This window comes from Giraffa tippelskirchi, chromosome 14, assembly GCF_054371585.1.
Source record: "Giraffa tippelskirchi isolate mGirTip1 chromosome 14, T2T-mGirTip1v1.2.pri, whole genome shotgun sequence".
NCBI classification, from domain to species: domain Eukaryota; kingdom Metazoa; phylum Chordata; class Mammalia; order Artiodactyla; family Giraffidae; genus Giraffa; species Giraffa tippelskirchi.
Window position 1 is genome coordinate 60265845 of NC_137288.1, and position 576716 is coordinate 60842560.

General features: G+C 41.6%; 4 protein-coding genes, 3 long non-coding RNA genes, 4 other non-coding genes and 1 pseudogene across 37 annotated transcripts in view; 2 read left to right on the forward strand and 10 right to left on the reverse strand.

Moving 5' to 3' along the window:
• The window catches only part of LOC145534470 (uncharacterized), an 8520-nt gene extending 465 nt beyond the window's left edge, over positions 1 to 8055 (reverse strand). Inside the window, exons 1-2 of the long non-coding RNA XR_014074651.1 lie at positions 7446 to 8055; positions 1 to 801 (exon numbers count right to left, since the gene is read on the reverse strand). The exon at positions 1 to 801 is cut by the window's left edge and continues 465 nt beyond it. This is a non-coding gene — a long non-coding RNA (uncharacterized LOC145534470). The remainder of the gene's footprint in view (positions 802 to 7445) is intronic.
• Positions 8056 to 30383: 22328 nt separating this feature from the next.
• Positions 30384 to 30865, reverse strand: LOC145534471 (ferritin light chain pseudogene; annotated as a pseudogene).
• Positions 30866 to 44756: 13891 nt separating this feature from the next.
• DYM (dymeclin) lies at positions 44757 to 429014 on the reverse strand. 18 transcript variants are annotated; one of them, XM_081561972.1, is made up of 19 exons: positions 428749 to 429014; positions 418474 to 418579; positions 405251 to 405442; positions 377192 to 377244; positions 371190 to 371283; positions 370120 to 370253; positions 359790 to 359862; positions 334813 to 334938; positions 333324 to 333466; positions 298883 to 299065; positions 292557 to 292735; positions 289884 to 290009; positions 275955 to 276068; positions 274862 to 274956; positions 227242 to 227406; positions 173326 to 173428; positions 124742 to 124924; positions 110111 to 110224; positions 44757 to 45166 (listed from the first exon to the last, which is right to left on the reverse strand). In XM_081561972.1, exons 3-19 carry the CDS (start codon positions 405388 to 405390, stop codon positions 45017 to 45019), a joined length of 2175 nt encoding a protein of 724 aa, XP_081418098.1. In that variant the 5' UTR covers positions 405391 to 405442; positions 418474 to 418579; positions 428749 to 429014; the 3' UTR covers positions 44757 to 45016. The 18 variants fall into 18 exon arrangements, 17 of the variants coding, with proteins under 17 accessions (XP_081418098.1, XP_081418101.1, XP_081418103.1 ...); XM_081561975.1 differs by lacking the exon at positions 227242 to 227406; XM_081561977.1 differs by lacking the exons at positions 227242 to 227406; positions 428749 to 429014 and adding an exon at positions 428546 to 428644.
• Positions 107360 to 108703, reverse strand: LOC145534475 (uncharacterized). The gene is made up of 2 exons (XR_014074654.1): positions 108568 to 108703; positions 107360 to 107958 (listed from the first exon to the last, which is right to left on the reverse strand). It is a non-coding gene; the product is annotated as an uncharacterized LOC145534475 (long non-coding RNA).
• Positions 236245 to 267036, forward strand: LOC145534474 (uncharacterized). Its single transcript, XR_014074653.1, has 4 exons — positions 236245 to 236354; positions 244476 to 244688; positions 265541 to 265629; positions 266764 to 267036. It is a non-coding gene; the product is annotated as an uncharacterized LOC145534474 (long non-coding RNA).
• Positions 429015 to 443847: 14833 nt separating the features above from the next.
• Positions 443848 to 448390, reverse strand: C14H18orf32 (chromosome 14 C18orf32 homolog). 6 transcript variants are annotated; one of them, XM_081561997.1, is made up of 3 exons: positions 448338 to 448390; positions 445563 to 445750; positions 443848 to 444570 (listed from the first exon to the last, which is right to left on the reverse strand). In XM_081561997.1, exons 2-3 carry the CDS (start codon positions 445725 to 445727, stop codon positions 444505 to 444507), a joined length of 231 nt encoding a protein of 76 aa, XP_081418123.1. In that variant the 5' UTR covers positions 445728 to 445750; positions 448338 to 448390; the 3' UTR covers positions 443848 to 444504. The 6 variants fall into 6 exon arrangements, with proteins under 6 accessions (XP_081418123.1, XP_081418125.1, XP_081418120.1 ...); XM_081561999.1 differs by having other exon boundaries at positions 445563 to 445753; XM_081561994.1 differs by having other exon boundaries at positions 448251 to 448390.
• A 1379-nt stretch (positions 448391 to 449769) lies between these two features.
• On the reverse strand, positions 449770 to 460412 carry RPL17 (ribosomal protein L17). 3 transcript variants are annotated; one of them, XM_081561993.1, is made up of 8 exons: positions 457365 to 460412; positions 454328 to 454586; positions 453430 to 453482; positions 453298 to 453338; positions 452705 to 452839; positions 452351 to 452449; positions 451069 to 451260; positions 449770 to 449852 (listed from the first exon to the last, which is right to left on the reverse strand). In XM_081561993.1, the coding sequence occupies exons 3-8, from the start codon at positions 453467 to 453469 to the stop codon at positions 449805 to 449807; spliced, it is 555 nt and encodes a 184-aa protein (XP_081418119.1). In that variant the 5' UTR covers positions 453470 to 453482; positions 454328 to 454586; positions 457365 to 460412; the 3' UTR covers positions 449770 to 449804. The 3 variants fall into 3 exon arrangements, with proteins under 3 accessions (XP_081418119.1, XP_081418117.1, XP_081418118.1); XM_081561991.1 differs by lacking the exons at positions 454328 to 454586; positions 457365 to 460412 and adding an exon at positions 454616 to 454641; XM_081561992.1 differs by lacking the exon at positions 457365 to 460412 and having other exon boundaries at positions 454328 to 454641.
• LOC145535014 (small nucleolar RNA SNORD58) lies at positions 450956 to 451019 on the reverse strand. The gene has a single exon (XR_014075181.1). It is a non-coding gene; the product is annotated as a small nucleolar RNA SNORD58 (small nucleolar RNA).
• LOC145535017 (small nucleolar RNA SNORD58) lies at positions 452537 to 452604 on the reverse strand. The gene has a single exon (XR_014075184.1). It is a non-coding gene; the product is annotated as a small nucleolar RNA SNORD58 (small nucleolar RNA).
• LOC145535015 (small nucleolar RNA SNORD58) lies at positions 453162 to 453226 on the reverse strand. The gene has a single exon (XR_014075182.1). It is a non-coding gene; the product is annotated as a small nucleolar RNA SNORD58 (small nucleolar RNA).
• On the reverse strand, positions 453560 to 453625 carry LOC145535016 (small nucleolar RNA SNORD58). Its single transcript, XR_014075183.1, has one exon. It is a non-coding gene; the product is annotated as a small nucleolar RNA SNORD58 (small nucleolar RNA).
• Positions 460413 to 492930: 32518 nt separating the features above from the next.
• Positions 492931 to 520236, forward strand: LIPG (lipase G, endothelial type). Of its 3 annotated transcripts, XM_081562002.1 has the most exons (11): positions 493384 to 493402; positions 494580 to 494805; positions 498490 to 498671; positions 500329 to 500508; positions 502399 to 502510; positions 507599 to 507820; positions 509585 to 509827; positions 510677 to 510797; positions 511768 to 511986; positions 515553 to 515657; positions 517863 to 520236. In XM_081562002.1, the coding sequence occupies exons 2-11, from the start codon at positions 494709 to 494711 to the stop codon at positions 517882 to 517884; spliced, it is 1503 nt and encodes a 500-aa protein (XP_081418128.1). In that variant the 5' UTR covers positions 493384 to 493402; positions 494580 to 494708; the 3' UTR covers positions 517885 to 520236. The 3 variants fall into 3 exon arrangements, with proteins under 3 accessions (XP_081418127.1, XP_081418128.1, XP_081418126.1); XM_081562001.1 differs by lacking the exon at positions 494580 to 494805 and having other exon boundaries at positions 492931 to 493402; XM_081562000.1 differs by lacking the exon at positions 493384 to 493402 and having other exon boundaries at positions 494006 to 494805.
• Positions 520237 to 576716: the final 56480 nt, after the last annotated feature.

Genomic DNA, 576716 nt, shown 5'->3' on the forward strand with positions numbered 1-576716 from the left:
TCCCCACTTCTCAAGAGCCCCTCTTGGCACCGTCGCACCAGCAGCCCTCTGAGACCTGCCTTCTTGGGGCACAACCTGTGTCCATGCCCCCTCTCCCACCCCTGTCCTCCGGCTCCCCTCCAGCAGCCTTGAGCTGACCCCCGGGGACTGGGGCAGTCTTCTGAGGCCTCCTCTGCCCGCCTTTCCGTAAGTGCTTTGCAGAGACCTTTGTGGGGCTGCCTGTACCTCTGCAGCAAGAGCCCTTTAGAGGGGTTCGGGCCTGTGCCTGGAACCCTGCTGCGTCCTCATAGCACCTGGCCCACAGAGTGGGGACCATGGAGTTGGTGGGGACAGCACGTGTTCGTGGCCTTACACGGCGCAGTTCAGGAGCCTGAGAGATATATGCTGTTGACAAGACATCTTGGTCCTTGTAGCCTTCTTCCCACTGGGCCCAGGCCTAGGCCAGTGGGTCTCCCTTTCTGGATCTGCCATAGCTTTGCCTCAAAAACTGACCAGCCAACCTGAAAGAGCCCGGGGCCTCTGTGATGCCATCCTCCATTGCTCCTTTGTCCCAAAACAGGTTGACAGGGTGTCCTGAGCCCTAGTCGAGTCTTCAGTTGGTGATGATCCATCCTTCACTTCCTGTTCTTTCGGTGGCCTTGCTTCCCAGAAAATCAAGAGAACCATTTCGTCTTTTTCTGTGGCCCTGTCAAGCGGCTTGGGTCATCTAAGTTCTCTGACCAGGCACTGAACCCCGGCCGTGCACTAAAAGCCCAGAATCCTAACCACTAGGACACCAGGGAACTCCCAAGAGGACCATTTCTGTAAAAGAGATTAGACAAATAAAGATAGAGTGAGAAGCCAGGACCTTCCCCATTCCTCGACACATCCGACAGGGCTCCCCAAGTGTGCGCCGCAGCCCCGGGACAGCCCGCCCAGCCCACCGACCGCCCCAACCAACCTGGGGCCTTGTCACTCCATGGTGTTCACAGCCCCTTTATCACCCGCTTTCCCGAAAGGTCGGCTCAAATGCAAATGCTAATAGATCCACCAAACCCTTCCCAGTGGTTAAACCCTAGCTTGAATTAACATCATTTCAACAAACATTGACTGAGCACCTCTTGTTTCCAGGAGCTCTGCTTGTTTTTCTGCTGTTGTTGTTTAGTCATTAAGTCATGTCCCACTCTTTCGTGACCCCATGGGCTGTGGCTTGCCAGGCTCCTCTGGCCATGGGATTTCCCAGAGCTCTGCTTCTGCATCAGTAAACAAAGAACGTGGGCCACTGTGTTCATAGAGTTTACAGTCTAGCAGAGGGATTCCCAAGTTTTTGGGTGCATGAGAATCACCTGGGGGAGTTGTTAAAGCCCAATGTTGGGCACCAACCCTAGAGTTCCAGACTCACTCAGTGTCGGGCACGGAACCTGAGAATTTGCTGATCTAGCAAGTTCCCAGGTGATGCTGCTGTGGCTGGTCCAAGGACCACACTCTGAAAACCATGGGTCTAGTAGATCCCCAAAGAATCAGGACCCAGGGCAGTGATTTTTTTTTTTTTCCACTTGTTGATTCCCACCCCCACCCCCTAATTTGTTTATTTTCACCTTAAAAAAAAAAAAATTGGCCGTACCATGAGGCTTGTGGGATTTCAGTTTCTGGACCAGGGATTGAACTCAGGCCACGGCAGTGACAGTGCCTAATTCTAACCACTCGGCCACCAGGGAACTCCCCAGGGCAGTGATTTTAAAGACTTTTAAAAGAATGGTGGTTCAGAAAAACAAAAGGGTGACAGAAGCAGGCTGCACGGGGCCCTCAGGCCCTCAGCATATCCGAGTCTCGAGATTTCTTCTGGGCGGGATGAGCTCTAAGATCCTTCCTAGGTCTTGTTTTCAGGAGGATGGGTGAACTGGCAAGAGAGGGGGCAGTGAGCAAGGATGGGGAGGCAGGGCAGAAGGTTCTGGAAACCACTGGGGTTGGGCCGAGAGTGGAGAAGAGGAGGCGTCGGGTCTCCCTCTGCCTCCCCAGCTTGTCTCTTGGCTTCAGCAGTCTCCTCCGGGGCGGCTCCCGCCCCCAGGTCCCAGACTCCGCTGCAGCGTGGCGGGGCCAGCAAGACCTGAGAGCCGCCGCTGCCCACGATACCTACAGTTTTAGAATCTGAAGAGCAGATGCCTCTCCTTGCTAAGCAACTCATGAAACAAACAGCTTGCTTCAGGGCTTTCTTTTTTGAAGCTGACTTTGTTGTTGGGGTGGCAAGATGTGTGTACAGATAAGCTTCTCCAAGTGATGACATCGCAAGAACAATAAAAAAAAAAAAGCTACTTTGCACTCTGTGTCCTTCACCTCTGCGGCATATTCTTCAAAATAACCACAGGTCCGTTCTCCTTAGGACCAGCTCCAGGGGCTGGGGGTGCAAGCAGGGAAGGGGCGCCCGCCGACAGACAGGTGGCTCTGCTGACATCTCTCCACCTTACCCCTCAGAGCCTCAGTTTACCCATGTTAAAAATGGGCCGAGCTAGGTGGTTGCTAAGGTCCCTGCCCTTTCCCAGTTAGACACATGGAACTGATTAAAACTGGGTGTTTAACCAAACTCCATTGTTCACTGTAGTGGTGTTTGTTGTAAGTGAGTACTACCTGGAATATATAAGAAAAAAATTTTTTTTTGTTATGATAAGGGGTCAGAGGTTACTCCAGGCTTTGGGGAACCCTGAAGCTTCCATAATTTGTGAGGGCATCTCCCTAAGAAAAATAACGTCAGAATTCCTAGACAAAATTAGGCAGGGGCCTGGGCTGTTGAGGGACCCTGAGGTTCAAGCTTCTTGGCTCCACAGGATCCCCTCTCCGGGTGATTAAAGGCCCTCTGTTGTTATGGACAGACACCAGGGTCCAGAGTAGTGGAGACCCTCGGGACCATCGTCACGTGCTTGAATCGGCACGTTGCAAACCTGAGTGTCTCCCGCGCCCATCCCGTCCTGGCCTGTGTTTTGGTCTTGACACTGCGGTTGCCTGGCAACTGTCTATCCTATAGGAATTCACACTCGCCCTTCCAGGCAGACGCACATTTAATTTCAGACCCAGAGTGCTCGGTGATGTGGGATGTCACCAGCCTATGCCCTCACAGAAATAACCCCAAGCACTCAGTCCAAAGTAGCTGAGGGAACTGATACCCGCATTTGATCTTATTCCCCTAAAATAGCTTGGTCCTGTTTATGGGGCCGCCGTGAGAGAGGGGACGCAGGGCCTGGCTGTGCTCACGGCTTCCTCCCTCCCACCGGCTGCTTGCTGCTCCGCGGACACCGCCAGAGACACTCACAGTGACTCAGGGCCTTGAACATGATGTAACACCTCTGGCTCCCGGGCGGGGTGATGGGGAACGTGTGTGACAGCCTTGGAATTCTAGGCGGGACCCTTGGTGCTTGCTGGCCAGTTCTTGACCAAGGTCAGGTTCGTCTGAGAGCTGGGCTCTTGAGCCTCCTGGGGGTGGCTGGGGAGGGCGTCCTGGCCCCTGGGCCAGAGCTCTCACTGAGGATGAGCTCAGGTCTTGGCCAGAAAGGACCGCACATCAGTCCATTCTCTCGAGCACTCCTTCTCAACTTTGACCCTGCACTGCAATCATCTGGGGAGTCTTATAAAATACGAATCTGATGTAATAGTGAGATTCTAACGTCACCAGCCGAGGTTGAGAGCCAGGCATTGTGTCACTTCCCTGACCAGTTAGGGTTCTTCCCTTTCGGCAGGTGTGTCTGGGGTCCTGGGCATCCCTAGGCTCTGACATCCCAGGGCCCTCTCTCACACTCTCCAGGCTCCGAGGCCCTCAGCCAGGCATCAAGTCTTGACTGCTGGCCTATTATGCCCTGACCAGACTAGACTCCCCTGGATGGGTAACCCTGGCCCTTAAGGGTGCTGGGAAAAAGTTAAGACTCCTTGAAAGGTGCTGTACTGGGACTGGGGTGAAAAGAGGTGGGGCCCTCATGGGGTGGTGGGTAATAAGTGAAGGTAAGAGTTAGCTGTTGGGCTTTGAGAATATATTGTAATATATATTTTATTATCATATTATATTCTCTATCATATACATAATAATATAAGGCAGTGTGAGTATTGGTAAAGTAGAGCTCACAAACAAGCAAGCATCAGTTCAGTTCAGTCGCTCAGTCGTGTCTGACTCTTTGCGACCCCATTGACTATAGCACGCCAGGCCTCCCTGTCCATCACCAACTCCCGGAGCTTACTCAAACTCATATCCATCGAGTCAGTGATGCCATCCAACCATCTCATCCTTTGTCATCCCCTTCTCCTCCTGCCTTCAATCTTCCCCAGCATCAGGGTCTTTTCCAATGAGTCCATCTGTTTATTGGTCACTTTATTTTTTAATTGAGGTTAAAAAAAAAAGACAATATAAAAATCACCTTAGGGACTTCACTGGTGGTCCAGTGGTTAGAACTTGAAGCTTCCACTGCAGGGGGCACAGCTTTGATCCCTGATGGAGGAACTAAGATCCCATATGATGTGCAATCAAAAAACAAAAAAAATTCACCCTCTTGTCCATTTTTAACTGTACAGTATGATACTGTACGACTGTACAGTACACAGCTGTGTTCACATTGCTATGTCTCAGATCTCCGGGTCACTTTCATCTTGCAGAACGGAAACTCTACAATTATTCCCCATCCCCAGCCTCTACAATCACCTTTCTACTTTCTGTCTCCATGGTTTTGAACACCCTGGGTATTTCATGTAAGTGGAATTGGACTAGCTTGTTCTACTCAGCATAGTATATTCAAGGTTTATCCATGTTGTAATGTGTTACATAATTGCCTTCTTTTAAAAGGCTGAATAGTGCTCCCTCCCACATGTATACCACGTTTTCTTTATTCATTCGTCTGTCAGTGGACACTGGGGCTGCTTTCACCTCTTGGCTATTGTGAATCACGATGCAATGAACACAGGTGTGCAAATATCTCAAGACCTTGCTTTCAATTGTTTTGGGTATATACCTAGCAGTGAGATGCGGGATCAAATGATATTTTATTTTCAATATTCTGAGGAACCGTTATACTGTTTCCATAGTGGCTGCGCCAGTTTACATTCTCGCCAGCAGCAATGGTACCAGTTTCCCCACATCCTTATCCTCTTGTTATTTTCTTTCTGTCTCTCTTCCCTTCTGCATTTTTTTCCTTTAAAAAATTTTTTTAATTTATTTTAAATGGAAAGATAATTGCTTTACAATATTGTGCTGGTTTCTGCCATACATCAACATGAATCAGCCATAGGTATATGTATGTCCTCTCCTCTTGAACCTCCCTCCCACTTCCCACCCCATCCTACCCCTCTAGGTTGTCCCAGAGCCCTGGCTTGAGTTCCAAGAGCCACACAGCAAATTCCCATTGGCTATCCACTTTACATATGGTAGTGTATATTTCCGTGCTACCTATTTTTCCTTTTAACTGCGGCCATCCTAATGGGTGTGAAGTGATATCTCATTGTGCTTTTGATTTATGTTTCTCTAATGATTGAGCATCTTATCATATGCTTGTTGGCCATTCATGTATCTTCTTCAGAGAAATGTCTATTCAGGTCCTTTGCCCATTTTTTTTGTGTGTTTGCTTGCTTGTTTTTAGTTGCTGAGTTGTAGGAGTTCTTTATATATTCTGGATAGTAATCCTTTATCGGATATATGATTTGCAATTCTTCTCTCCCGTTTTGTAGGTTGCCTTCTCTTTTGATTGCTGTTTTTAATGTGCAGATCCTTGGTCAGTTTTTAAATGCAGTAGGGAGCTGACCAGATAATTAAAGGACACAAAAGAATCAATTAGTTGCATTTCGTATAATAAAATTTAAACCTAAGATTGAGATAAAAATCAAAGCAACATTACACCTACCAATTAATTCTTAGCAATAAGTGTAGCAAAAGTTTTAGAAAAGATGTTGGCTGCTGGAGCTCTACTCTACGACTCTCCTGCACCTCACAGAGTGCCATGGACTCCCTGCCATCCAGAGGAGCAAGCCCCCAGCTAAGGGTCTATTTTCTAGAGAAGAAAGATATAGATCATGGGTTCTGGGAGGATGAAAGTGCTGGGGGCTCCTTGGCTGCATTTAGCCCCCTGCAACCCCACTGGCAGCAACATGGGGCCCAGGGCCCTGGGGGAGCCTAGCCCGTCACTCAAAGCTGAGGGGGTAATGGGTAATTTTACGTGTCAACTTGACCAGGCCGATTTCTCTGCAGAACCCTGACTAACACAGGTGGGGGGGGCATGTGCCATCAGGGCATGCCAGGCCTCGCTCCAGGGCTGGGCTCACCCCGCCTGGATGCCCCTGGGCCACCCTCCACAAGCCTCTGCCCACTGGGGACCTTCCTCTCCTCACCCAGCCCCCAGTTCTTCAGTCTGCCTGAAGTCACACATGAACCTGCCTCAGGTTCCCAATGAGCTCGCCTAGTCTTTTTCCTTTGAACCTTCACCTCACATCCTTGAGGCCATTTGGGCCCAATCAATTGGCCCGGCTTCAGTCATAGTGCTTTGGGGGGATCACAGTTTTCTCCTGAGTGGATACATTGAAGGAGTGAGCACCAGATGGAGAGTCCAAGCCCTCAGCAAGTCATTCAACCTATGCAGGCCTCAGTTTCCTCTTCTGTAGAGTGGGAGTGAGCCAGGTGTGCAGGTGATGGTGGGCACAGGCCAACCCTTAGTTCTGTAGCTGTTCACACAAGGCTTGGATGAGCCAAAGCCCCAGGTGTGATCCTAAGGTCCAGCCCAGGAAAGGTGCTCTGGGAAGAGGGCCTGGAGCCCTCAGTCCAGCCCTCCCTAATCATCAAATGCCCTTTTTGTTCCTGGGTCAGTCACTCAACTGCCCCAGGCCTCAGCTTTCCTTATCTATGAAGTGGGAATAATGATATTCCTTTCATCTAACTCACCACTACAAAGAAATATACAAGTTTCTTTTGTTTATTTAAAAATTACTCACATATTGGGATTAACAGATATACACCACTACATGTAAAATAGATAAATAACAAGGACTTACTGTACGGCACAGGGAACTATATTCAATATATAATATCCTATAACAGAAAAGAATCTGAAAAATAATACATATGTGTGTGTGTATGTACACATTATATGTGCATAAGGCTTACCTGGTGGCACAGATGGTAAAGAATCTGCCTACAATGCAGGAGATCTGAGTTTGTTCTCTGGGTCAGGAAGATCCCCTACAGAAGAGAATGGCTACACCCACTCCAGTATTCTTGCCTGGAGAATTCCATGGACAGAGGAGCCAGGTGGACTATAGTCTGTGGGGTCACACAGAGTCAGACTTGAAACTAACATTTTCACTTCACTTTTCACTTTTTTTCACTTATACACACACACACATATATAAATATAAAACTGAATACATTACATATACATAATGGATTCACTTTGCTGTACACCTGAAGCATTGTAAATCAATTATACTGAGGACAAAAAATTACTCACCTATGTATGGTAAATGTTGGCTGTAAAAGTTTCGACCCTAGTAGGCTGTCCTCTCCTTTTTCAAGACTGGCAGTAAGCACCCCTTCCTTGCATTTGCAGGTGTCCTTGCACCCAGATCCCTGTTGGCGTGTATATATTTATTTCTTTATTCATATTTATTTTTGGCTGCGATGGGTCTTCACTGCCTCCTTGTTGCTCTGCTCAGGCTTTCTCTAGTTGTGACGAGCAGGGTCTGCTCTCTAGTCGCGGTGCGTGGGCTTCTCATTGTGGTGGCTTTCCTTGCTGTGGAGCATAGGCTCTCGCGTGCTCGGGCTTCAGTAGTTGCGGCTCACTGGCTTCGATGCCCTGCAACATGTGAGATCTTATTTCCCAGACCAGGGACTGAACCTGCGTCTCCTACTTTGCAAGGCAGATTCTTAACCACTGGACCACCAGGGAGGTCCCCTGTGTCACAAATATCTAGATCTTCATCGCCTGAATGGGTTGATGAATTGGGCTGGTGGGGTGGGATGGTGGGGGACCTGGTGTAGCAAGCAGTCCCTATGGCTGGGTTTCCATGGCCATCGGAGTCCCCAGACCTGGGCTCTGTGCTGTGCTTAGTTGCTTAGTCATGTCCGACTCTTTGTGACCTCATGAACTGTAGCCCGGTAGGCTCCTCTGTCCATGGGCATTCTCCAGGCAAGAATACTGGAGTGGGTTGCCATGCCTTCCTCCAGGGGATCTTCCCAACCCAGGGATCGAACCCAGGTCTGCTGCATTGCAGGAGGATTCTTTACCGTCTGAGCCACCAGGGAAGCCCTGGGTTCTAGCCTAGAGATTTTTATTCCCTGGGCCCAGGGCCTCTGATCCCTCTAATGAGGCCAGTGGCATCATGCCCTCTGGCATCATGCTAGGCTTCAGCCAGGCCTGGACAGTGGTCCTTTCCTGGGCAGGGCACAGGCTTCAGGGGTACGTGGGAGAATGTGCTCAGGGCTGAGCTTTCTCAGGATCTGGACTCCAGGGTGGACAGGAGCTCTGGGCCGTCTCGCCTCAAGGGCCTGAAATGTGTCCATTTTACTTGACTCTGAGCCTGTCCCAACTGAGACCTGAGTCTGCTTACCCGCTGCCCATCCCCCTGTCCCTCACTCCCAGCCTCTGGGGCAGCTCCTCCCTGGCAGGGTAAGGGGGCTGGAGGTGAGCCTAAGAGGGAGGCAGGAAAAGATGGAAAGGAGAAAGCGGGGTGTGTTGGGGGTCATCAGGTGGTCTGTGGGGTAATTAGGGGGAGACATCTACGGGCCCTGCCCAGTACAATCCTGGCTTCATCTGCACCAAAGCTGGCATGTTTCCCATGCCCCAAAGCCCAGCAAGCAGTTTTATCATAAGTGACTAGTTAATAAGTTATGTTAGTGACGATTGTGAGCAGAGCCTTCCACTGCAGAAGCTGGCTGACAGTACTTTCCCTTCCTCCTGTGCAGTGAAGAATGAAAATGAAACATTTCTGCAGGAACAATTTGCAGTGGCTCAAGAGCTGTCTACACTTTGGGGTAACGAGGGGAAGAGGGCTGTCATTTCTCTGTGGCTGGGACAGTGCCTGGGACACAGCCCAGCACAGAGCTAGTGCTCAATGGAGGCTGGCTGAATGCATGACCACCAGGTTGATTACGAACCAGAAGGATGGTGTGAATCCAAGCAACCTCCATGCTACTGGACCCAGAGATCGGCTCTCAACCCTTACCTTGCACCATCTGTCCGCAGAATTGGGAGGCTCAGCCCCTCCCCCTTGGCTCAGGCACAGCAGACACTGATCCCTTCCAGTCCTCCTCCTCCTCCTCCTCGTCTTTCTCCCCAGGCTGCTTCCACATCTTCTCTCTGCCTGCTTCACTCAGATGCTCAGAACGTCATCCTTGAGTTATGTTCTCTGCCAGCTTCAGGAAGGAGATCCCGGTGGCCTCACCCAATCTCCTCAACTCCAGACTCATCCATCTACCAGCTGAGTCTCTGACCTCTCCACGTGGACATCTAGTGACCTTGTCAGACTCAACAGGATGAATCTCAAACTCCTAAGCTCCCTGCAGACCTCTCCCCGCTTGGTCAATGGCAACCCCGTCCTTCTGTGACTCCCTAAACCCTGGCAGTCATCCTTGAGTGCTCCTTTCTCAGACCTCACGTCCAGCCTGTCATGGACTCTGCCTTCAAAGCATAGTTAGCATGCAGCCACTTCTTGTCCCCTCTATTGCCACGGTAGTCTCATCTGAAAGTGTCCATTATGCACTGGTGTCCCTGGGCCACCCTGGTGTCCCTGCAGTCTGATCTCAACACAGCAAACAGAGTAGCCTTTCAGAATGCAAGCCATATCTCCCCTCTACTCAAAACCCCCGACCCCCCAGTGGCTCCTTGCTTGGCCCAGAGTAAAACCCAAATAGCTGACAGTCGTCTGTTGCAGCGTTTCTCAGAGCAGGTGATTCAGATGCACACTCATGTTTGAGAAGTACTTCATCTGGTCCTACAACCTCCCTGACCTCATCGCCTCCCCTCCCCCATCAGTTACTTCATTCCAGCCAAACAAGCCTCCTTGTCGACCCCCAGCCAAATCCCTGCCCAGGACCTTTGTCCTGGCTGCCCACTCTGCTCCTCGCCTGCTTCAAGTCCTGGCTCTATGTCACTTTCTCAACTGGGCCTTCCTTCCCCCCATTTAAAAAACTTCAACTCTCTTTTCCATTATAGTGTTGCTTACCTTTTGATGTTTTATATCACTTATTTCTGATGCTTCTTGCTTAGAGGCTAATGCTTCCCACTAGAAGGTCAGCTTCCCTTGGAACGGACTTCCTCTTTGTTCACTGATGCATCCTAAGTGCCATTAATGGTGCCTGCTTCAGGGTGTGTTTGTTGAATGAACGAATGAATGAATGAAAATCCACATGACCCCAAAGAGCAAAAGCTGCCATTTATTGAGCACATATTTTGTTCTGATCTTTTTTTCAAACATCAGCTCTAATTCTCTCAAAATTCCTGCAAGGCACATAGCACAATCTTCATTTTAGGGATTGAGAACTTGACTCAGAGAGGTTAGGCAGTGTGCCAAAAGTTGCCCAGCAAGAAGGGGCTGGAGTTTGGTGTCTTTCTGATTTGGAGTCCTCTGCTCTTTCCCTGCTACCAGACAGCCATTTCCGAAAGCCCTCTACCTGTGCCCCGCAAAGGCTGCTGCAGCCCCCCAACAGGAGGTGGTGTAGTCTCAATGCCGCAGCTTGGGTAAACCCACTGTGTCTGGGAAACATACTGTAAAAGATAAGGCAAGCCCTGGCCAACTGGGACCCGTCCATCTGTGGATCAGAGCACAAAGAAAAGAGCTCAGGCTCCTCCGAGTCTGCTGGTGGTGGGGAGGGGGCTGGGGAGCGGGTGGGCTGGTGTGGTGGTCAAGCTGCCACCCAGCCTTCCTTCGATTCTCATGCAGCCCCTCAGAGGGTGTACCCCTTCACCCAGTCTCTAAGCAACTGCCTTCTGTAGCAGGCAGGAAACATCCATTAATGATACGTTAGGAAACCCTTACTGAAAATAATTACACCCTCCTCTGAGCAATGTGTCAAAACACACAGGGTCGTCAGCACAGGCAGAGCCCGGAGGCCAGCCCCTTCCCTCCAGCCCCTTCCTCCCATTCGCTCTCCTCAACCTGGCATGTCTTCTGCCTGCAGACCCCCTTCCCCCTCTTCCTGAGACTGGCAAAGTGGGGGCACCCACAAAACCCACACCCCATCTCTTTCATAAACCATGCCACTCAGCTGTCACAAGGCTCAGAGGGTGGGCCTCATGCTTACAGAAGGTTTGGAATCAGGGCTGCCCCAGGAGCCCGGGATGGATGTCACTGTAGCTGCCGACCTCTATCCTGACTCCCGCAGTGGGGTTTGCAGAGTTGTTGGGGCCTTAGGGCTCTGGCAGACCCGGGCTTCAGCCCCTGTGTGACCTTGAGCCAGGCATTTGACCTTTCTGTGCCTCAATTTCCTCACACATCAGATGGTCATAACGAGTTTGTAGGGTTGTGATAATTAAATGACCTTTAACCAGTGGGCCTTACTCTGTCCTGGAACGTGGCCCATCGTCAGGGGTTCACAGAGATGCGTGACACTCTTAGAGCCAATGTGACTTAACAGTGAAAGATGAAATACAGAGCGCCCAGTAAGCAGGGAAGAAGTTTTGAAGAAGATAGAGATCTAGGGGCCCCCAGATGATTAGGAAGAACCAGGCTGGAAGGATGGGGAGGCCCTGCAGAGTCAGAGGGATAGGCAGGGGGGAGCGGGGTGGGTCTGACTGAAGGGAGAGATAAACAGTGAACAACGTGCAAGCGGGTGCCTTCAGTGACTTGACTCCTCCCTCATCAGAATTCAGGTTCCCGTGGATTGGAGTGTCTGTCTGGTTTCCCTGTCTTCCCACCACCTGCCCAGAGTCGTAGGTGGTTATGGAACGAAACAACCAAGAAAGGAAAAAAGATGATATGCCAGGCCAGAACCATCACGCAGGATCCCAGAGGCCCAGGAGCCGACTCCGGGGGTGGTGGCAAGTGGGGTGCATTTTGGTTACAACGGGTATGTGTATGAAAAACGCTTCTCTGTACCTTTCTTCCAGGAGGAAAGTCTGAAAGGCTTCACTCTAAATCGTTAAGAGGGGTAATCTCTGGAGAGCCGGAGGGACATTGAGGGTTTTCCAACTTTTACTTTTTATGTTTTGCTGTTGTTTGAATTTTAAAGGAACAAGTCATTTGCAATTTTTTTTTAAAAAAGTCAACAAATTGGAGGAGTTTGGAACCACTGGAGCAGAGGATTGAGGAGACACATTGGTCCCTGCAGGGTAGTTGGTGGGGAAAGAAAAGTGAACGTTAGTCGCTCAGCCATGTCTGACTCTTTGAGACCCCACGGCCTGTGTGGCCTGCCATGGGATTCTCCAGGTAAGAATACTGGAGTGGGTTGCCATTTCCTTATCCAGGTGATCTTCCCAATCCAGGGGTTGAACCTGGGTCTCCTGCATTGCAGGCAGATTCTTAATCATCGGAGCCATCAGAGAAGCCACCAGGGAAGCTGGTGAGGAGGTCAGCCTTAATTGTCCTGGGGAAAGAGTCAGACGCCCCCTCATCTCCTGCACTACAGCTGAGGCTGTGGGGCCCGGTGCTCAAGAGGAGTGCGCTTTGGACAGCCTAGGGTCTGGTCACTCCTGAGGATGGCTGACAGCCACGAGGGGAGCAGAGGATGATGGCTCTCCCTGTCCCTGCCCCGCCTGGTCACCATAGCAGAACTCCTTACATAGGGAGAGAGAACCACTCATCATCGACTTTGGGATCCCAGTTGGGACTGCAGAGGGTCCTGTAATCTCACCGACAGAAGCATCTTCTTTCCTTGTAAATAAGGCCTGCTTCCAGCCTTCCAATATGGTGGGCTGGCTCACCGTCAGAGGCAGAGCCAAGGGCGGGACACCTCCCAGGTGAGTGGGGGTCACCAGGCAGAGAGGGAGTAACTATTCTGGGAAGGGGAACACAGAGGTCGGGGCCAAGCCCTGCCCGAGCAGCGGGTTTTGACAAGAGGCGTAGGCTGGTTGGGGGAGGCAGCCTGCAGGACCCTCTCGGGGGCTTCATCCAGATGGCTCTGGGGCATTTCAGAAAGATGCCACCTGGAGGAGGCCTGCAGAGGAGGGCAAGAAGCCTGAGGACCACAGCCTGGGGCCTGTGGGGGTGTAGGGGGGGCAGCTGTGCCACTGTCCTGCAGAAGGGACAAGAAGGGGCTCAAAGGGACAGAGAAACTGAGGCGCTGCCTCATTCCTGCTGGTGACCTTCCGCCTCACCCTCACTTCCCACCCTTTGCCAGCAACAAAATCACCCGCAGCTGACTGCTTTTTCCAGCTCTCCCAAGCACTCAGATGGTAAAGAATCTGCCTGCAATGCAGGAGACCCAGGTTTGATTCCTGGGTCCGGAAGATCCCCTGGAGAAGGGAATGGCAACCCACTCCAGTATTCTTGCCTGGAGAATTCCATGGACAGAGGAGTTTGGCAAGCTATAGTCTATGGGGTCGCAAAGAGTCGAATATGACTGAATGACCAAGACTTTCACTTTCTTTACTTTTCAAGAGCGTATCTTTTTTAGAAAAATTGAGTAATTTATTTATTTGGCTGCATTGAGTCTTAGTTGTGGTAGGCAAGCTTAATTGCCCTGCAGAATGTGGAATCTTCCTGGACCAGGTATCAAACCTGCATCCTCTGCATTGCAAGGTGAGTTCCTTACCCCTGGGCCACTGGGGAAGTCCCAAGATCATATTTTTTGATTTTGATTTTTCTTTATTTTATGTGTGTGTGTCAGTCACTCTGTCGTGTCTGGCCCTTTGCGACTCCGTGGACTGCAGCTGGCCAGGCTCCAAGGGGATTCTCCAGGCAAGAATACTGGAGTGGGTTGCCATGCCCTCCTTCAGGAGATCTTCCCAACCCAGGGATCGAACCTGTGTCTCTTATGTCTCCTGCATTGGCAGACGGGTTCTTTACCCACCAAGCCACCTGGGAAGTCCTTTTCTGCATTAGTTGTTAGAATATCAAATATGTGTTGGCTGAAAATTATAAAACAACACAAAAGTAAGGAACTAAGAAATGAAAGCTTGCCCCTTCCTTGGTCTGGCCACTTCCTCTTTCAGTCCCAGTCCCTGGAGCTACCAGTTTCTTCTCTTTCCTTCTCTCTCCTCTCTCTCACATACTCGTAATATTTTTATTCTGTACTATTGTTCACCTTTGATTTGTTTCCATAAATTTGGGCCAACCTTTTGCATATTCCTCTATAACTTGCTTTTTCATTCAATAGCACAATATCATGGAAACTCCTTGGAATGAATGTAATGCCTGAGGTTCATGGGATGAGGCTGTGCTTTCCTGGAACAATCTGTATTGATGGGCACTCAGGTTGTCTCTAATGTTTTGCTAATTCAGACAAAGCTGCATGAACATCTTTCTAAAACCATCCTCTTGAACTTGTACAATATTTTCCCACATGTGGAACTGCTGGGTCGAAAGTGAGGTATAGGGACGTCCCTGGCAGTCCAGTGGTTAATACTTCGCCTTCCAATGCAGAGGATATGAGTTTGATCCCTGGTGAGGAGCTAAGATCCCATATGCCTTGTGGCCCCCAAACCAAAACATAAACCAGAAACAATGTTGCAACAGATTCAATAAAGATTAAAAAAAACAAGTGAGGTATATGTGAAAGCACCTGATTGCTGTTGCCAAACTAAGCCCACAAGAGGAGGCCCAATTTGCTTTCAACTGACAGTGCCTGATAACTGTTCTCACATCCCTCCCAACATTGCATGTTATTAATTTTTTAAGCTTTCCCCACATTAATAGAAGAAAAATAATACCTCAACGGTGTCATTTTGCATTTCCTCTGATTCCAAAGAAAGGCATTGCCAAAGAATGCTCAAACTACCACACAACTGCACTCATCTCACACACTAGCAAAGTAATGCTCAAAATTCTCCAAACCAGGCTTCAACAATACGTGAATTGTGAACTTCCAGATGTTCAAGTTGGATTTAAAAAAGGCAGAGGAACCAGAGATCAAATTGCCAACATCCGTTGGATCATCGAAAAAGCAGGAGAGTTCCAGAAAAATATCTACTTCTGCTTTATTGACTATGCCAAAGCATTTGACTGTGTGGATCACAACAAACTAAGGAAAATTCTTAAAGAGATGGGAATACCAGACCACCTGACCTGCCTTCTGAGAAATCTGTATGGAGGTCAAGAAGCAACAGTTATAACTGGACATGGAACAACAGACTGGTTCCAAACTGGGAAAGGAGTATGTCAAGGCTGTGTATTGTCATCCTGCTTATTTAACTTATATGCAGAGTACATCATGAGACATGCTAGACTGGGTGAAGCACAAGCTGGAATCAAGATTGCTGGGAGAAATATCAATAACCTCAGATATGCAGATGACACCACCCTTATGGCAGAAAGTGAAGAAGAACTAAAGAGCCTCTTGGTGAAAGTGCAAGAGGAGAATGAAAAAGTTGGCTTAAAACTCAACATTCAGAAAACTAAGATCATGGCATCTGGTCCATCACTTCATGGCAAATAGATGGGGAAACAGTGACAGACTATTTTTTTGGGCTCCAAAATCACTGCAGATGGTGACTGCAGCCATGAAATTAAAAGGAGCTTGCTCCTTGGAAGAAAAGTTATGACCAACCTAGACAGCATATTAAAAAGCAGAGACATTACTTTGCCAACAAAGGTCTGTCTAGTCAAAGCTATGGTTTTTCCAGTAGTCATGTATGCATGTGAGAGTTGGACTATAAAGAAAGCTGAGTGGCGAAAAATTGATGCTTTTGAACTGAGGTGTTGGAGAAGACTCTTGAGAGTCCCTTGGACTGCAAGGAGATCCAACCAGTCCATCCTAAAGGAAATCAGTCCTGAATATTCATTGGAAGGACTGATGGTGAAGCTGAAACTCCAATACTTTGGCCACCTGAAGAAAAGAACTGACTCATTAGAAAAGACCCTGATGCTGGGAAAAATTGAAGGTGGGAGGAGAAGGGGACAACAGAGGATGAGATGGTTGGATGGCATCACTGACTCAATGAACATGAGTTTGAGTAAACTCTAGGAGTTGGTGATGGACAGGAAGGCCTGGTGTGCTGCAGTCCATGGAGTCGCAACAAGTTGGACACAACTGAGCAACTGAGCTGAACTGAACTGATTACTGGAAAGAAAAAGTATCTTTTTATACATTTATGAAAAATTTTATTTTCTTTTGGGAATTTCTTCCCTCCAACTTTTGCCTGTTGAGTTATCTTTTGCTTGTGTATAGGCAGTGCAGTGAGAAAGAATCCACTTGCCAATGTAGGAGATGCAAGAAACGCATGTTTGATCACTAGGTGGGGAAGATCCCCTGGAGGAGGAAACGGCAGCCTAATCCAGTATTCTTGCCTGGAAAATTCCATGGACAAAGGAGCCTGGCGGGCTACAGTCCATGGTGTTGCAAAGAGTCAGATACGACTGTGTGACTGAGCACAATACAATACACCATCGGTTCAGGATACAAGTCCTTCTATTTCATGTCTGATGCAAACAAATACACATGTTCTCGTGGTCTGTCATTTGTCTTTGAACTTTGTTTATGCTTCGCTTTATGCTTTGTTTTGCTCCTCTTTCAGTTTCTAAGTAGCCAAAGGATTCCTTTTTGCTTTTTGGGTGTCCCCACATCTCGTAAATACTACCCTTCAAGGTAAAAATGATGGCATGGTGGGAGGAGGGCTTGATGTGGAACTCAGACCTTGTTGGCACAAAAGCCCAGCCCATAGGCATTACCCCCAGAGAGGTATTTTTTCTGGCAGAAGCCTGGGACCACGGCCTCTGGCTGCCCTTGGAACAGTCCCTCCTGCCCTCAGGAGCCTGCGGACTCCCTCCTTGGGCCGCCACTGGCCAAGGAGGTGGGAGAGAAGGAGAACAGGAGACAAGAATTGCTCCCCTCCAACCCGACTCCAGACGCCATCCTGCTGGGAGGGCAGGGGAGTGTTGGCTCCAAGGCCCAGATAGGAGAGATATGCTAATAGCCTCTTCCGGAAAGACTGGGGCTCGGGCTCCAGTGGGCAGACCTACTGACCACAGCTCAAGTCCAGCAGAGACGCCAGTCTTATCTCTGGGGCCTCTGCAGGGTGCCTCCGGAAAATGGGTCAGCGGGAGGCGGCCTCTGGAGCAGCCCCCATGCTCCCCCTACCCCCACCCCACCCTCCCACCCACCAAGCCACCCTGTTCAGTAGTAATGGCCATGCTGCCCTTTGGTTGGTAAACATTTGGGGTTTTCCCTGTTAGAGATACTATGTGTTGTGCTGTGCTGTGCTTCAGTCCCTCAGTTGTGTCAGACTCTGTGACCCCATGTACTGGAGCCCGCCAGGTCCCTCTGTCCATGGGATTTTCCAGGCAAGTATACTGGAGTGGGTTACCATTTCCTCCTCCAGGGGGTCTTTCCAATCCAGGGATTGAACCTAGGTTTCCCACATTGCAGGCAAATTCTTTACCATCCAAGCCACCAGGGAAGCCCATGAATACTGGAGTGGGTAGCCTATCCCTTCTCCAGGGCATCTTCCTGACCTAGAGATTGAACCAGGACCTCCTGCATTGCAGGCAGATTCTTTACCAGCTGAGCTACCAGGGGAGCCCAGAGATATTATAAACTACATGCAAAAATCACAGCCATCCCAGAAATGAACCATGTGGAATGTACCAGTCACTTGGGCCCCCTACCTCCCCTAACCAGGCCTGGAGTCTGTCCAGGGCTGATCTGAGTTTCTCTCCCTTCTTGAGTCTCTTTTCCCGGCCATTCCAAAAACGCATGCACGACGTGATCTTGACTTCAGAATGTTACACACAATACTTCCTAATGATCTAAAAGTCTCACGCTTATCTGAGCTCGGGTTCCTTTTCCCTGGTCTTAGTGTTGTGCTTTATTTTTTTTTCTCCTCTTCTCTTTTTAAAAACCTTTCTTATCATGAAACAAGCATAGATAAACGTGTGTTTAAGACAAATGTAGGGATGACTAAAGGATTGTAAAGAAACGCCCACACCCACCACACAGATCCTGGGAACATTCCACAGCCTAGAAGCCACCCTCAGCCCAGGGGCTCTTCCAGCCACGGCCTCCTCCTGGTCTCCCATCCTGATTGCGCCTCATCACTTCCTCGCTTTCCTTTGTATCCATCCCGTGTAGTTTGGCTTTGCCTGTTTGCGTCTCTATTTCTTAGTGGCTTCCCTGATGGCTCAGGGACTTCCCAATATCTCAGATGGTGAAGAATCTGTCTGCAATGCAGGAGACCGGGATGCGATCCATGGGTCAGGAAGATCCCCTGGAGAAGGAAATGGAAACTCACTCCAGTATCCTTGTCTGGAGAATTTCATGGACAGAGGGGCCTGGAGGGTTACAGTCCATGGGGTTGCAAAGAGTCAGACACGAATAAACGACTAACACACACACAGTCCCTGATGGCTCAGATGGTAAAGAATGGGCGAGCTCAACAGCCTTGTGTTCTCAAGGGTGGTCTCTTGGGTCAGCTCCAGACCCCCTGCCTGGATCCACACCTCCCTAAGCTTCACCTGTGGAGAGAGCTGCTCTGGCCTCCAGGCTCACCGTCCACAGGTGACAGTTCCTTCTCCCATCTTCTTCTTACCACTGCACAACCTCAGGCAGGTAATTAAATGCTATAAGCTTCAGTGTCTTCTCTGTAAAGCTAGACATTGGGAGCAATGGATGCGTCATACCCGAAAAGAGTCTAGCCCAGCTAGTAAGCAGCATACAAACGTTGGCTCTTACCCTTGAAACTTCCCACCTCCCTACTGAGGCTAGACCTAGTCCCAAGGCTTGGTATCACTTTTTCCTTCTCTTTGCATGGGACTCTCTTGCTTCTCCATCAGGGCCCAATCCAAATGCCTCAAGCTTTTATGACACCCTCCAGCCAGTGACTTGCTCCTCCGGCATTTCTTTCTCACCCTGCATTCCTACCTTCTAAAAGCCTAATAAAAATCTCTGTCATGTATTGGGCAACTACTGCATGCAAGCTCTTTCTGCATGTCATCTGTCATTCTGGCATCAACCAGGAAAAGTTGATTACAGCTCTGTTTTATAGGTGAGCAAATTGAGGCTCACAGAGGTTAAGGGAATTTGCCCAAGGTCACAGAGTCACTAAGTGAGGAGTCTGGGAGTCAAATCCAGGAGGGCAGAACTCATCCAGGGCCACCACCAGCCTGGGCAGAGCCTTTGGACATGTTTGCCAAGGCAGCTTTTCCTTGGGGCACACGTAGCCCTCAAAGGGGTGAAAGTCATACAGATGGGGTCCAGACGGAAGATGAGCCCCATTGAGCCGCTGGCAAACTTGGATGAGACACAGACAGGAGGGATCCATGGGAATGGCAAGTGTCCCAGGCACCAGAGCAGGTCTGACCGTGCCTGGGGAAACGGGAAGGCTCCTGCGGAATGCCTGCTCAGAGGCCCCAGAATCTACCTTGGAGGGCCCAGAACCTTCTATGAACCTCTTATATCTTCTGAACTTTAGCACAGGCAAGACCCAGGGGGTCTTATTACTCAGTTAATGCTGTGTGCGTGCATGCGTGCTCAATTGCTTCGGTCACGTCTGACTCTAAGCGACCCTATGGACTGTAGCCTGCCAGCTTCCTCTGTCTATGGGGGTTCCCCAGGCAAGAATACTGCATGGAGTGGGTTGCCATGACCTCCTCCAGGGGATCTTCCCAACGTAGGGATCGAAAACACGTCTCTTATGTTTCCTGCATTGGCAGATGGAGTCTTTTACCACTAGTGCCACCTGGGAAGCCCCAGTTTGTGGTGCAGTTCAGTTCAGTTCAGTTGCTCAGTCTGACTCTTTGCAATCCCATAGACTGCAGCATGCCAGGCTTCCCTGCCCATCACCAAGTCCCGGAGCTTGCTCAAACTTATGTCCATCTAGTCAGTGATCCCATCCAACCATCTCATCCTCTGTCGTCCCCTTCTCCTCCTGCCTTCAATCTTTCCCAGCATCAGGGTCTTTTCTAATGAGTCAGTTCTTCACATTAGGTGGCCAAAGTATTGGAGCTTCTGCTTCAGCATCAGTCCTCCAATGAACATTCAGGACTAATTTCCTTTAGGATGGGCTGGTTGGATCTCCTTGCAGTCCAAGGAACTCTCAAGAGTCTTCTCCAACACCACAGTTCAAAAGCATCAATTCTTCAGTACTCAGCTTTCTTTATAGTCCAGCTCTCACATCCGTACATGACTATTGGAAAAACCATAGCTTTGACTAGATGGACCTTTGCTGGCAAAGTAATGTTTCTGCTTTTTAATATGCTGTCTAGGTTTGTCATAGCTTTGTGGTAGTTGTGGCCAATTTAGAGGCAGCAGCCTTCACCCTCTTGACCTCGAGGGACTGTGTAAAGAAGTGGCCAAGGGCTCCAGAGTCAGTCTGGAGTCAAGTCCCAGCTCAGTCCCTGTCTGCCTGTGCTACCTTGAGCAAGCTACTTCTCTATGCTTCAGTTCTCTTATCTGTAAAATTGTGATGAAAGATTGTACTCACCATCTCTACAGAATTGTGATTAAAGATGCTACTTGCCTCATGGGGTTGTTATTAATGGAGGGTTTAAGGAGTTCATACACTCTCAGCACTGTAGGGGTTTGTGTTTGTGTGTGTGCAGCGGGGTGCTTACCCTTACACCAACGGCCAAGGATCCTGAGGGCTCTGGGAGACCCCAGTGGGTCCCAGTTCTTCTACAGGATGTCAGGCCACTGGACAACATTCATGAGTATACATCCCCCTGGATCCCAAGCCTTCCCTAGGCCTGGGTTCATCTCAAGAAAGGTGCACCTCGCTGACTCAGGAGCAGAGAGAGGAAAGAAAGAATGCATCGGAAACTCATCTTGGTGTGTTCTGGACCACATGCGAGGTGCTTTACAAACATCAATTTCATTTGTATTTTACCACTTGGTGAGATAGGTGGCATCAAACCCCATTTTGTGAAAAGAAAAAAAAATTAAAGAGGCTCAGAGAGGTTAAGTAACATGCCCAAGGTGACACAGCATTGGGATTTATTCCAGGTCTGTCTGGCTCCAGAGTCTGAACTTTGCTTCTACAACTAACTTACTGCCTTAAGGTGGGCAGCCTTCTGGTGTTGTCCTGAGGGAAAGACTAAGGTGATAACTTTTATTCTCAAAAATTCCTGCTTCTCAGAAATAACTTCAGAGCCTTAAGAGATGGGGGCTGCATTGACTCTCCAGACCATTTTGGAGAGTATTGTCATCCTAACAACACTATGCCTTCCAATCAATGAGCGTGGGATGCCTTTCCATTTATTTCAGCCTTTTCAAACATCTTTCAATGTTTTGTAGTTTTCAGAATATAAGACCTACGTTTCTTCTGTTAAATTTATTGCTAAGTATTTTACTTTTTTTTGGTTGTTATTATAAACGGAGGAATTTCCCCCTTTAATTTCATTCTGGATTGTTCATTGCTGGTGTACGAAAATAAAGCCGGTTTTGCATTGTGATGTTGTAGCCTGCCAACTTGCTGAACTTGTTTACTAGTTCTAACAACAATCAGCTCAGGGCTCTCAGATGCCCGGCCTGCTCTGGGGTGACTTTGACCAGAGGATGGAAGCGGGGCTGGCAGGGGAAGATGTTGGGGTGGGTGGAGGGCTATGAGTCTCCTGTCACCAGCTCAGAAAGTGCTGATGGGCCCCCCAACCCCCAGACAAGGAGCATCTCGTCTTGCTGACCTCCAGCCGGGCCACAGGACACGCACGTGCACACTCTCTGGCTCTGCCCTCAGAGGAGACCTAGGCTCCGGCCCATCACTGGCCCAGGGGCATCTCAGCCCGCTCTCTCCCCCAGCCCCCGCTCTCTCCCCCAGCCCGCTTCCCCTCTTCAGTTACAGGGCCCACTGCTTCCTGCGTTCTTACCTCCCTCCTTCTCTCTCCTAGTCCTTCCTCAGGACTCCTCTCCAACGGGGTGACCCCTCCTGCCCTTTAGGGCCCCGGTTGGCCCTTTAGCCCAGTGCGCAGCATCGTTGGGTTGACCTTGGCACAGAGCATGTGCTCAGTAAACGTTCCTGGCCCCAGGTGTGCAGACAGAGGTGTGTGTGTGTTTGGGAGACGGAGGATGGGTGAGACATGTGGCCGGGCAGGAGGCTGGTGTCAGGCTGGGGAAGGCCTCTCCGGAGTCGGGTCCCCGTTCTCCCACTTCCCTCGTCCCCGGGGAAAGGCCCCCATTCTTCTGGGGAGACTCCCGGGCCCTGCCTGGGCTCCAGGCCCTGATGAAGATACGATATGGAGGAGGTATTTATGGCGCGTCCGCCCAGAGGAGGCTCGTGGCCTCCTGGCTGTGACCTCAGTGCTCACGGGTACACCAGGTGGGTTGCAGCTCGCAGAGGGGAAAACTGAGGCCCGGGAGGGAGAGAGTTCATCAAGAGATGCCTCCCTGAGGGCCAGAGCGTTTCAGGAAAGAGAGGTCTCCTTCCTCCTCTTTCACCAAACCTACGGGAATAAGGGCAATTTGCATACAAAGGTCATCTGCTCCTAGAGGGCAGGGCATCTGGGTGCAAGCCCGCTCTGGTCTCTGACCCTCCTTGCTGGTATCGCCCTCCCCATCTTCAGGCCCGTGCTGGCAGCTGCCCTCGGGAGAGGGTTCACAGGGCAAAGCCACTGCTGCACACCAGACCCTACTGGGGAAACTGAGGCCGAGGCCTGGGGCTTCCCTGGTGGCTCAGTTGGTAGAGTCTGCCCGCAAAGCGGGAGACCTGGGTTCAATCCCTGGGTCAGGAAGATCCCCTGGAGAAGGGAATGGCAACCCACTCCGGTATTCTTGCCTGGAGAATTCCATGGACAGAGGAGCCTGGCGTCCAGGAGTCCATGGGTCACAAAGAGTCGGACACAGCTGAGCGACTAATACTTTCACTTTCTGGGGAGTCTGGGGTGTGGGGTGAAGCAGCAAGGCCACGAGTGTGGATGGGAGCAGGTGGCCGTGCACAGGGCCACTGGGAGCAGCTGAACAGAACCCCTAAGGAGGGGTGGACCCTTCCCCCCTGCCCCGGGCTCGTGGTGCCCCCGCTGCAGACTAGATGGGGGAAGGGCCCTGCCCTGGTGCTGCTATTCTCCGCCCCCACCTATGGCCCTGTTCAGGGTGAAAGTGGCAGACACGGACACTTTCCTCCTTATGTCCAGGGCCACCGTCCCCCCAGCTCTGGGATGGCTTTGTGGTTGGGGCCCGGCAGCCCGCGGAAGTCCTTTGCGTCTCCCTGGCTGGCCCCTCTCTCTGCGGGCTTCTGAGCATCCTGGGCGGACTCTGCTCCTCAAACCCTGGGCACCCAAACAGCTGGGGGCCCAGGTACCTGCTGGCTGGGTGAGGCTTCTCTCTACCCGTGGTCCTGACCTGGCTCGTCCTCACTTCCCACCTGAGCTTGGGGACAGGGGTCGGGGGCCTTCTGGGCTGGCTACCAGCCCCCAGGCCTTGGAAAAATGGTTTGGCTACTGAGCCTCCACTGCCGTCTTCATGCATCATCACATTTAAACCCCATGGGAGCCTTATGAGATGGGCAGTTTCATTAAATCCGTGTCCCGATGAGAGAGTGGGACTTCCTCACTGGAGGTCATAGAGGTCACAGACATGGTAAATGACAGAGAGGAACTGCTCCCTCACCACCTGCTTGCAGTGTTCCCAGGTCCCACCAGCACCGCCCACCCCCATCCCTGGGCCTAGCTCGGGGGGAACTCATGGGGCCGTGGGCTGTGGGTGAGTGTTCAGTCTGAGGTCTTCTGCATTGGGAGCTGGCACTCCTGTTGTGGCCTCACTGTCTGATCCATCTCCTCCTCACTCAGGCCACGTGTATGTGTAAGAGGGAGGGAAGCCCTATCTACCTAGGATCTGGTGTTCAGGGTGCAAGCTGGGGGAGCCAGCCCTAGGGTGGGGTCCTGGGCATTAGGCACTCGACTGCGGAGGCCCCAGCCAGGTCTGGGGGGAGTAGGCACCTGGGGGCCAGCAGGGGAGGTTTGCTGGAGTCCTGGCAGATGCTGCAGTGTCTGCACCTAGCCCTGGCGAGATCCCCAAGGGTTGGGTGACCTTGGCCCAGCCTGCCCTCTCAGGGGTACAGTCCATGGCCAGGAAGTGTGACCCGCCAGGGTCCCCTCCCACCCGCCCTCCTGAGGACCCACATCTTGGCTGCAGGCGTGCTCGTGAGTGTGAGCGTGTGTAATGTGTCTGGGTGTGAATGTGTGACTGTGTGTGTTTGTGTCGAGTGTATGCCTGTGCAGCTCTGAAGTGAGTTAAGACAGGTGCCCGGAATATTCTCCAAACCAAGCAGCCCTGATGCCCCAGCCCATTCCCTATGTCCTGAGGCTGCTGGAAGTCCCCAGGCTGCACCCAGAGTGACCAGCGGGACCCCTGGGTGTGCCTGGCCCATGGAGCGAGGGGCAGAGTTGGCTCTAAATCCTCCCCCGCAGGCTCTTTCCAGCCCCCTAAGCAACTACAGGGAGGGAGAGTCCCGTTCATGCCCAGGGCTGGGGGGCGGATCTTGGCTCCCCCTGCCCCTGCCCAGTGCGTCCTCCTTACCCAGGGCCGTAAATCGTCCCAGCTCCAGACCCAGGGCTCTGGGGTGACTCGCTGTGGTTTAGCCCTGAAGTCTGATGACCCCCAGGCTCCCCAGGGTGACACCTCGCCCTCCTACTGTCTGGCCCCGGGCAGCTCTGTTCTCCAAACCCCCCCTACACTTCTGAGGGCTCAGGTGGTCTGGGGTCGTCCTTCCTGCCTCCAGGCGGGTGGCATCAGAAGCCCCAGTCCTGGCCTCTGTGCGTTCCAGAACTGTGTTTCCGGTAGTGTCTACACCTGTCCATGGAGGCGTCATCTCTGGCGGCCCTTGCTCTGTCTCTGCTTGCCCTGAGGGCAGCCCGCCTCCTCCCACTCATGGCCGCTCCCCTTTTCTGGCCCGGCCACCTGGGCCGAAGCCCCCCTTTTCTGGGAGAAGGGGACAGCGGCTGGCAGGGGGTTGGGAGGACAAGGGGAGTCCTGCCCTGGGGAGGAGGGCCGGGTCAGGTTGCTGGGGCCCCCTGTGACCCAGAGTCCAGGGCTCCCTCGTGGAACCTCGGCTTCGCGGCCGGGAGCCGGGCCTGGGTCTGGTGGCTGGGAGGGTGGGTGATGTGATGACGCGGTGCGGAGAGGTCAGGGTGCTGAGGGGCCGGGCGTCCTGCACCGCCACCCACCGGCCGTGTTCCTTTTGCACCCCTGCGGCCCTCCGTGTGGGTCTCACGGCCTTCACGAGGACCCCACCCTTCAACCTCCTAAGCCGCCTCAGGCAGAGCAGCCCTGACCTTTGCCAGGCCACGCCTGGGTCAGTGCCCTGGAGGACTGAGGTCCCTACCCCGGAATCCGGTGCCGCCCGCACCTGACGTCCTTCCACCCCCACCCAGCTTCTCCCCACGATGTCCCACTCCCCCGGGGGGACAGCCTTCGTCGCCCCCACGCCTTGCCATGCTGCACTCCATCCTTCTTGCCCAAAGGCCCCTATTTCCTCCCCAGGCCCCCGGCTTCTCCCCCAAATGGAGGGGATGGAAAGGCAGAGGGCTTTCAAGTCCAGAAGGAGACACAGCACTAACAGGGAGCCTCCCAGCTGCTCTGTCTCCAGGTTGGGTGAGTGAGCTTCCAGAAGCATGAGCTCAGCGGCCCTGCCCCAGGGAGGGGCGGGACCCTGCTGGACAGGACCCATGACCTCACCTCTCCTGGCTCCAGAGAGCAGCCCTGCCCACCTCTGGAGAATTCCATGACTCAGGTAAGAGGGGTGGGGCCCTGTCAAAGTCTCAGAGCCAAGGTCAAGCAGCCCTGCCGCTACCCCGCATCTCTGCTGTTTCTGTAGAAGTGCATGGCCAGGACTGGAAGGCACTACCTTTCCTGCTCAGCCAAGGGACCAGCCTCCCCAGGGGGCAGTAAGGGGAAGCCTGCAGGGCCCAGAGGGGAGTTTTGATGATCTGGGGGGCCCAGGAGTTGCAAGCTGCAACCTCCTACCTGGCTAAGCCTGTTGGATGGGGAGCCTAAGGAGCAGCTGTTGCAGGCAAGACTAGGGGCCTGGGGCCTGGGGCCTGGGCCTGGGCCTGAAAGACTCCCTTAGCAGATGGGAGGTTACACACGGGCAGCCAAGTACGGTTGCATGGGTTGTGAACTGCTTAACTCTAGGAGGTGACCCCTCCACAGATTTTGATGCGATGGCTGGTGGATGTGAGATGTGATGGCTCCATTCCCTTCCCGCTCTCTTTCTCCCTCTCTTTCTCTCCCTCTCCCTCTCATACATTCACACACAGGTGCACACTTAGATGAGTGATTTTTACATCAATGTCCTGATGTGTGCATATTTCTTCTGTCCTGTTTAAAGAAGGCAGTAGCCACAAAGTAATGGTGATTGTGGCCTGAAGTCCCAGGAACAAGAGGAATGGGTTTAGAATGGAAAATCTGAATTGCCTTTCTTCTAAAACCCCTTTCCTAAGCCTGCTCCATGTTCCCCAAAGTCAGAATTACCATCAAGACCCTAACTTGGGCCCCAGGGGACCAGGCCTTGGTGGAGAGGAGTCGCTTTCCCATTCTCAGGACCTGCCTCTTGCTCTCCTGTGGGCTGGGCCCTTCCTCATGTTGTCCCCCATGCAGAATTTGAGGCCCAGCTGAAATGTGACCTTGTCCTGGAGGCTCCCCTGAGCCCTGAAAACCCTCACGCCAGCCCTCCCGCTTCTGAGGCTCCCATCTCTCTCTTCTCTGACTCCTTCCCCTCAGCCTAAAACAGACCCATGTCTTTGTCCGCTGAAACCCCCTGCTACACAATTTTCGCCTCCTCTATTCCTTGCTCAGCTCACTGATGTGGAAGGCTATATCCTCCAGCGATGCTGGCCACGGCCTCTCTGATCCCATGTTCTCTTCTACCCCGTGATCGTGACACTGTTCAATCCAGGTGGGCCTGTGACCAGTAGAATGGGATCAGAGTGAGGCTGTGTGGCCTTAGGCCTGAATAGGTGATGCGCTTCTGCTTTGTTTGCTGGAAGCCTGCTTGGCGCCCTGACCTACGTGTCCAGGCTCAGCTCCCTAAGGCTGCTGTGAGGAAGTCCAGGCCACAGAGTGGCCGTGGGCAGATTTTCTAGTTGCCAGCTCCAGCTGAGGTCCTGGCCAAGAGTTGGCACTGGCCACCAGCGTGAGTGAAGATGCCGTGAGGTCACTTTGGCCCTCAGCTGTTGAGTGTCCTCCAGCTGTAGAATCTTACCAGCTGAGCTTCAGACATCACAGGGTCGAAACAAGCTGTCTCCCCTGTGCTCTGTCCAAATTGCTGACCCACAGAAGCCGGGAGCGTGATGACACGGTTGTGACACCGGACAGGGCCCAGGGGGGCTCCTGAGCACAAGGCCTTTCTGTGTCTCCCATTTCTTTTTTTTTTTAATTAATTAGTTTTATATATTTTTTGGTTGTGCTCTGTCTTCGTTGCTGGGGGCTCCTCTCTCGTCGCCGTGTGAGGGCTTCTCACTGTGGCGGCTTCTCCTGTTGCAGAGCACGGGCTCTGGAGTCTGGGCTCAGTGACTGCGGTGCCAGGGCTTAGCTGGTCCACAGCACGTGGGATCTTCCCAGACCAGGGATCGAAACCATGTCCCCTGCGTTGGCTGGTGGACTGCTATCCACTGTACCACCAGGGAAGTCCCCCCGCCCCCCATTTCTTTGATTATAGGAAACAGCCTGCATTCATCCTCCATGACCTCCCCTGAGCTCCACTGGGCAGATTCCAGCAGTTGTTCTGACGGGAGGGAAGGGAGGCCAACGAGAAAGGGTCAAGAGCAGCCTTGGGCAAGGTCCTGTTTCCCCGTCACAGGAGGCACACAACAATATCTTTGAACTATTTTAGAGATACTGAAACCCCTCCAGGTGGGAGAGCTTAACAATTAATCATGATATGCTGCCCACAAGTGTGTAGACTCTAGACATGTGGACCTGAAGGTCGATGATGCTGACTCCCATTTACCTCACCACTGAACAATCAGTAGAAGGTCTGTGAGCTGATCACACTCTCTTTGGACAATCAATACAAGATTTCTCACTATCTTTCCCAAATAGGGGACAGACACACGGTTTTGAGAGCATTAGCCGCCTGTGTCCCCATTTGCCTGGCTAAGCAGTAAAGCTATCCTTTTCTACTTCACCCAAAACTCTGTCTCCAAGATCTGATTCGGCACTCGTATACAGAGAAGCTGAGTTTCCGGCACCAGTTGCTTTTAGCTACTAAATTTGGGGTTATTTGTTACACAGCAGTAGTAACTGAGACAGCTGCCATCTGCTTCCTGCTCCCACCCTTGCACGGAAACCCCTGTCAACACCCCAGGATCTCTCGGTGGCGAAAGTTAACGGGCTGGTTTCTGCCTGACCTTTCTTCACCTCTCGGCCACCATTCCCGCTTCTAGGAAACAGCCCACCCTTGGCTTCTGATGCCTCCCTCCCTCCTGGTTTCCTCCTTTTCTCTTGTTGCTGGGCCTCCCTTCATGGGGTTCCCTCCATCAGTCACCCCTTGAATGTGGGTTTTCTCAGGAATCTGCCTGAGTTTCCTTCTTCTCTCCTGGCACACAGGACTCCAAATCCACGTCTTGGGTGCAGACCACGTCCCAGAGCCCCCATCGCCTCTCATCCCACCCCCACCCCACCCATCCCTGTCCCTGTGCTTGTTCCCCAGGTGTGGTCTGAGCAGTGTGGCTCACGGGTGTGGAGCCAACCTTTGGGATGGCAGTGGTGAGGGAAATGGTGCCCGTCCGGCTGAGGACAGAGGTGATGGGAAGGTACTCAGATCTGACTGACTGGGGGGCTGTGGCAGCACTTCCCAGTAACCAACTCATGGCTTTCGGGAGAATTCGAACGTAACTGCAGTTTTTCCTCTGATGCCCACCAGCCCAGTTAAGGACGTACTGCCCAGATGGACGTCTTTTGCTCACCATCCGCAAATCGGTTCACCCCAAAGTGTAAAAACGGAACCTGATGCTTCCAGTTATTCCCTCTGCCCTCTCCTGCATCAGCTCTGATTCGGCCCGAGCGTGTGGACAGTGGGGTGAGGCAGCAGAGGCTGCAAGTGTCCCTGAGCACAGGTCTGAGGGTTGGCGCTGCCCTACCCGAGCGCCCCTGTGGATGGGCAGACAGTCCAAGGTCACCAACCAGTGAACCAGCAACATACAGGGTGCGGAAAGGCACAGTAGAAGCAGGGAGAATAAAGACCTGGCGGTGGAAAGCTGAGCTGGAGGACCCCTTAGGGAGGTGGGCGTGGATTCCTGTGAGGCTGCGGACTTGTCAGAAGACCCTCAGGGGCCTTGGTGTGACTTGGTGCGGAGTGGCCTTGGCAGGAGGAAGAAGCAGTGGGCCAGCGTGGCTGAGGGTGGTTTCGGCCAGAGGCGGGTCCAGCTTTCCAAGCCAGAGAGAGAGCATGGCGAGGCCTTGCCCTGGGTGCGTGTGTGTTATGGGTGGGATGGGGGAGAGGCAGCTGTCTGCTGTGCCCAGCCGAGAGGGAAGCAAAAAGCGGGATTGAAAACGGAGGGTTGCTGGTGGGAGCGAACTCAGGGATGGCGTCTGGGCTTATGGGCTGGATTGTATTCCCCCCACCTTCCCATTTCATATGCTGAAGCCCTGAACCTTAGAATGTGGCTGTATTTGGAGATAAGATCTTTAAAGATGTGGTTAAGGGCACGGCAACCCACTCCAGTAGTCTTGCCTGGAGAGTCCCATGGACAGAGGAGCCTGGCGGGCTACCGTCCATGGGGTCTCGACGGAGTTGGATACGACTGAGCGACTAACAGTTAAGGTAAAAGGAGGTCTTTAGTCTGGGCCCTCATCCAATATGACTGGTGTCCTTAAGAGAAGAGATTAAGACACAGACACACTGAGGGAGACCGTGTGAGGACACGGGGAGAAGGCCGCCATCCCCAGGTCAAGGAGGGGGGCCTCAGGAGGACCCAACCCCACCAACACCCCCATCCTGCTCTTCCAGGCTCCAAAACCAGGAGAAATAAATGCCTGTGCTCTAAGCTCCCCGTCTGTGGAACTTATCAAGCAGCCCAACAGCAGACTAAGACATTTAGGTTCCAAGCTGAGACAGGAGGAGAAGGGGTGTATGAGTGTCGGGGGGCACAGCAGTGATTTCAGATGCGGCTGTGCTTCTTCGCCCCCACCCTACACAGGAGGCCTCCGGGGCTCCCTCACCCTCATCTTTTGGCTCTGAAGCATTGCCCTTCTCTCCCCAGTTCTTTTTTTTTTTTTTTGCTGCAAAAAGCTTTATGGTTTCCACTTGGTTTAAGACTTGGGAGAGGCTCCAGGTTGTTAAAAGTCTGCCTAGTGGCTGCAGAGAGGGGCTTCTGGCAGAAGCCCTGACATTAGGGGGGGTTCCTCAAAGGCTGCTGGGCTTCAGAGGCTCCTAGTCATGCTTGAGGGTGAGTCTTTGGAGGAGATATGAGACCAGCCAGCCTGTGGAAGCTGGTCAGGTGGTCCCCATCTTCTAGGACATGTCCCTCCAGGAAATTACAGAGGTGGGAGTCTGCGCAAGCAGAACCCAGGCCATGTAGATCCAAAAGGGGTTGGTTCTGGTGCTTCTCCATGAGAAGGGTGCTTCCAGAGAGCCCTGAGTTTTACCCGACTCATGTTGAGACGCTTTTGTGCGTCCTGGAAGAGGGCGGGGCTGGAGCGCTGGTTTTGCATTTTCAAGAGATGCTGGGTGCCCTTGCACTTCTCAATCCATTCGCAGAAAAAGTGGCCCATGCCCTCCAGGGCCACATCGTTGTGGTCAGTATAGAAGCCCAGAGAGAGGTAGGTGTAGGAGGCCGGCAGGGGTGTGTTGACTGGGCGGTTGACGGTGGCCTCCACCTCAGTGGAATAATGCTGACAAATCTGGGAACACATGGTTGATTGGTAATGGGCATGTGTGCATGCTAAATTGCCGCAGTTGTGTCTGACTCTTTGTGACCCCATGGACCATAGCCTACCAGGCTCCTTTCTCCATGGGATTCTCCAGGCAAGAATACTGGAGTGGGTTTCCATGCCCTCCTCCAGGGGATCTTTCTGATCTAGGAGTCAAACCTGTGTCTCTTATGTCTCCTGCATTGGCAGGCGGGTTCTTCACCCCTAGTGCCACCTGGGAAGCCCTAGTAATAGGGTGGTTGTTGTTGTTCAGTCGCTCAGTCCTGTCTGACTCTTTGAAACCCCGTGGACTGCAGCACGCCAGGCTTCCCTGTCCTTCACCATCTCCTGGAGTTTGCTCAAACTCATGTCCATTGAGTTGGTGATAGGAGTTAAGCTCAAAAAATTGTGTTGGCTGGTCCTGGTGATGGTGGAAAACTGAGTGGCTGATTCCGAAGGTTGCGTCTGCAAAAAAGGATGGAGGGTGGTCAGAGGCTGGAGCGAGGGGCGTCCCTGGATCTGTTCCGTCCAAGCACTGTTGAAGCAAGAGACAGATCCTCGGGGCCTCTGAGCGCACTGCCTCTCTCGGTTCTTGAAGACTCGGCTCCTATGAAGCACACAGCGAATGTGGAAGTGAACCTGGAGGTCCTTTAGGAAACACGGCACCTCACCCATCTCCCAAGATGCTGTAGCCACAGTTGTCTCCAAAGGTGCCCAGACATGTGTGTGCGACACACACACACGTGTGCCCATGTGCTTATGCTCATGCCAATATGTCATCTATTAAAATTCCAGTTTTACAGACTTGTTTTAAAATTGCCCAAAGGACATGGAAAATAGCCCTGCTTTGAAGATGTGTGCATGCTGGAAGGGCGGTCTCAGCTCACATCTGGTTTTCGGGTCTCTGGACTGAGCGGGGCTGGGAGGGTTGGCTCTGGGCTTTCTGCTTTCCGGTGGGGGGGCGGTGGGCTGGTTTCGGGGTGTGTTCATTGCCTGAACACCCCCTGCTCTGCCAGTACGCGCCCTGGGTGGGGGCTTGCACTGGCCTGGGGCTGGCAGGGGGCAGAGGGTACTGAGGCCCAGGGCTGAGAGGGAGGGGGGCTGAGAGGGGTCCTTGGGGGCAGGGGGATGGTGCAGCCCCGGGCTGGGTGAAATGTCACCGCACAGGACTCTCCTTCCATGAGCATCCCTGCTCCGCACACTTGGGAGCCCTGCCGGTTGGCTGGCTTTGGCAGACAAACGCTTTCCCTGTAGAGAGCAGCCCCTTTGGCCTCCTCCAGCCCCGCCCAGCCTCTGAGGCCAGTTCTCCCCGCAATTCACTGGGCAGAAGAGGGGCAAGGAATGGACATGGAAGCACAGTCTTCAGGGGGTGCTGTTCCCTGTGCCCCAGTCTCCTGTCTATTGAGGACAAGCTCGGGAGGGATGCTCTGAGGAGGGACCGGGGGACTACCGGGGGGCCCACCAAGGCTGGGGGGAAGCCGCCACCTGGCAGGGGCACTGCGCCACCCCCCTCCCCACCTCGAACACCTCCTGGGGTGGCAGGCCTGCAGTTGAGCTACGGGAGCCCAGGCAGGGCAGACACATGTTGGGCTAGTCTGGAGTGGCTTCTTGGAGGAGGCTGGATTGAAATTGGACTAACAGGGTGAGCAACAGGGTGAGGGGGCTTCCCCCAGTGGCTCAGCAGGCAAAGAATCCGCTTGCCATGCAGGAAACACAGGAGACGTGGGTTCAATCCCTGATTTGGGAAGATCCTCTGGAGAAGGAAATTGCAACCCACTCCAGTATTCTTGCCTGGAGAATCCCATGGATGCAGGAGCCTGGCGGGTTACAGCCCATGGGGTCACAAAGAGTCGGACATGACTGAGGGACTAAGCACTCACACACAACAGGGTGAGGCCTGCTCGGAGGCAGCCAGGACATGTGCTCTGCCCTGGCCACTTGCAGGGCACCTTCTGCCCCCTCCACCCCCCAGCCCCGCTCCCCACGAGGCCCGTTGTCCCGCAGCTTTCTGACGCCAAAGTGCTGGTCCCTCTGCACCCCATCTCTTCCACAGTATGCGGGTAAGTGCCTCCTCTGAGGCTGTCATCCAGGTGACTTCAGTCCAGAACCAACACTGTTGGCAGCCTGCCCGTGGCAGCTGCCACTGAGAAGCCCCCTGCCACCCGCTGAGCCCCCGCTGCCCAGGCCTCGCATCTCTAGCGTTCCTGCAGCCCCACCCGCGACACGCTTGTCATCCCTGTGGCAGACTGGACGACCCAGCTGCACAGACGCCCACCGAGTAGACAGGCCAGCTGCTCTGAAGCCGGGTTCCTTCTGGTGGGGCCGGGAGGACCGCACGGATGCCCTGGGTGGGGCTGCTTGTGTGGGAGTCAGTTTCGCCTTTGGGAACCGGTGGGCCCCAGCCACCTGCCGTGCCCTCTTATGTCCCAGGTGGATTTCATCACTTCTCCTGACCCCAGATGTTCCCTGGGGGCCTTACAGATGCCAGCAGGGTGATGGGCGCGCCAACGGTGCTGCCCTGAAGAGTTTCACAGTAATGGGCCCCAACAGGGCCTCCATGGGTGAGGGGGGTGGGTTCCGTGGGCAGCCTGGGCCAGGCTGCCTGGCAAAGACGACTCTGAGCCTGCCTTAAAGGGGGGACAGAGAGACAAGGAGAGGAAGGGGGATCCAGGGAGAGCCTGGGCGGGGGCAGTGGGGTTGATGTTAGAACCTATCCCTGCCCAGCCCTGGGCCCCAGGGGTTCACAGGGTAAAGCCAGGTCTCCTCTGGGACCACCAGCCCTCCTCCCTTCCCCCATGGCTTTAGGAGATTTAGGCGTGGGAGCTTTAGGAGTGGGGGCAGCATGGAGGTCAGCATGAGGAGGCTGGGAGCCGATAAGGCTCAGGGGTTCAGGTTGGGTGCCTGGGGACCCCTCCCAGGCTGGGGGCTCCTCTATGTTAATCCCCAGAAGGTTCTTGAGTTCCCCAGCCTGGCCGGGTGGGCCCCTTCAGGAGCCAGGCTGGGCTGGGTGGGAGGCGTTGTGCTACGGCGAGGACAGATGTTTCCAGTTTGAGGGCTCGGTTGTCATAAATTGTTTGTTCCCCACCAAACCCTGTTTTCTATTAAGCTGACTCTGGGAGACGGAGGGGCCGCCATTAGTCCATGTAGGTTGTGTGTAGGAGCCTTGGTGAGAAAGTGGCTGTGGGTCCGTCCACCCTGCACACATCCTGACCTTGAACAGGCCCTTGTCCTGAAAACGGTCCCCTGGCTCCCTGGCAGTCTCATTTAATTGAAAGGTTTGAGAGTTTGGACTCAGGAAACCTCTGGATGGGGGTTCTCTGCCTTTCCTCTCTGCCCCTGATCATAGTCTACACTGTTGGGTACCCGTCCACCTCCGCCTCCTGTTTCCTTCTTCCTAAAAGAGACTGATTTACATTCCGGTATTCACTCCCCCTTATACAGCTGATCCATCCAGGTTCCAGATCCTAATTAGTTTGATATGATGAAACTATGAGGAAACCTCTCCTTGCCAATGATGCTATAAGAAAAGGCGTGGGAAGGAGGCCTGGGCTGGAAGTGTGAGGGGACCTCTGGAAGAGAAGACCCAAACTATGTCCTAGATGAGATCATGCCTTGATGCAACATCAGGAACTGTGGCAGCCCTCTTGTGACTATGTGGTAAACCAGTCAGAGGGTGTCAAAAGTACAGATGGGCAGTCTGGGTCCTTTAGATGGCATTGGGTTGCTGCATGAGCCCTCTCTGAGACTTCTTATCATGTGGAATAATACTAGCTATTATTTATTGATTGCGTATAATGTTCTAGAAGCTGTGCTAAATGCTGGCATATTCGACAAGTGTTTCTTGAGGTCAGGTTCTTATTAAGGGTATGGGATACAGACATGCAGAAATCAGACATAAATCCCTGACTCAGAGAATTTAGATTCTCTATGCTTTAAGTATTATCTCACTTAAAGATTCAAACAGCTGCATGAGGTAAAGTGACAGATGCCACAGTTTGGTTCACGCAGCACACTCCCACCTCTGTGGACTGGGCTTTCCTGACAGGGGCTGGAGAGCCAGAGGCTTCATTTTCTAGGCTCCCCTGCAGCCGGGGTTCTGCAAGCACCTGGCTTTCTCCAAGTGCATCGGCTGAGACATGGGTGGGAGAGAGCATGGGGAGGTGGCAGGTACAGGCATTCAGGCAAAGTGGTGGCCCTTGGTTCCTCTGGGGCAGCTGTGGGAAGAGTTTAGCGACTGGTTTCTAAGCTGCATGGAGGGGTGCTGAGTGCTGGGTGGGGTAGCAGTCAGGCTGCCTCTCAATCCTGGGGAGCAACTGGCTATTTCTCCTGGCTGTGTACCTTAGTTCCCCAGCCCAATACCCAGAAATAAATCCTTTTCTGCCTAAATTAGTTCGCTTATGCTACAAAATTGCTGCAAATAACATCACCTAAAATATGCCTTTGAGCTTGAGGAGGTGGTTGGGTGGTAGCTGATAAGAATCCACTCAGAGGGGGTGAGAAACCAGTGTCTCTTGTTGGGCAGTGGGAAAGTGTTAGGTCAAGCTGCTTCCTTCCCTACTTAGGAAGGAAGGCCACGGCCAGACATTGGGCTGGGTGCAGGGGCAGGCTGGATGTGGGCTTCTTGTCTTTGAGATGTGTGTGTGGTGCTCTTTGCAGGGAAACAAGACTGTTCGTGGATGATGGAAACCTGCAGGAGAATCCTCCTTCACTCCCTTTGCAGCTGCAATAGCAATGTTGAGCCTTCCAGCTCATGAATCTAATGTGCCTCCACTTACCTAAGGTTTTAATTTCACTCATTTTTCTTTTAAGATTGATCTCTGGGCACTTAATGGAGTTTTAAAAGGCTACTGTAAATGGTACACTTAAAAATTTTCATCTTCTCATCGTTCTTAACATGAATGATTTTTGCACGTGACCCGGTGCCCAGAAGCCTTGCTTGTTCTGTCCATTTATGGGTAGATTCTATTTACAATAATCATGTCATCTGCACAAGATGACAGTTTCTTTCCATCTGATCCAATCTTTAAAAAAAAAAATACTGCACTAGGCTAAGACCTCAGGTACTATTGCCTCCCCAACACTCAGTGAAATTAAAAAAAATTTAATTAATAATTAATTAAATTTATTTTGGGCTGCACTGTGTCTTCGTTGCTAGGCGTGGGCTTTCTCTGCTGCATCGAGCAGAGGCTACTCTTCAGCTGTGGTGCATGGGCTTCTCAGTGTCGTGGCTTCTCTCGTTGCGGAGCACGAGCTCTAGGGTATGTGAGCTTCAGTAGTTGCAGTGCACGGGCATAGCTGCCCCACGGCATGTGACATCTTCCTGGACCACTGGCAGGCGGATTCTCAACTACTGAACCACTGGGGAAGTCCCACAGTGAAACTGAAGGAACTTACAGTGGACACCTACATACCCACCATCTAGAGCCTACCATTCTAGATTTTACCGAGGTTACCACACTAGCTTTACTACACATCTTTCCATCCTTCTATTCCTCCATGAATCCATCCTTTTTTCCTTTCGGTGATGCATTTCAAAGTAGCAGCAGAAATCAGTATGATTTCCCCTTGTACTGTGGCATGCGTATCAGTATCTAGTACCATTTGAATGGTACTATCATTTGAATGGTATCTAGTATCATTTTGAACGGAAGTTTTAAATGGAACATAATTTTCTAGCTCCCGATCTTAGGAGGAAAATTTTGATACTTTAAGTATGATGTGTTTGCTGTAGGTTTTTTGTAGATAACTTTATCAGATGGATATTTTCTTATTTTTCTAGCTTGCTAAACATATCACTCCATGATTGTTGAATTTTATCAAAAAAATTTTGTCCACATCTGTTATCATTTACTTTTCTTTTTATTCTGTTAATGTGAATGACTTTGGCTTCTGAATGATAAGCCCAATTTAATCATGATGTATTTAAAAATATTTTGTCATTTATTTTGGCTGTGCTGGGTCTTTGCTGCCATGCACAGGCTTAGTTGTGGTATGTGGGATCTTAGTTCCCTGACCAGGGATCAAACCTGGGCCTCCTGTATTGGGAGTCTTATCCACTGGACCCAATCATGATGCATTTTTATATAATGCTAGTTTCTATTTGCTAATGAATAGACCTTTCTAAGCCATGATGATAAGAAAGATTGACCTGTAATTTTAGTTTCTTATACTGTAAATCATATTTTTGATATCTAAGGTTTATGCTAGTCTCATAAAATCAATTTGGAGGTTTTCTATTTTCTGGAAGAGTTTGTGCAAGATTGGCATTTATTTCTCTCTTAGATGTTTAATTGAATTCACTAGTGAAGCCACCTGGACCTGTAGATTTCCTTGTGAAGTGATTTTAAATTATGGGTTCAATTTAGGCAATAGATATAGAACGATTCCAATTTTCAAGATCTTCTGATGTCAGTTTTACTTATTTTTTCAAGTTAATTTTTATTATAGTTGCTTTACAATGTTTCTACTGTACAGCAAAGGAAATCAGCTATATGTATACATATATCTCCTCTTTTTTAGATTTCCTTCCCATTTAGGTCACCACAGAGCATTGAATAGAGTGCCCTGTGTTACTCAGTAGGTTTTCATTAATTATCTATTCTATGCATATTATCAATTGTGTATATACGTTAACTCAGTCTCCCAATTCATCCCACACTGATGTCAGTTTTAGAGAGCTTTTCTTTTTTTTCAAAAAAAGAAATTTGTTCATTTAATCCAAAGTTTAAAAACAGCTTTATTGAGGCATAACTGACATACAAAAACTGCACGTGTTAAGTGCATGATTTGATTAGTTTTCATATATGTATGCAGTCCTGAAACATCACTCCATCTATATTTAAAATTGATTAGTATTTATAATGCCCTCTTATATGTTTTCAATGTGTGTCTAAGCTGAACGAATTCACCCATTTTTCACTTTTGAGACCGGCTCTTTTTCTGTCCCTCCCCCACCCTCCCACCTGTTCTCCTTCCTCCCTCATCAATCTTGTTACAGGGTTGTCGATCCTTTTAAGAACGAACTTTTCACTTTCTTGATTTCCTTTATTGTTCATTTGTGTTCTACATTTTGGCTTTTATTTCTGGGTTTCATTTGCTTTATAAAAAAATTTCTAGGTGGTTGCTTCAGTTCAATTCAGTCGCTCAGTCGTGTCCGACTCTTTGCGACCCCATGGACTGCAGGATGCCAGACCTCCCTGTCCATCACCAACTCCCGGAGTTTACCCAAACTCATGTCCATCAAGTCAGTGATGCCATCCAACCGCCTCATTCTCTGTCGTCCCCTTCTCCTCCTGCCTTAAATCTTTTCCAGCATCAGGTGGTTGCTTAGATAATTGATTTTCAGCCTTTCTTCTATTCTGTGTGTATATGTTAGTCACTCAGTCATGTCTTACTCTTTGTGACCCCATGACTGCAGCCCACCAGGCTCCTCTGTCCATGGGAATTCTCCAGGCAAGAATACTGGAGTGGGTTGTCATTTCCTTCTTCAGGGGATCTTCCCAACCCAGGGACTGAACCCAGGTCTCCTGCATTGCAGGTAGATTCTTTACCATTGGAGCCACCAGGGAAGTCTTCTATTCAACATATACAATTAAAGATATAAATTTATAAGCATAGTTTTAGTTGCAACTCACAAATTTTCTTCTCCTTAAGTTTCAATATGTAGTATTTTCATTATTCAGTTTGAAATATTTCAAATTACCTTTATGATTTATTCTTTGACAGATGGTTTACTTAGAAATCCATTTAACTTCCAAATTTGTTGTTGTTCAGTCGCTCAGTTGTGCCTGACTCTTTGCGACCCCATGGACTGCAGCACACCAGGCTTCTCTGTCTTTCACCTTCTCCCAAAGCTTGCTCAAACTCATGTCCATTGAGTCGGTGATGCCATGTAACCATCTCATCCTCTGTGACCCGCTTCTCCTCCTGCCTTCAGTCTGTGCCAACATCAGAGTCTTTTCCAATGAGTTGGCTCTTTGCATCAGGTAGCCAAAGTATTGGAACTTCAGCTTCAGCATCAGTCCTTCTAATGAATATTCAGGGCTGATTTCCTTTAGGATTGACTGGTTTGATCTCGCAGTCCAAGATGCTGTCTTCTCCAGCACCACAGTTAGAAAGCATCAATTCTTCAGCACTCAGCCTTCTTTATGGTCTAACCCTAACATCCATACATGACTACTGGAAAAACCATAGCTTTGACTAACTTCCAAATAAATGAGGATTATTACATTATCTTTTTGTAATTGATTTCCAGCTTAATTGCATTGTGGTCAGAGAACATATTTCATTGGCGTTAACTCCCTTAAAGTTTGTTGAGACTTGTTTTTATAGCTCAGCATACAAATTTTGGCATATGTGCTATTTGTGTTGAAAAGGAAGCTGTTAAATGTAGTGTTCTACATGTATTTATTTGGCCAAGTTTTCTAATTGCATTGTTTACATTTTCTGTAACTTGATTTTTGTACGCTTGTTTTTACTCTTACTGAAATAGAAGTTAAAATCTCACTATATTCACGTATTTGCCAAAATTTCCTAGTTCTATCAACTTTTAAGATTGTATCATTAAGTGCATAAGATTTAGAATTATTACCTCTTTCTGGGAATTGAAATGACTTCTTTTATTTCTGATAATGTTTTTACCTTAAAGTTTGCTGTAATGTTAATGTATCTACACTAGTTTCTTAGGGTTGCTGTTTGCTGGGTATATATTTCTCTATTCTTTCCTTCAAAATTCACATATTTTACAAGTGTTTCTTGTAAATAGCATACAGTTGTTTTTATTTTTGTTTCTGTTAAATTCTTTTGGTTTTATTGAGATGCAATTGACGTACAGCACTTTGGAAGTTGAAGGTGTATGCCGTAACAATTTGACTTTAATATATCATGAAATGATTACCACAGTAAGTTTAGTGAACAGTCATCATCTCATATAAAAAATTAAACGGAAAAAAGTTTTCCCTTGTGATGAGAATTCTTATGATGTATTCTTTGGTTTTCAACAGTTTTACTATGATGTGTCTAGGTGTGGACTTTTTATTTATCCCTTTTGAGATTTGGGGCTTACTGAATTTATGGTTTGATATCTTTCTTGAGTTTTGGAAAAGTTCTCCGCCAATATTTATTTCACTCCCCTACTCTTTTGAGATCTGAACTACACTTAGGTTCACTGTATCCTTTGTGTCTCTTACCCTTGATTGGCTTTCTGACTCTGCTTTTGCCCTGAATTTTTCACCTTACTCATTCTTTTCTCAGTTGCGACTAATCTGCTCTTAAACCCATCGACCGAATGATTAACTCCTGCTATAATATTTTTCAGTTCTAGAATTTCCATTTGGTCCCTTTTGTTTCTAATTCTCTGAAATTCTTGGGCACACTTTTTGCTTTTAAACACAGAAAGCATAGGTGGCTTGAATTCTGTGACTGAGACACCTGGAGAGACGGTGGGCATTTTTTCCCTCCGATTTTTAAAAATAATGTTTATATTTTACTTTTGGCTGCACTAGGTCTTGTTGCTGTGAGGGTTTTCTCTAGTTGTGGCAAGGCGGGGGCTACTCTTTATTTGCAGTATGCAGGCCTCTCATTGCAGTGGCTTCTCTTGTTGCGGAGCACAGGCTCTAGGGCACGTGGACTTCAGTAGTTGTGGCTCAAGGACTCGAGAGGGCTGCAGTAGTTGTGGTGCACAGGGCCCCTTGGCATGTGGGATCTCCCTGGACCAGGGATCGAACCGGCACCCCCTGCATTGCAAGGCAGACCCTTAACCACTGGAACCACCAGGGAAGCCCCCTCTGATGGTTTTAATTCACGTAACATATTATTTGGTCTTCTTATATACCTGTGGAGAAGGCGATGGCACCCCACTCCAGTACTCTTGCCTGGAAAATCCCATGGACAGAGGAGCCTTGTAGGCTGCAGTCCATGGAGTTTCGAAGAGTCAGACACGACTGAGCGACTTCACTTTCACTTTTCACTTTCATGCACTGGAGAAGGAAATGGCAACCCACTCCAGTGTTCTTGCCTGGAGAATCCCAAGGACGGCAGAGCCTGGTGGGCTGCTGTCTATGGGGTTGCACAGAGTTGGACACGACTGAAGCGACTTAGCAGCAGCAGCAGCATATACCTGGATATTTCTGATTGTAACAGATAATTTGAGGCCTTGGGTTATGCTCCTATATTAGGTCAGTTTGGGCTGTTCTAACAAAATACCACAGACTGGGTGGCTTAAATAAGAGACATTGATTTCTCATTTCTGAAAAGGCTGGAAAGTCCAAGATTAAGGTGCTGAATGATTCCATTCCCGGTGAGGGCTTTCTTTCTGGCTTACAAACAGTGGTCTCTTTGCTGTGTCCCCTTTGATGGAGAGAGAGATCTCTTATCTTTCTTCTTGTAAGGGCACTAATCTCATCATGGGGCTCCACCATCTCAACCTCATCTAAACCTAATTATTCCCCTAAGGCCCAACCCACTAATACCATCACACTGGGATTAGGGCTCAGGATGTGGAGTTGAAGTGAGAGGATACATTCAGCCGTAACAGTTCATGTTCTCCAGAGGGAATGGACATGTACTAAGCACTGGGGCCACTCATACTTTCACCTCAATCCACTTTCAGGGACTGAATGAGCTGATTTAGAAGCTGGATCACAGTATCCACAAAGGATAGTTTACTGATAGTAATGGAGTGCTAGGTAATCTAAACCAATGCTCTGGTTAATGGTGGCTTGGAAACCTGCCAAAATACTTTAAAACTTTGTTGAAGTCATCCCAGAGCCAACAAAATGATGAAGCATTACCTGGTTCAAGTCATGAGGGACGGCTTTCCTCCTTCCAGAGGCTGTGTCTGAGTGGCTGGCACTTTTGCTAGCCTGGTGAAGTCAGAAGGGGAGGGTTGCCATACATGACCTGACCAAGGGGGTGGGAAGTTCCTGATGAATCTCTCTTGTTTTGGGTGGGAGATCCCTAATGAGATTAAATTTTATGCTTTGAATTCTTAAAAATAAAAATGCACTATTTGCTGTGGATTGTGTTATATAATTCACTCCTCAGCTGTGTCATAGGAAGCTTGGCTCGTCAGAGACTAGAAGCCCTGAACTCCTTGACTCCTGGAGGCGATGTTAAGACACTGGAATAGCCCTGAATTTGGTGTCAGAAAGCCCGGGGATCAGTCTCTAATATCAAGTGGCAGCTACTGAAATTACAAGCACCGTGCTTAGGAAACTAAGAGACCAAAGGGTTGACCTTTCAAACTCAAGTCTATTAAGTATCAGCAAGTACCACAGCTCTAATTTATGGCTCTTGGAAAGCAGTGACTCAGTTATGCAGAGAACCGAAATGCCTAAGGCAAGACCCCAGCTCCACAGAACCTAAAGGACAGTATGTTGCCTAAAGAATGATATATTAAGAAATTTAGGGCCTAAAAGCACCCCCCTGCCACATTCCTCTTGCAGGGGGTGGGGGTGGGGATGTCCTAACAAGCTGGAGGAACACGCACAGCTGAGCGTTCCCACTGACGCTGGTCCTATGTTCTTCCCTCTGTCTTCTCCAGCTCCCGTCATTTCCTTCCAAAGGAGAGGACGGTGTGTACTGTGTACTCGCTGTGCTTCAGGGACCTTCTTTCCTTTCCTTTCTCTGTCTTTGTCCTTGAGCTCCTCCAAGCCCCGCTTCCATCTGCACTGCTGAATGGTGGCCATTCTGACGCCGACCTTGCACGGCTCTTGTTCACAGATCGTGTGATACCAGCCTCAATGGGTGATGGGACCGGAGCTACAGTTCTGAAGCTTGTTTGCACAGTGCCTTGAACTCTTAAGAAAAGGTGCTACTGAGAGGAGCACATTCTTTTAAAAACAAACATGACAGATGACACACTGCAAAAACAGCTCTGTATCTTGCGCAAAATCAGATGTGAGTTTACATGCAAACACACAATGAATGATCCTGTGTTGCCTCATTCTACATGTTTTTACTTTGTGGAAAACTGAAAAAATTTCTAAAGCAAATTAATGCAAAAGTAATTCAAGTTTATCATTTTAAATTTATTGTCACATAATAAATCTTTCACAAAAATAAAGAAAAGCCTCTGGGGGGTTTGCAGAGCCGAGGCAGTGATGCAGTGGTGTCTGGAGCGTGTACTCACTCGCTGCCTCTGAGGCCGTAGCCCCAGCTGAACTTTTAGGTCAGTGAGGACTTCTACTGTGTGGTTAATTAAAAGGTGGGGGGAGGACACTGTTGGAGAACGGGGCTGTGGGGGTATCCAGTGAGCCCGGTGGCCTGGGGAAGAGACAGCGGGACTCCCCTGTCAAGACTCTCTTGGGTCTGCCCTCTGTGACTGAGTTCTAGGGACTCTAGTCTTCCTGTCAGAACTGACAGTCCTGCAGCCCAGGGACTGTCCCACGTCACTGCGCGCTCCTCAGCCTCTCAGGATAGTTCTGGGGTCCTACCAGGGGCTCCTCTGCTCCACGTGACTCTTTAAAATGGTTGTGTTTTGGTTTAAGGGAAAGGAAGCAGATCAGAATGCTTGGGAAACAAATTAAAGCGATATATCATGTTTCCATATAGGAAATATAAATAACTGTGACCTGAAATGGGCATCTAGTATTTTCCCCTTTCTGACTGGAGGATTCCATCTTCCACCTTCACACTGCCTCCCTCACAGGCCAGACTAAGCAGAAGCCATTCACATGCCTCACCTGCTGGTCTGAGGCCCTTCAGGGAAACACCAGCGTCCCAGCTACTGGCGGAGACACTCAGAGGCCTGAGGCTGAGGAGGCAGTGGCCAGGTCGCACGTCCACCCAGTCCACCCAGCGCTGGCCCTTCCTCAGTCAGCCAGTCTCAGGGAATTCTGGTCTCAGCCCCGTCCTGACGATAATGAAACTGGCCGACCTCAGATTCTGCCAAGAGGATGGGCAGCCAGGCTTTTCAAGGAGGAAACCACACAAAGGTGCACTGACGTGTCATGTGTTTAACCTTTCCCAGAGCTTCATGTGAGAGAAGATGGCTCCTCCCAGGCCCTCAGAAGATGGTGATGGATCAAAGTGACTCTGGTCGCCAGCCCGGGGACAGGAGAGAAGCTGCTTCCGATATAGATTGGGCAACAGCAGGTTGAAACGGGTGCTCCCATGCAGAAAAGCACATACTTTTGTCTTTGAGACTGAAACTAGGCCCAAAGGGGTGGCTGTGGACCCAGAGCGTGACTCTAGAGGCCCGTCCCTTCTGTCCTCAGTGCCCGCTGCTCTGCTCGGGGCAACCCCAGCGGCCGCATCCCTCAGAGGAGCTCAGGGAGCCAACTGTGGCTCACACAGGCCCCAGAAGAGTTTACACAAAGTCAGAGACGGACAGGAAAACATGTCTTTCATCTCATGTGGAACACTGTATTAATCAAATTGGTCTCCTTTTTCTCCTACTGGTCTGGTTGAAGATAAAAAGACTGCTTTCAAAATGAAGCTTTTCTTTTCCTAATTATTAATACAGAGAAGATTAACTTAATTTGTGCTAGACTCCAATTTAATTCGGCTATAGCTGAGAGGCCAAATCCACAGAAAAGCTAATCTGGGCTTCATGAGGAGGAGCCATTTCTTTCTTTGAGGGAAAGATGTTGAGGATCTAAAGGCTTGTATCCAACTACCCAAGCTTCCATCACGGGTCCTCTGAAAGGCCACTACACACATACAAGGCTTCATTTCCTTATTAATTCTTGTCCTGTCATCTTTTCAGATTGATATTTCTCAATGTTGAAACACAAACACACTACACACATACACTCTCTCAAAACAAAAGTCCTGAGCATGCAAAAAACAAAAGAAAAAGAAGTATGCACTGGTAAAGTGTTATATGCCTAAGGCATCAGGTTTCCTGGAAAAGCTCTAGATTTTTGGTTTAGAAATAAGATTCCATGTGAAATAGCTGGTTTTTACATTTATTATGGTTGCGTACCCCCCTCCCCCTTTTTGCACTATAATCTAAACTGAGTAATCTATTGCCAACTGGCAGCAATTCTCCAAACCCATGTGTGCAAGGGAAACACGCCTGTGTGATCCTCTTTAATAGAAGATGCACCAGGGAATCTGTCTACCTCCGTTCCCCAGAAAGAAAATTAGAAGGGCTGCGGCTGGAGGGGGTCGGAGGCCGGGTGGGGTGGGGGGCGGGGAATGGGGCTGCTCTCAGTCGGAATCCATCGTGAACAGCTGGATGTCCTGTGGGTTCCAGTAGAGGCCTATTGCCGAGTTGTACACCAAGGACCAGACGTAGGGGATAAAAAACTCTTCGGGCTGCTCCTCTTCCACATATTTAAATTTCAGTTCTGGAAATTTCTGCAACGAAAACGAGATGATGTGATCAATCTCACAGGCCTGTGCGAGAGCAGCAGGAGCTTGCACACGGTGTGTGGGGGGTGCAGGGGGCCCATCTCCCCTGACAGGGCAAGGGGCCTGGGAGCCCCTGGCCACAGATCCAGCCTCCCGATGACCCCCCGGAGGCTGGGTGAATCCCCCACGGGAAGGGCACACAACCTCACTGGCTCTGGTCAGGGACGTCAGCGTGCTGAGAGCAGCAGGGCCTGAACAGGGCATGAGGCGAAGAGAGAGACATCAGGCAGGAAAGCAGGCCCTGCCTGGGGCAGACAGTGCTCAAGCAGAGACTGTCTGTTGCGTGGCTGGGGTCCCGTGGCTGGGCCTCCTTGAGACGCCTCCCCTCTCAGGGCTGAGTCACCTTGGAGGTGAGGACGTTTCCTCACAACTCCCTGGCCTTGACTGTGCGGGCTGGCAGCACCGTGGGCCTGGGCAGACGTGGCGGGTGGGGGTGTGGTGGGGGTGCTCCAGCCCTGCAGAGCGGGCAGCAGAGGGAAGCCCTGGCTCTGCCACGCTTCCGGGTGGCCTGGCTGCACTCTGCAGTCCCGGAGGAGAAGGGAGAAGATGCGCAGATTCCTGGAAGTGGCACCTTCACCACAGCATTTCACCAGGATTGGGGCTTCTGATTTTCTAATCTTTCTCCTGATCTACTTATTCCAGCCAGGGCAGGGGAAGTGATGTCCCCCCACTTTGGCAGCCGAGGAGCCCGGGGTCCCTAAAGGTCCCTGGTGGGGCCGCTTCTCAGGCCAAGGTGACGCCAGATGGAGTGGCTGCAGTTTGGGGGCCTGTGTCCCAGGTGGAGGGGCAGGGCGGAAGGTCGAGGGGGAGGGCTGAGAAAGAGAAGAACACACACAAGGCGTGGCCCACGGGAGCAGAGATTCTATATCCATTGTGTTTGTGGCCGTGTCCCCTTAGAGAGCGGTCAAACACTTAACAAATGATTTCATGAATGACTCAAAGAAGCAATCAACCATATAAGGACCAACTATGTCCCAGACACAATGGTAAATACTTTATGTATATTATGGTAGTCAATCTCTCTTATGTGAGTCACTCATTCGTTATTCTATTGCTTGAATGTCTGCTCCTCTGCACACACCAGGCAGTGTGTGCGTCAGGGCCTCGGGATACATAGTCCCTGTCCTCACAGAAGGTTCCTTCTCGTGGAGCAGAGGGACAAAGAAGCAGCAGCCACAGAACAATGATAACAGAGTACAGTAAGTCCCCTACGTATGAATGAGCTCTGTTTTGAGAGCACGTTTGGAAGTCCAACCAAGTTAGCCTAGGTACCCAACTAACACAACCGGCTACGTAGTACTATAATGTAATAGATTTATAATACTTCTCAGACAAATAATACAGAAAAAAAACCACCAAAAAATAAGGAAACATTTTTAATCTTACAGTTCAGTACCTTGAAAAGTACAGTGGTATAGCATAGCTGGCATACAGGGGCTGGCACTGAGTGACCAGGCAAGAAGAATTACTGACTGCAGGAGGGAGAGGAGGTAGGAGATGGCAGAGCTGAAGGATCGTCAGCAATAGGAGATGGAGGGCGAGCTGCAGTTTCACTCCTCCTGATGTTGATCGAATGCATCTCTGAAAGTTTGCAACTTGAAGGTTTGTATGTAGGGAACTTACTGTCGTAAGAAGGGAGTTCCACTAAGGAAGGCCTAGTGGCTCCAGAGGCCTGTGGGAGGTGGAGGGGCAGCCAGGTGAAGAGGGAAGCGTGCGCCGTCTGAGGGAACAGCAGGCACGGAAGGCCTGAGGTGCTTTTTGCTGGAGGTAAGAAGAGGGACGGTGGGGGAGCCAGCCCTGGCGAGCAGGGCCCAGAGGGGAGGATGGGGTCGCATGAAGAGTCCTGGCCTCTGCTTGAAGGTCTTTTGAAACCTTTGAAGGGTCTCAGAAGGGGGCTTGATGGGAGTGGCTTTGTGAAGGGACCACTTGATCACAGACTGCAGAACTAGAGGGCACTGGCGGGGACAGGGCCTGGTCCAGGTGAAGGGAAAGTGAGCTTAGCTAAAATGGGTTAAAAGATTTTAGACAAAAAGTGAGGGGGGGAGGGGTGGTGGTGGTAGGTGGTGGGTTAGGGGCTAAATGGAGGGAGGGAGTAAGGGAGCTATACACACGGAGTTCCCCGGTGGCTTGGACAGCAAAGAATCTGCCTGTAATGCTGGAGACTCGGGTGCAATCCCTGGGTCGGAAAGATCCCCTGAATGGTCACCCACTCCAGTATTCTTACCTGGAGAATCCCATGGACAGAGGGGCTTTGCGTGCTAAAGCCCATGGGGTCGCAAAGAATAGGACATGACTGAGTGACTAATACTTTTACTTTTTTTCACTTTCACACACACAGAGTTAAGAGCTCTTTCAGATAACATTTGCAGTGATTAAGACTAAACATCTAAGTGCTGGATCCTCAGAGTTCTAGAATGATGATTGTGAGGCGGGGTTAAGCAGGAAATGCTTTGTGGCAAGTAGAGTTTTGAGTTAAATCTTAGAAAAATGTATAGGAAATCATGCAAAGGAGGGTCCTCTGGTCATGTATGTTACCTCAACATACCACAGCAGCACAGTCCCCATCTGTTATAGCTTTAATGGAGACCAACTTTATTCCATGGCTCCCAGGGCGTCAGTAAATACAGTATAGACACAAGTGGGTTTTATAAGCGGCCCAGAATTCAGCCTTACCTACCGCTATAGCCTCCCTCATACATTTTACCCCATACTTTGCAAAACGATTCAGGTTTAATTACACCCCAGGCCTTTTCAGGGCACCAGTGTTTCCGAATCAGTTCTCTCCTCTCCTCAGTGCAGGCTAATGGTCTTGGTGTGCGCTGAGGGCCGCGTTGGGTATGGTGCACAGGGAGAACTTCTTCCGCTGGGCTCCTGGGGTCAGTCTGGTGGACAAAGCGTGAGCAGCGAGGGATGTGGCATTACTTCTCGTGCTTACTGGTCTGAATGGAATTCGGTTCGGTCCCTCGGCTTTCCATCCTGCTGGATCCCTCCCACCCTGGGCCCACAATATCTGGGCGCACCATAGCTGCTCAGCAGCTGGGTGGTTTCTGGGGCCTGGGCATCCTTGATGAGCCTCCTCATGTGCTCTGTGTCACTTCTGGCCTGGCACGGAGTTCTCAGGTATGGGGACAGGGTTCTTGGAGGTGGCAAAAGGTCTTTGTCATGGAACCGGGTGTTTTATAGGTAGCAACACAATGATCATCTTTTCCATGAAAAACCTGCATCTGTAGCAATAGGGCGCGGTGAGTGGCTGCCACCAACCGGGCACTCCCTGAACACCAGGTTGGTCTAGAAGCTCCCCTGACATGTCGTGGTCAGTCACCACAGTGTTCTGGCGAGGCCCCTGTGGCCAACTCCACAGAGGAAGGTGAGGCAGGGCCTGGAGCAGCTGAGTGGCTCGTTTCAGGTTACACAGCATGTGGGGAAGAGTCAGGATTGGAGCGTGGGTCTGACTTGGTGGGCAAGTTTGAGAAGAGATACCACAGTCACCCTACTGCTCTGTCCCCAGATCCAATTCTCCACGGGGCCCTTTCACTACATGGACAGAACCTAGCACACACACTGCTGGTCCTGAAAGAAATGACCAACCCCACAGTGATGTCAAGCATCCAGAAAGTGGGGCTTCCCTGGTGGTCCAGTGGTTAAGAATCCACCTTGCAATGCAGGGGACACCAGTTTGATCCCTGGTCTGGGAAGATCCCACATGCCTCAGAGCACCTGAGTCTGAGAGCCACAACTACTGAGTCCATGTGCAGCCACCACTGAAGCCTGCATACCTAGAGCCTGTGCTCTGCAACAAGAGAAGCCACCGCGATGAGAAGCCCACAAACCTCAACAGGAAAATAGCCCCCCACTCTCTGAAACTAGAGAAAGTCCCCACACAGCAATGAAGACCTAGCACAGCCAAAAAAAAAAAAAAAAAGAAAATCAAGGAAGTATGGTGGGCTGTGTGTGTGAAGAAGAAACAAGCTTTACCCTCTAATAATGAGGATGCAAGTCCTAGCTCTTGGAGTGGCCTCAACTGTAGAGAACCTTTCACACTGTCTGGGAGAGGGGGGAGGGAGCTGGGGGCTCAGAGGTGGTGGCTTGAAACCCATCCCTCAACACAGCAATGCCTCTTTCAGCTGGAATAACATTCTACATTTCTAAGTGGGAATGTCACCAATACGACGCATTTCTGGTTGTTAGTGACAAAAATGACTAAAAGATGTGAAGCCTTTTCTCCATCAAGTGACTATTCAGGGGTTTTCCTACGAAGCAGGCCTCAGGAAAGGACATGAGGCAGCTTACCCAAGACCACTTTCTGTCCCTCCAGGGAGGGTGGGATGGAAATAACATGAGCAAACTGCTTTCTCAAGAATTCCCTCCAATTAAATTCAAGAAACTTAGGCAAGAGCTGCTCAGTGGGATGGCACTGCGTTCATGCGCTGGCACCAAGTCTACTCGCCCTCGTGGTTTGGGGGAAACTCTGACAACTCTCCTGTTAGGACGAGTCATGAGTCAAACACTGCCTTTAGGTCATACACAGCCAGATCCAGGAAAAGGCCACCAGGAGAAGCGCCTGGCACCCCCCATGGCTTCCCTTTCTACCACCTGGTAAAAACGGAGCTGAAAATGCCTTGTTTTTATTTTTGCTTGAGTTTACTTCACAATAATCCATCTCACTCTGGAGAGAGCAGTAAACAAAACCTCACTGTAGGATAATACCCAGGTGAATATCCATATATAACAGTACATAAAAATAATATGAAATACTATAAAGTTTACTTGACAATAGCAGACATGTATTTCATTATGAAGTTTTTCAAGCTGATCAGTGATTATTTCTATACAAGTTCTCCATAAAAGTTTAATTAATTCTGATATTATGGGTAACATTTATAGTTACCATAACTGATTACCTATTACATGGCAGGCATATTCAAACACATGACATATAGTTACTCATTTAATCTTTGAAGTAACTAGAAAAAGCACCCAAAAAGTAGGCACGTGATCTGAGTTCTAGCCCCAGCTTTTCCCATTCATTCATCCATCCATTCATTTATTCAGCAAAACTTCCTGAGAGCTACTGTGTAGCAAACACAGTACTAAAAACATAGCTGTAAATAAGATGTACACAATTTCAGCATTTAAGAGCTAAGAATCCTTTCCTTATTAGCCAGGTGACTTGGGACAAGTCTTGTACCCTCATTCCGACTTAGGCTCTTAAAAGATAAGAGTTTACTCTATTCTGAGATTTTAAATTTAACCATTCTGTTTACTTTACATAAATGAGATTAAGTGCCTAATACAGAGGAAGCACTCAATAAATGTTGGCTATTATTACTGACATTAAAGTGACATGCAAATGTAAGGTACGCTCTTATTTTAGAACTTTTAGTAAGAAAATCCAGTCTAGAAATACCACCCCTGGCCTTGTCCTAAGCCCATTTCTCATATTCTACCCACGTGGACATTTCTAACTTGGCAACTCTATTTCCTGACTGTTAATAATAGAAATGTAAAAAACCTGAGCTTTCCCACATAAAAACCTAGGAAATGCACTGACAAATGGCTTAAAAGCGACAGACTTCTCTTCATTAACGTTTTTAAAGAACAAAGTTTTGTCACCAGTGAAGGTAGGTTCTGAAGAATGGCATTCTGTCTGTCTGGATCCTCACTTGTTGAATAGCGAGCTATATGAACAAATGCATGGTTTCATGTCTGTGCATATCCCTGTGATGCAGCTATTTAACTGGATGGGAGGTGGGGCTTGGCTCTGAGGGGAGTTTAGAGCCGTCATGATGAGAAGAGAAGGGTCACCTCTAAGCTGTATTTGACATCAGTCTCCCTGGATAATTCTGTGGCAGACACTACAACCTCCAACAGGGGTGTGGCATCTAGCTCCGAGAGGACATGGCTGGAAAGGCTGAGGTGGCCAGGAGTGGGGATGCCAGGCCTCCAGTTAGCTCACAGAGCCCACCCAGCAGAGGTGCTCTGAGGAAGGGACACACCGAGGGTGCCCAGGGGCCAGGGTCATGGGTCACTTCACCCACGACCACCCAGGAACAAGCAGCACCTCTCAGCTCATCGGCTGGCCTCCTTCACAGCCACCGGGGTTGAGCTTGCATATTTGTTTGTTTACTTGGGTACCATCTGTTCCCCTCTAGAACACAGGGCCCAGGAATGCAGGGACCTTGCTAAGATGACAGCATCTAGCATACTACTGACACTGAGGAAATGTTTGCTGAACGACAAATTAAATGAATGAGTGCGTGACTTCAACTCTGCACATAACCCTGTGACATAGGTTTATTAACTATGTCGAACGGATAAGAAAACCGAGGCTTAAAATGATAAATAAGACGCCAAAGAGGACAGAGCTAGGAAGTGGAGGAGCTGGAGGCCAAACAGAACTACACCTCTCCCCGCGCCCCCTCAGAGTCGACAGGGACCCAGCTGTGCATTTCTTTAAAATGCCTACATCCCACACGGACGAGAGGTTTTCACGTCTCTCTAGTAATGATAAAGAACCTCAAGCATTTCTTCCATGTCCCCAGCCGCTAAGTCACTAGCCCTTTGTGCTTGAGCGTCCTCACGGGGAATAGACGGGACTGATCTCCAGCTCTGGAGTCCAGGTGGCCCCAGGCTGGGGGTCAGGAGGCGTCGGCTCTCTCCTGGCTCAGCTACTGGCAGGCTGAACCGTTTGGGGCAAGTCACGGCATTTCTGCAGGACTCTTTTTTTCTCGCCTTGTAGAAAATGAAGGGCCTTGAGTGCCTTCTGAGTCTCCTGGGTGTGGTTTTATGAGATGACCCCAGTAAGGTCTCTCCTTTGGGATTCTCTGCATGCCCCCCAGGCTCTGCTGGGTCCACCTGGAGAAAGGGCTGGATGAGTTGGGTTGAGGGACAACCCTCAAGTCAAGCACTTGCGGGCTGCCACTCAGCCAGGCTTCACCTGGGGGCAGTCTCAGCAGAGAGGGTCAATATCTGAAGGTTCCTGAGCTGTTCTAGGGGTTGACAACAGCTGGGTTTTAAAGGCTAAGACTCCCAAATGCTTAACAATCAAGACACACACGAGGCTGTGGTTGGTCTGCTGTAGTCTGAGAGCTCGTGGCTAAGTGGGCTGAGGTCCTAGGCGTGGCCGCTTCCATGGAATGTGTGCGCCACTGGACACAGGGCAACCCAGAGAGCAAGCAGAGACAGAGTAGCACGGACACACTTCTGTTACTAGCAAAACCCAAACACTGCAGACAGTACACGCTCATGCCCCTTGAGTTCTAGTACCAGCTCCTCCCTCCTCAAGGGAACAAATGGGCTGAGGGAGATTGCTTCTCGGGTTATTTGCTTGAAATTCTTCACCAGCACTTAAAAGGTTCAGAAAGGGAGATAAAGCATAAACAGTAAGAAAAACAGAGCATTTTCTCCAGGACTGGCTATAGCAAAGCAAACATAGCAAAGCACAAGGTAAAAAGCTTCCTCTTTCCTGCAATGAGTTATTTTTAAGACAGTGTACTGGGAAGATTTTAAAAGGGTGAATAATAGGCATAAATCATAAGAGTTTGGAAAACACCATTCAGTCAATTTGATTGAATGGAAGCACAGCCTCTGCATAACGAACCCTGTCCAAGGAGCACGGATTTGACACCCTTCCCAACGTCTCCTTGTCTATCTAGTCGGAGAGAGAGCCCACCAGGGTTGAAACTGAAACAGACATTCTTAAAAATATGTGCTCCTCTAAAAGAGATGCTGGGAAAGATTGAAGGCAAAAGGAGAAGAAGGTAACAGAGAATGAGATAGTTGGATGGCATCACTGACTCAATGGACATCAGTTTGAGCAAATTCCGGGAGAAACAGTGAAGGACAGGGAAGTTTGGCGTGCTGCAGTCCATGGGATTGCAAAGAGTCGGATATGACTTAGCAATTGAACAGCAACAACAATACTCTTAGAACTCTGAGAGCTAAGGAAAAGAAAGACAAAAGACTCTATTTGCACTAAAGACACTGGGGACACATTTTGTTAAGATTCAGTCCAAGAAATGTCATAGTCTGAATATCAGATCAACAACCTAGAAAAAGTCACTCTTTCCTCTGCTCTTTTCACACCTGTGAAGAATGCTAATGTCATCATGCGCTGGCTCAGGGAGGCCCAGGTTCCTCACTTGACAGCATCTTCACTCCTGATCCGGTCAGCAGGGCCCAGGCCACCGGGGTCTTCCCGACTCTGAAGCCATCCTTCCCTGTCTACCTCATCTCCTCTTGCCTTCTAAGGTCCCCCTATGGGCCTCAGTGAGGGACTCCTGGGTAGATGGGGGCTTTGGTGTGACAGTTACGGCAAGAAGGGACAAAGAGAGGGTGGGGTGCTGGTCACCGCAGGCCCAGGCATTCACCCCTCTCCTTCTGAGACAGTTGTGACTCAGCTCAACAAGGAGGGAAAACCCATCTCTCAAGCTCAGGGCTTGGTCTCAATCCAAAGCTACTTACAACAATCTTGTTGTTTTGACTTTTGGAGCCAGAGGTAATGCTAGACTCTCTTGAGTTTGGCCGGAATGTTTTTTATCAGCTCCAGTGAATCAACCCACCGCAGTGGGACATCCGGACGCCCAACCCAGAGACAAAGCAAAGGTCTGATTTGGTGGTTGAGACTCGGGTATAATAAGCAGACCAAACGCTTTAAAGACTGTCTCTGCTGTCAGCCATGTGATCTGGTGGAAACCCACAGGAAGTTCAGTGAACAGATGTAGGGCTAAACTGCAATAATTTTATTACCGCAAAAGTTCAATGGAGTTTTCCCCCTTCCACCATTAATATAGATAGCATCAGAAACTCTAGCAAGTCTCTGGCGTGGCTCCAGAAAGTTTAGTGCGATTTAAAATCAAACAGCTAGATAGCACATTACAAAAAATTCTTTCAAAGACCGTATCAAGCCTCTGAATAGACAAGTGATGGGTGATGGTTGGCAGCGAGGCAGCCCATCACGGCTGGGAGATGGTGTGGGATGGGGTGGGAGAGACGAGTCACTGCTAGTGGCATGCCCCGGGGCTGTGGTGGGCAGGTTCTGTGCACATGGAAAGCAAACTGATTTCAAGATCCCATCATAAGATATCCAGGTAGGCATTTACACGCAATTATTTTATCGTGGGATGAACTGGGGATGAAGAACCAGTTTCCCTACTATTCCTTCCCTGGTTTAATCTCACTGTGTAATGCTGGGTCCCTCAGGAATGGGTCCTTAAACTAAACACAGGAGGTGAGTGCCAACTATATATGAAGCATTGCGCTTGAGAAAGCAGGAAAGGAAAAGGAATAATTGCTGCTCCTCTAACAGGGGGAATAAGTTAGCAGGAGGAATAAGAATGGTGGGAGCATGACACAAGATGCAAGGGCACTGCCCCAGGCAGACTGGCTAACTCTGGGGTCAGACGACCGCGGATGGGCCTGAATGGCAAGCTCTACGAGAAGCATCCATATGATCAGTTCAGCTAAATTACAATCTGAACAAGCCTGAACTGCAGGCTCTTTTTGTGTGATGGAATCCACTGTAAATGGATCAAATATTATTGCTTAACTGATATAAAGGAGATAAGCACTGGCCTGTGAATAACAGCAACACCAGATGTGGAGCAGTCCTATTTTACGCAAATTAGTTTCAAAGTGAATGAAAAACTAAATCCAAAGTATAGAAAATTAGAAAGGGTCATTTGTTTTTACTTTAATCTAATTTTATTTTTTGGGGCTTCCCTGATAGCTCAGTTGGTAAAGAATCCATCTGCAATGCAGGAGACCCCGGTTCGATTCCTGGGTTGGGAAGATCCGCTGGAGAAGGGATAGCTGACCCTCTCCAGTATTCCCGGGCTCCCCTGGTGGCTCAGGTGGTAAAGAATCCGCCTGCAATGCAGGAGACCTGGGCTGGATCCCTGGGTTGGGGCGATCCCTTGGAGAAGGGAAAGGCTACCCACTCCCGTATTCTGGCCTGGAGAATGCCATGGACTGTATAGCTCATGGGGTTGCAAAGAGTCGGACACGGTGGAGTGACTGTCACTTTATGTTTTCGGCTGCGCTGTGTGGCACACAGGACTGAACCCACACTCCCTGCAGTGCAAATGTGAAGTCCTGCCACTGGACTGCCAAGGAATTCCCTAAAGGGCCAGTTATTAAAAATTACAAATTAAGAGACACAAAGCTGACATTAAGAAGTCCATCATGAGGTGGCTCAGAAGACAGTCACTATACCTTGCATGTCTAAGAGCATGATGGCTGGCTGGGCAGTGGGCACCTTCGGGATCTCCCTGGGAAGAGAGCTACAAGGTGAGCAGGCGGGCTAAGTCGCTCAGACGTGTCTGACTCTGTGCAACTCCATGGACTGTAGCCCACCAGGCTCCTCTGTCCATGGAATTCTCTAGGCAAGAATACTGGAGTGGGGTGCTGTTTCCTCCTCCAGGGGATCTTCCCAACCCAGGGATCAAACCTGCATCTCTTATGTCTCCTGCACTGGCAGGCAGGTTGCTTACCACTAGCGCCACCTGGGGAACCCAGGGTGAGTGGACACCTATGAATATTTTGAAAGCTCAGGCCAGAAGACCACCTCTGAGATTACAAGGGACACTAATGGCTCTGTGACTGGTGGCAAAAAAACAAACGAACAAAACACCCTTAGGAAAAACAGAAAGATACAATATAAGGTTGAGCCTACACTTGCGATGAACTCTCCACCATCACACCATCAGCCAGAATCTGAAGCCTGCTGGAGTCTGAAGTCAGAGCAAATGTCCCTTGTTAGACCCTCTCTCACAGGTCCAGGTTAAAGGGGGTCATGAAATAGGGATGTCTTCTGTTTGAAATTTCTCTCTTTTCGGGAGAAGGGGCACTGGTAGGGCAGCCCACAGGAGAAGGAAGGAAGAACAGGCTCTCCTGCTACAGGGAGAGCGTGAGACAGGCCTTGACAGGTGGGTATTGACCTGTAGGGGTGGATCGGGGTGGCAGGGAGGAAGCTGGCATTGTTCGTGGAGAGACCTTGTGAGCAAACACTGAGGCCGAGGACACACTTGTGGGCCTGGCAAGTCATAGGGGGCCTGGACACAGGCTCCAAGGCCCCAGCAGCTGGGGATGCCGCTGGAAAGAAGGGATGAAGACAGAGAGGGGACTCAAGGGCTGGGATAACACATCTATTCATTCAGTGAGCCTAGAATTGAGAGAATAGGCACATTGGGGATAGATATTTCTAATTGAAACATCACTAGCTCTGGGATGGCAGTTGAAGTTGCCAAGGGTGTAAACTCCTCAAGAAGACTGAGCTGCAGTATTGAGTACTGAGTCAGTACTGATTGAGTATTGTAGTATTCAAAGCCCTGTACTAAAGGCAAATCAATTTGAATACAGAAGACTGGGAGGAGGAGAATGTTTTGATTCCATGGTGGGAGATGAAGGGCAAAAGTTAACAATTTACTGGCAGAACTTCTTGGCTGAAAGCCAGCCCAGAGGGGGAGCCACAGATGACTGGAAAAGTGTATTCTTCCTGCAGTGGGCTCATTATTTTGGACAGGACTCAGATACCTAGGGCTTCCCTTGTGGCTCAGCTGGTAAAAAATCCTCCTGCAATGTGGAAGACCTGGGTTCAATCCCTGGGTTGGGAAGATCCTCTGGAGAAGGGAATGGCTACCCACTTCAGTATTCTGGCCTGGAGAATTCCATGGACTATAACAGTCCATGGGGTTGCAAAGAGTCAGACACAACTGAGCGACTTTCACTTTCACTTTCAGATACCTGGTCAAGAGAGTGAGATCCCAGGAAAAAAATGCATTACTAGGAAATAAAAGTCCAAGTAGAATAAAAGCTCCATGAGGGCAGGGATTTTTTTCCCCCTACTGATGCATCCACCAGTGTTTAGAAGATTGCCACGGACTTGAGAGATATTTGCTGAGTGAATGAATAAAGGAATGAATGCTGCTGCTGCTGCTGCTGCTAAGTCGCTTCAGTTGTGGCCGACTCTGTGCGACCCCATAGACGGGAGCCCACCAGGCTCCCCCATCCCTGGGATTCTCCAGGCAAGAACACTGGAGTGGGTTGCCATTGCCTTCTCCAATGCATGAAAGTGAAAAGTCAAAGTGAAGTCACTCAGGCTTGTCTGACTCTCAGGGACCCCATGGACTGCAGCCTACCAGGCTCTCCATCCATGGGATTTTCCAGGCAAGAGTACTGGAGTGGGGAGGTAAAAATTGTTGTTTGTAGAAAACTCAAGAGTTATTGGCGGGGGTGGGGTGGGGTGTGTGGGTGGCAGATTTCCCTGGTAGCTCAGCTGGCCAAGAATCCGCCTGCAATGCAGGAGACACCGGTTTGATCCCTGGGTTGGGAAGTTCCCCTGGAGAAGGGATAGGCTACCGATTCCAGTATTCTTGGGCTTCCTTGTTGGCTCAGATGGTAAAGAATTCGCCTGCAATATAGGAGACATGGGTTCAATCCTTGGGTTTGGAAGATCCCCTGGAGGAGGGTATGGCAACCCACTCCAGTATTCTTGCCTGGAGAATTCCCATGGACAGAGGAGCCTGGTGGGCTATAGTCCATGGGGTTGCAAAGAGTCGGATATGACCAAGAGGCTAAGCATTTTGGGGAGGTGGGGGACAAGAGGGGAAAATTGAGTCCTGCACACTGGATGAGTTAGTGGAATAAATGCCCAAATTTATTTGGGACAAAATGAGCCAACTTAATTTGAGATGCAAATGAACTGACTTACTGGGATTTGGGGGCAATACTTATATACCCAATAGATTAACTTACTTCTCAAACTGCCTGTTCTCCTTGCTTACCACCATCCTACCATTGTCATAATCTGGCTTACCTAGGAAACTGGATACTGGATAATGGATGACATTAATATAGATAGTCACAGTCATATTTTATATTTCAATATATACCTAATTATGGAAAATAAACTTGAGTTCATCAACATGCACTAGTCATGAACCGATGCATAATATGTGAATGGAGAAAAGTTCATTTTTAATGAGTCCTTTACTTTTTCTTCTTGTCAAGACTAAAGTATGGTTTTTTAAAAAGGGGGAGGATAAAGCCTTAAAATATAAACAGTTAGTCCTAATTAGTGTGTCTGTGATAATATTTCTTTATACTTTTTTTTTCAGATTAATACGTGAATTAAGAGGGAGTGGGAGATAGAGATTTTGGAGAAAGATTCTGAATCCTGTTTAGACAAATTCTGGCAAAGCAAGGATCTTTGCCATGTCTGAAATGTCCGTGCTGAGAGATACATGTGGGTGACACGTGGTGGCTGTGGAGACAAAGACACAGGAGAGGCTTTGCTGGCATGCCCCAGACAGACTGAAGTGCCTCTGAGTGAAGGAGAGTCTGTGATTATATCAGGCAAGAAGACAGTCTTTGCCACAGTATGTCAGAGAGATATCTGGAAAGAGAATTCCAACTAAGATGAATGCAGAGATAAGAAGTTGTCTTTAATTTCTTAAGAGTTATCTCCTTTGAACATTCTTAGGATTTAAGTTATAAGCAAATGTGACAGTTTTTCAAGCTTTCTTAAAAAGTCTTGCCTGAATTATTTCTTAGCAGGAAGTTAAAACTAGGCTCTGATAATCAATATCCCTATGCATCCACTATATAGGAGACTTTTTCCCCTCTGCTTATGTAAAGAATAATCTATTCCCAGTGTTCTATGAAAAGCCTGTGATTGCTAAACCAATTATGTTTTCTTCAATCTACTTGGAGAAAATTCCACTTAAATCCCATGATTCTAAAGGCCAGCATTTCACAACCTAAAGTTCAGTCTCAGTGCTTCCTATGGCTGTCTTTTCCAGTGACGCAAGTATGATCCATGAATGGATGAACCACATCTGTGACTTCCTGTCAGATGCAAAGTCCTGGACCCATGGTTACTCCAACATTCGTGATCAATGAATTAAAAGCACAAAATGAGGTTCGATTCCTTCTCCACAATCATGAGGACTAATAAAGGGAATGAGGAAACTGAGAGGAAAGGGAATAGAAGCAGAATGCTCCAGAAGATTCCTAATAATCCTGTTTGTTGTTAGGAAGTGAGTCTACCTTAGATTCCACTCAGTGACGGTTATGTCAATGTGAGACAGAGCTATCTAGAGAATGGGTACTCCCAGCTTCAACTAGAGAGGCCTAGGTTACCTAGAAAAATCCATATTACTTTCCTGGACCATGACACTATCGGATCCTGGAATCACACAATGTTAGCACTAGAAGAGACTCTCAATTTTAAAAAGAAGGTATAAAAATGTACAAATAAAACCACAAAAATCCTTAACAGTCATAAGGTCCACCAAATTAACTGGAATTCATATTAAATAACTATACATTGATTTCCTCAAGAAACTGTTCTAATATAGGGAACATATTCATTACCTTAGTCCAAAATTCCCTTAGACTTGGGCTTGTTCCCTTTGGGGAAGCCATTGACACTGCCTCAAAATTAAAAAAAAAATGCTTTTGATAAAGTAGTTGTGTTTTTATCCCCTTGAAGCCAGTAAACATATTATCAAATGATTCAAAAGCTTGATTTGGTATCATGCATACCATTGTAAGGGGTTTCCCTGGTGGCTCAGATAGTAAAGAATCTGCCTGCAACATAGGAGACCCAGGTTCAATCTCTGAGTTGGGAAGATCCCCGGAGAAGGGAATGGCAACCCTCTTCAGTATCCTTGCCTGGAGAATCCCATGGTCAGAGGACGGACTCTGGCAGGCTATGGTCCATGGGGTTACAAAGAGTCAGACACAACTGAGCAACTAAGGCAAACACACACATCACATTGTAAGACACTGTCTCACTATGTAAAACAGCTATCAGTTGTGAGACACTCAATTCGTTGAAAACCCCAAGACAGGAGATAAGCAATGAATGCCTCAGAATGAACTAACCGAAGCAGTTTGTTTAATTTTTCCCAGGGAAAACATGAACAGGAAGAAGCAAAGACAGAGCAAAGTGGGTGGTGGGTATGTCTGTGAAGAGGGGTGGGTGGTGGTGGTGGAATGAGAGAAACACTAGCACAGGAGAGCTATGTGGTTTGACCACTAGGACCAAAAATAAGAAGGGGAACCTGTCCTACTGTACATTAAACTATAAAGCTGAAATAACTGAATGGTGTACTATCCCTCCCTCTAATTTGGACCACCACAGATGTATATGATTTAGCACTTATACGTGCTATGTTATAATTACAGAAGAATTAACCAAAAAGCTGTATAAAATAGGTATTTTATGTATCTAGGGAATACATTCCTACACATCTAGGGAATACAGGATATATTTTATTTTACAGTTAAAAAAATGTGCTTGAGACTTAAACTTCCAAAAGTTTTACAAGTTTAAGATGTATATATTTCAAAATACACACAACTACATGAAAGGACCAGAGGCTCCCTAACTTACCAGACTTCTTCCTCCTCTCTTCTCATTCCATCTTAATCAACTAATCAATCTGTTAGGTGGAAAACTTTATGGAGTATGGCAAGTATAAAGCAAAGTTCAGATGCTCAAAGAGCTGAAAATCTAGTACGGAGACAAACTATAAATGCACAAACTAAACATGTAAATATCCATCTCATTGTTAAATACCAAGAGTAGTGATACAGGCAGTGAACTACTGAAAAGTTTCCAGCAGGAAGAGATGAATACATCTGTTGTGTCTGGGACAGTCCCCAAGGAGGCAATGGGATCTGGGCTGTTAAGGTAGAGAAGAGGTGAGGAGATGACCACTTCAGGCAGGGACAGGCAAGGCAGGAATGAAGAGTGGGCTCAGGGGCTGGGGGGCAGAGAACATGGCAGAGGCCATGGGGACTGAGGCTCTAAAGGTGGACTGGGCTCAGAGTTTGAACTGTACTCATTTTCCTGGACTCTTTAGGCATCAGGGAGAGGGCTATTCAGAAGGTAAGAGATGAAGTATATTCAGATGACTGGGGGGTAGAGGTGGTGGTGCTAACGGTGACACTTATGTGTGTGTATGTGTGTGTGTGAGAGAGAGAGACATTTCCCCCAACAAACTACACCCATTTCCTCTCCCCACCCAAGTTACAGAAATGAGATCTACCGACCAGTAGCATGAGTATCACATGTTAGAAAAGCAAATTCTTGGGTCCCAGATATTCTGTGATTCAGGAAGGCAGAAGGGAAAGAATGATCTGAGAGAGAAAGAATTTCCATCCTGGAGGAGCCATATGAAGGAGCACAGGTTCTCAAGAATCAGGAAGAAGGATACTGCAGAATGGCAAAGGGCATCCTTGCACAGGGGCATTAGAAGGACAGACACCATGTATGGCTCCCTCAACTGGCACATGGGGATACCGAGGCCTTTAATAACCATTTATTTCATTATACAACAAAAGTCCATACAGTTGAAGCTATGGTTTTTCCAGTAGTCATGTATAGATATGAGAGTTGGACCATAAAGAAGGCTGAGCATCAAAGAACTGATGCTTTCAAATTGTGGTGCTGGAGAAGACTCTTGAGAGTCCCTTGAACAGCAAGGAGATCAAACCAGTCAATCCTAAAGGAAATCAATCCTGAATCTTCATTGGAAGGACTGATGCTGAAGTTGAAGCTCCAATACTTCGGCCACCTGATGTGAAGAGCCGACTCACTGGAAAAGACCCTGATGCTGGGAAAGATTGAGGGCAGGAGGACAAGGGGATGACAGAGGATAAGATGACTGGATGGCATCATCGACCTAATGGACATGAATATGAGCACACTCTGGGAGATAGTGAAAGACAGGCAGCCTGGCATATTGCAGTCCATGGGGTCACAAAGAGTCGGACACGACTTAGAGACTGAACAACAACAATTTCAGATGGCAAGCTAAAATGTGGCAGAGACCTAACAAGAAAAAAGTATTTGGGGCCACTGGGTAGGCTGGCCCTATGACACAGACAGAAGCTGGGAACCATCTCCGTGGAGTCTGAAAACAAAGTGAAGGTAATAAGAGAGAAAAAAAGGGAAAGGATGGCAAAAAAAAAAAAAAATAGTGCTTCAAGATGATCTAGTCTTCCACTGACAAAAGCCTGTTCTTTGCCATTCACGGAGCCTGCTTTTACCCTTTACTATACCAAAAAACATAGGTTTTAAGTTAGTGTTAGAAGTGTGTTAGAAGTTTAAAAACTGGCCCTCCATATCTAAAATGGACTGTGGTACAGGCTTCAGGGCAGGCTGGAAATTTAACTGCATTGTATACCAGCTAAGTTCATATGATTTTAATTTTTTCTCATAATTTTCTTAAAAAAGGAATGTTTTACCATTTTATGAATAAGCAATACCACTGAAGGCAAATTTTTTAAAACATATGCTCAGAGGTGGCAAAGCGGTGCTACTAACCAACAGGACTGGGAGGCCCAGAAAAGAGTGACTCTACATGCTCTGAAGAGGGCTCCTCCCGGAGCCCAGGCCTGGCACTGACACAGCTCACATCCTGGGTCAAAGCCTCACACCTACCCTTCTACCTTCATACAATCTTAAAAAGGGGTATTTCACAAACTGGAAACATCACATACAAAGGACTGCCCTTGGACTTCCCTGGGGGTATGGTGGATAAGACTCCGTCTGCCCATGCAGACAACATGGGTTCGATTCCTGATCCAGAGAGATCCCACATGCCATGGAGCAACTAAGCCTGCGCACAACTATTGAGCCTGTGCTCTGGAGCCCATGTGCCACAACTACTGAAGCCGGAGTGCCCTAGAGCCCGCGCTCTGCAATAGGAGAGGTCACCGCAATGAGAGGCCCGAGCACAGCAAGGAAGACCCGGTGCAGCCAAAAAAAAAGGACTGTCCTTTGTACATGGAGGCAGTAGTCCCAGCCCCTCAGACTCATCAACGCAGATCCTTTTATATGTGCGTTCTTCTCTGATCCGGCCACGTACTTGCACCTGATTCCTCTCAGGGACGTGGGTGTAGGATTCGAAAGGGACCGGCTTCGAATCCTTCCCACTTGTGGCTCCAGAACAGCGAGGGGGACCAGGTGGTGATGAGTGACCCTTGTGAAACATTCTAACCCACAGCTTTATCAGCAATCAACACCAGATCCCTTCCTGCACACTTCAAAGAAGCTGGAACTTCTGCCCTTGCCTGGGCACTCACACTTCTGTCCACCACTGAATGATTCTATTTTTTTTTTTTTTTAACCTCATAAGGATGCAGCCTTTTCTGGAACACCTCTGATTTCCAAGTCTCACTCTCAAGTTCTTGAGACTGAGGGCAGTTCCTGAGAGGCAGGTATTCCTGAAACTCAGGACAAAAGACAAATCATAAATCACTTATTAGTCCAAAACACTCTGCTAAAGATGCTGCAGCCAGATTTTAAGCCCCATCAGGTACAAAGCAACCTAATAAAAGATTTGAATGTGTTCTGAGCTGATTGGAAATTCTAAAATTGAGGAGAAAGAGCTAAATGATCTGCAAGTCTTAAATAGGAGGATATACACCCAGAGGGCCACAGACCTGGGGAACAGTGGTCAGAAAGAGCAAAGCAAGGAGGCTGGGAGGGGCTGGTGCCTGTGTTCTGGGCAGCAGCGGCTCCATGTGCTGTGGGGATGGGCCGAGATGGGACAAATGCAAGTATCAACTGAGGGGCCGGAGCCCTGTGCCCTCTGTCACTCACAATCTGGAAGTCGAGGCTGGACCAGGCAGGACACTGGACTCCTGTCCCTTTTAATTTCCCAGCTTAGATAGGCTGGAGGTTGTAAAAGGCAGGCAGTTGGTACTTTATGCTCCTCATGGCAATGGTCATATGCACCAATTACGTGAGACTGAAGTAAACACCATGATAAGGAAGCATAAACATGTATCTCTCCCATCTAGGCTCTGAATGGCATAATGGAGCGAAAATTCAGGATATCTGAATTTCAGACTTGGTTCTGACACTAATAAACTTGGACAAATAACGTCACTCCTTTGACACTTAGTGACCTCATCTGTAAACCATTACTGCTGATGAGGCCCGCTATGCTGGTGGTGAGGGGCTGACGCGGAAGGCTGGCTGTGAGGTTTAAGTGACTCAGTTGGGGCCGGGGGCACACGGAGGGCTGGGCAGGGCTGCTGGCCGACCCCTGCCTTGTCCACGGAAGCAGTGCCCCAGAAGGGCCCTAAACGAGCCCATCTCCTGCCCTGGGACAGTTACAGTCAAAGGAAAACTGGGAATCGGGGGACCCCTGCCTTTACTGCTTTGGTCGGTTGGTCTATTTATTTATTTTTCAAAGCAATGCCACAGAAGGCAAGTAAAACATTTGTAGGCGAAGTATTTGAAGATCTGTGGTCATTTCCAAAACACGACAGTGGTTTAAGAGGAAGCAGTCTTATGTTTTACAATACAAGGCTCTAATTAATCCAAATTTACATATTTCAATAAAGAAACATGCATTGTTTATCTCTTAATTTACTTTCAGGGACTAACCACCGATAACTCAGTTTGCTATACACTGCAAGCATGTTAACTAAAATTGGAATTTACCTTGAAAGTATTCAGAAACATTTTAAAGGATATTTCTAAGAGAAATTCTAAATTTAAACAATCAATATATTATATTTTAGAGGAATAGTTAAATGATAAAACACTTTTTTATACTTATAGAAAAGAACATAGTTTATTTAGAGAAAAGACTATAGAACATATGCTTCATTTTTTAAAAAATAAAAATTTGGGAAAATAAGGTGAAACTATAAATTTCCCCTAAAGAGAACTATTATATATTTAGCATGAAAGGGATGACATCTGAGTTCTGGGGCTTTTAAAATACTGCTTTACTTTCTTAAGGAAGAGAGAATGTTGTGTTTACTGCAAGAGTAATTTACATTGTTGATAAATCTTCCACAGTTTCTCCATCCTAGTGAACATACAAAACACTTTCTGATGAAGAAGGATGTTAAGATAAAACTCCTGATTAAATCCCTCTTGTAAGGTGACCTGTTAACCCATGCATCCTTCCTTCCTTTGTATTAATATTTACATTTTAATTATAACCACCGATGATTTAACAAATATGGTATTTTAACACAATGGCAGATATGAAAATAATGGTCTTCTCTGCCATCTGGCTGATGGGTCTTCATCATTTGTTGTGACTGTACCAAGAGCCCAACCAACTGGCTGACTCTTGGCCATTTTCCTGGCTGTTCTGGTGGTCAGGGCTGCAGCAGTGCAAAGCGAGGCACAGATGGCAGCCACAGAGCTGCTGTGAGGGCGCTGGGCTAGAAGCCCAAGCTGAAGGCTTACTCAGTACCATCGAAGGCCCAACATCTCCCTCAACATTTTATTAGGGGTGCCCACATGCAGCCATGAAATTAAAAGACGTTTGTGCCTTGGAAGAAAAGCTATAACAAACCTGGACAGTGTATTTAAAAGCAAAGGCATCACTTTGCTGACAAAGCTCCATCTAGTCAAAGCTATGGTTTTTCTAGTAGTCATGGATGGATGTGAGAGTTGGACCATAAAGAAGGCTGAATACCGAAGAACAGATACTTTCAAAATGTGGTGCTGGAGAAGACTCTTGAGAGTCCCTTGGACTGCAGAGAGATCAAATCAGTCAATCCTAAAGGAAGTCAACCCTGAAAATTCATTGGAAGAGCCGGTGCTCAAGCTGAAGCTTCAATACTTTGGCTACCTGATGTGAAGGGCCAACTCACTGGAAAAGACCCTGATGCTGTCAAAGACTGAGGGCAGGAGTAGAAAGGGGGTGACAGAGGATGAGATGGTTGGATCACATCACCAACTCAATGGACATGAGTTTGAGCAAACTTCGGGAGATAGTGGAGGATAAGGAAGCTGGCCAGTCCATGGGGTCTTGAAGAGTTGGGCATGACTTAGCAATGAGCAACAACATGCACAAAAGTGGAGAGAAGAGTGTGCCCTTCGACCATGGGCATCATGGTCAACTGATGGTCATTTTTGTTTCAGCTATTTTCAACTTCCCTCCTCTGAATTATTTTGGTATCAATCCTATAATTTTATCCCCAAATATTAACCTACATATTATCAAACAGGTAAAAATTTCTTGCTCTACTTTTAAGACAACTCATTAAAATTAAGTTACAGAGTGATCCTTTGTACCATAAAAGTATTTGACAAAAAATATGTCATATGGCCCCTAAGTAATCTTAACAGTTACTCAGAGAGTTAAGATGAGTGCAAATGAAAAAAAAAAAAAAAAGGAGTCATCAAAAAGCAATTTTCCAATGTAATCTATTGTTTAGAAGAAGCAATGTACTAATTACTAGTCCTGATTTAGATGGATTCTAGGATGTGTATGTACAATCCAAGTGACCTCCTAGCTCCGTCTGCTTCCTCTCCTTTATACAAACCATCAGCTTCTGCCAAAACGAACTCTCCGAGGTCCTCTGCAAACCCCAGGCGATTCCCTGTTCCTTGCTGCTCCATTTCTGAGACTCAGAGCTTAGATGTCATCCCCACATTATCACTTCCAACATGGAAGGCTCCAACACTTCCTGTCCTCCTGAAAGTCCTTCACGGGCCCTCCAGTGCTGGGTGCCTGCTGGCCCACCCACAGGCCTCCGTCTGTACACTTCCCACAAGATGCCTGGACTGGACACGGGTTCGCACATGGCTTATGTTTTGAATGCAGACTTTGCCGAGTGAGGAACGTGCCCTCCCCTGTCAGGAGTTACGGTGGCTTAGGAAAGACGCAGACCCTGTGGATGAGAGCAGGAGGGGAGGCTGGGATGCGATGGTGGACCTGAGTGGTCCTGAAGGAGGGGGGCGAGGCGGGGCAGTATTTCAGCACAGGGAATTATTCAGAGGCCTGGCCAAACAAGAAAAAGGTCTCAGCCCTCTGAAGAGCTCCTGGATGCACATGAGGGCCACACGAGCAATGGTGAGTTCTGATCAAGGGGGACGTCCTTGGCGGTCCGGTGGTTAGGACTCGTCACGTCCACTGCAGGGGCTGTGAGTTTGAACCCTGGTCGGCGAACCAGGATCCTGAAAGCCTTGTGCCCACCCCCTCCCCACCAAATCTGGTCATGGTTTTCTGTGGCTTAAAGAAAAAAACCCTTGATGACTTAACAGTGAGAACTACTTGTCATAGAAGACACCAAAAAGAAAAGACAGAGCCTGCACCAAGGTGTTTACAACCTACATCTGGAGATAAAACATTTATAAAAATAAGTATAAGACAAGGCAGAAGTGATAAGTATTGTGTAGGTATACAAATGAGCATAACGTAAGGAAGTTCAGGGAAGGGAGACATCACTTTAAATGGAGGCATCAAGGAAGGCTTCAAGGAGGAGGAGGCAATTGAGTGGTCTGTAAACAATGGGTAGAAGTCAGGCATGTGAAGATAGGAAGAAATGCATTATGGACAGAGGGGGAGACACAAGAAAAGACATGGAGGCAGAAAAGCACAAGGATGCCCAAGGACCGGCCTAAGTTCAGGTTGTTCGAAAAATGGGGACTAAGAGGGGGAGTGACATGAAATAGAGCTGAACGGCTGGTTTACGGATCCTTACTGAGCCTGACTCTAGACTCTGGTCTGTGCAAAAGCCACTACGTGTGTTTGAGCAGAGCAGTGGTTGGACTGGAATGCTGCTGCGGAGGATTACTTAGGAAGCAATGGGATCCATTTGATTGAGGAGGGCGGGAAGCAGACCCCAGGAGAGAAGGAGCTGGGCGACTAGAGCAGGGGTCCCGGTGACAGGGTGAGGGCCTGAACCTGAGATGATGGTGGGAACAGCAGAGGGGTGAACAGAGGAGAGGGTGAGAGCCACCCGGGCGAGGGAGGGAGGCAGGGAGGGAGGAAGGCTTGGCTGCTTTTCACCGCTGCCCCTCCCCAAAAAGGGAGATGAGCGCTCAGAAGAGACAGATCCAGAAATAAATCCAAGAGTCTCCTCTGCTGATGGTCACATGTTGAGTCCAATGACCTTTGTTACTTTTGTTTTTCACTAGAAACAAACGAGCAGACAAATAAAATCCGGTTCCATCCTCCATCTGGCTCCATTCTAATGAGTCTTTATCTTTGTGATATGGTTTCCTTGAGCCCAGTTGCCTCTGGGAGGGGGTCTTGGTGCCACTGACGTCACACAGCCTGTATACTTAGGTCAGCGGGAGCTGCTGACAACAGCCCGCAGTTCCGCCAGTCTCACAGACTAAGCACGCTGTCTGGAAGGGTTTATCACAGTGCTGGTTCTCCGGTCTCTATCTTTGAAAGTTGGAAATGGGCAACAGAGCCTGGAAGGAAGTCCTAATACCTATTTCTGTAGGGAGATGCTTTCCTTAATTTTGTCAATTTCAGCTTTTGATCATCAGCCTGTGGGTATAGAGAGCAGTAATAACAGCTTAGGAAGAAGGAGAGACCGGCTGTCAATGACTAAGTTTCTGATTCCAGTCCAGGAAACGCACCCACATCTAGTTCAGGTTCAGGACCTGTTGACCAGTGCCCTGGTCAGTCCCTGGGCCTTGACTCTAACATCTCCAGGGCCTGCAGATGCGAACTGACTTATCTTCAGTCCTCCTGCCGGAAGCCTGGGCCAGGAAACTACCTCCCACATGTTTGGGGGGGACAACAGCAAGCCCTAAGCTTCCTGGGACGGGGAGTTAAACTGGATTGAACTCAAGGTTCTTCACAGGACCCTGTTTCCCAGGCTTGGAATGCACGTGGTTCCAAGGTCACACTGCTTGCCATGTGCCCCCCCTCCACCTCCCAACTATGCCCTTTGAATTATTTGGGAAGAAAACAGGAGTCCTTAGGACACATTAGGGTTAAGGGTTCCAGCTTAACAAAACTGATTCCAATAAGGGAGTTCAGGCTCTATACAAAGTTGAGGCAACATGCTCCCACTCAGAAATGTGCAAGAAAATTTCATTCCTGGGGTTCTGCCCCACGGTATTTCCTTCTCACTTCTGGAAATCAAGAATGGGAATGGAGTGGGTGACAGAAAGGAGGCGATTAGGATAAACCTGGAAAGCCACTAAGGCAACCTGACTTCATCTAAGGGTAAGAGGCAACCAAATTCTCACATTGGTGCTTTCTAAATCTGGAATATTCTGTTACCATTAGTTTTTACTCACCTCTCACTTCCCCTTTCTCCAGTTAGCAACTAGACCTCTACTAACTGGAACTTTCATGAAAACACAATTATTTTCAGGACAAAGAAACAAGAGAACAAGCACATATTCAACATAATATACTTCCAAGGGGCTCTCCCACTAAGATTATTACATACTCTGCGCAGTTTCTCACACTTTACACAGGCCTGTACATGGAAAACTCACATTAGAAAGCTGATGGAAACACAGTCAGATTCTGAATTATTCACAAGAGATAAAAAGCAACATGTTTCTCATCTATGCCTAAAGAATTTCCCTCAACTATAAAAGGCTTTAGGGTGTAAGTTGTACTGAAAGTGTAGTTTATAAATAAATGAATATGTAGACAGAACTAAAGAAATATTAATTTGTAATATTGAAAGATACTGTATCACAGAGTTGAGAAGCTGAGTGTGGTTTTAGGACAGTCCCTGACCTAGAGGAGCTTCCTGTCTAGGGGACAGCCCTGTGTGTGTGCTCAGTTGCTCAGTTGTGCCCGACTCTTTGCGACCCTATGGGCTATAGCCCAGCAGGTTCCTTGGGAAGGACTCTAAAGGCTAGACCAGCAGAGTGGTGGGGCAAGGCTTTGCTGAGAAGGAGGTAATTTCTAAATCTAGAGAGAAAGGGGTGAGTTCTGACAGGGAGGAAGCACTTAAGACACTGGGAAAAAAACGTGAATAGGGTCACGTATGCAAAAACAATCGGGAGAGAGCAAAACCGGTCACTCCCCAAAGAACGAGGTTTTCTTTAAAATTTTTGGTGTTATACATTTTTTTTGGTCACAGAGGATGTTAGTTCCCCAACCAAGGATTGAACCCGAGCCTCCTGCAGTGAAAGAGCAGAGGAACTGCTGGACCGCCAGGGAAGTCCCATGCTTTCTACTTCACATAAATGGATAGTTTATGTATTATAAACCTTCTGTAGATTATCATAAAACTGCATACATTACAAAAAATTTTATCAGAACAACTGCAATGCCTAGCAAAGCAACCTTTTAAGGCAGATTCTAGCTTGGAAATACATACATTCTTTGATTTCAAAATGGGATGTTTCACAAACCTAGTCACTGGTTAATAAAAATGAACTTCTGAGATTTCAATGATCTTCAACTACTCTTTTTTATCTATTCTCCAAAAAGTCATCTATCATTTACAAAGAAAATGTCTTTGAAATAAACACGCAAAAACTTATATCAAACACAGAATTTTGAAAACAGGTTAGTTTTTGTGAAGTCTTCCATAATGAGCTCTATGATTTCACATTCCCTAAACAAACTGTTAACAGTAAGAACTTTCACATTCAGTTTTTGACATCCACTCTGAATTTTCAGCTATAATCTATTTGATTAAATCTTACTTGAAAGTTAAAAATAATAAAAACAACTACAGTAGACTGATGCAAGGGAATTGTTAAGCTTTGTACTCATATGTAGAGAGGCTAACATGTATTTGAGATGTCCAGCAAGTGTGTATTAAGTTCTCTTAACAAAGCCTCTGGGATACCACGTTCCAAATATACATTTTTTCCTTTTCAGACATCTAGCTCTCCAACTGAAATTAATTTTTTCCCATGTTCAAAACTGTAGTTTTGCTTTACTTAAAAAAACCCAAAATTTTTATTATGGAAAATTTCACACACTGAGACACACAAAAGTAGAGAGTATAGCATAATAAACCCAATGTACCTACTGGCTAGCTTCAAAATTATCCAGTCTGCCTAAATTCTTATCCACCGTATTTAAAAAATATAATCCACAGTAATGTATCAGAGTTGAAACAGTTAAAATAATTACTATTATATAATACTTATCAGTGTATATAGTTCCCCAAATGTCAAAAAGGCCTGTCTGCAGTTGACTTATTTAAATCAAGACCCAAACAATGTCTATACATTAATTTTTTTTCTTTTTCACTCCTCCAAGTATTTATTAACCACCTGATAAAAATCATTCCAATTCCGAAGAGGGGCAATGCCAAAGAATGTTCAATCTACTGTACAACTGCGCTCATCTCACATGCTGGTAAAGTTTTGTTCCAAAAATCTTCAAGCTAGGCTTTAGCAGTACGTGAATCGAGAACTTCCAGATGTACAAGCTGGGTTTAGAAAAGGCAGAGGAACCAGAGATAAAATTGCCAACAGCCACTGGATCACAGAGAAAGCAAAGGAATTCCAGAAAAATATCTACTTCTGCTTCATTGATTATGCTAAAGCCTTTGACTCTGTGGATCACAACAAACTGTGAAAATTCTTGAAGAGATGGGAATACCAGACCACCTTACCTGTCTTCTGAGAAACCTGTATATGGGTCAAGAAGCAACACTTAGAATGACATTGAACAACTGACTGGTTCAAGATTGGGAAAGGATTACGACAAGACTGTATATTGTCCACCTGTTTATTTAACATATATGCAGAGTACATCATGTGAAATTCCAGACTGGATGAATCACAAGCTAGAATCAGAATGCTGGGAGAAATATCAACAACATCAGATATGCAGATGATACCACTCTAGTGGCAGAAAGTGAAGAGGAACTAAAGAGCCTCTTGATGTGGGTGAAAGAGGGGAGTGAAAAAGCTGGCTTAAAACTCAACATTCAAAAGACTAAGATCATGGCACCCGGTCCCACCACTTCATGGCAAATAGGAGGGGAAAAAGTGGAAATAGTGACATATTTCAATAGTGAAAATATTTATCTTCTTGGGTTTCAAAATCACTGCTGACAGTGACTGTAGCTATGAAATTAAAGTTATTAGTTTAATTCAGCCAGATCAGAGAGAATAACTCAGAAACACAAATTGTCTAAAAAGTGCTTAGAGGCCAATCACAAGCGTTGGCTTGGGCTTCTATGCACATCACATCGCATCACTGAAATACCCACATAAGATGTGGCCTTTGTTTTAGAGAAAGCCAGGGATATAATCTATTTTCTTATTCCCATTTGCTTTATAACCATTAACTTCCAAGTCCATATATTCATCATAATTTAACTCCTCTAATTCATACTGACAAGGCCATCTTCCTTTTTTTCCCTCTTTTTTTTTTTGTGGTAAACAACATAAAATTTACCATGTTAACCAATTTTAAGTGTACCATATTGTTATGTATATACGCACTATTGTGAAAAAGATCTCAAAAATTTTTTCACTGTACAAAACTGAAACTCCAGACCATTAAACAACTCTTCTTTTTCTCTTCCCTTGTGGCAATTACCATTCTCTGTTTCTATGACTGTATCTTACCTACTTCATACAAATGGAATCATTTGTCTTTTTGTGACTGGCTTATTTCAATTAGCATAATGACCTCAAGGTTCATCCATATTGTAGCACGTGACAGGATTTCCCTCCTTTTAAAGGTTGAATAGTATTCTACTATATGTACAGACCAGATTTTGTTTATTCATTTGTCCACCTTTTGGCTATGATGAACAGTGAGTGCTGCTAGGAACAAGGAGCAGGAACAACTGAGATCCTGCCTTCAATTCTCTGGGATATATACCCAGGAGTGCATTTGTTGGACCATTGGTAGCTCTATTTTCAATTTTTTGAGGAACCTCCAAACTGTTTTTCATAGTGCTTGCACCATTTTACAGTCCTACCAATAGTGCACAAAGGTTCCAATTTCTCCATATCCCCCTCACCAACGTTTGTTATTTTTTAAAATAATGGCAATCAGAATGAGCGTGTTTTTTAATTGAAATTTTAACAAAATGTCCATCTCATGTCTCATAGTAAAATACATTATTAACTTACGAAAAATTTTAAAACAGGGATTTAAAAATTATCATTAGCTCCACAGTCCAAATACAACAACTATTAAACATTTTGATACATATTCCTCGGAGCCCGTGTGCATGCTCAGTCGCTCAGTTGTGTCCGACTCTGTGCGACCCTGTGGACTGTAGCCCGCCAGGCTTATTGTCCATGGGATTTCCCAGGCAAGAATACTGGAGTGGGTTGCTATGCTCTCCTCCAAGGGATCTTTCCCACCCAGCGATTGAACCTGTGCCTTCTGCATTGGCAGGCAGATTCTTTACCAATGAGCCACCAGGGAAGCCAGATTATATTTTAGGAGAGATAAATAATTTGATTTCTAAATGCAAACAAAAACAGGGAGAAGAATCTTACATACCGATAAAAATATTTCTGCTGCTGCTGCTGCTAAGTCGCTTCAGTCGTGTCCGACTCTGTGCGACCCCACAGACAGCAGCCCACCAGGCTCCACCGTTCGTGGGATTCTCCAGGCAAGAATACTGGAGTGGGTTGCCATTGCCTTCTCCAATGCATGAAAGGGAAAAGTGAAAGTGAAGTTGCTCAGTCGTGTCCAACTCTTAGCGACCCCATGGACTGTAGCCTACTAGGCTCCTCCGTCCATGGGCTTTTCCAGGCAAGAGTACTGGAGTGGGGTGCCATTGCCTTCTCCGAAAAATATTTCTGCCTTCACTGAAATCTCCTTGTTTAACATTTCAATGACTTACCATATTTAACTCATTTTTAAAATAAAGGCGTCTTCAAGGACTGCCTCACTGTTTTTAGCCTTTTCTGTTATGAAATATAACACACAGATACAGAAGTCCACAAACACAAGTATAGGACAACTAAGCTGGTACAAGGCAAGCACTCATGTTACCACCGCTTGCGTTTGACAAACAACACTCCCACAGCATTCCTCATTACCATAGTCTTGACCTTGACAGCATCACTTTCTTGTTCTTTCTTGTACCTTTACCACCTACATTTGCATTCTTTAGCACTATCTTTGAGGTCTGCTTCTCCTTGAACTTCGTATTAATGAAATTACACAGTATATATACCCTTTCACTGGAGTCTTTCATAAAGCGTTATACATGTGAGGTTCATACACAGTGGGTTTGCTATGGTTCACTCATTTGCACTGCTATCCAGTACTCTATTGTTTAAATACATCACAATTTTAAAATTAATTCTACTACTAATGGACACTGGGTTGAGTCTAGGGTTTGACTATTATGAACCATGATGCTATAGCTATTCTCATACGTGTCTCCTGGCACACAAGGGCATGAATTCACGTTAGGAGCACACCAAGGAATGAAACAGTGTACATGTGTTCAACTTTAGCACACAGGCCAAACTTTTACTGAAAGTAAAATTGAAAGTGTTAGTCATGTCTGATTCTTTGCGATCCCATGGACTGTAGCCCACCAGGCTCCCCTGTCCATGGAATCCTCCCAGCAAGAACACTGGAGTGGGCTGCCGTGACCTCCTCCAGGGGATCTCCTGACCCAGGGACTGAACCACGTCTCCTGCATTGGCAGGAGACTCAGTTCACTGAGCCACCAGGGAACCCCAAAAGCTTTGCACTGCCCTCTCTGAGGTTTGAACTCAGGACCTTCAGATTATGAGACAGACATGCTGCCTACTGTGCTCATGTGCATTCAAATACAACCCTGAAATGCAGGGGTTAGAACACGGAGCCCCTGAGGCCTAGCCTGAGAATGTGATGAGGCCTAGCCTGAGAATGTGATAAAGCCTAGACAGACCTGTGATGTTACTGGGACAGGCCACGCAATACTCCAAAAGTGGTCCTTTAGGAAAGACATTCTGTTGGTCATAAAGAAGACAGGTCAGGGAAAGAGTATTTGAATGAACACAAACACGTCATCAACAGCAAGCACAAACTCATGGCATCATTCTTCTATATAAAGAACAGCCAAGAGCCAATTACTAGTAATAGTTGGACTTTCAAAAATTTTGAGGCTGCTTTGATGGATGATTCAACCTGACGTTAGGAGTTCCAGTACCCCTTGAATGTCGAGAAGTGTCACATAGTACAAATGGATCAGGAAACCTGGCTCTGGGGATATATCTGACCCTGCAGTCTGTGACCTTGGGCCATGAGTCAATTCTCTTCATTTCTCTATTCATAAAACAAAGGGGTTGAAACAAGATTTCTAAATTCTCTCTTATCTCTCTGTTGTAACAATGAATGCTGAGAGAAGGCATATTTTTTGGTCCACTTCCTTAAGAGTGAGAAAAACCCTGTCTGGCTCCTCTGTATCTTTCCCACAAACCCTGACGCTTATTGGAGCAAACGGGCACACTCTGATGCTGTTCCTGAGAAATGAAGGGAAACTGCAGAGAATACTGTTTCTTAAATTATTTGAAGAGTCTTTTTGTTAGTCTGGGCTGCTGGAAGTGAGAAGTGTAAGACAAATCAAAACAACCTGAGAAGTGAACCCTGGCACTTGGCTGCTTTTGTTACAACTTCAATATCATGTGTAGCTCTCATATGCTGAGGATAAGAGTGGAAATTTAAAACAAGGACATGGCTTCTCCTATTTTTTCTCCAGGAGTGATTACATTCCAAACTGCCTGTTTTCTTCAACTGGAGAGTGGTACAGTTGTGAGATACAGGCAGGGCCAACTCTAACAGTAAATGTGAATTGTAAATGTGAACTGTAAACAGTAAACATGGAATTGACAGTTCTTTTCAAAAATACATACACTAAAGTATCTTTTTTCTTTTTGGTCATGCCATGCAGCATGCAGAATCTTAGTTTCCAGACCAGGGATCAAATCAGCAGCCTCTGCATTGGAAATGCAGTCTTAACCAATGGAACACCAGGAAAGTCCCTAAAGTGTCTTTTAAAAACATTGGAATCAGGAAAGAAAATCTGTAACACCAAGATTTTAGTTTTTTTTTTTTTTAATACTGAGACCAGCATGTATACTGAGTAAGCATGAACAAAACAAAAGCAGCAGCACAATAGGCTGGTAGGCTGGTTATAGACAGAGCAGACCTTCAGTGTTAGATCAGCTGGCTCAGCCTCACTTCACAACATGGAACTTTCTAGATGGAGTGATGTGTGAGTTAAATGAGACAACTGAGTCCTGACAGAGCTACTGATGTGATCATGAAAAATGGTGCCTAACCTGTAAATTACTATAAATCAAACCAGTTGCTACTTAAAAAGAATTTTAAAGTTATTGTTTAAGAGGATCTGACTATGATTCCTTTCAAACTGAAATATCAGACCCACTAGCCAGTTAAATAAAATCACTCAGCATCACTGACTCAATGGACATGAGTCTGAGCAAACTCCGGGAGATAGAGAAGGACGGGGAAGCCTGGGGTGCTGCTATCCATGCAGCTGCAAAGAGTCGGACATGTCTTGGCAACTGAGCAACAACAACAACTGGAACTTCTCTGTTTTGAGCATTCAGATTAGTGACTTGAGCCTTCTTTGGGCTTGGGTCAGTGATGTGCTGTTCTGAAAGATGAGGCCTTACATTTCTCTAAGACAGAGATGACCTCAACTGGAGATCCTATAATTGCCCCACCTTTTCCTCAGGGTCAAGGCCTCTATGGACCTGCAACTTCTCTTGATGAATTGTGTGCCAAAGTTCCTAGAAGATAACGAAAAGTAAGATTCACACGTGTTGTTTTTAAGTTCTTTCCCTTGTTATACCAGGACAAGTGGCCCTTGATTTTCACTACTGTTGACCTATTACGTGGAAGTTCTTTTAAGTTGCGGCTTCTAATCTCTTACAGGCTTGAGAACCAGATGGCCAAGCTTGTTAAGATCATATATCAGGCTGTGAGCAAAGGGCTCATAGCCCTTTTCCAGGAATCAAGTGTGCAGAATTTGATTGTTTAGAACTTACAGATTTAGTTCTTGGTTTTGTTGTTGAAGAGTGAGGTTGGCAGATAATGGGAAAATGACATCAGCTAACAATTACTGAGGGCTTACACTATGCTAGGAACTTTGCGTTACTAGTTCTTACATTTCCCCAGCCACCTCAGGAGGGAAGCAAGGCTATGAGACGGACCTGCCCTGGAGGTGAGAAACTGATGTGCAGTGAGGGTTAGGTAACTTGCCTCAAACTCCACAGCAGTGGGCACATGATTCACTCTCAAGACTGACAGCATCCTGCCTGCCTCTCCATTTGCACGCTTCAGGGCACTGGGGTGGGGTCCATGTTCTGTCCATCATCACTTCTTCTTTCTAGTCAGGGAAATCAAGGCTCCTCAAAGTCCTGGAGGGTTGGAGCGGTCTCTTTCCTTTGCCATTTGCATCCGCTAATCTAACTTAATATTCCTTATTTGAAAAAGATGAGTCTTGGACTGCGGTTCTATGAGCTGTGCCCTCCTAAGTGAGAAGGCTCTTTCGGGGACAACCTCGAGCAGAGTGCCGTGCAGACCTGAGTTGCTGCTCAATCCATGCTAGTTGAACAAATAAATGAAAAGCAAGAAAATCCTAATTGCAAATAATAGTTTTGTAAGAATAGGAATGGTAGTCACTGGATGTTGGAGATATTTATTCAAGGACTCAGAGGTCTGAGGATTTGTGGGAACAACATAAATAAATGTAATGACCCAGAGCCCACACGGTTCCTGGTACCCCATTATATCCTGATCTGAAAACCCCTCAATACGGCTCAGTGTTTTTCTTTAACAGAGACTATTAATGACAAGAAGCTCTAGGAGAGAACATTGAGAACGAGTACAAAGGACTAAAATACTCCCTGATTTTTCATGTTCAGATCCTGCAGTTTCGGGCAGAGATACAGATGGTCAGAGAGGAAGGCAAATCTTTTATAGCACCTTACTTTCTCTTATTTCTCATCTCTGTATTAACAGGAAGAAGGCTGAATGCACAAATTTAATAAGACTGCTACTTATTCAATGGCAGAGGTTGTTAGAAACAAGAAAAAGAGCTAGACATATTATTTGACTACTTTCCTTGTGAAATTCCTCTAACATACATTTTAAAAGAAAGGCTGTGCTTTCAATGCCCCAAATATGGAGTTTTGCTACAAACATACTGAAACTGAATGGAGAAAAATAAGATCCCTCTTGACTACAAGTAACCACCCACTTCAGTCTGTGTAACACTCCAGGATACAAAGGAAACCATGGACACAATGTTCTACGTGCAATTCAAGTTCACAAAAGCTTAGCTCTAGTGATGAAGAGAGAAAATGATTCATTCATTGACCTTTTGTGCAACCAGTGTGTCTCTCTGGGGTTCAGATTATGAGCAAAGTCACCGGCCTGCATGGGCTAAGGGTTGGCTTTGTGACTTTATATATTTTTAGCAAACAGGAGCCATGCCAGTCAAGGGACTAGTGTTTACTGACAGTAATTCTTTACTCACTTGGGGGTCTAAAATAATCAGGGCTAAAAATTGAAAGAAAAGTCTCTCCAAAGAAGGGGAAAAGAAAGAGTCCAAGGAATTCACTCCTAAATATTACCAAGTGCATACATTAAATATTAGATGCTTAACGTCAGAGAAAGGACAAAAATGGTAAGACAAAGGTTCTCATTTATAGCATCTTTTCATAGGGACTATTGAAAATTAAATAAGGCTGTTCCTAGCTGCTACTGCTATCAATTAGCCAGCAGCCACTTCCACAGCCGTAATAACTGCCACATGCCCGCTGTGCATTACCTCTGGGCCTGCTAATTCCAAACACAGGAGGTCGAGACTGTAGACTGTACTCCACAGACCAGCATACAGCCAAATGCCCTGCTAGTCAGATTTTGTTTTACAAAATGAAATGATTCAGTACGTCAGAATATTTTAGATAATTTAGCCTAGTTCCGCTCCTTAAACATATGAACTAGATTATATACTTTGTAATAATTTAACCTTCACTTACCCAAACATTCTTTATGCCATACAGCTCTGTGCACAACTCTGAGATTCTATTTTTATTCCTTGCAGTTTCACAAAATTTAATCAATGATCTTTGGTCTAAGTTACAAGGATACGCTGCCAATAAGGTGTTTCGTGTCATGTTTTAAAGGTCTTTTTTTTTTTTAATGAAAAAAAAATCAGTTCTATGAAACTGACACTTCACTTTGAAAGATGAAGGTATCAACACTGAAAAAGATAAGAAACTGAAAGTGAAAGCTGCTCAGCTGTGTCTGACTCTGTGACTCCAGGGACTGTAGTCCCTCAGGCTTCTCTGTCCATGGAATTCTCCAGGCAAGAATATTGGAGTGGGTAGCCATTCCCTTCTCCAGGGGTTTTTCCTGATCCAGGGATCAAACCTGGGTCTCCCATATGGTAGGCAGATTCTTTACCATCTGAGCCACTGGAAAAAACCCCTTGAAAAAGAAAATCCTATCCCCAAGGGTCATCTTTTATACCTATGGAAATAGCCCCCAGGCCCACTCCACGGCCTGCTCCTCATTCCAGCCCCTTCCTTGTGGGGTTCCTCAAATCCTAGTATGGACAGAGGTACCCGTCATCAAGGCATGAAATGCTGGGCAACAGTAAAGAGTTAAGGCTCCTCCTGAACTTTGGAAGAAACCAGATTTCGTCAATGAGGTTTGGCAATGTGAGAAACCCTGTAACCAATTTCATTTCCTGATAAATGAATGGCCCACAGGGGAAAGTCGGCCAGTGAGTTTCAGAACTGTTGAGAGCTCAGACTTGACTGCGAGACTCCTTGAAGGAGCCAGCCTGTCTGTTGCTTATCGCTGCTGGGCCAGCCAGCCCCGCACAAACAGAGCAGCTGCCAGACTCCATTCACAGCTCGCTCAAGTGCGATTAAGAGGGCTTCACAAACATGTGGCATCCCTTTTAGAAATGACATCCCCATGCTAGATCCCTTCCATTCTACTGGGCCTTTTAACCTGCATGGCTACAAATATATGCCTATTAAAATTATTTTAGAACAGCAGATTCAATGGTCTTCATCACTTAAACTTATTCCCCCCCCCGTCCTACCAAAACCAATGAGTTTAGCTTTAGAACTGGGGAAATGCAATACCTAAAACCAATAAATACTCAGATAAATAAGAGAAAAATGCAGGAAGTTAGTCTGAGGGGAGTTACATAGAAAGTACCTCAAAGTACGGAAACAACTTCACTGGAAAAGTAAATAGTGTAATTAATTGCAAGATCATTTACATTTTAAGCTTGAAAAGAAATAAATATCTATATGTTTAAGTAAATGAAAAGGCAATTCTCATAAATATAACCACAGATGCTATATTTATGCTTAAAATGCAAAAAATAAATCTTAAATATTTTTTAACATTAATTCAGAATTGGTCAAAGCATATGCTTAAAAATATGTGTGCTGACTTCAAGTAAATTTTCATCAAAGGTTAGCTTGACAGATTTAACATCTCTAATTTAGGCTTGCTTAGAAAACACACACAATTACCCTAACATAAAATAGTCAAGTGAACACTTGAAGGCGGGAGAAGGGAAAAAGTTCTAAATAATGGCTTCAGGCCCTTAATTATAAAAAATAAAGAAAACAAAATCTGAAACTAGTGAGCTTTCAAGAGGCTCGCAGGCTTGGACTAGCAGTAAGGAACCTGGACTTGATTAGCCTCACTCTTGCAAAAGCACGTCACAGCAGCAATGAGGAAATGGTCGAGGTTTACGGAGAGGGAGAATGCTAATTTCATCCACCAAGAATAACGCAGAAAACCCAGACAGAGGAAAAGCCAACGAGCCCCCTAGCTTCCTTAAGCATTTGATACGTCTTTTTCTTTTCTTCATGGTTTTAGGACCACAAGATGTATTCTTTCTTGGACTCCATTCTTGATTCTTGGTAACACTGAGCTGAGTTGGCTCCAGGACCAGACGAGTGGAAGAAGTCTATGCATTCACTTGTAGGCAGTCAGTAAAGGTTTATTTATACCAAAGGTCAAATCATTTGGTAACAGAAAGGAAAGACTGAAGGGAAAGAGAGTTTCCTAGGTTCTTTTAAAACCATCTGAGTTGTGACTCTGATCAGTCACGTGACAGTTTATAAATCAAGGGCAAAAATAAATTTTTCAATATTATGTTTATGAACCACATCAAATGTCAATGATCTTACATATATAGTAACGGTGCATGGTACTTTTAAATTGAGAAAACCAGCACAACTGAAAGGTTTAATTTAAAAATAGGGCTCATTACCTGTGGTAGGAGAATAAGCCTGGTTCCTAACATGAAAACTGAGTTATTTAAAGGATAATCATTAGTGCTTTGTGGACAGAGCTACAAATGACTACTGAGTTTAATGGCCAAAAAGCACATCTGAGGCCTTTAATTAATCTCAAGAACTGTTTCTTGTAAATATTCTGCAAAGCACATGAGTTTCTTATACGGTAAGTTCCAAGAGAACTGAAACCTTTTTCCATTTTCTTTTGAAAGTGGCTGCTTTCCGTCAGTCTCAAGTTCAGGAGCTGGATGGTGCGTGAGTCAGGGAGAGAGGAGCGGAAGGCTTAGAGAGCGATAACGTCAAAACTGCTGTGGAAAAGGCCTGACGTGACTAGACTCACAGAGTCCTGATAAGAGAGGTTGTCGATGAGCCGGGGGAGGGCGGGCAGGGCAGCGTTTCTTCAGATGAGCATCAACTCAGAGTCCAGGAGGTCAGGGACCCAGCTTCAACGCTGTCTCCTTGCTGGAGAAGGACAGACAGCACGACCTTTACAGCCAGACAATGGATGAGGACTGGTGACCCTGGGGTCCTTATTCTGAGGAGGAGCCAGGGAAACTCCCTGTTTCAGGATGCTTTTCCTTCCTTCCAGGTTGTTTTCTGTCAACGTGAGTCACCATACTTTCCTGTCTGAGAGCTGAGTGTGCGGCTCCTGAGGACGGAGGTCCCACTGGCTGGGTGCAGGTCTGAATGGGGGGTGCTCCCCTATGCCCACTACTCCTCACACCTCTCCTCGAACTTACCTCCAGGGATCGGGGTCACCAACAACAAATAGAACCAACATACAGCCGAGCAGATGTAGGTACCAGGAGGCTCAGTGAAGGATGAACAGGGAGGCAATGACAGGATCAAGAGAAAAACACACATTTTGGGATCCTTCCTTGGGAAACTGGCAACAGGCACGATGAGCTGAACTACAGACTCGAAATTTTATCCACGTTTTGATGATGGGGGTAGTGGGTAAGGCTAGAAAATATCAGAATTTTTCCAATACCAAGAATTCAAAACATTTTCTGCTCTGAGTCTTGGAAACAAGGAATGGTAGTTTAAGTTTTGAGGTAGGGAAGCAGAGGGATCAAAAGAATGTTTACTCTGTTTACTAGAAAAAAAAAAGTTTTATGAAATGCTCTTTCCAGTGGAAGACATAATTATTATTTTCTGCTGGGAAAGAGTCTGGCTAATTTACAGTAAGGATTTGATATAACATGAGAAGAGTTTAAACGCTATACTCTTAAAAGCTTGCTAGCACATATTTTCCTGTAGAGGCTGTGGTCATGTTTATCCTCCATTTAGACAGAGCAATGTCAGAAATGTGTTAGCAGGAGCACCCTGTTACTGCAGCAGAACAACATTAAAGGGAATTTTCAGAAAGCAAAGCAAGCAAGCAACCAAACCAACCCAGCCCACCCTTAATCCTACTACTCAAAGTAAGTAAATATTTTCATTTTGGGGAATAAACTTTTTGCTTGTGTATGCGGGCCTACACTCGGATGGGGGATACACACACACACACATACACACACCCAGTAAGTGTGTATGTATAAATATAAATATGACCATAGCTGCAACCATATGAAAAGTATTATCATGTTTTGGGAGTCTGGGAGACACATTAAGAAAAACTGCCAATGTCTGCCTACTTCTAGATGACACAAAATTATTTCATACTTTTCATGTGCTCTCCACGCGACAGAGATTATGTCAGAAGAAAACCACTGAAAGATGTTTCAGTAAAATGTACTATTGTATTTGTTCAAGTAATTCACAACTCCAATGTAATAGCAAGTGCTATGTTGTCTAGGTTTTGAGACTGCAGCCCCACAAAATGATTTTCCTGGAGTCATTTGACTCGTATATCAAGATTTACATGAAAATGAATTGACAACATAAAGTGCAGAATGTTCATTTCCTAAAGACACCTGGGAAGGAGTGAGTTGTTCACGTTGTTTTTAAAAACCCCTTGGGGTGGGGGAGGCTTCCCTGGTGGTCAAGTGGTTAAGGATTCAACAACGCAGGGAACACAGGTTCGATTCCTGGTCTGGGAAGATCCCACATGTTGTGAAGCAACTAAGCCCCTGTGCCACTGAGCCCGTCTGCCTACACCACCTTCTCTGCAGTATGAAAAGCCAAGGCAATGAGAAGCCTTTATGAGGTGAAAATGACCAAACTGATTGTTTTCTTTTTTTACTTGAGAGTAGCCCCCACTTGCCACAACTAGACAAAGCCTGCACACAGCAACAATTAATTTAATACAATTAAAAGTCACTAATTTCAATGTTCAATTTGATGAATTTTGCTGTTTGTATATAATCATGCAACCATCATCACCATCAAGATACAGAGGAGAGGCCCCTCCTGGCCCTTTGTACTTGATCCCAGCCCTGTTCCCCTTGGTCCAAGGCAGCCACGGATCTGTTTTTCGGTCACAATTTTGCCTTTTCTAGTGTTATACTGATTTCTAATTATCTAATTCAGTTTTAATGATTTACAAATTATTGAGGCTTGTTCTATGGCTCAGTATTCTGGTCTATCTTGGTAAATGTGCCATATGCATTCAAAATGATGAATGCTGCCATCACTGGGTAAGGTGGTCTATGAATATCAATCACGTCAAAGTGATGTCCTATGCCTTTGCTGATTCTTTTTTCGTCTAGTCGTTCTACCAATTGCTGAGAGGAGGCTGTTAAAATCTTTAAAATAATGGTGGAATTGTCTATTTTTTTGCTTCATGATTTTGAAGCTCTGCCATTGGTGCATATACATTTACATTTATTATGTTGTTTTCTGTTGAACTGATGTTTTGATGATTTTGAAGTATCCCCTTCATCTTAGGCTTTATTTTATAATAGCTGATGTTAGGGAGCTTCCCTGGTAGCTCAGCTGGTAAAGAATCTGCTTGCAATGCAGGAGACCCCAGTTTGATTCCTGGGTTGGGAAGATTCCCTGGAGAAGGGATAGGCTACACACTCCAGTATTCTTGGGCTTCGCTGGTGGCTCAGATGGTAAAGAATCCACTTGCAGTGCGGGAGACCTGGGTTCGATTCCTGGGTTGGGAAGATCCACTGGAGGAGGGCGTGGCAACCAATTACAGTCTTCTTGCCTGAGAATCCCCGTGGGCAGAGGAGCCTGAGGGCTACAGTCCATGGGGTTGCAAAGAGTTGGACATGACTGAGCGACAAAGCACAGCACAGCACAGCTGACGCTAACACAGCCATTTTAGTCTTCTTATGCTTACTGTCCGTAAGGTACTTGATTTTCTTTCCATCATTTGCTTTCAACCCACCGATACTTTTATATTTGAAGCACATCCTTTGCAGACAGTGTATAGTTGGGTCTTATTTTATCCATTCTGATGATCCCTGCCTTTTAGTGAGAATTCAGTAGTGCATTAACATTTAATGTAATTATTGATATGTTTAGCTTGGTCTCTCATCTTATTTTTTAAAAAATATTTATTTTTGGCTATGCAGGGTCTTTGTTGCTGTGTGCAGACTTCCTCTAGTTGTGGCAAGTGGGGGTTACTCTCTAGGTGCGGTGTGTAGGCTTCTCACTGTGGGATCTTAGTTCTTGGACCAGAGATTGAACCTGTGTCCCTTGCATTGGCAGGAGTATTCTTACTCACTGGATCACCAGAGAAGTCTCTATCATCTTATTTTCTGCTTCTGTTTGAATTCTCTGTCTTGTTTCTTTGTTCTACCTTTCCTACCCAGGGAGAAGAGGGGGTAATTATTTGAATATTTTTTAGATTTCTATTTTAATTCTTCTGTTAGTTTTTTAGCTGTTGATTTTTGTATGTTTTAAAATAGTGGCTACTCTAGCATTACAACGTATACCCTTAACTTTTCATAGTCAAATTACAGATAATAATTGACTACTTCAGGGAAAATACAGAATGTCATACAGGACCACATCATATAGGATCATATTCAATATTCATTGTCTCTTAACCTTTATGCTACAGCTCTGTGTGTGTGTATATGGTACATCTACATACATTATACATCCTATAAGACAATGTGATAACTTTGGTTTTAAGAATTTACATAGTTTAAGATAACTAATGAGGATCTACTGTATAGCACAGGGAACTCTACTCAGTACTCTGTAATGACCTTTATGGGAAAAGAATCTAAAAGTGAGTGGATATATGTATATGTATAACTGATTCACCTTGCTGTACAGCAGAAACACAATACTGCAAATCAACTATACTATAATACAATAAAAATAACGATATAGCTTATTAAAAATAAAGAGAAAAGACTGAGCAAAAAAGGGAGAGTGAAAGGAAGAAAAATAGAGACACAATAGATATGAATATTTTTCATTTATCTAGATATTTGCCATTTCTGGTAAACAGGCATTGTTCCTGAATCTGAAAATCTGAGTTTCCATCTGATACCGTTTTCATTCAGCTCAAAGGACTTTCTTAGCATTTTTTTATAATGCAAGTGTGCTGGCAACAAGTTCTCTTGGTTTTCTTTTACCTGATAAATGTCTTACTTTGTTTTCATTCATGAAAGATCTTTTTGTTGGATACAGAATTCTGGGTTGACTAATTGTTTTTCTTTTGCACTTTAAATACTTTGTTCCATTCTCTTCAACACTCTACAGTTTCTAATAAAAAGGGATGTTAATTGGATTGTTGTCCTCCAGTATGTACCATGCCATTTTTTCTCTTGGTCTTTATTGTTGGCTTTCAACAGTTTTGATAATAACGTGCCTTGATGTGGGATTATTTATATTTATTCTGTTTTGTGTTTATATTTCATATCTGCAAACTACTGACTTTTTTATTGTTATTATTTCTCAGCTGAGCCTTCTCATGTTTCTGTGGAGATTTTCATGTGTTGAAAACATGTTTCATGCAACGAAAACACTGAGGAGAGTTACAGTAACTGCTTTTAAACCCTTGTCTGTTAGTTTCAACATTTGGTTCATTTTCAGGTTGATCCCAATTGATTTTCTTTTGTGCAGAGAACATGTTCCATTTTCTTGGTTCCTTGGATGTTGGGAAACTTTGGATTGCATCCTGAATAACATTAAGTTGTGGAGATTCTTGCCTGCGTTTGAACTGCAAACTCCACATAATTCTCAGTAGCAGCACCAATCTCTGTTCAGATCCTCTGTTTTTAGCTAGGCTGCTTAAAGTCTGGTCTACAGATGTGTAGTTCAATGTTTAGTCAAGGTGTAGGTAGACAGACTTTAGGGATCTTCTTCTCTGATTCTTCCTCTTCTGGGATACCTCCACTATTTTCAGAGTTCATGGATTCTCAGCTTCATTTTTGGTTCTTCAGGCCAGGAAGACTACATCTTTCCCCATATGTCCCATTCTGCTGTATATGCCTGGGACTGCAATTGGCCACAGGCTAAAAGATCTCAGAGATGGGAAATGTGCTCTTTTCCATCCTCCAAATGAAAGTACACTCTCTACCAGTTTTCTTGCATCTGTTTATGTTTCTGCATCTTTTGGATGGCAAGTCTGGTCTTAGTTCAGAATTTTGGTCACTGGCTGAGCTGCTCTGAGTTTGTTTCTCACATATGGTTCAGGCATCCGTCAGAGGTGTAGACAGATACAATTTGGGGGCTCCTCTTCTGGTCCTTCCCCTTCTGGGATTCTGCTACTCTCTTCAGCACTCACACTTTGCCAGCCTCACTTTTGAGGTTCTCCAGGTCAGAAAAACTAAGAGTTTTTCCATGTGAGTCCCTCGCCACCACACAGCAAACTACATGGACTATGCTTAGTCCCAGGCTAAAATCATGCACGTGGCTTTACTTATATAGCTTTCTGTCTCCCTCTTCTAAATGAGCATGAGCTCCCCGCCAGAGTCTCTTTGCTTCTATTCACTCTTCAGTACCTATAGGTAGTTGTGTTTTGTATTATTTGTCTGAGTTTTATAGTTATTTTGTATATCTGTCTGAGCTTTATAGTTGTTTTCTGCAATGGGTATTATCTAGAAGCATATCAGTCTGATTCATGTCAATGTATGGCAAAAACCACCACAATATTGTAATTAGCCTCCAATTAAAATAAATAAATTTTAGATAGTATTCTTAAACTAATTTTCAACCATGCTGAATGAACTAACAAATTAATTCAACAATATTTAATAAGCAGGTATTCTGTGCAAGGCAGTGTATTATGTTAAACACTATAGAGGGAATATAAATATAGAAAATACACCAAGAAGCTTAAAATCAAATGAGATTAAAATATATACATACATACTGATATATAAGATAGCATGAGAACTTTTAGCAGCTTAAAATTGGAAATAATCTAAATGTTTGCCATTAGTAAAATGCATAAATCATGGACTATTTACACAATGTGATACTAATACATCAGTGGAAAGGAATAAACTCTGTGTAACAACATAAACATCTCTCAACTACATTAAGTGAAAGAAGAAAGGTGTAAAAGAAAATAAACTGCATGACTCCTTTTACAAAAAGTTTGAAAACAGGAAACCATAATGTTTGGCACTATACATACAGATGGTAAAGTTATAAAGAAAAAGAAGATAATCATCTCCAAAGTCAAGACAGTGTGTATTCATAGAGGGACAGGGTACATACACTGGGACTTCTGGGCTGTTGGCAACGTTCCATTTCTTGTTCTGAATAGTGATTACATGAATATTCACTGTCTCACAATTTTAAAAATTAAAAAAAAAGGGGGGTGGTGGATTTATCAGTGGCCAGCACCGAGCGACTTCACTTTCACTTTTTACTTTCATGCACTGGAGAAGGAAATGGCAACCCACTCCAGTGTTCTTGCCTGGAGAATGCCAGGGACAGGGGAGCCTGGTGGGCTGCCATTTACGGGGTCACACAAAGTCAGACAAGACTGAAGCGACTCAGCAGCAGCAGCACCTTGACTTCATTCTAGGTATGATGTATGACTACGAACAAGTTATTGTTCTTGAGACTCAACATACTTCTGAAAGCGAAAGTGAAATCGCTCAGTCATGTGCGACTCTTTGCAACCCCATGGACTGTAGCCTACCAGGCTCCTCAGCCCATGGAATTTTCCGGGCAAGAGTACTGGAGTGGGTTGCCATTTCCTTCTCCAGGGGATCTTCCCAACCCAGGGATTGAACCCGGGTCTCCCGTACAACAGGCAGATGCTTTACCATCTGAGCCACCAGGGAAGCACCCAATACTTCTGAAAATGGGTATCAAATATATTCCTTCCAATCTCACTGAGCAAAAATTTGCTGGTTTAACTTAGCCAGTACCAGAGAAAAGTTGGCTAAGTGCTTTTAAAAAACTCTTTCCTATTTGCATGTAACAGAATCAGTTCCATTTGAAAGACCATGCAAGAAATCTTTCTGAAGAGACAAGATCCTTCCTGGACACAACTAATTAGTCCATAACTCATCATTTTTTAATGCTGGACTTTTTGTATATTAGGTTTTCTTCAAGAGGGACATACAGGTATCTTCACAATCTAGTAATTGGCACTATATTAGTCACAGACTAGGAAATCCCCTCAACTATTTGTCCAAATTTCATATTTTAAGCTATGCTTGGGTTAAAGACTGTATCACTATTCCCAAGTTTCAAAATGGATTAGATTTCTAACAGTTGTGTTCCAGTGTCCAAGGTATTTCCTACTGCCCTCAGAGCTCCCAGGCAAGAATTCTATAAAGAACCTGGGTGTGCTGGATTGACAAGAAAACAAAAACTGTTAATAAATTAATTGTCTCAGATTCACTGTTAAGTATCAGTTGTATTCACAGTCTTCATAGAACTGTGTTAGGGTTTTAGGACCTCAAATCTTCTAAAACCAACAAATGCTGTATAAAAAACTAACTGTATGGCCAGATACTTAGCAGTTACCTCGGTGTAATTAGTTATATGCCAATCACTGCCCCTTCCAACTTTCCCCAGAAATGAAAGCCACCATAATGAAAGCAGTTTTGTTCCTTCAAAGGACCATTTTGCTATGTGTAATGAATCATATTAGTGTTTAATAAGACAGTGGACTTTGGTTTCTTCAAAGTCTTATATCACCTTAAAATTTTTCAAACTTTTGGGCTACATGCTCAATTTAAGAACAGCCCTTCAAAAATCATAAGAACCAAATACAATTATTTAGTTTTCTTATTCTTTTACTTAAAAAAACCTATGCAGAAAAGCTGTATTGAGAATACTAAAAAAATAAACAGAACTTAGAAAAGAACTTATACATAATTTGTTAGTTACCCTTTTTATCAGAACTAATTCGGTCTTCACTTATCATCCATTAAAAAATATATAGTTCTGACATGGAAGCAGCCTAGATGCCCATCAGCAGAGGAATGGATAAGGAAGCTGTGGTACATATACACACAATGGAATATTACTCAACCATTAAAAAGAATACATTTGAATTAGTTCTAATGAGGTGGATGAAACTGGAGCCTATTGTACAGAGTGAAGCAAGCCAGAAAGAAAAACACCAATACAGTATACTAACACATATATATGGAATTTAGTAAATTGGTAAAGATAACCCTGTATGCGAGACAGCAAAAGAGACACAAATATATAGAACAGTATTATGGACTCTATGGGAGAGGGCGAGGGTGGGATGATATGGGAGAATGCCACTGAAGCATGTAAATTATCATATGTGAAACGAATCACCAGTCCAGGTTCGATGCATGATACAGGGTGCTCGGGGCTGGTACACCGGGATGACCCAGAGGGATGGGGTAGGGAGGGAGGTGGGAAGGGGGTTCTGGAAGGAGAAATCATGTACACCCATGGTGGATTCATGTCAATGTATGGCAAAACCAATACAATATTGTAAAGTTAAAAAATAGATAAATAAACTAATTTATAAAAATAAAAAAATATATAGTTCTGTAACTATCTGGGAGCCATTATTTCTTGGCATATATTAGATTACAAAATATTCTGCAAGGATTGTAATAAATGACTTGAGCAGTAACTTTAGAGGCAATGAAACAGTATCAGTAACTTTCATGTAGTCAACCTAATAGAAAAGTCAAGATTGGGACAGATAAAGAATGATAACTGGTTCTGTTTTTTAACCAACACAGTAGATTCTCTTTTTAGGAAATTTTAGTTTATGCATCATGAATTTCTGATTATACCAAAGAAAATAATTATATCAAAACTAATAGCTGAGATGTAAAGATAAAGTACAGATTAATTTGATCCCCTTTTCAAAGGAAGGGGATCAACATTTTTCAGAGTGGCCCCTGCATAATGAACTTGTGTCTCTTTGTCACTGGAAACTATGATTTGGAGAACTGGGCAAAAATCTCTTTTCATATAGAAAAATCAGATATCTATCATTTTTCAATTAAGACTTCTAGTTTTCATAACTATATGCAAGATGTAATGATAATAAAGACCAAATTTTTATACTTTGAGAGCATAAAGTAAAAAAATAAAAATTAAGCTTAATTCTTATTCACTGAAAGGAAGACAAAATAGCCTATAAACTGCTTACAAATCTACGATATGTTTAATTAAACAAAAATAATGTAAGACAGCATAATAAATATGAGTCAGTTTGTTTATCAAGAATATCTATCTTAAAGGTAAATATAACATGAAGCTACTGCATGTGTAGTACAATTTCATCATTACATATGAAAAAACCTCAAGAGTGTTTTAATACTCCTTGAAGTAGCTATGGGTATAACTGTTCAAACATTCCCAAGATTACAACACAGTATATAGATACTGTCAAAATCAAGAACTTAATTAGGTGTATTATGAATGTTTTAGGTTAAACAAATTGATCTAATAGGCAAATGGCTTTGTGAGTTAGGAGGAGACAAATTTTTAAGATTTCAAAGGAATAGCTTCTTTATGGCTCAAAGCTAAGATAGACTGAAACTATCTTGGACAAGCCATTCTCTTATCTCTAAATTCTCTTTTGCCTGTTTTCTCACTTACAGAATGTAAATTTTCCTTACAGTTCAGATAGTCGTTGGGAAGATGAAATGAGAACACTTGTAAAAAAAGAAAAAATACCTACCAGAGGACATGGCACAGAGCAAATGCTCAACAAACGTTAACTCTATAGTAAACCATAAAGAAAAAGGAGCTGAGTCAAAAGAAGGATACGTAAATCAGACTAAAGAGCAGTTGCGCCATTTTAAAAGACCATAGCCTTTAATTTTTTGCTACTATTTGTTTAATTTACATAATAATTGTGTTATTCTTATATCTGGGTTACACGTGAAAGAAATCTATTTAAAAGAAATCTTCTATTTTAAGGTTCATGAAGTGAAAGTTCTCTGTTATTTGTAGGAAAGGAAGATAAAATCATTCCAATCCTATCAAGGCACTGGATTGGCCAGTTAATGCTGGCCATCATTTTTTAGCTTTTATAAGGGCAGGGTACTGGAGAAAACTGGGCCATACAACAGTGGTTCTCCATTCTGGCAGATTATTGAGATTACTCAGAGAACTGTTTAAAAAGCCAGATTCTCAAGTTCATCATCAGACCACTGAATCAGAACCTGAGATGGGATCCAGAGACCTGCATCCGAAAACAATGCTCCAGGCAATTGTGCTCATTCTTTTGGAATCCTCACCTTGATGGAAGGAGATTCAGCATAAGCAGATTTGTTCTTAATTAAGACTATACAGAAGAAATTTTAATATCAACATTTAAAAATTTCTACTGTGCTTCCTATAGTCCTTGGATAGTCCCTGGTGGCTCAGACAGTAAAGACTCTACCTGCAATGCAGGAGACCAAGGTTCAATCCCTGGGTCTGGAAGATTCCCTGGAGAAGGAAATGGCAATCCACCTCAGTATTCTTGACTGGGAAATCTCATGGACAGAGAAGCCTGGTGGACTGCAGTCCATGGGGTCGCAAAAAGTCCGACACAACTGAGCGACTAACACTCTCTCACTTCCTACAGTCCTTATCTTAAAAAAATTGCCCTGAGGGATTCAACTGAGGGTCTGATTGTCCTTGGTTAAGCTTTACCATTTGCTTCCTTCATAACATATAAAACTGGTAACTTGGAAAGCTAGAATGGCATTCTGCATGTGTGTGTGAGAGGTGTGCACATGAGCATATGTGCATCTGAGATCACATATTACACACAATACTCCTCACATGGGGACTGAATGGTCCTAAAGCCAGCATTATCCCAGCAGTTTCTAAAACCATTTATTATCATGTTTACTGTTCTACGAGAGGCAGAAGTAACTCATAAATAGGACTCGATCTCTGTCTTTACTGGACGAGAAACTCAAGGAGGGTTAAAATGGGAGGAAGAGTCACTCTGCTGGCCAACCTTCTGCAGAGATCATTTGGGGCTTGAAGGAAATGGCAGGAATGTAGCTTGTCTCCCCTTTGAAGGAGAGAAGCCCAGCATAGAGCTGTCCCTTTTACGCTTAGTGCTTCTTAATCATCACCTACAAGTAACACCCAAAAAAGATGTCCTTTTCATTATAGGGGACTGGAATGCAAAAGTAGGAAGTCAAGAAACACCTGGCGTAACAGGCAAATTTGGCCTTGGAGTACAGAATGAAGCAGGGCAAAGGCTAATAGACTTTTGCCAAGAGAACGCACTGGTCATAGCAAACACCCTCTTCCAACAACACAAGAGAAGACTCTACACGTGGACATCACCAGACAGTCAACACCGAAATCAGATTGATTTCATTCTTTGCAGCCAAAGATGGAGAAGCTCTATATAGTCAGCAAAAACAAGACTGGGAGGTGACTGTGGCTCAGATCATGAACTGCTTATTGCCAAATTCAGACTTAAATTGAAGAAAGTAGGGAAAACCATTAGTCCATTCAGGTATGACCTAGATCAAATCCCTTATGAGTATACAGTAGAAGTGACAAATAGATTTAAGGGACTAGATCTGATAGACAGAGTGCCTGATGAACTATGGACAGAGGTTCGTGACATTGTACAGGAGACAGGGATCAAGACCATCCCCATGGAAAAGAAATGCAAAAAAGCAAAATGGCTGTCTGAGGAGGCCTTACAGATAGCTGGGAAGAGAAGAGAAGCGAAAAGCAAAGGAGAAAAGGAAAGATATTTCCATCTGAATGCAGAGTTCCAAAGAATAGCAAGGAGAGACAAGAAAGCCTTTCTCAGCAATCAATGCAAAGAAATAGAGGAAAACAACGGATTGGGAAAGACTAGAGATCTCTTCAAGAAAATTAGAGATACCAAAGGAACATTTCATGCAAAGATAGGCTCAATAAAGGACAGAAATGGTATGGACCTAACAGAAGCAGAAGAGATTAAGAAGAGGTGGCAAGAATACACAGAAGAACTATACAAAAAAGATCTTCATGGCCCAGATAATCACGATGGTGTGATCACTCACCTAGAGCCAGACATCCTGGAATGTGAAGTCAAGTGGGCCTTAGGAAGCATCACTCCGAACAAAGCCAGTGGAGGTGATGGAATTCCAGTTGAGCTATTTCAAATCCTGGATGATGATGCTGTGAAAGTGCTGCCCTCAATATGCCAGCAAATTTGGAAAACTCAGCAGTGGCCACAGCACTGGAAAAGGTCAGTTTTCATTCCAATCCCAAAGAAAGGCAATGCCAAAGAATGCTCAAACTACCGCACAATTGCGCTCATCTCACATGCTAGTAAAGTAATGCTCAAAATTCTCCAAGCCAGGCTTCAGCAATACGTGAACCGTGAACTTCCAGATGTTCAAGCTGGTTTTAGAAAAGGCAGAGGAACCAGAGATCAAATTGCCAATATCCGCTGGATCATATAAAAAGCAAGAGAGCTCCAGAAAAACATCTATTTCTGCTTTACTGACTATCCCAAAGCCTTGGACTGTGTGGATCACAATAAACTGTGGAAAATTCTTAAAGAGATGGGAATACCATCTGACCTACCTCCTGAGAAACGTGTATGCAGGTCAGGAAGCAACAGTTAGAACTGGACATGAAACAACAGACTGGTTCCAAATAGGAAAAGGAGTACATCAAGGCTGTATATTGTCACCCTGCTTATTTAACTTCTATGCAGAGTACATCATGAGAAACGCTGGGCTGGATGAAGCACAAACTGGAATCAAGATTGCTGGGAGAAATATCAATAACCTCAGATATGCTGATGACACCACCCTTATGGCAGAAAGTGAAGAAGAACTAAAGAGCCTCTTGATGAAAGTGAAAGAGGAGAGTGAAAAAGTTGGCTTAAAGCTCAACATTCAGAAAACTAAGATCATAGCATCCAGTCCCATCACTTTATGGCAAGTAGACCCCATCTGCTTGCAGACTACAGTGTCAGACTTTATTTTGGGGGGCTCCAAAATCACTGCAGATGGTGATTGCAGCCATGAAATTAAAAGATGGTTGCTCCTTGGAAGGAAGGTTATGGCCAACCTAGGTAGCATATTTAAGAGCAGAGACATTACTTTGCCAACAAAAGTCCGTCTAGTCAAGGCCATGGTTTTTCCAGTGGTCATGTATGGATGTGAGAGTTGGACGGTGAAGAAAGCTGAGCACTGAAGAATTGATGCTTTTGAACTGTGGTGTTGGAGAAGACTCTTGAGAGTCCCTTGGACTGCAAGGAGATCCAATCAATGCATCCTAAAGGAGATCAATCCTGGGTGTTCATTGGAAGAACTGATGTTGAAGCTGAAACTCCAATACTTTGGCCACCTCACACGAAGAGTTGACTCATTGGAAAAGACCCTAATGCTGGGTAGGATTGGGGGCAGGAGGAGAAGGGGACGACAGAGGATGAGATGGTTGGATGGCATCACCGACTTGATGGACATGGGTTTGGGTGGACTCCGGGAGTTGGTGATGGACAGAGAGGCCTGCCGTGCTGCAATTCATGGGGTCGCAAAGAGTCGGACACGACTGAGCGACTGAACTGAACTGAAGATAATATTTCAAAAAGAGAAAATGGTAAGGGAAAAAAGGTCCAAAATGATTTCAAAAATACAGGAAGCAAAAATGGCTTCAAATAAACCTGATAGTTCCCATATGTTCTTCACCCTTCAAGAAAGACTTGGCAATAGAATAAGATCACCTAAGAAACTTTATTCTAATAACATAAGTCAGAATATTTTACTCTGCTTGAACTATAATGAAATCATGGCAGGTCAGAGCCAAGAAGAGAACCCCTGAGAAACTATTAAAATTTTAGTGAGGCCAATTTACATAGTAATTAACTTACTGATGAGGAGTACTAAAGTGAAGGTCTTCAGACCAGTGTGTTGCAGTTATAAGAATGTATTGAATGTGGCACAGTTGTTACACACTTAAAAAATGTAACTATTTCAGCAAAGTGATCAGGGCCTCCACTATGAACTTACTAGCTTCTCTATGATATTTTGGTGAGAAAGCTGACCTTGCAAAAGTCTATAAAGAGCTGTTCTCTAAAAAACAATCTTTATTTGAGCTCGCATCTGGGACCATCACTCAGTGGTCAACAGTCCCCCCTTGCTCTCTGTCTCTCTCTTCCATTCAGCAAATATTGATACTAAAGCACACACTATGTGCCGGATACGACTGCAGATATATCAGTGAACAAAATGTGCAGATCCGTGACTTCCTGGAGCTTATGTTATCTGAAAGAATAATAATAATAATAATGCAGTATGAATAAGAAGTCATGAAACGTTAGACGCTCAGTTGTGTCCGATTCATTGTGACCCTGTGGACTGTAGCCCACTAGGTTCCTCTGCCCATGGGCTTCTCCAGGCAAGAATGCTGGAGTGGGTAGCCATTTCTTTCTCCAGGGGATCTTCCCAACCCAGGGACAGAACTCGGGTCTCCCGCATCACAGGCAGACTCTTTACCATCTGAGCCACCAGGGAAGCCCCCTATTGTCATATGAAATTGAAAGTCGCTCAGTTGTGTCCGACTCTTTGCGACCCCATGGACTAGTCCATGGAATTCTCCAGGCCAGAATACTGGCCTGTAGTGGGTAGTTGTTTTGTTCTCCAGGTGATCTTCCCAACCTAGGGACTGAACCCAGGTCCCTCGCATTGCAGGTAGATTCTTTACCAGTTGAGCCACCAGGGAAGCCCATATCGTAGTAGGCTAGGTGATAAATGCTGTGAAAAAGGAAGACCTATGGTGGGATTAGGGGGACTGAGAGTGCTGAAATTTAAGCAGGGAGGTCAGAGGAGGCCTCCCTGAGAGACAGGCTGCATTTGCTCATGTGAGTAAAGACCTGAAGGAGATACAGGAGAGAGATGTGCAGGGACCTAGAGGAGAACAAGGGGGGCAAGAACAAGCCCAAGCAGAGGCCCAAAGGGTGGAGAGTGCTGGCGTGTCTGGGGGATTATCTACTACTGTGCTTCTTAAACTCAGGAGTTAAGACAACATCAGGAGTTACTCAGAGGGCCACTGCTGGGTCCCAGCCCCAGAGGAGGAGCTGGGCTGGTTGTATTCCCATGGGTGGAAATGTGAGAAAGCGGATATGTAAGGATGCAGAAGAATGTGTCTGTGGACACGATGAGGGTTGGTTCCTGTGGAAGTGGGCACGCCACAGTGACACTCAGTATTTGGCCCTGGAGAGAGAACTGACAGGGAAACAAGAGAGGTCTGGGGTGGGAACAGGGGGAGACTCCTAAAGGGAGGTGGGGGAAGATTTGAAGCCAGTCTCTCGCATTGCAGGCAGATTCTTTACCAGCTGAGCCACAAGGGAAGCCCAGTCAGTATGAAGATGCTCTGAAAAAACTCAAAATTTCAGTCAACTTTGTGTATTTCTCTTCTTGCAACTAATAATAGTAGTGTAAGGATTCTAAGAGGTGGATATAAAATGAAGACTTTAAAAATCATTTAACACGACACTGTCTGGCCACTCTTAATTTCTGTAATTTGTCAAGTGTCTTAAGGGAATGAAATGAACAGTTCACTTAGTGCCAGTAACTTCTACTATTGCACAGTTTCCTATTTACCCTAAAAGAGGAGCTGTATTCTGGTTCATTCCCCCTGAAAAGCACGACCTAACTTTCAAACACTAGATATGGCAAAATTCTTAATCCTCAAATGACATGGGTAATTCACTAAATCGAAGTGAAGAGGGGACCGGGAAACTTTACATAATAAAGTACGAGGTGGTGTGGTTCAGTTCAGTCGTTGAGTCATGTCCGACTCTTTGCGACCCCCTGAACTGCAGCACACCAGGCCTCCCTGTCCAACACCAACTGCTAGAGTTTACCCAAACCCATGTCCATTGAGCCATCCAACCATCTCATCCTCTGTTGTCCCCTTCTCCTTCCGCCCTCAATCTTTCCCAGCATCACGGTCTTTTCAAATGAGTCAGCTCTTCACATCAGGTGGCCAAAGTACTGGAGTTTCAGCTCCAACATCAGTCCTTCCAATGAACACCCAGGACTGATCTCCCTTAGGATGGACTGGTTGGATCTCCTTGCAGTCCAAGGGACTCTCAAGAGTCTTCTCTAACACCACAGTTCAAAAGCATCAATTCTTCTGCACTCAGCTTTCCTATAGTCCAAATCTCACATCCATACATGACTACTGGAAAAACCATAGCCTTGACTAGATGGACCTTTGTTGACAAAGTAATGTCTCTACTTTTTAAAATGCTGTCTAGGTTGATCATAACTCTCCTTCCAAGGAGTAAGGGTCTTTTAATTTCATGGCTGCAGTCACCATCTGCAGTGATTTTGGAGCCCCCCAAAATAAAGTCTGATACTGTAGTCTGCAAGCAGATGGGGTCTACTTGCCATAAAGTGATGGGACTGGATGCTATGATCTTAGTTTTCTGAATGTTGAGCTTTAAGCCAACTTTTTCACTCTCCTCTTTCACTTTCATCAAGAGGCTCTTTAGTTCTTCTTCACTTTCTGCCATAAGGGTGGTGTCATCAGCATATCTGAGGTTATTGATATTTCTCCCAGCAATCTTGATTCCAGTTTGTGCTTCATCCAGCCCAGCGTTTCTCATGATGTACTCTGCATAGAAGTTAAATAAGCAGGGTGACAATATACAGCCTTGATGTACTCCTTTTCCTATTTGGAACCAGTCTGTTGTTTCATGTCCAGTTCTAACTGTTGCTTCCTGACCTGCATACACGTTTCTCAGGAGGTAGGTCAGATGGTATTCCCATCTCTTTAAGAATTTTCCACAGTTTATTGTGATCCACACAGTCCAAGGCTTTGGGATAGTCAGTAAAGCAGAAATAGATGTTTTTCTGGAGCTCTCTTGCTTTTTATATGATCCAGCGGATATTGGCAATTTGATCTCTGGTTCCTCTGCCTTTTCTAAAACCAGCTTGAACATCTGGAAGTTCACGGTTCACGTATTGCTGAAGCCTGGCTTGGAGAATTTTGAGCATTACTTTACTAGCATGTGAGATGAGCGCAATTGTGCGGTAGTTTGAGCATTCTTTGGCATTGCCTTTCTTTGGGATTGGAATGAAAACTGACCTTTTCCAGTGCTGTGGCCACTGCTGAGTTTTCCAAATTTGCTGGCATATTGAGGGCAGCACTTTCACAGCATCATCATCCAGGATTTGAAATAGCTCAACTGGAATTCCATCACCTCCACTGGCTTTGTTCGGAGTGATGCTTCCTAAGGCCCACTTGACTTCACATTCCAGGATGTCTGGCTCTAGGTGAGTGATCACACCATCGTGATTATCTGGGCCATGAAGATCTTTTTTGTATAGTTCTTCTGTGTATTCTTGCCACCTCTTCTTAATCTCTTCTGCTTCTGTTAGGTCCATACCATTTCTGTCCTTTATTGAGCCTATCTTTGCATGAAATGTTCCTTTGGTATCTCTAATTTTCTTGAAGAGATCTCTAGTCTTTCCCAATCCGTTGTTTTCCTCTATTTCTTTGCATTGATTGCTGAGAAAGGCTTTCTTGTCTCTCCTTGCTATTCTTTGGAACTCCGCATTCAAATGGGTATATCTTTCCTTTTCTCCTTTGCCTTTCACTTCTCTTCTTACAGCTATTTGTAAGGCCTCCTCAGACAGCCATTTTGCTTTTTTCCTTTTCTTTTTCTTGGGGATGGTCTTGATCCCTGTCTCCTGTACAATGTCACGAACCTCTGTCCATAGTTCATCAGGCACTCTATCAGATCTAGTTCCTTAAATCTATTTCTCACTTTCACTGTATTTGATTTGATTTAGGTCATACCTGAATGGCCTAATGGTTTTCTCTATTTTCTTCAATATGAGTCTGAATTTTGCAATAAGTGGCTCATGATCTGAGCCATAGTCAGCTCCCGGTTTTGTTTTTGCTGACTGTATAGAGCTTCTCCATCTTTGGCTGCAAAGAATATAATCAGTCTGATTTCGGTGTTGACTGTCTGGTGATGTCCACATGTAGAGTCTTCTCTTGTGTTGTTGGAAGAGGGTGTTTGCTATGACCAGTGCGTTCTCTTGGCAGAACTGTATTAGCCTTTGCCCTGCTTCATTCTGTACTCCAAGGCCAAATCTGCCTGTTACTCCAGGTGTTTCTTGACACCTGGTGGTGTGGTGGTGGCTGAGAACCTGCATGGATCTGGATGAATTTTTTAAAAATTAATTAATCTCAGTGGCTGTGCTGGGTCTTCGTTGCTGTACACAGGCTTCTCTAGTTGCGCAGCACAGGCCCTAGGCATGTGAGTTTCAATAGCTGCAGCACGCAGGCTCAGCAGTTGTGGCATGTGGGCTTAGTTGCTCTACAGCATGTGGCATCTTCCCAGATCGTGGATCGAGCCCATATCCCCTGCACGGGCAGGCGGATTATTATGCACTGCGACACCAGGGAAATCCCTGGATGAATTCTGACCGATCATTATGACATCTCAAATGCTCACTAGTCACTGAAATGGGAGCCAGGGGGCGGGCCCTGCTGTAGATGCAGACAGTGAGAAACTTTGAGCTGTGGCTTCTGACTGAGCTCCTGGAGGACACACTAGCTTTATTTATTTCCTTCCAAACTCGAAAGGAGAAATAAGCATCACAGGGTTTCAGAGCCTGTTCTTTATGTCTCTGTTTATGTGGGAGGGTCCCCAAAAACTAATTACCTGGTATTGCCTTTCCCAGACTTCACGCAATACCAGTAAGAAGAGGATGTTTAGAATGATATTAATACTATTTACTCTGAACAGCCAAGTTGTTTAACTATATAGACAGATTTATCCAAAGAGTATATATTCCCACACAGGATATTATACAAATATTTTACAAGGCTATGTCAAATAACATTTGATTGAAAAATATTTTATTTGGTTGAAAGTCAATTACTATGCCATGGGCTTCCAGATCTTAATGTTTACTTGCCCAAAATTGGAAGAATAATTCTTCAACAAATTTGGCTTCAGTTCTGCAACGCAAGGAAAACTTCAAAAACTTTTGGCTCATCTTCTTCAGTTGACATTAGCTGGCTAATGTCTCATGAGTAAGAGGCACTGTGCTTCTCTTAACAACCCAAAAGGTGGTTCTAAATTTTCTAAATGTTTAATTTATATTTTAAGAAAGAACAAATCAGTAAGTACAGACTGTTGCACACTTTCACAAAGAGCTCACTATAACAGCATTTCCAATTTGAAATAAGCTCTTTTACATCAATCTCATGTACAAAGCTATTATTACATACCCAACAATTATTTTATCAGTATATACTAGTGAACCACCCAAAAGACTATAATGTGCTGTCATGTGGCATAGTACAAATATTATTCAACACACAGCTTGAATTTTCAATCAACTTTAGATACAGCACAATCCTGTGAATTAAACTCTAGAGGTTTTAAGTGATTTGCTTTATTATAAACAACCCAAAAAGATGATTAAAATAATTGAGATAAGGCTTGATTATAAACAGTCTTTTTTTCTGGAAACATCTGTGGTAATAATGTGCTATCATTTAAACCAACTGAGGGTGACTCACCATCTGTGAGTAAATGTAATTTTGGTTTCTTTTCTAGTACTGGGAATGGATTTCTCTCTCTCTCTTTTTTTAAGCCGAATCATCCATCCTCCATCTATCTGTCCCTCTTGCAACCACAGAGTGAGATGGTAGGCTGCTGTCAAGAATACAGTTTCTTGCTATGTTCCAGAACAAAATTAACCGGCCCACTTAAGGAATTTATCCATGACTTTGGCTTCAATGAGATCTTCCTCTAAGTTAGAGTTAACTTGCCTGAGACCTCCCACAGATCAATAAATCTCTGTATTTATTCAGTCATAAGTAAAAAAAACAAGAGTTATATTTCTCATTTATATTTTACTGTCTCAAATATAAAGGATATTTCCTTTCTGAATATATAGTATAATAAATGAACAACAAAGTAACATTCAAACAGATAGTCTGTACAGTATAATTCATTTTGCTTTTGTACAGTGAACTACAAAATTAACTTCCAGTATCTGTGATGGCCCGTGGAGGGGTTCTTGGGCCAGATGTGTTCACTAAAGAAATTAGAAAATAAAATTTGTGATCAGAATAAGTAGAAAAAAATGGACTAAAACCAGAACTAGTGAGAGACAACCCAGAAGAGAAGAGCTGAGGTTTATCATAGGGGAGGGACAGATACAAAAGAGTACCTGGGGATCGTAGCAGAGTGAGGAAGTGTTAACTATCTGAAGAGAAAGGAGGTGGGAAAGGACAGACGAGTGGAAGAGTACAGAAAGTTCTTAGAAGGTGGCTTAGTGCCCAGGTCTTGTTTCCTAAATACCATTAAAAAAAAAAAAAAAAAAAGAAAAGGAATCAGGGGTCATTGAAGAAGTGGTTGATTCCACGGCTGGGGAGGATACAGGAGTTAATCTGGAGGAGCTCCCGCTGGCCAGAGCTAGAACAATTTGAGCATCAAAATAAATGACAGTATTGAATTATAATCTATAGGATAAAATACAAAATTATCATTAGGTAAACACCACAGTTGGAGAAGGCAATGGCGCCCCACTCCAGTACTCTTGCCTGTAAAGTCCCATGGATGGAGGAGCCTGGTAGGCCACAGTCCATGGGGTCGCTAAGAGTCGGACACGACTGAGCGATTTCACTTTCACTTTTCCCTTTCATGCACTGGAGAAGGAAATGGCAACCCACTCCAGTATTCTTGCCTGGAGAATCCCGAGGACGGCGGAGCCTAGTGGGCTGCTGTCTCTGGGGTCGCACAGAGTCGGACACAACTGAAGCGACTTAGCAGCAGCAGCAGCAGCAAACACCACAGTAATAACTGCGTAGGGATGCTCCACTGATGAATGATAAAATCAAGGCAAAAGTGTCTGGAGAAACAGGATGTTAGCAGTCTCACTCCTAAGATAGTAATTGAAAACAAAAGCAGAAATAGTGACTTTTCACTGGAGCAATCTGGTAGATATCACAGTAACTGACTGATCAAGTGTAACATCAAGAGTAGTGAGATAGGCTGACACCAGGTACCTCCCGAGATGATGAAATGAGAGGGACACGATCGATGGCACTTTAGTGGTATTTTTGCCAAATGCTTGTGTAACTTCAATATAATCATGAGGAGACATAAGAAAAACCCAAGCTGAGAGACATCTTATAAAATAACTGACCAGCAAACATCCATAGCATCAAGGTCATGAACGATAAGGAAAGACTGAGGAAGAATCTCAGGTTGGAGGAGACTAAGGAGATTTAAGAACTAAATACGATGTGGGTCTTGAAAAAATTCTGAAACAGAAATAAGAACACTGGGAGAAAAAAAAAACTGCCATAATTCAAATGAGGTTTGTAATTTAGTTAACAGTATTGTACTTACATTAATTTTCTGGTTTTGATAACTGTACTATAGTTATATGTAGTTATATGTGTTGTTAACATCAGAGGATCCTAGATGAAGGGTTTACATGAACTGTCTCTATTACTTTTGCAACTTATCTGTTAAGTCTAAAATTATTTTAAAATAAAATGTAAAAGACAATCAAGGTGGCACTGATTCAAATATCTTCTCTTCTCAACACCCTATTACTATCTATTAATAAAACTGCTTCCTCCCCAATATTGTCTACACTCCTCTAATTTTCTTATTTGTTGTTGTTTAGTTGCTAAGTCATGTCTGACTCTTTTTGTGACCTCACAAACTGTGGCCCGCCCACCAGGCTCCTCTGTCCATGGGATTTCCCAGGCAAGAATACTAGGATGGGTTGCCATTTCCTTCTCCAGGAGATCTTCCCGACCCAAGGACTGAACCCATGTCTCCTGCATTGGTGGTGGATTCTTTACCACTGAGCCACCAGAGGAGCCCCCATTTTTCTTATTTACTACTACCTAAGATAGCAAACACTGGAAACAGTGGCAGACTTTATTTTGGGGGGGCTCCAAAATCACTGCAGATGGTGACTGCAAACACGAAATTAAAAGACGCTTACTTCTTGGAAGGAAAGTTATGACCAACCTAGACAGCATATTAAAAAGCAGAGACATTACTTTGCCAACAAAGGTCCGTCTAGTCAAGGCTATGGTTTTTCCAGTACTCATGTATGGATTGGAGAAGGAAATGGCAACCCACTCCAGTGTTCTTGCCTGGAAAATCCCAGGGATGGGGGAGCCTGGTGGGCTGCCGTCTATGGGGTCGCACAGAGTCGGACACGACTAAAGCAACTTAGCAGCAGCAGCAGCAGCAGCATGTATGGATGTGAGAGTTGGATCATAAAGAAAGCTGAGCACTGAAGAACTGATGCTTTTGAACTGTGGTGTTGGAGAAGACTCTTCAGAGTCCCTTGGACTGCAAGGAAATCCAACCAGTCCATCCTAGGGGAGATTAGTCCTGGGTATTCATTGGAAGGACTGATGTTGAAGCTGAAACTCCAATACTTTGGCCACCTGATTCGAAGAGCTGACTCATTTGAAAAGACCCTGATGCTGGGAGATTGAAGGCGGGAGGAGAAGGGGACAACAGAGGATGAGATGGTTGGATGGCATCACTGACTCAATGGACATGAGTTTGAGTAAACTATGGGAGTTGGTGATAGACAGGGAGGCCTGGCGTGCTGCAGTTCATGGGGTCACAAAGAGTCTGACATGAATGAGCGAATGAACTGAACTGAAGATAGCAAATACTACAAAGTAAGCTACAAGGATATGTTGTACAACACAGGGAATAGAGCCAATATTCCATAATAATTACAAATGGAATAAACTTTAAAAATGGTGAATCACTATATTGCAGACCTGTAAATTATTTATTGTCTATCTCCTTCACACACACACAAAAATAAAGCTCTACGAGGTAGGGATTTTTGTCTATTTTGCCCACTGTTATGTCCAGAGTTTAAAACATTGCCTGACACATATAAGAAGAGACAATTAAGTGAATTAAAATTGTAAAGAGGGTGGTAAATTAAAAATTGGAAAATCAGGTCTGGAGATAGGAAATTTCACTCCAGAACTCTTGAGTTCTATAACAAGTCCCCATTTCCTTTTTAGAATATATAAAGTGAGCTTTTCATTTATCTACTTACTACATTTACTAAGTAACTACTATGTACCAGACACTGAACTAGGTAAGCATCAAGAGGATGTTCCTATTTTCAAGGAAGAAATAGGTGAGTGGGAGAGAGAAAATATTTAAATAACTGCATAAAGGTAGAACAGGAGAGGAGTTCCCAAAAATGTACATATAAAATACAGTGGGTATTTAGAGGAGGAGGCACAGATAAGTTGAGAAATAAAAGGAAAGGCTTCATAGAAGTTGTTAGATTTATCAAGGGCTTCGGTGAATGCTTAGAATTTGAATAAACAAAAAGCAAAGGAGGAGGGGGTGGAGAATGGTATATCGGGAAAAGAAAGTTGTATAAGCAAATCCAAAAATGCAGGAAGGAAGAAGGCACAGAGATAGTTCTGCTTGGCTGGAGCACCGGGTGGGGTTGGGGTAGTGGTAAGCAGGGAGACGAAGGCGTGGAAGGGCAGGCTGGGCTAGATGGTGGATGGTCTATAATTCCAGCCTAAGGATTCCAGACCTTATCCGGCCACAACAGAGCCTGACCTCTGAACAGTTGAAGGATGTTATTAGGGCACTGCTCTACAAAAATTCTTCATGGAATTTTAGAAGACAGAATTCTAGACTCATAAGAATTACAAGAATTCTTACTCTTAAGAATTGTTGGTTCAGATGGTAAAGAATCCGTCTGCAGTGTGGGAGACCTGGGTTTAATCCCTGGGTTGGGAAGATCCCCTGGAGGAGGGCATGGCAACTCACTCCAGTATCCTTGCCTGGAGAATCCTCATGGACAGAGGACCCTGGCAGGCTACAGTCTATGGGGTCGTAGAGTCGGACACGACTGAATGACTAAGCACGGCACACAGCACAAGAATTACAAGAGGGACTTCCCTGGTGGTCCCACGGCTAAGACTCTGCACTCCCAATACAGGGGCCTGGGTTTGATTCTTGGTCAGGGAACTAGATCCTACATGCTGCCACTACAGATCTTGTGTGCCACAACTAAGACTTGGTTCAGCCAAACAAATAAGTATATATTTAAAAAAAACTGCTTGAAATCTTTGGAATCATCCTGTACAACTTTTTATCAACAAGAACTCTTTCCATCTTTCCCCTGTCTTATAGATTTGAGCCCCTTTGTCATCTGGCTCAACCTTCACATTTACCATCCAGACTTTGTTGTGAATACAACACTTCACTATTTCATGAAGCTCCATATGGATTACTAAAGAACTTGACCCGTCAGAAAACATTTCCTTAGGTGGAACCAATACCTGTCTGTGTTCAGTTACTACCCATTCATTGCCCTGTGGTATAAAATAAAAAGCTTAATTCCTCTTTTAGAGTATAATCCTTAAAGTAGTTGAACACAGTTCTTATATTTTCCTTTCTTTTCTGAGTCACATATTCTCTGCTCCTAACCTCGTGTGACTTAACAGGGTCTTTACTATAACTTCATATGCTTGTGAACACAGTTTATTTTACTGATGAGATGCTCAGATGGAACCTAACAATCGCAGTGTGGTCTTACCAGCAAGGAAGAAGGTAAGGTACAAGACAGGGTAAATGAAATAGAGAAGCATCTACCTCCTTGATCCTGTTCCTGAGATCAACGTAGTAAGGCCAACTCTGCTTTCATAAACAATTCCTCCAGTACGTGAAGACAATAAGTCTCTTCTGCTTGGATCCTGTGAATTCCTGTAAGTATGCCCTCTGTTCTTCCACAGTATTGGTGATTCTCTGAAGGTTTTCCAAATTGTCTTAAGGTGTTGCCTCCAAGATTTGCTCTTAATTTTCTAGTACGGACAGCCTCTAGATACTACTAGCTACGTATACGTACATTGACCTACGTACACTGTTGAGTCACACAACATTTAGCAAAGTGGAGCCAGGCATCTATGAAAGATGCAGCTAGCCAGTCTGAAAATTGTCCTTGACACCACCTAGTCCAAGTCCAAATTCACTCCATAAATAAGTCTTCCAGTACTTGCAGATCAGTTCTCCAACCAGTCCATCAGAACCTATGTTCAGCCACCATTCCCTGGAGCTTTTGTAAATAATACAGATAATGCTCAGTTGTGTTTGACTCATTGTGACCCCATGGACTGAAGCCTGTCAGGTTCCTCTGTCCATGGAATTTTCCAGGCAAGAATATTGGAGTGGATTGCCATTTCCTATTCCAGGGGATCTTCCCAACCCAGGGATTGAACCCATGTCTCTTGGGTCTCCTGCATTGGCAGGTGGATTCTTTACCACTAGCACCACCTGGCAAGTCTGACGCAGACTACAACTATCTCCTAAAAGGCCTAAGTGCACTCCTCTGCCAACCAGACAATTACTTGGACAAACTGTTAGCACTTCCACCTTTCCACCATGGTCCAAGTCAAGCAATAATTTAACTGATCTCTCTGCTCTCACAGTCACACTACAATCTACTCTCAACACATCAACCAGAGTGATCCTACTAGAATCAAAACCCCACCATGCCTCTTTTCTTCTCAAAATCTTGCTCTGGCTCCCCATTTCACTGCCCTGCCCCACCCCTTATCATCTCTGCTTACCTCCTGCTCCTCTCCCCTTGTTCACACAGTTCTAGCTGCTTTGTTCTTCTCATTATTTCTTCAACATGCTTGGCATCCTCCTGGCTTTGGGCCTTTTCAGGCACTGCTTAGGACTCTGAACCAGCACATCTAATTTGCTCACCTTCTTTTTTTTGGTTAAAGGTTGGCCACACCATTCTCCGTTAATTCTACAACTTTCTCCCACCACATCCTCACTGACACTTCCAAACCCTCTTAAGTTTGCTTGATCATTTATTTTCCAGAGCATCTACCACTCTAGATCATTTTGTTATTTATTACATCATGCTGATTATTTGTTGTCTGTTTCCGCCTGCTAAACTACAAGCCCTGAAAGGGCAGGGATCTTTGCTCACTCTGCGCCCAGGCACTTAAGAGCGACAGCTGTCAGAGAGCAGATGCTTGATAAAGGCTTATTCAGGGTTGATGGAACCTGTGGCAAGCTTTAACCTAATGTCACACGTCCTCATCACTGGTCACCGCCCACTTCTCCTGAACTCTCATTCCCATTCTGCTCTGGGCTTTCTCTCCCATGATCCAACCTCTTGTTACTTCTCTGCCTCCCGTGCCCCATGCTGCCTTTTCAAACCCCGACTTCACGCTTATTATGTCCCGCGACATTCTCAGTCCCTGCATTGGATCTTCTGTCTCTCCTCCTCACTTCTTCAACAAGAATCTGGTTCGCCCCTCAGGACTCCCAAACCCCTGGAGCCTTTGGAAGTAGAAGCTGATGGTTCTTCACACTCCCCAGTCTTCAGGGCCAAGAGGTGCAGCTGGTGTCTTGTTTTCACTGCTGTTCCTTGGCTGTTATTCCTCTACCCTTAAGTACAAAGCTCTGTTAATATGAGGCCAATATCAACTTCTTCTCTTCCTTTTACCTGCTGCATGCTTATTCCTAGGCCGCTCTCCCATTTACTGTAGTGTCTGGCTCAGTCTTTCTTTCCCCTCATGGCTTATCCTGGGTTGACTATGATGCCCACGTATATGGCCCATGGTTGACTTCCAATCCATTAACTGGCTCAATCACACTGACTTCAGTTCACATCAATATCATTTCAGTCCCCCGCTCATGGCTGAATCCAGACCATGTTGTCATGGAGATCTGCTCCTTGAGAACACCTTCAGTCTAAATATACTGTTCTCTAATCACAATTTCCATCACTTCTACTTTACTGGTTCTTTGATCTCATTCAAATCCCCCCTCCCTCTACTCCTCTGCATTATCCTTACAGTCTCTTGATTGTTACACCTCTCTGTTGACTTTCCTAAACACTACGATCCATCACTTCCTGTAAGTTGCCACTCTAACCATCATGCCCTGTAACATGGCATAGTTCAAATAAATTCAAAAAGGTGAGAAAAAACCTGAAAGACCTCAGATATCTTACTTTAGGTAAGAGAGGAAATAATATGAATTCTCTACACTTACATACTTGTCAGGAAAAGAGAGTCGTCAGAGCTGGAGGGTCTGGTGAACTGTGATCGGGTTTTATGTTGTTGCCACATGGTGGTGCCATTTTAGTTGAGGAGCAGACCACCCCCCGCCCTCTGCTCAGCACTGTGTGAACCGCAAGGCTGTCTGCATACAGTGGAACTTCTGCAAGTGATTATGACTAATGCACTGTTGCTTGACAAACTCTGTTATTATAACTGAAAATATTTTCATATCCTACAATGCTCATTAAGCAGCAGTTCCAGTGATAGTGCTGCAAAGCACAACCCCCATACAGTAACTTTGGAAAGAAGTCAGTTGTGATAAAACACTATGAAGAAGGCCAAACATTCACTATGATACCCTGTGTGTTGTTCATTTAGGAATGAGCACTATAAAAAAAAAAAAAGGGAGGTAATGAAAGAAAAAATTAAAAGTAGTATTAAGGTAAAAATAGGCGACAATGTCATACACTCATGCATTTCTCCCCAAATATCCCCTTTACATCTTTTCCTGTGGGAAAATTAGTCTTGAAGTATGAGTTTTATATAATGAGATTGCCTCAGGAACACATTTAGTGCACAGGTTTAAATTTTTCCTCTAAACACTGTATTTCCCCTACCTCTTCCACAAAATACTCTTCTTTCTGTAGCTACACCCAGGTACGTAGTAAATAATGTGGTGATTATGAGTACGGACTTGGGAGCCGAAGGCCGGGGTATGGATCTCCTAGTTCGTTAATTCCCTAACTGTGTGACTTGGGGTAAATTACTTAACCTATCTTTGTACCAGATTCCTCATCTGAAAATTAGGATGATAACACTGCTGCCAAGTCACTTCAGTCGTGTCCGACTCTGTGCGACCCCATAGACGGCAGCCCATCAGGCTCCACCGTCCCTGGGATTCTCCGAGCAAGAACACTGGAGTGGGTTGCCATTTCCTTCTCCAGTGCATGAAAGGGAAAAGTGAAAGTGAAGTCGCTCAGTCGTGACTCTTAGCGACCCCATGGACTGCAGCCTACCAGGCTCCTCCGTCCATGGGATTTTCCAGGCAAGAGTACTGGAGTGGGGTGCCATTGCCACTACTTACCCTTAAAGGGCTGTTGTGAGGATTGATCAGTTAATATATAAGACACTTAGACCCTCCAAAAGCACTCAGTAAACACTATGTAAGTACTAGCTACTGCTGCAGCTAACAGATCATCATCACTGTCACCACCATACCACCTATCGATCAACCCTTGATGATACACACAAGACTGAATTTATTTCAGTGGGTTAAAAAATAAGGTGCTCCTTTATTCATAGTATTTGAATTACTCATAGTATTATGCAGTGGTTAGTCATAGGATATGCATGCAGTGGTGAAGACAGTCCTTTTGCGACCTCTCTGCGTGTCAGTGTAGAGGAGAGTAGGCAATATTTAGAGAGCTCTTCCCAGCACCAGTGCTGGGTAAGCAGTATGATTCTGAATAGAGCCTACTCAGACAGTAACATTTACATCAACAGATACAACAGTATGTTTCTTCTCCCAGTCTTACCTTCAGCCTGTCCTTGGGCAGCGCGACAACCCCTTGTTTGATGATTTCCAGGACTCGTTCCACGGACAGCTCAGCTCCAGCTTGTAGCAACCTTGAGCTAAAGAAGGTGATCACCTGAAATGCAAAGTGTTATTTTTTTAAACAAGTAGATACATGAGATATATTTTCAGTAGATGCCTTTCTCACATGGTAGTCAAACGATCATTGTTTCATTTCTTAGAGTGACCTGGCTTTTAATTCACCCGCTCTCCTAAATCAGTCCTCTCTATAAAGGGTTTGATGGCTGAATCAGAGCCAATCCCCTGAATATTCAGGGTTGATTACCCATTCTGTGAATTAAGTAGGTTCTTCAATTCTGCACTTTCTTGTGTTACCCCACCTTGCATTTATATTTCATTTAGAGAGAAGCACTCATCAGAAGGCAGGAAGAGAAAGCCAGAGCTTAAAATCTGTTAATATTGAGGCTTAACAGTAACTGTAAAAACAAGTCTTAGGAAGAAAGGAATTTGAAACTAATGGCTAAAATGATGTTTTGGGGATTATTTATCAATTTAATTTATCCACAATACTCTTATCTCTAATCACCAGGGAAAATCAACAGCAAGCTATAATTTTTTTTTTTTTTTGGTTTCATGTCACAGCACAGCCTGAACCATGTAGCAAGATGCTAAGATAGTAACATTCTGGAAATAACACTGTCTCCAACACTTGTCATTAAAAACTAAAAGAATGTCATCATTTCTTAGGAAATCACTTACAAACCACAATGTTAATAAATCAAGATGGCCATGGGTCACTTTTATTTGAGAGCTATACTATACACTATACACAAGTGTTTATAGAGATGCCTGCAAAACATAAAAATTTATGTTGTTTAAAAAGTTGAGTATTTCCATTTATATGCTTTCTATTTTATAGGTAAGATATTTTAAGTTACTAAGAATTATTTCCAAATTTTTTTCTAAATTTTCTTTCAGGATTACTCTCCTAAATATTAATTGTTCAAATGCACAGTAAGTTTTCTCCTAACCATTCTAGTGGGGAAGGTGCATGATATGACATAAACGCCACTGAAACGGATTTATTCTGGAAAGCAGAGACCCAGCTAGAGCCAGCACCTTAACAAGCTTGTGCCTTGAAAGACGGTGGCAGTGAGTGAAAACAAAGGCAGCCAATGCCTGGCTACACTGCTGTTGATTCCAAATAAATTGTCTCTTTATCTCAGGCAGTTTGCTGGCACCAGCTCCTTTGCAAGTTGCTTATTTTGTCCATGACAGGTTGGTTTTCAACATGTGCCTATGGCTCTTGTTTTTTCCAAGTCAGATTTTAAGCTCTTTAGGGGAATTCTGGGATAAAATTTCGTTCACAGAGCTTAGTCACAGCAGGTACTGAAATTGATTTTTATAAATCATAATTGTCTTTTTATTTTTAAATGGACATTTTGTATGTGTAAAATAAGTAAATGCAGTGAAAATATTTTTTGATTTTTGGTTGTACCTCAAATTTTTGTGTTTTAATCAATACACTGATGATACCCTTGACAACATATTCAGTGGAAGAAATATTCAGAGAATTTATAAGGAAATAGATGATATTTTGTGTCTTTAAGAAAGATGCAGTGTGTAAAAAAAGACAAAGATGCAATGTAACTGGGGGACCAGACACAGATCAAACATGTACAATGAAATGGATTTAGACATCATGGTAGTGTACACTACAAACCTCTCAAAGGTCAGAGGCCTCGTTTGGGTCCTGCCTGTGATCCTTACTAACAATGTGACACTCAACTTCTTCCAGATGTAGAACTGTGGAGTGGTTTGGAGCACTTATCAGGTGTCAGATAGCTTGGGTTTAAATCCCAGCTTTCCTTATAAACTAAGGCAAGTTATTTAACATCTCCATACCTGAGTTTCCTGATCTATAAATATCAGGTATGGACCTGTCATATACTGCCTTTACTATGTGAGGTATGTTCCCTCCATACCTATCGTGTGGAGAGTTTTTAATCATAAGTGAATGGTGAATTTGTCAAGAGTTTTCGGCATCTATTGAGATAATCATATTATTTTTATTCTTCAATTTATTTTTAAAGTTACATATCACGTTGATTTGCAGATTTTGAACTATCCTTGCATCCCTGGGATAAACCCCATGTGATCATGGTACATGACCCTTTTAATGTATTGTTGTATTCAGCTTGGTAATATTTTGTTGACGATTTTTGCATCTATGTTCATCAGTGATGTTGGCCTGTAATTTTCTTTTTTTGTGATGTTTTTGTCTGGTTTTGGTATCAGGGTGATGCTGCCTCACAGAGTGAGTTCAGAAGTGCTTACTCTGCAATTTTTGAAATAGTTTGAGAAAGACAGATATTAATTCTTCTCTAAATGTTTGGTAGAATTCACCCATGAAATAATTTGGTTTGGATTTTTGCTTGTTGAGGGTTTTAACATCACTGATTCAATTTCATTACTTGTAACTGGTCTGTTCATATTTTCTATTTCTTCATGGTTCAGTTTTTGGAGAGTATGCATTTCTAGGAATTTGTCCATTTCTAAGTTGCACATTTTATTGGCATACAGTTTGTTTACAGCAATCTCTTATGATCCTTTGTATTTCTGTGAAAACTTCTTTTCTGTTTCTGATTTTACTGATATGGGCCCTCTTTTTTTCTGGCTGAATCTGGGTAAAGGTTCACCAATTTTGTTTATCTTTTCAATGAATCAACTCTCAGTTCCACTAATCTTTTCCATTTTTTTTCAGTCTCTATTTCAGTTGCTTATTTGAGATTTTTCCTGTTTCCTGAAATAGGCTTGTATTGTTAGAAACCACCCTCTTAGAATTGTTTTTGCTGTATCCCATAGATCTTGGATCATAGATCATGGGATCACTTCCATTTTCATTTGTTTCCAGGATTTAAAAAAATTTCCTCTTTGATTTCTTCAGTGACTCTTTGGTTGTTTAGCAGCATATTGTTTAGCCTCCATGTGTTTATTGCAATTTTTCCCTTCTGGTTGATTTGCAGTCTCATAGTACTCTGGTTGGAGAAGATGCTTGATATAGTTTCAGTTTTCTTAAATTTACTTAGAGTTGTTTTGTGACCTAGCATGCTGTCTATCCTAGAGACTGTACAATGTGCTCTAGAAAAGAATATTCTTCTGCTTTTGGAAAAATACTCTCTATATAATCTATTAAGTCCATTTGGTCTAAAGTGCCATCTAAGGCCAATGTTTCCTTACTGATTTTCTGTCTGAATGATCTGTCCATTGGTGTTAGTGGGGCTGCACAAGGTGATTTCAAGAACAGATGACCCCTGCAAATGCAATGGGTTATATTATAGGAAGAGAACTCTGAGCTTAGGGAACACAAACTCTTATAATGGTCAGTAAGCATGTTTCCCTTTTGTTCTAGAGGGAAACACAGACATGCCCCCAACCTTCCCCCTAACTGATTCCAGGTATCTGTACAACTCGCTCTCTACTTCTTTCAAGTCTGAGCTCAAATGTACCTTCTCAGAGAGGTCCTCTCTGACTTCACTCTTTAGATCTGTAATTTCACAACCCTATTCCAAATAGTACTTATTATTCCTCTTTTTTTTTGACATAGCAACTCGTAGATATTGATGTCATTTACAGAGCTAAGGAAGACTGCTGAAGAAAAAGTTGATTCATTTTGTGTTTGATTTTTTTTTTTTTTTGGAAGAAAAGAATGAATTCTCATTTAACCTTGTTAACATTTGTGGAACTGTTATACAGGCAACTGAATGTGCTAAGGCAACTAGGTTTTCTATATTTCCAGGTCTGGAAATATAGAAAATCTAGTATAAATTTTACACTTGTCCAAAGACAAAAACAGTTCTTGCCTTTACCATACCACAAAGTTTTGTGGTATTGTTGTTCACTGTCTCTGTCCTCTGCTTATAGTTAGCCGTGACATTTCTTTCATGCCCTCACCTGTTTGGTGTGGTATTTCTATTTTGTCCTGTTCCTTGAATTCAGCCAGATCATATCATCTTATGAGTTAGATGCAGAGGCTATGTGCCAGTGGCTAATAATAATTTGGCTACCAGAAACGCACATGTATAGCTCCTTCTGCAGAAGTTAAAAGTACTCCAAAGTTAGTCACTCCTGTCTCAGACGTTCACTATTGCTTAATGTCTTAATAAAAAATATCAACTCTCAACTCCCTGTCAGCTAAAAATAACAGTAGATTCATAGTCTCCTCTACCAATACTTTTCAAGGTTAACTCCATGAAAGAAGAAATAGCAAAGGTTTGCTTAAGCCAAGATTTCAGGAGCATTTAGGCGAGGGCAGGAGAAGGTAAAGTGCTGAAAGAGGCAAAAAGTGGAAATGTTATTTATATCTTTATCATGGCATTCTTTTCAAAATATGTAAAAAGAGTTTAAAATGATTTTGAATGAATTTCCAGTGTGCCCAACACTATTTTGGATGACAGTATTCAACAAAAAGTTGTTGGAAAATCTGCTCATTTGGAATCTTATTTAGGTTTATCCAAGTGAATGCTGAAAATGTGGAGTTTATAATGAGAAGACCTGGATTAAAGGCTGAGTGATTTACTAGCTAAAGTGACCTTGAACCAACAATTTCACCTCTGAAGCCTTGCTGTGCCTCCTTCAGGGGATAATTTAGGGGTCAAACGAGATAGGCATATGCAAATAACCCTCAGTGATAAAGCTCTATGCAAACGTGATCATTATTTAAGAGGATGATTCTATTATTATTATTATTTTTTTTGGCTGTGCTGTGTGGCTTGCAGAATCTTAATTCCCCAACTCGGGACTGAACCTGGGACCTGGCAGTGAAAGTGCTGAGTCCCAACCACTGGCCAGGGAATTCCCTAAGATGATGATTCTCAGGTGGAGATCTGTGTTAAAAATCACTTAGGAAGCCTTCCCGCAGCCTGTTGGTTTCCTTATCTGTAAAGTGAGATAATAATAACTAGTTTACTGGTTTAAGAGGAATAAAGGGGTAATATATGTAAAGGTACTTAAGTCTTATTCCCAGCACTTAATAGAGACTCAAAAAATGTTTAGGCATATAATTATCTAGTTTTAAGAAGTGCACAACAGCACACAGCCAAATGTTTACCCTGAGGTTGCATTTTTCACTGAATACAGTTGCAGTGTCAGTAAGCAGTCCATTCTGGTGACAAGGGCAGGATACAAAACTAGTTTAACACACCGCTTTTATTTCTACTTGCTTATATACTGTGAGAAAAACAGTGAGGGCCCTTCTATTTATTCTATTTCTTCACCTTGTCTCTGCTTTTTGCTTCTTCCAAGGAGACTAAGTTTCAAATGGATGCAGTTTAAGTCCTTTGCATGGTTCTTGTATGTCCTTTCAAGAAAAATTTGGTCCTTCAGGGTTATTTTTAAAGTTTTAATAGCTGGTTACTTTACTCATGGAGTAAAGACTGATTTGACATCATTGGAAGTTAGAAGGAGAAAGTAAATTTCCAGGTTTGTTTTCAGACCTTTTCAGGTAGTGAATAGGCAAATCGATGAGAAACTGGAGGAACATTTAGTGAATGGCGATAGTAATCAGGCAAGATGATTACAAACAAGGGTTTTTTTATTTTTATTTTTTTTAATCAAACTGCCTTGGTTTGAGTTGAAACTCAAGCATGCTATAAAGCTAGCAGTGCTAATGATTAAAAGAAAAGGAACAAATGGTTTTTGATGTGGTTTAAACATTTAACACTAAATAATCCAAACAATGTGTTACAACATGATCATCTATCACTGATTACAGTTACGAACATAGGAAAAAAGAAATTTTGAGTTAGTCTTTTAGCAGAAAGAAAGAGAAAAAAATGCGTTATTATGAAAAGAGGTATTGGTAATTAAAGAGAAAACATTTCCTTCCAATACACCACAGATATAGTTTATCTGACATATATTTTATACAATTCAAGTGACTATCCAGAGGAAGAAAACAAGAGTGGAAAGCAGGGAGAGGGAGGGAGGGAGGGAGGGAGGAAGGATGGAAGGAAGGAAAGGATAAAAGAGAAAAAAGACAGGAAGGAAAGAAGAAAGAAACTGAAATCAGAGAGGTCCAGAGAAAGGTAAAAGTTATGATAGAAAGGGTAGGAGTTTGCCATAGGGCAGACTAAAACAATTAGGGTGATGCAGGTTAGAAATATGGAAGTTAAAAAAGGACATATTGGATAGTTCTATAATTCAAAGATCTGGATGAATCTTGGAAAAAGCAGGATATTCTCCACCCTGGAACTTGAAAGAGATACATTTATAAGTACTCTAAGAAGATATTATTTTAGTACTGTATTGCCCTTTCCTAAGTGGTATTCGCAAACCCAGTTAGACATCAAGAGACCCAAGAGTATAACAGCCATTCTGTTTACTTTGTATACACTTGAAATTTTTTATAATAAAATGTTTTTAAAATAAAAAAAAGTATAATAGGTCACACTTCTCATCAGATTAATTTAAAAAGGTCAAGAAAAAGAGAATATGAACAGCATAGTCACAGGCTTTTGTTTTCACTGGGAATGCTCATAGTAGTCTCAGGGCTAGTCTTTGGACCCTCAAATGATAGTGCTGATGTGAGAGAAAGAGACTACAGTGGGCAGATCCAACAGCCATCCAAGCTGAAAAGCCAGATACCAAACAGAAACCAATACCCCTTGTGACACTCTCAGCTTCTAGGTCCCTGAAAAGGACATGCCTGGCTATGAGGGTTTTTTTCACTCAGGGAAGCCCAAAGCTATAGTCCTTCTAGCCCAGACTCAACTTACCAACCAAATGTCATTTTATTATATTCTCATTTTATCACAGCAGTATTATCGAATTAACACAGCTGACTTTCTACCTTCACTGGATTTCCAAGGAACAGAGCTAAAAACAGATTAACTCAAGCCAATTTCCCATGTAACAGAGAAAAGGGTTTTGTTGAACCTTTACTCACATGCACAATGAATCGTAATCTCAGTATTTTACTCCCCAAAATGGTGCTAGCAAGAAACTAGAAATGAATTTGGACAAATGCATGAATAGGCTGGCTAGAACTGGCTTTTTACTTTATTTTGGCTGTACCATGTGGCTTGGAGCATCTTAGTTCCCAGGCTATAGATCAAACCTGTGCCCCCTGCAATGGAAGTATGAAGTCCTAACCTCTGAACTGCCAGGAAATCTCCAGAAGTGGCTTTTTAGATATAAGCTAGCCTGTAAAGCAGAGAAGGCAATGGTACTCCACTCCAGTACTCTTGCCTGGAAAATCCCATGGATGGAGGAGCCTGGTAGGCTGCAGTCCATGGGGTCGCTAAGAGTCGGACACGACTGAGCGACTTCACTTTCACGCATTGGAGAAGGAAATGGCAACCTACTCCAGTGTTCTTGCCTGGAGAATCCCAGGGACGGCGGAGCCTGATGGGCTGCCATCTATGGGGTCGCACAGAGTCGGACATGACTGAAGTGACTTAGTAGCAGGAGCAGTAGCAGCAGCCTGTAAAGTTTGTCTTCATAGAGAAAATCGATTTCCTCTCAATACTGTGATTGTTAAGACTGCTATGAGCAATACACTATTAGGAGGAGCAGGAAAGGCTCTGCCTTTCCTATCCAGAAACTCTTCTTTCTGGATAGTTTCTTTGAGAACTGGGATCAGAGAAGGGACTGCACTTCCCAAAGACTCTCTTCGTAGATTCTACTTTTTCCATAGAGGTAAAGATCTCTCGGTGCCTGGGTTTTCTCATCACAGCACAGACACTAACATGCATTCTTGGACTGAAAACTAGACTACCCAGTTGTCAAAAAGAATCTAGCCAACAGAAAAAGGTAGGAATAAGCTGCGATGGATGTCTCTCAGACAACCATTTGTTTCATGATCCTATTAACAATACTTGTCAATTTTAAAAGGAGATGCTCTTCTGGTTAAACCCATACTTAACAAGAAGGACATGGGGCCAGAGAAGAAATATTTGAGAAGTGGCCTGAGGATGCTATCACACATCCTAAATATCAATATATCTACATACCTGTTCATAATGGTGAGAATTTAATCACAGACCTTAAATGTCAAGTCTAACTTTAAGATATAACCATGCTCATTTGAAATGATGTTTCTGCTTTATTCTAACTGCAAAGATGACAATGGTATTCAGCTGCCCCAGTTTTGTTAATGAAATCTAAATAATACTTATAGTAGTTCAGGATAATGACAAGGGTGTGAATGGTAAAATAACTTGCTATAGCTGCAACTGTTAGGTACATAGTTGAGGCAGCTTTAGGAAAGTCCATGAAAACACTAAACTGACAGTAAAGAGTTTTAGTTTTTATTTCTGTTTACCAGCAATCATTACACAGCAGTGATATGGAGCAAATCAATGAACAGATCTGCAAGAGTATACATAGCTGTAGTTAAACTAAACTCATAGTGTAATTGTGTGGATTCCAGAGTATTTAGCAACTCATAGAAATTATGTGTTAAGAGTCTGGAATGGGAGCTTGGTTATAGTTCAAAGCTGGTTTCAATTAAGTACCTAACAAGTACACAAGACTCTACTGGGATGAGCAACAGTTAATCTACTTGGCTTATGAGATTGGATAGAACTGTTCTTAAATATCTTAAATGTGATCAGAGTCCATGTGTCCATCTATGTATTGCTGTTATCCTGGAAGAAACCAAGAAGTTTACACCTTAGAGGTCACTCTCACTCTCTTTTCCCCACCCCCAATATTATGCAGTCTCTCTCTTCCTCAGCTTTTAAAACCCTCACAGATGGATGCACAGACCCCAGGCAGGAGCTTGGAGGACTCCTAATATGAGGAAACTGGGTTTAAGAAATAACAGTGATACTGACACGAAGGGGCCTGAAAGGAAATGACCATCTTTCTCATAAAAGTTTCAAAGAGAGGAAACAGCAGGAGACAGAGAAACAACCAGGAAGAAATAATTAAATGAGTATTTGAAAGCTCTGAGCATGAGTCTCTAGACTCAAAGGACCCTCTAAGCACCAAATACAACCGACTAAGGCACAGCAAATCATGAAGTTTCAGGACATATAGAGTTTCAGGACAATAGAGAGTTTCAGGACAATAGAGTTTCAGGACAATAGAGAGATCCCCAAAGCTTCCCAAGACGACAGTCGTATATTAAAAAAGAAGAAAAACATTTTCAGACATTAGAAACTAAAAAAGTAAAAAATCTATCTCACATATACCCTTTTCCCAGAAAGCTACAGTAGTGTAAGCTCTACCAATCTGAAGCAGTAAGCCAAGAAAGAGGACTTCACAGGAGCCAAGATCAACCAAGAGGACAGCTGAGGGAAATTCTCAGAAGGTTCTGCAGTTGGGCAGGAGAACCAGAGTCCAACCTGGCTGGGGCTGGAAGCAGTTCTCCAAGAAAAGAACAGGACTGAGAACTGGATGTCTGACTATTCTGAGAGAAGTTTTAAAGTTATGTCAGAAGGTCTGCATCTGTGTTAGTGACTGGATATTTGCAAAACCTGAGACAGGCCTAACAACATATCTAGAACAAATAAAAGAATCTACACAAAGATAAATCAGTTCAGTTCAGTTCAGTCGCTCAGTCGTGTCCGACTCTTTGCGACCCCATGAACTGCAGCACGCCAGGCTTCTCTGTCCATCACCAACTCCCGGAGTCCACCCAAACCCATGTCCATCGAGTCGGTTATGCCATCCAACCATCTCATCCTCTGTCGTCCCCTTCTCCTTCCGCCCCCAATCCTACCCAGCATTAGGGTCTTTTCCAATGAGTCAACCCTTCATATGAGGTGGCCAAAGTATTGGAGTTTCAGCTTCAACATCAGACCTTCCAATGAACACACAAAGATAAATAACTCAGTAGAAAAACTAGCAAAAGACTTGCCTAGGCGTCACAAGAGGAAACCCAAATGAAAACCATAATGAGGTGCTATTACAAAACTAGGGTCCACGAGGATGTGAAGCAACAGGAATTCTACATACCACCAGTCAAAGAGTAAAATGGCAGCATCCCAGGTAGCACTAGTGGTAAAGAAATCGCCTGCTAATGCAGGTTAGACGTAACAGACGCCGGTTTGATCTCTGAGTTGGGAAGATCCCCTGGAGAGGGGAATGGCAATCCACTCCAGTATTCTTGCCTGCAGAATCCCAAGGACAGAGGAGCCTGGGTGGGCTACAGTCCATAGGTTCGCATAGAGTCGGACACGACTGAAGCAACTTAGCAGAGCACACACATAACAAAGGAAATGGTACATGTTATGCAGCAATTTCACTATAAGGTGCACACCCTGGAGGAAGCTATGCCCCTGTGCTCAGTCATGATGGAAATAACTGTATATATTTATACTTGTGCAATAATTATTTAAAATCTTCCTAAATTTAAGTAAATGATATGCAAATAGCTGACTCATTGGAAAAGTCCCCAGTGCTGGGAAAGATTGAGGGAAGAAGGAGAAGAGGGCGTCAGAGAATGAGATGGCTGGATGACATCACCGATGCAATAAACATGAACTTGGGCAAACTTTGGGAGATGGTGAGGGACAGGGAGGCCTGGCGTGCTGCAGTTCATGGGGTTGCAAAGAGTCGGACTTGACTGGGTGACTGAACAACAACAAATATAAGTAAAACAAGAACAGGGATGGTAGCTTTTCAGCTTCCTCTTGTGCACAGAAACTGTGAACCTGATGAGCTATACAACAAATATCTGTGGAATCAAATCGAACTGGGGAACATTAATATAGCAATAGAAGGCTTAGCAGAAAAATCTTTTTAAAAAGAACAGGAAATGAAGGTTCACAGAATTGTGAAAAATGTTCAATCACACTAATTATGAAAGAAATGAAAATTAAAAATAATAATGAAATACCATTTTTAATACAAAAGAGCAAATGCTAAAATAAATATAATACTCTAAGCTGTAAAAGTATAGTGAGGTAGATCCTTTCATAGATCACTTGCAGAAGTATGAGATGATGCACAGATACATTAGTTGTACAATACATCTAGACAGCAATTTGACGTGGGGTGAATCTTGAAAATACAGACACCTCTGACAGTAAAAACTAGTACAATTCCAGTTTTAAGATTACACCAACAACAAAACTAAAAAAGGTGAGCTATAATTTATTTAGAAACTGTCAATTATGATTAATTACAAAATATTAGAAACAATCAAATAAGCAATAATGGGGTAAGGGTTAACATATTTTAGGACCTCCATAATACAGGTTAATGTTGTTCGGTCGCTAAATCATGTCTGACTTTTTGTGATCTCGTGAAATGCAGTATGCCCCTCTGTCCTCCACCATCTCCCAGAGTTTGCTCATATTCATGCCCATTGAGTGGTGATACTATCCAACCATCTCTCTCTCAACTGCCCCCTTGTCCTCCTGCCCTCAATCTTTCCAGCATCAGGGTCTTTTCCGAAGAGTCGTCTCTTTGCATCAGGTGGCCAAAGTATTGTAACTTCAGCTTCAGTAACAGTCCTTCCAATGAGTATTCAGGGTTCATCTCCTTTAGGATAGACTGGTTTGATCTCCTCGCAGTCCAAAGGACTCTCAAGTTTTCTCCAGCATCACAATTTGAAAGCATCAATTCTTCTGTGCTCAGATTTCTTTATGTTCCAACTCTCACATCTATACATGACTACTGGAAAAACCACAGCTTTGACTACAAGGACTTCTGTCAGCAAACTGATACATTGTCTAGGTTTGTCATAGCTTTCCTTCCAAAGAGCAAGCATCTTTTAACTTCATGACTGTGGACACTGTCTGCAGTGATTTTGGAGCCCAAGAAAATTATATCTGTCACTGTCTCCACTTTTCCCCCATCTATTTGCCATGAAGTGATGGGACCAGGTGCCATGATCTTAGTTTTCTGAATGCTGAGTTTTAAGCCAGCTTCTTCACTCTCCTCTTTCACCCTCATCAAGAGGCTCTTTAGTTCCTCTTTGGTTTCTGCCATTAGAGTGGTATCAACTGCATATCTGAGGTTGTTGATATTTCTCCTGGCAACCTTGATTCCAGCTTGTGATTCATCCAGCCCTGCATTTTGCTTGATGTACTCAGCATAGAAATTAAATAAGCAGGATGACAATATATGGTCTTGTCATACCCTTTTCCCAATTCTGAACCATTCAATTGGTCCATGTCTGGTTCTAACTGTTGCTTCTTGACCCACATACAAGTTTCTCAGGAGACAGGTAAGGTGGTCTGGTATTTCCAACTCTTTAAGAATTTTCCACAGTTTGTTGTGATCCACACAGAGGCTTCAGGGTAGTCAATGAAGCAAAAATAGATGTTTTTCTGGAACTCCCTTGCTTTTTCCATGATCCAATGAATGTTGGCAATTTGATCTCTGTCTTCTCTAAATCCATTTTGTACATCTGGAAGTTTTTGGTTCACATACTGCTGAAGCTAACTGAAGGATTTTGAGCATTACCTCGCTAGCATGTGAAATGAGCACAAGGGCACTGGTATTTAAACATTCTTTGGCATTGCCCTTCTTTGGGATTGGAATGAAAACTGATCTTTTCCAATCCTGTGGCCACTGCTGGGTTTTCCTAACTTGCTCACATATTGACTTTAATGGCATCATCTTTTAGGATTTTAAATAGCTGAGCTGGAATTTTGCCACTTAAGCCCACTTGACTTCACATTCCAGGATGCCCAGCTCCAGGTGAGTGCCACACCAACATGGCTAACCAGGTCAGTAAGATGTTTTTTGAATAGTTCTAATGTGTATTCCTGCCACTTCTTCTTAATCTCTTATGTTTCTGTTAGGTCCTTACCATTTCTGTCCTTTGTCATGTCCATCCTTGCATGAAATAACCCTTGATATCTCCAATTTTCTTGAAGAGATTTCTAGTGTTTCCCGTTCTATTGTTTTCCTGTACTTCTTTGCACTGTTAACAAGGCTTTCTTATCTCTCCTTTTTATTCTCTGGAACTCTGCATTCAGTTGGTATTATCTTTTCCTTTCTCCTTTGCCTTTTGCTTGTCTTCTTTCCTAAAACTATCCGTAAAGCTTCCTCAGACAACCACTTTGCCTTCTTGCATTTCTTTTCCTTTGGGACGGTTTTGGTCACTTGTTCCCATACAATGTTATGAACCTCCGTAACACTGTAGTTTTTCAGGCACTTTGTCTACCAGATCTAATCCCTTAAATCTACTCATCATCTCCACTATATAATCATAAAGGATTTGATTTAGGTCATACCTGAATGGCCTAGTGGTTTTCCCTCCTTTGTTCAATTTAAACCTGAATTTTTGAATAAGGAGCTCATGATCTCAGCCACAGTCAGCTCCAGGTCTTATTTTGCTGACTGCATAGAGCTTCTCCATCTTTGGCTGCAAAGTATAATCAATCTGATTTCAGTATTGACCATCTGGTCATGTCCACATGTACAGTTGTCTCTTGGGTTGATGACAGAGTGTGTTTGCTATGACCAGTGTGTTCACTTGACAAAACTCTGTTAGCCTTTGCCCTGCTTCATTTTCTACCCCAAGGCCAAACTTGCCTGTATCTCAGGCATCTCTTGACTTCCTACTTTTGCACTGCGATCCCCTATGACGAAAAGGACATCTTTTTTTGGTGTTACTTCTAAAATTGTTGTAGGTCTTCATAGAACCAGTCAGTTTCAGCTTCTTCAGCATTAGTGGTTGGGGCATAGACTTGGATTACCGTGATGTTGAATGTTTTGCCTTGGAAATGAACTGAGATCATTCTATTGTTTCTGAGGTTGCACCCAAGTACTGCGTTTCACTCTTTTGTTGACTATGAGGGCTACTCCATTTCTTCTAAGGGATTCTTGCCCACAGTAGTAGATATAGCAGTCATTTGAATTAAATTCACATTCCCATCTATTTTAGTTCACTGATTCCTGAGATGTCAATGTCCATTCTTGCCATCTCCTGCTTGATCACGTCCAATTTACCTTGATTCATGGACCTAACACTTCTGGTTCCTATGAAATACTTCTTTACAGCATTGGACTTTACTTTCCCCATCAGACACATCTACAACTGAGGGTCGTTTCCACTTTGGCCCAGCTGCTTCCTTCTTTCTTAAGCTGTTGGTAACTGCCCTCCACTCTACTCCAGTAGCATACTGGACACCTTCCGACCTGCAGGGCTCAGCTTCTGGTGTCAAATCTTCTTGCCCTTTCATATGTCCATGGGTTTCTCCAGCAAGAATACTGGAGTGGGTTGCCATTTCCTCCTCCAGTGGACCACATTTTGTCAGAACTCTGTACTATGACCTGTCCCTCTTGGGTGGCCTCATAGCTTCAAGTCCCTTTGACATGCCATGACAAGGCTGTGATCCATGAAATATAGGTTATACAGTTATTAAAATGTGAGATTTTCAAAGAATTGATACCACAGGAAAATGTTTTAAGTAAAAATGGCAGAATCCATAACTATTAAGATATAAAATATGATCTTAATTCTCCTAAAGACATATATGTGCATGTATATGTATATATGTCTGTATATAATACATACACACACATGGAAGGGGACAATTGTTAGAATAGATGGCAAATACAGTTAACATTCAAGAGACTGTTATAGGTTTTTTTTTTTTAAATCAAGTTTTGTTAAACCTTCTCTGTTTAAAAAAGAATCACAGTAAATATCTCCATTTACACTTACCAGATCAATATTTTGCATGATATCCTGAAATGAAGGATGAGTTCGAAATTGTTCAAAGAGATCTCGTTTGTAAAGAAGTGCATACACCAAGTTTGGATTGTGATGAAGAGAATTTGTCAGGCAGGAGTTGATGATCTCTAACATCATTCGAATCACTTCTTCAATGACATTTAGGTCTTGTGCCTGATAAAGAAAGAAAATCCCCATAAGAGTCAGTATTTTCCTCCTTGATACAGAATTAATTAGAATGAGGGCAACTGCTTTACAATTAAAACAGTATTGGAAAGATCATGCACAAGAACTCTTCAAGATTATTTTTGTCAAGAATTTTTAGCATTAAGTTTATGAGTTACTAAAGGATTTGAGTTATAACCTTTTGAACTAAATATGGTGATAATCATAAATTTCACATTAATAAATTATAGACTTGCCAATCTAGAAGAAAATTTGGAGCTTTGATTAATAGATTCTAATTTGTACTCTTATCAATGTACTAACCTAAATCACTAAACTTGCTCAATATAAAGTGGTGGTAGGGCCTTATCAATTCCAAGAGGAGTTTGTAATTTGGAATATGACCTCACTTTTCTGCACTGTCATTTCAACGTTCATATTTACAGATAAACAGCCTAATGTTTTGTTTCTGTTTCCTGAGAGTTAATAGTCTTTGGGAATCTGAATGTGAAATAGTTAATAAGAGCAAAATTCAAAGTAAGTAATCAACACATCTCTTGAAATAAAGAATAATGGAAGGCAAAAACATAGGTAAATATGACACTTTCCTTCTTCTGAGTTTTCTAAATTATGTTTGACAGTTGGGGCAAAAGTTGTAACACTGATGTGGTTCTCAATGGATGCAAAGGAACACCTAAGACAATTATATTATAAACCAGGGAGAGCAAAGCAATTTAAAGAGAGGATACTTTCTACCTCTCATTTGAATTGGGAAAATGTCAACACTACTAGATGTGGCAAGTTATGTAAGTTATGTATGTAAAGTGTCTAGAGCAAATCCATACAAAGAGATTACAATAATTAAGATCTGAACAATGACAGAGTGGATAAAAAATACATGATGCAACTATACACTATCTACAAGAAACTTCAAATGTAACTCACTTTAAATAAAGTTAGATTGAAGGTAAAAGAATGGAAAAAGATATAACATGAACTATTAATCAAAATAAAGTAGGAATGGCTATATTATTATTAGGTTAAAATACACTTCACACCTAAGACTGCATGGCCTACAAAATAAAAAATATTCACTATCTGGACTCTCATAGAAAAGTTTACCTCCCCGATCTAGCACACAAAAAGGTATACTTATTTCCATACAATTTACCTTCACCTGTATTGTTTTAAGAACAACGTCCAGCAACAAATCAATATTTACGGGGCAGAAAAAAAGGAAAGTAAAAACAACGTCCAAGGGATAAAGTGGCCCAGTGGATAAGAAGCACGTGCCAATATAGGAGACATGGGTTCTAGCATGTGGGAGATCCCACATGCTGCGCAGGAGCAGCTAAGCCTGTGTGCCACAACTTCTGAGCTTGCACTCTAGAACCTATGAGCTGCAACTACTGAAGCTCACGTGCCCTAAAGCCCTGCTCTGTAACAAGAGAAGCTCCTGCAATGAGAAGCCCACATACTGCAGTAGAGAATAGCCTCTGCTCACCGCAACTAGAGAAAACCTGTGCACAATAACGAAGACCCACTGTAACCAATAAATAAATAAATAAAAATAGATAAAATACTGCTATTTACCTCCTGAACAAGATCAAAGGAGGTTAATACACTTTAACTTCCCCTTGAACAGCAAGGTGCTGACCCCATTCTTCCTTGCTTTGTTATAGTTGCTTAGGTTTTTAATTTCATGTTTTTAAAAAAAACATAAATTGGTTTTCAAAAAATCAGTACTCAAAAAAAAAGGCCAGTTTTAATTCCAATCTCAAAGAAGGGCAATGCCAAATAATGCTCAAACTACGGCACGACTGCACTCATTTCACATGCTAGCAATGTAATGCTCAAAATCCTTAAAGCTAGCTTCAACAGCATGTAAACTGAGAACTTCCAGATGTACAAGCTGGATTTAGAAAAGGCAGAGGAACCAGCGATCAAATTGCCAACATCCATTGGATGACAGAAAAAAGCAAGATAATTCCAGAAAAACATCTACTTTTGCTTCATTGACTACACTAAAGCCTTTGACTGTAGAGATCACAACAAACTGGAAAATTCTTCAGAGATGGGAATACCAGGCCACCTTACTTGTCTCCTGAGAAATTTGCATGCAGGTTAAGAAGCAACAGTTAGAACTGGACATGGAACAACGAACTGGTAAAATTGGGAAAGGAGTATGTCAAGGCTGTATACTGTCATCCTGCTTATTTAACTTATACGTAGAGTATATCATGTGAAATGCTTGGAGGGATGAAGCACAAGCTAGCATCGAGACTGCAGGGAGAAATATCAATAACCTCAGATATGTAGATGACACCACCCTTATGGCAGAAAGCGAAGAGGAACTAAAGAGCCTCTTGATGAAAGTGAAAGAGAAGAGTGAAAAACCTGGCTTAAAACTCAACATTCGAACAACGAAGATCATGGCATCCATTTTCATCACTTCACAGCAAATAGATGGGGAAAAAATGGAAACAATGACAGACTTGATTTTCTTGGGATCCAAAATCACTGTGGACAGTGACTGCAGCTATGAAATTAAAATACGTTTGCTCTTTGGAAGAAAAGCTATGACAAACCTAGACAACGTATTAAGAAACAGAGACATTACTTTGCCTACAAAGGTCCATATAGTCAAAGCTATGGTTTTTCCGGTAGTCATGTACGGATGTGAGAGCTGGACAACAAAAAAGTCTGAGCACCGAAGAACTGATGCTTTAGAACTGTGGTGCTGGAGAAGACTCTTAAGAGTCTCTTGGAAAGCAAGGAGATCAAGCCAGTCAATCCTAAAGGAAATCGATCCTGAATACTCACTGGAAGGACTGATGCTGAAGCTGAAACTCCAATACTTTGGCCATCTGATGTGAAGAGCTGACTCACTGGAAAAGACCCTAATGCTGGGAAAGACTGAAGGCAGAAGGAGAAGGGGATGATAGAGGATGAGATGGTTGGATGGCATCACCGACTCGATGAACATGAGTTTGAACAAACTCCAGGAGATGGTGAAGGACAAGGAAGCTTGGCATGCTGCAGTCCATTGGGTCACAAAGAATCGGACAGGACTGAGCATCTGAACAACAAAAAGTCAGCGGTTAACTAACTTTACATATGGATATCAGTGCACACCACTGATTCTTACATTCCGCTTCTCTACAGGTAAACTTTTCTTCTGTTTGAAGTACATCCTTTAATAGTGCTTTCAGTGAAGTCTATAGATAATAAACTCTTTCAGTCCTAGTGTGGCTTAAATATGTCTTTATTTTACATTCACTCTTATATTTTATCTGGGTATAGAATTAGTTACTTCCTTACACACTTTAAAGATACTTGTTCACTTTATTCTGGCATCTGTTTTTGGCTTTGAGCAGTTTATTATACAAACCTAACTACTGTTTCCCTGTGGAAAAGCTTTTTGATAGCTTTTAAGATTTACTTTTCATTCTTTAACACTCTTGAGTTTCACAACCATGTGTTTCAATGTTGATTTATCTTTATTTATCCTGCTTAGTATTCAGAGTGTTCTTTCCATCTGACAACCTAGTCTCTTCCATAAAGATAATTTGGATAATTTTTTCTCATTATCTTACAATTTACTAACTGTCTTTGATACTGCCCAGTTTAGAATTTGTCTTCTGAGCTTTCAAATCTAATGACTATATTTTTCACTCTAAGCTTTCTAAAGAAATAGTTCTGAGTCATGTTCTTGTTTCATTTCGCCCTGTTTTTATTTTATATTTATTTATTCTTAATAAATACTATATCCTTCATTTATCTTTGAGGATATTAAAAATACTTTACAGTACTTTCAAAATTATCCTATTAATTTTTGCTTCTCTTTGTATAAACTTACCTTAAACATGATCACGACTATGTTGGCTGTCTTTCTTAGTATTAAGTTAGATTTTAGCATATATTTTGGAATTTTGGTTATGTAGGCTCACTTAGTATGGCTTAATCCCCCCAAGCCTACAGGTCATGCAGTAGCTTTCTAGAGCTTCCAGTCTGAAATGAGGTCTCATCGTTGGTTTATCAGGGCTGCTGCCCAGCAATCACATTAAAGGCAGGATAAGCAAGGTCTGTCACCCAGCCACATCCCCTCACAATAGGCTCTAGATTCCAGAGTGAGGCTGATTCTGGGTCTTCCCACCTCCCTAGACACAGAACTTAAGGGTCATTATTAGTGCCTCTATTCAAGCTGTTTTCAGTAAGGGATCTATTCTACCTCTTTGTTTCTAGCAGGCAACCCGGCACTAGCGTGCTGCCTCCCAAGGGCTCCTGAGTGCTGTGCCTGCCTTGCAGCAGCTGAGCTTCCAGCCACTCTCCTGCCTCATTCCAGACGAGAAGCTTGGCAGCTTCACAGCTTCAGACCCTGCTATCTGCTTCGAGTGCTTTTTCTATTTCTCGTTGATCAAGAAGTTATCTCTCTCATTTTAGGGTGTGGCTATGCGGTTTCAAGGTTTTTTTCTAGTTATGGTTCATCTATTACTTTTACGTGTTTGGAGCAAAGAAAAGGGATTAGCCTTCATATTGGGAACGGACAACATAATCGTGACTATAGTTCTCTCAACTGTATTTTCATCTTACATTGCTACTTGAATTAGAAGGAGAGGAGAAAGGAACTTTGAGTTCAGAATTTTCTCTCAAATTTCTCTCATCTAAGAGCAACCCAGTAAGATGGTATGACTATCATAGTAATACAAGTCAAAACATTAGCTTTCTGCAGAATTTCATGTTCCTAAGTATTTTGTACCCATTTATGTTACATATAACATATATATGTAATGTATTAGGACCCTTAAGTCCTAATATATTAAACTTAAATATAAAAAAAGAATTACTTATCGATAGTTTACACTTTGTGCTTTCAAACATATTCCTAATTTATTCTCAATGTTTTATTAAGTAATTTGGTGCAACAAACAGGATAATATACTCAACCCCCAAACAGGTACCTGGCTCATTTAAACCCAAACCAAACTACTGATCATTTCTTTTATCCCCAAGTTAGGTAAAGTATAAACTGGAAACTACCTCAGTAAGTATACTTCACATTAGGTTTCAACTTACATTCATCAGTCTGACTGAGGCTCCTTAGAAGTTATACTAATTCTCTTATACTTAAAGGAATTACTAGGTATTTTACTGCTTTTTTTTTTTTTTTTTTACTGTTTCTGTGACAAGTTCTAATTCTAATGCTATCTTTCAAAGATTATTTTCAGCTGCAGATTTATAAATTAAATGTCAAGAACATAAAGTTTTTTCAGTCAATTACTAAAATTGACTGAAAATATAATCAAAGGAGCTAGAGCAGACATTTTATACAATATCATATTTTGCCATATTGTCACTCACACTAGAAAGCATACTGTATATTTTAACGTTGCAAAACAATTACAAAACAAAAATGAGAAATTAAATGTAATTCAGAAATTAAAAATAAGCTTAAATTAGGGAGTGGTTGATTATAATTTTCTGATAATACCTATTTTAACATGTAACTCTATAAATCATTTAAATTTTAAATACTATTACAGAAAGAACATAAAGATAACTGCCTTTCCAAAGTGGATAAACTAATGCAAATATTATAAGTGCAAAGAATCACATCTCTTAGCTTTAGATATGTGCTAAATCCCACTTTTATTAATTTACAAAACTAGTCCTTTAGTGAAGTGTATAAATTACATTTATACACTTACATTTATGGAATAAAGTTTTTAAAAAAGACACGTTTTCTTTTTTTTAAAAGACACATTTCCAAAAACTAACCAGAATTAGCTTTGTCAGAGATAAAATCAGATGGTTCATTGGTAGAGTAGCAAAATACGTGGAGAATACTGTGTCTTTTTCATTCATGGTATTTTCTTTTTAGTACATACAACTTCCATACCAGGAATGGATCCCACGTCAAATTGACGTTCTTCTCAAAAAAAAAAAAAAAAAAAAAGGCCAGGCTTATTTTATTGCAGAAAATCTCAAATGTAAATACAAGGGCCTTGAGAAAATGGCCCCCTTTTCAGATGTTTCTGATGGTTTTGTACATGTTGGTAACGAACAGTGAACATGATCTGTGCTAAGTAGTGAATTCACGTCAAATGGACAAGCTGGCAGCTGTGGGAGCACCTTACCCTGTCAACAGCAGTCAGGGCTGCTTCGTTATATAAACTTCCTTTTTCTTTTCAGAGGGAATTTATACAGTTAAATAGTTCCAAATCATTTATTTTTAGTTTCCTTAAGAGAAGCATATGTATCTTGTTTGTATTAGTTTTGGGGGGATTCCAAGAGAGTTGTCTAAATTTCCTGCATTTTCAGCAGAAAATAAAAACCTTCAACAAAATTAATGGGACTTGGCCAAAGCAGGGGAGAGTGGGGCGGAAGCTGCAGGCAAGACTCTTTAAAGTTAACGTGCAAATGGCCTTCAAAGCCAGTCATTCATTGATGGAGTCTTGCTATCTCTCTGTTGTTAAAATTCACTGGCACACATTGCTGAAAAGCTTTGTGACCATGCTATTTTCAGCTAGAACTGGAATTGTCCCAGAATATCGAGATTCTGATAGCAAGAACTAGCTTTTCTACTACATGCAGAATTACAGCTGAAGAATAATCCTGCAACCAGGGGAAATGATGTGAAACATTAATAACGTGGCGGGCAGGGGGAGGCAGGGAGAAAGCTGAGCTCTGGCACCACTGTCTTGAGTAAAATGAAGTGGTCGTTTTCTTCATCCCTTGGGCAGGATCTGAATGTGGCCCATGACCCTAAACTAGAATCCTGGGAAGCCTGTTATTTACAGCATGCTTACTGGTAGCGGGAAAGCAAGATAATGGTGACTGCCTGGGGACATGGGTTAACTTTACATGTTTTTCCACACCCAGAAAACAGCCAGAGAACTCCAAAAAAGGAATGTGCTGATTGAAATCCAGCCATGCTGCAGCCCCCCACAAGCATCTACCTTAGCTAGCTACTCACACTGGGCAGCACGTGGGGTGTGGAACTGTGCTGCTCACCCCATCCCCCGGCCCTCCCGCTGGCAGAAGAGAGGAAGCACACACAGAGCTTTTTTTAAACAAGGAAATCTAATTAATTAATTCATTAAGGCCACGCCATGTAGCATGCAGGATCTTAGTTCCCTGACCAGGGATCAAACCTGGCCCTCCTGCATTGGGAGTGCAGAGTCTTAACCACTGGACCATCAAAGAAGCCCCCCGAGCTTGGAGTTTTCCATTTTGTTCTTAAAAATGCAATGTTTTGGGACTTCCCTGGTGCTCCAGTAGTTAAGAATCCACTTTGCAATGCAGGGACATGGGTTCTATCCCTGGTCGGGTCACTAAAATCCCACATACCGCAGAGCAACCAAGGCAGAGTGCTACATCTACCAAGTTGGCGTGCTCTGGAGTCCGTGTGCCACAACTGGAGAACCTGAGTGCCACAACAAAAGATCCCTGATGATGCAGTGAAGATTCGGGGTGCCGCAACTAAGACCTGACACAGCCAAATCAATAAATAATTTTTTTTGAAACAGCAATGTTTTATATTAAGAATTAGTATTCGTGTCTACTCTTCTCCAAAATACATTGTTTATTATAAAACCAATGGCCTTCCAGATCCTATAAAAAGTAACATCTAAGTAAAATAAATCTCTAGGAAGATGTACTGCTTTTTTAAAAATGACTTTGACAGTTTACTAAGTGCTTCCTATCACCCCACTTTGAGATATAAGAGTCCCAGCTCCATCCCAATTCTGCCAGTAACTAGCTATGTGACTTTAAGGAGCCACTTAACCTGAGTTGCAGTTTTTTATTTGGGAAAATAAGTGCTTGTGAGATTTTAAAAATCCCTTCCTTGTCTCAAGTCTTAATTTCCATAAAAAATGCAGAAAATACTGAATTCAGAAAGCAAATTTCATTAGACTAACCAAAAATGTTAACTCCTAGTAGAAAAATCTTTACGGTGACCTCAAACTTCAGTAAAATTTAGAATTTACTTTAGATTACTGTGGCACCTAAGTGTCACTGTTCATTTAGAAAGGGGAAAAAAACAAAACAAAACAAACTTTGAGAATAAAAATGCACAGGGCTAAATTTGAAAACAGTCAGTCTCTAAACCAGGGAGAATCTACTGATTCTTCTATAACTCACTTTTTTGCAATATTTGTTAATTATCTTTGATATTGTTAATGCACAGAAGGGAAATAATCACTAAACTCTAGGTCAGGGATTTCACACAAACATCAGAGATCTAAAATGCTTGGTGCTCTTTTTTCATTCTTTCTTGGGGAGAAGGATGGTTGGTGCTAAGAAAGACAGTAAAGCATCACACATAAGAGAGCTGTAGCTCTGATGTTTTAAAAAAGGGAGAAAGGAAAAAGAGAGGTAGCTACAAGTTAATAGAGAGAAGCTCTAACATGGGTTCTTGTCTCAGTTTTGCCATCGACTGGACAAGTCACTTTCTGGGTCTCAAATATAAAACAAATGGGCTCTTTGGGCAACGTAGGGAAGCACTAAGAGACCCAGATTGACTTCTGCTTAGGATGTGGAAAGCGGCAAAGAATGCCATCTCCTACCGTAACAAGGAGGAATAGCCAGATAATTTAATAGTCAAAAGTCTTCTTAAGGCCATCAGAGAACGATTCTGCAAGGCAATCAAGAGAAATGAATTCCCAAGAGGGACAAGCCCCTCTAAGGAGGGAAGGAAGACAAGCATTCCCTCGCTTTTGGCCAAGCGCAGGCAGAAGAGGTGGTCTCCACAGAAGTGGGTAAGAAGAAATCAGCTACAATTTTAATGAATTCTTAACCGCTCAGTGTGGTCTAGTGTGTCAGTCCGCAAAGTGAGAGTCTCAGATCCAGTGGAGTCTGCACTCACCCGAAAGTTCTCTTCCACCAGCCTCCAGCAGCCGCTCAGGAGCTCCTCCATTTGGCTCAAGCTTGCAGAAGGTGACCAGCTGCAGCTGCAGGCAGGCACCAAGACTCCGCTCCTTCCCAGACATTCTTCTCATGCTAAGCAAAAGCCTTAAGCTACTGGAGGAGCAAACCTTTTTAGCCTAGAGCACATGCAAATTTTCACTGTTTCTAGGGGAGAAGTAGGAACATAACCCCACTGCTCCTGAATGAGAAACAATAACCCTCTTACCCCGAAGACATAGGCAAAGATCCATTCCAGCTGAAGGGACAGAAACAAAAACCTAACACTGGGGGTTGGGACCAGGACCCCATGCCTCTATCAATACCAAGCAGATGTCTACTATCACTGGGGAAGGGGCACTCAACTCCCACTCAAGGCCTACCACAGATACTAGGCAGTTTGATTGCCAAGGGGAGCAGAGGCAGAGATGCTGAGAAAGCCCTACCTCTAAGATCCAGGTGCAATTAAGGACTCTCCAAGATTAAGGCTGGACCAGGACAATAGAAAATACTCCTTCTCTTCTCTAACTCCCCTACATGGACTGCTGAAAGCAGACTATGGTAAAGGAATACTGGAAAAAACCCACAAAACGCAGACCCATTCTTTAAACACAGGTAACAACTGCTGCGGGAAGTTGAAGTTGATGGTACAATGAAGATACAAAATCCAAACTCAAGTCCAGTCCTAACTAGAAGGATCCAACTCCATATTGGCAGCCTAGCAACAGAGGTGCGCCCTTTTACAGTCATAAATAATTTTTGCTTCAGATTCTGTTTCTATTCAATGCCAGACACAATATTTGGCATTGAATACAAAATTATAAGACACATAAAATAAGTGATATGACCCATAAGTAAAACAGAACATACGATCTGGTAGATGCTGGGGACTAAGCCCTAAGACAGAGTAGAATGACGTGCGCTCGTCGTCTCCTGCAGGAACACCAAAATCACATCTCGCTGCTGAACAACCATCGACAGGAGGACATTGGAACCCACCAAAAGAAGATACTCCTTGTCCAAGGACCAAGGAGAAGCTTCAATGAGACAGTAAGAGAGGTGCAGTCATGTTAAGATCAAATCTCACACCTGCTAGAGGCTTTTGGAGGGCACAAACGAAACTCTGTGCACACTAGCACCCAGGGAAGGATCAGTGACCCCACAGAAGACTGGGCCAGACCTGCCCGTGAGGGTCCGAAGGTCTTCTGCGGAGGTGCGGGTCAGCAGTGGCCTACCACAGGGGCAAGGGCACTCGCAGCAGCAGTCCTGGAAGGCACACTGTGTGCCATAAATCCTCTCGGAGGAGGTTGCCATTAGCCTTACCATATAGCCACCTGGTGGGTGATCCACAAACTGAAGAACAAATACACCAAAAAGTTCTCACACTGTTGCGAAGGTCCTAGGCCACAGAAGAGACTTCCCAATTTGGGGATCCAGTAAAGGGACTGGGAATCCCCAGGGAATCTGACTATGAAGGTCAGCAGGATTTGATTACAGAATTTTCACAGGACTGGGGAAACAGAGACTCTTGGAGGGCACAAACAAAATCCTGTGTGCACCAGGACCCAGGTGAAAGACGCAGCGACTCCACAAGAGATTGAACCAGATTTGCCTGTGTTTGGGAGTCTCTGGCAGAGGTTTGGGTTGACACTGGCCTGCCAAAGGGTCAGGGACAATGGCAGCAGCAGTCCTGGGAAACACAGCATGTTGGCGTAAGTCCTCTTGGAGGAGGTTGCCATTAGCCCACCATAGAGTGTACTATATGGCAGCCCTAATAGAGACTGCAGACTCCTCAAGCTAAAGTACAGGCAGGGAGTGCAGTCCCACCATTAGCAGAAAACTGGACTAAAGATTTACGGAGCATGGTCCTACCCACCAGAGCAAGTTTTTCCCACAGCCAATCCCTTCCATCAGGAAGCTTGCACAAGTCTCTTATCCTTATCTATCAAAGGGAAGACAGAATGAAAATCACAATCACAGAAAACTAACCAAAATGATGACATGGATCACAGCTCTGTGAAACTCAATGAAACTATGAGCCATGCTGTACAGGGCCACCCAAGATGGACTGGTCATGGTGGAGAGTTCTGACAAAACATGGTCCACTGGAGAAGGGAATGGCAAACCACTTCAGCATTTTTGCCTTGAGAACCCCATGAACAGTATGAAAAGGCAAAAAGATGTGACACTGAAAGATGAGACCCCCAGTTTGGTAGCTGTACAATATGTTACTGGAAAAGAGCCAAGAGATAGCTCCAGAAGGAATAAAGACGCTGGGCCAAGGGGAAACGACACCCAGTTGTAGACGTGTCTGGTGGTAAAAGTAAAGTCTGATGTTATCAAGAACAATACTGCATAGGAACCTGCAGTGTTAGGTCCATGGATCAAGGTAAACTGGAAGTGGTTAACCAGGAGATGGCAAGAGTGAACATCAACATTTTAGGAATCGGTGAACTAAAATGGACAGGAATAGTCGAATTTAGTTCAGATGACCACTGTATCTATACTATGGGCAAGAATCCCTGAGAAGAAAAGGAGTAGCCTTCATGGTCAACAAAAGAATCTGAAATGTAGTACTTGGGTGCAACCTCAAAAATAACAGAATGATCTCAGTATGTTTCCAAGGCAAACTATTCAACATCATAATAACCCAAGTCTATGCCCCAATTACTAATGTCAAAGAAGCTTAAGTTGAATGGTTCTATAAAACCTACAAGACCTTCTAGAACTAACACCAAAAAAAGATGTCTTTTACATCATAGGGGATTGGAATGCAAAAGTAACAGGCAAGTTTGGCCTTGGAGTACAAAATGAAGCAGGGCAAAGGCTAACACAGTTTTGCCAGAAGAACCCACTGGTTATAGCAAACATCCTCTTCCAACAACACAAGAGATGTCTCTACACAAAGATATCACCAGATGGTCAATACTAAAATCAGACTGATTATATTCTTTGCAGCCTAAGATGGAGAAGCTCTATACAGTCAGCAAAAACAAAACCGGCAGCTGACTAGGGCTCAGATCATGAGCCACTTATTGCAAAATTCAGACTCATATTGAAGAAAATAGAGAAAACCATTAGGCCATTCAGGTATGACCTAAATCAAATTCCTTACGATTATACAGTGGAACTGACAAATAGATTCAAGGGATTAGATCTGAAGAACTATGGACGGAGGTTTGTAACACTGTACGGGAGGCAGTAATCAAAACCATACCCAAGAAAAAGAAATGCAAAAAGGCAAAATGGCTGTCTTCTGAGGAGGCTTTACAAATAGCTGAGAAGTGAAAGGCAAAGGAGAAAGGGAAAGACATACACATCTAAATGCAGAGTTCCAAAGAATAGCAAGGAGAGATAAGAAAGCCTTCTTAAGTGAACAATGCAAAGACATAGAGAGAAACAATAGAATGGGAAAGACTAGAGGATCTCTTCAAGAAAATCTGATACCAAGGGAACATTTCATGCAAAGATGGGCACAAGAAAGGACAGAAATGGTATGGTTCTAACAGAAGCAGAAGATATTAAGCAGAAGTGGCAAGAATACACAGAAGAACTGTACAAAAAAGTTCTTAATGACCTGGATAACCACAAAGGTGTGGTCATTCACCTAGAACCAGACATCCTGGAGTATGAAATCAAGTGGGTCTTAGGAAGCATCACTCTGAACAAAGTTAGTGGAGGTGATGGAATTTCAGCTGAGCTATTTCAAATCCTGAAAGATGATGCTGTGAAAGTGCTGCACTCAATACGCCAGCAAATTTGGAAAACTCAGCCGTGTTCACAGGACTGTAAAAGGTCCGTTTTCATTCCAAGGCCAAAGAAGGGCCACGCCAAGAATGTTAAAACTACCCCACAATTGCACTTATTTCACATGCTAGCAAGATAATGTTCAAAATCATTCAAGCTAGGCTTCAACATGGGCTTCCCAGGTGGCTCAGTGTTAAAGAATCTGCCCATTAATGCAGGAGCTGTAGGAGACATGGGTTCAATCCCTGGGTCAGGAAGACGTCCTGGAGGAGGAAATGGCAATCCACTTCAGTATTCTTGCCTAGAGAATTCCATGGACAGAGGAGCTTGGTGGGCCATAGTCCACGGGGTTGCAAAGAATCGGACATGACTAGTGACTGAGCACATACACAGGACAGACTTCAACGTTATGTGAACCGAGAACTTTCAGATGTACAAGCTGAGTTTAGAAAAGGCAGAGGAACCAGAGATTAAATTGCCAGTATCCGTTGGATCAGAGAAAAAGCTAGAGGATTCCAGAAAACTTCTACTTTTGCTTCATTGACTATGATTAAGCCTTTGATTGTGTCGATCACAACAAACTGTGGAAAATTCTTCAAGAGACAGGAATACCAGACTATCTTACCTGCCTCCTGGGAAACCTGTATGCAGGTCAAGAAGCAACAGTTAGAACTGGACATGGAACAACCGACTGGTTCCAAATGGGGAAAGGAGTACGTCAAGGCTATATATTGTCATCCTGCTTGCTTATTTAACTTGTATGCAGAGTATATCATGCGAAATATTAGACTGGATGAATTACAAGCCGGAATCAAGATTGCCGGGAAAAATATCAATAACCTCAGATACACAGATGACATCACCCTAAAGGCAGAAAGTGAAGAGGAACTAAAGAGCCTCTTGATGAAGGTGAAAGAGGAAAGTGAAAAAGCTGCCTTAAAACTCAACATTCACAAAATAAGATCATGGCATCAGGTCCCATCACTTCACGGCAGACAGATGGGTAAACACTGGAAACAGTGACAGACTTTATTTTCTTGGGCTCCAAAATCACTGTGGATGATGACTGTAGCCACAAAATTAAAAGATGCTTGCTCCTTGGAAGAAAAGCCATGACAAACCTAGACATCATATTAAAAAGCAGAGACATCACTTTGCCAACAAAGGTCTGTATAGTCAAAGCTATGGTTTTTCCAGCAGTCATATATGGATGTGCGAGTTGGACCATAAAGAAGGCTGAGCGTGGAAGAATTGATGCTTTTGAAATGTGGTGTTGGAGAAAACTCTTGAGAGTCCCTTGGACTGCAAGGAGATCAAACCAGTTAATCCTAAAGGAAATCAACCCTGAATATTTATTGGAAGGACTGATGCTGAAACTGAATCTCCAATATTTTGGCCACCTGATTGGAAGAGCTGACTCATTGAAAAAGACCCTGATGCTGGGAAAGATTGAAGGCAGGAGGAGAAGCAGGTGACAGAGGATGAGATGGCTGGATGGGATCCAGTGACTCAATGGACATGAGTGTGAGCAAACTCTGGAAGATGGCGAAGGACAGGGAAACCTGATGTGCTGTGGTGGTTTAGTCACTAAGCTGTGTCTGACTCTGCGACCCCATGGACTGTAGCCTGCCTGGGTTCTCTGTTCATAGGATTTCCCATGCAAGAATACTAGAGCAGGTTGCCATTTCTTTTTCTAGGGATCTTCCTGACCCAGGGATTGAATCTGGGTTTCCTGCATTGCAGATGCATTCTTTACCGACCTGATTCACCATGGAAGCCCATGGGGTGCTGTAGTCCATGGGGTCGCAAAGAGTCAGACTTAGGGACTGAACAACATGGTCCCGGCAATTCTAATGTTAGAAATTTATCCTAAGGAAATAAGTAAGGCTGTACTCAAGGATTCAGCCTTGTGAATGTTTATATTAAAGTAAAAAATCCTCACCATCCCTGAATTTGTTTTCTATTACTGCCATAAAAAATCTATCACAAATTTAACAGTTTAAAACAAAGCTGATTTATCTTGCAGTTCTACAGAGATTCATGCAGGTTTGGTTGGTTCCTCTGCTCTCGTCTCAGGAGCCCAAAATCAAGGCGTCAGGTGCGTGAGGCACTTATCTGGAGGCCCGGAAGGAGAATCCCCTTCCAAAGCTCACTCAGGGTGTGGGCAGAATTCAGTTCCTCAAGACTGCAGAGCTGGGTTTCCTATTTTCTTGCTGGCTATCAGCTGGGAATCTGTTAGGAACTTCCTGCTGCCCAAATCACACTGCCCCTTCCATCTCACACCAGCAATGCTGTGTCAAATTCCTCTCAGCTTTGAATCTCTTGGACTTCCCCTTTAAAAGTCTGTCTTCTGCTCCAGATGGATAAAGTTCTCTGCTCTTCAGGGCTCACATGTTTCAACTGGGTCCACCTGAATAAGCCAAACTAATCTCCCTGTCTTCATAAACTTACATCTTCGGTGTTCCTTTTAAGTAACTTAACAAATTCACGGGTTCTGGGGATTAGGGCATGGACACTTCACACAATTCCTTCAGGGTCATTATTCCTGCCATAAAAGCAAATGTACAACAGTAGATGACTGGTTAAATAAATTATAGTACATCTGGACAATGGAATACCATGTATGTTATTAAAATAATGGGTACTAGGCAACTCACTATGAAATGTGTAAAAGACAGTAACAGACTGATAGAAGCTCAGAGATGAATGATGGTGGTGGTTCAGTTGCTCAGTCGTGTCCGACTCTTGCGATGCCATGGGCTGTAGCCCATCAGGCTCCTCTGTCCATGGGATTTCCCAGGGAAGAATACTGGAGTGGGTTGCTGTTTCCTTCTTCATTAGAGATAAATAGGCAGGTAACAAAACAAATTCAGTAAAATATCCACTGCAGAATTTAGGTGTTGGTTTATGGGTTGTCAATGTAAAATTTTTCTATTTTTTTAGATTTGAAAAATTTCAAAAAACAATTAGCTCAGTGATCTTGCAAGCCCTCCTCCCCACTCAACCAATGGTCTTCAAACTTCACGGCATGAAAATCTAGGTGTCTGTGAGATTTCTAGCAAAGCACTGGCAAATAAGCTTTTGAAAAAGGTCTGTACAGAGATTGTCTCAAGTAGCATTAAATAGCACTCCACTTTATTTTTCAGATAATTAGCAAATCCAAATAAAAAGCAGTAATATGGGATGCATTTTTTGGATTGTTAATGTTAAGAACCAAACTATATTTTATGCTTGAGGCATTTTTATTTTTAAAACAGAAGTTCCCTCTAACACAAAACTAATGCTATCTCTATCAATTATTTCCAGATGGGAATAAACAAATCTATCCCACAGTTCAACAAAATCTGACAGAACAGACTCCCAACTGATTGAAACAGAGTAATGAACATAACCACAGAAGACAATGACTTCACAAACAGTAACTGAAGGCCAATGTCATGACATAATAGCATAGTATTAAGCACTGGGAACAGATTCTGAGGATATAAAATAAAATGTAGTCCTTGTCCTTTACACCTTGGAGTTACAGAATCTTGTCTAATTTTATAAAAGAGAAACATCTCAAAGACACTATTTTTAAGATATGTAAGGAATTTAACATTTACAAAAGGGAACAAAAAGCTAAATTGCTATTTTCATTTGGAAATATTGCAAATATAACTGAGGTATATGCTAAACCTCAATCTAGACACCAAAAAACATTCTTATGGATTCAAATCAGGAGCAATTACTCTTATGACTCCCCAATTTTATGGGAAATTGGCCAGAATATGGAAGAGGAGTACTATGACACAGTAGTTAACAGGCAAGGCTCTGTGGTCAACCTGACTGGCTTTTGAATCCCTGGTTCTATTACTGCTCATGTGATCACAGGCAAGATCTAAACCTTGATTTCTTTATCAGCAAAGCTATTACAGTGGAAACAAGATAATGTGTATATAAAATATCAATGCCTGCCTGCAAAAGGAGCTCAAGAAATCGTTACTTTTACTAGCAACAGTAATAGTAAACCAAAGTTCTGTATCAGATTTAGATGTAATTGGGATGTATGTTAACTATTAGGCACTAAGTCAATCAAACAAGTGCATTGTTCTCTGACTTACACAGAGAAGTGCTTCCATGACATTGAAATTTTAGTTTTAAAACATTTGTGTGCATTTCAATGAAATCCTCTGAGCTAACTGTGAATCTGAGATCTTATGCCCTTGCTATACTAAATGGTTAATCCTTTTAGGAAATACTGTGTTCAAAAATACTCCAAGTCTACTGCTGAAATATAAGTGACTCCTGATTGAAGACAGCTTGATTTGAAATCCACTGCATTATAACTATATTCCACATAATGACCAAAGGTTGTATTTATGGTTGCTTAATGCCTGGGACCAATGCCTACATTTTGTCCAAACAACTGCCAATGCTCACGATTCAGTCAAGGTCAATGGCAATGAGGGTGACTCAGTCTGCTGCTACAATTAGAGTGAGGGATCACTGAAGAAGTTGCCATGGCAACTGCCCATTGCCCAGCAATTACCATTCAAAAACTTTGGGAGGCAATCCTGTATTAAACTTGCAATTTATCTCTTGTGGCAGAAACTAATGTTAAAAGCAGTTTGAAGGTCCTTAGAGTAATGAAGAATGCTTACTACAGGAAGAGTTACTAAAACAAGATGTCTTCAGTCGAAATTTCATTGGATTTATATTTTCAAAAGCCTCAAAGGCACCCAAAACAATTTTTAACACACTGTTGTTTGTGAATATAGAATTATAAACTACAAATTTTTCATTCACTGACATCTATTTTTATGTTTCTATAACACGAAATTAACTTGGGGGACTTTAAATGCCCCACCTTAGGAACATAGTTTAGCAGTTAAGTCATGAGTTGGGGTTGCCTGCCATTTTGCTATTTGGTGCTGATTTCTTGGGAAAAGAGAGATGCTTAATTTTATTTTCTGGAAATTTTTCCTGGACAAAAGTTTGTAGAAATAACTATCAATATGTAAAATATAAAATCAAAATGGGGGGAGGGCTAAGGTAGCATGAAACAAATACTTCTTTTAGAGGAAAAGGAAAGGTGATATTAATATAAAAATATGGGAAAAGGCTATTAAAGGAGTCTCTCCAGTCAAAATTTATTTGACAACAAGGAATAGATTTTCCCTTTCCTTTCCTCTTTGCATATCTTTAAGTCTACTTGTATCAATTTGGGAACAGGAAAAAAATTTTGTTAGGGGGAAGATAGGAAATGCAAGTAAAAGACATTTTAGGGTAATGAGTACATTGTAACGAGAAAACTTTTAAGTACCAATGCTAGTATCATTGACAACAAAGCTAAAATTAGCATTTCTCATAAAAAAAAAAGAGCACACTGACAGTACAAGGAAGTAATACAATGAAGATGCAGCTTTTTCTACAATGTGCAGACCATTAAGTTGCAATTTAATGGTAATTCTCTTTGGTCCACTGTCTTGTAGGTTTGTAAATAAAGACAGGCAGTTTTAGTTTTTCTTTAGTTAAAAGAAAACCATGGTTTCCTTAAAGTCCAAAGTCAGAGAGGTTATTAGATGTGCACAGGCTCAAGTGGAACAGACTGAACATGTTGTAGTACGTGTGCAACAGTCACAAACATGAGCGCAAGAGTAAGTCTTCTGTGATGGGCGCCATTCACTGAGCTTTGGCAAGGACCTAAACGTGTACAGCTGCAATTACAGACACCTCCGCCTCACTGCATCAATAAAGCCAACGATCAGTTTGAACCTTCCTGAAAATCAGTTGAGTTTTACCAAAAGATCATACTGAGAGCTAGGTGAACAAGAATTCTCAAATATCCAAAGAATAAGAAAACAGCAGTATAAAATCAATTTTAGCAATTTAGTTGCTTTCTTAATAAAAATGCCTCTCCAACCAAAATGTTTAGGAAGCAGTTTTTCTCCTTGTATGTGTGTTTGATTTATGTTTAAGAAAACATGTTGTGACATTATTTGAACTAATTTACTGGTTATTATTCAACAGTGACTGCTAACTCTAACTCTTTGGTGTGCCAACAAACCAAATAAAAGAATGATTAGAACCTTCTTAATAGCTTCAACTCTATGCCATTCAAAATCTGAGTAAATGGGGTGAAGAATTGGTTGTGTTGGGTAAAAAGAATTCAAAAACTGAAAGACATATAAAGACAGAGGGAGGAATTAAAATCTAATTAACTGCACACACAAAAAAATAGTTAACAAACTGCCTTTTACAAAAGACCTCAAAAACAGTTGCTATGTGATCAGAGCGGAAAAAGAAATAAAAGGAATACAGATAGGAAAAGAAGAAGTAAAACTCTCACTGTTTGCAGATGACATGATCCTCTACATAGAAAACCCTAAAGATTCTACCAGAAAATTACTAGAGCTAATCAATGAATATAGTAAAGTTGCAGGATATAAAATTAACACACAGAAATCCCTTGCATTCCTATACTCCAATAATGAGAAAACAGAAAGAGAAATTAAGGAAACAATACCATTCACCATTGCAACAAAAAGAATAAAATACTTAGGAATATATCTACCTAAAGAAACAAAAGATTTATATATAGAAAACTATAAAACACTGATGAAAGAAATCAAAGAGGACACAGACAGATGGAGTAATATACCGTGTTCACGGATTGGAAGAATTAATATAGTGAAAATGAGTATACTACCCAAAGCAATCTATAGATTCAATGCAATCCCTATCAAGCTACCAATGGTATTTTTCACAGACCTAGAACAAATCATTTCACAATTTGTATGGAAATATAAGAAACCTCGAATAGCCAAAGCAATCTTGAGAAAGAAGAATGGAACTGGAGGAATCAACTTGCCTGACTTCAGGCTCTACTACAAAGCCACAGTCATCAAGACAGTATGGTACTGGCACAAAGATAGAAATATAGATCAATGGAGCAAAATAGAAAGCCCAGAGATAAACCCATGCACCTATGGACACTTATCTTCGACAAAGGAGGTAAGAATATACAATGGAGAAAAGACAATCTCTTTAACAAGTGGTGCTGGGAAAACTGGTCAACCACTTGTAAAAGAATGAAACTAGAACACTTCCTAACACCATACACAAAAATAAACTCAAAATGGATTAAAGATCTAAACGTAAGACCAGAAACTATAAAACTTCTAGAGGAAAACATAGGCAAAACACTCTCCGACATAAATCACAGCAGGATCCTCCATGACCCATCTCCCAGAATATTGGAAATAAAAACAAAAATAAACAAATGGGACCTAATTAAAATTAAAAGCTTTTGCACAACAAAGGAAACTATAAGCAAGGTGAAAAGACAGCCTTCAGAATGGGAGAAAATAATAGCAAACGAAGCAACAGACAAACAATTAATCTCAAAAATATACAAGCAACTCCTGCAGCTGAATTCCAGAAAAATAAACGACCCAATCAAAAAATGGGCCAAAGAACTAAACAGACATTTCTCCAAAGAAGACATACAGATGGCTAACAGACACATGAAAAGATGCTCAACATCACTCATTATTAGAGAAATGCAAATCAAAACCACAATGAGGTACCATTTCACACCAGTCAGAATGGCTGCTACCCAAAAGTCTACAAGCAATAAATGCTGGAGAGGGTGTGGAGAAAAGGGAACCCTCTTACACTGTTGGTGGGAATGCAAACTAGTACAGCCACTATGGAGAACAGTGTGGAGATTCCTTAAAAAACTGCGAATAGAACTGCCATATGACCCAGCAATCCCACTGCTGGGCATACACACCGAGGAAACCAGAATTGAAAGAGACGCGTGTACCCCAATGTTCATCGCAGCACTATTTACAATAGCCAGGACATGGAAGCAACCTAGATGTCCATCAGCAGACGAATGGATAAGGAAGCTGTGGTACATATACACAATGGAATATTACTCAGCCATTAAAAAAAATACATTTGAATCGGTTCTATTGAGACGGATGAAACTGGAGCCCATTATACAGAGTGAAGTAAGCCAGAAAGAAAAACACCAATACAGTATACTAATGCATATATATGGAATTTGAAAGATGGTAACGATAACCCTATATGCGAGACAGAATAAGAGACACAGATGCATAGAACAGTCTTAAGGACTCTGAGGGAGAAGGTGACGGTGGGACGCTCTGGGACAATAGCATTGAAACATGTATATTATCATATGTGAAACAGAACACCATTCCATGTTCGATGCATGAGACAAACGCTCAGGGCTGGGGCAATGGGATGACCCAGAGGGATGGGATGGGGAGGGAGGTGGGTACAGGATGGGGAACACATGTAAATCCATGGCTGATTCATGTCAATGTATGGCAAAAACTACTACAATATTATAAAGTAATTAGCCCCCAACTAAAATAAATAAATATATTAAAAAAAAACAAAAAACAGTTGCTATGTGAATATTCCTTATACTTCCAAAGAGCTCTGGTAACAGGAAGGATGTTGAACACCTGCCCCATATTCCATGCTCCCTTGTAATTTACTGGCCCTGGAAGATCTGGTTCAAGGTACCCTAGGCAGCTGGGGAAACCTTAACTCTTTCAGGTGACCTGGCTAATTGGTGCAATTTAATCAATCCTCCCAATAGCTATTTATTAGTTAACACAACATTCCCAGATGAAATCTTGTCATTTACTTAACAAACACTGAAAGACTGGTGCTGTGAAAAGGCACTGGATGAGTGAGACTCAGGATTCAAGCAGTGACCGATGGATGTAGTCCTTCCCTAGATGGAGCCTAGAGTCCAGTGGGAGAGAACTGTGAATTGTGGGAAATCCTTTAAGGCAAAGCAAAGGGAGAAACAAGAGGATAAAAAAAATGCAATTTAGACTGAGGCTTGAATAAGGAAGCACAGGAAGTGTCCCGTTTAAGACTTCACATTATAATGCTTTCAACAGTTTTAGTCAATGTCATTAGAGATTTCCAATTAAATAAAGAAAAGTATCAGAAGTAGGAGAAAATGCCTAATTGTGGAATGCATAATTTATTAGCAGTTTTAGCCAATCTCTCTTGAATTACCAAAAATCAAGACTCTGCTTTATAAAGTGAGCGTGCTGACAAGCTTGCTATTTTATAGGCTAAGCCTTAGAGAATAATCTATTAAATTCAGTTTTGAAAATGAGCCCAAATATTTATTGTTACGTGTGTATAGTTTCCTGTTCCTTATTTCTTTCCCCCTTAACTTCTGTTTTAATTTTTATCACAGTAAGAAATAGTGTGAAAGTTGGGATGACTACCAGATTTGAAACAAAATAAGAGCAGTCAGTCCCTGGATCCATCCTCCTTTCCCTTCTGCTAACGCCCACTCCCCAGAGGTGAGTAGTTTGAGCCATTTTAGCTATTTCCTCCAACATCTGTCTTCTTATTCTGAAATAATACGTGTATACTGTTATTTCTTCATTTTAGAATGTTTAATTATCTATTGACTTCTTGAAAAATGAGGCATTTCCTCTTCTAAATTCATTTTAGGATTAGCTTAAGTTTTTCTGATTTACTTAACTGAAAAGAAAAAAAAAATTTTTTTTTTTTTTTTTTGCCACACCACACACAGCATGTGGAACATTAGTTTCCTGACCAGGGAACAAACCTGCAGCCTCTGCACTGGAAGCACAGAGTCTTAACCACTGGAAGTGAAAGTCGTTCAGTCATATTGGACTCTTTGCAACCCCATGGACTGCAGAGTCCATGGAATTCTCCAGGCCTGAATACTGGAGTGGGTAGCCATTCCCTTCTCCAGGGTATCTTCCCAACCCAGGGATTGAACCCAGGTCTCCCACATTGCAGGCAGATTCTTTACCAGCTGAGCCAACAGGGAAGCCCCTTAACCACCCAACTATCAGGTAAATCCCTGAAGATATCAATTTTAAAATCATCATATGAAGAAGACAACTAAAAAGAAACACGTATAGCTAGAGGATCTGCCCAACCCAGGGGTTGAACCCAGGTCTCCCACATTGCAGGCGGATTCTTTACCAGCTGAGCCACAAGGGAAGCCCCAAAATACTGGAGTGGGTAGCCTATCCCTTCTCCAGCGGATCTTCCCAACCCAGGAATCAAACTGGGGTCTCCAGCATTGCAGGCAGATTCTTTACCAGCTGAGCTAGCCCCTAAGAGCACAAGCTAAAATGCAGAAAGAAATGAAACAAGATTTAACTGGGAATCTCAGTGTAAGTACTGCATTTCGGACTCTTTTGTTGACTATCATGGCTACTTCATTTCTTCTAAGGGATTCCTGCCCACAGTAGTAGATAGAATGGTCATCTGAGTTAAATTCACCCATTCCAGTCCATCTTAGTTTGCTGATTCCTATGAAGACCTACAAAACCTTCTAGAACTAACACCCAAAAAAAGACGTGCTTTTCATTATAGGGGACTGGAAAGCAAAAGTAGGAAGTCAAGAAACACCTGGAGTAACAGGCAGATTTGGCCTTGGAGTACAGAATGAAGCAGGGCAAAGGCTAATACAGTTCTGCCAAGAGAACGCACTGGTCATAGCAAACACCCTCTTCCAACAACACAAGAGAAGACTCTACACGTGGACATCACCAGACAGTCAACACCGAAATCAGACTGATTATATTCTTTGCAGCCAAAGATGGAGAAGCTCTATACAGTCAGCAAAAACAAAACCGGGAGCTGACTATGGCTCAGATCATGAGCCACTTATTGCAAAATTCAGACTCATATTGAAGAAAATAGAGAAAACCATTAGGCCATTCAGGTATGACCTAAATCAAATCAAATACAGTGAAAGTGAGAAATAGATTTAAGGAACTAGATCTGATAGAGTGCCTGATGAACTATGGACAGAGGTTTGTGACATTGTACAGGAGACAGGGATCAAGACCATCCCCAAGAAAAAGAAAAGGAAAAAAGCAAAATGGCTGTCTGAGGAGGCCTTACAAATAGCTGTAAGAAGAGAAGTGAAAGGCAAAGGAGAAAAGGAAAGATATACCCACTTGAATGCGGAGTTCCAAAGAATAGCAAGGAGAGACAACCAAGCCTTCCTCAGTGATCAATGAAAAGAAATAGAGGAAAACAACAGAATGGGAAAGACTAGAGATCTCTTCAAGAAAATTAGAGATACCAAGGGAACATTTCATGCAAACATGGGCTCAATAAAGGACAGAAATGGTATGGACCTAACAGAAGCACAAGATATTAAGAAGAGGTGGCAAGAATACACAGAAGAACTGTACAAAAAAGATCTTCATGACCCAGAGAATCACGATGGTGTGATCACTCACACTCACCTAGAGCCAGTCATCTTGGAATGCGAAGTCAAGTGGGCCTTAGGAAGCATCACTATGAACAAAGCCAGTGGAGGTGATGGAATTCCAGTTGAGCTATTTCAAATCCTAAAAGATGATGCTGTGAAAGTGCCACAGTCAATGCGCCGGCAAATTTGGAAAACTCAGCAGTGGCCACAGGACTGGAAAAGGTCAGTTTTCACTGCAATCCCTAAGAAAGGCAATGCCAAAGGATGCTCAAACTACCGCACAATTGCACTCATCTCACACGCTAGTAAAGTAATGCTCAAAATTCTCCAAGCCAGGCTTCAGCAATATGTGAACCGTGAACTTCCAGATGTTCAAGCTGGTTTTAGAAAAGGCAGAGGAACCAGAGATCAAATTGCCAACATCTGCTGGATCATCGAAAAAGCAAGAGAGCTCCAGAAAAACATCTATTTCTGCTTTATTGCCTATGCCAAAGCCTTTGACTGTGTGGATCACAATAAACTGTGGAAAATTCTGAAGGACATGGGCATACCAGACCACCTGATCTGCCTCTTGAGAAACCTGTATGCAGGTCAGGAAGCAATAGTTAGAACTGGACATGGAACAACAGACTGGTTCCAAACAGGAAAAGGAGTACGTCAAGGCTGTATATTGTCACCCTGCTTATTTAACTTATATGAAGAGTACATCAAGAGAAATGCTGGGCTGGAGGAAGCACAAGCTGGAATCAAGATTGCTGGGAGAAATATCAATAACCTCAGATATGCAGATGACACCACCCTTATGGCAGAAAGTGAAGAAGAACTAAAGAGCCTCTTGATGAACGTGAAAGAGGAGAGTGAAACAGTTGGCTTAAAGCTCAACATTCAGAAAACTAAAATCATGGCATCTGGTCCCATCATTTCATGGCAAATAAGATGGGGAAACAGTGGAAAGAGTGGCAGACTTTATTTTTGGGGGCTCCAAAATCACTGCAGATGGTGATTGCAGCCATGAAATTAAAAGACGCTTACTCCTTGGATGGAAAGTTATGACCAAGCTAGACAGCATATTAAAAAGCAGAGACATTACTTTGTCAACAAAGGTCTGGCTAGTCAAGGCTATGGTTTTTCCAGTAGTCATGTATGGATCTGAGAGTTGGGAGTATAAAGAAAGCGGAGCGCCAAAGAATTGATGCTTTCAAACTGTGGTGTTGGGAGAAGACTCTTGAGAGTCCCTTGGACTGCAAGGAGATCCAACCAGTCCATCCTAAAGCATATCAGTCCTGGGTGTTCATTGGAGGGACTGATATTGAAACTGAAACTCCAATACTTTGGCCACCTGATGTGAAGAGCTGACTCATTTGAAAAGACCCTGATGATGGGTAAGAATGAGGGTGGGAGGAGAAGGGGACAACAGAGATTGAGATGGTTGGATGGCATCACCGACTCAACGGACATGGGTTTGGGTAGACTCCGGCAGTTGGTGATGGACAGGGAGGCCTGGCGTGCTGGGATTCATGGGGTCTCAAAGAGTCGGACTCAACTGAGAGACTGAACTGAACTGAACTCAGTGTAAGATCATGCTCCAAATTCTATGACTTTGAGACAACGGCAGTTCACCAAATCCCCCTGTACCTCAATATCATCTCTGTAAAATGAGGGCGAGAGAATGATCATTTTTCTTGCCTTGTTACTGGAGTAGAATCGGAGTTTGAAGAGTTGGACCATTTTCCAGAGCACTCTCTAAATTCAATTAGGCCTGTTAACTGTACCCTATGGTCACTACTTTTGACTGACAAATTTATTTTGTAACTCTCAGAATATGATGAATCCTAGGTGGCTGCTTTATTCCTTTTCTTTTTCTCTTCTTTTCTTTCTTTATAAGAGTCTAGCATTCTCAACAGGCACAGTAGTGATCCTGCTGGCATTCTCTCTTGCTCCTGTGCTATTACATTTAATTTGTGTGCTTTTATAACTTTGTACTTACGCCCACGGGCTTTTGAACAATGGGCACCCCATTCAATAAATCCAAGAAATAAATGACTTGATGATTGTAAGCGCTTTGAACTCAACGGACAGAAGGCTTTACATAAGTAATATAATAGTAAGGACACTAGGATGAAAGACTGAAAAGAAAAAAAAATAATCTAAAGCTTTTTCAGAGACACACTCTCCCTCTTCCTCTCTAATTGTCATTCTCTGTTATACAGCACTCATTTCCCTCATTTGTACTTGGTTTTCAAAACCTCTTCCTCTATATTTTTTTGAGAGGAAAATGACAAACATTTGTAAAGCAAAAATACATTTATACCTCAAAGAGCATTTCCTTTGAACCATGGATGGGATGATGAATGCAAGGCTTATTATACAGGGTAAGAGATACTTAAATAGATCCTGCAATCTCATGGAAATAATATCAGTGCTATGAGGAAACCATCCAGAGCTTCCAATAACCTGAGTTGTGGGCATATTGTACGTTTTGACTTTAGTACTTTTCACTTTGTTTGGTAAGCATAACTTAATTTAAAATTTGACAGATGCACAGTTTTAAAGAAAAGTAACCAGCATATTTAGCTACTATAAGTTTATTGTCATGACTTGTTATTAATTACAGTCCTGATTTAAAACCTGTCGTACAATCTTTTTTTCCCCCTTTTTGTGGATGTACCATGTGGCTCGTAGGATCTTAGTTTCCTGACCAAGGGATCAAACCTGGGACCAGCAGTGAAAGTGCCAAGTCCTAACCAATGGGCCACCAGGAAATTTCCTAACTTGTGTTTTAAACAAGTTTAACTATTATCATTTTTTTTTCTATTTAATTATCACTCAGTTAACCCAGTATAACAATGATTCAATTATTTATCCTCTCTGATGTGACATTCTGGATAATTTAGCTGAACTGCCATGTATACTTGGATGTGCTTCTGGATCCTTTTTCTTCCAGCGTTCTCTCACTTGTTTACTCTTTGAAAGCACATGTTTCTGGCTGTGCTGGGTCTTCACTGCTGTGTGCAGGCTTCTGATGGTTGCTGAGAGCGGAGGCTGCTCTCTAGTTGTGTCGTGGGCTTCTCATGGCCGTGGCTTCTCCTGAAATGGAGCATGGGCTCTAGGGCATTCAGGCCTCAGCAGCTGCGGCTCACCGGCTGTTTCCTCTGTGGCATATGGGATCTTCCCAGACCAGGGATCAAACCGGTGTCCCCTGAGTTGCAAGGGGACGTCTTAACCACTGGACCACCAGGGAAGCACCCAATGTTAAAAGGAACAAGTCTATTTCTATGGCATCATTTCTAATATACTAATTAGTAAAACTTTGTGTATCCTGTTAGAATAATGTCTTCCCTTTGCTATCTTTCAAAATTTTAGATAGCAGTTCCAAAGTTCACCCTGAACTTTTAGTCTCTGCTCTGCTTTTCCATTTCTCATGCCCTTGGTGCTTTGAATGGCAAGTAACATGCCTGAATCTTTACCTCAGTAGGTTTTCAAAATGTGCTCCCTAGACCTCTCTGGGTTTTTTATTTTTATTTTTTTCACCATTTCGTCTCCTACAGCTACTTTAAGTTTTCCAGGGCTATTTTTTTTTTTTTTTTTTTTTTTTTTAGCTAGAAGTGTTTTTGTTTTTCTTTTCTCTTTGGGTACCTCTCAGCTGGAAGGAGCGCTAAAGGTCCTCTTTGCACTAAGGAAAGTTTGAACTCACCTGCCTTGATCTGTGAGGCCTGCTTGATCTAGTTTCCGTCTTGTTATTCCTTCCCTATATTTGATGTTCTAGCCAAACTGGATGTCCTTGTCTCCCGACCATCCCACGGACCACTTCACTACGGGGCCTTTCGGATATGCAGTTCCTCCTGCCTTTCCACCTCTCCCACCAACTTGCACAGGTATCTGCCATTTAACTACCATGTAATGGGAACTTTCCACCTGCTAGGCAAGACAGCAGATGTTGTTCAGTGCATTATACTATTTAATCAGGTTTCCCAGGTGGCGCAGTGGTAAGGAATCTGCCTGCCAATGCAAGAGACACAGGAGGCACCAGTTCTATCCATAGGTGGGGAAGATCACCTGGAGAAGGAAATGGCAACCCATTCCAGCATTCTTACCTGGAAAATTCAATGGACAGAGGAACCTGGCGGGATAAGAGTCCATGGGGGTCACAACGAGCTAAGCGACTGAGCATGCATGCATAACTATTACCACTCGTCCACATAAAAACTTCACAAAAGTCGGGTATGCTAAGAAGTAGGAACAGGGGTATATACATATTTTAAGGTATGAAACGTTAACCAGGAGATTTTAAAAAATATTATTTATTTATGGCTGGGCTGGGTCTTCATTGCTGCACGTGGGCTTTTCCTAGTTGTAGCAAGCGGGGCCTACTCTCTAGTTGCAGTGCAAGGGTTTCTCATTGGTATGGTTTCTCTTGTTGCAATGCACAGGCTTAGTTGCTCCAGGGCATGTGTAATCTTCCCAGACCAGGGATCGAACCTGTGTCCCCTGCAGAGGCAGGCAGATTCTTAACCACTGGGACACCAGGGAAGTCCTAACCAGGAGACTGAGAATAAGCAATGTCATACTCTTTCTTTCTTGGACTTCACTTTTAAAAAATCTAATCCCTAAAAGAATCTTCTCATCTAGCTACCTGCCAGGTTATACTATTCAAAATAATTCCCATTTCCACATGCCCATGAGATGAGGATTAAAACATCTCTGTTTTGCCAAATCCAGTGGCTATGTTTTAATCCTCATCTCATCCTCAATCTTCAACCTATAGTGGGTTCATTCTCTCTTCCTTTTAAGACATGCCTACCTGACATCACACACTTCCTCATCTACCCAACCTCTGAAGGCTGGCAGCCCCCCTGGGGTCCTTCTTTCCTTCTCATGCCACTTTCTCTCTCGTGCTCTCATCTCCCTTGTGACTTTGAATATCTCATTCTGCATTTCCATCTCCAGCTCAGAATTCTCTGAGTTCCAAGCCACTATCATCTCTCACTGGGTCGATTCAACTGGACTCTGAGTCTAACTCTCACCTCTTTAAGTCACTTTGCCACAATATTCTTTTCAAAGGCATATTAGGCCAGATGCTCTATTGTTCAGAACGCTTTAACGAGGACTTCCCTGATGGTCCATGGTTAAGAATCTGCCTTCCAATGCCAGGGATGTGGGTCTGGTCCCTAGTCAGGGAACTAAGATACCACACACTGTGGAGCAATTATGCCCATGTACCACAACTAGAGAAAGCCTGTGGGCTGCAACAAAGACCCAGTGCAGACAAACAACAACAAACCAAAAAACAAACCAAAAAACCCTTTAATGACTTTATTCCAAATTATGGATAACATCTAAACTCCTTACAAGGAGGAGCCCGTCAGGCTGACGCTGACCTATACTTCTAATTCCACTTAATACTTTCCCTACCCAGCACATCCACACTGCAAGACATTCTGGTCTGCTTAGAGCTTCCTGAATCAACAGTCCTGTCCTGCTCAGTGCCTTTGCATATGCTGGTAAACATACTACTCCCACTCTTTCTCTGCTGACTATTACTCATCCATCAGGTCTCAGCTAAATATCACTTTCTCACAGAGCAAGCAGTCGAGCTCACCCACATCCCCCAATCTAAATTAAGATTCTCACAATTCTCCTGCATTATGCTACAGTTATGTTGCCTACTCTATTTATAATTTTGTATTCATCTGCTTGCTAATTGAGTGGGATCTTCCCTCCACTAACTCCCTGAGGTTGGGGGGCAGGGTCCATGTCTGTTCAATCATCACTATATGCTCAAGTGAAAGTTAAAGTTGCTCAGTTGTGTCCAACTCTTCACGACCCCATGGACTATACAGTTCATGGACTCCTCTAGGCCAGAATACTGGAGTGGGTAGCCTTTCCCTTCTCCAGGGGATCTTCCCAATCTGGGGCAAAATATGACATTAATAAAATCATATATTTTGAATGGATGATTCCCTCCTTGAATTTACACTTTGTTTTACTTTTGTATTTACTGTATTTAATCCTATTTAAAAACTAACAAGTAACTAATTGTAGGACTGTTGTAATTGTTTTCAGAAGTGGAAGTTAAAACTCAAAAGATTAAGTCATTTCCTTACTATTAAACAGCTACTAAGAGAGGGAAGCAGGATTCAGACCCAGGTTGGTCTGATTCTAGAGTCTTTGTTCTTGGATGGCAAAACAGAAGCTCAAACATACGATTTATCAATGACTTATGTGATAAGAACTTGAAAGTTTTCTTTCGTTCTTCTGGGAAAGTAAGTAGATATGTATTATTATTTACATATTGAGGATATAAATACAATGAATTCATTTAAAAAAATCTCTGTGGCTGCCCCTTGTGATTGTTAGTGACCTGAAAGGTTCCTTAAAGACAATGGCCAGGCCTCCCAGCATCCTGCAAGTTCCATGAAGCTTTCTGTAATGCTTTATCTCTTGTGAATGCTCTGTAAGTAGCAATGATGATATTATAATGAGAGAAATGTCATGCTGAGTTATTTGATGAGAAGAAATAAAGCAGTGAGGATGGCATAATCTGAGACAAAAAAAAAATTCACAGAATACAGTTAGAAAGAGAACTGCGTATTCACTTTCACTGTATTTCTGGAATCAGTCTGGAGCATTTCTGTTAGGTGCACACCTCATCTCGGTTGTACTTGAATCACTAGTGGGAAAGAGTGCTTTTCTATTTACATCTGGTGCCTAACAAGTCCTTTTTGGTGTATGGTTTTTCTAACTAGAAAAAAAGAAGGTTAACAATGGGCATCACTATTCCAGTTATCTTTAAACTGCCCCCAGAGCACTCCTGTGAGGAACATTCACACCTCTAGATAGACAGGTGATACGGCTCTGAGTCAGTTAGTCAGTGTTAGTCGCTCAGTAGTGTCTGACTCTTTGAGACCCCACAAACTGTAGCCAGCCAAGCTTCTCTCTCCATGGGATTCTCCAGGCAAGAATACTGGAGTGGATTGCCATTCCCATCTCCAGGGGATCTTCCCAACCCAGGGATCAAACCTGGGTCTCCCGCATTGGAAGCAGATTCTTTTACCGTCTGAGCTACAGGGAAGATAAGGCTCTATTGATAAACAAAATCCAGTGAAACAAAGAAAAGATACTGAAATTTCAAAAGTTGAGAAAAACAGGTACAATTTTAATGTTTTGTTAAATCCATTTTAAATCTAAGTCCATAATTAAATCAGAAATCCATTATTCTTGCTATTGCTGTTCAGTCGCTCAGTCGGGTCTGACTCTTTGCAACCCCACTGACTGCAGCAAGCCAGGCTTATTCTTATGTCCAGATAAATACTGGCCAGGAAGGATATATGGAAAAGCCCATCTTACCTTCCATTGCTGAATAATGATAATCATACATGAATACAATCATGGTATGATAATATTCATCACTTACTGTGAACCCACTATGATCAAGGCCTAACCAATATTCAGCCCACCTTACAGAGTAGGTATTAGCATCCTCATTTTGTGGATGAGATAACCAAAGCTTAGAGAGCTACAATAACTCCTCTGAGGTCACTAAATATTTATAACCAAAGTAGCGTATCAAGTAAGTGCTAAAACTTAGAGTTAACCCAAGTCTGTCTAACTTGCAGAGTAAGCTTATTTCATAATAAGCTTTAGTTTTTAGTGATGGGAGGATGAAGTATTTCCTACTGTAGGCGGTAGAAGCTGTAGTGGTAGTAATACTGGCCACTGATATTTACACAGTACATATTTATACATTGTTGTTGTTTAGTCACTGAGTTGTGTCCAACTCTTTTGCAATCTCATGAACACCTGTAGCTCACCAGGCTCCTCTGTCCATGGGAATTCCCAGGAAAGAGGATTTTATATCACATATTTATAAAGTTATAGGTGTATGTCAGATATTGTGCTAAGTACTTTCTATGCATTATCTCATTTCATTTGTACAACAATCCCATGGGTGAAATATTATTGTTTTTATTTAACAAATGAGGGAACCAAAGATCAGCAGGGTTAAAGTCAAGGTCACATGAAGGTTAAACCTAGTTTTTTCAGATTCTTCTGTTCATATTCTTTAACTTAAAAAAAAATTGTGGTAAAGTACACATAACATAAAATTTACCATCCAACTAAGAATTGATCTTTTGAACTGTGGTGTTGGAGAAGACTCTTGAGAGTCCCTTGGACTGCAAGAAGATCCAACCAGTCCATCCTAAAGGAGATCAGTCCTGGGTGTTCATTGGAAGGACTGATGTTGAAGCTGAAACTAATACTTTGGGCACCTGATGCGAAGAGTTGACTCACTGGAAAAGACCCTAATGCTGGGAAGGATTGGGGGCAGGAGAAGGGGACGACAGAGGAAGCGATGGCTGGATGGCATCACCGACTCGATGGACATGGGTTTGGGTAGACTCCGGGAGTTGGTGATGGACAGGGAGGCCTGGCGTGCTGCAGTTCATGGGGTCGCAGAGAGTCGGACACGACTGAGTGACTGAACTGAACTGATTCTCTACCATGTCAGCAGTGTTAAGTGTAAGTACACTCACATGGCTTGCAACCTCTTTAACTTTTTAATTGGAAAATTTCAAATATATACAAAGATAGGATAAAATAATGAACCTCCATTTACTTACTATCCAACTCCAACCAGGATTCAGCTTATGGCCAACCTAGTGTCTTTATACTCACTCACTTTCTCCCCTCAAGTGTCATTTTGAAGCAAACTCCAGACATATCTTTCAGCCATTAATATACTGATATGTACCTCCAAAAGATAAGGATTCTTCTTTTAAAACTATAATTCCATCCTCAAATATAAAGGGTTAATAGTAATCTCTGAAAATTATCAAATATCCAGTCTTCAACTTTTTAATTTGGCAAAAAAAATGGTTTTTGTTATTTTTTTTTTTTTAAATAAAAGTATGTTAGAATGAGGATCCAAATAAACTCTTTATAGTACAACTGGACTTTATTAAAGGATGTTTCTCTCTTTTTCATTGTAATGTATTAGTTGATTAAACCAGGTTATTTGTCCTATACAGTTTCTTGCAATATGGATTTTGATGGTGGCATTTCATGTTTCTCTGTTCTAGATACTTCCAATAAACTGGTAGATGAATCTAGAGGCCTGATCACATTAGGTGTTTCTTGTTTGATTTTTTTTTTTTAAAGCAAGACTACTTCATAAATGATGGTGTGTTCTATATCAGGAAACACATCATGTCTGGTTCTCTTTTTGTAAGTCAGCAGTTACTCATGTTCATTGTTTGCCTCCATTCATTTATTAAGGTTCGTTAAATGGTGATATTCTAATTGTATCATTCCCTTTTCAGTTGTCAGCTGTTAACATTTCCCTAAAGAGGCGCTTTCTTATATCTATTGTTTTGCTACCATCTTATATGAAAGGCGGGATAAATCCTTTCTTTCTTTTAGTAGAAATCTTGTTGCTAGTGATGTTCAATGCTGTGCTACTGGGCTGGTCACTATTTCTGTGAGTTCAAAGGACAGAAACAGAATGACTAAACATAGCTACAGATATTAAAAAACAAAAACCTGAGTCCATACAAAGACTTCCTATTTAAACTAAGATCAAAGAGTTTTTATTCAATCGCTTCTATTTTATATCTATATATACTGCTTCCAGGTTCCCAAGGCAATGGAGAAAACAAAATTAGAATATTGTACAATTGCTCCTTTGCTTTATCTTGTGTTACAAGCACAGGTCTTGAACTAACAATACCAAGGTTGTTACACAAACGTGATTAGTAAAAACAGTTTAATTTTTTTTCAGTTGTATCTTTAAAGTACAGCCTACTAGGGAAGAAGAGTCACTAGGATGTTTGGTTATACCCCTGACTGGATATACATTTAGGTTTATTTCAATTTATTTAAATTTTAGAGACTACTCTTTCGAATTGTTTTATGATTATGTTATATGTATAATCAGTAATGTTTAAACCAGCTCTACTGAAGGAACTTTTTCTTAATTTAAGAACTCTTTATATAGGTTTAATTTAAGTTAAATCTATAGCAACAGGAATTACAGAGTCTATCTTTATCCTTTTCAGAAATCACTTTCATCCTATTCCTTCACTCTCCTTATAGGTAACTGTCAAAAAAATTTTTTTTATAGTTTGTCCTTCCATGTTTTTCAAATATAAATAGATCCAAATGGATAAATAAATATAAATAGATTCAGATATAAATGGGTATCACCAACCTATCCTGAGGATGATTATATGGTAACATACAGAACTTCATATAGCAATATTTTTCATTTATTTTTATAGATGGATAGTACTCTATCATGTGAATATGCCAGAATTTATTCAACCAGTTCTTACCAATAGTTTTAGACTGAAGACCAACTTGTTTGGTTTCAATGCTCTCACATATAATTTTATGTTACATTCATATATATCCAGGTCTTTTACCTAAGTGTTACTTGGTTAGTCATGTCTGACTCTTTTGCGATCCCGCAGAGGACTGTAGCCCTCTGTGGGATTCTCCATGCAAGAATACTGGAGTGGGTAGCCATTCCCTTCTCTAGGGAATCTTCTGGACCCAGGGATCGAACCCAGGTCTCCTGCATTGCAGGTGGATCCTTTACTATCTGAGTTATCAGGAAAGCCTTTCATATGTGGTATATTTTATTTGCTTTCTTTTTATATTTTATTTTTTGGCATTCAGGAAATTTGTATTTTTGTTTTAATGGTTACTTCTATGTGAAGAACTTTATGTAATCCCTGTTTCTTATTTTTTGTCATTTTCTATTGGTTAGCTACTGTAAGCAGTATCAAATTAACTCATTACTTTGTCTTCTTCCTCCCACTTCTCTCCCAGCATCTGAAATAATATCCTTTAACTCCCAGTTAACCATCAGGCCATCAGCAGTTTATTCTACTGTTTACATGCTCTTCCCATTTCCCTTCTCCATATTTTAATAGTTGTGATGTATCTGAATGGTCAGATACACAGCCTTTATATACTATCTTCACTCTCCATGAATATTGTTTTGTGTTAGTTCTACAAGTAAAAATATACATAATGCTCTTCACCAGTCTTTATATTTGTATCTCCCCAGTCACCGTGGTTGTCTAAAGTTCTTTATCTAGTACAGGGACTGGCAAACTATAAACCACGGGCCAAAGGAGATTAGTGGCCTGTTCTAATGTGGCCTTTGAACTAAAAATGGTTTTTGCATTTTTAAAGGAAAGGGTTGTAAACAAAACACCCAAAACAAAGACAGGTGACAAAGACAGCAATAGAAAACCTTTGCTGAGCACTACTCTTGTAGAGCCCTGGGGAAGGGAACAATATTCTCAGAGTTTTTATATTTCATAAGATTGTGTTTCTTATATTTGCAAGTCAGTTTGCGTGTACACTCAGTCACTCAGTCATGTTTGACTCTTTGCGATCCCATGGACTGTAGCCCACCAGGCTCCTCTCTGTCCACTGAATTTTCCAGGCAAGAATACTGGAATGGGTTGCCATTTCCTACTCCAGGGGACCTTCTCGACCCAGGGATACAACCTATGTCTCTGTGTCTCTGGCACTGGCAGGCAGATTCTTTACCACTGAGCCAGGAGGGAAGCCCTCAAGGCAGTTTGGTGGGATATAAAATCCTTGCTGATGGGTCGTTGATAGACAGGGAAGCCTGGCGTGCTGCAGTCCCTGGGGTCACAAAGAGTCGGACACGACTGAGCGACTGAACTGAACTGACTGAAAATTCTTGCCTCACATTTACTTTCCTAGAGTATATTAAAAATGTTATTTCACTTTACTGTGGCATAAAACACTTTCAAAGAGCCTGTTGACAATTTTATTTTCTTTACTTAAAAGTGACCTGGTCTTTTTGCCTGAGTATCCTTCAATTTTTTTTCTCTCTAGTTTTCTAACTCTGCAATTTCACTGGAGTTTGTGTTGGTATTTGTTGTCCTGGGTTGAGTTTTCAAAGGCATACAACATACGCTCTTTCAACACACACACACACACACACACACACACACACACACACACTCATCTAATTTTTGGGCTGTTACTCTATCCAAAACTTCTCTGGATCACTCATCAATATGCATTTGTACAAGATGATTCTAAATATGGTCCCAATAATCCCCCTTCCAGCTACTAAACCCTGCCAGGCTCACAGAAGCTCTTATCTCAAGCCCTCTACACTCACTGTTCCATCTTCCTAGAACACACTGCCTCTACAGGACTCACTGCTGCTCCTTCCTTAGGCTGTGCTCAGACATCACCTTCCCAATGAGGGAAACCCTCCAATGACCACCCATTACTACACTGCTACCTTCCCTTGGCCTGTGCTCCCAATTCCTTTTTCCTGCTTTACTTTCCCATGGGAACTACTTACATTTCATTCACTTATTCATTTGTTTGCCTGTGCATACAATCATGATACATCTCTCTTCATTAGAATGCAGGCTTCATAATGGCAGAAATTTTTTTCACTGATGTCTTCACAGAACAGAGAAAAAAGTGGCTAAGAAGATATCAGTTGCTCACTACTTTTTGGATGAAAGAATAAGGAATTTCAAATACCACATGGAGTTTTTTTATGCATGTACTACTCTTTTGTAAGTAGTATTACTGTTAACCCAGATAATATTATTAATTATATGGAAATCAAATTTCAAATTGCCAACATCCACTGGATCATAGAAAAAGCAAGGGAATTCCAGAAAAACATCTACTTCAGTTTCACTGACTATGCTGAAGCTTTTGACTATGTGGATCACAACAGACTGAAAATTCTTAAAGAGGTGGGAATACCAGACTACCTTACCTGTCTCCAGAGAAACCTGTATGCAGATCGAGAAGCAACAGTTAGAACCGGACATGGAAAAATGGTCTGGTTTCAAACTGGGAATGGAATATGTCAAGGCTGTATATTGTCATCCTGCTTATTTAACTTATATGCAGAGTACATCATGTGAAATACAGGGCTGGATGAATCACAAGCTGGAATTAAGACTGTCGGGAGAAATATCAACAACCTCAGATATGTGGATGATACTAGTCTAATGGCAGAAAGCAAGGAGGAACTAAAGAACCTCTTGATGAGGGTGAAAAAGCTGGCTTAAAATTCAACATTCAAAAAATGAAGATTATCGTATCCAGCCCCATCATTTCATGGCAAACAGATGGGGAAAAAGTGGAAACAGTGACAGATTTTATTTTCTTGGGCTCCAAAATCACTGTGGATGGTGACTGCAGCCTGAAATTAAAACACGCTTGTTCCTTGGAAGGAAAGCAATGACAAACCTAGATAGCATATTAAAAAGCAGAGATATACAGACTTTGCTGACAAAGGTCTGTATAGTCAAAGCTATGGTTTTTCCAGTAGTCTTGTATGCATGTGAGTGATGGACCATAAAGAAGGCTGAGCACCGAAGAATTGATACTTTCGAATTGTGGTGTTGGAGAAGACTCTCACAACAAGGAGATCATACCAGTCAATCCTAAAGGAAATCAGCCCTGAAAATTTTTTGGAAGGACTGATGCTGAAACTCCAATACCCTGGCCACCTGATATGAAGAGCTGACTCACTGGCAAAGACCCTGAAGATGGGAAAAATTGAGGACAGGAAGAGAAAGGGTGACAGAGAATGAGATGATTGGATGGCATCACCAACTCAATGGACATTAAGTTTGGACACACTTTGGAAGATAGTGAAGGGCAGGGAAGCCTGGTGTACTGCAGTTCAAGGGATTGAAAAGAGTCAGACACAACTTAGTGACTGAACAACAGCAACAATGGAGCATTCATAACAGGTATGGGGAATTTAGGACTTACGCATTTGAGTCTAATCTCTCACTTGGTATCTTCTACGATCTCAAATTTGTATTTTGACTGAGGTCACGAGGAGACTATTGTGTTGCTCTAAAATATATCTTTTCCTTTAATGAAAAATGCTTACTGATCAACCTGCGATTGAATTAATGACAAACTTTTTTTAGGGTCATGTTCTAAGCCTAACAGCATTTTATGCTTGACCCACAGTTTTTCCATCAGCCCACACTCTAGGATTTACAGTTTTTTCCATTAAAAAGAGTTCAATGACCCTCACCTATTCTCACATCAAAAGCAGTATTCACTAAAGCCCGAGGTTAATGAATGGACAAAATCTTACTGTACTGACTTCTCATAATGTAAGCGGGATCTTAAACTCAAAAGTTCAGAATGACAATGACTCCATCTTTAAAGCTGCTATAACTCAACAGGTGTCGAAAGCTCTAGGAATAGAATATCACACTGTTCCTAGAGACCCCAACCTTCAGAAAAAGTTGAAAAGGCTAATGACATTATTAAAAGACATCACTTTCACTTTCTTCCTTTCATTTTCACTGTCTTCCTTTGTTTTCTTCCCTGGTGGCTCAGAGGGTAAAGCGTCCGCCTGCAATGTGGGGGACTGGGGTTCGATCCCTGGGTCGGGAAGATCCCCTGGAGAAGGAAATGGCAATCCATTCTGGTATTCTTGCCTGGAAAATCCCACGGAAGGAGAAGCCTGGTGGGCTACAGTCCATGGGGTCGCAAAGAGTCGGACACGACTGAGCGACTTCACTCTTTCTTTTCTAAGCCTAAAAATGTACTAAACTTTAAATAATCAGTATTAACTTTCTTATGAAGATGTATCATACTGGTCAGTGAACTGAAATTTGAGTAAGAATAACTTTTGTTTCATTATTAGCAGAGCTTTACCTCATTAACCAATTCCAGGTGAGAGATTAAACCCAAATGCATAAAAATAATTAACCATGCCTGCCCAGTTTATTATTAAACAAACGTGATAAGTAACTTCAGTTTTGAGGACTGAAACTTAGTTCTTATAAGTCCATTTTCCAAAAACAAGTACTTTGTTAGTGTTAACAAATCAAAAAAACCAATACACTCCAAGCATGGAATAGCCTCTAACAATTGTCAACACTCAAATTAACTTGTCTTCTGCTTCCTAAAGCATATCACTTCTCATGACTGAGATCTTCAAACTTACATCTTGGAAACTCAAATAATTTTATGAATAAGTTGAGAAACAATTTAGGCTTAACTTGCTCTGGTGTTCACTGAATGAATCTTCTAATAATACCTGAAGTCTGGATAAACTCTGATGATTTCATATTCATTTTTGCATTTATAAGGTAATACTCAAATATTCTTGTAAAGATTTCTTAAGAATTTTTCAGAAAGCCATGAAATTTCCAACAAAACAAGCAGAGCTAAATTCTCAATACAATTATTTTTTTCTCAGAAATTAAATCCACTAAGGAAAGAGTTGAGTTTCCACTCATACAATGAGTAAGATTACTAGTTTTTGGGGGTCTTATTTGGAGAAACTATAATAAAGTGCCATTTATAAAATATTTGCAGCTTTGACTATAATCAACTGTAATAATAAGATACCAGCTCAAAAATTCTTTTCATTTAAACCTCTTTTGTAATACTGCTTTTTAATAACCCTCATAATAGCCGAATTAAAGGACCCCAACAGAAATCATTCATCCCACATAAAACAAACATTGCCTTTTCTTCTTAGCTTTGTTTTACAGGCTACATTATTTCCAGATGACGCTTGAGGGGACTATGGTTTCAAGAATTAGATGCTTAAATAGACAGCTGCTTTCTATTTGCCATGTAAATCAAGGATATATCAAAGAAAATTCCAAATAGTAGACTTCTTTTCTTCCTATTAGGAACTATGAACTCAGGCAGAAAGGGAGAAAGAGAGGGAAAAACAACAGATAGTTGACCGAAGAGAAAATTAGAATAACGATTTCTAACAAAGAAAGTTTGAAGAATCTTAGGAAAAGATGTTTTTATATTAGCTCTGTACAGCAGCAGGTAAGAATATTTTCACTCCAATGGGAAGGGAAAGAAGGAAACTGTGCTCACTGGTTTTTACAAATTTATCACACATTGCTACTGAATTTAATATGCATGGGTTATTTTTTCTGTATTCTTTAAACTTCTCTTAGAAAGTTAATTAATCATTGCCAGATTCCAATGCAAACATCCGTTTATAAGGCAGTAGAGGGAACATAAAAGTTATTTACATATTTTTCATGATAATTTTTAAAAATCCTTAAAAAGGATATTCTACTATATTCTATAAGAAGGGACAGGACAAATTTCTTCTCTAGGAATAAAGGGCAGTAGTCTTTATCTCAATTCAGGTGTGCTTCTTAAGAGTGAAGGAATTAATTCTTCTCTTTTAAGTAAGAGGGAATTTCTCCAACTCAAACTGTCTTTAGAAGCATTCTCAGAACATTTCTGAAACTACCAGTTCAGAAATGGATCAAAACCAAATTATAACACAACCAAGAAAATCAGTCTGATTATGTTAAAGTCCTGGTTTTTAATTAGGAAGAAAAAGTGGCAGGGGCGGGGTGTGGAGCTTGCTCACTTGTTGGAGGCCTCATTTATTTGATTTTTTAAATCAATTGTTCTAAAGAAGAAACTTCTTGGGACTTAATCCGTGTGAGGCTTGGAATTTACTTAAGTTCAGAGCAGTTGTAGGGAAGGTAGTAAGATTTGTAACCTTATTCACAATGTTTGATTCTTGTTTTTTACATTGGTTTCGACATTACGAAAGTAATGATTAAGATCTTGATTCAAATTTCATGATCTTCTTTGGAGAACTGATTGATTTTAGGGCTGAAGCAGAGGAAATAGGAGATGCGTTTGGAGCACCGTGAAGGTTGCAAAAAAAATGGTTGATGCATATTCAAAGGGAAGTGGACAAAACCTGAAATGGCTAAAGTTGGGATAACCTGAGTAAAAAAATAACAACAGTCCTGGATGATAAGAAGAAAAGAAGTATCCAGGAGTTTATACTGATAGAAATAAATAACTGCACAGGCAAGTACTTTGGGGAGAGGTGACAACTCTTCCTTGCAGAATTCCATTTATAAACGTAGAGGAAATGAGACAAATAGAAAATCATTCCAAACTCAGTAAAATAATGATGCAGACAAGATTGATCAATGGATGCTAGGATTTGTGGGAAAATGTTTAGGAAAAAACCAGATATTGGCATTGTCTCCAAGTATCTTCTCCACATACTCTGTCAATATAGTGGAAATATTTAATAATCTAACAAAGTATTTCCCATATAGTGAAAATAACTACTGTATAAAGCATACAGGAATTACAAAGGGAAAATTAGCAAGTTTACAGTGAAGAGTATCGTCAGACATCATCCTAGTGATGTGATCAAGTGAAAACATCACCAGTGCGTGTGTGCTAAGTCGCTTCAGTCATGTCTGACTCTGTGCGACCCTACGGACTGTAGCCTGTCAGGCTCCTCTGTCCATGGGATTCTCCAGGGAAGAATACTGGAGTAGGTTGCCATTTCCTTCTCCAGGGGATCTTTTCAACCCAGGGATTGAAGTCACCTCTCTCACATCCCCTGCATTGGCAGGTGAGTTCTTTACCATTAGTGCCACCTGGGAAACCCAAACATCACCGGTTATATAGACTAACCCCGTGTATTCTCTGGAATGATGCTCTGAGAAGGGCACATCACTTCTGTAGTATCCTTTCCAATAACGCATGACATCAATCTAATCATGAGAAAATGCCAGATGAACCCAAATTGAGGGACATTCTGCAAAATAACTGATTAGTACTCTTCTAAAGAGCCTCTTGATGAAGGTGAAAGAGGAGAGTGAAAAAGTTGGCTTAAAGCTCAACGTTCAGAAAACTAAGATCATGGCATCTGGTCCCATCACTTCATGGCAAATAGATGGGGAAACAGTGGAAACAGTGTCAGACTTTATTTTTTGGGGCTCCAGAATCACTGCTGATGGTGATTGCAGCCATGAAATTAAAAGACGCTTACTCCTTGGAAGGAAGGTTATGGCCAACCTAGATAGCATATTTAAAAGCAGAGACATTACTTTGCCAGCAAAAGTCTGTCTAGTCAAGGCCATGGTTTTTCCAGTGGTCACGTATGGATGTGAGAGTTGGACAGTGAAGAAAGCTGAGTGCCGAAGAATTGATGCTTTTGAACTGTGGTGTTGGAGGAGACTCTTGAGAGTCCCTTGGACTGCAAGGAGATCCAATCAATCCATCCTAAAGGAGATCAATCCTGGGTGTTCATTGGAAGGACTGATGTTGAAGCTGAAACTCCAATACTTTGGCCACCTCATGCGAAGGGCTGACTCATTGGAAAAGACCCTAATGCTGGGTAGGATTGGGGGTGGGAGGAGAAGGGGACAACAGAGGATGAGATGGTTGGATGGCATCACCAACTCGATGGACATGGGTTTGGGTGGACTCCGGGAGTTGGTGATGGACAGAGAGGCCTGACGTGCTGCGATTCATGGGGTCGCAAAGTGTCGGCCATGACTGAGCGACTGAACTGAACTGAACTGAACTGAAGTGTCAAAGGTCATGATATCCAAGGAAAGACTAAGGAAACATGACAACAAAATGCAATGTAGGATCCTGGACTGGATACCAGAAAAGAATAAGGGTAATAATGTTAAAACTGGTAAAATTCAAATGAGGTATGTGTTTTAGTTAACAATATTGTACCAAGGTTAATTTCTTAGTTTTGAAAAATGTTCTACGGTTATATAAGATATTGACAAAGGGGAAAGCTGGTGAAGGCTATATGGAAATTCTTTAAAATCCTTTGTAAGTCTAAAATTATATGAAAATAATAAAGAAAGAAAGGTCTGAGGGAGGGAAAAAAGAAAGAAGGGAGAGAAGGGAGGGGCAAATAAGTCATAAACATGACAAAAACGTAAAGATCTCTATCTAAAAAGAAAAGTTATAAGTTCTATTTTTCCTTCTTTTCAGTCTAACTCCCCATAGGTAACCACTATTTAATATTTTCATATGCATTATTCCAGAAAAATTAAACGCATGCTTTCAATCACACATGTACATATAACCTATATACTATAAAGTATGGTTTTCTGTTTTTTTCTACCAAATAAAGTGTTATGGATATCTTTTCAATAAATCTATATGGATTGACTTCGTTTTAAAAAATGTCTGAAGAATACCGCATTGGATAAACTTAAACTTTAATCAGTTCCCTAAAGATAGATTTTTTTCCCCCTTATTTCCGTATTTTTTGCTCTTAAACCAGGCCGAAAAATATGGCTTCCCAGGTAGCACTAATGGTAAAGAATCCACCTGCTAATGCAGAAGACATAAAAGATGCATGTTCAATCCCTGGGTCAGGAAGATTCTTGGAGGAGGGAATGGCAACCCATTGCAATATTCTTAACTGGAAAATTCCATGGACAGAGGAACCTGGCAGGCTACCGTCCATGGGGTTGCAAAGACACATGAGCGACTGAACACACTTGTGTAATTGCATTATCTGGTTGACTTTAGCAGTTTCTAAAGTCAAGTCATGCTCAAGAAACATATTTTCCCTCTTTGAAAATATTAACTTTTTCAGAGTATAAAATTAATTTTTCTAAATTCACTCTCATGCCACAATGCCAGCCAAGCTGGTATCTATATGTTATTACACTCAACAAACAGTTCTTTTCTTTCCATAGTGCTCCAAGTACTATTTTTTTTTAAATGGCTTCATTGAGATAACATCCACAACCATGTGCATGTATGAATGCACAGGTTCTCAGTCATGTCTGACTCTTTGTGACCCCGTGGATGGTAGCTCACCAGGCTCCTCTGTCCGTGGGATTTCCTAGGCAAGAATACTGGAGTGGGTTGCCATTTCCTCCTCCGGAGGATCTTCCCGACCCAGGGATCGAACCTGCATCTCCTGTATTGGCAGGCAGATTCTTTACCACTGAGCCACCTGGGAAGCCTTTACAACCACGTACTTCATTAATTTAAATGTACAATTTAACAGTTTTTAGTACATTCAGAATTGTGCAACCATCACCACAATCTAATTTTCAAATATTTTTATTATCCCTTAAAGAAACCCTGAAACATCAGCAGTCACTGGCCATCCCACATCGGATCATGGATTTTTTCCAATAAATATAGTTGGCCCTCCATAGTCTCAGGTTTTACTTCTGTGGATTTAACCAGCCTTGGATAGAAATTTCTATCAGTGGTTGGGTAAATCTAAGGATATGGAGGGCTGACTGTACTATACCACTTTATATAAGGGACATGAGCATCCTTGGATCTTGGTATATGTGAGGGCTCCTAGAACCAATCCCCCTCAGGCATTGAGAGACAACTGTATACTATGTTTTTTCCTATACATGCACACTTATGATAAAGTTTGATTCATGAATTAGGTACTAGAAGAGAATATCCACATTGCTAGCATCACTACTCTTGTGCTTTAGGGTCATTAAGCAAAATAAGGGCTATTGAAACACAAGCACTGCCATCCTGCAACAGGCAGCTGATAATCTGGATGGCTACTATGTGACTAATGGTCGGGATATGCTGGACAAAGGGATGATTCATGTCCCAGGAAGGACGGAGCTGGACAGTGAGAGATTTCATCATGCTACTCAGAATGGTGTGAAATGTAAAACTATCAACTGCTTATTTCTGGAATTCTCCATTTAATATCTTTGGACTGCAGTTGACCGTGGGTAAATGAAACCTCGGAAAGCAAAACCGGGGCTAAGAGGGGGATGATTGTACTTGGTTAGCAAGTTGATGATAAACCCACAGTTACTATTTCTACATCTGGGGATTTTTCTGATCTGGCTCCTTACTCTTTTTGGCCAGGGTCTTTTTGGCTTGTGCCTTTGTATTTGTTTGGAATGAGATGGGAAAGTGGATCCTATGAAAAGGTTAAAAAGTTCTTTGATGATCATATGGCAATGTAATTTGGTTCCTTAAGATTCCACCTAGAATAAACTAGTCATCTCAACTAGTTGCCAAGATAATCGTTAGAAATTAGGGAAACAGCGTTTACATGTCATTGTGACAACAGTACCAATTAAAAGCTACAGTTACATTTAAAAAGCAGCTACAATTCATTTTTTATTTTTGTTTTACTGCCTATATTCAGGTTTTGTTTTATATGACCAAAGTTATTTTAGAGGTTTTTCCTTTGTTTCTTTTTTGGCTGAGCATCGAAGCAAGTTGGATCTTAGTTCCCTGACTGGGGATGGAACCTGTACCCCCAGCAGTGGAAGTGCAGAGTCTTAACCACTGGACTGCCAGAGAAGTTCCTAGGGGTTAATTCTTATGAAAATAGTGTTGAAAGATTCTTCTCTAACAATTCTCTCATGTCTTTTTAGTCACTGAATTAAATTTTATGAAACTCTGATATAAAGACAACAAAACTCAGCCAAGTCAACTGAACTTCACTAGCCTTCCTAGATACCTTAATCACTCTCTGACCAGCTATCACTGTAGTGAGCATTCTCTCTCCCCATGGAGAGTTCAACTGCAATTTTTGTTTTATTTTCCCTTAAGCAGTCAGGGCATTTCCTCATTATCTAGAAGCAGGCTGAAGGTTTCAGGTTTCCCCTGAGAGGTTCAGACAAAATGGCTGTACTAAAGTACTAATACTAATGTTTTTGTACCATGCTATTTGTTTTCTATGTTGTTACTCAATTGACTGGTGAATTATACAGTATAATAACAATAAACTTTTCTTAATAAACTCAGAAATCTCTAGGTAAACTAAAAGTACTCTATGTACTACAGTGAGACGAAAAACAAATCCTTATTTTTATGCATGTATTCAAACTCTCTGCTAATATAGTTCTCTCAGTCCTGGTGTAGAAAGTATACATCTGGGAATTCACTGCTGCATTAAGGCCCTTTCATTTTCCTTTTCCGTCTTTTACAAACAAGTGTTCTAATGCATTCTTTTGAGGACACAGAATTTTATGTGGTTGTTGGCAAAGACACTTAACAAGTGAAATTTCTGGGGAAGAAAAAGGGAACATACTTTATTCGTCCAATTAATGACCAAGTTAAAAGAGGAGGATAATGAAAACATGGTTTCAAAAGTTCACTCTCTCATACATAGTGTTTTGAGCAATGAGAATGACCAATAAAACATAAGTTGTCACCAAGAAGAACTACCACAGCACTTACTTTTGAGGTTGCTACTGTTTTCTTTAGTCACCTTTCAGCCTAGTGGCAGGAGGAGTGATTCACAATTATCAATACTACGACTGAATCAGTGTTACCCACCCTCTTCACTTAGCACTGAGGAAAGGCAGCAAAATTCAAGTTCATAAACCTATCTGAAAAACACTGTGATTTGCCAAGTCTCATACATACAAATGTTAAAATAAGACTGTCAATGACAGGTTCCATATGGAATTTTCTTTGTATTTCTAGAAAGCAGATGCTTCAAGAAGTTCCTTTTTATCAACACTTAGTGAAAATTTTACGCAAGAGGAAAACAAGGACTCTAAAAACTGTACAGTTCAATAGCAGACTTCATATATCCATTACGAGTTCAGCTTGTACTTTTGCTGCATAATCACCTCTATAACTGGCAAATGCTATTAAATGTGACCCATTTTCTCAAAGAAAATATCAATTCTCTGGCCTCTGATTAAAGTAGAATACTACTAAGACAACCTCAGCATACACATTCAACACATTTTGTATGGAATGAAACAACAGGAATACTATATAAATCAAATTATATGTGTATAAAAATGACAAAACATTTACAGATGAACAAAATTCATATTCTTAATAAACATAACCCTATTGCCACTCTGGCCCCAAATGTGGATTTCAAGGAGCAAGTACAAAGAATTACTTTTCTTAGAACAAGTTATGACAAGGAAAGAATTAAATCAGCCATAATGCTCATTTTTTCAAAAAGATGAGAATATTTAGCTAGCAGGAAAATTTTAAAAGATACTATTTTTTTTTTTGGTAAGAGAGAAGTACTTTGGAATTTCAAACTTAATACCTTAATGGGATGACAGATCATAACATCTTTCTCACACACACACTAAATAAATAAATAAAAGAGAAGAAAAACAGCGCCAGTCAGGTTGTGGCTGCACAGAGCTATCTCTGTTTATCAGTGTCTGATATCCGGACTGGGTGCTGTTCCCACAGTCTCGTATCAGCACAACCATTTAGAAATGAAACAAACCACAGCAGGAAACAAGCAAAACAACTCTCTGGCTGTCTGGTACACATCACATCACCACTTCAAACTCAGAATATAAAAATTCTCCACTCAAGTTTCTGAATATCGACTTTAAGTTGTCCCCAGATAAACAAATAGGGAGGTCCTTATTAGCACTGGATGAACTATCGCTGTGACTTGTGACATGAAAGTTTTTCGTAACCTCATCTAAGCATGCTCCACAACATAAGAAGTGTCATGGACAATGCCGCTGTCCTAAGGAATCCACATAACAGGTTCCCCTTCTTATTCCACAGTGCTCCTCCCTGGGCTGTGTCTATTCTATTCTATCATCATCCTCTGAGGTCAGGTGGTAATAACCTCTTCATCTTTAAAGTAAGGGGAACAAATGCCACACGTTACTGCTCTTCTCTGCTGACCATGACTGACGAGACCAGGGCAGACACCCTGGACGAGACCCCCAGCGGAGCCAGTTAGATTCTCTCTCTCCTAGGACCTGAGAATTAGAGGACTCTGAACAGTCATAGGACTCAGTTGTGTCCACTGGGTTGACTGACAAATGCCCATCACCACCATTGCTACTAGAGATGTCATGCTGCTTGATTAATAGACATGGCATTGGCACCCCACTCCAGTACTCTTGCCTGGAAAATCCCATGGACGGAGGAGCCTGGTAGGCTACAGCCCATGGGGTCGCTAGGAGTCGGACACAACTGAGCGACTTCACTTTCACTTTTCCCTTTCATGCACTGGAGAAGGAAATGGCAACCCACTCCAGTATTCTTGCCTGGAGAATCCCAGGGACGGCGGAGCCTGGTGGGCTGCCGTCTATGGGGTCGGACAGAGTTGGACACGACTGAAGCGACTTAGCAGCAGCAGCAGCAGAACAGTCAGCAAAAGGCATGACTCTCACTAAAACACGTTAAGGGTTGGGAGGGAAGTAGGTTGGGAGGAGGGGTGAGGGTTGCTATTTCAGACAGCAAATAGAGAAAAGGGGCCTACGGGATGCAGCAGCAGAAAACATCGGAAGCAAAAAGAAGCAGATAACAAAACTAAATGTCCAGAAAGACAGGCTATTTTGAAGAATCCAATGGCTTTTCAACTTTAGGTTCTTGTTCTCTGAAATCCAGGTGTGTATCTTCCCCCTGAGTTAAGGGAGAAATCTTTGCATATTTCTTATAAAATTCCTCCTTTTGTTTCTCTGTAATTAGTTTGGGTGGCCCTCCTGACTAAGGTAATAAGATTCCTAATTATTAACAATCATTGATTTAGGTTTGACTTTCTTCAACTATGTGTTAACAATCTTTGAAAAAACTTTTTCCCTTGATTTGAAATGTTTCTCCTTTATTTTCTATTATAGGTTTCTCAATGGCCAAGAACAGTCAGAACTTGGGAAGAGGGGGAATTGTTATTTTTTAACTTAGCAATGAAAGGAAAAATTTTTTATTGACAAGTAAGGTAACTACTTACATAATCTGGTAGAGGAACATCACTGGAACTCAGCGAACCTCTCAAGGACTGTGTGGCTTGTTCCAGAACTTTGTTGTGTTTTTTTGACAGCAAGGAAAACAAGCTGAAAAAACAAACAAAAGCCCAATTATATTAAAAGAACTAAGTGTCTCCTTTCATAGGTTTTATACGGAATTATATAATTCCACAGAATGTCAATTATTTCAAAATATACTTGTAAATGATTATTTTTTCATGCCTGTGTGAACAGCAAGATTAACAATACTATTGATATAATAAATGATACAGTGAAAAGAATGTTTAAATTCTAAGGGCTCTAAAAAATAAAAGTTTGCCAGTTTAAAACTATATTTCAAGCACAAGAGAAACTTTCAGAAGATTACTATCACGGAAAGAACAGTGGACAGAAATTTAGAAAACCTGGGACATGAACTGACTTTACGATTAACTCAGAGTGTATACTCTGTTACAAATCACTTGAGCTTGCTGTATCTCAATTTTCTCATCTTTTCAAATAAGTGTATTAGATTATTTCTCTAGCATAATATAGAGTCCACGATACTATATTATGGCTTTATATTCTTACTTCTCAAAAAGACTGACTTTCAATATTTGTATTATAAGATTTTGCTTCTGGTCATAATGGATTAACTGGTACTAAATAACTTGCCTGTGTAAACAACTAAAAACTGAACAAAAGATATGAAATAACTGCCTTGAGATGCTCAACAACATCTGAATGCAGGATTACGATCCCTAAATAAGAGAGATCCACAGTGCTGTGTTAGTCGCTCAGCTGTGTCCGACTCTTTAGGACTCCATGGACTGTAGCCCACCTGGCTCCTCTGCCTATGGAATTCTCCAGGCAAGAATACTGGAGAGGGTAGCCATTCCCTTCTCTAGGGGATCTTACTGACACACGGATCGAACCCAGGTCTCCTGCACTGCAGGTAGTTCTTTACCATCTGAGCCACTAGGGGAGCCTTTTGGGGGGCCCATGCGATTCACTACTTAGAAAGTGAGTTTCTATCCAGAGGAACATTTTAGACTGTGGCTCAGAAAGCTGGGGCCCAAGCAGTGCACAAGAGTATTGTGCTGAGAAGACAGATATGATTCTGGGGCTCCTGTGGCAGCTGGAATTTGCAGAGTAGATTGTTAGACTGGAGGGAACTGCAAGCTGCTGCTGCTGCAAAGCCACATCAGTCGTGTCCGACTCTGTGCGACTCCACAGATGGAAGCCCACCAGGCTCCCGTCCCTGGGATTCTCCAGGCAAGAACACCGGAGTGGGCGGAACTGCAAGAGGGAGGTCCAAAACCTGCTTCAGTGTCAACTCTTAAGTGTTTGGCTAAATACTAAGCTGTGCTGTGCAAACACAGATCTCACAAGGTATGACAGTGAGCCACCACCCAGGAGGCACAAACTGAACAGAGATTTTGGAAATCACAAAAGGCTGGAGGTGTGCTGAAGTTCCAACCTGTCAGAGCGGATAACACTCAGTTGAATTCTTAGAAAGGTGATGTTTAGGAGTAGTATTCTAGCCAAGAGTAAAGATTATTCTAAGATGGATCCTAACAGAACTAAGTGAGCGATTTTCAAAGTATAAAACAAATTTACATTAAATATAAATGGATTAAACCCTCTGGTTAAATGACAAGAGATTGTCAGACTAGGTAAAAAAACTAAACCCCAAAACATGCTATTTATAAGAGCCACACTTGTAAATTTGAAGATACAGATAAGTGAACAGTAAAATGATTCAAAAGAGATATTGTTTAATACAAACACTAATCATAAGAAAGGTGGAGTAGCTATATTACTATTAGACAAAGTAGGTTTAAGGATAAGATTATTACTAGAGATAAAGAGAGAAATTTTATAGTGATCAATTTACCAAGAAGCTGTAACAATCATAAATGTGTATATGCCAAATAACAGAGTTTCAAATATATATACTTATATAATCCTAATATTACATCTACTGTATCTAATGAATAAAGAATTCCTCTTTGGGCGAGACAACAGGTTAAAAATAAAGACAATTCTGATTCCATGTACTTTTCCATGTAAGTATGGCTTGTAGTATCTTTTTTAAGGCCTGAAACATTACTCTAGTATTTCTTAGTGGTATCTTTCTAAATAGAATATTGATCTGAATATCAATTTAGGAAAATACCTAATTATTTCAGATGGTTTAAATGGGACAATTACTGAAAACAAGACTACTAAGTATTCTTTCCAGATTAAGTACTGCTGCTGCTGCTGCTAAGTCGCTTCAGTTGTGTCCGACTCTGTGCGACCCCATAGATGGCAGCCCACCAGGCTCCGCCATCCCTGGGATCCTCCAGGCAAGAATACTGGAGTGGGTTGCCATTTCCTTCTCCAGTGCATGAAAGTGAAAAGTGAAAGTGAAGTCGCTCAGTCGTGTCCGACTCTTAGCGACCCCATTGGCTGTAGCCTACCAGGCTCCTCTGTCCATGGGATTTTCCAGGCAAGAGTACTGGAGTGGGGTGCCATTGCCTTCTCCGAGATTAAGTACTAACTAACATTAAAATGTTAAAAAATGAATGAAAAATTTTCTTAACACTTACAGGTATTGCTGGATGTGCACAAAGCAAATGTTAACAGAGCCAAGAATATTCTCTAGATTCATATTCAAATACTGCAGGAAAATCAGTGAAATAATTACTGGGTGAAGAAGTGTGAAATCATGTAACACTGATCAAGCATATGTTGATAAGAGAGATTTCTGTGAAATGCAATATAGTCCAGTAAAGTTTCATGAAGGGGTTAGACTTTACATAAAGTCTTGAAGAGGAGAAAACATCTGTGCAAAAAGAGAGAGAAGGCATTCCCAAACAGAAGGCAAAGCACAGAGGCAAAATAGGGGACAGTGAGAAAAGTGAAGTGGAAGTGTGTAAAGTAGGAAAAAGACTCAATCTGTAAGGGTTTGTCCATTGTTTCAGTCATTTTATTTTTACGGGTTTTCTTTATTTGAGTTTTAGCTTTGCCTTGTTTTTTCTTTTTCCAGGTTAAAAGTAAACATCATGCTTTTTCCTCACATTCACTCCCATGACACACTAGTAACAAATGTTAGCAGTTTATTGTCTATGATTCCAGAAATGTTATATTAATCAAAGCATGCATAGGAACAAATACTGTCCATATACATCCATGCTTTTTAATTCACAAAATAGGTATTGCTCTGTACCTTGTGCTTTTTCCACTTAATAATACAATCTTTGATTTGTTCAATAAAACATATACTGACTGTTAGTTAACTGATATCCAAGCATATGGATAAACCACATTTTGACTAATCCATTAGAAAAGTATCATTGCAATGTTTACAATTTTTTGTATCATACACAGCACTGCAATGAACACCCCTGTTCATAATATTCAGCATACCTGAGATGAGACTGACTATAGGATAAAGTAAAACTGCTGAGTAAAAGAATAATTGAACATAGTACTGAACTGCAAGTTGTATATATTCTTAAAAATACAAATTATTTTTCAGGCAATGAAAATTAAGAGATAAAAATATGTTGAAATAGTGTATAAAGCATATTCACAAGGAAATGCATAAAAGGGGGAAATTAGTAAGATTCCTCTAATTAGTCAGTATGTTGTTATGTTAACTCACTTGAGTCGTGTCTGCCTCTTTGTAACTTTATGGACTATAGCTTGCCAGCTTCCTCTATCCTAGGGATTCTCCAGGCAAGAAAACTGGAGTGGGTTGCCATTTCCTCCTCCAGGGGATCTCCTGGACAAAGGGATCAAACCCATGTCTCTTATGTCTCCTGCATTGGCAGGTGGGCTCTTTACCACTAGTGCTACCCTGGAAGCCTCTGAAATCACAGAGCTATCTACAAAAGCAGGCTTCTGCTCAGGATACTTGGCTGCAGAAGCAGACATACACCCAGGCACGCCAACTCTGCACATGGCTTCAAGGCCACATTCTAAGGCCTTCAAGGCCATTATATTACATAACTAAATATACTACTTAGCGTATTTTCTGACATAAATGGGGTTTCAGAAGTTTTTTGAGATCGAATGGTCTTTGGTGGTTCATTCCGGTATATGGCATGGCAAGACTCAAAGGGGCATCAACTGCGCACCTAAACAGAAAGCTAAAGCAGTAAACATACCTGGAAGAAGTGAGCTTTTTGGTATTAGTAAAAGGAAAGGGGACAAGTGAAGTACAGCAGCGCACTTTATGTTTACATAATACCAAAACTGTTTCATGGGTTCAACAAACCTGGGATTTTCTCAGTCAGTGTTCTAAGAGTGTATCCTTTGGAGAAGGACAAAAGAGGTCATCTATGGTAACTTTTATCAATTGAAGACATTTATGAATCCAAGCCATGCTTCAGCAATACGTGAACCATGAACTTACAGATGTTCAAGCTGGTTTTAGAAAAGGCAGAGGAACCAGAGATCAAATTGCCAACATCTGCTGGATCATTGAAAAAGCAAGAGAGTTCCAGAAAAACATCTACCTCTGCTTTATTGACTATGCCAAAGCCTTTGACTGTGTGGATCACAATAAACTGTGGAAAATTCTGAAAGAGATGGGAATACCAGACCACCTGATCTGCCTCTTGAGAAGCCTGTATGCAGGTCAGGAAGCAACAGTTAGAACTGGACATGGAACAACAGACTGGTTCCAAACAGGAAAAGGAGTACGTCGAGGCTGTATATTGTCACCCTGCTTATTTAACTTATATGCAGAGTACATCATGAGAAACGCTGGGCTGGAGGAAGCACAAGCTGGAATCAAGATTGCTGGGAGAAATATCAATAACCTCAGATATGCAGATGATACCACCCTTATGGCAGAAAGTGCAGAGGAACTAAAGAGCCTCTTGATGAAGGTGAAAGAGGAGAGTGAAAAAGTTGGCTTAAAGCTCAACATTCAGAAAACTAAGATCATGGCATCTGGTCCCATCACTTCATGGGAAATAGATGGGGAAACAGTGGAAACAGTGGCTGACTTTATTTTTGGGCTCCAGAATCACTGCTGATGGTGACTGCAGCCATGAAATTAAAAGACGCTTACTCCTTGGAAGGAAAGTTATGACCAACCTAGATAGCATATTAGAAAGTAGAGACATTACTTTGCCAACAAAGGTCCATCTAGTCAGGGCTATGGTTTTTCCAGTAGTCATGTATGGATGTGAGAGCTGTACTGTGAAGAAAGCTGAGCGCCGAAGAATTGATGCTTTTGAACTGTGGTGTTGGAGAAGACTCTTGAGAGTCCCCTGGACTGCAAGGAGATACAACCAGTCCATCCTAAAGGAGATCAGTCCTGGGTGTTCACTGGAAGGACTGATGTTAAAGCTGAAACTCCAATATTTTGGCCACCTCATGCGAAGAGTTGACTCATTGGAAAAGACTCTGATGCTGGGAAGGATTGGGGGCAGGAGGAGAAGGGGACGACAGAGGATGAGATGGCTGGATGGCATCACCGAGTTGATGGACCTGAGTTTGGGTAAACTCTGGGAGTGGGTGAGGGACAGGGAGGCCTGGTGTACTGCGATTCATGGGGTCACAAAGAGTCGGACACGACTGAGCGACTGAACTGAACTGAACTGATGAAACGAGTTCTGGGAATCAAAGCAAAGAGGGTTTGATAATGTTTTCTTCAGAGAAGAAAGGCTAGTTTGTTTATTTTAAAAGAGAATACTAACAATCTGCTTTCCTTGTTAGTAGAAGACAAAACAAGGAAGGGAACTGCAATTCAAACATAAGCTCTTTCAGTTGGACACAACGGAAAATTTGACTGCTTTGGGCCTGCAGTGTTGATATGGTCCACCTCAGGAACCTGTACCTGCCGCTGCAGCTGTTTTTAAGAAGGTCGGTGTAGGAACAGATGATCTGAGATCACTTCTCGTTTTCTCTAGCGAGTGAGAAACAGAAGTCACACTTACTCAGGCTATCATTCTTCTGCCATCTAATTGCTTTTTTCTCAGTTCTATTAGCCAGAGCTCTCGAAGTTTTCTTAAATTTTTTTTAAAAAATTCTAATTTTGTCTTCCATTTAGCATTTTTAGGGCACGATGACCTAAATTTATATGAGACATGACTTGCAAATTGCTGAGAGAAGTAATTTTTGCTTAAAGCTTTTGCATTCAAAATACCAGCCCCCGTTAAATGCTAGTGACAGCAAGCAACACACATGATATTTGTATGGAAGGAGTAATTCTGATTCTGGAAATAAGTGAAACTGACTTCCAAGTGTACTGATACTCAGAATATAGCTGTCATGATACTTAATTTAAATTAGAAAAAGACTGGATTTTCCTTTTTGTACAAATGGTTCATCATAAATTGGGTTAATGGTGAAAAGCTAAAAGCGATAAAAACTCTGGTCAAGAACACAATGGGTAAATAAACTGTGGGATAGTCATACAATGGCACACTATGTAGCAATTTAAGGTTATCTAAAAGGGATAATCTCAAAAAAACAATGTTGTGCAACGAGCAAGGACCCTGGTAGAGAATGTGAACAAGGCATTATTATTTATTCAGCGTCTTTAGCATACAAATCAACATATATCTTCTACAGATAAAAACATTTGAATAAAACACACATGGAAATGATAAACACAACATTTAGGGCAGTCATCATTCTCTGAGAAAGGAAAGAAATGAGATCAGGGAGGAAGAAATGAGAGGTTCAGCACGCTCTCTCTCTCAGATAGTCTTTCAGTTATCCTAGATATATACATACTATATATATATTTTGGTTATACTAGACACATACATACTGCACATACAATACTTTGGACACCTGATGCAAAGAACCCATTCACTGGAAAAGACCCTGATGCTGGGAAAGATTGAGGGCAGGAGGAGAAGAGGGCCACGGAAGATAAGATGGTTGGATGGCATCACTGACTCACTAGACCTGAGTTTGAGCAAACTCGGGGAGATAGTGAAGGACAGGGAAGCCTGGTGCACTACAGTCCATGAGGTCACAAAGAGTTGGGCACAGCTTAGTGACTAAACAACAACATATCTAGGGGACTTCTATGTTACTCTGTTTTTTTGGTATATGCCTGAAATATTACACATTTGAAAAACTAATAAAAAAGAACACACTATCCTGAAGAAAACAGAGCCCCTGCCAACATTCAGCATTTCATAACAGAAACAAGCATATAAACACACATGATGAGTCCAACCTGGTATGTGCTCAGAAAACCACTGGCTCCTGCAAAGGGCTGTCATTTAGGTGTCCAGTTGGTGGCAGGAGATAAGACAGTTTAAAGACAGACTGTGAAGGGCTGTTTATGGCACATCAGAAGTCCTGGACCTTTCTATATGGAGTGAGAAGCTAATGGAAGCTAATCAGTCTTACAAAATGAGTAAAGAGATGTGGTTCCTTGCCCCTAAGGAACTCAAGTCTAATGGAATAAGGGGAAAAATGTCTACAATATTGAAATCAGAGAATGCCATGGGTCTGAGAGAGTGCTGTGGGAGTAAAGCTGAAGGTTAGGTAGGGACGTTTCCCAGAGGAAATCTGTCTTGACAGTGGCCTTGAAGGTTAAGGGGTTTGCCTGTGGGGAAACGTAAAGGGGAAGGGAGAGCCATTCTGAAAGGCGGAGAAGCATACAGAAAGGCACAGAGACATAAGGGAAGTACCCAGAGCTTACAAGGCAAAGCTAGTGCAAGTCCACAGAGAGGGGAGGGTTAGACAGGCCAAGAGATGAATCCTGGAAGATCGGCAGGGCCTGTTTAAAAAATGCCAAGAGGTTTGCACTGTCAAGTTACTGAGACAGACAGTAACTCAATCATTTACCAAGAAGCAACTACATGTCAGGGATGAGCAAGTTGTCTGCTAGGGATACAGCTACTAGCAAAAGCCACAAGATCTCTGTCTTGCCCTCGTGGAGGGCACAGTCAGGTCAAGGAGGATATGCTTGTATACAAGTTCTCCTGTCACTGGTGAAGGAGAGATGCATGGCCAGAAATGGGGGACACCTGAAGTGGGAACAGGAAATCATTTCTGGAGATGAATCTTAAGGAACAATCTGAAGTTAGCCAAGCAAATCAGGCAACAGGAAAGGTAACGTGGGCAGAGAGAAGAGTATGAGAGGAAGCAAAGAAATCTGAGCACCGCGGGTACAGTCGACAGTACAGCACACATGCTCATAAAGTGTTAAGTGTTAAGTATCTGGCACACCACGTTATGGTCAGGGCAGGAACAGGAATAGTTCATAGTTCATAAAGCGCCTCTCGTGTCTTAGTGAGACCTTGGACTTCATCCTGAAAGCCAGAGGTGTTTTCTGACAGCAGGACTATAAAGATAAGTAAGAGAGAAAGATGCAAAGCTGCTGTGTTTGGTGTCCAGGTGGGAGGTGGGCAGGAAGGGTGACCGCGCGCCTCTGTTCTTTGTTCTTCTCTGTCCTCCGTCTCTCCCTGATGCTCTCTCATCTCATCTCTCATCTCGCGGTGGCTGCAGAAGCCCTGTCACAGAACCTGAACACCCCACACCTTGCAACGAGGTACAGGTACATAACAATTACACTTGTTTGAGAAAGATTCTTGGCTCCTAGATAGGATGGGAAGGTTGGACAGGGTGGGCAAGAGAACAGGAGTGGAAACAGAAAAATACTTGGCGTAACTTTTACGCTGCTAAAAGTGAGAGGTGAGGAGGGCTTGAACTGAAGCAGATATGAGCTATTTGGGGGAAAAAGGAATCCCACATGACTCTCAGGTCTGGGAAACTTAGTGGCTGGCTGAGAATGTGACTGAACATGCCAGGGATATAAGAAGAAGAGCCGATGAGATAGGATCAAGATGGCGGAGGAATAGGACAGGGAGACCACTCTCTCCTCCACAAATTTATCGAAAGAACATCTGAACGCTGACCAAACTTCACAAAACTACTTCTGAAGGCTGGCAGAGGACGTCAGGCCTCCACACAGACAGCGCATTATCTTCAAAAGAGGTAGGAGAAATTATAAAAGATAAAAAGAGAGACAAAAGAGTTAGGGACGGAGACCCGTCCCGGGGAGGGAGTCGTAAAAGAGGAGGAATTTCCAAGCACCAGGAAACCCTCTCACCGGCGGGTGTGGGGGAGGATTTTTTATCTCGGAGGGCAACGTAACTGGGAGGAAAAAATAAATAAAATCCACAGATTACGTGCCTAAAGCAACTCCCAGCAAAGAACCCCAGACGCTCGCATCATCCGCCACCAGCAAGTGGGGGCTGAATGGAGAGGAGCGGGCGGCACTGCTTAGGGTAAGGACCGGGCCCGAGTGCCCCAAGGCCAATCTGAGGGAGCTAACGTGAGATAGTAACCTAAACTGTGGGACAGCCAGAGAGAGAGAACTATCCCGCGAAAAGCCCAACTCTAAGGCATTGCTGGCCCGCTCACAGAACAAAGGACTGAGTGATACCAGAGGAGAGCTAGCCGGCTGCGGACCGCCCCATCCCCCGCCGGACACAGCGGGCAGGCGGGGCCCGCCAGAGCCGGAAAGGGGCAAACTCGGCTCCAGAGAGGGCACCCCCTACCAAACTGCAAACAGGCTCCCAGTTTCTAAGCAAAGACTGCCTGAGATCCCGGAGGGTCGACAGCCGCCGGGAGGGTCGCAGCCAGAGACCAGCTCCCCCGAACCGACACAAAGCACACGGGAGCCGGGCGCGCCCGTAAACCGAGGCGGGGACCAGGGAGGTGATAAGCCGCACCGCCCCAACAGGGGACAGCGCCCTCGCCAAACTCCTGGCCGCCTGAGCAGCTCCGACCGGGAACGGCACAAGCCACGGGCGAAACCGAGTCTGCGCCTTTGTGGAGTAACCGGGAGCCTGAACCTGAGCGGCTTAGACCTGGGAAGTGCACGCAGCTCAGGGCCCGCTCCCCGGCCGAGTAACCTGAAGCCTGAGCAGGGTAGACGGGGAAAGCACACACGCCGTGAGCGGGGGCGAACCCAGTGCGGCCGAGACACTGCGAGCTTACCACACACACGCCAGATTTGCAGTGTTCCTTCCTCCGCACAGCACGATTGAACAAGCGAACCTAAAGAGATCACCTCCACCGCTTTGTTGCAGGACGGAAATTAGATACTGAAGAGATCTCCAAACAGAAGCCAAATAAACAGAGGGAAGCGCCTTGGAAGGGACAGGCCAACAGATTAAAATCCCTGTAGTCAATACCGACTGCATTGAAAAGGACCTATAGATCTTGAAAAGTATAAGCAGGAGTAAGGATCTATCTGAAACTGAGCAGATCCCACACTGCTCACAACAGCTCCAGAGAAAGTCCGGGATATATATATTTTTACTATTATTTTTTTTTTTTTAATTTTTTTTTTAATTAAAAAAATTTTTTTTCTCTTCCTTCCTTTTTCTTCAAGTCCTCTATTACACCTTTATCTTTCATTTTCATAACCCACTATTAACTTGCAAAAAAAAACCCCCTATTTTTGAAGCAAACTACATACATTTATCTTATACCTTTTGTGTTTTCTTTTTTTAATGTTTTTTTTCCTGTTTTACTTTTTTTTACTGTTTCCTTTTTTTTACTGTTTTACTGTTTTTTTTCTTTTTACACTGTTTCCTTTTTTCTTTTTTTTTTATATTGTAAGTTTTATAAGAGTCTAACCTCTACTCTAGATTTTTAATCTTTGTTTTACATATTTGATATCAATTTTGTACATTTAAGAACCCAATCTTTAGGACCCATTTTTACTCAGGAGTGTGATCACTGGCCTGATTACTCTCTCCCCCTATTGATGCTCTTTCTTCTCCCCCAGGGAACCTCTATCTCCCACCCTCCTCCTTCTCTTCTCAACCCAATTCTGTGAATCTCTGAGGGTGCTCTGGGTACCGGAGAACACTTCAGGAACAGGATACTGCCCAGATCTCTCTCTCCCCTCTTGATTCCTCCCTTTCTACTCATGCTCACCTCTATTACCTTCCTCCCCCCTCTCTATGTATCTCTGTGAACCACTCTGAGGGTTCCAAACTGTGGAAAGCACAGAGGGAAGTGCTTACTGGCTAGATTGCTCTCTCCACATTTGAATTCCCCTCTTCCCCTCCTGGTCACCTCAACCCCCCCCCACACCTCATCTCTCCATGTAACTAAGTGAACCTTTCTGGGTATCCCTCACTGTGGAGAATCTTTTCACCATTAACATAAAAGTTTTATTATTGAGGCTGTATGGAAGGAGAAGTCTTGAGGCTACTGCAAGAATAAGACTGAAAGCCAGGGGAAACATTAATTAATAAGAGACCATCCAATAGCTTCCATATATACACTGAAACCAAGCTCCACCCAAGAGCCAATAAGTTCCAGAGCAAGACATACCATGCAAATTCTCCAGCAACGCAGGAACATAGACCTGAGCATCAATATACAGGCTGCCCAGAGGCACACCAAATTCATAGACATCTCAAAAATTAATACTGGTCACTCCATTGCACTCTAGAGAGCAGAAATCCAGCTCCACCCACCAGAACACCGACACAAGCTCCCCCAACCAGGAAGCCTTGACAAGCCACCTGTCCAACCCCAACCGCAGTGAGGAACCTCCACAATAAAGAGGAACTTCATACTACCAGAGTACAGAAGGGCCACGCCTAACACAGCAATCTAAACAAGATGAAAAGGCAGAGAAATACTCAGCAAGTAAAGGAAAATGAGAAATGCCCACAAAACCAAACAAAAGAGGAGGAGATAGGGAATCTATCTGAAAAAGAATTTAGAATAATGATAATAAAAATGATCCAAAATCTTGAAAGCAAAATGGAGTTACAGATAAATAGCCTGGAGACAAAGATTGAGAAGATGCAAGAAATGTTTATCAAGGACTTAGAAGAAATAAAAAGGAGTCAATATAGAATGAATAATGAAATAAAGGAGATAAAAGACACTCTGGAGGGAACCAACAGTAGAATAACGGAGGCAGAAGATAGGATAAGTGAGGTAGAAGATAGAATGATGGAAATAAACGAAGCAGAGAGGAAAAAAGAAAAAAGAATCAAAAGAAATGAGGAAAACCTCCGGGACCTCTGGGACAATATGAAACGCCCCAACATTCGAATCATAGGAGTCCCAGAAGAAGAAGATAAAAGGAAAGGCCATGAAAAAATACTCGAGGAGATAATAGTTGAAAATTTCCCTAAAATGAGGAAAGAAATAGTCACAGAAGTCCAAGAAACCCAGAGAGTCCCAAACAGGATAAACCCAAGGCGAAACACCCCAAGACACATATTAATCAAATTAACAAAGATCAAACACAAAGAACAAATATTAAAAGCAGCAAGGGAAAAACAACAAATAACACACAAGGGGATCCCTATAAGGATAACAGCTGATCTTTCAATAGAAACCCTTCAGGCTAGAAGGGAATGGCAGGACATACTTAAAGTAATGAAAGAGAATAATCTACAACCCAGATTACTGTACCCAGCAAGGATCTCATTCAGATATGAAGGAGAATTCAAAAACTTTACAGACAAGCAAGAGCTGAGGGAATTCAGCACCACCAAACCAGCTCTCCAACAAATGCTAAAGGATCTTCTCTAAACAGGAAACACAGAAAGGATGTTTCAACACGAACTCAAAACAACAAAGTAAATGGCAACGGGATCATACTTATCAATAATTACCTTAAATGTAAATGGGTTGAATGCCCCAACCAAAAGACAAAGGCTTGCTGAATGGATACAAAAACAAGACCCCTATATATGCTGTCTGCAAGAGACCCACCTCAAAACTAGGGACACACACAGGCTGAAAGTGAAGGGATGGAAAAACATATTTCATGCAAACGGAGACCAAAAGAAAGCAGGAGTCGCAATACTCATTTCAGATAAAATAGACTTTAAAATAAAGGATGTGAAAAGGGACAAAGAAGGACACTACATAAAGATCAAAGGATCAATCCAAGAAGAAGACGTAACAATCATAAATATATATGCACCCAACATAGGAGCACCACAATATATAAGGCAAATACTAACAAGTATGAAAGGGGAAATTAACAATAACACAATAATAGTGGGAGACTTTAATACTCCACTCACGCATATGGATAGATCAACTAAACAGAAAATTAACAAGGAAACACAAACTTTAAATGAAACAATAGACAAATTAGATTTAATTGATATTTACAGGACTTTCCACCCCAAAACAATCAATTTTACCTTTTTCTCAAGTGCACATGGAACTTTCTCCAGGATAGATCACATCCTGGGCCATAAATCTAGCCTTGGTAAATTCAAAAAAATTGAAGTCATCCCAGCCATCTTCTCTGACCACAATGCAGTAAGATTAGACCTCAATTACAGGAAAAAAACTATTAAAAATTCCAACATATGGAGGCTAAACAACACGCTTCTGAATAACCAACAAATCACAGAAGAAATCAAAAAAGAAATAAAATTATGCATAGAAACGAATGAAAATGAAAACACAACAACCCAAAACCTATGGGACACTGTAAAAGCAATACTAAGGGGGAGGTTCATAGCAATACAGGCGTACCTCAAGAAACAAGAAAAAAATCAAATAAATCAACTAACTCTACTCCTAAAGCAACTAGAGAAGGAAGAAATGAAAAACCCCAGGGTCAGTAGAAGGAAAGAAATCTTAAAAATTAGGGCAGAAATAAATGCAAAAGAAACAAAAGAGACCATAGCAAAAATCAACAAAACTAAAAGCTGGTTTTTCGAGAAGATAAACAAAATTGACAAGCCATTAGCCAGACTCATCAAGAAACAAACGGAGAAGAATCAGATCAACAAAATTAGAAATGAAAATGGAGAGATCACAACAGACTCCACAGAAATACAAAGGATCATAAGAGACTACTACCAACAGCTACATGCCAATAAAATGGACAACTTGGAAGAAATGGACAAATTCTTAGAAAAGTATAACTTTCCAAAACTGAACCATGAAAAAATAGAAGATCTTAACAGACCCATCACAAGCACGGAAATCGAAACTGTAATCAGAAATCTTCCAGCAAACAAAAGCCCAGGACCAGACGGCTTCACAGTGGAATTCTACCAAAAATTTAGAGAAGAGCTAACACCTATCCTACTCAAACTCTTCCAGAAAATTGCAGAAGATGGTAAACTTCCAAACTCATTCTATGAGGCCACCATCACCCTAATTCCAAAACCAGACAAAGATGTCACGAAAAAGGAAAACTACAGGCCAATATCACTGATGAACATAGATGCAAAAATCCTTAATAAAATTCTAGCAAACAGAATCCAACATCATATTAAAAAGATCATACATCATGACCAAGTGGGCTTTATCCCAGGAATGCAAGGTTTTTTTAACATCCGCAAATCAATCAATGTAATACACCACATTAACAAATTGAAAGAAAAAAACCATATGGTTATCTCAATAGATGCAGAAAAAGCCTTTGACAAAATTCAGCATCCATTTATGATAAAAACCCTCCAGAAAGCAGGAATAGAAGGAACATATCTCAACATAATAAAAGCTATATATGACAAACCCACAGCAAACATTATCCTCAATGGTGAAAAATTGAAAGCATTTCCCCTAAAGTCAGGAACAAGGCAAGGATGCCCACTTTCACCACTACTATTCAACATAGTTTTGGAAGTTTTGGCCACAGCAATCAGAGCTGAAAAAGAAATAAAAGGAATACAGATAGGAAAAGAAGAAGTAAAACTCTCACTGTTTGCAGATGACATGATCCTCTACATAGAAAACCCTAAAGACTCTACTAGAAAATTACTAGAGTTGATCAATGAATATAGTAAAGTTGCAGGATATAAAATTAACACACAGAAATCCCTTGCATTCCTATACTCCAATAATGAGAAAACAGAAAGAGAAATTAAGGAAACAATACCATTCACCATTGCAACAAAAAGAATAAAATACTTAGGAATATATCTACCTAAAGAAACAAAAGACTTATATATAGAAAACTATAAAACACTGATGAAAGAAATCAAAGAGGACACAAACAGATGGAGAAATATACCGTGTTCACGGATTGGAAGAATTAATATAGTGAAAATGAGTATACTACCCAAAGCAATCTATAGATTCAATGCAATCCCTATCAAGCTACCAATGGTATTTTTCACAGAACTAGAACAAATCATCTCACAATTTGTATGGAAATATAAGAAACCTCGAATAGCCAAAGCAATCTTGAGGAAGAAGAATGGAACTGGAGGAATCAACCTGCCTGACTTCAGGCTCTACTACAAAGCCACAGTCATCAAGACAGTATGGTACTGGCACAAAGATAGAAATATAGATCAATGGAACAAAATAGAAAGCCCAGAGATAAACCCACGCACATATGGACACCTTATCTTCGACAAAGGAGGCAAGAATATACAATGGAGAAAAGACAATCTCTTTAACAAGTGGTGCTGGGAAAACTGGTCAACCACTTGTAAAAGAATGAAACTAGAACACTTCCTAACACCGTACACAAAAATAAACTCAAAATGGATTAAAGATCTAAACGTAAGACCAGAAACTATAAAACTCCTAGAGGAAAACATAGGCAGAACACTCTCCGACATAAATCACAGCAGGATCCTCCATGACCCACCTCCCAGAATATTGGAAATAAAGGCAAAAATAAACTAATGGGACCTAATTAAAGTTAAAAGCTATTGCACAACAAAGGAAACTATAAGCAAGGTGAAAAGACAGCCTTCAGAATGGGAGAAAATAATAGCAAATGAAGCTACAGACAAACAATTGATCTGAAAAATATACAAGCAACTTCTGCAGCTGAATTCCAGAAAAATAAACGACCCAATCAAAAAATGGGCCAAAGAACTAAACAGACATTTCTCCAAAGAAGACCTACAGATGGCTAACAAACACATGAAAAGATGCTCAACATCACTCATTATTAGAGAAATGCAAATCAAAACCACAATGAGGTATCATTTCACACCAGTCAGAATGGCTGCTATCCAAAAGTCTACAAGCAATAAATGCTGGAGAGGGTGTGGAGAAAAGGGAACCCTCTTACACTGTTGGTGGGAATGCAAACTAGTACAGCCACTATGGAGAACAGGGTGGAGATTCCTTAAAAAACTGGGAATAGAACTGCCATATGACCCAGCAATCCCCCTGCTGGGCATATATACCGAGGAAACCAGAATTGAAAGAGACGCGTGTACCCCAATGTTCATCGCAGCACTGTTTACAATAGCCAGGACATGGAAGCAACCTAGATGTCCATCAGCAGACGAATGGATAAGGAAGCTGTGGTACATATACACAATGGAATATTACTCAGCCATTAAAAAAAATACATTTGAATCGGTTCTACTGAGATGGATGAAACTGGAGCCCATTATACAGAGTGAAGTAAGCCAGAAAGAAAAACAACAATACAGTATACTAATGCATATATATGGAATTTGAAAGATGGTAACGATAACCCTATATGCGAGACAGAATAAGAGACACAGATGCATAGAACAATTTTATGGACTCGGAGGGAGAAGGTGAGGGTGGGACGTTCTGGGAGAATAGCATTGAAACATGTATATTATCATATGTGAAACAGAACACCATTCCATGTTCGATGCATGAGACAAGGGCTCAGGGCCAGGGCAATGGGATGACCCAGAGGGATGGGATGGGGAGGGAGGTGGGTGGGGGGTCCAGGAAGGGGAACACATGTAAACCCATGGCTGATTCATGTCAATGTATGGCAAAAACTATTACAATATTGTAAAGTAATTAGTCCCCAACTAAAATAAATAAATTTATTAAAAAATAAATAAATAAATAAAGATTACATGAAATTAAAAAAAAAAAAAAAAGAAGAAGAGCCAAAGAGCAGGGAGAAGACCCAGGAAACAAAGAGCTATGTCTCAAAGACAACAAGCACAGCAGCAGGCAGACTGATGGAGCTTCCTGCACATCAGACACTGTTCATCATCAGATACCACCGACGTGCATGCTGTTATTCTCCAGCCTTTTTTTATTTTGAAGGGATGATGAAATTGAGGCGGGGTGTGGTTAAGGCTCATAGCTATTAAGTGCTGGAGTCAGGAGTCAAATTCAGGCAGACGGGCTCAAAGAGCGGTGCTTTTAACAGTTCTGCCACGAAACTCAGAGGTGCTTTGGAATATCCAGATGTTGATGGCTAGAAATATCCAGATTCCAAAAACACTCACCTGGTGCTCAGGAGGGATGTTAAGAAATTTAAGGGCTGTTAGCATCAGTTGAAATCACAAAAGTACAGGTGATCACCCAAGGATAACACATTACTCGTATAAAACAAGATAAGGACAGAATTCTAGGTAAACCCAGTAAAGAGTATTCGACGAAAGCTCGGAGCAGAAGAAGGGAAAGTCAGGAGAGTCATCTTAAGGGGGGAGCACTTGCCACTGATAAAAGGTAAAGAAGGACTGAAAAAAAGAAAGTCACTGGATTTGACGCAAGGCAAGGAATCAATGGTGACGGTAACAGAAACTTGTTTTCGGTGGGGAAGAAGAGGCAGAAGCTGCCCCCGGTGGCTGAGAGAGTAGCAGGACGTGGGGAAACAGGTGGTGCTGGGGTGAGGAGAGTGAGCCTAACAGCCTGCAGAGGAGGCAAGGCAGACAGAGGTCAGTGACTAGGAGAGGCGGTAGGGGTCCCTCCTTGACCACCGCAGACATGCCCACAAGAACCTTGCTGCTGCTCACAAGGTGCGGTCACAGCCTCTCCACGCCCCAGTCCTTCCTCTGACACACTCATGAAGGGCGCCACCAGAGACATGAGGCAGACCTCAACTCCACAGATGAGGAAACAGAGCTGGTGGTTCAGCCAAGGTCAAAGTGACACAGAGTAGTGAATACAAAAGTCCTTTATAAACCCTCTGGAGCCATTAAACTGCAAAGAAATGCAAAGTTTATTAAAGTTATTTATTAAAGCAGAGTTACAGCTAGAAACTGAGCCTCCTCAAGCCTAGCTTCCCGCTGTCTCCACGGCAGACACAGACTCCCCCTTCAGGCAGCGAGCCTGTCGTCCTCTCGGCCCGTCTCAATGCTGCCTCTCCTTCGAGGCACAACTCCACACCCTCTGTAAGAGACTATGCTCGTCCTGCCTCTGAACCACACTCACTTCACCACTTAGTTCATGACTAAATGTAGTCTTAGGCTGCTGGATAGTTTCAATCAGCTTTACTGAGGAATGATCTCCATATTATAAAACGGACCAACTTTAAGCAGACAATTCAACGAGTTTTGAAAAATATAAGCATCCATGTGACTCATTACCATAATTATGATAGAGACGATTCCCTCACCCCAGAAGTTCCCTTGTACCCCTCTGAAGTCAAGTCCCTCGTCTAATATGCAACTCCCCAGACCTTACCCCAGGTAACCAGGGGTCTGTTTTCCATCACTATGGTTCTGCCTTGTCTAGATTTCATGTAAAGAGAATCACACCATATGTACTCTTTTATGTCTGGCTTCTGTTCTTTTGCATAATTTTCTTCACATTAATCCACATTGTTTTGTGTGTCAGTAGTTCATTCCTTTTTACTGCTGAGTAGTTTTCCATTGTATGAATGAATCTCAATTTGTGGACATTTTGGTTGTTTTCAGTTTTGAGCTATTATGAATAAAGCGGCTATAAATACTCTTGTACAAGTTTTTATGTGAATGTATGTTTTCATTTCTCTTGAATAAATACTTAGAAGTGGGATTGCGGCATTGTATGCCATTTGTTTTAACTCTATAAGAAACCATCAAACTTTTGTTCTATATTTTTGGTAGCACTTGATATTTCAGACTTTATATTTAGCTATTTTAGTGGATGTGAAGTAGATCTCACTGTAGTTTTAATTTGCCTTCCCCTAATGAATTTTATTGGGCTCACGTTTTCTTTGCTGAAGTGTCTATTCATATCTTTGGTCCATTTTTAAAAAAAGGGTTGTTTTTGTTCTTCTTGAGTTGTGAGAGTTATTCATGTATTCCAGACACAAGCCCTTTATCAGATTTTTATTTTTTGTCAGTTTTAAAATATTCTCTCCCAGCCTTACTGAGATAATAAATGATATATGACATTGTGGAAGGTTAGGTGTGCAGCATGTTGATTTGATACAGACATACTGCAAAATGATGATCACCACAGCTTTAGCTCACATCTCCATCCCATCCCATCACTACCATTTCTTTCTTGTGGTGGGAACATTCAAGACCTACTTTCTGAGCTACTTTCAAGTATATCAGTTTGGTTCAGTTCAGTTCAGGCTCTGTCGTGTGATTACCATGCTGTACATCAGATCTCCAGAACTTAAAACTGGAAGTTTGGGAAGGGAGACTTAGGAAGGAAGGAACGGGTATTATGACTGATTTGCATTGTCATATGGCAGAAATCAACACAAAATTGTAAAGCAATTATCTACCAATTAAAAAAAAACTGGGAATTTGTACTCTTTGACAAACTTTGTTGTTGCTGTTCAGTCTCTAAGTCGCGTCTGACTCTTCGTGACCCTGCGGACTGCAGCTCGCCAGGCTTCCCTGCCCTCCACTATCTCCTGGAGTTTGCTCAATTTCATGTCCATTGAGTCAGTGATGCTATCTAACCATCTCATCCTCTTGACCAACCTGCTATCAGTTGAACATCAAGCTGGTTGTAGTATCATTTTTTAAACATTTGGGTACTGTCATTGAGATAAAATTATAGTCTATTCAGAGACAGCTGTCTCTCATGACCTGTAAGTTATAAATATGCAAATATACCCTAAGTACAACACAGAGTAGGGTGTGTGATATACAACTAAAAAAAGAATTTAACATTGATAAAGATTAAACAATGACCTTAAATACACTGAGAAAAGAATCTATATTTCCTTACTTTGAATCTCATTATTAGGTGTTATTTATTTTTGTAAACAACTTCTCCCATTCTGGGGAGAGGTAGGGGAAGTGGAGTCAAGTTTTAGAATTTGATGAAGTCCAATTCATGAAATTAAAAAAAATTATTTGTACTTTTTGTATTATAAATCTTTGCCTAACCCAAGATTCCAAAGATTTTCTCCTATAATTTCCTCTAGAAGTTTTATAATTTTAACTCTTATAATTAGGTCTGTGTTCCGTTTGAACTTTAATATGTATGTACAGCATGTAATAAGAGTCAAGTTTTATTTTGTTTTTATTGGGGCTTGGGGCATATAAATATTTAATTGTTCTAGAACCATTTGTTGACAAGACTATCCCTTTCACCCCGTGAATTACCCTGGCAGTCTTGTCAAAATTTCACTGACCATATATGCACAGGTGTATTTCTGGACTCTATTCCATTGGTCTACCACATACTGTCTTGGTTACTCTAGCTATCATTTAGAGTAAATCCTGCAATCAGGGAGTTTGAGTACTCCAACTTAAGTTTTGTCAAAGCTGCTTGTGGGTATTCTTGGTCCTTTGTACATTCATACATATTTTAGAATCAACTTTGTCAACTTCTACCAAAGAATATGGTAGGGTTTTGATTAGGATTATTTGAGCTATAGGTCAGTTTCAGGATCTTAACAATACTAAGTCTCTGACCCATAAGCATGAGATCACTGTTTATTTTGGTCTTCTCTTTCAGCAGTGTTTTAGTTTTCATTGTATATAGATCTTGCTAGATTTTGCTATGTTCATTCTTAAGCTATTTCATATTTTTATGCTATTATAAATAGCATTGTTTTAAAATCTCAATTTCTGGTTGTTTATCACAAAAATATTAAAATACACTTATGGTTTTATACTGACTTTTTATCCTATACTCATGTTAAACTCATTTATTAATTCTAGTAATTTTTAATAGATTCATTAGGATTTTTAAACATCTGACCATGTTTTATGGGAATAAATACAGCTTTAGATCTTCTTATCTAACCTAGATTATTAACATTTCTTTTTCTCAAGTCATTGCACTGGCTAGGATCTCCAGCACAATAATGAATAAATATGAAAGCAAATATCCTTGCCATTTTCCTGATCCATGGGAAGATGCTTTTAGTCTTTTACCATTAATTATGACTTTAGCTGTAAATTTTCTCATAGAATTTCCTCACTTGAGGAAATTCCCCTCTATTCCTTGCTAACTGAATTTTCTTACCATCATGCATAGGTGTTGAATTTCACTAATTGCTTTTCCTATACCTATTAAGATGACTATACAGTTTAAGTCTACTAATACAGCAGACTGTACTGAATGATGGTGTTATGTTAATGCAACCTTACATTCCTACGGCAGATCCCACTGGTTATCCTTTTATGTGCTGAGGATAAATAATGAGAGTAAGTTGTCACTTGCTTAAGATGTACTCTATGCCATGTACCTTTTTAATCTTTCACATTTTTAACTAAATTAATATACAACATGCTTAATGAAGAGGGTATTAATGTTATCATCACAATATACAAGAGGAAACTAGGGCATTAGAGAGGCAAATTAGCTTGCCAAGGATTATACTGCTTACACGTGGAAGAGCCAGAATTTATACCTCAGTAACCTGACCTAGAGTCTATACTCATAATCACTCTATTTTGTCATCTTTTTTTTTCTGACCAGCATGATTCACTTCCACTTACTTCTTTTAGGAAAAGAACTGCCTCTCCTGAAAAAAGCTGAGTCCATGGTACATGCGGAGTCAATTGTAATACCCCATCCCCTGGGTCACAAAGAATGGTCAATGGATACGTGCTTTAAGTTGAGTCAGCTGAAAACTTTCCCTAAGATTTTTCCAACTAGGAATGGTGAGAAAGACTGCTGCTCCTCTCTGGTTAAAAGCCTGTAAAGATGTAAGGTGCTTAAGCTTAATGTAGAAAATTCACGTGCAAGAGGAGAGAATGAGCCTAAGCTGATAGAGTGAAAGAGGAGAGACACCACAGACATGACACACAAACACAGACATACAGACACAGAGAGACACACAGGAAGAAAGGGAGAAGGGGAGGGAGGCCGAGACTATGCTCTGGAGGTGCTGACTCCTCAGTTCAAGTCTCTGAGGTTCCCAAAACTCCCTGCATTTCTTCTGTGAGGTATTCTCCACTAAGTATCCTGAAAACAAAGTGTTTCCTTTTTCACACGTGCTGGAGTCTGGAATGGCTTGCTTCCTCATCTTCAAGTCTTTGCTCAAATGTCATCTCTTCTTTGAGGTCTATCATAATCCACACCTGGCACGCCCTAGTTTCCTTCTACTGCTCCATGTTTTCCTATACTAATCCTCAATTTATAAAATACTATATGTTTTATTTATATGTTTTTACTGTTTCTATCCACTAGAAGAGAGGCTGGCCAACTAGAGCTCACAGATCAAATCCAGCCCACCATCTGCTTCTTTTTGTTTTTTTGTTTTTTTTGGCCATGAAGCTTGTGCGATTTTGGTTCTCTGACCAGGTCTTGAATCTGGGCCCTTGGCAGTTGAGAGTGCAGAGTCCTAACCACTGGACTGCTAGGGAATTTCCTCAACCACCCACGTTTGTAAAGAGTTTTACTGGCTCACTCACATCCATTCATACTGTCTATGGCTGTTTTCATGCTACAATGACAGATACAATGCGATGTGCCAAGCCTAAAATATTTACTATCTTAGTCCTTTACAGAAAAAGTTTTCTGATCCGGCACTAGTAGGTAAACTGCACCGTGGCCAGGATTTTTACCTGTTTTGCTTAAGATCCCTTGGAGGAGCAAATGGCAACCCACTCCAGTATTCTTGCCTGGAAAATTCCACGGAGAGAGGATCTTGGCAGGCTACAGTCCATGGGGTCACAGAGAGTTGGACATGACTGAGCACACATATTCCCAGTACCTAGAACAATGCCTGGTGCATAGCAGGTATTCAATATTAGTTCACTGAATAAAATATGAAGTAGAAGTTCCCTGAAAAGTACTTTTGCTAAGCTTAAAATTTCAAAGTTTATCTGGCTTCTGATTCTTTACACAAGTATCTGGTATTTTTATGGTTAGGCAAATATCTCCTTTCCATATTTTTACTGCACTAAAAAAAAACAAGCATTCTCTTCCATTTGCCTAGAAATACAGTTGTCTTAGCACTCTTCAGTTTCTCCTAAGAGTAATCCTCCAATCTCTCTCCTTGCATACATACTGAGCTGAAGCCAAAGCCAACAGGATTTGTTGCCAGACTGGATTTGAGGTGAAAGAGAAGAGTCAAGGATATGATCCGAGTTTTTAGCAGAAGCAAATGAAAAGGTAGGTGTATCACTGTTTGAAATGGGAGACTGTCCGCTGGGGTGGAGGGCAGTTCCAGGGGGATCTTTGGGTGTTCCTTTTTAGATCTGCTAAGTTTGTGATGCCTATTCATTATCCAAGTGAAAGTTTCAAGTACACATTTGCAAGATGAGTCTGGCTTCAGGAAGGAGATGCAGGTTAGAGATATGCATCTGAGAACCATAAACATACAATCAGAAATTAAAGCCATGGCAATGGATGAGAAAACTCAGGGACTAGTATACATAGAGAGTGGAAGAGGGACTAGAAAAAGCTGAAACCTAAGCTATAAGTGAAGGAAGACCAAATGATATTAAGCTTATATTCTAGAATTCTAGCAAGGTACAGACAGTACCAGGTATTTACAGGAGGATGCAGATGACGCCCAACACAGGTGACTGAAAGTCTGGATTAAAAAGTCAGACTTCCCATGAGCCACAACTACTGAGCCCATATGCTGCAACTACTGAAGCCCGTGCACCTAGAGCCTGTGCTCTGCAACAAGATAAGCCACTGCGATGAGAAGCCGTGCACCACAACTACAGAGTAGCCCCCATTCAGCAATGAAGACCCAGTGCAACAAAAAATTAATTAATTTTAAAAATTGAAAAAGTCAAACTTTGCGTTCCTTCTCCTTCCCCACTCAGTTCAATGAGTGCCTACCTCCATCCTGGCAAAAGAATGGAGGTGTTCACTCTCCAAAGGATGAAGCAGGCAGACTCTGGACTTAGGGATATAAGGCCCAAGTGAGAATGGGAGTACTATAATTGAAAGTAATTAGGTAAAAACCTAGATGCTGAACACTGAAACCTCTGGCTTCATCTCCCAACCAACTCACAGAATGCTATCAAGTGAGGCTGATAAACTCAGGAAAATTAATGACAAATTACTCAGGAGAAAATAAAAAGTGGGAAATTTCCCTGGCAGTCCAGTGTTTGAGACTCAGCACTTGCATTACCGTTGGCCTGGGTTCAATACCTGGTTAGGGAACTAAGATCCCATAAGCTGTGCTCAAAATCCTTCGAGCTAGGCTTCAACCATACGTGAAGCAAGAACTTCCAGATGTACAAGCTGGATTTAAAAAAAGCAGAGGAACCAGAGATCAAACTGCCAACATCTGTTGGATCCTAGAAAAAGTAAGGGAATTCTAGAAAAACATCTACTTCTGCTTCACTGACTACGCTAAAGCCTTTGACAGTTGGATCACAACAAACTGTGGGGACTTCTTAAAGAAACAGGAATACCAAACCACATTACCTGTCTCCTGCAAAACCTGTATGCGGGTCAAGAAGCAACAGTTAGGACAGGTTATGGAACAACAGACTGGTTCCAAATCGGGAAAGGAGTACATCAAGGCTGTATATTGTCACCCTGCTTATTTAACTTATATGCAGAGTATATCATGAGAAATGCCAGGTTGAATGAAGCACAAACTGGAATCAAGATTGCAGAAATACCAATAACCCCAGATATGCAGATGACACCACCCTTATGGCAGAAAGTGGAGAGGAACTGAAGAGCCTCTTGATGAAGGTGAAAGAAGAGAGTGAAAAAGTTGGCTTAAAACTCAACATTCAAAAAACAAAGATCATGGCATCCAGTCCCAACACTTCATGACAAACAGATGGGGATACAATGGAAACAGTGCCAGATTTTATTTTCTTGGGCTCCAAAATCACTGCAGGTGGTGACTGCAGCCATGAAATTAAAAGATGCTTGCTCCTTGGAAGAAAAGCTATGACAAACCTAGACATAGTGTTAAAAAGCACAGACATTATTTTACCAACAATGGTCCATCAAGCCAAAGCTACGGTTTCTCCAGTAGTCATGTATGGATGTGAGAGTTGAACTATAAAGAAGGCTGAGTGCTGAAGAATTGATGCTTTTAAACTATGGTGCTGGAGAAGACTCTTGAGAGTCCCTTGGACTGCAAGGAGATCAAACCAGTCAATCCTCAAGGAAATCAACCCTGAATATTCATTGGAAGGACTGATGCTGAAGCTGAGGCTCCACTACTTTGTCCAGCTGACTCAAAGAGCCTACTCATTGGAAAAGACCCTGATGCTGGGAAAGACTGAAGGCAGGAGGAGAAGGGGATGACAGAGGATGAGATGGTTGGATGGCATCACAGACTCAATGGACAGGAGTTTGAGGAAGCTCTGGGAGATGGTGAACAACAAGGAAGCCTGGGGTACTGCAGTCTATGGGGTCACAAAGAGTCAGACACCACTGAGCAACTGAAAAACAACAACAACAAGCTGTACAGTATGGCCAAAAAAAAAAAAGACAAAAGAAAATGAGAAGTGAAAGACAAAAGAACCTGAAGATACTGACACTTGGAGATTCTCCAAAAACCTAGCCCAGCTGAAGGACTCTGAAATGAAGTCACCAGCCATCAAAGCCCAACCCAAGCACACAGAACTTCCAATTTGTTCTTTAGTGGCTCACTTTTAAATATCAACTCTGCCATGATAACCAGAAAAAGCCACTAAAATGACAAGTCAAAAAGGAAAAAAGAACCTGGATGAAACAGAGAAAAGGCAGGGACAAGATGAAAATTCCCAAATTGTTACAATTATTAAGCTAAAGGAAAAGATCTATCGCAGCCATGAAACAAGAAGGAAGTCATATAAAAAGGAGTATCAGAGAACAAAAAAGAGCTCTTAGAAAATGTAAATGTAACAGTAGACATGGAAAAAACCAATAGAAGAGTTGAAAAATAAATTCAAAGAACTTTCCCAGGAAGTGGAACAGAAAAGACAGAGATGGAAAATAGTGGAAAAATGGCAGAGATCTAGTCTACAAAGTTTAACATAGGATGTTCTAAAAGAGCAGAGAAAATGGAAAGGGAAAAGTAGGAAATTACTAAATAATTACTCCAAGGAAAGTTCTCAAAACTGAGAAACATGAATTTCCAAACTGAAAGAGCTCACCATGAATCCAGAAAACAGATAAAAAGGAAGCATAACAGTGTGTGACTGGAGTTTTAAAACACTGAAGACAAACAAATTCATAAAAACTGAGAGAGAGAAAGGGAGAGAGGACCATATACAAACTGTCAAGAATTAGTATGGAATTAGATGTATTAACAACTACAAAGCAATGAGCCATGCCTTCTACATGCAGAGTGAAAACGACACCAAACATAGAATTTTAAACCCTGCCAAAATTTTATTCTAAAGATTAAGGACATTTTTCTAAGGAAGTAATTATTACCATATTATACTATATGGATCATCCACGAAAAATATCTGGTTATAATCATGCAAAGATTGACTACTGATGCAGCGTGAAATGACTGCTGACCTGTATTGGGAGCGTGGGGTAGAGGACCTTGGAGGTTGTGCATGTAGATGAACCTATCTGTAGGGGAGTGGAAGATGATGACTATTGCTTTTGAAATATTGGTCTGTTCACACAGAATGTTTTTCTTCTTCATTCCACTTTTCTGCTTCTCATGAAAAATCCCTCCACCTATCCAGAGAAAGTCAAGCAGAGCAATGATTGCCAAAGACAAGATCCAGTAGCCTTTGCCAAAGACAGTCAGATCAAGTCAGAGGTTGAGGGAAAGGCTGAGGGAGAAATGGCTCTAATAAACATGGAGGAAATCCGAGCATTAAACACCTATGAGTGATTAAAGACCCAAAGTCTTTGAAGACTAGAACAAATTCATTTCATAAAATATGTCCCTTTGTATTGATACTTGCAAAATATAATAGAAATGGTATTTTAAAAAAAGACCTTAGCAGATAGGCTTTTCCTCTATCAAATTATGTACTTCTGCTTATTTGTTTAATATGCTGCTTTATGCTATTAAATTGCTATGTACCTACAAATATACATAAAATACATACATGTATTGTAAATATGGTTTTTCTCCCGAATGCTAACTAGGTTCATGTACAGCTTTGATTGAAGATCTTTTTACAGTGCTTTGCATAAAACAGGGTCCAAATATGCTTGCTACTAATAATGTCTTTCTATTTCTCTTCTATCTTTCTTACTCCAGTAAAAGAAACTGCAAAGACATCCATAATCCTGTCTTACAAAATTGGAAACAAGAGGTCTTTATTTTTAGAATACAAAAATCTTATTTTTAAGGACCTAAAATTAAGATAAAGAAGACAACTAACTATACAATTATGTTTGCTAAAAACACTGACATTTACAAAAAGAAGGAAGGTTAGAGCAAATTGCCCATTCATTCACACGTAATTGACTTTAATAACCATAAGCATTATTTTAGGTATAGAGTAACTAACTTAAAATTCATTTTCATTCCAGACAAGTGCTAAAGTGGCATTGATTTTTATGGTACAGAAGGGAGAATACAGAACCTCCCTGATGGTCGAGTGGTTAAGATGGGGGTTAAGATGCAGGGGGCACGGTGGGGTGGGGGTGGGGGGCTGGGTTCGATCCCTGGTCAGGGAACTGGAGCCTGCATGCCACAACTAGGAACTGGCTCAGCCAAATTTAAAAATAGAAGAATGGAGAATACAAAATAAGAAACCTCAGTATCACCAGCTTGCTGACTGTCAAGTAAGGCTTGTTAAAATGCAAATGTTTAGTGGACTAGCAGAACAGAGCACAATGAAGGGGAAGACGTGTCGGTCCACACTGAAATGCCGTTAAGTCTACACCGCTCCCTGGTTCAAAACTCTAAGGAAAATGCAATAACTCATCTGCAAACACTCTGAAGTGAAAGCAAAAGATACAAAGACACTCATTTATAAAAATCTAGAAAGCAAGGGAACATCCTGAATTGCAACTAGAGAATCTGATCTCTTTGCCGTAAAAACACACCAGGTATCTTGGAAAGAACTTGAAATGATGGTTACAATGTCCAGTATAATCGGCACTGTGTGCATGTCAGGCAACACAACCAAGTATTCAACTAAACAATACTTCTTTCAAAAAATGCTTGACACTCAGGAACTGAATTTTCCTGATTATAGAGACAACACAGGGAGGAAACAGAAAGAAAACGGAGAGATAATAACAACTTTTAAAATAATGTTACATGAGTTATTATAAGTAAAAATATTTTGAAAATAATGGATAAAATACATGACCTGATAACTATAGTAACAAAAAAAATAAGGCATGAAATAAGAGAACCTATCATTAGCTTAAAAACAATTTTATTTTTCACAAAGGCACGCATGCAAAACTTTAAAATTTTTAACCTTTAAAGTAATTCAGTGGAAGACATAAGTGGACATAATGCAGAAGCATTGTTTTCTTAAGCAGATTTTTCCAATTGTGACTAAATTTGGTCAGAAATGCTACTGAGTAAGAATGATCTAACTAAATTTAAAAACTGGTAATTTATCTCAAAAGAAAAACTTTATCCCTAGTCTTCACTTACTTGTTTATACTTCTTTCACAGATAACAGACTTAAAAATGTGTATCCTTATATAAACTCAAGCACAATGCAAGACACAAGGTATTTTGTAATTAGTACGTATTAGGTTGGTGCAAAAGCAATTGAGGTTTTACACTGTTGAACTTTGCCGTTTGATACTGGAATACATCCTGAAATAAATATGGTTATATTATACATCATTTTAATGTGCATTTCTTGCTTTGTGTTTTTTGGCTAATGACTCATTACTTGCTTTTTATTTTATGTTAATTTTAGACTATAGAAATGATGTTAGACAAAAAGCAAATTCAGGTGGTTTTTTTAATTTGAGTTCAAAATGGGTCATAAAGCAGTGGAGACAACTTGCAACATCAACAACATGTTTGACCCAGAAACTGCTATGAATGTACAGTGCAGTGACGGCTCAAAAAGTTTTTGCAAAGGAAATGAGAGCCTTGAAGATGAGGAGAGCAGTGGCCAGCCATCAGAAGCGACAACGACCAACTGAGAGCAATCCTCGAGGCTGATCCTCTTACAAACTACACAAGAAGTGGCCAAAGGACTCAACGTTGACCATTCTATGGTCTTTTGGCATTTGAAGCAAACTGGAAAGCTGAAAAAGCTTGATAAGTGGGTGCCTCATGAGCTGAATTTTAAAAATGGTCATTTTGAAGTGTCATCTTCTCTTATTCTATGCAACAACAAAGAATCATTTCTTGATCAGGTTGTGACGTGGGATGAAAAGTAGATTTTATATGACAACCAGCAATGACCAGCTCAGTGGGACCGAGAAGCCGCTTCAAAGCACTTCCCAAAGCCAAACTTGCACCAAAAAAGGTCATGGTCACTGTTTGGTGGTCTACTGCCCATCTGATCCACTACAGCTTTCTGAATCCTGGTGAAATCAGTACATCTGAGAAGATGTTCAGCAAATCAATGAGATGCATTGAAAACTGCATTCTGCAGTCGGCACTGGTCAACAGAAGGGGCCCAACTCTTCTCCACGACGGCGCCTGACCACACGTCGCACTACCAACTCTTCAAAAGTTGAATGAATTGGGCTACCAAGTTTTGCCTCATCCGCCATATTCACCCAACCTCTCGACAACCAACTACCACTTCTTCAAGCATCTCGACAACTTTTTGTGGGGAAAATGCTTCCACAACTGGCAGGAGGCAGAAAATGCTTTCCAAGAGTTTGTCGAATCCTGAAGCACAGATTTTTATGATACAGGAATAAACAAACCTATTTCTTGTTGGCAAAAATGTGTTGGCTGTAATGGTTACTATTTTGATTAATAAAGATGTGTTTGAACCTAGTTATAATTATTTAAAATTCAAGGTCCGAAACCACAGTTACTTTTGTACCAACCTAATAATTCTAAAGATATCAAGTTTTATTAGAAGTTCTGTGGTATTTCCTCTTCTCTGTTAAAAAATACAAAAATATTCTACCAGGAATAGAAATGCATCTCTGACTTGACACAAATCAGACTGTCTTTCTCTGCCACCCTTTCTTAGTCCCTTGAAAAACTGCACACTAAGCAGATCCACTTAAAAATAAAAATTTTGTAGCACAATGTCACTAATTTAATGGCAGAAATTAGGATTGAAATGATAGCTAATGAGAATATTCACTTGAAAAGAGAGATTATTTCACAGTGAACACAAGAGGAGCCAGGATGAACAGTTTATAAGTTATTATCACAAATCGTAAGGCACTTCCTAAGTGTAAAGAAATTTCCTCTCAGGGGAAACCAACCAAATAAAGCATGTTTACTCTATGTCAGATTTTACAAAGATAGGCAAAGGAAACATGACACTAATAACTGTATTTAGAAAATGATGCAGAATACCTACTCTTACAACCCATTTATCAGGAAGATGGTGGTAGACCCTTAATTCAAGGATCCGAACTAGAACTTCAGGATTTCTTTCTGCTTAGCCCTTCATCTCAATTTCGCAAATACAATTAGTCTTTGGGAGGGCTATAGGAACAGGAAGTCTTAATTGGAATTATAGGTCTTCACTGGTAAATACCTTTTTTCAACATCTGTCAGCCTCATTACTATTAAAAATCTCAAGACTTATAAAAACTCTATCCTCTTATTTCCACTTCCTTTCAGTCCTTGTATATTTAGTTACTAATTCATACTTGTTCTACACATTGTAACACACATTTTATCTTTTGCTTGTATATTTATTCCATTTCTTCTGTGAACACAGTTTCAAGGACAGAGATGTCCATTCCATTCCTCTTTGTTTTCCAACTCCTTTTCAATGCCTCCTTTAATAACAAAGACTTAGTTATTCCCTACTTCACTTTCCTTTTAGGAAAAATATTCATTGACTGATTGGTGGTGGATAAAATATACTTTGAGTTAAAGTTTAGAAAAACTTCTTTAGAATCACCAAGAAATCAAATATAAATTCACAGGAACTTCATAAAAAACCCTCCTCTAGTAGAGGAGGCAGCCCCATTCCCACCTCTAGAGACAAACTCAAATCACAAATGTAGAAAGATTTCCATGCAAGAAATGGTTTATTGATGGCCAAAGGAAAGCTGTGAATTTAACTCAAAGTCTCATTAGTCTGATTTAACACAATTATCAACAGATAAACTACTGGCTTCCTCAGCTAAAACTTCCAAATAATAAAATTAATGAAGAAGGGAAAGCCAAGATGGTTTCCCAAAATGTTTAACAGTGTAATTATAAAACAAAAAAAGTTTTGACACCAAAGTAGGAGCACACTTAGAATTCCATTACTCTTCAGCACAACAGTCTATGTTCACAGCAATGAAAGTATCAAGAAAAAGACTCAAATGTGCACATGCCCTGTAGTTGAACACTTGAGAAACCCTGCAATAGCAACATCTCTTATCCGAAATGCTTTTAAACAATTTTAAGGTAGTACTTTTGTGAAACATGCTTTTGTTATCTGGAAAATATGTTGGCATCCAGGGATAAGTGCAGCACCACATACACAGAACTGTTAAAAGCCTGTAATACTTGTAGTCACAGTCTCTTTTAGTTCTGGGTTAAGTTCAAACAGCAGAGCTATTACAGTATCAAACAGAATATTTCTGATATGATAAAAATTATGATTTTTTTTATTAAAATATACTTAACAATACAGAACATAAACCATAGCAATCCTCACGAGTAACCATTATTAAATGTCATTTTAGAACATAGCTCTTTATTATAACTACCAGTAATTACAGAGGTAGAATTCTGTCCATTGTTATAAAAATGTCACCATTTCAAGACAAAATTATAGCTCAAATCAAGCTGAACATAACCTGATAAAACATAATCTTCTGCTTTAAGAAGTGTGGTTAATGTTTAACCATATAACCGCCCCCCTCCCTCCAATTTTCCTAAGATCCAGACATAAATTCATGCTTTGTGCTCCCTCTGCTGGCCCTATAGCTATAGTTAAAACCCATTCTTGGGAGATATTTTGTACGATGCAATCTTGTTTCAGCACAGTGAAAGGCAATGGTACATTAGATTAGTGATCGCAAAGATACAATTCGGCTCCCTCCTTTGGGCTTTGAGGGAAAAAAAAGAAGAGATACATAACTCGACCAAGGTCACACAGGATGCTTAGAGAGAGAATAATTCTGGTCTCTTTGATTCCTAATCCAGTGCTCCTTCTATTCCATAACAATGTCAATGTATTCATGTACAAAACTATACTTTGCTACAAATATCTAAAATCTGAAGCTTGGTATCTTTGGGCCACACACAGATTTTTCACTGAACTATAACTACAACTGATAAGGGCATTTGACCAATATTCACTGCAGACATACAAAGAGTGTCTCTGATTCTAATTTTCTTGGACAGTGCCCAATTAAAAATGAAAGCTTTGGGGAAAAGATACTTTATTTTAAAAAATGGACCTGTTTAATTTCTTTTAAAATTTAAGCTAAAGTGGGGGAGGTTAATACTTCGCTTACTTTTAGTTGAGTAAGGTATATGACCTATACCATAAATGTTCCCAAAGAATAAGTTAGCATTTAATTCCAGTTGACTTTCGTATAATAGATGTATTTAATTATTCGTCAAATAGTCTATGTGTGGAAAACTGGAAATACTAGCTCTAGTCTGATAACAGTACTATTTAGATAGACACAAACAGTCTGGGATTAAAGAATCTAATCTATTCAGACAAAAAGTAAATATTTATTAAGCTAGAATATACAAGTCTATCTTTGCAGGGAAGAGACATTTGTTTCTTGATGAAAGATATAAATTGTTATCTAAATCATGAACAATTTTTATTCAAAGTAAAGTTTAAGTTCTGTGTTCCTTTAGAAAACATAAAGACATCAATGCCTATCCTTATTTTCTGGCAGTGATTAACTGTTGTTTTCATGTGAGGGAAACATGTTAAAGTATTTAAATAAATAGGAAAATAGTGTTAAAATGAATAGATTTCTCAATTACTTATTAGTAACTTATTTGGACAGTACAAACAACAAATGTCAACATTTTAGAAATGAGAAAGCAGTCTGTGTTAAATCCAGCCTTAAGGAGTTAAGGGAAAATTGACAGATGAATGAAAATTTTAACCCTGCACAATTTAAATAATGTGATAAATTTGTCACCTGGAGCTCTGTAGCTATCATTATATAATATTATAGGATGTTGATTTTTCAACTGAAATGAAAGATAAAAATAACCTTGCTTTGATGTTATAAAGACAGAATTTAGAATAATTCAGATATACTTCTGTTTAAACACCAGTCCTCCACTTACTAGCTACAGGAACTTGGTTACTTAACTTTTCTGAGACTCAGTTTCCTTACATGTGGTAGTGACGATGGTGAAAGCTAGTGAGTAAGAATTGCTGTGAAGATTAAATGAGACAATTTATGTAAAAACACTTCATGGGGAGCCTAAGGAAATAGCCTAAGGAGAAATGTGGCCCTGGGTTACCATTTATCTGTTATATATTAGCAACAAATGCTAAGTTTTAAAACATACTGTGCAAAACCAAGCACAGCACCTCTCTGGACTGAGTCTAGACCACAGGTGGTCAGTGTGCAGTTTCTGTTTTGGAGAATCACTGGAAATGCCATATATCCTGAAACTGAGCAAAAGCATCTGGAGTCAAGGCTGTGCTGGGGTTAGATGGGTTGTTCTAAAAGAAAGGGATGTGCTCCAGCAAGAAAAGCCAAGGGCACAGGTTAGGAGGATATCATGAGAAAGACTCAAAGCAAAAAGGGCATTTTTTCCCTGGAAAACCATAGTTTTGAGATAGCTTAGTACTATACTGACATTTCAATTTAAAATCTTTGATGTTTGTATAAATGCATTTCCATTTAATCCCCAATTCTCCAGTAAAGAGAGTATGTTCTATCAGAGACAGATCATTTGGTTTATAATAGAACCCAAATTCTCTATGCCATTACATTCCTATGTCCAGGATACAGTACAAAATTACTCAACATACAATCCTGGGTAGAGATGTATCAATATTATTGATCTTCTCAAGGAATGAATTCTGATTCTGATTTTCTCTACTGCTTTTCTATTTTCTATATCATCGCTTTCTGCTCTTTATTACTATCTTTCATTTCTTTATTTTGGTTTAATTTGCTCTTCTTTTTCTAGTTTCTTAAGGTGAAAGTTGAGGTCACTGATTTGAGATCTCTCTTTTTTTTCAGTATAGGCATTTTAGGTTATAAATTTCCCCCTAAATACTGCTTTAGTGGCATCCTACACATTTGAACTGTTGTATTTTCATTGTGTATAAACTACTTTTTAAATTTCCTTTGATTTCTTCTTTGATTCACGGCTTGTTCAGAAGTATATTTTTAAATTCCCAAATATTGGGGGATTTTCCAGGAAGCTTTCTATTATTGATTCTATCATAATTCCTTTATAGTGAAAGGACATATTTTCCATGACTGGAACCCTTTTAAAATTACTGAGACTTGTTTGACAACACAGAATATGGTCTTTCCTGATAAATGTTCCTGTGTACAAATGAGAAGGAAGTGTATTAGAATGTTATTGGTTGGAATACTCCATAAATATCAATTAGATCAAGTTGATTGATAGTGTTGCTTGGGTGTTCAATATTCATGCTTATTTTCAGTCTATTCCTTATATCAACTGTTGAGAAAGAAGTATTCAAATCTCCAACTGTAAATGTGGATTTGTCTATTTCTCCTTGCAATTTTACCTGTGTTTTGCTTCATGTATCTTGAAGTTGCTGTGTCTTTGGTACATACATTTAGGATTCTAACAGTCCTCTTGATGAGGACTCCTTTACCATTAAGAAATAGCTTTTTTAAAATTCCTGGAGAGCATATGCTCTGAAGTCACCCCTTCTTTCTTTTGACCAGTGCTACTCATGGAATTAAGTTTATGTTGCTCACGTTGCTGTCAGTTTTATATTTGCCCCATCTATTCTTTTTTCTTTCCCTTTTCCTTTTTTTCTGCCTTCTTTTGGATTAACTGAGGGTTTTTGTTTTTTTGTTTTTTTGTGAGTCCGCTTGTTGACTGATTAGCTGTAATTCTGAGCAGTGATTCAGAAATTCTCATACGATAGTAATCTGTAGTATTCGTTGGGATTATTTCCTTCTGTTTCTCATCTATCAGGCATTAGTTTCTTGGAATGCCTCATGCTCAGTATCTTACAAACCACTGTTTCATATATTTTGTCTGTTTTTGTTGTTGTTTCAGGTAGAAGGGTAAATCCACTCTCTGTTCCTCTATCTTGATGGGAAGTGAACAGTGATTTTTACATATTTACATGAAAAAAACACAGTTTCACAAATTTTATATAGAAACAATGGAGAAAACCAAAGATTTTTAATCTAATATCTTTCCTTATTTGAAGTTGTGATTGCAACATTTTCCCCATCTCTAATATAATCACAGATTTTAAAATTTCACCCTGATTCTCAAATATGACACTAAGTATATACACTTAGTTCAATGTGTATGGAAATCCTGTTCCCTTAAAATTATCTCACTAATTACATGCTTTGTGCTACTGCACTTTATTTGTCTCCTCTGCAGGTTATAAGAGGCAATCACTCATACTCTTTTCATTATCCTTCATTGTCTTTCTGCTTTTTCAGATAATGCTGTGACACCATTAGGGAAGACAAACACTACAAAGGAGTTTCATATTTCAAGTTCGAGTCCATCGCCCCCTACTTCATTCCACACCATGTCCACACTGATCTGCTCATCATTTCCTGAATACACTACCCTTTGCTCATGCTACCCTCTTTGCTTTTACATCCCTTTCTACATAAATCTGCCTGGCAAATTTCTACTCACCTTCAAACTTAGAAAAAATATTGATCATATTAGTTAGTTGTATCCACATTTATTTCCCTCACTAAATTATTACATTCTTGAGCATGGAATAATTCACTACGGTCTCTCTGGTACCTAGCATAGTGCCTATGGAAAGATTTTTTTAAAAGTTTAATTAACGAAACTCAGAAACAGAAATAATTTAGGATGCAGCATGTCATGGATTGAATGTATGTGTCCTTCCAAAATTCCTATGAAGTCCAGACTACCAGTGTGGCTGAATTTGGAGTAAGGAAGTAACTGAGGCTAAATGGGGTCATAAGGATGGGGCCCTGATCCGACAGAATTACTGTCCTTATAAGAAGAGACATAAGCTCCCTCTACATGGGTATAAAGAAGAGCTCACAGCCAGAAGGCAGCCATCTGCAAGTCAAGAGCAGAGCCTTTATCAGACATCAGTTCTGTTAGTAATACCTTGACCTTGGACTTTCAGTCTCCAGAAGTGTGAGAAAACAAATTTCTGTTAAGTAAGTCAGCCAGTCTATGATATTTTGTTATGGCAGCCCGAGTGGACTAACACACACAGAGAGGTTGTTAGGCTGAGGTAGCTCCTCTCTCCCAAGCAGAATGCAGGTTAGGGTTGCTGAGTAGGAATGTTCTCTTCCATTTAAAGAGAAGTTCACTTCTGCTTTTCCTCCAGAGGGCTATACTTGAAACAGTGCTGCTATTTCACCCTTAGCCACTGACACTGCAACTTACCCCAAATCAAAAAGATCAGACATTCTATAACCTTGTTTACAAGCAATTTCAATTCTGAAAGAAAGCTCAATTCCCTAAGGACTAGGTTACTGAGATATTAGAGGAGCACAAGTTTTTATTGCATCACAGGGTTAGAGTTTATAATTACTCCAACAATATACATGTATCTCAGAGGTATGGGGATGATCACAATGCTTCCGAAATAACTGTCATTTATGAAAATGAATCTAAAGAAAGAATACAGAGTGGAGAGAGGCTCTGGTTTTTGACTGGGTAGTCAGAGAAGGTTTCACTGAAGAAATGATATCAAGACTTAAAGAAAGTGGGGGTGTGAGTTGAGTAGATATCTGGCGAAAGAACATTCTAGGGAAAAGGAATAATAAATGCCAAGTGGGCCATACATAGAGCTAATTCACTTCACCGAACAGCAAAAACTAACACAATATTGTAAAGAAAGTATACCTCAATTTAAAAAAATGCAAGTGGACCAAAGAAGGGCATGTTCAGGTTGCATTACTGATAACAATCTCAAGAATCTCTCTAAAGAATTATTTAAAGCATAAAAGATCTAAAGCAAAAGTCACTCAGTCATGTCTGACTCTTTGTGACGCATCCCGCCCACCCTCCCCCCACCCCTCCACCATGGACTGTAGCCTGCCAGGCTCCTCTGTTCATGGAATTCTCCAAGCAAGAATACTGGAGTGGAGAGTCATTCCCTTCCTCAGGGGATTGAACCTGGGTCTCCTGCATTACGAGCAAACTCTTTACTTCCTGAGCCACCAAGGAAAAGATCTAAAACACATCATTATTTTTAGTTGCCAAGACATACCCCACCCCCTAGCGAAACTAAATTTATCCTTTTTTTTTTAAACTAAAACAGAAAATTAAATGATTACTCTTTAGCCAGCAGTCTGTTGCACAACAGGAAGTGGATTTGAAAAACACAATGCTACTGAAAACATCTTTAAGACTTAGTTGAAAGCAAAATGAAAGTTACTGTATTCAATAATTCAATAACATGACTGTGACAATCTGTCTACATCTGTAAAATAAGAACTGGCATAGATAGATAGATGGTAAAATGTGAGTTGTGTTCTACTAAAGCTGGAATGAAAATTAGTTTTCCAAACATTTCTTTAATTACGGAATTATCATTACAAATAAAAGGTGGAAAGCTACCAACATCAGTATTTGTTACTTTAAATTAGCTTAAATTGAAAACATGCTAACCACCAATATATAAACAGGAGTAGTGATTGCACTGATCATAGGAAAAACAATAAGAACAGAATTTGGTTGCTTAGTACGTGACATTAGCATTGTGCTAAGTGTTTTGTGTATGTCACCTCATTTAAATTTGACTTCAATCTGGAGAATAGGTTTCCCGATTATCTCCATCTTACTTGTTCAAGATTCCCAGCTACCCAGCAGCAGAAGTAGCTCTCAAGTCTAGGCAGCCTGTCTCAACACATAAGCATCCTGCCACACTGTCATGGAAATGCCAGCATCTGTAAATCAGCCTCAGTGATGGGTCCTGCTAGTCTTGGCCAGAATCTGATACAACTATTTACAGTTTATTTTGTTAAGGCATATTATGGTATAGCACTTTCAAAACTCAGGATTTTAATATTTCCTATCTTTGTAATCTATGAATGAACTCCAAGTAAGCATTGAATAATAACGTGAGAACCATACGCCCCAATTTGCCCAGGACAAGTCCCACTTTACACACTGTGTCCCAGGAGAACTATTACACAGACACTTTCACTCTATTAAGGGTCCAAGTTTGAATGATATATTATATGGTCTCCCACTTAATAATGACTTCAATTTTTTTGCTCCGCCCAATCACTGTCTTCCATATTAAACAGTGAACTGCCATCATTCTCTTTTGCGGGTGTAAGTTTACCACACTTTTTTTTTTTTGGCTGCACCACATGGCAAGTGGGGTCTTAGTTCTCCAGTCAGGGATTGAACCCGTGCCCCCTGCATTGGAAGCACGGAATCTTAACCACTGGACCACAGGGGAAGTCCCTCATCATACCTTCTCCTCTAATCAGAGTGTTGGCTTTCTCAACATTTAAAGTACAACGTTTTTTTTTGTCTCCAAATGGTTCCACAACTCTTTCCCAATTTATATGTCTGATCTCATCTCCTCCCACACCCTGTCCCAGTCCCCATTCTTTTCTCCTAAATGAACCCTTTGTCTTTCTCACCTACTCTTGCCTATATCTTCTTTCATGCTATCCCCCTATGCTTGGAACAACCTACTAGTCCACCAAATATCTGCCCTCAAATCACTTTTTAAAAGTCGTTTTAGTCAGTGAAGCCTACCTGAGATCACCCATCCACCCACCTGTCCTACTTATGCACTGAATCCATCAGGTTCGAATTTGAATTGCTTTTGGTATTACACTACTATGAGGTTCACCATACTCACTGACACCAGAGAGAATGTGAATCCTGACAAACAGCACAACTTAAAAGTAGAGCTTTTAGATATATTTATATTAACCAAAGAGAAGGTGCAATCCAGATGGATCTTACTAAAAATCATATCAGTAGATAAACCACTGCTTTCAGAGGATACAGGGACACACAGTCATAAGTGAATATTTGATTATCCAAAAGAGGACCACATTCATTGGTAATATACAATAAAAAATTACTCTAAGTCTCATGGGTAAAATGAGTGAATTGGAACACTGGTCTTGCCCTGATTCTATCACCTACAACTCACCTGATTCTAAACACCGGAGCTCTGTTTGTCCACCTTGACAATAAGGACAGAGGTATCAGCTACAGAGAAAAATTACAAAAACAAAATATCCATGGAAAATCATCTCTTTTAGGCTAAAGATTAGTGATATTTAGAGAATCAGTCTAATGAATTAATATACGGCATGCATGCTCAGTTGCTCAATCATGTCTGACTCTTTGTAACCCCACAGACTGTAGCCTGCCAGGCTCCGCCGACAATGGGATTTTCCCAGCAAGCATACTGGAGTGGGTTGCTATTTCTTCCTCCAGAGGATCTTCCTGACCCAGGGATCGAACCTGCATCTTTGGAAATCCAGGCGGGTTCTTTACTGCTGAGCCACCAGGATGCCCAAACTAACGTATAATACATCTCATTTGCATATTATTCTTTTCAGTGGTATTTTACATTCAAGGAGGAGGATAAGTAGTTCTAGGTAATACTGTAATTTTTGAACACCATGGTTTGTTTGAAACAACCAGGCATTAAAATTCAAAGCTGAAATAACAACACCAAAAAGTTATTTTTAATGAGGAAGCATATCTAAAAATAATAAAATGAAAACTAAACTCGCCTCAGAAAAATATTTGAATACCAAATATTAGTAGGCAAAGAAATAACTACTGCATTTATACAAGTATAGGTCATCAGAAGAAATGTCATTTGATTATATAAGAGGGAAAACAAGCTTCCGTAAATACACAAAATCAGAGAATGCACCCCCAGAATCAGATTAGGAATACCATGATAATACACATAGCTTCATTAGGCTAAAGAATGCAACATGTATTGGGAAATTAAGTTCTATGGTTTTGGTTATGGGTAGGCATGTCAAATTTTCACATGCTATAAACAAGGCCATATTACCCTTTGAGAAGACTACTTTTTAATTTTAAATTCTTGAAGTCAATGAACACTGACTCATTTTAAGTATGTAATTTCAAGCCATGTGCCAACAAATTCAAACCCAAGAATACAAATACACGGAGTTAGTAAACAAAGCAGTAATTTTAAGAGTTCATTTTACTATTTGGGGTAATATTCCCATGATAGCAGAACAAAACCACCACCATTTTGGCTGTAAAACGCACTGCAAATTAAAACCAATTGACTTTGGTCTCACTTAAAGAAAAGATGCATATGTAGGTTATATTTACAAGTTTGCAACTGATAGCTGATAGCTGCAGTTTATATTACAATTCTAGTGCAAGTGGATCATTGTTCTGTGGAACCCCAAGTTATTAATGTATACGGAATCACTGTATAAACCAGTTAATATTATCATTATCATATTCACAAAATATAAGGAAGGGAGGGACTAGAAAACCAGACACTGAGAGAAATAAGATTTCTCTAACAGGAAATACCACAAACACTTAACAAGAGTCATGCAAAATTTGGTAACCTGGATACCTCCTGCATTTGATACTTAGTGCTAGGAACAGAAATCAAGCCAGTTGTGTCCCTGAGAACAAATATTTTTAAAAGTATGAAAATTAAAGCTCTTTTCTTTCCTTTCTTATCACCACACACTGCCTCAGTATCTTGCCAGCTAAGTAAAACACTGTGACGCAAGACAAGACAACAACAAGAATTAAAAAGCCCACAGTACAGATGACTGCCCATTGTGTTTTACAGATCTGGATTTAATCCACAATGATGTTCCTTCCCTGACCATTTAAGGATAGTAAGAGGAAACCAGAGGCTACTGTACAACCAGCTAAACTACAAATAATATTCTTCAAGTGAACTTTTTTCACTGCACATGCAGAAATAAATTCATCTATAGCTATTTATTTACTGGTTTCAGACTAATTTGTTAAACTTTCCTTTATTTTCTAACATTTTACAGAAATGATACTAAAATATCATCATATTTTAGTATATGTGGTTGCATTTCTATCTTCAAACATGACTTTGGAAGTTTAGGACTGAAGGACATTATGTAACTCCTAAAAGGTAGACTCATCCTAACAAGACACAAACTGCTCTTTGCCGAGGTTCCCATTGTTGCCACAATCACCGCATGCCAGGACGTACAGTCCATAGAGTAAAACTTCTACAATCATGAATAACAGGGACTTGACCTTTTTATTAGCTTCTAGTATGTGATACCTGAGAATAAATGCACACAGGAAAAGGAATTACTGGTACTAACATGAAGTCCAGTTCAGTCGCTCAGTCGTGTCCGACTCTCTGCGACCCCATGAATTGCAGCACGCCAGGCCTCTCTGTCCATCACCAACTCCCGGAGTCTACCCAAACCCATGTTCATCGAGTCGGTGATGCCATCCAACCATCTCATCCTCTGTCGTCCCCTTCTCCTCCCGCCCCAATCCTACCCAGCATTAGGGTCTTTTCCAATGAGTCACCCCTTCGCATGAGGTGGCCAAAGTATTGGAGCTTCAGCTTCAACATCAGACCTTTCAATGAACACCCAGGATTGATCTCTTTTAGGATGGATTGATTGGATCTCCTTGCAGTCCAAGAAACTCTCAAGAGTCTTCTCCAACATCACAGTTCAAAAGCATCAATTCTGCGGCACTCAGCTTTCTTCACCGTCCAACTCTCACATCCATACATGACCACTGGAAAAACCATAGTCTTGACTAGACGGACTTTTGTTGGCAAAGTAATGTCTCTGCTTTTAAACATGCTATCTAGGTTGGCCATAACCTTCCTTCCAAGTAGTAAGCGTCTTTTAATTTCATGGCTGCAGTCACCATCAGCAGTGATTCTGGAGCCCAAAAAAGTAAAGTCTGACACTGTTTCCACTGTTTCCCCATCTATTTCCCATGGAGTGATGGGACCAGATGCCATGATCTTAGTTTTCTGAACGTTGAGCTTTAAGCCAACTTTTTCACTCTCCTCCTTCACCTTCATCAAGAGGCTCTTTAGTTCTTCTTCACTTTCTGCCATAAGGGTGGTGTCATCCGCATATCTGAGGTTATTGATATTTCTCCCAGCAATCTTGATTCCAGCTTGTGTTTCTTCCAGCCCAGCGTTTCTCATGATGTACTCTGCATAGAAGTTAAATAAGCAGGGTGACAATATACAGCCTTGACGGACTCCTTTTCCTATTTGGAACCAGTCTGTTGTTCCATGTCCAGTTCTAACTGTTGCTTCCTGACCTGCATACAGGTTTCTCAAGAGACAGGTCAGATGGTCTGGTATTCCCATCTCTTTCAGAATTTTCCACAGTTTATTGTGATCCACACAGTCAAAGGCTTTGGCATAGTCAATAAAGCAGAAATAGATGTTTTTCTGGAACTCTCTTGCTTTTTCGATGATCCAGCGGATATTGGCAATTTGATCTCTGGTTCCTCTGCCTTTTCTAAAACCAGCTTGAACATCTGGAAGTTCACGGTTCACGTATTGCTGAAGCCTGGCTTGGAGAATTTTGAGCATTACTTTACTAGCGTGTGAGATGAGTGCAATTGTGCGGTAGTTTGAGCATTCTTTGGCATTGCCTTTCTTTGGGATTGGAATGAAGACTGACCTCTTCCAGTCCTGTGGCCACTGCTGAGTTTTCCAAATTTGCTGGCATATCGAGTGCAGCACTTTCACAGCATCACCTTTGAGGATTTGAAATAGCTCAACTGGAATTCCATCACCTCCACTAGCTTTGTTCGTAGTGATGCTTTCTAAGGCCCACTTGACTTCACATTCCAAGATGTCTGGCTCTAGGTGAGTGATCACACCATCGTGATTATCTGTGTCGTGAAGATCTTTTTTGTACAGTTCTTCTGTGTATTCTTGCCACCTCTTCTTAATCTCTTCTGCTTCTGTTAGGTCCATACCATTTCTGTCCTTTATCGAGCCTATCTTTGCGTGAAATGTTCCCTTGGTATCTCTAATTTTCTTGAAGAGGTCTCTAGTCTTTCCCAATCTGTTGTTTTCCTCTATTTGTTTGCACTGATCGCTGAGGAAGGCTTTCTTATCTCTCCTTGCTATTCTTTGGAACTCTGCATTCAGATGAGAATATCTTTCCTTTTCTCCTTTGCTTTTCGCTTCTCTTCTCTTCCCAGCTATCTGTAAGGCCTCCTCAGACAGCCATTTTGCTTTTTTGCATTTCTTTTCCATGGGGATTTTCTTGATCCCTGTCTCCTGTACAATGTCACGAACCTCTGTCCATAGTTCATCAGGCATTCTATCAGGTCTAGTCCCTTAAATCTATTTGTCACTTCCACTGTATACTCATAAGGGATTTGCTCTAGGTCATATCTGAATGGTCTAGTGGTTTTCCCTACTTTCTTCAATTTAAGTCTGAATTTGGCAATAAGCAGTTCATGATCTGAGCCACAGTCTGCTCCTGGTCTTGTTTTTGCTGACTGTATAGAGCTTCTCCATCTTTGGCTGCAAAGAATATAATCAATCTGATTTCGGTGTTGACCATCTGGTGATGTCCACGTGTAGAGTCTTCTCTTGTGTTGTTGGAATAGGGTGTTTGCTATTACCAGTGCGTTCTCGTGGCAAAACTCTATTAGCCTTTGCCCTGCTTCATTCTGTACTCCAAGGCCAAACCTGCCTGTTACGCCAGGTGTTTCTTGACTTCCTACTTTTGCATTCCAGTCCCCTATAATGAAAAGGACATCTTTTTTGGGTGTTAGTTCTAGAAGGTCTTGTAGGTCTTCATAGAATCATTCAACTTCAGCTTCTTCGGCGTTACTGGTCGGGGCATAGACTTGGATTACCGTGATATTGAATGTACGTGAACATGAAGTACACCAAGAATAAACTTTAAAATAACATATTTTTAAGTTTATGTAAATGTTACCTGTTAAAAAATGTCCATATATAGATAGTAACTATACTTCTAAATCCCCAGGAAAGTGGCTGCTTATTTGTTTATTCAAAGTTAGAAGGATGACCCAATTGTTAGTCACTAAACAGAGAAAGTTATAAGACTTTTAGTCACTACTAGAAATTAATTCAGTTGCTAATTGCTCTTATTTTTTCTTTTCCCAACGGTAAGTAAAATGTAAAACATATCCTTGGGTTACCCTGAAAATCTGCCTATGAATGCTTACTTTGTGAACTCTGGTTAAAAATCTTTTGAAAATAGCTTGTATCTTTTTTTACTCTGAGAAGGAAAAAACTACATCAAAACTATAGCAAAAATTAAAATCAAACTTAGACATTTGGGCTACAACATTATGAAACTTTTATAAGGATTAATAGCTTTGAAAAACAGGAGACAGTGCATGTTTAGAGAGTGGAAAACAGACTAGATGGTACCTATAGAATTTAGAGGACCAAGAAATACAGTTTTGAGTCTCTTCTGTTTCTACAGTCCACAGTTCAATTTTGAATTTTAGCCAGTTTTACAAACTATCTCCAAGTGAAATTTTGGGTGGGCAGAAAAGTTCAAAAATTTAAACACAAAAAAACACAAACAGTTTAAAATGTATAACCATCAAATAATATCAGATTTGTATTGGGCTCTGAGATGGGTAAAAATGATTTCAAGGGCAAAGGTACTTATTAAAATCATACTACTATTAAAAGGCTTCTTAGGAGGCAGTATAAGGTGACAAGTGGAATTTTTACAGCTAGAAGAATTTCAGTTTCAATACTGGCTTTACCATCTTCAAGCAGGGATTAATGCACTAGGTGTATCACTTTCCTCATTTATAAAATAGAGAGTATAATATTAACTACCTCACCGAGTTGCTTTGAGCATAAAAATAAAAAGTTAATAATTACAAGTGTCCATTACACAGTAGGAGACTTCAATAAATATCAGCTATTATTATCACTACTGGGCAAAGAAAATATTTTGTATGCACACTCTTAATATACAGCCTTTAGAAAATCTATACAGTACATCTAAAGTTCATTTAAAAATTAATTTTTAATGACTGCCTCTTACAGACAGTTCGTTTGTACACCTGTTGTGCAAAACGAGCAACCTCTTGGAACATATCTGATTCTAGTTTAAGATCAATATAAGATTGCATGTGGAAAAATGCCTAAGAAAAGTAGTAACTCTTCAATTCTCATTCCAGTTCAAATCTTTAAGATGGAGATTTAAAATGTAACAGATATAAAATAAAACAGGATTGAGCTGAAATTTTAAAAAAATTAGAGGCACTATCTATTGAGCATACTTCATTAAGCACATGTATAGTGAGATGCATTTATCTCATTTTATAATGCAGTGTCATTCAGTAAGATGAAACTTTGATCTCCAGAGACTTTCAGTTTGTTGTGTGATCTCTGTCAAACAATTTAATTTCTCCGTCTTCTCCTCTAATTCCTCATCTGTTGCATTACGGAAATAAATCATTCTGTTGTCAATCTAACTTAGAGGGATGGGATTAGAGTAAATGTCATTCCCAGTCTGTGGCCAAATTGAGAAGGATTTACCTCTCTCATCGTGAGTACGATGATTTAGTTACTTAGTGCCAGTAGGTGAAACATTAACTTCTGATTTATATCACCACCTATTTAAATTCTGGAAGTCAAGTAAATGTAAGGCTGGCATCATGACGTGCCAAGGCATGGAGAAAGGGTGAAATCACTTTTCTTCCATATACAGGAAACCCTGTATGTTTAAGTCTGTTAGACACTTAGTAACCAAGAATATTTCTATAATAAGCAGTTATGCAAGTCTGCATGTCTGAATATGTACATGAAATTCCCTGCAAATGGAGCCCCAGGGAAAGAGCATCCAACTTGGGGAATTCTGTATCCAATCCAAATCCTACAGAGTCTAAAGTATATGAGACACTTTAATTTTGTGGTTTTGAGTGCTCATCTTTGGCAACTCTGGTTACACCTATGCACCAGAGGTATGTTAACTAAGACTTAAATGCCTCCTTTACCAATGAAATCCATTTATGGAAAAATAAATTTTAAAAAAGCATATATTTTCTGCCCTCATGGAGCATATAGTTTACCCTGAGACAGAGAACAAACGTGTGTGTAAGAGAAAATGCAGTATTATGTATAACAACAGTTTTGGGGATAAGGGGAAATGTCTGGGGAAGTAAAAACATAAGAAATACAGAATTGAGGAAAGAACATTCTAGACAGGGAAGAGCATGTAAATAGCCTAAATATGGAAATGGGATCCATGAATCCTAGAAAAGGAAAGAATTAGTGTGGCTGGAGGATGTACCACCTTAAGGGCAAAGGGACCCAGGGAAGGGTTTTAAGCAGGGAAGAGCACAAACTGGATTTAGAGGATCTGAGGATGCCTGGTAGATGTGGAATTAGGGGTGGGAGCAATGAGCCTGGAAGAGGAGAAACCAGGTGGGTTTTCTCAGTCTAGCTGAGAGAGAAGATGGTTTGAGCTACAGTGGTGGCAGTAGGGACACAAAAGAAGGCAGATACTACTTACCTTTTGGATACAGAAACGAAATGAACAGAGGATGGATGTAGGAGGTGAGGGAATGAAAATGTCGAACATTTTCATGGGATGGACATAAGTAACTTGGTGGATGGAGACACGATTTACTGAGATGGAAGAGACTAAAAGAAAAAGTTAATGGAGAAAGGTTAAGAGTTCACCTGGGAGATGGGGCCTGTGAGAGGTGTGAGTGGTGATGATGACGTGAAGACGGCTGACAGCACGGGACCAGAGTTCAGCATTGCAGCTCGCGTTATCAACTGGCACTTGGATGACATGTGAAGTCATATTAATAGATTAAAATGCCTAAGGTAAGAGTTTAAGTTGAAAAGAGAGGAGGACTTTACTGGTCAAACTTTAAGGAATTCTAATATTTTCAAAAAGAGCCTAAAAAGAAATAGCAAAATGGTGGGAAGACAGCCCAGAGTATGCCGTCACAAAGTGAAGAAAAGGGTGTGTGGCAAAGCTCTGAGAACAAGCAAAGGGGGCTGCTGGATTTGTCAGGCTGTGCCCTCTTCTCTCCTCTAGAGTGCATGGCAGTGATTCATTCCTATAAATCTTGAGATGAAAAAAGAAAACCTCAAATCCCCAGATGATTTAGAAAAGTGATTTAAAAAAAAATTTAACTATTGCTCATTCTTCTCTAGTTTTCTGATCTGAATTTACCTGTTCTATTTTGATTTATATGGCACTGAGAATTAAAGTAGTCAATCTTAAGACTGAACACTGCAATACCAAAAATGGGATATGCTTGATGACAAGATCAAGTAGTGAATATGTAATTCGAAAGGAAACCGTAATGGTTTAAGTGGGATAATACATTTCATTCATGCCACAGAAGTAGCGCAAAAATCAATACAGCACATAGCCACAACAGAATTATTAAGATAGTATCAGATGCATGAAAAATTATGACTACGGTTTCAAATATTTATTCATTAGACTTAGTGAGCAGCATACACTATGCTAAGACTGTTTCAGTGATTTTAAAAAACTCTTTTGAGGAAACTCATTAGAATATTATCTTAGATTTAGATTGAAGACGAGTCCTTTCAAAGCAATAAAAAGGCACCAGATGTGATTTTTTAAACCACAATATAAAAGACATACTGAATGGGGAAAAGCACTCCTAAATTTGAAAGTGCTACAGGTTAGAGAAATGACTTAATGTTGTGCTTAAAATTATAAACCCATTCTCAAAAAGGAAACAAACAAACAAAGAAAGAATTTATGAAAATTCTAACGTAAGTCACAGGAGAAATTTTCTGTGATCAGATCAGGAATTCCTATCTATTCCTATAAATTACACTTCAGGTCTTTGTCAATTAATAAAAGGATATTATATATGTAGGGAGGGAGGAGAAAAGCCAAAGACACAGATTTTACTTGGGGCAGTAGAGAGAGGCACAGAAAAGGGAGAGGCAATTCAAATTTGCATATTTTTTTTAAAATGCCTAAAAAAATAAACTTAGTTTTAAAAGAATGTCATGTATATTTTACTAATGTTCCACAACTATTTTTATACATTATCTAGTTTTTGTCCATGTGTATATAATTTTATACAATTGTATTTATAGCAACACATAACTTTATATACTTTTTAAACTTAACATTATATCAGATCTCTTCCATATTTCTAACTCATTTTTTCTTATAATATTTTTAATTCTGCAAAATATTCCACTGGGTTGACAGGACAGAGTTTACTTGTAGTTACTAGCGATGAATTAAAATTCTCAAATGCCCGCTCAGAACTCTAAATTTGATGTCTACAGATGTCAACTTTCAGGTCAGTAATCTGAGGGTTGATCTCAGCGCTAAGAGGACAAACAGAAGCTACCAGGTATGAAAAGCTTACAGCTTCACAAGGTTTGACTCAGAGAAAGACAGGACAAAATCAACACACTAAAGTAAGAATAAATGTAAAGCCCTGCAATTAGGTTAAAAAAAATCAAATGTGCAACAAGTCTAAGGAGATGTGTGTTCATGTGAGAAAGATCTGGAAATTTCACATGAGCTTAGGTGTGCCTGCTTTAAAAAGTCAGTATAGTCTGTCTTAGGACAAATTAACAGTATAATTTATAATTATAATTTAGCTTGTAATTTATATAGTTTTGATTTACAGAGGCCAAAGTTATGAAATACAACTGAAATATTACATCCAATTCTGGATACCAATTTTTTTTAAAGCTTTTAATTTTATATTCAAGTAGAGCCAATTAACAATGTTGTGACAGTTTCAGGTGGACAGCAAAGGGACTCAGCTGTACACATACATATATCCCTTCTCCCCCAAACTCCTCTCCCATCCAGGCTGCCACACTGAGCAGAGTTTAGCAGAGTTTCCTGTGCTATATAATACGACCTTGTTGGTTACTGAACACCAATTCTTGTGATAGTTGCTGATAAGTATAATTATCCAGAAAGAGAAAAAGAAGGCTGAATAATCTAAACATCATTTGTCTCAGTAATGGTTAGCATAACCAAGCTATTTAAGCTAAAGAAAAAACATTAAGGGGAATCGTGACAGATGTTTTTAAAAACCAGAAGGGCTCTGATAAGCAGCAAAATATTTCTCTCAACCAGAGCCAGACCAATATATGAATGTTACTGGCAGGCACTTCACCTATGACAATCTTTCTAACAACAAAACAGCAAGAACTCTACCACTTCCCGAGACAGGAAGCATCCAGAAGCTCTCTCTCAAGGATGCTATAAAAAGAACTCATACACTGGAAATACGTTTACAGTAGAATGACTGAAATTTCTATCTCAGCAATCTGTGTATAAATTCTTAAAGAGATGGGAATACCAGACCACCTTACCTGTCTCCTGAGAAACCTGTGTGTAGGTCAAGCAGCAACAGTTAGAACTATACACGGAACAACTGACCGGTTCAAAATTGGGAAAGGAGTACAACAAGGCTGTGTATTGTCACCCTGCTTATTTAACTTCTATGCAGAATACATAAGCAAAACGCTGGGCTGGATGAATCAAAAGCTGGAATCAAGATTGCTGGGAGAAATATCAGCAACTTCAGATATGCAGATGATACCAGTTTAAAGGCAGAAAGTGAAAAGGAACTAAAGAGCCTCTTGATGAAGGTGAAAGAGGAGAGTGAAAAAGTTGGTCTAAAACTCAACATTCAAAAACCTAAGATTATGGTATCTAGTTATATTACTTCATGGCAAATAGGAGGGGGAAAAGTGGAAGCAGTGACACATTTTATTTTCTTGGGCTCCAAAATCACTGTGGACAGTGACTGCAGCCATGAAATTAAAAGATGCTTGCTCCTTGGAAGAAAAGCTATGACAAACCCAGACAGCATATTAAAAAAGCAAAGACATCACTGCTGACGAAGGTCTGTATAGTCCTATGTATAGTGTCTGTATAGTCTTATGGTGTTTCAAGTCATCATGCACAGATGTGAGAGCTGGACCATAAAAAAGGCTGGATGCTGAAGAACTGATGCCTTCAAATTGTGGTGCTGGAGAAGACTCTTGAGAGTCTCTTGGACTGCAAGGAGATCAAATCAGTTAATCCTGAAGGAAATCAATCCTCAATATTCATCAGAAGGACTGATGCTGAAGCTGAAGCTCAAATACTTTGGCCACCTGATGTGAAGAGCTGACTCATTAGAAAAGACCTTGATGGTGGGAAAGACTGAAGGTAAAAGGAGAAAGTGGTGGCAGAGGATGAGATGGTTAGCATCACCGACTCAATGGGTATGAATCTGAGCAAATTCCAGGAGATAGTAAAGGACACATTGGTAAAGAATGTCAGGCCCTAGTAGGCCTGGGAGCCTGGCATGCTGCAGTCCATGGAGTTACAAAGAGTTGGACATGACTTAGCGACTGAACAACAGCAAAAAAGTTCCTTCTTAAGGAACTGGCTTATACTTCTTTCTAGGAACTGGATTATATTTTAAACACTCTGTATAATCAAAAGCTGAGGTTGCAAAGGAAGTCTGTGATTGCTTTTTTCAGACATTGGGCTTGGTTTGTCCTTCCATACAACATAATTCTGTTGAAAGAAAATCTTTCAAATGCAGGGACTAGATCCCATCTGACCATGTCACTGTGTGTGCAGGACATTCAACATTTGCAGATGAACACGCCACAAAAGTGGTCAGATATTTCCTTTTATGAGAATTCTGCCCCCATTCTGAGCTCTGTCCTGAATCGAAGTGTTTCCTGTCCACTGTCTCAGCCTGCAAGTGCTGGGGTCAGATAAAGCCAGCAGGGGAGGAGAAGGAGGAGCCCATGTTCCTAACCTCTGCACTTCTTCTCTGCTATTCATGAAAAGTGGACAGGGCCCGGCAGAATTTGGAGGCCAAGAGACATGCACACACTTCTGATGCAAATGCTGTTATGAGATGAGATGTCAGGGCAGTCAGAGTTGAAAGCGGACAGCATTTCAAAAATGCCGTAAGTTTTGCTGGCATCAGAATCTTTTCTTAATCAGGCCTACCAGGGCCTGACATTTCTTTACCAACGTGTCCTTAAGGCTTTTCAGTCCTGATGAGGATGTTGGACTGCAAAACATTCCCTTCAGAGGGTTAATACTTTACATCGCTGCTGAGCGTTCAGAACAACCTCCTGAGGATGAGAAATGACCTGGAGTGGTAATAGGCTGGGGGGGGGGGGGCGGGGGGGGGAGAAGAGGTGGCTTTGAGCAAAAGGAAAATGGGAAAGAAATGCTACAGTGACTCAGAAACTGAGCATGGATTTAACTTGGCCAGGAATTAGGTGAAGGGGGCTCGAGAATGCACGCTGCTTTCTTCAGCCATGTGGGACCTTCATCTTTCCCCTTCTCAACTGTTCTCTTTTCTTCCTGCCTACTCTGATTTCCTGGTCCTTTTCCTTCCATTTCCTTTTATCTTCCCAGTTGACCATGCACTTTTCTCTCCTGTCTGTTCCTGCAAAGTGAGGGGGGAGACTCCAGAGTACCAGAGCACGTTGTCACATGTGGCAGATGGTCTGGCAGATACTTGGCGTGAGTAGATGGTATTACTGTTGCAACTGGTACTAATGAACAACGCACCAGGCATGGGGCACTATATGATGTACAATAAGGAGTTAAGATTGAGTGTCTATGCCCCCAGGAAACACAGTATGGTACGACAGACATGATGCACATGAAGACACACAGGAAAACAGAAGAAGCATAGTGTGGTGGTAACTTTATGTGCCAACTTGGCTAGGCTACAGTGCCCAGCTGTTTGGTCAAACACGTTATCTAGACATTGCTGTGAAGGTATGTTGGTATGTGATTAACATTTATAATCAGTTGACTTTAAGGAAAGCAGATGACCCTCAAAAATCTGGGTAAAGGCCTTCACAACAAAAACTGAGGCTTCCTGAGGAAGAAGGAATTCTGCCTCAAGACTACAACATAAAAATCCTGCCTGAGTTTCCAGCCTGCTGGCCTGCCCTATGGATTTAGCAATTAAGGTGGCAACATCAATACCCGAATTTCTGTCTGTCCTATTGCAGACTCACCCTCACAATCGCCAAAGCCAATTCCCTAAAATAAATCTACATCTCTCCCTCTATACACAAACACATAACATACATACTCACACTCTTACATACACCCTATCAGTTCTGTTTCTCTGGAGAACCCTGACTAGTACACTAGCAAATAAGGACAAGGTCAATCATGCTGCTCAATTCAGAGGTGCAGTGATTAGTAGCTGCTGTCTCCATTCCTTGAAATCAGATACGTTCTATCTCCAGGTCCAAAGAGTATTCACTTACCTGATGTTCACTCACTTTATATAAGTCAGCTGAAAGTCACTGGCTTTAGTAAATTCTCCTCTTATACATGTAAGAATTGAACTATTATTTCCACTTGCTTTTCGATCCCTGATTTTTTTCATTTCTTAAAAATGTCATTACTGATTCAGTAAGAGTCTGACAAACATCACTGAGTGAGCGAATGAAAGTCGCTCAGTCGTGTCAGATTCTTTGCAACCCCATGGACTATAGAGTCCATAGAATTCTCCAGGCCAGAATACTGGAGTGGGTAACCTTTCCCTTCTCGGGGGAGTCTTCCCGACCCAGGAATTGAACCCAGGTCTCCCACATTGCAGGTGGATTCTTTACCAGCTGAGCCACGAGGTAAAGAATCCGCCTACAATGGGGGAGACCTAGATTTGATCCCTGGGTTGGGAATATGGGAGTCTAAAATGTTTCTGCTGCCAAGAAAAGGCTGTCACCTTAGATGTCACACTGTCCTCAATTCCTAATAATCAAAGTGTTTTCACTTAGATATAACTGAATAGTTTGAAGCTTTCCTATACATCTTCACCTGAAAAGCTCTATTTTAATTTTAAGAGCCTGTTCTTTTCTAGAGGATGGTCATGGAATTTTTTCTTTCTTCCTCAAATCAACTGGCAGTGAAGACACTACCTTCACACACCATACTTGGCTAACAATACACAGTTCTGATCTGTGTCATCTCTGACTTACAGAAAGTGTCAAAAATGTCAAGTACAAGTACAAAGCAGTAATGTCATACTGCCCCTTTACTAAACAACAGGCACTGATTTTCTCTGACCTGTGAGATTGATGGCTTGTCTCTTTCTTACTACTCCCACCCATCATTATGTTTAATCTAGATTCATCTATTACACATGTAATTTGCTGATTTTATAACCGCTCTATATATAAATAAAATGAGTAAGAAATACAAAATTCCAATGAGTAATTTCTACCTTCTTATAAAATCAAACATGCTTAGCTGAACGTATGTCTATCAAAATACGAGTTAAGCCCCACAGCCAACTTTCAGCTTACAAGCAGAGTAAGAAAGAGAACTCAAAATCCATATGTAATTAATAGTTACTGTAGAGTCTATTTCATACATAAACCAGACTGAGCATCCCAACTATTATAAGTTAAAAGATTTCCAAATGAAGCAAAGTAGAGAAAAGTTCTGTTGAGTTTACATAACAACTATGTGGTTGAAAACTTTTCTCTCTCCCATGAAACATAACAAAATACTTAAGACATTTGTTTAAAAAAAAAAAAACTCAGCCATTCTTTTAAAGAATTTAGTATCACTTCAAATATAAATTTCCTCCTTAATCATTTAACTGACATGTATCCCATTAAAGCATGCAATTATCAGTCATATACAGCATACAGCATGCACCATGCAGTAAATGGACAGCAGAGGTTAATAACCTGGAAGCATAGGATCTGAGAATGTGAGAGCAAGTTAAAGACAAGAGTTCCTCTCCATTGTCACTGAGGGTCGAGAAGCAATGCTGAAGCGTAGAACAGTGAGAGTGGGGGAAATACAGTTTGTCCAACACATAAACATATCTCCGCAAGTGGCGGCAGGTATAACTGAAAGACAAGGGTAAAAGGAGAAAAACAGAAAGAGAGTTTTCCTTTGAAAAAATAAATCATTCTTAATGACCTCAAAGCTTTCTGTGTGTTTTTACTAAATGGCATCCAAAAAAAAAAAAAACTTTTAAAAGAAAATATTAAAAAGATAACAAAAGAAAACGAACACAGTGAGTTTTAAAAAAAGTGGACAAAAGACCTAAGCTGACACCTCACCAGAGAAGATATACAGAAGGCAAATAAGCATAAGAAACGATGCTCTACATCATATGTTATGAAGGAAATACAAATTAAAACAACGAGATACCGCTACACACCTATCTGAATGGCCAAAATCCAGAATACTGACAACACCAAATGCTGACAAGGATGTGGAGTAACAGAAATTCCCACTTATTGCTGATAGCAATACAAAATGGTACAGCCATTTTGGAAGACAGTTTTAGATTTCTTACAAAACTAAACATGTTCTTACCATATAACCCAGCAATCATGCTTACCCAATGAGCTTGTTTACCCAAATGAGCTGAAAATGTATGTTCACACAAAAACCTGCACACGTATGTTCATACCAGCTTTTTTCATCATTGCTAAAACTTGGAAATCATTAAGATGTCCTTCAGTAGGTAAAAGGACAAATAAATGGTGGTACATCAGACAGTGGAATGTTATTCAACACTAAAAAGAAATGAGCTATTAAGTCATGAAAAGACATGAAGAAAACTTAACGTGCATATTACTGAGTGAAAGAAGCCAATTTGAAAAGGCTATATAATGTATGATTTCAACTCTATGATACTTATTGTGTATGATATCATAATGGTGGCTACATGATACTATACATGTGTCCAGATCCACAGAATGCAAAACACCATGGGTGAAACCTCACATAAACTATAGAGTTTGGGTGATAATGACATGTCAAAGTAGGTTTACCAGTTGTAACAAATGTGTCACCTCTGGGGCAGAGTGTTGATACTGGGGGAGGCCAAGTGAGACAGGAGGCAGAGAGTATGGTGGGAATTCTCTGTACTACCTGCTCAGTTGTGCTAGGAACCTAAAACTGTTCTTAAGAAAAAGTTTATTTAAAAGGAAAATAATCAGATATAATGACAGAGGGAAACGTCTAAAAATTAGTTAACTATATAAAATTTGTCTTGGTAGAGGAAAGTAATGTGACGTATTTGCTCTTTGTAGTACAAATACATTCCCGGAAGACAAGCAAGACCACTACAGCAATGTGGAGGACACCATGGTAGAGGAATACTAAACTAAGAGTCAGAAAACTTAGAAATCTAGATTCAGCCCAACCACTGGCAGCTTTATAATAGTTGGTACTTGATCTTATCTAAGGCTCAACTACACAAACTGCAACATGAAAGTAAAAAGGTTCAATAACTCCAAAACTCTGAAGTGATATTATAAAAAGGTAAAAATAATTTAATATTATTATTGTCAGAGCAATTTCATTTGTGTCACATTTTAGATTACTTAAAAATAACAATTTTGAAAGAGAAAAATATCAAATCAATTTGACAAAGTCAGTTAACCAAACAGTAAACACATCAATTGATGTGCCTAGACTATTTGTCTTTGAGAACCATGTATGAAAAACCATACCAAAAGTATATCAAGTTCCTGAGAAGGCAACAAGTAATTTTTAAACTGTGGTAGACTGAAAATAAAACTAAGAGACGGAAAGATTAGAAATAGGTAACATTTCCACAAATGGACAATCCAATCATCCATTCAACCAAGTAATGAATCAATCAAGTAAATCAGCTAAGTGGTATCTATAGAATACCATCTACCCCATGAAGGAACAGTGCTGGACACTAAAGATAGGATGAGGAGGAAAATACATACAATTCTTACCTATACATGTAGCTTATAAGATAGAAAGACAGATCTGAGACAATAACAAAATTCCACCAAAATTGTAAAATTTCAAACTTCAAAGTGCAATAAGCACTCTAAAGGAAAATTATAGAATGCTTCAAGAGGAATAAAATGGAGATCTTGAGATCTAGAGGCTGAGGAAGGGCTTTTATAAAGTGAACTTTAAGCTGACATCTTAAGGAAGTATTCAAGTTAGCTAAATTAACAGTGTGGGCTAGGGAGGCAGATATGAGTCAACTAAAAATCTATTACAAGCAATACATGACTGTGGCAAAAAGAGTGAGTTCAAAATTAAAAAGCCTTCCTCTATTAAAAAAACAATCAGTTTTTAAAAAATACCATGATTCTATAACAATGATATGAAAAAATGATGAAGTATTCAAAATAAATAAAAAGCTATACACAAATATGTATGATAAATGATAGTAAAGACTACACATGGACATCACCAGATAGTCAATACCGAAATCAGATTGATTATATTCTTTGCAGCCAAAGATGAAGAAACTCCATACAGTCAGCAAAAACAAGACGGGGAGCTGACTGTGACTCACATCATGAACTCCTTATTGCCAAATTCAGACTTAAATTGAAGAAAGTAGGGAAAACCAACAGAATACACAGGTATGACCTAAATCAAATCCCTTACAATTATACAATGGAAGTGACAAACAGGTTCCAGGGATTAGATCTGATAGACAGAGTGCCTGAAGAACTATGGACGGAGGTTCCTGACACTGTACAGGAGACAGGGATCAAGACCATCCCCAAGAACAAGAAAAGGAAAAAAGGCAAAATTGTTGTCTGAAGAGGCCTTACAAATAGCGGAGAAAAGACGAGAAGAGAAAGGCAAAGGAGAAAAGGAAAGATATACCCACGTGAATGGAGAGTTCCAAAGAATAGCAAGGAAAGATAAGAAAGCCTTCCTCAGTGATCAAAGCAAAGAAATAGAGGAAAAAAATAAAATGGGAAAGACTAGAGATCTCTTCAAGAAAATCAGAGGTACCAACGGAACATTTCATGCAAAGATGGGCGCAATAAAGGACAGAAATGGTATGGACCTAACAGAAGCAGAAGACATGAAGAAGACGTGGCAAGAATACACAGAAGAACTATGCAAAAAAGAGCTTCATGATCCAGATAATCACGATGGCATGATCACTCACACTCACCTAGAGCCAGACATCCTGGAATGTGAAGTCAAGTGGGCCTTAGGAAGCATCACTACAAAGCTAGTGGAGGTGATGGAATTCCAGTTGAGCTATTTCAAATCCTAAAAGATGATGCTGTGAAAGTGCTGCACTCAATATGCCAGCAAATTTGGAAAACTCAGCAGTGGTCAAAGGACTGAAAAAGGTTAGTTTTCATTCTAATCCCAAAGAAAGGAAATGCCAAAGAATGTTCAAACTACCACACAATTGCACTCATCTCACATGCTAGCAAAGTAATGCTCAAAATTCTCCAAGCCAGGCTTCAACAGTATGCGAACAATGTACTTCCAGATGTTCAAACTGGATTTAGAAAAGGCAGAGGAACTAGAGATCAAATTGCCAATATCCGCTGGATCACAGAAAAAGCGAGAGAGTTCTAGAAAAACATCTACTTCTGCTTTATTGACTACACCAAAGCCTTTGACTGTGTGGATCACAACAAACTGTGGAAAATTCTGAAAGAGATGGGAATACCAGACCACCTGACCTGCCTCCTAAGAAATCTGTATGCAGGTCAGGAAGCAACAGTTAGAACTGGACATGGAACAACAGACTGGTTCCAAATCAGGAAAGGAGTGTGTCAAGGCTGTATATTGTCACCCTGCTTATTTAACTTATATGCAGAGTACATCATGAGAAACACTGGGCTGGAGGAAGCACAAGCTAGAATCAAGATTGCCGGGAGAAATATCAATAACCTCAGATATGCAGATGACACCACCCTTATGGCAGAAAGCGAAGAACTAAAGAGCCTCTTGATGAACATGAAAGAGGAGAGTGAAAAAGTTGGCTTAAAACTCAACATTCAGAAAACTAAGATCATGACATCCAGGTCCCATCACTTCATGGCAAACAAATGGGGAAACAGTGGAAACAGTGGCAGACGTTATTTTCCTGGGCTCCCAAATCACTGCAGATGGTGACTACAGCCATGAAACTAAAAGATGCTTACTCCTTGGAAGAAAAGCTATGACCAACCTAGACAGCATATTAAAAAGCAGAGATATTACTTACCCAACAAAGGTCCATCTAGTCAAAGCTACGGTTTTTCCAGCAGTCATGTATGGATGTGAGAGTTGGACTATAAAGAAAGGTGAGGGCCGAAGAATTCATGCTTTTGAACTGTGGTGTTGGAGAAGACTCTTGAGAGTCCCTTGGACTGCAAGGAGATCCAACCCGTCCATCCTAAAGGAAATCAGTCCTGAATGTTCATTGGAAGGACTGATGCTGAAGGTGAAACTCCGATACTTTGGCCACCTGATTGGAAGAACTGACTAATTGGAAAAGACCCCGATGCTGGGAAAGAGTGAAGGTGGGAGAAGGGGACAACAGAGGATGAGATGGTTGGATGGCATCACTGGCTCGATGGACATGAGTTTGAGCAATCTTTGGGAATTGGTGATGGACAGGGAAGCCTAGTGTGCTGTAGTCCATGGGGTTGCATAGAGTCGGACACGACTGGAGCAACTGAATTGACTGACTGAAGGATGGATTTCACTTCTATGTGAAAATAAAACAAAAAACAATCCTAGCCCATAGATACAGAGAACAGACTGGTGGTTGCCAGAGGCAGGGGCTAAGGGTGCGGGGTTAAATGGTGAAGGTGGGTCAAAGGTACAAACTTCTAGTTATTAAAATACATGTCATGCATGAAGATGTAACGTACATCATGGCAACTAAAGCTAATAACACCGTATTGCACATTTGCTCTCTTCGCACAGTTGCAAAGAGAGTAAATCTTAAAAAGTTGTCACTTAGAAGAAAAAAAATCTGTGATTATGTATGATGACAAATGCTAACTAGACTTATTGTGGTTTTTAGACTTATTATTATTTTTCAACATACACAAATATAGGATCATTCTGTTGTACAGTTGAAACTTTCCCTGGTGGCTCAGCAGTAAAGAATCTGCCTTCCAATGCAGGAGACTCAGGTTCAATCCCTGGGTCGGGAAGATCCGCTGGAGAAGGGAATGGCTACCTACTCCAGTATTCTTGACTGGGAAATCGCATGGACAGACGAGCATGGCGGGCTACAGTCCATGAGGTCACAAAGTGTCAAGACATGAGACTTAGTGACTAAACAACAACAACATCTGAAACTAATAATGTTATATGTCAATTACACCCCAATAGAAAATAATACATTTAGAAAATTTAAAAATAAAATAGTAAGGAAAAATTTTAGACTCGATAAAATGCAAAAAATATTTTTATACAGGAAACTCTAGGATTGTAAACTTATCAAATGTTCATGTTATTCTAAAAATTAATATGCTCACAAAGATCAGCAAGATTTTTTAGAAACTAGACAAGTTAATACTAAGATTCATATAGAAAATTAAACATTTAAGAAGGGCCAGGAAATCCTGAAGATGGAACCAGCTCTACTACCTACTGAAATACACTTTAAAGCAACACCATCAGAAAGTTTGGTACAGTGCATGAGCAGACAAAACACCAGAATAGACTCAAATAGGACAGGAATCTAGTATAAGATAAAGGTGGCACTTTAAAACAGAAAACCAGGTAAGTTATTCACTAAAAGATGTTGGGATAACTGGGTAGATAACTAGAAAAAAAATACAGCTGACTGTCTACCTTGCCTCTTAAAATAAATTCCAAGTTGGTCAAAGACTTGAAGGAAAAATAATGCTACAAAAAAGTTCAAAAATAAACCAAACACCCGAGAATCATTAAAAATAAAAGACTCATAAATTTGACCACAAAAAATGGAAAATATGAATGGAGGAGACAATCAGTTTTCACCCTGTATCATCTTTTGTACTATTTGAACTTTCTGCCATTTTCATGTATCAAGGAAATTAAAGAATTAATTTTTTAAAATTTAAAGGGTCACAGGAGCAATACTTTTGATCAGAGGGAATATCCTAAAGCAGGGCGATCTAGGCGCATTCACAAACCTGAGAACAGACCTGAGAAGTTCAGTATGGCGGTTTTAACAGTGAATGGATGGTCAAAGGCAAAGCAGGTGCATGCAGGGGCTTGTGGGCTGTGTTAACGAATTTATCCTATAATGGAAAATTAAGGAAGGGATTAAGTAGCGGAGCCACCAGGTCTGATCTACATTTTTAAAGATACATTTCTGCAATGCAAGGATAAAAACTGGAGAGGGGCGAAAGTTGAAAGATAAAACTAGACTCGGAAAAGAAAAAGAAAAAAAAAAAAACTAGACTCGGGCAAGAGTAGAAAAGCAAAGACCAGTGAGAAGCTACCGCAACAGTGTTAGGCAAATACTGCTGGCTTAGAGCATGGGTCAGGCAGAGAAAAACCAGTAAAACCTGCGTCCTGACTGGAGTGGGAGATGATGTCAGTGGAGGAAGATGTCAAGAAAAACTCCCTGATTTCTGGTATTACAAACTGAATGAAACTACACATGCTGAGACAGGAGAAACTGGAGGAGGGATGGGTTTTATGGAAAAGTTCATGACTTTGGTTCTGAACAGGTACAATTTCAGGTACTGTAGTTGTGAGATGTCAGGAAATGTTGCTATATGTCTAAGTTTGAAGCTAGGAGAAGAGTGGAATAACACAGAGATACAGATAAATATAGACACTGACACATAAATGGAAATCAAAAGTCTGAGAGCATGTCTGAGACAATCTACAGTCAAAGTGATGAGACAGAACCAGGCCCCAGGAATTACAGTGTTTCCAAATTAGAGGAAGGGAGAGAGGGATGAGGGAGGAGAGAAGTTGATAATGAAAACTGAGTGGCACCTAGGGTAGCAGGAAGAAAATCTAAGAGTGCTGCCAAAAATCAGTAAAAAACAGTGTTTCAAGACGGTCTTGGTAATAACATACGTTTAAGGCAATTTCCATTTCTGCTAAACAAATAATAAACTTTTCAAACTGTATGACTGAAATAGCTAAAATATCTTCATAAACAGAGCTACTGTTCAATTTAGGGTTCATTCCTCTTAATCCTCTTGAAATATTTTTTAATAGAGATCAAATGGAAATACCCCAGGTGACTATCAGACATGTCAAAGATGTATTCTCATTATGTGAAAAATTCTTTGGTTTCATACTTCAAGCTTACAACAATAACAATAAAAACAAGGAATGAACAAAAATCAATAAAACTAGTTTTTAATAGCTACCTTTTAAACACACACAATTCTATCACAAAGTCTATCTGCATATATTCACAGCAATTGTAATAATGGTAAAAAATGAATTCAGAAACTCAGTAAGCCCCTGGACTTTGAAATTGCTATTTTGAATTCAGTTTAATCAGTCTGTAGTCCTTAAATATAAATCAAGGCACAGAAAACTGACTTTTAATTACCTTCAGTTGTTATTACAAGCTAGTCTTTATGAGCATCCACTGGACAAATATTTATTGGTGGATGAACAAGACTTCAGTTATGAAATTATTTTAAAGGTACGTGTGTGTGTGTGTGTGTTAGTCGCTCAGTCATGTCCGAGTCTTTGCTATCCCATCTGCTGCTGCTGCTAAGCCGCTTCAGTCGTGTCCGACTCTGTGCGACCCCATAGACAGCAGCCCACCGGGCTCCCCCGTCCCTGGGATTCTCCAGGCAAGAATACTGGAGTGGGTTGCCATTTCCTTCTCCAATGCATGAAAGTGAAATGTGAAAGGGAAGTCGCTCAGTCGTGTCCAACTCTTAGCAACCCCATGGACTGCAGCCTACCAGGTTCCTCCGTTCATGGGATTTTCCAGGCAAGAGTACTGGAGTGGGGTGCCATTGCCTTCTCCAGGGGATCTTCCTGACAAAGGGATTGAACCCAGGCCTCCTGCATTGCAGGCAGATTCTTTACCATCTGAACTAACAGGGAAGCCTTAAAGGCATGTAGTCTACAAAAAATTAATATAATATTTCAAAAGGTATAAATAGGAAAATGGATAAAAAGATACGATGTTGCCCTTACTTCAGCATTTTACATAAAAGAACACCTTCTGACAACTACTATTGAAAAGTAATTATATGGCATCTGATTGAAATCTTGCTGAGACAGAAATATCAACATCTAAGTTACTTTATTCTAGGTATACTCTAATTTTTAAATATTCTTAAAACAGTGATAATATTACTATTACCTTTCATGCATAGAACAGTATAATATTTTTGGATGAGTGTAAGTTTACAGTAGGCTTTTGGAGCAGTTGCTCATATTAAGCAGGTGACCAAACATAATGTATTACAGGACAAACCTTCCAATCCTTTATTTTACAACTGATCTTTGGAACTTACATTAGGAAATGTCATCTTGGAGTGCTTGGTTTCCTTCTAATATGTCAAGATAATTTTGAATATGAACTCTCTGACTTTGTCATCTATAAAACTGAGAATCTCATGATTTCTTGTAAGAAGTCATTAACAGAAGCACTGAATAGAAACGAGTCAAGGACAGACTTCGTAGAAAAGCGCATCAGAGATCTCTGTGTTGGCCATCAGCGCACAGGGAAATACTCATCAATAGCTTTTTCATGTTTTTCTATATACAGCTATAAACATATGAAGGAGAAATGTGGGAAAAAAAGAAAAATACTTTCACATTTATGGCCTACTTACATTTTTTGTCCCCATAGTCCACTGTGGTAATTAAAACCAGGTATTATAATCCCCATTTAACAAATGTTAAAACTTCAGAATAAAGAAGTGCTATGTTAACTATCCTGTCAATTAGTAATGGAAGAATTCTACCCAGTGGAATCCACCAACTATGCTGTCACACTCAGGCCCAGAGGCCTTCTAACTCTGTCAATGAATAACCAAGTCCAGGACCCACCTGCTCTGGAAGTTCTCCAAGTCCTATTCCTGCCCACTTCTCCCAAATAAAAGTACAAGAGAAGGTAGGGTTAAAAAAATTTTTTAACAGGTTTAAAAATAAATAGGTATTTTTACTGAGTCCTCGAAAGGACTCCAGGACTCAATCCACCAAAGGAAAGCAAAAACTAAAGAAAACATAAAAATTGTGCTCTTTAAAAATGCATATCACCATCAACTTAACAAGCGATCACGGTGAATATGAACATCAGTCAAGTAGACCTCATGAGTGAGTCTCCTGATATGATCACAGCAGAACTTAAGTCTAACCGCACAAAATCATCACGCAAATCCAAACTGAGGGGTATTCTTTAAAAAAAGAAAAAGAAAAACAAGCAAAAAACCTTCTGTTTTGCTCACATTTTGAAAGATAAGGAAAAACCAACCAAGGGACTGTTCTGGATTAAAGAAGAATAAAGAGGACAACTAAACGTAATATGTGAGTCTGGGACTGGATCCCAGACAAGGGGAATAAAAAAGCATTTTTTTTCCCTAGAAAGGAAATTAGTGGGGCAAATGACAAAATTTGAGGGCTTGTAGATTAGACAAGAGTATATTCTCAATGTTAATTTTCTAACTTAAAGAAATATACACTGAAGTTCTTGGTGATAAAACTACATCTTGTTTACAAACTTATTCTCAAAGTTTCAGAAAAAAATAGGACACAATATAGCTAATGTGGTGAAAATTTAACATTTTGGGAATCTGAGTTAAAGGTAAGTAAGAAACCTTTATACTATGTTTTTAAGTGTGCAATTTCAAAGATTTTAAAAAATGAATATTAAAACATCAAAAAACTAATTTATTTTTAATCTAGAAAATAAAATCAAACTAGCTTTTTTGATACAGTGAATAATATCCATTTTGAGATTATGGAATTAAAATCTAGAGCCCTAAAATGTCATCCTGACCTCTATACTTAAAGCTTAGGACGTCAGAAAAACTAGAGCGTGGGAAGTAAGCAAATGTGGTCTGGAGCTATCCCATAAAAAACAGTCACTGTTACTTAAGAGTTGCACTTTCATAAAAAAATAAATTCTCTTTAGTGCCTTCTTATATGAAAATGTCCAAGGTTATGCAATGTATAGTTCTGAAATGTTACTTGATATGGTCATGCCTCACCAAAGTAAAATATGAAAATGTTCTGTCCTTGAACGACATTTAAGTCTGTAAAAGATCCCCAAACCACAAGCAAAAGAGTGATGCTTTAAAAAGACCCTAGAGTCAAGCTTTCTAATAATGCATTTTACAATACTTTGACAAGAAAATTACAACATAAAAATGAGATTACCAGGGGCAAGTTAAACTTTACGGACTACCAAGAATATTTTGTATATCCCTTTCCAAACTCCATTTTTGTTTCATTCTCCTTCCCTTCCTCTTGCCCTCTTTTACTTTCTTTCGAAAAAGCTTGTCAGAAGATTCACTAGTAGGTTCAAAATACCAAGAAAACTAAATTAATAATAAATGTTTGGGACCAGTATGAAGAAAATTATAAAAATTTATTATTGTGCATAAAACAATCGTCAATAAATGAAGAGACACCAGTATGCTTCTGGATGGGAAAACAAAGTACAAAGAAAGCCATTATCCTCCACAGATTCAAAATCTCAATAGGAATATTTGATTTTGACAATATAACTCTCTCACAGTGATTCCTAAACTTCTTTTGTTTAAGTGCTCATCTTATAAGCCAATAAAAGATATGGATTCCCTTATAGTAAGATGTACCAAGTCACACAAAATATTTTATATAAAATTTCAAGATCTTCACAGGATGCCTGAAGTCCATTCATATGACCCCTACATCCCAGATGCATGAAGCACAAGTACTGAGCAGCTGTGTAGAAGAAACATGTAAAAGATCCAAGAAGACTAAAAAAAAATAGTAATTAGGAGGAATTTAACCTTATGCTATTCAAATATGTAAGTCTATAATAATAAGAGTATCAGGAAAAGGTGTTAAAAGAAAAAGAGACATATGAATCAATTTAACAGCCAAGAAAACCAAAAACCACAATCTAGTATGTATGTGATAAAGGTTGCCATTTAAACTTTGAGAGAGGGACTTTTTTTTTTTTTAATATGGAAAAACCAAGCAACATATGTGAAAACGAACACACAAACAAAAACCCTCAGGCAGACATATATCTTACACAGCAAGTCAAACAAAATTCAAAATCAGTTAGAGCTGAATGTAAAGAAAGATCCATCAAAGGACGAGAAAAATAAAGGAGGGAAATGAGAGATGTGGCCCTAAGAAAAGGGGTGATTGACATGATTTTATAAACATTCAGAATGTCAAAGAATCAATAAAATTAAAAGACAACACAAATATTTATAACATAAGTCAATTTTTCATTGTGTCTATATAGAGGTCTTTAAAATCAATAAATGATAAAAAATGGAACTGATAAATGAACAAAATGCACATGCTAATATTTCATAAAATACATAAACAATAAACATTTGAAAACAGTTTACTCTCACCAGTGATTAAAAAAAGCAAAATTTCAAGAAAGACCAATTTTGGACCATCAAAATGGAAAATGCCCTTTTAGAGGAAAAAAAAAGCTGATGGGAATGGCAAGAATACAGGAAAATGGACATGTCATAAACATGGGATTTGATCTCACAGAACATACAGTTGAACAGAGGAAGACTGAGAATACATGAGTTAAAAAAAAAAAAGAAAATTTCAGTTAATGAAATAAATAAAATATGAAAAAGGTGGTGAGAGAGGGACTGGAGGGGCTAGTTTGGGTGGTTAGGAAAGGCTTCACCAATGGAATGACATTTGAGCTAAGAAATGAACGCCCAGAACTACAACCTCAGCTTCTCAAGTATTTCAAAATATTATGAACTATCTTACATTCTTTACTCCACAACTGAATAAAAACATTTGGTATTTTAACTGAAAGAGATATGAATAAACTTTAACAGGGCTTAGACATGAACAAGACTGTGAGGTTTTCTCAGTGGATGGGACTGGAAAATAAGGATGCTTGATAATGGGGCTGGGAGGGCACCAAGAGGTCATCATCTTTAATCTTCTACCCACAACACATGTGTTTCAAAGCACTCTTGCAAGTTGCTCATGTTGCTCTTGCCATACATCTTTAAGCAAAAGGGACTGCTCTAATTTGACAAACAGCCCCATCCCACAGAAAAGTAGGTGCAACAGTTAGAATATTATTTCTTAAAGTAAGTTGAATTTCTACCCAGTTATGACATTCAGAATTAGATACGCAAAATTTTCTCTCTACATAATAGAGCGGTCAGTTCAGTTCAGTTCAGTTCAGTTGCTCAGTCGTGTTTGACTCTTTGCAACCCCATGAGCTTCATGTCAGGCCTCCCTGTCCAACACCAACTCCTGGAGTCCATCCAAACTCATGTCCATTGAGTCGGTGATGCCATCCAACCATCTCATCCTCTGTCGTCCCCTTCTCCTCCTGCTCTCAATCTTACCGAGCATCAGGATCTTTTCAAATCAGTCAGCTCTTCAAATCAGGTGGCTAAAGTATTGGAGTTTAAGCTTCAACATCAGACCTACCAATGAACACCCAGGACTGATCTCCTTTAGGATGGACTGGTGGGATCTCCTTGCAGTCCAAGGGACTCTCAAGAGTCTTCTCCAACACCACAGTTCAAAAGCATCAATTCTGCACTCAGCTCTCCTTATACTCCAACTCTCACAACCATAGATGACTACTGGAAAAACCATAGCTTTGACTAGACGGACCTTTGTTGGGAAAATAATGTCTCTGCTTTTTAATATGCTGTCTAGGTTGGTCATAACTTTCCTTCCAAGGAGTAAGCATCTTTTAATTTCATGGTCGCAATCACCATCTGCAGTGATTTTGGAGCCCCCAAAAATAAAGTCAGCCACTGTTTCCACTATTTCCCCATCTACTGCCATGAAGTGATGGGACCAGATGCCATGATCTTAGTTTTCTGAATGCTGAGTTTTAAGCCAACTGTTTCACTCTCCTCTTTCACGTTCATCAAGAGGCTCTTTAATTCTTCTTCACTTTCTGCCATAAGGGTGGTGTCATCTGCATATCTGAGGTTATTGATATTTCTCCCGGCAATCTTGATTCCAGCTTGTGCTTCCTCCAGCCCAGTGTTTCTCATGATGTACTCTGCATATAAGTTAAATAAGCAGGGTGACAATATACAACGTTGATGTACTTCTTTTCCGATTTGGAACCAGTTTGTTGTTCCATGTCCAGTTCTAACTGTTGCTTCCTGACCTGCATACAGGTTTCTCAAGAGGCAGATCAGGTGGTCTGGTATGCCCATCTCTTTCAGAATTTTCCAGTTTGTTGTGATCCACACAGTCAAAGGCTTTGGCATAGGCAATAAAGCAGAAATAGATATTTTTCTGGAACTCTCTTGCTTTTCTGATGATCCAGTGGATGTTGGCAATTTGATCTCTGGTTCCTCTGCCTTTTCTAAAACCAGCTTGAACATCTGGAAGTTCACGGTTCACATATTGCTGAAGTCTGGCTTGGAGAATTTTGAGCATTACTTTACTAGCGTGTGAGATGAGTGCAATTGTGGGGTAGTTTGAGCATTCTCTGGCATTGCCTTTCTTTGGGACTGCAATGAAAACTGACCTTTTCCAGTCCTGTGGCCACTGCTGAGTTTTCCAAATTTGCTGGCATATTGAGTGCAGCACTTTCACAGCATCATCTTTTAGGATTTGAAATAGCTCAACTGGAATTCCATCACCTCCACTAGCTTTGTTCGTAGTGATGCTTCCTAAGGCCCACTTGACTTCACATTCCAGGATGTATGGCTCTAGGTGAGTGATCACACCATCTTGATTAACTGGGTCGTGAAGATCTTTTTTGCATAGTCCTTCTGTGTATTCTTGCCAGCTCATCTTAATATCTTCTGCTCCTGTCAGGTCCATACCATTTCTGTCCTTTATTGAGCCCATCTTTGCATGAAATGTTCCCTTGGTAAGTCTTAATTTTCTTGAAAAGATCTCTAGTCTTTCCCATTCCATTGTTTTCCTCTATTTCTTTGCATTGATTGCTGAGGAAGGCTTTCTTATCTCTCCTTGCTATTCTTTGGAACTCTGCATTCACATGGGTATATCTTTCCTTTTCTCCTTTGCCTTTCACTTCTCTTCTTTTCCCAGCTATTTGTAAGGCCTCCTCAGACAGCCATTTTGCTTTTTTGCATTTCTTTTTCTTGGGGATGGTCTTCATCCCTGTCTCCTGTACAATGTCACGAACCTCTGTCCATAGTTCATCAGGCACTCTATCAGATCTAGTCCCTTAAATCTATTTGTCACTTCCACTGTATAATCATAAGGGATTTGATTTAGGTCATACCCTAATGGTTTAGTGGTTTTCCCCACTTTCTTCAATTTAAGTCTGAATTTGGCAATAAGAAGTTCATGATCTGAGCCACAGTCAGCTTCCGGTCTTGTTTTTGCTGACTGTATAGAGCTTCTCCATCTTTGGCTACAAAGAATATAATCAATCTGATTTCAGTGTTGGCCATCTGGTGATGTCCATGTGTAGAATCTTCTCTTGTGTTGTTGGAAGAGGGTGTTTGCTATGATCAGTGCATCACAGCACTGGACTGGAATGGGTGAGTTTAACTCAGATGACCATTTTATCTACCACTGTGGGCAGGAACCCCTTAGAAGAAATGGAGTAGCCATCATAGTCAACAAAAGAGTCTGAAATGCAGTACTTGGATGCAATCTCAAAAATGACAGAATGATCTCTATTCGTTTCCGAGGCTAACCACTCAATATCACGGTAATCCAGTCTATGCCCCGACCAGTAACACTGAAAAAGCTGAAGCTGAACGGTTCTATGAAGACCTACAAGACCTTTTCGAACTAACACCCAAAAAAGATGTCCTTTTCATTATAGGGGACTGGAATGCAAAAGTAGGAAGTCAGGAAACACCTGGAGTAACGGGCAAATTTGGTCTTGGAGTACAGAATGAAGCAGGGCAAAGGTAATAGAGTTTTGCCAAGAAAACGCACTGGTCATAGCAATAAAGCGATCAAGGAGGTCATAATAAAATAAAATAAACAAGAAACAAAAATGCGTTAGTTACAACTGGAGGTAACAAGTACTCTTGAAGGGAAAGAATTAATTAAGCATTAATCCTATCTTTCCAACTAAATGTAACTGGAAAAAAGAATTCTACCTAAAAATACACTTGTAATATAATAATTAAAATTTTTCCTTTTGGCAGCCTGCAATGAAACCAGTCAATCATCAATAGATGAAACCATCACACATAAGACCAACAGCAAAATTCAGAATGAAGGGAAAATGTCTCCTATGCAAGTGAAAGACAGGGTGGCAGGAGCGGACCTTTCAGGAGAAGAGAGGTAGATGGGACCTCTCTTTATCCTAAGAACAATGGCAAGCATCTGTCTGAAGTCTATTAAGTGGAAGAGTTACAGGGTAAGATTTGCATTTGGGAAGGATCAGTCTGGCTGCAGACAGGTGAATTGGTAACAGACCTGTTAGGAAGTTACTGCAGCAGAATAGGGAGCTATGGCAATGGGTAAGGAAGTGAAGGGAATGAATTTGAGAGAGAGTTACTAAAAAGACTGGGGCCTGAATTGGATGTGGGAGGTAAGAGAAAGGAAGTGTCAAAAATGACTCCCAACTTTCAGGCTTGCATAAAAGGTGATGTCATTCACTGAGGCAGGGAACAGAAAGAGGATCAGGGAGTGCTAGGAAAGGAAAAGATTTCCATTTTGGACTTGGTGCCTTTGAGATGATGCTGAGAAATTCGTAAGATGATACCATGTATCTGACTGGACAAACGGTTTCAGAAGCCCAAGGGTAGGTCTAGCCTGGAGATGTGTGTTTGCGAGTCATCCACATATAAGTGGGAGTGGCTGAGATCACCTATGGAAGTAGTGGAGGTGAGTCTGAGAAACACCAACATTTAATAGCGTCATAAGATCATGTTAAATCTAGAGGAAGACAAACTTTCACAAAAACAAACAAACCAATCAACCCACAAGGAAGATGAGGACATCAAGAAGAGACTGTTTTAAGGAAAGAGTAGTTAAAAGGGTCAAATGCAACTGAGCAGAGAAGAGAAAAAAAATGTCCCCTGGATTTAGAATATGAAAGTCATTGGTGAGCAACACTTTCTTTTGTTAGCAACATAAAAAAAATACCATTCATTAAAACACAAACTTGGATACAAGACATGTTTAATACCATTGATTAGCTCATTAACATGCATTAAATATCATTGTTGCCAGTGATGAATTTTGCAAATCAAAAAATTTATAAAATATCTCTCACACACATTTTACACAGGATAAAACTTCCAATACAATATGGATATCTAAGGATAACCAAGAAAATAAGCAAAGGAAAATCTGGGACGAGTGTCAGGAAACTACACAGCAGCAGTGGAAGCACAACCCTTGAATCATTTAACTCCCTGGCAGCAGAAGTCATTTTTCCTGGAGCAAAATCTATTGCCAGCAATGAAGATCCTTAGAATCTCTAGTATGAAGGATTAACAGACTGGCCCAAACACTGGAAAATACATTTAAAGGAACAATCTAGTACTAGCTCAGAAAGGATGAAATGACTTAATATGCCACTGCCAGGTCTAGAAAGTAATAGAGATTGTAATAATAATAAAAAAGGACCTCTTCAACAACAATGCAACACTATGATATAAACTTCTTTTCTGTGATTTATTTCATGTGTTAAAGAAATTCAAAATAAGAAAATCCCCTAGATTTGCAGTGTAACAAATATTTTAATCAGAATTTATACTATCATTGATACTTAAAATTACTTAAATTCTCTAATTTAAAAATCTTCAAATAAGCACTTGCATCCTAAATTAGTTACTTTCCCTGAGATCAATAAAGACTTACAATGTGAACTTAATCAGAAAATTTAAAAATAGGCAAATATTTCATTTCATTTTTGTTTTTTTGATGTTGAGTTATATGAGCTGTTTATATATTTTGAGTATTAATCTCTTATTGGTTATATTATTAGTAAATATTTTCTCCCATTCAGCAAGTTGTCTATTTGCTTTGTTAATGGTTTCCTTAGCTGTGCAAAAGCTTTTGAGTTTAATGAGGTCCCACTGGTTTATTTTTGTTCTTATTTTCTTTACTTTAGGAGACAGATCCAAAAAAATAGAGGACACGCAGGTGGCCAACAGGCACATGAAAAGATGCTCAACATCACTAATCATCAGGGAAATGCAAATCAAAACCACAGTGAGATATCACCTCGCGCTAGTCAGAATGGCTACCATCAAAACCAACATAAATTACCAATGTTGGTGAGGACATGGAGAAAAGGGAACCCTCTTAAACTGATGATCTAAAGGTAAATTGATGCAGCCACTGTGGAAAACAGTACAGAGGTTTCTCAAAAAAACTAAAACTACCATCAGTTCAGATCAGTCACTCAGTCGTGTTTGACTCTTTGCAACCCCACAGACTGCAGCACGCCAGGCCTCCCTGTCCATCACCAACTCCCAGAGATTGCTCAAACTCATGTCCATAGAGCCGGTGATGCCATCCAGCCATCTCATCCTCTGTTGTCCCCTTGTCCTCCTGCCTTCAATTCTTCCCAGCATCAGGGTCTTTTCTAATGAGTCAGTTCTTCGCACCAGGTGACCAAAGTATTGGAGCTTCAGCATCAGTCCTTCCAATGAACATTCAGGATTGATTTCCTTTCAGATTGACTGGTTTGATCTCCTTGCAGTCCAAGATCCTCTCAAGAGTCTTCTCCAATACCACAGTTCAAAAGCATCAATTCTTCGGCGTTCAGTCTTTTTTTTGGTCCAACTCTCACATCCGTACATGACTACTGGAAAGACCATAGCTTTGACTATACAGACCTTTGTCGGCAAAGTGATGTCTCTGCTTTTTAATACACTGTCTAGGTTTGTCATAGCTTTCCTTCCAAGGAGCAAGCATTTTTTAATTTCATGGCTACAGTCACCATCTGCAATGATTTTGGAGCCCCCTCCCAAAGAATTTCTGTCACTACTTCCACTTTTTCCCCTTCTACTTGCCATGAAGTGATGGAATCAGATGCCATGATCTTAGGTTTTTGAATGTTGAGTTTTAAGCCAGTTTTTTCATTCTCCTCTTTCACTCTCATCAAGAAGCTCTTCAGTTCCTCTTTGCTTTCTGCCATTAGAGTGGTATCATCTGTATATCTGAGGTTGTTGATATTTCTCTCAGCAATCTTGATTCCAGCATGTGATTCATCCAGCCCAGCATTTCACATGATATACTCTGCATAGAAGTTAAATAAGCAGGGTGACAAGTTACAGCCTTGAGGTACTCCTTTCCCAATTTTGAACTAGTGAACCACTTTGAGTCACTTGTTCCATGTCCAGTTCTGTTGCTTCTTGACTGAATACAGGTTTCTCAGGAGACAGGTACAGTAGTCTGGTATTCTCATCTCTTGAAGAATTTTCACAGTTTGTTGTGATCCACACAGTCAAAAGCTTTAGTGTAGTCAATGAAGCAGAAGTATATGTTCTTCTAAACTCCCTTGCTTTCTCCATCATCCAACTGATGTTGGCAATTTGATCTCTGGTTCCTCTGCCTTTTCTAAGCCCAGCTTGTAAGTCTGGAAGTTCTTGATTCACGTACTGCTGAAGCCTAGCTTGAAGGATTTTGAGCATAATCTTACTATCATGTGAAATGAGTGCAACTGTACAGTAGTTGGAACATTCTTTGGCACTGCTCTTCTTTGGGATTGGAATGAAATCTGACCTTTTCCAGTCCTGTGGCCACTGCTGAGTTTTCCAAATCTGCTGCCATATTGAGTACAGCACTTCTAACAGCATCATCTTTTAGAATTTGAAATAGCTCAACTGGAATTCCATCACCTCTGCTAGCTTTGTTCGTAGTAATGCTTCCTAAGGCCCACTTGACTTCACACTCCAGGATGAATGGCTCTAGGTGAGTGACCACACCATCGTGGTTATCCAGGTCATAAAGATATTTGTGGTATAGTTCTTCTGTGTATCCTTGCCACCTCTTCTTAATATCTTCTGCTTCTGTTAGGTCCTTACCATTTCTGTCCTTTACTGTGCTCATCGTTGCATGAAATATTTCCTTGACAGCTCCAATTTTCTTGAAGAGATCTCTAGTCTTTCCCTTCTATTGTTTTCCTGTACTGCTTTGCAGCATTCATTTAAGAAGGCCTTTGAATCTCTCCTTGCTATTCTCTGGAATTCTGCATTGAGATGGGAATATCTCTCCCATTCTCGCCTTTTGCTTCTCTTCTTTCCTGAGCTATTTGTAAAGCCTCCTCAGACAACCACTTCGCCTTATTGGATTTCCTTTTCTTTGGGATGGCTTTGATCATTGCCTCCTGTACAATGTTAAAAACCACTTTGTATAAAATAAGCTACAAGGATATACTGTATAATCTAAGGAATATAGCCAATATTTTATAATCACTATAAATGGAATATAACCTTTAAAAAGTTTGAATCACTATATTATATACCTGTAACATATAATACTGTACAACACGTACACTAAAACTAAAAAGAGGGCAGGAAGCAGTGAAAAAAAAAAGGCAAATATGTTACACAGCAATTTCATGACATCATTGTAAATGTACTTGCTTACTAATTTTAAAACGTTTTAAAATATACATTTGATGGTATCTATAGGATTAATCATACAATCTTTTAGGGACAAACTTTATTTCCAAGAATATTTTTGAGAACCTCAACTTTGCTTTTGGAGACTTGATCATAGTTTTTAGAATCTCTCCTTTTTATAGAAAACCAAGAAGTTAAAGACACCGATTTTCACATATGTACTACAAAAGCAAAGGTGATAAGTCACGTGAAAATATTTTTTTTTAAGTTTTATAAACAATAAGTGTCGTATGTACCAAATACCTAAATATATTAGACTAAGCAGATGGCAACTTACATGGCACTCATTAAGTATAACATCACCCCCTTGTTTTAAAGATGATGCTACAATCTATACAGATGTGGTAAACAAATCGATTTATTACCAGCGTTCCTTTTTACATGGCTTAAGTATTTTTAAAAGTCTTTTGACTTTAGACAAGGCAACTATTTAAAAAGAATGTCACCGTGGCTCTCCATCACAGTTTGCTCTACAAGCGCCCAATAAGGCCACGCAGCAGCATGGCGCTGGCTTGGCTCCCAGCAATGCAGCTATGCTATGCGGCCTGAAACTGTATTTCAACGTGTCATTAGTGTTGCTGTCTATCCTACTTGTGGTCTAATAACAAGGTCTAGGAAATCCACAAATGCAGACATTCATCTCAAGTTCCTTTATTCAAGGAAATAAAATTTACTTGAAAACAATTTCTTGATTGGATTTGTTTACAATTTATATTTTAAAAGAAACATTTCTATATGTCATTATGTTCCTCCTTATATCAAGGGAAGTGGTAGATTGACACAGCACACATTTAAGTGATGCCACCCACAGATGCCAAATTGGTTCCAGTGGGGATGGAGCTGACTCAAGGAAAGAAAGACCTAAAGCACATGCTCATTACAGAAATAGCTATTAAAGACCGAGAACTTAGCCTGAAATTTTTAAATTTATCTTTACACATCATCTTGGGAAATTAAGAGACTTGTTTTTAAAAATCTAGTCTTCAAGAGACATTCATAACAACTATACACTACATTCAAGTGTCACTCAGTCCACAAACATCTGTCTACGCTGAGTAGTCTAGGTATAAACACTAAGAATGTAATGGAAAGACTGAGTTCACAATGAACTAGGTACAAAATAGCATATTCAGCACATTTTATGATCATCAAAAAAGCTTGCTCACTTCTACGGTCATTTTAACTTTACAAACTCTCTCTTGACAAAAAGGCACAGAAAGATTTACAGCTGTTGTAAAATTATTCTGAAAAATCTGAGTTCCAATTCTTAATTCTCAATCTACATGCTGCAAGTCTCAGATCAGTGAAGTAAGATAGTCTGGAGCCATGAGAAAAGGCCAAATTCTGTTAAGACTAATTAAATATTTATGTCACATCCTTTCTATGGCAGACAGAGATGGAAAAATACACACAAGATAAAAATGCTACACAAAATCTATTGACGTCATTAAAAATAACAACAAGCCTTCATATCCAGAAATTATGCTAATAACCCATCATCAGAAGACCATTTTGGAGTCATTTTTTAGTGTGCTCATGGATATACACTGAAAGAACCACACTCCTTCACCCTTTCACCCACACGGACGTGGTGACACACTCTACATCCACATCTGTGAGCTGACAGGCAAGGATCACAGGAGTTTTCTGCTACAAGAATAGGGTCATCGTGAAACTGAAAAAGTTCATTGGTGGAGGTGGGTGGAGATGAAAAGCCCGATCTTGGTCTCACCAGCTTAATGCTCTCATCAACCTAACTAGAGTATTAGCCTTACCGCCACAGTAACTGACAGACACACCAGGACACTGTTCCTTGGGTGAAAAGACAGGCACATGTTCTTTTGCCTCTGGGTCTTTGCACCTGCTGCCAAAACTATCTGGAGATGTTCATCCCATCTCCTTGTTGTTTTGGCAAACTCCTCTTCCTCCATTCAGTAAGTGTTACTCTCCTGTGAGACCCTCTCTGATGGCTTCAAGCACGTTTTGGTGCTTTCCATTCTAGTTTCCCATTTTGTGTTGTGCTTACTGCCAATATACCACTTAACAAAATGTACTTGTACCTGTCTTCTCATTCAACCATAACCTCTTTGAAGGAAAATGCTGAATTTTTATGTTTGCTTTCCTAGCACCCAGAACAATGCCTAACATTAAGAAAGCACAGTATTTACTGATTCACTAGAAGAAAACTGACAGAAATTAATGTCCCATATTCAATAATCCACAAGTTATCCTGTTTATGAGAGTATCTGTGCATTTTATACTACACTGACAATCACACTGTAGGCTGGGCTGGGATTCAGAGTCATAACCATAAACATAAAATTACTTCCTTTCTTAGGAGTAAGCAAAGGTCTACAAATCACTAGCAACAGGAACTGACACAATAATTTCTCTCTAAGGGCCTAACTTCTAGTTTTTAAAAAAAATTTTTTTAAAGAATCCCATGTCATTTATTTGGGTGTGGAGTTGCGGCAGACACAGTTAGTTAAGATGAGGTTATACTGGAGTAGGGTGGGCACTTAATCTAATCTGACTGGTCTCCGTATAAGAAGAGAAGAGAGATGGAAACAGACAAGGAGAAGATGGCCTTTTGATGACAGAAGCAGAAACTCAAATGATGTAACTATAAGCCAAATAATGCCAAGGAATGCCAGCAGAACCAGAAGCTAGAAAAGGAAAGGAAGTACTCTACCCTACAGGCTTCTGAGGAAATGTGGCCTTGCTGACAACTTGGTTTTGGAGTTTTAGCGTCCAGAACTGTGAGATGACAGATTTCTGCTGTTTCAAGTTCCCAGTTCCTGGTACTTTGTTACGGCAGCCTCAGGAAACTGTTTAATGGTACAGGGGGCAAGATGCGTCCATTCAATCGGAAATGATGAGAATATCCATCATCCCACCAACACGACCCCTCCCTATGCGCTCAGTAGACTCTCCTCTCCGCCCAGATGAGATGAGACGATGGGGAGGAACCTGACTGACAGTGGATGTGAGAACAGCAGCAGCAGGCAGGCCTTTCTGCCTTTTCCAATTTCATCATTACTTAAAATGGAGGACTCCAAACAGGAAAAAAAACCTTAAAGACCACTTAGCTGTCCTCAAGCATTTTTCTGCTACTCATTAAGAACAGTATTAGGACAAAGCAGAATCAGAAGCAAAATTGCAAAATTTATGCAAATTCTACCTTCACACTCAAACCATGTTGAATTTCAGGTATTCTTAATGTCTTCTTAGAGTACTTCAGTAGTTTTCAAGAACATATGGCATAACTTACAATGATATAAAGAAAATACAGCTCTAATCTTTTCTAAAATGAAAGACTTGTACATGAAGCATATTCAAAGTATGCTATACAAATCGTTATCGTCCAGAAAAGAAAGAAAAAAAGAAAGCGAAGTCACTCAGTCGTGTCCGACTTTGCAACCCCATGGACTGTAGCCTACGAGGCTCCTCCATCCATGGAATTTTCCAGGCAAGAGTACTGGAGTGGGTTGCCATTTCCTTCTCCAGGGGATTTTCCCCATCCAGGGATCGAACCTGGGTCTACCGCATTGCAAGCAGACACTTTCACCGTCTGAACCACCAGGGAAGCAGTATATTGTCCAGAAAGGGAAGCAATTTTTCCTTCACACTTCAGAGCATAGGTGCTGACTTATTTTAAACCCAAGTGAGTCTGGTTGTTTTCAGCCTAATTCTTTACTTAAAAAATGCTTTGATGTTTATAAATCTATCATTCCAACATTAAGTCAATGTATCAATATAAAGGTAAAAATGTGGCTTTAATAATTTGCAGTTGTGGCTTCTGTGATTCAGATGGTTATCAACCCAAGACAGACCACCATCGGAGTGAAACCTGAAGGAGAGAAGAACGGGGAAGGGACAAAGATGTTTATGGGCTCTTTCAGTGAAAAGCTGGATGAAGCTCTGAGGTACAGCTGCAGGGGGTGTATTTCAATGACCCGGTACATACAACGACCAGGTCAGTCTCTTGAAAAACGGGGGCAGGGAGTTCAAATGTTTGTCAGTTTTATCATTGTTCTTTTGACTTATTAAATTTCTCTTTCATTCATTATTCATTCTTATACGTGGTAAATACAAAGGACACTGATGGTGAAAGGCTCATCTCCATAAATTCTTTAAAAAACCTCCAGGAGCTACAATTGCCAAATTCACTGGAAAAAGGATATCTTTTTGACAATTATTTCTGGAATGAATACATATCCATGAGCAAAAAATAAACACTAACTCCTTCTTTGTACCATATGCAAAAAAAATGAAAAATAAAACCTGAAACTATAAAACATCTATAGAAGAAAGCACTGCAGAATATTTTTGTAGCCTTGGGTTAGGAAAAGGATATCAAAGGGATATCAAAGTAGATATCAAAAATATGACTCATAAGAGAGAAAATGACAAATTAGACTTCATCAAAATAAAAAATTCTGCTTTTTGAAAGTTGCTATTAAAGGAAGAGACAGTTACTGACTGGTCGATGTATCTTTGCAAAACACATACCTGTGTGTTTTATATCCAAAATATATAAAGAAATCTTGAAAGTAAAAAAGAAAAAAAAAAAAACCAAATGACCCAATATAAAAAAAAAGGTATGAACAGACATTTCAGCAAAGAAGTTGCATGAATATAATGAGTTATATGAATACATGAATATAAACAAGCTAAATCAATTATATGAACATAAAGCTGCTCAACATTATTATCCTCAGAGAAATGCAAAGAGCACAATGAGATACTACTATGTATTTACTAGAAAGGTTTTTACAAAAAGTTATCATTAGTTATTGGTGAAAATGCACACTCATGCATTGTTAGTAGGAATGCAAAATGGTACAGTCAGTTTGGAAAAGAGTTTGGTGGTTTCTTTAACACATACTGATTATGTAACCCAAAGACACCATTCTTAGGCATATACCCAAGGGAAATGAAAACTTACATTCCCACAAAATTCATTACACAAATATTCGTAGCAGTTTCATGCATAAATGCTTCCAAATGAAAACAATCCAGATGTCCTTCAATAAACAAATGGATAGACTGTAGTATCCATACAAAGGAATACTACTCAGTAATAAGGAATGATACAAAAACATGGATGAATTGCCAGACTCAGAAGACTACATATCATACGATTTCACATATACAGGAACAGAAAAAGGCTTGGGTGGCCGGAAGGGTATGCCTATAGAGTTGTACAGGGGAATAAAAATTATCTTTATCTTGATCGTGGTGGTAGATTCATCGCTGTAGGTACTTGTCAACTCAAAAAGCTATATACAGGAAGGTGAAATTTTCTGTACACAATAAAGCAATTTTTAAAACTGTCCTAAAAATTGAAAACAACTATCATCCATGATGAAATATAAGGCCTTGCTAGTCAGACACACTAAATGTATTCAGAGGAAGAAGAAAACTAAGTTATAGATCCCAAGCTCAGTTCTATATAAGCACAGACCCTTTGTCTTAGTAAAAACAAACAAACAAACAAACAAAAAAAAACAAACCTGTAATATCAAGCCCTTTTTAATCTCTGCACACATCTAAAGTTTCTTATTCCATGCCATCATCAAAAGCTTGTCACTATTTCCAAATAAGTACTATTATCTAATGAGAACAAAACCCAAGTGTTTCCTACCATGACAGAGACTGAACATCTCGCCAGAAATGAACTATAGTGAAGTTAGATATGCTACTAAGAAAAACTTACCACACCCTAAGTACTAGAGCAATGGTTCATTCCATACCAATCTGCATACTGGCCCAAAACAAACAAAAGGCTTATTAGAGAAGCATTATTTCTGGAGGTCTTAATGGAAGTCAGAGGAAACAGTCAATGAAACAATAAATATTTAATTCAAAACACTCAGTATACTTGGTTTGGCAGTATGGGACATATGCCTTATAATTAATAAAACAGACTTTCTCTACAAGAATCTACATTCTTTTAATAGATAAAATTCTACGGAGAGCAGAGAACAAGAGAGAGTAAAAGATTAAGAGCCAAGTAGAAAAACTCAATAACCTAAATGCAGACATTAAAAAAAGACAAAAGAAAATGTTTGTAAATTACATGTATATAAGAAAATGCAGAGTTTAAAATAACCAAATAAACCCATTATTTATTTAAAAAACATTGACTTCACTAATATTACTTTAAAAATGCTATTATTCTAAGGTATGATATTCATCGTTTAGAGCTTTTAGATGGCTATCGTACTTTAGAATAATATACTGCCTTCTGAGAAGTGCGAGGAAACTTAAGATCAACATCATTACTACATCACTTAAGGAAGTCTTTTCTAATTTTCACCTTAGTCATTTATTCATGGAGGTGAGTATGTATGTATGTGTTAGGGGAAGCACACTGACTGAAACTGCCCACCCTGGCCAGGCACCATAGTAACCATTTGTGTGAGTTATTTTACAATAGGAGGTCCTAGTAAGGAACACAGAACTAACAAGCCACCGTCAAGCGGAAGAGCTCGGGAAAGGTTAAAAGGAGACGCCACACGTCCTACCGCCTCCCAGAATCCTTCTCGCTGGCATCCATCTTGGCTGAGCAATGTGTGCGCCACCAGGAAGGACCCTGAGTCAGAATAACTGGCCAAAGACAACCCAGAAACTAACCCTACCATCATAAAACCTGAGCCTGCGAGCCCCATGGCAAAGCAGTCCTCCTGGGTTCCCTTACCCTCCTCCTCTCCACCTGGGCGCCCTTCCCAATAACGTCTCTTGCTTTGTCAGCACACGTGTCTCCTCGGACAATTCATTTCCGATTGCTAGACAAGAGCCACTCTGTGGGCCTTGAATGGGGCCCCCTGCTTTCTGCAACATATGTATTGAAAGCAATGGAAATCTTTTCTTAAAATGAAATCTAATGTGGAAGTGCAGTCAGGAACAGAGATACTAGTAGAGCAGTGCTGTTCTCGGAGGAGTAAGGTGGCTTGAGAGCCCTGGCGGCTCATGTGGCCACCACCAAGGAAAAATGGTATCTGCAGGAGAACAAAACACAAAATCAGATTCCCAGCATCTTGGATTTCAGAGGGACCTTACTGTCTTGCCTTTTCATCAGTCTCTCCTATGCTGCCTTCAAAGGTGTGCAGCCACTGTTGAACAGCTTAAATTACCTTAGTCCTTTCCCAGGTTAAGCTGAAACGAAGGCCATTGTTACACTGTTCTTTGTGAAAGACACTGAAATATATGAAAGCTACCACACCCTTTTTTGCTATTAGTGTCAGCATGCCCACTTTGCAAAACAGAGCAGGGTGGAGTAAATCTATTTGTGTCCAGTTCCTTTGAATTAATGACAGTCTTGATCTAAAGATTATGACATTAAACAGCCATTAAAATGCCTCATACTGTACCAGCATATCTAAAGCTAAAAAATTACCAGAAGAACCTTAGTCAAAGTTTAAATGCAAATATAGAACTCACTAATCTTGAAGAGGGCTACATTAACATGACTCCTAAAACAGTGTCTACCTCTGATTTTTCTTTTCAATTTTATTGTTGGTTCTTAGGAAAATCTTTTTTTCTTTTGTGGCAGCTCTGTGTGGCATATGGGATCTTAGTTCCCTAACCAAGGATCAAACTCATGCCCCCTGCATTGGGAGCATTAAGCCTTAACCACTGGACTGACAGGGAAGTCCTAGTATCTGATTTTACTTCTGCTAACAGGAAAAGGAATAGAGGCTGCAGACCAGAAAAGCTCTTAAAGTAAACATTCATTGATATAAAGTAAAAAAAAAAAAAAAAAGTGTTTCTTCTATAATAACACAGGCTGCATAGTGAGTTGCTCAGATGTGTCTGACTCTTTGCAATCTCATGGGACCCAGGGATGTTCTGAACCCATGTCTTCCATCTTGCCTGCAGATTCTTTACCACTTGAGCCATCAGATGATAAAGAAAGGAATACTTGCCAAAATTTGTCTTCCTTATCAGCACATTGATGTTTTTTTAGTTACATATATGATTCCACTGTGTCCCTGCCTTCATCTGTTGAAATATTATTCATACTTTCACAGTTGACTGCCATGAACTTCACAGACTCATCCATTTTATCCTAGGTAAGAGTTACTCCCCACTTTCTTCTATGTTCCTATAGCACTTTGAACAACTTACCATTTTCTATCTTACTTTACAGTTGGTCTTATAGAAATTTTCCTGGATTGAAACTGAATTTCTTATTCCTAAATCATACTTGCACATTTTTTCCCCAGTAGGTTAGACACTTAAATGTTGCGGGCATTAAGGACCCACCTAATGCAAAAAAGGATGGACTGGTTATATACTGTGGGGATTTCTAGTTGGGATTCAATATAATATCCAAGAATGTATTTTCACAGAAAGTTGGATTAAAAAAAAATCCACTGTAACTTTATAAAACAATCTTACTCCAAGTGCCACGTGAGCAATAACATTTTTTGCTCATCGCAGAAATATCTACTAAAATCCACGCTATAAAAGCACTGTGCCAGTTACACAAGAATAGATGAATAAATCAAGACTAGATGCTCTTCTAGGTACAGGAACTTGGTGCTCTGATGCCAAGTGACACTGCTTATTTAAGGATTTGCTTCAATCTGCCCCTGAGGGCCTTTAGCTCACCCAGGAAGCCACTGCTGCCCTCTTTACAGTATGGTAGTTGTGCTATTACAACACCCTCCAGTTTCTTGTTTTCCAGAAACTGGAAAAACATGAACTTGTTGGTTGTTCCCTAGTGGCCCATTTTCCCCCTTCTACAGGAACAGATTCTTCTAGCAGGGCATATGGCTGCAGTGAATAAAAACTACATTTCTCAGCTTCCACTACTGCTCCATGTGGTCAGGTCACCAAGTTCTGGCTTATAAGATATGAAGGCAGCTTCTGGAAACCTTAAGAGTCACCTGGTGCCTTGCCTCACCTTTTATTCTTGTGTCTTCCTCTATCCTGTGGCTTAAACTCAGATGCTGACTGGGCCCATAAATAGGCAGATCAGAACCTAGGGATGGTGGAGGTACAATGAAAGGAGTTTACTCAGGCCCTAACTCTTGGGATCTGTGTATACGAGACTCTGAACCTCAGGGTCACTGGGTTCGAGCTCCACGCTGAGTGCATCCTTTTGGGCTTCGCCGGTGGCTCAGCGGGTCAAGAAACCACCTGCAATGCAGCAGCCGCAGGAGACATGGGTTCGATCCCTGGGATGGGAAGATCCCTTGGAGGAGGAGAAGGCAAACTACTCCAATATTCTTGCCTGAAAAATCCCATGGACAGAGGAGCCTGGCAGGCTATAGTCCAAAGGGTCTCAGAGAGTTGGACATGACTGAGCACACACACACAACTCCCTATTTTAGGATTACAGACCCTAAAATAGGGAGATTATCCCAGACCATCCAGATATGCACAATCTAATCACAAGAGCCCTTAATGCAATGAACATTCTCTGGCTAGAGTCAGGGGGATGTGGCAGAAAAATAAAAGAGATTCCAAGCATGTGAATCATTTGATATGCCACTAGACTCTGAGATGTACAAGAACCAGAGAGTGGCTTCTAGAACTATGAAGTAGCTCCCAGTTGAGCATCAGCAAGGAACTGGGAACCTTGGTTCTACCATCACAGGGAACCAGTTCTGCCAACAACCTGGAACCTAGAAGCAGATTCTCCCTGGAGTCTCCTGAGAAGAGCCCAGCAGACCAGCAGCTTGATTTAGGCCTTGTGAAACCTGAAGCAGAGACAACTGGTGAGTCAAGTCAGACTGCCAACCTACAGAATTGTGAGATAATGCATTTGTGTTGTTTTGGGGAGTTAAGACTGGTGATTTGTTACGGCAGATAAAGGATGCTCACACAGACTTCCTGGAGCAGGGCCTCCTTATAAGCCCGTGAAGGTCTACTTTAACTTTTACCTGGAAGAAAAAAACACTCTCTTCCTTTTTTACCCTACTAGGGGCTTTCCTGGTGGTCTATGGGTAAGAATCCACCTGCCAATGCCCGGGTTTGATCCCTGGTCACGGAAGCAACTAAGATTCCACATGTCAGAGAGCAACTAAACCTGTGCGCTACAGCTACTCAGCCCACGCGCTGGAGCGCGGGAGCCACAACTACTGAGGCCACGTGCCACAACTACTGAAACCTGCACGCCTACAGCCTGTGCTCCACAAAAAGAGAGGCCACCGCAACGAGAAGCCCAGGCACCACAATGAAGAGTAGCCCCACTCACTGCAACTAGAGCAAGTCCACACACAGCAACGAAGACCCAGCACAGCCAAAAATAAATAAATCTTAAAAAACTACTAGGATTGTCAGTTTTCAGTTACTCATCAGTTCAGTTCAACTGCTCAGTCGTGTCCAACTCTTTGCAACCCCATGAACTGCAGCATGCCAGGCCTCCCTGTCCATCACCAACTCCCAGAGTTTACCCAAATTCATGCCCATTGAGTCAGTGATGCCATCTAACCGTCTCATCCTCTGTCGTCCCCTTCTCCTCCTGCTCTCAATCTTTCCCAACATCAGGGTCTTTTCAAATGAGTCAGCTCTTCGCATCAGGTGGCCAAAGTATTGGAGTTTCAGCTTCAACATCAGTCCTTCCAATGAACACCTAGGACTGATTTCCTTTAGGATTGACTGGTTGTATCTCCTTGCAGTTCAAGGGACTCGCAAGAGTCTTCTCCAACACCACAGTTCAAAAGCATCAATTCTTCTGCGATCAGCTTTCTTCACCATCCAATTCTCACATCCATACATGACCACTGGAAAAACTATAGCCTTGACTAGACGGACCTCAGTTACTCATAGTTGAACCTAAATTTGATTGGTGTACTTGATGAAATCCTTTCAGCATAGCACAGCATCATAATCAACTGCTATAAAGAGTAAGAGGCTAAAGGAAAACACTATTTCAAGCTGTGAACACTTCATATAGGAAATGATAATAGACAGTCTACTATAAGGTTTATTTTTACTTTTTTTTTACCTGCAGGAGATATATCATTACTTCAAACTTCATAACACTTAGTACATGATCCAATTTTAAGAAAATCTAAACAAAATGGCATAAGATTCCATTGCTATCAGTGTCTGGACCAGTCAGGATTAGTAGCTATTTTGGACCATAAAGAAGGCTGAATGTTGAAGAATTGATGCTTTCCAACTGTGGTGCTGGAGAAGACTCTTGAGAGTCCCTTGGACAGTACGGAGATCAAACCAGTCAATCCTAGAAGAAATCAACACTGAATATTTATTGGAAGGACTGATGCTGAAACTCTAATACTTTGGCCACCTGATGCAAAGAGTCAGCTCACTGGGAAAAGACTCTGATGCTGAAAAGATTGAGGGCAGGAGGAAAAGAGGGTAACAGAGGATGAGATGGTTGGATGGCATCACCAACTCAATGGACATGAGTTTGAACAAACTCCAGGAGATGGCGAAGGACAGGGAAGACTGGCGTGCTGTAGTCCATAGGCTCACAAAGAGTCAGACATGACTTAGCAACTGAACAACAACATGAAATACATGAGCAAAATAGATGCAAATGGTTTGGTAGAAAAGCAAAGCACAATTTTAACTAAGGACTATACATCACCATGGAGAAGGCAATGGCACCCCACTCCAGTCCTCTTGCCTGGAAAATCCCATGGACAGAGGAGCCTGGTAGGCTGCAGTCCATGGGGTCGCTAAGAGTTGGACACAACTGAGCGACTTCACTTTCACTTTTCCCTTGCATGCCTTGGAGAAGGAAATGGCAACCCACTCCAGTGTTCTTGCCTGGAGAATCCCAGGGATGGCGGAGCCTGGTGGGCTGCCGTCTATGGGGTCGCACAGAGTCGGACACGACTGAAGCGACTTAGCAGCATACATCACCATGAAAGAAAAAAAAAAAACCTACTGCTTGAAAAAAAAAGGCTTAAATCTTTTAATTATCACAAAATACTCTATTTCATAATTGCAATAAAAATCAGACTACTATAAAACCTTCATACTATCCTTTTTCCTTCACAAAGAAGCAGACTTCTGCAAACAAAATCTATTTAAGCTAATTCAGTCTAAACATGAAATGTCTGAATCTGGATATGAGGAAAACAGAATCTGTATAAAAGACTTTCTGGGTCATGGAATGCTTTATTCACACTTCAGGTGTCACTCTTAGATAATCTAAAAATTAAAACCTTCTTTTTAAACCTATCAGAAAGAACTTATAGTTTTTCCTTTCTGTGAGGGTGGTCTGTGAAATATCCATCATGCATTGCAGGTGGATTCTTTACCAGATGAGCCACAAGGGAAGCCCAAAAATACTGGAGTGCATAGCCTATCCCTTCTCCAGGGGATCTTCCTGACCCAGGAATCGAATTCTTTACCAACTGAGCTATGAAAGAAGCCCAATACATTAATGGAAATATTTATATAAAGAGCCATTTTCAGTCATGTTATTTGTATTTCAAAAGTGCTTCAATGTGATCAAGCATAGCCCACTTGAAGAGAATCAACGTGCAGAAATTCCTTCAAAACAGTGAAACTCAGGGAGGAAAATAGGCAGGGATGAATTCTAGAAGCTAATTATCAATAAATAGGAAATGAACATAAAGCTTTTCAAAAATAAGAATCTAGGGAGATGGAAAAGTGTGAACTGGCTGCTCCAAAAGGCAACTGTGTAGCCTCTGAGGCGACAGGAGAACACAGCATGTAACTAACCAAGCAGTCAGATTAGTTAAACTTGTCTTCTCTTGGCTCACATCATCTAGCAAGGTGAACGCGCTCTCAAGGTGAACGCGCTCTCCGCGGAAAGATGCTTGAAAGACTTACTCTGCTACATAATGACACAAAGACACATCTGAGATTCTGGAGTATAATGAGATTTATCTCCTTGAAGCAAACTCCCCTGCAGCTGCTCATTCTGGGTATCTTCATGCAAATTATCTATAAGGGCCTCCTGCTTGAGACTCCAGGGATCACTCTCAGGGAGAGCACCTAAAAGACTACGAACAAATTATCTGTGAAGAGTTTTGAGGGTCGTTAATAATGAACAGTAACAGTCACTGAGAATCAAGTCTGCCATTTTATCCCCGTATTTGGAGAAGAAGCTGGCTAACATATAAATGTGCTAAACACTGTTCTAAAAGGTTTTCACACTGTTACTGATTTAATGCTCACAATAATGCTACAAAATAGGAATTATTATGACCCACATTTTATAGATGAGGAAATGTACACATGGCAAGGCTAGGTAACTAGTCCAAGATCATACAGCGAACAAGAAGTGGCGGGGGGTGGGGGGTGGGGGGGTGATTCTCACTCCAGTGTGCACTGTTCACCGTCATACACCGTCCCCCAGGCATGCACAAGGATCTGCTTCCCAGAGCCATATGTGCATGCATACGCACAAACACCTTAAATGCCCAAATACAAGGCATTATTAATTTTACTGGATAGACTCAGGGATACTCTGAAGCCATCATGTTATAGAACTGAACCTTCTCAACACAGAGGACACACAAACACACAATGTGGCTACTCAGTGATACGCTGGACAAAGGGATGATTCACTTCTCGGGTGGGACAGCCCAGGAATGGCATGCAATTTAAAACTTACCAATTGTTTACTTCTGGAACTTTCCATTTACTATTTCAACCCACAGTTGACCACAGGTAACAGAAACCGAGGAAAGTGAAATCTCGGGTAAGGGGGAACTACTGTATACGTATGGGCCCACGCTTTGCTTTTTCACATAACATATCTTGGAAAGTCCTCTCTCAGTACCCTTACTGTTATTCTTTAAAGTCTTTGTAGTTATATACTGTCCGATGTCATCAGTGTACCATCATTTATTGAAATGTCTCTACTGATGGATACCTGAGTTGTTTCTAACCTTTTTCTTTTATTAAAAAATACTGCCAAAATAAAGTATACATTGCAATGCAGGTGTGACCACTGAGTCACACGGTAATACATTTAGGATCTGTTCACATATGGCCACTGTTCTTCATAGGAGTTGTACCATTTTTACATTCTCACCAGAAAAGTTCAAGAATGTTTCCACATAACCATGCAAACAAGTTTTTCTAATCTGACAGGTGGAAATGGCATCTCAGTGAAGTTTTAAATTGCATTTTTCTTATTAGAGTGACATTGGGTATTTAAAAATATATTTAAGGACTATTTGATACCCTTTCATGTAACTTTAAAACTTTTTTAAACTGTGTGAATACATCGTCTTTAGGCAAATTGGTGTCTACTTTCAGAGCATCTACTGGCAGTTCTGGATCTGGCTTGTGTTCAATTACGTGTTATTTTTTTCCCTTTTCAGAAAATGTCAAGAAAGTGAATAGCAATGATTAGACTATGAAGACAATAACTATGAGCTCCCCTCGGCTTCCCTAGTAGTTCAGCTGGTAAAGAATCTGCCTGTGATGCAGGAGACCTGGGTTCAATCCCTGGTTTGGGAAGATCCCCTGGAGGAGTGAATGGCTACCCACTCCAGTATTCTTGCCTGGAGAATCCCATAGAGAGGAGCCTGGTGGGCTACAGTCTATGGGGTCACAAAGAGTTGGACATGACTGAGCAACTTTCACTAGTTCCCCTCAGTCTAGCACAAGGTCTGGTGTGCCTTAGGTGTCCAGTAAAATGTTTCCCCCTCCCCAAAAAAGGCACAAAAGATGTTCTCCTTGGAAGCTGACAGTGCAATAGCACCATCAAGGGGAGCCTGAGCTGAAGCATACCCCCCATCATGTCCTTCAGCCAGGTCTCAAAGCCACAGCAAACACATATTCAACCCGAGTCCATGTGATTGCTGCACAAATGCCCCTCTAAACCATCTCCACACTCTGCCCTCCATATAATGCTGCCCCTCAACCTCCCTCGAACAGGACTCCTGCAGCTGCCCCTGTCAGAAGGAACATCTAGCAGGTCACACTGCCATAAGGTCACACAGCCCTATGCTGTCTCAACCCAAGATAAGAGCTGGCCATTGTCAATCACTGGGTGACCAGCAAGTGTAGCCCCATGAGCAATTACAGGACAGGAACTTCGCCCACCTTGGTGTAAGTAAGGACATCAATACTGGAAAATGGGCGTTTCATTCTGAACCAAAGAAACCAAACACAGGCAAAAGTCACAGAACTTTTATGTCAAATGCGAGAATGCAGATAGCATTTGAACAGATTCAGCTTAATTTTCTCTTTGGAATCAAAATTTAGACATTTATCTTCAGTCTAGAATTTGAGGATGAAAGTAGTAGTCCATTTCTCCAGCTACCCTGGGTAATAATTTATTAGTCTTGTGGCAGCTAGTATCCAAAGATGGCCACAGATGAACCAAGCCTCCCAGGGTTTACGTCTTTGTGCAGTCCCCTCCTCTTGAATCTGTTCTGGTCCTGTGACCTGCTCAGGACTGATAAAATGTGCTCAAAGTGAGGCTGAGGGACAGCTGAGTTAGGTCATAAGAAACCTTAGTTTCTTTTCCTTTTTCTTAAATATTTATTTATTTATTTGCCTGCATCAGGTCTTAGTTGTGGCACGCAGGATTTTTTGCAGTCCAGGGACTCTCTAGCTGTGGCTTGCAGGAGCAGTAGTTGCATTGCTTGGGCCTAGTTGCTCCATGGCATGTGGGATCTTAGTTTTCTGTCCAGAGAGCAAACCCAGGTACCCTGTGTTGCAAGGCGGATTCTTAACCACTGGGCCACGGGGGATGTCTCAGAAACCGTTTCTGTCACTCTTGGGCTGTTCATTCTTGGGAGCATCCTTCTTGGGAACTTGTGAAAAAACCAAGCTTTGTGGACCGTCATGTGAGAAAAATGCCTCAGTCACCATCTCAAAAGACCTCCCAGCTGACAGCTGGCATCACTTGCTAGCCAGAAGACTGGGTCACACTGGACACCCAGCCCTGCTGCTGTCTGAATGCAAGTCTATGAAAAACCTGGAGTGAGACTCATTCGGTTAAGCAATCAATCCACAGCACTGGGAGAGAGGACTATACATCATGGTTTTAAGTTTTGGAGTGGTTTGTTACACAGGAATAGACAACCAGGACAAATTTATTTTATAGCTACACCCAGGCAAGATGGGCAATAAACTTAGAAGACAATTTAGTACAGTAACAGCCCCAACTTCTGACTTTTAAAGATAGAAACCATGTGCTCTAACAGGGAATAAACATGATTTATATATCCTATATATCCCCTTTCTCTTCCAAACTCTGATAACTCTGTTCTCAATAAATATTTGTTAAATGGAAGCATGAATAATACAAACATAGCCAGCTATTGATTATATTGATGGAAGGAAATGGGATATAATTAATTCAGAAACAGTAGATATTTTAAAAGTATATACAGTGACCCCTGTGATACAAACATACTCACTTTCACTGTCTCCATCCCTTTCTCCACAAGGGCATTAAAACAGTGATTCCTAAACTTATCTTAGGGCTCCTTTAGACCCTTGAAAAATTACTGAGGACCCCAAAGAACTTTTTGTATGTGGGATAAACCTATAAACATTAATTATAGTAGAAGTGAAACAGAAAAATCTAAAATACGTATTAATTCATTTAAATATAATCATGAACACATTACATGTTAACATAAATAAAATAATGAGAAACAACTCCTTTCCAATCCAAAAGAAAATGCAATGAAGAGGAGCATTATTTTTGATTTCTGTAAGTCTTTTTACTGTCTGGCTTAACAGAAAACAGATACTCCTTCCTACTTCTGAAGTCAAACCTCCTGCTATATGTTTTTTTAATTGAAGTACACAAAGAAAATGTAGCTTCAAAAGGATATCAGCTTGGGAAAGGGAGCAGTATTTCATTGCCCTTCACAGAAAGGTGCAGACGCTATTCTTTGATATTTCAATAAAACAAGTGGTAGTTTCTTAAAAACAAGGTAAAAAGGTTGCATCAGACATCGTATCAAAAAAACCTTTTGAGTCTATTGCATTCAGATCCATTAGTCTATATTATTTTGTACTAACATTTTGTACTTTTAATGAATCTTTTCACTCATACATAATTTTGAAACTTCATGCACTGGTCATTTGAAAAATACCACTTCACTGAATTACACAAATCTCCCAAATGTTGACACACTGGATCATACAGTTTCCCCAAAGTCCCATGTTTATTAATACAATCGTCAATGTCATCACAAACGTTTTTAATTATTAGGAAGCTGTCAAACTCGTGGTGCCAAAACAAATTTTTCAAAATTCTATTTTTGTTTGTAAGTTTCAGTTTTATCACTGGCAACCAACACTGGAGGTTGTCTTCTTGAAGTGACAGGCTTATTTTATTAATTTTCAAGAAAATGTCTGCCAAGTCTAAATAACCACAGATTATCACTTGTTCTTTCATGGGAAAATGGTATCCTATCAAAAAAAAAAGGCGAGGAGGGGGCTGGTCCAGCTCACAACTCCATCACACACATAATTTTTGTAGCTCAGTATGCAATGGACGTGTTTTCATGTGAACTCATTTCATGACATAGAATATTACAAAGACACAGACTCAAGCGTCAAGATTTATCACAACTAATCATTTTTACTGTTGTGGCTTTCTTTTTCACCTGCAAATGTGTGACTGTGGAAAATACAGTGATTCCCAGTATAGTCCGGTGCTACTGCCTTGATTTATGCTAAGGCATCAGCAGTTTTACCCCTTCAGTGTTTTTATAACACTCGTGCAAAATATCAGCACAGTGGAAATGGCACAGGATGTATTATAAAGAATGGTTTAGATCCATGGCACCTTTCTGGTCTGTGAAGGACACTTTGAGAACCTCCACACTGGTATGATTCAAGAAAAAAAAAAAAGACTGTAGGAACTCTAGACAGTAGACATTCCACTCATTCATAACTGGAGAACTTGGGTTTAAAGTGTTGACATCTGTTTCTCCTTTTCAGTATTTATCAATGTCAGGTCTGCCATAAGGAGAAGAAACAACACTTCTAGGCTAGGGCCACTCAAGGATTCCGATTTCAGCTCTGTTACCCTATGAGGTATCTGATCCTAAACATGTTTCCTCACCTCTCTCTGTTTCCTCACCTATGAAACAGAAATTATGTACGACATACAGGGATACAGTCAGACTTGGAGAGTCTCCAAATAACAATGACAAGCACTGTGTGTGACAAAGAGTAAGTCCTAAACTAAACAGGATTCTAAATGACTAAGCACCAAAAATATGGCTAATGTCCATATCTGAATGACAGTGGTAACAATTATTTTATTTTTCTCTCTACCTCTTGTGGAGGGACCAAATCATAACAGATGTTCATTAAAAACTCATCCTTTAACACAATGCAGTTTTACTAGGTGAAGTGTCAGAAACTGCTTCAAAACAAAGGAGGAAAAGGTAGAGATATAAACAAAATAATGCCAGTCATGAATCGATATATGTGTTGAATGGGAACCTAAAGATTCATTATAGTATTCTCTTTAAATACATTTTGAAGTTCCAAGCTAAAAAGGAAAAACCTGATCACTTATCTGAAAAGTTTTAAAAGGATACTTAAAAACTTTGTCCACTGACTCTAGCTAACTTGATAATCTACAAATTCACAGGTTCAACGAGTCGCTTTCTATACGAGTACATTTTCCACAACAACACACAGCACACGCTTTCCTTGCCACTTCCCATCCCACTCCATCTGGTAAGTGTTGATCTAATCTGCATCTTCAGTCACATCAAATTTTAAAGTCATACGAGTATTTCAATAATCTGACAACTATAGCAAAAATTGAAAAGTTTTCAGAATAGGAAAATAAAGTTGCTCTAAGGTCAGCTTGCCAGATAGCTTCTGCAGTAATTGCTTTTATTTTAATACATAGTTTTAAAAAATTTTATGAGCTTCCTCTAGGAATCAAGTTAGTTGAAGTTAAGTTTTGTGAGTTTTTCTGTAACTAGCTAAAAGGGAACCATATTTACATAAATGAAATCTTAACCTAGGAGAGCAAGACAGTTGGAGAAAAGAACCATCTCCCTTATCACCAGTATAAAAGAAGGAAAACTTCCGATAACTCGAGCGTCACCTGACTGGGGAAGGCTGCAGTGGTAGTCAGGTCAGCTGTCTGCTTTCTCCCTTGTCGCCCTGTCATCAGCATACTTCTTATGCTGTCCTGTAGTTATTAATCCACTGCCTTGGCCAGATTAGAAACTCTTTGAAAGCAGAGCACAAATATATGACGTGAATCTCCAACGACCAGCAATGTCTAACACAAAGCAGACGTAGAAAATATTTGATAAATGACTAAATGACCTCTAAATACCTAACCTTGTTTTAAAAAATCACAACCATGTCATAAAATACTCCACGAAGAAAACATTATTAGAAGCAGTTACTCTAGCTTCTCAAAGGGTACATTTAGAATCCTAGTAATTTATTTAAGACTAAGTGACTCTAAACGGGAAATCTGTAATGATATGAAGGTTTCTGACTACCTTATATACAAAGGTCCCACGATTATGCTTAAGTAGTAAATAATGACAGGGTTATGTACACTTCTGAATTTCTAGGAATACTGAGTGCATGAAAGCTCATTAAGTGAATAATATACAAATGTTCCTGGGCTTCAGTATGATCTTGATGTTTGACTACTGAAAGTAAGAAAACAGGCACTCCTGGTAGTTATGGAAAAATTTAATAGGAGTGTCATATTGGGTTCCTATAGTAGTTTATCTTAACTGTGGGTCTCAAACCCAAAAAGCCCTTCAGATCCTCTTCAGCCAGAATTCCTAAGAAGGTGTGAGTTTGGTTAATCAATCAACTTCTCTCCTACATGTTTAGGAAGGTGTTGTCTGTGTGCCGTCCTCGGAAGAACGGAGAAAACTGTCACTCATCTCATTGACCACAGGGCTGGACTCTCTCATGGAACCCCAACGGAGAAAAGCTGCTACAATATTACAGAGAGTCTGAGATCCCCCTCATTCACCCTGGACTCTCCTCTGTTACTAAAAGTCAACAATTTTAAACAAATACATCAACAAGGGGATCATATGCTTAGAAAAATCAAAAATAACTTACCCAGGATAGGATGTGATATTAAAATACCTTGTACACAAATTATTTGCATGCTTTTAAAGCTTCATTTATAAGAAGCACTTGACAATGGGAAGTAGTACAGTATTGGGGTGGAGGACAGATAAAGGCTTAAACCCCAGTATTCTCACTGTTCAGCAAGGTGGCCATAAACTAACTACTTGTCTGAAATTTAGTTCCTTCACTATCAAATGAAAATAACAGTACATGTATCATCATATAACACAAATAACATGTATAGGGCCCAGTGTGTAGCATATGGCAGTTACCAGCTGTACAAAAATAAATAAATAAAAATAACAACAGTGGTCTATATGACATGTTGTTTTCTCCTCACCTAGAGCCAAAGATTTAACTATTTTCTTTAAATCCAGTGTCAGAATTTCATCATTCATTCCAATACCTACTAAGCCACCGTAAGCAAGAGATGGTGCTGTCTGTCCTCTACAAGGAAGAAGTTTTTCCTTTTGGTGATTCCTATAAGACTGCTATTGAAAAGACAATATACTCTAAGTGTTTTAGGCATAATAACCCATTTATTCCTCATGGCAGTCCTAGGAGGATATTCCCATTTTGTAAATGAGGAAATTGAGGCCCATTAAGTGAATAAACAAATGTTAAATCCTCAGAGTACTCATGAGGATTGGTGGTGGGGAGTATTTACCTACCTCTGCAGTATCTGTCTTTTCCCAGCTATCCTCCCATCTGTCCTAAAGCCACATTCTCCCTTCTCTTGTGGGTCCCTGGCTCAAGTATAATATATCCATTTCTCCGTGTATTTATATTAACACATGAGTCATTTTAAACCCTTTACCCTTCTGTTTACTCTCATTTCTCCTCTTAGCACAACCCTTGTTTTTTTTTTTTCTGTCTTGGAAAATGCTTTTTAACAAAGTCCATGAGGCATGTGCAATTCATCAAGAAGGAAAAGGCTTCAGTAAGTCATTTTTATTTCTCTAACCTGACCTTAGTATTATCAGCATATCAGGTATCACAACTATGTGTGAATGGGGAAGGGGGGAATACGTGTGCATGAACATACACCTTTTTTCTCTTTTGTTCTGGGAGGAACACTAGGCAAGGAGCTGGGAGGCCTGACTGCTACATCTGCTTCTGCAGTAGTGTTCACTGACACTAGTCACATAATAAATCTAGGTGTCAATATGCCGCATGTAAAATGTGCAAACTTCTTAGATGTTCTTTAAAGGTCCTTCCAAATATAAAATTTCATGATTTGTGTTTAATACCAAAATATTTGGGTAATGTCAAAGCCACTCAGAAACAAGGTTTTAAGGGCTGCATTCATGACACTGACTCCAGAGCTGGAGACTCATTATGACACGTGGACAACCCAGAGGCTAGGGAAGCCAATCAGTCCTTTACTACTTCTTAGATACATAAAGCCAATGTATTAGCAAGTGAGGTATAAAAGCTTTAACAGGATCAACTAAGCTACCTAATGACCTGATGACAGATTTTTCCAACTGGCAACAGAAAGGCATAACTAGGTACTAAGACTACAGGGGAAGAGTTCCCCACGGTTCTCTGATGTCTCCGCACATCTTGTAAGCAGAGGCATTAACAGCCTCGTGCTCTAGGTTTTCTTCTCATGGCTTTTGTAGAATGAACAGACACAGAAAGTAGAAATAATGACTCCCCTCAAAAACAGAGGGCAGTTTGCTGCTATCAAATATTTTAAAGGTGTCTCCATCCAAAGCAAAGTTTGCACAGGTTTGCTTGAAGCCTATTATAAAAGATGGGGTTTCCTAAACTCTCATAGCTCAGTTGGTAAAGAATCTGCCTGCAATGCAGGAGATCCCAACTGGATTCCTGGGTCAGGAAGATTCCCTGGAGAAGGGAAAGGCTACCCACTCCAGTATTCTGGCCTGGAGAATTCCATGGAATGTATAGTCCATGGGGTTGCAAAGAGTCAGACACCACTGAGCGACTTTCACCTTCCTAAGCTCAGGGTTCTCTACTGGAATGCAAACCACTGCATGTGCACATGCCACCGACCCTGCTCACGCTGCTCTGTGAGCACGTGGGACCTCACGAGAAAATGAGGATACTGTGGGTCACACTACTGTGAGCAATAAACTGCCTTTTGTCTCTGACTCACCCATGAAATCTTGAGTCTCTACCAGGACCCACAAAACTGTGGTGGCTCATCTGTTAACCTGAAGATAGAGTAAGAATCTCAGCTCCTTCACAGTAGTAGACAGGAATGGGGGGTAGATAATTTTAGGCTAAGAGAACAAAGTCTAAACTCTCCCATTACCTCTGTAATGTGACTGCAACATTTTATAAAGTGCTATGCAAATTATTCTAATATTTAACTTCCCATGTGACAATTTTGTCCACAAAGGTCAAATTTTACTTAAAAGAAATCAAAATTCAGATAAATGTATGAGATGCTTCTTTAAAAACTAACATTTTGAATGTGCAGCAGTCTAAACTGAAACTTAAACTTTCAGTTACAAACTTTTTACATGTCCCCTCAAACCTACCAAGATGCTATGCTATATGATGGTAGGAATATCTGAACAGTAAGAAATTTTCTATTGGAAACTTACAAGTTTTCAACTGGGAGCTGTCTAAATGCTCTCAATTTAACTTCTAAAGAAAGGGCTAAACTGAAAAGCAAACCATGTCACAGCTTTTCTTAAAAAATGTAGCTACCTTCAAAGTACCACTGGCTGTAGGAAGTGCAGGAAGCCAGATATTCAAGGCAAAACATTCCTCTCCTTCCTTTCTTGGCTACTGCTTTGCCAAGAGCAAACAAGGATCAGCAGAGGCCAAAGCATTGGAGAAACTGGAACTACTTTACGGCCCAGGCACTGGGCTAGAACAAGTTAATTCTGTCTTTTAAAAAATAAATCACATAAGTTTAAAAGAAATACACTGCAAAACCATTGCTCAGACCTCCTACCAATCCAAAATAAAATACTATCATTAAACCCCCCATCTAAAAAACAAAACAAAAACTTCCTATCTATATTCAATGAGGTCTTCACTGCCTATATTTCCCAAATACTTCCCTCAATTTGATGATCCTTTGGGCAAGGAATCAGAATCTAGGGATATTAACAGAGCAAGAAATTTTTGTAGGAAAGCTATGTAGATTTATTTTTAGACTAAAATGACTTCAAAATGTTATCATAAAGTAGAGCTACAAAAGACTTTATAAGCCAGTTATTAACTTTGACTACACTAAAACAAAGTAGGTATCATATATCATCTTAGAGAAGGAAAACAGAAGTTAAACAACTTACCAAGATTTTAGAAACAAAATTGACCTACTTGTTGTAACTCTAAATATTAGATAATTCTTCCCTAAAGAAATAATTTCCTGACTACAATGAAATCAGATAATAGTATGAGGCTGAAACTGAATTAAGTCTTAAAAAATAAAACCAATATGACTATAACACTTAATTTCTACATACAACGAATGGCATTAGTTTGAAATTAAAATGTAAACAAATACAAAACTAAAGAAGACTTTGGCAGTGGTAGGTATGTAGCAAAAGCTCAATACATACTTACTAAATTGCAAGTAAAATCTAACATCAAGGATTAGATGTAAGAAAAATATTAAACATTTCAGATTGAAAGATACACAGTTCTTGTCCTTTCCATGTTTATTTTCCAGGAACATATCCATATACTATGTATTTCAAGACCTGACACATCCATACCTTTCTCAATTATCCAGTTCAAGCAAGCAAGAGAGAAAGAAACAGAGAAAAGGAAGGGGAGGATGGGGAAAAGAAAAACCCTCCAGTCTTTGCTACTATAACTTTAAGGACTTAGCTATATAAGGAAGCTGGAAGGAGAGTTCGAGAGCAGCAAATAGAATAATCAAGGGCTTGTCCACCATAGATTACAGAAAACCATCTGTTTCAGAACCCCCAGAGGGTTTGGATCGATGGTCCCATGGTAGGTGAGTTACTCTCATTAATAATGTTCTGCCAGTCTTTCCATGAAGTGCTGGGGAATGAGCATGGGCTTTTAATCTGGACAAACTTGTGATAGCACTTATCAGTTGTGCAACACCAACACCCTAAATTATATAAGCCTCCAGACTTTCACTAGTACGAAATGTAACAAAAGAGAGACAAAATAATGAGACACTACAGGTGACAGGTATGAATTCACCATCAAATGGACATTATATTTTAAAGTAAGACAGTATTTCTGAAACATCAAAATCAGGAGAAACAACCAGTGTTACTATATATTTGAATATTTTATGTTGTATAATATAACACATCCCAACAACAAAAAGTCCATTTTGCTCCTTAACATTCTTTTTAACAATTCTTTTTAACATTATGTTTCCAGTTCAATGTTATTAGTTGGTTCAGGAAAAAAACAAAAAACAACTCCTGAAGACTTAATTGAGTGGGGACAAAAGTGAGGAAGCCTAAGATGGTAAGCTAATACTAGAAGGTATTTAAAAGCAAACTGTCCAACTTTCTTTAAGTCCATGGGTTATTCCAAAAGATCTAAATTTGTTGAAAACAGTGGAACTAACCACCCAGCGTTAAATAAGCCAACCTGTGCTTTTTGTAGTCTTCAGAAAAAAGCTGAGTTATATATACATATATCATATATGTATCATCACACGAGCACAACAAGCCACCTTACATAAACTGCCAACCTGGGCTAGACAAAGAAAAGGTGGAAAGCAGTGAACTTGGTTAAAATCTGAAGAGTATGTGTTTACTGCTAGTGGCTGTTAACAGTAAGAAAAGGTGGCATGAATTATGGATTAAAGAATTTAAAATTTTTTTAAATTACATGATCAGATTTTACCAAAAATATCGCAACAGCACTGTACTGCTCTAACCAAATGGTTTCAATTACAATCTAATCTATGTTTTATATTATTTTATTCTCAGGAAATTTAAAAGACCATAAAGTTTTCAGTAATAGGTTTTGTCATTAACTTCACAGGTTTCAAGAAGCAGCAAATATCTGCAAAATGGGATGAATCAATTTAGATGAAGTCAATGATGAGTGCCAGAACTAAGCTTTAAATTCAGGGTGCCAGCCCATCTTCTAAGAATCAGTCACTAGGTATTGATTAAAATCCTCTTGTGTGCCTACTGACAGCTACTCTCATAAAGTGATCCAAAGAAATCCAAGACAAATCCTTTACCCCTAGTAATTACTACTCTGCTTAAGCAACAAGACTTACAACTTCGGGCCAGGTCAGTGAGTCACAAGGACCTACACTGGCCAGGTCAAGACTCTGAAGTTCTCTCTCCCCGACACTCTCCTCTATGAGAATCCATGTTTTCTAACATGTGACTTTTTCCTTTCCCTGGCCCCTCTTCTCTCCATTTCTACCTCAGAAACTAGCTCCCAGACCAGAAACTGACTGTGTGATTGCTAGACTGCTACAAAGAAATAAATAGAGCCGGATATGGCAACCCACTCCAGTACTCTTGCCTGGAAAATCCCATGGACCAAGGAGCCTGGCAGGCTGCAGTCCATGGGGTCGCACCGAGTCGGACACGACTGAAGCGACTTAGCAGCAGGTGGGTCTAAAGAAAAAAAAGGCCTAGGAGCTGTATTGGTGGTGGGGGTGGAGGGCACCTGACCACTGCAGATTCAAGATAAAACAGAAGAGAGGGCAAGGAAGCTCGTGGGAAAGAACCTACAGAAAGAAGAGGTGACACCAGAAACTGCCTCAACTTCTTTCTAGTACCAGACCACAATTATCCAGACACAGGAATGCAACTATGAGAGAGGAGGGAACTATAATGATTCAGTAAGGACAGAGGGCTAAGTGTCAAGCAGCAATAGAAGATGAAGAGCAAAGGGCAGGGGACTTCCCTGCTGGTCCAGGGACTAATAGTCCCAACGCACTCCCAATGCAGGGGGCCTAGGTTCAATCCCTGGTCAGGGAACTAGATCCCACATGAAACAAGTAAGAGTGTACATGTCACAACTAAGACTCAGTGAAAGTAGCTCAGTCATGTCCAACTCTTTGCAACCCCATGGACTAAACAGTCCATGGAATTCTCCAGGCCAGAATACTGGAGTGGGCAGCCATTCCCGTCTTCAGGGAATCTTCCCAACCCAGGGATCAAACCCAGGTCTCCCGCATTGTAGGCGGACTCTTCACCAGCTGAGCCACCAGGAAAGCCCAGGGAAGACCCAGTGCTGCCAAATAAATAAATTTTTTAAAAAAAGCAAAGGGCAGGGCTCAGATCATGTCACTCTAGGACAAGGCTGCTCAGCCTCAGCACTTCTGACAGTTGAGGATAGATAGTTCTTTGCTGTCAAGTGTATTACAGGATATTTAGCAATATCCCTGGCCTCTACCCACTAGATGTCAGCAACCTCCTCCCCAGTTGTGCCTACAGAAAAAACAAAATAGCAAGAAAACAAAACAACAACAACAAAAACACCTTGACTCTCACCGTTGCCCAATGTGCCCTGAGGGCAAAGCCTAACTGTGTCTGAGAGCCATGACTTCAAGGAGGTTGAATTTTTACCAGCTAGCAACAGGAAGCCATTTAAGGATTTTAAGCATAGGAAGCAATACAGATTTGCTTTTCAAATGAATGGAGCACTGCAGAGATCAACTGTAGAGGAGCAGGAAGGGAAGCAAACGGACAAGGCCAATCAAAGAACTAGTTTTGGATGAAGATGATAAACATGTGAACCAAGACAGGGTAAAGCAGAAAAGAGAGTATAAAGGCAAGTTACAAAGGCAGAGTTAAAAATGCCAGGGCCCAGTCAGATAGAGCATTTGACAGGAAGGAACAAACACTACAGAATTATTTGTAGGTTTCTGACTTGGCAATTTAGATGGCTGCAGTGAGGGACATTATCTCGGATAGGGAATTTAACAGGAAGAGCACATTTAAAAATGAGTTTTGTTTTAAACATAATAAAAGTCTGACAAATGTGTGGAACATCCAAGTAACAAAGTTAGAAGAGTTAGGGTTAAGGTGACCAACACTTACATGGTGAACACTACGCATCACTTTACAAATATTCATTGAGATAGCAACTATTGTCACTACATTTAGTAACTTCTCCAAGATTCCACAGATGGAAAAGGCAAGGAAAGAGATTCTCCTCTAGGGCCTTCAGAAAAGGATGCAGCCCTACTGATATCTTGATTCTAGCCTGGTGAGACCCTTGTTGAACATCTAACCTACATAATTGTATAATAAATGTGTTTTTTTTAATTTATTTAATTGGAGGCTAATTACTTTACAATATTGTAGTGGTTTTTGCCATACAACGTGTGTTGTTTTAAGCCACTAATTTGTGGTAATCCATTATGGCAGCAATGCATGCATGCATGCTTAGTCGCTTCAGTCGTGTCCAACTCTTTGCAACTTCATGGACTGTAGCCTGCCAGGCTCCTCTGTCCATGGGATTTCCCAGGCAAGAATACTGGAATGGGTTGCCATCTCCTTCTCCAGCAACAGGAAATAATAAAATGGTTAACTGCTATGAAAAAGATTCTCTAAAACAAGTAGATAACTGCTTTTTAAAAGGGCAGAGTGATGCTCAGCAAATATGGGAATCAAGATTTAGTTTGCATTACTAAGAAATAGACCTGCTCCTCTGCAAAAGGCTATCACACAAGCTTAAACCTAGATTCTTATAAAAAGGTTGAAAGCAAATACAACTAACTTTGATTAAAAAGTCTGAGTTAGAAAATAAAGCAGAACAAGGTATTTTCAACCAAACAAGAAGGTGATTAAAAATTAAGTAGAAAAATGTGATATTCCTCATAGATAGCGTTTAAAAAGGGACCACCATAGTATTCTTTTCAAAAGGCCAAAACCAGCACCTCTTTGTAAGCTGTGTTTACCTGACAATCCTCTGGGCAGCATACTGATGGAGGGAACGAAACTGCGCGGACATATTTGCTAGAGCCGCCAGACAGTTTGTGTGAAGGTACTTGTCCTGCCAGAGAGCAGACATTAGAACACACATCAGAAAGCAGAAGTTTAAAACACACATCAGGTCTTCTTGACATTTTCAGCAAGGTTAACCAGAAGCAAGTGGAAAGTCAACTGCCACTGATTTCAGAAAATTCATACCCACAATCCGTTTCCTTTAATTCCAAAACCTGTAAAGTGCAGAAAGTTTTTTCACCACTAATTTGGAAGCAACATCTGGCACAAAAGACGATGATGGTATTTATGATCTTCATTAAGCCTGCCCTGGAGAAGACTGAAATATTTCACTGCAGAAATATTAATGTCTAGTTACAGTGTGCGGCTCCAGAACCTAACACTTACATATTGTGTAGCATAAGAACTATAATTATCTTTTTAAAATAACAAAATTCTCCATTCTAAAACACACAGGTGGGTTCAAGAGTTTCAGATAAAAGATTGTAGACATGTATCTACGTTAGCCTCCCAGAAGGGACTAACTGAAAACGGTGCAGTAAAGCTGACCATTTCCCTGAGCTATGAATTCTGTGTATTGCTTCTCTAGTGGCTGGAGCTGACATCTGCTCTAAGGTATACCAAATACAACCTAGTTGAAATTTTCCTTTCACTCTTTAAAGTATTCTCTTTTTTTCTATGCTTCTGTCCCATCTGAATTCATATTTTCTCGTGTCTCCATCTTCTTAAAGTCTGTTGTTGCCACTTCTTAAACTTAAGTCAGTTTTATCAGTTCGGCAAAGGCATACAATATCTTTTATCTAAAGTTGCTACACTGTTTATCTTCTATTCATGTAAAATCTCTCTGATCATACAACCTATGAAATACAGACCTAGACACTAGAAACATTACATCTTAGGATCATAATACAGAGAATATATGCTGATCTACACTTCTCTAACATACTCCATGAGAATGTTAGCACTCTAAATATTGAGATTGCTTTAAACTATAATCTTCATTGCACTGTATATACAAAGGTAGAAAAATAGCTACAGAATACTTACTCTTGTCCTTGTCATGTTGTACTGAATGGTTCGTATTACAACCAGTATCAGGAGACTTCCCAGTGAAATTTCAGTTAAAACCCGCTCTGAATACCAAGTAATATTTTTTAACATCTGTAATGGGGAAGAAAAGCTTAAGTAAGTATGATTGCTTTATGGAAGATGGAATTATCCATGCCTACAATTTCTGATAAGCCATGAATTTGCTCTGAAGGTGAGTTAAATAGTATATAAAAATAAATCATGAGAATTTCAGTTCAAGATAGCAAACGTGTGATGTATTTACTTCTTCTTCCTTCTCAAATTAAAAGAAAAATAGACGACAATATCATTAGTAGACAAAAAGGAGCTCTATCTAAAAAGGTACGGTATGTAGGATAAGACTGACAGCACAACTGTCAGAGGTCACTCATTTGAAAGCAAAAAATAAGAAAACTAAGGAGTCTCTTGACAAGTCGGAGAAGGCAATGGCACCCCACTCTAGTACTCTTGCCTGGAAAAATCCCATGGATGGAGGAGCCTGGTAGGCTACAGTCCACGGGGTCGCTAAGAGTCAGACACGACTGAGCGACTTCACTTTCACTTTTCCCTTTCATGCACTGGAGAAGGAAATGGCAACCCACTCCAGTATTCTTGCCTGGAGAATCCCAGGGACGGCGGAGCCTGGTGGGCTGCCGTCTAGGGGGTCGCACAGAGTCGGACACGACTGAAGCGACGTAGCAGTAGCAGCTTGAAAAGTAGAGCTGTCACAACAACCACAGAAAATCTGCACCCCTGTGTCAAGGAGAGACCAAGAATGTAAATTAGCCAAGGTCTTCAAGAAGAGATGGGCCCACGCTCTGCTCAGGCTCTTCAGAGCACGCGGCTCTGGGGCTTGCCTCCAGGCCTCGGTAAGTGAGAATTGTCCAGCTTCAGTTAGTGTAGTTCCACAGCCATGCAACACAGAGAGACAGAGAGAGAAAACCTGGGCAACACAGCAACCAATTCTGGGCCACAGCAAAGGAGGCAAAATGCACAAAACCCAACAGGCTCAACTGGCACAGAACTCCCCTAACATCCTCTTCCATTGAGGTCACCCCGACTTCTTTTTTCCTTGACACGGAGCCAAAGTGCCATATTTTTTCCACCTAGACCTGAAAAAGAACAAGATTTCTGGCTGATTCCTGCCCTCTCTCTGCAGTGGACTCTTAACCATCCACATCTTCCGAAAGGAGGCATCCCCCACCTTTCAAAACAAGTGATTCTGACTTTTTTTTACAACTATGAACGGACAACAAGAAGCTACAGAAAAAGCAGAGAAATTCAGTAATCTAAAAGATAAGCTGAATCCAATCAAGCCTCTGTTCTAACTGCCAGTAAGTATGAAATACACAGGACTGAAAAACACGATAAATAACATAATGATATAATCAGCCAAAACCAAATGTATGAAATTCTACTAAATAAACAAGCCAGTTTCTATAAAAAATAAATGGTGTAGTAGGGAGAGAGAGGAAAACACTGTTGCAGATTAAGAGTTAAGAACTAAATGCATTATGCAGGCTTTGGAAACTGATTCAAACCAACCAGCTCAAGAAAGACATTTTAAAGAAAACTGAATATTAGTAGGCACAATAAAATATTGTCGATTTTGTTGGATGTGATAATGGTGCTATATTTATTTTTTTATGCCCACATTTATGGGCATGAAATATTTAAATATTTGCAAATGAAATTTTATATATATATATGATTTATAGGATTAAGAAATCTATTTTAGCCAAAATAGAAAATGCAGAGAGGGTGGAGCGGGTAGATGAAATAAGAACAGAAGAATGTTGATGAATCCATAGAAACTCATTATACTATTTTTTCCAATTATGTTACATTTATTGGGTTTATAATTAAAATTTACTACATAAAAAATAATATGAAAGCTAATATTGTATGAAATAAATAAAAAAAAAGTGAAACTAAACAAGAAGAACAAACAGACCCCCAATTAAACAAAGATAATTTAAGGAGCTGAGGAAACTTTTTAAAAATTCTAATCAGTATCTTTGATGAGATCTGACAGAATACTATAACCACAAAATAAGAACAGGCCACTGAAAAATGAGAATCACAGAATGAAGAAAAGCCACCGAAGACTAAAAAGAGTGATGACTGAAACTTAAAACAGAGAAAAGAATTAGCAGAATGGGCACTATGGAAAAGAGAATTTGTGATCTGAAAGACAAAACTCAGAAGTCCCCTCAGACAACAGCAATAAAAGGCCAAAAGGCAAAATATAGGAGAAACGTGGAGATCCAAAATATACTTAATAAGAGTTCTAGAAAGAAGAGACTGCAATCGACCCTCGAATGACATGGGTTTGAACGGCACGAGTCCATTTATATGGGGTTATTTTTTTCAATAAGCATAACAGTCAGCCCTCCCTCTTAGGTGGCTGCATCCTCAGATACGGATACAGAGGGCTGACTATGGGACTTGAACATCTGCAGATTTGAATATCCATGGTAGGTCCTGGAACCAATCCCCACTGACACTGAGGAAGGACTGTAGAAGAAAAACAGAAACATTAGTAATAGAAAATTCCTCTGAGGGAAAGAGAAACTTGCAACACTTTAAGCAAAAATACTAGGAAAAAAAATCAAAATGTATTCTGATAAGATTTCTGAATCCACAGTATATGAGAAAATCCTACTGGATTCTAGACAGAAGAAACATGTTATCACCAAAAGAAAGAAAAGCAGACTAACATTAGATTTCTCATCTTGAACAGTATACATCTGAAGGACAACATAAAAACGTCTACAAATTTTTGAGGAATCAATGATCATTCTAGAATTCTTATCTAGAGAAACCAACACATAAGTATACAGAAAAGTACTTTTAAGTGTGCAGCGACTCAGCATGAACCACCCATGCACTATTTCCAGGGAAAAAGCACACCACCACACACGTAAGTGCTTCCCTACCCCTCCTCATCACCATGACAACAACAATAAAACAGTAACAGCCAGAAAAAGTCAAGAGAAGGAAAATGTGGACTACTAAACAACAACAACAAAACAATAACAACTCCCCACACCTCATAACTACAATCCACGAAATCAGAAAAATATAACTAAATCTAAATAATATGGTTGACATTAATTCTTCTAAAAGACCAATAAAATAGACATTTCTCTGCTAAGTCTGCCTTCCTCCAAATTCCAAACAATATTTAAAATGAGAAAAGAGGCATGGAAACAGATAAAAATAAAAAAGTAAAGAAATATCATCTTCACCTTCATGTAAGTGCGCATAGTTTTTTCACTTAGTTCAACTCTTTAGCAAGAGACCTATGTCACCCAGCATCCCCCATAACAAATAACCCAACCCTGACCATGGACAGCAGGCTCTGCGCCACACAAGGATGGCATTTAGAAATGTCCAGTACATAGTAATTGAGTGTTGTCTGTGAAGCAAAAAATGTAAAACTTGAAGCATTCCCATTTATTCATGACTAATAATGACCTTAATCAACTAGAAGAGGTAACCTAAGTGTAAAACAAATGGTACTACCTGAAAATATTCAAAACGATGACATTTGCCAGTGGAATCTTTGTAACCACATGATGCTCAGTCCGTCTGACTCAGTGTCTAAGGCAACAGTTCTCAAAATGCAGGCCTGGGACCTCTAGGAGTCCCTGAGACATTTCTGGAGCACTCTCAAGGTCAAAACTATGTTCATTCTAATACCAAGATATTTCCTTCTACTATTATTCTCTCATGAGTGTACAGTTCAGTTTTCTGAAGGCTACCTAACAGCACAATTAATTTAATACAGAAGGAGACCTGAGACTCTGTTAAGGCAATTCATTAAAGAGATTTGCAAAAACATAGAACAGTGCTGCTCTTCTCACTAAATTTTTGTTTGTGGAAAACAGTTACTTTCATAAAAATCTGTTACTGATGCTAACGTGTAATGGGTTTATTGTAATATAATCATTTCTAAATTAACTAATCAAATATTTTTTAAACATTAGTTTTAATTCCTAATACAGTTAACATAGAGAACAATAACCCACATAAAGATGTTATTTGCCATCCTCAACTATTTTTAAGTGTAAAGACCAAGAAGGTTAAGAACCACAGCTCTAAGTCTCCAGGGGAATACTAACCCAGGATACTCAACAGGCAGCTTAACTAGTGAGAGGAGTCTCTGTCTTTTAAAAGGTCACACGCTTGAATATAGTTTGGTTTCTCTTCTCCTTTGGCTTCTGTGTTTACAAATAAATTATCATAAGCCACCCTTATTTGAAACCAGGGTCACTGGTTTTTAACATCTGCCTGTGTGTGTCAATTAGAAAACTGGATGGAAGAAGTGTTTTGAATAAAAGTAGTCTTATTCATTCAACATTCAGTAAATATCTAGTAAGTATCCACACAGTAAACTTACGACGTTACTATGAAAATTAGAAATCCAATTTAGCATTTACATAAAGGTCCATCTTTTCTTACTGTGAAAAGTAAATTATTGTCTGGAAATTCTGGTAGTGTCTAAGAAAAATTAAAAATAATTAGTTACAAAGCTCATACAGCTTCCCACAGGACACTGATATATAATAGGCAGCATACAGAAAATTTTCTTGGTAACCTAGCTGTAGATCTTGACCTATTTATTTGGTTCTTATAAAAGAAATTCCTCATCTCTTGTATTCAATGTTCATATAGTTTAATACCTATAGATTTATCACCTTGATTACACATTATATCTATTTATCATTTTATGCTAAAATAACTCAATTAATATGTAGAAGAAAAGCCCTGGAGGATCTGAAAATATCTTTCTTTGTAAAAAATATATAATTGTTTATGTCGTCTTTTCAGCCTTTTCCCCCATATGATTTGTCTTTATTGAATATATTTTTTCCATATGTTACATAGGCTAGAATATTACATAGTAATATATAATATCAACTCAAGAAATTAAATTTATACATAGAAAAGCACAAAGAATAATTAACTTCCATATTCCCACAACTGACAGTAACATTTTATTAACATTAACACTTAATGTTTTATTTTTAAGATAAAAATTCCATTTTATTCCCCCAAAGAGGAACAACCACTATCTTGAGTTCAGTATATATCTTTCCAGTTCATTTAAAATACTTTATGTGTATAGTAAACTGATACATGGTGCATGCACAGATGCACATGTACACACACACACACACACACACACACACACACGCATTCCTTTGTATAGTTTCTAGTTTACATAAACAACATCATAATGTATCACACTGAATGGTGTCCTCCAAACTGGCGTTACCCAAAACCTGTCAATGAGACTTTATTTGGAAATAGGGTCTTTGCAGATACAATCAAGAGAGATTATACTGGATTAGGATGGGCCCTAAATCCTATATGACTGGTGTGCTTATAAGAAGAGGAGGAAAGACAGACAGACACATGAGAAAAGGCCATGTGATGACAGAGGTTGGATGCAGCTGCAAGCCAAAGAACATCAAGGATGGATAACAAGAGACAAGGAATCACTTCTCTTAGGTCTTTCAGAAATAGCATGGCCCTGATGACACCATGCTTTTGGACTTTTAGTCTCCAGAACAGTAACAATCAATTTCTGTTAATTTTAAGCCACCCAGTGTGCTATGGCAGCACTAGTAAACTGATACACTTAAATATCTGCTTACATCATAATTTTTTCACTTAATACATCTTTACAACTCTTCTAGATGGATACATATAAGAAGAATGAATATTCATCACATTTGCCAATCTAGTATTAATAGTACTAATTTTTTTTAATGAACTACTTCTATACTAGTTAGTAAAATAGCTGCTTCTCCCAGCCACTCCCCCAGGACCTCCTCCTGGTTTGGCAGTTAATGCAGAGCAGAGAACAAAGGACGAAATAGCTGAGAGCCATTCTTACTGGATGACTGCTCTCTCTGGTGCCATGCCAGGTAAACAGCTGAGCATCACCTCTGCTTCACTCCATCCAAACACTGGATAGTCCTGTGCCAAGAGGCCCCATTTTTTAATCCACTCCACTATTATGGAAATTTAGGTTATTTCCAGTTTTTCCCCTGTGAAAAACAATGCCGCAACATAGATCCTTGCCCTCACTATCCAAAATGTCACTAGAGTAAACTCAAGAAACAGGGAGTTCTTATTCTCCATACTCTTTGTATCCTGACATTGATTACCTCAAGTTAGGAATCACATTCATTTTGAAAACAAAAATACCTGTAAAATCCCTTTTAAGCTACTCTGTTTGTGGTACTTAGTGACTTCATGAGCGCATCCCCAAGAATTTGTTAGGAAGCAGAACTGCGAAGCCACTGAACAGTTTCTCTTAAAAATACGTGTATGTTTTGCTTCTAAGCCCGTGCACCACAACTAGAGAGAAGCCCAGCCACCATAACGAAAGCCCCCATGTGCTGCAACTAAGACCTGTGGCAGCCATAAATAAATAAATATATAAATATTTTTTAAAATAAATAATTATGTATGTATGTATGTTTTGGTTAAGTAAGTGAAAGTCACTCAGTCATGTCCAACTCTTTGGGACCCTATGGACTATACAGTCCATGGAATTCTTCAGGCCAGAATACTGGAGTGGGTAGCCTTTCCCTTCTCCAGGGGCTCTTCCCAACCAGGGATCGAACCCAGGTCTCCCGCACTGCAGGCAGATTTTTTATCAGCTGAGTCACAAGGGAAGCCCAAGAATACTGGAGTGGGTAGCCTATCCCTACTCCAGCAGATCTTTCCAACGCAGGAATCGAACTGGGGTCTCCTGCATTGCAGGCGGATTTTTTACTGACTGAGCTATCAGGGAATATTATGAACTAAAAAGTACAGAGTACCAGTATCCAACACAGCACCAACCACATCAGCAGCAGCCACAGATTAAAATTTAATAAAATTAAAAATTCAATTCGTCAGTCACAATGGCCACATTTCAAGTGCTGCTTGCTATATTGGACAGTGCAATTACAGAAGATTTCCATCAACTCAGAAAGCTTGACTGAATATTCTGGTTAGAGAACACCACTGTATCCATCACCCAGTTTTAGCAAATGTTAATATTTTCCCTTGTGATGCACCTAAAGCTCCGCAGTTAACCTCTGGCAACCACTCTCCTAAATGTGATACTTCACTACCATGAATATTTTTGAATTTATTATGATCAGTCCATGTAGTTCTATTTCATTCGTTGTATTAACAGTTCCTCTGTAGTATTTCATTTAGGTTATTGCTGTTTGCAGTTTTTGGAACACTATGAACAGTACTACAAGGAACATTCCTTCAAATGTGCTCTTGTGAATCTATGGAAAAGTTTTTCCTAGGACTCAAATCAGGAAATGGAATTGATAGGAGGTAAAGTATTTATTTGAGGAATGTGAGAGGCTAAATTCCTCTCAAAAGTGGTTCTGTCAGTTTATACTGCTACTACCAGTATATAAGAGTTCTTTTTCTCTATATCCTCACCTGACATATAACATCTCATACTTCTTGCTAATCTGATGAGCACACAATATTTCAGTTACCTTAATAAGAATGATGCTGATGAATCATCAAGTTGAACATCCTTTAAAAATGCTTACCAGTCATTCATGTTTTTATTCTGTTTTTCTATTACTTTGTCCATTACTCTAGCAACACTTTGTTTTTGTAATTATTATAAGGGTTCTTAAAATTAAAAACACTAACCCATCTTTCTGTTTGTATCTTTTTTTCACTTGATCGAACAGTGAAAATTTTTATTTTAATGTAGTCAAACTTATTTTATTTTCATTCATGGTTTATACATTTTACACTTAAGAAATCCCTTTCTCAGCAAGTTTATAGAAATATTATCCTTTAATTTCTCTTTGAAGATTTTTAAGTGCAGTTTTTCACAGCTAGCCTTATTGATCCAGTTGGAATTTCTCTTTGTATGTGGGACAAGATAATCTAATTTTACTTTTTCCATTTGTATGAGCCATGTTCGCAAACTCAGAAAAAAAATTTACTTACTACTTAGAATTGATGCTTTTAAACTGAAGACTCCTGAGAATCCCTTAGATAGCAAGGAGATCAAACCAATCAATCCGAAAGGAAATCAGTCCTGAGTATTCACTGGAAGGACTGATGGTGAACCTGAAACTCCAGTACTTTGGCCACCTGATGTGACGAACTGACTCACTGGAAAAGACCCTGATGCTGGGTAAGACTGAAGGCAGGAGGACAAGGGGACGACAGAGGATGAAATGGTTGGATGGCATCATCAACTCAATGGACAAGAGTTTGAGCAAGCTCTGGGAGTTGGTAAAGGACAGGGAGGCCTGGCGTGCTGCAGTCCATGGAGTCGCAAAGAGTTGGACACGACTGAGCGACTGAACTGAACTTTTGTCACACTTCACATTTCCACATATGAGTGTGTAGTTTCTGAACTAAGTTCTTTCCATTTGTCTATTTCCTATTCCCCTGTTAATAAAACACAATCTTAAGTACTAAAAGTTTTATAGCTGATCTATCTGGTAGGGTGAATAACTCCACAACGAAATGTTTCAAAAACTTCCTAGGCGTTTTGCTTTTCCCTATAATTTCTGGGATTAGCTTTTAAAGGCTCATACACACACAAATCTGCTAAGATTTTGATCAGATGAACATAGTAATTGATTTGAAGGCAAATTAACAATTTTATGACACTGAGTCTTCCCATCTGTGGACACCGTATCTCTATTTATTAATACATATTTAGTATTTTTCATTTGGGCTTCCCTGGTGGCTCAGTGGTAAAGAATCCACCTACCAATGCAGGAAACAAAGATTCTATACCTAAGTCAAGAAGATCCTCTAGACAAGGAAATGGCAACCTACTCCACTGTTTTAGACTGGGAAATACCATGGATAGAGGAGCCTGGCAGGCCACAGTCCATGAGAGTTGCAAAAGAGTTGGACACAACTTAACAACTAAATGACAATTCATGCCATTAAAAAATTATATTTGTTTTAGATTGATTCCTAGGTTCACAGTAGTTTTATTGCCATTGTTAAGTACTATCTCTATACCACATTTTGAAGTTTTTTGTTATTTGCATGTAGAAACAGTATTTAGTTTGTATAGTTTAATTTCTGGATCTATGATCCAGAAAGTTTGTTCAATTTTCTGGGTAGTCAATTATAACATTTACCAATACTGCCATTTAGATTTCCTTTAATTTTAAACTTTTTCATAAACAACTCACTTTTTATGCTTCAAAGTACATATTTTTTTTCCTGAGCCACAAGTATTTCCACAGCAAGCATATTTACAAATGGGACAATGAAACTCATCAGCATATAATATGCTCAGCTCCTGATTTAAAGAGTATAGCAAATTAGCAATGCTGTGCCTGTTTTCAGGAACAAAAGATCCCAGATTATTCTTGGGGCTCATCCAATAACCAAGAAAGAGCCTGATAAACAGATAACGAATATGATAACAGACAATGTTCATTAAGAAAGAGTTTGCTGGGACTTTCCTGGTAGCACAGTGGATAAGAATCCATCTGCCAAAGCAGGGGACATGGGTTCCAGCCCTGGTCAGGAATATTCCACAGGCCGTGGAGCAAGTAAACCCATGAGCCCCAACTACTGAGTCCGCGTGCTGCAACTCCCGAAGCCTGCCTGTCTAGAGCCTGTGCTCTGCAAAAGAGAAGACATCAAAATGAGAAGCCCACACAACACAGCAAAGAAAAACCTCTGCTCACCACAAACAGAGAAAGCCCAAGGAAAGCAACGAAGATCCAGCACAGCCAAAAATAAGTAAAATAGATATTTTTAAATTATTAAAAGAAGTTTTCCTATCCATGGTATGATCAGAACATACACAAGGGTGATCTTAAACTTTTAAATGTACAAATCTTTGACTATATTTCTTTTTCATTAAGAAATAGAAATAAAATTTAATTATAGTATATGCAGTGAAAATTGAATTTTTAAAAACTCTCAACTTTATATAACTGTACAATTTATCATCAATGTTGTGATAGTTTCAGGTGTACAGCAAAGTGATTCAGTTATACATAAATACATGTATCTTTCTTTTTCAAATTCTTTTCCCAGTTAGGTTGTTACATAATATTGAGCAGAGTTCCCCATGCTATACAGTAGGTCCTTGTTGGTTATTCATTTTTAATATAGCAGTGTGTACATGTTAATCCCAAACTTCCTAACTATCCCTCCCCCTCACTTGTCCCTCCTTATAACCATAAGTTCATTCTCTACATCTGTGAGTCTGCTTCTGTTTTGCAAATAAGTTCCTTTGAATCATTTCTTTTTCAATTTCCCATAAGAGAAAGTGAAAGTTGCTCAGTGTGTCCGAGTCTTTGCAACTCCAAGGACTGTATAGTCCATGGAATTCTCTAGGCCAGAATACTGGAGTGGGTAGCCTTTCCCCTCTCCAGGGGATCTTCCCAACGCACGGACTGAACTCAGGTCTTCTGCATTGCAGACGGATTCTTTACCAGCTGAGCCACAAGGGAAGCCCCATAAGAGCAATATCATACAATATTTCCCCAATCTCCATGTTGCTGTAAATGGCATTATTTCATTCTTTGTAATGGCTAGGTAATATTCCATTGCATATATGTACCACGTCTTCTTTACCCATTCCTTGGCCAGTGGACATTTAGACTGCTTCCATGTCCTGGCTACTGTAAACAGTGCTGCAATGAACACTGGGGTGCATGCATCTTCTTGAATGATGGTTTTCTTTAGATATATGCCCACGAGTGGGATTGCTGGATCATATATGCACTGATGCTTTAGCAAAATTAGGCCCCAAGTGGAAAAAAAGCCAAATACTCACCAAGAAGGGGATGAATAAATATACAGTGGCATATTCACAGAATGGAATAGTATATAGCAATAAAAAGAACAAACTAATGATGCAGTAACATTTGTGAATTTCAGCAATACTATGCTGAGTGAAAGAAGCCAAAATAAAAGAGAACACACTAATTTCATTTCCTAATGCCCAGTGACAGCCATTTTTATATACTTTATATACCTATACACCATTTTAATACCATTTATATACTTATATACCATTTTATATACTTATATACCATTTTTATATACTTTCCATGTGTTTATATATCTTCTCTCGAGAAGTATTTTTCCAAATTTCTCCCCACTGTTTTAAATTAAATTTTAATAAATTTTTTATTTTGAAATAATTATAGCTTTAAGAAAAATGCTGTGAGAGTCCATGTATCGTGTACCTATTTTTCCCCAGACACAACTGTATTTCAAGAAGAGGTAAAAGCTAATCTACTAGAAGGAAATTCTCTAAGAATGTAGTTAACTCTGGGTGGTGTGGGGTATTGACCAGAATATGCAAAAGAGAGTCTTCTATTATGCTAGAAACGTTCAATAACGTGATCTGGGTGGTATTAACACAGGTATATACATGTGTAGAAACTTGCAAGTTGTATGTTTAAAATGTGTGTACTTTCTATGTTGTACTTCAGTTGAAAAGCATTTTTAAAAATCATACTTTTTTATTTCTTATCAAAAGAAAGATAAATGCTCTTTTTAAAAAATAAACTAAAGCAATGCAAATATTTTTTCTCGAGGTACTTTACTAAATATGAGGATCAAAAATTTTATGTTTTATCCTCTTTCTATAGCACTAGTATTCCTTAAACCTTAGTTGAAATGATAGTCATACTACACAAGAGGCAAAAATAATTTCAATGGGAACAGGAGAGAAAAGATCACATAAAATTTCTTCTAAAGAAGCAAGTGTTTATACCTGAAGAGAGAAGCGCCCAGCCCCGTCTCATACTAGACTCCCATAGTAGACTGTAAGAATCCCTTTTTTAAAAATTAGTTTATTTATCTATTTTTTCGGAGAAGGCAATGGCACCCCACTCCAGTACTCTTGCCTGGAAAATCCCATGGACAAAGGAGCCTGGTAGGCTACAGTCCATGGGGTCGCTAAGAGTCGGACACAACTGAGTAACTTCACTTTCACTTTTCCCTTTCATGCACTGGAGAAGGAAATGGCAACCCACTCCAGTATTCCTGCCTGGAGAATCCCAGAGATGGCGGAGCCTGGTGGGCTGCCATCTATGGGGTCGCACAGAGTCAGACACGACTGAGGCGACTTAGCAGTAGCAGTAGCAGTATCTATTTTTTAACTTTACAATATTGTATTGGTTTTGCTATACATTGACATGACTCCACCATGGGTGTACATGTGTTCCCCTTCCATAACCCCCCTTCCACCTCCCTCCCCATCCCATCCCTCTGGGTCATCCCGGTGCACCAGCCCCGAGGACCCTGTATCATGCATCCAACCTGGACTGTCAATTCGTTTCACATATGATAATTTACATGCTTCAATGGCACTCTCCCATATCAAAGAATCCCTTCTAAGAAATTGATCACCCCAAAAGAAAAGGCTTACAGAGAGCAGGACAGCCAGAGAAATAGACTATGTAGAGCACATTATGTTGAATAAGTCCTGCCCACACAAAGAACTTTCAATCAAAGTTTTAGTGCCTGCTCCTAAAGACAAATAAACAAGCAAGAATCACCACACATTTGAGGAAAGCCCCTAATGAAGACGAAGACAGGAGCCAAAAACAAAAATGAAACTGAGAAAATAGGCAGAGTGCTGTAATAGCTTGAGAGGGGATTCTTAGTTTTGTTGAAGTAGTGGGAGTTGCATTAGTGATTGGTACATGAACATACAACAAAGCAATGGTGTTCTACATAAAAATTAAAACATGTACAAGAAAGGAAACACAATTATCACACAGTCCATCTGAGGGTAGAATAACAGTTAACAAAATCACAATAATAAAAATAAAAACATCACAAGTAAAAAGCTGAGTTATCCCAGAATAGTAATAAGATGGGAGAGGAAAAAGTCTCTGTGCTAGAAACAGGTCTAGGAACCCAGAGGGCACATTCAAGATGTACACGAAGGAGAACTAATATCATATATTCTACCTTAGGATGGTAACAGTTAATATCTATAAATCTGAAAATCAAGAAATATTTAGAAACATGGACAGAGCTGATGGCATTTGTCTTTGGGGAGGGGCAATCAGGTATGGGATGGACATGGGGTCTGCTATTTTGCACTGAAACCTAGTACTTCTGTGTAAGTTTTAAAACTATGTACGTGAATTACTTTGACACAAAATACCACTGAGGAGGAGAAAACCAGTTTGGGAATGCAACTCACTGACAGGACTAAAATTTACGGAATTAAATTACAGTACACTATTTTACATTGTTTTATAAAATAACTTTTCAGTCCTTTTCTTCTTCCCTATTCTTTCATTCATTCTATATAAAAAGAGGAAATCTGTTTGATCATTTCCACCACAACTAAAAAGTGGAAATGGAGAGGTAAAATGACCTCAGCACAGCATAAACATTTCTATCTAAATTTCCATCTAACTTTACAATATTGTATTGGTTTTGCCATACACTGACATGAATCCACCATGGGTGTACATTTGTTCCCCTTCCAGAACCCCTCTCCCACCTCCCTCCCCATCCCATCCCTCCAGGTCATCCCGATGCACCAGCCCAGAGCACCCTGTATCATGCATCGAACCTGGACTGGCGATTCATACTGTAAAGTTAAAAAATAGATAAATAAACTAACTTAAAAAAAATAAAATAAATTTCCATCTAAAACATTTCTATCTAAAAACCTAAAGAAACTATTTGGGGAGAGTTTTTAATAGTAGCTAATAATAGTCATTCAGAAGGAAAAAAAAAAAAAGCACCACTTCATAAATCTGAAGAAAAATACTAAGTCAGGCATTTGCAGAAACATCTACTAGAAGGAAAAGAAGGAAGAAGGGTACACTAAGGGTGGTAAATTTTATGGACTGACATGTCCATTCGGTATCTCTGATCAAAGTGAAGATAACTTACCACTTCATGAATGGATCTATTGAAGCCATCATCTTCTGTAAGTATCAACAATATAATAAGGGCCATATACACATGGTGTGAATTTCTTTCTTCCACATGATACAAAATCTCGAGAATTGGTAAAACCTAGTGAATAAAAATTTTAATTTATTATTTCAATTACTTTATTATAAAACTAATGTTTTCAGCCTCTATACTTTTATCATATACTCTTTGCTTTAATTTCACAAATCAACCTGTGACTGAAATTACTTTCCGTATGCAGAGCTAATGTACCAGAAGAGAAAACCATCCCCCACTGCGAAGCTCTGCCACCATATAAAGTTTGAGTTTAGGGACTTATCTGGTGGTCCAGTGGTTAGGAATCCACCTGCCAATGTAGAGAACACGGGTTTGATGCCTGGTTCGGGAAGATCCCACATGCCATAAGGCAACTAAGCCCATGCGCCACAACTACTGAGCCTGGGCCCTAGAGTCTAAGTGCTGCAACAAGAGAAGCCACAGCAATGAGAAGCCTGCACACACAACTAGAGAGTAGCCGAGCTCACTGCAGCTAGAGAAAGCTTGTGCATAGCAATGAAGACCCAACGCAGCCAAAAAAAGGTTGAGTTTACAGAAACCACTTAGGCTCATGGCCAACACCTGACACTCAACAGAGGCAAGTCTCCAGCCTAGCAGGAACTTATACAATATGGTACTTTTAGAAACAGGGCTTCCCTGGTAGCTCAGTTGGTAAAGAATCTACCTGCAATGCAGCAGGCTCAGGTTTGATCCCTGGGTCAGGACAATCCCTTGGAAAAGGAAATGGCAACCCACCCCAGTATTCTTGCCTGGGGAATCCCAAGGACAGAGGAGTCTGGTGAGCTACAGTCCTTGGGGTCACAAAGAGTTGGACTCCACTTAATGACTAAACTTCCCTGGTGGCTCAGATGGTAAAGCGTCTGCCTACAATGCAGGAGACCTGGGTTCAATCCCTGGGTCAGGACGATCCCTTGGAGAAGGAAATGGCACCCCACTCCAGTATTCTTGCCTGGAAAATCCCATGGATGGACAAGCCTGGTAGGCTACAGTCCATGGGGTTGCAAAGAGTTGGACATGACTGAGCAACTTCACTCACTTTTAATGACTAAACAACGTTCTTAGAATCACTGTACGATGTCAAACATTACCTTTTTAATAGCAAAGATGCTAGGGTAAAAGAATTGTTAACAACAAAATCAGACCAGCACAGTGAATTTCCTACCAGTAACATATTTTCTAATCAGATTCAACAAATTATAGAACAAAAAGGACAGGGAAGGACATCAGCTAAAATACTATAAAAGTCATCTATGCAAAACATTAAAAATGAAAACAAGTCTATCAATACAAGCCCCACCTCTCCCCATTCCTCCCCTCAAAATCCCCAAACAAAACCTTTTAACTCTTCACTGGTGTTAAGTCATCATATACAGACAATTATTTTCCTGCATGATCTTATGTACCAACAAACATCCTTACCATGGAACTTTCTAGAGCAGACAATGTCATGGGCTTTATGCCTATTGCCATCATTTCCTTTAGGCTACACCATGCTCAGAACTGTCTCCTTATATTCACTCACTCATTAGTAAATAAGCCTTTCCAAGTTTTTACTCACATGAGCAGTACCTTGTCACACCCAACTTCACTATTTAAGCCAATGTTTTCCACATATAGCTGGTGTGCAAACAGGTTCTTTCATCACATTTTTCTGTCTTAGTGTCACTTTGACATAGAATATACTCTTCAAACAGATTCTAATATCCATGCTTACTATTTTCATCTTAAATGCCACCAAATCCCTGGGGAATCTGCTATCAGTCTGTAAAAACTGGTGTAGAGGGGACATTCCTGTTGCCACCAGCAAGCTGCTGGCTATTTCAGAGATGGTCACAATTTTATTAATGCATGAATATTTACCTAGATATTATCTATTTCAAATGTGACATTAATACCTTAGTGAGGTAGTTTACTTTCCATAGAAACATTATTATTTACATATTAGTTACAATGGAAATCAGTGATTGCCTAGAGGGATTTTTGTCTATGAGCAAAAATTGGAACCAATCGCACTCACACAGTGAAGGATAACGTGCAATTATGTGATGCCTAGCAATAGTACCTTAAAATAACTATAACACTCCAGGAATTGAGTTCAAGACAGCCTTAGCATCTAAGCCGGTTGAAGGGATAGGACATTTGGGAGTTGAGTTGAAAAAAATCACCCTTCCTTTTAGCCATACTTATCAGCAATACGCAGCAACTATGACTTGAACATGGTGGGTGGACACTTAGTAGTGGAAAGGAACCAAGAGGGTATAAGTATCTCCTTGAGAGTGGTGGCCAGTATGTCTTGTGGGACTGATCCAGGCTGAATCATGGGCAGCGGGTGAGCTGTTAAGGATCTTAAGGACAGGGAAGCTTGCTGTGGCGTGTGCTCTCCTGCTCTGCTCTGTGACTCCCATCTCTACGTGCACTGTCTCCTACACTGTAAAACTCAGACCTCTGCCTTTGCCTGGTGTCACCTCCCTATCAACTTCTTGACTATCCACCTTTGCAGCCAGGCAAACAACATACATATACTCCTGGGAAAACAAAATTACTCTTCAAAATATTATAAAATACAAAAACTATGCTTAATATGATACTTACAAGATTTTCCATATCTGTGCGAGCCAACATGTACGTTCTAATATTGCTGTTCTGATGGAGCAATGTATACAAAAGAAGAGTAGCTTGGTCGGATGTCTGCTGTTCACACAGGGCCATGTACAGACTGTTGAAGTTAATCTGGAAAGCATGTGGGATTGAAGAGGGGAAAGGACTGCTATCTGGAACACAGAAAACACAAAATCTTAAAAATATTAGATTTTCTAGACTGTGACTGATATAAATAATAAAACTACTGTTAATGTATACAATTCAATTCCAATTAATTTTATATAAGTTGCTACATTTCAGGCTCAAAATTGCAATTAGTGTTCTAAATTTTACTTTAAAAAGAACTAAACTAAAACATGACTACAATTGATAGTATATTTGAAATTTGCTGAGACTAGAATTGAAATTTTCTCACACACAAACACAAAATCCCCCACAAAAAGAAACACAAAAACCCAACCCAATCCAACCCAAACTAGGACAATTTATTTCTTGGTACTATCTAAGCCACAGCTTTCCAATGATTATAAATATACGAGCAAATACCATGCAACAGAGTGGCTTTTTTTAAGCCAAGTATTAAAAAAAAAAAAACCTAAACTAAGTCATGTAGTTTCACTCCATTACTATTTTTGCATTAATACAGCTGAATTAAATTGTCAATAAAATATAAACTTAAATAAGTACAGCTATGGAGGTAGATTAAAAAAAAAAAACAAAAAACTCTAACACATATAATTTAACCATGACATTGAAAAGCTTTGTTATTAATTCCAAAACTAAACAGCCATTAGTCCTAAATAAAAATATCCAGAGACAAACAGGAAATCCTCTTGTAAAATAAAAATTAAAAAGAAACAGCAAAACAACTGCCGTGAAGTTCAGTCAGTTCAGTTCAGTCACTTGGTTGTGTCCGACTCTTTGCGACCCATGAACCGCAGCACGCCAGGCCTCCCTGTCCATCACCAACTGCCAGAGTCCACCCAAACCCATGTCCATCGAGTCGATGATGCCATCCAACCATCTCATCCTCTGTCGTCCCTTTCTCCTCCTGCCATCAATCTTTCCCAGCATCAGGGTCTTTTCAAATGAGTCAGCTCTTTGCATCAGGTGGCCAAAGTACTGGGGTTTCAGCTTTAACATCAGTCCTTCCAGTGAACACCCAGGACTGATCCCCTTTAGGATGGACTGGTTGGATCTCCTTGCAGTCCAAGGGACTCTCAACAGTCTTCTCCAACACCACAGTTCAAAAGCATCAATTCTGCGGCGCTCAGCTTTCTTCACCGTCCAACTCTCACATCCATACATGACCACTGGAAAAACCATAGCCTTGACTAGATGGACCTCTGTTGACAAAGTAACGTCTCTGCTTTTTAATATGCTGTCTAGGTTGGTCAAAACTTTCCTTCCAAGGAGTAAGCGTCTTTTAATTTCATAGCTGCAATCACCATCTGCAGTGATTTTGGAGCCCCAAAAAATAAAGTCAGCCACTGTTTCCACTGTTTCCCCATCTATTTGCCATGAAGTGATGGGACCAGATGCCATGATCTTAGTTTTCTGAATGTTGAGCTTTAAGCCAACTGTTTCACTCTCTTTCACTTTCATCAAGAGGCTCTTTAGTTCTTCTTCACTTTCTGCCATAAGGGTGGTGTCATCCTCATATCTGAGATTATTGATATTTCTCCCAGCAATCTTGATTCCAGCTTGTGCTTCCTCCAGCCCAGCGTTTCTCATGATGTACTCTGCATATAAGTTAAATATAAGCAGGGTGACAATATACAGCCTTGACGTACTCCTTTTCCTATTTGGAACCAGTCTGTTGTTCCATGTCCAGTTCTAACTGTTGCTTCCTGACCTGCATACAGGTTTCTCAAGAGGCAGGTCAGGTGATCTGGTATGCCCATCTCTTGAAGAATTTTCCACAATTTATTGTGATCCACACAGTCAAAGGCTTTGGCATAGTCAATGAAGCAGAAACTGATGTTTTTCTGGAACTCTCTTGCTTTTTCGATGGTCCAGCGGATACTGGCAATTTGATCTCTGGTTCCTCTGCCTTTTCTAAAACCAGCTTGAACATCTGGAAGTTCTGGGTTCACGTATTGTTGAAGCCTGGCTTGGAGAATTTTTGAGCATTACTTTGCTAGCGTGTGAGATGAGTGCAATTGTGCAGTAGTTTGAGCATTCTTTGGCATTGCCTTTCTTTGGGATTGGAACGAAAACTGACCTTTTCCAGTCCTGTGGCCACTGCTGAGTTTTCCAAATTTGCTGGCATATTGAGTGTAGCACTTTCACAGCGTCATCTTTCAGGATTTGAAGTAGCTCAACCGGAATTCCATCACCTCCACTAGCTTTGTTTGTAGCGATGCTTCCTAAGGCCCACTTGACTTCACATTCCAGGATGTCTGGCTCTAGGTGAGTGATCACACCATCGTGATTATCTGAGTCATGAAGATCTTTTTTGCCTCGAAGTTAACTTTTTTCAAATGAATTATCAGGGTTAAAGTATTCATCTATGTAATTAATCCATTTATGAAGAAAATGGCTAGGATAATACATAATTTAAATGACAAAAATATTAAAATCAGTTTGCTCAACATTGTGTTCTATAATAGAACATACCAAATCTAAGACAACTACTGGAAAACTTAGAAAACATTTTTTAAAGGAAAACTTAAAACTAATTGACTACAACTATTAAGAAACTTTTTTTAAGTAGAATTATTGAAGCGATGAAAAGCACAAATTACAACCCACACAGGAAAAATTCTTGATATTCCAAAACTGACATAGCCCCTTTCCTACAGTTTACTGAATTTGCTTAAAAACTGAAGCAAGCAAGGTTAGGAAGTTAAAAAGGAGGTAAAGTTAGGTTAACTGACTTAAGAGAAAATTATAGTTTCATCAGATAAAACTCTAGCACAAGACAGCACAAAGAACAATATTTTAACATGTTTTGACAAGTAAGCACAAAGAACTTTTTTTTTAAGACACAGAACCACTAGCAAAAGAAAACAAAATTAAAAAAAAAAAACAACCAAAGCAACACTGTTCTAACATTTCCAGAAGCCATGCTCTTATGGAAAAGAAACGTGTAGCAACAAAGTCTTTGATAGCACAGCCCTATGCTTCTCAGATTTTCCTTTCTTAACTTTACATTTGTGAGAAAAATGTACCTAAAAAATATCTTTAACTTTATTACAAAATGCCCTCACTTTTCCTTCCACATTCAGAACACAGGTTATTTTTTTCAATTCTAATCCTTGTTTAGTATGTACTCTGTATTTTTGACACATATAAAAGTAACTGTTTTGTAAGACTGATCTATATTTTTGCAAAGGATGGAAAAAGGAAGGGCTGAATATATTGAGGATGCAAATTTTACAGAAGACACAGTGTAGGAAGGTCCTGGACATAGTACTCCTCCTTACAATGGAAGTAAAATAACAACTTCACCAGCCTGACTACAAATGAAATACATATGTTGTGTGTCTGTTACTAGCTAGTAAGTACTATGAACCAGCCATTATACTGACAGCTTTATTCATATTATCCCTTACTTAACCCATATGACAACCATGTCATTACTCTGATCAGTTTTACAAAATAGAGGCTTACAGAGATTAAGCAACTTGTTAAAAATTTTATTTATTTATTTTAATTGGAAGATAATTATTTTACAATATTGTGATGGTCTCCGCCATACATCAACTTTTCCAAGAATATTCCTGAGTAAACACAGATCAGCTTCTGTTGTTTCCACCACATTATACTGTTTCTTACAAAAGTAGCAATAATTTAGTGAGTCTGTCCTATGATAAATGCTAACTTAATTCTTATAAAACATTATGAGCCAGAGATTATAATCCCTGCTTTATTAATAAGCAATCTAATACTTAAAATAAAACCTGGGATACGACTCCTTTAGGGTCAATCTAACCCTAAAGCCAATGTTCTGAATCACTATATCACAGTCTCTCCAAAGATGACTCTCCCAAGGAGGTTCAACCCTGAACAGTATCCTTTGGCCAGAGCAGCAAAATAACAGCAGGAGGTACCATATACTAAACACCTGCTATGCTGCAAAGTCTGAGCTAATTATTTTAAAACCTTACCTTGTGTGGTACTTACACAAATCCAATTAGGTGAAACTATCTTCATTTTACTGAAAAAGCCATTGAGGCTTACTGAGATAAGGCCTGATATTGGCCTGATAATGAGATAAGGCCTGATAAGGTTTATTGTGAAAGGCTTGATAGCTCTGAAATAACAGGAGTGTGACATGAACTCAGATCACCTTGACTCTAAAACTTCCTTTTTTAGCCCTAAAGTCACACTGTCACTAAGAAGAGTATAGACATGAGAAAACAAAATACTATTTGATACATGGATTTTCATTTCTTTTTTTTTTTTGTCCAGTTTCCCCTACTTTTTATTGAGGTTACATTGGTTTATAACATAATGTAAATTTTTTTGGTTGTGTTGCATAGCATATGGGTCTTAGTTTCCCAACCAGGGATCAAACCTGCACCCTCTGCATTGGAAGTGCAGTCTTAACCACTGAACAGCCAGTGAGTTCAGTGAAGTGTGAGTTTTCATTACTTACCTATTTAACTTGTTAGAGACTCGTGTGTGTGTGTGTGTGTGTGCACACTCAGTCGTGTCCAACTCTTTGCAACCCTAAGGACTGTAGCCCACCAGGGCCCTTGTTCATGAGATTTTTCAAGCTAGAATACTGGAGTGAGTTACTATTTCCTACTTCACAGGATCTTTCCAACTCAGAGATCGAACATGCAACTTTTGCATCTCCTGCATTGGCAGGTGGATTCTTTACCACTGTGCCACCTAGGAAGCCCTAGAGACACATATCCCCCTGCAAATAATAATGCCAGAATTGACAAAGGCACAAAAACTGGCACATTCATCCACTGTCTGTAAGAAACATTCTAGCACAGCTCTGGAAAAGAACAAAGCAAAGAACACCAGAAGCCTTGAAAGTGTTCCCATCCAATAACTGCACTTCTAACCCATCTTAATTACACTAGTGTTGGATGTATTTTGAAAACCTAGCTACCATATTAATCTTGCTTTTGGAGTGTAACCTTTTGACAAGTGATTACTGTTTCAACATGGGAAGTATTTGCGCATGCTCTACTTCAGGGTTTGGTAAATTACAGCCCACAGACAGTCCACCACCTGCTTTGGAAATAAAGTTTTACTGGCACCCAGCCTTGCTCATTTGCTTATGTATTACCTGTGCTGCTTTTTTGTGCTTCCCTAGTAGCTCAGCTGGTAAAGAATCCACCTGCAGTGCAGGAGACCCTGGTTTAATTCCTGGGTCAGGAAGATCTGCTGGAGAAGAGATAGGCTAATCACTCCAGTACTCTTGGGCTTCCCTGGTGGCTCAGCTGGTAAAGAATCCACCTCCAATGCAGAAGACCTGGGTTCGGTCCCTGGGTTGGGAAGATCCCCTGGAGAAGGGAAAGGCTACCCACTCCAGTATTCTGGCCTAGAGAATTCCAGGGACTCTTTAGTCCATGGGGTTGCAAAGAATTGGACACAACTGAGCGACTTTCACTTTCTTTCTGTACTGTTTTTATACTTCAAGGGCAGTTAAGTGGGTGTGTGTGTGGGTGTGTGTTTGTGTGTGTGACAGGGACCCCTGCAAAGCCATCTTCCCCTTTGCAGGAAAAGTTTGCTAAGCTCTGTTATTATTTTTAGTTCTATAAAACTCTAACTGGAACACAGACTTTAAATAAAAAATTTCAAACAACATTATCATTTCCTTAGGTTAATTCCTTCACCTAATAGGTCGGACTATGTGCTAAGTCACTTCAGTCATGTCCAACTCTTTGCAACCCTATGAAGCCCGCCAGGCTCCTCTGTCCATGGGATTCTCCAGGCAAGAATACTGGAGTGGGTTACCATGGCCTCCTCCAGAGGATCTTACCGACCCAGGGATTGAACCCGCTTCTCCTGCATCTATTGCATTGCAGGCAGATTCTTTACCACTAGTGTCACCAGGGAAGCCCCAATAGGTAGGACAGGTGGATCCAAATTAAGCCCATGCTGGCTTGGTTATCTTGGAAAGAAATGTAAATATAAATAGATACAAAGAACTACAGTTTTCATCTGAAATTTACTTGACCTTCCTGAGAATACGGACATAAAATTTAAGTTTTTCTCATCTTAAATCAACATGAAAATACACAAATTGACAGTCATCCCCACAGGTGAAAAACAGTAAACAATTTGAGGTAAGCAATACCATCTTTCCTCATTAGAAAAGAATATTCAGAGTAAAAAAAAATACCACAAACCTTGTGTGTTCTTAAAAGACATGATGGCCTGTCTGTAGGGGTTTGGTGCATCTGCAGCGTCTGTCAGGTTGGCCAGCACCAGCAGAAGCAGAAGACTCTGGTTGGCCAGAGGGGAAGAAAGTTCTGGGGCAGCGGCCATTTTGCTGCCCACACCGCCCAGTGTGAAGACAGTCCAGAGTCCAGCTTGAGAAGAAAACACACAACTGAAATGTGCTGGGACTAGCAAGAGGAATCTATTTCTGTACACTATTGTATACTTTCTCATATTCTAAAGTTTTAAATAATACTCTTTTTTGGTTATGAAAGTAAAACAGGTCCATCATTTGGAAATTCTCATATTGCCCATGGACATAAGACTTCTAAAGACTATCAGTTCCTGTTCCCATAATTCCACTTCCACCTTCCAAAGATAATCACAGGATATTATTAAGTTTCTTACATACCTTTCTCAATTTTTCTTTATATATCAAAATACATACACAATTATAAGAAAATTTCATGTACAACTTTATACCAATATTTTTGAAAACCTAAGCAAAATATGTATATCTAGGAAAATACAAAATGCCAAAATTGGCAAAGAAGGCAAAAGTCTGAATGGATAAATAACTTTAGAAGAGTGTAAACCAGAGTCAAAGAGCCAATGTTGAAAAGCAAACCAAGTCCAAATTTTTATTTTACAAGTAAGTCTACCAAACCCTCAACGTTTTATATATATATATATTATATATTATAATATTTCTCATATTATATATGCAGTGCCAAACTATAGAACAAGAATCATAGCTATACACTCATTTGACAAGGCCAGAAAAATCTCCTTGATACTTAAACTGGATTAAAAAATGCATTTAATCACATTAAAAAAAAAAAACTTAGGAATAAACCTAACCTAAACAAGAGGTAAAAGACTTATTTGTTGGAGGTTCCTCAGAAAACTAAAAATAGAATTACCGTATGATTAAGCAATCCCACTCCTGTGCATATATCCAGTTGTTGTTTTTGTTTAGTCGCTAAGTCACATCCAACTTTTTGCGACCCCATGGACTGCAGCACGCCAGGCTCCTCTATCCATGGGATTTTGCAGGCAAGAATACTGGAGTGGGTTACCATTTCCTTCTCCTGGGAATCTTCCCAACCCAGGGAGCAAACCTGCATCTCCTGCATTGGCAGGCAGATTCTTTACCTCTGAGGCTCCAGGGAAAGATATGGGCATCCCTATGTTCACAGTGGCACTATTCATAATAGCCAAGACATGGAAATAACTTAAATGTCCATCCACAGATAAACGGATAAAGAGGATGTGGTACATAGATAAAATGGAATACTATTCACTCATAAACAAGAATGAAATAATGCTATCTGAAACAACATGGATGCAACTAGATATTATCATACTAAGTGAAATAAGTCAGAAAGAAAAAGACTATCACTTATATGTGGAATCTAAAATATGACACAAATGAGTCTATCTATGAAACAGAAACAGAGTTACAGACATAGAGAAGAACCTGGTGGTTGCCAAGGGGGCATGGGTGAGGGAAGAATGGAGTGGGAGGTTGGGGTTAGTAGATATAAGCTTTTACATATAGAAAGGATAAACAACAAGGTCCTACTGTATAGCACAGAGAACCATATTCAACATTCCATGATAAACCATATGGAAAAAAATATTTTTAAAAAATAATGTGTGTATATATATATATATATACACACACACACACAATTAAAAACAAACTAAAAAAATAAGTGACCACTACACACAAACTTAAATTTATTCAAAACAATGTTCACAACATAGTTGGGAAATTTGAGGCATTTAATAAGAGAAGCAAAATTATATAAGAAAGTACAACCAGTAGCCAAGTATTATTTGCTTTGGAACTGATTTGCTGTTTATCTTGACATTTTTAAAAATTTCCAGTCACTTCCTTCCACTCAGAGTATGCTCCATAACTGCCTACCCCTATATCCACCACTGTGTGTTCCAGGATTGCAAGCAAAGAAAAACACAACTAGAAAGTTCAATCGGCAATAAAAATAATCACAAAATGCTCTCCAAGGTAAAATATAAGTGATTTTTTGGGGGGATTCTCTTCACAGCTGCACATCTTCATCACTAGGAGAAATAAGAGTCGACTAGCCCTGGACAAATTCAACAAACAAAATTCTCATTCTCTTTTAACAGAAATTCAAGTCTCCTTTTTTTTTTTTTTACCCTCTTCAAGTTTTTCCAAGAGGGCTGCAAAGCTGCTTATAATGTCAGACAAATGAACATTTTATTGAGAAGCTCTCCCACCCCACCCCCACCCAACACACAGCCCTCTTTCCTTACTCTGGTAAATATCACTGCTATGTGGCTTTTCCTTCCTTATAGGGAAAAGCGAGGCACCCTGCCATTGCCTACATTGTAGTTTAAACTGGCCCATAATATTGGACTAAAATTCTTCCAAAAGTTCGTTTCTTTTTGCTGATCCAAGCCTCTGATCTCTGACCCAAGAATCTTAGTGGAATTGCATTTTCCTGCTGGCAAAAAAAGGTTTCTCTCCACCAGAAAAATAAGGGAAAGTTACAGTATATTTCCTTCTGTTCTAAAAACCAAATTAAGAATGATCTCCAAAGTTCTTTAATTGTATCCCTCAGGTCTACAAATAAATGCTTAAAATAAAATTCATCTAACTAAGAGTACTGAAATTAACTAAAAGAAAAAAACTGAGTGTTGATGATTCAACCTTTTAAGAGTAGTGACTTAAGATTATTTATCCTTAAGAATAAAAATGTGAGAAAAATATAAAGTGTGACAAACTGAAACATCAGTAAATAATAATCAAAGAAAAAACAACTCATTTTAAGAAATTTTGAACTCAAACTATTAAGACAATTGAATTAAGGTAAATTACTACTTTTTTCACATTACTAAACATGCCACTTGCCACACTACAACTGATTTCTTATATCTAAAATCTATATTATAAAACACTAATTATTCAAGCAAAACTATACTAAAAACACATGATAACATACTATACTGTCTTCCATAGCTATAGAAATCTGATAAAAGGGTCATATTCATATATTTTGAGTTGTAATCCTGTAACAAAACAGATATCATGAAGAAATTAAGGAGAAAGCAAGTCAGATAAATACTTATGAAAATTCTGCTAGAGACATTTCAATCAACACAGAAAAAAGGGTAATTGGTCAATAAATAGGCAGCAAGTATCTAATTAGGGTTAGGCCCTATGCCAGGTATAAAAAATACAAACAAGAAAAAAATCATACTTTGTCTCTAAGGAGTTTAGAGAAAGAGGAAGCAAATATTCATATCAATTTTAATTGCCATAATGATCCAACAAATATACCTAACTCTTAAGGTATCTATCCTTTTCCTCTGTAAGTGTAGTGAAATAAGGGAAGACAGTTTTGCCAATGAAATCACTGAACATGCATTCCAGGGCAGACATTATGGCAGAGCAACTACCTGATCCCAATATCATGCTCTCTTTCCTTTTATTAATAAAATGCCCTGCCGTTTAGCTGGGCAGAACTACATTTCCCAATCTTCCTTACAGAAAACTATGGCCACATAACTAAATTGCAGCCAACAGGATGTGAGTAGGAACAGCACATACAAGTTTTAGATTATATCCTTAAAAAGAACTTATTTTCTCTTCCAATCCTCACGCTTCACATGCGCAAGAACCCAGGTAGAGGGGTGGGCAGGCAGATTCAGCTTTGTGCATGAGGATGCGACCAAGGGAATGGCAAAACAAGAGAAGGAACCTTGTTCTCTGGATGGCCTCAGGAAGCAAACCTGCCTATACCTCTAGACTAGCTTCGATTTTTACGTGAGAGAAATGTAAATCTTCTATTTTTTTTTTAAGCCCCTGGTATCTGATCTCTATTAAAAGCCAAACCAGTATCCTAACACAATTAAGTGTTGTTGTTGTTGTTTAGTGCTGTCAAGTCCAATTCATTGCAATTCTATGAACTCCAGCACCCTAGGCTTCCCTGCTGCTGCTAAGTCGCTTCAGTCGTGTCCGACTCTGTGCGACCCCATAGACGGCAGCCCACCAGGCTCCCCAGTCCCTGGGATTCTCTAGGAAAGAACACTGGAGTGGGTTGCCATTTCCTTCTCCAATGCATGAAAGTGAAGTTGCTCAGTCGTGTCCGATTCTCTGCGACCTCATGGACTGCAGTCTACCAGGCTCCTCTGTCCATGGGATTTCCCAGGCAAGAGTACTGGAGTGGGGTGCCATTGCAGGCTTCCCTGTCCATCACCATATCCCAAAGTTTGCTCAAACTCATGTCCATTGAATTGGTGATGCCATCCAACAATCTCATCCTTTGTTGCCCCCTTCTCCTCTTGCCCTCAATCATACCCAGCATCAAGGTCTTTTCCAATCAGTCAGCTCTTCGCATCAAGTGGCCAAAGTATTGGAGCTACAGCTTCAGTCCTTCCAATAGATATTCAGGGTCAATTTCCTTTAGGATTGACTGGTTTAATCTCCTTCCAGTCCAAGGAACTCCCAAGAGTCTTCTCCAACACCACGGTTCAAAAGCATCAATTCTTCAGTACTCAGCTTTCTTTACAGTCCAACTTTCACATCCATACATGACTACCTGAAAAACCATAGCTTGGACTACACAGACCTTTGTCAGCAAAATGATATGTCTGCTTTTTAATATGCTATCTAGGTTTATCATATCTTTCCTTCCAAGGAGCAAGCATCCTTTAATTTGGGGGCTGCAGTCACCATACACAGTGATTTTGGAGCCCAAAAAAATAAAATCTGTCACTGTTTCCACGTTTCCCCCATCAAGTCTAGCCATAAAGTGATGGGAACAGATGCCATGATCTTAGATTTGTGAATGTTGAATTTTAAGCGACACTTTTCACGTTCCTCTTTCATTCTCATCAAAAGGCTAAGGTCCTCTTAGTTTTCTACCTTTAGAGTGGTGTCATCTGCATATCTGAAGTTGTTCATAATTTCTCCTGGCAATCATGATCCCAGCTTGTGATTCACCCAGCCGGGCATTTCAAATGATGTAATCTGCATATAAGTTAAATAAGCTGGGTGACAATATACAGCCTTGACATATTCCTTTCCCAATTTTGAAGCATTCTGTCGTTCCATGTCCGGTTCTAACTGCTGCTTCTGGTCCTGTGTACAAGTTTCTCAGGAGACAGGTAAGGTAGTCTGGTAACCCCATCTTTTTAAGAATTTTCCACAGTTCGTTGTGATCCACACAGTCAAAGGCTTTAGGGTAGTGAATGAAGCAGAAGTAGATTTTTTCTGGAATTCCCTTGCTTTCTCTATTATCTAATGGATGTTGGCAATTTGATCTTTGGTTCCTCTCCTTTTCTAAATCCAGCTTGTACGTCTGGAAATTCTCAGTGCATGTACTGATAAAGCCTAGCTTGAAAGATTTTGAGCATTATCTTGCTAGCATGTGCAATGAGTGCAATTGTGTGGTAGTTTGAACAATCTTTGGCATTGCCCTTCTTTGGGCCTGGAATGAAAACTGACCTTTTCCAGTCCTGTGGTCACTGCTGAGTTTTCTGAATTTACTAACATATTGAGTGTAGCATTTTAACAGCATCAACTTTTAGGATTTTTAAATAGCTCAGCTGGAATTCTATCACCTCCCCTAGCTTTACTGGTAGTAATACTTCCTAAGGACTACTTGACTTCACACTCCAAGATGTCTGGCTCTAGGTGAGTGACCACACCACCGTGGTTATCTGGGTCATTAAAACCTTTTTTGTATAGTTCTTTTGTATATTCTAGCCACCTCTTCTTAATGTCTTCTGCTTCTATTAGGTCCTTGCCATTTCTGTCCTTTATTGTGCCCATCTTTGCATGAAACGTTTCCTTGTATCTCTAATTTTCTTGAAGAGATCTCTAGTCTTTCCCATTCTATTGTTTTCCTCTATTTCTTTGCATTGTTCACTTAAGAAAGCTTTCTTATCTCTCCTTGCTATCCTCTGGAACTCTGCATTCAGTTGGGTCTATCTTTTCCTTTCTCCTTTGCCTTTTGCTTCTCTTCTTTTCTCAGCTATCTGTAAGGCCTCCTCAAACAATCATTTTGCCTTTCCTTTTTGCATTTCTTTTTCTTGGATATCGTTCTGGTCACCACCTCCTATACAATGTTATGAACCTCTGTCCATAGTTCTTCAGGCACTCTGTCTATCAGATCTAATCCCTGGAATCTATTTATCACCTCCACTGTATAATCATAAGGGATTTGCTTTATGTCATACCTGAGTAGACCAGGGGTTTTCCCTACTTTCTTCTGTTTAAGCCTGAATTTTGCAATAAGCAGCTCATTATGTGCTATAAAGTTCCAAAACACTACTGCTTAGTGATCTTCTTAAAAAACAAAAAACAGTTTTTTAAAATTCTTTCCCCATCAATCTCCTTAAAGCTTTTGAGATAATTATAGATGCATATGCTCTCATTAAAAAAAAAAAAGTACCCTTTCAACCAATTTCCTTTAATGGTAACATCTCATAAATTTATAGTATAATATCACAATCAGGATCTGACACTGACACCATCAAAATACAGAATAACTGCATCACCAGTGAGAAACACTTGCATGTGAAAAAATATCTGATGATCAAGTAACTTCGTTGAAGTTAATTTCTTTTAAGGGTCACATACCAGATGCAGAGGAAACATACTGTCACTAAGTATGTACTTATCACCTGGGCACTTACATACACTCGTTTCACCATTTAGTAAGGTACTGGTATGGATTAGTCAAAGTGCAAGAAACTAGATCAGACACTAATGAACCCAAAGACAATGAGGCCCTATCCATGAAGTTTATAGTCAAAAGAAGAAACAAATATAGAAAAGACAAGCAAATACTGTCATGAGTTTACAGGGAGACAAAGGATGACCCTGGAAGAAAAAATATTTCAGAAGTCAATGAACAGAACTGACTCTGGTGTATAGACTTTTTTCAAGTTTACAATTAACCAAAGAAGGCATTCTACTTTCTTTCATTTTATAAATTTTTTCTTTCATTTCTTTCTCTTACTTTCTTGCTTTAAAAAATTCCTCAAGGTCCAAATCAGACTCATCTGTTCTAATAAGGCAAAAAATAACTGCTTTTACAGTACTCTGATTACAACTCTCTTTAGCACTATACTTAACGAAAGTCTGGTTTTGATCATACTTATGTATGTACGATAAATCATTCAACATCAGAGTAATCCATATGCTCCAATCACTTTGTTGAAGAAGCTGAAGTTGACCGGTTCTATGAAGACCTACAACACCTTCTAGAACTAATATCAAAAAAAGATGTTAAAAAAATAATAAAAAAATAAAAATAAATAAAAAATAAAAAAAGATGTTGTTTTCATCACAGGGGACTGGAATGCAAAAATTGGAAGCCAAGAGATAGATAGAATTAACAGGCAAGTTTGGCCTTGGTGTACAAAATGAAGCAGGGCAAAGGCTAACAGAGTCTTGTCATTAGAAAATGCTGGTCACAGAAAACATACTTTTCCAACAACCCAAGAGATGACTTTATACATGGACATCACCAGATGGTCAATAACAAAATCAGACTAATTATGTTCTTTGCAGCCAAAGATGGAAAAGTCTATACAGTTAGCAAAAACAAGACCTGGAGGTGACTGTGGCTCAGATCATGAGCTCCTTATTACAACACTCAGGCTTATATTGCAAAAAGTAGGGAAAACCACTAGGCCATTCAGGTATGACTTAAATCAAATCCCTTATGATTATACAGTGGAGGTGACTAATAGATTCAGGGATTAGGTCTGGTAGATAGAGTGCCTGAAGAACCACGGACAGGTATTTGTAACACTGTACAGGAAGCAGTGACCAAAGCCATTCCATAGAAAAAGAAATGCAAGAAGGCAAAACGATTGTCTGAAGAGGCTTTACAAACAGCTATGAAAACAAGAGAAGCAGAAAGCAAGGGAGAAAGGGAAAGATATACCCAACTGAATGCAGAGTTCCAGAGAATAGCAAGGAGACACAAGAAGGTCTTTTTAAATGAACAAGGCAAAGACAAAGAGGAAAACAACCGAATGGAAAACACTACAGATCTCTTCAAGAAAACTGGAGGTATCAAGGGAACATTTCACGAAGAATGGTCATGATAAAGGACAGAAATGGTAAGGACCTAAAAGAAGCAGAAGAGATTAAGAAGAGGTGGCAAGAATGCACAGAACTAAACAAAAAAAGTCATAATGACCTGGATAACCATGATGGTGTGGTTGCTCACCTAGAACCCAACATCTTGGAATGTGAAGTCAAGTGGGCCTTAGGGAGTATTACTATGAACAAAGCTAGTGGACATGATGGAATTTCAACTGAGCTATTTAAAATCCTGAAAGATGATGCTGTTAAAGTGCTACTTTATGTAGCAAATTGTAGCAAATTCAGAAAACTCAGCAGCAGCCACAGAACTGGAAAAGGTCAGTTTTCATTCTAATCCCAAAGATCATCAATGCCAAACAATGTTCCAACTACCCTGTTGTTGTTCTTCAGTCACTAAGTCGCAACGGACTCTTTGCAACCCCATGAACTGCAACACTTCAGACTTCTCTGTCTTTCACTGTCTCCCTGAGTTTACTCAAACTCAAATCCATTGAGCCAGATGCCATCCAACCATCTCATCCTCTGTCGCCCCTTCTCCTCCCGCCTTCAATCTTTCCCAGCATCAGGGTCTCTTTCAATGAGTCAGCTCTTCGCATCAGGTGGCCAAAGTATTGGAGCTTCAGCTTCAGCATCAGTCCTTCCAATGGATATTCAGGGTTGATTTCCTTTCGGATTGACTGGTTTGATCTCCTTGCTGTCCAAGGGGATCCCAAGAGTCTCCTCCAGCACCACAGTTCAAAAGCATCAATTCTTTGGTGATCAGCCTTCTTTACGGTCCAACTCTCACACCCATACATGACTAGTGGAAAAACCATAGCTTTGACTATATGGACCTTTGTTGGCAAAGTGATGTCTCTGCTTTTTAATACACTGTCTAGGTTTGTCATAGCTATTCTTCCAAGCAGCAAGTGTCTTAATTTCATGGCTGCAGTCACTGTCCACATTGATTTTAGAGTCCAAGAAAATGAAATCTGACACTGTATCCACATTTTCCCCATGTGTTTGCCATGAGGTGATAGGACCAGATGCCATGATCTTAGCTTTCTGAATGTTGAGTTTTAGGCCAGCTTTTTCATTCTCCTCTTTCATCAAGAGGCTCTTTAGTTCCTCTTCACTTTCTGCCATTAAAGTGGTATCATCTGCACAACTAAGGTTGTTGATATTTCTCCCAGCAATCTTATTCCAGCTTGTGATTCATCCAGCCTGGCATTCTGCATGATGTAATCCACATATAAGTTAAATAAGATGGGTGACAATATACAGCCTTGACGTATTCCTTTCCCAATTTTGAACCAGTCATGACATTGTTCCATGTCTGGTTCTGTTGCTTCTTGTCCTGCATACAGGTTTATGTATGTCAAGGCTGTATATTGTCACCCTGCTTATTTAACGTCTATGCAGAGTATATCTCTCTAAGAGTCTTCCCTGTCCTTCATTATCTCCCAGAGTTTGCTCAAATTCATGTCTACTGAGTCAGTGATGCTATCTAACCATCTCATCTTCTGCTGCCCTCTTTTCCTTTTGCCTTCAACCTCTTCCAGCATCAGAGTCTTTTCCAATGAGCTGGCTCTTCACATCAGTTTCACTATAATGACAGAAAGTAAAGAAGTACTAAAGAGCTTCTTGATGAGGGTGAAAGAGGAGAGTGAAATAGCTGGCTAGATACTCAACATTCAAAAAACTAAGATCATGGCATCTGGTCCCATCACCTCAAGGCAAACAGAAAGGGTGAAAGTGAAAACAAAGACAGATTTCTTTTTCTTGGGCTCCAAAATCATTGTGGACTGTGACTGCAGCCATGAAATTAAAAGAAGCTTGTTCTCTGGAAGGAAAGCTATGAGAAACCTAGATAGCATATAAAAAGCAAAGATACCACTTTGCTCACATAGGTCTACATAGTCAAAGCTATGGTTTTTCCAGTAGTCATGTATGGATGTGAGAGTTGGACCATAAAGGTTGAGTGTAGAAGAACCAATGCTTTCGAATTGTGATGTTAGAGAAAACTCTTGCGAGTCCCTTGGACTGTAAGGAGATCAAACCAGTCAATCTTAAAAGGAAATCAACCCTGACTATTCATAGGAAGGACTGAAGCTGAAGCTCCAATACCTTGGCCACCTGATACAAAGAAACAACTCATTGGAAAAGATCCTGATGCTGGGAAAGATTGAAGGCAAAAGGAGAAGGGGACAGCATAGGATGAGATGGTTAGATAGCATCACTGACTCAGCGGACATGAATTTGAGCAAACTCTAGCAGACAGTGAAGGACAGAGGAGCCTGGCATGCTCACATGACTTAGCAACTGAACATCACTGAACAATGTATGTAACTTACGCACAAATCTTCCTGTGGTCTCCTTGATGGAAAAGAGCTACATCTTTTTAATGTTTTATATTCCTTAGAAGTCTTCAACTTATAAACTTAATGCTCCTTTACTTCAACTTTACTTTCTTTAGTATTTCAGTTACTTACCAAAGGTTATTTTTACAGAGTATAAGACAGAACTAATATTTTATATTTTAAAAGTATATAAACAACAGGAATTTTATATTTGGTATTTAAAGGGAAAGCATGCTATTTTAAATCGTCTAAATATAGGTCTCAAAAATTGGCTTTAGTCCTACATTTCAAATTATAATACTTTAACTGTGACGAGGATACTAGGAAACAGGTATTTTCAGACATCAGAGTCAGGACTGTAAATGGGCCCCATTTTTAGGAAGGGAAATCAAGTAATGTGTATCACAAGCATTAGCAGTGTGCAGATTATTTGGCCTAACAAGTCCAACTCTACAGTTTATTCTAAAGAATGAATACAGGGACTTCCCTGAAGGTCCACTGGTTAAGAATCCGCCTTCCAAGGCATGGGACAAGGCTTCTATTCCTGGCTGCAGAACTAAGATTCCACACGCTGCAGAGCCACTAAGCCTGCACACCACAACTCAAGAGCCTGAGTGCTCTAGAGCACATGAGCTGCAGCAAGCAAAGTCCACGCCGCAACTAGAGAAAGCCTGCATGCCACAACAAAGACTGAGCACAGCCAAAAAACAATGAATGAATACAAAGATCCAATTAGAGAGCTAGCCATCTTAAAGCTCAGCAAAAACATATATACTTAAATATTAAATAAAAAGGAACTGGCTGAATTAATTGTGACATATTCATCAACACAAGAGAAAACCAAGCCTGTGGTTAGAAAGCCAGGCATATCACCCAGAATGTCAACAAGATTAACATTTTTCCCAGTAGACTGTCACCTAGTTTTTAATATCTAAACTTCCTAGAACATGTCACTCAGTTTAATCCTTTTCAACTAGTGTTTATAAAATAATCTTTCATATTTATACCTCCAAAACTCAAAACATTAAAAAAAAAAAATAAGGTATTGGGGGGGAGGGAATCAAATTTCATTACAAAGGTAATTGGTATGACAGAATCATTGACATTTTGAAACTGAACTGAGTGTTAAAAAAAAAAAGGAGACGCATGTCTCAGATGTTATTGATAACTAAGAGGGCATCTCAGTGTCAGGCCCCGTGAGAGACGTTCTCCACCATTGGGCACATAATGTCTCAGATGTTACTGATGACTAAGAGGGCATCTCAGTGTCAGGCCCTGTGAGAGATGTTCTCCACCACTGGGCACATATACTAAATGTGATTTCTAAGACCTTTCACAATGAGCCCTTGATTTTGCTAAGTGTTATACAGGAAGAGGCAAAAGTTGAAAAGGCTGTAAACAAGAAAGAGGAAAAAAGGACTAAACAGAGAAAAAATTATTATTTAAATCATTACTTTGATCAGGAATCCATGTTTTAAGCATTTTATATAAAAACACACTAGTTTGTTAAACACTGGCATTTAGTGTGCTTTTAAAAACAGGTTGAATATTTTGAGTTATTATATCTATAATTTTAAAAATTTTAAATAATGGTAGATACATTCCAGATCAGTATTTTTGGCAGAATATCTGATTTTCATGAATGGATTACTGATATTAAGTGGTAGATACCTGCAATGCTTAACTATTTTGGAGAGCCAGTTGTTATGGTCTGACTACAAAGGAACACAAGGAGACTTTTTAAGATGATGAAATGCTCAATATCTTATGGTTATGGTGGTTAGTATATGACTGTATGTATTCATTAAACTAATAGAAGGTAAATTTTACTGTATATAAATTATATCTCAATAAACACAACTCCATCCTTTCCTTCTCCAAAAACATGTTAGGCATGGATATGGAACAAGGTGAACTCTCATATAATCTAGCGAGAGCATAATAGGTGAAAACAATTTGGAAAACTGTTTAATTGTACCCACTATACATGAATGATGCACAGCCAAGACCCAGCAATTTGCCTAATTATTATACTCAGTAAAATGCTTACATATGTGCAAAGACATGTACAAAGATGTACATAGCATTATTATAACAGGCAAAAGTTGGAAATAATCAAATACTTATTACAGTATGAAGGAGAAATACAATATGAGATAGTCCTAAGATGGACTAATACAAAAATGATCAAAACTATGCCTCATGAAAAAACATAAATGAATTTTACAAATCAAAGAAGACAGAAAAGAATACACATGATAATAGCATATGATTCTATCAATATAAGGTTCAAAATTAATCTATGGTGCTACAAGTCACAGCAGTGGTTTCCCCTTCAGCTGGGAGAGGAGAGCTACTAGGAGAGTGCATGAGAAGAGCTTCCGGGGTGCTGGGAATACTGGTCCTGACTGGTAATCACATGTATGTTCATTCATTTTATGATAATGAACTGAACTATACACTAATTGTACATTTTCCTATATGTTAAACTTAAATTAAAATGCATACCAGTAGGAAAACACAGTAGGCATTCCCTTTTGTAAGATGATGATAAGTATATACCATAATGTTTAGAGTGGTTACCTCTGATCATTGGTACTAAATGCAATTTGCTTTTCTGATTAGAATGTTTGATTTCTAAAATAACATAGTAAAAGAAACCATAAACTTTGAAAAAGTTTACATATCTTTAGAACAGTATTTCTTAAAAGAAATATACTAAAATATTAGTTTATTGATGACAACATACCCTATTTGATACAGTATCTTTATTAAAGGGCCCATCCAGTCCTCAAGTAGCTCTCTTTCTATGTAATCAGCCTATATTGAGGAAACTTTCATTAGCAATTTTTTTTTCACTTTAAAATGAATATAAAACAGCTACATACACAACCTTGAACTACAGCCAATCATACTAGAGTGCTAGGAAAGGGGAAAGGGTGGTGAGAAGGTCACTAATATTTTCACTTTTTTACATATGTTCACATTTAAAGCACTCTTAAAATATCTGGTGACTGTTAGTTCCTAAAAGAGTTCTGAGTCAAATTCAATTTTCCTAACACAAAACAACAAGACATTACTACCCCCAGCCTGTCTCCCAAAAGAAATGCTTTGACCATCTCAGAAAACAGAAAAAAACACACCATAAAAGAACAGAGGAAAATGTTTTAGAAACTTATAGCACACTAAAACATTTTATCCACCTTTGTAGTTTGAAATCTGTCAGAATCTCTGATTTGTAATCCAGCATAATATAAGCCATATGAAACTTTAAAAGTCTTATCCTTTTAAGAGTAGAAAATAGAACTATTAAAGAAAAATTGAAAAAAAATCTGCTGAAATAATTCAGTATTTATGAAGATAACACCTGTTTTCAAAAAGGAAAAACAATGAAAGGTAACAGAATTCATTTGTCTAAGTAAAACTCGAGACTCACACCTCTAAATAAATATTTATGAGAAACTAAGATGAGCCAGGTGGAATACTAAAGTGTAGAGTATGAAAGGAAACAAAATGAATAAGAAACCTAGTGTCCTCTGAGATAAATCCTATCTCATATTCCCATGCAAATAACTATGATCAAGGAAATAAGAAAGGGGCATTGTGCCTGTGTGCTCAGAGAACAAACAGCCCTTCCTCGAACAGGCCCGTATCTGGTTCCCCAGTAACTTCATTCCATCTGTCCCAGGGTTGGCCCCTAAAGCAGAGTTTCCCCATACTGATGAAGTGAGAGATGGTTAAGATTTTTAACTTTTTAAAAACCTTCAGAGTTATGTGCAATAGAAATATATAAACTAGGATATCAATCTCACAATTTTCAAGGACTTTACCATTTAATATAAGGACAGAGTAAATAATGTGCTTAAAATTTGAAAAAGTGAAGTAAGTAAATTGGAATTCAATCTGTACTCAGATAAGACAAAGTCATGGAGGTTGCATGGATGTGGGTGAAGTTGGGGGAAATATTCCTATAGGAAAACAGGACAAGTCCTCGTATCACAGCTCTAAGCATCTGGCAGTGTCTAGTTTCACAGGAGTTCCTCTCTTTCAACCAAAAAAGCCCTGTTTCCAAAATATTTTTCCATGATACATGGTCTTTAACCCCTCAACACCCTGGCCACCCTTTCATCTACTGACAATGAGGCATCCCCAACAAAACATAAAATATAGGTATGTGTGTTAGTGATGGAAGAGAAACGGTAAGTATCTTTCAACCAGATACAACTATTCATGCCTCCTTCAGCTGAATGTACTATATCCAACAGTACTGTTTGTCACCCATGTGAAAATTATAGGTCCTTATCAGGGCTATAAATCTCATTGTTAACTACAAATGTCTTCCGTCTCTTATACACGGCTGTACTACTGCATACCCTTGGCTGGCATGACTATCTTCCCTGCCAACTGTGCAATGCTTGAGATGAGTGTCTCTCTTCTACACTGTGGTCTGATTTCTCTGCACCTTGACAATGTAGTTTGTCATATTACATCAAATAGGAAAATGAGTAATTGTTAATTTTGCATTTTTGTAGACTGAATTTACCTTAATGTAAAGACATTTGTATGAAATCATTTTCTCCAAATAAAAATCAAGATTGAAGTGTGAATTATGTAAGAGATTTTGTCAAAAACTATATTAATAAGTTTACTAACTTAAACAGTATCAATAACCAAAAAGAATCAATCTGGAATCCACAAATAAATTTCTAATAGTAAAATCCTGGGAATTGGTGATGGACAGGGAAGCTGGGCATGCTGCAGTCCATGGGGTCGCAGAGTTGGACACAACTGAGTGACTGAATTGAATTGAACTGAATAGTAAAATCTTAGAATGAGTGCCTACATTAGCATCCAACTTCCACTTGTGAAGGAGTAAATATAAATCAAAAGACTATAATAAAGTATGTAGAATAGATTTATTCCCATCTTGGTAACAATCATTTTTTCCATATAGGTCTCCAGGTGTTACTCCTCTGGGCATTAAAACTGAGAGTCTGTGAGTAACTATTACTCTTTGGTTGAAAGTGACATTCAAGGAAAGATGAGAAGTATTTCTTCCAAAATTCTGACCATTTTAAAATGAATCTTTAAATGCCTTAAAGGCAGCAACAGCTGCCTTTAAAGCTTAGAAGGGACTAGGAAACTAGAATCTAAGAAATGAGGGGACTTTCATAAATGTCTGGAAAACAGAAAACCAAATGAATAAACCCCAAAAGTTCCCAAGACATAAACGATCCCCAAATGAAAGGTAGCAAATACAAATAAAAGTGAACACTATAGATCATATGGTCTGAAAGTACTCATGAGACTGAAGAAATATCCCTAGAACATTCAGTACAATCCAGTTAGCAGTCCATAAACATGTACTAACATGAGTAGTCTCCAGAGTGGGTGAGGAGAGAAAATATCAGAACTTTGTGTTTCATCTAAGAAATAAGAACACACTAAGCCTTAGTACACATTACCTAGATTGGTGCTGGTGCTCACACTCAGCTCACACACTGTCAGAAATCACTCATCATTTCAGTAGTCCAGGTACCCTGAGTGGAGTTTCTGCAGCATAAGGAGACTTACTGAGATCTAGTGTGCTTGATTATATGTCCAGTTTAACTAAACTAGGGAACCAGGGAATTCTCTGGCGGTCTAGTGGTTAGAACTTAGCACTATCACTGCCCAGGGAACTAAGATTCTACAAGCCTCGCAGCATGGCAAAAAAAAAAAAAATTTTTTTTAATGCAATTCTAAAATGGTTTTAGACTTTCCCATAGCTTTCTCCCCATCACCTCCAGAACTCAAATATTTCATCAGAAAAAAATCCTCAATATTTTCAAGCTCAACCTCTTTGCCCCTGATCTAACAGAAACCTGGGTGTCCCCCAAGGACAGTTCTTTCTCTGGAGCCTTTTAAGTGGTGATGTACTTTTCTCTCCCCACAACCCATGTACCACAGAGAAGCATTACAGCTTCCAAACCATTTCTCCTGACATCCCAGGTACCCTGAAACATCCCATCAGACTACACAACCCATCAACGATTCTTACTACAGTCATCTACAGACAGCGTTGTCACTCCTGCTTTTTTTACTTAGTTGAGCACCTGGTTCACCGTCTGCCCCTCCACAGTGTCCAGTCCTCATTTTAAAATTCCCTCATGGTCCAGTGGCTAAGACTTCACCTTCCAATACCGGGGGTGTGGGTTTGATCCCTGGTCAGGGAGCTACGATCCCACGTGCCCAGCAGCCAAAGAAAAAAAAAAAACCCACCATAAAACAGAAGCAATGTGGTAACAAATTCAAAAAAGACTTTAAAAATGGTCCATAACAAAAAAATCTTTAATAAAATTACCAACATACTCACAGTCAAGCCAAAAATATGGTCGCTAAGGCCTTGATCTGCTCGTCCACCCACTCCCATGGTCATGCCCTGGTTACACGTTCTCTTTGCTAGTGACTGTACTACCACCACAATTTTGAATTCATATATTCCACTTTGAATGCCACCTCTCAGATTTCCAGACCATTTCCTCTAACATCCAATTCCAACAATTTCTGACCTGGCTGGCTCTCTCTACCCCTTTGTCTTTGTCCACCAGCACCCTCATGTCCTCACTCCTTCCTAACCCAGCTAGGACTCAGGGGACCAGAACTAGGGTCACTCCCTGGCAGAGTCCTTCCCGACTCCCTCATGTTCCTGCTTTCCTCCATCGTATCTGCCGAGCAGAACCCCAGCCTTGATTCAATCCAATTCTCCACCAACTCCACATTCCAAAGCGGCTATACACAACTGAAGAACAATGATATAACCTTCCAATTGCATTTAAGTTCCTCCCCGTGAATTTCAAGTGGGCCCTCAGCTTGGTCCAGCAATCCTACTACGTTTCTTTGGTGTCCGTTTCTCTAACTCTCCTACAGTTCTCATTTTGTAAACTTCCAACACCAATCCTCAAACTTGATGCTCAATTGACTCTCAATAGAGTCTATCAGAGAACTACCCTGTATTTCCATTTTAAAATCTACAAACACATCTGCATCAGCGTGTACATACTCTGCCTTCACTCCTGTTGTAAAGGAGTGAAACACCCCTTTCTCCTATCTTCAGGAATAAGAATTTTTCCATCTCTACTAAAACGTAAGTTCTACAAATGCAAGCATTTAGTAATATTTATAGAACTGAAATGGATCATTCCCATCACAGTATATAAACATGTTGTGCCATTTTCCCAACCAAAAATAAACAAAAAAACTTCCCTAAAATCCATGTCCCCTTCCAGTTGCTGCCTTGTTTTTCTTCATATTCTCTGACTCCCATTCTCCCCTAAATCCACCCTAATTAATTTTCCACCTAAGTGATCCTTGATAAAGTACCAATAAGTTCCATCTTACTAGATTTCAACAGTCAATTCTAAGGCTTCTCCTTAATCAACCTCTCACTTAAATCTGCATAAAGTTTACTGCACCTATGTTATATTTCAAACATTAGAAAACTTCAGTGAAAGGATCTCACAGATGAGACAATTGGAAAGAGAATGAGAGAACTAGAAGATAAATCTGAAGAAATTACTCTAAATTCAGAGAGACAAATGAAATTCTAAGAGAGATTAAGAGATATGAAGACTATGAAGACACGACAGAAATATCAGAAGTAAAAAACAGAAGGAATTCCCTAGTGGTCCCATGGTTAGTACTCTGGACTTGCACTACCAGGGCCCAAGTTCAATCCCTGGTCATAGTACTAAGATCCCACAAACCATGCAGTGCAGCCCCCCAAAAAAGAATAGCAGAGACAGAAAAATAATACAACAAAACAGCAGATCACAAAAGCTACCAGAAAGTAGAAATTCAACGCTCTCCATCCCTCCCTAAGGTCACAAAACTAGAAGGCTTAAATCCAAGTTTCAGGCTTTTTTACAATGTATCACACAATTGACAGAAGAGAGAAAAATCCAGTCAGCTAAGAAATTTCACTAGGCCCAAACCATACACATGTTATTTCTCCAACAGGTAGGCTAAACTTTCTGGAGATAATCCATGATGTGCCAGAAATAAGCAAGGTCAGAAAACAAACATGATACTTTCTCCTGGACCATTAACTTTACACTAAGATTTTTAGAAAGTTAATTAAAGTCATTGGACTGTCATGTAATTCCATCTTAATAGTAATAAAACAAACGTGGATATGATTACTTAAGTAGAACTTAAATGTACATTAATTTATAAAACATGAAACCTGAACATTGTCAAGTGGTTTCTGACAAACTCCTGGATCTTTAAGGTTATTACTCGTTTGCCTCAGCTGTTACGGGCTGCCTGAGAAAGCACTGTAATGGCTCTAACAGTTTTCTCAATAATGCATAACTTACTATGGTTGACAGATTTCAACAACATAAAAAGATCACTTATGTAATTCACTGTTTTGTTGTTTCTCTTACTCTGAACTTAAATGCTGTATTTTGTGAAGAGTGTAACAAAAATGCTGGGGAACTGAGGATAAAACTGGTACGCAGAGAAGGAGAAGTCAGGAAATGAAATTAATAAAAGTAACAGCTTAAATTTAAACTGCACTTTTCTTTATTAGGACTCAAACTTTTCAAGTATATAGTAATGTGCTATTTTATTTTCATAACCCTAATGACAAGATAAACAATATTATTTGCATATTTTAAATACCTACTTTAATATCTAATTTGTTATATGTATAAATATATACCTATATACAAGGACAAAGACTAGGAAAAGAATGAAAAAATGGAAATAACCGATTCATTATAGTGGTAGAATTATAGCTAATCTTATTTCAAAAAATTTTCATACTTCGAGTGCCCCTGTGCCATAATGTTTAAGACTATGAACACACATGTTTCTTACATTCACAGAGCATACACTGTGGAGAAAGATAGCCACACATGATATCTACAAGCTGTGTGACTTGATGAAAATTATATAATCTCTGTAAAATAAGTATCACAGATCTGGACATCTAATATCTGTTTGCTCTCATTTCCACACACTCTCCTCATCTATGATCTGTAATGCAGGGGGCTAGAAACCTGTAAACTCTATTTTCCAAACTTCTCTGCCTGCTGGCTTCAGTTAGAGCAGACAACAGGAGGCACCGAGTTGGGGGGAGGAGGGATGAGAAGCCCAAAGCAGTGAAAGCACGGAGTATTAACCACTGGACCGACAGACAATTCTTGGCAAAACTATTTTTACTTTTAGAAATATTTGTAGAACACTTTATACTTTGGAATAATTACTACTGAAATAAAACCTTCTTTCTTAAAGCTAATATCTGCTCATCTGTGTACACTTTCTAAAATAAACTGAGGGTTAGAAACTAACTTCAAAGAGGCATAGGAAGTATTATTAGAATGAGTTTTGAAAAGACAAGTTTAAAATTTTTCAACATTTACCCCTTAATCTGTAGCATCAGGAGCCACAGAGAATATAATACATGTCAGACTATGAAAATACATGGTTTATCAACTTGTGACATGCTTAATTGCAAAATTAGCTCCAATCTGGCTTGCTTTTGCGCCACTCAGGCTTCCCTTGTGGCTCGGCTGGTGAAGAATCTGCCTGCAATGCAGGAGACCTGGGTTCGATCCCTGGGTTGGGAAGATTCCCTGGAAAAGGGAAAGGACACCCACTCCAGTATTCTGGCCTGGAGAATTCCAGGGACTGTACAGTCCATGGGGTCGCAGAGAGTCAGACATGACTGGGTGACTTTCACTTTCACTTTGCACCACCCAAATGGCCTGAAAAATGGTACTGCTAACTAGCAAGATTTTCAACCTGAAGTTATGGTTAAGGATGCTAAGATCCTGGATCTGTGATTCTCTTTCCTTTTTATAACCTAAAAAAGAGGGGGAGAATTTTCTTAATTTTCTAAGCAGAAAGGCTAAAGGAACATGAAACATGTAAGATAAAAATATGTAGCATGTTTGGAAAACTAGAGAAATTGACACAGGTGGGGCTGGGGAAGATGAGGCAGGCAAACGATAGCTAGTATTTATTATCAGTATTTACCATGTTCTAGACATATATTCACTACTTGGCATATGTTACTTATATGTAACAAAAGCCCACAGGTAAAGATATTCTAAGCCCTACTTTTAAAAAGATTTTTATTTATTTATTTATTTTTGGCTGTGCTGGGTCTTCCTTGCTGCACAAACTTTTCTCTAGTTGCAGCAAGCAGGGGCCTCCTCTTCGTTGCGGTGCATGGGCTTCTCACTGCAGTGGCTTCTCTTGTTGCGGAGCACAGGCTCTAGGGTGCGGGGGCTTCAGTAGTTGTGGCTCCTGGGCTCTAGAGCACAGGTTCAGTAGTTGCAGCACGTGGATTTAGTTGCTCCACAGCATGTGGGATCTTCCCTGATGAGGGATAGAACCTGTGTCTCCTGCATTGGCAGGGAGATTCTTTACCACTGAGCCACCAGGGAAGTCCTAAGTTCCACTTTTAAAACCAGAAAATTAGGATTCAGAGAAGTTAAATAACTTAAAGTAACAAAACCAACAGAAGCCATAGCCTGGTTTCCAGATTCGACTATCTGATGCCAAAAGCTATACGTGATCTGGTGAGGATGGCTAGCCGCTGCTCTCCCCCTCCTTTCTTTTGTCTAGCCTCTGTCAAGTACGGGACCCCCAAGGCCTTGCAGAATTGATTCTGGAGGCTGCTGGCCAACACAATGAATGGTACCTCCCTCTCTCTCTCCACCACTGCATCCAATTGGATTTAATGGGTCTTCAAGGATCACAGTCTGGCAAAGTACACGAGAAAAAAGAAGAGGCATTTATCATAATCCTGAAAGGAACAATGATTCCATTTTTATAAATGGGAAAAGACTTGGAGAAGATACAAAATTATCACAACATTATAGAGCTAATTAGCTGGCAGTAAGGGTGTGAGTCCAGGTCTGGCCAGACCCCCATATTCTTTAAAAGCTTAGCTAGAAATTCTGGAAGGGTAAGAAGTTAAGAGAGAACTTTTTAATGGACAAACTGAAATTTACAACACGAATCCATCATCACAGTGATTCTATTTTTTCCCCAACATTTTATTATAAAGATGGTCAAACATCTAAAAAAGTTGAAAGAATTATATAGTGAAAATCCATATACTAACCATCTAGATTTTACATCAACATTTTGCTTTATTTAAGATAACACCCCTATCCATCTATGCATCCCTATATTCCCCATCAATGTAGCTTATTTTATTTATGCATTTCAAAGTAAAGTGCAGAAACATTTTAAGAGGGAAGACTTTGAATCCTAACTCTAGACTTTATATTATTTATTCATGTAAAAATGGTCTCAAAACTATACCAACTATAATTTATGAGGATTTTTACTACCATTCATAAATTCTCTCAGCAAGTAATCTTGACTAAATCTAATCTTTTTATTTACTCCAAAGGTCCATGCTGAAATCAATGTAAATTTTAAAGCAGCTGCTTAATGAAAGTTACACTCATTGACTGTGATAGAATTTAACCGTTTTAAAGCAAATCTGCTCTAATTGCTTCATTTTTCAAATAAGATTTACATTCCCCCAAATTATAATTCTGTAACTTTAGTATTCTTATGTTTAAAGTATCTTTAATATGTTAAATTCCATAATAAAATAAACTATGTTAGCAGATTCTCAAAAACAGATTAAATCACTGATGTCAAATAAGTAACACTTACAGCAAGTCTTAGAAATTTATTCCTAAGATTTCATTTGAAATCGATTGCATTATTCTGGTTTCTTCCTGGTGAAGATGAATGAACTGATTCCCTCACTATCTGTGGCATAAAAGAAGCTTCAGTCCTCCCTTCAAATCAGTTAAGAAGAAAATGTGAACAGAGGGCTGGCATACTGACTTTTCAATGCCATTTCTGGAAACTGGTTTAGGAGTGATTCCCAGCAAATTACAAGGATAAAAGATAACAAGTCAATACTATTATTTTGACATTTTCAATGACTATAATTTAATAAACATTTTTTAAAACTCTAAAATCTGAAGTAACACTTAAAAAATTTTACTTATTTATTTATTTATTGGCTGTGCTGGGTCTTCATTGCTGCAAAACAGCTTTTTTTTAGTTGTGGCAAGTGGGGGCTACTTTTTGTTTCGGTGTGGAGGCTCAGTAGTTGTGGTGCAGGGGCTTAGCTGTCCCACATCATGTGGAATCTTTTCTGATGAGAGACTGAACCTGTGTCCCCTGAACTGGCAGGCAGATTCTTAAACACTGGACTACCAAAGAAGTCCCTAAAATAATACTTTTTTCAGAGAGCAATAAAAGTAAAGTAACTTATATTATGACTCTACAACAAAATATGATGTTTGTGTTGTAGATACTAATCTAAATGCTCTGTAGCCCTGCAAGGAATTAACTATGTTTTATAAGCCACAAAATGAGTTCACTCCTGAAAATAAACAAGTGGAAAGAAAAAGTCACTCTTTCACCTGGTATATAAAGATCTATCAGATCATTCCAAATAAAAATGAATCAAGAATGTAATTATTATTTATAAACCACTTTCTTTTTTGAAAGTTCAAAGTGCTTTAATTAGAAATGTTTTCACAACTATGCCTGTTTCTGAGTGTCACATACTTTTTCTCTTACTGTAGTTTTTCTTTCTCTCAATGAGTCAGCCCAGAAGAAGCCAAAACTGAAGAGAAAAACAACTGTCACATAAAATAAATTACAACTACTACACACCATACCTATCATAATGAATTCAGTAACTTTTTTTCAATAACAATTGAGGGAAACGAATTTTAATCTTCAAATCTTTATTAATTTCTAATATAGTATTTGCCTAAACAAATAATCACTACTTTGGCATTATACTTTGGCTGGGACAGCCAGCAGAGCAAGCAAAGGAAAAAAAACATTTTTGATGGCTCATTCAAATGGAAAAGCCATATATCAGAAGTTATTGTGTAAAACCTCAGTACTTATGATGGAAAGCACAGTTTGGCAGAACACATTTAATTAGACTTGGCTCTTTAAAACATTAAATACTCAGTTATAATCACATCACAGCTTTGTCTTATAATGAAAAAATACACAAGAAATTTCAAAGTCAACTCTTCCTTTGCTTCATCCATTTTTTAGGTATTAGAGGCTACTCAGAAGCCTGAAAATATATTAAAAGACAAGATCAAAGGAGGATAGAATCAAAAGAAAAACAAATAACTTATCTTTCCTTCTCATAATATAAACTTTCAACCTAACTCTTTTAGTGACTATCTGAAGTCTCTATTATAAATGTATATACCAAATAACAGATATTTTCATATTTACATTAAAAATCTTTGTAAATCATTAAAATGTCACTGAATTTTTTCTAAACAGAAGTTATCTTTCAAATATAACTATGTAATACTTGCTACTAATAGTGACCATTTATTGTGTACCTACTGGGTAACAGGCTCTTGCCTACACATTGGCTCATCTGATGACCTCAGAGGCCCTACAAAGGGAAAGAGTTATCCTCATTTTACCTTGAAGAGTTTGAGTCACTGAGAGGTTAAATAGCCCAAAAACATCTAGTTAGTAAATGGCAAGACTGGCATTCAGTTCTAGGTCTACTACCAACAGCCAGATTGATACTTGCGCCTCTTCCATGATACCAAATTATCAAAATCTAGAGCTAAAATCCCTCCAAAGGACAATAAATAAGGGGTGGCCTCCAAAGTCAGAAAAGAAAATAATTTGTTTCAATCACAGGATTATTATTGGAAAGTCTCCTTATGCATTCTGGAATGCCTCTTCTTCTGTTTTTGTTTGTTTGCTTTTTTAAACATATTAGTGAGGTTTGAATGGGCAGTGGGTGATCTACTTTGTCCACAACCCTCAGAACCACCACAAATAGGTTGTGGTTTAAAATAAAGAATGACTGGAGTTAAAAAGTACCTTAGCTATCAAAAAACATAAGGGACTAGCAGCCTCCAAAACTGGGAATTTCAGTGAGGAGAAATCCAGCATGACCTACTTAATACCTGCTGCTGCTGCTAAGTTGCTTCAGTTGTGTCCGACTCTTTGTGACCCCGTGGACTGCAGCCCACCAGGCTCCTCCATCCATGGGATTTTCCAGGCAAGAGTACTGGAGTGGGTTGCCATTGCCTTCTCCACTAATACCTGCTGCTGCTGCTGCTAAGTCGCTTCAGTCGCGTCCGACTCTGCGCGACCCCATAGACGGCAGCCCACCAGGCTCTGCCGTCCCCGGGATTCTCCAGGCAAGAATACTGGAGTGGGTTGCCACTTCCTTCTCCAGTAATACCTACTACTGACTGAATGTTTGAGTCCTCCCCACCAAATTCATATATTAAGCCCTAACCCCAATATGGTGGTAATAGGAGGTGGGGCTTTTGGAAAGTGATTAGGTTTAGCTGAGGTCATGAGGGTGGAGCCCCCAGGATTGTATTTGTGACCTTGTATGAGGAAGAAGAGACAGCAGTGAAGAAACACCATGTAAAGATACTGTGCAACCAAGGACTGCCATGATGTCCAGTGGTTAAAACTCTGCCTTCCAACGCAGAGGGTGTGGGTTTGATCCCTGGTTGGGGAACTAAGATCCCACGTGCCTCACAGCCAAAAAACCAAAACATAAAACAGAAGCAATATTGCAGTAAGTCAATAAAGACTTTAAAAATGGTCCACATTCAAAAAAATCTTTAAACAACAAAAAAAAAGATACTGTGCAACCAACTGCTAGTGAAGAAAAGAGCCTTCCCCAAGAACCAAATCAGATAGGACCTTGATCTTCTTAGACTTTCCAGCCTCTAAAACTGTTGAGAAATAAATATCTAATGTTCAAGCCACACAGTCTATGGTATTCTGTTACAGCAGTCAGTCAGTTTACTCAGTCATGCCCGACTCCTTGCGACCCCATGGACTGCAGCACGCCAGGCTTCCCTGTCCATCACCAACTCCCAGAGCTTGTTCAAACTCATGTCCATTGAGTTGGTGATCTGACAAAATGTTACCACCATATATCCTGCTCCATCACATAACAAGTCACACAGGTAAAAGTCTTCATTCATAAGTTTTGTAAAACATCTTTAACAGTGTAAGGTGGTTTGCTTATAGATTAAAGTAAGGATCAAGAATCAGTCGTCTTACCAACTAACTAAGATATCTTGGACTAGTTGAAGATTTAAAATATTTATTACAATTCAGGGTGGGTCAGCATTTTTTCTTTACTAAAATTTTTGGCTAAGTTTATAAACAAAATGTTAAAAAGAAAATATAATCCTATGAAAAACTAGTGAGTAAGAAATAGTACCATAGTGACTGTTGTCAAGGCAAGTTCATTTAGGAAGCAAGGAGAAATCTCTTGTGGGCAATATGTATTTAACAATCAGATTTTCCTTTCTGACTGTCATTAGCCAAATTTTGCACCACATAAAATGAAAAGTGAGTTGGAGAATGAGCAAAAATATGACTGGTATATTCAGTTTGGTCAGTATTTCAAAACATTTTTTACCTAAATTTTAAAAGCTTGAGCAGATGAAAAAGATAAAATAGTCTCTCAGATTTTTTAATTGTCTTATATAAACTTGTTAAGAGACTTTCCGGTCGCTTATGTCATCTGTTTAATATATTTTCTTTTAAATTATTTTGATTTTGATTAGCAAGAAACTGCCGAGTTTCAGTACACATAACAAGAGCCATTTACCTGAGGAGGGATGTTTATAGTTTTAAAATTGGTTTTATAGACAGTATCTCACTTACTCTTCACAGTAACAATAACCTAATACAAAAACCCTTATTTTCAGCTTTAAAACTAGAATAATGAGATACAAAGAGTTAAAGAACTTGTCTAAGGACCATGCTAAGCTGGGGCTCCATCCCAAATAACCCAATTTTCCATATCAAACTGTGGAAATCCACCCTTATCCACAAGGACTTTCAGGAATGAGAGAAGAGAAAGAGCAACTGAGAGGTCTCTGTGGTGCAGTCCAGAGGAGATAAAGGAGGAAAGGGGGCCTCATTTGAACTCACAAAAGGCTCACTCAGCACTTCCTGCCATTGGGGGACTACAAGCTCGTTTCATGAAGATCCTCGTGTGTCAGTCCTAAAAGTCAGAGGAAACTGTAGGAATCCACTTTAATAAAAGTCTGCTATCTGGGAAAACCACACTACTTACTGCCCTCACAGCAAATCCTCACTGGGAAGCCAGGAAATGAGATCTCGTCTACGTAGAATAGTCACAAAATCCCTAGTTATATTAATACTCTCTGTTATTTCATATGTGCCACCCATATAAACACTCTGCTTTCCACACTGGAATTAGAATGTATCAATCCTCTCAATATGATGTCTAGCACCTAACTCTGAGTAAAGCAGGAAGCCCCAAAATATTAATATTTGTCTATGACAATCTAGGGCTCAAATTAGAGTAAATCTTATGCGTTGGCTGGAGCTATGGATGACATTACACTAACAAAATTATATCTGAGATAGATACACTGAAAGGTCTGTACCTATATATATAAAACCTGAAAGGGACTAGGACATAAAAGTTACATATGGAAAATACTTAGATAATAATATTAATAATAAAGCCATTAACAACTGAATACTATCTGCCAAAACAGTTACTGGGCAGTTACTCTAGGTGAATAACAAAACAGTGTTCAGAGTCAAGGAATTTGGAGTTCCAACTTATTTCATGCTGTAGTACCATACTGTCAGACTTAAACAATCCTAATAAACTAGACCTCATCAGCTACAGAGAGCAAGAAGAGAAAGCAAAGTAATACAAAAGGAGAGAGTCAGTTAAACCCATTAGAGCTACCTCAAAACAACACATTCCCCAGTAGTTAATAGTACTGACTCAACTATCTGCCATGATGGGCTCCCAGCAGAACAAATTCAGGCACTGGAAAGGGACCAGTGTGTAATTTTGTACTCCAAAACTATGAATAAAAGTTTGTCAGCATGTATTCTAGACATTACTATATAAAGTAACATATTAATATATAATTCACTCTGACCATTTCCAGTAAAATAAATCACATTTGACACATATATGAAAATTATTTTTTTTAAACAAAGAACAAAATTTGTTTTTTCAGTTTTCTAACCTTATTGAGGCTTTCAATGGCTAAGTCAAAGATCTCTCCCAGTAAATGTCACTGCACTTAAAAATATGTGGGCTACTTTCAAATATCTTTTGATATTGATTTCTTTTCTTTTTTTTTTTTTTTAAATAAATTTATTTATTTTCAGTTCAGTTCAGTCGTTCAGTTGTGTCCGACTCTTTGCAACCCCATGAATTGCAGCACGCCAGGCCTCTCTGTCCATCACCAACTCCCGGAGTCTACCCAAACCCATGTCCATCAAGTCGGTGATGCCATCCAACCATCTCATCCTCTGTCGTCCCCTTCTCCTCCCGCCCCCAATCCTACCCAGCATTAGGGTCTTTTCCAATGAGTCAACCGTTCACATGAGGTGGCCAAAGTATTGGAGTTTCAGCTTCAACATCAGACCTTCCAATGAACACCCAGGATTGATCTCTTTTAGGATGGAGTGATTGGATCTCCTTGCAGTCCAACGGACTCTCAAGAGTCTCCTCCAACACCACAGTTCAAAAGCATCAATTCTTTGGTGCTCAGCTTTCTTCACCGTCCAACTCTCACATCCATACATGACCACTGGAAAAACCATAGCCTTGACTAGACGGACTTTTGTTGGCAAAGTAATGTCTCTGCTTTTCAATATGCTATCTAGGTTGGTCATAACCTTCCTTCCAAGGAGTAAGCGTCTTTTAATTTCATGGCTGCAATCACCATCAGCAGTGATTTTGGAGCCCCAAAAAATAAAGTCTGACACTGTTTCCACTGTTTCCCCATCTATTTCCCATGAAGTGATGGGACCAGATGCCATGATCTTGGTTTTCTGAACACTGAGCTTTAAGCCAACTTTTTCACTCTCCTCTTTCACCCTCATCAAGAGTGAAGTTATTTATTTTAGTTGGGGGCTAATTACCTTACTGATATTGATTTCTAACATAATTCCACAGTGATAAGAAAACAGACACTGTATGATTTCGATACCTTTAGACCATGAGATTTCTGCATCTTGTTTATGTCCCTGGATATGATCCAGTGTCTCCTAGTTTATAATCTATGGGAACTTAAATAGAATTTGTATCCTTCTGCTGTGTGAAACCTGAATTTGTGTGTATTAGTCACTCTATCGTGTCTGACTCTTTGCGACCCCATGGACTGCAGTCTACCAGGCTCCTCTGTCCATAAAATTCTTCAGGCAAGAATACTGGAGTGGGTGGGTAGTCATTTCCTTCTCCAGGGGATCTTCCTGATCTAGGGATCAAACCCAGGTCTTCTGCATTGCAAGCAGATTCTTTACCATCTGAGCCAGGTGCTTTTCAGATCTACTATATTCTTATACTTTTCTGTATATTCATTCTATTAACTTTTGGGAGTTTGATATTAAAACCCCAACTAAAAATCTTAACTTATCTACTGAAAATAATTGTAATATAGAGTAGAACTATATGTAACTTTGTTCTGTATTTTCCAAGTCTCCTGTAAATGTGTTATCAAACTTTCATAATTTAAAAAACAAAAAAGAGAAAAAAAAGAACAAAATTTATTGAAGTTAATTTTCATTACTCTCATTAACTGCAATAAACTAACTAGTGGTAATCAAATACCATCCAAGCACTCACTACAAAGACCAATACCACAGGACCAATAGTTAAAACAGAAAGAAGGGCATACATACTAACCAAAGCAATCTACAGACTTAATGTGATCCCTATCAAATTACCCATGACATCTTTCACAGAACTGGAGCAAATAATCCTAAAATTTATGTGGAACCACAAAAGACCCAGAATTGCCAAAGCAATCCTGAGGAAAAGAACAAAGTTGGAAGCATAACACATTCAGACTTCAGATAACACTACAAAGCTATGGTAATCAATACAGCATGGTGTTGGCACAGAAACAAAAATATGAATCAATGAGAGCCCAGAAATAAACCCACATACCTACAGTCAATTAATTTTCAATGAAGGAGGCAAAAATAGACGATAGAGAAAAGACAGTCTCTTCAGGAAGTGATGCTGGAAAGCTGGACAGTCACATGTAAGTCAATGAAGTCAGAACACTCCCTCAGATCATATACAAAAATAGACTCAAAATGGCTTAAAGACTTAAATATAATCCAACACACTATAAAACTCCTAGAAGAAAGCAAAGGCAAAACGTTCTCTGACGTAAATTGCACCAATGTTTTCTTTGGTCAGTCTCCCAAGGCAAAAGAAATAAAAATAAACAGATGGGACCTTATCAAACTTACAAGCTTTTGCATAGCAAAGGAAAGCATAAACAAAACAAAAAGACTGGGAGAAAATATTTGCAAACAATGTGAATGACAAGGGCTTAACTTCCACAATATACAAACAGCTCATACAATTAAAAAAAAAAACCCAGTAAAAACCCAATCAAAAAACAAGTAGAAGACCTAAACAGACATTTCTCCAAAGAAGACATTCAGATGACCAACAGGCAGAAAAGATGCTCAACATCACTAATTATTACAGAAATACAAAGCAAAACTGTAACGAAGCATCAATTCAAACCAGTCAGAATAGCCGTCACCAAAAGGTCTACAAACAAATTCCGGAGGGGGTGTGGAGAAAAAAGAACCTCCTACACTGCTGGTGGGAATGTAAATTGGTATAGCCACTATGGCGAATAGTATGGAGGTTCCATAGAAAACTAAAAATAGAGCTACTATAAGATCCTCCATCCCACTCCTGGGCTTTGTATCCATCAAAGCAAAAGTTCTAATGCATAGTATCATAAGATACATGCACCCCAATGTTCAAAGCAGCACTGTTTACAAAAGTCAAGACATGGAAGCAACCTAAGTATCCACAGATAAGTGGATAAAGAAGATTTGGTCTACACACACACACAGGGCTACCCTGGTGGCTCAAATGATAAAGAATCTGCCTGCAATGCAGGAGACCCAGGTTCAATCCCTGGGTCAAGAAGATCTCCTGGAAAGGGAATGGCTACCTACTCCAGTGTTCTTGCCTGGAGAATTCCATGGACAGAGGAGCTGGCAGGCTACAGACCATGGGGTCACAAAGAGTTGGACATGACTGAATGACTAACACTTTCATTTTCATATATATATATATATATATATATACACATAAACAAACACAAAACAGAATATTACTCAGCCATAAAAAAGAATGAAATGATAACATTTCCAGCAACATGGATGGACCTAGAGATTACCACACTAAATAAAGACAGAGAAAGACAAATATCAAATGATAAAGCTTATTTGTGAAATCTAAACAAAAAAACATTATACAAATGAACTTATTTATGAAACAAAAAGAGACTCACAGATATAGAAAACAAAAATAGACTCACAGATACAGAAAACAAACTTATGGCTACCAAATGAGATGGGGAGATAAATTAGGAGTTTAGGATTAACATATACAAGCTATATGAAATTGGTAAAAAAAAAAAAAGAACCTAATGTACCACAGGAAACTATACTCAATTATCTTTTAATATATTCTGAAATGTATATATGTATATATATATGAATAACTGAATCACTTCGCTGTACATTTGAAACCAACACTATAAAATAACTATACTTCAATTTTTTTAAGTTTAAGAAAATAGAGACATCCCCTTTTAGAAAATACACATTCAAGTATCTAGGGGTAAAGGGCCATAATGCATATAATTTATCTTCAAATGGTTAAAAGAAAAAAATTTGTGTGTGTATGTGTGTGCAGAATGGAGGGTGGAGAGGAATACAAATACAAAATAAATCAGATAAAAATGTTAACAATAAATCAGTCTGGTTAAAGGTATATACTGATAATTTGGGGAGTTTTTTATTTTTGTAATTATTATATATATACATATATATTATATATATGTATATATATGTGAGCTTACTTTCAAATTAAAAGCTTTTTAAAAGTGGAAAAAATAGCAAAATGTTGGTAAGTCTTGAATATGGGTTATGCATAGACAGTCTGTACATCTTTGACATTTTCCACAATAAAATGTTAAAAAAAGAAAATACTAAACAACAAGTAGGTAAAATCATGTATGGAAATTTGATACTTTCAAACTGTGGCTAGAGACGACTCTTGAGAGTGCCTTTGACTGTAGGGAGACCAAACCAATCAATCCTAAAGGAAAATAAACTCCGAATATTCACTGGAAGGAATGATGCTGAGGCTAAAGCTCCAATAGTTTGGCTACCTGATGCGAAGAACTGACTCATTGAAAAAGACCCTGATGCTGGGAAAGACTGAAGGCAGGAGAAGAAGGGGACAACAGAGGATGAGATGGTTGGATGGCATCACCGACTCAATGGACATGAGTTTGAGTAAACTCTGGGAGACAGTGAAGGACAGCAAAGCCTGGGTGTGCTGCAGTCCATGGAATCACAGAGTTGGACACTACTTAGCGACTGAACAACCAGATTAACTACCAAAGAGACTGGCAAACATAAGTCTTCAATAAATGATAGACATGTTATACAACTGAGCTTACATTTACCTTGAGTGTTCAGTTCAATCCAGTCAGTCATGTCAGATTCTTTGAGACCCCATGGACTGCAGCATGCCAGGCCTCCCTGTCCATCACCAGTCGGTGATGCCATCCAACCATCTCATCCTCTGTCGTCCCTTTCTCCTCCTGCCATCAATCTTTCCCAGCATCAGGGTCTTTTCAAATGAGTCAGCTCTTTGCATCAGGTGGCCAAAGTATTGGAGTTTCAGCTTCAACATCAGTCCTTCCAATGAACACCCAGGACTGATCTCCTTTAGGATGGATTGGTTGGATCTCCTTGCAGTCCAAGAGACTCTCAAGAGTCTTCTCCAACACCACAGTTCAAAAGCATCAATTCTTTGGCGCTCAGCTTTCTTCACCGTCCAACTCTCACAACCATACATGACCACTGGAAAAACCATAGCCTTGACTAGACGGACTTTTGTTGGCAAAGTAATGTCTCTGCTTTTAAATATGCTATCTAGGTTGGCCATAACCTTCCTTCCAAGGAGTAAATGTCCTTTAATTTCATGGCTGCAATCACCATCAGCAGTGATTTTGGAGCCCCCAAAAATAAAGTCTGACACTGTTTCCACTGTTTCCCCAACTATTTCCCATGAAGTGATGGGACCAGATGCCACTATAGGCATACAAAAATCCTAAGTCTATTTTAATGCCCTTACCTGAATACTAAACTTCCTAATGGTAGGGGAAAAGATCAAAGAACCATTCAAAATTATGTGGAAATAGTCTTAAGAGATTACCTATTCCAATTTTGGTAGACATTTTGAGACAAACTGGCAACTTCCTTCTAATACACAGAGTATATCTGAAATTAAAAAGTCTTTTGGCACCCAGTACAGATGACATCACATACCATACTGGACTTCTTTCTTTATGATGACACATAACTGCAAGAAAAATCAAGAACTACACACATCTATGAAAAACTGCAAAGTATTGCCATTGTTTCAAAGAAAGCAGTTAATGAATTTATACTATCTCCTCCAACCATACTGGAGAGTACCAGAAAATACTCAGCTTTTGAACACTAACACTAGTTTAATGACCGAAAAGAGAAAACACTGGGAATTTCCCAGTGGTCCAGTGGTTAGGATTCTGGACTCTCACTGCCAAGCAACCAGGTTCAGTTCCTGGTCAGGGAACTAAAAATCCCACATGCCATGTGGCCACACACACAAAAAATACTAACAGATTAATCAAGCCTTTCCATGGAACACACAGAGGCCTTCCTGTGCTGCTTTTGGAGACCACACAGAGCAAGCCTCCAAAGCCTCCTTATCTGAGACAGTGAGGGCCACAGCGGGGGTGACTCGGAGAACGAACCTCTGCAGGTCTGACAGTGGAGGTAGCATGCCCAGCACCAGAGACAGAGCCAAGGGTGATTACAAATGTAATTCAACTCATAGTATTAAAAGAAGTCAAAACAAGATGACCTAGAACAGAGGTCTTTCAATCCAAAGAGGTTCCTGAGACTAATCATCTCATAAATTATCACACAGTACTCCATTTTCCTATCAAACTGACACCCTGGCTAGAGTGTGGAGAGCATGTCAATGCCTAATTCAGCTGCGGAACTCAGCTCCATTTAAAATTCCTTCAGACAGCTGAACTCTGCACTGTGTAATTAAGTGGACCATATACGGTTTCTTAAGTAAGAGCATCCAGGCAGACCTTACAACTGCCAAAGTGCCAGTCTAGTTTTTGTTTCTCCTTCAGTACAAAGCACAAGTTCAGTTGACGTAACCTCACGTGACCCAGGTCCTCTGGTATTTCTAGTCTCTTTTAAGTTGAAACACTGTGAAGCAGAAATGAGGTTTTACTGGATGATAAGAAAGGATTCTTCAGTTAATGAAATTTGCTTCCAATCTGATAAAATTCATGCTTGTGCCACTTCAGAATTTATTACAAGCCTCTTCAAAATGTGCTAATTTGCTACCAAACAAAGGAAATGTTGTGTACAATAAAAAAAACTACACCTAATTAGCCATATAAAATCCTACTCAAGAAAGCACCTAAAATAGAACAATTTCCTCATAAAACGTAAGTGATAAAAAGTTTCCAAGAGCATAACTGTATTTATATTGCACAGCTAGAATGCATATAATATGCATATGTTTATATTCTTCTTGAAAAATGCTGTCTTATAGGTAAACAATCTATTCATGATTTGCATATATTTCCTTGTATAAATCAGTGCACCAAATGAAAAAAATACTATATAAACTATTTCCAGAATTTCACATTCAACCAGCTACACAGATGCAATATAACAGTACTGGCAGCCAAGTGAACAGAATTTCCTATGACTAATTGGACAAATCCTACTACATACATCACAGAACTAACAAATTCTGGTAAGACTTACTTGCTACTCCTGATGCCAGTCCATAGAGCAGTCCTCCCCCATCAGACTGCTGAGGCAATACATGTGTTCCTGGAGGAGGCGGCTTTTCCTGTCTTATGAAGTTATACAATAAGGTTTTCACAAGTTTGCTGGTGTATGGAAGACTACACAAAAAGAAAAAAAAAAGAAGATAAACTCATATTTTGGGGAGTCAACTGACTTTGTATCGTGATAAATATAATCTATTGACATAAAAAGGATTAGCACAATTCAAAGAAATCTAGCATTGTCACAAAACAGAGACGATTATGGGCTTTGAGATCAGACTTCAGGTTGAATGAATTCTGGCTTTCCTCTTACTATATGCTGTATGTTATTCATCAAATCATTTCAACTCCTAAGCTTCAGTTACTTTATTTGTAGTCAGTACAACAGGTGAGATATTACAAATTCAGTATATAATACAGTACTTGACACTTGAAGGGAGGTAGTAACAGAAACAGTAGGAAAAAGCAAGAGTTAAAAAATACAGAAACTGACATGAACAGTAATATTTGACTTAACCCAATATATCCAAAATATTCAACATATAGCCAATATAAATAATTCTTGAACCTTACGTTTTTTAAAATAAGTAAATAAAAATATGAAATCATTCAATCTATGCATGCATACAAAAACATATCCATACATATACAGACTTTTTTTTTTTCAGTGTTAATACTCTGTTTTACAGTAATGGATGGAGAGGAGAAGGGAGAGAAAATAGGTTAAAAGGGAAATGTGTTCATAAATTAGTGATAAATCAATTCCTGGAATCTGGAGAAAGCTTTTTAATAGACTCTTGAGCCAATCCTTAAGGCCTTTTCATCTCTATTATCAGTGATTTTCAAATATGTTCCAAAAGGGTCCTGAAGGATTGCAAGAGGGATGTGAGAAAGACAAAGGTGCCTGTGCGTGTGTGTGTAATATTTATCTACTTCTATCCCCACTCACCAGGAGACTGTAAGCTTGTGCTCAGGAGCACAGCTCCATATCCTAATACGTGCCTAGCATACAATAAATATTTGTGGCCTAAATTAAAGGAGGAATGGTCAGTGAAGCAGCTGCTGGGGAAGTCCAAACACACAGTGATGAGGCATACACTGCGTAGTAGTTTCAATGGAGCTAATGGGAAGGGGAAGCTAGAAATAATTTCAGTGAACAAATATGACTGGATGACTCCTTAAAACATACAGAATGATGCAGCAGAAGAAAAAAAGGACTTCACAGTTTCAACTCTACAGAGAAACCACTAGAGAAGGTAAAGAAGCTGGAGGATGAAAGGGGTGGGGAGGGTGGCTAGTTTAGCCAGGAAAGCACATCCTTATGTATTGGGTCTGAAGTTCTGATGGAACAACCAGAGGAAATGTCTGTTTGGAGATACGGAACAACACTAAGAAAAGAGAACAAGACGAGAACTATAGATGAATACAATAAAGAACTTGACAAATTTAAAATAGAAACATACCATCGACCTCGCATCAAATACTTGTGACTGATGCTATGTCGCAAAACTTCCTTGTGGAAGAGTTGGCAAGAAAGGAAAACCACCATTGTTGACACAGCTTCTACTGATATTTCATACGTAATATCTCTGAAAAAACAGGAAACAAAGCAGAATAATGATCATTTAGGAAGATATTGCTCTTTTCTAAATAAACTATACATTTAAAAATAAATCAAAACTTTCAATGTTACTGGATTTTTTAAAAATACTAACATGCTTAATATAAAAACTAAGTCAAGCAAAAATATGAAAACTTTCCTGTCATTAGTTCTTATAATGGGTGAAGTATCCCATTACTTTCTGATTTTCCAGTTCCATCTACTGATGAATGACAAGTATATTAGCATATAATGGAAATAACTGCCAGCAAAGATCCACTCTAAAGCCCTTATGTTTATCCCTGTTTAGTTATAACACAGAAACAAACATTCAGATTGTAAAACTGAAGAGAAGTCACAGGGTAGGGAAGACAACAATGACTTGTCAAGTTGATATTCACTTTATAATAAGAACAATGGTAAACTCTAGATCTTCTATCTCTTAAGAGTGTACGTTCTCAAGGCCAACTCTGCCTGTTCAGCAAAATATGAATAGTAAACAAATTATCCCTGTTTTATTAAGCATATTTCTTTTACGAAAGACTACTACTGTCCTCCAAAAATCATTAACCCCTTTTAGAAACAAATCTTAGATTAAATAAAAAGGAAACAATTTCAGCTGAGTAGGTAGCACAAACAGGAACAAATGCATCAAAAATTTTTCAATTATTGCAAAACTTTAAACACAATTATCAGGCAAAACAGTAACATGTTAGACCAGGAAAGTGAAAATCTCAACAACACAACAAAAAGAGTAACAGCTCCAAAAACACATCAAAATATTTTTACAGAACTGAAATATTCATGCAAAGTACAAAGAAAAACACTTAACACCTACTTACATGAAGCTCATTAAACAAATTGAAGATGATTTGATTCTGGAAATGGGCAAACTTACCAGATTTTTGGACTTCCCTGCAGGAGACCCAGGTTCAATCTCTGGGTCGGGAAGATCCCCTGGAGAAGGAATGGGTACCCACTCCAGTATTCTTGCCTGGAGAATTCCATGGATGGAAGATCCTGTCAGGTTCCAGTCCATGGGGTCGCAAAGAGTCAGACACAATTGAGTGACTAACGCTTTCACTTTTCACTTTCACCAGATTTTTAAGTTCTAATTCTATCAGATATATATGGAGTTCATGCAGATAGAAGTATCTTTTGGAAGTAAAGTATACAAAACAAAACCCAAAAGACCTGTGCAAATGACCTTATTATGCAATAAATGAATCTCATTTCTGCTCAGAAATGTAATAGAGTAGAACACTCTTTCCTGAAATTTCCATAAATATTATTGTAAATATTAACCACATAAAAGGCAATTCTTTTATTTGCTCTTATTTCTTAAAATGAATCAAAAACAGTCCTGATGTGTTGTGTTATGGTTCATTAATTCTTTGCTAATGATGATTTGGGTGCAAAGCCCAAAGGATTCTGAATCGCAACAATCATTTATTCATACAGCCCATGCCCATCAGGAATCCATACTCTATAGTCAATTGGCTAGGCTCTTCAGTTGGGTCAGGGCTTGAAGACAAACCCTGAAGAACAAATATCCTGCCACAGGGTACAGTAATCTGGATAGGTGACTACCTCCAGTATATTTGTTAATATATTCAGTCATTGCATCAATAATTAAAAAAAAAAAAAACCCAAAAACTAGTGCTTTACAATTCAACATCTTACTCTAGGTCCCAGAACTAGGAAGGAATTGTTATCATTTGTTTAAACTAAAAACTATGGTTATTAATAAATACTAGATGTAACAACCTTAAGGAAAGAGTCTAGATTTAGAACAAAAGGCTGTTCTCCTTCGAAATTAATTGGGCCTAACAACTTCACAAATGGGACAACAGGAAAAGTTTCAACCCTTGGATCATCCTCTTTTGCCACAGAATTTTGCAAAGACGGTTTGATGTTAGAAGGTAGGGAAAGTTTGTAACATGAAAGAATACTGCCTCAAAATGACATTTTCATATCAAGCTGAAAACCCATTCCTCAAAATTCTTAAGCGAATGAAACTAAGTAACCCTTCCTGTGTGCTTCACGTGCTGTGCTGTGCTTAGTCGCTCAGTTGTGTCTGACCCTTTGCGACCCTATGGACTGTAGCCCGCCAAGCTCCTCTGTCTATGGGGATTCTCCAGGCGAGAATACTGGAGTGGGTTGCCATGGATCCCTCAGGGGATCTTCCCAACCCAGGGATCGAACCCAGGTCTCCTGCACTGCAGGTGAATTCTTTCCCATCTGAGCCACTGGTGTGTTTCAAAGGTCCACAGATAAAAATTCAATGTGTTTAACATATTATATTCCAGTTGATACATCATTCAACAAATATTTATAAAGAATTTATTCATATTATGTCTAAACAGGCATTATATTACACACTGGAGATATATCCATTAACAACAGATAACCTTTGTGGATGTTACACTTCAGTGGAAAAAAAGAACTCAAGTAATAATTACTCCAAAAAGGATCATAAAGAAAAAAGAACAAGTAACAAGAAGAAAAGATTATACGGTACTCCAATCTTAACTGTAGAATCAAAGGAAAGCTCCTCTGAAAGCAACATTAAGACCTAAAGTATGAGAGGCAATGATTTACAGTCAAGTCTATCTTTCTTACCAGAATATATGAGATTTTAGCTACGGACTCTTTCGTTTTTTAGTTTTTTTGTATTCCCAACTCGAGTTCATAACAGGCATTCAATGGATAAAGGATAGATACAAGAGGGATCTCTATTGTTCTGATTTCGATTGGAACTAACTGGGACTTCCTGAAGAGTCATCAGAATAGCATACCAGGCATACAAAACTTAGAATAGCAAAAAAAAGCAAGAAAGAAATATATTGAGGTCATATAATACACGATTATAATACAAAAGGAATACTCATTCCAACAAAAATGCAAAGGGACTTTCATGAAAAAAAGGATCCAGAATACTGCTAACCGACTTATTGGAGAATATCTTATTCATTCTGTTGGCAAGCACTCATGTATTAGTATTAAAACACTAATAAAGGGCAAACAGGATGACTGAATGGAATGGAATGATGAAATATCACAAACATAATTCTACACAAACTAATCACAACTAAAATTCTCATTGAGCTTCTTTCAGAAACTCTAACATTTTTGAAAGAATAAACACATAGCTAAGTCAACCTTGAAACTGAAAGGAGAAGAGAGGAACTTCCCCTACGAGATATCAAGCCATGTTACACAGCTGTAGCAATAAAAACAGTATGGTATTTGCAAGTACACAGACAAAAGAGAAGACAAACCAATGGAACTCAACCGAGAACTGAGTGTATAGGGCAAACCCGTGTTTCTAGGGAAACGTACAATAAAATGGATCCACAAATCAATGGAGAACAGATTGTACAGACGAGTGTTGCTGTTCAATCGCTGAATCATACCCGACTTTTTGCAACCCCACGGACTGCAGCATGCCAGCCTTCCCTGCTCTTCACTATCTGCTGGAGTTTGCTCAAATTTATGTCCATTGAGTCAGTGATGCCATCCAACCATCTCATCCTCTGTCATCCCCTTCTCCTCCTGCCTTCAATCTTTCCCATCCTCAGGGTCTTTTCCAATGAGTCACTTCTTCACATCAGGTGGCCACAGTATTGGAGCTTCAGCTTCAGCATCAATCCTTTCAATGAATATTTAGGGTTGACATCCTTTAAGATTTACTGGTTTGATCTCCTTGTGTCCAAGGGACTCTCCAGAGTCTTCTCCAACACCACAATTCGAAAGCATCAATTCTTCGGTGCTCAACCTTTTTTATGGTCCAACTCTCACATCCATACATGACTACTGGAAAAACCATAGCTTTGACTATACACACCTCTGTCAGCAAAGAGGTTTCTGCTTTCTAATATGCTGTCTGTGTTTGTCATAGCTCCTTTCCAGGAAGCAAGTGTCTTTTAACTTCAGGGCTGCAGTCACCGTTCACAGTGATTTTGGAGCCCAAGAAAATAAAGTCTCTCACTGTTTCTACTCTTTCCCCTTCTATTTGCCATGAAGTGATGGGACAGGATGCCATGATCTTCATTTTTTTAATGTTGAGTTTTAAGCCAGCTTTTTCACTCTCAATTTTCATCCTCATCAAGAGACTCTTTGGTTCCTGTTCACTTACTCACTACTGTATCTCTGGCATCTTGTGGCTGGCCACAAGTACACACATACTTATTGGGTAGTCTCATTTCTTATTGTACTTGTCATATTCTAACATTATATATTAGTTTGTTTACCTACCCACAACTACAATCTATGTCTTATTCATGTACCCACCTTAAGGCCTTTCCTCTGCTGTTGCCTCTGCTTTAGAAGCTCGCCCATCACAGAGTGACAGGATTCCCTCTCTGACTTTGGGTTTCTATTAAAAGGTTCACTTCATAAGGAGCCTTCCTGTACAATCTTGGCTAAGATAGCACGATATTACTTTTTTCCATTGTACTTGTCACATTCTAACACTATATATAAATTTGCTATTGTCTGTCCTACCCAACCCACAACTATGTCTTATTCACAACTGTATCTCTGGTACCACTGACTGACCACAAATACACGCATACTTGTTGAATAGTCTCCTTGTGCTTGTGGGCACACTGAGAAATTAATTTTGGGTTTACCAAAACCAAGAAAAATACATTCCTTCATGCACAAACTTTACGTGACAAAAAAATATCTGAAACTCACAGCTTCCAAACACTATTTTATGATTTAGTACTCTGCAAAAAAATACACACACACACACACACACACACACACACACACAGGAATACCCTGGCAGTCCAGCAGGGCTCCATACTTCCACTGTGCAGCTGGTGCAGGTGTGATTCTTAGTTGGGGAACTAAGATCCCAAGTGCCACACAGCACGCACCCCCCTGCAAATAATTCACTAGACTCCTGGGGCCACAGTTACAGAACTAGTAGCAACAGCAAAAATATTACTGAACATAGTTTCATTTACTCCATTTTCTATCATAAGTGGTACTAAAAATAACTAGTATGTTAAAAGTCAGCTTCAAAATAAGGAACACAGATTTGGGTTCTATCAATAACCTCAGATATGCAGATGACACCACTTTTATGGCAGAAAGCAAAGAGGCACTAAAGAGCATCTTGATGAAGGTGAAAGAGGAGAGTGAAAAAGCTGGCTTAAAACTCAACAATCAGAAAAACAAAGATCATAGCATCCAGTCCCATCAGTTCATAGCAAATAGATGGGGAAACAATGGAAACAGTGAGAGACTTTATTTTCTTGGGCTCCAAAATCACTGCAGAAGGTGACTGCAGCCATGAAATGAAAAGATGCTTGGGCTTCTTGGAAGAAAAGCTATGCTAAACCTAGACAACATATTAAAAAGCAGAGACATTACTTTGCCAACAAAGGTCTGTCTAGTCAAAACTACTGGTTTTTCCAGTAGTCATGTATGGATGTGAGAGTTGGACCATAAAAAAAGGTGAGCACCAAAGAATTGATGATTTTGAACTGTGGTGTTGGAGAAGACTCTTGAGAGTCCCTTGGACTGCAAGGAGATCCAACCAGTCAATCCTAAAGGAAATCAACCCTGAATATTCATTGGAAGGACTGATGCTGAAGCTAAAGCTCCAATACTGTGGCCATCTGATGCAAAGAAGTGACTCATTAGAAAAGACCCTGAGGCTGGGAAAGATTGAAGGCAGGAGGAGAAGGGGTGACAGAGGATGAATGGTTGGATGACATCACTGACTCTACGGACATGAGTTTGAAAAAGCTCCGGGAGATGTTGAGGGACAGGGAAGCCTGGCGTGCTTCAGTCCATGGGGTCACAAAGAGTGGGACACAACTGAGCAACTGAACAACAATGGGGGGAAAATAATCTAGATAGAAAAACCTCTGAAATAGTCACTTAAGAAGTACATTTTAAAGGCACACATGGATAAAATGTAACTATCCATCAATTATCTGTCTAGTTACCATGTTCCCTTACATCTCCCAAGTCTGTGTGAGGGCTCAAGCTCCCTCTATGCTCACCCCCAAACTGCCTGGCTGACTCGTATTGTCATTCAAGACTTTCCACTAGCTTCACCTTCTCCAGAAAACCCACAACTATAACGCTTCTCATACTCTATATCATACAAGAAAATATTTGCTGAGCCAAAAAAATCAACTAATATTAGAAAATAATGAAAAATGTAATAAGACATCACTTACATACTAACTTACAGAACAGTTTCATTGCTCTAAAAATATCCCGTGTTCTACCTCTATATCCCTCTCACTCCCCAAAACTTTGGACAACACTTAATTTCTTACTGCCTCCATAGTTTTTCCTTTTTCCAAAATGTAGTTAGAATAATACATTACGTAGCCTTTTCAGACTGGCTTCTTTACGTACAGCAATTTCTGAAAAACTTCAGTTGCTCCACATTCTCACCAACATTCAGTACCATCTTTCTTCTTAATTTTAGCTATGTTAGTGGTGTGTAGTGATATCTTACTATAGCTTTAATTGACATTTTCTAATGGTTAAAACATCAAAACTCAATGTGTTTACTGGCCATTTACAGGTCCTTTTTGTGAAGTATCAATGTAAATCTTCTGTTCATTTTTAATTGGGTTATTTGCCTAATTATTTTTAAATTGTAAGAGGTCTTTATATATTCAAGAATAAATTCTTTTGTCAGTTATGTTTCAGAGACATTTTCTCCCATCTGTGGCTTGACTGTTCTTTTTTGAACAGTCTCTTCTGAGGAGGCAAGATTTTTATTTTTGAAGAAGTTTAACTTATCAAGACTCTCCTTTTTTGGCTATTGCTTTCTGTATCCTTTCTAAGTTTTCTTTGCCTAAACCAAGACTGTGTATATTCTTCTGTGTTACACGTGAAAGTAGGAGTTAAAGTTTTCTTTGTTTCATTTTCTCATATAATTACCTTTTCCAGCACCCTTTGTTTAAAAACTTTCCCCTCCCCAATTGAATAGTTTTGCTGTTTTTCTAAAAAAAAAAAAAAAAATTGACTACAGAAGTGCAGATCGATTTCTTGGCTCCCTCCAGGGCTTCCCCAGTGGGTCAGATAGTCAAGAATCTGCCTGCAAGGCAGGAGACTCAGGTTCCACCCCTGAATCAGGAAGATCCCCTGGAGAAGATAATGGCTACCCACTCCAGTATTCCTGCCTCGGAAATCCCATGGAGAGAGAAGCCTGGCAGCCTACAGTCCATGGGGTCGAAAAATTCGAACACGACTGAGTAACTAACACTTTTTCACTAAACTCATCCACTGATTGATTTGTCTATTATTTGGTCAATACCATATTATCTTTAAAACAGTAGCTTTGGGCTTCCCCGGTGGTCCATATGGTTAAGAATCAGTCTAGCAATGCAAGGGACACCAGTTTGATCCCTGGACTGGGAAGATTCCACCTGCCATGGAACAACTAAGCCCACGCACCACAACTACTGAAGCCCGTGCACCCTACAGCCCGTGCTCTGCAACAACAGGAGACACCACAGTGATAAGCCTGGGCACCAAAACAAAGACTAGTCCCCACTTTCCACAACTAGAGAAAGCCCACGCACAGCAAGAAAGACCCACCACAGCCAAAACAGAAATAAATCTCAAAAGCAAAACCAAAACTGTAGATTTAAACACACTGGAAAGAGACATAGTGTAAGTATTCCATTTGTTCCCCCTTTTCAATTATTTCTTCAGAAATTCTAGGTTCTTTGCATTTCCAAGTACATTTTAGAATCAGCGTGTCAGTGTCTAGAAAAAAACAAACAAACAAAAAACCTGGTACAAATGTGATAAATTAACTCTGTAGCTCAATCTGGGTAATACTGACATCTTAACAACATTGAGTCTTCCAATTCTTGAACACAATATATGTCTACATTTAGCTCTTCTTTGACTTCACTGAGCAATGTTTTTTAGTTCAGCATATAAGCTGTACATATATTTGTTGAATTTACTATTTCATGTTTTCACATTGTTTTAAAATGGAAGTTTTAAAGTTTTAGTTTCCAGTTGTTTGCTACTAGTATGTGATTTTTGTATAATCATCTTGTAAACGGTAAACTTGCTAAACTCACTTTTCAGTTCAAATAGCTTTTCTATGTTCCTCAGGGCCTTCTACATAAACAATCGTGCTGCCAGCAAATAAAGACAGTTTTACTTTTTCTTTTCCAATCTCTATGCCTTTTATTCTTTGTTTTGTTTTCTTGAACTGGCTAGGGCCTCATAGAACAGCAAACAGAAATACTTAGAGCAAACACCCTTGACTTGTTTCTAATCACAGAGGAGGTAAAGCTTTAGTTTCTCCTAATTGCGTGTGGTGTTAGCTGCAGGTTTTTCATGGATGCCCTTAACCTAGATGAAGATGTTTCTTCCTAGTTTGCTGAGAGTCTTTTTTTCCATGAATAGATGATGAATTTGGTCAAACGCTTTTTCCACATTTACTGAGACAATCAAATAGCTTTTCTATTTTATTAATGTGGTATATTATATTGATTCTCAAGTGTTAACAATATTGTATCCCTGAGATAATAAGCCCCACTTGGTTATACTGTATAATCCTATTCTTATGTTGCTGGATACAATTTGCTAATTTTTTTAAAGCTTTTTCTCCTATATTCATGAGAAATATAAGTCTGTGACTTTGTTTTTTGTGGAATGTCATCGTTAGGTTTCAGTATCAGGGTATGCTGGCTTCATAAAACAAGTTATTCCATCTGCTTTTTAAACAATATATTTAAATATTTGCTTCATGATGTGATGCTGGGCAAAGACAGCAGATCAGTACTGTGCACCATATGAATGAATACACATACAGATGTTAATATATGAAGAACAAAAACAGCAATCCTGGAAGATAAGATTATAGGTGACTATTTTTTATTATATTTAATTTAAATTTTCAAAATCACAATGAGGTACCATTTCACACCAGTCAGAATGGCTGCTATCCAAAAGTCTACAAGCAATAAATGCTGGAGAGGGTGTGGAGAAAAGGGAACCCTCTTACACTGTTGGTGGGAATGCAAACTAGTACAACCACAATGGAGAACAGTGTGGAGATTCCTTAAAAAACTGGGAATAGAACTGCCATATGACCCAACAATCCCAACTGCTGGGCATATACACCGAGGAAACCAGAATTGAAAGAGACATGTGTACCCCAATGTTCATCGCAGCACTGTTTATAATAGCCAGGACATGGAAGCAACCTAGATGTCCATCATCAGACGAATGGATAAGGAAGCTGTGGTACATATACACAATGGAATATTACTCGGCCATTAAAAAGGAATATATTTGAATCAGTTCTATTGAGATGGATGAAACTGGAGCCCATTATACAGAGTGAAGTAAGCCAGAAAGAAAAACACCAATACAGTATACTAATGCATATATATGGAAATTGAAAGATAGTAATGATCACCCTATATGCGAGACAGAAAAAGAGACACAGATGCATAGAACAGTCTTATGGACTCTGTGGGAGAAGGTGAGGGTGGGAAAATCTGAGAGAATAGCATTGAAACATGTATATTATCATATGTGAAACAGAACACCATTCCAGGTTCGAAGCATGACACAAATGCTCAGGGCTGGGGCAATGGGATGACCCAGAGGGATGGGATGGGGAGGGAGGTGGGAGGGGGGTTCAGGATGGGGAACACATGTAAACCCATGGCTGATTCATGTCAATGTATGGCAAAAACCACTACAATACTGTAAAGTAATTAGCCCCCAACTAAAACAAATTAATTAATTTAAATAAATAAATAAATAAATTTTCAAAATGGGATGGACATAAAGGAAAATGAGTGGGAGAAAGATTGCTTCAAACTGGCTGTCTCCACTGGGAATTTCCTGAAAAAAAAAAAGTATCAGGAGAGAAGGTCTGAGGATCATCTGTAATCTCATTTTGACCAAAGGTTTTCTGAATTATTTCTGTCTCTCACTTCACTGTAAACAATCAAAGTACCGGAGATTTGCAACTAGGAAAAACAACCCAGTGTCTCGGTCCTTTTGATTGCAATAACAAACTCATATAATAAACAACGGAAATGTACTCCTCACAGCTCTGGAAGCAGAGTCCAGATCAAGATACTTGTGGATCCAGTACCTGATGAGAGCTGGCTTTCTGGTTTACAAAGATTAAGTGTGTTTTTGCTGTGTTACTATATTATGGAAGGCAGCGAGGACATTTTCATGGGTATCTTTTAGAAGGGCACCAATCCCATTCATGAGGGCTCAGCCCTCATGACCTCATCATCTCCCAGAGGCCCCAAACGTTCTAACACCATCACTGCAGAGGTTCAGTTCAGTTCAGTTGCTCAGCTGCGTCCGACTCTGTGACCCCATGGACTACAGCACGCCAGGCCTCCCAGTCCATCACCAACTCCCTTACTCAAACTCATGTCTATTGAAGAGTGAATGCCATCCAACCATCTCATTCTCTGTCATCCCCTTCTCCTCCCGCCTTCAATCTTTCCCAGCATCAGGGTCTTTTCTAACTGCAGAGGTTAGGTTTTAAAATATGATTTTGTGGAGGACAGGAACATTCAGATGATAGCAGTGAACTCGCCACACTTGCTGCATTATTTAGGGCTCTCCTAAATATACCAACAAGATGTAAGGATATATATGTGGAAAGTAATTTATTTATAAGAGATTGGCTCACACAATCATGGGGGCTAAAAGGTCCCATTATCTGCCATCTGCAGGCCCAGGAAAGCCAGTGGTGTAGTTCCAGTCCAAACCTAAAGGCCTGAGAAGCAGGAAAGCCTTGGCCTGAGTGGGAAGGCCCAAGAAACAGGCGTGCCAACATCCAAAGACAGAAAGAGACGGGTGTCTCAGCTAAAGACAGGGAACAAGCTCACCCCTCCTCCACCTTCCTGTTCTATTCATGTCCTCAATGGACTGCAAGACGTTCACCAACATTAATGCATATGATCTTTTTCACAAAATCTACCAGTTCAAATGTTAATCGCTTCCAGAAACACACTCACAGACACACCCAGAAATAATGAACTAACGTTTGATCTCTGGGCATCCCTCAGCTCAAACTGTCACACAAAAATTAACCATTACACTTGCCAAAGACCTAAGTTAAACTTTCAAATACTAGCAAAGCCACAGATTCAGTCTCACTAAAAGCATTTAGTCATTAAAACCATTTAAGCACTATTTGAAAGGTTTTACACCTAGAAATTTTTGTTCTTTCGTAAGAAACTAACAGCATTCTAACACCTAATTTGTTATATAAAAAATACATATTTCATTAACCTCAAAATTTGACATCTATCACAGGTGTGTTATAATTTCAAGTGGGAACACTCAACAAGAAGTTGACATTTGCACAAAGATTTGAAAGAAATAAACAAGCAAGGGAAAAGTCTTCTAGAAAGAAAGACCAGCATGCAAAGGCCCTGAGGTAGGAACATGCCTAGCATATTCAAAGAATGGCAGAGGCCAATGCAGCTTGAAGGGAGTTTGCAAGGAGAGTGGTAAGAGATGAGGCCAAAAAAGGTAACAAGAAGCTTGGAAGGCCTAAGAGCTGTAACAGATTGATAAATTCCATTTGTTAAAAATAGTTTCTAAAAATTTATCATGGCAAACACACACACACTAAAAGCAAAAAAGTCAAAAGGCACATATAGAAAAAACACACTTAATGTCACAAAGGACTAATCTTTCTAATATAAAATGGGTCCTAGAAATAGATACAATAAAGGTGCCAACATGAGAATGAGCACAAGACATTAGCACAAAGATGTTAGCAATCCTAATGCCCATCAATAGGGGAATGATTAAATATAAACTGATACTGACATACAGCAGAATACAACGCAACTTTTAAAAACAAATGAAAAAGGATGTAGACAAATCAGAACTCACATACAAGGCTGGTGGGAATGTAAAATGATGAGGCCACTATGGAAAGGTTTGGCATTTACTTAAAAAGTCAAACACAGAGTTACCACATGACCTAGTAACTTTATGCCTAGATATATACCCAGAAGAACTGAAAACCACGTCCACACAAACTCTTGTACATGAATGCTCACAGAAGTATTATTCGTAATGGCCAAAAAGTAGAAACAACCAGAATATTTATCAACTGACAAATGGATAAAGAAAATGTGGTATATATTCATACAATGGAATAGTTTTCAGCAATAAAAAGAAATGAAGTACTGGGGCATGCTACAACATGGATGAACCATGCTACACTATGAATGAAGACAGATACAAAAAGCCACACATTGTATGATTCCATTTATATGAAATGTCTATAAAGGGAAAATCTATACGGACAAGAAGCAGATTAGTGGTTACTATGGACAGGAGGGCGAGGGAAATGGAGAATGACTGCTAGTAAGTAGAGGGTTTCTTTTGGGGTAATGAAGTTCTGGAATTAGATAGCAGTGACAGGTTTACAACTTTTCTGAGTTTACTAAAAACCAGGTAAATAGATACTTTGAAAGGGTAAATTCTGGAGTACCTGAATTATATCTCAATAAACTTTTTACTTAAAACACAAAAATGAGAAAGCTCTCTAAATGCTTGTATACAGAAACTGCCAAGATAGACTACTAACTGAAAAAAAGAAGAAAATTCAAAACACTGCATAATTTCCTGTCTTTTACATGAATACAGGGGGAAATAAGAATCTAAATTCATAACTGAATATACAAGCATAAGAAAATTCAGGAAGGATACATAAGAAACCAAGCATGAACAGTGGTTACTATGGAGACAAATAGGAGGGCTGGAGAGATGGGGAACAAGGACAGGCAGGAGATGGTTCATGTGCACTTTTATGAGTTCGGTATTTGAACAACATAAATCTATCACCTGCTTGAAAATGAAATTAATCAAGAACTAACAATAGAGGATTATCATAAATGATAAAATCAAACTTGTACTGATTAAAATCTGATGACACTGAAATAAGAATAAACAAAACCCTAAAACATATTGCTGTATGCTGAATGAGTCACTGTCCCCAAGTTAGAAAACGGAGCCTCTGCTTCTAAGTTCTCTATTGAAGTTATTCTGTTCACTTCAAACAATAACTCCCCTGGGTCTCAGTTTTCTTATTTGTAAATAAGTACATAAGGCAAGATGATCTCTAATGTCAATTCTTGCTGTAACTTTCTATAATGTTCAAAAAAGGAATTCAAGGCAACATTATATTCAAAGCAACAAAATTTTAAATCTATTAATTGGGCTATCTTAGGTGCCAAATAATCAGGGAAAAGAGCCAAGACAGGCCAATACTTGAAAGAAACCAAAGTTCCACCATGCTGAGTGTGGTGGTTTTTAAAAGATGAAAAATGTTTTAAGCCAACAGATCTTTCTTGTTTAATGTCCTTGTATAATCTTCAGAAGATTTTCATTACACAATCGCCAAAACAAAGTCAACTTTAAAAAGCCAAAATGTTGCTTCGGCTGCCATGTTATCCCAAGAACTTTCCACCATCTGGGCTGGAAATGTCCTAGAACAAACTACTGTTGGAGCAAGTTATTAATTTCATGTGAAGAAAAAAAAAAAAAGACAGGCGCCATGACCTTGCACTGCTCTGCTTCGGCAGAGTGGAACACTTGGATAAAGACAAAAGCCTTCATGAAATGGGTGTTAGTGTTGGCTAAGGGCAAAGTCAACGAATGTGCAGGAAAAAAACATCCTCCTCTGACTTACTATTGGATAAGAAATTGACAGTACTGTAAATGGAACATAAGTTTAATAAAAACAACTGACAAGTTCAAAGGATTAATACCAAACATTAGAAATATCAATGTCATGCCAACATGAAGATTCCAGAAGTAAAATATGAGGAAAGACTAAAAAGTGGTATATGTCAGATACTGTCAATAGCAGAGAAGTTCTGAAGTTAAAAAAAATCAAAAACATAGTAATACTCCTCAATTATAAAAGTACTAACAATAGAGCAGAAAGTACCTGGACGTTAGGAGTCAAGAAATCTGCATTCTAGTATCAGAAATGTCACTCAATTACCTTTATCAGTCACCTTATCTGTCAACTTCATCATATGTAAAATATTAATGGAGTGGATCAAATATATTAAACACATTCCAAGTGTTTACGGTTTCTCAAAGAACTAATGCTATATATGTAATGATGCATCAAATGGATGAAATAGCCATATTATCTTCTTGAAATAAAGCTCAACCAAGAAGAGTTTTTAGAAACATTCTAAAAAATCAAAAATTAAGATGCATTGATAAGGTGGACACACAATAATAAAGCAAATATACTGAAATTGTTACATGGGTATCCAAAGTGCAATTATGACCGCTTAAAAGTTCCATCACAAACAAGGAACAATTAGAGAAAAAGAGCCCTCAAAAATTAGAAATGATCGCTGAACCTTCATCAAAACTTAGAAATGGCTTTTAAATACATGAAGAGATATTCAACCTCTCTTGTAATGAGAGAATGCATGTAAGGATCATTAATATGATTTTCATTTTTGTCTTTGGACATGGGGTATCTCTTTTTGGTGGGTTCCAGCATTCTCCTGTTGAAAAATCAACAGCCAGTTGTGATTTTGGTGCTTTCGCAGGAGGAGATAAGCACATGTCCTTCTACTCTGCTGTCCTGATTTCCATTTTTAACTTACAAAAAATCTATAATATACTATATTGGCAAGGCTCTGTTAAATGTTTTTGGTGGAACTTATAAATGATATACTCCCTTTAGGGAAGAAGTTTTTACCAAATTGACTGTATTTTTATCAAATTTTAAAATGGTCACACTTAATTCCAACTCTAAGACTTATATGAGGGCTATATATGTGTACAGATGTATCAAGTGAATTTATGTACATATACTGCATCCAATGAAGTATTATTCAGATCTAAAAAGACATGAGCTACTAAGCCATGAACACAGAGGAAACTTAAATGCACATTACTAAATGAACAAGGCCAATCTAAAAAAGCTTGTACTGTAGGTTCCAACTATATGACACTCTTTTATTATAGTTGTTTAATCATTAAGTCATGTCTAATTCTTTTGCAACCCTACAGACTGTAGCCCACCAGGCTCCTCTGTCCATGCAATTTCCCAGTCAAGAATACTGGAGTGGGTTGCCATTTTCTTCTCCAGGGGATCTTCCCAACCCAGGGGTTGAACCAATGTCTCTTGCATTGGCAGGTGGATTCTTTGTCACTGAGCCACCTGGGAAGCCCACATGACACTCTAGAGAAGGTGAAAATATGGAAACAGTAAAAGGATCAGTGGGGTGACCAAGGTTTAAGGGGGTGTGAGGGATGAACAGGAAGAACACCAAGGAACTTTAAGGCAGTGAAAGTACGCTTATGAAACTATAATGATGGATGTTGTAGCTGTTGTTGTTCAGTCGCTAAGTCGTGTCCGACTCTGAGATTCCTCGGACAAGAGCACAGCAGGCACATGTCGTTATACACTTGTCAAAACCCACTGAATGTACGATGCAACAAGAATGAACCTTAATGCACACTATGACTTGGGTGACAGTGATGCATCAATGCAGGTTCATCGACTATAATAAATGTGCCACTGTGGTAAGAAATGTTGACAGCAGAGGAGGCTATGCGTGGGAAGAGGGATATGGGAACATTCTGTACTTCCTGCTCAGTTTTGCTGTGAATTTAATACTGTTCTGAAAAGTAAAGCCTTTAATTTAAAAAAAATGAAAAACTGTTATCTTATTTAGATAAATATATAAAGGTAAGATAACGGTAAAGGTGTATATATAAACCATCAAAATAGCTAACAATGAAAAACAATTGTCTCTGGAGAGTACAGAGATGTAAGACAAAATCAGTGCTCAGCATAACCCCTTTGTGCTTCTCGACTGTCTTCCCAAACCCTATGCACATACATATTATAATCTAAAACAAGTACATCAGCATCAATGACTAGCTTTAAATATCCAAAGGTAATGTAATCTGGATTATGCCCCCAAAAGAAACAACTCTATAAAGAATTAACTTATTGATACGTAAGTAGGACAAAAAATTAAAAAGGGAAAAAAAATCAACAGTTCATTGGCAGAATTAAAATTCAGTTATTAATGTCAAACCAGTTCATTCATATTTTGTGATACTTGTACTAATAACAGAAAAAGAAATTAACAAAAGCATCCTGTACCAGTCTTGCTTTTATTTTTTTACTTTTATTTATTAATTTATTTTGGCTGCACCGGGTCTCTATTGCAGCCCACAGGCATTCCCTGCAGCGTGCAGGGGCTTCTTCAGTTGTGGTGAACAGGCAGCTCCTGTGGCAGAGCACAGGCTCTAGAGCACTCAAGCTCAGCAGCTGCAGTGAGTGGCCTTCTCTAGTGTGGCACACGGGCTTAGCTGCTCCAAGCCATGTGGGATCTTAGTTCCCCGAACACGGATCAAACCCACATCCCCTGAATTGGAAAGCAGATTCTTAACCACTAGACCACCAAGGAAGTCACCAGTCTTGCTTTTATAAGAGTAAAAATTCTTTGAAGGCAGAGGTTCAACATTTTCAGGGCTGAGTTATACCCAAGAATCCTGCAAACTGACTTTAGGAAAGTCACTTCCTTTCTCTCTACTTCAGTGCCATCGTACACAAAATGAAAATGTATAAGATAAGGGCTTTCCAGGTGGCACTAGTGGTAGAGAATCTGCTTGTCTATTCAGGAGACGCAAGAGACCCAGGTTCGACCCTTGGGTCGGAAAGATCCCCTGGAGTAGGCAATGGTAACTCACTCCAGCATTCTTGTCTGGAAAATTCCATGGACAAAGGAGCCTGGTGGTCTACAGTCCATGGGGCCACAAAGAGTCGGACATGACTGAGTACACACATAAGCTTAATTCCTGTTCTAAAAATTCAATGATTATATACCTCTATAGAGTCTATAACTTGCAAGGAAATATGCAAACACAGGCAAAATGACAGAATTCAGGACTCTGCTCCAGCTGCTGCTAGTCTCTGTCACCTAATGCCAAGCTAGAGCCAGTCCTCCAAAGCAGTCAGAGAAGCTCCTTGAAGCAGCCTGACACAACAGAAACTTACTTCACTTCTCACACAAAGGATTCAGTCTTGTTCTTTTGGATCTTACACATCCTGCGTCCTATGACCACTATACTTGTTAATGACCAAGGGCTATTAGTTTCTATTGAGAAGTTTAAAATAGGAAAATTAACTCAGAAGAAAATATAGCCAATACTTTTCTTAAATACTTACTATGTGTAATGTGTGTGCTAGTCACTCAGTCGTGTCAAACTCTTTGCAACACAATGGACTGTAGCCCACCAGGCTCCTCTGTCCATGGGATTTCTCCAGGCAAGAATACTGGAGTGGGTTGCTTATCCCTTCTACAGAGGATCTTCCTGAACCAGTGATTGAACCTGGGTTTCCTGCATTACAGGCGGATTCTTTACCATCTGAGCCACCAGGGAAGCCCTACTATGTGTAAAGCAATACACTCTGGCAGTAGGGGAAGCCTATGTCAGTTTTAGTTGCGGCACGTGGGATCTTCGTTGCATCATGCTGGATCCTTCGCTGTTGCACACAGACTCTCTACTTGTGGTGTTCGGGCTCAGCAGCTGTGGTGCACAGGCTCCAGAGTGCACAAGCTTCAGAAGTTGTGGCATGCGGGCCTAGGTACTCCATAGCAGTGTGGATCTTAGTTCCCTGACCAGGGATTGAACCCGCATCCCCTGGATTGCAAGGTGGATTCTTAACCACTGGACTCCCAGGGAAGTCCTACAATACACTTTTATATAATCATAAAGCATTTTAAAATTTACAAAACCATTTTCGAGTGCTTTACTCTGGTCTTCAACCAATCCTATGCAACAGATCCTTGGCAGTGAGAGCCCTCGACAGACCTCATCCCAGGATGAAACGCTCCCTCTCAGCTGCTGGTCCCTCTAGGCAGCCAAGGTTGTGGTGTATTAAACTATTGGCTTGCCAGGCTCTTCCCTCAATGGCTACATGAGTAGATCTCCAAACTGATGCACTTCAATCTGCACATCTAAAATATTTAACTGAACTAGATGCCTTCAAATGTCTTTTCCAAGTGACAGTCTATGATCTATGAACCTCAATTTTAAAATGAGAAAATTGAGGCCTGAAGTGACACTGCTGATGAGTGGTAAAGCTAAGATTCAAACACTAGCTTCTGGATTCAGAATTAATGGTGTTTTTTCCTACTATAAAATGTCTCTTACATGTCTTGGCAATATTCAATTATGTGATTATGAACAATATGAGCACATATCTTGTAATATTAACATTTGTGGTACTGGATATATCTCAGTCAGATTACATGTTAAATTTTTTTAACTAGGATTTTTTTTTTTTCCCCTGGAAGCACCAGAAATCAAGTTTCAAACTAATAAGCTATTGTGAACTTAATTGTGTCTTGGTATTTGAAAATGCTATCATCTTTAATTCAGTGCTTGTAATGTCTTGAATACCTAATCCAACCAGAAATCTATACTAGATATTTACAGCACCTAAAATTTAAATGCTGACTTCTTTTAGCCACCCACTCTGTTGAGGCTGGATTTGACACAAGTTTGGGTATCAAATGCAGGGCTACAGAAAGACATTTTCCCAACAGTTAGGCCCTTCACTGCCAACACGGGGTCTCCAGTTCCTTCACTCTCAGAGACTTGCAGACTTCATAAAGAAACTGTTTATAGCTCTTCAGGTTCTTGAACTACCTAGTCATCATTAGCACCAAAAGTTTTCAACATTCAAACTTTACAAAGTATGACATCTAAGCCAATATCAACACCTGTGAGTCAAATAAATACGTATTTTATATCATTTTATTACACTTCATAAATCCAGCAACGTTAATTTTATAAATAAGATTCTTAACAGTTTCATTCCTCCCCAAATACATCCAAAATGGATATCAGAGAAACTAGCTCTAAAATATATGTATTATGTTCTTATACTTTTAATAAAGAGAACCTTAAATATAATCAACATTTAGTCCTTCTAACATGCAAGTCTTTATTTCATCAAACAACATAGCTTCTCTAGCCCTAGTCTCCCACAAACCCTCTGCTGTAATCAAATGAATCCACTTGTATTCCCCAAACACATGATATATACCCAAGAGGTCCCTATGCAGCTCCTCTCTGCCTCCTTGAAGGTCTGGCCGCAGCTCATCACTACAGCTCCAAATGACTGCAGCAAGTTATCAACTGTTCCTCTCAGTGGGCTTTCTATGCATCCATCCATCTCTAAGCTCTTCCAAAGTCATGTCTTTCTTTGCCCAGGGCCCAACACAGTAAATATACATAGCAAAGTATATCCATAGTATATATATTTTTGCAGATTAACTTAATGAAAAAGAAATTATTACACTGTGAAGGAATAATCTAAGGACTACTGAGATATAATGCTGATTTTCCCTAAACTAAATGGCCCCAGACTAGTCAGCATTTATAGCTAATTATCTGAGCTCCAATATTTGGCCACCTGATGCGAAGAGCTGACTCATTAGAAAAGACCTTGATGCTGGGAAAGATTGAGGGCAAGAGAAGGGGGCGACAGAGGATAAGATGGTTGGATGGCATCACTGACTCAATGGACATGAGTTTGGGCAAACTCTGGGAGACGGTGAAGGACAGGGAGGCCAGGCGTGCTGCAGTCCATGGGGTCACGAAGAGTCGGACACGACTAGCAACTGAACAATAACAATCTACCATTTCCTCAAATGTTGTGAGATGAGATTTCTCAGTGTTTCAGTTTCTGGCTGCCCCTCCACACTGCTAATGTCTGTAAGACACCTAGTGTTTGTAATACAATGTACCAGAGTCGGACATGACTGAGCGACAAACACTTTTTTCACCAACTGCAAGGGGCTTTGAGGCACTCTCTCTGCAATGGACTATCCCTTAGCACACTACCTTGTTTCCATATAGACCACAAGATGAGCAACAAACAAAATATTTAAGCACAGTGAATAGGTTGTGCCCCCACGGACTTACTCATTCAACAAATATTTTTTGAGTCCTCCACATGCCAGGCTAACCTCAATACTAAGGGGACAGAGTGAGCAAAACAAAGTGCTGGCACAGGAAGAGCCCTTGTTTTCATGTCGCTTTCATTCTAATTTTATTTGAGAAATAAAATAACATGAAATAATATGAAAAGTAGTGATAAGCGTTAGGACAAAAAAATAAAGCATGATGAAAGGACAGACTATGAAGGGGTGCTATTTTAGGGTAGGCAGAGCAACTGTTTCCAAGAAGCAGAACTTTGAGCAGAAGGAAGGAAGCTTGAAGGAGGACAGGACATGAGCCATGCAGATGTCTGAGGGAAGATATTCAAGGCAGGAGAAGGAAGGTCAGAGGCCTTAAAGACAGGAGTGGGTTGGCAAGTTCCAAATTAGCAAGAACACCAGAGTGACTGCAGCAGAATGAGTAACATGGACAAGGCCAGTAGATGACGCCAGGTACCTCTGCACTCGAGCAGCAGACTAAGTCCCATCTCACACACACACACACACACACACACACACACACACACACACACAGTCCCCCAGAAAAGGCAGTGAAGGCAATCCATTATGAATATCACATCTTTATCAATATATAACTTACGACAAAACTAGATAAAGTTTCTTAGATTACGGAATTAAAATATCTGCCCAGGGCCAGGCTGAGAATTAAGGAGCCCTGGTCCTTCCTCTTCATTGAGTTCACAGGTTAATAAAGGAGAAGACACATAAACGGATCTCAGAGGAATGGGCTGGAGCTCACAGCAAGGCCCACTCTGAGCAGACCTCCCAGGACCTGTCCCGAGTGGGGCACAGAGGAAAGGAGCAGAGCCTGCTCTCAACAACAGCCTCACTGTAAACAGCTGAGAGTGAGAGCTTTGACAGAAACAGCAACAAACAGACAAGGAAAGAAACCCTGTTCAAGCTCTCAAAATAAACTCTATTTCATAATAAGAAAAGCATCCTAAGCAGTCCTCAAAACATCAAGTACTGGGCCCATCCAACATTACTGCTTACGCTGCTAGGGCCCCACCTAAATTCCATCACTGGGTACAGTCATGGGGTCTCCATTCAACCTTCATGGTAAAACTGGAAGAACCCAACCAGTGTCCCAAATTCTAAGTGTAGTGCTTTCAACTCTAGCCTGCCAACCATGTTCCATTTCACTCTCCATTAGTGTCTTAAGAGACATACCTTTATCATACCTTATTCCTCTCCCATTCAACTCCTTGAGATCAAGAAGGTATAACAGTTAAAAAGACAAAGTTCTACTTCTGAAAGACACTTTAATTCCAGTGGATCAACTCAATACACACAGAAAAATGTCAAGTCACAAGGCCGTGCCTGACTTACTCTTTCTTTTAAATACATATATAAAAGCTGAAAGGTATGGCATTAATAAGGAAGGATTCCCAGAAGGTGCACAATTTTAATCTGACACTGAAGAATAACACCTCATAGAATTAATATTTTATCAACAAATCCAAACTGAGAAGCAGAATCCACTTACTACTTAAAAGTAAATTTTCATTACAGATGAATTCTTAGAAATTCTAGGAGTTTACCACAGTTGATCCTGTTCTCCTAATTATGAAGAATCAGTTAAAATTTACAGATTTCTAAATTCTTATAATCACTCTAACTTCTTGGTAATCACTTGCATTCAATATTAACAGAATGATTTCAAAGTCTCAAATGTTTAAGCTAGAAAAGTTTCGAATTACCCACGAAGGCCATGAAAATTAGATACCTCTTGCTATTCACCCACTAAGGCAGCACATTAAACTTCAACGTTTATAGCAAGACAGATGACAGTCAGCTGTGTCACAGCATCGCCAGTTCTCATAGGTTAATATTCCTCCTTAAATTATAAGCTGATCCATAACACTGCACTATGGTTATAGTAGATGAAACATTTGAAGAGGAGTTTGGTTTCACATGGAAACTGTTACCAAGACAAACCTTCTTGTAGGATGGAGTTCCAAGAACATTAAATCACAAGAAATTGTTTCAGCAGCTGGTTAAAGCTGAGTGTACATAATACAAGACATCTGGTTGTCTGTGCATTTTCAGTTCATTTAAAAAGTATAAACACATTAAAACACTGAAATGTTTGATATATTACAACACTGTCTACTTGCTCTCCAAGTGTTTAAGTGGCTGGTCTCTACATTGTATTCACAGCTTATTTACTATCTAAGGGGATTTATCATTTCCATCCTTCTTAACTTTACCACAACATTTTATCAACAACAGTAACAAAAACAATGTACTTATTTAGGATATATAAGAAGTTGCTGGTATTTGGTAATAACAAATGTAATAGAGGTGGTGCTGTTTTTAAAATTAACATCAGGAACACAAGAAGCCTCACACATACTATGATAAACAAATAGCAGGCAACACACGGGGCTTCCCTGGTAGCTAAATGTAAAGAATCTGCCTGCTAACGCAGGAGATGCAGGTTCCATCCCTGGGTCGGGAAGAGCCCTGGAGAAGGAAATAACAACCCACTGCAATATTCTTGCCTAGGAAATCCCATGGACAGGGGAGCCTGGCAGGCTACAGTCCACGGGGTCGCTAAAGAATCAAACACAACTTAGCAACTAAACAATGACAACAAGCAATATGTGTGTTCCCCCTCCCACATCTGACCATATGTGACAGAAAGCTAACCACAGTGGCTTAACTAAACTAACTGTTTACTCTTTCAACATAAGAAGAAAACCAAAGGTAAGCCATCGAGGGCTGGTGTAATTCTTCCATAACATTATCAATGCCCCGTGCTCCTGGGACACTGTTCTTGTGTGTGGCATCCATCATCCGGGACTCAAGAAGGCCAGAGCACTGCTTCCACATCCAGGTAGGAAGAGAAGGGCCAAGGGCAATGAGCTGAAGATACTTGCTCTGCAAGCTCCTGACTTCTGCTTATGTGTAACTGGCCCAAACTGTCATGGAGCCACATTTAGTTCCCAAAGAGCCTGTAAACTAACCTGGGCACACACTTCCCCCAACAATATTGGAGAAGAAAGTGAGAAAGGATACCAGGCATGTAAAGAACTGTGACTGTCATAAGAGTTCCACTACCTGGAGCACTTTCTCCATGCCCTTCCCTGTCGGTGATTCCTCAGCTGTCTCAGCCCTACCTTCCAGGCTGCACGTGACCAAACCAGGTCACAACAGGGTTTGGTGGTTCTCATTTCTAAGCCTATAATACAATTCTTCCTATAAACAATAAGCCTATGATACAAGGGTTTTCCTTGTGGCTCAGCTGGTAAAGAATCCACCTGCAAAGTGGGAGACCTGGGTTCAATCCCTTGGGTGGGAAGATTCCCTGGAGAAGGGAAAGGCTGTCCACTCCAGTATTCTGGCCTGGAGAATTCCATGGACTGTATAGTCCATGGGATCACAAAGAGTCAGACACAACTGAGCGACTGTCACAATACAATTCTGGATGCAGCGCTCATGAACAACAGAGGCCTGTTTTCAAACAAATACCCATCTTTCCTTTTGGGCCACAGGCAAGGGGCATATTTCCAACAATATCTCCAAACAGACTGAGATTTTGTGATGATAAATCTTAAAACCTACTTTTTTATTTTAAAAAATAACTCCTTTAAAATGTGCATTCTCAGGAATTCCCCATTTGTCTAGTGGCTAGGACGTTGCACTTCCACTGCAAGCAGCATGGGTTAGATCCTTGGTCAGGAAACTAAGATCCCACCTGCCGTGTGGTGTGGCCAAAAATAAAAAAACAAAAATTTTTTTATAAATAATAAAATATGCATTCTCAATAGTGGGTGTAAGAGATCACCCTCCAGTGGGTGAAAATTGGTTCTTTCAGGGGTGAAAAACTTCATAGATATTATAATGATGTATGGCCTTCCAAAAAGTCATAGCATATAAACATATTCAGTGTATCTGGAGTATTCAAATTTCATTAGGACTCTGGAGAGGCAATTAAGAAAAAAAATTCTAAAAACGCTCCACTGAGAGACAAATAAGGTTGAAGGTAACTGTTTTAAAAGTAACAAACATTCTGAATTATACAGGAACTGCATTCAGCTGTAGTAACAGAAATCCAGTTATAACAGTGTAAACAGGGTCTATTTTTCTTACATGAGAATTCCAGGGGTGGGGGCAGCAGGGGACTAGTGGTTGATCACTTCGGTTCAGCAGCTCAATGCCATCAAAGCAGAATTTGCTGTGAGTCTCTTAGTTCATGGTGCCAAGATGTCCAACACAACTCTAAGGAGACCTTGCCCACACTCTGGAGAACAGGACAGTAGGCTCTCACAGATGAATATATATATATGCCTCTCAGGTGAGTCAGGCCCCTGTAAAGAGTTGTGCCTGTAAGTTTCACTGGAGGACTTCCCCCTACTTCTCACTGACCACATCCAGCTTCAAGAGAAGCTAGAAATAGAAATCCAACCTCTCCAAAAGAGGCCATTTATAAAATCCGGAAGCAAGGAAGAAGGGAAGAACAAATAATGGGTGGACAAGGAGCTATATCTACCACGTGTGTATCAGATTCAAACTGCTTTTCTCTCAAACCCTGGTTTACACAGATTAATTCTGTGCTTATCATATGCTTCACGTTGCTAAAGAGTTTATTTTCCCCTCAACAGCATAAAATTCTTGTGTTGATTACGGGTCATCAAAGTCTAACTATTATCACGCAAGACAGAGAGAAGCCCATGGATGCACACAGAGACATACATAAGAGCAATACATGCAAGTACTATGCCACAACCCAAAAACTCTTCAACACAATCAATTAGCATCTTCAATACACTAAGAAGAGAAAAGTAATCCTGGCTTAGCCAGAACTTACAAGAGTGGAATATCAGTGATTAACTGCATCAAACAGCAGAGCAATTCTTCCAAAAGATCTTCTGAGTCAGAACCTGGTGAGACACATAAAAAAATTTTTTAACAAAGTATAAAGCAAAATTCAGTTGTTTGGAAGTTCAGTTTTCATTCCTAATGAGAATAGTCATTATTATAGAAACTCAGATACTAAGTTGCCCTCTGAATAAAATCTATACGCTGAGCAAGTTAACATCTATTATAATCTTCATCTAGTAGAGGAATTTTGAACACCAGCTATTAACTATATTGCTTTTAATATCTGAAGGCAACTATGACTTCTGTAGACCAGTGGTTTTCAAATTTCTTATATTGTACTATGTCTTTTCAAATAAAATTTATACTGAAGTCAAATATATAAAACTGATAAAAACTTAAGCTGCTCCAGCTGTTTTGTTTAAATCAGAAATAGACTACCTGCACTTTTTCCCCCAACGAAAATCTGACCTTACCCTTGATGTCCGTGCAGACCCAGAAGTGCCTTCTCTGAACTCATGGAACCCCAATGATTACAGACTGGAACCCACCAAGAGTCTAAACATCTCTTTACAAAGAGCCAAAGTCAAAATGGCTTTCCCAAGTTACAAAGTAAGCAGCAAAGGTTGGTTGCAAACTACTGTGCCAACAGAAATGCTCCTATTTCCCAAACTTCTCGGACCTAAGTGACTTTCTAACTTACGAAGCCAATCAGGATCACATGTGGCTCCCGGCTTTGGACGCTACTGACACCTACATCTACGAAATTCTTTCTTCCCTCAGTTCCTATACTTCTTTCTAACCCACTACTGTTTCATTTCACTCCCAGTATCCACTTCCTCAGAATACCCTTCAACACTGGCACACACCCAACTCTCTTACTCACTCTAAATAAAAATAGTTATCTACATGGCATCTATGCCCTGTGCATCTGTCTGTTATTGTCAATGCTGGCTGCATTATCCCAGAGCTTCTGACTACAAGTAAAGCAGGCCCCTGCAGACCCCTATTGGACTTTGGGGCTTCCCAGGAGGCACTAGTGGTAAAGCACCTGCCTGTCAGTGCAGGCAGATGCCAGAGACAAGGGTTCAATCCCTGGGTCAGGAAGATCCCCTGGAGGAGGGCATGGCAACCCACTCCAGCATTCCCGGAGAATCCCGTGGACAGAGAAGCTTGGTTGGCAGGCTACAGTCCAAAGGGTCGCAAAGAGTTGGACATGACTGAAGCGACTTTGCAAGTACACATACATGCACTGGACTTTGACCCTCTTAAAGGAAAAAGAGATACAAAGAGTTTGGCACATAATGTACATTCAATACATGTTCACTGAACTGAACACAGGTGACCAAGGCCAAATTTAGCAGTTATTTCTAAAACATCAAAGCACTTGGCACCGCAAAGAGAAGTTTAGCAATTCTTTTTTCTAGACCACAATATCACCTGGTATTCAGTTTGAAGAAATTCCTCCCTGCTTTGCCATAAATAGAAGTAACTGGCACAGCAGCCCTCTGAGAGGTCAGTGCAAAGCTTGAAGAGAATATTAAATCATACTGAAGACATCAATCAATGCTAAAAAGAATACACAGCAAGACTCAAGTTCAATAACCACGTTAAGTCTCACTCCAGAAGCGGTAGGTCACTACCACTTAGCTCAACGAGTGGAAGAAAGTCAGGAGAAGAGCTAGCTAAATCTTTCTCTTTCAGAGCTGTCCACCATGACCCATGCGAGTTAACAACCTATTCCAACAAGTGGTGTGTTGGCATGTATTAATAATATATACTCAGTATGCATTTGCTGAACTGTCATTCCATGCCTTACCCTAGAGAATGTGGTGACCCAGACCCAGTAACGTTTAGAATCACTCACTGATTTCCTAAAGAACATTTTAGACCAAGTAAGTTGACCAGTTTACTAACATACCCCTGGTTTAGCCAAACAGCCTGCACAAGTTTTTTAATTACATAGGTGATGGAACAAGTGCTCAGGACCCACAGATGACATCTAATTGGATTTTTTTTCCTCCAGGGGTGTAAACATATCTAAATTTCAAATCTTAAAATGGTGACAAAGACCTCTCTTTGGTTCCATGTGCCATCCAAATCGCGACTTCAGTCAAGTTTACAGCCTGTTAACTAAGGAGTACATTCACAGCTTCGTTATCAATGTAATCCTAATGAAAACAATGTTGATAAATCCATCTCATACAAGTAAAACATAGCATTTCAAAGCCAAAGTTCTAACAAAACTAAAGATAAGAATAAGCAATTTACAAGTGAAATCTCAGTAAATTTAGTAAATTTCCATTTACTAAAACAAAAACATTCTTGCATAATACTATATTATTTCTGGGGTTACTCTAGAAGCAAATAATTGCAAGGTAAGTGAAGAATGATAAGATTTGACTGCTTATTAGGCTTTACATTAAGCAAGTCACTCATACTGCCTTAGTTTCCATGCATCATTTATCACTCAGCTTCCATATGAGGCCAAATATCTTCCTTAGTTTCAATTAAAAACAAGTAAATATAAAACTCACCTGCCAAAAATTACTGGAACACATTCCATTTCTTACAGGAAAGAGAATCTTAGAAGTCCTTGAAATTTGCAGGTCCATGACAAAGTAAACTGATGTTCTCTGAGTAAAGGACTTTGCAGAGATTTGAATGTGTTTACTGTATTGAGAAGTTTCACAAACCAGAGTTGTGTATGTGCTTTTTTTTAACCTCCTAAAGAGTTTTAAATTGTCTCTATAACTCCAGCCGAATATTTTAATACTTTAAATCATAAACATTCCATTCTCTCTAGCCCACATTAATCCTAACAATCACTCTTAAGGAGTAGGTATCATCATCATTTCACAGATCAAGGCTCAGAGAGGCTATTTACCCACAGTAACTGGCAGAGTTCAGATTTAACCTAAATTCAGACTTCCAAAGGGAGGGTGGGGGTGGAATTTACAAATGACTTTTAAAGACCCGTTTCTATACAAAGAGAGAAAAAAAATCCAGTCAACCAATCCAAGTATCACTGAAGACCCTACAAATCTCTGGTGAGTATTCTGAGCCATATTAAGGAAGAGACTGGAAATAGCACAGATCATTTTACACATCAAGGTGATATCCTACACAGCCATCAATACGTACTCAAGTCCTTGACTTAAATATTCAATTTACAAATAATCTCAAACAATGAATAAATACAATCTCTTATTAAGAATATTTTGCAGAACAAGGTCACTGAAACCTCACCCCACCCTTGAGGTTCTCCCACTTTAAAACCCAAATGCCACTTCAGTAGTCCCTACAAGTATCAGCAGAGGGAGGCACAAACACGAGAAAGCAAAAATAGAGAAAGACAAGATTTCTAGTCACTCACTCCTGCAATGTGGGAGACCTGGGTTCGATCCCTGGGTTGGGAAGATCCCCTGAAGAAGAGAACAGCTACCCACTCCAGTATTCTGGTCTGGAAAATCCCATGGACTGTATAATCCATGGGGTCACAAAGAGTCGGACACGACTGAGAGACTTTCACTTCACAGCTCTAATAATCTACACCTGAATCTAACCTGTCAGTGCTTTCTGTTTGGCACCTGCTCAGTATCATGGAGAAGACTCAACTCTCTCATTTTGACCTTAGGGAGAGAACCAGAGATAATAAAACATTGTCATGATAAAATGCCTCCCATCAGTCAGAGGGATGGCAGGTGTGGAAGAAAGGGAGAAAAGAAAAATTTTTACAGCACTTACTCAAGGAAGGGGAAAAAATAGCACTGATGGAAAACTAAGCAGCAGCCAGAAAAAAGAAACATATGGGTCACTTAAATCAGGTTACACATCGTTACTGAAAGGAATATTAAAAGACAGAGAGCAAATGGCTGTTGTTTTCTTTACATTCAGAAAGTCAAACTAGGGCTTCCCTGGTGACTCAGTGGTAAAGAATCTGCCTGCCAATGCAGGAGACACGGGTTCAATCCCTGATCCAGGAAGATCCCACATGCCATGGGGCAACTAATAAGCCTGTACACCACAGCTGTTAAGCCTGTGCTGTAGAGTCCGCAAGCCACAGCTACTGAACCCACGTGCCACGACGACTGAAGCCACGTGCCCTAGAGCCCATGCTCCGCAACAAGGGAAGCCACTGCAGTGAGAAGCCTCTGCACCGCAGCTAAAGAGCAGCCCCTACTCTCCGCAACTAGAGAAAAGCCCACGCAGCAACGAAGACTCAGCACAGTGAAAAATAAATTAATTAAAAACAGTCAAACTGTCAGTTTCTCAGCGCTGCCCAATACTGTACTAATACAGGTACTTAAAACTTCAGAATTAACAGAGCCACACTCCAAAGAGGACTTGAAAGTTCAGAGCAAAAGACTCTCTTAAAATAAAGACACATAGCTACATTATACTTACTATGAACTCATACTCAGAAAAACCATGGTTTTTCTGAGGGTCTAGGCTACTGTCTATTTTAGTTGTAAAGCGAATACTGGGATTATCCTAAAGTATCAAAAATCACACTTAAGCTTCTAATTAGCAAAATCAAACATGCTTCCATAATCAATTAAGGAAAAGCAAATGGATTCACTCTTCTCTAAAAATAAAACTGGTCTACATTTCCATGCATTACAATATTTATAAACCTGTGTCCTACCCATTCCAATAAAATGTGCAATAATTCTGGTTGACTGCTATTACTGTGGTCAAACAGAAATGCTTCTGTTTACCCTCAAGGATAATACAGTCTATGAGATTTCATCATAAAATGTGCTGTTAGTAAAATTTAATTCATTCTATTCCACTGATCACATAAAAGAAAGAAGGGGAGAGAAAGAAATACCATGAATCACACTCTCACCTATTATATGACCAAAAACAAGTCAAGAGTTCCTAGAAACACTTTATTTTTCTGCAAAGTCAGATTATAAATCTTATAAGCTGAATATTTTAAAAGAATAAATCTGTGCTAAATCTGCACTCTCTTTTTTCTCTGAGTCACATTTTTCAACTATTGTGGGGTTTTTTTATATTATTTATCCATAACTAATGAGATTAAACTATGAAGTTTTACATTAAGACAAAAATAAAATACAAATCACTCAACACAACTGTGTGTCCCCAACACAGTTTCTGGTTTAGCGGCCCCAGGCGTGAGGGACCGGAGCAAGTGGAGAAAGAGCAGTAAAGCCCGCCATCGTGGGAGCCTAAGCACTTTCAAACACATCTCAGATTTGGAAGGTAATTCCAAAGAGTTTCAAAAAAGTTTTAAGCCAGACATGAATGTGAAGGAAAGTGGTTGTGTTCCAGAGGTGTGATTACTGACTTTTTTCCACAAATTTCCATCTCATATAATTTTTTCTTGTTCGTTTTGGTCTCTCACAAATCATAAGTTTTCTCACCTGTATGGGATCCTTGGCTTCCATTTACTTGCCAGGGGGAGGCACACGCTGACAGAAGCTCCACGCGCGGAGGCACAGCCTGCCACGCAGGGGTTGCCAGCGGATGGCTCTGAAATGCTTCACGGAAGGGCACCCAAATGTCAGTTTCTCTGAGTCTTTCCCTGTTTTTTGGTTCATTTTCTTCAGAAGAGGATCCACTTATGGCAGGAAAGGCAGTGGAGTGGGTAAAACCCCAGTGTCAGCATTCTAGAAGCCAAGTCAAGACGCCTTACTCTTTCACGTGTAGCCTCTTCTCTCAACCCTGTTCTCCCTACACCACTGCCTCCACCGTGCCCAAGAACTCATACAGGGAGGCCCCGCTGGTCCAGCCTCTATAGAGAACAGGTTTCAGTATTAAACTGGGAAAGGGGTGGTCCCATGATGCGCGTCACAAGAGTAGAGACTTCCGGTCAATCCCCCTGGTTGTCTGCCTTTGGAGACACCTGGCACTTCCAATTCCTAAACCTCTCCCAAGTTCTGTGGCAAGAACTGGCTTGTTTCTGGAATTCTCCAACCCTGAAGGCATTTAGCTCCCAGCTTTCAGTGGTCAGTTTAGCTCAGCATCACTCAGTTTTCCAACTTGCCAATTGTGATTAACAGTCTCCCCCTCTTTCTCTTTAATCTAATAAATTCATAACCTGTTCAAAACCCCTTTACTGATATTTTCTGGGGTTTCAGGAGAAAGCAAAGATGATCATGTATATTTAATCCACTATGCTTGAGAGCAAGTCCAAAAATAAATAATTTTTAAAAATAAATACAGGGGAGGGGAGGAAGGCTTAAGAGGGAGGGGACATATGTACACATATAGCTGATTCACTTTGTTGTACAGCAGAAACTAAGACAATATTGTAGAGCAATTAGATGACAATAAAAAATAATACATGAAAAAATTTTAAATATATATATATATTGAACTACCCTGCGCCAACAAAATGTACTCAAGCAAGCCTTTTACCTGGACTTGACAAGTCTCTTTTCTAATCTGTACAGAGCTGTGCTAACTGGTTCTCAGGCTCCTCAAACCCACAGCCCTTGCTCTGCCCAGCTCTCCCTGCCAAGGCTGTCTCCTTTTTGCTTCTATCTTCAGTCTCTCAATATCCAAAGGTATCCTCCTTCATTTGAAAAATTTGTTTTAAACTTTGTAAAGAAACTATAATTGCCTTCCACTGGCAGCAGTACCGTGGAGTAGTTACTCCAAAGAGCCCTTCTGTACAAAAATAATGAGTTTTTGGCTAAAATAAACTCTTCAGTGCACTAATGGGCTTCCAGAAAGTAAAGGGAATCTCCCAAGGACCCCAGCACCATAACCAAAAAGAATAACCACAAGCGAACACTCTGTGGCTTGAATCTGAAGTAAAACACTGAGCAAGAAGCAAACTCTTAAGGACAGGGTGTCCCTGAGGATGAAGCCAGCTACTGGGAGACCTAAGCCTTCAGCCTGGCCACTGGGACACTGAACCTGAGAGCCCCATTAAGCCAAGAACTGCTAAGGGAGACTAAAGTGGTCTTATGCTGCAGTCCCTGTGTCCCTTTAGAAGCAAATACAAATCCCTCCCTTACTTGGGTCCTTAGATTAAGATCAAACAAATAGAAGTTCACAGTCAGCATTATTAAAGACTTAAGGAAACAAGCCACCGTAAGTGCTTAACGAAACCAGCAACAGATTTAGGTGCCTAAGGACTTAAAATATTGGCTTTATGTATACAAAATGTAAAATATCAGTTATTGTGTCAGCAAAAACAGGACATAATACCAACACTGAGGAAAGAAAAACTTGCACCTACAGCAAAGGGAGAATGCAGACAATTTTGTAGTACTTCACAGTTTTGCCTAGGGCTGATTTTGTCCCTTTAACTATTCCTGAAAGCATGGAATCGTGGAAAGAGCTATCTTTGCATAATGATACAAATTCCCTCCAGCAAACAATCTACTACCACATCATACAGAGCCCACAGGAAAATGTTCAAATATGAAATCCTCACATATTTCAATTATAAACTGAGAGCATACCGAGTCACTTTACCCTCATAAAGACAGCTTCACTGAATATGGCAGCAATATCCATCTGATCACGGCAATACTACAGTGAATTGGGATAAACAAAAAAATGCAGTATGCTGTAATAACCCAACAATCCTAAAAAGCCTCAGTTGATTTGTTCAGTTGTTTGTAGACAGTCCTCTACTTTTGTCAATTTAACCTTCAAAGAATCCTTACCATTGTATATTTACCTATTCTTGAACAGTCTTTCACACAACTAAGTCAAATATTCATACACTGGCTAATCAATGAATGTTTTCAGCTACCGTACAGTGAGCTTCCATTTTTTTCCATTCAACAGTATCTGTGCAATCATTTAATTTTATCACACCTTTATAAACTGTAAAAAGACAATGACAGGAAATATCAATGTCACTACGACTTACACTAGTGATAAGGAGTCTCAAATGAACAACCTAAAGCTAAGATGAAAATAATTTTACATATGCCAAAAACAGCAAGTCTTCAACCTTAAGAAGATGTTCACTGGACTTAAGCTGGTGGACAAACAGCAGTTCAGCTGCAAATGAAAAGAACAAAAGAGCACTATAAAATCCTGAATTGCTAACCAAATAAAGGAAGAGGACAGTCTGTCAACACATAGAACCACCAACTACCAGGCCTCACAGATGGCTCCCTCAGTGAGACAACTATCTTGATAAAGTGGCCATGACTGAGGAGTGTCATCTGCCCTGACTCTACATGAAGCCACCTGGGATGTACAACAAAACCATGGTTCTCAAGCATGGATGTGAGTGGGGAGTACAGGTACAGCAAGGGTGACCAAAAACGTACACTGTATCTCTCAAGCACATCAATCTTCTCAATGGTAAGTCATGAATAAATGCTTTTATATTAAAATAAAAATGATATTATATTAAACATTTCCCTAATTCTTCTAACATAATGCAAAACAAAGTTTTGGCTTTGCAGATGATGGCTGGACTGTGCTCTCAGGCTCAGCAGAGATAAACGTTCACTCCATTATTGTTGACAGAACTTCCTGGAAAGGAACGCAGTTCACTAACAGAACTACGTTTGGCACAGTTGGCACCACAAAGACAAAGCCTAACATTAACAAAACTAACACATGCAAGGCACACTCCCCATTAAAAGCTCTAATCATTTAAACACCAGTATATATTTAACAAATATAGAAGGCTGATTAGCAATGTAGTAAATTAAATATATTAATGTATAAAGCCCTATGTGGGCAAGAAAACCCAATGAAGGCAGAGGTGTGTTTTGAAAAAATGAACCCAGGAAACTCAGAAGCAAAAGCGCCTTTGCCTTGATAAAGAGAGAAGCAAACATGAAAAGCAGATCCAAAACTACATTCCTTCTATTTGCAGGGCAGCAAAGAAGACCCAGACATAGAGAACAGACTTATGGACACAGGGGAGGAAGGAGAGGGAAGGATGTAAGGAGAGAGTTAACATGGAAACACACACGTTACCATATGTAAACTAGACAGCCAACGGGAATTTGCTGTGTGACTCGGGGAACGCAAACCAGGGCTCTGTAATAACCTAGAAGGGTAGGACAGCGGGGAAGGTGGGAGGCAAGTTCAAGAGGGAGGGGACATAGGTAAACCTATGGCTGATTCATGTTGATGTTTGGTAGAAACCAACACAATACTGTAGAGCTATTATCCTTCAATTAAAAATAAATTTTAAAAAACTGCATTCCTTGTATTTCATTTAATAATCTCATTATCTTCCAGATTGTAAGTTTTAATGCTAAGGAATGGAACACCAGCAGTTGATCCTGAAAATCATAGGCCCTCCTAACTACTGGGGAAAAAAAAATTCTCACCAATATCAGGAGAAAATGGTAAACTCTTCCTATAACTTCAGAAAAAGACAATACACTTTGGCATCATAAAACTATCCTTTAAAATGTTATTTCTCAAAGAACAAAAGATTACTGTAATCAAGAAGAATGAAAAATCCTGTTATTTCCAATTTATTATTTTCTGTCTTCATATCAAGTGTGTTTTCTTTGTAACTTTTATTGTAACTTAGAATTATTTGTTACTTCTTTAAAAAAAAATAAGGCTTGAGCTTCCATCTCTTTTGTTTATATTTTACTGTGCCCTTAATGAGGTCCTGTCATATTCTTGCCATTGAATATTTGTATGTAGATTGATGTGAAAGAATAAATGATGAATAAAAGCAAAATAAAATAAAATTGTTATTTCTGATCAAGGAGTCCCAAATATACCCAGACTCAGAGACTGTTATGTCCCACAAAAGTAACTTTTAACATTTATAAAATCTGTAATTCTGATTGGTTGTCTCCCTTAGTAACGTACTAGCCTACTGTACGTGTACACATGCTCAGTCACTCAGTCATGTCTGACTCCTTTCCACCCTCCTCCATGGACTATAGCCCACTAGGTTCCTCTGTCCATGGGAGTCTCCAGGCAAGAATACTGGAGTGGTTGCCAATTCCTCCTCCTGGGGATCTTCTTGACCCAGGGAACGAAACCTGTGTCTCCTGCCTTGGCAAGAGGATTCTTTACCACTATGCCACCTGGGAAGCCCAGTAATGGCATTTAAATTAACATTTGCTTCCTAAAAAAAGAAATATCTGTGATATATATAGTAGTCAAAATAAATTAAAGTCTCAATCCTATCAGCTCCCTTATTTGAAAAAAGAAAAAAACTATGAGTCTCAGCTAGTTTAAATTAATATAGGCAAAGAAAGAGGAACGGTGTCAGGTCATTTACAAATGAAAATTATGAGGAAAAATAGAATTTTCAAAATTATACTTTTATTTTTCAAATTCTATCCTTATGTTACACACGCTACCCCCAGAACGTCATCTAAGGCAAGACTTACTGTAACTGCCAGGAGATTTTTCTTCATAAGTAAAATGAAGTTGTAAATCTTCCTCTGACATCTCACAAATGAACACTTTCAGCAAACAGCAAATAATAAACAAAGCATTGTGTGTCTGCCAGATGAAGATGTGGCTAGAAGGGAAAGAACAAATCACACAAGAATCAGTGTTTAATCACGAGCACAATCAATTTATTTCTAGTCCATGATTTCTCATTTTGCTTGTAATATTAGAATAATGTCCATATCTTTCTTCATGGCCCATGATTTATGACACTGGACCAATGACATCTACTACAGTTTACCTCATACTTTATTCTGTATTTTACACAGTGAGTCAATTTAAAAAAACTTTTTCCTTTAGGCATGACTGCTCTTTGTTCTTAACATTATAGTTGTCCCATATATAAACAATTAAAACAAAAGAAAATTAAAAATAGAAAAAATTACAAATATAACATAAAGAAAATATATGCAAATACACAACCAAATTTTAAGTGGGGCATCACCAGTTGTACAGTATTTGTATACCTGCTACTTGTATTAACAGTCATGGACTCAAAACAATTTTAATTGAATTCAACATAAATTGTTTGGAAACAGGGAAATGAGCAATCTTCAAAAAATTCTTGAGTGCATAAAAGGTGAACCTTCCACTATATAAATATAAAACCATAATGTCTAATCTGAACCTTCGTTCACCTAATATGCAAGAAATAAAGGAAACAAATATAGAATGAAATAATATTCACACTAAGTCATTAAACTAGATCTATCCAGCAGTGAAAATGGGAAAAAAATTAACTTTTTAAATAATAATTACACAATTAATCTTCTTAAAGAATGTATTTCTAAAGATTGTCTAAAATGCTAACTAAAATCAGATTCCAGAATTTATAATCTCACCCTAATGACTTGGACAGTTAATTAAAACCTCTTTTACTTTTTCCCTGAATAATGAGAATAATTCCTTTATAGCTTTCAAAAGACCATAACCTATTTCTACCAATAAGTGAATAATTGTCATATTGTTAAATATAAATTAAATATATAGAGAGCAGCCAGCTTACTTCTGACATTCTGCTGAAAGTTTTAGTTCTTTGGTTCTAGAAAGGAAGACCTTAATTAGTGCACCAAGGTTTCCTGTTCGAGGATTATTTTCAACTGCAAGAGAAGAAAAGGTTTCAAAAAGTTAAAGTTAAGAACTGAAATTAAAGTGAGCATATCATAACATTTCTAAAACCAAATGTCAAATTGAAGTTGCTCAGGGACCAAGCTTATTGTCAATTTCAAATCTAATTGGGGAAATTAGCAATGAGAGAAGTTGCTGCTTGATCTTAATTCTAAATAGCAAAAAACGATTCACAAATGAAAATGAGACTCTCTCCTCCACAAATTTATCGAAAGAACATCTGAACGCTGACCAAACTTCACAAAACTACTTCTGAAGGCTGGCTGAGGACGTCAGGCTTCCACAAATGAAAATGATAGAAACTGTAGGAGAAAAGTTATCTCATCTCAGAACTCAAAACTATAAAGAAAAGATGTACATGGGAATAAGTACACCATTAGAGCACACCTGTTTAGTGCTCAATAACTGTCCAATCAGCCCAGGTCTATCTACTGGGTAAGTGTTCTTGTCACAGCTTGAGAGTAGATGCAAGTAACTTTATAATCTTCTCATTATGATAAAATGTGTAGCACCTTGCTAATCCAAGTGTGGTCCATGGACTAGCTGCAACAGCATTTACCTGGGAGCTTGCTGGAAGTGCAGAATCCCATGGCCACCCTACACTACTGAAGTTGACAGTGCTTCTCAAAGTCCAACATGCATTTAAATCACACAGCATTCTCATTAAAGTTTAAATTCTGATTTCACATGTGTGGAGTGATTCTGCATCTGTGACAGTCTCCCAGGTGATGCCCACTGCTGCTGGGTGGAGAACTCCACTAATGAGTACCAAGGGGCAACTAAGTTAGGGCAGGTTTTGTCCAGCTTTCATAATCCAGAATAGGCATGCGATGAGATATCGTTAGAGTTTCACTCTGAATCAAAAATTTCCTACTTTGAAGCTCTGGGTTTAGCTTAAAAGTCCCAGAAGATTCCACATGCCTCAGAGCAATTCAGCCTGCACACTGCAGCTCCTGAGACGGAGTGCTGCAACTACTGAAGCCCACGCCCCTAAAGCTGTGCTCTGGAGCTTCAGGAGCGAGAGTAAGAACAGGGGATATCTGACAGGAAGGCAGAAAAGCATGTGGAACTAGACTAGGTTCAAAGCTCAACTCCACCACTTGTGACACCTGTCAACTTCTTTAACCTCTCTGTACCTCAGTTTCTTCACCTATAAAATTCAGATAATGATAATGCTTAATAGAAAATGAACTCATTTGACTCTAGAGCTTGAATCTGTTAACTAAAATGACTGTGTGAAAAATGAATTCTCTGTGTCCACAGGAGTTCAAGCAAAGTCTAGGTAATACTCAGATAATAATAATAATCCCACTAAAATACCTATTCCCATTGGGAATACCCAAGGTCCAATTACCAATATCATTGGTATCCCCAAGGTCCAATTACCAATATACAGAAAACATAGAGGAAAGAGACATGTTAACATCTATGAAGATGCAATCAACAAAATCTACACTGTGGGAAACTCTACTATCCACTTTCTTCAATAAGAAAAAATCGAGACAGGGGAAAAAGGAAAGACAAATTCAGGAGGAATTAGCTATGAAAAAGAATTGTAAAGACACATTAACTAATAATAACGTGTGTACTGTATTTGGCTCTTGATTCAAACAAACTGAGACAAATAGAAATTTGAACAGTCAGTGGATGTTTTATGATACTAAAAATTTCTTTTTAGTAGATAATGGTATTTTTTCCTTTAAAAAATCATTACTATGAGATGCATACTATAATATCTATGGATGAAAAATATAATGCCTAAGGTTTGTGCCAAATTAATTATGTGAGGATATGTTTTTGGATTCATATACACTTTTTATTTGTGCACTTTTCTACACATGTTTATATGTCAATAAGTAAGTGAGAGATACAGATGATGCCTTCAAAGTGTGGTGCTGGAGAAGACTCATGAAAAGTCCTCTGGACAGCAAGGAGATCAAACCAGTAAATCTTAAGAGAGACCAACCCTGAATATTCACTGGAAGGACTGATGCTGAAGCTCCAGTATTTTGGTTATCTGATATGAATAGACGACTCACTGGAAAAGTCCCTGATGCTGGGAAAGATCAAGGGCAGAAGGGGAAGAGGGCATCAGAGGATGAGATGGTTGGATGGCATCACCAATGCAATGAACACAAACTTGGGCAAACTCTAGGAGATGGTGAGGGACAGGGAGGCCTGGTGTGCTGCAGTCCACGGGTTGCAAAGAGTCAGACATGACTGGGCAACTGAGCAACAGATGAAACAAGACTGGACATGAGCTGAAAATGACTGGAACTGGGAGATGAACATATGGGAGGTCTGCCTTTGTATGGGTGTGAATTTTTTTTTTTTTAATAAGTAATTAAAAATAAAACACCCATGAAGAAATACACAAAAATCAATGCTCATGAAAAATGCTGAATGAGGAGTCAAAAAACAGGAAACCATTTAACAAAATAAAAATTCTATAGAACTGAACAAAAGTTTTATTTGTTGGATCATTAGCAAGCCTAACTGCTAAAAATACTTTTGTCTACTCCAACCAGAACACTCAACGCTAATCATCTCACCTGATACCTTGCGATACAGATGCAAAGGTAACAAGTCCCAAAAAACAATTGGTAAGAAGTAAACACGGTGGACACAGAGCCATCTTCACCTCCTCACATAAAACAACTGACTTGGCTCTCACAGTACTATCCTAATAGGTAACAACTAGCGGGAAATGGACAGGAATGCATTTAAAATTCACTATGAGGTAAAGAAATTTGTCTTGGACCCAGCACCTCACGTGTAGATTCAGGGGATAAGTAATAAAGATGAATACAAAAAGCCCAACAAAAACAATGGCCACAAACATCCCCAAATTGATGAAAACATTAATCTATGTATCTAAGTAAAACCCCAAATAGAATAAAGAATAAATTTCAAAATTTTGTAAAAGTTAAGACAAAATCTTGACAGCAGTTAACAAAAAAAATGACTTATTTACAGGAGAACAACAATAAAATTAAACAGCAGACTTTCCATCTGAAAAGAGACCGAAAGGCAATGGAATAATCTAGTCAAAGGGATGAGAGAAAATAAATGCCAACCAAGAACTCTGTATCTAGAAAAACTGTCCTTCAAAATGAAGGCAACAGAGAACAGGGGACACAACTTTACAATGGAGAAAATGGACAAACACAACACTGGCCACATAATCAAGGTCAACATCATCAGTGAAACTCATGCATGTACCCCTGATATGATGTGTTAAGAACAGCACATCACCTCTGTGATGCCTACAAGCCCATAACTCCCATCTAGCCATGAGAATAACATCAAACAAATTGAGGGACATTCTGGAAACACTCTACCATCATTTCTCAAAACTCTTAAAAGTCATTAAAAATGAGGAAAATCTGAGACCAGAGGAGGTTAAGGAGACTTGATGACTAAATGCAATGTAGCATCTTGAAAAAGAAAAAGGACATGTGGGAAAACTAGTGAAATCTGAAAAAAAGGGTCAAGTTTAGATAATAGTAATGTACCAATGTTAACTCTTTAGTTGGAACAAATATACCATATAAATGTAAGATGTTTACAATAAAGGAAATTGATGAGGGCTATATGGGAACTCTCTACACGGTTTTGCAACTTTTCTATAAATATAAAGCCATTCTAAAATTTAACTTTCATTTTAGAAATTTCAATAGATGGGTTTAACAGGAAAAAAAATTAGTAAACTAAGGACAGATTAATAGAAAATATCTTATGGAAGGTCAGAGAGAAAAAGAAAGTAAAATACAAAAAAAAAAAAAAGAGCCTAGCAAACATATACACAGTGAAAATGTTAACAGAGACTATAATAGAGACTCTTGAAGGAGAGAAAAGACAGAATAGGACAGAAACAATGTATTAATATAATATAAATCAACAATGGCTGAGAATTTTCCAAAATTGATGAAAGACATCAAACTACAGATCTAACAAGCAGGGAGGGAGGGAGGAAAGGGGAGGAAGGAAAAAGGTATGAAAGAAAGAAGAAAGGAAGGAAAAATACTCCTCAGCATATTCTAAGATGCTGAAAACCAAAGGATTAAAAAAGAAAAATGCAAAACTATCCAGAAGGAAAAAACCTCCTTTTTTTCCCCCCAAAAAGAACAACACTAACACTGACAGCTTTAATCTCAACAAAATGAGAACAACCAGAAAAATGACAGAATTGTGTCTTTAAAGTATGGAAAGAATTATCGCCAACCTAGAATTCTACACCCAGCACACCTATCTTCCAAAAGTAAAGGAAAAACGAAAACATTTTCAGACCAAAAAATAAAAGAGAATTGTCATATACCCAAAAAACCCTTGAAATCTATATGCCTTTATATCTATTGACATGAAAAGAAGCTTCTGAGTACTGCTAAGTGAAAATAACATCTAAATAATACCACTTACATAAAACTGTGCATATAAATCAATATACACAGGATACTCTGCTAAGATTTTGATCTTATCACAAAAGAGTAGCAGTGATATTCTTTTTGCTATTCTCCAAAGTGGTTTTAAATATAGAATGACATACTTAAATATACAATACCAAGTGAAAAACACAGATTAAAATAATCGTATGTGTGTATTTAATATGTATGTAAATGTATATCCAAAGAAGAAATAACAGAAGGCAAAATATTAACAACAGCTTTGTGAGCGTTGTGGAATATGAGCACATACTGCCTTTTTTACATTTTAGTATGCTTTCCACATTGTATTAATAAGTATTATTCCCAATTTAAAAATGCTATTTTTGTAAAAACCCCAAGGTCACTTAAAAACTATATCATAATAACTGCACAGATATCACTGTTACATAAAATTAACTTTCAGCAAACTGTCACACAGGTTTGTGAAAGTCAGCTCTATTTAGTACAAAATTCTCAAAATCTATCGTTATACCTAAAGAAAAAATGCAAGGCAACTGTTATAATAACACCTCTGTCATTACCAACATAATTTGTTTTTAAAAGCAAAAATATTTCATCAAAGACTGTTTTTGGCAGAGTAAGTTAAATGGGAGTTAGCTTTCATGGAGCATATCCACAAGCTTGATTTAAAAACAAGCTTGTCATCATTCATTAAGCTCTTGTACACCACTTGTTTCACAGCTATATTATCTCTAATTTTCAAAGCAACAGTGAAATGTAAGTATAATTATCCACATTTTTTAAGGCATACATTGCTTTCCAATTGTTACCAATTTGAAAGTAAAGTATTTGAGAAGTGAGGTCGAAAAAAGGTAACATTTACTGACATAAATAATGAATAATGACAAGATGCTAGGCACTATACTGGATATTTCATGTTATCTGACTTTTCCTCATGAAAATTCTGCAATTTAGATTAAGAAATTAAAGCTCAGCTAATAATTAAGTAGCAGAGCTATAATTAAGACCATAAAATAATTCCAGAGCTCAGGCACTTTACCATTAACACAAAGTTGTTATTACTAATTTGAGAAGCTTCTGAATATATTTTCCTATTAATGAGTAATAATTATTCTAGTTAACATAGCCAGCAACAGCATCTTTTGCAACTGGCAAAGGATGAATGATCCTATATTCTCTACAAAACAAACAATATTTCAAAATTTGCAAAAAGAACAAGCTCTATGTCTTAGCAGAGTCCATTACTATGACTGCAAATTAAGCAACCATGTGTCTCACTGCTGTTAACTGAATGGTACCCTCTAGTGGCATCACTGAGCACCAAGAATAATTAGTACTATTAAAATTACCATCATCAAAAATACATCACTTCATTAATTAAATTCATACTGCACTAACAAAATTTGTTAACAGAAAATTTGAAATAACTGCCTCACATTACACACACACACACACATTCATTTTTCCTCCTTACCTAAAGACCTGCAGACTGAAATGGTTGCCTCCTCTAGGAGCTTCAACTCAGTACTAGAAAAAGAGAAGAAAGGTAATTAATAACTATAACACTAGTCATGTTCCTAGCTATAACACTAATCATAATCCACCTGCAATGCAGGAGACCCCAGTTCAATTTCTGGATTGGGAAGATCCCCTGGAGAAAGGAAAGGCTACCCACTCCAGTATTCTGGCCTGGAGAATTTCATGGACTGTATAGTCCATGGGGTCGCAAAGAGCTGGATATGACTGAGCAACTTTCACTTTCAATCATGTTCATACTAACCAGTTAAAGCAATATATAACAATAAACATAAGAAAAACAACTCAGAAGGAAAATACAGTGTACAGTGGTAAACAATAACATCAGCAAAATAAAGCTTCTATTCTCAATGTAATTAGAAAATTTACTATAATTCTCAACATGAGACTCCTAAAAAAAAGCAATTGGGGCACCTTGCCTTTTAGGTATTGAGGCAGAGAAGAGAGGCAGGACTGGAGGGACTTACAGAAAAATTCAAACAAGGTATTCCCAAGCACAGAGCACAAGGCAGGAGACTCATGTGCCCAGCTCCAAGGGAAGTACTTATTACAGGATTAAACTTTAGATAAATGCCATTATTTTTTATAATACTTTCAAACAGTTCAACAACACTGAAAAAGAAACAAAGCAAGAGGCAAAACACATATATAAACCCCAATAATTTATAAATATATAGAAAAACTGGGGCAGATGCAAACTGAAACAGAGACAGGTGGCATAGACAGAGACAGACATAAACCTCTTAGAGTTAAAAAGGAGGGAAGCTTCATGACAGTGGATTCAGCAACGGTTTCTTACATGTGACACCAAAAACACAGGCATCAAAAGAAAACAAATGGACTACTTCAAAATTAAAACCTTTTGCATATCAAGGGATACTATCAACAGAGTGAAAAGTCAACCCAACCAAATGAAAGAAAATATTTGCAAATCATATACCTGATAAGGCATTAATATCCAAAATACATTTTTTTAAAACTCTGACTCAACAACAACAACAAAAAAAACCAATTTAAATATCTGCAAAGGATTCAGATTTGGGAGATTTTATGTCTCCAAAGACATAAAAACAGCCACCAGGTGTAAGAAAAGAGATGTTCAATATCACTAGTCATTTAGAGAAATGCAAATCAAAACCACAATGAATATTATTTCACATCCATTAAGACGGTGTTATTTTTAAAAAAGAGAAGGAAAAGAAAAGAAAATGAAAAAAAAAGTGTTGGAGGGTATGAAGAGAAGCCGGGACACTTGTGTACTGCTGATGGTTATGTAAAATGGAGCATGTGCTGTGAAAAAGAGTATGCCAATTTTTCAAAAAATCAAAAACAGAACTACCATATGATCCAGCAGTTCCATTTCTGGGTATACATACACCCAAAAGGATTAAAGGCACGGAGTCGGAGAGATACTTGTACAGTGAGATACACAGCAGCACTATTCACAACAGCCAAAAGGTAGAAGCAACACAATGTCCACCAATGGATGAATGATGGCACAAAATATGGTACATGCATATAATGGAATATTATTCGGCCTTAAAAAGGAAAATTCTGACACATGCTACAACATGGATGTACACTGAAGACATTATGGTAAGTGAAATAAGCCAGTCACAAAAAGACAAATATTATATGACTCCACATATATAAGGTTCCTAGAGTAGGCAGCCCATAGAGACAAAGTAGAAAGGTGGTTGCTGTTGGTGTGCCTGGGAACAGTGAAGTGGGGAGCAGGGAGATGGCAAGCTGTTATGTGGTGGGTATGGAGTTTCAGTTGGGGAAGATGAAAAGTTCCCGAGATGGACAGTGGAGATAATTAAACAACAATGTGAACGTACTTATATCACAGAAGTGAACACTTAGAAATGGTTAAAATGATAAATTTTATGTTGTATGTATTCTGCCACAATAAAAAAAAAGTGCATTCCAATCCAACTACTTACCAGCTGTGTAACCTTGGGATCATTTAACTTTTAGCTTTCTCATACATAAAACAGAAATTATTAAAAAAAAAAAAAAAAAAGTACCTGCCTCAAAAGGTGTTGTTATTATTAAATTATGTAATATAGCACTTAGAACAGTGCCTGGCACAAAGTAAAACCTCAATGATAGCTACTACTGATGCCAAAATGCAGTACTTTTTTCCCTGTTAATAAATAAAAATAATGCTTTCCATTTGTGTAACATAAAAACTTTAAAGTTTTTCAAAGCCCTTTCAAATTTATTAGCACATGAAAACCTCTTCACGTTTTGAGCAGGACAGTTACAAACCCTATTTTAATAGATAAGCAAACAGGCTTCCAAGGAGTTTAAGTAATATTCCAGCAATCAGTAGTCGAGGAAGAACAAGAACCAGCCTTTACAGCCTGGTGACTGGTTTGAAAATGTTGTTCTTTTCTGCCAATACACATGGCACACGGCGAATCCTCCACATGGGCAACTCTTTCAGGGCGAGCTGGGAAATCCCTACCTCCCAGGGTGCTCCGCTGTTGCTGCTGAAGCATATTTTGACAAGAACAATCCCTAAGTACTGACGCCTTTGAGAAGAAAATTTTAGAGAAACTATGGAAGAAAATGGATTGCTTTAACTGTTTCTAGAACTATGCTGTCCAATATGGTAACGACTAGCTACACATAGTGACTGACCACTTGAAATGTGACCAATCCAAACCGAGATGCACTGGAATACAAAATACATCCCGGATTTCAAAGATTTTTCAAAAAACAGAAAATACTTCTTTATTAGTCCTTATGTTCATGAAACTGTAACTTTGGGGATATGTTGAGCCAAATAAAATATACTTTCAAAATGAATTTCACCTGTTTCATTTTACATTTTTAATGTGGCTACTAGAAAACTTCACATACATGCCAGTCTAACCTTTTACATCTATTAAAGCTACTCCAGAAGTCAGTATCATGCATAAGAAGTGTTGTACATACACACAAAGCTATAACTAACTACTTCAGTGAATATGCTATTACCTTAAGAATCTCAAATTATATTCATATTCAAAGATAAATATTTTTTCAAAGTAAATCTTTTAAGTTTTATCTAAGATTGAAAAAACTTTAGCCAAAATTACCTAGAAATGATTCTACAGTCAACTGTTCATATGTCCCTGGTCTTTATCCCTGCATTAGGTATTTCTGGAGTCTCTGCCCACCACACACTATCTGTCTGCTGTCCTCTCTTCCCTTTCCTCTACAGTCCCACCTACTTACTCCTCAGGGGTGAGCAGAGGCAGACAGGCTCGTTCAGCCTGACCTCACTCCCTGGCCAGAGCTGACTAGATCAGAGTCTAAGCTATGCCAGAGTCTTAGGGAATTTGGAATTGAGATGGAAAGACAGGTTATCCACATGGCTGGAAACGGGCTGCCAAGCTGAGGGTTACAGGAAGCCATCCTCTATCCATGGAGTGGCAGAGATAAACAAATAGGACACTCAGGATTCCTCTAGCCTTCTAATTCTTGGGGCCAGTTCTTCCTGAAGCCTAGCTGTGTTTCTGGGATTCTACGAGACAGCCCTGTCTCTTCATCACATAAGCCCCTTCCTTCTACTGACATACGCTAAATCAAATTGATCTTTGCTAATAACCACAAGACTTCTAATTAATAAATCACTGTGGTCAGATTTAATAATATACATTAGTAGTTGGCAAGAAGTAGGAACTATGAATTACTCAGTTTATGGGTTACTTGGGCAAAAAATAAAAGTAAGGAGGTATAAAATGCAAAAGATTGTAAAGAGTTTTACGAGGTTAATAACTAGACCACATGTATAAAATCTGTTTCACTGGTACTTCTACTTTCTTCAGTCAATAACACTCTCTTAAAACCAGCTGGAACCAAGAGCTTCAATTATACACATGTGGCTATAACCTTCAAAAGCTTCAGAATTTACTTGTTCAACAAACACTGCCTGGGTGCCCAGGACATGCCGAGCCCCGTGAAAGATGCTGTCTCTGCCTCCAGGCGACACACTGGAGTGAAGAAGCCGACTCTCTGGTGCAGAGCAAGTACAGAGATCAAACCCAGCCCTACGCATGAGCTTGCGGGAGGTGCGCCCAACCCACCCTACAAGCAGTCAAGAAAGGCATCCCGGAAGAAGTAACTGCCGAAGGAGGGAAGAGAAGGCAGCTAGGCAGACAGAAAGGGAAGGCTTTCAAGACACAAGGAATGTGTATGCAAAGGCATGGCAGTCACAGACAGCCTGGGAGGTTCTGGGAAGCAGAGGTTAGTCAACACTGAAGAACAGTAAACTAACTGCAAGTCTGGAGAAATATACCAGATGGCTGGAGTACAGAGTTCAGTTTCTCAACTCACTCTCAACAGAAAGGTATTGAGTGTTCCCAAAACAAAAACCAAAACAAGGTTCTGGTTTCTTTTGAATACAGTATTAGCCTGAAAAAAGAATTAATACCAACATGTATCAGTGAGGATGGTTTGGATACCATTTCCTCCAGGAAACCACCTCTGATCACCTAATAAACCCTGGTAAGAAGCCTGGTTTCTATCCCAAAAGCACTCAATCATGAAACTGAGCACCCTGTATCAAGACAAACCAGTTATCTATCTACGTCCCCCGCTAGACGGGGGGCTCCTGGCTTATCACCACATTCCCAGCCTGGTTCAAATCAGGCACTTAATAAAAATGCACCGAATCAATGAAAGCCTTTTGTCAGACACTTAAGAGGACAAAATTAATTCCTTCCCCATCCCTCAGGAAACACTTCACATTCTCTAGATTTCAAGGCAATGCCCATCTCCAAGTTTAATTTTTTATTAAAATATTTTTAAAGACACCTTTGTTGTTGTTGTTCAGACACTAATTCGGGTCCGATCTTTGCGACTCCACGGACTGCAGCATGCCAGGCTTCCCTGTCCTTCACTATCTCCCAGATTTGCTCAAACTCATGTCCACTGAGTTGGTGATACCATTCAATTATCTCATCCTGTTATCTTTTCTCCTCCTGCCTTCAGTCTTTCCCACCATCAGGGTCTTTTCCGATGAGTTGGCTGTTCCCACCAGGTGGCCAAAGTGTTGGAGCTTCAGCTTCAGCATCAGTCCTTCCAATGACTATTCAGGGTTGATTTCCTTCAGGATTGACTGGTTTGGTCTCCTTGCAGTGGTAGAGACACCCTCAAGAGTCTTCTCCAGCACAATTCAAAACCAGATTTGTTCCCAAACGTAAAATAATATATCTTTTTGAAGCAGGCTGGTTTCTTGGTCACTATCCCACCTTTGTTGGAAAGCTCTGTCTGGTGGTGAGCCGGCCAGCACTGCCATTCTGTGATTAGGCCCCTAGGGCCTGGGTCCCCTACAGATGGCCATGATCTAACACAGCTTATACCCAGCCACCACATCTCCTCAAAAATCACCACCACAGGTCAGAGTCTTGAACGTCCAGACTATAAGCTCCGTGAGAAGAGAGAAAGTGTCTCATTCACCCGTGGTTTCCCCCACCATGCCTGATACAGTGGCTCAGCCAGAAGAAAAACACATGACAGTTATCTATGAAATTAAGGATTTACAGAGCTCTGTTTGTTGCATTTTCTGCACTCTGAAGTGTTATTTCTACAAAGGAAATCAGCCAGGGACACCCTTGCCAAAAGCAACACACTGATTGTTATAATAGAATTCCTTTCCTCCCATCCTCCAATTTTCTCAACTTCTTGGAACATTTTAAGAATAATCTTCTTTCCCATTTGCTTGATTTAGAGCTAAAAAGGGGTGGTAAGCAACTGGTGTGGTTGGTAACTGCTGCCGTGCGTTACAGGCATCTATGCACACTACCGTTGAGTTAAACAAATGAGCTCAGATGTTCTGGCAGCAGGCAACTAACAAATCATCATTTGCAGTAAATAAAAGTAAAACTCATCTGCAAAATATGCCAATGTTTCCAAGACAATTACAATTAGAAACTGAACACTGTTTCTGAAAGCAACAATGCTTCTGGGGCACCGGAAGCATACAATAGCGGGGCAAAGCAGCAGCAGTCAAATGCTCACATCAATACAGATTAAATAAGTTAACATCACACAGAGGTCTTCAAACTTCCTGTATACATTAACTTCACAAACAGATCAATCTGAAAAATGTCATTAATGGGAGACTAGGAACGAATACTGAAAACTAGTCATCCCAAGCAAACATTTGCTAAGCGAACTAAACTCTAGATAAACAATCCTATTGATCCAAGGATCAGGTGTGGCTCTGTCTGAAGCAATCCCTGTATGTGACAGCAGACCAGGCTCCTCCTTCTCAGAGCGCTATCACTCCAGCAGCAACATAACCAGATGGATTCACAGAACAGGAATCTCAGTTTTACAGGTGACATCCCAGTGGACAACGGGACTGAGGGGACTGAAGGGACTGAAGAGCCCTGCTCGAGAATCTGTCACGCCCATGGGAATATTTGAAACTGATCTAGGGCTTTTTCCAGTTTTAAGAACCTCCACTGGCTTTCCTGAAGATAATTCAGCAAGGGAGTGGTTATCAAGGTTTTCACAACTTCAGGGCAGTTCTTCAAACATTACCACAGCCATTTCTGGGCTATATCCTAAGTCTATCCCCTTCTCTGCTCTGATTTCATGAAGACTGTCCCTCGGAAGAGAACTGTCATCAACACCAACCTCTCATTCTCTACCCATACCAGTGAGAGTTTCCACAACAAAAGCCCCACTGAGTATCAGTAACACGGCTAGACGACTTCTAAGTTATGTCTCAAATAATCACTGTCATCTCTGCCACCTCTGCTGAGTGCACCAACATTCACCATGAGAAAGTCAAGTACGTGGGGAGAGTAGGTAGCAGAGAAGATTTGCAAGGTTAAACAAAAGCAAAAGAGAGAACTTTAATGCCACCTTAAGGAGTTTGGATTTTATCCTACATAAAATAGGAAACCAATAAACAGATACTCAAAAATATACACTAACAAAACTCTTAATAGCAGCAGCAAAGTGCTTCAGGTATATGATGGTTAAATGTCTTCAATCATCCTCAGATTTTTAGCAAAAGACAAAAAGATAATGTGACCAGCAACAACAATAATAATAATGCCTCTAGTAGTACAAAACCACAATGAGGTATCATTTCACACCAGTCAGAATGGCTGCTATCCAAAAGTCTACAAGCAATAAATGCTGGAGAGGGTGTGGAGAAAAGGGAACCCTCTTACACTGTTGGTGGGAATGCAAACTAGTACAGCCACTATGGAGAACAGTGTGGAGATTCCTTAAAAAACTGGGAATAGAACTGCCATATGACCCAGCAATCCCACTGCTGGGCATATACACCGAGGAAACCAGAATTGAAAGAGACGCGTGTACCCCAATGTTCATCGCAGCACTGTTTACAATAGCCAGGACATGGAAGCAACCTAGATGTCCATCAGCAGACGAATGGATAAGGAAGCTGTGGTACATATACACAATGGAATATTACTCAGCCATTAAAAAAAATACATTTGAATCGGTTCTACTGAGATGGATGAAACTGGAGCCCATTATACAGAGTGAAGTAAGCCAGAAAGAAAAACAACAATACAGTATACTAATGCATATATATGGAATTTGAAAGATGGTAACGATAACCCTATATGCGAGACAGAATAAGAGACACAGATGCATGGAACAATTTTATGGACTCTGAGGGAGAAGGTGAGGGTGGGACGTTCTGGGAGAATGGCATTGAGACATGTGTATTGTCATATGTGAAACAGAGCACCATTCCATGTTCGATGCATGTGACAAGGGCTCAGGGCCGGGGCAACGGGATGATCCAGAAGGATGGGATGGGGAGGGAGGTGGGTGGGGGGTCCGGGAAGGGGAACACATGTAAACCCATGGCTGATTCATGTCAATGTATGGCAAAAACTATTACAATATTGTAAAGTAATTAGCCCCCAACTAAAATAAATAAATTTATAAAAAAAAAAAATAATAAAATAAAGCCTAACCATGTGCTCACCCAACAATCACTATAACTGACCAGTGTTGCCCACTGTTGGGCCAGTAAACTTGGATAAACCACTAACTATTATGAGAGCAGAACTCAGGCAAGTACAATTATCTTTAAAAATTCTAGTTTAATTCCACTAAAATAATACACCAAATTGGAACACTAGGAAGAAATAGCAATGGAAATAATATGGATGACTCCATAGCCACTAGATTCACAGGCTGGTCACTTTCAATTCTTATACTTCAAGTGTGCTACCTCTTAATTTAACTATTACTATCAATTAACAAACTCATTCTGGCACAATGGATATCCAACCATTTCCATTAGTGAAGACAACGTACGCTCCCATATAATGGAAAATTCCAAAGCCATATATTTCAATTCCAGCTTCCTCATTCCAACTGGTAGGACTGGCCAAGATACTTAATTTGAGCATCTCAGTTTCCTCACATGTAACATGAAGGTAAGAATGCGACCATCTGATAGGATAGTTGTGAGGGCTATACAATAATGAACTTAGAAAGTACAGGTTTTCGTGTGAACAGAAGTTTTTATTTCTTTGAGATAAATGCTTAAGAGTGCAATTCACACTACACAGAAAGTACTCAGCACTCAGCTCCACATACTCAACAACAAATCGAAACAAATCCATGAGTGTTAAACTGTCAACTTTGTATTTATTTATTTCTTAATGCATCTTATAAGTAATTTGCCAATCTTCACCTTTCTTCTCTCTACAGGGCACAGGGGAAGTATACAGCATAATGCAGTAATTTTTGAAGTAGTTCTACATTTTGAAATAGCATCAAAACAGCTATGTCAAACAATGGTAGATGATCTTTGATTTTATTTCCATTAATATGTTACTACAGTAGAATCACAATCCCAGTGGATTACAAAGGAAATCAATATTCCTTATTCATCTAGCAAAACTTCTCAGTATTAAGCGATGTTTAATAAGTGGCAGAAAAGAAACTTAAATCAAGGCAATTTTTCTTTTTCAAAAAGGAAATTGATTTTTATTTGTTATTGCAAAAATGAACTATGCTAAAACCACCATGAGGTAACGCTATACACCTATCAGAGCTGTTAAAATAAACAAGAGTGATAGCATCAAATGCAGGCAAGGATTTAGAGAAACTGGATATCACATACATTACTCATGAGAATGTAAAATGATACAGCCACTCTGGACAACAGTTTTGGCAGTTTTGTATAAAACTAAACATTTACCGCATAACCCAGTAATTGCACTCTTAAGCATTTATCTCAAAGAAATAAAAACTTAAGTTCACACAAAAACCTGTACAAAAACCTGTACGCAAATGTTCATGAAGATTTATTCATAAAAACCAAAAACTGGAAACAATCCAGATGTCCTTCAACAGGTCACTGTTTAAACAAACTATAGTATATACACAACAGAATACTACTCAGCAAAAAAAAAAAAAAAGGAGTAAACTATGATATACACAACAACTTGAACAGAACTCAAGGATACCATGCTGAGTGAAAGAGCCAATCTCAAAATGTTACATAGTGTATGATTCTAAATAACCTTCCTGAAATAACAAAATTATAGAGACAGAAAACTGATTAGTGGCTGCCAAGGTTTAGAGATGGGGAAGGTAGAAACAATGAATGAACCTATTTTTTAGGGCAGGAATAGAGATGCAGAGGTAGAGAACGGCCATGCAGACAAAGGGCCGGGGAAAGGGAGGGTGGGATGAATTGGGAAGTTGGGATTGACATACATACACTACCATGTGTAAAACAGATAGCTAGCGGGCAGCTGCTGTAAGGCCAAGGAGCTCAGCTCGGCACTCTGCGGTGACCTATAGGGGTGGGATGGGGGTCCCATCTAAAGGGGTGGGATGGGAGTGCTTAGAAGGAGGTCCAAGAGGGGGGGGATATATGTATGACATGTAGCTGATTCACTTCATTGTACAGCAGAGACTAACACAACACTGCAAAGCATTATATTCCAATAAAACAAAAACAGGTGTGGCTATGAAGGGAAAGCACAAGGGAGCCTTGCCAGGACGAAACAGTGATGCATCTAGACTGTGGTGGTGTTTAACATGTGAAACAATTGTCCAGAGCTCTACATGGCTTCCCAAGTGGCTCAGGGATAAAGAATCTGCCTGCCAAGCAGGAGACACAGGTTCCATCCCTGGGCTGGGAAGATCCCCTGGAGAAGGAAATGGCAACCCACTCCAGTATTCTTGTCTGGGAAATTTCATGAACAGAGGAGCCTGGCAGGCTACAGTCCACGGAGATGCAAAAGAGTCGGACACCATTTAGTGATTAAACAACTACTACATGCACATGCAAATGACTGCACTAATTGCTGAACTCTCAATAATCTTTGAGGCTTATACCAATGTCAGTTTCCTGGTTTGGGTACTGAACTAAGAGTTACAAAAGATGATACCATTGGGGGAAACAGGGAAAGATGCAAGAAATCTCTCTGTACTATTTTTTTTTTGCAACTTCTTATGAATCTATAATTACTTCAAAATAACAAGTTAAAAATCATAAAAATAAAGCTATAAAAACTTAAACAGAAAAAAAAACTTAAACAGAAGAATTATATAAATATATACATTTTTAAAATTCATATATATAAAACACAGTCTTGCTTAAACGAGATTATACTATATGAATGATTTTATAACTGACTTTAACCACTTAACATGCTGTGGATTTTTCTGTATCCATAAACACTCATTATTAATGCCTGTATATTGTTCCAGTGTGCAGATGCACCATTTTTATTTGCTTGTTCATTCATCACATCTGCTTACTGGCACTTAGATTGTCAGCAATTTTCAATTATCATAAACATTGCTACCAATGTCTTTACATATATATCTCTCTACATACATTTCTTAACTTGTCCAATCATCTCCTTAACATAAATTCTAGAAGTGGAATTGCTAGATCAATGACATTTCTGTTCTGGTGAATACTGCAAATTGCACTCCAGAAAGATCTAACCAATTACCATTCTCACCAAAATGCATAACTGTGGCTTAACCCACAAATATTCCTAATCTGCAAAATTACAAACCCAGATCTTTTGACACCAAATCCAATGATTTTTATATTCAGATAAGCAGATGTTGACAGTAAGCAAGCATAAGAACCTTCATGACAAATTCAGATTTTTTTTTTTCCCCTTAAAATGGCCTATGGAGAGGAACTCATAAAGGATGCAACATCTAACTGGCAAATTATCATGCCACTGCAATTTTTTTTTAAGTTCTATTCAATACCACGTAAAATCATTCACTGTACCAGGCAGTCAACTTTTGTATTAGCTAACGTGGAGGTGGGGCACATCAAGAACCACTGTACAGAGTTTACAACTTCTCTGGATTTAAACTCTGAATTACAATCCTGACATGGCAAACAACTCTGGCCTTAATTTGAAGAACAGTATCGTGAAGAGGATACTGAAATGCTCGATTGTGATAGAAAATGAAGAAACTTAGCAAATACAAAGTAAAAAATAGTGGATACAGCAAACTCGGCTCTGAGACAACCGAGCTAGAGGGGTGGGATGGGGGGTGGGGTGGGAGGGAGGCTCAAGAGAGAGGGAATATATGTATACTTATGGGTGATTCATGCTGTTGTATGGCAGAAATAAAACACTGTAAAGCAATTATCCTCCAATTAAAAATGTTTGAAAACTGGATATTTTTTCATTATAAAGAGATGATCAATTGTATTACCCCCTTATGCAGAAAATGTGTCCAGATGTCATCAGCCACAATTTACAAAGTGACAGAAGAAAATAAAAACAACCCTGGCCTTGATGATTAGATCTGCTCTCCACCACAACCTCAGGGAGACCCTGCCATTAGCTTGTATATGAAAATAAAAAGACCAGAGCTCAGTGTTACAGCATACATCCCTTCATTCATCAACAGAGTACCACTGTCAGATGGCAAGCAGTTTTCCAAAAGTGACAAATAAAACAAGAAGGAACATTTGTTGGTAGGGGAAAAAAGCTAATTTCATATGAAGCCTGTAGTTCAAGAATTCAAGTGTCCACAACCAAAATAAATATATAAAATGGGTCATCTAGTGAACTCAGTATCTATTCCTGATAATTGTCACACGTATTCCTGACTGGAGAATTCCATGGACAGACAAGACTGGCAGGCTACAGTCCGAAGGGTCGCAAAGAGTCGGACACAACTGAGCAACTAATACTTTACTCAAAAATATATATGAGTTATTTACAATATCTCAGTCAGCTGGTATAACAAGTCAGACAGGCTACACTCAGCCAGTAAAATACTCATCACTAGAGTTAACAGAAACTGCATACTTAGGCTGGTAACTGATGACCTATGACCTACATCACAGGGCCAACATACAGCCTCAGAAGGAACTGTTTGTGGTCCTTCAGGCAATTTCCCATCCAACATATTTTTTCTTTTTTGACTTTCTCTTTTCTATCAACCCATGTGTCTCATTCTTCATCTGTCCACACTTTGAATTTTTAACAAACATAAGAGTGACAGAAACAGAGAAACTAAGTAACTTAGGTCACAAAATAAGAATGTGTGCTTAGTTGCTCAGTTGTGTTGACTCTTTGCCATGGACTGCAGCCCACCAGGCTCCTCTGTCCATGGGGATTCTCCAGGCAAGAATACTGGAGTGGGTTGCCATGCCCTCCTCCAGGGGATCTTCCCAATCCAGGGATCAAACCCAAGTCTCCCGCATTGCAGGCAGATTCTTTACCATCTGAGTCACCAGGGAAGTCCACGTAATACACTTTCAATATGAATATTTAGCTACATTTTTATTAAGGCAAACCTACATAACATCAACCTAGAACATTACAAGTAACTAATCAGAGTTTCCATATATACCTAAATGAAGTTGTCATAGATGTATTATCCATTATAAAAATTATATCTGTTATGATTTAAATCATTTAAAAATTATGTGAATGACAAAGAAGTAGAAGAAAACAGAAAAATTAAGTCTAATAAGGAAAGTGGTAAGAAGCTAGGAAATCATAAACTATAGTTTGGTAAGAAAGCTAAAATTTTAAACTACATATTCCCTAACTCACAGCTTTCAGTAATTTAAACTGGTTTTATTTTGCTTTTAAGCACACCAATCTCATATATGAATCTCAATAACGAAAGATGGTAAACTCATAGTTCAAATCTTTTAATGAAAAGCAGATGGGCAGAAAATTGTGGAGGAGAGATTTATTCATAGATTTCTGACACTGATTTGCTAAACAATTTAAGTAGCTATGAGGTTCATAAAATAAACTTGAAAATTCTTAAGTCTTTTTCACTGAAAATTCCACTATAAAATGATGTCAAAATTGACACTTTATATTAATAGTGTCATTTTCAGCCCACAGCATATATTCTCCAACAGATTGTATGTTTGTCAGTTTAAGACGCAACCTAAGTAAAATCAACAAGTAACCATTCAGAAAAGTATAGAAGCACTTCTAAAGACATTTCCTCCCTTACCTTAGCAAAGAGAAAATTACAGAAATCATTCACAAAACTAACAAGAATCAGCCCATTCAGTGGTTAAACTGTGGGAACGTTAAGGTTTTAAAAGAGTCTATTCATAGGAAAAAGTCAAAGGATAAAAACTGCATATAAATTTATTATAGCACTTTTTAATGCACCAAGTAGAACCAAAAAGTATTTATATTCATGTGATTCACAGACAATCCTATATGCTGTCATTCAACTGCCAAAATGAAAGAACCATAACTATTAAAATGTCAAAATTTCAGCAACTACCACGCAAGATCATAAAGCATTTTTTTTTCCTCAAGAAAGCAACAGAAAAAATGACTTAAAAATTCAGATTGCAACCAATGCAGTGAGAAAAGGAAAGAAGGGTACACTTGGAGCAAAACTCATTTTCTCCCTTACTTTAATGCTTTAAACAGTATTAGTTGTCTTCCCCCACTCAAGCTTTTAGTTTAAGGGAGCGATCAACCCTGAACAAACTCAAGCGTCTTTTCAAATGATTCTGCATAGAAAAGTATATAAATAAAACAAAGGGGAACAAAGGTTTTGACTCAAGATGTAAAAACTGAGCTTCTTTTGGTTCCTCAACTTGGGAAAATAAGATGCAAAAAATAGTCTCAAATTATTTATTCCCTTAGAAAAATGGCCAAGTACACTATCTTGGTCACCATTCAAGTGAACATATGATGAAAAAACCAGAGTTTAGGAAAACGTTTAGGAGTTATCCCAGGCCCACCTTAATGACAGAAGAGATTGTTTCAACTTGAGAAGCTCTAATAAAATCGTACATAAAGTGGGCCAAAGAGAATAAAAATACGAAAGCAGAGACAGGCATCAAAAATTCAAAGAAAAAAAAATGTACAATCACTTAATAGTTTCTGTCAGTTAAAAACTTGTGACCTAATTTAGTAAAAAAGTCTCTTTTTCCTGTTTCTCAATTGAGGAAACAGATCAAGAAATTCTGAGAAAGGATCATTCTGGCAGCTCCCCTTAAACAGAGAAGACACACTCCACTTGAGGCAAGGTTATCCGTCAATATTAATTGTAAATAATATATTTATTACATTCATATTGTAAATAATGGCACTCAAAGTATGTGTTTTTACAAACCTCACTTTGAAAGTGCTTGAAAACGTGAGTATATAAACCTGGGGATTCTTTTCTTGAAGATGAGCATCTATAAGTTCATGTTGCATCTCTTTAGCCATTATTTGAAGCTCAGACAGTGATCAGTCTATACTTCCAAATGGAGACCATCTAGCATGCTAGCCAACAGAATTCATCTTTGGAGATACATAAAGCTGGTTTGAATCTGGTCCATGCTAGCTACTAGCCATGTGACTTGGGAAAACCTTCCCAAGCCTGTTTCCTGACAGGTAGGAATATTAATAGTACCAACTTCACAGACTTGATGTGAGAACTAGACAAGGAAACGTACCTAAGGCAATGACCCCAGCACCTGGCACATACCATGTACTCAATAAATAACTGCTAATTTAACGCTCATGTTTATATCAGTCCAGTCTCTTAGGAGAATGAACATATCCTTTATAATGCAAAGAGGATCCCTGAAAAAAGAAAATCAAGAGAGGGAACCAGAACCTAACAATGCTGAAGAGAAATGAGAGGCATTTATTTAAAAGAAATATAAAAAGTACCACAAACTGATATTTAAAAAAACATTATGCAATGTGGGAAATACATACAATGGATATTATTCATCCTAAAAAGAAAAGAAATTCTGATGTATGCTAACTAGAACATGAATGAACCTTGAAAATATTATGCTAAGTGAAAAAGGCCAGACACAAAAAGATAAATATTAAACAATTCCATTTATACATGGTACCGAGCATAGGCAAATTCACAGAGACAAAAAGCAGAGTACAGATTACCGTGGTCTGGGAAGTGGGGGAATAGGGAGTTTAATGTGTACAGTTTCTGTTTGAGATGATGGAAAGTTCTGGAAATGGAGAGCAGTGATCACTGTAAAACACTGGCAATGTACTTAATGCCACCGCATCATACGCTTAACAATGGCTAAACTGAGAAGAAAAATGGCTAAAATTGTAAGTTTTATATTATGTAAATGATAACCACAATAAACAAACTATGTGAGTAAAACCTTTCCACATTATAGGAGAGTTAATAAATTACAGCAGACTAGACTAAATTCCCAAATACCAACATGAAAGCATGCTCGTCTCTGGAATATCACACAGCACAAAAAATCTTTGCCATGGCCAAAAGTCCTTTGTAATTTGTTTCCTTGCTCACTGCTCTGCCACACTGGCCCTTTTGCTATTTCTCTAACATGCAGAACGCAGTCCTGCCTCAAGTCTGTTACACTTGCTGTTCCTTCTACCTGATGGAACACTCTTTCCCCAGAACATACAGGGCTCCCTGATTTCACTCACATCTGCTTAAATGCTGCTTCCCCAAGACCCTCTGGCTAAAGAAGTCTCCTACTGGCATTTGCTCCCATTCGACCACTCTCCATGAGCTTGCTCTGCTTCATTTTTCAGAAACGATGCATTCCATTTCTTTACTTGTTTAGTGCCTATCTCTTCCACTAAAATATAAGCAGCATGAGGACAGGAACTTTGTCCCTCATGTTCACTACAAAGTTTTCCTTTGTAGTAAAAACAGTGCCTAACAAACGGGAGGCGTACAATAAGAGAGCCCACATGCCACAACTACTGAGCCGACACACCACAACTAGGGAGTTGGTGCACCACAATGAAAGACCCCACATGATGCAACTAAGACCCAATGCAAACAAATAAATTTTTTTTTTAAGTATGGAAAAATATACCAAAATATCAAAAGTGGTTATCTCTATGTGATGAGGATACACTGTTATTTTCCCTTTTGTTTCTGTATTTTCCAACTTTTATACAATGAAAGATTTGTGTGATTAAAAAAAAAAAAAAAGACTGTTTTACCAGCAAATCAACTACTAAGAACTCACTCTAGTTACACAGTTAGTGAAATGAAACTTGCCCAGTCGTGTCCGACTCTTTGCAACCCCATGGACTATACAGTCCATGGAATTCTCCAGGCAAGAATACTGGAGTGGATAGCCTTCCCCTTCTCCAGGGGATCTTCCCAACCCAGGAATCAAACCCAGGTCTCCCGCATTGCGGGCAGATTCTTTACCAGCTGAGCCACAAGGGAAGCCCAAGAATACCAGAGTGGTTAGCCTATCCCTTCTCCAGGGGTTCTTCCCGACCCAGGAATCGAACCGGGGCCTCCTGCATTGCAGACTGATTCTTTACTATCTGAGCTATCAAGGAAGCCCTGATATACATTAGGGATAGCACAAAGACTTGGCTGCAATGAAGTTCATCATAGTTTTACATTTAATCAAGAAAAATATGAAACAACCAAAACGTTCAACAATATAAGTTATGGACATCTATAAGACAAAATATTCTATAATCACTTAAAATTATGTGATGTGGAAGCAATGACATGAGGAACATGTGAGTTAAAGAAACAATGGGTGGAATATGGTGCAAGCATTTTTAAATGAGAGAACTGACAAGATATACACCAAAAGTCAACAACAGTTACTTCGGATTAGTATTATTATCTTTTTTTGCCTTCCTTGAGCTTTTCTGTATTTAAAGGTACTAAAAATGAACATGCATTACTTTGGTACTGAGAAAAAATGAGCTTAGTGATTGTGTGACTGTGCCAAAAGCTGCCTTCTCGCCTTATTTGAGCACCATCTAGTGCTCAGTATACATAATACAATTTTCATTATGCAATAAAGGTTTCTAAAAAGTAGGCTTTATAAAAAGGACATTGACAAATATTACTATACTCGGTGTTTGGCCTAATTTTTAAAATAGTTGAACGATTAATTCAAAAGAGTCATACAATTTTCAATCAGAGAATAAAACAGTCATAAGAAAATTGGTTAAATCTGTGCTGCTTATTTTCAACCCTCAAGTATTTTACAGTAACTCTCAAGACAGAGCCCTTGATCTTTTAAATTAATGGGAAAGAAGAGGAAAGTGAGACACTTTATGTGCATTATGATCTTTCTCCTCCCTACAAATCTACATGGTAGGTAATATCATTGCCATTTTACAGAAGAGTCAACAAGCTCGGTGAGATTAAGGGGCTTGCCTATGTTTCCCACGTGGCTCAATGGTAAAGAATCGCCTGCCAACGCAGGAGGTGCAAGGGATTTCGGTGTGGTCCCTAGGTCGGGAAGAGCCCTTGGAGGAGAAAACAGCAGCCTCCTCTGGTATTCTTGCCTGGAGAATCCCACAGACAGAGGAGTCTGATGGATTACAGTCCATGGGGTCACAAAGAGTCAGACATGACTGAACACACATGCACACACTCTAAATTCACAAAGCTAATAAGCAGCAGAGCTGAGGTGCAAGACAAAGTCAGTCTGACTCCAAAATTTTTGCTCCCCCAATCATGTTCTGCTGTTTCTATTCTCTATACTTTGCCCACTTTTTGGCAAAATGATTCTCATTCTTGGTAAGCATACAAGGTATCACTACACTGCTCAGCACTGCTCTCAAATCTAGAAAGCTAAGCTCATTCAGTGTTAATGCTCTAATCAAATATCAATTTAAAATAAAAGCTTTTGGCAATCTACTCCATTATTTTTGTCTGGGTAATCCCATGGAAAGAGCAGTCTAGAAAGCTATACAGTCCATGGGGTCATGAAAGAGTCAGACACAACTTAGCAACTAAACAAAAACAGTTTTGGAAAGCATCCTTTTTTTAGCTGAGACGTAGATATCAGTTTTTAAGTATCTGTTTCATATCTTTGTTGTTTACACATTACATGAAATACATTTAGGGATTTACTGCAAATCTGTGGATTACAAAGTCAAGAAACAGCGTTTAGACATAGTCCAATTGTGCATGTCTATTCTTAATCAACGTCAACTTTTTTTCTTTATTACAATGCGTGAAGTTTAAACTGTGAAGTATCAAAGTTGCCTCATATTTTAGTCTCCGTTTCACATCTTTCAACTTTGCTTCATTTTCATGTTCTAATATTCTAAATACTGCATTTTCTTAGTTAACTTGTTTCTCTCTCTCTATCACTAGCGTGCATGAACCACAAAATGGTGCCTGGCGTGTTAGTAAACGTTTGTTGACTTTTCAATCTACCACTCACTCTACCCCAAAGAAAACTCCTTAAAATAATGCTTTCACCAAATCCACTCAACAAGAACCCACTAGGAATCACAATTCTAATCCTCAGCTTTCTAACAAGTGTACCAAAAATGGGTGACACGTGGACAGATTTTGATCTTTCCAGTCAGTCCTCTGTGGTCAAAGGACCCTCTGAGCTGCCAGGCCATCAGATGTAACCAGCCTTATCGGTTATCAAAAAACAAGAAATACGTGTGGAAGCACTATCAGTGCTCCATAAAGTCTCTTCCTGACCTGTTAACACTTGTTTCTCATGCCCTGCCAACATGAACTGGAAGAATTAATGGAAGTCATTTTACCATCCTTTACTCACAGGATAGAAATCACTTCTACCATACATATAAGGCTATTGCTGTATTATATGTAATAGGAAAACACTGGAAGCAATCCAAATGGTAAAAGTAAATGGCTATATGAATTCTGATACCTTCAGCAATCAATAGACACTTCAGTTTCTTCCATTTCTTGGCTACTGTAAATATGCTGCAATGGACATAGGGGTTCATGTATCTCATTTTCTTTTTCTTTGGAAAAATACCCAGAAGGGCAATAGCTGGACTGTATGGTAGTTCTATTTTTAATATTTTGAGAAAACTCCATACTTTTTTCCATAGTGATTTTGTTGTTGTTGTTCAGTTGCTAAGTTGTGTCTGACTCTTGCAACCCCATAAACTGTAGCACGCCAGGCTTCCCTGTCCTTCACCATCTCCCAGAGTTTGCTCAAACTCATGTCCATTGAGTCAGTGATGCTATCCTACCATCTCACCCTCTATCATCCCCTTCTCCTCCTGCCTTCAATCTTTCCCAGCAACAGGGTCTTTTCCAATGAGTCAGCTCTTTGTCTCAGGTGGCCAAAGCATTGGAGCTTCAGCTTCAGCATCAGTCCTTCCAATGAATAGTCAGGGTTGATTTCCTTTAGGATTGACAGGTTTGATCTTCTTGCAGTGCAAGGAACTCTCAACAGTCTTCTCCAGCACCACAATTCGACTTTACCAATTTACATTCCTGCCAACAGTGCACAAGGGTTTCCTTTCCACCAGATCCTCACCAACACGTATTTGTTGTCTTTTTGACCAACTCAATGGACATGAGTTTCAGTAAACTCTGGGAGTTGGTGATGGACAGTGAGGCCTGGCATGCTGCAGTCCGTGGGGTCGCAAAGAGTCGGACACAACTGAGTGATTGAATTGAACTGAACTGATGATTGCCATTCTGACAGATGTGAGGTAGTATCTCACTGTGGTTTTAATCTGCATTTCCCTGATGATCAGTGGTACTGAATATCTTTTCATGTGTCCAATGGGTATTTGTATGCCTTCTTCGGAAAAATGTGTATCCAGGTTCTCTACCCATTTTTTTTAATCTGGTTGCTTTTTTTCTTTTTTAATGTTAAGATGTATGAGTTCTTTATTCATTTTGGATATTAATTCCTCATCAGATACATTGTTTGCAAATATCTTCACCCACTCTATAGACTGCCTTTTCATTTTCTCAATGGTTTCCATTGCTCTACAAAAGCTTTTTGGTTTGATGGAGTCCCACTAGTCTATTTGTGCTTTTGTTTATCTTGCCTGAGGAGACATATACAAAAAATACTGCTAACAGCAATGTCAAAGAACATATACTACCCATGTTATCTTCTAGGAGTTTTATGGTTTCAGGTCTTATGTCAAGTATTTAATCCATTTTATTTTTGTACATAGTGTTAAAGAATGCTCTAATTTCATTCTTTTACATGCCATTGTCCAGTCTTACCAGCACCACTTCCTGAAGAGATTTTCTTTTCTCTACTGTATATTCTTGCCTCCTCTGTTGTAGACTAACTGAAGGTAAGTGCATGGGTTTATTTCTAGGTTCTCAATTCTGTTCCACTGATCTCTGTTTTTGTGCCAGTACCATGCTATTTTGATCACTGTAGTTTTGTAGTATAGTTTGAAATCAGAGCATGTGATATCTCCAGTTTTGTTGTTCTTTCTCAAGATATTTTTGGCTCTTTAGGGTCTTGTGTGTTTCCATACAAAATGCCATTGGTATTTTGATAAGGATTGCACTATATCTATAGAATGCCTTTAGGAGTATGATCTTTTTAACAACATTAATTCTTCCAATCTATGACCAGGGTATACCTTTCCATTTGTTTGTGTTGTCTTCAAGTTCTTCCATCAGTGTCTTATAGTTTTCTGAGTATACATCTTTTACCTCCTTGTTTAGATTTATTCCCAAATATTTTTGACACAATTTTAAATAGGATTATTCTCTTAATTTCTATTTGATAGTTCATTGTTAGTGTACAGAAACACAACAGATTTCTGTATACTAATTTTGTAACCTCCAACTTTACTGAACTCATTTATTAGTTCTAATAGTTTTTTGGTGGTATCTTTAGAATCTTCTATACATAGTATCATATCATCTGCAAAGAGTGACAGTTCTACTTCTTCCTTTCCAAGCTGGACACCTTTAATTTCTTTTTCTTGTGTGACTGCTCTGGTTAAGACTTCTAATACTCTGTTGAGCAAAATAGTGGACAATAGTGGACAGCTTTGTCTTGTTCCTGATCTTAGAGCAAATGCTTTCAACTTTTCACTACAGAGTAGGATGTTAGATGTGGGCCTGTCATATATTGAGGTATGTTCCCTTTATATCTACACTTTGTTGAGGGTTTTTTTTTTTAATCATAAATGGATGTTGAATTTTGTCAGTTTTTCTGCATCTACTGAGATGATCATATGCTTTGGTCTTCAATATGCTAATATGGTATATCATATTGATTTGTGGATATTGAATCATCCTTGTGTCCCTGGGATGAATCCCAACTGATCATGATGTATGATCCTTTTAATGTATTACTGAATTTAGTTTGCTAATATTTTGTTGATAATTTTTGCATCAGTGGTATTTGCCTGTAATTTTCTTTTTTGTGTGTGGTCTTTATCTGCTTTTGGTATCTGGGTGACACTGGTCTCATAGAATGAGTTCAAAAGTGTTCCTTCCTCTGCAGTTTTTTGGAATAGCTTGAGAAGAGTAGGTGTTATTTCTTCCTTAAATGTTTGGGAGAATTCACTTGTGAAGCCATCTGGTCCTGGACTTTTGTTTTTTGGGAGCTTTATGATTCAGTTCAGTTCAGTCGCTCAGTCGTGTCTGACTCTTTGCGACCCCAGGAATTGCAGCACGCCAGGCCTCTCTGTCCATCACCAACTCCCGGAGTCTACCCAAACTCATGTCCATCGAGTTGGTGATGCCATCCAACCATCCCATCCTCTGTCGTCCCCTTCTCCTCCCGCCCCCAATCCTACCCAGCATTAGGGTCTTTTCCAATGAGTCAACCCTTCGCATGAGGTGGCCAAAGTATTGGAGTTTCAGCTTCAACATCAGACCTTCCAATGAACACCCAGGATTGATCTCTTTTAGGATGGATTGATTACTGATTCAATTTCATTACTGGTAACCAATCTGCTCATATTCTTGATTTATTCCTAAATCGGTCTTGGAAGATTGTATAACCTAGGAATTAATCCATTTTTTCTTGAAATCGTATCATGCAATATGAGACTAGAGATCAGCTACAAGAAAAAAAAACCAACAGAAAACCTCAAAGGTGTAGATGGTAAACAATATGCTACTAAGTAACTACTAGGTAACTGAAGAAATCAGAAAAAAAAAAAACCTGGAAACAAATGAAAAAAGAAACACAATGATCCAAAACCTATGGGATGCAACAAAAGCAGTTCTAAGAGGGAAGTTTATAGAGATAAAAGCCTATCCCAAGAAACAACAAAAACCTCAAACAATCTAACTTTATGCCTAAATGAATTATAAAAAGAAGCAAAACCCAAAGTTAGTAAACAGAAACAATAAAGATCAGGGCAGAAATAAATGAAACAGAGACTAAAACAGCAGAAAAGATCAATGAAACCAAGAGCTGATTCTTTGAAAAAATAAACAAAACTAATAAACCTTTAGCCAGACTCACCAAGAAAAAGAGGACTCATATAAATTAGAAATGAAAAGGTAATTACAACTGATAGCACAGAAATACAAAGTATTATAAGAGATTACTATGAACAATTATATGCCAATAAAACGGACAGGGCTGAAGAGTTTAGTCGAATATTGTTTACCCTCCATACATTTGGAGTTTTCTGTAGTTTTCTTTCTTCTTGTAACTGATCTGTAGTCTCATATTGCTTGATATGATTTCAATCTTCTTAAATTTACTAAGACTTATTCTGTGGCCTGCCATGTGATCTATCCTGGAGAATGTTCCATTTGCACTTGAGTGTGTATTCTCATGCTTTTAGATGGAATGTTTATATGTTTGGATGTATGTGTGTATGTATATATATGTATCAATCATCTGGTCTAATGTGTCATTTGGACCAGGGTTTCCTTACAAATTTTCTGTCTGGATGATCTGTCCACTGATATAAGTGGGGTGTTAAAAGTCTCCCACTTTTACTGTGTTACGTTAATTTTTCCCTTTATGTTTGTTAACTGCTTTATGTATTTAGGTGTTCTTATATTGGATACATAATACTTACAACTGTTGTATCTTCTTGTACTGATCCTTTGATCATTATGTAATGTCTCTCATTACAGTTTTTGTTTTAAAGTCTATTTTGTCTGATGTAAGTATTGTTAACCCTGCTTTCTGTCTCCATTTGCATGGGAAAACTTTTCCATCCTCTCACTTTCAGTCTGTGTCTTTAGATCTGAAATGAGTCTCTTGCAGGCAGCACATAGATGGGTCTCACTTTTGTATCCATCCTGCCACTCTGTCTTTTGATTGGAGCATGTGGTCTATTTATAAAGTAATTGTTGACAGGTATGTACTTATTGCCATTTTGTTAATCATTTTCTGGTAGTTTTTGTCCTCTCTTCTAACACTTGTGTTATGTTTGGGTTCCTTTCTCTTTGTGTGTGTGTATCTATTACAGATTTTTGGTCTGTGGCTACCATGAGGTTTATATGTAACTATATACATGTATAGCTTAGTGTTTGGACATCATATTTTACAACTCTCTGTTTCATGTATCTCTTAACTATTTATTGCAGACAAAGACGATTTTACTACCTCTGTCTTTAGCTCTGCATTGTTTTTTATTTCGTTGCTATATTTTCCCTAATGGCTCAGACGGTAAGAATCTGCCTGCAATGTAGGAGACCTGGGTTCGATTCTTGGGTCAGGAAGATTCCCTGGAGAAGGGAATGGCTACCCACTCCAGTATTCTTGCTTGGAGAATTCCATGAACTAAGGAGTTTGGCAGGCTACAGTTCATAGGGTCACAAAGAGTTAGACATGATTAAGCAATGAACACTTTCCTTTTTCACTTTAGTATGAAATCAGTCATATAAATAATTTTAAAACATTTTATTAAGAAAAATAAACAGTATATTACTTAAAATTTACTCTAGATTTAATCTTGATTTTACTTCACACCTTTGCTTCACAAGGAATTTTAATAAGGTGAAAAGTTGAAAACTATTGAAGAATCTGAACATTTTTCAACCATGCCTGGAAACTGTAACAAAATCTTGCTACCCTGGTGCCAAAAACAGTTTAGAGTAAGGAAAGATTAGATTAGTCCTAAAGGACTTAGTGCTTCTAAAAAAAACCGGCAGACATCAATTTTTGGCTGCACTTGAGGAAAGCACATATGGGATCCAAGGAATTCCAGGAGTGAGCAATCTCAGAAATGTTTGGATTCAGAGTCTTCACTACAGATACTCATCTTAGACTTGAAAAATTCATAAAGTAAGTAATACCATCCCTGACTATCAATGAGGTGGCACCTTCCACCTCAAAGCCTGCTCAATGTTAACATTCTACAGGTCACATACTGAATACTATCACTGAGGAGCTGGGGGTGGGGGAGATGAAAGAGGAACTTCAAACAAAGTGACAAAAGTATATGCACCACCACCAACAAAGCTTTTCTGGATATTCTGACTAGCTATCCCTCCTCCACCATAATGTACAGTTTACTCACTTTATAGCTTTTTACTCTAAGATTCCTTTATAAATGAGGATGAATTAAGAAAAAAATGACATGAAGAATAAATGAGAACAGCAAAGGATCTTTGAGAAAAAGCAATAATTAGCAAAACAAACTATAAAGCCATAGTAATTCAAACTGCAAGGCACCAGCATAAGTCAAGAAATAGACAATAATGGCTAATAATTTATTCCCACCACTATTGCTTAGAAGTTCATCCTTTTCCCAATGCTCTGAAGTGCCAGCTTTGCATAAATCAAGTACAACACACACACACAATCTTCCTCCTTTCCTTCTACAGAGCACTTTAGCTATTATTAATTTTTTTTCTTTCCCATTCAAATTTTATCTATCTCTAAATAAGAAAGAATCCTTGTAGTCTAGAACTACTTTGGTGCCTCCTTATTCTGGGAGAACTTTATCTCCAACTAGCACGCTAACTCACTGAATCTCTCTACCCTTTCCTTTAGAGCCTGATCCAACAGCTACTATCATTGCTTGCAATACTCTTCCTTGTGGTTTTTTCTGGAAGCAAACGTCTCCTATGGTTACAGTTTCAGCTGCACTTCTTTCAGCTAATAGTCGGTCAAAGAGGGGACAAAACTTTCTAAATGCCTGTCCTACCATGACTCCAGCTGTTGAAGTTCGTACTCTGCTCTCACACTACCACCACAAGGAAAGACCTTGTCGGATGCTCCGGACACATGAACTCAGTCAAGTCTTCTTTAATGTCTTTTGGCACAGCACAAATGGATTGTAGTACAGTTTACATAAGTGAAAAGAAAATTTATTTTGAATAATAAATAATATTCTCTTTATATGATCTTTTTTCTCTAAGTCTTATTACAACATGAGCAGAGATACTCAATGATAATTCCTTCAGGATTAAGGAAATGATTTCAAAATGTACTGATACTATAGCTCATCTCCAGTTTGACCTCTCTCATCAATCCACAACCACCTTTAATTTTCCAAGGATCTCAGAAGCAGTAATATGTAGCCACTTCCCATAATATACAACTAACTCACATTATCACAAAACTGTAAACTAAATCAACCTTGTAAAAAGTCCAATCCAACTATATCTAAAACTCAGAAATCAAAATGTATTGCCAAAATATGTAAACAATTCACAAAAAGCAAATACCAATAATCCTTAATCCTCAAACATATGAAAATAAACATAACCTTGATTGTTAAAGGATAACACACATACATACATTTTACATATATATATATATTTAATTCATAGTCAAAAGACAGAGAGATAGCCCTTCCAACTCTAGGGTTGGGGAGAGGAGAAATACAGACTTAGTTGTCACTATTGTACCATTTTTATTACTGAAAATCAGTAGAAGAAAAGAATTGTTTACCCTTATTAATAATATAGTAAAAACTATGTTTTACTACAACTGAATTCATGAAAGCACTTCTTTACAGGAGAATTCCAGTTAATAAATGCACAAGAAGTGACCAAATTAGAAATAATACCATTTTGTAATCTCTTATGAAATAGGTGATTGGAACCAAAATCATCAACGGATGCTAAAACACAATCAAACCTCTCAGTTTTAGCATGATAACTGATTAAGACTGCACATTTTCTGTATCCTAATGGAATACAATATAAGGCACCTAGCATCACTTATGAATTACTTTTACCAAAAATGTTTAACCCAAATTTTATCATCTTTAAATCTGATGTTCAATTTATAGAAAATGCAAATAAAAAACCAAAATATAAGAAGTAGTCAGGTAGATCTAGAAGGTGGAACAGTCTACAAAAAAACTAGTGGCAGGAGTTGGGAAATATATACCTCTATTGGAGATTAACGACATTCAAGAAATATAACTACCAAATGCAATGTATACATCTTATTTATTTCCTAATTGTAACAAACTACAAAACAACTAGGGAAATTTGAAGGACTAGTAAGTGAAACTATTGTTATTTTGTGTGATATTATTGTTAATTTTGTGATTGTTAAGATGTGATAATGGTATTATGATTATAAAGAAAATGTCTGTATTTTACTTTAGAATACCTTAAAATATAGATGAATATGAAAATAATACAAATGGCTGTTAACCGATGAATAGATAAACAAATGATTGTATATTTATATAAACGAATCTTACTAAGGAATAAAAATGAATGAAATATTGATACATGCTACAACATATCATCATAGTCAAAGATTTCAGGGACTAGGACACGGATATCTTTAGGGGGCCATCATTCAGTCTATCATAATAAAACTGTTAAAATAAATAAAAATCCTTAAAATCTACATACTGAATATTGGGAATTCAACATTCTAGTCACTCTACATAGTTATATGTCAGTCAGTTTTTGTAATAGTTAAAAAGGAAATACTGGTTTTCACCTGCCAAAATGGCAAAGGCCAAAGAGTCTAAAAATGCATTAAACTGATAAAGGGGTGGGAAAGCAGACCTTCTCATATTTTGATGGTAGAAGTATATATTAGTACAACTTCCATGAAGCAGTTTGGTAATATCTACCAAAATTACAAATGCACATACACTCTGACCCAGCAATTCTACTTTGAGGAATTTATACTAGAAATTTACTTGTACGCATGAGAAATTATGTATGCAGCATTACCTGTTATAAGAAAATATTGGAAACAATCTAAATGTTCACCAATAAAAAACTGATTTCATATAATCTGTGGATACTCTTGGTGCTTCCCCAGGGGTTCAGCAGTAAAGAATCTGCCTGCAATGAAGGAGACACGGGTTTGATCTCTGGGTCAGGAAGATCCCTTGGAGAAGGGACTGGGAACCCACTCCAGTATTCTTGCCTGGAGAATCCCATGGACAGAGCAGCCTGGCAGGCTACACCCCATGAGGTCACAAAGAGTCAGACACAACTGAGCTACTGAGCACACATCGATATTCTGCAGTCACTTAAAACAATAAGGCAGGTACATGTTAACTGTGGGGCAAAAAGCAAGGACAGCAAGCAAAAAGCAAGGTATGTGTGATATGCTACCATTTGTCTTTAAACAGTCTTGTAAAACTATATGAAATATATGGTTTTACTATTTCTGGAAGGATTCAAAAGAAACTGCTACCAGGTATCATCTCTGGAGAAAGGAGGTGGCTGAGTTGGGGAAAGGAAAGAGAAAAACTTATTTCCTCCTTTTCATAACTTTTGGGCTTTCTACCAGTACATGTACAACAAATGGAGAGAGAGAATATTAAAATAAAAAATTTTTTCAAAAATCAGCATACCACACAGGTTTATGTGGCCCTCAATACAAATTTTCCATTTCCAAATTACCTCTTACCTGCTTGTTGGTGCAGGGAAAGAAAATGACAGAAGCTGATTCCAGAACGGATCATTCTCAGAGACAGATTCTGTGCCTGATAACTTTTTCAAGTACTCATTTTTAGGAAGATCACCAATTCTGCTACTGTTTGATCCCATCTTTTAATCTGGTGGATAACTTGTCCTTAAACCTTCATTTCCACAAAACAACCTATAAAGAATAAAAAGAAATTTCAAACATGCTCAAAATAATTGTCATACTTTTCCTACCCATGACCTCAACATAAGAAACTATAAACATACTTTAAAAAAAAATCATACTTTATTTTTTTAATCTCAACAATGGGATACAATACACTAGTGAAAATGAATTAACTAGATCTACAATTACCAACACGCACACATCTCAAAAATATTTGTTTAAAGAAAGCTATGGAATAATGACATGGCATAATTTCATTTATATGACTTTAAAATGTACAAACAATATTATGGATATATTCATAGCTACTACAAGTATTAAAACATATATGGGAAAAATACAAAGCAAAATCACAAGAATGCTTTCATATAATGTTATCACATGAGGAAAGGGGAGCCTTCAGTTGCATAAATACTTTCTAGAAAAGAAAAGGGAAAGGAATATAGATAAATGTTTAGATTTGCTGAAAATGGAGAAGAGATACAAAGGTTTTGTTTCATTACCCTCTATTCCTGTCTGTCTTATACATTAATGCTTAAAAAGAAAAAAACTGGTTTCTTCATCTCGCAGCAGCAATACTGGAAGTTAGATGATAAGGAAGCAATGCGTTTAAATTAAGAAAAAAAATTTTAACTAGAATTCTATACCTAGCCAAAAGCTCCCAGTTAGTATGAAGGTGGAACAGCATTTTTAGATTTGCCAACAGTCAAAAACCTCCCATGAACCCGTTTGAAGCTACTGGGAAATTTCGGTATGAGGGAATAAACCAAGAAAAATGAAGACATGGAATTGAGGAAACAGTATTCATCACAAGATAAGTGAAGAGAAATCACAGGTCAAGAGCTGTGCAACAGCTGGAACAAGGGTCAGCATGGCCCACTGACCTCCTGGGGAAGAAAACACAGAACTGATATAGGTCACCTGATGTGTCCAACCTTATTCAGTAGAGTTTTAAAATACCAGAGAATATGTAAGAAAGGAGGGAAGGAATGACAATTACTCAGAACACAAAGTAAATGATTTAATTACGTATTTTGGGGAAAAATAACATTGTTCAAGAAAAGTTTGTGTAGTCACAGTGTATAACTCATTTCAGGTTATGAATATTTATGTAATCACTATAATATAGACTAAACCATAAATTGTGAGGTAATAACTATACTAGGGAAATGCTAGAAAAAGAAATGAGAGTGGTGGCTTAAGAATGTGAAATCGAGACTTCCCTGGTGGTCCAGTGGCTAACTCTGACCTTCCAATTCAGGGAGTATGGGTTCCATCCCTGGTCAGGGAACTACTCCCATATGCCACAACTAAGACCCAGCAAGCCAAATAAATAAAAATAAACATTAAAAAAAAATTATTTTAAGAATGTTAAATCTCTGACTTCCATTAAGTAGGTAGGAGGTCAATCTTAGAAAATATTTAAAATTACTGAATCAGAAAATAACAAAAAAAAGCATATTACTTATAAATAAGGGGGTAAATAACAAGAAGCAACAGCTCAGAGATTTGAGAGCAGCCACCTCTAGGGAAAAGGACTCAAGTGGGGAGGGTGGTAGTACGGTTTTTTCATCATAAGTCCATCATATTATTTGATTTTTAACCTATGTCTATATATTGCGTTGATATTTTTTAATTAAATATTTTTTCACCTCGACTATTCCATTTCCGACTCAAATTTAAATTTTTAACATATACAGAAAACACAAAAAAATCATAACTAAATTAACAGTGATAAAAATGTGAAGTATTCTTTTATGATGCCTACAACTAACAACCTTAAGGAAATCTATTTGTAGGATACAGTTTAATGTTATAGTATAAATTATTAAAGCTGCTAGCTCCCAAAATCTAAATTTTTCAAATTTCCATCACTATGTATGTTTACTGATAGGTCACACATGTTTGGTCAAAAAAGAGAATTAAATCCAAACACACAGTGACAAACACATAAATCAAAACAAAAAACTTAGAAATGGACCCACCAGACTGCAGCCAGTTGGAGGTTTTCAACAATGCAAAATCAATTCAATAAAAGGACAATTTTTTCAAAAAAATGATGCTATAACAACTGGGTATCAACAGGTCACACTCTGACCTAAACTTTTCATGTTATACAAAAGTTAATCAAAATGAATTATAGATATAAATGTAACCTTAAAAAGTGTAAGACTTTTAGATAAGAACAGAGGAGAAAACCATGACTTGGGGTCAGGAAATACTTAGACATTACACAAAAGCACAACCCATAAAAGAACACATCAATAAATTGAGCCCCATCAAAATTAAAAACTTTTGGTCTATGAAAACTCTATTAAGGGGATGGAAAGATAAGACACATAAAAAAGAATCTGCCCTGCGATGCAGAGGACACAGGTTCCATCCCTGGTTGGGGAACTAAGATCCCACATGCCAAGGAGCAACTAAGCTTGTGCACCACAATTACTGATCCCTCGTGCTTTAGAGCTCACGCTCTGCAACTGGAGAAGCCCCTGTGCCACGACTAGGGAAAGCCTGCACCCCACGACAAAGACACAGCACAGCCAACAACAAAAAAAATAAAAAATAAAATGCTGCATATAAAACTACTAGAGGAAAAAAATGAAGATCAAAACATTTTGTTCTCAATCAAATAGACAAGTACTTCATTTTTCTTTTGGTACCTTAGTTCAGTTCAGTTCAGTTCAGTCGCTCAGTCGTGTCCGACTCTTTGCGACCCCAGGAATTGCAGCACGCCAGGCCTCTCTGTCCATCACCAACTCCCAGAGTCTACCCAAACCCATGTCCATCGAGTCGGTGATGCCATCCAACCATCTCATCCTCTGTCGTCCCCTTCTCCTCCCGCCCCCAATCCTACCCAGCATTAGGGTCTTTTCCAATGAGTCAACCCTTCGCATGAGGTGGCCAAAGTATTGGAGTTTCAGCTTCAACATCAGACCTTCCAATGAACACCCAGGATTGATCTCTTTTAGGATGGATTGATTGGATCTCCTTGCAGTCCAAGGGACTCTCAAGAGTCTTCTCCAACACCACAGTTCAAAAGCATCAATTCTGCGGTGCTCAGCTTTCTTCACCGTCCAACTCTCACATCCATACGTGACCACTGGAAAAACCATAGTCTTGACTAGACGGACTTTTGTTGGCAAAGTAATGTCTCTGCTTTTAAACATGCTATCTAGGTTGGCCATAACCTTCCTTCCAAGGAGTAAGCGTCTTTTAATTTCATGGCTGCAGTCACCATCAGCAGTGATTCTGGAGCCCAAAAAAGTAAAGTCTGACACTGTTTCCACTGTTTCCCCATCTATTTCCCATGGAGTGATGGGACCAGATGCCATGATCTTAGTTTTCTGAACGTTGAGCTTTAAGCCAACTTTTTCACTCTCCTCCTTCACCTTCATCAAGAGGCTCTTTAGTTCTTCTTCACTTTCTGCCATAAGGGTGGTGTCATCCGCATATCTGAGGTTATTGATATTTCTCCCGGCAATCTTGATTCCAGCTTGTGTTTCTTCCAGCCCAGCGTTTCTCATGATGTACTCTGCATAGAAGTTAAATAAGCAGGGTGACAATATACAGCCTTGACGTACTCCTTTTCCTATTTGGAACCAGTCTGTTGTTCCATGTCCAGTTCTAACTGTTGCTTCCTGACCTGCATACAGGTTTCTCAAGAGACAGGTCAGATGGTCTGGTATTCCCATCTCTTTCAGAATTTTCCACAGTTTATTGTGATCCACACAGTCAAAGGCTTTGGCATAGTCAATAAAGCAGAAATAGATGTTTTTCTGGAACTCTCTTGCTTTTTCGATGATCCAGCGGATATTGGCAATTTGATCTCTGGTTCCTCTGCCTTTTCTAAAACCAGCTTGAACATCTGGAAGTTCACGGTTCACGTATTGCTGAAGCCTGGCTTGGAGAATTTTGAGCATTACTTTACTAGCATGTGAGATGAGTGCAATTGTGTGGTAGTTTGAGCATTCTTTGGCATTGCCTTTCTTTGGGATTGGAACGAAGACTGACCTCTTCCAGTCCTGTGGCCACTGCTGAGTTTTCCAAATTTGCTGGCATATTGAGTGCAGCACTTTCACAGCATCACCTTTGAGGATTTGAAATAGCTCAACTGGAATTCCATCACCTCCACTAGCTTTGTTCGTAGTGATGCTTTCTAAGGCCCACTTGACTTCACATTCCAGGATGTCTGGCTCTAGGTGAGTGATCACACCATCGTGATTATCAGTGTCGTGAAGATCTTTTTTGTACAGTTCTTCTGTGTATTCTTGCCACCTCTTCTTAATATCTTCTGCTTCTGTTAGGTCCATACCATTTCTGTCCTTTATCGAGCCTATCTTTGCATGAAATGTTCCTTTGGTATCTCTAATTTTCTTGAAGAGGTCTCTAGTCTTTCCCAATCTGTTGTTTTCCTCTATTTGTTTGCACTGATCGCTGAGGAAGGCTTTCTTATCTCTCCTTGCTATTCTTTGGAACTCTGCATTCAGATGAGAATATCTTTCCTTTTCTCCTTTGCTTTTTGCTTCTCTTCTCTTCCCAGCCATCTGTAAGGCCTCCTCAGACAGCCATTTTGCTTTTTTGCATTTCTTTTCCATGGGGATTTTCTTGATCCCTGTCTCCTGTACAATGTCACGAACCTCTCTCCATAGTTCATCAGGCATTCTGTCTATCAGGTCTAGTCCCTTAAATCTATTTGTCACTTCCACTGTATACTCATAAGGGATTTGATCTAGGTCATATCTGAATGGTCTAGTGGTTTTCCCTACTTTCTTCAATTTAAGTCTGAATTTGGCAATAAGCAGTTCATGATCTGAGCCACAGTCTGCTCCCGGTCTTGTTTTTGCTGACTGTATAGAGCTTCTCCATCTTTGGCTGCAAAGAATATAATCAATCTGATTTCGGTGTTGACCATCTGGTGATGTCCACGTGTAGAGTCTTCTCTTGTGTTGTTGGAATAGGGTGTTTGCTATTACCAGTGCGTTCTCGTGGCAAAACTCTATTAGCCTTTGCCCTGCTTCATTCTGTACTCCAAGGCCAAATCTGCCTGTTACGCCAGGTGTTTCTTGACTTCCTACTTTTGCATTCCAGTCCCCTACAATGAAAAGGACATCTTTTTTGGGTGTTAGTTCTAGAAGGTCTTGTAGGTCTTCATAGAATCGTTCAACTTCAGCTTCTTCGGCGTTACTGGTCGGGGCATAGACTTGGATTACCGTGATATTGAATGGTTTGCCTTGGAAGCGAACAGAGATCATTCTGTCGTTTTTGAGACTGCATCCAAGTACTGCATTTCGGACTCTTTTGTTGACCATGATGGCTACTCCATTTCTTCTAAGGGATTCTTGCCCACAGTAGTTGGTACCTTAACAACAATCAATTAAAAATTTACTTTGGGAGTTTAATTAGGTTCATAAATGATAAATTTTTCAAAAGAGTAAAACTCCATCCATCCACCTCATAAGGCAACAATAGAGTCTATTAATGAAAATTTAAGTCAGACTTGATTTCTTATTTGTATTTTATTTTTTGAATACTATAGTAACGTACATGGTACAAAGTATACAGGGTTCAATGGATATACAGTAAAATGTCTCTTTCCCCTCACTTCTAACCACCTAGTTTCTCAACTCAGAGAAAATATTACTAGTTTCTTGGGTGTCATTCCACAGACTGTCTGTGTATATATAAACACACATTGTTTTCCTTTTTACACAAACCGTAACACACTACATATGCCTCTTTGCTCTTCCCAGTTAACATATATTAGAAATCATTACATATCTATATATAAAGCACTTCATTTATTTTTCACAACTCTGTAACATTCTGGTTTTTAATTCCATAAGTCCCATAATGATGGATATTTACATAATTTATGGACTTTTGTAAACTACAAATCACTCACCAGTAAGTATCTGGTATGCAAGATATTTCACACACATATCGGTATATAGGAACAATAAGTCCACAGAAACAGAATTGCTGGGTCAAAGATCACATGTATTTCTAATTTTGGTAGAAAATGCTGGAGAGCAGCAGAATATGCCACCTCAAAATACACCACTTTGACACTTTATTTTGAGCTGTAGGCACTTGAAAACAGTAAATGCAGGGTGAGGCCTTTTCCGAACCTTCCTTATCTGCCTGAACCCAGACTCTCCAAAAGGAACTCCATTATCATAAATTGATCAGTTTCATCAACCAAGAAAGATTGATTCTTATCACAGGGGAGCCTAGAAGCTGACACAACACTGAGATAAACCTTGTCACAAACTACCACATCTCTCATCTGTGCTTCTGAGGCCCATTTATCCTTCCTAAAAATCATTTACTCTCCCTTAAGAGGCCTACGTTCCCCTTTCCCTTCCCCTATTAAGATGGTATTTAAACCTGAATTCTGAGTCACCTCAGGAGCTACTCGTTTTTCCCTAGGTATCTCCCATGAGGTATGCATGTTAACAAACTTCTTTTTTCTCCCCTGTTGACCTTTTACCACAGGGCCTCAGTTAAGAACTCAGAAGGGGAGAGGGGACCTCATCTTCCCTCTCCTACACTGCCTTGCTGCCTTTCTTAGAGGTTGCCAACCTCCACGTCCTTCGGCAATGCCTATTTCTCCACAACATAGTCACCAATCTTGAATCACACTTTTCAATCTTCGCCAACTGATAAGTGAAAATAGCTTTAATTTGCATTTCATTTCTCGTGCTGTGAATGAGGCCATTACCTGCTTATATCCTTTGCCTATTTTCTACTGATGTATACGAAATAAATTTTATTTTCAAAGCTGCTAGGACAGGTCAAAGTATGAAAACAACTGCCCCACCCAGGACCAATACGAAACCTCTCTGAAACAATATGAATGAAGCCTGTAAGCTGTAAGAGGAGACTGAACAGAATGTTAACAAGGAAAACCAAGACAGACAACTGAACACAAAATGCAATGCCTCCCTCTCCTCTTTTCTTCACCCAACCCTAGAAATAACACACACGTGCACGCGCGCACACACTCTGTCGATTACTACAAAGCCATGCTCAAAAAGACACAGAAAACCAGAAGCTGTAAGGAATCCCTATAAAATATAAAACAGCTGGAGATGGACTGAAGAGAAAAGACATCCAGAACAGGCAAGAGAGCCTTCAATCAAGGGCAACAAGAGTATGAATAGCAACCCAAGTCCAGAGGCAGACAGCCAGAAAAGGGCCAGAGCCCAAGGCAATGGGCCTGCCTAGGACATCCTGCCCAGTTACCCCTACCCTCACTCCCCTGGGCAACAACAAAGTACTATCTGCTGAGAACAGAGAGTGAAGGCAGCACCCGAGGCAGCTGCAACACCAAGGAACAAGCTCAGCCAAGCAGACAATTAGCCATGAGGTACTCTTGCCAGAAAGTTCCACCTGTTTCCCACTGTCACAGAAAGCAAAGCAGAAAACTGAGGCCCAATGGCATCTCTTCTGCATCTGATTCATGCCAAGGATTCCAAACATACACAAACACACAATCACCTGTACTCAATGTGTGTGGAACCCCCAAAATCCTTACTGATGAAAACCAGAATAAATTGGAACTTCAAAAACCCACTAGCCAATCACCTCAACTCCTACTGCTCTTCACTCTCACTGTGCATGGGAAGACTTCTCTGGCTTTCAGCTCTTCTTTTTCTCAACAAGTCAGTAACTGAGCCTCTCTCCTAGGTTCACCAATGGCTTCCACGATTCTACTTTCAGATCTCTCCTATCCCAACCTCTGATTGGAATGCCTAGAATACTTGAGTTATTTTTTAAACTTAAGGATTTGTTATTGTTGTTATTTAGTTACTAAGTCATGCCCAACTCTTCTGTGATCCCATGGACTATATGTAACCTGCCAGGCTCCCCTGTCCATGGGACTGCCCAGACAAGAATACTAAAGTGGGTTGTCATTTCTTTTCCAGGGGCTCCTCCAAATCCGGGCTCGAACCTGCATCTCCTGCATTGGCAGGCAGATTCTTTACCACTGAGCCACCAAGGAAGCCCAAACTTAAGGATAATATAACACATATTTATATTTATGTAAGGGCTTCCCCAGTGGCTCAGCAATAAAGAAACCCGCTAGCAATATAGGAGACACAGGTTCAATCCCTGCATTGGTAAGATCCCCTGGAGGAGGGCATGGCAACCCACTTGGGTATTCTTGCCTGGAGAATCCCATGGACAGAGGAGCCTGGTGGGCTACAATCCACAGGGTCGCAGAGTCAGATGTGACTGAAGCAACTGAGCGTGCATGCATATTTATATATATATCTCCAGTAATTTGTAGATAACAGCGCTCCTTACAGAAATCCATACTAGAAATAAGCAGCATGCTGATACTTTTAGTAGACCCATCTTTAATGCAACATAGTCAGTTCTGTGCTTGGTCGCTCAGTCATGTCCGACTCTTTGCGACCCTATGGGCTATAGCCCACCAGGCTCCCGTGTCCATGGGGATTCTCCAGGCAAGAATACTGGAATGGGTTGCCATGCCCTCCTCCAGGGGAATCTTCCCAACCCAGAGATCGAACCCAGGTGTCCTGCATTGCAGGGGGGTTCTTTACCAGCTGAGCTACCAGGGAAGCCAATGTGTAAAACTGATGCCACTCTTGCTCAAAACCAGTCTCCTCTTCCCACTACTCCAGCCTAAAGTGCCAATTATGGAAAAACTACCTTTTAAATGTCATTGTTCTGGAGTATATTTGATGCATCTCCCAAGGTAGATTATTTCTGAGAAGCATGAATCAGGCTTTACATCTTGATATCCCTAGGTAACCTAAAGCACCTGCTAAAGAGACAGTACTCAAAGAAAAAAACAAAAAAAAACTTTCTGAAATAGCCAAGGTCTCACAGCTGGTAAATATATTAGAAGATCTTCAGTATAAATGAGAAATAAAATATGCTAATTAAAACAGCAAAGTATCATTTTTACCCATTAGATTAGTAAGGAAACAGGCACCCCCACCACTAATGCGTAAGTATTTGGCAACATCTGTCAAATTTTTTAAGTATGCCAAAATTTTGGTTTTGGTAAATTCATACAAGTTGACAAGTTCTATACATCCAGAAGTTAATCATTTGGAATAGCAAGCTCTCAATAAAACTGGGATGACCATCATTTGGAGATTAACTACAATATGGAATAAGCATATAATAGAATACAATGTAGCCACTGAAAAGAATGAGATAGACCTTATGTGTTAATGTGTAGAGATCCCAAATATGGCAAATATCAGTAAAAGCAAACACAAAGACACAGAACAGCTCATATAGTAAAATCCCATTATTTTATCGGAGAAGGCGATGGCACCCCACTCCAGTACTCTTGCCTGGAGAATCCCATGGATGGAGGAGCACGGTAAGCTGCAGTCCATGGGGTCGCTAGGAGTCGGACACGACTGAGCAACTTCACTTTCACTTTTCACTTCCATGCGTTGGAGAAGGAAATGGCAACCCACTCCAGTGTTCTCGCCTGGAGAATCCCAGGGATGGGGGAGCCTGGTAGGCTGCCGTCTATGGGGTCACACAGAGTTGGACACGACTGCAGCGACTTAGCAGCAGCAGCAGCAGCAGCATTATTTTAAATAAATGTGTAAATTCTTATACAGACTAGACAATTTCTGGAAGAAAACATAAGCAATGGTCCAAGACTGTTTACTTCTGAAGAATGGGACTGGAAATTTGGAGGAAAGGTAGTTTTCACATTATGTCTTTCTACACTGCTTGACTTTTTTTAAAACCAGAAACATGTAAAGTAAAAAAAAGAAAAAAGGATTGTTCTCCTTCTCTGCTGTCCTTCAGGAAGGATCAGCATTCTTGACTCAAGTTATCTCACTCACATACCCAAGTGTATATTCCACACATGCTTATTACACACTTACTATAAGTGTAGGTTAGGGTTAGGAGCCTGGTGGGCTGCAGTCCATGGGGTCACTGAGAGTCGGACACGACTGAGCGACTTCACTTTCACTTTTCACTTTCATGCATTGGAGAAGGAAATGGCAACCCACCCCAGTGTTCTTGCCTAGAGAATCCCAGGGATGGGGGAGCCTGGTGGGCTGCCGCCTGTGGGGTCGCACAGAGTCGGACACGACTGAAGCGACTTAGCAGCAGCAGCATAAGTGTAGGTGGTACGATGGCTACTGAAAATGAAAAAAGAAGTTAAAAAACCAGATCCCTGTCATTAATGGACTCAAATCCTGGTGGGAGAGACAAATCTGTCAATAAATTATTATAACACATTTGATAAGTATTACAATGGAGTTATTACAAGAAGCTACATAAATACACAGGAGCACCAGAGGCAGAGGAACCGCACAAGCAGCGGCTCTAGGAGCACACTGACTTACACTGAGTGCTTCACACTCGCTGATTCGTCTAGTCCCCAGTACCAAGTCTGAAAGGCAGGCACAGTTTTCTCATTTTACAGACGAGGAAACTAAGGTACAGACAGGTTAAGTAATTTACCAAACACATGAGGTCCCAGGCATAGTAAGTAGCAAAGGCAGGATTTGAACCTAGGCTAAGTCCAGGGTCCCTGGTCTTTACCACTTTACTAGGTTGACTCTCCAACAACATCACCAAGTTCTGTGGGTTCTGCTACAATACCCACAACTCTCCATGTCATCTTTTAGACAAATCTCTTGATCTTCCTGCTGCCTCCATTCGAGACCAGGCTTCTTCAATCTCACATGATTTAGTGCAAGAGTATTGTGATTTCTTTGCTTCCAATCTCTCCACTTTAATTCACTCTGCACACTTCACTACTACATAAATCCTTAAAAAACAGGAAATTCAGTCCAGCATTGAAATTAAGACCAAAGGGTCTAGTGTGTGACAGACCCTGCTAAGCCTGCATAGGCATTCTGAATCTCCATTTTACCATTTATCAAACCCCACTGCATCACAAGAAAACAACAGTACTTACAACCCCTAAGATTTTCTGAGGATGAAGCAATAAGATGCATGCAAAGTCCTCAGTAAAGGACCTGGCTCAGGGTAGGCTCAGCCAAGGAAAAATATTAAACCTACTTTTAAAATTAGTGAAGTTACCACTTCCACCATTTCACTCACCAGCTCAAAAAACATTCAATGATTCTTCATTACCTGAAAAGCCCAGTACTGACATTCAAGACCCTCCATAGTCTGAAAGCTCACATTCTAACTTTATTTCCAACCATCCTCCAAACCAGTACTTCTCAAACTTAAAGGTACGTAAAAAAAACCGGTGGAGCATGAGGCTAAAAATGCAAATGCTTATGCCTCAAAGATTCAGAATGTCAGGGTAGAGCCCAGGCATCTACATTTTCTAAAAAGCATCCACAGTGATTTTGATACAAGCAGTGTGTGAATCTCCATTTGCAAATAAGAAACAAAACAAAGTAAAGAGGGCCTGTTCTCAACACCGAGGGTGCCCACCCACTCCTCTGCTCCGGCCTTCCACACCCACGTCCCCCAGCACACCTGTCCCACAGCATCTGAAAGCCTAGTCACTAAACCTAGCATGAGCACTCTCTTTTCTCTAGTCCAAGGGTGCTCATTAGCTTCACCACTCATTCGGAATTTAACTACCAAGTTAAACTAACTACCATAGTTAATTTTGGAGAAGGAAATAACAATCTACTCCAGTATTCTTGCCTAGAGAATTCCATGGAAAGAGGAGCCTGGCATGCTACAGTCCATGAGGTCGCAAAGAGTTGGACATGACTGAGCAACTACACTTTCCCTTTTCATAGTTAATTTAACTACACCTTGGTCTGCTGTCTGACTCTTATATAATACTGCTTTTCAGTATTTTCTGATCAGTTATTTCCTCTAGTCAGCTTTACTATCATGAATGAAAACAGTACTCTGAACAAGAAATGATATGCTCACTATTTTGCATTTAATTTGTGAAATATTTGACATATGTGCAGGTGTGCACGCATGCTAAGTTGCTTCAGTCGTGTCCAACTCTTTGCAACCCTATGGAGTATAGCCCACCAGGCTCTTCTGCCCATGGGATTCTCCAGGCAAAGAATACTGGAGTGGGTTGCCACGCCCTCCTCCAGGGTATCTTCCAGACCCAGAGATCAAACTCACCTCTCTTATGTCTTCTGCACTGGCAGGCGAGTTCTTCACATAAAAAGTAAACCTCCTCTTCTGTATCTACTGATTCAGCAAATTCTGTCCTAACACTCTCAAAATATGCAAATAACATGCTACGTGCACTTTGTCCCAACTTAGGCTGAGACTCCATTAATCATAAACTATATTCCAGAATGTATATATATGTGTATACATACACACACACATTTGCACATAACAGACTTTAAGGCAAAACCTCATCCCTGAAACAAGAGTCCAGAGAAACAGTGGGCAGCAATCACTGGCCAAAGGACATGTGAAATACCACAAGTGCCATTAGTCCATGTAATGGAACATTCTCTTCAAGGTTACTATGTTCCAAGTGCTATACTGAGTAAGTACAATTGGGTATTCCACTTCAGTGAAATGCGAGTAATTAAATAGAAAGATATAAGCCTACAAGTGTAAGATCAGAGGAAGTGTGAAAGATGGAAAGGTGACAGAGAGGCAGTGACTGAGCTGGCAGAGTGAGGATGTCCGCAGCATACCTGCCTGCCGAAGGAGATGCTAAGAAGCAAGCCAATCCACCCCACGGAACGCTGGGAAGGCAAAAGAACTGAGAAGGGCACCATGAAAGCCTGGGTGAGGCACGGGGCTCAAGTCTCCGAGTCTCCCCCAGCCCCAGTAGGAAATCATGTGTGCGCGCTCTGCAGAAATCTAACTGGAGAGACTCTGGACTCTGAAGCCAAGGTTGCACACAGTAACGAGGCAGAGGATGAAAACGGGGGAGTGACAATCAGGTCGGCTTGCTGCACAGTTACACAGCAGGTTTTCCAGCCTCCCAGGCAGGAGACTGGAGGGTTCCTCACAGGAGAAACGGAAGGGGGAACCAGGGGAAAAGATAGAGACGTATGAGATTTCCCCCATTTAAAAAGCTGGCTTGCCACCTATAATCCACCACTCACCACAATCTGCTCACACACAGAGCTTCCAATCAACGCTGGGAGTCTCGACCTGAATTAAGAATGGGCCACCAAAAATCATTAAACTTGTGAGAGGAAAGCCTCCAATCTGAAAAAAAAAATAATGATCATAATAAACCAAAGAAATTAATCAGAAAACAGGTGATTCTAAGGAAAAAAATTAAAACTAGTATCTTCAGGGAGATAATAAAAATAATAATAAGTGCAAACATTTATATAGCATTTACTATATCCCCAGGTCCTATTCAAAGTGCTAGACACACACTGAGTTGTTTAACCCACACCACAACCTTTGAGGCAAGTACTGTTGTTCTCACTGCCTAGATCATGGGTCAGCAAATCATGACCCAAGTGCTAAATCCAGCCTGCTGCATGAAGCATGATTTTTACATTTTTAAACAGTCAAGAAAAAAAACAGTATTTTGTGACATGCAGAAATCATATGAAATTAAAACTTCCGTGTCGACAAAGTTCGATGAGAACACAGCCGTGAGAATAAGCCATTTGCTTATAATTGTCTAAATCTGCTTTCACAATACAACAGAGTTGAGTTGTGAGGACAAGGACTATATTTGGTACATTCATCCCTTTATACTGCTACTCAGTGCACAACAAATCTCGATGACACATGTGACAATGACAGCGTATCAGGTGTCAGGCATACTGCCATACTTCAACATTTTAAATTACCAGTGGGTAGCTCTCATATCAAAACAAGAACAAAGCAGACTCTGAGGTCATGTTTTTTCTTTTTTTGTAATTTCTTTTTTATCTTATAGTGTTTTTTTTTTGATATGCATTCATATTTCCCCCCTTTTTTTGGCACAGTATGTGGGATTTTGGTTCCCTGCCCAGGGATCGAGCCCTCTGCAGTGGAAGCAGATTCTTAACCACTGGACCACCTGGGTAGTCCCATGATGTCACACTTTTAAGTCACAGAGGAGTGTAGGGTTTTTTTTTAATCTAATTAGATGCTGAAGGTTCTTCCCTGGTGGTCCAATGGCTAAGACTCCTTGCTCCCAATGCAGATGGCCTGGGTTCGACCCCTGGGCAGAGAACTAGGATCCCACATGTCGCAACTAAAGATCCTGCATGTAGCAACTAAGACTCAGTGCAGCCAGATAGGTAAGTAAATAAAATGAATATTTAATTAGATGCTGAAATATTACATTTATCATGTAAAAGCATCATAGCTGTGTCAGAACACAAGATGGGAAGACATTACCAACATGACCTGCCCCACCACACAGCACTCACTCCCAACTCATCAGAAAAACAATCAGGAAAATTTGAAAATGTAAAACCATTTCACTGCAAGCAAAATGTCTTCTCAAAGATAAAAAAATGAAAATGAGGCTACAACTCAGTAAGATTCCAAATGGTTCATCTGTTAACCAAGCAAGGCAAGTCATTCACCAATCATGAGTTAAACCGTGTTTGATTACAGCAGACAAAGAAATGTGTCCAGAGAAAATAAAACATCCTTAAGACTTGTCTTTTAGTGAGAATAACTGCTCAAAGAACAGTCTGTATGGAACAACTACGGCCATGAATGGTTTCCAAAATAATTGAAAAGATAGTAATCCAGTACAACCTGAAGTGAAATCTGCTAAGGTGAGTAACAACAGATGGTGGCAAACCTGTGGAGCAGTAAAAAGGCTCACCTGGACAAGTTTACAAACCTTGTGAAAATGCAGGGTGTTTACAAAATTTTGTTTTACTTTGGAAAATAAACACATTTTTACAAAAATGCACTACTTATGCTAACATGTAGATTTAGTATTCCTATTTTTAAGTAAATTAAACATTTTTTAAAAATGCAGTGTTTAAAGCCTATTCATTATACTATCTATGAGCAGAATACTCTATATAAAATATTTGAATCTATCTTGTTACTGAATCAGGAGTGTCAATAGTTAACTTCATCCACTCTCACGAACTTAACTATCAATTCCATAAAGTTTTTCTAGAAATAAAAGCTGAATATCCTGATATGTCTACCACACAACAATACGATGGCTTAGCAACAGTACAGTTTTATTTAAGTTTTTCAAGCTCAGGGCTGAAATTGTTCTGAACAAGAAGAACCCCCTTCAACCACTGTTATTAAACACTGAATGGCTTTGGAAATTAGTTTTTGCTGCAGATTTAATAACATTTCTCAATGAATTCAATCTAAAATTAGAAGGTCAACAGCACTAATCTGTAAAATCAACTGATATTATGTGAATCACAAATAACAGCAAGCTGTTTTACACACTTCTGATGCTGTCAGAAATCAAAATAAGACTTGAGATCCCCAATCCCACACAAGTGTGCAATAGATAAATTTTTCAAAGTCAAACTATACTTCCAATAGCATTTTTCAGACCTCAGTGCAGGTACAAAAGTACTTTCCACATTTCAAAAACTATTTTACTGTGCCACAAAGAGTTTCCACATAATCTCAACTGGAAGTGATCAGTCCACAGTAGAATGATTTACTAAAGGGTAAATATCAGAAATGAATCTAACATAATTCTATAGATGCCTTCTAAGCGATTAACACGCTCTATTAAAACCACACAGGGAATTTCCTGGCAGTCCAGTGGTTAAGACTTGGACTTTCACTGCCATAGACCCAGGTTCGATCCCTGGCTGGGGAACTAAGATCCCACCAGCCATGCAGTGTGGCCAAAAAGTTATATATATGCTCATAAATTGATGTCAGTATTTGGCAATATTTGTTGTTTAGTCTCTAAGTCGTGTCTGACTCTTTGCGACCCCATGGACTATAGCCTGCCAGGCTCCTCTGTCCATGGGATTTCCCAGGCAAGAATACTGGAGTGAGTTGCCACTGGAGTGGGTTGCCACTTTCTTTTCCAGGGGATCTTCCTGACCCAGGGATTGAACCCGTGGCTCCCACATCTCCTGTATTGGCATACAGGTGGATTACACCTGTATGGTGTACAACCCTTTATGGATACAACCCATAGAGGTGGATTCTTTACCCCTGAGACAGCAGGGAAGCCATTGGCAATACTTACCTGTTGCCTGGGAAATCCCATGGACAGAGGAGACTGGCAGGCTATAATCTACGGAGTCGCAAATGAGTTGAACACAACTTAGTTACTAAACAACAATAACAAAAAGATATATTCAAAGATGAAATACAGAAAATCTCATTACACATTAGCATTAGATATGACATCTGTGATAAATTCTGATGATAGGAAACAGTAACTTAGAACTCCAACTAAGTAATATGGTATACCTTCTTCCCCAAAAGAAATTTCATTCTTCTCATTAGCAAACCTCTCTTAGCAAAAAAGTTCTCAATCATTATTAGCACTGTATTTTCAACTTCACCAATAAACACTTGTAGAAATTTTTTCTCCCTTGTTATGTGAGTATCTACATAATGTTCTTCATTTTGCCTCTGGGTCCACAAAGCCTAATTTTTACAATCTGGCCCTTTAGACAAAACGTCTGCCAACTCTGGGCCTAGAAGAATAAACTGAGGCAAAGAAAAGTTAAGTGACATGCCGAAGACCAAGACGAGAGTTAGAAAGTGACAGATCAGGTTTCAGACCATGGCAGTCTAGGTGCAGAAACCATGCTCTTTTACCACTGTGCCACACTGTTCCCATAAACCAAGAACAAGATGTCAAGGAAATAAACAACAAGAAAAGAAACTTGACATTAAAAATTGATTTAAAAACTCAATAGACAGAAGATAAGGTCAAGAACAAGAAGACAAGGGACTTTCCTGGTGGTCGAAGGGTAGAGAATCTGCCTTCCAACGGAGGGGACACAGGTTCAATCCCTGGTCGGGAAGCTAAGATCCCACAGACCACAAGGAAACTAAGCCCGCAAGCTGCAACTACTGAGCCTATGCATGGCCACTTGAGAGAAGCCTGCACACCACAACAAAGTCCCAGGCTGCAACCAAGGATCCACCAACGAAGATCCCGTCATGCCACAATCAGGACCGGACACAGCCAAACATAAACAAAAATGAATATTTTTTTAAAAAAAGAACAAGAAGACAAAAAGAAAACAGGACACAAAAAATAATAAGAGCCATTTAGAAGGTCTTAATATCTAGTAACAGGAGTTCCAAACCGAAAGTATGAACAAAACAGAGGAGCCTTCATTCAAGACACTGTCAAGTTGGGAATCGTGAAGGTCTGGGGTTGTACTTTACCTGCGCACCAACAAAGACAAGCCTCTGGGACAGGGATGAAAAACAACTTCACTGCTCATGGCAACAGCAGTAGCCAGAGTAACGTCTTGCATAAGTTTCCTGGGTTCCAATCCCCACAGGTCCTTCCACATATTTGGTAAAAATCAGTAATGTGCTCATAGAAACATAAACTCAATAGAGTTGGGGGTGGGAAAACAAGGTCAACTCAGCTCAGCAGTGACATTTATGCACCCATAATAGTATAAACGCTAAGCACCAATTCTTAAGTTTCCACACTAAAAGGGCTGGAAGAGGGATAGGAGGAGGAAAAGGACCTTTTCCACCATAACAGGAGTCAAGAGGTATTACCTAAAATTGATAAATCACAATATAGTCATTTAGACATATTACTTACAAACATAGTTAAAAGTAGTTGTCTCCAGGAACCACACTAAAAAGGATAGTAGCTAAGACATGAGACTTCTGATCTTTTATAATATTATAAATTATTTTATATAAAATATAAATACTATATTATAAATTACCTTTCCTAACAATCTGTAAGTGTTGCTTTTAGTATTAACTCTTAATTGGAGTCAATTAACTCTCCTAAATTGGAGAGAATATGCTTTACTATTTCACAATCATTGATTCATATAAACAACTCAATGTACCAATATCAAAGAAGAGTTGCAGGGCTGAAAAACAAACTAGCAGTTACCTAAGCTCCATTATACTGGTTACGGAAGCATGACTCTGTCAGTACTTTGTGAGTGCCTACTATGTGGCCAGCCTAATACTAAGAGCCAAGGTTAAAATTGGGAAAGATGGATTTTATTTACAGCTGAATATGAGATACAGATAAAGCAACAAAACATTATAATATGGCAACTATCCAAGACTCAGTGAAAGCTTCCCAGAGGTCATGCCATAAAAAGCTAAGACCTGAAGGACTGGCCTGGTTGGGTGCAGGGGTTCAAAGTAAAGAGAAAAGCCTGTGAGTAGGCCTAGGATTAGGCAAAACAGGCAGGGTCCATTCCAGGAACTGAAAGAAGCTCAACATGGCTGGAATAGGAGGGAAGCAAAAAAGGCCAGAAAGCAAGCTGATGCCCAAAGGGGAGACTTTACTAAAGGGCATCTCTTCTACTACGCCCACTGTAACCATAATATTGCATCTATCCCTCGGTCTTCTAAACTAGTGAACTCCCCAGTACACTGATGATTTCAAAATATCTACATCTAGTTCATAACCGTCTTGTGAGTGTCAGACTATTCATCTGACAAGCCATAAATTACCATCTGGACACAGAAATCAAGGGCCATACCCTAGAAATGACAGGGTGAGAAGCTGGTAAAGGGGACGGGTCACCAAGGACAGTGGGCTTCCCAGTGGTAAAGAATCTGCCTGTCAAAGCAGGAGATATGGGTTCAATCTCTAGGTTGAGAAGAGAAAATGGCAACCCATTCCAGTATTCCTGCTAGGAAAATCCCATGGACAGAGGAGCCTGGTGGGCTATAGTCCGCAGGGTCACGAAGAGTCAGACACGACTGAGCACAGCACCCTAATGACAAGCAGAGCCACTATATCAGCCCTGAACTGTCTACCTCTGGACTTTTTTTACATAAGAAACAAAGTAATGATATGTTTAAGCTAGTATTTGCATGTACAGCCAAATCAAATCTTGACTGACACAGGAGACTCTGAACATATTCTAAGGCGGAGGGTTGCAAGAGATATTTTAAAAGAATAATGGTCAAGATTCAGTGATTGACTCAATCACTCTAAAAAAGAAATTTATTATCAGTCATATTACATACCAAAAAATGTTTGGTTTTTTTTTCCCCAATGACCTTATTGGAGAGTTACAGTCACTTTGGGGGTCTGGATTTTTCAATTGAGATATAATTCACATATAACATTATATTAGTTTCAGGTGTACAACACAACAAATACTGCACTGCAAAATCATCACCACAATCAGTCTAGTTAACATCCACCACGACACACCGTTAATTTTTTTTCTTGTAATAAGAAATTCAAGATCTACTCTTAGCAATTTTCAAACATATAATACAGTATTATTGACTGTCACCACACTGCACATTATATTACTAGATGATCTATAACTGTACATCTGCATCTTTTGACCACTTTCACCCATTTCACCCATCCCCACCCCTTGCCTGGTGTCTGCATTTTTAAAAGAATGTGCTAAAAACTAGAGAAGACATCAAAAACTATTGACCGAACTTTCCTAAAAGAATGAAAACAAAAAGTCTGTAGCAAATAAGAGCTATGTAAACTTGTCCTCAGCCCTACTAAATTACTTTGTCTAGGAACAGACCAACACGAGGATCACTTAAAACTGCAAGCAGCTTTTAAGAAGTTCAGAGTGTTAAGCTCAACTAAGAATCTTACTAGGGAAAATTAGCTTAAAGATAGGCACAGATATTTAATGATTCCCATTATACTTATTAATAATAATAATTACTTATTAATATTATTATTATTTTCATTATATTTAGCTTAGCGGTAAGCTAAAACACACCACCATCAGAGAGATAGGACCTTCGTGCTCAGAGGCAGTTAAGACCCTGAGAGCTAAGCTGGAAAGTGGAACTCCCTCAAGAAACAGGATGCCAAAGTACAGCACTTTCTGAAATCTTCTCCACAGCCTGGGAAAGGAAGAGCAACAAAGGCCATCTTGCTCCTCTGCTTTTCAGGGCCACAACCATGCAGCTGAGTCACATAAGGAAAATCCTGGAAGGGAATTTGAACCCAATTCTCACAGTAGTTTGTTCTTCCTGAAAATTTTCTCTCTCTTTGTCTTCCTATTGAACTGGAGGTGCCTCCATCACCCACCAGGACAGAGAGCACCTGGCCTCTCACTCTGGACAAGGAATCATCACTGCCCCACAGTGTCCTGTGACTTGAGCATCATATGTACACTCTGATTACAAGTATACTATACTTAAAAAACATAAATGTGAAAAAGACTGAAATGAAATAGAGAAAGACTTTACACATTATTACACTTTTTAAAAGGTCTCACTCTACAAATGTCACAGACATTTCCCACATTATCCGTTTACCATCACTAAAGGGAAAATGAAACAGTCCTCTCTAGCACTAAGCCCATTATCCACAAAGTGAAATATGACACACTGCATTTGTAACAGCAAACAAAATCACTTAACAAAGTATCCCTGAACATACTGTGATAGAGTAACAATTTCCCAAGATGTCTACAATCTAATCTATGGAACCTGTGATTCTGGTGTTTTACATAGCAAAAGGGACTTTGCAGAAATCATTAAGTTAAGGACCTTGAGTTGGGGGAAATTACCCTGAATTACCCACGTGTACCTGATCTAATCACACAGATCCTTAAAAATGGAGAATCTTTCCCAGCTGTGGTCAGATCAACTGCGTAACAGAAAGATGCAACGTTGCTGGTTTTGAAGATGGTCACAAACCAAGGAATGTGGTTGGGAGAGGCAAGGAAAAAGATTCTCCCCTAGAAACTTCCCAAAACGAACACAGGCTTGACCAACTAACTTTAGCCCAGTGAGACCCATTTTGGACTTCTAAAACACAGAACTTTAAAAGAATAAGTTTGGGGACTTCCCCGGTGGTCCAGTGGCTGGGACTCTTGAACTCCCAAAGCAGGGTGCTGGGGTCCCATCTCTGGAGAGGGAACTAGTTCGAACGCCACAACCAAAGATCACACATGGTGCAATGAAGGTGGAAGGTCCTGCATGCCACAACTAAGACTCGGTGCAGCCAAAAAAAAAAAAAGAATAAGTTTGTATTGTTTTAAAACACTAAATTTGTGATTTGTTACAGTAATCATAGAAAACTAACATACACATATTAAACAACTTCTAACAATATGTGAAATCATCCAGAGGAGAGAAGCATAATCAAACTGCCCAAATACTTAAAGCATTATCAGAGATCATAGTTATTTGTGCATTATGTGGTATAGTTCACTTCTATTTTTCTCATGCTCTCACAAAACTCCATCCATTAAAAAGCCAGCCAAAGTGACAATTCTTAAAACTTTCTATAGAAGGATGAACCATATCAACCAAGAAAATAGAAGCGTCAGGAGAGCAGGATTGACTGGAAAAATCTGGAAACAACAGTGTATTTTTCAGAAAGTCAAACATCAAAATGTTTGCACTGCTTATTCAGTATCAGATGGATGCCACATTTTAAAAAATAAGTCTAGATATAAAAGAGATTATTTAGGGGGTATGCTAATCATATTGTGGGTATATTAAAAAGAATGACTCAATCTTCTAGAGATATATACTCAAATATTTACAAAATGGAGTGGGACTAGGAATTGACAGAGCCATAATGAAATTAAATTAGCCTAAGTTACTGTTAGAGCTGGGTAATGGGTACACACGGGTATACTGTATTAGCCCAGATTGAACTTTTCCAAATTAAAAAGTACAAAGTCCCTGACCTATTTATCATCATAATATGGATTTCTTAAAATATTTAATAGTTGAATAGTTTAAACTCCTTCCTGTAACATTTTTTATTGTTGTTTAGTCACTAAGTAGCGTCCGACTCTTTTACAACCCCATGGACTGTAGCCCACCAGACTCCTCTGTCGATGGGATTCTCCAGGCAAGAATACTGGAGTGGTCACCATTTTCTTCCCCAGGGAATCGAACCCGAGTTTCACCTACATTTCCTGCTTGGCAGGTGGATTCTTTACTACAGAGCCATCTGGGAAGCCCTCCTATAACATCTGCCCCACCTCAATTTTCTGCCACTTAATCCACATGCATCAATTACTACTTTATTCCCACTCATTTTCCCTAATTTACTAATCTAATGAGTTTCAGGAAGTCACCTATCAGCTAAAAGACTGATTCTTCATTTGCAGAATGGGAAGAGTTATATTTGCTCAGTCTATCTGAGTTGCAGAGAGAATTATCTAAGATAAACAACACAGTGCTGGATAACCATTCAGAAATCTACATTATTCGTAAATTTCAAGCTCAGCAGCAACCATTCACCTATTCCCATAGATCCTCTTCCCTCCTACCTCCAGTTCCTCCTCTCAAAGCCAGGGTCCCTCTGAAAGGGTGCTCTAAACACACACACATACACACGCACACAGCCAGGGTCCCTCTGGAAGAGTGCTCTAGACACACACACACAGCCAGGGTCCCTCTGGAAGAGTGCTCTAGACACACACACCCTTTCTTCCGGGGGCCCTCTTTCACCGCCTACACACACACTTTCATCTCTTTCAGCACACCTCTCTACACATCTCTCCCTCCAACCTTCCCTCTTCTAAGGATTCTACTCAATCTCCCCCTTAGCAAGTCTATCCTGCGCACCCCTCTGCTGGCCCAATGACAATCATCCCATTGCTTCTCTGCATTTCAGTACTTTCATCCTATCAGCTCTGTCAACCCAGTACTGTTCACAAACCCTCGACGAGCTAACTTCCCACCCTCTCACCTTTCAGTTAAAACACAATCGCTAGTTGCCAGGGAGTGGGGGAGTGGAGAACAAGGAGTGACTTTTAGTGGGTACAGGTTTCTTTTTTGGGTGACAAAAATGTTCTGAAATTAAGATAGCTGCACAACCCTGTGACTATGCTTTTTAAAATACAGAGTTAAAAAACCACTGAATTATACTTTGATAGTACTTTTAAAGGGTGAATTTTATCGTATGTAAACTACATCTCAATAAAACTTTGCCCCCCCCCAAAAAAAATCAAAATTATTGCTCAACTGCCCATCACACGCCCACCGGTCACCTCAATCCCACCTCCCTCATCAAAGACTCGCTCTTCGGTAGCCCACAGGGACTGAGGCCCGCCCCCACCCACTCGCTTGGTTAACACACCCCCTCACTTCTGGGCGCCGAGTGCCCCTGAACCCTGGGTGCGGGGGTCGGCTGTCGCGGCCCAGACACAGCCCCGACACGGCTGGGGGACTCTTCTGCCCAGCCCCGACCGGGGGGAGGGGAGGCTGCTCCCAAAGCCGCTCTGACGAGGGGCTGGCGGCCCCGCCCGGCTTCCAGGACCGCGCGGCTGGGGGGCGGCGCCACAGCCCACCTGCCTCAGATGGCGGGGAGATCCGCTTTCAGCTCACTGACAGACGGTCGGGTAACAACGGGGACACGACAAGCCTCGGTCACCGCCGCAGCTGAGGTGGCGCACGCCGCCTCAAGCCTCCATGTTTCCCACGTCTCCACAGCTCTGGCTCCGGCTCCGGCTCCGGCTCCGGCTTCTCGGCTCGGCTCCGGCCCCGGCAGCGTCAAGGCGGAGGCCCGGAGGCGGGGATTGAAGAGAGAAGCAAGCGGAGAACGCCGCTGAGGCCCGAACGGCCGAGCGCGCCAGCCGGCGGTCACGTGGGGTGCGGCGCGCGGGCTTCTGGGAAGTGTAGTCCTGAGCTGGGGGCGTTAGGCGTTTCTCCGCCCGCCTGAGGCTCCAGGGTAACGGCAAAGCCACGTGGCAAAACCAAGACGCCGCGCGACTTTCTCACCCTCTTGCTGGCGTCCTGGCTTACCCCGCACCGCTTGTGCTGGGAGCTTACGTTTATTAAAGGCCCCTGTTCATTCCAACCCAATAGTCACCTCAAAATCAAGCAGTTCCTTGGAGGACTCTGAAGAATTTGGGAAATAGGAAAATAGTGTTCGATGGAGCTCGGGTAGCAGGGACAGCCTGCCATCCTGTCAGAAAGAACAGGTCCGACATAACAGAGTGTCGATATGGTACAGCGCCAAAAGCATGGAATTGGTAGTCAGATAAGCTGAGGTTACCAGACTGACGTCACTGAGCCTTTAGTTCACCTCTCCAGCCAGTTTTCTCATATAAAATATGTATACAAGACCGTGATTATACTGCCCATACAGAACGCTTGTCGATGTCATGATGCTAATTAACAACTCAGGTTATGGATTGTTTTCTGTGTGCTGTCCAATACTTAATTTCTTCATATAACGCTGTGAGATAGGTATCAGTGTTATTTCCTTAATATAAATAGCATATGCCAATGTACTGAAGTATTATAGAGGTCTTACATATTCTTTTCCAGCTTTTATTGTCAACAGGTTCTCTGAATTTGCAGAATTATTACAAGAAAATATACTAAAATACAAGATACCTGGGAGCCTAGCTAAGAAGAAGTGGACATGGCTATGCAACATTGTAAATAATGCCATGGCTACCGTGTTCATGATACATGGAGTAGAAACAGTATGTATAGTATTATTCCATATAAATATAATTTATTTTTGAAAATTGGATAATAAATTATGTTTGTAATACTTATGTATGTACTCCCAAGGGAGGAGAAGCTAAAAGAATATTAACAGTTATTCTCTTTGGGGAATAAGATCATGTGTGATTAAAAATAGTTTTTTTAAATGTGTTTTCTAATTTTTCTGCAATATATATATATGAATTACATGATAATTAAATTAATGAAGCAAAAACAGAGTCAAGCACCAAAATAAACCTCAAAGTACTTTAGAATTTTGCCTCTACAAAAAGTACACCGTCTATTCTACCCCAAAATGACCTAGCAACAATTGAGAGCATCTCTTCAGAACTGACTTATAGACCAAGAAGCAACTTATTCTACTTCGAGGCAATCCTGTTTGTGAAATTTAATATCCTCTCCCTTTTGTATTTTTTGGGTAGCTTAAAATAAAAGTTTCACTAGAAACCAGTGTTCCTAGGCACTTGTCATAATGTTGCTAAGCAAACATGATAAATCAGAGAATAATAATAGGAACGGTTTTCACAGTATAGCATGCATGAGTTGAAGTAGCAGTCTTTTGAAAACTACTTACTGTGTATGTAATGTGCAAAGTATCATCCTCAGTCACCAACTTTCAATACTGCCTGCACATATAGCGCAATAACTTTGACTGAGTTGACGATTTCAGTGTCCAGTTAGCGCAGAAGCACTAACAAGAAAGCCATAAAAACCCTCACACTAAATGCAAGGGGTATCTTGGATTGGATCCTGGAACCAAAAACAACAATAGTGGGAAAACTGGTGAAATCCAGAGAAAGTCTGGACTTTAGCTAAGGATAACCAATGTTAATTTCTTAGTTTTGACAGATGTGTGATGGTTAAGTGAGATACTGACATTTAAGGAAACTGGGCAGAGGAAATTCAGAAACTGTCTGTACCTTGCAATTCTTCTCTAAAATTAAAATTATTCCATGTGGCAGCTCGAATAATGGCCACCTAGAAGATGTCCACATCCTAATCCCCAAACTTATGAAGATATTAGGTTACATGGCAAAGAGGAATTAAGGTTACAGATAACATTAAGGTTGCTAATCAGATGACCTTAAAATAGGGAAGATTATCCCTTATTGTCAGAGTGGGTCCAATGTGATCACAAAAGTAGAAAGTGAGAGGGAGACAGAAAAAGTGAGTCATAAATATGGCTCTGGCAGAAGATCAAGTGATTCAACGTGAGGATCGGGCATTGCTGGCTTTGAAAATTACAAGAGACAGGATGTGGAGTGACCTCCAGAATCTGGAAAAGGCAAGGAAATAGATTATCCCCTGAGCCTTTCAGAGGAGAGCACAGTCTTGCTGATACCTTGATTTTAGCTCAGAGAGACTGAGTTAGACTTATCATCTCACAGAGCTGTAAGATAATAAATTTTTGTTGTTTTAAGCCACTAGATGTGTGAGCATTTTTCTATAGCCGTAGTAGAAAACAAATACACTCAAAAGTTTTAAAGTATAAATAAAAGAAAATTTCCAGAAATTCCCTGGTGGTCCAGTGGTTTAAGACCCAGGCTTTCACTGCCATGAACCTGGGTTTGATCCCTGGTCAGGGAACTAAGATTCCCACAAGCCGTGCAGTGAGTCCAAAAAAAAAAAAAACCAGTAAATAAATAAATTTAAAAGAAAACTCCCAAATGGCTACCTATCTTGCCAACACATTCCCAGTCTGGGACTGTACAAATACCCATGCTACTTAGAAAGTAACTATAAAACAGAAAACGCATAGGGCTTTCCTGGTGGCTCAGGGGTAGGTAAAGAATCTGCATGCCAATGCAGGAGACACAGGTTCAATCCCTGATCTGGGAAGATGCCATATGCTGGGGACCAACTAAGACCATGGGTCACAGCTATCGAGCCTGTGCTCTAGAGCTCAGGAGTCAGCTATGGGGCCACTTTCTGCAACTACTGAAGCCTTCAAGCCCTAGAGCCTGTGCTCAGCAATGAGAGAAGCCACCACAATGAGAAGCCCAAGCACCACAATTAGAGACTAGCCCTTAGTTTCCTGATAAGGGACTGAACCAAGGACCCGGCAGGGAAAACACAGAGTCCTAACCACTGGATCACCAGGGAAGTCCTCATCAACATCTTACTAATAAAATTTATACCTGCAAAATTGAAATTTCCTTTAGCATTAAAACAAATAGAACTGAACCAAATCAACAATAAAAGATTATTCCAGGACTTCTAAATGCCACCGTGGCCCTTCAGTAATAAATGGTTTCTTAACATCATCAAATGGCTGTGGAATTGTGCAACTTTTACTAGGTTTACCCAAAGAATGAAATATACTGCAAATCTCAAAATGAGATTATTCTGTAATCTTGATTTTCTCTGAGGCTCAAAACATGACTCCCTCCCTCCATCTCCACTAATCAGACCATGTCCCTCACCTGCTAAAAGACTTCCAGTGGCTTCTCACCTCATTCAGAATCAAAACTACTGGGGCTTCCCTGAAGGCCCAGTGGTGAAGAATCTGCCTGCCAGTGCAGGAGGAGGCACGGTTCCATCTCTGATTCCCGCATGCTATGGGGCAACTAAGCCCGTGCCCCACAGCTATGGAGCCTGTGCTCTAGAGCCCGGAAACTGCAACTACTGAAGCCTTCACACCCATGAGCAACAGGAGCCACATAGCAACATGAGAAGCCACTGCAGTGAGAAGCCTGCACACTGCAGCTAGAGAGTAGCCCCGGCTCTCCGAAAACAGGGAAAAGCCCTCGTAGCCACAAAGACCCAGCGCAGCCAAAAACTAACTAAATAATTTTTTTTTTAAAGTCAATAGTATTTAAATGGCCTACAAAATGCCTCAATCCCAACCCCATCCCACCCCTCTAATCTCACCTCCACTTGCCTCTGTCAGACCTAATTGGAAGGGCCTCCTTGCAGGTACTCCTAGGACACTCGCAACTCAGGACCTAAGGTACCTCCTGTTCCCTCTGCTTGGACCACTCTTTCCCCTTTCTTTAGTAATGAATATTTTATTTCATGCCATATAAATTCCAGACACGGCTCTAGGCACTGGGATGTTATCAACTGTATTATTTCTTGGCTTCAAGAAGCTCACATTCTGGTGAAGTCAAGTGAAAGTTGCTGAGTCATGTCCGACTCTTTGCAACCCCATGGACTATACAGTCCATGGAATTCCCCAGGCCAGAATTCTGGAATGGGTAGCCATTCTCTTCTCTAGGGGATCTTCCCAGGTCTCCCGCATTGCAGGTGGATTCTTTATCAGCTGAGCCACAAGGGAAGCCCTTGTTTCTGGTAGGAGAAGATAATTAAATAAGTAAAACAAATTATAATCAATTTAGACCACTGTGAAGACTTTCTCCCTATCTCTTCCAAGACTGGTCAAATGTGATATTTTCTACCCTGCATAAAATGGTGTCGCCTCCCAACCCTCACCTCCTGTCCCCTACTCCAGCACTATCCATCTTTTCCCCTTCTTCGTCTTTCTACACAGCTTTTATTTATCCCTTGACACATTGTAGGGTTATCTGTTTATTTGCCTCCTTGCTACTGGAATGTAAATTTCCTAAAGAAGGGACTTTCTGTTTATTGTCATTGTCCAAGGCTCCCATAGGCACTTAGTAAACATTTTGGGGGGCTTCCCTGGTGGCTCAGTTGATAAAGAATCTGCCTGAAACGCAGGAGACCCAGGTTCAATCCCTGAGTGGGGAAGATCCCCTCTACAGAAGGAAATGGCAACCCACTCCAGTATTCTTACCTGGAAAATCCCATGGGCAGAGGAGCCTGGTGGGCTATAGTCCATGGAGTCGCAAAGAATTGGACACGACTTTGCAATTAAGCCGCCACCACCACCACCAAACTTTTTTTAAATTAATTAATAAACCATTTCACCAGGTGTTATGGATTGAATCATACTCCCCCTGTCAAAAAAATATTCATATGGTAAAGTTCTAACTCCCAGTACCTTAAAATGTGACCTTATTTGAAGACACAGTCTTTACAGAGCAATCAAATTAAAATGAAGCCACTAGAGGGACTCCCCTGGTGGTCCAGTGGCTAAGACTGCACACTCCCAATATGCAGGGGGCCTGGATTTGATCCTTGGTCAGGGAACTAGATCCCAGACACTGCAACTAAGCGTCCACATGCCTCAACTAAAAAGATCCTGTGTGTCTCAACGAAAATCCAGTGCAGCTAAATGAATACTTTTTTAGAAAAATGAAGTCTCTAGAAGGGATCCTAACTCAATATGACAGGTACCCTTATAAAAGGAGAAAATTTGGAAACAGAAACACAAGGAGGATGCCATGTGAAGATAAAGGCAGATATCAGGGTTGTGTATCTACAAGCCAAGGATCGTGAAAGATTGCCAGTAAAGCCCAGAAGCTAGAGGAGAGGTATGTATCGATCGGATCCTCTCTTACAGCCCTCAGAAGAAATCAATGTTGCAGACACCTTGATCTCGGACTTTCAGCCTCCTGAACTGTGAGACAATAAATTTCTATTGTTTAAGACACCCAGTTTGTGCTATTTTATTATCGCAGTTTTAGCAAACTAATGTACCGGGTAATCCATCACTTCCCTATTGTCTGTGTGTGCAAAACTGTGTACTTAACTAAAACATATCACCGAAATACTAAAAGTTCAATAACAGGGGCCTGACTGAATGCATTATAACACATCCATACAACAGAACACTGTGCCTTTAAAAAGAAGGATGTAGAAAATTATTCAACAACTTAGAAAGTCTTTTACAGCAGATTGTTAAATGAAATTAAGCTTGATACACAATAAGTAAAACAATTTCAATTTATTTAAAAATCTGAGGAGTAGAATTGGACTGCAAATGTATTTTTCAATTTATATGCATTTGTACAGCTTCCCTGGTGGCACTAGTGGTGCCAATGCTAGGAGATGTAAGAGACACGAGTTCGATCCCTGGGTTGGGAAGATCCCCTGGAGGAGGGCATGGTAATCCACTCCAGTATTCTTGCCTGGAGAATCCCATGGACAAAGGAGGCTGGCAGGCTACAATCCTTGGGATCGCACACAGTCAGACATGACTGAAGTGACTTGGCATACACACGTACAGTTTGCATATATTCAATATATAAAAAAATAATATATGTACATATATTCAAACATATACATATGTATACACATGTAATATATCAAAATATATATGTAATTGGACCTAATTTTCATAATCTTGTAAGTGAAGTATTATTGTCTCCATTTTACCCCTGAGAAAATGTAATAAAAAAAGAGTTTGGGTTTGTTTTTTTTTTAAGTTACTGAATGTTACACAACTAGATTACTCAGAATTCCAAGAATTAACCTTCTATATAAACAACATATAACAGCAAAATTCAAGGAGAGTGGATTTTTATGGTTGTTTATGGTGATCTTAATTGTGAACTTGAAGTTTTATGGTGAAAGAGAGGTGATGGTGGAAGGAGAGATTGTAGCTCAGAATTGAACTTTATGACTCTGAGACCAAAGAGTCTCTGGACATCCCCGAATTCAGGAAATCCCAGTTGGAGAACTAGACATCGTGGTCAGAAACTGATCAGCAAAATCCACTGGCCGGCAAAAATATAAAGAGAGCCAATAGACTTGGTCGGAAAACTATAATTCAAAATTCTTTCAATTAACTACAACAGTGAACAAAAAAAGAGCTGGATGAAATTTAAAGAACTCTGAATGTCTGCATTTGGTTTCAAAACACTGCTGCCCAACACAGGAACAGTTAATAAAAAAGGAAACATTAACAGCTCTTAAACACCAAAACTCACTTATAACAGGAGAAAGTCAAATGAAAGCTACTCTGAAATATTTTCTCAAATCAGATCGGTGAACATTCAAAAAATTTAATAGCATACTGTTGGCTATCAAAAGATGTGGGGACTAGGCCCGATACATTGATGGAGGCTGTGTATGTCAGCACAGCCAACAGTGTGACAATATTTTCAAAATTATGAAACACATACCCTTTGACACTGCAACATACATTTCTAGAAATCTATTTTACAATATGAGTGTACACTCAAGGGAATTTCCTGGCTGTGCTTCTGCTACAGGAGGCATGGGTTTGATCCCTGGTCTGGGAACTATGACCCCACATACCCTATGGTGGGGCCAAAAAAAAAAAAAGAGTGTACATAAATAAAATAATTTACATGCAAAATATTTACTATAGAGGGGTTTTTTTTGATAATTTAAAAAACATTTTTTATTGCAGCTAACAAAATTTACTATCTTAACCATTTTTAAAATGTACATTCCTATAGTATTAAGTACATTTACATTGTTGTTTAACTGTCCTCACCACCTATCTCCAAAACTTTTTCATCTTCCCCAACTGAAACTCAGCACCCATTAAACACTATCTCCCTTTCCCCACTGCTCCTAACCCACCAATGGCAACCATATTCTACTTTCTGTCACTATGACTTTGACTATTTTAGATATCTCATATGGAATCATACAGCATTTGCCTTTTGGGGACTGGCTTATTTCAGTTAGCATAATGTCCGAAAGGTTCATCCATGTTGCAGCACAAGTCAGGATCTCCCTTCTTTATAAGGCTGAATAGTATTATTATATTGGTTTCCTTCTATTTCTAGATTGTTGAGTGTTTTATCATAAAAAGATGTTGAATTTTGTCAAATGCTTTCTCTGCATCAATTGAGATGCTGATGTAGAGTTTCTTCCCCTTTATTCTGTTAATGTGGTATATTACATTGAGCAATTTTTGTGTGTTGAACCATTCTTTTTTAAAAAATTTATTTTTAATTGGAGGATAATTGCTTTACAGTGTTGTGTTGGTTTCTGCCCTACGACAACATGATGAAGCATTTTTGCATTCCAGAAATAAAGCCCACTTGCTTGTGGTGTATAATCCTTTCAATATGCTGTTGAATTTAATTTTATAGTACTTTGTTGAGAATTTTTGAATATATATTAACCAGAGATATTGATCTGTATGTTTCTCTCTCCTTTTTTTTGTAATGGCTCTGACATTAGGGCAATGCTGACATTAGGGCAAGCCAAAACTCATAGAATGAGTTAGAAAGTGTTACCTCCTCTTCAGTTTTTTGGGAAAAGTTTGAGAATGATTGGCGTTAATTCTTCTTCAGATGTTACGGTAGAATTCACTTGTGAAGCAGCCATTAGGTCTAGGGCTTTTCTTTGTTAGGAGATTTTTTATTACTGAGTCAATCTCTTTACTAGTCATAGATCTATCAGGATATCTATTTCTTCATGATTCAGTCTTGGTAGGTTTTGTGTTTCTAGGAATTTGTCTATTTCATCTACATTATCCATTTTGTTGGTGTACAGTTGCTCATAGTATTCATAATCTTTCTTAATTTCTGTTGCATAGATTGTAATGTCCCACTTTCACTTATGATTTTAGTAATTTGACTCTCTCTTTTTCTTAGGCAATCTAGATAAAAATTTGTCAATTTTGTTGATCTTTTCAAAAAACCATAGTTTGGTTTCATTGATTTTCTCTATCACTTTTCTATTCCCTATTTCATTTATCTCTGTCTTTAATCTTTACTATTTCTTTCCCTCTGCTAGCTTTGGGTTTAGTTTGCTCTTTTTTTCCTAGTTCCTTAAGTTGTAATGTTGATTTGAGACCTTTCTTCTTTCTAAATGTAAACATGTATAACTATAAATGTCTCACTTAGCACTGCTTTCACTGTGTCCCATAAGTTTTGTTACATTGTGTTTTTATTTTCATTTGTCTCAAGAGTTTTTTGGAAGGGAGAGCACATCATGCAGCTTGGGAATCTTGGTTCCTCGACCGGGAGTTGAACTCACACCCTTGGCAGTGAAAGCTCGGAGTCCTAACCACCGGACCACCAGGGAATTCCCTCAAGATATTTTCTAATTTCCCTTGTGACTTCTTCTTTTATCCACTAGTTGTTTATGAGTGTGTTTTTTAGGGACTTCCTTGGCAGTCCAGTAGTTAAGACTCTGCCCTTCCAATGGAAGGGGCAAAAGTTCAATCCCTGGTTGGTGAACTAAGATCCCACATGCCACTTGGCATGGCCAAAAATTTTTTAAAAGTATGGTTTTTAATTTCCAAAGATTTGTGAATTTTCCAGTTGTCCTGTTATTGATTTCCAACTTCCTTTCATTGTGGTCAGAGAGGATACTCTACATGATATTATCTTTTAAATCTATCGAGACAATTTATGATTTAACATATGCTTCTTGTTATATGAGAATGACCCATGTGCACTTGAGAAGAATGTGTACGCTGTTGTTTTTGAGTAAAGTTTTCTGCATGTGTCTGTTAGAACCAGTTGGCTCACTGCGTTGGTCAAGTCCTCTATTTCCTTACTTACCTTCTCTCTGGTGGTTCTAGCCATCAGTGAGAGAGCTGTACTGAAGTCTCCAACTATTATTATAAATTATCCCTTTTCTCCTTTCAACTTTGCCCATTTTTGCCTCCTATATTTTGATAATCTGTTATTAAGTGTGATTATAGTTTTTTTGGTAATGTTAAAAGAGAAAAAGCAATCTAATAGCCACTGATCTTCAAGATACACTTACTCTTTTTAAGTTAGTTCAGTTCAGTCACTCAGTCGTGTCCGACTCTTTGCAACCCCACGGACTGCAACACACCAGTCTTCCCTGTCCTTCACCATCTCTCGGAGCTTGCTCAAACTCATGTCCATTGAGTAGGTGATGACATCCAACCATTGCGTCCTCTGTGGTCCTCTTCTCCTGCCTTCAATCTTTCCCAGCATCAGGGTCTTTTCTAATGAGACGGCTCTTCACACTAGGTGGCCAAAGTATATAGGAGCTTCAGCATCAGTCCTTCCAACGAATATTCAGGATTGATTTCCTTTAAGATTGACTGGTTGGATCTTCTTGCAGTCCAAGGGACTCTCAAGAGTCTTCTCCAACACCACAGTTCGAAGGTATCAATTCTTCAGCGCTTGGCCTTCTTTATAGTCCAATCTCACATCCATACATGACTACTGGAAAAACCATAGCTTTGACTATACGGACCTTTGTAGGCAAAGTAATATGTCTGTTTTTTAATACGTTGTCTAGGTTTTTCATGGCTTTTCTTCCAAGGAGCAGGCATCTTTTAATTCCATGGCTGCAGTCACCATCTACAGTGATTTTGGAGCCCAAGAAAATAAAAGTCTGTCACTGTTTCCATTTCTCCCATCTATTTGCCATGAAGTGATGGGACCAGATGCCATGATCTTAGATTTTTGAATGTTGAGTTTTAAGCCAGAGGAGAGTTTCATTCTCCTCTTTCACATTCATCAAGAGGCTCTTTAGTTCCTCTTTGCTTTCTGTGATTAGGGTGGTATTATCTGCATATCTGAGGTTATTGATATTTCTCCTGGCAATCGTGATTTCGGCTTGTGCTTCATCCAGCCCGGCATTTCACATGATGTACTCTGCATATAAGTTAAATAAGCAGGGTGACCGTATTTAACCTTGACGTACTCCTTTCCCAATTTTGAACCAGTCTGTTGTTCCACGTCCAGTTGCATAACTGTTGCTTCTTGACCTGCATACAGTTTTCTCAGGAGACAGGTAAGGTGGTCTGGTATTCCCATCTCTTGAAAAATTTTCGTTTGTTGTGATCCATCCAATGGGTATTGGCAATTTAATCTCTGGTTCCTCTGCCTTTTCTAAATCCAGCTTGTACATCTGGAAATTCTCGGTTCATGTACTGCTGAAGCCTAGCTTGAAGGATTTTGAGCATTATCTTGCTAGCACATGAAATGAGCACAATTGTGCAGTAGTTTGAATTCTTTGGTATTGCCCTTCTTTGGGATTAGAATGAAAACTGACCTTTTCCAGTCCTGTGGGCACTGCTGAGTTTTCCAAATTTGCAGGCATATTGAGTGTAGCACTCTAACAGCATCATCTTTTAGGATTTGAAATAACTGAGCTGGAATTCCATCACCTCCAGTAGCTTCTCGGACAGTTGCCCTAGGTTCCTGGCCCCTGATGTACACATATCTTCTCCCAAATACCAAATACTAACCTAAATGCTGCTGCAAAAGAATTTTGCAGATGTAATTAGTATCCAAAATTAGTTGACCTTAAATTAGGGAAATTACTTGGACCTGACATAATCACATGAGCCCTTTAAAAGCATTTTCTCTGGTCGTCCCAGTTTAGAAGTCAAAGATGTGCTCTGCCTTCCTTGGAAGAAAGCGAACATACATACTGTGAGCTGACTATAGGGGCCACATGCCCAGGAACTACAAATAGCCTCTAGGAGCTAAGAGTAGTTCCAGGCTGACTAGAGAAAAGTGGGAACCTCAGTGCTACAGACATAGAAAAATGAATTCTGCTGGCAACCAGTGAACTTGGAAGCCCAGATGAGAACTGCAACATCCTGGTTTCAGTCTGGTGACACCCTAAGTGGACAATCCAGCCATGTCATACCCATATGGCTGACCTACAGAAAACGTGAGATAAGAAACTTGTGTTGTTTTAAGCCACTAAGTTTGTGATACTTTGTTATGCAACAACAGAAAATGAATACACCAAGGAAGTGTGAAACATCACTCGCTGAATTAGAAGTCAGGAGCAGGACCTCTAGGACTGTGAATGTGCTATGTATAGATCTCTGGGCATCACTTACAATTTTCTGTGTGAACGGAACCCTCTGAAAATGGGCAGTACACACAGCACCAGTGTACACAGCAGTCCTGCAGAAGACTTGCCCTGTTCCAACATCTGGGTTATTTTAGGCCATTTAACCATTTTAGTAGAAATGAGAGGCTGGGGTTAGGTGTACCTGAAGGTCCATAGCAGCTCAACATTTGGAGTGTTTAAGTATACTTTGCAACAACTCCACCATACACTGCCCTTCTCAGTCATACCGTCTCAATCTAACCTCTCCCTTCACTTAAATACATCTTTCTTTCTTAAGGGACTGTTGCCTTATTAACAAATATGACTTTGAGGACAGAACTAGCTGGTGGTTATGTTGGGAAGAAACCACAAGAGAACTTCCCTTCCCCTTTTCCCTTTTGATTATAAGTGAACCTGTGACGTTTAGCTTTAGATAGCTCAAGAGGCTTAGGATCAGTGGGTAGTTCTTTTCAATTCCATCAATCTGTTGAACAGATCAGCACATCAGAGGGGGTCATTTTGAGTAAGTGCTGACTCGCTTGTTCCCTTGGAATGAAGCTCAATAATAAAAAAGTCATGGCAAAACCCAAGTCTCTCAGGAGAGCCTCAAAGGACTGTCTGAGAAAACGTGTCTGTCCAAGAGACAGGAAATGCAGTTAAAGTTAACTAACACAAAATCAGTTATTGCAAACTCAGTTAAGATAAGGTGAGTGTAAAGGTGAGCAAAATCAAACCTTGAAAACAAGTCAATGTTAATTAGTCTACACTCTTCTCCACTTCTGCCCCATTATTCCCACTAAGGTCTGACAAGGTATCAGCCACCGTGACTGCTCTGCAGGGGGTCAATATTTCAAGACAATTTAAGGGTATGGCTTTGGAATCCTAGACTCTACAGTTTACATATATATAATACAGACTGACATGTTAGGGCTGATTTGGGGTGGAGCAAGAGAATACTTGTGTGGTATAGAACAGTGACTACCAAATCCAGTCCAAGGATAGATGATTTTTCACCAACCATAAGAAGAAAAACATGACCAAAATTGTGACTTTCTCATGAAAACACAAAGATATCCTTTATAAATGTATTCATGTTAATAGGCTATTGCTATTATTTCCATGTTCCTTTTCATTCTTTCGCTGTCAAAATGTTTTTTATGAAATAATGGTGATAATAAATCACATCCTTTTACTAGATACCCATTTGGCAAAATAAAAAGTTGGCAACTGTGTACCACCCTCTTCAACTTTTTAAGAAATTTCTGGCAGCACTGGCTCTTTATTTCAGCACACAGGCTCCAGCACTTGGGCTTAGTTGCTCTGTGGCAAGTGGGATCTTAGTTCCCTGACCAGGGATCAAACCTGTGTCCCCTACATTGCAAGGTGGATTCTTAACCACTGGACCACCAGGGAAATCCGCTCCTCAACTTTTTAAAATATATATATATATTTTTAGTAGTATGTAAAAATACGAGATTGGGAACCACTAGTCTCTCTCTCTCTGATGGGAGACTGCCAGGAGTAGAAACAGCCTTAGAAGATCAGCAATTCTCGGGAAGGTAGGTTTAAATGAACTGGGATGATCTAGGGGATCACTTTTCAAAATTATTTGTATTAACTTTATGAAATTCAGTACTGAATTAGAAAAATTGGTATGCTTCAGGAACAAGGAAGGAGTAAACCAACAGAGAGAGATGGGATCCAGGGAACAAGAGATGCAACACAGGAGTGGTGAAGAGAAGTCCTAATGACTGCCCCTGCGCCCTGCACCCAGGCAGCAACTAGTCAATGGAGGAAGTGAAGGGAAACTCAATCGCACTACACTCACAACCCACACAGTGAGCTGTAGTCACCTGCTCATCCTATCAGTGTCCCAGCAAGGAGGCGATGGTACCTTTGAGATAAAGCAGTGACCCAGAGCCAGTAGTAACAGACGCCATCACCCCTAGCCCCAAAGAAGCAAGGAGGGGGAGAGGTTAGTGGAAACTGGAAGGAGTCATGTGGAGTTGGTCACCATGAGCTTCAGTGACTTCTGGCTGAAGAACAAATCTGATCTGAAGACACCGTGAAGGGAAGGAGCCAAGGGAAAAAATACCCTGACCTCACACCTTCCTTTACTCTCTCCCATCTACTGCTGCAGATACCACTGGCCAAACCAACAGATCCCAGAGGTCACAGGAAGCCCGCTGATGTAGTCTATACAGCTTTCTTGAGCGGGAGGGCAGGGTGAGGGAAGCAAAGATTTGGAGGGACAAATGGAAGACATCTAGAGCACACATAATGATATACATGCTGATCAATAGGTAGAATTTTGCAAATTTTGACTCAAAATTTACAAAAATAGTATTTGGAGGGTGTGTGGGAGAAGAAGAGGGAATATAGTGTAACATAGCTATATCTCAATCATGGCAGAAGTCAGTAATGTTTATAGCTGATAGCTCCAAAAATACGAAGATAAATCATGAGGTAAAAGCAACAGCTAAATGAGTAAATCCTTTGGGGACTATCAGAATAAGGATATTATAAACCTTGCAATATTATTTAGTTTTTAAAAAATGGTGTGTTTAATAAAACTAATTTTAACAAAGTTGCTAGATGGCTATAGGAAAAGCTAGTAGTGGTTACCATCTTTGGAGCCAGAATAAAGGAATGACAGTAGAAAAAGAACATTCATTTTTCATTTAACCTGTCCTTGCATTGTTCTACTATGAACATCTGCTACTTTCACACTATAGTTTTTAATACCTTAAAAAGCAATCCAAATCAATCAACTGGATTTAGCTACTAACAGGAGTTTATCTAATCCCTCAGGTGCGCTGGGGTAGAAAAGTTGAAACACACTCATTTCTATCAAAGGAAGTTCAAGGTGGATCAATGACTTCACCAGACATAACAGAGCCTCAGTTAAGATCCAGGACTTCATTGGGGACCCAAGGTGGGGAGTTCCTTCTAACTTCTCCTTGCTTCCGAGAGAATAAACATTATATAAAGATATGTCTCATCATCTTTGAATATTTGTAGATCCCAACAGTAGAGTGAAGAAGCCCATGAATGACCATGGGATGAAAGACCATGTAGACAGGCCCAGACCAGCAAGTAACTTACCAGTCGCATCACTGTTGCTAAAAACCACTAACTTATTACTATGGAACAAAATAACTAACACAATCTATATTTTTTTTTAAAAAAAGAAGAAAGTTTCACTGCCCCATAACTATCCTGATGCCATCACACTATTCCAATCCTGCTTTCTGATGTGGTTAAAGAATCTTGCTTTTAAATATTTAAAAGAAAAAAGAACAACAAGCTAAATTGAATATTTAATACATTTGTAGGAACAGAAGGAACAAAACAAGGATTCAAATTTTATATTATACATTAGACATTTATGTAAAGGATGTTCCATTTTTCAGAGAGGTTTCCCCTATTTCCCTGTCTTTTCTATCTTCCTCAGAGCAATAAATAGTAATTACTATTCTCACAGATAAGCTACTCCTTTGAGTTGGACAGTAATTACATCTTTATTTCAAGTCATTATCATCTCCAAAAACTACCTTTCATTTCACTGCACAGTCTTCACTGCAATGTTTCACAGTAAAATTACACTCCTCAAATTTGAAGAGCCTGAATAAAAGCTAGAGGCCCCAAGGATTTCTAGGTACTGACTTAGTAACAGTGTCTACTGCACAAACCTTATATATTTATTTATATTTTTAAAACTGCAATTAAAGAAATGAAAGCTACTTTAATGAAAAAGGAACTCAAGAATGAGGTTGTTAAATATAACTAGCTACATTTGAAATACAAATACCACATATTCCCTGATTAGTGTCAGGTAAATGTCTAAACTATTAATATCTAACCCAAATTCTGGTCTTGGAAAAAGATCAGAGACAATTACAAAGAAGGTGCTTCATAGTATCAGGTCCATTTTTAAAACAATGAGATCCTTTGGGACAATCAGTTTAGTCTTTCTTTTTATCACAGATGTCTGTTGGTCCTCTTATTGGTAATCCATTTATGTCTGCACCCTAAAATGAAAAAACATTTTAGATGTCATTACAACAAAAAGACATTATAAGAGATATTCTCTTTAAAAACACAAACTTCAGAATGCAAAAACTCCTGGAAACGTGCAGGATGGCTAAATTCGTGCAGGTGATTGAATTTAACAATCACCAACACTAAAGAAAACAGTTGTCTAAATATTCACTTAAAAAAATACCTGCATTTTATTACAAAAAGAAAACCTCTATGAATCTACTCATTACATCTCTTATCAAAGTTATCAATCAGAGAAACTGGCTTATTCAGAATCAGCTTTTGTCATCTATTAGCTATTTACCATTACTCTTAGCAGACAGGAAATACTGTTTCTATCTTGCAAGTAGCCAATGCATAAATCAGAGGACTTATTTAAAACCTTAATTCAAAGCAAGTGTTAATTACAAATAGAAAATTCCAAACCCCTATTTTAAAAAAGAGAGAAATTTAATTTAGACTTTGGTGGTTTTTTTCTTTTGAACTTTTTATTCTGTATTGGAGTATAGCTGATTAACAATGTTGTGATAGTTTCAGACGAACAGTGAAGGGACTCAGCTATACATGTATCCATTCTCCCCCAAAACCCCCTTGAATCCAGGCTGCCACATAACATTAAGCAGAGTTCCATGTGCTATACAGTAGGTCCTTGTTGGTTATCCATTTTAAAAAGAGCAGCGTGTATATGACCATCCCAAACTCGCTAACTATCCCTTCTCTCTGGCAACTCCCTAACTATCCCTTCTCTCTTGCAACCATAAGTTTGTTTTGTAAGTCTGTCTCTTTCTGTTTTGTAAGTAAGTTCATTTCTATCATTTATTTTTAGATTCTACATATAAGGGATATCATATGGTATGTCTCCTTCTCTGGAAATTTAATCATATTAATGAAGCTTCTGGTTCAAAGAACTTGACTTTCCAAAAGTCACTATTTTACCCTGACTGTACCCCCCCCCCCATTCAAGGGATTTTAATGTTCTTACCTTATAGTCTACTTTGCCTTTGTTTTTATCATTGGATTCTCGTATAGCTTTCCGAGGCCACATACGGCTAACAAAGGGGGAGATCAGAGGGTATATATATGGCTCCAGGAACTTTTTGTAGACCCAGAGCAGAACTGGAATGACGATGCAGGGAATGCACACCATTGTCCCGGATGTGAGTTCCTGAACTACTGACAAACAGCAGAAAAAACAAATTAGATTATCATAGATTAATGACTGAGGGAATTTACCTAGATTAAAATATATGAAAAGACTATTTCTACACTGAAGGAAAAACTTAAATCACACTATAGGTACTATCGTAAAGCAAGAGTCTATTCACAAAAATGCTGCTATCTACAAGGGAAAAGAGGAACAGGTGGCAGACTTGAAAATAAGAGTGAGGATAAGCCTGCCTCCAAAACTCGCCAGTCACTGTTTCACAACCATAAATTTGGTGATAAAGGAAAGACAGGGCTTCCCAGGTGGCTCAGTGATAAGGAATCCTCCTGTCAATGCAGGAGACATGGGTTCAGTCCCTGGGTGGGGAAGATCCCCTGGAGAAGGAGATGGCAACTCACTCTAGTATCCTTGCCTGGGAAATCCCATGGACAGAAGAGTCTGGAGGGCTACAATCTATGGGGTCATCCAACAATTCTTAGCACTGAACACACATCAACTCATTTAATCTTCAAAACACCTAGTGAGGTTGGGTACTCTGGCATCTCCATTTACATATAAAGAAAAGGAGTCACCAAAACATTAAGGAATTTGGAGTAATTACTGGTGAATGAGTAAACAATGCTGAACTAGGCAATTGAAAATGATTAACAATACAAGCAAGGAATGATATAGATAACTGAAATAAAAATGTAAATGTACATCAGAGAATGACCACTATTTTACAAAGGATTCGTAACTGGATTCTTTAAAATAGTCCTCTAGTCTTAGGCGGTGTGAGTGATGGTAAAGAACCTGCCTGCAAAGGCGGGAGACGAAGAGACACAGGTTGGATCCCTTGAGTAGGCAGATTCCCTGGAAGAGGGCATAGCAACCCACTTCAGTATTTCTGCCTGGAGAATCCCATGGACAGTGGAGCCTGGCAGGCTATGGTCCACAGGGTCACAGAGTCAGACACGACTGAAGCTGAGTTAGCACACACACACGCTAGCCAAATTAAGATAATTTAGGAATCTGCCAAAAATTCTGATCAAAATAAACCAAAGAAGCAAGAGTCTTTTCCAGCATTTTACAAGGAATCATTATTTTTGGCTACTAGCCTTAGAATCTCATCTGGAGAGCTTCAGCTTACAAGTACTGCAGCATAATAATCAACCAGGAACCGGGGCAGCTGCTTGGATTTGAGACCTGCTTTCACTACTTTCTAGACAGTGTTCCTGAGCACATTATTTGACCAGACAGTGCCTTAATTCTTCCATGTGTAAAAAGAAGATATATATTAGTACTTATATCAAAGGGATGTAGTGTGGACTAGACAATAGGAATACAAAGCTCAGAACAGTGTCCGCATATGATAAGTACTATTTAAGTGTTATCACTATATGAAAAAAACCCCAAAACAGATTCAAAAGTTATAACCTGTCCAAAGCCCACACTTTAGGTAAAACTCGTAATTCTGGTTTCCTAGCTAAACGCTCTTGCATTTTCCCTTCCCAAAAAAAGATCATCATGTTATTCCCCTTTCTAGCAAACTTTAAAAAGCAACGAAACCCTTCAAAACAACTGGCAATGCTACCGAGCACTAGGATAATACGATGACTTGCAACCGTTCCATCATATTCACGTTTCTAATGTACTTGAAATTGTTTTAAATAAATTCTCAAGGACAATTACTACTAGTTACTTCTGTCCTAATTATCGCTTAGAAAGGCCTAAAAACTGTGGCTTAGAAAGGTCTAGAGGTGGCTATGATAAATTGATAAAAAATAATTTTATTTACTGTCTCCAAGCCAATTCTCGAATATTACAACACTGTGAGATAAATGGATCGAAACTGTTGGAAGAGAGGAATTTCTTTCATTCGACTTCAGTTCAGTCGCTCAGTCGTGTCTGACTCTTTGCGACCCCATGAACCCCAGCACACCAGGCCTCCCTGTCCATCACCAACTGCCGGAGTCCACCCAAACCCATGTCCATCGAGTCAGTGATGCCATCCAACCATCTCATCCTCTGTCACCCCCTTCTCTTCCTGCCCTCAATCTTTCCCAGCATCAGGGTCTTTTCAAATGAATCAGCTCTTCGCATCAGGTGGCCAAAGTACTGGAGTTTCAGCTTCAACATCAGTCCTTCCAATGAACACCCAGGACTGATCTCCTTTAGGATGGACTTAGTCATTCGACTTAGTCCAATACAATGGAACAGGAAAAAGCTGAAGCTCTGTGAGAACAGGGAGCAGCTGTGGGTGTGGGAGGGGGGAACGTCAGCTCCTGGAAGGAATCAGTCCTCCAGAAATCAATCTGGAGACAAAAGAGAGCGGGACAGGCCGAGTCAAAGGTAAGGACTGAGAGACAGGAGCGAGGAAAAGAGAATGGGGGTGACGATAATAAAAAGTGATACCGACAGTCAGGCCAGAGAGCGGATCCGGAGGTAAGAAGAGGCAGGAGCGGGTGGAGGCGGGCGCAGTGCAGCCAAAGGGCGAGGTGGGCGGGAGGCAGGGGGCTGGTGTACCGTGAGGGCAGGAGAACCGAGCTGCGCACAGAGGCTGCCGCCCACGCCGCCCCGATCCCTCCCCGGCCACTACCCGGTCCGGCTCACCCGCGACGACCGAGTCTCAGGGGCAGTAACCACGCTTCCGGAAAGACGATCTCGGGGACGCGCCGCAGCCGAGCCAATAGTACCGCAGGAGGGGCCGACAAAGGCGCGCCAACGTCAGCCTGACGTAACGGGGACGCCCGCCGGGAGCGTGGACGACTTCCGGCGCGGCCGCAGCCGTACCTAGAGCCTGCAGGCGAGGCGGAAGCGCTCGCTTTCCCAGGTGCCCCGTCGCTGAGGAGAGCCACGACGCTGCTCCCGGAGGATGGTGCGTTTGCGAGCGGCTCATCACCTGTATGGAAGCTTGCTTCAGTGACGGCTAAGCTGTTTTCAAATGCAGCTGTGGCTGAGCTCATTCTGTTTAGTCACTAAGTCTCCGACTTTTTGCGACCCAATGGACTGTCAGCCGGCCAGGATCCTGTTCGTGGGATTTCCCGGCCCAAGAATTCCGGAGGGGGTTGCCACTTCCTTCCCCATTTTAAGACCCACTACAAGGGTCTTAAATTCCAGAGCAGGGAAAATTAACATTCAAGTCTATTTCAAGAGGGATTTATCTTACAAAAAATGGCTATACCACTTCACTCCCACTAGGACAGCTACTATCAGCTAGTCTTTGATCGCTCCTGGGCTTCCCTGGTGGCTCAGCTGGTAAAGAATCTGCCTGCAATGCGGGAGACCTGGGTTTGATCCCTGGATTGAGAAGATACCCTGGAGAAGGGAATGGCTACCTACTCCAGTATTCTGGCCTGGAGAATTCCATGGGCTGTATAGTCTGTGGGGTCAGAGTCGGATACGACTGAGCGGCTAACACACACATATTGCAGGTGGCACAGTAAATGCTACTGCTTTAAGAGTCCTGCAGGTCCTCCAATGTTCTCTAAATTCAATTCCTGGGTCAGGAAGATCCCCTGGAGGAAACCCATTCCAGTATTCTTGCTGGGGTAATCCAATGGACAGAGGAGCCTGGCAGGCTAGTCCCTGAGGTTGTAAAGAGGAGGACATGAATGAAGCTAACACCTCGTGCCACAACAAAAGCCCTGAAAAAAAAAAAACATGCTAAGTCAAAGGCAGCCACATTGTGATTTAGATGAAAATTCCAGAACAGGCAAATCAAGGTTAAGTATAAGAGCAGGGCTGGACTGGGTTAGGAGGTGACAGTCAACTACTGCTAAGGCTCCTCTTTGGGATACTGAAAAGCCTCTAAAACACGTTACGGATGCATAACTGAATACAGTAAATGCTACTTCAGTAGCAGACTTAGGGTGTTTTAAGTTCAATAAAGCAGGTGGAAGAGAGAGTCAGAAATTTCCCCATGTTCTCAATTCCATTTTATACAAAGTACCAAAAGATGCAAAACAGTCTGTTAATGAAAACTCATTTGATCCATTTTTGTGGTAACACTTGAAATACATTTACTAATTAAGACAACCAACACTTTTACTTTTATTTGCATTTATTTTTTGCGGCCATTTATTCCCGGGCCATAAGTTTTTGTTTCTTCAGTTTCTTCTGGGATATCTGGGGGAAAGAAAAAATAAAAGCACTATTAGAAGAATGATTCCAGGAGAAACACATCTTAAAGAGGAAGGTGTATCTCAATGAAGGTAATCGGAAATTTCATCATAAAGGGAATGAGTCCTTTGGCATAGAGAAGTGGCACGGAGAGAAAGGCAGCCAGGGGGAAATTAGAGCAGTAAGTCTTAAGAGAACAAAGACCACAGGCTGGGAGCCCAGCTGGAAGAACCAAGTGGCAAAAAAGGATGGAGGATAATGTATGAGAAAATTAACAGAAGACAGATCCATTAGGGTTTGAGTCACTCCTGGGTTCCAGGCTAAAGAACTAAATATAATCATTTACTGAAAATAAGTTTCTTGGAGAAAGGGGCTGCAGGGAGGAGGTGCCCCGTTCCAGATAAAATTACATCTGAAGTGGTCATGGCCATCTAGGTGTGGACATCAGCATATGATCACACAGGTTTAACACACTGAACAATACGAAATTCCCACTCGCTATTAAGAAACTAATGAGGATAAGAAAGCTGTGGTACATACACACAATGGAATATTACTCAGCTATTAAAAAGAAATGCATTTGAATCAGTTGTAATGAGGTGGATGAAACTGGAGCCTATTATACAGAGTGAAGTAAGTCAGAAAGAAAAACACCAATACAGTATATTAACCCATATATATGGAATTTAGAAAGATGGTAATGATGACCCTATATGCAAGACAGCAAGAGACACAGATTTAAAGAACAGACTTTTGGACTCTGTGGGAGAAGGCGAGGGTGGGATGATTTGAGAGAACAGCATTGAAACATGTATATTATCATATGTGAAACAGATTGCCAGTGCAGGTTCGATGCATGAGGCAGGGTGCTCAGGGCTGGCACACTGGGATGACCCTGAGGGATAGGATGGGGATGGAGGGTCAGGATGGGGAACACATGTATACCCATGGCTGATTCATGTGAATGTATGGCAAAACCCACAACACTGTAAAGTAATTAGCCTCCAATTAAAATAAATAAAAAAATAAAGCAATAATCTTCCAAGATTAAAAAAAAAAACTAATGAGATTTATGAAAGCCAAAATAAAATGATTATAAGAAGTTGGTGGTTGCTCAGAATAGCTTCCTTTCATGGTTATTCCAAAGGTGTCCTAAGTTAGTCATCACAGCAACCACAATCTAATACACCAAGTGAAATAGAGCAGAGACTAAGTAATTTACCTTTTTCTTCTGTGCAACCTCCTCTTCTGGTTTAGGAACAATCTGTTCTTTTTCAGTAAGGATCATCTCAATGTGACAGGGAGAGCTCATGTAGGGGTTGATCCGACCGTGAGCTCTGTAAGTCCTGCGCCGCATCTTGGGGGCTTTGTTCACTTGGATGTGCTCAATGACCAGAGAATCTACATCTAAGCCCTGGGAAAAGGGAGCAAAATCATGTAACATTTAAAAAAATTTTTAAATCAGTAACACCTTTAACACCACAAACTGTATCATTCAAGTCCTTATGACTTTAAATAGCATGTTTATTTAAAAAAAAATTTTCATTCTAATTTCCCTCCCTTAAATCTAAGTAATTACCAAAACTCAGTGCTGGTAACTGCACCTATTTTATAAGTGGTATTCATTAGGGAGTGGAGTTACAGGATCTCAAAGGATCTATGTCTAAGCTTGATTTTGACAGCAAGGCTTAGCAGCTAGAAGGGCTACAGCTAAACAGACCTACATTAATTCCAGTTCTAACCCAGTTTTCCAAATGCAAAAAGGTAAAGGATAACTGCTCAAATGGATAAATCTGTTTAGTTTGGCACAGGATTTGTTCAGTTAGACACTGCTGTTTTGACCTCTGAAATCTAACATCTCTCCATTATGAATGCAGGCAACAAACCACATGTCAACCATATGGTTCCTTTGTAACTGTATTTATTTGTATTTAAATATACCTGTGAAGGGGTTTACAAACCTCAGTATAAAAAAGGCTTCCCTGGTGGCTCAGATGGTAAAGATGAATCTGCCTGCAAAGCAGGAAACCTGGTTCAATCTCACTCCAGTATTCTTGCATGGAGAACTCCATGGACAGATGATCCTAGCAGCTACAGTCCATGGGGTCACAGAGTTGGACACTACTGAACACTAACACTTACTCCACAACATTACAAACCCTTGGTAAAATACTCAAGGAAAAAAAAAGCGTTTCTCTTGCATGTACTGGGATTATGTCTGTATGTGTGTGTGTGTGTGTGTGTGTGGCAGGGGGGTAATTCTAGAGTCTTAGGCTTGAAATAACTGCAGACCATACTCCTGAAAATGCTTTATAAACAAACATTTTTTCCTGTTGGAAATTGAAAGTAGAGATTTAAAAGAACCCTTTTAATGGGAACTTTTGCTATTTTCATCAAGTCAATCAAATAAAAGGCAAGTCAACCAATGAAACAGATCCAGACAACAACTGTAACTGAGTTAACAATCCAAGTTGCATGTATAAAGATGCTTATAGTGTGGGTACCTTAAGTTCAGCATTACTCTCAGCATTTTTGAGCATGTGTAGTAAAAATTCAGCACTCTTTTTGGGCCACCGACCCTGTGTCCAGCCCCACTGTTTGGCCTAAAAAACAAAACCAAAGAGTTTATCAGTAATTTCCCTCAATTTAAATCAATGTTACAAGATGAATTTACTTCAACCAACATCAAGGTTGTTCAGAACATGTGTTTTTTTTCATGGTTAATCCAAAGGTAGCCCAAAGACCATCATCACAGCAACCATAAGGTGCCTCAGTAAAGGAAGACACTGGCCATTTTTACTTCATCTACTCCCTTCCCTAACACACTGTCTTTTTAAATGACAACTATGAATTCTTACCTGTGCACACCTACCAACTCCACCGTTGTAACGACGGAATGGCACACATTGCTTCTTTAAAGTGACATCCTTCAGATACTTGGTGGCTTTTCGGATATGCATACCCTTTATGGCCTGGGCAGTTTCACGAGTGTTCTAAACATAAATAATGTAAGCTGTGAGTTAACCATCCTTTAAAAAAATCAGATTTAAATAAATTCCAGTATTTTCAACGTGTCTACCTTTATCAAGAGCCAAATCCTTTCCATTCTTGAAATATAATACAAAACCTGTTATGAGCCAGGGAGGCTTGGTTTGAATCCTAAACATGTTTATTCACTGTTAATACATTCTCCATTATCTCGTAAACTACAATTACGTTTCCCATATCTTGATATGTGCACTAGGTTCTCAAACAGTTCTCTGGTAATTTTACCTAATCCCACAAATCCTAAATCAAAGTGTTCATTAAAAGGTGGCTGCTCAGAAATGATTTATTTTCATGGTGAATCCAAAGGTGTCCTAAGAAACACATCATCGCAGCTACCTTTTTAGAATGGTTAAAAAAATACTCAAGGAACAACTCTTTCAGAGCATAACTACGATTCACATACCTTAAAGTGAACACGAAGATTTGAACCTCTTGATTTGCATGCTAAAAAATACCGGAAAAAAATTTTTTTGGGTTAATCTTGGTCTCTGGGTGCCTCATACTCCAAAATAAGAAATGTTGCCTGCTCACTTACATTTTGTGGGGTTTTCTGGGTCGAGTGAATAGCGCACCATTTTTAGGGGTCACCTGGAAGCAAGAGTAACTGTCAACATGTATTTACAGCAACTCACAGTTTAATATTTATGTACTAAGCTCTGTCCACAGCTGCTCAGAGAGTAGTTGTTTTCATGATTAATCCAAAGGTGTCCTAAGAAATGCCATCATTGCAGCCATCCTCTTCTTTACCCAGTTGCCTACAGCAGCGTTGACACTACTAAGACTAGAGACACGGACGCCCTTCCCCTAACCCTCTGGAAGAAAACACAGCCTGTTTCCATCCAAATCTGGATCCAAGTATCCGTGCCGAGGAGCCCAGCGCCCTGCTCAGCATCAGATCCTTCAGGTCAAAGTTAACTCGACCCAACGACACCCCTCTACATGCTCTCTCTACAGAAACTTCCTTTATTCACACAGCTTCACAAGAAAGCCAAGCTTTCCACACACTTTTCGGAGAAGGCAATGGCACCCCACTCCAGTACTCTTGCCTGGAAAATCCCATGGACAGAGGAGCCTGGTAGGCTACAGTCCATGGGGTCGCTAAGAGTCGGACACAACTGACCGACTTCACTTCCACTTTTCCCTTTCATGCACTGGAGAAGAAATTGGCAACCCACTCCAGTATTCTTGCCTGGAGAATCCAGGGACGGGGGAGCCTGGTGGGCTGCCGTCTACGGGGTCGCACAGAGTCGGACACGACTGAGGCGACTTAGCAGCAGCAGCAGCCACACACTCTTAGGGTATTACCCGCGTTAAGCGCGGCTCAACTCACGTTCAGCCACCGAGTAAACCTCGACCCGACTTGACCTTATTCCCCCCCTAAAACTTTCTCCCCATGCGGCCCCAAATGCGCTGCGTTCGCGGCCCCCACTCACCGCGAGACACTGGCCCTCAGGAGTCGGCACCGACCACAGCCGGCCTCTAACCTCGTCACCCCTTCTCGCCCATCGCGCCCCTTTGCGGCCTATAGAGACCCGACAGCAGAAGGGCGCCGAGCCGGGGCCTCCGACACGCCCCCCCGCAGAGGACTGCTCCACCAGGGAGGAATCAGTAGCCGCCAGAGTCCTCCTTCTGAGGGTCTCGAAATTGGCGCCGAGAATGCCAGGATGGCAGCGATTACCGGTGGATTCATCACTAGAGAAAGAGGTTGAAGACACACTCACCTCAGGCCGCTTACCGGAAAAGGAAGAGCGGTGGCTCATGGGAGAATTCATGAAACCTCGACATCTCGCGAGAGTCCCAGCCTAAAGAAACGAGATTTGTAGAGGTGGGGGAAGGCGGAGGAGAAAGGGAATGCGGAATATGTTTAAGAAGATCTGAAAACGAATTAGAGGCTTAGGGACCGTTTCAAAATTCTCCTTTTTTGTATACAGAAATAAAGTTATGGATTTTAAATATCTGTCAATTAAAAACAGGTTTGTATAGAAGCAGATTCACAGACTTAGAGAACGACCTTATAGTTACCAGGGGGGAGGTGTAGGAGAGATGGTTAGGGAGTTTGGGACTGACATGTACACACTGCTCTATTTAAAATGTATAACCAGCAAGGACCTACTATATAGCGCAGGGAACTCTGCTCAGTATTATGTAACAACCTAAATGGGAAAGAAATTTTTAAAAAAATACGCATGTAGAAGTATAACTGAATCATTTCGCTGTACACCTGGCATTAACATAATATACTTAATCAAGGATACTCCAATATAAAAACAAAGCAAAACAAGTTTGTAGTTCTAGGATAATACTAAATATTATTTAGGTATAGATGAGACATTTATTCATCAAGATTCATTAGGTTTGGTTATGTGATTATATGAAAATGATTTGTAAAGGGACAATTCGCTGTTGTTGTTGTTTAGTCACTAAATCATATCTGACTCTTTGTGACACCATGGAATGTAGCCCATCAGGCTCCTCTGTTCATGGGATTTCCCAGGCAAGAATACTGGAGTGGATTGCCATCCCCCGCTCCAGCAAATCTTCGTGACCCAGTGATTAAACCCTCATCACCTGCGTTGGCAGACAGTTCTTTACCACTGACCACCAGGGAAGCCCAAAAGGAAAAATTAGGGAGAGCCAAAGGATGGGATATAATTATGTTAATCATAAATTCTCAGTTTGAGAATATCACACAATCAATTTTAAAGCAGCACATGTAAAGGATGTACTAACTGAAGGGTCTGGTTCAAGATTCCGATCTGGTTTCCCTACTGCAACTTGTAGATTTTCATATGGCGAAAGATAACTGTTCCTTGAAAATAAAAATGCCAGGGTGCATTTTCTCACCCAGGTCATCTTACTGGTTATTCACTTAGAATCACTGGTGGTGTTAGCACTTAGCTTTGAGTCTTCCTTCTATAGCCTCAGTGACTTTTCTGTAAAATTTAAGTGAATTCTTTAAATTGTATTTGATACACATATTTTCCTCCAATCTGTTTAGTTAAACATTGCTGTTTGAACTTCTATCTGAAATTTAACATGTTTCTCCACTATGAATGTAGGCAACAAACCACACAGCAATCATATTGGTTCATTTAAAAAATACAGGAGTTTCCTGGTGGCTCAGAAGGTGAAGAATCCGCCTGCAATGTGGGACACCTGGGTTTGATCCCTGGGTTGGGAAGATCCCCTGGAGGAGGACATGGCAACCCACTCCGGTGTTCTTGCCTGGAGAATCCCCATGGACAGAGGAGCCTGGTGGGCTAAAGTCCATGGGGTCGCAAAGAGTCAGACACAATTGAGTGACTAAGCATACACACACACAAAAATATCCTGTGAAGGGGTTCACAAACCATAGTATAAAAAAGGTCCATGGCACAAGTTTACAAACCCTGGGGAAAATACTCAAGGGAAAAAAGACTTTCTTTTGCATGTACTAGGAAAAGTATATTTTAATTTTGCTATATTTATTGCTAAGACAACTTAATTATTAAAGTAATTGTGTACTGCAAATAATAGGGGTCATCTTTAGCAATCAGTTGACTTGTTCATTTAGCCATCCAGTGAATATTCATCGAACACTTATATGCCTGCCATTGTGCTAAATGTTATCCTCTAACAGATACTAGGAGAGTCTCGGCTTGCCAAGGAACCCACAGTCTTAGAATGAGGGTAGAGACAGAAAGATAGGTAACTAGGAGGTGAACAGCCAGTTGGAATACAGTGTGAAATTGCTAAAGTAGGGTGAACATGTAGAGTAGGAAAGCCTCCCCTGAGTGGACAACATGGCAACTGCACCATGAATGACCAGAAGGAGCTAGCTGGTCATGGCAATACAGTAAGAAAGAAACAATTATTATTGCCAGCAAGAAAATTCTGCTATGGGAACTGCAAGGTTTGGACTCCTTTTGGTTGTGGGTTGAGGGGAGAGGTAAGGGCGAGTGGCAAACCTGATCTGGAGGGAGCCTATTTATCTGTCAAGGAGTTTTGAATTTAACTTAAGGTCAACTGGCTTCCCTTGTGGCTCAGCTGGTAAGAATCCGCCTGCAGTGTAGGAGATCTGGGTTTGATCCTTGAGTTGGGAAGATCCCCTGGAGAAGGGAAAGGCTACCCACTCCAGTATTCTGGCCTGGAGAATTCCATGGACTGTATAGTCCACGGGGTTGCAGTCAGACGCGACTGAGCAACTTTCATCTTCAAGGTCAATGAGGGACTTCTGAAAGTGTTTAAATCCTTGGGGATGGGCATGGGCAAGGTGACTTGATCAGATTCACTTTTGAAAAGATCACTCTATAGGAAGAAATTTGGGATGCCTCAGGGGCAAGGCCAGAGGCTGGCAAAAGATGGGAGTGGCTCGAACTGATGATGTTCAGTTTAATTTTTTGGCAAAGAGAATGGAGAGTGGTAGATGAATTCAAGAAATTTTGGTAAAAGTCACATGATTTTGTGGTTGTAAGCTATAAAAGTTGATACCTTCATTAGCCTGCCTAACTGCTGCCAGCCTATAGCTGAGCCTGTAACACAGTCTTCTGCTTCTCTCAATACAGGCACACCTCGGAGATATTGTAGGTTCAGTTTCAGAGAGCACTGTGATAAAGCAAGTCACATGGATTTTTTTGGTTTTCCAGTGCATTTAAAAGTTGCATCTTCCCTGGTGGATAAGAATGGACAAGAATCTGCCTGCCAATGCGGGGGACACAGGTTCAATCCCTGGTCTGGGAAGATTCCACAGGGCACAGAGCAGCTGAGCCCAGGCGCCACAACTACTGAAGCCTGCACACTCTACAGCCAGCAAACCACAATTAATGAGCCCCTGTATTCCAACTACTGAAGCCCACAAGTCTAGAGTTGGTGCTCCACAACAAGAAAAGCCACTGCAATAAGCCCGTGTACTGCAACTAGAGAAAGGCTGTGTGCAGCAATGAAGACCCAGCACGACCAAAAATAAATAAAGCAGTGTGTACATGTCAAAAAAAAAGAAGAACTAAAAAAAAGTTACGTCATTGAGAATTCCCTGGCAACCCAGTGGTTAGGACTCCTAGCTTCCACTGCTGGAGGCCTGGGTTCCATCCTTGGTCAGAGAACTATTATCCCACAAGCTGAGTGGCTTAGCCAAAAAAGAAAAACAAAACGTTACTTCTACATAATATTGCAGTCTATTAAATGCAATAAATAACATTGCAAAGATTCCGTGATAGAGGTCAGCAAAGAGTTGGACGTGGCTTAGCAACTAACACTTTAACTTTAAAGAAAGCTATGAAAAACCTAGACGGTATACTAAAAAGCAGAGACATCACTTTGTCAACAAAGGTCCATTCTGGTTTTTCCAGTAGCCATGTACCGATGTGAGAGTGGACCATAAAGAAGGCTGAATGGTGAAGAATCGATGCTTTCGAATTGTGGTGCTAAAGAAGACTCTTGAGAGTCCCTTGGACTGCAAGGAGATCCAACCAGTCAATTCTAAAGGAAGTCAATCCTGAATATTCATTGGAAAGACTGATGCTGAAGCTGAAGCTCCAATACTTTGGCCACCTGATAGAAAGAGCTGACTCATTAGAAAAGACCCTGATGCTTGGAAAGATTGAGGGCAGGAGGAGAAGGGGACGACAGAAGATGAGATGGTTGGATGGCATTGTCAACTCAATGAGCATGAGTTTGAGCAAGCTCTGGGAGATGGTGAAGGACAGGGAAGCCTGGCATGCTGCAGTCCATGGGGTTGTAAAGAGTTGGACACGACTAAGCGACTGAACAACAACACCACTTCAGCTCACTATGGCTAGCCTGACTTCTCTATCCTGCCTCTAGACCATCCATCCCTCCTTTTTTTGGAGGGGGGCCGAGCCAGGTCTTATTTGTGGCATGAAGGATCTTTTGGTGCAGCATTTGGGGGTCTAGTTCCCTGACCAGGGGTCAAACACAGGCCTCCTGCATTGGGAGCGTGGAGTCTTAGCCACTGGACTGCCAGGGAAGTTCCGAGGACTGTCCATCTCTTGATTGGCTGACAAGCTTCCTTCCAGCCGTTACAGTGTTCTCTGGTGCCCGGTTCACAGTCTCCCTTTCTCAGCCCACTGCTGCTGCATTCATCAAGGTGAACCTAGTGAAAGCAATGTCTAGGAGGACTCTGCTTGCTCTGACACTAGGTGGATTGGTAAGGCCAGAAACCTCAGATTAGATTCTGGAAAATTCTGAAAAATACCAGAAAAGCTGTAGCAGATGAGGTAATATGAGTTTGGTAAGGGTGAAGAAGGTGGGAATGATACTGAGTGGAGGCCTGGGGGACTTCCAGGCTCGGAGGCCTTTCTGCCCCCCATTTCTTATGGGCAAGACTCCAGCCTCCATGACTGAGGCAAGATTAAAGAGATCAGAGAAGTTCATCAAGATTAAGAGAGCAACTGCCTGAGATTAAGGGACTGCAAACCCAGCTCACACCCTAATCTTGTCAGAGACCCCATCTTTGAGCCACTGTTATAAACCACTTCATCACACCCTCTGAAATTGAGACACCTAGTTCTTCTAGGCAGGAGCCCAGTGTGTTCCTGTTTGCCCGGCAAAGAAGTAAAGCTCTCCTTTTCTGTTGTTGTCCTGCTCTTTTGCGACCTCGTGGACTGAAGTCCGCCAGGCTCTTCTGTCCATGGAATTCTCCAGGCAAGAGTACTGAAGTGGGTTGCCATTTCCTTCTCCAGGGGATCTTCCTGACCCAGGGATCGATCTCCCGCTTTGGCAGGCAGATTTTTTTTTACCATACCACAGAGCCACCCTGATTTGATTTGGCTCTGGTGTACAGAGAGGCCACACTTGTAACAGGAATGGAACAGCGAACGCCTCTGGACTCCTCAAACACGATTGAAACACAGCTCCCCTGGGACCTTCTTCCAGTGAATTTTCTTTGATGGCGACCACTGGGGCTTCAATTGCTGTGTAGATCTCCAGGGAGCAGCAGGCAACAACAAACCCTCAGCCTCTCAAAGTCAGAGCCGTTCTCCTCGCTGACCTGACAAACACAGATGTCAAGTGGGCCCTGCAGGAGTTTGACAGTTTGTCCAAACAACTGTTTTCAGTTGAGGCTATCAATCTCTTAGGAGAAGATTCATCTGCCTGGCTGTTCAATCAGCTGGCCAATATAAATTAGTCCGACCATCTTCTCAGAAAAGAATGCCTTTGGGGATTTTCAGACGAGTGCCTATTCAATATTCTGTCTTGTAGAATTACCATCCACCTTCCTTGCCCCGTAGAATAATATTCAGACAGTTGGTTCTGGGGCTCCGGGAGAGCCACGGGAAGAAAGTCTTAATCCCTCAGCAGGATTTGCTTGGCTCTCCCTAGCCTGAGCCTTCCATACAATGCTATTTGATCTTCTCTTAGAAACTGGCCTCCTCAGCCAGGAAAGGAGAATTCTTTACATGACAATAAGGAAAATGTAATCCCTTACACCAAGGGTGGAGTCTTTTTTCTTTTGCCTCTTAGCAGGGGGTGCTTCTGCCAGCTCCTCCCTGCCTCCAATCAGTCTTTCCCCAACCTCCCAAAGCTAGAACTAGCAGGGGAGGGGGGTCATTTGAGGGATAGAGGGGCATTGTGTGTGTGTGTGTGTGTGTGCGCGCGCGCGCGCGCGCGCGTGCGCGTGCACGCACGCTCTGTTGCTCTGTTGTGTCTGACTCTTTGCAACCCCATGGACTATATATAACCTGCCAGGCTCCTTTGTCCATAGGATTTTCCAGGCAAGAATACTGGAGCAGGTTACCATTTCCTTCTTCGGAGGATCTTCCCCACCCAGGGGTTGAACCTGCGTCTCTTGCATCTCCTGCATTGGTAGGCAAGCTGAGCCACCCGGGAAGCTCTAGAGGGGGCACTGACATCCAGTAACTAGGATAGAATTCCACTACTCCCCTGTCAGGTGTCTCAATGCAAGTTACTTGGTTTTGCTGAACTTTTCTCCTTCATTTGTGGGTGGGAGAAAAAAAAAAGATAATAAACTCATTGTACTAGGTTGCTAGGAAAAAGAGAAAGTTAAAAGACATAGTGAATAGCACAAAGTTAGATATTCATTCCTGCTTTTTTTTTCTGTTAGAGGAAGGGGAATCCCTTCCAGGGCCTGAGAGCGGGCTCTTGTCTGACACTCAGAAATGAATTGTCTGAGGAGACACACTTGCTGACAAAGCTTTGTTGGGAAAGAGGGACCAGGTAGAGAGCAGCGGGGTAAGGGCTACCAGGAGAACTGCTCTGCCACATGGCTCGAAGTCTTAGGTTTTATGGTGATGGGATTAATTTCTGGATTGTCTCCGGCCAATCATTCTGACCCAGGGTCCTTTCTGGTGGTTCATGCAGCACTCAGTTACAATGGATTCATTGAGAAGGATTCTGGGAGGCTGGGAGGCCATATGGACTGGAGTCTCCTCTCTCCTTTTTATCTTTCCCAGCTTCTTACAGTTGGTGGTATTAATAGCTTGTTAGTTTTGCATTCCTTCAGTTCTTATTAGTTCCTCCTGTTGTAAGATAGGGACCAAACCCAGGTCTTAGCTCAGCTGGTAAAGAATCTGCCTCCAATGCAGGAGACCCCGGTTCGATTTCTGAGTCAGGAAGATCTGCTGGAGAAGGGATAGGCTACCAACCCCAGTATTAGGCTTCCCTGGTGGCTCAGCTGCTAAAGAATCCACTTAACTCATGCAAGTGGTTACTATCTTGCCTGGCCGGGGTGAGTGGTTTCAGTCAGTGGTTCCCCTAACACTTCTCCTTAGAGTTTATTCTTGGACATCACCTAATCTGCTTCTTTCCCCCCAAGCAAGGATTTCCTCTATGACACCTTGCATTGGATACTCTTTCAGTGTCTCCCCCAAATCCATTCTCTGACGTCTGTGCCCCATGAAACTGAGCCCACCGATTATAACCCGAACCTCCCTGCCAGCTGACATCTGGTTGAGTGTGGCCCATGGTGAGCTTAGGTAGGAGTTGGAAGGTCAGGCAAACAGGCTGGGCTATTTTTTCCTAGCTTCCTTCTTGCCTTGGCACCAGGTTTTGGGGTGGCTACATCCCTTTATGACTCCAGCCTCAGCCAGATAGTCCATCCTCCAAGCTCAGATGTCTCTGGACTCCATTTTGATACCTTCTTGTCCAATCTGTCCTAGGTATGGAAATGTCTTTCAGTGGTTGCTAGTCTCTGGATGCCTAAATGTCTCTTGTTAGTTGCTTAACTTTTCCCCCATCACCTGAGTTCCTTAATGCCTCTTCTGGTGACTTCTCTGCGTGGAATTATTTCCTGCTGGCATCCAAACAGGAAATTATCCAACCTCTATTTGAATACTTCCAGGAACCAGAGCTCAATATTTATCTTTTCACTCCTGTTTTTTTGTTTTGTTTTGTTTTTTGGCTGCACAGCATCTTAGTTCCCCAACCAGGCATCAAACCTGGCCTGGCAGTAAAAGTGCCGAGTCCTAACCACTGGACCACAAGGGAATTTCCTTTTCACTCCTGTTTTTAAAATAATGATGTACTAGGGACTTTGCTGGCAGTCCAGTGATTAAGACTCTGAGCTTCCACTGCTGGGGGCATGGGTTCTGTCCTTGGTCAGGGAACTAAGATCCTGCATGCTAAGTGGTGCCGCAAAAAATAAAAAAGAAATAATGATGCCCATGAGAATGGAACTAATATTTAGGGTACATCTACTGTATGTTGAGTGCTGTGTATGCTTCGTCACGCTTATGCCCCACAGAGACTTTGAAAGGATGACTGACTACCCACATTTCACAGAGGATGGACCCGAGGCTCAGGGGAGCTGGTCACTTGCCCTGGCTCTTACAGCTAATTGGTGTCTGGACACCTACATTTGCTCTTTTTCCAGCACACCTGCCTGTCATGGGGGAGAATTCGAAAGGGGAAGCTGGAACTATGGGAAAATTTGCCTTGGATTTCACAATTTTTCCAAGGGCTAGCTTGGAAAGAAACCCTAATGCTGTTCATAAAAACTTCTCTTGCAAGACAAGGTCCTGAGTGACACCCTGGGCCACTAGATGGCACCAGTTTAGCTCAGTTAAAGCTTAATAGCATTTCTGTGGGCAGAGGGTGTGCCTGGAAAGTTCTGTTTACCTTGGTGTGTAAACACGACTTTGATGTCATGAACTATGTATTTCCTCCAAACTGGGCTGACTTTCAAGCTTTTCAAAGGTGAGATTGTGAATGGTGCAGGAGGGGAAAGAGAATGAGGATAACGCAGCCTCGGTCCCACAAAGGGTGGCTTGTAGTGGGGAGAAACAGTGCCCCACCTTTAACACCAAATCAGGTGAGACTGCCAGTCAAAGGCTGGGAGAGCACAAGAGCTGGAAGGGACTGATGAGGGCTTCTGGCCTAAGCTTCTCATTACACAGGTGAAGAGACATTCCTCTGTTGCTTTCTGTGCAGGTGACCCCCAACTTACCCAACTGCTCTAATAAAAAATACTGACCTGGCATCCTTTGCTTTGTGACGCTCCCAGCTTTGAAAGGCAACTAGATAAAGAATGCAACGTTTGCTCCCCTCTCTTTGTTTCTGAAGGGACTTCTTTTCTTTGATGCATTTGAAATTCACTAGACAATTTTTTCAAGTCTTGACTTCTTTAAACAACGATAGCAACAACAGGGAATACATTCAGGTGGTTCATAAGCCAAAATATTAAACTATTAAATATTAACATATTAGAATGATATTAAAATATTAAATATTTTTTTAAAATATTAAAACGCAATAAAAATAGTCTCACTTTTATCCTTTTCCCCATCTCCCTCACCCTCCTACCCCTCAATCCATGAGTAAGCATCATTTTTATTACTTCTTGGGTATTCTGCTTGAATTTCTTAATGCAAATACAATTAGGTGCAACTATGGAAAGGTTTTATTCCTTTCTTTGAAATGAAAGGATGAAAAGTGAAAGGATTCTCTGCTGTTGGCCCCTGGCTGCCAATTGCCCGTCATTCCCACTTACCTCCAGCGGTGATTTCTACAGTGGCCACACTTTTAAGGGGGATAAAAAAAATTTTGAGACATAGTTTTGGCAAGTACCAGTGACTGCGCCTAGATGGTGCTCCTGTTCTGGGAACCGTGGAAGCTGTTGTCCCTGCAGCAAGTCCAGGGCTCCTGGGTCCAGATGCTCTCTTATTCCTGGAGGAAGAATTCCTTTTTTTAATTTTCATCATTCATTTCTCTTTTATATTTTTCTTTTCCATTAGGGTTTATTACAGGATATGGAATGCAGTTCCCTGTGTTATACAGTAGGACCCTGTTGTTTACCCATCCTATATATTATAGTTTGTATCTGCTAATCCCAAATACCCTCCCCCACTCCCCACTTGGCAACCACAAGGCTGTTCTCATATCTGCGAGTCTGCTTCTGGTTCATGGAAGAAGGCTGTGTCTGCTACTCCAGGAGCCCTCCTGGAGACCCTACCCCTGCTGCCTCACTTCAGAGCCCCTCCGTCTCCTTCACTCCTTCCCAGGGCTCCCACTCTCAGCATCCGTGGGGTGCCCACTCTGCCTCTCCCTCCCTCTTCCAACTCCTCTTTCTCTTCCCTCAACTCCTTTCTACTGTACCTTTATTCTCCTCTTTTCCCAGCAAAGTTCTCCAAAGACTAATTACTGAGCTTTCTTCCCCACTTACTTCAGTTCATTAAAATTGAATGAGTACCTACAGTGTGTGAGTAATGGACTCGATGACAAAGACTCAAAGATAAAAAGGATGTGGTCCTTACCTCCAAGGCTCTTCGGGGGCTTTTCTGGTGGCTTGGTGGATAAGAATCCACCCGCCAATGCAGATGACACGGGCTTAATCTCTGGTCTGGGAAGATCCCACATCAGTTCAGTTCAGTTGCTCAGTCATGTCCAACTCTGCAACCCCATGGACTGCAGCATGCCAGGCTTCTCTGTCTATCACCAACTCCTGGAGCTTGCTCAATCTCATGTCCATTGAGTCTGTGATGCCATCCAACCATCTCATCCTCTGTCATCCCCTTCTCCTCCTGTCTTCAATCTTTCCCAGCATCAGGGTCTTTTCCAATGAGTCAGTTCTTCACATCAGGTGGCCAAAGTATTGGAGTTTCAGCTTCAGCATCAGTCCTTCCAATGAATATTCAGGACTGATTTCTTTTAGGATTGACTGGTCCTTGCAGCCCAAGGGACTCTCAAGAGTCTTATCCGACACCACGGTTCAAAGGTGGGGTCTGGGATGATCCCACATGTCTCGAAGCAACTAAACTCATGCACCACAACTATGAAGCCTGTGCTCTAGAGTCCTGAGCCCATATGCTGCAACTACGGAAGCCTGCACGCCTTTGAGCCTGTGTTCTGCAACAAGAAAAGCCACTGCAATGAGAAGTCCAAGCTCTGCAACCAGCAAGTAGCCCAGGCAGCAATGAAGACCCAGCACAGCCGGAAATAAAAATAAATGTATGAAAATTATTAAAAAATAAGGCTCTTCGGCTCAGACCTAATGAAGTGAAACACTGGGATACAAGCAGTAATACCGCCGGCAGTCTAAGTAGGCTGAGCTCAGAGCGGGAGCCGTGATTTCTGGAGATGATGTTGCCATTACTGAGCCCTCCAGGTGCTGAAGCTTGGAATGTTCAAGTCTTGGTGCTGATTCCTTAAACAAGGTCCACGGGTTAAGTTGGCTCCCCTTTCTTTAGTTCTCTATCTTCTGCCACCTATTCAGATACCATTCCTTTCTGAAACCCTCTAAGTCAGGGCGGTTTCCAGATTTAACATTCTCAAGTACTGTTCCCTGCTCCGAACCACCTTTGCCCCTCAAAACCAGACCAGGTCTGTTAGAATCTTGTGTAACACAATCGTGGCAGTGATATCCTGTCACCTTTTCTGTATTCTAGATTTTCCCTGTTGCTCAGATGGTAAAGAATCTGCCTGTGATGCAGGAGACCTGGGTTTGATCCCTCGGTCAGGAAGATCCTCTGGAGAAGGGAATGGCAATCCACTCCAGCATTCTTGGTTGAAGAATCCCTTGGACAGAGGAGCCTAGTGGGCTACAGTCCACGGGGTCGCAGAGGATCGGACACGACTGAGTGACTAACACTGCTGCTACTGCTTTTCTGTATTCTATGGGTGGGAAGCTTGTCACAAGTGCTGCCCATACTTGGAGGAGGAGATTACACAAGGGCCTGAGGCCAGGGGTGGGTCTCATAGGACCATCTCGGAGTCTGCCTGCTCCACCATCTCCGAGAAGGGATTCCAAACATGGCCTGTTGGATTTGAAGCTCACAGTCTTTGGGTTCCACGAAGGCAAGTAGAGGGCGTTTGGCCTGGATCAGAGAGGACTCGGAGGTGGAATTCATATGGACAATCTTCCGGAACTCGGGTCACCACATGGATGAGAGCACAGATAGAACTAAAATCAATACTGGGCATTATCAGGAATAGCTTTAACCTCAAATAAAGGGCTTCTAGCATTTACAGTGACTTAAATAGAATGAGCTGACCACCTGCTGAAGTGGCCTGTTCCCTTCATCACCTTCATCTCAGCACCGATGGCAGGATGAACTCTGTCCAGGACACCGGAGGGGATTCCACCAACGGATGAAGATTTGCTGGCAAGGGTTCACGATCTCAGTCTGTATTTCCTAGAGGTTGCCCAAGGTGGACACTGAAGAGACCAGCAGCCAGGTGGAGGAAATATCATGGAGGAAGTTAGAGTTCACTCTGCTTGTGAATCCATCCAGAGGCCCCCAGAAGGCTCCCCCTTCTCACACTGACCGTCTCCCTGGGAGTAAAGGTCAAGATGATGGCAGGAGTTGTTCCCACGAGGAAACGTTTCTTTGAATTTATTATCCTGACTGTGCAGATAAAGAGACCCACTGACCAGGGGAAAGTGGAGGCCATATCTCTTGGAAGGTCACACTCCATTCTTTCCTGCCCACACTGGCTGAGGTTGCAACAGTTCCCAGTTAGAGTGATCCGAGCTGGTCACCTGATGACAGAGTCGTGTCCATTTGAAGCTGCAGAACCAATGAGCTGAAGTAAACACCTCAGCCCACTGTTTACTGCCCCTTGTGCAAATTCCTCACCTCACTGATTATTCTTTTGTGTGTAACTGAAATTGTGCCAAAGGTTATCAGTTCTGGGACAACGTGTGTAACTTTGCTTAGATAATAAAGCTCCTTTCATTTATGCATTTATTTTGTTGAAAAGAATTGCCATCACTTCCTCTAAGAGTTTCTGACAGGAAGTCAGAAAGACCCAGGTGGAAGCTTTCAGACCATCATATTAATCCTGCTGAAAGGGTTTGGAGGTAGATTCCTAGGGGCACAAGGGCCCATCCGTCAAAGCTATCCTTTCGAATCCTGATTCAGCTGATGCATGATTAATCCTTTGCTTGTTCATACTCTCTCAGGCAGAAGCGTAATTTGAGGAAAACGGGGAGTGTATGTGTTCACGTGTTTGTGCATGTGTGTGTGTGCACGCGCACGTGTGTGTGCCTGGTATGTTCACACTCCTCTTGTGTCTCTGGGCTTTTATATCTGTTGATGCTCTCATTCGCTTGGACAGGCTTGTCTATTTCTCTCATATAGTCATCAGAGCACCAGGGAGGCTCCAGCCCTGATGGTAGAATTAATGCATGGGTATATGCTCAGGTGCTCAGTATGTCTAACTCTTTTGTGACTCTATGGACCGTAGCCCTCCAGGCTCCACTGTCCATGGGATTCTCCAGGCAAGAATACTGGAATGGGTTGCCATTTCCTCCTTCAGGGGATCTTCCTGGACCAGGGACAGAACCCGCGTCTCCTGCGTCTCCCGCATTGCAGGTGGATTCTTTACCACTTAACCATCTGGGAAGCCTGATGTGAGGGGGTAGCGCTGCTCAAACCTCTCATCTCTTTGGGCATTCATTCCTATTGTGTGGCAGGAAATATTTATTAGCTCAAACTGAACCCACCCGGACAGTGGGAAGTCCTGCTGGAACCACCTCCCCTGCTGGGTTAGGGGTGAAATGACATAACGGAAGTTTGTTGTTGTTGCTCAGTTGCTAAGTCATATCTGACTCTTTGCCACCCCATGGACTGTAGACCTCTAGGCCCCTCTGTCCATGGGATTTCCCAGGCAAGAATACTGGAATGGGTTGCCATTTCCTTCTCCAGGGGAATCTTCCTAGACCAGGTATGGAACCCGTGTCTCCTACTTTGGCAGAGGGATTCTTTACCACTGAGCCACCAGGGAAGCCCCTAAAATAGAAGTTAGAGCAGGATTATTTCTTGACTTCTATCCATCATCCATGCCCAGGCCAGAGCCTTCAGAGCCCTCTAGCCTACAGTGACTGATCTCATTTGTCATTTATTTAGCTCTATACTGCTTAGCTAATTTATGATCAATTTATGTGTGTGCTTTATTTAGTCCTCTTGCACATAAGCTCTTTTTCTGCTCCTTTGTATCCTTTCAGTGCTGAATGTGATGCCTTAATCATAACTGGTTTAGTCTTTGTGGATGGACTGCTTAATTAAAGCTGGGATCCATGGAAGACTTATTTCAAAGGGACCACCCAATACAAGGACGTTAGTTTGAGATCATTTTATGCCCCCCTTTCATGGTGAAATGAAGACTGAATGACACAGTCGGAATGAATAATGCAGTGTGTCATGAGTTGGGAAGAGAGAAAAAAAGAATATCTATACATGTCATTTGCAATCGTCTTGAATCGCCTGGTCTGATTTGGCCCAACAATAAAAGCTGGGGGGAAACGGTTAAACTTATTTCTTGGTTCTCTGAGACAAAGTAACTGGCTGATTGACTGTCTTTTCCACTCAGCAGAAATGGCTGGCTTCGGAGGCCATGACCAGAAACTGAACTGAGACAAATAGGATCACAGCAGGGAGGAATCAGAAACCTGGCAACATCTTTATTGTTGCCGTGTTGGTATAACCTTGCTCACAAAGCAGACATGGAAGAGAAAAGACTTGGAAGGTGGGAGGAGAAAAAGAAAGTCACATCTTGAGGGAGGGCCGGGAGGAGACAAAGGAACCAACCAGTTAGTGCTAAGGGAGTAACCCAAGTATCCGTGGGAAGACCAGGGCAGGGCTCGCCCCGCATGCTGGCTGACGGAGGGCAGGTTAGGCTGCCTTCTTCCCAGCTCAGCCACCCGAGAGCGAGGTCCATGGCCACCCCCTCCTGAGGGAGTCTCACACCCAGCCCTTTCCCCAGCAGGCAATAAAGGTCCCCTCACCTCTGCCTCTCCAGGGGTCTGGTCACAGAGATCCCCTCAAGCCCTCATATCAGGGCCCTCCAGAGGAAGGGAACCTACCATACAGTGGCCCCTCAGTATCCACACGGGGTGGGTTTCCACGACCCCCATGGAAAATGGAAATTGGAGGATGCTCAAGTCCCTTATACAAAAGGACGTGGTATTTACATATAACCTACATACATCCTCCAGGATACTTTGCTCTCTCTAGATTACTTATAATACCCAATACAAAGTAAATGCAATAGTGGTAAATTCAATATAAATGTTATGTAAGTTGTTGCAGATACATGGCAAATTCTAGTTTTTCCTTTTTGGAACTCTTCGGATTTTTTTTTCCCCCAAATTTCTGTGATCTGTGACTAGTTGAATCCACATATATGAAACTTGCAGATAGATACACCCAGCCAGTTCACACATAAAATAAACCACTACATCTGGGAAGGGAAGAGGGTTCCATGGCAGAGCTAATTTTGGAGGAAAGTGGCTGGTGCTTTTTTTTTTCTTTAAAAACTTCTTTATTTCTTTATATTTTCAAGCAGGCATACAGACACATGGTAAGCAATTTGAAAGGTCTAGATAAAGGTATCTAGTAAAAAGTGCTAAGTCACTTCAGTCGTGTCTGACTCTTTGTGACCCCATGGACTGTAGCCCACCAGGCTCCTCTGTCTGTGGGATTTTCTAGGCAAAGACACCAGAGTGGGTTGCCATTTCCTCCTCCAGGGGATCTTCCCGACTCAGGGATCAAACCCAAGTCTCTTGTGTCTCCTGCATCGGCAGGTGGGTTCTTTACCACTAGCGCCACCAGTCTGGTTTCCACTCCTAATCTGTTTCTCGAGAATTCCTTCAGAGACAATGTATGAACACAGAAGCATATTCCCATAAAGTGCTACATACTGGACACGCTTCAGGTGCTGTACCTTGTTTCTTCACTTAACAAGAAAAGTTTTTTTCTATACCAGCCTGCTCTGACCTGCTGCATCCTCTTTAATGGCCAGATAGTATTCCACGGTGCATTTACCTGGTCTCCTAGCGATGCACAAGTAGGCGCACGTGTCTCCATCTGCTTCTGTTGCAAACCGTGCTGCAACAAACATCCTTCCACTGGAAGTACCCCTTCCCCTACTAAGCCCCATGATTTCACCAATGGAAGCTTCAGGTGAGCTCGATAAAGTTTTCTAACCTATCCCCATCCTTCCAGGTCACACCCTGCCTTCATCCATCTTTCTAGGTAAAGCCACTTCATCTCCTGCAGGCTCAAGTTCTCCTTCCACTAAGAAGCTAATCTCCGTCTGGTTTCCCGAGACTCGCCTCCGCTGGACAGTGTCTGCCTGTGTGTCTTTAACCGGCCCCAAGCGGGGTTCTTCAGATTCAGCCAGGCTTGCTCTTTGTTGAAGAGAGCCTGTATATTTTTCTAAGCTTATTTCAGAAGCAGCAGCATTCAGATTCAAATTTCTCCTGGCACTTGGCTGCAGTCAAAGTGACAGAGCGGAATAAATTGCAGCCAGACGGCCTGCATGGAGGGTTTTGTTGGTTACAAATCCTGTCACCAGGCAGGCAGACATCCTTATTGCTCTAAAAGCGGTCTCGTGGAAGGCCCTGATAGACAGTGAAGGTTGGGCTACCTCCGGACTCTGGGAATAAGTTCTGGCTCCCAGGGGGCTGGACAGTGTGAAGTCGGAGCTGGAAAAGGTTGTAGAAACCATGCAGCCCAGTCCTTCTTATAACAGATGAGGAATCAGAGCTGGCTCTCTGAGAAACCATCTCTGGGCTGCACCTGTCACCCCAGTGGTCCTAAATCTTCTGGGGTCAACAAACTCCTTGGAGAATCTGATGAAACTAATGAAAGCTTGGACCCTTCTTCCCAGGAAAGTGGACATATGCATAGACAGACCGTATTTTGGATACAGTGTGTGTTTTGGTTGGGATGGTTGGAGGAGAGAGAATTCTGGGTTGAGTCAGTGAAGATGATGCCTGAGAAACTTTTTGTCTCAATGTGCTGTGCAAAGGCCAGGTGTTATTATAAGAGTGCTCAGACCAAAACATCCCTCCACTAACTTGTCTTTAGCTGGACTAGCTTTAAAATCGTTGCATTTCTGGGATGATTTCTGGCCACCATTCCTTTGGTGGCCCAGTGGTTAAGAATTCGCCTTGCAATGCAGGGGATGTGGGTTTGATACCTGGTTGGGGATCTAAGATCCCACAGGCCACAACTAAAAGCTCATGAGCCGCAACTTGAGAGTCCATGCATTGCAACAAAAGATCCCCAATGACACGACAGAGATCCCTAGCGCCACAAATAAGACCCAATGAAGTCAAATGGATAAATAAATATTTTAAAAACATCACTGCATTTCTGGAAGGGGAGGGCTGAGTATAACCTCCTTTCTGGAGAGGAAACTGTTTCTCCCCGACTCACTGATCTGAAGTGTGGACATACTTAAATCTATCACAGCTACTGGAAAGCTTCATTCACTTTAGACTGGGTGGAGTGGGTCCAGTGTGCCCTGGCCACACTGCAAGCTTTGACCTCACCTCTCTTCAGATGGCCCAGCTTGGGTCCGTCTGCCTCCCTGAGAATACGACAGCACTGGGGACCAATGGATGCAAAACAGAAGAGGGCTTATTTCACATTGGTGAGGAAGAACCATGGCGGTGTCTCCCCACCAAACTTACATATGTGTAATACAACTATCTCCTCCCACTTCACCAAAGTGAAACTTGTTCGTTTTAGAAAATTCGTGTGCACGTGCTCAGTCGCTCAATCGTGTCCGACCCTGCGACCCCATGGACTGTAGCCCACCAGGCTCCTCTGTCCACAGGATTTTCTAGACAAAAATACTGGAGTGGGCTGCCGTTTTCCCCTCCAAGGGATCTTCCCCACCCAAGGATCTAGTCCGCATCTCCTGCATCTCCCACCTTGCAGGCAGATTCTTTACCGCTGAGCCATCGAGGAAGCATTGGGGGATAACATTGCTCAAAGCTCTCGGTCTCTTTGAACATTCATTCCTGCTGTGTGGCCGGAAATATTTATTGATTCAACATGAACCCACCTGGAGAGTGGGAAGGCCTGCTAATACCACCTCCCTGGCTGGGTTAGGGATGAAATGACGTAATGGAAGTTTGTTGTTGTTGCTCAGTCGCTAAGTTGTGTCTGACTCTTTGCCACCCCATGGACTAACCCTCGGGGCTCCTCTGTCCATGGGATTTTCTAGACAAAAATACTGGAGTGGGTTGCCATTTCCTTCTCCACAGTATCTTCCTGACCCAGGGATTGAACTCATGTCTCCTGTGTCTCCTTCATTGGAGTCTTTACCACTGAGCCACCTGAGCAGCCCTCATTTTAAAAATACAGAAAAATAAATAGATAAAATAAACATCACCAAATAATTCCAGCATTCAGAGAGTTTAATCGAATTGTTAGTATTTTATTTTATTTTTTTGACCGCTCACCTCAGCTTTCAGTATCTTAGTTCCCTAACCAGGCGCCAAGTTCAGGCCACAGAAGTGAAAGTGCAGAATCCTAACCATGAACGGCCAGGGAATTCCCCAAAAGTGTCAATATTTTATATTTTGGTGTATGATTTCCCAAATACAAATGCAGAGACAGACAGATAACCCATACACATTTTACACAGTGATTGTACTATTATATGAATGCTAAGTTTCAGTTGTGTCCGACTCTTTGTGACCCAATGAACCACAGCACACCAGCCCTCCCTGTCCATCACTAACTCCCAGAGTTTACCCAAACTCATGTCCATTGAGTCTGCGATGCCATCTAACCATCTCATCCTCTGTCATCCCCTTCTCCTCCTGCCCTCAATCTTTCCCAACATCAGGGTCTTTTCAAATGAGTCAGCTCTTCGCATCAGGTGGCCAAAATATTGGAGTTTCAGCTTTAACATCAGTCCTTCCAATGAACACCCAGGACTGATCTCCTTTAGGATGGGCTAGTTGGATCTCCTTGCAGTCCAAGGGACTCTCAAGAGTCTTCTCCAACACCACAGTTCAAAAGCATCAATTCTTCTGCACTCAGCTTTCTTTATAGTCCAACTCTCACATCCATACATGACTATTGGAAAAAACCACAGCCTTGACTAGATGGGCCTTTGTTGACAAAGTAATGTCTCTGCTTTTTAATATGCTGCCTCCTGCTTTAGTTCTGATTATTTCATTAAAAAAATATAAGACTCTTCCAACAGCCAAAATAGCCTATAAAGGAATTGGCCTCCTCAAAAAGCGTGGGGCCCCAACTCTGGATATGTTTAAGTAGAGGTTAGACACTCAGTCATGTCCGATTCTTTTCAATCCATGGACTATACAGTCCATGGAATTCTCCAGGCCAGAATACTGGAGAGGGTAGCCTTTCCCTCCTCCAGGGAATCTTCCCAACCCAGGGATTGAACCCAGGTCTCCCACATTGCAAGCGGATTCTTTATCAGCTGAGCCACAAGGGAAGCCCCAGAGGTTTGACAGGGTGCTATAAAAGAGATTTCTGCAGTAGGTGAGCAGTTGGTCCGGAAGCTTCTTAAGGATTCCATGCACTAGGGGCCTTGGCAAAATTCCCCCTGTGAGTGGCTGGAATTTTGGGCAGGTGGCCACTGGCACCCTCCCTTCCTGCTCACCCTCATTGAGAGAGCCTGGCTCTCCCGGGAGGCCCTCTTAGGCCAGATGATGAGAGGTCAGCACTCCTCACGGCTCCTCTGCCTGCAGTTGCCAGCCTCTGGGTAACAGGCTTACTTGCACTGGCTGTCCTTAGCAGAACCTTTTACTGTCAAGCAATGGTGGCTCAGATGGTAAAGAATCTTCCTGCAGTGCGGGAGACCCAGGTTGGACTCCTGGGTTGGGAAGATCCCCTGAGGAAGGGAATGGCAACGCACTCCAGTATTCTTGCCTGGAGAATTCCATTGTCAGAGGAGCCTGGTGGGCTACAGTCCGTGAGGTTGCAAAGAGTCAGACATGGCTGAGCGACTAATACTTTCACTTTACTTTTTTCAGTGACCTAATTGGTTCTTAATACAAAAGAGGGGACATTCCATTTCCACTGTGTTGCTGAACTCCTGTGGGCACTCTGGATTTTTCATTCAGCACTCTGCAGCTGGTTGTTTTCTCTGTGTGTGTGTGTACCTACTTGTGCTTAGGTACATCAGGTGGTTTGATGTGAGGTTTTTGTCGCCCAAATCATCCTATTGCAATTATTTCATCAAACTCAAATCTTCTGGCACTGCCTCATGCGTCAGTAAATAAGTACATGCTTGGGTCGTAAATTGTTGTGTCCTGAGGATTTGGTTAGTCAAAGCATGTGTCACAAAGGAACCAGACCTTTACTTTATCAACTTTTTAATGAAATCATTTAAGAAGACAGCGATGCACAGAAGAATAGAATTGACTTCCATATAACCCGTTCACCTGATTGAACAAAGGTATGATAGTTTGTCTTATTTACTTCGGAATTCTCTCCTTTATTTATTTATTTTATCTTTGTCTGCGCTAGGTCTTTGTTGTTGCATGGGCTTTTCTCTGGTTGCAGAGAGTGGGGGCTACTCACTAGCTGCGGTGTCCAGGCTTCTCACCGAGGTGCCTTCTCTTGTTGCAGAGCATGGGCTCTCGGGCACGTGGGCTTCAGTAGTTGCAGCATGTGGGCTCAGTTGTTGTGGCTCTCGGCCCTCAAGCTTGATAGAATGTGGGATTTTCCTGGTTCAGGGATGAAACCTGCATCTGTTGCGTTGGCAGGTGGGTTCTTTACCACTGAGCCACCAGGAAAGCCCAGAATCCTCTCCTTTTGTAAGAAACAAAATATTGAAGGCTGAGACTCTCATTCTTTCTTGCTTCCTTCCTTTAGGTTAATCACTCACCTGAAATTGCATGCTTTTATTCTTTTATTAACAGTATATATATGAATGTGGCTATAAACAACATGTTATATTGTTTCATTTTAAGATTAAGTCATACTGTAGGTAAAATTTGCAGCCTTTGTTTTTCACATAAGCTTAATCTGTGAATTAATTCACATAAGCTTTATCAATGAAGTTCTCCATGATTCATTTTCAATTTTATAGAGTATTTCATAGTGTGACTTGGTACGGCTTATTGATCCATTTTCCTACTGGACATTTGAGTTGTCCTTTCTCCTGCCTTGCTTTCGCTCATCTAAGTAAGGCTGCAGTGAAATTCCATGGACCTGCTTCCTTCCTTGTGGGAAAGGCCTGATCCTGGAGGTCAATCTCAGAAATAGGATATGGAACTTCATCTTGTAGGTGAGAATAAAGGGTATTTTAGTTGTTATTTTTGTTTAAAAAATTATGATAAAGTAGACATCATAAAATTTACAATTTTAACCATTTTTCAGTGTGTAGTTCAGTGGCATTAAATACACTGCTGTGCAACCCTCACCATCATTCATCTCCAGAACTTTCTCATCTTCCCAAAAGGAAACTCTGACCCCATCGAACAATAATTCCCCTCTCATCCCTCCCGCTAGCCCCTTGTGCTTGTTCTAAGGAGAGGGAATCTCCATTATCATTCTCTCGTTCATTTTGTGAAAGTTTATTACATACCTATCATGTTTAAAACGTATAAATAGGTGCATAAAATTTAGTTTCTGTCACAAGAAATCTTCAACCTAGTCAAAGACAGACATGGGAACAATAATATGGAACATGTGATAGAATCCAAGTGCTGAGAGAGTCCGGGTGCAGAGCAATGAATTCAAGGGCAAGTGTGAGGTGATGTGGGGGGAAGCAGGAGACAAGGAAGTCTTTAGAAAGGAAAGAATTTTCAAGCTGAACCTTGAGGTGTGAAATAAGATTTTCCCAGGCAAACAACAGTGGCAGTGTAGCGAATTTATGAAAATACCTTCAAAACCCAAGCCAATCAAATGTATCTGTATTAGTAGGGCTAAGCAGCTTGAAAGAAACTGCTGGGTCTGTGAAACAGGAGGGATTTAATGCTCTTGTGTCTGTTGCATTTCCAGACAGGTTCTCTACCACTAGCACCACCTGGGAAGCCCAGAACTAATATGGATACTGCTCTTCCTGAAAGCCTAATCTGTTAACAGCAGGGACCATCGTAAGCCCCCAAAGGAGCCGTTTTCCCTGGCAGATCAGCCAGCCACATGGTGGCCGATTGATTACACTGGGTCCCTTTCATTAGGAAGGGGAGAATGTTTTGTTCCCAATGGAATAAATAGTATTCTGAATGTGGACTTGCCTTCTCTGGTCTTGACACGTAGCACCATCACCATCTATGAACTTATAGGATGCTTCATACACTTGACGTATAACCATACTTCTGACCAAGGAACTGACTTCAAGAACTAACAATGGACTCAAGCCCATGGACATCACTGTTCTTACCAGGTGGCCCCCTTTGGCCTGAGTGGTGGAATAGAAGACTTAGATACAGTGCTAATTGGGATTAACAACCTGAAATGCCGAGGTTTCAGCTTACAGGATGTAGACTATGCTTTGAATTGGTAACCAAAACAGGGTGCTGTTTTATCCCACAGGTGGAACATAGGGTCTAGAAATCAAGGGATAGACTAGGAGTGGCTCCACTAGCATTTACACTTAACCCATTCACAGAATTTTTGTCTGCAGTTCTTGCATCTTTGGGATCTGTTGCTATGGAGGTCTTAGTTCCCAAGAGAGGAATGGTTCCACTGGGAGACTCCGTAATGATCCCATTGAAATGGAAAACAAGAGTGCCACTTGCTTATGCATATTGCAGGTATGACGGACCCCAATTCCTCAGGAAATCTGGTTACTGTCATTTCACTGGGACAAAGAGGACTATGTCTGGAACCGTGGGTGTTCTTTGGGATGTCTCTTAGGACTTCCATGTCCAATGATAGAAGTTAATGTAAAAATACAGCCACTAAGAAAGGCAGGCCAACTGAGGATTCAGACTTCTCAGGAATGAAGGTTTGGGTCACTGTACCAAGTAAAGAATACAAGCAGTTAAGATAGTGGCCAAGGACCGATGGAACATGAAATGGGGAAGAGGGAGAAGAAAGTCATAAATATTCACTATAACCTTGTGACTAGTTGTAGAAATGAGGACAGTAACAGTTATATATATTTTCCCTTATTTATTCTCTCATTATCCACTGGTTTTTCCAGTAGTCATATATGGATGTGATAGTTGGACCATAAAGAAAGCTGAGTGGTGAAGAATTGATGTTTTTGAACTGTGGTGTTGGAGAAGACTCTTGAGAGTCCTTTGGACTTCAGGGAGATCCAATCAGTCCATTCTAAAGGAAATCAGTCCTGAATATTCATTAGAAGGACTGATACTGAAGCTGAGGCTCCAATACTTTGGTCACCTAATGTGAAGAACTGACTCACTGGAAAAGACGCTGATGCTGGGAAAGATTGAAGGCAGGAGGAGAAGGGGACAATAGAGGATGAGGTGGTTGGATGACATCATCGACTTGATGGACACACACTTGAGCAAGCTCCAGGAGTTGGTGATGGACAGGGAGGCCTGGCATGCGGCAGTCCATGGGGTCGCAAAGAGTTGGACATGACTGAGCGACTGAACTGAACTGAACTGAACTGATCCACTCACAGTGTTAGTTTGGGGGTTCTCAGGTGGCTCAACAGTAAAGAATCCGCCTGCAAGTTCAGGAGATGCAAGAGACACAGATTCGATCCCTGGGTTGGGGAGATCCCCTGGAGAAGGAAATGGCAACCCACTCCAGTATTCTTGCCTGGAAAATTCTATGGACAGTCCATGGGGGTCACAAAGAGTCGAACACGACTGAGCACTCCTGCACACACACAGTGCTAGTTCACTCATACATATTATGCATGTATACTGAATACTTTCTTATTTTCTTTCCTCTTCTTTTCCCTTGATTATCTTATTATTGCATCATTTTTTAGAACTGGTAGTTTGTGTTAAAATGATCTGTTACGTGTCTGCCTCCCTGTTAGTCAGGATCCTTGAAAGAAGGGACCTTTCATCTGCATCTCAAACACAGACCCAGCCAGCTGGGCCGGACCCCTGGCCATCTTCTGTGGCTTCTGCCCTGTGATTATCTGCCAACTATTTGGAATTCCTTGCATAGGAACAAAGGGCTAATTCAGATTGGATTGCTACAGTCCGTTAGTAACAATTATCACTTGGCTCAGCAGGCTTGCCCTCCTGGGAAACTTCACAAGAGAGGAGTTAGACATTGTTTAAGGAAGCTACCAAGATCCATGGAAAATAGTAATCATTCCATATATGTTTCTTTATTGACTGCTTAATAATAATAGCTATTAAGAACTAGTATTAACTGAGTATCCAGTGCTGGAGATACAGTGAAGACACATTTCCAAATCTAGTGGAAAACGAACAAATAGGTCCTTGATTACAGGACATGGGATATGCCAGAGGTTAGGGGGTGGCTTGAACAGCAAGGAGATCAAACCAGTCAATCCTAAAGGAAATCAATCCTGAATATTCACTGGAAGGACTGATCCTGGAGCTGAAGTTCTAATACTTTGGGCACCTAATGCGAAGAGCTGACTCATTGGAAATGACCCTGATGCTGGGAAAGATTGAAGGCAGGAGGAGAAGGGGATGATAGAGGATGAGATGGTTGGATGGCATCACCGGCTTGATGGACACGTGCTTGAGCAAACTCTGGGAGATGGTGAAGAACAGGGAAGCCTGGCACGCTGCAGTCCATGGGGTCGCAAAGTGCTGGACATGACTGAGCGACTGAACAACAACAAAGAGGGTGACTACAGGAACATAGCAGAGCGACACTTAACTTAGCCTGAGAGAGATCTGTAAGGAAGGCTTCTTGGAGGAGGTGGCCTTTGAGCTGAGTCTCCAAACAAGAGTAGGAGTTGGCTTTCCCATTGAGGTAAGATTGTATTAGGCATCTTTGGAGCAGGAAACAAGATCTTCTGCTAGGGAGCTTATGCTAACTTTAGCAGTGGGGTTTGTTGTAAAGACATACACAGGCAGGAATCGTCCACACAGAAGAATCCTAGGACAGCTGGGCCTTCAGGTCTAAGATCTATAGCAGTGGTTGTAAGGTACATCAGAGTCATCTGAAGGGCTGGTGAAAATGCAGATCACTGGGCCCCACGTCCAGTTTTTGGTTTGGCTGGACTGGGGCTGGGCCAAGAACATGCATTTCTAACGAGCTGTCAGAGGATGCTGATGTTACTGGTCTGAGGAACACACTTCCTCACCCTCCTGTCTAAGGCAGGTCTGGCAACCTCAAGAGCAGCGTTCATGGACCTTAGCCTCGTGTAGCCACCGTTGTTGTGACTCAGCTTTCTCTGTGTTTGATGCCTTCATCTTTCAAGGATTGTTCCTCACAACCTTCTGCTTCTCCGTGCATCTTTTATCTCATAGCTGGCTTCGGCCCCTCTGCCATTCAGATTCAGTGAATCTCTTTGGCTTCCCTCTTAGGCTCCTACTCAATTCTTTGGCATTTCCAAGGTCAGATGCTTAAAGGGGAGAGGCTTGATTGGTGAGGCTTGTTCCTGGATGGGCATAGTTTGGGGTTCTATGTTGCCAGCCCAGCGAGGGGCTTTGTTTGGCCCAGATTCCCCTGTGAAGCCCCAAGGAAGCTCTCCTGTCTGCTCTCCCAGACGTCTCGAAAGAGGCACCTCTGTTTCTTCTTTCTCTCTTCCTCTTTTCCTGTTCTGCACTCACTGTGTCCCCTGAAGAGTTCTGTTTCCACGGCTCTATGGAAACCTCTTTGCTGAGGACTTTCCATGGCTACTGCTCTCAAAGCCCAGGGCCTCTTTTCAGTCCTTACCATTTACTTTCTTTTGCTTTATTTTCATTTAGTTAGCTTTGAATAAAGTTTGAAATTCAAAAGGTTCAAAAATGCTATGGGGTAAAAAACAAACAATAACCCCCTGAAGAAGTTATCTCCACCCTGTCCCCTAGCCATTCAAATATCCTTCCCAGAGGCAACTAACGTTTCTAGTTTTTTTCCTAAATCCTTCCAGAAATAGGCTACAAATACATAAACATAGGACTTCCCTGGTGGTCCCCTGGTTAAGAATCTGCCTGCCGATGCAGGGGACATGGATTCAATCCCTGGTCTGAGAAGATTCTACATGCCAAGAAGCAGCTAAGCCTGACAGCCAAAACTACTGAGCCTGCGTGATACAGCTACTGAAGCCTCAGCACCCTAGAGCCTGTGCTCTGCAACAAGAGAAACCAGCACAATGAGAAGCCTGAGCTTCTCACAGCAAGAGAGTAGTTAGTGCCTGCTTGTTGCAACTAGAGAAAACACTCACACAACAACAAAGACTCAGAGCAGACAAAAAGAGCAAATAAAATAAAAAAAATTTAAAAAATATATGAACATGTACATGTATTTTTTTTTGCTTTTTAAACAAAATGATAGCATACTTTGCACAGTCTTCTATCTTTTTTTAATTTATTTATTTTTAATGAAGAATAATTGCTTTACAGAATTTTGCTGTTTCCTGTCAAACCTCAACATGAATGCATACTCTTCTGTATCTTGCTTTTTCACTTAAATTTATAAATTGAAGATTGCATCATATAATGACATAAAGTGCTTCCTTATTCTTTTATACAGCTGCATATCATTCCACCATAGCCATGATTTATCGTTCTCTGTTGATGGATTTTACAATACGTTGCAATATGTTTACAATATATTAGTGTTGGAAACATGTTGCAATCAGTTATGCTGTGGGTAATGACTTTGTACAGCAAAATGAAGGATCCGTTTCTTGAAGTGAATAGGATAATTCCAAATATTGGCAGTTGTGATTGTCTTAGTATGGATTCCCCAGAAAATGGACTCTGAAGCAGGATTTTGTGAGCAGGTGGCTTATTAGGGAAATGCTCTTGGGATCTTACCTGTGGGGGTCCAGGGCAGCAGGAGTGGGCAGAGGGAGGAGCTGAAGTGTGATACCATAGAGGCCTCACAGTCAGGCCTGCAGAGCTGTGTTGAACTGGGACAAGGGGAACCTGGCCTTGGTATTCCACAATTGACCGGACATTATATATACAGGCTGCCCTGAAAGAAGGGAGAGTGACTTTGGGCAGGCAATTCCCTTAAGCCAAGAGTAACTCCCAGGAAGAGACTCAGTTACAAATCCTCACTAGTTGACACTCCCATCATCTCTAGGGCGACGCCTGCCTTGGACCTGAAGGGGGAATTTGGGTGATGAACAATGACATCCACTATGGTCTACCCTTGAGGGAGTTGGCTCCTTTTGGTTTACAGTGTAAATTCACCTCATCGGGAAACAATGTCTCTAGAACTCTAGTTGCTGTCTTCCTGGCAAGGAGAGCTTCATGGAGGAAGTGATTTCTGACTTAGATTTTTAAGGATGAATAAGAATTTGCCGAGTGGACAAGACGAAGGGTTTGGAAAGAGACCTCAGACAGCCTTTCCCCAGTGGTTCTTGCTGAGAGTATGGGTTAAAATCACTTAAGGACTTTTTGCAAGCTGGGATCTCAGGTTGCTTTCCCCAGCCCCAAACTGTGTTTTTCAAACTGTGCTCACTCTGGTGCATTTCAAGAAGGGATAAAACATTCTTATTTATTTATTCGTTTATTTATTTGGCTGCTTAAGGCTTAGTTGCCGCGTGCAGGATCTAGTTCCCTGAAGGGCTTGAACCTGGGACCCTTGTATTAGTAGCATGGAATCTTAGATCCTAGATCACCAGGCAAGTCCCCAGAAGAAAGAAAACATTCTTAACTGAAAGAGAATAACTGCCTTCTCTCAATTTGCAGGAAAAAATTGATGTACACAGTATTCTCAAATTCAAGTTTTTTCCCATAATTTAAAAAACTTTATTTTGGGTTAATTTATACCTTACAGAAAAGCTGTAACAATAGTCCAGAGCCTTTCATATCCCTTACTCAGCTTCTCCTAATGTTGACGTCCTACGTGAGCACAGTACAATGATCAAAACTAGGGGCTTGACACTGGTACAATACTCTTAACCAAACTGCAGCCTTTATTTCAATTTTACCATTTTAAAAAGTTTCATTTTGAACTTATTTTAGGCTTACAGAAAAGGCATAATTTTTCTTTAAAAAGTTTTTATGCTCCTACTACTTGCGTGCTTCCAACAGATAAAAGACCACAAATAAGCAGCAAAGGAGCAGTAATGGAAAAACTCGGAACTGGCCAGTATTGCTTCTAAAGCTGGGTTTTCATCTGTATCTGTAATTGTTTTTTCACTTTGTTTTATAGTGTGTAAACCTAATTAAACCAACATTTTAAAGCAACACGCTTATTAAATAAACAGTTTTATGTGAGATCATGGTTTATGTGATAGAATGAAATATTTAATGCTCTTCAGCAAAAAGCATCATGACTTTGAGGTGCTTCTCATCTGAGCAAGTCTGAACACTCTTGCACTCTATGCCATCCATGTGTTTCGAGATGCAAGACGAAGTAGAGGTGCTTGTTGATTTTGGGGGTAGAAGTTCAAGCTCTTGGCTCTCCAGACCATGCTCTTTCAACTAGTCACTGCTGAAACTGGTGGACTTCAGACCTCTGTTACTATTATGTACTGGGATAAATACTGTGTCTTTTATTGGAATCACTCTTCCATCCCTAACATTTAGTTCCTTTCTAGAGTAGTAATGTAATTTATCTACATTATTATATTTTAATTATTCATTTTATATGCATGCACATGGTGAAAAATTCAAGCTGTATGGAAAAGCGTAAAATAAGTAGTTAAAGTCTTCCTTATGCCTTCCAGTCTATCTACATCACTGGTTCTCCAAGAGGAGGGCTATCTCCCGGGGATTTAGGAAAACTCTGGCAGTGTTTAGGACTGTTCTGATGATTAGAAGGCATTACTGGAATTTGGTGGGGGAGGGGACCAAGAATGCTTATAATTCGACCAAAAAAATGGTTATATCCAACACTAACTTAATCCTGGTGGATGTTCAAATAAGTAAATAATACTATTTACAATGATCTAAGTCTAGACTACAGATGTTCTTAATGGTTGTGTGGGTTGTATATTGTCTAACCTAGCAGATACTATTCACATTATAGAAATCATAGATTTTAATATTTATTAAAAGCTTATTTTGATGTGGACCATTTTTAAGGTTTTTATTGAATTTGTTACAATATTGTTTCTGTTTTATATTTTGGCTTTTTGGCCTTGAGCCACGTGGGATCTTAACTCCTGACCAGAGATCGAACTGGCATCCCATGCTTTGGAAGTTGAAGTCTTAATTACTGGACCACCAAGGAAGTTTCTGATTTTAATATTTATTATGCCATTTTTCTGGCAGACAGCAATGAACTGTCTTGTCCTAACAAAATTAGCATAGTTATAGTTCTTCCCAAAAGTAAAGTATCTTGAGGAAGGAAATCCTTTTTCTAATTTGCATGAAAATGACATATTAAATTCTTTTTTGGATAAAATTTTATTGAAAATCTAGAAAATGAGTCCTTGTATATAATGCTTTGTAACATAGCTTCAATTATCTCTTTAAAAATTAATTAATTTATTTATTTTTGGTTGTACTAGGGCTTCATTACTACACTCAAGCTTTCTCTAGTTGTGGAGATCAGGGACTACTCTTTGTGACGGTGCACAGGTTTCTCACTGCGGTGGCTTCTCTTGTTGCAGAGCAAGGGTTCTAGGTACACGAGCTTCAGTAGTTGTGGCTTGCAGGCGCTACAGCAGGGCTCAGTAATTGTGCACAGGCTTTAGTTGCTCTTGGCATGCAGAATCTTTCCAGACCAGGGATCGAACCTGTGTCCCCTGCGTTGGCAGACAGGTTTGTATCCACTGTACCACCAAGGAAATCCTTAAATTGTCTTTTGAGTTTGCCTAAAGTTTTTTTTTTTTTCAAGCTGCAGACAGGTTTTTATTTTATTTTATTTATTTATTTTTGACATTAAAAAAATTGAAGAATAGTTGATTTGTTCTGCTTTCTGCTATACAGCAAAGTGATTCAGTTTATACACATATATACATTTTTTTTTTTTATAAATTTATTTATTTTAGTTGGGGGCTAATTACTTTACAATATTGTAATAGTTTTTGCCATACATTGACATGAATCAGCCATGGGTTTACATGTGTTCCCCTTCCTGGACCCCCCACCCACCTCCCTCCCCATCCCATCCTTCTGGATCATCCCATTGCCCTGGCCCTGAGCCCTTGTCACGTGCATCGAACATGGAATGGTGTTCTGTTTCACATATGATAACATATATACATTTTTAAATTATTCTCTTTCATTGTAGTTTGTCCCAGGAGATTGCATATAGTTCCTTGTGCTATCCAGTAGGACTTGGTGTTTATCCATTCTAAATGTAATGGTTTGCATCTAGTAACCCCAAGCTCCTGTTCATCCCTCTCACTATCCCCCTCCCTCTTGGTAACCACAAGTCTGGTTCTTTGTCTCTGAGTCTGTTTCTGTTATGTAGATAAGTTTGTTTTGAGTTTGAGTTTGTTTGAAGTCTTTTTTTTTTAATTTTGTGTAGTCAAGCTTATTATATTTTTCTTTTATCTATCGTGCTTATATATGCTACTTAAAGAACCCTTCCCTACGGCGTTGGAAGAGTAGAGATTTTTGCACAGTAATTATGTAATCACCCTTGTTATTGGATTATCTTATTTTTAATTTCTTCAAACATCTCTTGAAGTAACTTTTTTTGTCCACCTTTGATGTATAAATGTGGTGAATTATAGATTTCCTTGCATTTATATTTATGGGTTTCCTTGAATTGAGCCATATTTACATTGGAAGTACCTCAGTTGGTCATGATATATTTTCCTTTTAATGCACTGTTGAGTTTTATTTGGCAATATTTACTGAAAATACTTGAACTGAGATTGGTTTCTAGTTTCCTTTCTCTCTTTCGCATTTCAGTCTTTGTCAGATTTGGTATCAATGTTACTCTGACTTTGTAGAAAACATTTTGAAGCTTTTATTTTTCTGTCTGGCTCTGAAAAAGTTTAAAAAGCTTCAGATTTTGTTAATGCATTTTTTTCAACAAGCATTTGTTAAGTCCTGGAACTGGGAATATAGAAACGGTTAAAATACACAAAAATCCCTTTCATCCTAGTGGGATGTAAACAAGTAAGTAGCTAAGATATATAATACGTCAGATGGTGGGAAGTGTTATGGGGAAAAATAACAGGGGCAGAAAAAGCAGGGGAAGGAGACGTGCTGGGAGGAGCTTTGAATTTTTAAGTGGGTGTCAGGGAAGCCCCAGTGACACGTGAACAAAAGTCTGAAGGAGGTGGAGGGTGAGCTCTGACAATATCTGGGGATCAGAAAGGTAAGAGCAAAAACAGAAGCTCTGAGGTGGGAATATGAAGGGTGTGTTGAAAGAACAGTCAGAATGCCAGGATGAGGAGGGGGTGAGCTGGGGGAGTAGTCTGCATTACTGTCCAAGAGGTCAAGAGGAGAACTTGCAGAACCTGATGCGTTACTACATGAACTAATCTTTTTTTTTTTTTTTTTTAAAGCCATGCCGCAAGGCATGCAGGATCTTAGTTCTCCTACCAGGGATTGAACCTGCCCTCTCTGCAGTGGAAGTATGGAGTTCCAATCACTGGGCCGCCAGGGAAGTCCCTGTAAGAACCAATCTTTACCGTGAATGAATTGAGGCATCATAGGAGTGTATTACAGGTGGTTTATTTCTGGTGTCAGATGATGGTGGTTTGGACCACGGTGGGAGCAATGGTGATGGTAAGTGGTGGTCAGATTCAGGATGAATCTTTTTTATTTTTCCTCTCTTTTTTCATTTAAAAAAATATATATTTAAAAATTTTGCAATGTTGTGTTGGTTTCTGCCATATAACAATGCAAATCAGCCATAATTACACAAACATCTCCTCCCTCCCTAGCTTCCCTCCCTTCCCCCATCCCATCCTTCCCGGTCATCACTGAGCACCAGACTGCTCCCTGTGCTACACGGCAACTTCTCATTCTCACCAGTTACAGATGAATCTGGAAGGTGAAGTCATGGGAATTTGTTGGATATTGATTATGGGATAAGGAAAAAGGGAGTAAAGCTGACTCTAGTTTTTGACCTGAGTGACTGGAAGGATTAGTTTGCCACTTACTGAGATGTGGAAGACAGAGGCAAGGGTAGATTTGGGGGGAAGATCAGAGATTCACTTCTGAACATGGTAAGTTTGAGATGCCTTTTAGGCCTGTAGGTTGATAAACAAGTTTGAAGCGTGGAGAGAAGGTTCAGTCTAGAAGAATATGCGGGAGAATCACGTGCGGATGGCTTTGAAGGTATGAAAGCAGATGAGATTATCAAGGGAGTGATTCTTAGGTATGGACAGAAGAGGTCCATAGATGCACCTGGGGTTTCTCCAAGTCAGTCAACCAAGGAAATTGAGGAAGAGGGACCAGTGAGCGAGGAGGCAAACAGATGAGTTCAAGGAGGAGGGGATGACTGTGATGGAGTCGGAGGAGAACCGAGAATCCACCTGGCTGTGCAGGGCGACCTTGGTGAGAGGCGTTTCGGGGAAGAGGTGGAACTCAAGAGGGAATGAGAGGAGAGGGCTTGGAACCAGGGAGTCCAAAGAAATGTTACCGTAAAGGGCAGCAGAGAAATAGGGTGACTCTGGAGAGGGAAGTGGAGTCCCTGGATGTTTTAAGATAGAGAAATTGTAACTTGTGTTTGCATGCTGATGGTAATGATCCAACAGAGAGGGAGGAATTGTTGGAGTGATGTCCTTGTGTAAGTGGGAAGGGACGGAATCTAGTGTGTGAGTACGTGTGTGTGGGTGGCAGTGTGTATGTGCTTGCAGGGAGGGGGTTACTTAGAAGCATAGACAGTTCATCTTTGGTAACTGGAAATGAGGTTGAAGACATGGGTACAGGTGCAGATAGGTGGGTATGTGGCAGTGGGGGCTTGTGGATGTACTTTTGAGATTGATTTTATTTTTCTAGTAAAGTGGGAAGCCAGGTCATCAGCTGAGAGTAAGGACGGGAGAGGTGTTAGGGGTTTGAGGGGAAAGGAGAAGGTGTGAGAGCATCCTTTAGGAGGAGGAGTAGGGACAGTCTAGCACATATGGCTAATTGGTAGGAAGAATTTAAAGGCCACTTGAGATTAGTCATTACTAATTTAATTTAGTAAGCTTGTGAGTATGTGTTAATAGGTGTAGGTACAGAAATAGGTGAAAAATGAGATGTAACCAAGGGTTTGATAGTTTAAGGAAATTTGCCTGGGGAATCACGTCCATCTGGCATCTTGGGAGTCTATGTGGATAAGCTTGTTGATCTCTTCTAATCTTTTCTTGTGGTTATTGGTCTATTTAGATATCCCGAGGTCAGTTCTTTGTAAACATATTTTGCTAGAAAATGGACCTTTTGGAGTCAGGTTTAAATGTTTTCGTTTTTGTGCCCCAACCCCCCAGAGCTTTGGACAGGTCCAGAGCATTCAAAAATGAACTTAGTTTGGTGATCCAGTTCTCCAGTCTGGAAACACTTTAAAAGATTCTCAGTTTGGCAATGAGCCTCTTTGTCTCAACTCTTCCTCTCTCTGTTCCTCTGTGCGGAAGTGATGGACAAGTGAAAAGGTAGGGCAGGTGGGACAGCGGGGTTTGCTCAGCTGGCTTACTCTCCCCACGGCTGCCTGTGGTCCTCTGGTCCTCTTGCTGGAAGGCGCTGGTCTCCAGGCTGCTCAGAATCCCAAGCTCTTGGCTGATTCCTTATTGGCCATTTCCTTTTGTATGCAGGGCTAGTTGCAGAAGACATTTTTTTTTTTTTTTTTTTTGCAGAAGACATTTTTTTAAAAAAATTATTAAAAAAATATTTTGCAAAGGTTTGCATTTAATGTGTGCATTTGTTTTTTTAAATTGACATATATACGCTAGCATGTGTAAAACAGATAGCTAGTGGAAAGCTGCCGTACAGCACTGGAGGCTCAATTCTGTGCTCTGGGAAGACCTAGATGGGGGGATGGGGGTGGGGTGGGAGGGAGGCTCAAGAGGGAGGGGATATAAGTACACACACGGCTGATTCACATTGTTGTACAACAGAAACCAACACAACAGAAGGCATGTATCCCAGAAGGCATGTTTTAACACTGAGAGTTAAAATTACATGTGAACTGAACCACCCTGGTTGTTTTTTTTAGGAGGTATGAGTGTCCAACTTGACCATCTTTTCTTGGGCCTCAACCTCTGAGTCAATTGATCATGTAGCCCCTTATCATGCTCTCTTTTCCAAAAGAAATGTGTCAGGCCTGACATGGTTCTTAGGTAAATTCCTTTAAACTGCCCAAATTCCTAACTAAACTCAATATTTCACCTGCTCTATGCTTGTATAGATGCAGGAGAGAAACATACAATCATGCATGAACCGCATATATGAATTTGCAGGAAAATTTCTTTATTAAGGAGAATTACTATGCTTCCTTTCAATCAGTGATCCCTAACTTTTTTTGGCACCACGGACTGGTTTCATGGAAGACAGTTTTTCCACAGACTGGGGATGGGTGAGGGGCAGGTTTCAGGATGATTCAAGCACATTCCATTTATTATGCACTTTATTTCTGCTATTATTAAATCAGTTCCACCTCAAACCATCAGGTACTAGATCCAGGAAGTTGAAGATCCTTGGTTTAGTTGTCTTCTAAGTGGAAGAATTCAAGGGCTTGAAGCTTGTGATTTGTAGAGAAAGGAAACATGAAACAAACCAGAGCTACCTTCAGAACATAGGAGAGCTGAGGTCCTATTGCAGATGAGATTTAAACTGGGGCTCAGTTAATTCTCTCTCTGTAGTTCCAGCCCCCAATCCAGGGCTTCTCAAACTGTATTCTGGGGAATTCTGATCCTTCACTAAACCATTTATGGGGTGAAGGTTCTGTGGTTAATCTAGCAAAAGTTGGATACTTTGTCCCTTTCATGGAGATTCACCTCACACTTCATTGACGTAATCATTCAACAAATATTTAATGAGTCTTCTACGCACCAAGCTTAATGCTGGGCTCTGGAAGAAAGAATAACAACAAAAACAAATCCAGCTGCTGCTTTCATGGGACTTAATACACTACAGAGAGAGGGACATGAATCAAATAGCCAAACAAATAATGTCTAATTAAAGACCTGGATAAGTTCTATAAGAGAAAGGAGCATTATTACAGGAAACCTACACCAGGGATCTGAAGAAGGGACACAAGCAGATATCTGAAGTCTGATAAGAGTTAGCATTAAATAGGCCAAAGGTCAAATGTTGACGCTTTAGAATGTTCACTAGAAATAAAATGAGAGCCACATGTGGAATGAAAAATTCTCCAGCAATCATTGAAAAAGTAAGAAGAAAAGGATAAAATTAATTTTTTTACATTTTACCCAACTCAGTGTATCTATAATATTGTCATTTCAACATTTACTCAACATAAAAAATCATGGGGGGACTTTCCTGATGGTCCAGTGGTTAAGAATCTGCTTTGCCAATGCAGGGGATGTGGGTTCGATCCCTGGTCCAGGAAGATCCCACAGGCTGTGGTGAAACTACTGAGCCAGAGAGAGGGTCCCTGTGCTGCAACGAGGTTCCTACATGTCACAACTAGGACCTGAGGCAGCCAAATGAAACAAACATTCAAAAAAGGGAAAGCTTTAAAGAGAAAATTATAGGGACTTCCTTGGTGGTCCAGTAGTTAAGACTTTGAGCTTCCACTGCAGGGGGCACATGTTCAATCCCTGGCCAAGGAACTAAGATCCTACATGAGTTGCAGTGAGGTCAAAAAAGAAAAAAAGAACAGAATTTTAAAATATTTTTTTTTGTTCAAGTCTTCACAATCTGGTATGCATTTTACACTTACATCTCAATTTAGACTTGCCACATTTCAAGTGATCAAGAGCCCGTGGGTATTGGATTGGATAGACCAGACAGAGGAGCTAAGACAAGGTCAGGCTTGCCAGAAGGCAGGGAGAGGAGAAGAGGGTGGGAAAAGAGAGGGTGGTGTCCCTCAGTGGGCTAGTCCATGGAGGGTGTTGGAGGCCATTTGAAGGGTCTTAATCTCAAACCTGAAGCTACTGAAGGGTTAAAGTATAGTAAAAATCCTGAGAAGTCATGCAGTGAAGAAGCCTATTTTAACTTGTTTAACTCAGTGTTGCCATATTTATTCCGTGGGACACCTGTTAACATCACAGGCCCATATAGGGAAATGCTCCTCTAGCTTATTCCTTTTGGAGGAAGTGTTGCTTCTGAGAAATACAAGCTTCAGGAGTTGGAGACCTCAGGTCTTTGAATTTACCAAGAGTCAGGCTACTTTAACTCCTGCTTGTCGCCCAGAGCTAAGAGCCAAGTAAGCAGAGGATGTTACCTCCTTGATGGAGATTTGGCACTCTCTTTCCAAACTTTGTGGTCAACATCACTCAGGGGGATCCAAGTGCCAAGAGTTGGGGCTTAAAGCCTTTTCATTCTTTAAAGTCATCTTAAGTCCCATCTCAGCCTAACAGTCTTTTCTATTTTCTATTTCATTCTTTGACCTTGGAAAGTGGAGTTTGAGTAAGCTATGCATTTAACTATATTTTCCATTTCTTTTGTTAGTTTCAGATGTATAGCAAAGTGATATATATATATATTTATACACATACACACACAGGATTCTCATGTGGCTTAGTGGTAAAGAATCTGCCTGTCAATGGAGGAGACGCAGGAGACAAGGGTTTGATCCCTGGGTTGGGAAGATCCTCTGGAGGAGGAAATGGCACCCACTCCAGTATTCTTGCCTGAAAAATTCCCTGGACAGAGGAGCCTCGTGGTCTACAGGTGGTGGTCTCTCATTTTTATTCTGTTACAAATACTTTCTAATTTTCCTTGGTATGGCTTCTTAGATACAACCATCCTTTGAAAGTGGACATTTAATTTCCAAATACATGGAGTTTAAAAAATATCTTTGATATTAATTTCTCACTTAAGTGCTTTCTTCTCTGCAATCACCCTCTATGTTTTATTCAGTTTAACTTTATTGAGACCTTCAATGGCTAAGTCAAAGATTTCTCTTGGTAAATGTCACATTGCACTTGAAAATATCTGGGTTATTTTCAAATGTCTTTTGATACTGGTTACTAACACAATTCCACACTGATAAGAGAACAGACTGTATGATTTCAATACTTTTAGACCGTGAAATTTTTGCACCTTACTTTATTTGTATTCCTGAATATGTTCCAGTGTCTTTTGGTTTATAGTCTATGGGAACTTGGAATAAAATTTGTATCCTGCTGTTGTGCGAAAACTGTATAAATCTTTATGTTGAATTGGTTCATAGTGCTTTTCAGGTCTACTATATCCTTCTACTTTTCTATCTGTTCATTCTGTCAATTTTTGGGAGTTTGATATTGAAACTCCAACTAAAAATCTTAATTTGTCTATTTAAAATAATTGTAATATATAGTGGAACTATTGAAAAAACATGTTTTTAAATAGTAATCAGAATTACTGCAATCAAAATATCAGAATATCTGCAGGGCAGAAGAACCAGGCTTGGAAAGTATACTCAGGCAGACTGCATTGCCCAAGTCCCACTGCAGGCTGGTCTGGGGATGATGCCACCATCCCACCCTCTTCCTCCCGCCCCCCTACCCAAAGCAGAGCTGCCTCTTGCTGCCCTGTTGGCAGAGTGGAGTGGCTGTGTGCTTCTAGACTCACTGGCTTTCACCTTAGAGTTTGATTGGCTGAGTTTAAACCAGGAACTCTAGCTGCAAGGGAGGCTGGCAAGGTGTGTGTTTGCTTTTCAGCTTCTGAAGTGGAAAGTGGGCTCCTCTTATGAAAGGGAGGTTAATTCTTCTAACCTAGGAAGGTGTCTTCAGATGATAGACTGCCTAGAAGAATGCTCAGAAACTTTGCTAGAGTAACCTGAGACCCCGACACAAAGTTTCTGCTGAAACTCCAGAGGCAGGGTCTTCCTCCACACAGGAGGCTCCCAAGCCCTCCTTGAGGTTCTTCTGGAAAATATTCTGCATATTTTATACATATGTTACTCTTTGCATAAGAGAGTTGATGTTATACTTCACTCTAATGCTGTGATTATAGCTTCATTATGTCCTTTGAAAGTTCTCACATGATGTTTTAACACAGAGACACAGGAGGGCACTCTAACTAACCAGTAATAAAACCTAAATGGTTTCATAGCCTTGGCAGTTAAAAAGATGAGTATTGATCTTGTTGAATCTTTTTTTTTTTTCCAGGTAGGATAACCAGCTTTGTAGGAGTACCTAGCTCTCCTAGTGAATCTCACTTGTGACAGAGGTCCCCCAGACACACCCTCCACACTATCCACTTAAAGTTCTAGGGGCTATGATTTGGTTAACTCAGAATAGAGAAGGGGATTTTTGACTCACAGTTTGCCCACTGACTCAACCAGGCAAGAGATGGAGACTTGGCTCCCAAACGTTCCTATTTAGAGGCCAACTGGCTAAATCAAACTAAGAGCAGAAGAGAACGATCTGGTTATCAGAGACTTGCTTCAGAGCTACAGCCTGTTTCTCTGACTCAGTTTTCCCATCTGTACACTGGAGATGAGACCTGACTTATGTCGGTATAGTTTGCCAGTGGAGAAGGGGAGCGATAAGAAGAGGGGGAAAAAATTTTCTGGGGGTACCATGTACTCATGACCAGTCAGTTTTACACTGAAAAAATAGAGCTGGCCTGCCTCTTGTTAGTGAATTCTAGCATAGGACGGACGAAGTGCGCTTCGGCGCTGGCAATGAGTGACAAAAGGAACGAGGATAGGTCTGAACAGGACCTGTTGCTCCAGACTGGTTTCCCCACACAGATCTCCCAGACAGGGGCGCAGACACCGGCGAGGAAGGGGCGCGGGGCTGCTCGGGAGGTTTTCCTTTCCGCGGGCAGGAGCGGGACTGGTTCCAGGTCTCCGCGGGGTTACTTGAAGTCGAAGGTGCAGTCTGGCTGGAAGCCGGCGGATGGCGGTGCGCAGCCTGCCGCGGCGCTTTCTCTCTCCTGCCTCCTTGGTTCTCCCGAGGGCTGTGGAGGCGCAGTCGCTCCGGAGTCGTCCTGGCCGCCGGCGGCCGAGGGTCCTGGGCTCAGCCCCGGACCCCTGCCCCAGATGCAGGCTAGAGGGGAGGTCGCCGCCCTAGGTCCCGGGGTTCCGGGCGCGGAGCTGGAGCCGGCACCGGCGGGAGGACCAGGGACGCACTCAATGAAGGGAAGAAGAGGAGGGCAAAATGAGGACGGAGAGGAAGAAGCTGCCTCATTCCCCTCGATAGAGGGTGGCTCGCCTCCGCTCCGACACTTGGCACTGGTTGCGAGTCTGAGATCCCCAAGCCTGGCTCATTGTTTCCTTAGGGGAGTGTCGCCTGGCGTCCCTCTAGTCTTCCAGCCCCAGGTATGAGAGCGCCTACCACGCGGCAGGCACCGCACCCAGCGCTGTTTGTATTATCCTCTCTGCGTGTGTTGGTCGCTCAGTCGTGTCCAACTCTTTGCGACCCCATGGACAGTAGCCCACCAGGCTCCTCCCGTCCATGGGATTCTCCAGGCAAGAATACTGGAGTGGGTTGCCATGCCCTTTTCCAGAGGATCTTCCGACCCAGGGATCGAAACCCGGTCTCCCACATTCACCAGCTGAGCCACCAGGGAAGCTCAGATGGTATTATCATGGATCTTTTAATTTCCGCAACATCCCTAAGCGACAGGAACTGTTCCTACCGGTGTATTGGGGAGGAAGGAACGGCTTTGGGGGAGTCGCGTGGCTTACCCCTGGTTCTGTAGCTAGTGGCGAAGCGAGGACTCTGAGAGGGGTCAGAGCGATCCTGTCACCCGGGCTACAGCCAGCAGCCTCTTAGCTCTGCCGGGTTATTGTCGGATCACGCCGTCTGCACCTGTCACGGGCCTCGCTCGCAGCAGGAAAGGGAATAAAGAAAGACCACAGGGTGACCAGGTGGCTTTTCTCCATTCGAACCGTTGTCCCGGGGCGAGGAGAGAGCATTGCGCGCGCGCGGACGGCTTTGCGCCTTGGAGAGCACAATCTTCCTTCTCCAGGGATCGGGATCGCAGAGGGAGTAGGGCTATGGGGCAACGACTCCCCTGGGGCTGCAGGGGGTGGCGGAGAATCTAGGGTCCGGGAGTGGGCACTGGGAAAAAGTAGAGTGGTGAGAATGCGGCTGCCCCGGGAGCCGGCTGGGGAGGAAACAAGCCTGCGCTTGCGGAGCGTCCACGCGGTGGGTGTGCGGCGCTTTCATTCAAACTTTGGGGAGTCTTTGGTTCTGGCGTCAGCGAAGGTGTGACCAATCAGAGCCTGGGGACGGGAATAAATTATGCAAATCACTATCTGGCGATGGATCAGATGACTCCCAATACTTTTAAAAACTACCTCGCCGGGAGCTCAGTGGGTGACAGTGGCGAGCCCTGGCTTCCTGGGCAGGCGGCACGAGAGAGGGTAGATCTGGTTCTGGTTCAAGCCCCTTCACACTTCCCCCACCACCCCGCGGCTGAGTTTAGCCGAGTTTTCATCTTCCACCTTCTCCATCTTCAGCTGTCTAAGGCCACCGCTCTCTCTGGTGAAGAGAGGGCTGCCCACTTCGGGTCTCACAGGCTTGGACCGCTGGAAATTTCGGAGGTGTTTTTTGTCTTTTTTTTTTTTTTTAATCTTTTTAAAAGTCCCATTTTGGAGAAGGGGGTGCGGGGCGTTAAGGATGAGAAACACCGTTCTCCAGCTCTGCCTGTGGAGCGCCTATTGTTGCTTTGCCACGGGAGACCCCGCACCTCGTGGTCCAGAGGGACGGCTGCAAGGTAACGTGCACTTATTTTATTACCACCCCCACAACTTCTTTTCTGGGCCAGGTGCCCTCTGTCTTGCCCACCCTTCTTCCTCGATCCTGCAGCATCCTTCTTGCTTTCCGCCTGCGCTGTCCATTCGCTCCTCCTAATTAGTCTTGCAGTTCACTTGTTCCTCGGCGCTTCTGACCAGGGCATCCCAGAGCCGGCCGGCTGCTGGGTGCGCTTGCCCGCGTTCGGTCCGGCTCCACCCCTTTGCCGTTAATATGCACCCTTATCGAAGCTGTCCAGTCTGCAGAGTTGGCTGCCAGCAGCTCTTTAACCTTGCCCTCCTCTTTGAACCTGCGGGTTTTCGAGGCAAGAAGGTTGTTGGAAAGAGCTCTGTCATCTGGCGCTCTTCTTTTTAATCTCGGCTAGATGCTTTGAAAGTTAGGGTGTCAGGGTAGCTGACTCTGCTTTGAGTAGTGCTTTCCGGGAGGATTTGGTGGGTAATTTGTGCAGAGAACCCCAGGCTGCCAGCCTCCTCCTCCCCAACAGTCTTTCCAGCCTTTGCTCTTCCTCTTGCTACCTCTCTTCCTTCCAGCTGCCAGCTTTTCTTTTTCAGTCTCTTCTATTGGAAGAAGCATGCCCTGGAGGAGCTAGGGGAGGGTCACCCCGCAGGAGTACCAGGTCAATTGGTTAAGCAGAGTAGAGTGGGGAACCCCTGAACCATATCCTATTGGCTCATCTTCTACTATCCTGTTGAGATTGGGTCAAATGATGTTGGTCCATGTTGCTCATGTATGAGCGGGAGGGTTAATTTGAATGAATGGAAAAATTACTTAACATGTTCCCAACTCTAGTATAGTTGAACCAGAGTAGGTTGCATCTCTAGTTCCTCTCCTGTAAAATGCTAACATTCCTTTCTACTTCTATGTTCTGTGATTCTAAGTATTTGGGGGCTATTTCCTTCATTCAAATAAGTCAGGCACCCTTTATTTGCCAGGCACCCTTCTAGGAGTGGGGCTTCCCAGGTGGCACAGTGGTAAAGAATCTCCCTGCCAATGCAGGAGCCACAGGCGACATAGGTTCGATCCTGGGTCGGGAAGATCCCCTGAAGGAGGAAATGATGATCCACTTCAATATTCTTGCCTGGAAAACCCCATGAACAGAGGAGCCTAGTGGGCTAGAGTCCATGGGGTTGCAGAGTCGGACACGACGGAGCAACTGAGCACACAGGCTTTTAGGATGATACAGCAGTGAACAAAACAAGTGTAAACCCGTACCCCCAGGGATCTTGCATTTCAGGGATGGGAAGATAGTCAGTCAACTACTTAAAACATAGAAATAGTGTTCAGCGTTGTGGAGCAAAATAAAGGAGAGGAAGAAGGTACAGAGGGCTGGAGGGAGAAGGTGGTGTAGCGTTAGTCTGTGACCAGATTTCCCTCACTGAGGAGCTGACTTCTGAGCAGGGAACTGGAGGAGAGGAGAGGATGAGCTTGGGGACATCTGGATGAAGGACGACTATGAAGTCCCAGAGGCTGAAGTGATGCAGGCTGGAAGTAGTAGAAATGAGCTAGAGAACTGTGGGGTCAGAGAGAGCTAGGTGTTAAAGTGAACCTTTTATGTTCACCTTATATGGGTTTATCCACAAGTCAGTGCTGGGAAGCCAGCAGACACTCTTTGCCTTTTCCCTAGACTTCCCATCTGGTCTCTAGGAATGGCTATCTGGGTGGAAACTGGGAGATTTTGAACAAATTATGTCCATGGTTCAAATTTCTGCCAGTTGGGACTTTTGTTCATTACTTTAATGACAGAGTTCTGCTCTGTGTATTTAGTTGCATTTTCTGGAACCTTATCCTTTTTACATCTGGTACATTGTCCTCCCCCCTTGGCCTCTCCACCACCAACCCCTCTACCACTCTAGCCTCCCTTTCCATGACTCCATTTGGTTTTTTGTTTCTTTCTTTTTAACTCTGGGATGATTAAGCTCCTGGTATGGTCATGTGGTCCATTTTCCCTCGATGTCTGGGTGACTGGACAGTTTGATTGTCTAATTTCCTAGTCTGTTATCAGGGGTGGTATCCTGGATGATTAGAACAGGGCTAGATGGAGTTCATTTATGACCTTCTGAAATAGCATGGAGATGACAATGCATGCGTCTTAAGTCACTTCAGTTGTGTCCGACTCTTTGCGGCCCCATGGACTATAGCCCGCTAGGCTCCTCTGTCCATGGGATTCTCCAGGTAAGAATACTTGAGTGGGTTGCTGTGCCCTCCTCCAAGGGATCTTCCTGACCCTGGGGTCGAGCCCTTATCTTCTACATTGGCTGGTGAGCTCTTTACTATTAGTGCCACCGGGGAAGCCCCAATGATGACAGTGCTTATGGTCTTGGGACCACAAGTAACACGGGCTATGTTTTGAAGGAGGGTCATCTCCTAGATAGCGCTGTGTGTGTGTGTGCACGGTGGAGCTGAAAGGAGAGGTTTTGCTGCTCTTACAAGCTTCTCTGTGGCTTCAATAATTTATTTAATAAGGTAAAAAAGTGTCTGGCACCTGTCTGATACTGCAAGAAGCGCTGAGGGTGCATGAGGTGTTTGGGGTAAGTGCTGGAATTGACATGGGAGCAGTAGGGAAGCCCAGTGTATAAAAGGTCAAAGTTCCTTACCTTCAACTCCAAAATCTTTCAAAACTGAAAAATTTGACCGGTAACTTGTTTGGCAGCAAGACCTGGCCTTACCTAACCCGAATTCTTACACATTTGGCATCCAAAACTGACCTGAACCAACAAGATGGTCTTTAAAATCTTTTTCTTTTTTTTCACCCTTGAGTATGAGTAGTCATGGATTTCCTTACAGAAATGTTATTGGTGTGTTTGATGAATGAGGACTGCCCCCAAACCCTATATATGTATACATTTTTTGTGTCTCTCTCTCTATATATATATCATAATACCTGTATAAAATCTGAAAATTTCTGAATTCTGAAATGCAAGTCTGTGTGAAAGTGTAGTTGCCCAGTCGTGTGTGACTTTTTGAGATCCTGTGGACTGTAGCCCACCAGGCTCCTCTGTCCATGGGATCTTCCAGGCAAGAATACTGGAGTGGGTTGCCATTTCCTTCTCCAGTAATGCAAGTGGTCCCAAGCATTTCAAGAGAAGAATTGAGGACCCGTTCTCTGAAATTAGTAACTTGAGGGAAGGGAAGAGAGCTCGTTTGGATTAGAAAGAAGAAAGAAAGATAAAAGAGACTTATTTATTTCAGATTCACCGTCATTGATGTGTGTGTTTGTGTGTGTTAGTCACTCAGTTGAGTCCGACTCTTTGCGACCCCATGGACTGTAGCCCGCCAGGCTCCTCTGTCCATGAGATTCTCTAGGCAAGAATACCGGAGTGGGTTGCCATTCCCTCCTCCAGAGGCTTTTCTCAACCCAGGAATGGAACCCTGGTCTCCTGCATTATGGAGACCCTCTGGGCTACAGTAGGAAGTCCTACAGTTGTCGATACTAGTGACTAATTAACACTCTTAAATATTGGTGAGGTTCGCCTTTTATAACATCTTTGTAACTCTTCTGTGAGATGAGAAGGAAACATTCAGCAGATGTAAAAGCTGAAACCCAGAGGGGTTAAGTAATTTGCTCAAGAGTGAACTAGAACTGGACCCCAGAGCTCTCACCACCCAGGCCTGCTAGTTATCTGCACGCTCTGTTCTTTCTCCCCAGATGAGTTCAACAAATCCAGGGTTGTACCGACTGCTGCCAAACCCCCTGTGAGATTTAACCTCCGCACCTCGGAGGACCCAGAACACGAAGGATGCGATCTCTCCCTTGGCCACAACCAGCCCTTTGAGGACTGTGGCTTCAACGTGACAGCCAAGACCTTTTTCATCATTCACGGATGGACGGTGAGCCGGGGGAGGTAGCTCTCCGTCTCTACACGGGATTTGGTTTCCTTTGTTTTGGTCAATTAAAAAGCATACTGGTGTTTCCAGATTCCTCTCTTTCTCCCCCTCTTTGCTTGTGGGCTGCTTGTATTTCAGACAGCTGTGAAGAATGTAACGGGCACTTCGCTGAAGGGGCAATCTGGACTCCAGCAGGGTGGTATTTAACGCTGGCACGCAGCGGGCTTTCAGAAAGTGGCTCTCCTGAGGGCAGTAGCCCAGCTCCACTGACTGGCTCTTAAGGGGCCCTCTAATTACACTTAATTACATTGGTCAACCACTGCCTCACGGGGGCCAGCCCTTTGCGAGAGCTCAGCTGAACTGAAGCAACTCGACTGGCTCAGAGAGTCTGTGAGGAGCCAGCTGGCCTGGCTGGCTGGTCCTGGTTGGCACGGTGCCCTCCTGTTTGCATAGAGATGGTTCCATTTAAAGGCACTGGAGTCTTTCTATGCCCTCGCTGAGCCTTTCACATTGAAAAGTCCATAACAAACTTCGAGAAAAAAAGGGCTTTAATGCTTGGCCTCAGAAGCTTTGGACCAGTGAGGGATTTATCCATTCATCTAATGACAGTCTGTAGGAAAATGGCACTGTTAAGTGAGGAGGTTTCTGCCTGGACTAATTGGGAGGGGACGTTCTTCCCCTTAATGATGAGAAATCCATATCTATTACATGCTTGCTGGGTCTTTAGGTCTATCACCAACTGTTGGGGTCAGGCCTGGCTAGGGGGTGTTATGGAGGCACCTTTGTACCGAATGCAATCGAAGGGATCATTAAGGGCCTGTCCGTCCATCCTCACCTCGCAGCCTATGATTAGAATCATGCATTTGGATCTTTTAAAGGCCCCCCCTGTCAAAACGCAAATACAAACTGCCTGCAACTGACAAATGCATTCCAGAAAGTTCTTTTGTAATCTGTTTGGAACTTGGAACAGCAATTTCCCGTAGAAGCAAGATTGTAAATGCCCTTTGGGCTCCCAGGCCAGGCACAGGAAATCTATTTATCTAATAATGCACTCATGGATAGGTTTACAACTGGACCTAATCACCATTTACACTTTGTTTCTGTGGGGAAATGTGCTCTGAGTTCTAATTTGGGATTCCAGCAACAGATCTTCCCTCCTCTTGGGTCAAGAGGGATGGCAGAGATGGGTTGTGGCAAGGGGTCATTTGTTAACTCGGCATTTGCCTAAGAGAATCTCCTTGCATCTCTGAGAAAGAAACTAATTCTCCAGGGCAACCCTTCTCAGCTGCTTTTGAATGCTGGACCAGGTCACTTACTTGCCTGACTGTGACAGGGACTTAGGCTAACCTCAGGTCGGCATGGCCACCAGCATGTATCTCATAGCAGCCCTATTGTTCAGTGGGTCAGCAACACAGGACACCAGCTCGGACATTTTCGATGGGAAAAACTGGAGACGTCATCAAGGGCAATGGAAGACAATCACCCACGTAACAACCCTGACTGTGGCTGGCCCCGCTCATGGGCAAATGTTGGTGCCTGGGGGACCAATGTGAATGTTCCATGGCTGGGGAGAGGGGTCATGAAACTGAATTCCATATTCACTAGTATTTTTCAAACCCAGAAAAAGAATTTTTTTTAAAAAGTCCTGTTTTCTCTGCAGATGAGCGGCATGTTTGAAAACTGGCTGTACAAACTGGTGTCAGCCCTGCAGACAAGAGAGAAAGGAGCCAACGTCGTGGTGGTGGACTGGCTCCCACTGGCTCACCAGCTTTACGTAGATGCGGTCAATAACACAAGGGACGTGGGACACAGCATCGCACAGATGCTCAACTGGCTTCAGGTAACAACGGGACTGAAGAGAATCATCTCCTTTTCTGAGAAGGATCTTGAATCTGAATCCTTTTAGGAAACACAGATCAGATTATTACAGTGAACCGAGAATATCTTTGAGATTCAAATTTTTACTGAATTAAGTATCACTTGAAATATTTTGGAAGCTGGAACTTTTAGAAAGCTTTCTAATTATTGACTCATTTCTGGATTTTTCCTGTTACTTTGCTTGCAGGAAGAAAATTTGCCTTCTGGGTCATTACTTGCTGATGCCTTCAGAAGCTTGTAATCTTCTTAAAAATTTTTTAAAGTAATTAATTTCGGCTGTGCTGGGTCTTCATTGCCGCACGCACTTTCTTTAGTTGTGGTGATCAGGGGCTTCTCATTGCGGTGGCTTCTCCTGTGGGGGCTTCCCTGATGGCTTAGTGGTAAAGAATCTGCCTGCAAGGCTGCAGACGTGGGTTCGATCCCTGGGTGGGGAAGATCACTTGGAGGAAGAAATGACTACCCACTCCAGTTTTATTGCCTGGGAAATCCCATGGACAGAGGAGCTGTCGGGTTTCAGTTGTTGGAGCACATGGACCCAGTAGTTGTGGTTCCCGGACTCCAGAGCACAGGTTCAATAGTTGTGACACACGGGCTTAGTGGCTCCGAGGCATGTGGGATCTTCCAAGATCAGGGATGGAACCCGTGTCTCCTGTGTTGGCAGGTGGATTCTTTACCATTGAGCCACCAGGGAAGCCTAAGAGCTTGTAATCTTAAATACCTACTGAGGTCTGCTCTTATTCTGAAGGGTGGCTGGGCTGAGGGTGGGGAGGGTTGGTTCAAACAAATGTAACCTAATGTCTTGCATAAAATATATGTGGAAAACAGATCTTGAGGTTGTACATTTTCTTTTATAGGTTAATGATTTGCCTGGGCTCAGTGGACTTAATGGGAGGCAGGGGTACACTGACGGAGTGACTCAATTATCTGGGCAATTCCAACCTGATCTTCCTTTAGAAGCCCATGAATCTGAAGAATTGTGGCAAAATTCTGGTCAGGATTCTCAAACAGTCCTCAGTGCTCTGCTTAGGTTGTTTAGTTGGGCTTGGTTCCTGAGCCATGGGGTCAAATCCCCCCTCACCCCCATCACCAAGCGCCTTCCCTGTCAAGGTCCGATGCTTCGACTCTGGGATCCCAGGCAGGCTGGCGATGAGGAGGTGGGCAGCTCCTGGGCCTAAGAGAATGGGCAGGGAGCACCCTGCTGCAGACTGTGTCTGGCATTCAGTCTCCAGTGTGTCTGGTGGCTTTGACCTCCGCATTGCCACCCCTCCCCACCTTAGACACTGCCAGAAACGTGTAGGGGAAGGGCCCTCATAGCTCAGTTGGTAAAGAATCTGCCTGCAGTGCAGGAGACCCCGATTCGATTCCTGGGTAGGGAGGATCTGATGGAGAAGCGATAGGCTACTCAATCCAGTATTCTTGGGCTTCCCTTGTGGCTCAGCTGGTAAAAAACCCACCTGCAATGCAGGAGACCTGGGTTGGATCCATGGGTTGGGAAGATCCCCTGGAGAAGGGAAAGGCTGCCCACTCCAGTATTCTGGCCTGGAGAATTCCATGGACTGTGTAGTCCATGGGGTTGCAAAGAGTCCAACACAACTGAGTGACTTTCACTTTCAGGTATGCAGCTTCTAGTCACAACCTGCACCCTGTCCCTGGTGCATGGTGACTGAAGTACCACCAAGTCTTTTCCACCTCCCCTTACCTGGCTGTGTCCCATCCGTGTTGCCCTGCCAGCACTACCAGCCACCTCGGGGCTCTCTGTCCCCTCCCTGATGTGACTGACTGGTTGAATTGCTGGCGACCTGTGGGCTCAGGAGCACCCTCCTCACTCCTACCCTTCTGTGGCTTTCTGCAGGGGAAGGAGGACTTTTCTCTCGGGAATGTTCACTTGATCGGCTACAGCCTCGGAGCTCACGTGGCTGGGTACGCGGGCAACTTCGTGAAAGGCACAGTGGGCAGAATCACCGGTAAGCGTGGCTCCCTCACTTGGGGCTGCTCCCGGGGCTCCCTTCCAGAGCCCTTGGAAAACTGAACTTGTGCAGGACTTCAATATATGAAGCAGATAGAAGGGATGTTCTGGTCAAAGCTGGGTATGTGTGAATAGTGTTCACCTTGTTATTTGAGCCTCCTCCTTCTTGGGAGGAATCTCTGGGTCCCCAAGCACTAGGGAGCATGCTTGGAAAACCACTGGCTTAGTGCCAAGGGTGAGGAAGCACCCAGACAGCTAAAGAGACTCAAGAGCAGCCCTGGGGTGAAGCCTGGCGTGCAAGCTCTGGCGCTCACTTTCAGTCTCTGCTGTCATGCGCCACGAGCTCAAGGAAAAGGAATGAGTGGTGGGTTGTGGTTTGAATTCTGCCTCCAATTTCTATTTCATTCACCAGCAGCCTCTTTCCAGAGTTTGGTTGGTGTTACTTATTAGTGATAATTACCTGTTTAAAATGCGTGGTTAAACTTCGTCCTTAAAGAAACCTTTCTGATAGTGGTACCCAGATTGGCAAAAGAAAGTTGAATTTTCCATCTTAGTGAGTTGTTTTTTTTTTTTTTTTTTAAGTGAAAGTAAGTTGATTTAGAGTGATACACATTCCATAGGCAGAATTGGTGACCTTCTGATGTGAGAGTTTGATTTAAATATTTACATCATCTAGTGATTGGGAAAAGTGGGAAGGACTCTCTTTCCCATTCGGGGGCCCCTGAAACACATACGCAGAACTTCCTCTAGGAGAAAATCAGAGGCAAATTTGTTGCCCTAAATTTTTGTCCTCCTGCCAGCATTCTTTTGTTAGTTTTCCCTCCCTGCTTCCCCTACACCTCCAACACATTAAGGGCCCAACTGGTCACCCAGAAGGAAAGAGTTAATCATTTCCTTCCTGGCAATGTGTATTCATTTTGAAACAGAACTCAGGCAGAAGGGAGTCCTTAGCTAAACAAAGATTTAGTAAAGGTAGAGTTTCAACAAGCCAGCGGGGTACATTTGAAACTATATAGAGGGACTTCCCTGGTGGTCCAGTGGCTAAGACTCTGTGTTCCCCATGCAGGGGGCAGGGGTTCGATCCCTGGTCAGGGAACTAGATCCTGCACGCTGCCACTAAGACCTGGTGCAGTCACATTTGTGAGGTTTAGTAGCCCCCTCAAATCATCGTCCCCGGGCTTAAGTCTAACGAGCACATACATGCATACACACACACACATACACACTCCTTTCGATCCAACTGTTTGATCCAGCATAACTTGAGAGCTTCACTTTTGATTATCAAGTCAACGGGGCCTGAACTGTCCAATGGGCAGTGTGGCCACACGTGACTACTCAGTAACCCCTGGCTGGAGCAAAGCCCGTGGGCCTCGAGCGCCTCTGGGTTCCATTGTCTGCGCGCCTCCTTCTCGCCCCCAGGAGAGGCCTGGTGTTGCGGAGCCCGGCCAGCTGTGCGCAAAGGCAGCACACACAGCCCCCACCAGGGCTCCAGGGCCAGTGTCCTTGGCAACGGAGACAGACGGCAGAGCCTCCCTCTCCCTGTCTCTGAATCTGAACTGGGATGGGGCTTGTAGGAGGGTTCCGGTTCCTTCCCCCTGCCTGTCTGGGTGGGAGCTGCTGAGATGCGGGCTTCTTGGGCAGAATGCTGATCAGTGCTCCGGGCCGTCTGCGGGGAGCGTGGGGGCCAGCTTGTCTGGAGCGCGGCCCCTTCTCTGCAGCCTCTCTCTGTGGAGCGGGGCCCCGGGGCGAACATGACAAGAAGGAGTGGCCTCTGTCCAGTTGCCAGGCAGCACCTCAGGGGGCATTTGGCCGACCTGACGCATGTTGCCGTGCATGTCTGATGGGGAGGCCTGTGCCCTCTCCTCACCCCTCAGACTTCCCATGGGCCTGGGAACCGGGCGGTCCTGATTGGCAAGAGGACCAGAGACGGCAGCTTGTGTGGAGTCCAGAGGCCAGGGAGGCTGCTGCACAGAGGCCAATAAGGGTCCTTAGCCTGGGCCTGCAGGGAGTAGCTGAACCCCAGTCTTGCTTGGATCAGAGAACTGTGGACTTGGGGTCTGCTGGAGTTTTACCCTCTTAGGCTTCTGAAGGAATTCGGTGATCCACTAGGGAAGAGGTCATATGTTTCTAATTGTACTTGCATTTTGTTACTTATAAAGAAAGAAGCAAGCAGATTTGTTCATTCATTCAAAAGATATGAACTAAGTATCCACCCTGCAGGCTGTGGGGTAGATATGACCTAATGTCAAGTACTCAGTGTACTTTGTGCCATCTGTAAGCCATATAGCATCCAGGGCAAAGAATTCTTTGGGCTTCATTTTACAGATGGGGAAACTAGGACTCAGTGCTTAAATAACGGGCCCAGTATTTAACACCCTGATGGCAGAGCTGGGATTTAAACCCAGGCCATTGGACCTGCACCTCACCGCTGGGCCATGCTGCTGGTCTCCTGCTGGGAGGGAAACAGTAGTTGTGACAGTTTCCTGGCAGGCCAGGGGGCAGAGGTTTTCCTGGGCGTTATGTGTGTGCACAAAAGTGTGGGTGCACACGCATGCAGGTGTGTGTTCTATTTGCTGGACAGGACACCTTTGGGGGAGTCTGACTGAATGGAAGAGGGGGGGTGATTCTCCATCCCCTCTTTTTGGACTGGATGCATTCACCCTCCCCTTCCTAGTTAAGTAAATTGTGCAAATTTCCCTCAGGGTTTGTGCGCCTTGGCTACGTGTCAGGCAGGGTCAGTCTGGGGAGGCAAAGGCTCAGCCTGCCAGCCAGCCGGCCTTTCGAGAAGCCCCGTCAGCCACCGGCATTCCCCGGGCCCAGCTTGGTTTCCATGGCGCTGACTGTCTGGTGGAGACTTTTGTTCACTGATGCAAGAGCCCCTCCTCTTATTGGCTGCAAAGTAAAATGTTTCTCTTCTTTCTTTCTTTCTTTTTTTTCTTCAGGGCACATGGTGAGAGGCAGGGAGAGGCCGCCTGTGTCAGTACTGGGTCCGTTCAGTTGCTAAAAAGAGTCATCGAGGGCTTCTCAGGGAGGCCACTGCTTTTGTGCCGTCTTTCTTTTAGGTCCTGGGCTAGAGAGGAGCCCCCAGGCAGCCTGGGCTCTCTTTCTGCCTCTGTCATTCATACATTTTTCTAAACTTCTCTTGGAAACTATTTAGAGTTTCAGTTATTACCAGTTCTCGTGAGGAGTGAGTTCCACAGGTTTGCTATCCGCTCTGAACGACAGCTCTGCCTTCCATTTCTCCTAAAATCACCCTCCACAATTCTCACTACGTGCTTCCTGGTTCCATTGCGCTGGGGTCTGGGGAACAGGGTTCTATTACCCATCTCCTGCTCTTACAACTCTATTCTTGGTCATTTTCCTCCCTACCTTGGTGTTTCTAGATCCAGGCTTCTCAGCCTCAGCACTACTCACATTTGGGGCCAGACGGTGCTTGTGTGGGAGCTGACCTGTGCATTGTAGGATGTTTATTGGCATCTTTGGCCTCTGCTCACTAGATGCCAGCAGCTTCTTCTCCCCCTTTTCTCACTTGTGACAACCAAAGATGCCTCCTGACACGGCCAAACGTTGCCAGAGGTCCCCTTGGGAGCAAAACCCGTCCCAGTTGAGAACCGCTGTTCTAGACTAAACAAACCTTCCCCAGTGGCACACAATCTTTTCTTCGCTTTCTCCAGGTCCTCTCTCTCTCTGTCTCTCTCTGTGTATAGGGCAAACAAAGAACCTTCTAAGCTGGGATGAATTCAGCTCTCATAATTACTTGGTAATAGTAGCTAGTGTTTACACTGACAAGCACTTACTCTCTTAATATAGCACATGAACTATATGAATTAAGACATTTGGATTTCATTGTCTAGTTAGTACTGAAGCATGGGAGAAGTTTTTTTTTCCAAAATCTGGTCCACAGACCACTTAGTTTTAGGATCACCTGGGGAATAAGCCTCTCTTTCTGGGTTCTACACCAGACCTACCAATCAGAATCTCTTGGAGGTCAGGGAATCTGCATTTTATGCTTTGCAAATTCTATTTTGGAATGGTTTTACATTCATATGCATGTGTGCTAAGTCACCTCAATCATGTCCGACTCTTTGCAACCCTACAGACTGTGGCCCGCCAGGCTCCTCTGTCCTTGGCATTCTCCAGGCAAGAATACTGGAGTGGGTTGCTGTGCCCTCCTCCAGGAGATCTTCCCAACCCAGAGATTGAACCCACATCTCTTAATGTCTCCTGCATTGGCAGGCGAGTTCTTTATTACTAGCACCACCTGGGAAACCCTTTATAGTCATCTGGTTCCCAGATACTATAAAAGACGGTGAAGTTGTCGCTGTTGTTGCCACTATCTTCACGGTTACTTGCCCTACCCTCTCCCCCAACACACATACACACAGGAAATCTGGGACTTGTGTGTCCTTCCAGAGTTTTTCAAAGTTACACAGTGGAACCTGAATTTGTAAGAAGCTCCCCACAGATATTTGTGCTGTTTTAAATGTGAGAACCAGGGCTCTCTGCAGTGCTGCTTGTCTGTTTGATACAGGATTGCAGGCAAAGGGTTTTCTGCTTGTCTCTGCAGAAGAGAGGAATTTTGGAAGCCTGAAATACGGATCCTCAGTATTTCTGGCGCACCCAACTCTTGCCATTCCACTCCTGGGCCTGACTCATAACTAATGGAAGAGGAAGAGGAAGTCCAGATGCAGATAGCTCAGTTTGGGGAGACTGAGTGTTCCCTCTCGAAGATATAGGTAGCTCAGTCATTCTGTCAAACTTTGTCTAAGATCAAGGTTGTGGAAGGCTCCTAGTGGCAGAACAAATGGGAGGAATGGCTTAGTTTCAGCCAGCCCAAGTTCTTTCTAGAACCGCTTCAGTTCTGACAGTGTATGGGTCCTTGGATCCACGTGTTGGTTGAACTTCGTGACCAGTTTATTGAGTCAGGTGGAGTCTTGAGAAGAAAGCCGGCATTCCCATACAGCAGGCACCACACCGTCCAGGATTCCCAGGGTGCGGATGTCTTCATTCTGCACTCGCAGACTCAGCTATCCATTGGGTCTCAGTGCACCTGACATGGCCGTCTTGGCTCCCCCTTTTGCTGTAGGTTTGGATCCTGCTGGGCCCTTGTTTGAAGGGGCGGACATCCACAAGAGGCTGTCCCCTGACGACGCAGACTTCGTGGATGTCCTGCACACCTACACGCCCTCCTTTGGCTTGAGCATCGGCATTCAGATGCCTGTGGGTCATATCGACATCTACCCCAATGGGGGTGACTTCCAGCCGGGTTGTGGACTCAACGATGTCTTGGGGTCGATTGCATATGGAAGTGAGTTCCTTATTTTTTCTTTTGACTCAATTATTGCATCTCCTCCTGAATCAGCCTGAGCTATTATTGTTCCTGACAACATCCATTTCGTTATTCCCTCTTCTCCCCCCAGTGGCCCTTCAACGGTGTTTACCCTACAGTTCATCATCCTGCAAGCCTATTAACAGTCTTCCCATGGTCTCTGGTCTGCTGTCTTATGCTCTGAGGTCATAGTTATTATTGTTATTCTTTTTATAACAAAAGGAATACATATTTGTTGGGAAAAAAATCAAGCATTATAGAATTGCCTAAAGCAAGAAGTAAAAATACCTCCTCATCTCCCACACCCATTCTTATTTTTATTCTCCAGAGGTAGCCAATATAGATATTTTGTGTGTATCCTTCCAGGCTTTTCGCTTTGCAGGTTTATTTATGTGTGTGCATGCGTGTGTGCGTGTGGTACTTCTCAAAATCACGTTGTCCTGCAGCTTTGCTTTTTCAGTCCTAATATACATTATGGACATTCTTAGACATCAGAGTACATAGATCTATTTACCTTTTTTCTTTTTAAAGGCTGTATAATATTCTTTAGCATGGATGCACCATAATTTAATTTTTTGTAACATTTTAAAGAAGTAAAATCAAGACGCTTTCTCACTCACTAACAAATCTGTCTTCCTGAATGCCTAAGCCTATTCCCAGCAGTCTTGGGTGGAACTGAATTTGCTTCTGAAACTGATGGGCTGGGTTTCTCATTTGCTCACTGCCTTGCATCCTAAGTCTAAGTCTTGGCCCCAGTTGGTTCTCTTTACTCTGATGCTCTGCTCTTTGTATGTCCCACTCTGTCACTCAGTCTTAGGTGGCCCTCTCCCAAGGTTTTATGTAACATCCAAGGAGGCCCTACGGGGCTTGGGGGTTTATGCAAAGGGAGTGCAGCCCTGCCTCAAGTGATCAGGCAGTTTTTAAGTCTGGTGATGTTAATGAGGAAGGAAAGGGGAAGCTTTGCCAAATGTTTCTGAAGGTCCCAGGATTTACTAGAACTATTAGCTTTAGCCTCTGGTTGCAAGAAATAATGATTACTCTGGGTCAGAAAAGTTCAAATTATGCTCCTAACTTTGCAACCAATTGGCTCTGTGACCCTGAGCAAATGACGTCAGCTTTAAGGGCCTGTGGGTCATCATCTCTAATTGAAAGAACTGGACTAGAATGAGGTTGGCAAACATTTTCTTAGAGAGTCAGTTAGTAAATATCTTCAGCTTTGCAAGCCATGCAGTCTTTTTGTTTCAAAACTCTGCTCTGCAGCCATAGCGTGGAAGTAGCCAGAGACCACAGGCAAGTGAACGAGTGTGGCTGTGTTCCAAGAAGCCTTTACCAAAAATGGGACCAGCCTGCAAGGTGTAGTTTGCTGAGCCCTGGACTAGATGGTGTTTAGCATCGGATCCATTTCCAGTATTTTGTGACCACACAGCTCCATCAGGATTTAGTGACTTCTCCTGCACAACTGGTCTTCATCACCCTGTTTAGTGCTTGTCCTGCATACTCCCTTGCTCTTTATTGCTTTGTGTGTATTGGTGCAGTCTTCCTACCTGGAGGGCAAGCAGTTCAGTGGCAGGACTAGCCTTCAGTTCTAAAGAGAGCACAACATGTGTTAAGAATGACACAAACAAGCATACAAATAGTGACATGAAAAGTAGTGGTAACTGACACGTGAGCCCTTACTGATGGAGCAGGCAGATCACCAAGGAGCAGCTCAGTCCTGATGGTCTCCGTCTCCTTCTCTCCCAGCCATCGCAGAGGTGCTGAAATGTGAGCACGAGCGGGCAGTACACCTTTTTGTCGACTCTCTGGTGAATCAGGACAAGCCGAGCTTTGCATTCGAGTGCACGGACTCCAACCGCTTCAAAAAGGGAATCTGTCTCAGTTGCCGGAAGAACCGTTGTAATAGCATTGGCTACAATGCCAAGAAAACAAAGAACAAGAGGAATAGCAAAATGTACCTAAAAACCCGGGCGGGCATGCCTTTCAGAGGTAACTGTCGTCCCTGCCCACCTTGCCCTGGGAAAGGACCTTTTCCCTCCTTCTAAATACCATGCTGTATAACAGGCACATTCCTGCAGTTTGATCAAATCATTGCAAACCAGATTATATCGCGCATGCCCTAGGAAAATTAAGTCTTTAAAAGTAAATGATGGGGACTCCTTTGGTGTTGTGAATTATCACACTATGATTGCAATATCAATAACTCAAAATTCTATCTTGCACTTAGTGTTTCATATTCGTTTTCTCATTTGATTATCAAAATGATCAGAGATAGGCCCAACAGGGGATTGAAACAATATCTCACATTTTTATAACATGTTATAAAACCAAAAGGTTTTGTGGGTATTACATTACATATGAGGAAGTTGAGGTTCAAGAGGTTAATACCTTGTTCCTTAATTCAAGGTCACACAGCTCAAAAGTATCTAGGTGAGAGTCCCCCAAAGTTCTCCCAAACCCCAAGTTCAGGGCTCCTTCTTCCTTTTATTAAAATTTTTAATTGGAGAGATAATTGCTTTACAGTATTATGTTAGTGAATCAGCTATATATATATATATATATATATACATATATACACTTATATATCTCCCTCTTGAGCCTCCCTCCTGCCCTCTCCATCCCACCCCTCCAGGTCATCACAGAGAGCTCCTTCTTCTATATAGCAGTGACCTCTTAGGCCATTGGAAAGAATGAGATCAGAGGGAGGTTAGAGGTTGGGCTGGACCAAAAGGATGTGAGTCCCTAAAAACTCACTGTGATGGGTGACTCACTTTGGGTCAGTGTGTCCTAAGATGACAAGCGAGGCTCACAAATGTCTTTGTTCTGCTGTCTCTGCAGTTTACCATTATCAGATGAAAATCCATGTCTTCAGCTACAAGAGCATGGGAGAAATGGAGCCCACCTTTTATGTCACCCTTTATGGCACCAACGCAGACTCCCAGGTTCTGCCTTTGGAAATGTAAGTCATGGGTTTTCTTTGCTGGGTGCAGGACAGAGAACAAGTGGGAGAGAGTGCGCAGGGGCATGTGAGCACTTGCAGGGGAGAGAGTCTGCATGCCAGGGAGGCCCTGGGTGGTTCCTCCCTCCTGCTTCACACTCTCCCTGGAGCCCTGGGCTCACAACATTTCTGGGAGGGAAGCTCCTGGGATGAATCAGCAGCGTGAGAATCTGCTGGATCAGCTGGGCAGAAACTGCTGTTTCATTCAGACAACACCTGATTCCCGAGGCTTTAGGAAATTTGGAAACTGATACATGTCTTCCGTGGCCCGTTTCCCATTATCTGTGGGAGTGGCACATGGTAATCAGTGTAGACCTGTTGAGCACTTGTAAGGTGCAAAGCGCCCTGCTGAGTAATGCTGAAATTGCCAAGGAATGCAATCAGAGTACTGGCTCTCAGGGCTGGGGCTGCGCGGGGGGGATCAGACTTGTGTGCACACACTCGTGCACACAGATGGGGAGAGGCAGACTTCCCTAGGTGCTGACTGAGAAGGACAGACGGGAAGGGCTGGGAGTTCTGGGGTGGGGGGGAGATGGATGCCCGTGGGCTAAGGGGACAAGACATTGCTGAATGGGGATGTGACTTCTTTGCATTTTTCTCATTTCTGTTCTTTCCTGGTCCTGTCCTCGCGACCCCCCCCCGCCCCCCGCCTCCGCCAGGAAGTCGCCTACATAATGAGATGCTCAGATTCTTGAGCACTGAATAGGAAGCTGGGGTGCTGTGGGTGGTGTTAGCTCTCTGCTCATGTGGGGCACAGCTGAGCTTCCATGCTGGTCCTGCCACCGGGACATGGAGGGAGTGGCAAGGGGGGGGCCTCTTGCGCATTTCTCTCCCATCCATGAGGGGCAAGGGCTGTCACTGTGTCCCCCCGCACGGTGTCTCAGTCTCCAAGTGGTAGGGGACAGAGACTAGCTTTCCTCTCCCCTCGCAGGATGGAGCAGATCGGGCTGAATGCCACCAACACCTTCCTGGTCTATACCGAGGAGGACTTGGGAGACCTCCTGAAGATCAGACTCACGTGGGAAGGCAAGTCCCAGTCCTGGTACAACCTGTGGAAGGAGCTTCGCAGCTTCCTGACCCAGACCCGCAGCTCCAAGCAGGAGCTGCATATCAGACGCATCAGGGTCAAGTCTGGGGAAACCCAGCGGAAGTAAGTGCCTCATGACCCTCCCCCTATCCCGTGTCCACAGTCAGCAGAGGGTGTGTGCCTCTGCAAGGTCCTTTCCTTGGCTAAGCACGTGTGCTAAGGGCGTGCTAAGCCGCTTCAGTCATGTCTGACTCTTTGCGACCCTATGGACTGTAACCCACCAGGCTCCTCTGTCCATGGCATTCTCTGGGTAAGAATACTGGAGTGGGTTGTCATTTCCTCATGCAAGCTTGCACCTTCCATCTTTTCCTATCCAAAGCACGTGGGCAAAACCACAAACACTTCGCAAGGAAGTCTGAATTCCAGATCAGTTTGTGCAACTTGTGCCCTGGTCACGGGCCTTGGGCTGAGAAGGGTGGGCAAGCGGAGGCTGGAACCCAGCACTTGTTCCGTTTGCCAAGCCCTGTGCTGGCCTGGAGGAAGGGGGCTTCTCCTGGACAGGGCACTTTAAAGAGCTGCCTTGGTTTGTTTTAATGTTGTTTAATATGTCACAGTATGAGTTCAAGTACTTTTTTTTGGCTGCACCATGTGGGTAGCATGTGGGATCTTAGCTCCCCAACCAGGGATCAAGCCTGTGGAAGCACAGATTCTTAATCACTGGACCAGAAGTGCTGCCTTGTTAATCTGTTTGCTCTGGGGTCCGTACAACCAGAAGTTGCATGAGGTCTGTGGGGGTCCTGGCTTCCCTGACATCCTATTTTCAGAGCATTCTACCCCTCCTTGGGAGGCTCTGACTCCAGGATGTGGGTGGGGCCCTAACATCAAAGAACAAATATTCCTCTTTGCTACACCAGCTGGCAGTTTCCCCACGTCTGTTAACCAAGTCTAACATGAAAAATCCACACCTTAATCCGCCCCTGAAACATGCCTTGACTCTCTGAGCAGCTTCTGGCTAAGTGGGAACCATGAAGCCTGGAAGACATTTGTCAAGAGAGGAGGGTTTCCTTGGCCAGGCCCTTCAGCCAGGCTCTGGGAGGTCGCTGCCAGCCTTGGGTGGATGGGAAGTAGGCTCCACTCTCTGTACCTCTTCTGGCATTTTCTCCACTGCAGTTCTTCAAGTGTCTCGTTTCCGTCCATCACCTACAGTGCATCTTGGCCATGCAGGGATGGAGGCTTGGGTCACTTATCTGAGTGATTCTGGTCTAGAGACCTGGGCACTGGGGTGTGGTGGGGGTGGGTGCCCGCTGAGGGGGAACTATTAGCACGAAGGCTGTGGTCTAGATAATCATGTGTCTTTCTCTTTCTCTTGATGCTTGGAAGTGCAGCCTGTGCTTATGTGTGGCAGCTGAAAGGTGATCATTTTTTATTTTTGGTGCTTTCTTTTTTTTGCCACATTGTATAGCGTGCGGGATGTTAGTTCCCCCACCAAGGATCGAACCTGCGTCCCGAGTAGTGGAAACGTGGTCTTAACCCCTGGACCATCAGGGAAGTCCTGAAAGATGGAAGCAAATTTAATAAACCACCGAGACTTAACAGATGTGAGCTATTTTTGCATATTGGTTTTAGATATGAGATTTTATAAAGTAAAACATTACAGATGAATCAGAAGTCCCTCTGCCGCCTGACTCCTGCCCTTTCAAACCAATTGTACTAATCTTCCAACATTAACACATGTTAGCGTTTCCCCCTTCATGATGTTTATACTTTCACTACTTCTGTTTGTATCCATGCACAAACTGTAAAATTGTTTTGGTTGCCTCTGAAGTTTACATGAATGGACATATTCCTTTCAAAGTTGCTTTTCTCCATTCAACATAGTTTATGAAATTTATACAACACATATCGATCCCATCTATTCATGTTTAGGCTTCCCACGTGGCTCAGTGGTAAAGAATCTGCCTGCCAAGGCAGGAGCTGCAGGAAACCTGGGTTTGATCCCTTGATGGGAAGATCCCCTGGAGAAGCAAACGGTAACCCATTCCAGTATTCTTGCCTAGAAAATCTCATGGACAGAGAAGCCTGGTGGGCTACAGTCCATGGAGTCGCCAAGAGTCAAACATGACTGAGGGACTGAGCATCATCCATGTTTAATTCCTGTATGTAAGCCATCATTGCACAATAGTTTCACCATTGTTCTGCTGAATATTTATGCTATTGTTACTTTCTTGCAGTCATAAGTAGTGCTGAGATGGCCATCTTGGGACGTTTTCCTTGTGCACATGTTTCAGGGCTTCCTGTGCTATCCTGTGATTAGTTACTCAGTCACATCTGACTCTGCGACCCCATGGACTGTAGCCCTCCAGTCTCCTCTGTCTATGGGAATTCTCCAGGCAAGAATACTGGAGTGGGTAGCCTTTCGCTTCTCCAGGGGATCTTCCCAATCCAGGGATCAAACCCAGGTCTCCTGCATTGCAGGGAGATTCTTAACTATCTAAGCCACCAGGGAAGCCCAAGAATACTGGAGAGGGTAGCCTATCCCTCCTCCAGGGGATCTTCCCGACCCAGGAATCAAACCTGGGTCTCCTGCATTGTAGGCGGATTCTTTACAAGCTGAGCTACCTGGGAAGCCCACGGGCTTCTTGGGGGCATGTTAAGTCACTGGGTTATAGAATAGGTATTTACCAACTGGACTGATATTAATCCCTTTCCAAAGTGCTTGGACTAATTTTTCATCTCAGCCAATGAGTAAAAGTTCTTTTCTTCCCCCTTCTTTGGTGGATATTCTTGCCATTCCATTGGGTGTGACTTGGTCACCTACTGCTGTTTTCATTTGTAGTTTCTGATTGTGAGTGTAGTGGGTGTTTGTGCGCTGTTTGGGTTTCCTGGTAAAGGTTCAGAAGACTGTTCAGAATGTCACTTTTGTCCTACTGGTAAGCATCATGGTCAGATTTACAGGCCATGGGGTCACGCTGACCACATATCACCAAGGCTGGTGGGCTGGAAGTTGGGCTGTACATTATAGCTGAAATAGTTTTGAGACTACTGATTCTTCCTGTGATCTTTGTTGTCTATTTCCTGAATCTTTTCTATTGACTCACAACTGAGTTCCAGTTATGCTTGTCAGTGGGTATTTCTGGACACCATGCTGGAGGGACCTTGAGCGCCTTCACTCAAGGAGTTTATAGGCCACTACAGATACAGGAATCCACAGCTACTCAAGGCAGGATATAATGTGCTAAAACGAGATAACACCTTCGCTGTTAACTCTGTGCCATAAGAAGTAATGACAGTAACAAAAGCAACATTTTTACCAGGATGTGCCAATTCATTAAACTGGGAAGTCAGCAAAGGGTTAGCTTAATAAGGTCTTGAGCAGTCAGAGAGGCTTCAGAGAGGCTATGCCTTGGAAGGCAGGTGGCCGTTCAGATAGACAGAGGGAAGAAGGTGGAAAGGGTGTGATTAAAGGCTGCATAAGCTGAATCATGGGAGACATCAAAGTGAGACTCTTTTGGTGTGCTTGTAGCAGCGGTGGGGAGTTCTGAAGGGTCTTGAGTCAGGATGGGCGAGATGAAAACTTCTCTTTTCTTACTCCATCTGCCTTGGATCCAGAAAGCACCGCATGGCTGATGCACAGCCGTGTCCCTGCGTCTGGAGTTTTGGCTACATCGGTGGTTTCTCTTTCCTTCTAGATTGACTTTTTGTGCAGAAGATCTTGAGAACACCCTTATATCGCCTGGCCAAGAGCTCTGGTTTCACAAGTGTCGGGATGGCTGGAGAATGAAAAATGAAACCAGGTAAGCAGGATGTTCTCAGAGGTTCATGCAGTACCTGTTGACGGGTCCCCAGGTGTAGGCTGGACGTGCGTCCGGGCGCTTGGGACATAGAAGCTAACAAAAGCAGACGAATGTCCCTTCCTCTATGAGGCCGACCTTCCGCTGGAAGGAGATAGATGAATCAGTGTGACAGGATGTTGGACGCTGTAAATGTCCCTTTGCCTATTGTTCTGCTTCACGCTGTGGGTGTCACAGCTGTGGTCCTGCTGGAATGAGGTCTTTCAATGACTAAGTCTCCAAGCTTGGTACCCATGTTGCCATCTTAGATTGAACTTCTGTGTAGTGACCAGGGCCGTGGGAGGTTCCAGGGCTCCTGGTTGCCTTCTAGGCACCAGGGTGGAGTGGGGAGTTGTGGGGAGTAAGGGAGAAGCACAAAACTTGCTCCCTTTTTAAGATTTTCTGGGACCCAGCTTGGTGTGAGTGGATATAAGTAGGCAACTCTCCCCCTTTCTCTTTTCTGGCCATGAGGCTTATGGGATCTTAGTTCCCCAACCAGGGATCAAGCCTGTGACCCCTGCCTTGGAAGCATGGAGTTCTAATCACTGGACCACCAGGGAAGTCCAGCCTTCTCCCTTTCTGAGAAGCAGGAATGCTCAGTGTGCACATCGCTGAATCAGACAAAGGGGTCATCTTGCTTCAGTGGCCCTCTTGCCCCGTGCTGGAGTCTCATTATTGCAGGATTGAGGAAGGCTGATTCTGTGGTATGAGGCAGCGAGTCCATTCAGAAGGGGCCTCAGTCACACACCCTCTGAGCCTAAATGCCTCCTGAGCAGGAGGGAGACTGCCCCCCACTCAGGTCCCAACTCCTGGTCCAGTCAGAGGTACTAAATAACAACACTGCCCAGCACATAGATGCGCCCGCCCTGCGTTTGTGCTTCCATACAGCATCTCATTACTTTGATCAAGTCCACGATTGTGGTACTGTTAACCTTGTGGACAGTTGGCGGACCTGAGACTCAGGGAGGTTAGGTCACTCTTTCCAGGTCCCCCAGTTGGTGACAACAGAGTAAGGATTCGAAGCAGTTGGTTTACTCGAAAACCTGTGTTCTTTCTTGAGCATGGAGGTTCCACTTGCTCAGATGAGTCACTTCGCCTCTATCTGGGTATCAATTATCAAGCAGCGGCACCCATGCCGGGGTCCCCCTGTGATTAGCTGTCTGCCAGCCCTGAGGGTTGAGCTACATCCTGGCTGCTTTGTCTTCTGTTCAGGAGCATCAGCGTGACCACAAACTTGGAGATCACAGGACTTGTGGGATCCTGAAAACTGCTCATTTGACTAAGAGACTCAGTCTAAAGTAGGCTTGTAAGATTTTTCTGCTATGATAATAATGTTAATTCTTCATGTTTGTATTCAAATTCATATCTTTGCAAGTGATTCCACACATTTTATCTTCACTGATTCTTGGAACAGCTATGTAAATTGCACACCCGGGAAGGATTGCTATTCTTATCGTTACTCTTGCATACTTTTTTTTCCCACTCTAGAACTTCCTAACAGTTGAGAATGCCATAATTCTCTTAAAATATCTCTTTGAGAAAACAAGTCATCCTTTCCTTTGCCCTCAAAGGAATAGAAAACCACAGGATCGCAAGTAATACATTAATGCCAGGAAGTGGTGACATCTCTGGACTTGTGTTACACCTTCAGTACTCTCTCTCCGGCAACGGATGCTATTCACCTGCTCACAAAGAAGGAGACTGAGGTTCCAAGAGGCTCCATAGTGCATTAGTGTAGCTGAGACTAGAACCAAGATCTCTTGACTCTGCCTTGCCCCCTTCCTGTCATACTGCAGGCCCTCTTGTGTTTCTAGAGCAAAGCAAAGAGGACTTGGTCGTTCTCCCTGCAGTGGCATGTGTGTGTGTGTGTGTGTGCGCATATACACGTGCATGCTGAAGGTGTGTATTCTGCTAAATATGCAGATGTCAGCACTGAGGTGTAGGGAGCGAGGAACCCAGAGTGGGCTCTCATGTGGTGTTTCTCAAAGCGACTCTGTGGCTTCTTGGGGGAAGGGGAGGAAGGAGCACTCAGGACCCTCTCCATTTGTTCTGAAAGGGTAGAAGGTAAAACAGGCGGAGAGGAGTGGAAGAAAGCTTGGTCTTGTGGTAAGCAGAGGTGCAGAGCTGCGAAGCCAACTAACAACTCCGCTCCCATGTGGTTCCTTTCAGCCCAACCGTGGAGCATCTCTGAGGGTGCCTGCGGGGCCCCCCACCCACCCGACTTCCAAGCACGTGGAGGGACGTTACAGCGGAGGAGCCACTTGATGGGAGGACCCGGATTGGCCCTGTCCCTGGAGCACTGGGAGGAGCCCGCTCGCGGGGCGGCCCTGTGCCTCCCGGGAGGGCTGGGACTTCTCGCCGGAGGGGACCGCTTACTGCCATGCTTGCTGGCCCTGCTGCTGCTCTAGGACTGCTCTCCCTCCAGGTGTGTGAGCAAAGGGCCGCTGCCCTGACCTCTGCACCCACCGGGCTGGTTTCTCAGTGACTGGATGAGCCCCTGGTTCACCTGACAAGGGTCACAGGCTCTGAGCGCCTCTGTGTGGAAGGCTGTCTGCTGCCTGGCCTCACCTGACTTGACTGAGAGGTCTTTGTGCTGGGAGCTGGCTGGTGTCAGGACCTGGGACCTTGTTCACCCAGGGAGGGGAGAGTAGGTCTGGGAGGTGCAGAACCTCTCACTCTTGGGGTTTGATGGGTAACTGGTAATGTGTCCCAGTTATATTTTATTCCATCCTGCTCCCCAACTTCCTCTCTAAAGCACACATCATTGGCTTTCTTATTTTTTCCATTGCTCAGTTTTTGATTAGAAAAATATTTGCTAAGCACTGACAGTTAGCAGGTGGCAGTAGACACCTTAGTAAATTTCTGCAGACCCTTTCCTCATTTGAAGCCTAAAGGGTTTAGGATGTCTAGACGTCCTTCCAGTTTAGATGATCCATGACTATGCACGAGGGGCACTGAGGGGCTATAGGATGTAAGAGTTGGGGACCCTGAGGCTTCAAGTGATTTCTACCTATTTCTTCTTAGTTGACATGTATATTCCCTCAGAGTGATGGCTTTGATCACTAGCAGAGTGTCATACATCTAGGGGACAGAATGGTGACCAATTGCTGGATATGACTGGCAAAATCTCTTCTGTGTAGGAAGATGGGACGGGATTACACATGTCTGTTCATATGGAAACCAGCACACAGCAGATACCAAGATGTAATTAATGCCATCCTTGTTCCTTCTTGAATTATCTTGTTTAAATACCAGTGCCCTTTCTGTGCTGAACTTCTTCTAAAAGCCCCTACTTCTAGATCTTGATTTGAATGAATATACATGATATCTGAGGAATCCTTTTGTAATTTTCAAAAGATTTGAACATGCATCACTTAATTAGAGACTCATAACAGAAGGTGAGCAGGGCAGCTACTATTATCTCTATGTTACAAAACCAAGGCTTAGTGAGGTTCAGCCACGGGCCTGGAATTATATATCAGGTTGGTAGTGGAGCCAGGTGAGGACCCAGACTTCCTGGAGCCAAAGCCCGTGGTATGCACATCTCTACAACTTCACCACTTCTCCTATGGCCATTTCCCACCAACATGCCCCAGATGTGACAAACAAGGAAGGTTTTTCAGAGCCATCCATGAAACCCTAAACCCTTTTATTAATATAGAACTGGGAGGACAGCTGTGCCAAGGGGTTGGGATTTTTATGGATGAATATTATTTGGAAGGAGTTGTGATGGCAGGTGGGGTTGAGGGGAGAGCTATTTTCTCTGTACTTAGGTTTTTAAGTGTTAGTGTTAGTTGTTCAGTCATGTCCGATTCTTTGTGACCCCACAGACTGTAGCCTGCCAGGCTCCTTTGTCCATGGGATTCTCCAGGCAAGAATACTGGAGTGGGTTGCCATGCCCTTCTCCAGGAGATCTTCCCAACCCAGGGACTGAACCTGGATCTTCTGCATTGCAGGTGGATTCTTTACTGTCTGAGCCACCAGGGAATAGCTACCCACTCCAGTATTCTTGCCTGGAGAATTCCATGGGCAGAAGAGTCTGGAGGGCTACAGTCCATGGGGTCACAAAGAGGTGGACATGACTGAGGGACTAACACACTAGGTTTTTAAAGGACATTGTTTTCATCTATATTGTGCCAAAGTTGTATCATTGTTCAATGCCAAACTTCTGAAGACATAACCAGTCAAAGACCTCAATTCAAAGTATTTTCTCAATCCAGTTGTGTGCTTTTCCTGTTGCTTCTGTGACTGCTTTCTAGACAAAGTAAAGTTTGTGTTATGACTGTGCATCCTGGTCACTTTCTGCTCCTGCTTTTGCAATGGAATCTTAGGAATGGAATCCTCAGTGGGTCCTGTATTTATACATTCGGCTAGAAGCCTTATTTGTATATAATGATGCTTTTTTAAATGCTTAGAATGCTATTTATTTCTCAAGTGTATATAATGTATAAAAACAAATATATGGTTAGTTTTTACTTTATGATTAACCGTTTTCAAGATTAAAATTTTTAATAGTAAAATAATAAAAATCTACAAAATTCTTCATGGTCTAGCATCTTAGTTCTTAAAATCTGAAAGAATTATGACTGCTTAAGCCTAGGGTTTGACAAAAAAGTTACTTTAATGTAAGATATGTTCTCTGTTTGAATCTAATTGTTGGTAAGAAGTAGACAACAACTCTTTTCACTAAAGAACAAGAAGAGAAATTACTTGAATCGCAGTAGAAAGTCCAGGTGGTTCAGTGGTAAAGAATCCACCTGGCAATGCAGGAGACACAAGAGAGGCAGGTTTGTTCCCTGGGTTGGGAAGATCCCCTGGAGGAAGAAATGGCAACCCACTCCAGTATTCTTGCCTGGAAAATTCCATGGACAGAGGAGCCTGGAGGGCTACAGTCCATAAGGTCACGAAGAGTCAGAAATGACTGAGCATGCACACACAGATGCACAGACAGAAAGTCCTGAAGGTGGATGTTTGGAAAAATGGGGAGGACCTTGGGGAATGTTGGTGAGGATGCAGGTTTGGTCTCATGAGATCTAGATAACAGTGACTTAACCCAGATAGAAGATGAATCCTTTATTATGTTAAGTCCCCAGGTGGTACTGAGGTTGTGTTCCCTAAAGCCAGGCTCTTAGTTTTTGCTGTGACATTCATAGGATGTTCCTCTCACCACACAGTCCAAAGTGTCCCCCATTAGGTCCACTTCTAATCCTTGGGAAGTCAGAAAGGGAGGATATGTTCCCTTTCAGTAGCATCACTAAGGAGTTGCCCACATTCTTTGGCCAGAAAAGAGTCAGATGATCACACCAGAAGCTAGAAAATACTGTCCTCTTCTTTTCTAAAGATTTATTTATTTGGCTGTGCCAGGTATTAGTTGCTGCATGTGGGATTTTCAGTCTTCATTGTGGTGTGAAGCTTTTTTAGTTGTGGCATGAGAACTCTAAGTTTTCAGCATGTGAGATCTAGTTCCCTGACCAGGGATTGAACCTGACTCCCCTGCGTTAGGAGCACGGAATCTTAGCCACTGGACCACCAGAGTAGTCCCAGGAAAATAATGTTTTTATTCAGGGTGCCTGGGGGCCTAGCTGAAAATGCAATTACTATTTATAAAAACAGAAATGGATATTGCCAGCTGTTCGTTGGGAATTCATTTTTATTCCCTTTAAGTCATCCTTTAAATTATTCCATCTTGTAGTCAATTTTTCGTTAACTAGACCTGATTTATCACTATGAAGTTGATGGAGTACATACATTTGACCTTACTTCTAGTCTTAAATGTTAAAGCATTTAAAATGAGAAGACTCCTCCCTGCAAGGGGTCTTCATGATGGTGGGAAGTGTCTGCTCTTCACTTGCCCCCAAGACATTGTGAAGCACTAGTCCTTAATCATGGATGCAGGGGAGGGATTGGCTCAGAGAGTAAGAAATAGGTTCTTAGCCTTGTTCAGGGGACAGAAGAAAGGGCTGAAACCTTTCTGGCCAACGAAAGGTACTTTTTGAAATTGCCCAAAGGTAGAGGGGTAGCCTGGGTGCCTCTCTTGTGTCATGTCTGACTTTGGGGTTCAGTGCCACCCCTCTGCAAATTGGAGTCAGGGGACTTTCACGGGGCTTTCTTTGACCTACAAATGGAGGCCCTGAACTCTTGGGAAAGATGGACATCAAGTAGGTACTAGAGTAGCTCTTGTTACCAAATGTGGTTTTCTTAGTTTCCACCTCTGTTTTCAGAGCTACTTGGGCCCTTGGCCATGTTAGTTCTAGGTGGGCTGAGATTTTTATCTGGCTAGTTTGCTGTTGCAGTCCTAGATCCTAGAATAGTGTCTAGAACATTTAAGGCGTTCAATAGGTATTTATATAATGAATAAAGTTAGGTACGAGAAATCAGCTGATTAAACAGGCAGTAGGGGAATTGGGAAAAGATCAATCAATCTGGAGTCAGAAATACTGGCATGCCACTAAGGATTATGTGAACTTTAGGCTAAACACAATCTTTCTGAACCTCTATTTACTCATCAGAAACAAAGAGATAATACCTTGTAGGGTTGCTGTGATTATTAAATATATACAGTAAAAAGTTTTCTGTGTTTTGCAACATTTGAATTGGGAAAGGACGAAGACAGAAAGAAATTCTTTTTTATGTAAATGTGTAAATTCATATATGATAAAGGGGCTCCATTAATCATTGGTGAGGGAATGGATGGTTCCCAGGATAGCTGATGCCTGGGAAAGTAGACTCAACTAAAGGAGAGACATAAGATTAGATCCTTATCTCACATCACTTGCAAAGATTAATTCCATTTGGATGAAATCTATAATAGAAGAAGGGATTTCCCTGGTGGTCCAGTGGCTAAGACTCAGCACTCCCAGTGCTAGGGGCCCAGGTTCCATCCCTGGTCAGTGAACTAGATTCCCACACGCCACAGCTAAAGAGCCATCATGTGTAGCTAAGACCCAACACAGCCAAATAAATAATATTTTAAAAACCATAAAAGAAAGCCATGTTAATAGATGCTAAGAAAAATCATTTTGAAATTTGAGTAAAACCTGAGAAAATTTTTAAAAATGTCATATTTGGGACTATAAAAAATAAACAATTTGAGTAGATCAACAAATATTAAAGAAATCAAAAAGCTAATAAAAGATTCTCCTTTACCTCACATACTCAAAAAACTCCCTAGTCATGGAGATTTTCCTGGGAAGTTCTGAGGTCATTTGGGTGGGCCCTAATTCAATATGACTAGTGTCCTTATAAGACATCAGGGATGCTTGCCTACACAGAAAAGACCATGTGAGGACACAGACAGAGGGTAATCATCCACAAGCCAAGGAGACAGGCATCAGGAGACACTAAACCTGCCAACATCTTGATCTTAGACTTTCAGGCTCCAGAATTGTGAGAAAATAAATTGTTGTTTAAGCAACAACCTAGAATGTCAATGTCAATGGCCTAGAATGATTTTAAGCATGAGAAGAGCAACTTCCAACTTGCTGTTCAAACTGTTTCAATGATTTTTTTTTCTTCTCAAGGCAAGTTTCTTAGAAAGGTTGCCAGATTTGCAGGGCAGGGCAGGTCATGCAGAGGCTGAATGCAAGTGTTATAGTTGCTGGAGAGAAATGAGAGGGCCCTGGAGGGGGTTGGGAATGAGGCCCCCCTCCCCACCTCCGTAAGTAGATGGGGGCAGTGAGACAAAGCACACAATCTGGTCAACCCTGCCTTGTCTCAAAGAAGAGAGTCATTATTAAAAGAACAATATAAATTGTGCTATTTTGCACAATGCTATAAGGGTTATAATGGAGAAGGAAACGGCAACCCACTTCAATATTCTTGCCTGGAGAATCCCATGCGCAGAGGAGCCTGGCAGGCTACAGTCCATGGGGTTACAAAGAGTCAGACACAACTTAGCCACTAAACAACAACAACAACAAGGGTTATAAGGGCTTCCTTGGTGACTCAGTGGTAAAGAATCCACCTGCCAATGCAGGAGATGCAGAAGACTCGGGTTTGATCCTTGGGTTGGGAAGATTCCCTGGAGGAGGGCATGGCAACCCACTCCAGTATTCTTGCCTGGAAAATCCCATGGACAGAGCAGTCTGGTTGGCTACAGTCCATGGGGTCGCAAAGAGTGAAATGTGAATGAGCATGAATATGAGCATAAAGTTTATACTTCTAGGCAGTCTGCAATTTATGAATAAACATTCATTTTTAAATTGAGTGTTGAGAATGTTCAAGCTTTCCTCCATAGAAACAGTGCTAGAAACTATAGCTATATTCCCAGTGTTGCTAGACCACAGGCCCTACCGGCTGAAACAGGGTAGTAATAGAACTCACTTGGGTTCTGAGTCAGGATGCGGGAAGGAAGGGGAAAAGAAGACCAGCTCTTTCAAGGTAGACTCTAGTTCAAGTATTGAACTAGATAAAGTTTGTTCAGTTCAGTTCAGTTCAGTCGCTCAGTTGTGTCCGACTCTCTGCGACCCCATGAATCGCAGTACACCAGGCCTCCCTGTCCATCACCAACTCCTGGAGTTCACCCAGACTCATGTCCATCGAGTCAGGGATGCCATCCAACCATCTCATCCTCTGTCGTCCCCTTCTCCTCCTGCCCCCAATCCTTCCCAGCATCAGGGTCTTTTCCAATGAGTCAACTCTTAGCATGAGGTGGCCAAAGTATTGGAGTTTCAGCTTCAACATCAGTCCTTCCAATGAACACCCAGGACTGATCTCCTTTAGGATGGGCTAGTTGGATCTCCTTGCAGGCCAAGGGACTCTCAAGAGTCTTTTCCAACACCACAGTTCAAAAGCATCAATTCTTCAGCTCTCAGCTTTCTTTATGGTCCAACTCTCACATTCATACATGACTACTGGAAAAACCATAGCCTTGACTAGATGGACCTTTGTTAGGGAGTTGAAATAGGAGCTGACTGTAGCCAAGTCGGTAAAGAATCTGCCTGCGGTGCGGAAGACCCGGGTTTGATTCCTGGGTCAGGAAGATCCCCCGGAGGAGGAAATGACAACCCACTCCAGTATTCTTGCCTGGAGAATCCCATGGAAAGAGGATCCTGGCTGGCTACAGTCCATGGGGTCACAAGCGTTGGACGTAACTTAGCGACTAAACCAATCGCCACCAAAGTTTGTCAGTCTCTGACATTTCTTTTTTTATGTCTCTTGCTTTCTTCACTGTACATTATGATAGGAGTATTTTTCTTGCTGCAATAAAGTGTAATGATCACTTTTTCTTTCATTTTAGTTTTTAAAAAACTTTATTTATTTTTAATTGGAGGATAATTGCTTTACAATATTGTGTTGATTTCTGCCATACATAAACATGAATCAGCTGTAGGTGTACATATGTCCTTCCCTCTGGAACCTCCCCTGCTGGTCCCCCACCCCTTCTCTCTCCTCTAGGCTGTCAAAGAGCACTGGATAATGATCCCTTTTTAAATGACTGAAATTTCCATATAATGGGTGGACCATCATCCTTTACTTAGTGGTTTCTCTATTGCTGACTGATGGATTCACGTTCTTTTTCTGCCCTCTTGCCCTCTCTGGTGCCTCCTCTCCTGGCTCCTACTACACGTTCTCTGGTTGCTCCAAGCACTTCTCCTCCCATACGCCTCAGACACTCCATTTTCCAAACTTCCTTGACTTTCTACTTCTCCAGGCTCTGATTCAATCAGAATAGCTGAAATCCTCAAGGGCTTCATGAGAATCTTTGAACTGAACTCAGTCCTGCTCATGTATATCAGCGGCTAGGAGAAAGCAATGGCACCCCACTCCAGTATTCTTGCCTGGAAAATTCCATGGACGGAGTCCATGGGATTGCGACGAGTTGGACACGACTGAGCGACTTCGCTTTCATGCATTGGAGAAGGCAATGGCAACCCACTCCAGTGTTCTTGCCTGGAGAATCCCAGGGACGGGGGAGCCTGGTGGGCTGCCGTCTATGGGGTCGCACAGAGTCAGACACGACTGAAGCGACTTAGCAGCAGCAGCAGCAGTGGACCTCTAACCAGTACAGAGCTATTGCCGTTGTTATAAAAAAAGATGCTTGCTAGTTCAAATTAATCTTTGCATTGAAGCAGCTGAGCACATCAAAAGGAAAGTTTCCTGTTAGGATAGGAAACCACTGAGTCAAGGTGGTCACCTTACAGACAGGCTAGTCCTGCTTGGGAATCTTTTCTCCAACCAACCCCCTAAAATACTGCTGGGTTTCCACGGCTGATTTCATCCTCCACTCCTGATCCTGTTGATCCTCTGAGCACCAATATTTCTTTTCTGTCCCCTCCCTTCCCAGTGGTTTCCATGGTGGCAGTAGGTGCCTAGAGAGAAGAAAGGTGTCAAAATTGTCTTTTCTAACTGTGAGTTTATCTAGAAATTGGGAATAGTCTCTCCTTAAAAAGAAGCTTAATGAGAAAATAAAAGGAATGATAGTAAAACAAATATAAACGAGGGTTCAAGTCATTCGTTTTCCTAAATACCTGTGGTTAGTGATACCATGTAACCTTGACTTTCCTTACATCATATCAGTGTATGTGTGCTCTGTGGTGGGAAAGGACTACTGGAAGAGTCTGGAATCGAGGACAGGTCTAAGCAGGCAGGGCTTCGGTCCAGCAAGGAGCAGAGTTATCTGGACCAGAATTAATTATCTCAGCCCAAAGGAATCCACACTTAATTTTGTTTATACTTTCCCAGGAGATGTGTGATCCTAGTCAGATGCCACATAGGAACTTAAAAGCGTTGAGGCCAGGAGCAGAGGGTGGGATAATCTCCCTGGAATAGAGAAGCTAAGAGTGCTCTTAAAAGTAAGCATCAAAAAAAAAAAAAAAAAAGTAAGCATGTCTTTGCTTTTGCCCTGGTCATTCTCCTGAGACAACTTCAGTGGGGTTTGTTGTGAGGCCAGCACCTCAACCAGTCACTGCGAAGGAGCGTATTCCATCACGACCTCAACTCATTTTCCTTGTTCGGTCAGAGCTATCAGCCCTACTGGGAGTCTTGTGTCCTTTTTAGACAAGTGCATCTGTTCTTTCTGACTAGGCTGCCCCAAACTCTTTACGCAGGATTCTTTTTGGCTGATTAAGAGGCAAGCCCATGTACACACTACTGTAAATAAAATAGGTAACTAATAAGGACCTACTGTATAGCACAGGGAACCCTACTCAGTGCTCTTTAATGGCCTCTACAGGAAAAGAATTTAAAAGGTGGACATATGTAAATGCACAACTGATTCACTTTGCTGTACAGTGTAAAATAACATAACATTGTAAATCAACTGTACTCTAATAAAAATTAGTTAAGAAAAAGCAACCCTCAGCAACGTGGTTTCACAAGCCCTGCAGTTCATTTTCTTGGTGACCCAACAGCACTACTTCCATCTTTCCCTCCCTCAAGACAAACTTCTTTATTATGTGCAGGAAAAATAGTGCCTGACCTAGCATACATAGGATGGATAAACACCAAGTTCCTACTGTCCTAGAGCAGAGAACGATATTCGGTATCTGAGATATATACTATAATAGAAAATAAGTATGTATAACTGAGTCACTTGGCTGTTCAACAGAAATTAAACACAACATTGAAATCAACTATACTTCAATACAATTTTTAAAAATCACATTGGTTTAAACCAAAGAATTAAAGATTAACTAGAAGAATAAAAGGAAAAAAAGTTGCCTGCCAGATCCACAAAGGATGCTTCAGCCATCCAGCCAGTGGTTCACCCTGAGGGGCCTCACAATGGGAAATACAGGATACTGGCCCTAGGTAAGTAAGGTTCATATTGAAGGAATGATTTCAATGAGCCCAGATTCTTGCATCTTCTCATACCCAGAAAAGAGCTAAATTCATTAACTTGAGATGTCTGGTTTTACTTTTGTTTTAATTTTAAAAAGTGATTTATTTATTTAGCTTTCGGTTGTGTTGGGTCTTTGCTGCTGTGCGCGGGCTTCCTCCAGTTGTGGTGCTCAGGTCTCCCATTGTGGTGACTCCTCTTGTCAAGGAGCACGGGCCCTAGAGCGTTCCGGCTTCAGTAGTTGTGCCGCGTTGGCTTAGTTGCCTTGTGGCATATGGAGTCTTTCTGGACCAGGGATCGAGCTTGTGTCCCCTGCATTGGCAGGGAGCTTCTTAATCACTGGACCACCAGGGAAGTCCTAGCTTTCTTTAAATTAATGGTAATCTTTTGATGTTTGTTGCAGAACTCTTGTATATCCTGGCTCCTCTCTTGCCTCTTTGGAGCAGTCCCTCTGAAAAATCCGAGAAGCCGTCTACTGGCTTAAGTCCTCAGTTTTGTCTGCCAAATAAAACATAATTCTCAACTTTTAGGTTGTGCATTTTTTAAAGTCAACCATTAGTACATCTCCTTCCCAGCCTCCTCCTCCCACCCCTCGCCCCCCACTACTTCTTCATTAAACACTTTTACACATTAAGTTTTAACGGACACACCAGACATGGAACTTGTGTAAATCACATAATTTGATGTTTTGCTATGTGAAGCCATCATGAAACTGTGACCTCATCACCACAATCAAGGTCATGAACATGGCAATCCCTTCCAGAATCTTCCTCATGCCCCTTGGCAGTCCTTCCTCACACCCTCTCTTCAGTCAATCACTGACCTGCTTTCTTTAGACTAGCTTGTAAGTGGAATGTTGGTAGAGTATGTTCTCCTGTTCACCTTCTCTCATGCAGCATAATTATTTTGAGATACATCCATGTTTCTGTATGCATTAGTGTCTCTTCCTTTTTATTTTCTGAAAAACAGCTTTATTTTCAAACATAGCTTTAATAGAGCTACAATTTACATATAACAAAGTGTACCCTTCGAAGATATACAATTAGATGGCTATTAATTCTACTAAGGGAGTTAAAAAGCTGGTTTATAACTCAACATTCAAAAAACTAAGGTCACGGCATCTGGTCCCATCACTTCATAGCAAATAGATGGGGAAACAATGGAAATAGTGACAGACTTTATTTTCTTGGGATACAAAATCACCTCAGATGGTGACTGCAGCCATGAAATTAAAAGGCACTTGCTCCTTGGAAGAAAAGTTATGACAAACCTACACAGCATATTAAAAAGCAGGTATATTACTTTGCTGACAAAGGTCCATCTAGTCAAAGCTATGATTTTTCCAGTAGTCATGTATGGATGTGAGAGTTGGGCCGTAAAGAAGGTTGAATGCCAAAGAATTAATGCTTTTGAACTGTGGTGTTTGAGAAAACTCTTGAGAGTCTCTTGGACAGCAAGGAGATCAAATCAGTCAATCCTAAAGGAAATCAATCCAAATATTCAATGGAAGGACTGATGCTGAAGCTGAAGCTCTAATAATTTGGCCACCTGATGTGAAGAGCCTACTCATTGGAAAAGACCCTGATGCTGGGAAAGATTGAAGGAGGCAGGAGGAGAAGGGGATGACAGAGGATAAGATAGATGGTTGGATGTCATCTCTGATTCAACTGACATGAGTTTGAGTAAGCTCTGGGAGATGGTGAAAGACAGGGAGGCCTGGCGTGCTGCAGTCCTTGGGGCTGCAAAGAGTCAGAACTGCCTGAGTAACTGAACAACAACAACAACAACAAGGGAGTTATGCTACCATCAGTTCAGTTCAGTTCAGTCACTCAGTCGTGTCCAACTCTCTGCGACCCCATGAACTGCAGCACGCCAGGCCTCCCTGTCCATCACCAGCTCCCGGAGTTTACCTAAACCCATGTCCATTGAGTCGATGATACCATCCAACCATCTCATCCTCTGTCACTCCCTTCTCCTCCTGCCTTCAATCTTTCCCAGCATCAGGCTCTTTTCAAATGAGTCAGCTCTTCGCATCAGGTGGCCAAAGTATTGGAGTTTCAGCTTCAACATCAGTCCTTCCAATGAACACCCAGGACTGATCTCCTTTAGGATGGACTGGTTGGATCTCCTTGCGGTCCAAGGGACTCTCAAGAGTCTTCTCCAACACCACAGCTCAAAAGCATCAGTTCTTCGGCGCTCAGTTTTCTTCATCGTCCAACTCTCACATCCATACATGACCACTGGAAAAACCATAGCCTTGACTAGACAGACCTTTGTTGGCAAAGTAATTGCTCTGCTTTTTAATAAGCTGTCTAGGTTTATCATAACTTTCCTTCCAAGGAGTAGGCGTCTTTTAATTTCATGGCTGCAGTCACCACCTGCAGTGATTTTGGAGCCCCCAAAAATAAAGTCAGCCACTGTTTACCCATCTATTTGCCACGAAGTGATGGGACCGGATGCCATGATCTTAGTTTTCTGAATGTTGAGCTTTAAGCCAAATTTTTCTCTCCTCTTTCACTTTCAGCAAGAGGCTTTTAAGTTCTTCTTCGCTTTCTGCCATAAGGGTGATGTCATCTGCATATGTGAGGTTATTGATATTTCTCCCAGCAATCTTGATTCCAGCTTGTGCTTCTTCCAGCCCAGTGTTTCTCATGATGTACTCTGCATATAAGTTAAATGAGCAGGGTGACTATATACAGCCTTGATGTACTCCCCACCATAACCTAATTTTAGAACATTTTCTTCAATGCTCAGAGAAACCTTGTACTCGTTACTAGTTACTCCCCCTTTTCCACCCTCTCTACATAACCCTGGGCAACCAGTAGTCTGCTTTCTGTATCTATAGGCTGCCAACGTAAATGTCATAATGTAGTATGTGGTCTTTGTGGTTGACTCTTTCACATAATGTCTTGAGGTTCACAGGTTATAGCATGTATCACTACTTCCTTCTAATGGCTAAATAAATTCCATCATTTTTTATCCATTCATCAATTGACAGACAATAGGTTATTTTAACATTTGGGGCTATTACAAATAATGATGCTGTGAACATTCACAAAGAAGTTTCTGTATGGTTACAATTGACCCTTGAACAAAGTGGAGGTTAATCCAAGTATAACTCTTAGTCAGCCATCACTGTCCTCAGTTCCTCTGAACCCATGGACTTAACCAACCATGGGATAGTCCCTTCCTTTTTATTGCTGAGTAGTACCTCTTTGTATGGATGTACTACCATCTGTGTATCCATGCACCTTTTCATGGACTTGGAGCTATCTTGCAGATGAAGTTGCCATGAACATTTGTGTACTGATCTTTGGAAGGATGTCTGCTTCCATTTTTCTTGAGTTTATATCTAGAAGTGAAATGGCTGGATAATATGACAGATGCGTGTTCAGCCTTTTAAGCAACTGTCAAACTGTTTTCCAAAGGAGTTGTAGCATTTTGCATTCCCAGCAGAAATGTATGAGAATTCTGTGTCCTCCTCAATACTTATTATGATCAATATTTTGATTTTCAGTCACTAACAAGTGTGTGGTGGAATCTTGTGTTTTAATTTGCACTGGCTCAATGACTAATAATGTTGAGCATCTTTTCATATGGTCATTTGCCATTCAAATATCATATATCTTCTTTTGCAAATTATCTGTTAAAATCTTTTCTTCACTTTGTGAGAGGTTATTTGTTTTCTTATTACAGAGTTGGGTATTCTTTATGTATTTTGGATATAAAATGCCAGAATACGATCTACAAATCTTTTCTTCCAGTCTATGGTGTGTGTTTTCATTTTCCTAACAGTGTCTTTTGAAGAGCAGATGCTTAAAACTTTGATGAAATATAATTTATCATTTTCTTAAATGGATGTTAGTTTTAGTACCTTCTGTAAGAAATATTAACTAACCCAAGGTTACAAAGATTTTCTCTTATGTATTTTCTGTAAGTTTTATAATTTTAGGCTTTATATTTAGGTCTAGAGATATTTTAAACTATTTTTTTGTAAATAGTGTGAGTTATTGATCAAAGTTCTTTTTTCCCCACACAGATATTTGTTTTCCTTTAGCATTCAATGAAAAAACTATCCTTTCTCCATAGAATTTCCTTAGCTCCTTTGTCAAAAATCCATTTTTTATAACAAATGTGTGGCTTTTTTTTCTAGACTGTGTTTCACTGATCTATTGGCCTATTTTGATGTCAGTAACACTCTTCCTTGATTACTGTAGCTTTATGATAAGTCTTGAAACTGGGCATTGATAGCATTCCCAATTTTGATTCTTTCTGAAACTGTTTTAGTCTTCCTAGGTCATTTGCATTTTCATATGAATGTCAATTTCTGCAAAAATCTGCTGAGATAGGAATTGATTGTATTTATATTAATAGACCTGTTTGAGGATAATTGATTTCTTAACATTGGATTTTTCAACCTATCTTCATTAGTTCTTCATTTAAATTGTAACATTTTTACGTTAAATTAGGTATTTTTACAGCTTAGTTTTATGCTGTTAAAATTACTTCTTCAGGGAGCTATGGCTTGCTCTTTCCAAATATATAAAACTCATTTTTGGATAGAACCATTTTAAGCAAACACAATTACTTACTTATAATGGCATTTTTATTTTTAAACTTAAAAATGTGAACACTAAAAAATACCACCCAGATGGTCTAGCGGATGTGTGGAGGCCACCCAGAAGCCCTCTCTGGAACTGAGGCACTCATCCCACTGGTTGCTGGGAGCCTTGGCGGTTGAGGGCTCTCATTGGTGCCTCGCTCCAGGAATTACCCTTAGTCAACCAAGAGACGTATGGTCACAGCCCTTCCCTAGAGGCAGTCCACAAACTGGCCTCTTTGCCTGAGGACAGGACCACTCTGGAGGGATAGAGGAGCTACACAATCCCTGGTGGGGTCAGCTGGGCTGTTGTGACATCGTAGTTCAACTCCTCCCCTGCCCAGTGGAAATCTTGCCTTCAAACCTCCATCTCAGATGGTCTGTCTCCCAGGGAATCCAAGTGAAAACAAATGAGGATTTTCTAATCAGCTTGCAACTAATGCAAGAGCTTAAAGGAGTGAAAACACAGATGCAGAGTCAGCTCATGGGACCCAGAGGGGAGATGTGGGGAAAACAGGAAGCCAGTGATCACTGGTCCCGTATGACGGCTGGCTTAGGGTCAAAAACATGTCCCTCCATCAGAGGGGTTTCCTCTTCACAGGTCACCCTGACTTTGGGAGGAGGAGAAAGCACCTGGCAGGCTTCTGCCTCCTCATTGTGGCAGCTACGTGGATAACACGTGGGAGAGAGAGACGGCAAGAAAACTCTGAAGTTCAAAGTCAGTGGCTGGTCCTGGGCCTCTCAGTAAGTGGATGAACTTGAGCTTAAACTTAGGGCTACAGACACTAAAACTGTGCTTTTTCCTTCCCTTGAAACAGCTCTAGAAGAACTTACCTTCCAGAAGACGCCTATGAGTCTGTCTGTTCTCTGTGTAAATCTGGATGTTAACCTATTACAAGGTGGGGACCACCTGCTTTCTTTGAAGGAACGTTCATTTCAAGACTTTCTTATAAAAGAACAAACAATGAAGAAACAAGCTCTGTGGTGTGCAGGTGAGGAGGAGATTGGCAGTCACCAAAATTTCCAAACTTGCCCAACTGACTTGCTGTGGGATACCGGAAATACTCACATACCTAAAGAATGTCCTGGAGATGTTTTACCAGCAGAACCACCTCGTGAGGTGGGATGGGATGCTCCCTGAGGAGAGGAGTGGCTGGTGGACAGGAGCTGCTATAAAGGACCGGCTGCAAGGGAGCCCTGGACACTTCAGCTCTCACTCAGCAAGGCAGGTCCAGAAGGTTTTGGAAGAATAGAGGACCCAGTGTGAAACCAAACCCTTCCCAGTCCCATTTCGTTTAATCCTCACTCTGCTGCTATGAGATGATGTTTTTTCTTTTTTGGCCGCACCATGCAGCATGTGGGATCTTGGTTCCCTGACCAGGGATTGAACCTGGGCCCCCCACAGTGGAAGTGTGGAGTCTTAACCCCTGGATTGCCAGGGAAGTCCCAGAGTTTTGCTTTCCTTCATGATGCTTTTGAACTGTAGTGTTGGAGAAGACTCTTGAGAGTCCCTTGGACTGCAAGGAGATCCAACCAGTCCATCCTAAAGGAGCTCAGTCCTGGGTGTTCATTGGAAGGAGTGATGTTGAAGCTGAAACTCCAATACTTTGGCCACCTGATGTGAAGAACTGACTCATTTGAAAAGACCCTGATGCTGGGAAAGATTGAAGGCGGGAGAAGGGGACGACAGAGGATGAGATGGTTAGATGGCATCACAGACTCCATGGGCCTGAGTGTGAGTAAACTCCAAGAGTTGGTGATGGACAGGGAGGTCTGGCATGCTGCGGTCCATGGGGTCACAGAGAGGCGGACACGACTGAGCGACTGAACTGAAGTGATTTCAAATATGGAACTCGAGGCTTAGAGAGGCTGAATTATCACAGGTCAGAACAGTAACTGGTTGGTTGGGATTTGAGCCCAGGTCTCTTTCCAAATCCGCTGTTTTAATCACTCGTCTCTATTGAATATGGAAGTAGGAAGGATAATGAATTGCATTGCATATTTAAAACATTTCTCCAACATTGATTCAGTGGAAACATTCGGGCTGAGAAGGACAGGTTGACAAGGGGGCAGCATCCAGTGTGACCAAGTCCCATGTCAGTACCTCTTCCCTCCTTGTGAGGCATGGGGGGGGCAGCTCTAAGCTCACCTGAGCTCACCTGAGTTGGGAGGTTTGTCTTCCCCGCGCTAAGCAGTCCATCAGAGTATCCCTTACAAGAACAGTCAGTTCGGTCCCTGAGGGACGGCCTCATAAAAAACATTGCCAGGTAGGTGGCAGCACTGACGGCTGAATCCCAGGCACTGCCACTGTTTCCCATGTGGTCAGACCACAGACCACATCTGTAGACACTCTGGGGAAGTCTCACGTTCTATCTCCTGGCTTTATTCATTACCTCCTGCTTGCAGACTCCTCTCAGGGCTGGCAGCTTGCCTGGGAATGCTGGCTCCACCTGGTCCTCCCCCGTGCGGCTCCTGTTCCCTGCAGGATGCAGGCCCCTTCCTCCCCAAGCCCCCACCTGCCTGGAGAACAGGAGCTGAGGGGGCCTGGTGGCTGCTACCTTCTTGGGTGGCTTCCTCCCAGGAGACGTCTTGTCTCCTCTCAGAATGCCAACAGCCTCAGGAAATCAGAGGGCATCCGCATCTGTCCACCTTGATCTGAAGGAAGTTTGGATTATAGGAAGACCATCTGCAAGGCATGGTGCGCTAGGATTTGCACAATATGGTAAAGAGCTGACGGCCTATTCCCTCCATTTTATTTACTGTTTATAATCGTCTTTCAGATTTTATTGAGGCTGAAGTCCATGACAAGTGAAGTGAGGTAGCTCAGTCATGTCCAACTCTTTGCAACCCCATGGACTGTAGCATACCAGGTTCCTCTGTCCGAGGGATTTTCCAGGCAAGAGTACTGGAGAGAGTTGCCATTTCCTTCCCCAGGGGATCTTCCTGACCCAGGGGTTGAACCTGGGTCTCCCAGGGGTTGAACCTGAACATTGCACGCAGATGCTTTACCATCTGAACCCCCAGGGAAGCCCTGAAGTCCATAGAATTTGGTTAAATAGGACTTGAATTGAATGTTCCTAATTTATTATTATTATTATTTATTTATCTGTGGCCTCGCTGTGCAGCTTGCAGGATCTTAGTTCCCTGACCAGGGACTGAACCCAGGCCCTCAGTAGTGAAAGTGCTGAGTCTTAACCACTGGACCTCCAGGGAATTTCCTCAACTGAATACTTTTTTAAAAATGTATGTATTTATTTATTTGGCTGCACCAGTTCTTGGTTGGGTCTTAGTTGCAGCACATGGGATCTTCAACTTAGGTTGTGGCATGTGGGATCTAGTTCCTTGATCAGGGATCGAACCTGGGCCCCCAGCACCCTGCACTGGGAGTGCAGAGTCTTAGCTACTGGGCCACCAGGGAAGTCCCTGAATACTTCTTAAAACTGTAATTTTATACAGTCATTCAGGTACTTTTTCGTGAAGTTATTATTACTCTACCAAGAATTCAGTCCACAATGGTACAAATCTTTCTGTTGTTGTTGTTCAGTCACTAAGAAGTCGCCAACAGTCGAACCCGACTAAAGAGACTTAGCACACAGCATGCAAGCTCAAAGGTTGTGCACAAGTGAGTCTGGGCATGTGGGAATCAAAGAGAGAATGGGAAAAGATGACCAGAGGTGACTGGCGACGAAGGGAGGCTCAGGGAAAGCCTGTACCTGCTGTGATGTGCTCATCAGAGGCTGGTAATTATCGGAAGAAAGGAAACACAAAAGATGAATATTCTGTCTAGGACTTAAACCCAGACTAGAGGGGCTGAGGAGCCTGTCCTAATCCATGCAAAGCAGGAAGGGCGATCACCTGGTATTCACAAGATTCACCTGAGCTCTAAAGATGTGCAGATAATTCCATGAACAAGAGATGCTGGAAGAACGCTCAGCTGGTGCCGGCAAGAGTTTAAAGTTCCCAGTGGGAGCTGGACCGTCTTCGTCTATAGATGTATATATAACTTCCCAATGACTACTGGTGGGTTTAAACAAATCCCATGAAGTCATAAAGCAGCCAACACTATCAAGGAGTGTCATGAAGGCCTGGGGAAGACTCGGGGGCAAACAGTCTGGTCACCATGGAGGCAGGAAGGAAGGTTTGGAACATCCAGCTGTCAGTGGAACATCTGAATTCCATCATGATGTCAATTTTCCCTTATTTTTTTCTGGACTAAGTCATGCATAACAAGTTGATACTCTAATAATGACTTAATTCATGGTCTCCCAATTCCCTTACAAAAGAGGAAATCCCCTAAAGGGGATATATGTAAACATGTAGCTGATACACTTTGCTGTACAGCAGAAATTAACACAACTTTTTAAAGCAACTAGACTCCGATAAAAATTAATAAAAAAGGAAGTTAAATATTAACTAAAGTGGGAAAATGAAGGAAGGAAAAAGCAAGTGGATTAGTCAAGATCTCACAGCTCAGTGGCACCTGAAGTTTTTGACTCTAGTAACTGGTCTAAAGGAATGTACTATTCTGCCTTCTCTCCTTGTATCAGCTGCTTTCCACCCAAAATGTTGGGGTGACCACCAGGATTATTTTTCATTCTAGTTCTTTCCAAAAGTAAAGGGCAATAGTTTTTTGGTACATAAGTGCTCATAGTAGCATTATTCACTATAGCCCAAAGTAGAAACAATCCAGATGTCAGGCAACTGAAGTATGGTTGAGCAAAAAAGGGAATACCCATACAGTGGAATATCATTCAGCCATAAATAGGAGTTAAGGTCCGATACCTCCTACAATCAGGATGAATTCTGAAAACATTATGCCAAGATAAATCAGTAAGTCCTAAAGGCCACATTTGTATGATTCCATCTAAGTGGAATAGAATGGAATCTAATATGAAAATGTCTAGAATTGGCAAATCTATCGAAACAGAAAGTTGATTGTTGGTTATCTTTGGCTGAGGAACTTGGGAGTGAGAGGATGGTATAGGGTTTCTTTTTGAGGTGATGAAAATGTCCTAAGAATGACTCTGCTGATGGTTTTACAGCTCTGTGAATATACTAAAAACCCTCGAATTGTATGCTTTCAATGGGTGAATTGCATGACATGTTAACTATCTCTCAATAAAATGGTTACAAACAGATAAGGAGAGACCACTAGTAAGATCAGAGGTGTTGATGGGAAGCCTGTTTTGTTCGCCCACTTTGGCATAGTCCTGGGACCAGAGCTGAGTGCCAGGTAAGGGGTGATGAAGGGCCTGGACTGGACACAGCAGAGGCTGAAGCCAGTATGCGTTCAATAACTGAAGGAACAAATACCGAAATACCCGACTCTCTGTTAAAGTCCAGTCGGTGAGAAGGAAGAGAAAAATGTTTTGCTACAGTCTTAGGACTTGGAGCTGGGAAGGGCTTTTGAGGGTGGCCCAAAGCCATTTGCCGTGAGGCTTTAATAGAACCAACACTATTGTATATTCACACATCTCTTATTCCTCTTATCAAATGTGGGGACTTGTATGAGGTCTTGGTGCTGAGAGGTTGGAGGGGGAGGCTCTCATTTGGTCCCTAACATGGAAACTTGGAATAGGAAACCAGTTTCCCCGAGAAATGTCATCTCCCATTGTACTGTGGGCATTATAAGTTAAAGCTGAAGATTTCTCCAGAAAGCTCACAAAACACCGAAATGAATCATCTTTGGGAAGACATGGAAAACTTTATGTATGAGGACATGTGGAAATTAGATGCGACCCATTATGAGACTGGGATGTAGATTTTTTGGCCTCTGGAAAGCCCACAGTCAATGGAGGCTATAATTTTACCTGTTGAGGGATCAAGTTCAAGCGTGGTCTAGTGGGATGAACACAGTCAAATGGGTCATTTCACTCAAGTTTTAAACCAGCTCTTGGTATGTTCACTTACTGTGTTATGTCTGCACAAGACACTGACCTCTGCAAACTTGGTATAAAATTGTGAACAAGGACTGGTTTTGAAAGATATGGTGAAACCATCCTCAGCTTTTGTCATCAAACTAGACTTGAGACTCAGGTGCCAATGTCACCTCAGTTTAGTACCTTCCCCATCTCTTAGTAAGCTGACTGGAGAGAAGCTTCAGGAAGAGCATAGCTTAGGCTAAAACCTTATGATAAACAAATTCACGCTAAGATATGTGTGACTAAGAGTTAACTCATGTGTTGCAGTTTAAGAAAGGAAGTCAGTTACCTTAAAGAACAACGTAATGAACCTATACCTCATTGCAGTAGAATTTTTTAAAGTTTTATTTTAGGTGGGTGGGCTTTTAGGATGCTTCTTTTCTTTTTGTTAGGAAAAATTGCTCAATTTATTAATATGGGGCTGGAAATTAAAGTAGCAATGAGATAATGACTTTATACCAATATGGCTGGCAAAAACTGAAAAAGAACGCTATGTGAAAGTTACTCAGTTGTGTCCAACACTTTGCCACCCCATGGACTATACAGTCCATGGAATTCTCCAGGCCAGAATACTGGAGTGGGTAGCCTTTCCCTTCTCCAGGGGATCTTCCCAACCCAAGGATTGAATCCAAGACTTCCACATTGCAGGTGGATTCTTTACCAGCTGAGCTGCCAAGGAAGCCCATGAAAAAGATAATAATGCTTAGTAATTGCTGTGGTGTAACAAAAAAGATGCTGTCACATATTGTTAATAGCAAATTGAAGTGTTACCTTAGAAGGAATCTGACAATATCTTTTTTTCCTTCTGGAAGTTTTCTAAAGACATCATTACTAATTTTTTTAAACTTGTTATTTTATATTGGAGTATATCCAATTAACAATGTTGTGATAGTTTCAGGTGAACAGTGAAGGGAATCAGCCATGCACATACATGTATCCATTCTCCCCCAAACTCCCCTCCCATCCAGGCTTCCATATAACATTGAGCAGAGTCCCATGTGCTATACCGTAGATCCTTATTGATTATCCATTTTAAATATAGCAGTGTGTACATGTCCATCCCAAGCTCACTAACTATCCCTTCCCCCCATCCCTCCCCCTGGGCAACCACAAGTTTGTTCTCTAAGTCTGAGTCTCTTTCTGTTTTGTAAGTTCATTTGTATCATTTCTTTTTTGACTCTACATATAATGGATATCTGTGTTATAGGTTAGATTCCACATACATGTAAGTGATATCATATGGTATTTGTCTTTCTCATTCCTACTTAGTATGACACTTAGTATGTCACTTAGTATGACAATCTGTAGCTTGCAAGTGGCATTATTTTGTTCTTTTTGTGGCTGAGTATTATTCCATTGTATGTATGTACCGCATCTTCTTTATCCATTCCTCTGTCGATGGACATCTAGGCTGTTTCCATGTCTTGGCTATTGTGGATAGTGCTGCTGTGAGCATAGGGGAGTCTTTGTTATTAACAAGCTCCCTGGTGATGCCGATGCAGGTGGTCTGCCCCACACTTTGAGAAGCACTGCTTTGAAGAAGGTGTCTCAAAATTTATGGTGTCTCAAAATTTATTGTGTAGAGAAGTCACCCGGGACCTTGTTAAATTGCAGCTCTGGGTCAGCATTTCTAACCAGCTCTCAGATGATGTCAGGGATACTGATTTGCAGAACACAGTTTGAGTCGCAAGATTACAGAGCTGTGGTTCTCAGAGGGGGTTCCCCGCACTGGCGCCAGGATCACCTGGGAACTTGTTAGAAAGGCCAATTCTCAGGTTCGACCTCAGACTTGCAGAAACTGTAGGTGATTGGTCTGAACAAGCCCTCACTATGAATCTGCTTCAGACTGGATTTGGAGAGACCCTGGGAGTGCAGGTTCTCACCACCACCACCCCGCCCCCCACCTCAAAATCCTGGACCAGCACCCTGCGGAGTAGCCAAGGGCTATAAACTCACAGAGGTGCCCGTGGCCTCCGGGGTGCTCCTGATTCTTAGCAGAGGAAGCCACGGAGAAGGAGGTGTTGGAATGGGGTGGTGGGTGCCTCTGAGTACTAGCCTGGTCTTCGGTCCAGGAGGGTGGTAGAAGGAAAGGCCAGCCCAGAACCTGGCCCCTGGGCAATAGTCAGGGGTTGAGGGGGAGGGTACACGTGCAGCAGAAGTGAATTTGTGACCCGGGACCTCCTGACTTCTTTAATGTTTCCTCCACAACTCAGGCACTTGCCTTGCCAGGCCCACAGATCCTTTGGGTAAAGCTGCACACCCGCCCATTTATACAAAGGTCTTAGGAACTTCTTGGGCTACTTCTTCCAGGGTCATTTGCATTTAAAAAGTAGCTTTCAGGAGAAAGTGATTTTTGTAAAGTGCTGTTTTTTGTTTGTTTATTTGTTTTTTTAATTAGTTTATTTTCTATTTTTTAACTTTACAATATTGTATTTGTTTTGCCATACATTGACATGACTCCACCATGGGTGTACATGTTTTCCCTTTCCAGAACCCCCCTTCCTTTAGGGTGCCTGGATAGGAAGCTGCCTGGTCTTCAAAGCACACCTCTCGGAGACAGCCCATGGGGCTGACCCACTGGCTCTGCATCCGGCTTTTCCTGGTGAAGCTGGCAGGGCCCCTCCCAGTGTGGGCCAAGCTGCCTGAGCTGAGGAATTCCCCCTCCCCGCACGGCTGCCTCCTGGAATCTCTCTCTGCCCCATCCTCTGTGGGAGAGAGGCAGCAATTAGCATAACTGGAACAGATCCCCTTTGTCTGCATTCCAGACTGTGGGATTCAGGCCTCCCCCAGAGAAACGCTAATTACGTGGAAGGGACCCTGGGTGCTCATTGGCACCAATCTCGGTTCAACTGTTGCTGCTGCTGGAAAGAGACCAGGTGTATGTGAAGCCAGAGCTCGGGCTTATGCATGAATTGTGAATGGATTAACCTGCTTCCCAGTACTCTTGCCTGGGAAACCCCATGGACGGAGTAGCCTGGTAGGCTGCCGTCTATGGGGTCGCACAGAGTCGGATACGACTGACGCGACTTAGCAGCAGCAGCAGCAGCAGCATCCAGGAAACCTCCTGCTCCTCCAGCCCCCTAAGCGCTCTCAATATCTTCCTCCCCCAAGTTTCTGCAGCCCTCTGTGACCAGGAGTCACAGAGGGCTGTGACTCCTGGTCACATGAGTATTTTCCATCTTGGCATGAGTATCTTTCATCACCTCGCCCAAGACTGACTTTCTTTCCCGTTTGGACTGCAGTTTCTTCACAAGGGACCTTGTTTTATACTTAATTGATGAATCAACTAAGCAATCAATCAATGCTGATTAAAGAAAGATTTTGTCAAGCCCTGTGCAAAGATCAGTAAGTCAACATCTACAAAGAGGGCCATACAACTTAGTTAGGGGTGCAGAGGTATTTAACTGAGTGATTAGTTACATGCCATCTGATGCTCTGCAAAGATTGAGGAGGAGGTACAGAAATGTGCCTGGGCAGGAATGAAGGGAGAAGCAATGAAGGGCTTCCTGGAGGAGGTAACATTTGAACATGTTTAAGGATGAATAGGGTTAACCACGGGCTTCCCAGGTGGCGCTATGCTTTGCGACCCCATGGACTATACGGTTCGTGGAATACTCCAGACCAGAATACTGGGGTGGGTAGCCTTTCCCTTCTCCAGGGGTTCTTCCCAACCCAGGGATCGAACCCAGGTCTCCCGCATTGTGGGCGCATTCTTTACCAGCTGAGCCACAAGGGAATCCCACTGGTAAAAAAACCACCTGGACATGCAGGAGACATAGAGACATGGGTCTTTTATGGGTGGGAGGCATGGCAACCTACTCCAGTATTCTTGCCTGGAAAATCCCATGGACAGAGGAACCTGGCAGGATACAGTCCATGGGGTCACAAAGAGTCAGACACGACTGAAGTAACTTCGCAGGCACGCACGCAGGGTTTACCATATAGGTGTTACAGAGGAAAAAGCACATACAAAGTCACCTGATGGGAAAATTTTGGACTTTCCTGGGACCACGAGGTTGAGGTGACTGGGCCATAGACGGCCTGGGAGAGAGGAAGAGACAAGATAGGGAAGAAGGTGACTGGTCCTAAAAAGTTTTTACCTTCCTAGCCAAAGAGTTTGGGGGTTGACTTGAAGGCACTGTGCCACCAGTGAAGGATTTGAATAAGAGGATAGTGTGGTCAGAGTTGTGTTTTAGAAAGAGAAGTCCAAAGTGTGGAGGACAGATGGGGGAGATGACATGGAAGTGGGGGTACCATGGAGGGATGGGGATGGCTAAGGAATGAGACTCAGGCGTGGTGGGTGGGGAGAGGAAGGAGGCAGTGAGGGAGGGGGTGTCTTGGATGATGAGCCCATGTACGTGATGGGAAGGAGATGGGGACCATGGAGAGGGCCAGGGCCTGCAGGGGGCAAATATCCAAGCTGTCTTGTGGACATAGTAAGTTTGAGGTGCCCAGGGGTGGGCCTGCTCATAGGAAGTTGAGCATAGGTGTCTGGATGAAGGGGAGGAAATCAATGAGAGATGGTCAGAGGTGGTGTAACCCTGGGGACTCGGGAAGATGTTTAAGACTCCAGCTGAATTTGAACCCTGGCTTCGCTTCTTACTAGTTGTGCGAACTTGAGCAAGACAGTCTACAAGTGTGTTGCTTTCCACTTCTGTAAGAAAGGAATCTTGGTCCTGTCTTGCACAATTGCAGGAGGACAAGAAAGACAATACATGGGAGGTGCTATGCACAATATCTGGGACACGCTAGGCACTTGGCAAATGTTTTATATCATCAGGCGGTTGGAAGCTGGAGCTGGATATGGATCAGGTGGCCCCGGGGAGAATGAGCAATGGGAAAGAAAGAGGAGAGTCGAAAACAGAATTCCCGAGGAGCCTGGCGGGCAGCAAGGCAGGAGGGTGGGGTCAGGGAGACTGAGACTAGAGGAGGGTGTGGCTGGGAGACCAGAGACCACAGGAATTTAGGAGATGAAGAGTAATCATGTTGGCTTGTCAATCAGGAGGTTACTAGTGATTTTAGAGCAACTTCAGTGGAGCAGGGAATGAGTGGAAGACACTTTGAAAAATCTTTGCTTTGAAGGGTGAGAGATGATAAATAGAAACAAAAGGGGAGCAGGAGTTAGGAAGACTTCTTTTTAAGACAGATTTTGTATGTATCTCTATGCTTTCACTTTCCCTGCTTTACTGAAATCATCTCTGCAGGTAGACGCCTACCTCTCTGGCCAGCCCAGCATCCCTGTGTGTTCCAGTCTGGGTTAGGCGCACTCCTCTCCTAGCACCCCAGCCCTGTTAAGAGCCGTGACAAAGCACCCACGTGGTAAACGGGGTGGTCAGTTTCTTCTGCATCTTCGTCTTGACTGTGAGGAGCATGGGAACTGGGCCCACGTAGCTTGAGTTTCTCAGCCCTTATCCTGGTGCCTGACACAAAGTAGGTGCTCCAAAAACGTGCCCTGACGGTTCAGGCTTGTGTGAATGAGATGCAGGACGAGGGCTCCTGCTTCCAGCCCCTGCCTACCTGGGGAGACCCAGGGGGAGTGAACTGTTAATTGTCCTGGCGTTGGAGCCACACTGTGTCTGGTGACGCTCGTGTGACCTAGCGAAGAGGCGCGGTTTCTCTGCTTATCAACCCGGGACCTGTGCCTGGGAAATACGTGTCGAAGCGCAAGTTCAAGCACATTCATATCAGGTATCTGGACCCAGAGTGGCTCACTGTGTTCCCGGAAACGGTGTCGGTGGGTGCCAAGTTCCTTATCCCTACTAGGTCATACAAAGTCTTCAAAGGAAGCAGAGTCATCAGCGAGGATTTTGTAAACAGAGACTGCAAGTGAAAGGCTCTGACCTCTCACAGATGATGTTCCTGGGAGGGTCTTGGTCTCTGAGCGTGAACTATACTTTTAAGGGCTGCCATGACCACACTCTCCTTGCCTGGAGAGTCAAGGCATCATTCCAGCTCCAGTTGACTTGGATCCTGCCGAAGCTGTAAATCCCTTCCTGAGATTAGGTTTTGATAGGAAGAGCCTGTAGGGATGTCATGGACCTGAGAGGGAAGAAGGGCTTCTGTGGAGGGTGAAGGACTGAGAAATGGGAGGTTATGGCTCTGGGAAACCGATTGCCTATCTCCCTGCCCTCATGTCACTTCCCATGCAATTAAGGAGTCAAGACGACTACCATAGCCTAACAATCAAAGCACATTCTTGGTGATGCAAGTTCACGTGAAGTCATAAACATTCACTCCAGTGGGAAGTGGCAGTCAGGACCAGACCCATTCAGACCTGTCCTGAAAGTAACCAGAGGCCCATGAAGTGGTCTTAGAATTTCTGGGACTGCTCTTCTGGGGTCTGCTCACTGGATCTGCTCTGGACAGCCCCTAGTTCTGCCCTATGCTATAAGCAACCTCTTAAGGTAATCCAGGCAAGAGCAGACCCAGTCCCAAATGCCACCTCCCTGGTCTATAGCCAAAGCACTGATGGAACCCTGTCTGGCCTTGACGCCATGAAGACACGACTCCACGAAGCCCTGAATGGAATCTCTGTTGGTGGATAGAGCAAATATAGTGAGACAGTTTTCCTCACCTTCTGGCTCGGATCAGGCAGCTAGAGTGTGTGTTCTGACTTGGTCAGAGCTCACACCAAAGAGCGGTTCTTACACGTTAACTCTGAGGATACCGTTTCTGATGCTTTGCTGCGAAGTGGCCTTGAGAAGATGAAGAAATTACAGCATCTTCAGAGTCTGCTTCTAACTTTCAATGCAATGACCACTCTCTAAAAAAGGGAGGCAGTGTGCTCTCACAGGAAAAAGCCATGAACAAGGAGTCAGAAGACCTGAGTGGTTCTGCCACTTAAGATCCAAGCATGCTTCACAACCTGGGTGTCAGTTTTCTAATCTCTAAAATGGGAATATTCATGTTAAGTCGCTTCAGTCGTGTCCAACTCTTAGCAAACCCCATGGACTGTAGCCCGTCAGGCTCCTCTGTCCATGGGATTCTCCAGGCAAGAATACTGGAGTGAGTTGCCATGCCCTCCTACAGGATATCTCCCCGACCCAGGGATCAAACCTGTTTCTCTTATGTCTCTTGCATTGGTAGGCAGATTCTTTACCACTAGTGCCACCTGGGAAGCCCCAAATGGGAATAGGAATACGTTATTTTAGACGCTCATGGGCTAGTTTTGAGGATCAAATGAGACAAAAATGTGAAAGAGCCTTTGAGGTAAGGGGTGGTAGTTTTTTTTTTAACTTTTGGCCACGCAAGGTCTTCATTGCTGCATGGGCTTTCTCTATTTGTGGTGTGTGGGCTTCTCACTAAAGTGGCTTCTCTTGTTGAGGAACACGGGCTCAGTAGCTGTGGTACTGGCTTAGTTGCCCTGTGGCATATGGGATCTTCCCACACTAGGGATTGAACCCGTGTACCATGCAGGCAGATTCCTAACCACTGGACCACGAGGGAAGTCCAGGAATGGTATTCTTGATTGCAAATCAGCTGGACTCCAGATACTTCCTCCAGATACCTGCTAAATCAGACCGCACAGGCCTGCATGTTGTGGTCCACATGGGTATACGTGGATGTGGGGCTCTTTCAGCCCAGTTCGGGGCCCTCCAATAGGCAGCACCGTCTGCTGCCTCATGTCTCTTGCTGGTTTTGTCCTATAGAAGAGCCAATGGGGGCTTCCAAGCAGGAAAGGTTTTCACGGTTTCTGCCACGAGCAAACCAAACTTTCCTGGGCTGAACTCCAAGCCCCATGTTGTTGGAGAGGATCGGAGACTGGCCTTTATCACTGTGACAGATACAGCCTTTAGAGTCAGTCAGGCATTTTATTGTTTCCCCAGTGATGACGTGGTTGGAATTCGGCCCATGTCTTTGTAGTACTCACTGCTGTTGAGTTAATAAGGGGAAAGGCGAAGGAACTGCGTGCTGGACAATGAAAGCTGAGGGCTTGGGGCTTTTCAAGCTCCCAGCAATTCTCTTTTGGTTGGAAGGCAGCTGTGCTAGGAAGGGTTGAAGATATGGAATTCTCCTTTCTGATCTGGCTGCTGGGAGTGGAGCAAGGGTGGCATATAAGTCTCTGGACATCTCCTTGTTAAACCTCTCTTATGTGAAGCAGGCCAGCGCCAGAGGAGGGTCTTTCTGGGAGCCATCTCTGAGTGGTGGCTGAGCCAAATTGTTTGCATCAGGACTGGAATTCAGCCAAAACTGCATCAGTTTCATGCTGAGAGCAATTTTGAGCAGGGAAACAAGGATCAACAGCTTAGAATTCTGGCTCTCCATGAGCTACAGGAAAGGATATTGAATGTGTTTATGACCTGGGGGACTGTGATGACCACTTTTAGGGAGGTACCCACACTGTGTGAAGGGAGATTTAGAGCTTTATTGCAGTATTAATGTGTGTCCTCAGAATTCCTATGTTGAAGCCGCATCCTCAGTGTGATGGTATTAGTAGATGAGACTTTTGGGAGGTGGCCCCTAATGCCTTTAGGGTGGAGCCCTCATGAAGGAGATTAGTGCCCTTATAAAGGAGACTTCAGAGAGCTCCCAGCCTCTTGCAATATGTGAAGATACAACCAGGAAACCAGAAAGGGACCCTTACCCAGCCATGCTGGCATCCTGATTTGGAATTTCATCCTTCAGAACCGGGAGAAATAAATGTCTACTGTTTATGAGCTATCCAGTCTCTGGCACTGCATCATAGCAGTCCAAATGGACTAAGACAGGTATTGTCCAGGGAGTCCCAGGGGTCTGATGGATGATGAGTGGCTACAGAGGCCCAGGCCTGCACAACCGCACCTATGGTCATGTGTTTCCACAGAGTCTCACATTGTGGCCACCATGAGCTGGTAGCCTGAGAGCATCATTTTATCAGTCTGGGGTTGAGGCCAGTCTCTATTTCATAGGCCATATCAGATGCATGCCTGGGATGACCTCCTGCCCTGGAAGACAGTCACCCAGGGACTCCAAGCCTGTCACCCTCTGGTACCTCCTCTGACTTGAACGAGCCTGTGTCCCAACGATGAGGGCACTCTTATTTAGAAAAAGAAGAGAATAATAGAGATCATCAGAAGCAACCTTTCCGCTTCCTAGTCACCAAACCTTCTTCTCTTTGTTTGTACCCTTTGATGTTTCTCTGGGTCACAGTGGAAGTTGTGTCCATGCTCGCTCTCTTTTTTTTTATTTTAAAGTGTCTTTCTTTCTTTCTTTTTTAGCCACACTGCATAGCCACACCACATGCATCTCATTGCGTGAGATCTTCGTTCCCTGAAACCATGCCCCCACGGTGAAATCAGTGGAAGCTCGGAGCCTCAACCACTGGATCTCCAGGGAAATCCCTGTGATCTCCTCTTATCCACCCCCACACCAGCACCCCCAGTTTCACAGTGTGCTGATCCCCTTAAACATCTCCTCTCTCCCAGGTCTTTAGCCCTCTCCCCTGGGCTAGCTTGTTTTCCATCTGCATTTAACATATTCAAGTCTCATTAATTAAAAAAAACAAAAAAAGAGCCTCCCTCCTGCCTTCAGGTGCCCTGCCACTGTCCCTCCCACCTCCTGGAAGGTGGTTCTGCACCTGCCCTCTCCACCGCTTCCCTCCACATTCTCACCTGGGGTCACATCTCTCTGGCTTGTCCGTCGACCACGTGACCGGTGCTGCTCTCATTGCAGCACCAAAGGCCCATCTGTAACAGCCAGTGTGCCCTTTCTCAGTGGATTTGATTCTTTTGATCTGTTTTTTTTTCCCACTGAAAGAAAAAATATCCCTACTCTTCCCTTAAATCTTCTGACACCACACACATCCCTGGTTTTCCTGAGTCTCCATTTTTTTTTCCTGCTCCGTCTCCTCTCACCAACTTCTGTTCTTATGTCCTGAGCTCTCTTCTCTCTCCTTCTCACATTCACCTCAACCATTTCCTCTAGTTACACAAAGTAAAACCCACCACCTGCCTCAGATTCCAGCCTGAACAGCTTGTCTGAGCTCCGCTTAGGTGTTCCTAGACTCCCATGTGGAGCACACGAGCTGGCTCCCTCCCTGGGACTCCCTCCCTGAGTAACTCTGTTCCTCAGAAACCTGACTTTGTGAGGAAAATGTGGGATGCCTGGTGAGCACATAAACAATCCCCCTGAGCCCGTATTTTCTCCCTCCTCTTTCTCTGCAGCCCACAATTACCCTGCTCCAGCTGCTCACCTTCCTGCCATCTTCAGTGCGAGTATCACACACACACACACACACAATCACTCACACTCATGCTCTTCTTGTCTGGAATGTTCTCCTCAGAACCTTGCCCCAGCTTTTCCATTGTCAGGTTACTCTGCCTGGGGCGGCCCCACCCCCTCTCAGAACCTCAGTTTCCCCATCCGTAAAACAGAGGAGGTGGACTCGGTGAGCTCCACTGGGGTCCCTTTCTGCGCTGAAGTCCCTTAACTTGGTGGCGAGTTGGAAAGTCGCTGGAGGACACGGACTCTGCCCTGTATACCATTTTGGTGCCCCTGCCAGAAGCCAGATAGAAACTGCAGTCTCGGTCAGCGCTGATTTTGTTACTGTGACAGTCTGGCCCATTGCAGGGACTAAAGGTCTCCCTTGCTGGGCTGGTGGTGGGTGTGTGAGCGTGTTCTTGTCTCTTGGGCCGTGTATTTGTCAATAGGATGTGTGTATATGGAGATTTATTTTAAGGAGTTGGCTCATGTGATTGCAAAGACTAGTGAGTCCAAAATCTGCAGGGCAGAGGCCAGCAGGCTGGAGACACAGGGAACAGCTGCTGTTCAAGCCTGAAGTCAGTCTGCTAGCAGAATTCCCTCTGCCCGCCCGAGGCTTTGTTTCTGTAATTCCCAATTTCACAACCTTTCCCACCAACTTCCATCAGCTATCAGGCCTGTTGGTGCGGGTGAGAGTGAGTGTTTCTGTGGCATTGCCTCCCAAGCCAGAATGCAAGTCATTCATTTCAGGAATTTTTCTCCACTTAAGTAAGCCTCACTGTGGGTGACTCAGATCTCGGAAAACTCATGAGTGGGTGAGATGTCATCAGTAAATTGCAAAGGTTCAGCACCAGCCACGTGGAAGCAGTGCTCTTTCTTCTGTGACCTTATATATAACTTAAGTCAAAAAAAAAAAAAAAAACAAGTAGAAAAAAAAAGATAAGAAATTGTCTCTTCTGGCCAGGCATTTTGCCCAGGGGTATAGGTCTAAGTCTGACTTTCCAAATCCCTTTGCAGCCTATTGTTCAGACAAACAGAAGTTCCAAAGAAAATAAAATAACGGTTTAGTGACCTTGGGTTCATCATGAACAAGCCGGAGGGTGATGGGTTCCCACATTACCACGGGTGAGGCTGGTTGGCACACGTTAAACAGGAAGAAGAATAGCATTCAAGTTTCCACCATCAAGTATGTGTAATAGTTGATTTTGTGAAAACAAACAAAATGTTAGAAAAGAGGTCCTATGGGGTAATGGGAGTCACCCCATCCCAGGTAATCAAGGGGGTGGCCAAGGGCACCAGCAGGATGATCAGGCTGTAAGGTGCTTCTCTCAGAGGATATCTGGCTCACACCCACCCCATGTTCGGGGCACAGGGTCTATCTTGGGAAGACTGTGGCCTCGAACAAGACCATCATCATTTTGCAAGGAACCCTACTCGAATCCAGCAACTCTAAACTCAGGGAGGGGAATGCGACCTGAGAACTCCAGGGGAGCTTGTTGGACACACATACCCCAGTTTCTCCGCCTCACGTGGTTCTGACTTGGCGGGACTGCAGCGGGGCCCTAAGAATCTGCATGTTCGCTGAGCATGCTGGCTGATTCTGCCACCAGGCCAGGTATGGGAACCAGGGTCCTGACCAGTGCCGAGAGATTGGGGATGGAGCACTGGCTTCCAAATTGGCCCGCTTTCTGTTCCCCGGCCTCAGTGATGCACCGTGTGTGTGCTCTCAAGAGCGTGTGGTCATCAGAGGCACCAGGTGTTTGACCCACCCTCCCCACAGTGGAAGACGTTTGCACGCACCCCTGCCCCAGTTCTGAGAATTTATTAACTTCCATGTCTGTGGCTAGAGTGGGAGAGGAAGCTCCCCTATACATACACCTGGGCCTTTGAACTCTCCTCTTTCATTGCCTGCCCTTCCTCCCAGGGTCCTGGGGGACGTTCTGGAGAAGGAGGAAATACACCCGGAGGGTGGTTTGTTCTCTGACCTGGACGCCTGTTCCGGGACTAACAGTTTTGATATCAGTAGTTGCTATAAAATAGGTTATAATATCCCTCTTGAGAGAAAGGGGCTGAGTTAGCTGAGAGTTAGGCCAGCTCAGGGCAACTGCCTTCTCCTCTGGGTTTGTTCCTTGCCCTGGGAAAGGTGCGAGTAATAACAGGAGTGGAATTGGCAAACTCAGCTCACTCTCATCAGTGATGGGGTTGCGTGCACAGGCGGGTGAGTGGCCCCAAGACAGAGAGGAAGGGCCCAGGGGTGGGGCGCTGCTGGGAAACCTCACGTGGGCATTTCTGCTCCTCAGGGAGCCCCAGAATGACTCCTTGACATCCTACCACACTCGGTCCTCTGGCCTGTAGGTCAGATGCTGCCACCTTCCCTTCCATTCATGTACTCATCTCTGAGCTCCTCCTCTGCCCAGGAGATGAGCACACAGCCTCTTTTTGTCAGAGGATCTCTCTGCCCTCACGACAGCCTAGGACAGAGGAGCCTGATGGTACACGGGGTCCCACACAGGCTGCTCTGTGCTTGGCTGCCAGCTCCCGACTTCCTTCTGAGACGGCAGGTGGAAGCCCCTGAGCAGAGCTCATCAACGACCCGCTGTCCTAACCCCCAGGTCCTCTGTGTACAAAGATGTAGCAGCCCTCCCTTCACCTGTCTTTCCAGATCTTCTTTCTTGCCTGTGTGGTGTGCTATTCTGCTGCCTTTTTAAAATTTTAAAAAATTTATTTGGCTGCCTCGGGTCTTCACTGGGGCCCACGAGATCTTCTTTGCATTATGTGTGATCTTTCACTGTGGCGTGCTGACTCTGGTTGTGGCACATGGGCTCCAGAGCTCGCAGGGTCAGTAGTCGCAGCCTGCGGGCTTTCAGTTGCTCCATGGAATGTGGGGTCTTAGTTCCCTGACCAGGGATTGAACCTTCTTCCCCTGCATCGCAAGGTGGATTCTTAACCAATGGACTACCAGCGAGGTTCCTCTGCTGGCTTTTCAAGCCTCCCTCTTTGCTTCCCCTTTGGATGGATAGCGCATGTGTGGTAGGGGCCTTGCATTCCGATGGGGCTGCACCCAAGGTGCTGCCTCTCAGATGAACCACCTGAGTTAACCATCTATCCTCCACCCCACTCCCAGTCTTGGGGAAGAGGAAGTATGGAGCTCTTTCATGCCTCTTGGACACCCAGCCTCCTCCCTGCCTCCATTCAACAGCCCTGTTTTCTGCATCCTTCACATGCTCTCTGTTTAGGACAGCCTTGCCTGTGTCCCTCCTGCACTTACAAACTGTGTGCATTTATAGGAAACAAAGCTTCACGTGGGCACATTCTATGATCCTAATTAGATCAAAAAGGGCGGGACGTCTGGTCCCAGCAGTCACTGGTGCCCTTCATGCTGGTGGAAATTCAACTGGCTACTGATTCCTCCTGGTGAAACACTCCTGGTTTCCCTCTGCTCTTGGAAGCATTGGAAGCAAAGTTTCCATCAATGTGACAAAAGCCAACAGAAAGAAGAGTTCTCTTCTTGGGAAGAATTCTGGGTGTTCAAAGAAAACATTGCTCTGACCAACACAGTCCACATATTCTTTCATTTGTCTTTTCATCCACTGATTCCCAGTAGATCTTTCAAGTTCCAATTCTAGGCAATACACAATCCATGGGAGTTTACCATCTTGTTTGGGAGATAAAACAGTGAGAAAACAGGGCAAATCAGCATGCAACTAAATGCCCCATATACTTGGTTTGAATCATGAATTGAGGAGGTAAGAGAAGAATCAGTCAGTCAGTTCAGTCACTCAGTCGTGTCCGACACTTTGCAACCCCATGGACTGCAGCATGCCAGGCTTCACTGTCCATCACCAACTCCCAGAGCCTACTCAAACTCATGTCCATTGAGTCGGTAATATCATCCAACCATCTCAAACTCTGTCGTCTCCTTCTCCTCCTGCCCTCAATCTTTCCCAGCAACAGGGTCTTTTCAAATGAGTCAGTTCTTCACATCAGGTGGCCAAAATATTGGAGTTTCAGCTTCAGCATCAGTCCTTCCAATGAATATTCAGGACTGATTTCCTTTAGGATGGACTGGTTGGATCTCCTTGCAGTCCAAGGGACTCTCAAGAGTCTTCTCCAACACCACAGTTCAAAAGCATCAGTTCTTCGGCACTCAGCTTTCTTTATAGTCCAACTCTCACATCCATACATGACTACTGGAAAAACCATAGCTTTGACTAGACAGACCTTTCTTGGCAAAGTAATGTCTCTGCTTTTTAATATGCTGTCTAGGTTGGTCATAGCCTCTCTTCCAAGGAGCAAGCATCTTTTAATTTCATGGCTGCAGTCACCATCTGCAGTGATTTTTGAGCCCAAGAAAATAAAGTCTCTCACTGTTTCTATTGTTTCTCCATCTATTTGCCATTAAGTGATGGGATGGTAGGGTTGCAAGTACTCTATGGTGGCTAGTGGTTCTCCAGGCCCTGGGAGGAAGGGCAGAATTTAGATATGCAGAAGAGAATGTGGAAGACTTTCCAGGAAAAAGAAAAGAGCAAAAGTGTAGTGTTTTGCAGCAAGCAGAGGGTGTTCTGGGGCAGTGGAAGGAGCTGGAGAGAATGAACGTTGGCTCCAGCTGCTTTCATCGATGTAGCAGGCATGTGAGCCCACACTGGCCATTCCTGACCTTGTCTGGGAATCGCTTTGGTAACCAAGAATGCATAAAAGAAGCTTCCTGGGCCTGCCCTCACCTCTTCCCATGCCCTGCAAGCAGGCCTTGTCCAGACCACTCTTGTGCTCCAGCAGCAGAGGTAGCAAAGAGACTGGAAAGGCAGCGCTGTTTGATTTCCAAGGCCATCCAATCCAGCCAGGTGGAAGGCAGCCAGGGAGGTAGCAGCTGGTGACAGCCTGCCTTACTGCCTAGATAGCAGGCGGCTACCCAAGGGAACAATTGGGCAGAAAGGGGGGTGGCTGGTCAGGGAACACGGGCCAGTGGAATTCTGAACAAGGTCAGAGTCCAATCTGGTACAGTGCTTGATTACCAATTTAAATCTCATCTTTCCTCCCAGGGCGGCTGCCATCCCTGCAGAAGAGGCCAAGGCTGCCACAGGGGACATTTGCATTTAAAGAGTCCAAGTGCCCGGCATCCTGGCAGCTCTGAGACCTGGCCTGCACGTTCATCCCAACACCAGGAGGTTGCACGCTGAATATGCTCCGATTTTGCCCACATATGGATGCCCACTTGCTTGGGGGGAAAAGACTCCAAATTCTTATTTCTTCAGTCTGAAGGGGGATCCTGGAGTGTGCAGAGTGGAGGCAGTGGAGTCTGGAAGCTGGTGATCGTATGGTTTTCTTAACAGGGTCTGGAATGAAGTCCTAAGGGAATGGCAGGCAGTGGATGACAGGGATAGTAAAGGGGCTAAACTGGAATAAGGCTGGGGCAGGGGAGATGTGGAAGGTGGCTGATAGAATGAGGCAAGAATCTGGGTTATGGGACTTCCCTGGTGGTCCAGGGGCTAAGCCTCCATGCTCCTAATGCAGGGGGCCAGGGTTTGATCCCTAGTCAGGGAACTAGATCCCACATGCTGCGATGAAGATCAAAGATTCTGTGTACTGCAACTAAGACTCATTGTGGCCTAATAAAAAAGTAAATAAATAAATATTTTTTTAAAAACCTGAGTTACAGTGAGGGTCCAGCAGGTGGATTTGAGAGCAGTGTGGATTGATTTATTCTGGGCACATGATTCAACTAGAAAGAAGGCTCTTCTTCATGTCTCTCTCCTTAGGGCAGCTGATTTGCGATCTTTTTCTCCATCTGGGAAGCGTTAGGAAATTTTAATGCATGATTACTAATGCCCTAGAGATTCTGCTGCAGCAAATCTATAACTTCTCTCCTTCCCCACCAGTCCCAGCATCTTGGCCTCCATCACCACCACCCTAAGGGAAGTGGGGAAGGGATGGACAAGCCCTGCTCACTCCCTTGTGCTACAACCCCCCTGGGCTTGGTCTTCCTGTGACCCCTTTACCATTAAATCAACTCACACTTACTGCATCCCTAGGTGTTGGTGGAAACTTAGGCACACAGCTTGAAGTCATGGGTAGCTTTGTGTTTGCTTTCAGCTGGACAGGCTGTCCATGAGAAGAGGGAGGAAATGGTGCAATGGAATTGTGACGTCAGGGTTCTCAGGGACAAGGACCTTCTCAGAAGATTTGCTTGTCGGCCTCCTCAGAGGCAAAGCCTGTCCCAATTCTTTGGCTGTGGGCTGGGCTGGGGCATTAGGTTACCCAACACCTGTGCCAGGGAGCCCATATCTGCACATGTACACACATACGCATGCGCGCGTGCGCACACACACACACACACACACACACACACACACACACACACACACACGCTGGAGGCACCCAAAGGTTCATTCTGTGTATCCTGCAGCCAACTAGATGGTCAAGCAGGTCTGGCTGGCCCAGACTCCACCTGAGCACTCTTGGGACTCAGGGGCACACTGAGGCTTTGCTGTGAGCCTCAGAGCTTCCTCTCCCCCTCTTTAGCTGGCAATGGTGGGAGGGTGGGTGGTCAGAGGTTGATGTGACAGGAAGTCCCTGCTGTCTGAGGGCAAGGAACAAGGAAGACTGGAGCCCAGCTCTTCAAGAGCACATGGGCCCTCTAGGCCTCTGGGTCAGGCTGGGGAGGCTCAGAGCTCCCTTGGGTGCTGGTGGGTGTCTGGGGCTGGCAGGGACCCCAGGAGAGAAGTTACTTGGAGATGCACATTAGCTAAGTGGGCCACAGATGATCTTTACTGGACACATTCCCCACATTCAAAAAACCCAGCCATACCCAGCCCATCTACCGCTCACTTTGGAAGTGGCAGGAAGCTGTTGGGCACATTTGGAATCTTCAGGTTCCCAGAGTCCAGCAGGCAGGACACCCTACTGTCCACTTCCAGTGTCCCATCCAGCCTCATCCGCCTCTCTGCCCTCACTCAGATCTTCTCAGACTGACCTGCTCTCTGCCCATCTCTCCCTGCTCACCTGGATGTTCCAAAGGCCATTGGTCCCGGGTATCAGTCCCCCCACAGGTGTGGTGCACCCACGTCCCCCTCAGACACCTATCACACCCTACCAGACCATCTAGGCCCAGCTCTGGGAGCCCTCCCTCAGTCGGAGGTGATTTCTATGCATTTCCCAGAGAGATTGCATCTTAGCAGTTATCTCACACATTATCAAGCTGACTTAGGAGCTCACAGAAGGTGCTGACCCTGTGTTTCTCTCCTTTCCCCACCTCACAGCACACAGCTCAGAGTCTTGTACATGGAGGTGTTCAGTGACCCCATGGATTCTCCAAGCCAGAATACTGGGGTGGGTAGCCTTTCCCTTCTCCAGGGGAATCTTCCCAACCCAGGGATCGAACCTAGGTCTCCCACATTGCGGGTGGATTCTTTATCGCCCAAATGTTTAGCCTTGAGTACTTGTTTCTTTCTTAGGACCAGCTGCATAGAACACTGACTGGCTGACACCGACAGACTGACTTTAGGAAGAAAGGATGGTTGACTAAGTGTGGCGAGGAACTGCTCAAACATGGCAGGCTGGTGAGAAGCCTTGTTAGAGGCTGGGACTTGTCTTCTTGCCCCTCCTGCCGCTTTCCTATAAACAGGATGAGTGGACTGGCCTTCCACCTCTCTGGGCGGAGGCAGTGTGTATCTTTGCCAAGGCGAGGAGCCAAGGTTAGGTGCATTTTCTGGAGATCTGTGCCTCGTGGGCCCTTCTAACAGACTCCAGAACCTTCCTGGGGAAGCTCAGTCTTTGTGATCATACAGCATAAGCATAACTTTCCTGCACGTCTAGGGGCCATGGGGCCATCTTGGAAAAGTTGGGAAGACATGTGGGGTACATCCAGGCTGGTTAGCCAGTGACTGTATTTAGCCTGGCCACGTCTGGGTTTGCTTTTTCCTCCCTGGAGATTTGTCTCCTCCTTCTCCCCCTTCTTTTCCCTCCCAAGACCCCTGGGTGCCAGAAGAGACCCAGGAACAAGTAAGAAGCAAGCCTCAGACACAAAGGCTGTGGGCAAGGCCACCATGTAAAATGAGGCAGCCCCCGTTTAAGCGGCTGGTTGCTCACATGGGCGGTGCAAGCCAGACCCCTGGGCCAGCCGGATTCCCACGGTTCCCATCACCGACCTTGCTCCCGGTGTCTGGGCTGGGGCTGTGCTGGTGGGTGCAGTCAGCTTCCCGAGCTGGGCCCGGGCCTGGAAAATGTCAGCCTGTGGCCAGCTGTACATAAACCACCAGCCACTCCTGGGCTGAGGCCACTTTTCCATTCACCTTGCCCCAGACTTCCAGGGCCTGTATTTGTCTGTGTTTATGTCTCAGTTCTGTGAATAGAGTCTCCTTCCTGAGGAAGCCTGTCCTTGGGGGCCACCTATTCCCCAGGAGATGAGGGTCTCAGCCATCACATCTGAGCCCTTCAGAACATTCCAAACCTTCTTAAGGAGGCAGTCAGGATCTAGAGCAGTGCTGGGTGGGGGCCAAAAGTACGGGCCCAGGGACAGGATGATTCGAAGGAAGGAAGAGTCCCCCTGCCCCAGTACACCTGCCCTCCCCTGTGTTGCTGAAATTTCTACCAAGGTGGGACTCGGGGGGAAGTGGGCTGGGATAAATTGGGATGTTGGGATTAACAAAGGTAAACTACTATGTATAAAATAGATAGCCAATGAGAACCTACTACAAAGCACAAGGGGAACAGAAGGAAGGTACAATCTGTATGTAGGACATACATTCAGTTAACCTTAAAAATACATTCCAATATATTAGATGCAGACAAATGCTGTTTGATTTCACTTTTACGAGGTTCCTAGAATAATCAAATTCATAAAGTCAGTAGTACATTGGTGGATGCCAGGGACTGGGGGGTGGTGCGTGGGGAGGGAGAATGGGGACTTAGTGTTTTAATGGGGACAGAGTTTCAGGTTAGGAAGCTGAAAAATTCGGGAGGTGGATGATGGTGAGAGTTGCACAACAATGTTAATGTACTTAGTGCCACTGAACTCTGCAGTTACATGTGGTTAAAACAGTATGTTTTATATTATGTGACTTTTACCACAATAAAAAACGTTAAGAAAAAAAGTTACAATGACAGTAATGGCAGTGTTTCTTGTTTGAATTGTACTTTCTAGGTTTTATTAGCTCATTCAATCTCCACATCAGCTTCAAGTAGGTGGGTCAGGAACTGTTTCTGTTCTTTCATAGATGGGGACGTGGGGAAGGTCAAGCAGATTCCAGTCCAAGCAGGCTCGGACTGGAATCAGTCGGCCTGGATCCCATCCTCATTCTGTCATTGTCACTGTCAAGGAAAACTGATGTTCCTTGAACTTAGTTTCCTGATTTGAATGTATTTTGTGATTTATAAAATTCTTTTCATTTAAATATGGCATATCAGTTAAAGGCAGGCCTTGATGTACTGATATTCCCCAAGATAAAGTGCTAAGTACAAACAGTAACACATGGAATGTGGGTACAGTCTGCTGATATTTAAGTTTTTTATTTTTTTTTTATTTTTTATATAATGTGGTGAGAGTTGCATGACAATGTGAATGTATTTAGTGCCAGTGAACCATACAGTTAAAATGGTTAAAATAGTAGAATAATAATAATAAATAAAGTCCTGAATAGCTAATTAAAAAACGGCTGTATGTCTACACACGTTTGATTGTGTTTGTGCATCACCAGCACTAGGAAGATACACAGGGCATGTTGCTCATGGGGGTGGAGGGAGGAGGGGGAAGTGAAGTGTGGCAAGAGAGAGCGAGTCAGGGATGGGAGGCTGACTTTTCTATTTCTTTGTACTTTTAAATTTTCTTTCTTTTTTTTATGTCTCTATTTTTATTTATTTATTTTTTAAAATTTTAATTGGAGGCTAATTACAATATTGTGGTGGTTTTGCCATACATTTGCATGAATCAGCCATGGGTGTACATGTGTTCCCCATCCTGACCCTCCCTCCCACTTCCCTCCCCATCCCATCTCTCAGGGTCATCCCAGTGCACCAGCCCTGCGCACCCTGCCTCATGCATCGAACCTGGACTGGGGATCTATTTCACATATGATAATATACATGTTTCAATGCTATTCTTTCAAATCATCCCACCCTCGCCTTCTCCCACAGAGTCCAAAAGTCTGTTCTTTACATCTGTGTCTCTTTTGCTGTCTCGCATATAGGGTCATCGTTACCATCTTTCTAAATTCCATATGTATGGGTTAATATACTGTATTGGTGTTTTTCTTTCTGACTTACTTCACTCTGTATAATAGGCTCCGGTCTCATCCACCTCATTAGAACTGATTCAAATGCACTCTTTTTAAAAGCTGAAGAATATTCCATTGTTTGTATGTACAACAGATTTCTTATCCACTCATCTGCCGATGGACATCTAGGTTGCTTCTATTGTGTATAAACAAAATTTTAAAATGAAAATATTTTATGCTGGAAGTCTTAAGGTGTTTTTTTTTTTTTTTTTGGAGCCAATGGGATGATGTAAATTATATAAGACATTTTATGTACATAATGAGATTATGATTATTGCTGTCTAAGGGGGTTCCTTAAAAACTGTTATCACCATTAGACTTTACAACATTGTGTTACCAGAAAAAAAAAAACAGGAACTGAGATGTAAGTGAAATTTGGCCTCTGGTTTTCTCATCTAAAAAGTTATGGGAAAAAATGTTAGGGGAGTGAGAGGGAATCATGTGGGTTCTGACTCTGCAAAATAAATAAATATAGCAGTGTATACATATCAAAAAAAAAGTTTTAAAAAAGTACCAAGAAATAAGTGACATTTATCTAATAATATATTTTAATTAACTCAATATATTAAAAATGTAGATTTAGCATGTAACCAATGCAAAATTATTCACGGAATATTTTAAAACTTAAATTTTAAAATGCTTCCACCTGTCACAAATGTCCCTGGATGAAGTCCAGGGTCTGTGTGTGTCCCCAGCCTACCTCTGAGCATCTCATCTCTCTCCACTTCTACCCCTGCCCCCTGTGATGGGTTGAATCATGACCCCCTCAAATTCACATCCCCCGGGAACCTCAGCATATGACTTTATTTGGAGATAGGGTCTTTGCAAGTGTAGCTAAGGATGGAGATGAGCTCACTCTGGATTAGGTGGCCCTAAGGCCAATGACAATCGTCCTTATGGGAAGAAGAGACACAGAGAGAAGAGGCAGAGATTAGAGTCATGTACCTACAAACACCAAGGATGGCCAGGACCCCCAGAAGCTAGGATTCTCCCTTAGAGCCTTCTGAGGGGAGTTTGGCTCTGCTGACGCCTTGATTTGGAGTTCTCGCTGGCAGCACTGTGAGCAGATCAGTTTCTGTCGTTTGAATCCACCGTGTTTGTGCTGATTTGTTATGGCGGCCCTAGGAAACCAAGGCACTGTTTCTCTTTCAGCTGTAACTTGCAGTTACTTGGGTTTCCTTGTACTCACTCTTCCTCCAGGGCTGCCAGGCCTCCGTTCCCCTTCAACCCAACTCATGGAAGCTTCTTGATGTGTGTTCTCAGATGCGTTAAATGTGTCCCTGCTGTGTCCCCAGGGGCACACGGCTCTTTGTGTCCTAATTGCCTAATTGCCTGAGTTCCCCCTCGGAGGGGAGCCCAGGGAACACAGGAGCATCTGCAGGACCCGTGTCCTCTCCCCACCAGATCTGCCTGCAGCAGATCCTGAGTGTTTATGAGAGGACTGAGCACCAGTTCCTCCGTCAGGCATGACTCTTTATGGGCATCATTTCTAGTTATCCTCGCTAAAGCTTTGTGAGTTAGATATTATTAGTATTTTTTTTTCTTTTTTCTTCTCTCTTTTGGCCTCACCAAATGTCATGTGGGCTCTTGGTGCCTGGCCAGGGAGAGAACCCAGATTCCCTGCAGTGAAAGTGCAGAGTCCTGACTGTTGGACCACGAGGGAAGCCCTATTAGTGTTTCTTTTTCAATTCAAGACCTGGAAACCAAGGCTAAGGGCCCCCAGGGCTGACCTGAGTGACATCAAGGTCTATTTATAGGCTTTATAGTCAACAGGAATTTGAAAACTTATTTTGGGCGCCACTCGGCCTGGCTGTCAAAGAAGTATTTTTCACTGTGTGCGCGCTCAGTCTTGTCCAGCTCTTTGACTGTAGCCTGCCAGGCTTCCCTGTTCTTCACCTTCTCCAGGCTCCGCTGTCCATGGGATTCTCTAGGCAAGAGAACTGGAGTGGGTTGCCATGCCCTCCTCCAGGGGATCTTCCTGACCCAGGGATTGAACCAGCGTCTCCTGTGTCTCCTGCATTGGCAGGTGGATTCTTTACCACCGAGCCACCTGGGAATTTGAAGTCCAAAAGTCAGACTTTGCCAAGGAATGTGCTTTTGACCTCCAGTAGAAAACAATGGTGGTCATCACTGAGGGGCAGAGCGAGGCCAGGGGAAGAGCTCCGACCTGGAAGTCCCACCACTAGAAGACACTCGTGGGCAAGTGCTTGTCTTGGTGCCCACCTCTCCCCTGCCCCCCAACACCCGCCTAGGTCCCCTGCATGTGCTTGTGATTGCAACCAGCAGGAACTGAGCTCCAAGTTAGGAAGCCTTAGGGGAGTCCAGGTCTCCCTGCTGACCTGAGCAAGTCCTTTCATCTCTCAGACAATCATCAGCCTTCTTCACCTCCTCCAGATCAACTGAAATGGAATTTCTAGCTTAGGGTCCACGTATGTGTTTTTAAAGGTCCCCTAGGACATGGGTCCCCAAACTCTGGGCCTCAGACTGGTACCTCCTGTCAGATAAGCAGAGGCATTAGATGAGAAATAAAGTGTGTGATAAATGCATTTGGATCATCCCCCAAATCACCACACCCACCCTGGGTCCATGGAAAAATTGTCTTCCATGAAATCGGTCCCTGGTGCCAAAATAGCTGGGGATGCTGCCCTAGAAGATTCTAGGGGTGGAGAATCAATGGAAGGAGGGAGGAACCTGAAAACCTTGGGTGCTTAGATAGGAGGGAACCCCCAAAGGGATAGAGGGTGAAGATGGGGAAGCCACAGAAAATGAAGGCGAACCTGGCTGAGTTGTAATTGTGCCCTGGGAGTGGGTAGGGAGTGGGGCTGTCACAGCTTCTAGCAGGAGTGCATTCACAGACACTTGACCCCGGGGCCTCTGTAAACCATTGCATTGACCCAGCCCCCTTCACCCCCCTTCCCAGCAGGAGCCCTTTACCAAAGGCTATCACCCAGCCCTCACCTTGTTCCCAGGCGTCTTCAGGCTCACTGGATGCTGGACCTGATTTCTGTCATCTGCACACCTGTCTTTCCCTGGAGTTTGAACCCCTCCAGCCTGAGTCCACACCCTCTGCTCATACCAACCTTATCTTACCTGATTCCACCCCTCTGTGTCCTGTCTCATGTGCATGTTTTCTGCCCTAGAGACCTGGGCAGAAGCCTATGGTGCAAAAAGCAGGGGCTTTGGACGCCCCACACTTGCAAGAATTTTCACTTACTGGCCATGTAACTTGGAGCAAATGATTAACCTGGCTGCCCAGCCTCCATTTTCTTGTCTGTAAAAAGGGAATAATAATACCTTCCTCTTAGGGCTGTTGTGAAGATAAGATGAGGCAATGTGGAGAATGTCCTTGGCATATAGTAGGTGATCAATAAATTTATGTTGATGAACCAAGCAACTGGATAATCATTGCCATAATTGTAACTCAGATCAGGGAGTACTTGCTTATTTTCTCCTTTAATACAGTCAGCCTGTGGGGTGTCATTAGGCTCATTTTACAGATATGGAATAGGAGATTCAGACAACTTATCAAGTCCTCAAGGCCCACTCCTCCTAAGAGGCACACGTGGGGCTTCCCTAAGCTGTGGCTCCCCTTAGATCCTGCACTTTCTCTGCTCCAGGGCTCCTTGGCTGGATATGAGAGAGTGAGAACAATTGCCAGTTTGGGCTCTCTTCTCGGGCCGAGAGCACAGTCTGAGGTTCAACAAGCTCCCTCCTGGGTCTTTTTGATAGAACTTTTTGATAGAGCTCAAGCTTGGCAAGCCTGGCTGACGCCGCTATCTGCCAGGGAGCGAGGAAGGATCTGTCCTGTGTGGCCGCAGGCTCTGGTCGTTTGTAGAGGGGCGGGACTGGGTCGTGTTCTGGTGCGTTCTCCTGTGTGATTGCATGCGCAGCCCTGCGGCTCACGTTCCAGGGCCGAGGTGGGGCTGGCACGCACTGTGCGTCTTGTTCCCTCTTCGTTTCTTTCCATGACTGCCACAGGGCTGCCAGTGCGGTCGGGCCTGTCTGTTTTCTGCAGCAGAGCATGTTGTTGCATTGTCTTAGGGCAGGAGTGGTGAGAGGAGGGAGGCGTGATGGGGTTGGGACATGAGGAGATAGCAGCCGCATGCACCTCCACTCAGGCTGGTCCGAGGCCAAACTGATAGGAGGCCCATTGGAGGATCCAAAATTCAGAGTTCGGGAAAGGCGGTTGTGGGGTCTCTGGGGCAGGAGGTGGGGCTGGCGCTGGGGTCTCAGCCTCCCTTCCGTGCAGGCCCTGGTGAGAAGCGGGTCGAGTTGCCAAGCTGCCGTGTCCAGGCTGGGCCTGGCTTCCTGGGCCAGGAATTCAGTGATACCCTGTCCCCCATTCCCTGACCTGGCTCCCCAGGTTTGGGTCATAACTGCAGAAATAATCTCATGAGTTTTGCTTTGTTTTTTTTCCCTTCAGATTTTTAGTTAGAACAGTAAAGATGGCTCTACCCTGGCAACTCCACCAGTGTCCCCCACCTCTTTTTCTCTTGTACCCTGGCTGTGTTGATGGTACCATGGTGTCTGGAGGGAGGGGTGCCCCAGCTCTGCCCCCCGCAGCTCCCCTCACATGGCCCTCAGTGCCTGGTAGGGGGGTTGGGGGGATGCCGAGGAACATGCCCAGGGCTTCACGCTCTTTCCATGTTGCCAGCCTCTCTCTCTGCTCCCGGGGGCAGACAAGCTTGCTGGAAGTTGTGAACAGTGGGAGCTAAGAAGGGAGGAAACACACCCAACCCTCAACCCCAGGCCTCGAGTCCCCCTTTCTCCTGGGGAGTTGAACTCAGGTATCCCTGGAGAGTCAGACAGCCTACTTCCTCTCTCTTTGCTCTCTCCTCGCCCTGCTGGGCCAGCATTCTTGGGGAGGCCTGGGTGCCTGGGGCTTCTTCTGAGGCCAGCTTAGCCCCTCAGACAGGCCTCTGGGGCCAAAGCTAAGCTGATGAGGCCTGAAGGCCTGGGGCCTTCTGAATGGGGCTGGTGTGCATGCTAAGTCGCTTCAGTTGTGTCTGACTCTGCCATGCTATGGACTGCAGTCAGCCAGGCACTGCTGTCCAAGGGATACTCCAGGCAGGAACACTGGAGTGGGTTGCCATGCCTCCTCCTTCAGGGGCTCTTTCTAGGCCCAGGGATAGGACCCATGTCTCTTAGGTTTCCTGCACTGGCCGGCAGGTTCTTTACCACTAGCGCCACCCGAGAAGCCCTTTGAATGGGGAGGGGAGCCCAAAGCGGGAGAAGAGGAGGAAAGAAAAGCAGGCAGTCTGATCTGGTGATTTAATTAGTTCCTGGAGTCCTTCTGGCTGCACAGAAATACACACTGAATGAGGCTCAGCCTCTGACCTCTCCCTGCCTGCCTTCAAAACGGCTGGTAGGAGCTTTGATCAAGGGCAGGTGACCATACAGCATCTACACTAGCAACTACCATGGAACAGAGAAAGCAGGTGTGTGAGTGTAGACATGTATGCTGATTTTTTAATTGGAAGGAAGGAGGAAGGAGTTTGGGAGGTCTTGGGGAGGGTCCTCACTGGACTCACCTGGGGTCATAGGGAGAGGACAAGTGTCACTGAAATATGTTGGGAATGGGGCGCTAAAGTCAGAATGTGGCAATGAGGCCCAAGTCCAGTTCTACAGATAACATAATGAAGGAGCAGTCGGGGGAGGGTGGGGGCAGTTTGCCTGCAAGGAACCTCATGTCACCAGACCTTAGACAGAGAAGGAGGAAATGGAAGTTTCTGCCCAGGAGCCTATCTACACTCTAAAATAACTTCTATGACACTCATGGTTCTTAAAACACTTTCACCTTCGTCTGAGTATCTCATCTTGTGCAGACAAGCTTCTTGAAGGCAGAGATTCTATGGAGCCTGGCGGGTCACAGGAGTGTCAGCCCAGACCTGCATGAAGGATCAGATCACGGTGTGATAAACCCCAGGTGTGTGAAGCTGGGGAACCCAGAGGTTTGAAGTGAGTCTAAAGTCTAAAAACCAGGCCACATTCTTCACTGTAAATTTTATCTCCACAGATAAAGTTGTTGTTCAGTCGCTAAGTTGTGTCTGAGTTTGCAACTCCACAAACTGCAGCACGCCCGCCAGGCTTCCCTGTCCTTCACTGTCTCCCAGAGTTTACTCAAACTCGTGTCCATTGAGTCAGTGACGCCATCCAACCATCTCACCCTCTGTCGCCCCCTTCTTTTCCTGCTCTCAATCTTTCCCAGAATCAGGGTCTTTTCCAATGAGTTGGCTCTTGGCATTAGGTAGCCAAAGTATTGGAGCTTCAGCTTCAGCATCAGTTCTTCCAATGAATATTCAGGGTTGATTTCCTTTCAGATTAACTGGTTTGATCTCCTTGCTGTCCAAGGGACTCTCAAGAGTCTTTTCCAATACCACAATTTGAAAGCATCAATTCTTGGGCAACAGCTAGAGTGTTTTTAAAGCACCTTTATTTCAGCTATCTCTTCTATTTTCTTTCCATTCCTTTCCCCAATGCTGTTTTGCTTCTTTTTTTTCAATTTTAACTGATTTTTACTGTGATAAAATTTTTACTGTGATAAAGTCACAGTGAACATTTAAAATACAAAATTTATAATTTTATGGCATTAACAACATTTACACTGTTGTATCTCCCTTACAACCATCCATCTCCAGAACGTTTTTTAAAATTGAAATATGGTTGATTTACAGGGTTGTGCTAGTGTCTGGTTAGTACAGCAAAGTGATTCAGATATAAATACATATATATATATTCTTTATCAAATTCTTTTCAGTAATAGGTTATTACAAGATATTGATCCAAAACATTTTTAAAAATTGAGGTATAGGACTTTCCTGGTGGTGTAGTGGGTAAGGATCTGACTGCCAATGTAGGAGACCCGGGTTTGATCCCTGGTCTGAGATTACATGTGCTGTGGAGCAAATAAGCCCATGCACCACAACTTCTGAGCCCATGCTCTGGAGTCCACAAGCAACAACTACTGAAGCCCATGCCTAGAGCTTGTGCTCCGCAACAAGGGAAGCCACTGCAACGAGAAGCTTGAGCACCGCAAGCAAGAGTAGCCCCCGCTCGCCGCAACTAGAGAAAGCCCACATGGCAGCGGAGACCCGGGGTGGCCAAAATTAAATAAATAAATGAATTAAAATTTAAAAATTGAGGTATAGTTGAGTATAATATTATATAAGTTACAGCTGTACAATATAGTGATCCACAATTTTAAAGGTTATACTTCTTTTATAGTCATTATTGGTTATATTCCCTGGGTTGTACAATGTATCTTGAAACTCATTTCATGCATACTAATTTGTACCTCTTAATCCCCTACCCCTGTATGGCCGCTCCCCACTTCCCTCTCCCTACTGGTAACCACTAGTTTGTTTTCTCTGTCAGTTTTCTTCTTTTTTGCTACGTTCGCTAGTAGTCTTTTTCAGATTCCACATGTAAAGTGGTATCTTACAGTATTTGTCTTTCTCTGATTCATTTCCCTTAGCATGGTGCCCTCCAAGTCCATTCCATGTTGCTGCAAATGGCAAAATTTTGTTCTTTTTTATGGCTGAGTGGTATGTATATATATATACATATACATATGTGTGTGTGTGTGTATACATACACCATATCTTCTTTACTCATTCATTCATCTATTGATAAATAGTTGGTTTGCTTCCATATCCTGGCTATTGTAAATAGTGTAGCTATGAATGTTGGGGTGCATATATCTTTTCAAATTAATGTTCTCATATATACCCAAAGTGGAATTGGTGGGTCATAAGGTAGTTCTATTTTTAGGTTTTGGAGGAAACTCCATATGTTTTCCACTGTGGCTGTACCAATTCCCACTAACAGTGTAGGAAGGTTCCCTTTTCTCTATATCTTGACCAACATTTGCTATTTGTTTTTTTTTTGATCCTAGCCACTCTGACAAGTGTGAGGTGATATCTCATTGTGGTTTTGATTTGTATTTCCCTGATAATTAACATCTTATTGGCCATCTGCATTTCCTCTTCTGGAAAATGTCTATTCAGTTCTTCTGCCCGTTTTTAAATTGTGTTGTTTGGTTTTTTGATGTTGAGTTGTATGAGCTATTTATACATTTTGGATATTAGCCCCTAATCGGTCATATTGTTTGCAAATATTTTCTCCCATTCAGTAGAGTTTTTCATTTTGTTGATGGTTTCCTCTGCCGTGCAAAGGCTCTTAAGTTTAATTAGGTCTCATTTGTTGATTTTCACTTTTATTTCCTTTGCTTCCGGAGACAGAGCCAAAAAAAATATTGCTACAATTTATATCAAAGAGCGTTCCATCTCCTGAACAGTTTTATCTTCCCAAAGGGAAATCCTACACCTGTTAAGCAGTAAATCCACATTCTGCCCTTCCCCCAGCCCCTGGCAATCACCACTTGATGTTCTATCTCTATGAATTTGACAACTCCAGGTACCTCATGTAAGTGAATTTATACAGTTATTTTCCTTCTGTGTCTCATTAACTCTTTCTGTTGGCTTTAGTTACATTCACGCAGTCCTGGTCTCATCCAACATATCTATTAGGCACCTGCAGGAGTAACCCCACTTGCTGTTCCTGGGGCAGGTCAGATTATGGCTCCACAGAGAGGGCAAAATCAGGTGAGAATGTCACTTAGAGGATTCTTCCTAACAGGGCAGGCTGACAGGGTGTGCTGAGACTGTGTTGTAATGAATTACCATCACTACTTCTTATAAGTCCGTGGCATGCTAGTTTGGGAGCACCCGTGGCTTACTCACTTTTGTCCTCATGGCCTCCGCCTCACCTGAGCTCCACCAGTGTTTGTCGAGTGAATTGATTGCACAAAATGGCCCTCTAGTGAGAACCTTAACAAGGAAGAACAATGCCTCCAACATTCTGGTGTGAACTATGTTTAGCCAATAAGAATTCATATCTGATCTGGGCACTTGCCCTAAAATACAAATGATGTCAAAATTAAACGTATCTAGGGCAACCAAAATATTTTCCCATATATTGACGGGAACCAATGCCTTAAAAAAAAAAAGCATAAAACCCTTATTCACATGAGATAAAGAACAGAGTCACTCTAAGATCAAAATCTGGTCCTGGTATATGAATTTGCTATTGATTTTCCTTGCTATCGACTTGCCCGAAAAATTGGGTGTGCCGCAAACTTTCTTCCCTACAACGTGACACCTCGCGTCTATTTTCTTGTCTCTTTCAGCCTGAGGAAGTAGGTCAAAAGTAGGGGAATCAAGTCTGACACAAAGAGTATGAGGTGTTGGCTGAAAAGTAGGGGCTGAGAGGAGGATGTGTTTTTCACAGGGGAGCTTCACTACCCAAAATTTGTACCTGAGACCACTCCTGGTCCACAGATGTGGAGCCTGAGAGGTGGTACCTCGGTTCTGGGAGAGCTGCCTGAGGGAAGAGGGAGGGAGGGTCCCGGGATGCGTGGTTTCTTTCCTGGAAGTCCAGGTGGGCAGGCACTTCCATCCGGATAGCTCATTAGCCCGAGTGAGGCTGGGGCGAGGCTGGGGCGAGACTGGGGCAGCACACAGCCAAGGTTCACTTCACATGCTTGCCCTGGGCTGACAGGGCTGTCTAAGAATGACAGGCAAAGAGTCGATTACACAGGGCTCTTTGAGAAGATAGACAATCTCTCCTTCACACAAACACACAGGCAAGTCAAACCTAGGGCTTCTAATTGTCCCCCCTGGCCCGGACCCAAGGCAGCGGTTTGGACTGTCTTTTTCTTGGATTAATCTGGAATAACTGCCCCCTGTATCTCCTCTTACCCTCGTCTCCCCAACATACTCTAGAATCTGGAGACCCGACACTACCGATGTTATGGGTCAGATGATCCTTTGTTGAGGGCGCTCTCTGTGCCTTGTAAGGTGTTGAAGAGCCTCGCTGGCCACCACCCACTGGACGCCAGTAGCGCCTCCCAAGCTGTGATAACTAAAAGTCCAGGCCGTGTTGCCAAATATCCCCTGGGAAACAAAAGCACCCCAACTGAGAAACACTTATCTCCTTAAAACATTTAACGCCATGTGTCAACGTCTCAGATTTCAAACGAGTGGCCTGATTTTGACTGAAGATCAATTCAGAGTGAGGAAATAGCAGCAGTGACTAGCAAACAGTGTGTGGAGCAGGGCATGAGGAGACCGGTTCTACAGTGAACTGCTCTGCAGCCTAGGGCAGACTCATTGTGCTTCTGGAGACTTAGACTTGCAAACCCCCAATACAGCAAAATACCGCAGGCTTCTAACCGTGCAGGCGCGCGACTAAGATAAGGATCAGAAAGTGCCAACCAGGGTTGGGAGTTCTTTGGAGAAATTTGCATGGTGGTAAGGCCAGTGTTACTGTTAACCCAAGTTGTTAACTTCGTACTTGAGCACAGTGAGGCCAAACAAACTGAAAGGTTGGAGTTTGGAGCAGAGAAAGGTTTAGTGCAAGGCCAGAAGAGGAGACGAAGTGAAAGGCTTCAAGCTCCCAGAAAGGTTTTGGCAAAGCACTTTTAAAGAGCAGGTAAAGGGGTGGAAACAGTGGAAATAGTGAAAGACTTTATTTGTTTGGGCTCCACTGCAGATGGTGACTATAGCCATGAAATTAAAAGACGCTTGCTCCTTGGAAGGAAAGTTATGACCAACCTAGACAGCATATTACAAAGCAGAGATGTTACTTTGCCAACAAAGGTCCATCTAGTCAAGGTTATGGTTTTTCCAATGGTCATGTATGGGTGTGAGAGTTGGACTATAAAGAAAACTGAGCACCAAAGAATTGATGCTTTTGAGCTGTGGTGTTGGAGAAGACTCTTGAGAGTCCCTTGGACAGCAAGGAGATCCAACCAGTCCATCCTAAAAGAAATCAGTCCTGAATATTCATTCAAAGGACTGATGCTGAAGCTGCAGCTCCAATACTTTGGCCACTTGATGCGAAGAACTGTCTCATTTGAAAAGACCCTGATGCTGGGAAAGATTGAGGGTGGGAGGAGAAGGGGACGACAGAGGACGAGATGGTTGGATGGCATCACCAACGTGATGGACATGAGTTTAAGTAGGCTGTGGCAGCTCCCATACTTTGGCCACTTGATGCAAAGAACTGTCTCATTTGAAAAGACCCTAATGCTGGGAAAGATTGAGGCTGGGAGGAGAAGGGGACGACAGAGGATGAGATGGTTGGATGGCATCACCAACGTGATGGATATGAGTTTAAGTAGGCTGCGGGAGTTGGTGATGGACAAGGAAGCCTGGCCTGCTGCAGTCCATGGCATCACAAATCAGTCGGACACGACTGAGCGACTGAACTGATCTGAACTCCAGTATACTTGTATATTTGCCTGGAAAATCCCACGAACAGAGGAGACTGGCAGGCTGCAGTTCATAGTGTCATAAAGAGTCAAACACCACTGAGTGACTCAGCAACAACAACAGGTACTTCAGACAGGAGTTAAAGCAGAGGATATGAGGAAAGGCCTGTCCCAGGAAGGCCTCATAGGGTCCTGCTTGGTTACATTAAGCGTTTTGACTATTCTCTGTCCCATAGTCCCCACACTCCTTTGAACTATCCCAGGAATCCCATATTTATTTTTCTCAGCCTGCTTCTCACCCCGGGGGTGGAGGAAGGAAGGGGAGCACTTGGGTTGGACCTCGTGAGTTGCATTTGGTACACTTCTCTGTGAGGTACAACCCAGTAGTGAGCCTGGCCAGGGCCCTGCTGACCTCCTGAGTTGGGGGACCATGTGACTTGGGTTGAAAATGGGCAAGGAGAACATCCTGTGTTCCTGTGTCCTCCAAGGACACAGGCCCTGCGCACCCAGACGTTCCTTACATTATAGACATTCTTGCATTAAATGGAGAGAATAGCATTGAAACATGTATATTATCATATGTGAAACAGAACACCATTCCAGGTTCGATGCATGAGACAAATGCTCAGGGCTGGGGCAATGGGATGACCCAGAGGGATGGGATGGGGAGGGAGGTGGGAGGGGGGTTCAGGATGGGGAACACATGTAAACCCATGGCTGATTCATGTCAATGTATGGCAAAAACCACTACAATATTGTAAAGTAATTAGCCCCCAACTAAAATAAATACATTTATTAAAAAAAAAAAAAAAAAAGAGTGAAGGGGAAAGTGCTTTGCTGGGAAGCCAGAACCTGAAATTCTGGTCCCAGCTTTGCTACTTCCCCTCTCTGTGTTTTGCTTTTATTATGTGTAACATGAGAGGGCTGGACTAGACGACCTCTAACTTTACGTTGAACTATGACATTCTCTAGCTCTGGACGATGTCTGCAGTTCTTAAACAGCCCTCAGTGTGCATGTACTGTGGGTCTGCAGAAAGCAGTACAGGCAGACCGTGTCCTCCAAGAGTTCAGATTCTGAATCTGGGTGCTTAAACCATTAAAGATTTGGGGCCAGACTCCAGGAATCTGAATCCTTTCAAGTTGTGTGATCTTTCTAAAGTTATTTACACACTTAGTTTCTTCACCTATAAAATGGACCTAAATGTTCTTAGAACAATGCCTGCCACATAACAAATTCTTTGTATATGTTAGCTCCCCCAGGGTAAAATGACTGGAGATTCGTACCCTGTGGACTGAAGCTCCAAAATATTGATAGCAGGACAACTGAAAGAGGAAGCTGGCCCCTGCCCAGATAGAAAATAAGAGATCGAGCATTTCTTGTTCTCCAAGTCAGGAGACCACTTTGACTTCTCATGCACAGAAAGCCTCCTTGGAGGTCAAAAGGGGAGTGATGCTAACTGATGCTCATTACCCATAGGCCTCTTGAGTGGAATCCATCTTGGCTAAGAAATGTGTGTGCACACATGGAAAGACTCTGAAATATACCAAATATAGATGCTGAACCAGGCAAATCAAAATGACTGGCCAAAGGAAACCCAGAAGAAATGCCCCATATAAGTGACTTAAACTGCCACAAGGGCGCGACTCTCTCTGAGTCTGCCTGTGTGTCTATCCACATATACTATACTTTTTCCCTCTCTTAATAAACACTCTTCTGCTTCTGTTAGGTTCTTGCATTTCTGTCCTTTATTGTGCCCATGTTAAAATGGCAAAGACCTAACAGAAGAAATTAAGAAGAAGTGACAAGAATGAAGAACTAACTATACAAAAAAGGTCTTAATGACCCAAATAACCACAATGGTGTGATCACTCACCTAAAGCCAGACACCTGGAGTGTGAAGTCAAGTGGGTCTTAGGAAGCATTACTATGAGCAAAGCTAGTGGAAGTGATGGAATTCCAACTGAGCTATTTCAAATCCTGAAAGATGATGCTGTTAAAGTGCTGCACTCAGTATGCCAGCAAATTTGGAAAACTCAGCAATGGCCACAGGACTGGAAAAGCTCAGTTTTCATTCCAATCGCAAAAAAAAAAAAACAAAAAAAACAGTGCCAAAGAAGCTAGCAGAATCCTTCAAGCAAGGCTTCAACAGTACATGAACCAAGAACTTCCAGATAAGCAAACTGATTTAGAAAGGCAGAGGAACTAGAGATTAAATTGAGAACATCAATTGGATCATAGAAAAAGCAAAGAAATTCCGGAAAACCATCTACTTCTGCTTCATTGACTATGATAAAGCCTTTGACTGTGTGGATAACAATAAACTGTGGAAACTTCTTCAAGAGACGGGAATACCAGACCACCTGATCTGCCTCAGAAATCTGTATGCAGGTCAGGAAGCAACAGTTAGAACTGGACATGGAACAACAGACTGGTTCCAAATGGGGAAAGGAGTACGTCAAGGCTGTATGTTGTCACCCTGCTTATTTAACTTATATGCAGAGTACATCATGTGAAATGCAAGGCTGGATGAATCACAAGCTAGAATCAAGATTGCTGGGAGAAATATCAACATCCTCAGATATGCAGATGATACCGCTCTAATGGCAGAAAGCAAAGAGGAACTAAAGAGCCTCTTGATGAGGTGAAAGAGGAGAGTGAAAAAGCTAGTTAAAAACTTAGCACTGAAAAAACTAAGATAATGGCATCTAGTCCCATTACTTCATGGCAAATAGACGGGGCAAAAGTGGAAACAACAGCTAATTTTATTTTCTTGGACTCCAAAATCACTGTGGATGGTGACTGCAGCCACAAAATTGAAAGATGCTTGCTCCTTGGAAGAAAAGCTATGACAAACCTAGGCAGTGTATTAAAAAGCAGAGACATTACTTTGCCGACAAAGATCCATCTAGTCAAAGCTGTGATTTTTCCTGTAGTCTTGTATGGATGTGAGAGTTGGACCATAAAGAAGGCTGAATGACGAAGAACTGATGCTTTTGAATGGTATTGCTGGAGAAGACTCTTGAGAGTCCCTTGGACAGCAAGGAGATCAAACCAGTCAATCCTAAAGGAAATCAACCCTGAATATTCATTGGAAGAACTGATGCTAAAGCCGAAGCTTCAATACTTTGACTATCTGATGTGAAGAGCCAATTCATTGGAAAAGACCCTGATTCTGGGAAAGACTGAGGGCAGGAGGAGGGGTGACAGAGGATGAGATGGTTGGATGGCATCATCAACTCAATGGACATGAGTTTGAGCAAACTCCAGGAGATAGTGAAGGACAGGGTAGCCTGGCATGATGCAGTCCATGGGATTGCAAAGCGTCTGATATGACTGAGCAACTGAACAACAGCAACAACAATAAACACTCTACTTACTTCAGTATTTTTCATATTTGTGGGGATTCTTTTTCTGCAAAGCCAAAGAGTCAGGGCCTTGTCACTGATGATTGGTCTAATGTTTAGATTCAGTGTTCTCACTGTTATGACTTGCCTCTGACCTCAATCTCTGGTCAGTACTGAAGCCGTTTAAGCCGCTGCAGGCCAAGGCCGCCAGAGATCAATACTATGGTGATCAAACCATAGTAAATGCTGGGAAATCTAGGTGAAGGATGTTATCCAAGCAATCCAGGGAGGCTTGTCTGTGTGCATCTCTGTGGCTTTAACCAAAGAAAAGACTCAGAAACCAGGAACATCCCAGTAAATCCAGTTTACCCTGCATCCTATGTTGCTTTTCCCGAGCCGGTTGGCCATCTTCCAGAAGTGGGAGACTTGGCTCCCCAAGTGTTCTCTCCGATGTGATCTGGGTCCAAATTCTCTTGAGGTCACTTCAGACTCCTGGAGCCTGAACAGCTGCTTTTGGGGAAAAGTCAGCTGTATGTTGAACTGTTGGAATTTCCTAGCATTTTAATTATTAATGGGGAACAAATAGCTGGTGACTCAGAGAAATACTATCTACCACTGGTGCTGAAAAAACCTGAAATTTCTGTACAACATTGGAGAATACAAAGTCCCAACTGTCTTTTACACCCAGGTACAACTCAGAACCAAGTCTTGAGAACCGACAGAGACTACCCGAATGATAAGGCACCAATGGATATACAAGTCCCAGAGAAGAGGTATTGGTACCCTGGGCATGCTATTACTGAATTCTACATTTCTCGTGGCTTTTTTGGGGGAGGGGGGTCCTTCTGTCAAGTACATTGAATGTAACTATCAAGAGCCAAGACAATTCAATGGGGAAAAGGGTAGTCTTTTCAACAAATGGTCCTGGGGTAACTGACCATCCCGTGTAACAGAATGAAGTTGGACCCCATCTCATGCCATATACAAAAATTAACTCAAAATGGGTCAAAGATCTAAAAGTATGAGCTAAAACTATAAAACTCTCAGAAGAAAACCTAGGGGTAAATCTCTGTGGCCTTGGCGGAGACAATGGTTTCTTTGCTATGACACCAAAAGTAAAAGTGAAAAAACTAGATAAATTGGATATCATTAGATTAAAAAAAAAAACGTTTTTGCTTCAAAAAAAGGTTATCAAGAATGTAAAAAGGCAAACCACTGAATAGGAGGAAATATTTCCACACAAAAACTTGTTCACAAATGTTCACAACTGAATTGTTCATAATAGTCTATTATAAATAGATTCTATAACTTGGCTCTATTTTGGAAGAGCCAAAAAGTGAAAAGAAACCAAATGCTCCTCAGCTAAGAATGTATGGATGAACAAATATGGAACATCCAAACAGTGGGATGCTATTCAGCCACAAGAAAAGGACTGAGACGTTGCTACATGCTATGACATGGCTGAACCTCTAAAACATTGATGCTAAGCGAAAGAAGCCAGACACAAAAGGCCTCATATTGTGTGATTTCATTTATATGTAACGTCCAGAATAGATCAATGCATAGAGACAGAAAGTAGGTTAATGGTTGTAGAGGCTGAAAGGAAGAGAGAAGGGGGAGTGACTGTCAAAGTGTACAGCGTTTCTTTTGGGGCTGATGAAAATGTTCTGGTACTAGACTGTGGGAACGGTTGCACAACCTGGGGAATATGTTAAAAATTGTTGAATTGTACACTTTAGAAGGGTGAATCTTGTGGTTTGTGAATTATACCTCAAAAAAAAAAAAAAAGGCGTAGCTGTCATGTGACACATCTCTCCCCCAGCCTGCCACACCTTTCCACTCATTTCTTAGTCTTTTTTCACCTGTATTACTTTCAGCTAAGTATTCCTGTTCTGTACTTTGCGGTTGATAATTTCTAACATGCCAGAAATTTATTTCATTTTTTCCCTGTTACATTTCATCTCGTTGCTTTAGCCTATCTTTTTATCTTTACAGAATCTTATCGAACAAGTAATTCAGCGTATGAAAAGTCTGTGCTATCTTCAAGTTATGTATCATCTATACATTTGACAAATGTGTATCTTTCACTAAGACTTTAGTTAGAAAGCATTGAATAGGAATTGGTCATGGACAGATGAGGCATTTTACCTTAACAAAATGTTTCTTGGAAAGTGGTATGTATGTGACAATTCCATTACTTGAAGTGATTGGGAGTTTGCTGATTCTCGCTTGTGGTGGCTTATTTGAATTTTTCATTGTGAGTTCATGTTTTGCAGGGTTTCATCTGTGAAATTCCTCTGCGGTCTCTGGGAGAGCACTATGGCATTTGAATCTCACAGTGATTTCAGCCTGAGTTAGTAATCTTTTATCTAGGGTGAGGTGGGGGTTTACCAGATCATGCAGGTAGTATAAATTTCAATTCCAAATCTAGATTAATGTAGGGCCCTCGTTATAAATTGTTAGGGGAGATGTTATTTTCATCAGAGCTCTGAACAAGTTAGATAAGCTAGCTTATTATCTCTCTTTGTAAGTGAGCAGGTTGTTTTCTCTGTCACTGTTTTATTGAGGGGATACACTTTAGAAGGTCTTGGCTCTATGTGGGAGTAATAGTTCCAATGCTTGATGGCCTCAGGCCTAGCTTCTATCTCTGTTAATGGACATTAAATCTGAAGCTCTTCTGGTCTCAAGCTCTCAGCATGCCCCCCTCACCCCTGTCCCACCTCCACCCCACCCAGAATGGCCACAGCATCACTCTCACCTCCTCCTTTGGTTTCTCTTTTCTTCTTTTTATGGCTGCAAGATTTTCCTTTTTTTTAAAAAAGTAAAATCTCAGCCAATATGTCTGAAGGGATGCTCATTATCTTTTATCTAGAATTTCTAGGTGTTTTTATAGCAAGAAGACTTCTAAGCTTTTGAATCTGTTGCACTACCAGAAATGTACATTTTCACATTGATGATAAAAGTCTTCCCTGTTAAACTGGCAAAGATTTAACAGAGGCAGACGTGAAAGTGAGTGAAGGACTTATATATAGTTGATAGGAGTATAAACTGGTACAACAATTCCTGAGGGAGTAGTTATCAAAAGTGTAAACACTTTGCAAGCCTTTTATCCAGGAAGGTCCATTTCTAGGAATTTGTCCTATTGAAATCACCATGGATGTGTGTCAAATTTCAGCTACAAGGATGTTTGTCATAGCATAGCATCTCCTAAAATTATAAACTGTATAAATACCCCAGGCAAGGGGCAAAGAAAAAAACAGAAAAAATGAGGAATAAGGGACTTCCCTGGAGGTCCAGTGGTCAAGAATCTGCCTTGCAATGCAGGGCACATGAGTTCAGTCCCCGGTTGGGGAACTAAGATCCCACATAACGAGGAGCTGCTAAGCCCATGCACCACAACTAAGACCCAAGAAACCAAATAAATAATTTTTTTTTAAAGGAGGAAGAGGAAGCACTTATGTCAGGAAAGGAACTTTCTGAGAAACCTCCAACAAACTACTTAGAGCTCCTGGATCAGACCACATTTTCTGGTCATCTCTGGTTGTAAGGGAAAGTGGAAAACAGAGTTTTATTTGGGTACAAAACCAAGGTTTTCTTAATAAGAAAGAAGGGCGGGATGGACATCATAGTGTCTGTTTATATCTATCTACCTATCTGGG

What these genes read in the sequence shown, in the direction of transcription:
- DYM (XM_081561972.1), bottom strand. Translation starts at nt 405,390, where the DNA reads ATGGGATCAAACAGTAGCAGAATTGGTGATCTTCCTAAAAATGAGTAC. An exon ending in AAAATCTCCTGGCAGTTACA is followed by an intron (nt 359,863 to 370,119) that starts GTAAGTCTTGCC and finishes GTGTCTCACCAG; the next exon opens with GTTCTGACTCAGAAGATCTT. An exon ending in ATCACTGATATTCCACTCTT is followed by an intron (nt 334,939 to 359,789) that starts GTAAGTTCTGGC and finishes CTGTTTTTTCAG; the next exon opens with AGATATTACGTATGAAATAT.
- C14H18orf32 (XM_081561997.1), bottom strand. Translation starts at nt 445,727, where the DNA reads ATGGTGTGCATTCCCTGCATCGTCATTCCAGTTCTGCTCTGGGTCTAC. An exon ending in AAGGCAAAGTAGACTATAAG is followed by an intron (nt 444,571 to 445,562) that starts GTAAGAACATTA and finishes TTTTCATTTTAG; the next exon opens with GGTGCAGACATAAATGGATT.
- RPL17 (XM_081561993.1), bottom strand. Translation starts at nt 453,469, where the DNA reads ATGGTGCGCTATTCACTCGACCCAGAAAACCCCACAAAAT. An exon ending in CCCAGAAAACCCCACAAAAT is followed by an intron (nt 453,339 to 453,429) that starts GTAAGTGAGCAG and finishes GGTATTTTTTAG; the next exon opens with CATGCAAATCAAGAGGTTCA. An exon ending in GAGTTGGTAGGTGTGCACAG is followed by an intron (nt 452,450 to 452,704) that starts GTAAGAATTCAT and finishes TTTGTTTTTTAG; the next exon opens with GCCAAACAGTGGGGCTGGAC.
- LIPG (XM_081562002.1), top strand. Translation starts at nt 494,709, where the DNA reads ATGAGAAACACCGTTCTCCAGCTCTGCCTGTGGAGCGCCTATTGTTGC. An exon ending in TCCAGAGGGACGGCTGCAAG is followed by an intron (nt 494,806 to 498,489) that starts GTAACGTGCACT and finishes CTTTCTCCCCAG; the next exon opens with ATGAGTTCAACAAATCCAGG. An exon ending in GGCGGGCATGCCTTTCAGAG is followed by an intron (nt 509,828 to 510,676) that starts GTAACTGTCGTC and finishes CTGTCTCTGCAG; the next exon opens with TTTACCATTATCAGATGAAA.